Source organism: Lynx canadensis, chromosome D1 (genome assembly GCF_007474595.2).
Source record: "Lynx canadensis isolate LIC74 chromosome D1, mLynCan4.pri.v2, whole genome shotgun sequence".
Lineage (NCBI taxonomy): Eukaryota > Metazoa > Chordata > Mammalia > Carnivora > Felidae > Lynx > Lynx canadensis.
The window spans coordinates 7,039,791-7,616,506 of NC_044312.2; the positions used below are offsets into that span (position 1 = coordinate 7,039,791).

Sequence of the window (576,716 nt, forward strand, 5' to 3'; positions counted from 1 at the left end):
TCAAGGGAGAGGCCTTTCACTGCTAGTGAATCTTAGCCATCATTTCTAAAATGAATTGGTTGTGAAAGCGGTGACCCTGCTCCTTGGATTCCGTGCCTCCTGCAAAGACTCGGTGTCTGACCTGCCCTAACCTGCTGTTCGCAGAGAAGGTAATGGAAAATATCTGCCTAGGGAGAGCACAGGAGGAAACGTTATTCCTGTGAAAATTAAACCACATGATATATCAGAGCAGTGGTTCTCAACCAAGGGTGACTTTGCTACCCCCGGGGACATTTGGCAAAGCCTGGAGATGTTTTTCATTGTCACAACCAGGGGCGAAGGGGGGTGCTATTGGCACCTACTGTAGGGACCAGAGAGGCTGCTGAAAGTCCTACCACGTGGTAGGTCAGCCCCCCACAAAGAATTATCTGGTCCAACACGTCAGCGGTGCTGAGGCTGAGAAGCCCTGTATCAGAGTGATCTGGACTGAGAGGCCCTCAGTTCTGAGACACGCTCGCCTCATTGCTAATTCTGTGTCCTTTGAAAAGACTCAGCTTCTCCGATGGATCACAACAGATATGTTGTTTGCTGTGACCACCGCACAGTGGACACATAGGATGATGAATCGTTCTAAAAAGTAGGAAGAGAAACACAAATGTATTAAGTTGCCATCAGAGATGGTGACTGACTGTCCCACCCCTCCCCATTCTGTGCCTCCCCTGCTGAGGACTGCTGAGCCCCTGTTCTGGCCTCCCGGCCCCCACTTTAAGCTCCTTGTAGTCCAGCTTTGGAAGCTGAAACTACGCTTGCTTTCCTCTCAGGAAAACCCAGAAATGTTTCAGAGTGCTCTCAGCACATGACTTGCCCTGATCAGGAATATGTGGGACATCACCGTCATCTCCATCAATCCTCAAACTACCTGTCTCCAAAACCCCATCTTGATCTGACCCTGCTATCCCTCCACACCTACTCCAGTCCGGTGGTTTCCTAGTGGTCCTTGTCTTTCCTCTGACGCTTCCCCTGCCCTCTGACGCTCCCCCATCTCCTCCACTGTGCTTACCTACATCCTGCCCTCCTGCCCTCCTGCCCATCCTGAGGCTGGGCTCCACTTTCCTTCCTTCAAAAAGTCCTTTGTTCACAGTCCCACCCACCTGCCCTGCTCTTCCAAAACCTTTTTTGGCCTATTAATCCTTCTCACACACCTGAAAACCAAACTGTTCACCATTTTTAAGTATAGTTTTATTTTGGACTCTCTAACGAGATTGTAAACTTCTTTACTTTAAGCTGTTTGAAGGCAGGAGTTTAGTACTGAAGACTCACTTTGCGGATGAAGGCTTTCCCAACCTCTCCCCGCGTAACTCATCCCAGCCTGCTGACCTCCCTCCCTCAAGCCTCACGCTACCCGTAGAGACCTTTATCACAGCGCCTAGAATGAATTCTTTTACCTTTTGTTTACATACTTCTCTCCCATAGCTAGATGGTATACAGGAGCCGGATCTTAATTGTTTTTATCTTATTCGACTCATACATCTGCTCCAGGCCCAGTTTTCCCTGCCACTAATTGATTTTTAAAATTTAGGAGCCACTGAGAACACATCCCTTCACCCTCACAGACTATGACGATCTTAAATGATGGGTTTTTCATCGTGGCCACCTAAGAGGCACCAAATTGAGAAATTCAAACTCAAGAGAAATAGGAGAGATGAGGAGGTCTAGAAGGCAGGCTCTTCCCCAGAAATACTTTGAAATATGAATGTCAGAAGGAACAGAAGCTATCCCAGAGCAGACACGAAGGCAACACAAATTCAAAACTTTACTAATGAAAATATCACTATCCAACATAGAATTTTAGAAAAAGGGAGGAAGAACCTCATTTCTCTTTGTTCCCTTTATTATCTGCTTCTCTCTCATATGTCTTGAAGAGTTGGGAGAATTGAAAGAAAAAAAATTCTAGAATTTCTACTCAATATCAACACAGAGAATAAGAATTATTTTTAGCACTTACTTATGCCTATATTTATCAAGTAGTGTGTGGTTTGTAGTGTGGGGGAGAATATAAGGTCAACTGGAAAAGACTCCATCATAGTTTTTCTTCATTCAACGTACAAAATGCCCTCCAAATAAAACATTCTTGCTTTGATCCATGACTATCAGAGCATCAAACAATTGGAAACCGTGTCATTGCTGGTACTTACATCTGAGCAGCTGGAAATGATGGTGTGACTGGCATGGTGGCTCTAGAATGTACTAACAATTGTCTTTGTTTTATATGCTCTTCTAATTTGCATGCATAATTACCTAAATGCCACGCAATTACCCGCTTTCCTCACAGGGTGATTTATGCACGTGAACAATCCCTCCCCTTCACTAATTTTTCATGCCTCCGCCCACAGTTACGTCAGACAAGGTGCTGTGTGCCTGCCGATCGCCTTCTCTTAGGTCAAATCTAGGGACATTTCTGAAGCCCTGGGACTCTGTCCTGTTGTTTTCCAGAGCTCCTCCCCATGAACCATTTTTTAAAACTTGTCTTCATCGAAGAAAGCTATATTCTGCCGTTTCTGGCAAATCATACATTTCTATCTGGTCTCAACATCCTTGTATTTTATCTCTTTTATAAACTAGTATTTCTCAAAGGATTATCTGAAGATCAGCATCAGCTGGGGTGCTTGTTAAAAATGCAAATTTCTTGGAACGCGTGGGTGGCTCAGTCAGTTGAGCCTCTGACTTCAGCTCAGGTCATGATCATGCGGTTTGTGAGTTGGAGCCCAGTCTCGGGCTCTGCGCAGACAGCTCAGAGCCTGGAGCCTGCTTCGGATTCTGTGTCTCCCTCTCTCTCTGCTCTTCCCTGCTTGCGCGCTCTCTCTCTCTAAAAAAATAAATAATAAACGTTAAAAAAAATTTTAATGCAAATTTCTGGGCCCATTCAGACCCATAGAATCAGAATCACTGGTAGTAACATGGAATCTGCATTTATTGTTTAGTAGTTTTATTTTTAATTGTGGTTAAATACACATAAAATTTACCATCATAACCACTGTTAGGGGTACAGTCCAGGGGCATCAAGTTCATTTACACCATTGTACAAACTTCACCACCATCCATCTCTGAAACTCTTCATTTCTTTAGTTTATTTATTTGAGAGAGAGAGAGAGAGAGAGAATGCCAAGCAGGCTCTGCACTGTCAGTGCAGAGCCTGACATGGGGCTCGAACTCATAAACTGTGAGATCATGACCTGAGCCAAAACCGAGAGTCAGCCACTTAACTGACTGAGCCACTGAGGCACTCCAGAACTCTTTTCGTTTTGCAAAACTTAAACTCTATACTCCTTAAACATAAGTCCCCGTTTCCCTCGACCCCGGCCATGACGGCCATCAATTTACTTTCTGTGTCTATGAGTTTGACTCTTTTAGGGGCCTCACGTAAGTGGAGTAAGATAGTACTTGTCTTTGTGTGAGTAGCTTATTTCGCTTAGCATGTCTGCAAGACTCATCCGTGTTGTAGCATGTGCCAGAAGAATTGCCTTCTTATAGAGGCTGAATCATCGTCCATTGGATGATGTAAGGAATCTGCACTTTTCACAAGCACTGTAAGGTAATCCTAAGGTGTGTAACCACCACCAAGTTTTTTGGTGTTCGAATTTTACTTTCCTTGAAGTACCGATTTGGAAGGTTCTTCTCATCACCTCACCATGGTGTAAGTGCAAAAGAAAGCTGTTTTATACCTCCTGAATTTTCCAAATGGACATTGAGAAGCTAGTAATACTCTGGAAATACAGGAAGCTTCAAATAACACCACTGTTAACTTAGCTGTTTTTGGGGGGGTGGGGGTGGGCAGAGAGAGACCATCCATGTGTGCGTGTGAGCAGAAGAAGGACAAAGGGAGAGAGACAGACAGACAGAGAGAATCCCAAGCAGGCTCCATGCTCGGTGCAGAGCCCAACGTGGGGCTCAATCCCACGACCTTGGGATCATGACCTGAGCCGAAATCAAGAGTCAGGCGCTTAACCAACTGAGCTACCCAGGCACCCCAAAACATTTGAAAATTTAATACAAGGAATGAGCATTTATTGACCTGCAGCTACACTAGGCACCGTGTTTTTGAGGTAGATATTATTGCCTCCACTTTAACGGTGAGGAAACTGAGCCTCACAGAACTTAAGTAACTCATTCAAGGACGTACTGACAGTAAAGGGCAGGGTTAGGACTTTTGAGTTTTTTTGACTCTGAGTGTGCATGTCTTTCCCCAACACACAAAAACAATAAAGTGCATCGACTCACCATTATTAGAAACTATTGAACCAAACTCACCCTTGTCTGGAGAGGAAGGATTAAATAATGCATGTCTATCCCTTACGTGTACTTCTTTTGTATTGTAGTGTTTGGTGTTAATTAGTCGGGCTGCTGCTTTTCTGGAAATCTCACCCAGATGTGGAATTATCCCAGTTACTAACTCCTTAGGTGTCACATGTATAGTAATGCGGCCTTAGATTCCTCAGCGTCCTGCTTTCGTGAGCAGAGATGGGATTGCTCTCTGTGCTCCACTTTGGAGCATTCGAGATGCCCAGGGCAACAAGCCCTTAAAGAAACATGTTCAGGGGCTCCTGGGTGGCTCAGTCGTTTAGGCGACTGACTTCAGCTCAGGTCACGATCCCACGGTTCATGAGTCAGGCCCGCGTCAGGCACCGTGCGGACAGCTCAGGGCCTGGAGCCTGCTTCGGGTTCTGTGTCTCCCTCTCTCTGCCCCTCTCCTGCTCACACTCTGTCTCTCTCTCTCTCAAAAATAAATAAACATTTAAAAAATTAAAAGAAACATGTTCAAAGATTCAGAATCAGTGGTGGTCATTCAAGACTGGCTCTCTCTGATGTTGACAGAGAAACAGGGTCAATCCACCTATCGGTCCACCCTTATCCCCCCCCCCCGTTTTATTGGAATATAATTGACCTATAATACTGTATTAATTTAAGGCATGTAACCTAATGATTTAATATTGGTATATACTGTGAAATGATTACTACCCCCCTCACTTGTTTGAGTATCCCAGGAACGTGGTCAGGAGTTACTCAGTTAATGTCGCAAGCAGCATGCAGGCAAGATTTTTTTTACGTTTTATTTATTTTTGAGAGAGACAGAGACAGAGCATGGGTGGGGGAGGGGCAGAGAGAGAGGGAGACACAAAATCCAAAGCAGGCTCCAGGCTTCGATCTATCAGCACAGGCCCTGACGTGGGACTCGAACTCACAAACTGCGAGATCGTGACCTGAGCCGAAGTCAGCTGCTTAACCAACTAAGCCACTCAGGTGCCCCCTCTCCTTTTTTTTTTTTTAATTAACAAGTTATATGAATTTCTGAACTAGTATTTCAGAGGAGTTGGACTATTAATTCTTGTACATGTTATTATCAGAATAAGCTTTGAAAGATCTGGATAAAAAATACTTTTTTTATTAAAAAAATTTTTAATGTCTATTTATTCTTGAAAGAGAAAGTGAGAGAATGAATGGGGGAGGAGCAGAGAGAGAGGGAGACACAGAATCTGAAGCAAGATCCAGGTTCCCAGCTGTCAGCACAGAGCCCGACACGGGACCTGAACTCACGGACTGTGAGATCATGACCTGAGCCGAAGTCGGACGCTTAAGCAACTGAGACACCAGGAGACCCTGGATTAAAAAATACTTTCAAAAAAAAGTTTACACAAGTAACAAGAAGATTAAGATGGTCATATACAAAGTTTAGTTATATAAATAGTAAAATTCAGGAAGCTTCTGTAGTCAGACTTCATTACTATGTTACAGCTCATCGAGACATGCCAAGTGCATTACTATTATACCAAACAGGTTACCTTACAGCAGAACATGCATAACTTACTTGTGCTGATGGGTCATGAGTTTTAGGTTTCCATTTATAAAGCTTATCAGTCAGGCACTCTGTGATGACTGAACTAAGACTGGTAAATGACATTACAGCCATTAATGCTGGGGGAAGGAATTACGTTTTATGTTCTATTCTTACCCACCTAGATCATTACAGAGCAGGAAGCCTTGAGTCAAATGACCAGAGGACAACAGAACAGTCTAGTTAGGGTCATACCCATAGGGATGGGTATACAAATGTATATTTGGCAATTCTCAAAGTCAACAGGTGTCCTGAGGAGAAGCTCCTTTGACAGAATTGTTGAGGTGTCAAAACATTTCAAGAAGACCGTATGGAGGAATTGCCATAAGCCCAGCATTTCAAAGTTGAGAAATGTATTAACTCGTTCACTTTTTCATTCACCAAATGTGTACTGTGCAGAAGGCCCTTCATGGGAAGCCAAAACTGCTAAGGTTGTTTGCCTCCAGAGAAAGCCTACTCATGCCAAGGGCTATCCAAAGAGGTTGAAAATGCTTTTAAGAAAGAGAAGTGACCTACCCCATTCTCACCAAAAGCCAAGAGAAAAACTTGGTTTCAACTTACAGTAACATACGAACGAGATTCTAAGCTTCCCTCTTTTTGCTACTGAGTCTCCTTTAATATTGTGTTAATGTTTTATCAGTTATATTGCTTAAAATATAACAGAATTCATGTTATCTCAAGAGCAACCATTATTCCAATTGAGTTAGGAGAGGCTTTCCTGTGGAAAAACTGCATCGTCCTGTCCTCACTTCAAACAGTATCCACAATAATTTAATATGTGTTATCGGAATGATTATTTTTTAAGTGTTTATTTATTTATTTTGAGAGAGAGAGAGAACACACACATGCGTAAGCGGGGAAGAGGCAGAGGGAGAAGGAGAGAGAGAATCCCAAGTGGGCTCCACACTGACAGTGCAGAGCCCGATGTGGGGTAGAACTCACAAATCATGAGATCACGACCTGAGCCGAAGTCAGGAGTTGGATGCTTAACCAAATGAGCCACCCAGGTGCCCCTAGAATGATCATTTAATTTGGAAATAAATATTAACTCCTAGGAATGCATACAAAAGACCTAAGAAATTGAAGAAATATTTATGATTTATTTGCTTTCCTCCATAGTCATAAAACTAAAATAATTTTGTGCAGAAAGAGTATTTAAATGAAGACAGCAAATAATCTGAGCCTGTTGTTTTTGTCTGTATTTAGGGTATCCTGCCCATTGTTTAACTGACGAGCAAAACAACCCAGATATTCAAACTTAAAACATGACTCTTGTGACTCACTCACATTGCTGCTTGACTTTAAATCCTACTGCCTAATGATTGCCTCATCGGGATTATATGAGTCATCTTCTATCGTGCATGTGTTGACTAACTAGAAGGAGACCTCCTGGTCCTGAGAGATTTGTTTCCTTTTTGCTCCAGTCAAGATCACTGTGATACTTGAAAAGGTTGATCACATTCCGGGGAACTGGGTGCTGACTTGCGCCAGGAGGCTGAGTTAGGGATAGCGCGACTCCCTTCTCTCCCTAACTTATTCTACGAACGTCTACTCAGTGTAGTGTTCAGGATCATAGTCACTGGCCTTTAAGACTTTACAACCTGGCAGAGGAGTAGAAAATGTGAAGCGAGCCAGGGTAAGAGCTTTCTAACAAGCAAACTTGGAACTTCCAATGTTAATACAGGTCCCTCTTGGGTTGACACTGGCAGACTGACCTCAACCAAAATAATTTCTCCTTTTGGAATAAGAAATCCTAAGACAATATGTTTTTTTCTTTAACATCAAAACGAATGTGTAGTGTTAAAAAAAAAAAAAAAAAGCATTGTGGGGCTGTCACCAAGAGCTATGTCGGAGTTTCCAAACCCTGGGATCCAGTCTACACCACACAAATTTTTCGTGATTCCCAGCATCTTCCTTTGTAAGCACAATTTAGTGTGTGTTAAGAGACAGATCCCACTAACACCATTCCATGAGGAAGAAAACCAACCTTTGGTCCCTTTGCCCAGGGTCCTCCCTCTCAACAGTGTGAAGAGTGGTGTTTGTTAATGGAACATCCTGTCCGGGGACAAAGGTAGATGGAGGGAAGAGGAAAAGAAGGGGAAGAGAAGAAAGATGACTAAGGTCTAGCTCAGGGATATTTCAGTGGTTCAGAAAGAGCTGGAAGCTTATGTGTTTATTACAGTCTTGTTAGCCTAGGAGATGCAGGGACAGTTTGTGTTCATGTAAAGCTGAGTCACCTTGCAAAGGCGGAGGTGAGCCTGTTTCCATTCTGTATTTTCTATTAACACCAGAGAGGTTGTGGACAGGTTAAAGTGCTTTGGGATTGTATTTGGTTAGTGAATAACTAATGAGCTTACGGTAGACTTTTGGGGAAATTGAAAAAGAAAGAAAGTCGGTTGAAGCAAAAGCTACCTAAGCCACTTGAGCGAGATGCTTAGGACGTGATTGTATGGGTCTGACCTGTCAGAGACCCCTACAAGCGGTACCCCACCCCTCTCTTTCCTCTTCTCCTGTAAGCTCCAGTGGCACGAGGAGACTTGATTTTTACCTTTAATGTATAATTTGCTAAAGTTATTAATCAAATGAGAAAATCACATGAGAATCACTTGTAAAAAATTCAGATGTATTTGAATAGGCAAAATAAGGAGGCACTTGTTTGGGATTTTAGAAGAGAAGGGTCGTGCACGCATGCGTGCGTGAGTGTGTGTGTGCCTACATGCTCGTTTTTGCAATTTGTGATCCGTTCTGGAGGGTGGGAGCGTCCCTGTAACAGTAAGAAATATTTCCGCCAAATACACTTATTTTTCTAGAGTATTCTTAGGAGACTATTAAAACAGAAATCTAAAATTATGACTGCTTCCACATAGCTCCTGAACACAGGAATCCTGAATGGGAAAGATTTACATTGCATCATGTAATAATAAAAACCAGTTTTCATCGGAGTTTCTGGGAAAACTGAAAATCTCCCTCCTACAACTAGAGTTTTGTCCAGAATCAAATGAAGAGACTTATAAAAGGACCTGAATTTTAGAAATTATTTGCATTGTGTTCTGTCCTCTATTCTCTATGTCCCCCCATATAAATAAAATTGGTAACATAAAAAACAGTAGAGGGGTGTCTGAGTGGCTCAGTCAGTTAAGTGTCTGACTCTTGGTTTCATGATGTCACGGTTTATGAGCTCGAGCCCCACATCAGGCTCTATGCTGACAGTGCAGAACCTGCTTGGGATTCTCTCTCTGCCTCTCTCTCTTTCTCTCTCTCTCTCTCTCCCTCTCAAAGTAAGTAAATAAACTTTAAAAAGTAGTATTCATTTCTTGTGATAAATATGATTCATGTCTGCAACAGCCCCTTGCAAAATCTCATTTCATACTATTTCTCATGACTGCCTGAGGCTGGTCGTTGAAAAATTATTATTATCATCCTTACACCTGGACTCCAGATCCAAATCTGCTGTCACTCTGGCAAGCAATGTAAATGTATAGCGATGCCGTCTGAAAATGACAAGTAAATTTCATCTGGCAATTTTGAAATCTTCATGCCGCGTAACATGTCCCTTCCAAAGTGTTCCTTCCTGGGGCACCTGGGTGGCTCAGTCGGTTGAGTGTCAGACCTCGGTTCAGGTCATGATCTGTGAGTTTGAGCCCTGAGTTGGGTTCTGTGCTGACAGCTCAGAGCCTGGAGCCTGTTTCGTATCCTGTGTCTCCCTCTCTCTCTCCCCCTCCCCTACTCATGCACTGTCCCTCTCTGTCTCAAAAATAAATAAAAACATTTAAATTTTTTTTTAAAAAAGTGTTCCTTCCAAAGGTTGCCTGCAAACATTTCTTTTTGTCTCTGTATCTGCTAAGTCAAAAGCTATATATATATATTTTTACAGATACGTCAATGTATTTATGTATAGATCTTATATATCTACATACATACATAGATGTATTCTTCCCCCGCCAATCCTTCCAGTCTTCACCTGTTTTTAGGAATCTTCACTGACAACTTTTTGTTAGCTGTCCTTTTTTATTTTCTATTGAAAATCTGTTGTGCATGGATTGTCTTCATTTTATCCACCAAATTGAGATTCTACAAATAGAACAGTTGTTTAACAGTCATTGTTATTAAAAGCTAATTTGTTCTGCTAGATAGATACAGTGTAACCATGAGCTTCACTCTCTCTGAACCAAAATAGTATATGAATTTTGATGAAAGTAGCCTGAGTCTTTATGGCCTTTCCATATAGGAACCTGTCTTTCTCTTCTTGAACTTTGTCATACTATGAGTGTTTTGGCTTTTATTAGAGTGTTATTTACGACAGTAGTAGAAGCCTTCATGCAACATTGGTTTAAGAATAGGAATGGAACAAAAATGAACTATTGGGACCTCACCAAAATAAAAAGCTTCTGCACAGCCAAGGAAACAATCAGCAAAACTAAAAGGCAACCGACAGAATGGGAGAAGATATTTGCAAATGACACATCAGATAAAGGGTTAGTATTCAAAATCTACAAAGAACTTATCAAACTCAACACCCAAAAAACAAATAATCCCGTGAAGAAATGGGCAAAAGACATGAATAGACACTTCTCCAAGGAAGACATCCAGATGGCCAAATGACACATGAAAAAATGCCCCACATCACTCATCATCAGGGAAATAAAAATCAAACCCACAATGAGATACCACCTCACACCTGTCAGAATGGCTAACATGATCAACTCAGGCAACAACAGATGTTGGCAAGGATGCGGAGAAAGAGGATCTCTTTTGCATTGTTGGTGGCAATGCAAACTGGTGCGGCCACTCTGGAAAACAGTATGGAGGTTCCTCAAAAAATTAAAAATAGAACTACCCCACGACCCAGCAATTGTACTACTAGGCATTTATCTGAGGGATACAGGTGTGTGGTTTCAAAGGGACACATGCATCCCCATGTTTATAGCAGCACTATCAACAATAGCCAACGTATGGAAAGGGCCCAAATGTCCCTAGATGGATGAATGGATAAAGAAGATGTGGTGTATATATACAATGGAGTAGTACTCGGCAATCAAAAAGAATGAAATCTTGCCATTTGCAACTACGTGGATGGAACTGGAGGGTATTATGCTAAGTGAAATTAGTCAGTCAGACAAAGACAAAAATCGTATGACTTCACTCATATGAGGACTTTAAGAGACAAAATAGATGAACATAAGGGAAGGGAAACAAAAATAATATAAAAACAGGGAAGGGGACAAAACAAAAGAGACTCATAAATATGGAGAACAAACTGAGGGTTACTGGAGGGGTTGTGGGAGGGGGGATGGGCTAAATGGGTAAGGAACATTGAGGAATCTACTCCTGAAATCATTGTTTCACTATATGCTAACTAATTTGGACATAAAGTTTAAAAAATAAAAAATTAAATTAAAAAAATAAAAAGCAATAAAAAAAGAATAGGAATGGAAGTGCTCGTGGACTGGAAGAACAAATATTGTTGATATTACCCAAAGCAATCTACACATTCAGTGCAATCCCAATCAAAATAGTACTTCGCAGAGCTAGAACAAACAATCTTTGAATAGCCAAAGTAATGTTGAAAAAGGAAACCAAAGCTGGAGGCGTCACAATCCCAGACTTTAGCTTGTATTACAAAGCTGTCATATCAAGACAGTATGGTACTGGCAGAAAAACAGACACATAGACCAATGGAATAGAATAGAGAACCCAGAAATGGACCCACAAATAAATGGCCAACTAATCTTCGACAAAGCAGGAAAGAGGGTCCAGTGCAAAAAGACAGTCTCTTTAGCAAATGGTGCTGGGAGAACTGGACAGCAACATGCAGAAGAATGAAACTAGACCACTTTCGTATACCATTCACAAAAATAAACTCAAAATGGATAAAGGACCTGAATGGGAGACCGGAATCCATCACAACTCTAGAGGAGAAAAACAGGAAACAACCTCTTTGACCTTGGCCGCAGCAACTTCTTACTTGACATGTCTCCAAAGGCAAGGGAAATAAAATCAAAATTGAACTATTGGGACCTCGTGAAGATAAAAAGCTTGTGCACAGCAAATGAAAAAATCAACAAAACTAAAAGTCAACCCACAGAATGGGAGAAGATATCTTCAAATGATGTATCAGATAAAGGGTTAGTATAGAAAATGTATAAAGAATTTACCAAACTCATCACCTAAGAAACAAGTAATCCAGGGAAGAAATGGGCAGAAGATATGCATAGACACTTCTCCAAAGAAGACATCCAGATGGCCAGCAGACACATGAAAAGATGCTCAACATCGCTTATCATCAGGGAAATACAAATCAAAACCACACTGAGATACCACCTCACACTGGTCAGAGTGGCTAAAAGAACAGGAAACAACACATGTTAGCGAGGATGTGGAGAAAGGGGAACCCTCATGCACTGTTGGTGGCAATGCAAACTGGTGCAACCACTCTGGAAAATAGTGTGGAGGTTTCTCAAGAAGTTAAAAATACAACTACCTTATGACCCAGCTATAGCACTACTGGGAATTTATCCTAAGGATACAGGAGTGCTGCTTCATACCGGCACATGTACCTCAATGTTTATAGCAGCACTATCAACAATATCGAAATTATGGAAAGAGCCCAAATGTCCATCAACTGATGAATGGACAAAGAAAATGTGGGATATATATATATATATATACACACACACACAATAGAATACTACTCAGTGATGAAAAAGAATGAAATCTTGCCATTTGCAACAATGTGGATGGAACTGGAGGGTATTATGCCAGGTGAAATAAGTCAGTCAGAGAAAGACAGATATCATATGATTTCATTCATGTATAGAATTGGAGAAATTTAACAGAAGACCATAGAGGAAGGGAAGGAGAAATAATTACAAACAGAGAGGGAGGAAAACCATAAGAGACTCTTAAACACAGAGAACAAATTGAGGGTTGATGAAGGTGGGGGGTTTGAGGAGGTGGGGGACGTGGGTGATGGGTATTGAGGAGGGCACTTGTTGGCATGAGCCCTGGGTGTTGTATGTAAATGATGAATCATGGGAATCTACTCCTGAAGCCAAGACTACACTGTATGCTAGCTAACTTGACAATAAATTAAAAAAAAAAAAAAAAAGAATAGGAATGGAGAGGCACCTGGGTGGCTCCATTGGTTAGTCATCCAACTCTTGATTTTGGCTTAGGTCATGATCTCACAGTTTGTGGAACTGAGTCTCGAGTTGGGCTCCATGCTGACAGCATAGAGCCTGCTTAAGATTCTCTTTCTCTTTGCTCCTCCCCCACTCCTCTCCCTCTCTCTCAAAATAAATAAATAAACTTTCCAAAAAAAGAGGTTTTTTTGAGGTTTGTGGTGGAGGGAAGGAGCTGGAGCTACCATCTCCTTGGAAAAATTCTACCCTTTGGTTAGTTCTCCTCTGTCCTTTTGCCCAGTGGTTGGGACATCAAGGCACCTCTACTAACTCAGAGAACGCTGTCTGATTATAAAAGACCCAGATTTCTTGGGACATATCCCTTGGGGGGGAAAAAAAAGATCCATTAGATAACATAAAGAAATCCTGTTCTAATATATAAACAACTACTTTGTGGGGTAGGTCAGATCTATTTTTCTTTACTTTATAGGTGAGAAATGGAAGACTCAAAGAGATTAAACATCTTGCTCAAGGCTAAAAAGTTATTATGTATTACTGCAATTTTTGTAGGTTAAAAAAAAAGATGATTGTATGGCAATTTCTTATGGTTCGACTGAATTGAAAATCCAAGTCTCTATTTAAATGTTAATAATGCACAAACATAGACAAAACATAAACCTCTGATTCACGTATCTTTATTAAACTATATGAATAACAATTAAAAAACCCCTTAAAGATAGGAGCGCCTGGGTGGCTCAGTCAGTTACACATCCACCTCTTGATTTGGGCTCATGGTTTGTGAGTTTGAGCTCCACATCGGGCCGCCATGCTGACAGCATGGAGCCTGCTTGGGATTCTCTCTCTCCCTCTTTCTCTGACCCTTCCCTGCTTGCATGTTGTTTCCCCCTTACTCAAAATAAATAACTAAACTTTTTAAAGAATCTTAAAGATACAATAAAAAGAAAACTAAAAAAATACAAAAAAATAAATTTATCAACATCTTCTTAATGAAATAATGGGATTTTGCTGAAAGAAAACAATGAACTAGATATTTTAAAACTTAATCTATTACTTCAGTAAAACATTCCATTTAATAGAGTTTCCCCCTGTTTAACAGTTAAAATTTAAAAAAAAACACTGTTTTAGGAAATTTTTTCATTGCACTATTTACTACTGCATGTAATGGTCATGAAATCTTGAAACTGTCTATGTATCAAGATGGAAAGATGAGAAGAACTCCCCACTCTCCCCAGGGAGACTTAAATTGGCCAATTCCTAGGTCTTTAGGTATGAAGAAAAAAACCCCACAAGAAATAAAAAACTCAAGTTTACTCTATCTGTGAGTTTGAAGCTTCCTGCATGGTCTGAGAAAACCCACCTTGCCCTCTCTGCCCCAAGTCAAAAAGTTAACATAAAAACTTGTCCCCATTGGTGATGGTACCACTCAGCAACCCAGAAAAAGCAAAATCCAAACAACAAATAAACAAATAAGCTACTTTTGATGGCTCTTCAAATCCAAGGTTGTAGAAAAAAAAATATCCCCATTGAAGATAAACCCAAGTTTTAAAAATTACAAAGGGGGATATAATTCATAATGTGTGAAAGTTGTCAGATTCAATAAAGAGTAGGTATATACATTCTCAAAACTTCAGCTTATAGCGCTATAAAATACATATGTGTAAAAGAATTTAAAAGATAAATAATGCAAAGTATAGAAAAGTAAGACTCTATATAAAAACAGCCTTTAAAAAGTAGAACTCCTAAAAATAAAACTGGAAAAATAGTTGTAACTCGAAAACTTAATTCCCTATATGGGGAATTCATGACCTGAAATGTAGAAACATACACAGAATGTGGATTTCAAAGATTTTAAGGTACAGAATATATGAAAAAGAGTTTAAGAGGTATGAAAGAAAGAAGAGAGATGTCTTGTGTGTAGTAGGAATTTCCAAAGGAAAGAGTGGACAGGGAAAGCACGGCGGTATTTCAAAACATAATGGGTGACAGTTTTCTTGAATTATTGAAAAACATGAATGTTCAGGATAAAGATTACAGAACACGTCAAATAAAAAGAAAATATTAAGAGAGCCTGAGATTTTTAAAAGTTACACTCAGGGGCGCCTGGGTGGCACAGTCGGTTAAGCGTCCGACTTCAGCCAGGTCACGATCTCGCGGTCCGGGAGTTCGAGACCCGCGTCAGGCTCTGGGCTGATGACTCAGAGCCTGGAGCCTGTTTCAGATTCTGTGTCTCCCTCTCTCTCTGCCCCTCCCCCGTTCATGCTCTGTCTCTCTCTGTCCCAAAATAAATAAACGTTGAAAAAAAAATTAAAAAAAAAAAAAAAAAGTTACACTCAAAGAGAATGTTGGTTAAAAATGACAATAGACTTCAGGGGAGCCTGGGTGGCTCAGTCCGTTGAGCGTCTGACTTTGGCTCAGGTCATGATCTAATGGTTTGTGGGTTTGAGCCCCGTGTCGAGTTCTGTGCTGACGGCTCAGAGCCTGGAGTTGGCTCTGGATTCTGTGTCTCCCTCTTTCTCTCTGCCCCACCCTGGCTCACACTCTGTCTCTCTCTTTCTCCCCAAAATAAATAACCATTTGAAAATGTTAAAAATAAATAAATAAATATTAAAAAAATAAAAATAAAAATGACAATAGACTTCAACAGAACTCATCAAGTTAAAACAATTTTTTTTAGTGTTTATTTTTGAGAGACAAATAACCATTTGATATAACCATTGAAAATAACCATTTGAAAATGTTAAAAATAAATAAATAAATATTAAAAAAATAAAAACAAAAATGACAATAGACTTCAATAGAACTCATCAAGTTAAAACAATTTTTTTTAGTGCTTATTTTTGAGAGACAGAGTGTGAGTAGAGGAGCAACAGAGAGGGAGGGAGACACAGACTCTGAATCAGGGTCAGGCTCCCAGCTGTCAGCGCAGAGCCTGATGCGGGACTCAAACAGAGTCAACAGAACAGAGGTTTCAAAACCGTTAACCTAGAGTTCCTTCCGCAGCTAAATTATTATTCAATTGGAAGGGTAAATAAGGTAGAAAATATCTACCTCTTCCTGATCCTTGTTGAAAGAACTGGTAAAGGATTTTACTCTAGGAAGAGGCAATTTGGACAAGGAAGGAACAAGGAGAGAGAGGATTGGCAGATGAACGAGGAAAAGGACCCCGGTTTCTGACCTCTTGTCTTACCTCCCTCCCCTTCCCAAGGGCTTCTTCTTCACCTCCTAATCTTGAAGTGTGTTGCCCTCTGTCACATCCTTCCCATTTTATGGAATTTTCTTGTAGTTTGGACCTTCTTCCCTGAGGTAGCATCGGGCACAGTGTGAATGACAGTAGGGTACTGGAGAAGATGCTCAACAAGGAAAATAAAAAAACAACCTGTTTAATATTCTCAAAACATTATCGCATCAGGGCTTATAATAATTTCATCAACACAACTGTGTCCGAGCTTTCTGGGGGCAGGGTTTGCATTGGCATTTAAGTCCACGGAGAGCTCAGCTTCCAGGCCCTTCCTGTTTAATCACCTTATAAACTGACAAGTTCAAACAGTAATAAACTTATTCCATGGCTGTGTGGCCACTTTTACCCTCTAAGAGTTGAGCAGCTCTCATTTGACTGGTTCTTTGGATTCATTCCAGATGCTTGAGAGAACCCCACCTCTGAATCTCCTCTCTCGTTAAGTGGGAAAGGATGAAATCTAAAGGACACGTGAGATTCTGCAGTTTGACAATCTATGCTGTCCTTTGCCTTTTCCTTTTAAGTTCCTTTTGTTTTAATAGAGTGGGTGGGGAATTGGCAATTCAACTTTAACCAAAGTGAGTAATGAGATGCTTATGTAACCATATAAAACTGGAAACACGGCTCATCTAGATAAGCCTTAGAAGGTAAGTTACCTAATTGACAATACATTAGTGTTTCTGCAGAAGCTTTAGAGATTTCTAAAATGGCTGCTTTTCACAATGTAGCATGAGATTTCCTGGCCTGGTCTGGTAAGACACATTCAACGAGATCAATGTCATGGTTTCTATTGTACAAAAAGGAAAACAACTAGGCACAGAAATATTAAAGGAGGCAATAGTGAGAGTAACCCAAAGGACCCTGGTCCATGATTTCTTCCAGAGGCCCTGCTTAGATGGTAGGAGAGGTTGCGTAGAGAGAGGACCAGTTCCCAAGGGGTCTCCAATGATACGCTGAGAAACTTGACCTTAACTCTGAAAGGCTTACAGGAAGATGTTAAGGGCTTTTTTCCCTTTTTAACTAAATAGCTTTGTCTTCATAAAAATGATGTGGCTCATTATTTAAGGTGAAAACTGGGCAAAAAAACTTTGGAGGCTGGAAAGCAAATTGACCAGTGTCAACTGACTCAGCAGAGCCAAGGAGGGTGAAATCTATGACCTAGGGGAGACCAAGAGCATGATGCTTCATTGCAGGAAGGCTGGAATTGGAAGTGATGGGTACCCATAAAATTAGGGTTTTGATAAGGTTAAAATAAGATGAGTTGAAATTCTAGGTAGGAAGAAGAAGAAAAAGAAGCAATTATCAACTCCAGGGGAAAAATACATTATTCCAGGAAGGTATAATCACGGATTAGTTGTGAATTATATTTACATGGACATAATAATGCAAACATAGAATATTGACCTAACAAAGTTATGGGTGTAGTTAAAAGGGGTGCAGCTTAAAAGATCTATATACTCATCTTCCATAGTAGAAAGTCAAGAAATATCATCTAAAACTAAAAATTTAGAATTACCTGCATCATGGGCCTCTTGGGTGGCTCCACTGGTTAAGCTTCCAACTCTTGATTTCTGCTCAGGTCATGATCTCACAGTTTGTGAGTTTGAGCTCTGTGTCAGGCTCTGCACCAACAGTGTGGAGCCTGCTTGGGAATCTCTCTCTCCCTCTCTCTCTCTCTGCCCTTCCCCCACTCACTGTCTTTCTCTCTCTGTCTCCATAAATAAATAAACCTAAAAAAAAAAAAAAAAGAATTACCTGCACACACATGTTTAGGGGGAAGAAATATGTAGATAAATACTATAAGAAACAGCTAAAAAGTTTAAAACGGCTGCTTTGGGGAAGTGCAAAAAATTGGATACATATGTAAGAAGAGACTTCCATTTTCACAGAACACCTTGTCAAACTGAGTTTTACTGCTATAACATATGTAACTTAGGAAGTTAAATTCTAATAACAAAAACTTTAAACACACTCGTAGGTTATTGTGGGGATTGAGAATAAGGTATGAAATTCTAACTCTATAAATTCTAGTTCATAGTGTTTATTACATATTTGTTGTTTCTATTATTATTGATCTAAAATAATTTTAAACATTAAGCAGTTGAGAAAAGTACAAAGAAAAACAATAAAGTAAAAAGCCCACCATTGAATAATAAAGTGTTAACACTGAGTGATCATTATTTTAAGTATCTCTCCACCTCTATACACAGATAGAGGGATGGATTAAAGTATAGGTGAATAGATAAAAATAATCTTATTAGGGGTGGCTGGGTGGCTCAGTTGGTTGAGTGTCTGACTCTTCATTTCAACTCAGGTCATGATCTCATGGTTTGTGGGTTCGAAGCCCACATCAGGCTCTGCACTGAGAGTGTGGAACCTGCTTGGGAATCTTTCTCTCTCCCTTTCTCTCTGTCTCTCTCTGCCAATCCCCTGCTTGTGTGCTCTCTCTCTCTCTCTCTCTCTCTCTCTTTCAAAATAAATAAATAAATAAATAAATAAGGAAACTGAAAGACAATAATACTAAAGTACTGACTTTAGTCAGGTATCTCCAGTCTGTCCATTAAAGTCTTTTTTCTGTCCAGGATACCACGTTGCATTAAGTCTTCATGTCTTACTAATCTGTGACAATTTCTTAATCTTTGTTTCTCATGACTTTGACACTTTTGAAGGGTACTGGTCATGTATTTTTAGAATGTCTGCCAATTCGTGTTTAATGTTTGCTTATGATGAGACCAGGGAAGATGAGTTTTGGGGAAGAATACCACAAAGATGAAGTGTTCTTCTGATTGTCTCTATCAAGGTACATGATATTAGAACTATGTATTATTGATTCTTTTGACTTTGGTCCCTTGCAAAAGGTCCCCAGATACAATGAAAATTATGAAATGTAATCTTATGACTATAATAGAGGAAAATAAAGGAGAAAAGTTCAATGAATCATTGAACTTTAGATTAGGTTTTCATAGTGACAGATAGTAACCTCTAAGGGTCTCTCAAGAGTTAAGAAAAGCAATGATAAAATCCATGCATAATTTAGAGCCTTTATTTAAAAAATAATTTCAGTTTTCATTCACTCGATAAATATTTATTTCTGCACACGCTATGTGTCAGGCACTGCTCTAAGCAGTGTACAAAACAGGCAAATACCTGTACCTTGCAGAGTTTGCGATCAAGCTGGGGTGAAGGGGTTGAGTCACAAATGAACAACAAGCACAATAAATCAACAAATAAGTACATGATGTGGTGTGTTGCACAGTAAGAAAGTAAGAAATGCAGTGGGGAAATTGGAACAAGTGAAAGGGGCCCAAGTATGGGAGTCAAGGGACAAGTTGCTATTTTAAATGGTATGGTCCCAGTAGGTCTCACAGTCGGGGAGGGGTCTCCCAGGCAGAGGGAGCAGCCAGTGCTAAGGTCCTGAGGCAGGTGGATGGCTAATTTAATGTGTCAATTTGGCCCAGATACTTAGTTAAACATTGTTCTGCATGTTTCCAGGAGGGTCTTTTTGGAGGAGATTGTCATTTAGATCAGTGGAATTAGAGTAAAGCCGATTGGTCTCCACAATGTGGATGGGCCTCATCCAGTCAGATGAAGGCTTGAATAAAACAAAAAGCCTTATGTCCCCCAGGCAAGAGAGAAATCTGCAGGAGATGGCCTTTAGACTTCAACTGCAACATCAGCTCTTCCCTATGTCTCTACTCCCCAGCTACCATAATCACTTCTGTCAGTTCCTTAAGAGAAATCTCTTTACATACACACACACACACACACACACACGCACACACACGCACACATACCTTCTTGGTTCCACTTTTCTGGAGAACTCTGACTAATAGAACAAGTTAAGAAAAAGACAGCAAGTTGACCAAAGGACTGGAGTAGAGTGGAGCAGTACAAGGAGACGAGGTTAGGAAGGTGGCCGGGCTTTGCAGGCCATGGTAAGGAGCTGGGCTTTCCTATGAGTCAAAGGGCAAGCTCTTGCAAAGCTTTGAGGAGAGAGTGACTTTGGACTGTTGTAACTACTGCCTTTTGGATATAGCCCTTGGATGGATGGCCCATGAGCACCTCTGATTCAGTGAGACCAGGACTGAACTCATGATCATTATCCAGAAACCTTTTCCTTAGTGTTTCCAGCTTAGGTTGTGGCACCATGATTTTACCCAACTATGCAGATTGGAACATTGAGCTGCATCCTTAATTTGTTTTCAAATACCACGTCAAATCCATCTCCAAGGCTACTGATGTAATCTCCAAAATATTTCCCTACGGCCACTCACCTTGCTCATATCTTGTTGTCTCATGTCCCGTTCTTAATGCAGTCACTGCCTGGCCATGACGGTACTTGTGGGTCGTGCTCACCTTGAATCTGTTCTCCACACCGCAGCTGAAGTTGCCTCTCGAAAACACGAAGCCCTCTCTCTCTTCCAGTTTTTACCACTTCCTTAAGCTTCAGCAGTTCGGTGCTGCTCTCATGCAGTTGCTCTCTGACCTGTCTTCCCAAGTGATGTGAGACAGTGGCCCAGCTGGGACCTCTGGCAAGAGTCTGAAGCCCAGGTGGCAGTGTAACTGGAAACAAAGAAGATCCAGACTGTAGGCAGAGAGTAGAGATAAGATCAAAGCGAGAAGGAGCTTTTGGCTGGGAACAGGAGAGATGATTCTGTTAGATGTGAGGCAAAACTGGGAAGAATCCCGCTAGGCAACAATAGCCAAAGGAAGGGAGATATTTGTGTGTTGGAAGTACACGTGGAGCACGTGGGAAGACCCACGGGAGCAGAGAGGTGCCACAGAGCTGTAGGAAGTTGGAACCTTTCCTCTTGCAGTTCCTTGTGTGTCTACTTTCTAGTCTTCGTTTAAGACCCATATGAGACAGTGCCTCTTATCGGAAAACTTGTTTGATCCTACTGTCTGTGAACTTCTGCCTTCTCCTACTGCTGCATATCTGTAAATGTTCCCACTCCTCCATTGTCCTGTGCTTACACCTACATAACCATTGCCTCTTTGTATTGACATGATCAGTTTACTAGATCTGTCTTCTTCCATGTACTAATGAACAACTGAAGGGCGGGACTGGGTCTTATATATATTTTAATCCCCAGTGCCAAACATAGTGCCCAAGATTTATTAGATCCTCCAATGCTGAATGACATCACTTCTAGAATCTTTACTTTCAGTCTCTCTCTCTCTCTCTCTCTCTCTCTCTCTCACCAGCCCTAATTTCTATTTCTCCACCTCCCACTCCACTTTTCCTCTACTCCTCTTTGTCATTTTCACAGAGATCACTAATGCCCCTGTTCTTTCTCTTGAAGCACATGTGTAATCCTCCAACTAGCTTTATCTCCTGATCCAGCCCTGACTTCTTGGTACATTGTTTTAAATACTATTGGGACCTTATCAAGATAAAAAGCTTCTGCACTGGAAAGGAAACAATCAACAACACTAAAAGGCAACTGATGGAATGGGAAAAGATATTTGCAAATGACATATCGGACAAAGGGCTAGTATCCAAAATCTATAAGGAACTCACCAAACTCCACACACGAAAAACAAATAACCCAGTGAAGAAATGGGCAGAAAACATGAATAGACACTTCTCTAAAGAAGACATCCAGATGGCCAACAGGCACATGAAAAGATGCTCAACGTCACTCCTCATCAGGGAAATACGAATCAAAACCACACTGAGATATCACCTCACGCCAGTCAGAGTGGCTAAAATGAACAAATCAGGAGACTATAGATGCTGGAGAGGATGTGGAGAAACGGGAACCCTCTTGCACTGTTGGTGGGAATGCAAATTGGTGCAGCCACTCTGGAAAACAGTGTGGAGGTTCCTCAAAAAATTAAAAATAGATCTACCCTATGACCCAGCAATAGCACTGCTAGGAATTTACCCAAGGGATACAGGAGTACTGGTGCATAGGGGCACTTGTACCCCAATGTTTATAGCAGCACTCTCAACAATAGCCAAATTGTGGAAAAAGCCTAAATGACAAATGGATAAAGAAGATGTGGTTTATATACACAATGGAATACTACTTGGCAATGAGAAAGAATGAAATCTGGCCATTTGCAGCAACGTGGATGGAACTGGAGAGTATTATACTAAGGGAAATAAGTCAGGCAGAGAAAGACAGACACCATATGTTTTCACTCTTATGTGGATCCTGAGAAACTTCACAGAAGACCAGAGGGGAGGGGAAGGGAGGGGAGTTACAGAGAGGGAAGGAGGCAAACTCTAAGAGACTTTTAAATACTGAGAACAAACTGAGAGTTGATGGGGGGGGGTGGGGGAGAGGGGAAAGTGGTGATGGGCATTGAGGAGGACACCTGTTGGGATGAGCACTGGGTGTTGTATGGAAACGAATTCAACAATAAATTATAAATAAATAAATAAATAAATAAATAAATGCTCTCTTGCCAGTACACCCTTTCTCTTCCTTATCTTTCTAGCACATCTATCCTGCAAATCAGCCACATCAGATCAATTCAGCCTTCCTCTACTCTCTAACACAGGGAACTTCCCTTTTGCAAATAACGTCATGGTTAATATATAAAACACAGATATAAACTTTCCTGTGTTCTTTGGGCTTGAACAGCCACTTCTAATTTTGCTCTGTCTCAAGTAAACTGTACCCTTTGCATTTGTGAAGCTTCAAGTTTGCAAATTCTTTGTAACAACAGATCTGTAAGATGTTTGGATAAAAATGGCTCATGAGATCATGACCTGAGCCAAAACTCCTACAAAAATATTTAAAAAACAATCTTTGGCACAATAAACAATTGTAGAAATTAGAATACCATGTCATTTTTAACGTACTGAATCAACATTTTTTAAAGAATAAGAATATGCACCGTCGGCCACGATGTACTCTGAGGCTAGTACAGAGTGCACACACACACACACACACACACACACACACACTCTGGTTCTTTGTGTCTCCCTCCCCACCTCCCACATTCTCTCCTATGTACAATGTTCTTTGTGAGAATACAATATTAGTTTTGCCTTTTTAGAAAATAATTGATTAATACATTAACATTGAATTAATATGGGGCACCTGGGTGGCTCAGTTGGTTGGGTGTCTGACTCTTGATTTCGGCTCAGGTCACGATCTTATGGTTTGTGAGTTTGGGCCCAGCATCGGGCTCTGCACTGACAGTGCTGAGCCTGAGCCTGAGATTCTCTCTCTCTCTCTCTCTCTCTCTCTCTTGCTCTCTGCCCCTCCCCAACTTGTTCTCTATCTCTCTCTCAAAATAAATTTTTAAAAAACTGTAAAATTTAATTTTTACAAATCTATAAGCAGATATAATTGGTTATTAATAAATTGACGATTTTATTTATTCATGTGTATCATGTGTATGCTTGAAAATGTTTAATTTTTGAAATGGTATTTTCCTTCTAGGTATCTAGTCCAAGGAAATATTCTGAAATGCGACAAAGATGTGTGAACAAAGATATTTATTGTAACATCATTTATGATGGCATATTAATAATGATTAAAAAATTAGAATGACTTAAATTCTTCCAAACTGTGGAATATTATATATATTGGAACACTGGAATAATCATTTGATAAACTAATGTGAATTAAAAAAAATTTTTTTTGTTTATTTACTTTTGACAGACAGAGAGAGAGAGAGAGAGAGAGATAGACAAAGCACAAGCAGGGGAGGGGCAGAGAGAGACAGAGACACAGAATCCGAAGTAGGCTCCAGTCTCTGAGCTGTTAGCACAGAGCCCAACACAGGGCTTGAACCCATGAGCCCTGAGATCATGACCTGAGCCAAAATCTAGAGTCAGATGCTTAACCCACCGAGCCACCCAGTGCCCTTGATAAACCAGTTTGGAACATTAGTCAGATGAACCATAATGCTGCAGAGAAATTTTATTTTATTTTATTTTATTATTTTATTTTATTTTATTTTATTTTATTTTATTTTATTTTATTTTTATTAAATATAATTTATTGTCAAATTGGTTTCCATACAACAGTCAGTGCTCATTCCAACAGGTGCCCTCCTCAATGCCCATCATCCACTTTCCCCTCTCCCCCAAGCCCCATCAACCCTCAGAACAACCCTCAGTTTGTTCTCAGTATTTAAGAGCAATTGCCTCCTTCCCTCTTAATGATATTCTCTTAAATGGAAACCTTTAGTATGTTTAATACACATCACTTAGGAGGATATTTAACTCTTTTTAAAGATATAAAAGAAATCTTGGATAAATGGAAAGACATGTTTCAGTTATGAAAGGGAAGATTTAACATCAAAAATAAGCCATTTTTACTAAATTTATCCCTAAATGCAATGTTGTATTAACCAAAATAACAAGATTTAATCTGGAAAAATAAACATGTAAAAGGATTGAAAAAAATTCTGAAAATGAAGGGTAGCCAGTGAGAACTAGCCTTACCAGTTTTCGAAACATAGTAGAGTTACGGTAATTAAAAGAATTTGGGACTGTTATGTGAATAAACTAAAAGATCGATGAAACACTCCAACATTGAACTCATACGCATGTGAAAAATTAAAGCATGAGAAAATAGCATTGTAGATTAGTGGTGGATTGTAAATTGTATTATGATACTTGATATACCTTTTAGAAATATGCATATGTATGTAGGTATGTATATATTTGAATGGCTTTATTGTTTTTGTAAAAAATGAGAGCTGCTGATTTGTATTTCTGCCAGTAAGGTAAACTAGAAATCTTGGAAAGCCCTTCCAAAGAAAGCAGCAAGAAAAAAGCCAGATTGAGTATATATTTTTTAATTTTTAAAATTAAATTGATGAGCTAACAAGGACACGAGGTATCTAAGAATGAAACTCTGGGAGGTAAGTAAAACGCCAAAGTGAGTTTTCACCCTCAGGGTACCTGCCAAACTGGGTAACCAGGTGCTTCCCTTATGGCTGCGATTTTTGTGAGAAGCAGGATATAAAACTTAAGACTGGGGTAAGGTTGGGTGTCTCAGATGGAACCTCAAGGCGTTACGTACTCAGTCTAATTGTGAATAGGTATAGGGAATAGACCCCCGGTGTGGAAGTAGTCAGCAAAAAAACAAGCCAAACCAAAAACTAAAACCAAAACCAAAACCAAAACCCAAACCCAAACCAAAAAAACCACAGTTGTCTTGATCTTGGCACAGATTTGAAAAGAAAAATAATCCCCCCAATCCCAAATTTATAACCACAAGCTCAATCCGACATTAGTTTTTTTTGCTCGGATTCATGAAACATCTGTGGTCCAAAAAACCCCAAGTGGAGACTAATTTAAATTCTGGTAGTGACCCTAAGTTACCTGCAAAAGCAAAAGCAGATTCTCTTCAGAGGAATGTAATGTGCTTCCTTCCAGTTTCCAAAAGATTTCCACCGAAAGAGTTTACTAGAAAAAAATCATAGAATACTTAAGGAAGAAAGTCATCGTGAATGGGAGCCAATAGAAGTAATAGACAATAGGATCAGACCTACAAAGACTTCAAATATTGTCTTGATCAGACACAAAATGTGAAATAAGGATCTTTTAATATGTTTGGAAAAATAAAAGACTTGGAAGTGTAAGAAACATGAGACTATTTTAAGTTACTATCTTTATTTCTTATTTATTTTTTCATTTTTTTATTGAGAGACCACCAGTGCAAGCAGGGGACAGGGGCAGAGAAAGAGAGAGAGAGAGAGAGAGAGAGAGAGAGAGAGAGAATCTTAAGCAGGTTCCATGCTGTCAGCACGGAGCCCAATGCAGGGCAGGATCTTACAACCTCGAGATCATGACCTGAGCCAAAATCAAGGGTCAGTCGAGTGGTTTAACCGACTGAGCCACCTAGCTGCCCCGAGATTATTTTTTTAAGTAAAGCAGACTTTTTGAAAAGATGAAAAGAAGCTTTAGAAAGAAAATCTGAATAATTTAAGTTAGAAATAAATGGACTGATTACACAATCTGATGAAAGAATTAGTAAAATGGAAGACAGATCAGAGGAAATTTTCCAGGATATAGCGCTAATAGATACAGGGATTAAGAAAAATATGTATGAGAAGTTAAAAGATTCGGAGAATATAGTGAGACTATCATACATCTAATTACATTTCTAATTTGTTTTAAGTTTATTTATTTTGAGACAGAGAGAGACAGCACAAGTGGGGAAGGAACAGAGAGACAGGGAGAGAGAGGCTCTGTCAGCACAGAGCCTGATGCGGGGCTTGAACTCATGAACCATGAGATCATGACCTGAACTGAAATCAAGTCAGATGCTTAACCTACTGAGCCATCCCCTCTAATTACATTTCTAGACACAAATAATAGAAAATAAGGATTCCAACACAGTGACTGATAATTTCCCAGAATTATTTAAAAACAGTAAATCTCAGGTCCAGGAAGGCTGGCTAACCCAAAGCAGGACACAAAAAAGAAATACACAACTGTTGGGGAGAAAGAATTTCTATCCTATTCAAGGTCCTTCAAGCCAGACTTAAAATCTCAAGAATTGCCGTGAGAATGATTAACAGGAGAAAATCAGATTTAACATTGGGTGCAAAGGGAATACACACAGATATAGAAATTCCAAAGACAGGTGGGCAAAATGAGGCTTATATGTCATCCTGAACTAAGGAGAAGAGGGTAGGGGTCTGGGACTTCGGAGGAAAGAGATACACTTCACAGGACAATAAAAAGAGCAGATGTTTGGCAACTAAATGCTTGCCTTGCCATATAGATGGGTCATTCTCATAAAATTTATCTCTGGTAATAACCCTTATTCTGGAAAAGACGTCCAATCAGATTCTTCTGGTTAGTTAAGGGAAGGGCAAAATTTCTCTTGAGCCCACAGGCTATCGACTGCCTTCAGCTCAAAATAATCTTCATGCCCAAGTGGCCTATCTTGGAGTAGTCTACCTTTGGCCTCTATACAACTATATGCACAATCATGAAATAACAGAAGAACAATGAGAAGATCCTAAAACCAGCTGGAGAAAAGACAGATGGCCTATAAAAGGAGACAATTAAAACTGTGTCAACAGCAAGAGTAAACACTAGAAAACAATGGCATGATATTTTCAGTGATAAGAGAAAATTGGTCTCAGTCTAGAATTCTATATCCATCGAAACTATTTTTCAAGAACAAGAGCATACAAAAGTTTTTTTTGTTTTTGTTTTTTGTTTTTTTTTTTGTTTTTTTCAAGCATACAAAATAGAGAGGTTACCACTCTGGGTTTAGAAATTTTAAGAAATTCTAAAGAATGCCTCTCAAATATAAACAAAAGGATGCCACTATAAGCCTGAGAAACAAGAAGGAATGGTTAGTAGAGATTATGGAAGAAAACAAAACAAACTTGATTCATGTAAAAAACTAATGTCAAACTAGTGATCAGAGTCAACCCCTTTTTATTGACTTTATAAGTAAGACTGCTTGGTATTTGAACAATGTCATAGAGAAATGAGACACGACATACCATTCATTGAGTAAATGAGCCCCAAATAAGTCAAGGTTTATGTACAAACATAACACTAAAAGCAGATTAAGCCAAAAGAATTTCCTCTTCACCTACCAATGGATCCAAGGAAACCAGAATAGATTCCTAATCTTGAAAGTTATTCCTGCTAATTAAAATCAGGTATTGGGGTGCCTGGGTGGTTCAGTTAGTTGAGTGTCTGACTCTTGATTTCAGCTCCAGTCATGATCCCAGGGTTGTGGGATTGAGCCTTGTGTCGGGCTCTGTGCTGACAGCATGAACCCTGCTTGGGTCTCTCTCTCTCTCTCTCTCTCTCTCTCTCTCTCCCTCCCTCTGCCCCTCTTCTCTGCTCATGCTCTCTCTCTAAAATAAAATAAAATAAAATAAAATAAAATAAAATAAAATAAAATAAAATAAAATAAAATAAATTAAAATAAAATAAAACAAAATAAACAGATAAAATATAGGTATTAAACCAATAAATATGTAATAAACCTCCACAAAACATTTAATCACTGCTCTTTTACTTGGAATAAATACTGCTATAGGATGAAATCATAAGAAATCTTTAATGAACAAATTTATTGTGTGCTTACTCTGTTTCTTATTGAGAGATACTAAGAAATACAAGACAAGGACTGGGCCTTGTTTGGAAAGAATGAGGACCATAAGGAAAGAAATGGACATTGTAAGACCTTATAAAGATGTCAAATGACTGTCAAGGTAACTCATCCATTTACTAAACGAATAGTGATTGAGCATAGGAATTCAGTGCAGGGAGCATTGCTGTAAGCAAACAATCGTTTGCAGTATGTTTTATCCAGATTTGGGTAGAGGAACACAAGGATAGAACCTAGAGCACAAAATCAAGGAGGCAGAAAATGGAAAATCCATTAAATTATACACCATTACATAAATACCTGGAGGATATTTTGATCCTTGTGCTTGATGTCAGAGGGCACCATAATCACCCAAGTGGTAAATATTATGAATAAGATGTTTGGGAACCCCCAGAGGAATGTTTATAGGCATGCACTGCGTACCTTGTTAATGATAAAATTTGCATCGCTATAAATGGCCTCTAGTAGTAAATACCTGTATATTTAAAAGCCAAATTCCTCGAAAACCATTTCCTCTTTTGCTACTGTATTGTTTACCTTGATGACTGCAGAGTTGCTAGTGATGTTATTTTATTTTATTTGAATGTTTATTTCTTTTTGAGAGAGAGTGAACACGGGAAGCTCAGAGAGAGAAGGGGTAGAGGATCCAAAGCGGACCCTCCACTGACAGCAGAGAGCCAACTAAGGGCAGAACTCATAAACCCTGAGATCATGACCTGAGGCAAAGTCCGACCCTCAACTGACTGAGCCACCCAGTGGCCACAAGAGTTGCTAATGATTTTTAAGTCGTTAAGTTCAAGATTTAATTTGACCACCTATATGTAGTACAAAGAGAATTTCATATATAACACTAACTCTTGCATCTCCTATTTATCTGCGGAGGATGTTTTATTCCACACTGTTGTCGCTGATAGAATTTTGCAGTGGTTTTCTGTTCCCAGATCAGGGTGATCTATAAAGGCTGGCTTCAAAAAAAAAATAAAATGGCTTGTTTCTCCCATGAATGATCTGTGTTTGTGCTCAGGGAGTCTTTACCAGAGAAATGGTCTAGCAGGAGCACTGCACATATATGTTGATGACCAAGCAAGAAATGCTTTCAATTTATTTATTTTATTATTATTTTTTTGAGAATAGTGTATCTGTCTAAATCACCTAGTGGGAAGGCTTTCTTTTCTATTCTAAGTATACATTACTCCAAATATTTTAACATTTCATGAAGATATGTTTGGATATTTATGTATTTCATTTCATAAGTAGGAACTTAAATGTAGGTTTATGAAATCATTATCAGTTTACAACCATTTAATTGCTAAACCTGATGTTAATTCTAGCTCCAGAAAGTTCCACAGTGACATTCTATGCATATTACCAATTTATTAAAGATACTATCCTTAGTTTACCAAGGGATTATGTTCCAAAAATTCATTAATAAATCAAGTGTTTATAAAGGTGAATATACTTATATGGAAATAAATATTTTATATTGTGGTCAGGTTCCCTGGGAAACCTTCAAAAGTCTGTTCATCCCATAGTACAATCCTTCAATATAATTAGTCAACTGTAATGTTAGCAAGGATGTCTGCTGTCATTTTCCTGTTTCGATTTTTTTAATGTTTATTTATTCTGAGACGGAGAGAGACAGAGCATGAGCAGGGGAGGGGCAGAGAGAGAGGGAGACACAGAATCCGAAGCAGGCTCCATGCTCCGATCTGTCAGCACAGAGCCCGATGCAGGGCTTGAACTCACGAATTGCCAGATCATGACCTGAGCTGAAGTCAGACACTTAACAGACTGAGCCACCCAGGCGCTCTTCATCCTCCTATTTTACACTATCCTGGAAGTTTTGGCTAATGTAATAAGGAAATCAAGAAGGAAAGAAGGCAGGCAGGAAAGAAAAGGGCATAGGGTTATTTATAAAGGAAAAGACATAATTGTTGATATTGACATATAAAAGCTTCCAAGAAAACCTACAAACTTTTCGAATAAGAGCATTCAGCAGGCTTATTGTATACACGATTAGTATATACAATAGAGAAAAATGTTCTTCATAACAGAATAAACCTTGTGAGGTGGGCAGCAACGAGGTGCATAGGGGCTTGACTGATACAGTAGGCTCTGAAGCTGGTCTGAGCAAGGGGTCAGTCTCTGATATTTCCCAGTCAGGCTTTGGTAGCTGCTGGTTTTCTAACTCAGACATATTAGCTTGGTTCCAGCCATAAATGTTTGTGTTTATGCTGAGGCAGTTCTGACTAAAGGCATCATCAGTTACCCTGATCTTGGGAAGGTTACGTTACTTTTCTTTTCTTTTTTCTTTTTTTTTTTTTTATGTCTAGAGAAAGAGAGAGAGATGGGGGAGAGGATAAGAAAGAGAGAGAGAGAGAGAGAGAGAGAGAGAGAAAATCTTAAACACACTCCACATCCGGCTCAGAGCCCGATGTGGGGCTTGAACCCATGACCGTGAAATCATGACTTGAGCTGACGTCAAGAGTCTGACACTCAACCAACTGAGCCACCCAGGTGCTGCTTATCTTCCATTCTTAGCTATTTTCATCTCTTGTTTCATAAATTGGAAAAAGACCTTTTTGAGCCACTTAGGTTTTCCCTCTCCCAGGATCTATATTTCATTGACCACTGTCCACAATTATTTTTTATTGGTTTGTCTTTCCAAATACAGCATTTCTTATTCATTTTCAACATCTTAAGTTTCTTCACATATGAATGGAGATTCCAGTACAAAGTCACCCGTTCTATGTAAAGTACCATAATACTCATATTTTGCTTGTTCATAACATCTTTGAGGTAGGACAATGTGGTAGGGTCCCCTCCCTAAGGAATGGAAAAAAAAAAAACCCACAAGGCAACCTGGCTATACTCATATGTGACATCCCTCATGACCTTGTAACATGAGACCACTTAATCAGACTGCATGTTTGCGTGTTACCATATATGGGAGGCAAAGAAATAAAAAATGTATAAAAAAAACTATGCCACGTGGTGGTTCTGGACTCAGTTCTTCGGATGTGAACCCAAGTGAGCTGTGCCGGCACGAATAAAGTTGCTTCTTGGAAAGAAAACCTCGGTGTCATGATTCTGTGCAAGAATCCTGCTACAACAAGATTGATTCTTAGCTTGTTGACTTTCATTTTCTTCCCTCAGTTAAGGTGTCTGACCCCTTCTGTGTTCATTAACCTCAAGTACAAGCAGTATTTGTTTAATCCACTTGTTATGGTGACTCTTTAAAAGCGCATATTTGCTGAGCTGTTTAAACTAGTCTTCATTTCTCTGTTTTATAGCAGAAGATAAATTTTTACCGTTCAAGTGAACTGATGCAATGGGTGAATCAAGATACTAACATTATCAGTTAAAACTGTCATTTATATTCGCCGTTGTGGCTTTCATATGGACCATTAATAAAAATGAAGCTGTCTCCGTTGATGCCTTTTGCATCAGGGTCCATAGGCTGTGAGGTGTCTACACAGCTATATCCAAGGTGAACACTTTTCAACCGTTATTCATCTTTTCAGTGTTCTTCCTGCCTTGGAGAGAGCATTCCCAGAGGAGACAATGAAGAGGTAAGGAGAAGGAAGGCCTAGGCCAGAAAATGGAAGCAAGGGAGAAGTCAAGCATTTAGAGCTTCGTGCTCTGCACAAACCTTCGTGTATCATCCTGTCTGTGATACGGAGGGACTCAGACTCTATTCGTCAGCGGCGGTGAATTTAAGGAAGGCCCTAACGAAACGTACAGAGCAGGGGAAGCAATTGTACATGGAAACATCATCTTTCTATTCCTTTGGTATTCTCAATCTCAGCATGGTGGGGGAAAGTTTTCACATTCCTTTTCCTCTCTCTATCTCTCAACGCCCCCACCCCCAAAAAAAACAGGGCACCTGGGCAGCTCAGTCAGTTAAGCATCTGACTTGGGCTCAGGTCACGCTCTCGCGATTCTTGAGTTCGAGCCCCAAATTGGGCTCTGTGCTGACAGCTCAGAGCCTGGAGCCTGCTTTGGATTCTGTGTCTCCCTCTCCCTCTGCCCCTCCACTGCTCGAACTCTGTCTCTCTCTCTCTCTCTTTCTCTCTTAAGAATAAATAAACTTAAAAAAAAATAACAAAAGGAAACTCTTTGTAGCTTAATCAAACTAATTTCTCTTGATCTCAAAATAAAGGAGCTCTTTTTAAATTATATTCTAATATAATTTATTACATTAGAGTTGGCCTAGGTGATTTTGACTGATCTGATTTCTAGCACGTAAACCCCATTAAGAAGTTTCTAGGGGGGGCGCCTGGGTGGCGCAGTCGGTTAAGCGTCCGACTTCAGCCAGGTCACGATCTCGCGGTCCGTGAGTTTGAGCCCCGCGTCAGGCTCTGGGCTGATGGCTCGGAGCCTGGAGCCTGTTTCCGATTCTGTGTCTCCCTCTCTCTCTGCCCCTCCCCCGTTCATGCTCTGTCTCTCTCTGTCCCAAAAATAAATAAACGTTGAAAAAAAAAAATTTAAAAAAAAAAAAGAAGTTTCTAGGGTTCCTATAAGACTCACAGAAGTCAAGTGCTTTAGCTAAGTTATACAAATATTGAACAAAAGAGGAAGAACTCAAATTTAGGTCATCTTCAAATGGAATGATATTAGTCTTAGTCTCTGATTCCTAGGAGACACTTTGGTAAGCTCCTGGAGTTGGTCTCTTCCAGGAATATGAGTGCCGTGGACATAGATTCCTACTAGTAGAAGCTGGTTCTTCCTCTGGGCTTTTGTATCATTGCTTGTGATAACAGAGAAGGTGTAATTGGGTGTGAGTCATTCTGCAAGCTGATAGCACATGCTGAGGCAACATTCTCAGAATTTTGTAAATACCCTTTTGAAAATATTCTAGGACATGGGTTTTTATTTTTTGCTTTATAGATGCACACCAAATAGAATCTGTATCCATTGGGTGGTCCTTCATAACACTATTATAAATATGGCAGTGTCCCCCGGATCCAGAGATCTCTTGTCCTAGGCTCTCTGAATAAGAATCCAGCTCAAGACATCACGCCCGTGTCAATAATCAAGTTAACTTGATGCCACATCATGTGAGCTGCTATGACAGCTCTTAGATGTGATTGTGTCTTGAGGTGACTCTTTCTCCTAAAGTATCTGTACTCCTCATCCTTGATTCCAACATCAAAGCACTGAAGTAAGATTCCACAGCTTAAGCAGGATTTTACCCAAGGGATACAGGAGTGCTAATGCATAGGGGCACTTGTACCCCAATGTTTATAGCAGCACTCTCAACAATAGCCAAATTGTGGAAAGAGCCTAAATGTCCATGAACTGATGAGTGGATAAAGAAGTTGTGGTTTATATACACAATGGAATAGTACGTGGCAATGAGAAAGAATGCAATATGGCCTTTTGTAGCAACGTGGATGGAACTGGAGAGTGTTATGCTAAGTGAAATAAGTCATACAGAGAAAGACAGATACCATGTTTTCGCTCTTATGTGGATCCTGAGAAACTTGACAGAAGACCATGGGGGAGGGGAAGGAAAAAAAAAAGTTAGAGAGGGAGGGAGGCAAACCATAAAAGACTCTTAAAAACTGAGAATAAACGGAGGGTAGATAGGGGGTGGGGGAGAGGAGAAAGTGGGTGATGGGCATTGAGGAAGGCACCTGTTGGGATGAGCATTGAGTGTTGTATGGAAACCAATTTGACAATACATTTCATATTGTAAAAAAAAGATTTTTTTATTTTTATTTTTAAGTCACCTGTGTACCCAATGTGGGGCTTGAACTTACAACCCAGAGATCAAGAGTTGCATGTTCCACCAACTGAGACACACAGGTGCCCCCCAGGCAGAATTTTAAAGGATGTTTGGAATATCAGGGGTGAGCATTTCTCATGTTCTAGGAAGGCAGAGGAGTCAAGAGGGAGTCCTTGTCTGTCCATAGCCCCGAAAGCAGGAGGCAAGCCGGCAGTGCCATCATGGGTTTGGAATACCAGTGTCAGTGGCTCAACAAAATTTAAGTCTATTCAGTTCCCTTGCAGAAGATGCAACTGTTGATTTTAACGTCTTTAGGATGTTCCTTCTGAGAATATAAACCATCCCAACATCAGGCATTGATGGAATTTTATAAACTTAAGATTTAGAGGGGAAAGTGTCATTCGGGTAAATGGTTTGACCATAATAAAAGGAATTTAGGGAATTTGGGGAATCATAACCTTTCACTATAAGCTTGGAAATAATGAAAATGGAATAAAAAGCCAGAGACATAGTCTGATGAATGCCATATAGATATTGTGAAATCTTTGCTAGGTTCTGGGGGGTGAGCATGGGAATCAAACTTCTTGTGTGAAAGACAACATTTAATAATTTTTTTAATGTTTATTTATTTTTCAGAGAGCTGTCAGCGTACAGAGCCTGACATGGGGCTGGAACTCACGCACTGTGAGATCATGACCTGAGCAGAAGTTGGGTGCTCAACTGACTGAGCCACCCAGGCGCCCCGAAAGACAGCGTTTAAAGACAGATGAGCTCTTGAAAGTTTTAGTCCCGTAATTTCTCATTCTAACTGAGATCTCCTACACTTACAAAGACATTGTCTTTGGATTTCCTCAACGTATGTGTAATGTTCCTTTTCTGTTGCAGGACCCCATCTAGGATACCACATTGCAATTGGTTGTCTTGGCTTTTTAAGTTCCTCTTGGCTGTAAAAGTGTCTCAGATTTTTCTTGTTTTTTGATGACCTTGACAGTTTTGAGGAGTACCGATCAAATATTTTCTAAACTGTTCCTCAGTTAGGATTTTACTGAGGTTTTCTTCACGATTGGACCGAGGCAATGCATTTTAGAAGAAAGAGCAGAGGAGTAAATTGCCATTCTCATCACATCATATCAAGGATGCCTAGTATCAATGGGATTATCCCTGTTGCTGTTAATTTTGACCACCTGGCCGGGGTAGCGTTTATCAGGGTTTCTTCACAGTGAAGTTACTCTTTTCTCTTCGGTCCCTACTGTACTCCTTGGATGAAAGTCACTATGCACAACCCAGGCTTACCAAGTGTGGAGTTATGGTGTACTCCTTAATGGTAAATATCTATATAAATTATTTAAAATCCTTCTGCATGGGACATTTCTCTATTCTCCCCTATTTATTTATTTATTTACTTATTTATTCAATCATTTATTTATATCAAAATGGACTCCTGGATATTTATTTTACACTTGGTGATACTATCCATTTCTATTTTATTTTGTTGCTCAAAATTTTCCAGCCTTGGCTATTGGTAGCTCTTTCAGTTGGTTCCTGTATCTGTCTGATATTCCCCATCATTCTGGGGTTTTGCTTTGTTTTGTGTCTTGAGCTGTCACTTACTTGCTGACCATAAAGATGCTCCAGGCTCCCCTAGTCTATTTCTTGGACCATGCCCAGAATCAGACATTTCTCCAATGAGCTTTGGTTACTTTTACTGGAAAATGGTATTAGAGAAGAAGAACCAGGAGATGTGCTCCTGGAGGGTTATGGCTCCTAGGACTTCTCAGCTGACAGAGCAAAGAAATATATACGAACATTGACCCATGTATATGCTTATATCTATAAATATTTCTGTATCGATCTGTATCCATTTTAAAATAATCGAGTTCATACTGGTGTCTCCAATACTACTTAATTACTACTGGATCATTCTAGCTTCCTTCTCTTGCTCGTCTGTAACTTCCCACTGCAACAGTGAGGAACTCAGCCTCCATCATCCACTATAAATTTACTTAACTCTGCAATTCCAATATACACGTATTGTGGTTTCAGAATCGTTACCTTCCTGGGGAACAGCTTTACCAACTGGAGAACAGTATTTATGTGTAGTTCCGTTTGCTTTGGGTTTTACAGACTCTACTCATTTCCAAAGTTACTGTGGTCAGAGCTTTCTCCTTCTTACCCATGCATACATTTGTGATACATTTAGATTCTTTTGTCATATTTTGCATTCTACTTGAGATCCCTCTGCCTCCCAAATGCTGGCTTTTGAAAAAAAAAAATGTTTTTTTTAATGTTTATTTAGTTTTGAGAGACAGAGCATGAGTGGGAGAGGGATAGAGAGAGAGGGACACCCAGAATCTGAAGCAGACTCCAGGCTCTGAGCTGTCAGCATAGAGCCCGATGCGGGGCTTGAACCCCTGAACTGTGAGATCATGACCTGAGTCTAAGTCGGACACTTAACCGACTAAGCCACCAAGGCGCCTCCCCCAATTCTGGTTTTTAATTTACATTCTTTTGAGGTTTACTCTCGATTCTGTAAAGTTCTGTGGGTTTTGACGAATGCTTGATGTCCTGCATTCACCATTATAGTATCCTATAGGAAAAGTATTATCACACTAAAAAATCTCCTGTGCTTTATCTATTCAACTCTTCTCCTACCGCCCTCCCCAACCTTGGGTAACCACTGACCTATTAACTGTTTCTATAGTTTTGCCTTTATAGAATGTAATATAGTTGGGATCATTGAGTTACGTGGCTTTTTCACACTGCCTTCCTTCCCTTAGCAATATGCATTTAAGATTCACCGATGTATTGTTGTGGCTTGATAACTCACTTCTTTTTACTTTTGAGTAGTTTTCCATTGTATCAATGTGCCACAGTTTGTTTATTTGTTCATTCAGTGAAAGAATCTTGATTGCTTCCGGTTTTGGGGGCTATTATGAAAATCCCCTGTGTGCAGGGATTTGTGTGGACATAAGTTTTTAAATCAGGTGAGTAAACACCTAGAACCACAATTGCTTCATTATATAAGACTCTGTTTAGTTCTGTGAGAAACTTCCAAAATAGTTGTGCTGTTTTGCATTTCCACCAGCAATGAGAGCCCCACGCTCCGCGTCCACCTTAACAGCGTTTTCAGACTTTTAGGTTTTAGCCATTTTAACAGGTAGGTAGTGATATCTCATTGTTGTTTTAGTTTGCAATTCCTTAATGATAAATGATGCTGAACATCTTTTCAGGTCCTTTCTTGCATCTGTGTGCCTACTTTTATGAGATGTCTGTGCAGACCTTTTGCCCCTTTAAAAAACTGGAACATTTTCTTACTTAAAGAGTTATTTATATATTTTTCATTTTGATATTATTTGATTTTTTTGAAAAGCACTCGTTAGCATTTTTAAAAGTATTTATTTAGAGAGGGAGTGAGAGTGCAAGCAGGGGAGGGTCAGAGAGAGAGAGAGAGAGAGGGAGAGAGAGAATTCCAAGCAGGCTCCGTGCTGTCAGCTCAGAATGCGATAGGGGGTCAATCTCACAAACCGGAGATCATGACCTGAGCTGAGATCAAGAGTCGGATGCTTAACCCACTGTGCCACCCAGGTGCCCCCTTGTTAACATTTAGTGAGCCTCCCTCCACGTGGCTTCAAGCTACTAGGACACGGTACCTCCGCACCCTTAATCTTCTCTCCGGCCCTTCTACTGAAGAATTCAGACTTCTCAATGAGAGGCTGCTTAGAGAGCTTCTCCTTCCCCAAAACTTTGTAGTAGCCTGATTGCACCATGTCAGGGAAGATGCAGCTCCAGTCTTGTTTTTGGCAGCTTTTACCAGTGTCTGCTCACTGACCAAGGTCCACGGTCTATCAGTTGATTCTTCTTTAAGCGGCGATGCCTCATACCAACTTTTCCGAAGTAACCTGGGTGATATCTGTCGAGGTTGATCCTGTAGTGATACATGCCACCAGCATTACCCTGGTGTCCTATGTGTTTCTGGTACTTGCTAGTAATTACTCCTCCCCACACCCTGGCCAGAGCCACAAGGGCATTTTTTCAGATCTTCATCTCGAGAACCTGGTGGGGGGTTCATCATCCCCCATCCCCCCAAACTGTGGCTCCCATTCATGCTGGTGTGTACTCAACCTCTGGCAATTCATCAGAATTATGATTCAAGAGTTCCTATTAGCGTATGGCTCCAGCAGCTTCTAATCCTGGTAGGCAAATGTTGGCTGTGATTCTCTGGATTTGTTGCTTTTTCCGGATTTCAGGCTGGCAGTTAGCCCTGCAAAATCAGTTTTCTGGTGGGTCCAAGACAAGGAATTGATTTTCACTTTGTCCAGGTTTTGTGTGTGTGTGTGTGTGTGTGTGTGTGTGTGTTGTAAAAATGGGAGTGGCAACATCCAAGCTCATTACATGTTAGAGGTGAACTGGCAATCTCCTGCTAAAGATGTAGAAATACATGGAAATAGTACATAAGTAGTGGACAATTAGATTTAAGATTATCTTAAATAACTGGGGCACCTAGGTGGCTCAGTCCGTTGAGCGACTGACTTCAGCTCAGCTCATGATCTCACGGTTTATGAGTTCGAGGCCCGTGTCGGGCTCTGTGCTGACAGCTCAGAGCCTGGAGCCTGTTTCAGATTCTGTGTCTCCCTCTCTCTCTGCCCCTCCCCCACTCACTCTCTGTCTCAGAAATAAACATTAAAAAAAATTTTTTTTAAAAAGATTATCTTAAATAACCAAACTCAGTCTTATGTTAGAGATAAAAAAATTGACCCCAGTTGAAGATAAACTACTATTTTTGAAGATCGTAATTTTTCCTAGAATGGAATAGATGGAGGGTGTTCAGTGATAAAATAGATGAAAATTATAGATGTCTTGCAGTGCCACAAATTGGGATACGATACCTGGACAAATCATTTAATCTCTCCTAGCTTCAAGTTTTATTATCTAAAAAATGCGTTGTATAAGGCTTAGAGATAATGTTTGTGATGAATCTAGCAATGCCTAGGACTTACTAGATGCTCAGTAAATGTTAGCAATTACTTTTAATTGAAAAAGAAATGATGGAAGAAATAATCCAAAAGTGTTGCAGAGAATGTGAGGAGTATTAGTAAACCATGTTCTTAAAGCTCAACATTGTAAGGCAGATAAACTGACCAGGAAGCCACCTAGTTGGTGGCTATAAAAACCCAGGCTGAAGTCCATCTAACCCCAAGGGAAAGCTAGCATATGATCCTAGACTGCCACCTGCTGGCCTATGATCAAATGAAAAGAACAATCTGGAAGTTCCAATTCCTCAAGTGCAAATAGTGACGATAGTTCAGTTTCTCTCACACAAATGATTGGGGTATGAGTTTTGAGCTGTTTTTACTGGTAGACCTCTTTATCAGAATCCTTGTGTGTGAGAGCCACAGTACTTTTTATTGATAACATTGGTAAGTAGAGATGGTTTTGTTAGGGTTATGCTTACGAGTATTATCTATGGCTCAAATGTGAATCAAGGGCGTATGGAGACTTCATTCACTACTATTTTCCCTTTACATGTTAATCTTTCATAGTTTTATTATGGCATAATTTTACTGGCATTAAACTGGAACTGATTCAAATATATAATAAATTGTAATCAGCTTCAACTGTTATGATTAATTATAATCTATTAGACCAGAGGTTCCCAAAAGGCAATCTGCAGACCAGCTGATCTGGCTGATTGCATCAGAATTGGCTCGTCTCTGGTTTATATTTGCAGAATCAGAATATTTTTGGGTAATGCTGAGAAAGTGCCATTTTAAAAAACTCTCCTGATGTGATTCTCAGGAAGCTACCTTTAGAGACTATTCTACTAGATTATGAGCTCCTTGAGTCAGGGACAATTTCTTATCATTTTTGTATTTTTGAGGCTTAACAATATCAAGCACACTATAAGACACTTACAAAAACCTAGATAGGTGAATGAACACACGTGTGCATAGATAAACTAATGGATTTGTGACTCCACACGGCAGTTAGCAACACAGCAGTGGTGGTAGGATAGAACCTCTGGGCTTTCTAGTTTACCTGTGTAGCCAATTAGGGAAGTATACTTTTGTTGTTCTTGTTCTTGACAATTTCAGAGAGGTTACACTCGGGGATTAAGGTGATTGCATGCTGGCCCCGCCAAGTTCTGGAGGGTATGAGTTGAAGAAGATTGAAATAATCAAAGCTGCAATCTCTAAAATTTCATGAAGGTATTAGATTATATTCTAAGAATGATTTCAGACTGAATATAGTAATAAGGCAGAAAGAAACAAAGAGGAATCTTTTTACTTGAATAAACATATGCTTTGTTATATTACTAATTTTTTTCAATAAAAAAGTCAACAAATAGCTGAATTGATTTACCGAAAATTATTTGCCGTTTTTGCATGACAAGAGGACTTGGATGAGTCATGTTTTAGCTTCTTGAGGTCAAGTTATTCAGATCTTGCAGGATAAACAGTGTTTAATTTCAGTAACCATGTAAAGAGGCAGGTACAGGGTGGAGAGCTGAGAAACTTAAACAAAGAACTATTCATGAAGAGGTCTTTTGTGTGCCTGGGGAAAAAATGGACCCTGTAGAGGCAAAAAAAAAAAGTCTTCCTTTTTCACTCTAGGTTCTTGGGCTGATCTAATAATTAAATTGACACAAGACAGGTTAACAAGGGAAAAACAAATTTAATTCTCACATATGAAAGTTTATAGAACTATGAGACTGGAAGAAGTCACCAAGGTAGGCAGCTTGTGTATCTTTCAGCAAAGAAACAATACATTTGTGAAGAATTGACAAGACATCTGGCTGATGTTACTAAATTAGTACAGAAGTAACAAGTTTTATTTACAAAGCCTTCTTAGCCTTGAATTCCCTTCTCTCTGGTGATAGGGATATCTGTCTCCTTTCTCTCTGGTACAAGAAGAGTGCCTTTCACGTGGGAGATTTATTTCCAGCTTTCAGGAACTCAAAGGACAGTCAGAGTGTTTTTATAATGGCTCTTTCTTAAGTAATTTCAATTTAAAATAATTAATATGCTAAAGTGGCCTATTTGGGGGTGTAGCAGGATTCTCGCACAGAAAGTCCTGACACCGAGGCTTTATAATTTCCAGGAAACAACTTTATTCGCAGTGGCACTGCTCAGTTGTGTTCCTACCCAAAGAACTGAGCACCGAACGTCACGTGGCAGAGTTTTTAAATACATTTTCTATTTCTTTGTCTCCCATATATGGTAGGTAACACAGTAACATGTAGTCTGATTAAGTAGTCTCCGTTTACAAGGTCATGAGGGATGTTGTCACGTAGGCGGATAGCCAGGTTACCTTGAAGTTTTCTCTCCCTTTTTTTCTCTCTCCTTAGGGAGGGGACCCTACCACAGGGGCAGCCTGCCCTGAATCCCATCAACCCATAACATTTAACTCTTAAAACATAACTTAGTAAATTGATCAGATTTGTTTAAAAAAGGAAAGAAAAAAACCCCTCTGATTCTTCAGTCAAAACCAGCAAGGTTCCAGAAGTGCATTACCTATCACAATAATTTAGCAATTTTAAGGTAATTATTTATTAATTACCTAATTCCTTGTTTTTATGCAATGTCACTAGGCAAAAATAACCACTGTTAAAATTTTTAGCAGTTTTTTTATATGGATTCTTTTGTAACGGTTAAATTGTAGTGTAGGGCTAACGCTTAGCTTGAAAATTAACAGCTTTGTGTTGATACTGAAGGTTAAGAGCTAACAGCCTTGCTTTACTCTTGTAAACCACGCCTCATACTCTTGTAAATTAGGCTTCACCAATTAAGGAAACAAAAGTTCAAAGAAAAGAGCATCAGAGGCAGGGTCAAGGAGATCCACTGGTTGCAACTTAGAGGCAGAAAGTCTAAAATAAACACCTCATTAGGCAACTGTTTCTAACTCATCTGGCAACTGTTTCTGACTCATCTGGAAACTTTCTTTGTTCTGTTCCCAGGTGATGATAAAACGATGTGATCGGCTATAAAAACTCTGTACCCTGGCTCTTCGGGGCGCACTCTTATCAAGAGTGTTGGTCCCGATTGGTCGGCCTTGCCTCTCATTGTAATAAACTTTGTTGTGACTGTCACTGGTGCCCGTAGCATTCTGTTTCAGGAGCCGTGTGGATGCAACACTTTCAAAGTTTTACAAAATCGGAGATAGAATACAAAGCTATTATATAATTTCTTAGTAGACATCAGAAAAATGATTTTAAAACTTAATGGAATCAGAAGACAAAACAGAAGATGTTACCATAGAGGGAAATGATATAATATTATTTGAATTGAATATATATTTTTGGAGAAAATACAGGGAATATTAGAAAAAAAGAGAGTGATTGCACAGAATGTAGAACTGAAAGGGGAAGTGCCAGTCATGATAGATGAATTTAAATAAAAACTGGAAGAGGAAAAAAAAAATTGAATGTACATTTGTATCACAAGTATTTTCTCCTAAATCAGGTACATGGTTGTATAACCTGAATATTAAAGAAGTCATTTTTGTTGGAAATTGCCTACCATAAGCAAGAAGTCTAAATTAAACAAACAAAACAGCACAGGTGGAAGCTTTGTGAACTTTGTTTTTACATAAACTCAAACAATGAAAAATTACCGGCTTTTACTGTACCTTGAATGATTCTGTATTTTTTTTAATACTGTCAATGAATGAAAAAAATCAGGTTTAAAATGCAAATGGGTGCAAAAAATGGCATTTATCATATATGCTTAGAAGCAGAAGAAAATGAAAAGTAACGTCACCCATCTGTTAAGCATTCAGAATTGAAATCTGATTTGAAAATTATTATGTATGTAACTGTTGGTGAGGTAGAATAAAGACTATTTAAAGGGTAAAATATAGGGGCACCTGGTGGCTCAGTCGGTTGAGCATCCAATTCTTGATTTCAGCATAGGACATGATGCCAAGGTCATGGGATTGAGCCCTGCATGGAGCCCTGAGTGGAATCCCCTGTCGGGCTTTGCACTGAGCATGGAGCTTGCTTGCTTAAGATTGTATTTCTTTCTCCCTCTGCCCCTCTGACCGTTTGTGCTCTCTATCTTTCAGTTATAATCAAGAAAGGGTAAAATATAAAACCAAATAATTACACTATCATAGATGCACTGAATGAAATCATTTGAATAAGGCAAGATACACTAAATATTGCTTAATTATCTTAGGTCTGATCTCCATAAGCCCCAGGTGGAACAGTTAACAATTATTATGAGATTTGTGGCTTTCTAAAGTCTAATATTTTTGCATATGAACATAGATATCGCTCAGCAAATGACATAACTGAAAAAAGATGAGATCTACATATTTGGTAGACAATTTACAAACACAGAACAGAATCCAAAATAATGTGAGGGGAAGAGATCTCTGTGACTTGGGACGATGCTCTCTTCTTCTCATGACATCATGTTAGCAGGTTGGCCAAAGCAAAAAGCAATAAAGGGTTTACTGAAGACTGAATTCAAAGTAAATGCTCAAAAAGCTTCTGACAGCAATGTAAAAAATTGTGGGGAAAAAAATGTAACCTGACTAACGTTTGAAATGTGACAGTTTTGAGGTGAAGATGTTATGTCAAGTTGAGAATGGTATCTCCTCAAAAGAAAAAGGTATCTTGTTGTTCATAGATCTGGGAAACTTAAGTGTGCTTCCAATAATAATAATAGTAATAGTAATAGTAATATTATTATTAATATGATAGTACTAGTAGGTTTATCAACAATTAAAAGTCAGAGATATGACAGTGCCACAGTTTCAAATGAAAAAAATAATAGATTTTGATAGAAGATCGTCAAAAGTAATTCTCAATCATTCCATATCCCATGTTATACATTCCTCAAACCTAATGGTAAAAAATATACCAAAAATCTGTTTTTTATACTTTTGAAATTTTAATTCCATCCAAGAACTATAAATCTACCTTTCAGTTAATTGAAACATGGAAGGGTTTTGAAATATTAATTTCATCTTTTAAATAATTTTTAATTTTTTTAAAGTTTATTTATTTTGAGAGAGAGAGAGCACAAGTAGGGGAGGGGCAGAGAGAGAGGGAGAGAGACGGAACCCCAAGCAGGTTCTGCCCTGTCAGCGCAGAGCCTAACGTGGGGCTTGAACCCACAAACCACGAGATCATGACCTCAGCTGAAACCAAGAGTCCGATGCTCAACCGACTGAGCCACCCAGGCTCTCTGAAATATTCATTTTGAAATCATTACAAAATATATAATATGAAAGTCCATTTGAAGCCATCCCATCACCAGTATTCACTTAGAAGCAGTAAGCAATGCTCTTTTATAAATTATTGATATTTTTACAGATAAATTATCTAGATAAAGGTTAGAATACTAGTCAAAGAAATTCTTTGAAAACACCTATATTTAAATTTATTTCCTCAGTACTAATTTACATGACTATTTTGGTGTGGACATTTCATATTTTAAACCATATTTATTGAAAATAGAACATACCTATAGAAAACTACGTGAGTACAAGGCCGAATGAAATAGAAGTATTTAAGGCAAACATTCTTATAACAACTACCAACATCATCATTCTTTGAGCTCTTCTTTATTTTCTGGCACCTCGAGTTATTCTGTACTTTCTCTGGCCCAGGCCTGGAATTACCTATGTCTACGAAGATCTCTGGTTCATTTGATTGGGGAAAAATGGCATTTATAAACTGAGATTTGGGGAATGGTTGTGCTCATCCCTACTGGAGTATTATTGCTTTCTCAAACAAGATCATCTTTTTTGAAAAAATTTTAAAGTACAGAAAGAATATAATGGTCTTTCCACAGTTTTAGAGACATATGTAATTTGGAGAATTATGATGAACAATCACAACTATGTAAAAATTTACAGTAGAAAGTGATGAATAATATTAAGTAACTGATGAATAATATTAGGTAGATTTCGAGGTACAAGGAACAAATATTACACTTCACCACCCACCAAATTTTAGTATAGTTTCTCCCCGGACTGAAGTGTTGCCTATATTTGTGGTAGGAGTTACCAGGCACATTTCCAAAACTTTTTTAGCTCTTTAGAACATAGAGTGTCAACATTAATATGCTGTAAAAACTATTTAATGTCCTCAATGTCATAACTGAAAGCCTGCCTAGGACTCATTTCTACAGAAAACAAGGTATTGTAGCAAATAAGCATGGAAAACACCATGAAGGTGTCATTTTATGCAATCAAGATATGAGCTATTTGTATTACAAATGATTCCATCCTAATGACTTTGGAATGTGAGATTGAGTTCTTTATCGTGATTAGATTTTTAATTTTCTATTATTTTGTGTTAAAAAGTTGATTTACATAACAAACAAAATGACTTCTATTAAGAGTTCTGTTTCACTCTCTGTACAGTTCTTGTTCTTGTTCATGGGTAACAACACCTTATGTTTCCAAAAATGTTAATAATGATTCCTTTCGAAGATTTCTTTCTTTTTCCTTTGGTTTATTAGTTTTAGGTTCCAACTTTTAAGTTAAAGGATTTCCTCAAACATTTGGTGGTCTTTGGATATTCTTTCATATTTGAGTAAGGATGATTAGAAATGACAAGTGTGTAGAAGAAGTTATTAACTGGTGGGCTCACTGAAGACACAGGGGGAGCTTAGCAACCCACCATTGCTTTGGCGGCTGCCTAAATGCCATTACGTCCCGGTCTTTCTCTCAGGCCAGTTTTCCTAGAGATCTAGAGATGACCGTTCAGTTTTTTTTGCCTGAGGTGTATATGTAGCCGGTTGCTTTAGCTTTAGAAGAGTGACTGTGAGAGCTGAGACCCTCATTTGTTGTGTAGAGACCCTTAAAAGAAATTAAGAACAATTTTTAAAACTGTGATAAGATTCAGGGGTGTCTGAGTGGCTCAGTCAGTTAAGCGACTGACTTCAGCTCAGGTAGTGACCTCATCCTTTGTGAGTTTGAGCCCCTTATCAGGTTCTCTGCTGTCAGTGAGGAGAACGCTTGGGATCCTCTGTCACACCACCCTCTCTGCCCCTCCCCTGCTTTTTCTGTCTCTAAATAAACAAATAAATACATAAATAAATAAATAACTAAAAATTGTGGTAAGATAAAAATAAAATTTGCCACTTAAACCATTTCTGGGTGTATCATCATCGTTCTGTGGCATTAAGTACATTTGCATCATTGTGCTACCAGTCTCCCAGAGATGTTTTCATCTTACTAAACAGAAACTCTACACCCATTAAACAGGAACTCCCCATTTTCTCCTCACCCTGGCCTCTGGCACCTCTGATTTTGACTACCCTAAGTATCACAGATAAATGGATTCATACGGGATTTTTTCTTTTGTGACTGTCTGATTTCACTTACCATAATGTCCTCCAACTTCATCCACATGGGAACATTGTCAGAATTCCCTTTGTTTTGAGGGCTCAGTATTATCCACTATTCCTGGATGGACACATGGGTGGTTTCCACCTTTTGGATATTAGGAATAATGTTGTTATGAATGTGGGTATGTAAACATCTCTTTCAGATGCTGCTTTAAATTCTTTCTGGCATATCCAGAGATAGAAGTATTGGATCATATGGTCATTCTATTTTGAATTTTTTGTGGATGTGTATGTATTTTTAAACAGCCTCCCTTTATAAAGCTTTACCCTCCCCCATATCTAGTGACCTTGGGTTGGGGGAGGAGATTCTCCAGTTCACAGCCCCACTTCCCCAACCACTTTCTGTCTGGGGAGTGGGCATGTGTTGGGGGTAGTCATCAGGCTATGCGGGTTTAAAAAATAATTTGAAGGTGCGAACACTCTACGTGTCAGCTTTGAACCTACTTTCTGTTGTCCACGCTACAGCTGTGCCCCCACCACCATCCAGTGTATACCTATGCGCACTCTAGGTAAATGTGTCAAAAAACTAATTCACTGAAGGCCAATTCACTTAAAATGATTTATTGCAAATAACTTTGTTTTCAATTCTTTTAGTTTTCATTTTGCCTTCATAGCAAATTCAGTTCGACTGTGCTTCAGCTCGCTGCTGCAGCAGCAACTGAGTCTGAGGGGCCGGAAAAAAGGGAAAACCTAGAGGGACAGTAGAATATAGAATAATCATTTTTTTTATTCCTAGGTTGGTACTCTGCAGAGGAATATTTGATTTTTGGGCAAATCTTTCAGCTCCCTGGGCCGAAATACGCAAAAAGGGGGATCACAACTGTAACTCAGATTGAGCACGTGTGCCCGTGTGTGCGTGCCTACGCGCACGCTCGCTCACGCTTTGCCAAGGTAAACCCAGGGCAAGCGTGTATTAACAGCCATAAAGTGTTAAGCGTGTGACGTCACCATAGTAACAGTAACCGTGCGCATGCGTCCATTTAAAGGGCCGGCGTGCTCCTGGCGCCGCTAGCCCCGCCTTCTTCCTCAGGCCGCTCCGCCCTGCGGAATCCAAATCGCCAATCACCGCCCACTTTTTCCTTGCAGTCCAAGGCGCGTGCCCCGGTTTCAAATGCTCGGGGGCGGGCTCTGGGTTTCGCGCACGCGCCGTCTCCCTCTCCCCCACGCTGGTTCCGCGTCTCCTCAGAACCGTGCCTCCGCCTGGCCTGAAGTGTCTCGTGTCTGGGGGCGGTCTGGGCTGTCGCCGCCGCCGCGATGGGCAAAACTGCCGACTGTCGGGGCCCGGAAGGCCGGCCCGACCCGGTGCGGAGCTTCAACCGTTGGAAGAAGAAACACAGCCACAAGCAGAGCCAAAAGAAGCAGTTGAGGAAGCAGCTGAAGAAGCCCGAGTGGCAGGTGGAGCGCGAGAGTATCAGCCGCCTCATGCAGAACTACGAGAAGGTGGGGCGGGGGCGCGGGGCGGGCGGGCCGCGGGGCTGGGGGGTACCTGCGGCGGCCGGCCACCTATCCCGGGGGCACGCCGTCGGTCCACCGGGCTGCAGAAGGGAGGCGGCGAGAGGGGCCCGGAGGAGGCCCCACGGGGGGTCACCTGGGTGCCGCAGACCCGGCCAGTGGGCCGTCCGGGCCGCTCTTCTGCGCGTCACGCCGTTCCTGATGAAGTGATGGGAATGCACTTCGGAGTAAGGAGATGAGTAGTGAAACAGTTACTCTAATACTCACAGTAATACCCACCACGGTGGTGGGAATCATGACACCTAGATTTGGAGCCGCTAACCCATCCATAATAATACCAATTATTTACCTGGAACTGAGGTACGGGTCGTACTCCTGTTGTACAGATGAGAACAGTGAGGCTCTGAGAAGATAAGGAGTCTGGTTTTTTTTTTTTTTTTTAATTTAAGACAATTTTTTTATTAAAACAATTTTTTAATGTCTATTTTTGAGAGAGAGAAAGAGAGACACAGAGTGTGAGAGGGGGAGGGGCAGAGAGAGACGGAGACCCAGAATCCGAAGCAGGCTCCGGGCTCTGAGCTGTCGGCACAGAGCCCGATGCGGGGCTCGAACCCACGGACTGTGAACCCCGAGATCATGACCTGAGCCCAAGTCAGAGGCTCAAGCGACTGAGCCCCCCAGGTACCTGGGTAAGGAACCTGTTTTAAGCTCCCATATTAGCTGGTGGTGTGCGATTGGGACCTAGACCCATGTCTTTCCAGTTCCAGAGCTTTTCCTTTTTCTTTTTTTTTTAACTTTTTTTTTTTTTTTTTAACGTTTATTTTTGAGACAGAGAGAGACAGAGCATGAGCAGGGGAGGGTTAGAGAGAGGGAGACACAGAATCTGAAACAGGCTGCAGGCTCTGAGCGGTCAGCACAGAGCCCGACGCGGGTCTCGAACTCACGGGCTGCGAGATCATGACCTGAGCCGAAGTCGGACACTTAACGGACCAAGCCACCCAGGCGCCCCAGAGCTTTTCCTGTTAACCGTCATGCCAGGTCTGCATCCTGCATCATCGGTCTTCGTTCATCTCATTTTCTCTCCTTAGGTTCGTGACCCCGTCCAAGAATTGACTTAGGGAAAGTTGGATTCCGGGTCTGTTTCTGGCACCTGCCACCCCACATTGTTGTTGATGTCCCCAGATGAGTATCCCTGTGGTTCCCATTTTGACCTCTTGTCCTCACTGTGCCCGCCCCCCCCCCCAGCACTGTCAGTACCCCTTCTTCTCTTCCCCACCCCTAAATCCCTTCTGTTGGCCTTCACCCGCCTCACTCTCCCTCTCAGTGATTGCCCCCTTCTAGTGAGGTATAATCAGGGGTTTAATATGTGGGACCTTTCTGGAATTATGGTCATCAAGTGTCATGCTGGTATAGCTTTCCTTTAAGCGACCCTTAGGTCAACGGTAAGATTAGATAGATAAACTTTATCTTTGTCTGGGTTAAGGTAAATGGTAATTGGATCCTGGCTTTTGACGACCAGACGAGTGACTTTGGGCAGGTTGCTTATTCTGTCAGCTTCCCCTTTCTTGTCTTTAGAAGGCATAGTACTATCTATAAGTTGTTGTGAGGAGTTAGTAAGAATGCGTGTGAAGTGTTCTGCATGATGCCCGATACATATAAATGTATTCGCTGTTAAATTATTACTACTATTGCTGATGCACAGCACTTCAAGAAACCACTGTAAACTACCGTTAGATGGCATTTTAGAGTCTTGATCTAACTAGAATTGCTTAGGGGCTATATAGTCTCAGCCCTTCTTTATCCTCTTCCCTGCTGTGTAATCCCAAGGGTTATTCCTGGGGACTGGTGACTCCTTCTTGTATTCCATCCACAGCTCTTCTGAGTTCATATTCTTTTTTTCTGACCGTGCTGGATGTTTATACCTGAGTGTCGTAGGATCGCTTAAAAACACAAGTCCAAAACTGAGCTCATTATCTTTTATTTCTAAATTCCCAGTCCTGTGTATTTGTTCCCTATTTGGCACTCTAACAAATTATTTTCTCATAGTTCTGGAAGCCATAAGTCTGAAATCCAGTTCACTGGCCTGAAATCAAGGTATCAGCAGGGCCATACTCCCTCTGGAGGCTCTCAGGGAAAATCCCACTTCTTTTTTTTTTTTTTTTTTTAATGTTCATTTATTTCTGAGATAGTTGGAGACAGAGTGTGAGTGGGGGAAGGGCAGAGAGAGAGAGGGAGACACAGAATCTGAAACAGGCTCTAGGCTCTGAGCTCTCAGCACAAAGCCTGACATAGGGCTTGAACTCATGGACTGCAAGATCATGGCGTGAGCCGAAGTTGGACGCCCAAACAACTGGGCCACCCAGACGGCCCAGAAAATCCCACCTCTTGCTTCTAGTTTCTGGTGGATGTTTGTATTCCTTGGCTTGTGGTTTCGTTCAGTCTGTGCTTTGGATAGCTTCCCTTCTGTCCTGTGTCAAATCTACTTCTAACCATTTTATTTTTATTTATTTATTTAAAGTTTATTTATTTATTTTGAGAGAGAAAGGGAGTGATTGGGGGAGGGGCAGAGAGAGAGGGAGAGAAAATATCCCAGGCAGGCTTCACACACTGTCCCTGTGGAGCCCAATGCCTTGTTCAGTCTTATGAACCATGAGTTCATGACCTGAGTCGAAATCAAGAGTCAAATGCTTAACCCACTGAGCCACCCAGGCGTCCCTTATTTATTATTTTTATTTTATTTTATTATTGTTCTTTCTTTTTTTTTTTCTTTTTTTTTTTTTAACGTTTTATTTATTTTTGAGACAGAGAGAGAGAGAGAGACAGAGCATGAACGGGGGAGGGGCAGAGAGAGAGGGAGACACAGAATCGGAAGCAGGCTCCAGGCTCTGGGCCATCAGCCCAGAGCCCGACGCGGGGCTCGAACTCACAGACCGCGAGATCGTGACCTGAGCCGAAGTCGGACGCTTAACCGACTGAGCCACCCAGGCGCCCCTTATTATTGTTCTTTAAAAAACATTTATCGGGGCGCCTGGGTGGTGCAGTCGGTTGAGCGTCCGACTTCGGCCAGGTCACGATCTCGCGGTCCGTGAGTTCGAGCCCCGCGTCGGGCTCTGGGCTGATGGCCCAGAGCCTGGAGCCTGCTTCCGATTCTGTGTCTCCCTCTCTCTCTGCCCCTCCCCCGTTCATGCTCTGTCTCTCTCTCTGTCCCAAAAATAAATAAAACGTTGAAAAAAAAAATTAAAAAAAAAATAAAAAACATTTATCTTGAGAGAGTGAGAGAGCAAACATGAGCATGGGAGGGACAGAGAGAGAGGAGAGAGAGAGAATCCCAAGCAGGCTCCGCACTGTCAGTGCAGAGCCGGACATGAGGCTCAGTCTCATGAGCCATGAGATCATGACCTGAGCTGAAACCAAGAGTCAGATGCTTAACCAACTAAGCTACCCAGGTGTCCCTGTTTTCATTTTATTTGAGAGAGAGAGAGAGAGCAAGCATGAGCTTGCACATAAGCAGGGAAGAGGGACAGAGGGAGGGAGACAGAATCTCGAGCAGCCTCCACACTGAGCACAGAACCCAACTCAGGGCTCGATCCCATGACCCTGGCTCATGGCTGAGCCAAGATCAAGAGTCAGATGCTCAACCGACTGAGCCATCCAGGCGCCTTGTACTTCTGCACTTTTTAAATAAGGATACTTCTGATTGTGTTTAGGGCCCACTCAGATAATTGAAGATAATTGCCCATCTCAAGGTCTTTAATAACGATGTGCAAAATCACTTTTGCCATCTAAGGTAATATTCACAGTTCTGGAGGTTAGCATATGGATATACTTGGGGGCTGTTGTTTAGCCCACCACATCCTAGCCCCACCGTGTAAGCAGACTGTCAAGCTAGAGACCTAGGAGTAATCCTAGACACTTCCCTCTCACCACTTGTACTTTCATCCAGTGAGTCACACTGATAATTTCCTCTGCCTTTTAAATTTTTTAAACTGTTACTCTGTCCCCCCTGCTATGTCTTAGTTCAGGCCCCATCATCTCTTGTCTGGGTTACTACAGTAGTTACTGCTTATAATAGGGATTAGCAGGCTTTTTCTGTAAAGGACAGGATAGTAAATGATTTCAACTCTGCATGTCAGAAGGGTGGAACCACTCAACCCTTCCATTGTAACATAGAATCTGCCATGGAAATAAACAGATGGGTGTAGTTGTGTTCCTGCAAAACTTCAGTGAGGAAAACTGGTGGCTAATGGGGATTTGGCCCTTAGGCCTTATTCCCTTCTACTCTATCCACCATATTGCTGACAGAATGATTCTTTCCAAGATGAAAATCCAGTCATCCTATTATTGATAAAAACCCTTCCTTGACTCACAATTACTTTCAGGAAAATGGTCAAATACTTTATTAAAACATTTTTTTTAATGCTTATTTTTTTTTGAGAGAGACAGAGCATGAGTGGGGGAGGGGCAAAGAGAGAGGGAGACACAGAATCTGAAGCAGGCTCCAGGCTCCTAACTTTGTCAGCACAGAGCCTGATGCGGGGCTTGAACCCACGAACTGCGAGATCATGACCTGAGCCAAAGTCGGACGCTTAACCTACTGAACCACCCTGGTGCCCCAATGGTCAAATACTTTAATGTGTCAACATGTTCTTCTCTAGTGGAAGCATAAGTTATTTGTGGTCAGGCAGACCTGCTTAAATCTCACTCACTTTGGGTATTGACTAGCCAGTTTCTTAATATTCCTGAGTCTTGGTTTCGTTCATTCAGCAGAGATCACTAAATGTTACAAGGCTCAAATGAGGTAGCCTGTGATAGGCATACGTGAAAGAACAATTTGTAGTTTTGTGAACTGGCCTTGGTCCTTGATGCTTCTTGTCCTGGTACTTGATGTTTCCACCGTTTGCAGTGAGCACCCCCATTCTCTCACTCTCGGAATACTTGCCAGGACTTTAGGATTGAAACTTCTCTTCCCAACCTCCCCAGGTAGAGTTAGGGTTGCTGTCTGTAACGTTTTGTATACACTTTTGTTACAGCATTTATCACCCGGCTGTGATGATTGGTTTCTTTAACTTCTTCATTAACTCTCCCACTAGACCATGAACTTCAAGGTCAGAAACCATGGATACACTCACCTTTTCGCTTCCCAGACACTGGTAGCACAATGGTTATCCTGGAATAGGAGCTCAGTGTTGACATGTTGTTTGGTGCATGAGGACCTTTTCCAGATTGCTTTATTCTAGTTGGTAACATCAGTCTATTCTTTTTGGTCTTTTGTTTCAATTATAATTACTAACATTTATGAAGCTTTTTACATGTTATTTTGCCATATCGTCACAGTAGACAACATCATGAGACTATTTACATTATATGGGTGAGAAGCTTTAAGGAAGAGCAAGATTAAATAATTTCTGTAAGGTTAAGTAGCTGGTAGTGAGAAACTTCTGACTCAGGTTAGTCTAGGACTGATGCCAGACTCCAAATCACTATACTTTACTGCATTGTACTGCATGGATGTTTAAATTCTAATCTTTTCACTAAATTGAAGGAGTAGATTTTTCCTGTAAGTTTTGCCATGTTTTATTATTTTTTTTTACTCATAGAAATATTTTCTTAATATTTTGTCAAGAAGGAAATGCACTGTGAATCGAATACCAGGGCTAGCCGTACTAGAATACCAGCAAAGCAGGTTGTTACTGTCCAGGTAACTAAGGTTCAGACCCTCGCTACAAGCTGCCTCAGATGATAACATTTGTGCATAAAACTTTTCTTACAGTGTGTTTACAATACAGGGGTGCTGCTAGGTAGCCTCTCTGGGAAAATACTGGACAATTTGATTCAGAAACATTTTGTAACAGTTTGACAAGGCACTTGTTGAGGCCTAGGTCGTAAAAGATGGGAAAAAATACATGTCTTTGTCTCTAGGGCAGAGAGTTGGTACCTGTGTACAGTGCTGTGGAGTTAGAGTGGTGTAATTATGGGGACAGAAGTTGATTTATTCTGTCCCTGCCATTTCTGGCTAGGTGAATTAGAAGAATATGTTTACTCTGGGCATGCTCCCCTTCCTCCTTGTGGTTGCAGCCTCAGGCCTGGCTTGTGGAGCTGAGTGTGAGCTGGATTGGAGCCCCTATACCGCAGCCTTTGTAAATTTTTTTATTTTTTTATTTTTTAATTTTTTTAAGTAGGCTTCATCCCCAGTGCGGAGCCCAACGTGGGGTCTGAACTTATGACCCTGAGATCAAGACTTGAGCTGAGATCAAGAGTCAGACACTTAACCGACTGAGCCACAGGTGCCCCTACATGCCTTTGTGTAGGGCGCGAACCACCCAGCAGTTTGTGGTGGCTGTGAGTGGAGCAGCTTTGAATGATGTGTTCTCCAGATAGAAAAGATGGGCAAGAACATTGTAGGTCAAGGGAGCAACACAAGGATATACAAAAAGATGTGAAAATAAGTGATGTTCTCTGAGGGGGAGATTCTCCTTGAAGTGTGGTATGTGTTCCCAAGCTGGCTCCGGGAGAAGAGGGGCAGAGGTGGATTGACAATGGTTTTGGAGGCTGTAGTAGTTAGAATAATGGCCTCCTAAAGATGTCTGTAGCCTAATCCTGAAACCTTTGAATAAGTTGCATGGCAGGGAGTATCTGTAGAAGCTGGAAAAAGCAAGGATATGGATTCTTTCCTATAGTCACCAGAAAGAATGGAGCCCAGCCATACACTGTAATTTTAGCTGTGTGAGATCCATTTTGGACTTCTGACTTTCAGAGTTACAAGTTAATAAATTCATGTTGGTTTAAGCCACTGTTAATGGGAATTTGTTTCAGCAACCATAGGAAGTACATACAGAGGCCATGTTTAGAGACTTTATTATTTTTTTTGTGTTTTACTTAAAAAATTTTTAAAAAAATGTTTATTTTTGAGACAGAGACAGAGCGCTAGCAGCAGATGGGCAGAGAGAGAGAGAGAAAGAGAGAGAGAGAGACAGAATCTGAAGCAGGCTCCAGGCTCTGAGCAGTCAGCACAGAGCCTGATGTCAGGCTCGAACCCATGAACCATGAGATCATGACCTGAGCTGAAGTTGGACGCTTAACCAACTGAGCTACCAAGGTGCCCCCATGTTTAGAGACTTTAACCAAAAATAGTAGGCAGTCTCTGGGGGCAAGTAGAGAGCATACCGAAAGGCTGTGGAGGCTGAGACCAGGTCAGAGACTGTTAGTATAGTGTAGGTCTTAGATCTTCTGACAGGCAAATGCCAAAGTGGGATTAAGTGAATTGGAGATTTTTTTTTTTTTTTTAACATTTATTCATTTTTGAGACAGAGTGTGAGTGGGGGAGGGGCAGAGAGAGAGAGGGAGACACAGAATCGGAAGCAGGCTCCAGGCTCTGAGCTGTCAGCACAGAGCCTGATGTGGGGCTCGAACTCCTGGAACACGAGATCATGACCTGAGCGTCAAGTTGGTCGCTTAACCGACTGAGCCACCCAGGTGCCCCAGTGAATTGGAGATTTACTGGGGGGAAGTGTCTGTGCAAGTGAAAGAGAAGGAACAGAAATAGGGAAAGGAGGGAGTTGGAGGAGCCATAGGAAGAGACTCAGGCTGCAGCACAGTCTAAGAAAGCTTCTGTTGATGGGGCGTCCTAGAGCCACCGTAGCCCATTAAGAGAATCTCCTGTCCTGCAGGAATGGGTCTCTGGTCGTCCTGCTGCTAGGGAAGAATGGTGCTGTCAGTGGTAGATCTGGAGGACCGACCGCTGCTGGGGAGTCAGGACTGAGTGGCTTATCCCTAAGGCCACCCTGTAAGGGTGTGTGTTGGGGGTTCTGAGGGAGAGTTGGGGACTGAAGCTTGTTGAGAAAGGTTGGAGATCTTTGTTTCACTTCTCCTGTTGTCACTGCTGCTGAATGACTCCATCTCTGCACCTGGGATTCTTTTAGACTTGCTTTGAATCAGCTAGTGCTGTATAGGAACCCTGCATTCTAATGTAGTTTCCCCCCTATAGTCAATCAGAATTTGGGGTGGCTTGAGGCGGATTGCTTTTCTTGTCGTGACTGCAGTGGGTGGAGCATTCCAGGATGTTCTTACACTGACTTTCTTCTCCGGCCTTGAGGATGTGGAAGCATTATTTGCTTTTGTGAGAAACATGAGTAGTGAGAAGAGAGTTGCAAGAAGTATAGGAGGTAGTTGAGTGGTGTCCACCCTGCTTTTCCTTCCGCCCCCTCCAGCTTTCCCTGGAAAGCTGATGAGAAGTCTGGGACAAGTACTGTCACTGGAAAATTGTTTTCTGATTTCAGAAGAGTGATACAGATTTCAGAGGGAGTGTGAACATTGGAAGACAGGAGTGATTTTTTAAGAAAAGAAACATCTGAAGGGAAGGGGAGAAAATGTTATTTTGTTTGTAGGAACCATAGCTGGCTCTGTGACTTCTAATTATTCCTTGGATTGTAACAGAGTTTTCTTTTTTAAATTTTTTTTTAACTTTTATTTATTTTTGAGACCGAGAGAGACAGAGCATGAACAGGGGAGGGGCAGAGAGAGAGGGAGACACAGAATCTGAAACAGGCTCCAGGCTCTGAGCTGTCAGCACAGAGCCCGACGCAGGGCTCGAACTCACGGAATGTGAGATCATGACCTGAGCCGAAGTCGGACGCTTAACCGACCAAGCCACCCAGGCGCCCCTAACAGAGTTTTCTAGAACAGACTTGACAACCGTTTTCTGTAAAGGGCCAGATAGTCAATATTAGGCTTTGTGGGCCACATGACCTGTGTCACAACGGCATAAGCAACACGTAAATGAGTGGTTGTAGCTGTGCTCCAGGTTAACTGTTTGCAAAAACAAGCAGCAGGTGGATTGGGCCATAGTTTGACTCCTGTTCTAGTTCATGAGTCGAGTACAGATTTCCTTCTGTTTCTTTGACTTTTTTCTAAGAAAATGTTGTAAATGTTTATGGCTGATAAAGTGCTGGAACCGTTTTCATTTTTCCAGACTTTCCATTTAGGAGGGTTGACAGACTAGAGGGAGATGTGCAGCATTTCCTTGGAGTGGCCCGCTGTGCCCGGGCTGTGTCTCTGGTGGAGGATGAACGTGTGTTGCCCGTCTGGCTCCTTCTGTAGGCATTCTGTTCTTTGTGAAAACAGCTTTTTAGCTGATCGTACCACAAGTGCACATGTGGACTTCACCTAATTTTAATGCTGTGTTTGGGAGATTGACCTTCTAATTGGGAGGTCAGTTGACCTAATTTTAATGTTGTGTTTGGGAGATTGACCCCTTGATGGGACAAGATGTTCTAATGAACTTTTCTCTCTCTCATGTGAGTGTACTGATTATTCCTCTTTACTGTTCTCTGGAATGATTTGTGGGAATCAAGACAATGTTTTAATACTTGTGTTTGCAGCATGTGAGAACAGAGACTAACCATATCTGGGCTGCTTTAAGAATCTTGGAGAAGATGATGTGTAGACTGTAAAATGAAATAAAAGCTGTCATCCCTTTACTGCCTGGAGCATAATTTAAATAAATGAACCTTACAAATGCAACTTTTCCCTTTTGTGAATCATGAATAATTTGGCAGCGTATTCCCAGATCTGAACAGGAGTTCCTGCTTTCAGCATCTGTAATAAAATAATTCTCCTGAGTAACCGAAATGAAATTCAGAAAATTGGGTTTATGCTAATGAAGAACATCAGTAATGAACATTTAGATAATGTAAAGTTAAAGGGCAAAATGTTACTTATTGTGGCTTCAAAGCATGACAGAGACATTTCCTCTGGTTATTGTTAAATAATGCCCCCTCCTTTACTATACCCCCGAATGAGGAGTTGTCTGGTTGGATTTTGCATGCCATTGACTTATGGTTAAAACTTGAAAAGGTTTGTGATAACAAGATACATTTCTCCAATTAAGTTCAATCATTTCTCCAAAGTGTGTAAGTAGAAATATTCTCATTGTGCTCTGTGGTGTAGAGTCCCTTTGCTCCTTATTTCTTAAACTGATATTCCTTGAAGGATGGTCTGAAGGTAAAGTTTCTTCCTAAAATTGATGTGCTGTTGACCTACCATATTCTTAGAGGTGAAGGAGGGTTGTGTGTGTGTGTGTGTGTGTGTGTGTGTGTGTGTGTGTTGAATGAATGGGGTGTTTTTATTTTTAAACCAATTTAAATTGTTACAAGTTTATATTTTTGATTCATGATAACTTCCTTATGGTGTATTTCCTTCTAGAAGGAACATTGTTTTTTAATTAGTAGTGATGATTGAATTCAATCCTGTAGTACCAAGAATTAGCTGGACGGCACAATGTAGACAAAAAATGGTTTTGTTGTAAGACAAATGAATTATATAGTATGTTATTTTACCTTAGCTGAACAGTCTCCTTGTTCTTTTTTCAGATAAATGTAAATGAAATTACAAGATTTTCAGATTTCCCTTTGTCCAAAAAAACATTAAAAGGTAGGAGGATGGTAATCTTGGGACATGTTGTTGGATTTCTTGATGTTTTTTATAAACAGAAAAATATTTAGAGTCTTTAACCTGAAAAAGATCATTTTGGCAAATAATTTTGATATCTTGAACCTTTAACACCAGGAAACAATATTAATTCATTTGAGTTTTACTGATGTGTCATTCTCATCTCCTTTCTGGACTGGTTAAAGAGCAGTAGTGAAAAAACAAGATGCCATAGCCTGTCAGGAATTAAAATAAAATCTAATTATGTTAGTTGAAATGAACAAGAAAACAAAAGTGATGTCTTTTATATTAGTGTGTCAGGGCCACCAGAACAAAATCCCACAGACTGGGGGGCTTAGAAGAAATTAATATTCTCACAGTTATGGAGGCTGGAAGTCCAAAGATGGAGCTGTTGGCAGGTTTAGTTTCCTTTGAGAGCCATCATTGTGGAAGGGATTGTTCCAGAACTCTCTCCTTGGCTTGCAGATGACGACTCTCTTGTGCATCTTCATGTGGTTGTACCTCTGGACAGTCATACCATTGGTATCTCTTTTGTGTCCAGATTTCCCCTTGTGAGGACACCAGTCACATCAGATCAAGGCTCATTTGAACTTAATCATCACTTCAAAGGCCCTCTTTTTTTTTTTTTAGTGTTTATTTTTGAGACAGAGAGACAGCATGAGCAGGGGAGGGGCAGAGAGAGAGAGGAAGACAGAATCTGAAGCAGGCTCCAGGCTCTGAGCTGTCAGCACAGAGCCTGACATGGGGCTTGAACTCACAAACTGCAAGATCATGACCTGAACAAAGTTGGACGCTTAACCGACTAAGCCATCCAGGCACCCCAAAGGACCTCTTTCTGAATACGGTCACAGTCAAAGGTACTGGGTGTTAGGCTTCAATGTAGGAATTTTAGGGGGCGCCGTTCAGTCCATACTACTGTTGTGTAGGAGTTTTCTACAGTATCACTTTCCTCCCTTCTACACGGCAGGTTTGCAAGAAGCCCAGTACCGTTTGGTAACTGAGATACAGAAGCAGACTATTGGATTGGCTTTGCAAGGGAAAGATGTTCTTGGAGCTGCCAAGACAGGATCTGGCAAGACTTTGGCTTTCCTTGTTCCAGTAAGTAGTTTATTCATACTGGGTCAGGTCCTCTATTACGTGATTTTATTTTACTTATTTTCTTATTTATTAATTTAAAAAAAATGTTTGTTTTTGAAAGAGAGAGAGACAGAGTGTGAGTAGAGGAGGGGGAGAGAGACAGGGAGACACAGTTTTGAAGCAGGCTCCAGGCTCTGAGCTGTCAGCACAGAGCCCAATGCAGACCTTGAACCCACAGACCGTGAGATCATGACCTGATCATGATCAAAGTTGGATGTTCAACTGACTGAGGCACCTAGGTGCCCCTAAACCTTTTTTTAATGTTTATTTATTTATTTTGAGAGAGAGAGAGTGCACACAAGCAGGGGAGGGGCACAGAGTGAGAGAGAGAATCTGCACTGACAGCGCAGAGCCTGATGCAGGGCCTGAACCTGTGAACCTGAGATCGTGATCCAAGCTGAAATCAGGAGTTGGATGCTTAACTGACTGAGCCACCCAGGCACCCTGTTATTTATTTATTCTAAAAAAAATGTTTATTTTGGGAGAGAGCATGTGCGTGAGCAGGGGTAGGGGCAGAGAGAGAGAGGGAGAGAGAGAATCCCAAGCATGCTCCACACGGTCAGCATGGAGCCCGATGTGGGGCTTGAGCCTGTGCGCTGAACCATGAGATCATGACCTGAGCCGAAACCAAGAGCCGGATGCCCAACCAACTGAACCACCTAAGTGCCTCTCTGTTATACGATTGTAAAGCATTCTTTGCCTAGGTACAAATCATTATGGAGAGAGTTGTTTCCTATTGGATTCCCCTGGCTAGAATGCCACTTTTATCAGACAGGGGCCCCCAGCTGTCCTGTTCTCCACCATATTCCCTCCATCCTAACGCAGTGCCTTGCACATGGTGGACGCTCAGTAACTTGAATGAATGAATTACCTTAACCAGCCTTTACATTCCTGAAGGATATGGATGTTCCTGGGTGGCAGGTTTGGATGGTTCTACCCTGTTGTAGGACCACGGAAAGGCCTCGGAGGCTATTCATGCGCTTATGCTTATAAACCTGCCAGTTTCATTTATATTTGCCACTTGTTTAGGATAAAGCTGAAATATGCTCACTTAGATTGAATGACTCGTTGAAAATTTTCCAGGACATTGATATCTGTCCTTTTGAGCAGTAAAACTCATAGGACTTTACTTCTATCTCAGTTGTGCTGTCGATCTCATAATTTAATTCCTACAAAATAATTGGCTTAGAAAAATCACATTTGAGTTTTTGTCCCAAGTATTGAAAAGTTGTTTTTATTTTTCTCTTAAATTCAATTTTTCCTAACAATGTCTGCCCACAACTAGAAAATTCAGTGACTATATAATTATAGTAACTACACGGATGAAAGTTTATTTTAATGTGGTTTCCGTTCAGAAAATGGTGACAGATATTTTTCCAAAACGTGTTTGAATAGTTTGAGGGCTGTACATACCTTTCATCGATTGCCATTCTTCTCTGGGCAGGGCTCTGGCAGCAGCTGAGCTGCCAGGGCCTGATTTTCCCTTCCCTCTATGACTTGAGGGATCTGGTGGCTGGAAGAAAAAGAAAAAAAAAAAGCAAAGAATTTCATTTTGCTGATTGGAAAGAACTTGTGACTGGTGTGTCTTCTGCTCAGAATGTGCCTTTGATTTGGAGGAGCACGGTTGGCCTAGGAATCAAGATGCCGCCTCCTGAAAGGACTTACTAAACATAATTTGCTGTCTTTTTTGAGGTGTTGGAAGCCTTATATCGTTTGCAGTGGACCTCAACAGACGGGCTGGGGGTTCTGATTATATCACCCACAAGAGAACTGGCCTATCAGACTTTTGAGGTTCTCCGAAAAGTAGGAAAGAATCATGACTTTTCGGCTGGTCTCATCATTGGTGGAAAGGTTTGTCCTTTGTCTTGTCCTTCTTTTTTCTATAACGTATATTGGTGCACTGTTGGCAGTGGACAGGAAAGAGGTGGAGATTTCATCTAAACAGGTAAGCTGGCCTCCTGGTGTGGTGACTGTCATCTAGAGTTCTGGTTATCAAATTTGAAGGTTCAGAAAGTCCATTTTTTGAGGGTATCTGAGTGGATCAGATTCTCTGACACTAATACACTTTAAATAACCTATAATTCTATTTGTTATTGTACTTGGGAAAGGTACCATTGGAGTATGTGGGCTAGTTCCTTTTAAGAAAATATTTAAGAGATTGAATAATTCAGAACATTGCTTGGTCAGCAGCAGAAAAAAGGAAGACAGGTTTACAAAATTTTTTTAAAAATTTTAATGAATTTTTTAATTGAAGTATAGTTAACACATAATTGTCTTAGTTTCAGGTTACAGCATACCATTTCAACAAGTCTGTACATTATGTGTGCTCACCACAAGTATAGCTAGCATCTGTCAGCATACATGCTATTGTAGTACTATTGACTATCTGTGACTTTCATCCCCATGACTTATCCATTTCATAACTGGAAGCCTATATCTCCCACTCCCTTTCACCCATTTTGCCCATCCTTCTTCCCTCTGGCAATCATCTGTTTGTTTTCTGTATTTATGCGTCTCTTTCTGCTTTTTTGTTTTGTTTTGTTTTTTGATTCTACATGTAAGTGAAATTACATATGGTATTTGTCCTTCTCTGATTGATTTCACTGAGGATAATCTCTGGGTCTGCCATGTTGTTTGAGATGGCAAGATCTCATTTTTTTCATTTTTTCATTTTTTTAACGTTTATTTATTTTTGAGAGAGAGAGACTGAGTGTGATCAGTTGGGGAGGGGCAGAGAGGGGAGACAAAGAATCCGAAGCAGGCTCCAGTCTCTGAGCTGCCAGCACAGAGCCTGGTATGGGGCTCAAACTCATGAACCATGAGATCATGACCTGAGCCAAGGTCAGATGCATAACCGACTGAGCCACCCCTTCTCTGTCTCTCTCTCCCTCTCTCTCCCTCTCTCTCTCTCTCTCTCTCTTTCTCTCTCTTCCTCTCTCTTCCTCTCTCTCTGTCTCTCACACTCACATACACACACCACATCTTTATCCATTCATCTATTGATGGACATTTGGGTTGCTTTCAGTGTCTTGGCTGTTGTAATGCTATTGTGAGCATAGGGATGCATAACTCTTCGAATTGGAGAGTTTTTTTTTTTTAATTTTTTTAATGTTGATTTATTATTGAGAGACAGAAAGAGATAGAGCATGAGCATGGGAGGTGCAGAGAGAGGAGGAGACACAGAATCTGAAGCAGGCTCCAGGCTCTGAGCTATCAGCACAGAGCCCGACATGGGGCTCAAACTCACAAACTGTGAGCTCATGACCTGAGCCGAAGTCAGATGCTTAACCAACTGAGCCATCCAGGCGTCCCTGTTGACAGTTTTTATCGTGGATGGATGATGAATTTTGTCATGCTTTTCCTGCATCTATTGAGATCATATGATGTTAATCCTTTATTAATGTTGTCTATTGTGTTGATTTGCAGATGTTGAACTGTTCTTGCATCTGTGGAATAAATCCCACTTGATTGTGGTGTATGGTTTTTGAAATGTATTGTTGGATCTGATTTGCAAATATTTTTTAAATTGTTTTTTCCCATAATAATAGTTGTACTCTTTAATCTCCATCCCGTTTCCCTCATCCTCCTATGTACCTTCCCTCTTGTAACTATCAGTTCCCTATAGTTAATGGTCTGTTTCTTGGTTTATCTCTTTTTTTCTTTGCTCATTTGTTGTTTCTTAAATTACACATGAGTGACATATGGTATTTGTTTTTCTCTGACTGAGTTATTTCTTTTAGCATACTATATAGCTCCATCCATGTCATGCAAGTGGCAAGATTTCATTCTTTTTTATGGCTGGGTAATATTCCATTGTATATGTATACCACATCTTTTTGTTTTTAAAGTTGATTTATTTTGAGAGAAAGAGTGTGAATGGGGGAGGGGCAGAGAGAGAGGGAGAGAGAATCACAAGCAGGCTCCGTGCCATCAGCACAGAACTCATTGTGGGGCTCGATCCCATGACCCATTAGATCATGACCTGAGCCGAGGTCAAGAGTTGGGCGCTTAACTGAGCCACTCAGGTGCCCCACATCTATTTTATCTATTCCGTAATCGTTGGACACCTGGGCTGTTCCTATAATTTGGCTATTGGAAATAATGCTGCTATAAACATCAGGGTGCATGAATCTTTTCGAATTAGTATTTTTTTATTCTTTGGGTAAAAACCCAGTAGTATGATTGCTGGATCATAGAGTAGTTTTATTTTGAATTTTCTGAGGAACCTCCATATTGTTCTCCAGAGTGGCTGTACCAGTTTGCATTCTAACCAACAATGCAAAAGAGTCCCCTTTTGTCCACATCCTCACCAGCACCTGTTGTTTCTTGTGTTGTTGATTTTAGCCATTCTGACAGATGTGAGGTGATCTCTTATCATAGTTTTGACTTGAATTTCACTGATAACCAGTGATGTTAAGCATCTTTTCATGTGTCTCTTGTCCATTTGTTTGTTTTATTTGGGAAAATGCCTATTCATGTCAATTGCCCATTTTTTAATTGGATTATTCATTGAGCATTGAGTTGTATCAGTTTTTATACATTTTGGATTCTAACGTTTTATCAGATAATTTGCAAATTATTGGATAATTAGTCTTTTGCAAACATCTTCTCCCATTTCATAGGTTGTCTTTTAGTTTTGTTGATTGTTTCTTTCGCAATGAAGAAACTTTTTATTTTGATGTAGTCCCCATAGTTTATCTTTGCTTTTATTTCTCTTGCCTCTGACTTTTCTAGAAAAATGTTGCTATGGCTGATGCCAAGAGATTACTCCCTGCCAGGGTCCAGCCCCAGCAGGTCCAGGGGTTCCCGAAGGATGAACGGTGTTGGCGAAAATAACAAATGGACACAGACAACGGCAGTGTGTTAGACTGGCCGCTTTATCGTGGCAAGTGTGGCATTATATTTGTTAGCAAATTTCTTATAGCGTGCGTCATCTATGTTTTCTGGCATTACCTAATTCTAAAAATGTTCCTTTGTGTAATCACCCATTAAGGAACAACATAGTTATTTTCATGTAACGTTCCCTCCTGCCCTTTCAAGGTCATCTAGCTCTCAACACCTCAAGTAGAACGTTTACAGGGACGTGACTTCTTAGTTGTTCCTTTGGACCATTTGCGGCACAAGGAACAAAAGCGTTCGCTTTGGTCTGGGTGCCGGGAGGGAGCCAGGAGGGCCCTGGGAACCCAGGCCTTATGCGCTCCCGGAGAGACAATGTATACCTAGGAACTAATGAACCATTCTGTACCTTAATCCCCCAGGTCCAGTTATCATCTGGAATGCCTCCTGGGGGCCAAGTGGGCCTAGGGGTTGGAGTAACTTGTATCCATAGATACGGTCCTTTGTTGCCAGAGTGGGGATTTCAAACCCATTTGTCCCCCTCCTTGGCTGGGAAATATATGGGGCTGTCCTTCCTTTAGGTAGAGGAGTCTTTATAGGGGGTGGCAAGGGCTGGATGCAGGGCCGCATAATTTCCCTGCGGAATCTTACTTCTTTCCCCGATGGTTCTTTTCCCGGAGGGCCTGTGGTGGGCAATTCCCCAACCGAGCAATCCCCAGGTACTTCATTGGTAGGGAGGCTGCCCTGACCAGCGCTGAGGCCAAATTACATGAAAGCAGGAGTACAAGAAGCTTCACTTTCGATGGGCCGCCATGCAGTCCTGATCCGTCCACCGCCTGGGCCCTGCCATCAGGCTGATTGGATAGCTTGGCTTCCTGCAACTCCCTGTGCTCTTTTCAATAATTTTCTAATTGATTTTGAGTTTATTTTTGTGTGTGGTGTAAGAAAGTGGTCCAGTTTCATTCTTTTGCATGTGGTTGCCCAACGGCATTTGTTGGAGAGGCTGTCTTTTTTCCATCGGATATTCTTTCTTACGTTGTCAAAGATTCATTGACTATATAGTTGTGGCTTGATTTCTGGGTTTTCTGTTCTATCCAGTTGATCTATGTGTGTTTTTATGCCAGTACCATACTGTTTTTTAATCACTGCTGCTTTGTGGTATAACTTGAAATCTGGAGTTGTGATACCTCTAGTTTGGTTTTTGTTTTTCAAGATTGCTTTGGCTGCTCAAGGTCTTCTGTGCTTCTGTACAAATTTTAGGATTTTTTTGTTCTGGTTCTGTCAAAACTGCTGTTGGTATTTTGATAGGGATTGCATTAAATCTGGGTTTGCTAACATTTTGTTGAGGATTTTTGCATCTGTGTTTGTCGGTGATAGTAGCCTGTGGTTTTCTTTTTTTTAATGGTGTTATTGTCAGGTTTTAGTATCAGGGTAATGTTGGTTTTGGGAAATGAGTTTCGGAGTGTGCCTTCCTCTTCAATTTGGGGAACATTTTGAGGAAGATAGGTACTAGCTCTTCTTTAAGTGTTGGAATTCACCTGTGCAGCCGCCTGGTCCTGGACTTTTGATTTTTCAGAGTTTCAAATTTACCGATTCATGAGTGCCTGAGTGGTTCAGTCAGTTGAGTGTCTGACACTTGGCTTTTCTGCTCAGGTCATGATCCCATGGCTCAGGAGTTTGAGTCCCATATGGGGCTCCATGCTGACAATCCGGAGCCTGCTTGGGATTCTCTCTTTCTCCTCTCTGCCTCTTCCCCACTTGTGCGTGCATGCATGCTCTTTCTCTAAATAAATAAAAAAAAACTTTAAAAAATTATTTTTATTTATTTTAGTGTTTACTTCTGAGAAGGCGCAAGTGGGGGAAGGGCAGAGAGAGAGGGAGATACAGAATCTGAAGCAGGCTCGAGGCTCTGAGCTGTCAGCACAGAACCCGATGCGGGGCTCAAACCCACGAACTGTGAGATTATGACCTGAGCTGAAGTCGGGTTGCTTAACCGACTGAGCCACCCAGGCACATCCCACCCCCCCCAAAAAAATTATTGATTCAATTTTATTGTTTATAATTAGTTTTTTCAGATTGTCTATTTCTTTGTGATTCAGTCTTGGAAGGTTGTGTGTTTCTAGGAGTTTATCCATTGTTATCTAGACTTTTCAACTTGTAATTCCAGTTGTCTCTTATTATTCTTTGTATTTCTGTGTTGTTGGTTGTAACTTCATTTGTGATTTTTTTTTTTTGTGGGGAGTTTTCTCTCTCTTTTTTTGCTTGATGAGCATGGTTAGCAGTTTTATCAGTCAAAAATAAATCTTTTCAGAGAACCAGTTTTTGTTCTGTTGATATTTTCTGTCTTTTTTTTTGGAGACTCTATTTTATTTATTTCCACTCTGATCTTTATTTTCTTCCAAGAACTTTGGGCTTTATTTATTCTTCTTCTGGTTCCTGTTGATATAAAGTTTACATTGTTTATTTTGGGTATTAAAAATTTTTTTTTTCTAATGTTTATTTTTGAGAGAGAGAGAGAGAGCGAGTGAGCGAGGTGGGGAGGGGCAGAGAGAGGGAGACAGAATCTGAAGCAGGCTCCAGGCCCTGAGCTGTCAGCACAGAGCCCAATGCAGGGCTTGAACCCCCACTTGTGTGTGCATGCATGCTCTCTCTCAAAATAAATAAATAAATTGTGAAATCATGAGCTGAGCTGAAGTCGGATGCTTAATCAACTGAGCCACCCAGGCACTCCCCCCACCCCCGTTTTCTTTCTTTTTTTTTTTTTGTGATAGGCCTGTATCACTATGATGGTTGATATGATTTCAGTCTTCAATTTGAGACTTGTTTTGTGGCCTTAGCATGTGATCTGTCTTGGAGAATGTTCCATTTTACACTTGGAAAATATGTGTGTTTTGCAATTTTGGGATGAAATGTTTTGTATGTACCTGTTAAGTCTATGTGGTCTAATGTATTGTTTAAGTCCAATGTTTCCTCATTGATTTTCTGTGCAAATGATCTGTCCATTGATGTAAGTGAGGTATTAAAGTTTCCTACTAATATTGTATTGCTGTCAATTTCTCCCTTTATGTCTGTTGTTATTTTTTTTTGTTTCACTGATTCTGTGTTTGGTGCATAAATATTTACAAATGTGTGTCTTCTTCGATCAATACACTTATCATATGTAATGCCCTTTTTTTCTCTTTTATTACTGTGTTTTATTTTTTTATTTTTTAAAGATGTTTATTTTTGAGAGAGATAGAGTATGCATGGGTAAGGGGCAGAGAGAGAGAGAGAGAGAAAGAGAGAGAGAGAGAAAATCTCAAGCAGACTCTGCACATTTAGTGGAGAGCCTGATGTGGGGCTCGAACTCATGAACTGCGAGATCATGACCTAAGCAGAAATAAGAGTTGGACGCTTAACCGACTGAAGCCAGCCAGCCACCCTCACAGTCTTTGTTTTAAAATTTTTTTTTTTTTCAACGTTTTTTATTTATTTTTGGGACAGAGAGAGACAGAGCATGAACAGGGGAGGGGCAGAGAGAGAGGGAGACACAGAATCGGAAACAGGCTCCAGGCTCTGAGCCATCAGCCCAGAGCCGGACGCGGGGCTCGAACTCACGGACCGCGAGATCGTGACCTGGCTGAAGTCGGACGCTTAACCGACTGCGCCACCCAGGCGCCCCTTAAAAATCAGTTTTGTATGACCTGAGTAAGGTCACTCCAGCTTTCTGGAGCAGAAGATAGTTTTGAGGAATGTTGATTTTAGGTGATAGTGGAACCAGCTACTCAGCTTCTGCTCTACCGTCTGGTTCACTTGGACTGCTTGTTTGTGCTGGAGGCTCTTCTAGACTGTGAAGATAATACTTGGGTTCATATGCAAACATACATGAAGGAAGTGTAGCATCCATCCCAAACCCTCACATGCTGATGTACCTGTCACCCAGCTTTAATGACGAACATTCAAGGAGACACCTTCTAGAGTGTAGAGAGCTCAGCTTCCCTCGCCCTAGTCCACAAAGTGCAGTGTGAATGGTGTCAGAGAGTGCCTCCGGGTTCTGACTTAAATAATGGCAACGATTCTACTTTAAGTCGGTTCTGGCCGATGTAAAGAGAAGTGAAGACTTGGAGCATTCATGGGAAATTTTTTCTTGGCCTCAGAATCCTGGGTATAATTAAGAATCTAGAGGCACTCTGAGCTCTTTAGGTCTTCACTGAGGACTTTTATTTGGCCCAGAAATTGGGATGTGCTGCAGAAATCGAAGGGGGAAATCCTATCTGTTTGTAGCATATCTACATTGCTGTGAGAAGTAACATGCAGATGGCTTTTATAGTTTTGATACATGGGCTGCTCAGTAATGTGTCTGTGTAATCAGAAGAAACAACTGTTTTCAGGATCTGAAACATGAAGCTGAGAGGATCAATAACATAAATATACTTGTTTGTACTCCGGGTCGGCTTCTTCAACACATGGATGAAACAATATGTTTTCATGCTACCAATCTCCAAATGTTAGGTAAGTCTAATGAATTTCTAATGAAACAATCTCAGACTTAGGAGAGAAGCCTCATCAATTTTAATGTTAGACATTTTTAATCTTAATATTTATTCAATAAAACATCTGAGAATAACTTGAAACAATTTTTTGGCATATGGGTTCTAAACCCGGAGAGTACAACTAGACTTTTTTTTTTTTTTTTTAAACAAAATGGTCAGAAGAATATAAGTAGTTGTATATGAAATTAGATACTTCTTTATCTGACACTGCTAGGAATTTATCTCTTAAGATACATCCGCTTCTGGTGATATTACCTAACGTGTGTATATATACTTTTAATCACGTCTTTATTTTGGAATAATTCTATATTTACAGTTACAGTGATAGTACAGAGAGTTGCTTTATACCCTTTCCCCAGTTTCCCCTAGTGTGACATCTTACATAACTGTGGCATGTAACCACATATTTCGTCAAAATGAAGATTAACATTGTTCCGTTGTATAAATTCCAGACTTTTACTTGGATTTCACCAATTTTTCCGCTAATGCCCTTTTTCTCTTCTAGGATCCAGTCCTGAATACTACATTGCATTTAGCCTAATGTATATTTTAAATGTTGTAATTCACCTTGAATTTTCTTTTTTTAGTTCTTGATGAAGCAGATAGAATCTTGGATATGGGCTTTGCTGATACCATGAATGCTATTATTGAAAATCTTCCCAAGAAACGTCAGACTTTGCTTTTCTCAGCTACCCAAACCAAATCTGTAAAGGACCTTGCACGCTTGAGTTTGAAAAACCCTGAGTATGTCTGGGTTCATGAAAAAGCAAAATACAGGTATGTACTACTTGTAGCCATATTTGATTCAATTAAAAAAATCGGTGTTCTTTTTACTATAAGAATTTGGTATTTTAAATGAATACTACCTTTTTTAGGAAACTAGACGTCATTTTATGTGTTATAAAATATGGAAAGTATAGTAAAATATATTACAATTATTTAAATATTTGATGGACCTTTAAATGTGGGAATACTCTAGTGCAATATTTCTCATGTGGTCTGAGGAACACATATCTTTCTGTAAGATGTGAACAGGTGTTTGTTAACAACTACCCCTGCATAAAATGGGGGGTGGTGGGGTTGTATGGCTGTGTGGGAAATGGGTTGGGGGAAGTAGGTTTCAAAGTGTATTTTGATACAAGTGGAAGTTTGTGTTTGTGTGTTTGGTATGAATCACTGTCGATTGTGGACATGCTTGACTTGCAGAAATGTTGTCTAGTGAACATAAGTAGATATGTGTTGAAGGTCTCCATATGGATTATCTCTATCTTCGATTTCTTGCTATGAAATGTTAGTCTGAGAAGGAATAGATTGGGGAAAATGGTGGATTATCCTCTTAGAAAGTTGTTAAATACTGGGAATATGGGCTTTGGGCCCACCTTAATGTTGTTCAGCTAATAAATGTTTAGGATTAAAGAAAGCCCTAGAAGAGGCCAGACTCCATGCTTCCAGGCATTTTCAGTGGATGAACTTGGTTCTCAAGAACTCGGGAGTGGCATAGCAAGAGATTCTTTAACTCCTCCTTAGCTTTGTATGGAGTAGACAGTGGTTGCTGTTTGTAACGTTGAATTGAGGTAGCTATTGAAATTCTTGGTACAATTAATAATCTAAAGAGTCACTTTTTATTTTCTTTTTCGTCTTTGTCTTAAGTTTATTTATTTTAAGAGAGAGAGCAGGCAAGGGGTAGAGAGAGAGCAAGAGAGAATCCCAAGCAAGCTCTGTGCTGTCAGTGTGCAACAAGACAGGCTCAATCTCACAACCCTTGAGATCATGACCTGAGCCGAGATCAAGAGTCGTACGCTTAACCAGTTGAGCTACCCAGGCTCTTGATTTTCTTTGTTTTTTTTTTTTTTTTTTTTTGGCTGTTTGCTTTCTGCCTATTTTCACAACTCTTTAGTGTCTTTACCAGATACACATTTTTCAGTCATTAGGTAACATCTAAAAACTGCATGATTTAAGGTAATTGTACATAGATTTCTTGTTACCAATTTCTGTAGGTAACAGTGGGTTATTATCTGTAGATCAGAGTTAGAAAAAAACAAATGCAAATACTGTTTATTTTATAAGTGATTTTTGAAATGCATCACTTAGAAGAAATGGGGTTTTCAGAAACCATGTCTCCAATGACAATTGACAGTTGCAGGTTATGTGATAATGACTGTAGTACTCTCTAATGTCCAGTTCACCAGAAGCACCACAGAAGGCAGATACTTTTGTGAATTTTGTCTCATATCATTATTGAAGTTTCTTCTCTAGCCATTAACTTGGTTAATACACCATAGGGAAATCACGGTCAAGAAAATTTTTAAGGTAGTATAGAATATCTACTCTAGAATCGTGCAGGACCAGAAAAATAATTTTAAAAAGTTAGATCTTTCTGAAGTTGTATATCAGAATGTACTTAGAAAAGGTATAATAGGGTGGTTTCTTTATGTTGCTGTTGCAGTGAAATTGCGCTCCTAATGATTTTTTTTTTTTTTTTGAGAAAAAAATCGTTCTCTTTGAATCCTTGTAATTTGCTGTGTTTTACAGTGAATATAAGTTGAAATCTGTGGTGAATTATGAAGCATTTCAAAATTGAAATGGCTATTCTGAGCTTATGTTGTTAGTTGCATGCAAAAGTAATTTTATATTTCCTGTTAGTGTCATTAATCATTATGAAATGTTCTTTATCTCTACTAATACTTTTTGCCTTGAAGTCTAGTTTGATATTAGTCTCCTTTTAGTAAATTTCTCTTGGTCTGTGTTTGCATGGTGAATCTTTCTCTGGCCATTTACTCCTTACATTATATACAGCCTTACATTTTAGATTTATTTGACTTTACAAGCAATATGTGGTTCTCTTCTCAGGTATGATCATTACTTTGTAACTGGAGGATTTAGTTCGTTGACATTTACCTTACCCCATTATTTTAAGTTTCTTTACCCTTTTCCACTGTGTCTTCATCGTGAAGTATTTTAATTTCACACATTTTAAATTCCATAAGCTGTTATTAATACTTTTTGAAACATCAGTATTTATTTAGATTTATCCAAATAGTTATTCTTTATTTCTTGTGTTCAAAAGAACTTTTTTTTTTTTTTTTTTTTCAGGTTTACTAGTGGAAAAATTCTGTTTTGACTTTTCTGAGAACATCTCTAGTGCTTCCTCATTTTTGGAAGATATCTTGGCAGGTTTTCTTTAAAGATACATTTCTGTTCTAACTATTATTGTATCAAAATTAGCCGATGTCAGAGTTAGCCGATGGTTTTCCTGTTCTTTTGAGGGTACTGTGTATCATTTAAGATTTTCTTATTTTCGGTTCTTAGTGAAACCATGTCTGATGTTTTTTTTTTTTTTTTTTTGTGGCAGATAGATGTGGTATGGACAGATGACCTTGATCTGGGCTATCCTGGCTTGTAGACTCTGGGGTTATTCTCTTTGTTTTGCCTGGAGTCGTGAGATCTAGCCCTCTGGAAGTCTCAGCTGAAAGCCCTGGGTGTTTCCAGAGCCCTTCCCCTCTGGCAACTTCTGAACCTCATAGCACTGAGGCTGCCAGGGTCTCTGCTCAGCTCTCAGCTTCCTGGATGTTGCTTTTTGTTTGTTTTCAGTCATTTTGCTTTGTGTGTGTGTGTGTGTGTGTGCAGGCGTGTGTGTGTGTGTGTGTTGAGTTTAGGAGTTCCTCCCACTTTTCATGGGAAGATCCTATGAAGAATTTAAGATTCAGTGTTTTATGGTTCCTCCTCTCAAGGATCTTGGGCTGATGGGTGTAGGCCTCAGGGTGTTACTCCCAATTCTTATCTGTCTTGCAAATCAACAGATGCTTTGAGGGGAAGGTGGGGATGAATATGGGGCTTGCCTCAGGGCATGTCTGTTTTCTTTTTTAGCACCTCAAGTCCTAGCTGCCTTGGTTGATCTCTGATGCCTTCAGTTTTTTTGATTTATATTTAATCCAGCTTTCATTGTTAGTGCTACAGGCCAAAGAATGAATCTGAATCAAACAATACCTTTATGACAGGAAGGATAGCTTTTTAATCTTAAAAGTTTTAGGAGCCACTGATGATTATTCTAGATCCATGGTTTCATTAAGATTTGCAAAACTGTGATGATGCAATTCTAGTTCTGATTCCTAAGAAGTTCTCTTTTGGGGTATATGTATGTGTGTGTGTGAGAAATTTGTTGGAGAGCCATGCTGTTGCTAATCATTTCTTATTCTAATTTTTTTTTTTGGTGGGGTCTGGATTTCAAAGTTAACCAATGTGGCATGTTTTTAACGTATTTCCTCCTCTTATTTTCATAAGCACCCCTGCCACTTTGGAACAGAACTACATAGTTTGCGAGCTGCAGCAAAAAATAAGTGTGTTGTATTCCTTTTTGAGAAGCCACCTGAAGAAGAAAAGTATTGTATTTTTCTCCAGTTGTAAAGAGGTACTGAATGATTAAGTAATTCTTGTTGAATCATCCCTTTTAAAATAGCAAATTTCAGTTAGATAAAAAGCAATTTCTTCTATTCTGATAAATACAGTACTAGATGTGGTGAGGAACATGATAGATAAGCGTGGTGTCCATCCGTGAATATTGGCAGATCACGCCATTGAATGACTGGATGAACTGCAGGTGTTTATAATCTGACTCCCACCCTCTAGGAATTCTTACCTGAATGTGCCATTTATTTCCATGCCTTGGTGTCCTTGATCATGGTGATCTCTGGAGTGCACTGCCTGCACCCCTTTACACTAATGCTGAGGGAGTGTTGAATGTCCTTTAAGGCTAAGCTCAAATGTTACATCTGGAGGTCCCTCTCCAGTATTGCCAATCCCTGTGTTATAATCAGCTGTTTTCTCTCCTCTCCTTCTAGAGTGTTTATGTGTTTAATTCAGTTACACATTTCTTTAACATTAGTCATTTGCTATGAATAAAGGATTCAGTGATAAATAAGGAAACTTAGTCTCTTCCCTTAAAGAGGGAGGGACCTTGATTGATTTTTATGTTCCTTTCTTCTCTATATTTCAGATTACCTAATGATATATAGTTGTTGGCATATAGTAGGTGGATTCTAGGTTTATAGTTTTTTGAGTGCTTAGCCTGATAAATATGCCAGTGAGTTTCTCTCCAGCTTACAGGGAAGATAATAGCGGTCTGTCTGTTGTACTCTGTCCTTTTTTTGGTGCATACTCTTTTTAGGAAACCTCTTCAGTCCCATGGTTTTAAGTGCCACCTGTGTTCTAACAACTGCCGAATTGACATCTCAAGCTCTGACCGCTCTCCTGAGCCCCGGACTTGTGTATCCACTTGAATACTAGAGATTTCCTGTTGAGTGTCTTGAGATTTCTTGTTGAGTATCTCAAGTTTAAAGTATGAAAAATGATTTAAGATTTTGTATCCTGAAGATCTTTTCCGTCCATCTCTTCCCCATCTCAGATGACTGAATCCTTAATTATCGCACGTCTTCATCTCATAGTCAATATATTGGTAACTCTCATTAGCTCGACCACCTCTCATTACACCTCAGGCCAAAACTAAATCTCAGACACGCTTGATTTTGTCCTAATCCTGGCTGCTCTCTTCATTCTCGCACTTTCCTTCCTTATAGTTATCACACGTTCTAGCCAGAGTGATCTTGGGAAGTCATCCACCTCACCGAGACAAAGACAGTTTTGATTCAGGAGATGCAGACTGCAGCAAGTTTTCATGGACTCAGTTGACACTTCCTGGGTGCATATGTACTTTTTTGAGATTGGTTTGCCTGAGGGTGCATCTGTCGTCCGCAGGTTCACCTTTCCCCTCTCCCCATCTCATGGTGGCCCTTTTAAACCTGCAGAACAAAGCCATGAGTCCATCTGTCTATACTCTTACTGGTGCATTGTCTCAGGCCATTAGAGCCTTCCTAGCACCAAGGGTTTCGCTGTTTGGAAAGTGAATGGCTCTGAGAACATGGTACCAAGTTGTTCTGCAGTTCACTGGCCTTACCATTCTTTGCTTTGTTGTTGTTTATTTATTTATTTTGAGAGCGTGAGAAAAAGAGTCCCAAACAGGCTCCATGCTCGGTGCAGTGCCTGATGTGGGGTTCAATCTCATGACCTTAAGATCATGACCTGAGCCGATATCAAGAGTCGGACACTTAACTGACTGAGCCACCCAGATGCCCACCAACCATTCTTAACTTTTAACGAAATTTGTGAGGAGACTTAATGGACTTAATAGCTGATGGGATTGTTATAAATTTTATCTGTCATGGTTTTGACCTATTTTATAGGAGTTAAAAGAGTTAAGTTTCCTTCTAGTACATTTTCTTTTTCTCTTAAAAAAAAAAAAATTTTTTTTTACGTTTATTTTATTTTTGAGAGACAGAGCACAAATGGGGGAGGGGCAGAGAGAGAATGAGATACAATATATGAAGCAGGCTCTAGGCTCTGAGCTGTCCGCACAGAGCCCGACACGGGGCTCGAACTCACAAACTGTGAGATCATGACCTGAGCTGAAGTCGGACGTTTAACTGACTGAGCCACCTAGGTGCCCCTACATTTTATTTTTTAAATTTACTTTTTAAATTCCAGTGTAATTTACATATAGTGTTATATTAGTTTCAGGTTTATGACATAGTGATTCAGTAATTCTGTATATTACTCAGTGCTTACATGGTAAGTGTACTTAATCCCCCTTCACCTATTTTACCTATCTCCCCTCTGGTAACCACCAGTTCTCTGTATTTAAGAGTGTTTTTTTTCTTTGTTTTTTGTCTTTTGTTTGCTTGTTTTTTAGGTTTCACTTAAGTGAAATCATGTTTACAAATCTTTCTCTGACTTATTTCACTTAGTATTGTTCCTTCCAGCTCCATCCATGTTGTGGCAAATGTCAAGATTTCATTTTTTATGGCCATGTAATATTTCATTGTGTGTATGTATGTGTATGTGTTTATCCATTCATCTTTGGATGGACACTTTGCAGCTTCCTTATCTTCGCTATTGTAAACAGTGCTGCAGTAAACATAGGGGTGCGTGTATCTTTTGGAGTTAGTGTTTTTGTTTTCTTCAGATAAATACCCAGAAGTAGAATTACTGGATCATATGGTAGTTCTATTTTTAATTTTTTGAGGAACCTCCATACTGTTCTCCACAGCGATTGCACCAGTCTGCATACCCACCAGCAGTGCACAAGCGTTCCTTCGAGTCCAATTTTCTGTAATTTCATGAAGGGATTTTCTTAATGTGCACATTAGAAAGAGAAAATAGGAATAAAATGATGCTTTACTCTGCCTCAGTCTACCATTCAAGTAGTATTCATTTATTAATATGTAAACTAAAGAGGAATGGAGCCAATAATCAGCTCCATTTACTTCCATTTATGAAGAGCTATAATAACTTCCAGTGTTGTATAACAAAATTATTGTGTCTATCAGTATTTCTTGTTATGCTTTTTTTCAAATTCTAACATTTCTTGTTCTGGTCAGTTATATACTAATGTAGTAATAGCTTAGTCTGAAAATTTTTAATAGCTTTATGGCCACAGGAGATTAGAAATTAAAACTGATGTTCATTGTTTTATAGTAGAAAGTCATAAATATTGATAAGATAATCAAAAGACTTTGAAGCATAAAACTATTAAGATAAAATTCCGTGGGGTCAGGAAATTGCCATAAAAGTTCAAGGAGGAGAAGAAATGCAAAATTTCTTTCTCTTGAGGATTTTATTTTATGTTCACTTGTTTTTAGACTTGATTTTTGGGGCGCCTGGGTGGCTCAGTCGGTTGGGCATCCGACTTCAGCTCAGGTCACGATCTCACGGTCCGTGAGTTTGAGCCCCGCGTCGGGCTCTGGGCTGATGGCTCAGAGCCTGGATCCTGTTTCTGATTCTGTGTCTCCCTCTCTCTCTGCCCCTCCCCAGTTCATGCTCTGTCTCTCTCTGTCCCAAAAATAAATAAACGTTTAAAAAAAAATTAAAAAAAAAATTTAAAGACTTGATTTTTTTATAGTAGTTTGAGGGTCACAGCAAAGTTGAGGGGCCCTCTTTCACACAGGCATGGCCTTCGTAATCTTTACATATTTTAAAAATGATCGTAGGTATCAGATCGCTCTGCTACTTAGAATCTACTGGATACATGTGTAAGAGGTTTGTTTTAAATTCTCCATATTTACGATATATCAGAAATTACATTTTTTGCAACTCATTACACTTGAAAAAATGTCAGCTGTCAAGTTGAAATGTAAGGGGAGCATTTTTTACAAAGTTTTTAAAATTTTCATTTATTTTGAAAGAGACATAGTGAGCAGGAGAGGGGCAGAGAGAGAGGGAGACAGAATCCAAAGCAGGCTCTGCGATGTCAGTGTCCAGAGCCCGATGTGACATGCCGGGCCCGAACTCACAAAGTGTGAGATCATGAGCTGAGGCAAAGTCAAGGGTTGAATGCTTAACCGACTGAGCCACCCAGGCGCCCCTAAGGGCAACATATTAAAAAAAAATTCTTACAGGAAATAATGTGAACAAAAAGTGCTCAAAGACCACAACTCCAGACTGTGTTTCCCTTTCTCTGCCCTACATTTTTTGTTTGGTGAAACTTGTGCTCCTTAAAGCATGTTTGCTGTTAATCTCCCGAGTTTGCTTGACTGCTGCTGTTATATGGAAGTACCAAACTCCTTTTTCTGTTACTGCCTAGGTCCAGTACCTGTACCGGGTGTTCTGTCGGCTACGTCCTGGGATCTCTATCCTTGCGCTGCACGGCCGACAGCAGCAGATGAGAAGGATGGAGGTCTACAATGAATTCGTCCGCAAGAAGGCTGCAGTCCTCTTTGCTACTGACATTGCAGCCAGGGGGCTGGGTGAGAACTTAGAAGAAAAGATTTTGTGGTCATGGCATATAGAATTTGCTTATAAATGGATGGATTTGGGGATTCGTATAGTTACACTCAAATAATTGGGCCTTTTTTTCTTAGAAAAATAAGTTAATTGGTAACCAATATGATTAAGGATACATCAGTGAAAATTTTGGTTGTATTTTCACCTTCTGTGTTTATTGCTTATGGTAATAATCCTAGAATCCTGAGCAGCCCACAGAATCAAAGGCGGATTAAAGGTGTAAAGACACCTTTGTATGTTTCTTTGAAAATTGGAAACTTGATAAAATATTACAACTTACTCAAAAAGAAAATTTGAAATCCCATTTTTTCACCAAATGTTTTTATTTTAAAAGCATACTTAATGTGTTTAAAGTTTCAGAAAGCCACTGTGATACCGTTTTACAGCTGGTGGCTTTGTGGTGGTGGGATGGGGTATGGAAGTCATTACAGGAAGTAGAGATCAGAACACATGACAAGAGAGTAAGTAGGTGGTAATTTAAATTGTTCAGTGGCTTTGTTTTATGTTAATTACTGTGGTAGATTTTAAACATACATGAAGAATACATCTAAGGTACCCTCAGGTATATTACCCCACTTTGACAACCATCTTTTCCATGATCCCCTTTTTCTTCCTGTCTCCTTGATTTTCTTGGAGTTTTTGAAAGTGTATCTCAGACATTATATATGTTCACTCACATGTGACTGGAGGCAGTAGCCAAGTATACATGTTTTTAAAGCTCTCTGGCTTGTATTGTTGTTATACCATGACTTTTGGTAACATCATCATTTTGTATTTACCTTGTCTGGGCTGTGTGATTGTCTGTTGTGATTGTCTATATGAGTTTTCTCAAATGTTCTGGCAGATGTCCCATACCTTCTTTGCTACCAGTTCAAACCCGGTCCATTTCTCTCTTCCCTTAGACCCTCCCCCTCTTGCAAGTTCCATCTCCAGCTCTTATACCCACGCTGGTTGCTCCATAAACCTCATGCATATTTGTCATCCTGACACTCTTCTTTCCAGATCTTTCTTCCTCTTCCTTGACTTATCAGCCCTTTTCTCTATTATGGAAATTGATCTAAAATTCTCACAGCAAAATCCCCTAATGACTAAAGGTAGTTCTTTCAAGTAATTGAGAACAGGATATCTGGAAATGAGTGAAAACTTCTGTAGTCAGAAGTGAGAAAAGGGACTTAGAATCATTAATTTGAATGGAGATGGGAACAGCAAGAAAAGTAAAGTTTGCTTCCTTTAAATTGGGAAACCAGTTTTGCAGTTCACTAGGAGCCCATGAAAAGTGGGTTCTTTTAGGTTATTAAAATTTTATTATTTGTCTGACACGAAGCAATCTCTTCTGTTTCAGATAGAAAAGAATCTTTGTATTCAAACACTGTCATTGATTTTAGTTCACTCTGTCAATGGAGAATTGTTTATTATCTCTTGGTCCCTGTAGTTAATTTTATTTTTAATAAAGTTCACAGATGATATCTATCAGTTTGATGTGATGGAAAGTCCTAGTAAGTGATAATGTAAAATAAAAATAGTATGGCATGGTAGACCTTGCAACTAGTTTCCTAACTTGATGCTCCTTCTGTTCAGATTTCCCAGCTGTGAATTGGGTTCTTCAGTTTGATTGTCCAGAGGATGCCAACACATACATTCACCGAGCAGGTAGAACTGCCAGGTAGGTGTGCTGGCTCTTTTCTTTGCTGTTGCAGTTGGGAGATGTTTGCTCGTGGTAGAATTTTAAATGTTAAGCATCTTTCTGGATAGCATGTGTTAATAATTACCAAAACCTTAGACTTCTTCCTTTTGCCTCATGTTCCACATTTAAAAACTGATCTTAAGGAAAGAGAAATGGGTAAAGTTACATAAAGATGTTCATCTTACTGACCTGTGTAATGGTTAGGAAATGGAAACAGTCCAAATAATCACAGCAGGGTTATAAGTGATTATGATTGGCCACAGACAGACTGTGTCTTTGGATTTACCTTGTACCATTTATTACCTTATCACAACTGGATGAATATTTATAATGTGGTTGTTGGTGAGACACTGGTACTTGATGATGGAAGAGACACCAACTCTTGGTCTGTCTGGGCAGCAGTTCTGCTTTTTATTAAAAAAATTTTTTTTAATGTTTATTTATTTTTAAAAAAAAATTTTTTTTTTCAACGTTTTTTATTTATTTTTGGGACAGAGAGACACAGAGCATGAACGGGGGAGGGGCAGAGAAAGGGAGACACAGAATCGGAAACAGGCTCCAGGCTCCGAGCCATCAGCCCAGAGCCTGATGCGGGGCTCGAACTCACGGACCGCGAGATCGTGACCTGGCTGAAGTCGGACGCTTAACCGACTGCGCCACCCAGGCGCCCCAATGTTTATTTATTTTTGAGAGAGAGAGAGAGAGAGAGAGAGATAGACAGAGACACAGCGTGAGTGGGGGAGGGGCAGAGAGAGAGAGGGAGACATAGAATCCAAAGCAGACTCCAGGCTCCTAGCTGTCAGCACAGAGCCCAGCGCAGGGCTTGAACTCAAGAACTGTGATCATGACCTGAGCCGAGGTCAGACATTTAAATTGACTGAGCCACCCAGGCGCCCCGTGGAAGGATCTTTAGACCCAAGATGTAGACCATCTTCTAAGCAGTGATTTTCCTCCTCTTCTGCTTGCCCTGTGTCCCTTTCAGCAAACAGCCCCAAGTGGCCTCTCTCCCTCATTTGTCTAGTAAATCTCTTTGGCATGCACTGAAATTTCTTTGAATCCACAGTTTTGGGCGGCTTTAAAGAAGTTTTTTTTTTTCTTTTTGGCTGTATCTGGTAGATTTTGTTGTATGTTTTAGCTCAAGTGAAGGTTTTTCATGTCCTTCTGCAAGTGCTGCTTGTCCTTCTGAGAAGTAATTTTTGTAACATGTTTTATTGCTTAAACATTTTTGATTGATTCACATTTATCATTAAATAAAGATATATAGCCATTAAACATGGGCTATAATAAAAATGCACTCAAACGCATTTCTTTTGACCAGCATGGAGGGAGTGAATATTACAATAGTGAAAGATAAAGCTATTTAAAAATGGAATTTATGGGGGTGCCTGGGTGGCTCAGTTGGTTAAGCGTCCAACTTTAGCTCAGGTCGTGATCTCACAGCTCATGGGTTTGAGCCCCACGTCGGGCTCTGTGTTGACAGCTCGGAGCCTGGAGGCTACTTCTGATTCTGTGTCTCCCTCTCTCTCTGCCCCTCCCCTGCTTGTGCTCTGTTTCTCTCTCTGTCTCTCTCTCAAAAATAAACAAACATTAAAAATAAAAATTTTTAAAATGGAATTTCTGTACTACAGGGTAAAAAGTAAATCTTTTTATTGTAGTTAACAATATAATTTGAATAAACAGTGGAGTTAGAACTGGGTTCTGTATACGGTGCTGTGGTGCTTTTAGACAAACTTGCCTGTAAAGTGGTTACATTTTGGTTTCTAATGGGGTCTAAGGAAAAAGGACCTGGGTAGATGAGCAGGCTTGTTTTCCATTTTATAGGAAGATGGGTGGTGGTGTCAGTGATCTTTGTGTCGGGTACATGTTTGGGTTATCTTTCATAGTGAGATGTTCAGAAGTCGTAAGTAGTAGTGGTTGGCAGAATGAGAATTCCTCTGCTGTTTAACTCTTCTCAGTACACGTGAGGCATGTATGAGTTTGTACTTGTACCCATGCACACATTTTCCATTTTAGAGAAAGTGGGATGTAGCCTCGCACACAGGCGTGTTAGTGTTAGTTGTGCCATTTGGTGTTGACATAGACAGGGGAAACGGATTTCTTTATGGAACACTTATAAATAGTATTTTAAAATTATTCTTCCTTAATGAAGATGATTGGACATCTCATTGCATCAGAAAACAGTTCACCGAAGAGGAATATTTCAGGGTTTTTCGTTCCCAGAGAGGTTGTTAAAAATCTTCTGTAGCTGAACATGCCAGGGTGAACATTAAATTGGTCCTGATGACTGGAGATGAAAAGGAGCTACAACAACATCATGATTGTATTTGAAAAGAAAATACTAATTTGAAAAACTGTTGTAATGCAATTTCTAATGTCATTAATTTTTAAAATACAAGTCTGTTTGATCCCTCATAACCAATTAAAAATGTTTTGAATTGACTCTTTTAGATGAGTAGTCAGTGGAAATGTTTAGGATATGCAATACTTATTTTTTCTTGGGCAGTTTAATAAAAAAATAATGAAATTGCAGTTTAAAAGTTGCCATTAATGGGCTTACAGATAATTAGAAAGTTTTTTGGGCCACGAGACTGAATAATTGAATTGAATAAAGGCTAAATTAGAATTTGAAACTAATTAAAATCCTGTGTTTATGCTGTAATTAAAACTGGGTTGCCAGATAGTGGTTACTTGTGGAAGTAATATATAATATAATTCATATATATGTGAATATATAGTATAATTCATATATATATATAATTCATATAATATAATTCATATAATATATGAATATGGAAAAATGAATTCAGTGCTTTGTGGCAGAATAGCTAAGGTTTGGGGAATCTTTTTTTTTCCTTTTGAAGTGTTTTAGCTAAGTGAAAATAGTGATTTAGGCATTTGTCTTGAAGTACTTTGTTGTATTATTCACTTAAAATTCTCATGATCCTTAGTATTGGGAAAATTTTTGTCTATTTTCTTTAACCATCCACATCTCTTTTAACAAATGATCTCCTTTAGAGACAGGGAAGGCAAGGAATAGGAATATAATTTTACCAAGCTGTATTCTGTGGTGCATTACTTAAAAATGATTGTTTTTAGGGCTTGCAGTTTTGGGTACTCAAAAAACCAGGCTCTTCCATTTTCTTAGGAAAATGCCCATTTGAAAATAAAAAATTGGGGAATGGAGAGTAAGTAGGTATACATAGGATACTCCTCTTTTTTTTTTTTTTTTTATGAAATTTATTGACAAATTGGTTTCCATACAACACCCAGTGCTCATCCCAAAAGGTGCCCTCCTCAATACCCATCACCCACCCTCCCCTCCCTCCCACCCCCCATCAACCCTCAGTTTGTTCTTTTTTTGTTTTTTTTTTTGAATGTTTTTATTTGGGGGGTAGGAGTCTGTGGATGGAAGATGTGAGTTATATGTAACTGTTCATATGTAAACATTTGGGAGTTTATAAAAAGTGAGAGTCCAGGTGCCTGGAAGCTCAGTAGAGCATGAGACTCTTGATCTCTAGATTGTGAGTTCAAACCCCCCACTGTGACGAGCTTACTTTAAAACAAAAGGTGAGTTATATATCAGAGAGAGTGTGTGTATGTATATAATATAAAATATATAATAAAATATAATATATAATTATATTCCAACTGAGTCTTGCCTGGCTGCATTTTGTGGCTCTCAGACTTTGTGAGTGATTTAGACAGCAGTGTGAGATTCCACTAGGGGGCAGCAGAGGCCAGTTCTTTGCATTGCACACTCATGGCTGCCCTGTAGATCAACAGCGGCAAGAGGATGCAAAGTAGTTAAAATTTTTGCTGCGATAACTTTGAAGAGTTTATGGTTTGTGGAAAATACTGGTACTTTATGGAAGAGATAATAGATTTTTTAAAAAGTATCCTTAATTGTTTTGTAAATTGAAATAATAAGAGTGAAAAGACAATTTCCATGAGCATTAATTTACTGAAGCTTACTCTGAATATCTTAGGAATGAGATAAGAGGAATCTTTTGCTAGTGAAAATTTGTGCTTCTTTAAAGCTAAGACTTGGTAAGATCCTAAATTTAGCCTGTTTCTTCTGGATGTACTGGTGCTGCTTTGTTTCTTTACGTGACCGTCTGCCTTGGTCTGCTACTATTTAGAATTTAAAGTCTTTTTTTTTTTTTTTTTTTTAAAGGGAAAAACCAATTTATTATTCTGTATCAAGAAGCAATGAGCTGGGGTAGTGTAGGGCCAAAATAGTTACAGAGGTAGGTAAGAGGACAGAGCCTTCTCAGTTGTGGGCTAGTTCCAGGCCCTTCCCCCTTGCCCTCCTGCTGTCGCTTCTCAGCACAGCAGGCAGAGTGATCCTTTTAAACACAAGTCAGATGATGTCAGTCCTCTCAGGGCTTCCTGTTCACTCAGAATAAAAGCCAATGACCTGATATTATTCAGTCCCCTCCAACCTTACTTTCTATTCCCTGCTTGTCCCTATATTCCACACTGGTCAGACTGTTTCTCCTTTATGCCGACCATGTTCCCCTCACCTCCCCCAGCCCCCCACCCCCAAGGCCTTTACGTTACTGTTTCTTTTGCTGGAATGGTTTTTCCTCAAGTATCTGCATGACTGTCTTTCTTAACCTGCCCCAACTACTCTTCCTAACCTCAGTCTATATTTTCTTTTTTCCCCATAGCACTTAATACCTTCATGGATAGTAGAGCATTTCCTTATTACAGTGAATCTCTTTCTCTTCACTAGAATGTAGGCTCCATAAAGACTAGGGAAATATGTCTTCTTAATTGATACACCCTGAGTGCTTAGAACAGGCCTTGGCACAGAGTAGACAGCTGAGATAACACAGTGACTTTCTCAAATCAGACTCATGAATCAGAGCTTCCCTAAAATTAATTATCTCTTGCAGGATAACAGATTATCCCACAACTGAGTGTCTAAAAGCGAGAACTAGATGTTCTCTCCTGGTTTCCGTGGATCGGAAATGCAGGGGTGGCTCGTTCGGGTTCTCTGACTTCTCATCCGCATCCTTGCAGGTCTGGAGCCCAGGTCTGCGGTCATGGTGTCACGCGGTCCTTGAAGGCTCCGCTGGGGCTGGATCCCCTTCCAAGCCCGTTCGTCTGCTTGTTGGTCAGAGGTGCCTCTCAGTTCCTTCCACACCTTTTTTCTTTTCTTGAGACTTTTCATAGCAGAGCAGTTGGTTGGCTTCCTCAGAGAGAGCACGAGAGAGAGTAAGAGGGAGTAAGGTGGCGGCAGCGGTGTCTTTTGTGACTTAGAACTTGGAACCCAAACTCCATCTTGTGGTTGTACAGGTCAGCCTTATTCTGTGTGGGGAGGACCACAAGGCTGTGGATGCCAGAAGGTCCCGATTTTTGGGAGCCGTTTTAGGAGCTGCCTACCACCCCTGAAAGCAAGCTCGCCTGACAGTTTGAAAGATAAAGGACGGTAATGGCAAGGAACGTGCGAGGCAGGAAGAGGTCTGGGAACCCCGCTGTAGCTCCACAGGGCCATTCTCGTCACCTCAGGGTAGGCTCTGGCCAAGACTGACCTCGCAGTCACTAAGCCACGCGTGCCGTTTATCACTTTCACCGTTGGGCCACCGCTAGGCTCACTCACATGGCTGACTGCAGAGACCTGCCGCTTGAATCCACAGACTTCAGACAAACCTGGTACATCTGTTATTTAGCATCTCCTGCGTGAGGGCTCCCATGCTGGCACGCGGCGTGTTTGTTTCCCCGGAGGCCTGTCGTTAGTGTGTTTATGAGGAGATTTGACCGTGTCACTTTTTTTCAGCCGGAGGAGTCTCCGTGTCCTTCCCTGTCATTCCCACAGGGAGCGAGCGGGTTGTGACGTAACCGTTTACTTGGTAACTCTCAGGTGTCTGTTGAGTGAACAGATGGAAGAGCTCAGTCAGTGTTTATACCAGCCTGGTGGGAGAGGCCTGTTTGTCAGGAAACGACTTCTCAGGCTTGCGAGGTAAAATGTGTCTAAGGTCCCTTGGGAAATACCAGGACCGGGATGTGTCCTCAGGTCTCTCTGACCCCGCAGCTCCTGTTCTTGCCAGTGTGCCCCAGAGCAGATGTTTTCAGTTAGTGAAATCTAGTGGCTGCTGCTCCCAGGCAGGGTTTCCACAAGGCGAGAAAGCCAGGTGCTTGGAGAAGGAGGGTAGGTATCCTTCTTTAAACTTGCTGCCATTTGTGATCATGAAGGCCAACTAAAAATACATGCACTTTCCTTCTTTATTTGGATTATTAGAGGCAGATATCCCATAGTTGATCAACACCATCCTGGAAAGTCAAGAAATTCAGGTTTGGATCTAGCTCTGTCACCTGCTGGCTTTGTACCTTTTGATCAGTTCTTAATCTCTTTAAGCCTCAGTTTCTTCTCCTGGCATTAATCGTCTCTTTCGGTAGTTTCCAGAAAGTGATTTCAGGTAGTATAGTTTTTAGGTACCACTTTTATGTGTTTTCTTCTTGTTTTTAATGTATTAAAACTTAGTCTTGTTTTTAAGTTCTGGGGACAGAGTTGATAGAGTCTAATGATTTCTGCCTTTTCTGTGTGAACTCCCTAAATCCTTGTTCTTACTCAGTTTGCTAGAAGCTTTCCGTGCAACACATATTAGCCAACTTGGTTTTGTTTTTTTTTTTTTAATTTTTATGAACTTTGTCAAACTGTTGAGCCTATTATGGTGTACCTGTTTGTATTTCCAAAATCTTATGCTGCAGATGACTTTATTTTACCCAGAATATTTCCCGGTCTGTCCTTTTCTCTTTTAAATCTAGTGTAGAGTCTTCAGATAGGATTCTGTGAGTCAGAGATACCTCTTTTCCTGGAATAAGCTCTCCTCTGTACCACACTGTGCAGGAGGAACAGAACGTTTAAGTGTGATTCCTGTGGCCTGTCTGTATGCATCTGCGTGGCTGATGCCCTGTTGAACCTCAGTGACAGGTGCTCTTGGGGCTGGTTGCCACTGGTGAGGCTAAGGTGTAGGAGGACAGAAGGAGATGCAGGGAGGAGGGAAAAGAAGGGCTGTGGAATAGCAGAGTGTGGCCAACAGTTGTCTCTCTTTCTCTATCTCTTGATGATACTTCTACTGTGAACAAAGGCTAGTATGTTAAGAATCACAGGTATAGAACTTTACGTTCTGAAGGAACCTGAATCATCTCATTTATCATCTGAGTGGCTCAGGTGGTTAAGTGTCCAACTCTGGCTCAGGTCATGATCTTGCGGTTCGTGAGTTTGAGCCCCGCATCAGGCTCTCCGCTGTCAGTGCAGAGCCCACTTTGGATCTTCTGTCTGCCCCCTCCATGCCGTGCACACTGTCTTTCTCTCTCTCTCTCAAAAATAAACATATAATAAAATTTTTCAAAAAGTATATAATTTATAAATAAGAATGTAATATATGGTGATAAAATGACTCATTATCCAGGGTTATAAAACTAATGAATAGTACAGCTAGGGCTTGAATTCAGTTCTTTAGACTCCAAATCCAGTGTTCTATCTGCTTACACAACTTCTGGTGGTTTTTTGCATCTATTTACTCATCAGATATTTGGTGAGCAGCTTTTAGGTACAAATGTATGGTAGGTATGGAACATGCATTCATATATGTCCTCAAATTTACTAATCGAGGTAAGGAAGTACCCTAATATTAATAGTACTAAGATGTGTTAAATGAAGTAAGAATGACACAAAGATGTAGATTTTAAAAGCACGTATGTTTTCATTTTTTACTTCATAAGGACTTTTGTTATAAAAATAGTGCTTATTCACTATATAGATTCTATCTTTTTAATGTTTTATTTTGAGAGAGAGAGGAAGAGAGTGGGAGGGGCAGAGAGAGAGGGAGACACAGAATCTGAAGCAGGCTCGAGGCTCTGAGCTGTCAGCATGAAGCCTGATGTAGGGCTCTGACCTGAGCCAAAGTTGGACGCTTAACTGACTGAGCCACCCAGGCGCCCCTCACTATATAGATTCTAGACATTGGCAGAACCTACCAGCTACATCATACCACCTAGAGAAATTTTCATGTATGATGTATATATATTTTTAAAATTACAAAAAGGGAATTATTCTAAATAGAATCTCTTACACCCTGCTCTGTAACTTGGAGAACCAGACCGGGAGAACTGAGAATGGCCAGGCAGTTGTGAGCCCTGGCAGATCTTGCTGAATGGGCAAAATTTAAGGGACACTTAAAGTGTTAGGTAGAATGGAGTTTACGTGTTGGGGAGAAGGCATTGGAATAGCTGAGGACTAGTGGTTACTGGGTGGAACGCAAATTAGTGCCAGAACAGCAGGGCTTTTCCTCCTTCCTTTGGTCAGAGTTTGTTTTGAGGTTAAAATTACCAGTGGGACCCAGAAGTCAGTGGCCTGGGTCTCTCACGTTGAGCTAGAAATGCCAGTGAGCTGTATGTAGCATGTGAAGGCAGACAATTGTGATCAACCCATTAGGGGTCTGTATAGCTGATAGAGGTAATGAACTGCAAGTTTAAAGCCTCCGATATGCAATGATTAGCTGGAGATTTTTGTTTTTGTTTTGTATTTCTGTTTTTTTGTGGGTGTTTTTGGATAATTTCTTGGTCTTCCCAGAAATTTGCCTTCTCTACCAATTGCTTGTGTAAAAAAGATTGGCAAATTAATGTAAAATGAAGTCCTTCCTAAATTCTAAAGGGCTACTAAATGTAACGTACTACTACAGATGGTGAAAATGAGATTTTTGTTGTTGTTGTGTTTCAGTTGCAGGGCTTTTATTTGGTGCCTACAATGTTTCTTATAATAACCTGTGTATTATGGAATTCCAAAATGTAGATCTTGTGAAGAACATTTATTTCTCTTTATATATATACTAAGCCTCAGTCCTTGGATATTGCTTTTGAAATATAAAAAGCTAGCTCATGGGTAAATAGACTATCCGTGTAAGCATTTGAAAGAAAAAAAAATGTGCTTCTGCCTTCTTTTCAAATGTGTATTTATTTTTAAAATGAAAGCTTACTGGAAATTCTTGGGTGTTGGTGTGTAGGAGATAATTTGTGCTTTCTGTGTGTTGTTTTAGGGAAAAGATGTGTGTGATGTTCAATAGGTAAAGTGGCCAGTTATGATCTTTTCTGTAGATGCTTGCCTTATGGGGTTCGACTTTGGACATTTTTTTCCATTTTCCTTTGGGAATTTTGTTCTTCTAAATTCCAGTGTTGTACTCTGTCTTAACCTTATGCAGATCTATGTGTCTGTTGACTATAGTTGTAAAAGGTTTGGGTATGGCCCATGTGTGACTTGAATCCTGATCTATTCTTCCAGATTATTCTTGGGTACCTGAATGGTATAAGGATTAGGTATAATGATTAGGCTTATTATTCTTGTTTATTCGTCCATCTGAAGATCCAAGGGCTTCAGGGAATGCTGTTTTGATACCTTAGAGATTTCTTTTAACCCCTTTGCCCCTGTTCTGGCACACATTATCTAGGCCTGGTGGCATGTTTATTTTCTCTCTCCGTCTCTGAATTTGGATATAGAATGTTAAAGAGATCGATTACCCTTTAAGCCACCCATACCCATCTCCCTTCTTCCTAATTGTTCCTCTCTGGGCCACATGAGATAAGCTTTCTTACTTCTGAAGATAATTGACCTCATCTCAAGAGTTTGGCTACCTTGAGGGCATTTTGATATAGTGCACAGCATGGTAGTCATTATTAACCGATATCTGTCCCCTTTGCCTTTAACCTGTTGTTGGTGAGATCTTGGAGCTTCAGAAGTTGAGATGTCTCTCAGATACCTTGTCTGCTCTGGGTTTTTTTTGCCTCACTACTTCATATAATAGTGATTCCTGCCTTCACAGATGGTTTAATCCAGTACTGCTTAGGGGAATGCTTTTTCATGTTTCTTCATAGCAAATGATGTTGAAACATTTTGAATCGTAGTAGGTGTTGAAATACAGTGAGGAAGGTATTTGGTACTAGTTTCTCATTTATGAAACAGTAAAAGCTTTACTCTATCTCCTGTTAAATACCCATGCATTAGAAACCCTAGAAAAAGCTAATCAGCCTGAAGAAGACAAAACTATCCACTGGACTCTTGTCAGATGCTGTCTTTTCTCCCTGGAAAACTGGATTCTCCCCTAATGTTTGACTAATTGCTAATTTTTTAGATCTCTGCTCTTAGACGCCATTTGCCCAGGGCAGTTTTCTTGACACCTAGACAGCATTCAGTGGAGTTCTCTGTTACGGTTTTATAGCTTCCTGTACACTTACTAACACTCCTACCACTTTATTGTTATTTGATGTTTTGGTATCTGTCCCTAATAGTCTGTAAGCTCTGTAACAGCCACAACTATGTCAGTTTTAGTGCCTGGCATTTAGTGGCCCCTTAAATTTTTTTTTTTTAATATATGAGTTAAAGATAAATTTTAGCACTTTGGATATGTTTTGTTTCCTACTTTTCTGTGTGTGTACTCATAAAAATGTATACATATAAGTAGGTATTTCTATAAAGATATTACCCTGGAATTTCACCTTGCTTGTTGGAGTAGAGTTTTAAAATCAGCATGATGTGAAATTGCCCTTCCATCTTTATCGTACATAGAGTAAGTCAACACAATTTTTCCCTCCAGCGTTCATTGATAAAATTGTGTACAGTGGTATTCTCTCTACACACAGCCGTCCAGAGTTCTCCAGAACCAGACTCTGATGTACCCATCTGGCAATCCTCCCTGCTGTCCACTTGGTTACCCTGGTTCGGTTGGGTTTCTCCTATCTTAAGTTAGCTAAGTTTGCCCTATGTTTTCTGGTTTCCACTCCTTAGTTCATGCCATTCTCCCGCTTTGGAAGACCGTATGTTTTCCCTTTCTGTTCACCTTCAAGGTCCTCCTCAAATTCTACCTGGCCCTGACCCACTCTGAGTGGTCTTTTTCCTCTTCTGAGTTTTTGCCATTTATTGCCCCTGGTCGTCCTTTGACATTTAATAATGTTACCTTCTTCGGGATGTTGTCTTGATTTTGTGTGTGTTTGTGTTTTCTAGTCAGCTAGATTGTTTGACCACTGAAGACAGAAATACTCTTCTGTTTCTTTGTGTTCTTCACAGTTTAGGCCTGGCACAAAGTTTCTCACTAAATGATTTATTTGGTTTTAACTATAAAAAGTTGCTCCTCACATTTTATAGCATGAACCTTGAATAGAGTGCTTTGATGAGAATATTTTTCATTTTGTGTTTTTAAAAAACATTCTACGAATATCCAGTTCTGTTTTGTCTTACTGCTTGCACGTAATGGCTGACCCCGAGTTATAGGGGAGTCTGTATGCAAGTAGCACAAGAGGTTTAGTAGCTGTGGGTGCATTGTGGCCCAGTTACGTCGAAATTTCTGGTGGTACAGCATGAAATAAGAATTTTACTAGGTGAGGGAAGAGAATGGATTGGAGGATAGCTTTTCACTTGAGCAGAGATCCATTTCTTAAAACTATAGCACTGTTTTCTGAAAACAGTGCTATTCCCAAGGTATAAAATCCCCAGAAAGATGATTTGATTCCTTAATACAATGGGTGCCATGTTCTTACATGACTAATTGTAACCTAATACTCTCGTGGCTTAAATGAGAAATTGCTACAGAGAACTATTTAAGAAATTCCTTTTAATTGATTTGTTTCTTAGGATCTGGCTCTCCTACCTTGGTATAGCCTAAAAGTCACTTGGAATTGTAACTAGTAGTGGAATGTTGAAAAAGATGCTCAGAGCCCTAGTTGTCTGTCGTCACAGAAGTGAACAAAATGGCATTCCTAATATTTACTAATTAGGTGAACTTGCTTCTTTGTTACCTATTTGTCAGACTGTTGAAATGTAAAATGCAGATTGCACTGATGTGGAAGAGATTGTTTGTTTGTTTAGGTACAAAGAGGATGGTGAAGCTTTATTAATTTTACTTCCCTCTGAAGAAAAAGGGATGGTGCAGCAGCTTCTCCAGAAGAAAGTGCCTGTGAAGGAAATCAGGTAAGAACTGCTGGGTGTGTTGAAGTTACCGTTGGGAGAACGGAGGTGCAGAATCATCATGCTGAGTTATGTACACTTCATTCCCTCCTCCCTCTCGTCTTCCACTGTCTGCTTTGTGACTTTTTTTGTTTGCTAGTGTTCTTCTAAACACGTTTTCTGGAAGACTGTTAATGCAGAAAATAAGATGAAATGGAGAACTTGTTAGCTTCAGCAGGCATTGATTGTTGAAGAGATTATACATATTGGATAAAATTTGTAGGGTTGTATGTCCTTTTCAGAGGACTCTGCTGTCCATTGAAGATACTCAGATTGTCAGCAGATTTGATCAGGATCGGAGTTTCATCTGCACTGGGGTCCTTGAAACATCCGGGCTTTACTTGGAGGGAAGATTTGGAGGGTGTTTAGATGGGAAGTGGGGCAGGTGGGTTGGGTAAGGGTTCGATGGAACAAGACTGAGTTGAAATTGTTGAGGCTAAGTGAAAGTTTTCTACCTTTTGTGTCTTTAATTTTATATATGATTTTATAATTAAAGTAAAAACCACCTCGTCCACCCCCATCTACTACTATCCCAGCTTTGCAGGAGCAGAGTGGTTCGGTTTATAATCAGGGAAAAAAGTGGGATTTATTTTGTGAAACATAGACCCTTGTAAGAATTTCATTCTTTCCTGTAGCTTCCCTTGGTGGAGTTAAGTAGCAATTCTGTTACATTGTGACTGATTTCTAGATAAGGAGACCATTATTTATATCTTTTGGCTCCTTGCTTATTATTTGAAATTGGCTTTATGATATTTGGCTGAAAATGGAAGTACTTACAACAATGACATTAACTTTCATTTATTCTATTGCATGGACAGATCTCCTGTTGGAGTATTTTCTAACATTACGGACCTAAGAAGCAACCAGTGATAATTGAATGTTAACCTTAGTATCTTTCACTTACCATGGGGCATTTAGAGATGATTTCTGATCTTGATCTTTTTTCCCCCCTGCATTATGCAGAATACCTGAGAGTCAGGTTTACGTTTAGTGTAATTTCAGTCTAATCTGGCTCCTAGATGAGAAATAGTGTTATAGGTTTAAAAATACTGAGGAAGATAGGAAAATGCTATATACTGTTTTCAGTTTCTAAAATTGAGATGTCTAAGTTTAACCTGTATTTTTTTGTTACAAAGAATTAATCCAGAAAAACTTATAGACGTCCAGAAAAAATTGGAATCATTTTTAGCACAAGATCAAGATTTAAAAGGAAGAGCTCAAAGGGTAAGTCGTTGGTAAATTGGATACCTTAGTTGGAATGGAGCATATAATAAAGTTAGAATTCATCATTTTCTACTACTTTACGTTTCATGGTTATGCTTCAGGTAGTCAAGTGGTGCAGTTCACAGATAACCAGAACATTCTTTAACTTTTAAAAAGACTCTGTACCTCGAAGCCTCGAAGCGTCCGGGTGGCTCAGTCGGCTAAACGTCCAACTCTTGATTTTGGCTCAGGTCATGATTTCACGGTTTTTAGGATTGATCCCCACACTGCGTTCTGTGCTGGTGGCATGGAGCCTGCTTGGGATTCTCTCTCTCTCTGCCCCTCCCTTGCTCACACTCTCTCTTTTTCTCTCAAAATAAATAAATTAACATTTTTAAAAAACTAAAAAAAAAAAAAGATTATGTATTTCTTAGAACAAACTGGGAAAATGTCAGCTTTGTGCTTCTTCAGCAAGCTTATTGTCATTTCTTATATCAGCTTAAATTTCTAGAAAGCATAGCACTTTTACTGAATCCTCTTTAAGAATGAAATTTTAATCTATAAATATGACTTAATGTTCCCAAATTACTTTTTTTTGACTTAGAAATCCTCTTGATTAGCAAATACAAAGAATTACCACTTTCATTTAAACTTACTTTTCCGTTCCTAGAGTGCCTAGCAGTAGATGCTTTAGAAAAGGAAGAAGGGAAGTAATTTTGTGTTGTGCTAACAGCTTCCTAGTCTCTAAACGGACAAATATTTGAATCCCTGTTACAAAGCTCATCCTTTTCGCCACGCTCTTATGTACATGGAGGTTACCAGATCTACATATTATCTCTCTCTCTGCATCTCCCATAACATATCAGCAGTGAGTTAAGAGTGTCAGGATTCAGAGGTTGGATTCTGTGTCAGCAGAGAGATGAAATGAGAGGAAGGAAATAAGAGATGTGGAAAGAGCATCCTAAGTGGATAAGGAGCCTGAGCAGAGAAATGGTCAGTAGTAAGGCTTTTATGTTATGGTTTTGGAACTGGATATTCTTGGGAAAGAAGTTTTATTTAAAGAGCAGATTTTACGTTTCTGGTTAAAAATTAGCTTCTGTTATATTTTATCAAGTTAGCCTCACTCTGCTTAAAATACCATGAGTGATGAAAGCTGGAATTTAAATGCTTTCTTTGTGTAAAGTGCTTAGTCATGATGTGACTTTGTTACATGGCAGTTTGATATGTGTTCTTTCTTCATCTTCCCAACCACCCAGGAGGGAGGCAATACTGATGTGACTTTACACAGGAGTAAATAGTAGATGGAGAAAATTAAAAATTGTCCAGGATCGGGGTGCCTGGGTGGCTTAGTCGGTTGAATGTCCGACTTCGGCTCAGGTCATGATCTCGCCCCATGTCGGGCTCTGTGCTGTCAGCTCAGAGCCTGGAGCCTGTTTCAGATTCTGTGTCCCCCTCTCTCTCCGCCCTACCCCTGCTTGTACTCTTTCTCTGTCTTTCAAAAATGAATAAACATAAAAAAAAAAAATTAAAAAAAAAATTGTCCAGGATCACATAAGCTGTTAAGTAGCAGACCTGAGACTGATATCCACATGTGACTTTCTTCAGAAATTCCATGATACATCAGGAGGATTATAAGAAAACTAAATACTGAACTGTGCCAAGTTGGATTTCTATAGTCTCACTTCACCTGAAATCTAATGAAAAAGACCTTTAAAGGGGACATTTTTTTTCCTTAATTTTTGGGTATGCAAACATTTGTGTGTGCAGATATCATCTAGCAGACATTGTTTAAATCTTTTAGAAAGTTTGGAAATAGTATGCACATTTAAAACTATTATACATGAATTCTGAGATGTCATGACTTACTGCATACCTAAGAGGTCATTCAATTATGAATCAGGAAATAAGGAACAATGGAAGGATGTTTCACTAGTTTGTGCATACAACAAATGAGCCTTCCAGAACAAAGATTATAGAATGCACACTGAAATAAATGATGTGATTTATTGGGTGTCACGCATGGTTTAGCAGAATGGCTAACTGTATTGCCAGCAGCAGCAAGCTATCTAGTTTCATAGAAGTGATTTTCTAGCCTTTGATTATAATCTGGAGAGAACAAAAACGATAGGCAACAGGGGTGATTTTTTTGTGTGTGTGAACAATTGTAGGGGAAAAATTATCCTTGAACTGGAGCCATTCATTGTTTTTCATGCCTCTGGAGACAGGGAAAATGGTTTGAAGAAAGGATTAGTATGAATTTATAACAAATATGAAGTTCAGGAAATATTGAAATGGGAATTAAATGGACTTATAAAAATTTTAAAATAAGAAATGCTTGCATAGATGTGTTTCATCATCTTTGTTGCCTGACTGTGTTACAGACTGATAAAGGATCAGGATCATGTTTAAATTTTGGTTTATATAGTTCTTGGTATACAGATACCTTTTTTCTTTATAAACACCAAAGAAAAATAACACAAGTTCATGAGGACAAATTACTTGAAGTGATAATGTAAAAGGGAAGGCTTTAGGAGTAAACTTCATGTCATGATTTTATTAAGCTTCATTTAAATACAGTAACATTTTATTATGTTAGAAAAGGTATTCTTTTCTAAGAATAAATAAAGAATACCTTTAACTAAATAATTAAATAAATACCTTTAACCAATAACTAAAATAATTATTACTAATAGCTAGTATTTATTGGTACTTACTATATTCCAGAAGATACACCCTGGTACTCTAGATCCATTTTCTCGGTTGATTTCTCATAACATTTTAAATAGAAGGTGTTATGATCTCTGATAGATGAGGAAACTGACAGAGATACAAGAGGTTTGAGCAGCTAGTAAGATAAGGAGCTCAGATTGTCATCTGTATCATTACATATCCTACTTTTTCCCCCTGTTAGACTATACTGCAATGGACTGATACTAACTTGTAGAATAGATTTCTGAGAAGGTGATATTCTATGTTGAGTTGGCTTGATGAAACCAAATTTAAAGTCTTATCTAATATTACAGTTACAAAAAGGTAGTTTTTTTTAAATGTAGAATGGAGATATGCTCAATTATTTTATTACTAAATTTTTTTATTTTAATGTTTATTTATTTATTAAAATTTTTTTTTAACGTTTATTTATTTATTTATTTATTTATTTATTTATTTATTTATTTTTTCAACGTTTATTTATTTTTGGGACAGAGAGAGACAGAGCATGAACGAGGGAGGGGCAGAGAGAGAGGGAGACACAGAATCGGAAACAGGCTCCAGGCTCTGAGCCATCAGCCCAGAGCCCGACGCGGGGCTCGAACTCCCGGACCGCGAGATCGTGACCTGGCTGAAGTCGGACACTTAACCGACTGCGCCACCCAGGCGCCCCAACGTTTATTTATTTTTGAGACAGAGAGAGACAGAGCATGAATGGGGGAGGGTCAGAGAGAGGGAGACACAGAATCTGAAACAGGCTCCAGGCTCTGAGCTGTCAGCACAGAACCTGATGTGGGGCTCGAACTCACGGACCGCGAGATCATGACCTGAGCCGAAGTTGGCCGCTCAACCGACTGAGCCACCCAGGCGCCCCTTAATGTTTATTTTTAAGAGAGAAAGAGAGAGACAGAGAGTGAGCGGGAGGAGGGGGGGTGCAGAGAGAGAGTGAGACACAGAATCCGAAGCAGGCTTCAGGCTCTGAGCTGTCAGTACAGAGCCGGGCCTGGGGCTCAAGCCCAGAGCCATGAGCCGAAGTCATCTGCCCAACTGACTGAACCACCCAGGTGCCCCTGTATGCTCACTTATTTTTAAGATATTTCACTACTGTTGAATTTATCCCTTTGGTTAATTTTCTTTTATCTGAGTTTAAATTTATTTTCCGTTTCTGACTATTGTATGTGATACATGTAAACCTCTTATTTTTACAGTGTTTTGTCTCCTATATACGCTCAGTGTATCTGATGAAGGATAAAGAAATATTTGATGTGAGCAAGTTACCTATACCTGAATATGCCCTGTAAGTATTCATATTACACTTTTAGTTGTGAATCCTCAGAGGTAGAGGTCATTTGTCTGCAACCTGGTTCTCTGAGAGTCCTCATTGAAACTGCTCTGCCTTAACTTAAGAGAATCTGTTAAAGATCTGCAGAGAAAAAGATTATGTAAACTAGAAAACTAGGTGAGTGTCTAGTTCTTGTTGTTTAAAGAAGTTTCTTACTTATAAATGAAAATTTCTGAAAGTTTCACTGGCAGTTTCCTGTAGTTTCATCTTAAAGGAGGTGGAGAACAATTGGTAAGCGCTGTTTGAAATCTTTAAATGTCTGTAGTCCTCTTGTCTTTGGAACGCTGGCTTGGAACACCATAGACCATTCTTTTTTATGCTTTTGACACAAGTCTCCTTGTCAATTCTTCCTTTATTTTAGATTGATCCCTATAACTGCTTGCTTATTGCCTGAGTGTTCTTTGTGTCTTGGTGTTTCTTATAGGTACTCACAGTTACCATAGCAAAATATCCTCGTTTAGTAACTGAGGTTACTATTACATAAAAAAGGAACTGTTGGTTTGTTTTGGCTCAGTATTTGAAGGACTTTTTTCCTAACCTTTTCAGCTATAAAGGAGGAATGCTCATTTTTTCAGTGGGGTTCTACCTGTGGGAAAAACATTGACAGAATTCTATAAAGCACCCTTGAGGTTAATCATAGGTTAAATATCAGCATAAAATTCCTAGTCAGTGATGACACATGTATTTTCAAGGCAAGGTCTGTGTATTTGCCTTGCTCTCCAGGAATTTGAATGTCTTTACCTTTAAATGGAGTCTGATAAAAACTTGTATCTGGGAGAGTTGCTGTTTTCTGCTCTTCGCATTAGATTGTGAGTTTAGTATAATAGGTAATTTGTCAGTTGTAACATTTTAGAATGATTGAAATTGCTAGATAACAGCATGAGGCTCCTGACTCTCTGTGTAGGTAATTGATGGAAAACTGCACACCATGGATATAACATGTTTTTGTCACTGAGCTGTTTATGTAGCAGTAACTAATTTCACCTTTTCTGAATATGATTCTTGGTTTAAGTTATTAGCTCCCTTTTAGTATTCCATGAAAAAGTTCTGTCGTGGTTTTCTGATTGACTTAGCTGAGATATTAGTAAACAGGAGAGGCACAGGGCTCTGACACTGCAGGGTCATATTAATGGGACATTTTGTTGCTACAAAAGCCAGTAAATCTCATCTGTTCCCAGTTGACAACCTTTGCTTTTTACTGGTGATGTCTAAGGAAGGCAGAAAGTTAACTTCTGAGCCTAAATTATTGGTATAGTTTAATTTGGTGGTGTTTAGATGTGTAAGTTCCTTGATCTATAAATTCCTTTAGAAGCCCTTTGTTACCTAAAGCAGTGTTATGTGTGCAGGATATAATAAATGTTTTTAGAAATTGTTTTCCTAAAGAAACATGTTTTGAATAGTATGTACAGTTCATTGTGCTAGATGTTAAAAAATTATAGATGTACGTACTCTTACCTTAAAAGGGCTCCAAGTTTTAGTAGCTGAGAAAGACACACGACTATAATTGTAATACACTGAGAGAATGCTCTGATGGATAGGAGTTTATGATCCCACCCTGTAGTCTCCATAATAGTAATAATGGGAGGTGCTCAGTAGTGGCTGCCTGTGTGCCAGGCCGTATGTTAAGTACATTGGATCTGTGAACTCATTTCACTCTTACGACAACCCTAGGATATCAGTACTGATCATGCCGTTTCACAAATGAGAGAACTGAGGTATAGAGGTTCAGTAACATCCTTCAATCACACAGCTGGTGATGACAGTCAGGATTTGAACATCAACAGTCCCATTTCTGAATCTGTGCTTTCCCACTGCACCTCTGAGTTTTCTTGAATCATGTCTCATAGGAAAGAGGCAATGGAGCCATGTCATCATGTTAGCTGTTTATTGTAGCAGGCCAGGTTTCAGGAGTTTATTTCCCATCTGCGAGTAGGAGCTTAGCTGATCAGAAAGTGAATCTTGATCTTAGAAGGAGAAAATAATTTTTCTTTTCTTTTTTGGTCTCGTTTAGAAATCCTTTCTTTTTGGGGTGCTTGGGTGGCTCAATCGGTTAAGTGTCTGACTTTGGCTCAGGTCATGATCTCACGGTTCATGGGTTCAAGCCCTGCGTCGGGCTCTGTGCTGAATGCTTGCTCAGAGCCTGGAGCCTCTTTTGGATTCTGTGTCTCCTTTTCTCTCTGCCCGTCCCCTACTCGTGCTCTGCTTCACTCTCTCTCTCAAAAATAAATAAATGTATTTTTGTAGAAGTGATTATGTCATAGTAAAAGAGGAGAGGACAGTGGTAATTTGAGTTTGTTCTTTGCAGAGAGCTGTTTTGTCCTTTCTTGACCATGTCTTTTTCAGGTTTAGTATTGACATTTCACAAAGTGTTTTCATATAGTTAGCAAGTCGGATTGTTACAACAGCTGTGAGGTGGGCCTTGTAGGTATCGATATCCTGTATTTGAGGGAGTTGAGGCTGAAAGAAGTAAATTGGAAATAGGCAGATTTAGTACTTGACCTGTTCCCTTGTTTCTGGTTTCATGCTCTTTATGTTATACCTTGTTAACCTCTTAATGAAAAGTGAGGTATCTTCAGTGTTTTCTGATGGGTATTTGGTATTTTTTGGCTTGCCTTTTGGATCATCTAATCTGTCAAGATTGAGTTGTATTTCAGAGGAGTGTTTTTTTAAAAACTCCAAAAATAGATCTCCACTCTTGAGAAACTGTTGCATAATACCATAAGCACACCATCAGTGTGCTGAGATAACTGTTTTCGTTTGTTCATGTTTAAGATCTCTTGGTCTTGCTGTGGCACCTCGGGTCAGATTTCTTCAGAAAATGCAGAAACAACCCCCCAAAGAATTGGTGGTGAGCCAAGATCACAAACAAATTGAGCCAAGGGCTCCCTCCCTCACCAATGATGAAGTAGAAGAATTTAGAGCCTACTTCAATGAGAAAATGTCCATCCTTCAGAAAGGTGGGAAAAGACCAGAAGAGACAGAATGCACACCGGGTAAGGGGATTAGTGATGAAGAGGAAGAAGAGAAGGAAGATGAGGAAGAAATGGAAGAGAAACTGGCAAAAGCAAAAGAGTCTCCACTTCAGTCTGTCCCTAGCACTGGGGAGTCCAAGGAAGCCCCTGGGCAGTTCTTAGACAGAGATGAGGACGAGGACGATGGACACGATGCTGATTTCTTTACAGTGAAGCGGCACAATGTGTTTGGGTTGGACCTTAAAGAGAATAAAACACCACAGGTAAGTTTATTCCCACTGGGTGGTCTTCTGTTATTTCCCACCACTTCTTACTGTGTGTTGCTTGTGGCCTTTGGGGGGAACTCTGGGGGCAGGAAGGACTAGGAGAAATTTGTAGAATGACATTCTTTGAAGTGAAGGCTCCCTCTTTCTCCATATTTAAAGATGGAATAAGTGCCAGAGAATTGTCCTTGTTCATAACCTAGGGAACTCTAAGAATGCTGACGAATTTAATCTCATTTGCTGCTCTTCTGAGGCATGTTTTAAAAGTAGCCAGAGCCATGGTTATAACGGTAAGGAGGGCAGGTGATGGGGTTCTATGGTTTATAGCGTGACGATCCTTCACTGTGATTGTTAACATACTACTTTCTGATTTAAATCATTACAAATACCCCTTACAACAATTTAATCTCCCTAAGCATGGATTTAACTTGTAACGAGACATTTGCTTTGGGGCACCAACACAGGGTCTTAAATAGAAAGCCAGCACTCCTTTTTAAAGGCCACTTATGAAGGTTTGTTAAAAATTTCATGTAGATCCTTTGTTCCTCTATAGGTACCTGCTAGGAAAAATAAAAGAGAGAATTCAGATAAAGCATCTGTTTTCCGGAGTGTCTGTAGGTGCGCGGTTAATGGGTTTCTCCTCCCCTTCCTTGGTCCCCTTCTTGTTTTGTATGCATTTATTCTTCATCATTTCTTTAAAGTGAATTGAATTAAAAACTGAAGCTGAGCTCTAATTTTTAATAAACTCTAAGACTCACAGTGGAAATTCTAAATTTTGAACTGTGAAACTCAGGTGGTGTTTAAGTAACTAAATAAAAATCTTGGAAAGGTAGCAAACATCATTATTGAGTACTTAATGTATAATTTGGTGTTTTCTGAACATTATCTCATTTGGTCCTTGAATAACCCTGTGAGGTAGGTACTGTCTCATTACACAGGTAAAGGGAAAAAACAACTGGGAGACAGAGACCGTAAGATAGTGATGTGCACTGTTTGTTGCTGGCATAGCTGGAAATTGAGCCTAGGTATTCTAATGTTTTTGGTTAAGTAACGTGGATAATGATCTGGTTTTTGAAGTGTGATTTATTACTCTTTGTTATAGAATTGGTACACTTTGTGTTGTATCTGATAAATCTGTGGTTAACCTAAGGCCACAAAGATTTCCTCCTATGTTTCCCTGGGAGGTTTTATAGTTTTAGTGCTTAAATTTAGGGCTAAAGTTTATTTTAGATTAATTTTTGTGTATGGTGTGAGGGAAGGGTTAAGGTTCTTTTATTTCTTTTCTTTTTTTTTTAATTGGGGTCTAGTTGAACCAGTATCTTTGTTAAATAGTGCTTTCTCCATTCAGGAACCTTGTCCCCTTTGTCCAGGGTTGACCACGTACACGTAGGTCTCTTTGACTCTCGTCTCTCTTAGCCATCCTTTCGCCAGTAATACCCATCTTGATTAGCTTCACGGTAAATCTCAAATTAGGTAGTACAAGTCTTCGCACTTGATATTTAAACAAAATTTTGTTTTGGTTCTTTTTGGGCCACTGTATTTTCTTATAAGTTTTTGAACCAGCTGGTTACTTGGTACAAAAAAAACCCCTTATGTTATCTTCATTGAGATTTCATTGAAATCTTTAAATCTGTTTGGGGAGAATTGACATCTTGAGTTGTCTGATTCAGCAATACAGCATATCTTTCCATTTATTTAGGCTTTTACTGTGTTTTAGTGTGGTTTTTTGATTTTAAGCATGTCTGTCTTGCACATTTTTTTGTTAGATTCATCTTTATTTCATAGTTTTCAATGCTATTATAAATTATACTGTTAAAATACAAATTTCTAATCCTTTGTTTTCAGTATTTTTGTATGCTAGTCATTCTAAACTGACCCATTAGTTCTAGTGGCTTTATTTTGGGGGATTCTTTGGGATTTTCTCTGTAGATGGTAATGGGGTTTGTGAATAAAGATGGTTTCGTTTCTTCTTTCCAATCTGTGTACCTTTTATTTCATTTTCTTAATTATATTTTATGTTGAATAGCACTGGTGAGAGTGGCCATCGTTGTTCTTTTCCTCATCTGTGGGAGGGAAAACATTCAGTCTTTTATGATTATACTTGATGTTAGCTTTAAGTTTTGTGTAAATGCTTTTATCGGGGTGGGAAAGTTCCATTCCATTACTGGCTGGTTTAGTGCGTTTATCAAAATGGATGGTGAAAATTTTGTCACATGCTTCCCCCCACCCCAGCTATTAAGGTGAATATATACTTGTTCTGTTAACATACTGATTTTTTTAATGTTGAACCAACATTGAATTCCTTTGATAACCTTCACTTAGTCACGATGTGTTTTATCTATTGCAGGGTTTTGCTTTCTAATATTTTGTTAAGGATGTTTGTTTCTGTGTTCATGAGGGATATTGGCTTGTTTTCTTCTAATGACTTTGGGACTGTGACACATTTAAAAAACTTTTGATACATTTTGCCATACTATCCTATAGAGAGGTCACAGCCCTTGACCCTGGCCTTGTATGCCATTGCCCCTTTACTTACTTTAACAATGAATATTACCACGTTTTTACTATTTTGAAAAAAAAATCAGTGAGAAATGTCTTACCATTTGAGTTTATCTTTTTTTGATTCTATTATTGAACATCATTTATTTCAGTTGTATAATTTCTGTGCTTGTCTTTTTCACTCTTTTCCTGTGCTGTGATACTGGTCTTTTCTGTTGGTCTCCAAAAGTCCTTAAACATTCGTTGGTGTTCTTGGGTTTTTAAACTTTTTCTATTATCTTCTGTCACACAAAATTGTGTGTTGGCCTGCCTTCCTTACTGGATTCTGAATTCCTTGAAATTAATGTCTTACTGGCCAGTATGTACTCAGGGCCTGGTACAGTGTCTAGCTCCTGTTGAATTTCAAAGATGTTCCATGAATGAATGAGTGATGTGCTGAATTTCTTATTCTTTCACTTTGATAATTTTATTTGCTGTGAATTAGATATAATTCATACCTGTGGGGTTTATTTTTGGAAACCTATATTTTGAAACTATGTAAGATTTTAAAAATATGATTTATCTGATTGGCTTAAAATGATTCAAAAGGTATTTAATTTTCTATAAGCATGAGCATAAATAACTTTCTTTTTTTTACTCATTAAATTATATGCCTGTGTAGGCCAAGCTTTGTAATTTAGGTAGTAAATAAAAGTATCTAATAGTAATGATGTAAAGTTCTAACCTAAGAATACATTTTCATGGTGTACTATAGGAAGTTCTAGTTTTAAAATACCTACATGATGTTTTTATTTTTTTATTTTTATTTATTTTTTTTTTTCAACGTTTATTTATTTTTGGGACAGAGAGAGACAGAGCATGAATGGGGGAGGGGCAGAGAGAGAGGGAGACACAGAATCGGAAACAGGCTTCAGGCTCTGAGCCATCAGCCCAGAGCCTGACTCGGGGCTCGAACTCACGGACCGCGAGATCGTGATCTGGCTGAAGTCGGACGCTCAACCGACTGCGCCACCCAGGCGCCCCCCTACATGATGTTTTTAAATGAAATAAATTGGAAGTGTATGACGTATGCATCAAACGTGAGGAATAGTTTGGGACGGCAGGATTTTGAGAGGCTGGAAAAGGAATGTTTTTCTCTTTCTTCCTGCACATTCCCTAGTGCTGTATACAGCTACAGTTGAAATTACTGGTTCTTTGGCTGAAATAGAAAGGCTTACTGCCTCCCCCCCCCCTCCCCCCCACCTAATCTTGCCAGCTTTACTTGTTATGTGCCTTAAGGCTTTCAGAGTCAATGTTTACTTGCTCTCAGATTGTTACCATCTTTCTGGTTCTTCATCTTGTTTTTAAGGCATTTTGTTTTGCCTGTGATTTTTGCATCAGCATTTGCAGTCAGGTTTCTATTTTAGCCTTTGTTCTTGCATGTTATATTTTAGTATTGAGTTGTACTCACTGCAGGCTGCTTTCTTCCTGTATTACCTAATTTTAAGGATAGACCTGATAAAAGAATACCAACCAAACCATACTCACAATGGAAATAATACTTTTATTTACACATAAACGCTATATTCCCCTTGGGAGACTTAAGTACTTTTTCCAGACATGATTGTCTTTGTTCACATATTTTTTTGTTGCTCCTGTTTCATAATTGCTTTTAGGGACAACATACCAGACATGTAAGAGAACTGGTTTCATTCCTTCTATCACAGGCTATTCTTTGTCCCGATTATCTTTCTTTCCTTTCTTGCCCCCTTGGAAAGTGGAGGAGATTTGTTGAATCAGTTATAGCTTGGAGCATCGGAGGGGACACATTGGGTTGCAGATGACATGGGATTTGTTTAATAATCATTGTCATTGATAAAATAATTTATTTGGTGTTTTATCATATACCAGATGCTTACAAGTTCTCATTTTGTCCTCGTAACAGGAAAGGCAGATGATGATATTTAAATTTCACAAAGCCTTTTAAATGACTTTTCCAAAGTTACAGTGGTGGAGTCAGTACTCAGAACCTATCTCTGATGCCAAATCACATTCTCCTGTCCTGTTGCCTACCATATGATTTGTATTTAGTTTACTTGATCTAAATGGGTGATGTCAGCATAACTGATAGCACGTTACATTTCTTTGTGCTACCCATTGTGTGCAGACACATAGAATACAGAATTGGTATGTTTGCCTCTTTGGATCTGGGCATGAATGGAGAAGAGAGGTGCCGAGTGCAGGTGCAAGCAGTGTCTTCTGGAAGACTGCCCTGTCATAGTCCTTTTCTATTTGACAGGATGAAGGCATTAGCAGAGAAATAGATTTCCTTAGCACTGGGGAGCAAATCAAGAGTGACAGGGAGGTAGAGAGCGTAGTCAGGGTGATCATGCACCAGGGCAGTTAAGAGAAGGTTGGCTGACCTCCTGTCATCGGGAAGAAATCTGTGTTTTGGCTAGTTTTTTTTTTGGTATTGGCAAGAAAGTTGACTCTAAGGAAACAGTGTTAGGAGTGTGAATATATGATTACAATGATGAATTTGAAAATGATTTTAAAACATTTCTTAAATATAAGAATGAAATCTCTAAGCATATACTTTTGTGTTTCTCATTTTATAATTGTTTAGGGAGGAGACTGATAGGTGGATTCCGTTTTTAGCTCAGCATTTGTCCTTTTACAGCCATCTAAACAGTAAACCTAGGTCAGTCTTAAGATTTGAATGATACTCATAGATAAGTCTTTGTTTATAGTAGAATCTATATTACGTTTACTTGGAGTCTTACATTTTTGCACAGAAATTCTTGGTGTTGCAAGAACTCGCTGCTGGTAAAACATAGATTAGCTAATATTATTATTTATAAGTATCCTCTTACAAAAATATTCTAAAATTCCGAATCAAGATTCCTATATATGGAAGCTCGGTTTTTCTGCCTCTTGTCTCTGTCTTTTCTGTTTCCTCTTCCTCCTCCTTCCCACTTGTCTTTTTTCCCTCTTTCTGGGAGCAGTTACTGAGTGCCTACCAGGTGCCAGGGACTGTGGTAGGTACTTAGTGAGTTTTAGAGGCTTATGACTTGAGTTAATATAGCTGATAATTAAACTAGAATTTCAGTAGAGAATCCCAGTTTTGTCTTCCTTTATTCATTCATGCAACCAAATGTTTTAAAGCTCCCATATTGGCACTTGGGGGAGAAGATGGCCCCAGGGGCAGTTGTACCTTAAATAACAGATAGGTGTTAATATGAGCTGGTAAAGCACTCTCAGCAAAGAGTACAGAGTGAGAAAGACCATGCCACAAGAAAGTATGTGTTTAGTTTGAGAAACTATTTCTGGTATGATGTTCTGTAGTTAAACTTTCTGAACCTTAGTGTGTGTCTGTAAAATGGGTCCAATAACAATGTCTACTTTGCAGAATTATGATTAGAAATAGAAAGCACCCAGCACAGTTGTGTATGTAGAAGAAGAGTGTTAGCATTAGCTATGATTTCCACCTGATAAAGTATAATAGGAATGTACAGATAAGGGCGTGATACAGTTTTGCCAGTGCCATGGCCAGGCAGTGTCTGAGGGAGTTGCTGGGGAAAATAAGGCCTTTGTCTGAATCAGGACCAGTTGTAGAAAGAAAAAGTGATGCACTTCATATACTTCAGGTGTTATATTAGGAAACCAGTTTGCTTTTATGATTATAGCCTAGTGGATAGAGCATTTTTAACATTCTCAGTCTTGTGCATTGATCTGGACAGTGCTAAACCCTACACTAATATCACAGGTGCAGTCAACATCACAGCCAAATATTTATGGAGAGTTTATAATTTGATATAATCAGGGTATATTAGGCAGTGCCTCGTAGAAATGGATTTATTGCTTATAAATAGAACTAAAAGTGGTTTAACAGTAGGTATTTCATGTGTAATCATTAAATAAAATTATTGTATTAATTTCCTGGGTGGAGTTCTCTGTCCAGTTACCTGGCAGTATTCTTGTGGATATCAGTGCTGTGCAGTGTATTTCTAGAAGATACTATGTAGGAGATACTGGGATATGGATTTTACTTATATTTAAAGAATGCTGATTTAAATGGACATTAGAGGAAGTATTGTCGTTGTTTGGGGAATGATTGGGCATGCTGATGAACTGTTGCAGGAGAGTGCTGGTTTAGCTGTTTTTTATCCCCATAATTATTTGATTTAACATGGGAATGAGCTATGGTAGCTTATTTCCCGAAATTTCTTGCAGACAACTCAGTTTTTGTAAAAGAAATGTCAGTAAGTGATGAGTATCTATTAGTTTTCTGTAATCTGTCATGCACTTTGATTATCGTGTATCACATACTAAACTCTTGCCACAGTCTTATGCAGTATTGCCCCCATTTTGCAGGTTAAGAAACAGAGACTTTGAAAGGGTCAATTGCTTGCCCAGTGTTGCAGAATTAGTGAAGTGGCATAACTGGAATTTGTACCTATGCCCACCTGACACAAGCCTCAGTGTAATTGTGCTTTGTTTTGATTCTTGGCAGTTCTACATTTAGGAGTTTCTTTTAGAGTTCATTTTTACTGCCTACTAGCACTGCAACTGTTCTTCTGCAGCCCATTACTGCCTCAGACTTGGCTTGGATAAGCCTCATAATTGGTCCCCACTGTTTTCCCATCATCTTCCTGCAGATCTCAGTCAGGTTAGTATTTTTTTCATGTGGTTGGCCTTCCATGCTTCCCTTAAGTTCATCCTTTCAACTGGGCTTCCTAAACTTGCCATGCCCCTCTCCCCCCTGCCCCCTGCCCCCCTGCCCCACTGCACCACCAGCCCATTCTTTCCTGTGTGAGTTTCCACTCACACTGAAGACTCTGACCACTCCAGCATTTCACATCTTAGCTACTCTTCTAGATTCATTGCTGATCATGCCTCTTCTTGAAGCCTGCCTTTACTTCTTCTTGTCATGGACATCTGGATTCTGATTGTCTGGTTAACTAGTCTTTCTCTTTTTGGCATTTCATAATATACCTCCATGAATGTCCTAATTTCTATTTGTTCTGTACTGGGTGACCACTGAGGTTGCCATAACCTGTGTGTGCAGGGGTCTTATATAATGCTTAGTTGAATGAGACAGAACGGAGAGCTCTTTAAAACCTGGGAGTCGGGGCGCCTGGGTGGCGCAGTCGGTTAAGCGTCCGACTTCAGCCAGGTCACGATCTCGCGGTCCGGGAGTTCGAGCCCCGCGTCGGGCTCTGGGCTGATGGCTCAGAGCCTGGAGCCTGTTTCCGATTCTGTGTCTCCCTCTCTCTCTGCCCCTCCCCCGTTCATGCTCTGTCTCTCTCTGTCCCAAAAATAAATAAACGTTGAAAAAAAAAAAATTTAAAACCTGGGAGTCAAGATTACTGTACCCTCACTTTTGATACCGTGAAGTGGAACAATGGTGGGATGACCTTCATTGTTGAGTAGTCTAGATAGAGTTGGTATATGTGTCTCTTGGCTTCCTACAGGTGCTTTTTCTTTGTCTTATTTCCTGTTTTTAATTCTTTAATTGCAATTCAAACTTCATTCCAATTCAAAAGGAATAGTTATTGTGTGACTTGAAAGTGAGATGTACATACTGAATTATATATATAAATATATATTTCCTTCCTTCCCTATTTGAGTTTTTTATGCATATGATTTCCTGAAGATGTAAATTGACAATGGAAAGCTAAAAGCTTTTGGCTTGATGTTTATTCTTTCACATGCTGAATCATTATTGTATCAAAATATTTTGACTTTTCCCTTCATTTCCTGCTTTTATACATCATCAGTGTTTAAAGCATCTGCTGGCTACTGAATTTTCTAGTGAATTAATTTTGTAGCCTAATTTTTAGAAACTTTATTTAATCAAGATATGTTTATCTTTGCTTTAAAGTGAAGGTAATGAAAGAAATGTGAAATAGGACAGGCTATTTAAAAAATTTTTTGTTTTAATGTTTTTATTTATTTTTGAAGGGAGAGAGACAGCATGATCAGAGAGAGAGGGAGACATAGAATTTGAAGCAGGCTCCAGGCTCTAAGCTGTCAGCACAGAGCCCGATGCAGGGCTTGAACTCACGAACTGTGAGATCATGACCTGAGCCAGAGTCGGACACTTAACCGATTGAGCCACCCAGGCGCCCCTAGGACAGGTTATTTTTAAGGGCCGTGTAAGTTGCCCTTGAGCTTGATTGTTAGGATAATCAGAAATAAGGAGCTTTTCAGTCATCAGCACGTGCTTATTTATATTTATAGCTCCAACAAATATAACTGAAGAGAATTTAGGCTAATATGGCAGGTACTCTGGTTATGAACAGGTTTCCAAATGCTGTTTGTAAGACCCTTTGTTCTTAAAGTCATAGTAATCAATATATGTCTACCTCCCTAAAGCTTTTTAACAGGAGGGCTGTGTTTGTGGAGGCACTGGATTGTACTCAACATACTACTCACCTCGCAAATTTGTTGGAACAGATTTCCGTTTTACTTCGTTCTGTTCAATGTATGTTTTTGGAACAGCTTCAGAGGTACATGACAAATCTTAAGTCCAAGGCAGCAGCTGAAACAGTGCCATTTATTGGTGACAGGCAGAGTTAAATCACGTTTGCTTTGATGTGAAGCTTTGCCATGAAAGTTTGCATTTCAGGTGAAATGGAGGCTTATTAAATGAACGCTTCATGGGTCTTTTAGGAAAAACTCACTCACCGAATACTTAATGAACACCTCCTAGCAAGCACCAGGTGTTGACAACATTAATAACATTCCTTGTCCTCATGGAGCTTAAATTGTAGTGGGGGAAGCTGCACAAAAAAAGAAGTGCTTGTGTTGTGGGAAAAATGAAGCAGAGTAAGGGGGAGGCAGGGTTGGGGTGTGTGTGGAGTATTGCAGTTGAACATGTAATACCCAGAGGCCCCTCCCCGGGAGTACGTAGGGCACTCTTCTGCCATTGCTGGCTTAAGACCTTGATTGGTTTTTGAGCCCTGAAAATGTTGTTGTGCTCCCTCCATCCATGTGTAATTTGAAAGAAAAGTTGTACTAAATTTTGAAGCAATGGAAGTCCTTAAGTTCTGATTTTTTCCATGTTGACTAGTTTATTGCTTTTGTTGAAATATATTATTTCATACACATCTTCAAGTACTCCAGCTTGGCTGGTGCCCTGAGCATGTGTGTAATTTGCTGGTTGGTTAATGGAGCCTGGGAGCTAGACTGGGTAAAGGGAATGTAAAGAGAATTCAGACCCTCTGGGAGCCCATGCTAGCAAGTTAATTGGCCAGAGCCAGTGACGCTTCAGTAAAGTTCAGTGGGAACACGGATGCCTGTATGTTAAGAAAGGCCAGTTTTTTTCAGTGACAGTAAAATCTAAGTATAAACTGTATGTAGTTGACATTAGAAACCAAAACCAAAAGTGTCAGCCTTTTTACCAGCAAAATGAGTTTATTCAGGAATTTATTCAGATTATTGCAACTCAGGATAAACTATGATGAAGCGTAGGCAAATCCAGAGAGCAGGGGAGAGGGAAAGGAGGAAGTTGGGAGGGGTTTCCAAGTGATGCTGGCTTCTCATTGGCTGAGTGTGTTGGTTTCTCATTGGCTGGGCTGTTGCTGGGCCAGGAGAACTTCTTCTTTCTTCCTGATTGGACATGTAAAATCAGCTTCCTCTGGTTGGGGGTGTGATTGGTGATGCTGGAGTGCTCCCCTTTCAGGGCTCCCTGACTCATGTTCACAGCACTTCTGAGAGTGAGGTTGTCCTACCGACTTCATGATGGCTTACATTTTAAAAGTTTTCGGGGCGCCTGGGTGGCGCAGTCGGTTAAGCGTCCGACTTCAGCCAGGTCACGATCTCGCGGTCCGTGAGTTCGAGCCCCGCGTCGGGCTCTGGGCTGATGGCTCAGAGCCTGGAGCCTGTTTCCGATTCTGTGTCTCCCTCTCTCTCTGCCCCTCCCCCATTCATGCTCTGTCTCTCTCTGTCCCAAAAATAAATAAACATTGAAAAAAAAAATTAAAAAAAAAAAAAAAGTTTTCAGGGCACTGCTTCCCAAGCTATGCTTTCTCAAGGAGTAGGCCTTTAATTTCCAATTCATCATACAATAATAATTTTACAAAACATTAAAGAAAAACTACTAGAGTAAAACGTACCTCTCTTTGTTTTCTGGCTCTAGCTCTACCATTTTTGCTGCCTTTTCTTTGGGTTGGATTGTTTTAATTTTGGAGCATAGAGTATCCCGGTGGTTTTTTCTTTTTTTTCCCACCTTTTTGGAAAAAGCTGTTTATATGGTCATCATAGAATGCTGTGGGGATATTTGTGTATGTGTGTAATGAATGATGCTTAGTGAATGGAACATAGAATTTGCCATTTAGAAAATTGTGCAGTTTCTCTTTAACCCTTCCCTGCCTTTTGGGTCCTTTTTGATGAGTGGAATTTGATCCTGTGAGGGACACTGCCACACCTGCAGTATGAGGATTCCTCAGCCCTCTTTGGTGCTTAGTTCCCTGTTTAAATTGTGCGCTTACCCCTTCAAGGAAGGAAGGAAGGTTGAGAGGAAGAACTGGTAAGTAGGTTTTTGGTAGGTGCATTGACTGTAAAAGGAATGTGTAGCCAGATGAATCTCCTTGAGAGCAGGTTGCACTTTTTGCTTGTTGTTGCACCGTCTGCAGCATCTTTCATACAGCAGACACCTAGCACTTGTTTGTAGTTTGGGGTCATTTTCTTTCAGTGCGTCTCTCCTGCTGCATTCGTCAACAGCACTTTCATCCCTAGTATCAAAATAAAGCAATAATATAGCTAGCTCTTCCTGAATAAGTCATGATTGGAAACATCTACAATGAAGTTTTAGTAAATTGAATTTTGAAATTTTTATTCATTTTTAAAGTCAGGAGTGTTTGTTATAGGACAGAAAGTTTATCTCTGTTAAGCAAGTAGCAGATCATCAATCTCTGGACATTGCTACTCCCGGAAGGCTGTTGCTATTTTTGGTTTGTTTTCCTTTCTTTTCTTCTTGTTGCTTGCCTGCTGGCTGTCAGAATAAAGGTGACAGACGGTCCTGATACAGTGTTGGACAGAGAATCTGCTGGTTTTTGTTTGGCATTATAAATGATTGAAAACAGACTGACATTTTGTTACAGGTTAATAAAGCCAACACAGTAGTGATTATTACAGTGCATTAATCTTAAGCTCTAGAAACGAGTGCCTTAGTAAATGTTCCTGGAATATATGAAGAAAATCCTAAGCATTTGGCACACGTAAGATAGGCATCACATATTGCGACTTTTCGGAGAGCACTTAAAGGATGCTGCTCCTGTTTTCATGGATAATCTTTCTTGATGCAATTTCCTTTTTTTTTTTTTTTTTTAATTTTTTTTTTCAACGTTTATTTATTTTTGGGACAGAGAGAGACAGGGCATGAACGGGGGAGGGGCAGAGAGAGAGGGAGACACAGAATCGGAAACAGGCTCCAGGCTCTGAGCCATCAGCCCAGAGCCCGACGCGGGGCTCGAACTCACGGACCGCGAGATCGTGACCTGGCTGAAGTCGGACGCTCAACCGACTGCGCCACCCAGGCGCCCCACTTGATGCAATTTTCATTACTGTTGGTCAGCTTCCTCCCCTTCCCTCACATTGGTGGAGCAAATGAATCACTTAATTTCTTAGTAGCAGTTACTATAAAGCCTACTTCCAAATAATTTCTAAGTTTGTTTTCTAAATTAAAAAGGCATATTTCCTGTTACATCTTTTGAGTATTTATGATTAGAATAATTCTGCCACCTGCACATATTTTCATATCTGCTGGTTTTTGTTATGGAGAGCAACAGAGTAGAGGAATGCTTTCTTCCTTGCTATGATTCCTAATTTTGGAAGGTACATTAATTTCAGAGTGTTTGATATGGGAAATAGTTACAGAGTTCAAAACACTTAGTAAGAACTTGCTAGATAATGTTCTCTCCTGTGGTTTGGTTCAGCATTGTTTTATTTCCTTTGCATCTCCTGATCTATGTAGACTTTTTTCTAGCTGCTGACCACATGTCCATAAAGTAGAACTTTACACATCAAAGACTAGGTAAAGTTCTGTTAGGCTATCTCTACTCCCCACCCACATCTTCTGAGAATGACTTTTTTTTTTAAGAAATCTGAAAAGCTGGCTTTTAGTGACTCTTATTTCTCCTTAGTATTTTCTATTGAGCGTTGTTAGTTGACTCAATTTGAAGCACACTTAGTAATGTGTGTTAATAACTATTGATCCATTTCATTTAATACCTTGAACTAAGTATTGTTTTTTTAATGGGCATTTTTAGAAATAATACTCTATTTTTAACTTTTTCCCTTCCATGAAAAGGAGGGAGAAAGTATCTTATTGCCAAAAAATATGCTATCAGGCAGGCTTCAGGACACTATTTGGTTTCCAGCCTGAATACTAATACCATTTAGCCAACCAGATTTATAATGGGTTTATAATGATAGGATTAGATACGGGGTAGTGGGTTAATTCTCCTCTCTCCCTTTCCCCACCTCCCATTAACTAGCTCTCTTATGTGGTGGAAATTACAGATTCGTTTGGCTCTTATTTACTGAAGAGAGAAAAACAAGTTATTTCTAGGTTTCAAGAACTGTGGAGAGTCTGAAATGCCACTCTACTTGCAGGTTAACAAGTAAGCTTGCCACATTTTGATTTATGTTGCTAGACAATTCATGGCACAGTCAGCTGTAGGAGCTTCAAGTTTGCTTTGGTTTTCTTGCTTTCAAATTCCATAGGGACCATGTGCATGTGATGCCAGCTGGGTGCCATCCACAGAGTAGGTTTGTGTGAGAGCTGAGGAACTTCCATCTTGGAAGAGGGCCGCTAGCAAACCTGCCTAGCCTTTGCCCACAGGAAACACTACTTTTATTAACCTGTCCTGGAACGAATCTGTTCACTGCCCTTGAGGGAAATATTGTTTTTGTCTTCTAAGGCTGTCTGCTCTGTTGACATCCTTGAAAAGATAATCTGGAAGACTAATGGATAGAAGATGGGCAGAAACATGAGAGACCCATGGATGGTTGTCTCCTAAAGCTAGATAGCAGCAAAAAGTCAGAACTGTTTCTATCTGTCTTTTTGTTGTGGTCTGCTTTTCCCCAGTGCGAATGTAGAAAAACTACTCCCATTTAAATAATCAACATGAATTCCAGAGACACATAGATTCCTCCTTGTGAAAACTGTTAATTTTGTTTGATAAGGCCCTAAAATAGTGGGGAGTTACTTTTGCTGAAACTGAGTCAGTGCTCCAAAGTGTGCTTCCTCAGCAACCTGTGCTTACCACTGTCATAGCACTGAACACTCTGCACTGTCATATTGTTTGTTTTTCCCACCTTGCCATGTACCTTTAAGGCGGCAGAGAATGTATATCACTCATTTTTGTATCTGATCCATCAGGATTGCCTCTCACTATGATAGGTTCTCAGTAACTGTTGAATGAAGTGAGTGAATGATAAGTAAATGAGTAGAACTTTTTAAATTCAAATCTAGTTGGCCTTTTATCAGTTTATTCAGGTTCTTTACCCCAATTTGAGACTGTACCGTTTGATAGAAAAATGTGCTTGGAACATAAGTGGCCAGAAAATGGTTGTTGGCCAATTGGGTTAATTTTAGATAGGACCCTTGTATTGGAATTCAGAAACTGGGTTAGATAACAGTAAATATCTTGTGTGAAATCTTCCCTAAACCTCTATTAACCATCCATCATCCTTTTCTCTTCATATTGGTTGCTTTGATCTCTGGATCTGCTTTCTTGATGTGGTCCTCTGTCTTCTCTAGCGGAAAAAATCAGTGAAATATTGGCCACCCACCTTCTTCTAAAGATGGTTGAGGAAGTCTTTAGAAAAACCAACTTCTTTTAAGGTGTCATAATTCTCAAATATTTTTACATACTGCATAGATTACCTTAAAGCTTTGCTTAGCACTGACCCTTTATGAAATTGAATTGTATCTAAATGTGCTAGATCTCATTCTCTTTTCATACACATTGCCTTAGAAGGTATTAGTGTGCTCCATTAGTCTGAAAGCTCTCTTCTGTAAGTGGAATGGCCCTGTGGTGTCACTGAGTAATTAGTCTCGCAGGCAGACTTTGAGACCAAGTGCAGTTTGCTTTTTGTTTAAAAGGCCAGTGTTGAAGCCCCTTTCCTTAGACACAGAGCAAGCCCCCACCTTCATTTCCATCTTGTAGCCCGAGCCACTTTACATATTCTGTTCTTTAGGGTTCGTGTTTCTTGTAATTGAAAACATCCTTAAATACTCAATAGCTTTTAAAATATTGTTATTTAAAATACTCCTTTATCCTAAAAATTTAATAAAATATTTTGTAAAGAAAAACTGACTTCTTACATTGAACCACTAGTAATTTATTTTACAGTGTGTTCACTTGTAGCGATCAGTTTGATCCTAACGTTATCCCATCAAAGGCTTGTTTCATGTCTAAATGTGTATATGGTTCTGTGTAGACTTGATGAGACTCTTCCCTCTAGTTGTGTACTTATTCAGCTGCAGATGGAGGCAGGAGCAAATGGAAGCAGTCTTCCTGTCTCTCACAGGAAGCACACAGCACACAGCATACAGGCTCCGCCACAGGGAGGCCCCTCAGGTTCTCTTGTCCCCACACTCAAGAAGCTTGCAGAAGCATTCTAAAAGCTGCTAGGTAGTAGTTGTGCTGTCTCCTGAGACATATGAGTAAGCATGATAATCAAAATTATCTAATTATTTTCTACCAGAAATGAAAGAATTGTTTTGGCAGATCTGTGTGTTCACATTTGTGTTGGCTTTATATGTTCTTAGCATGAGTATATTTAGTAGTATAGAGAAGAAAAATGATTCTTAAGCTTTTTCAGATTTGGATCTACAGCTACTTTATACTTAATTATATTGTCATTTATATCATTAATTTGAATGGCTTTAGATAGTTGTATAGAAATTCCTCAGATCACTTGCCCTCAGTTGAGGGCAAGAGTAGTTTCATCACAGTTGGGAAGCTTTTTTCCACTAGCATTCATTTGCTGACTTGTTGCACATTGTGTGAAATGTAAAGCCTTAGCAGATGCCAAGGAATGATTGTTTGATGAGGCTATTTATGTCTCTGGTTTTCTCAGGTTGAAAGACCCTGCTGGACTACTTTGAACATAAGCTTCTTTCTTATTCTATTGAGATCTCTGTAAAAACGCCCGTAGAAACTTCAGGGACTCATTTATTCCTACTTTCACTGAAGTAGTTTATAGTACCCAGACTCAAAACCTACTGAGGAAAGAATGAAGATACTAAGCCTTTAAGCATCTGGGCTAGCCTGAGCATTTGGGATTGTGTCTGTTGACTTTAAATATTCTCTGCCATGTTTTCCCTCCTATAGTTAATCAAGTTTTTTTTTAATTTACATGATATGGACATGATACTGTACCAAATATGAATAACAGTTAGACTTGTCAGCCCTCAAGAAAGTTATTTGGTTGAGGAGACAGGATATTGATATGGAAGCATTTGGTGAAATAACGATAGAAGTATAAGAAAATAATATAAATTGTTGAACTGTAGTAATAGAATGGTTTGAATTAGAACTGGAACTTTGGGCTTGAGTTCAGGGATCTTTCTGGAGTAGGTGGAACTTAATGAGTGTTGAAGGTTGCATTGGATTTGGTAGTTGGACTAAGGAGGGTAAAAGTATGAACAGATGGGGGAGCAGTAGTTGTGGTCTTTCACTTTTGGAATAATAGGAGAGCTCTGCAGGACGTGGTGAGGAGTAGTGAAGCAAGCGAAGGATAATATCTATTGATATGTTTTCATATTATCCAAGTTTATTACTGTGACCACTTATTTCAGCTTAAATATAAATCTGATCATAGTATCAAGTAAAGGAAACTTGGTACAGATTCATCTTAAAATATGACTTCTAGAAGTGAGAGTCCTTTTAAAAAATTGTAGAATACTTATCACTGAAAATATAATTGAGATGGTATGTTATGTTAGTTTCAAGTGTACAACATATTGATTCAACCATTCTAGACATTACTAACTGCTCACTACAGTGTGTGTTGTCACCATCTGTCAATATTATTGACTATATTTCCTATGCTTTACTTCTCATCTCTGTGACTTATTTATTTTATAACTGGAATTTTGTACCTCTTAATCCCCTCATTTATTACAACCATCCCCCACTTCCCCCTCTTGCAATCATCAGTTTGTTCATTGTGTTTAAGAGTCTGTTTGTTCTTTTGTTTTTTTAGATTATACACATAAGTGAAATGATTTGGTATTTGTTTTCTCTGACTTACTTCATTTAGCATAATACCTTCTGGGTCTATCCATGTTGTCACAGATGGCAAGATTCCATTCTTTTTTATGGATGAATAATATTCCACTGTGTGTGTGTGTGTGTGTGTGTGTGTGTGTGTGTATCTACCACATTTTCTTTATTCATCTCTTGATGGACACTTGGGTTGCTTTCTTTCATATCTTGGCTATTGTATAATGCTGCAGTACACACAGGGGTGCGTATATCTTTTTGAATTAGTGTTTTCATTTTCTTTGGGCAAATAGCCAGTAGTGGAATTATTTGATCATATGGGGTTTCTGTTTTTAATTTTTTGAGGAAGCTCAGTACTGTTTTCCACAGTGGCTGCACCAGTTTACATTCCCACCAACAGTGCACCAGGGTTCCCTTTTCTCCGCATTCTTTTGAACACTTATTTCTTTTTGATACTAGGTATTCTCATGGGTGTGAGGTGATACCTCTCTATGGTTTTGATTTGCATTTGCCTGGTGATGAGTGATGTTGAGTATCTTTTCATGGGTCTGTTGTCCATCTGTATGTTTTCTTTAGAAAAATTTCTGTTCATTGGATTGTGTTCTGTTTTTTTTGGTGTTGAGTTGTAGAAGATCTTTATTTTGGGTATTAAGTCCTTACCACATTTATCATTTGTAGATAGTCCCTTTCATTCCGTAGGTTGCCTCTTTGTTGATTGTTTCCTTTATAGTGCAAAAACTGTTTATTTCCATGTAGTTTCAATAGTTTATTTTTTTCTTTAGTTTCCCTTGCCTGAGAAGACAGATCCATAAATATATTGCTAAGGCTGATGTCTAAGAGATGACTGCCTATGTTTTCTTCCAGTTTTATGGTTTCAGGTCTCACATTTAGGTCTTAAATCCATTTTTAGTTTATTTTTAAGAAGGTGGTTCAGGTTCAGTCTTTTGCATATAATATAGTGGTCCAGTTTTCCTAACACCATTATTGAAGAGATCTTTTCTTTGTTGTTATCTTGCCTTCTTTGTAGTAGATTAATGGACGTTATAGGTATGGGTTTATTTCTGGGCTCTTTCTCTTGTTTCATTCATCTATGTGTCTATTTTTATGCCAGTACCATTGTGTTTTGATTTCTGCAGCTTTGCAGTGTATTTTGAAACCTGGGATCATAATGCCTCCAGTTTTATTCTTCTTTCTCAAGATGGCTTTGACTATTTGAAGTCTTTTGTGCAAATTCTAGGATTATTTGTTCTAGTTCTATGAAAAATGTTACTGTTTTTTTTTTTAATAGAGATTGCATGGTTTCTATAGATTGCTTTGCGTAGAATGGCCATTTCAACAATATTCCCTCCCCATCCATGAGCGTGGTATATCTTCCTGTTTGTGTCATCTTCCATTTCTTTCCTCAGTCTCTTCTTGTTTTCAGAGTTAGGTCTTTCACCCCCTTGGTTTAATTTATTCCTAGATATTTTATTCTTTTTAGTGCATTTGTAAACAGGATTGCTTGGGAGTCTTTTTACAACTCTGTGAATAGTCTTAATTAAGAAACATTATAATTAGCATTAATAGTTGTGATTCTTAATCAGCAAGAAGACAGTAAAATACTCAGATATGGAACTGTTCTAGACCTTGAAGGCCTGATACAGGGTTAGATATGTTGAAAATTAATGCGTCATATTACTCCTCTCTCAGTGGGAGACTTTGAGCCCACTTCTCCACTCTCCCCACTCCCTTTTCTGATAACAGCTTTATTGAGATAAAATTCACATATCCTACATTTCATCCATTTAAAGTGTATAGTTCATTAGTTTTCAATGTGTTTGTGGGGTTGTCCAACCATTTTCTTTTTATACATATATATGTATACACATATATATACATATATATGTATAGATGTTTATTTTTTTTTTAAATTATTTTTTTTTTTCAACGTTTATTTATTTTTGGGACAGAGAGAGACAGAGCATGAACGGGGGAGGAGCAGAGAGAGAGGGAGACACAGAATCGGAAACAGGCTCCAGGCTCTGAGCCATCAGCCCAGAGCCTGACGCGGGGCTCGAACTCCCGGACCGTGAGATCGTGACCTGGCTGAAGTCGGACGCTTAACCGACTGCGCCACCCAGGTGCCCCTAGATGTTTATTTTTGAGAGAGAGAGAGTGGGTGCAGTAGGGGCAGAGAGCGAGATACACACACACACACACACACACACACACACGCACACACACACACAGAATCCAAAGCAGGCTCGGGGCTCCAAGCTGTCAGCTCAGAGCCTGACACGGGGCTTGAACCCATGAACCCGTGAGATCATGACCTGAGCTGAAGTTGGACACTTAACCAACTGAACCATGCTAGTGCCCCCAACCATTTTCACCATTATAGAATGTTTCATCACCTCCACAAGGAAGTTCCATGCCCTTGAGCTGTTACTCCTTAAACCCCCATTTTCTTTCCACCATAAGTAACTGGTAATTTATTTTCTATCTCTACAGGTTTGCTTATTTTGGATGTTTCATGTAAGTGGTATTATATGTGGTCTCCTGTGACTGACTTTTTTCACTAAGCATGTTTTAAAGCTTCATCCTTATTGTTACGTGTAGCAGTACTTCTTTTTATGGTTGAATAATATTCTGTTGTATGGATATACCACATTTTGTTTATCCATTTATCAGCTAATGAGCATTTGAGTTCCTTTCATCTTTTGGCAGTTACGAATGATGCTGCTGTGAACACTCATATACAAATTTTTGTGTGCAAATAAGGATTCGTTTCTTTTGGGTATATACAGTTGCTGGTCATATAACTCTAACTTGATGGGGACCTGCCACACTGTTTTACAGAGTAGCTGTACCATTTTGCATTTCCACCAGCGGTATTGAAAGTTTCCATTCTTCTACACCTTCAGCACTTGTTACCATCTGTATTTTTGATTCTAGTTATCCTGCTGGGTGTGAAGTAGTATCTAATTGGGGATTTGATTAGCACTTCCCTGATGATCAATGAGATGCTTATACTCATGTTGTTTGTGGTTTGGTTGAGTATAGAGAACATAAGCATTAAATGATGGTAACAGTACCTGTTGGCTTAGGTATGTTATAGAAATGTTTTGGAGTGAGGCAGTGCAAAGCCCTGTGAGGATGGGACTTGAGTTGAAGACTTGAAGAAAGGAATTTAGCTAAGAATTGTGATCATAAGGGCTTTTTATAGCATAAATGGATTTGCAGATGCAAATGTACATGTCCGATTGTGAAGATATACATGAGGGAGTCATAGCTATATTTGGATAGTTGGGTTGTGCTAGATTAAGAGGCTCAGTATATGAAGTTGAGCCTAGATAGTGTAAATAGGGGAACTTAAAATGTGTTTGTTTAGTAGTATGATCATATCTAAAATTCTTTTCTGTAGGTCAGTCTGATTAAAATGTAAGTAAGGGATAGCAGATAGGTTTTCTGTTATGTGCTTACTGATCAGTTGGTGGTGGCAACCTGGATCTCTATACTGAAAAGGATATGTTCAGTTTGGCTCAGTTGGCCAGAGTGTGGTGATTCAATAGCAAGGCCCACTTGTAGCATAGTATGGAAGAATTTTGACATGATTGCTACTTTCTTCCCATTTCTGGAGGGTAGACTGAGGTGATAGGTGTGAATATAAGCAACATGGAGAGAAGAGGAAAGGGTGTACTATTTTTAGGCTGTGGGTTTTGTGAGTAGAATGTTGGTGACTTCTCCCCTGACATTCCTTTTGACTTCTGGAGAACTAACCTATTTACTTAACCTATGTACTTGTAATTGCTCTAGCTCACTCCCCATTTTCTTCATGCCTGCTATTATCCTCTCCCTATTCTTTGCTTTGTACTGTTAAATTAGTCCTCTGATGTCCTTTCTCAAATCCATCCTGTAACATAGCCATCAGAATTATCTTAAATGCACATCTAATCAGTACTTTCACTGATCTTCTTTTTGAATATATTATGAGCCGAAAATTACTGTTTCATGGTATTTGTTTTACCAAACTTTCCATGGATTCTGGCCTTTCTGAGATTTTTGGGTGTACTGGATTTATTATTAGGGTTCAGGCAGAAACACACACACACACACACACACACACACACACACACACACACACACACAGTAACTGTGAAAACAGTTTGTCTGCATATGGGCTTCTATGGTACAGGTACAGTAAGTGTCTAATGGATTGACCATCCTGCAGGTAAGAATGGCAAGTTTTGGACAAAACGTGAAACTTAAGGACTCGAGAGAACAAAAATAAGCAGGTTTTGGAGAAAGTCAAAATTCTCAAGAAAAGACTGGCATAGGGTAGATTTTCTTTTGTGGTAGTTTTGCCATAAGAATGGGCCACCATTCAAAAGTGGGAAAAAACTCACATAGGAACTGTGCGGTATTTCTGGCCCGACAAAAAGGGGATGGAGCTGGGGCAGTTTTGTCCCTCAGGGAGAGAGACTGCTGGAAGGCAGTCTGGGAAGAAGAGCTCCTGAGCCTTTCATGGGACCTAACTCCTTTGTCAGCAGATGGTAGGGCAAGTCGATTCAGTACATCTGTGAAGACCTTGAGGACCTATCTGGCCAGCACTGTCAGCCACTTCAGCCGAATTGTATTTTAGAACAGTACACCTGACAGGGGTGAAATAGTCATTCTTTTCCAGTTCACATGGTGTATTCATAATGCATCATATGTTAAGTCATAAAATAAGCTTCACTAGATTTAAAAGGGTTGAATTCATACACAGTATATACTTTGATTATAACTGAGTTAAAATAGGAATCAGTAAAACATCTAGGAAGACCCTAAATACTGGGAAAGCTAAATCTAATTAAGGTTTGAAGAAGTCCGTGTCCTTGCTTGGTTGTTATTTTTGACTTTCAGCTCTAATACTGTCATGGATATTAATTTTTAATAATGAGGTAAGAATAGAGAGGAACATGGAATGAGTTGCATAAGAACTATTGAAGGCTATGTCTGAATTCCTCCTCCGCCCCCACAGCTTTATTGAGATATAATCCTGTGGATATTATCAAAGGCCAGAGTGGTGATGAAATAGGACTCAGTTATTATACACAATTTGTGAAGTAGAGATTTGTGACAGGATACTGTAATTCTTCCAAATTGGCATGTACACTGTTACTGTTGAGAATCTTTATTCAAGGAACGGGGGGTTACTGCCATATGTATTTCACTCTTCAAGTTTGTTAGCTTATTGACAGGTTGCATGTTTTATCAGGTCAAAATGAAAGGTTCTCCTGATGCTTAAAGGTCAAAGAACTGATTTGCTTTTGTTATGCCCTAAAGAGAGAAACCATATAATCTTACTAAATGCTTGGGTTTCTCTTTTCAAGCTTCTTGGAGGTGTCACTGCTATAATTTTTTTTTTTTCTGTAAATGTCAGTATATAGAGAGTAAGTAAGGCATCATAAAGTAAACTGTAGCTGAATCACATTGAATATGTTGAGTTCTGTGAATAAAATTGAGTTATCATGAAAGAAATCATATCAGAAGTGTTTAATGATCTTTTAAAGAGTGCAGGATTTCAAGCAGGTATTACTTTGGTTAAAGTAGAATTACTCATACCTGCAAATGAATTATTAAACTAGTAATTTGCCCTTTTTGTTAACAAAGGTCTTTGTTTTGTTCCTAAGAAAATTAGGTTAAACCAAACATTTAAGAATTGTATTTTACTAAAATCCTACATTGAATTTATTGGTTGGTAATATGATGGGCAATTCTGTAAGTACTCTGTAAAAATGATTTTTATTTTGAGCTTGTAATTTCTTTTTTCAGAGAAGAAACAATCATGATTGGTATAGTCAAAGCTAAAGTAAAATTGCAGAATCTGTATGAAGTACAGCTGTTACTTTGAATGTTGTAGTTGATGGAAATGAGAAGCCATATTAAGATTCTGATCTGAAAGATTCCACTTGAGAAATTGGCTGCCATTGTTTTCTTCTTCGGGAAACAATCAGAAAAGCTAACCTCAAGGGAATCTTTTGTTTTAGTAAGTTCAGCAGTGGGTGATGTTATAACACTGCTGCTATCAGCTTGGTTTGTCCTTCATTTAGTACTGACTAAGCACATGTACTTTGGACTGAATATCAGTTACAGGGCTGGTTTAAACTTTAAGTTTCACTTGGCAAATGTGATAATAGAAAATGGGAGACCTGAATTGTAAGTTTTCTACTCAGAAGTTAAAGGATATTGAACTACTCATACAACTGTGCTGTAAATCCATCTCTCTTTAGGATTTCTAACATCCTGTGTCTCTGTTACCCTCGTCCTCTCCGGCCATAGGCCCTTTTAGCAGTCCATTAATGCCTGTAGACCCCTACTCCGAGTAATGTTTCACACACATAAAATAAAATACATAGAATTACTTGATAAAAGTTCACGGTCACCGCCCTCTCCTTGACTTTTATCATGCATCAGCTGCAGATGAGTTAGATGGACTACTCTGCTTCTAAAAGTCTTTTATACTAAACTTGTGGAGAGTCTCCTTTGATGAAATATCTTACACTAATGTAAAAATCCCTTACATTATAATTTATTGTGATTCTTTAGCTATCCTGTAACCTACCCATCTCAGTGCCCTTCAATATTTTATGTTGAATACATGGCCTGTTTATATATTTATAAATGTTGAAACATTTGTAATAGTGAATATATTAAACTCTTCTTCCAACATCCATTTGAGCAAAGCATAATGCTAGGAATATAAAGCAAAATAAAAGGTCCTTTCTGTCCTGGGACTTCAAACTGTAGTTAGGGGGATCTCTAAATCCTAAAACAACACCAAGTTTAAAGAGATTAAGAAACCAGTGAAAACACACATTTAAAAAAAAATATGTTTATTTTTTTGAGAGACAGAGACAGAGCATGCCACAAGTAGGGGAGGGGTAGAGAGAGAAGGAGACACAGAATCCGAAGCAGGCTCCAGGCTCTGAGCTGTCAGCACAGAGCCCAACATGGGTTGTGAACTCATGAACCACGAGATCATGACCAGAACCGAAGTCAGTAGCTTAACCAACTGAGCCACCCAGGTGCCCTGAAAACATATTTTTGAGCCAGGATGTGCATAGGAATATTTACTTAAAAGCTAAATAGAGTTCTGTTCATAGTATAAAGCCTTTATATATGATATAGTATCCAGTGAGTGTTCTAGATTTCAAGCTTAAGATCTCTCTCAATGGGATGAGTTAGTGGCTGGGAAGACTTCCCAAAGTTAGCATTATATAGATTCTGAAGATTATGGCAAAGGGGGCACCTGGGTGACTCAGTTGGTTAATTATCGAACTCCTGATTTCGGCTCAGGTCATGATCTCATTGTGGAGCCTGCTTGGGATTCTCTCTCTCTTCTCTCTCTGCCCTTCTCCCTGCTCACGTACACATTCTCTCTCTCTCTCTCTCTCTCTTTCTCTCCTTCTCAAAACAAATAAACATTAAAAAAAAAAAGAATGGGGCAGACGGTCAGAACAAGGGACTGGCATCATTGTTTTGAGGATGGTCAAAGTAGCTCAGCTATAGTGACTAGTATTTTTTTTAGCTTTATTGAGATACAGTTGACAAATGAAATTATAAGGTATCTAAGGTATACAGGGTGATGATTTGATCTACGTGTATATTGTGGAAGGATATCTTTCTTTGAGAAATTCGTATTTATCACCTCACAGTTATCTTTTTTGGTGTGTATGAGAACATTTAAGTGCTGCTGTCTTAGCAAATTTCAGTTATACAGTACAGTGTTATCAGTCGTACCGTTATCATGTTATACATTAGATCCTCAGCCCCTATTTCTCTTATAACTGAAAGTTTTTACCTTTTCTTGGGGGTGGGGGAGAGAGAGAAAGAGAGAGTATGTGCCTGTGCACGTGTGCGAGAGGGGCAGAGAGAGAGGGAGACGGAGAGAGAGAATCTTAAGCAGGCTCCACGCCCCCTGCTGAGCCAGATGCCGGTCTCGATCTCACAGGTGTGTGATGATGACCTGAGCCTAAATCAAGAGTTTGACGCTTAACCAGCTTATCGACTGAGCCACCTGGGCACCCCAAGTTACACCCTTTTAATCAACCTTTGCCTCTTTACTCCAGCCCCTTGCAACTATTTCTTTCCTTTTGTACAGTGACTGGTCTTTATGTTGAGGTGTTAGAGATACATTTGTGCGGGATTTGTTCAAGTTTAATCTGAGATTAAATGCTTCCTGCTCTTGTTATGCATACTTAACACAAGATAGAGAAACCCAGAAGAACTGTCCTAATACTGCGTTCAGCAGATCAGTTATTGGGGGTATCTGCTACTTATTTCTGTTTTCTTTACTTTCTCTCCTGTGGGAAGAATTGGGTAGAGGTGACCCACTAATTAATTAATGTAGGGCCTTGATGAAATTCACAGATGCTATCACTGGATAGCATGAACGTCCGGAGGTGTTTTATCTGATGGCCACTGATGTGTCTTTTGCATTACTGGATCCCTCTAGATGTACTTATGAGTGTTTGTTTTTAGTAGGTAGCTGATGAATGAATATCATGACTCAGTTGGAACACTTTTGTTGTTACTGTCTAACCACCTGATTGGATTGCTACATGCCATATCGTAGTCATTCAGTGTGGAGTGATCAAGAGTAGGGAAAACTTGTGTTTATTTGAAATGGTTTTGTATTTGTCATAGACATGTTATATATACTTCTAAAGTTGAACTGGTAGAAAATTGCAAAACAAATGTGTTCCTAGCACCAAACAATAAATGTAGCCTAACATTTTTGCCATTTTCATCACGTTAGTTTTTATATTGCCCAGGCAATTTAGTGTTTTTTGCTAGATTTTTAAGTCACTACTAGAATGTCACAAAAGTTCCACTTTTCTCCTTTGGGACCTGGCATACGAAAGGTGCTAAATAAGTGTTTGCTGGATTGAATTCGGGTAGCCAGTCTAGAATGTTGGGAAATGAACATACAGCTCTTTATCATAGACTAGAAATGTGTTTCATTTCTATTACCAGCAACTATTAGCAGTCTTTATTTCAGAAAGGAGAACTTTATAATGAATAATAATTAGTACAAACCAGATACATTTAATTGTCTGCAGATGGACTAATAATAGGACTTGAGTGCTTATTAAAAATTTATAGCTTAATCATAAGGCACAAACCCTACGTAATTACTAAAGTGCTTATCCTTGGTTGGATAAAGACTATTTAAATAGAATCACTGATTTTTAATTTGCTATGTGCATATTAAAAGATTAAAAGAAATAACAGGCATCTTAAAATATAGGTTCACAAATATACAAACCTACAAAATGTAGTCATCCACTGCAATGTGGATAAACATTACAAAAAGAAGCAGCAGCCTATATTATGTATGTACTGCCCTTCCAAGGATTTGTGTATCAGTGAAAACATATTTTGGTAAGTGTTAAAGGAACTCTCAAATGGCCAATCATGCCCCACGGATGAGTCAAATTTTCATTGGTTATACTTTTTATATACAGGAAGAGCTTATTTTATTGGGCTTTGCAAATACTGTGTTTTTTTAAAGATTGAAAGTTTGTGGCAATGTTGTGTCTAGTAAGCCGGTTGATGGCCTTTCTTCCAACCTGTTTTTCCAGCAACTTCACCTTCGTGTGTGTGTGTCACATTCTGGTAATTTGAAATATTGTAAACTTTTTCATTATTTGTTGTGGTGATCTGTGATGAGTGATTTTTGCTGTTACTATTGTAATTATTTCGGGGCACCAAGAACTGTGCCCACATAAAATGGTGAACTTGACTGATGAATGTTGTGTGTATTCTGGCTTCTCGATTGACCTGCTCTTTTCCCGTCTCTCTCCCTCCTTCTGTCTCCCTCCTTCCAAGGCACAGTAATATTGAAATTGGGCCAGTTAACCCTGCATTGGCCTCTAAGTGTTCAATGAAAGGAAGAATCACACGTCTGTCACTTTAAATCAGAAGCTAGAGATGATTAAGCTCAGTGAGGAGGGCATATCGCAAGCCAAGATGGGCCATAAGCTAGGCTTCTTGCACAGTCAGCAGGTTGTGAATGGAAGGAAAAGTTCTTGAAGGAAATTAAAAGTGCTTCTACTCCAGTGAACACACGAATGATAAAAACCAACCAACCAACCAAACCGCCTCATTGCTGACATGGGGAAAGTTTTAGTGGTCTGGACAGGAGATAAAATCAGCCACATTTCCTTAAGCCAAAGCCTACTTTAGAGCAGGACCCTAACTCTTCAATTCTGTGATGGTGGAGAGAGGTGGGGAAGCTGCGAAAGAAAAGTTTCAGTTAACAGAGGCTGGTTCATCAGGTTTAAGGGAAGAAGCTGTCTGCATAGCATCAAAGTACAAAGGGAGCAGCAAGTGCTGATGTCGAGGCAAGTTATCCCTAAGATCTAGCTAAGAGAATTAATGGAAGTGGTGTTAACCTTAAAAACTCAACTGCCAGTTATGTTACCAGCAAAAATGGTTTTATTTGCAAATAACAGAGAACTGCAATCTGGGACAAGCAAGCTAAGCCACAAACCGTAGGCAAGTCTGCAGAGCAAAAGAGAAGAATGGTCTTTGTAAGAGAAAGGGGTAACTTCAGAAAGCTGTTAAAGACAAAAGTCCATTGGAGCAAACCGGTAGCTGGAAGTATGATGGCCTCTCATTGACTGTTGCTGGGGGAACAGGAAAATCTTTCTTCCTTCTCTTGGGATAAAGTAGTATACTATTAAGGTCCATCTATTCCTGTACAGTTAGTAACAAGTGGAGGGTGTGAGAGCTCCGTCCTGACTCCATTTTAGTGAGGTTTTCTGTTACTAATTTTCTCAGTGGTGGCACTAACTAAATTTTCATTGTAGATAAAACTGTCCTCTTTTGGAAGAAGATGCCATTTCAGACTTAGCTGGAGAGAACTCAGTGCCTGGATTCAGAGCTTGAAAGGACTGACTGATGCTCTTGTTATGGGCTAATGCAGCTAGTGACTTTAAGTTGAAGCCAGTATTCATTTACCATTTCTGAACATCTGTCAAGAATTATGCTAAATCTGTCTGTGCTTTATAAATCCCATTAGTTACCATTTACCATTTTGAAAATCCCTTAAAATTATGCCAAATCTCTCTGTGCTCTATAAATGGAACTACAGACCTGGATGACAGCACATCTGTTCACAACATGCTTTACTGAATATTGTAAGCCTACCCTTGAGACCTAACTGCTCACGTAAAGATTCCTTTCAAAACATTACTGTTCATTGACAATGCGTCTGCACCTAAAAGCTCTGATGGAGATGTACAGTGAGCCTGATGTTGTCATGCCTGTTCACACAGCATCCATTCTGCAGCCGATGGATCAAGGAGTTGTTTTTTTTTTTTAATTGTTTACTTTTATTAAAAAAATTTTTTTTAATGTTTATTTATTTTTGAGAAACAGAGAAAGAGACAGAGTGTGAACGAGGGAGGTGTAGAGAGAGGGAGACACAGAATGTGAAGCAGGCTCCAGGCTCTGAGCTGTTAGCACAGAGCCCAACGTGGGGCTCGAACTCAAGAAACATGAGGTCATGACCTGAACTGAAGTTGGATGCTTAACCGACTAAGCTACCCAGGCGCCCCTCAAGGAGTAATGCTGTCTTTTAAGTCTTAATACTTAAAAAATACATTTTATAAGGATGTAGCTGCCATAGATAGTGATTCCTCTGGTGGACCTGGGCAGTTGAAAGCCTTCTGGCAGGGGGATTCACCATTCTAGATGCTTTTAAGAACATTCAGGATTCATGGGAATAGGTCAAAGTATCAATATTAACTGGAGTTTAGAGGTTGATTCTAGTCCTCATGGATGACTTCGAGGTGTTCGAGACTTCACTGGAGGAGGTAACTGTAGATATAGAAACGGTAAGAGAACTAGAATTAGAAGTGGAGCCTGTAGATGCGAATGAATTGTTAAAATCTCATGATAAAACATCAGTGCATGAAGAGTTGCTTCTTATAGATGAGCAAAGAATGATTTCTCAAGATGAAATCTATTCTTGGTGAAGAGGTTATGAAGATAGTTGAAATGACAAAAGATTTAGAATATGACAAACTTAGTTGATCAAGCAGTGACAGAGTTTGAGAGAATTGGCTCCAATTTTGAGAATATTTTACCCACAGTAGAATTTCTTTCAAACAGCATCACATGGTATAGAGAAAGTGTTTGTGAAAGGAAGAGTCCATTGATACAGCAAACTTCAGTGCTGTCTTATTTTGGAAATTCCCACGGCCACTCTACCCTGTAGCGGTCGCCACCCTGATCAGTCAGCAGCCATCAATACTGAGGCAAGACTCTCCATTAGCAGAAAAGATTATAGCTTAATGAAAGCTCAGATGATGGTTATTATGTTTTTAGCAATGATGTATTTTTTAATTAAGGTGTGTTCATTTTCTTAGACCTACTGCTCTTGTACACTTAATAGACTCTAGTATAGTGAAAACATGCCTTTTATATGCACTGGGAAACCGGAAATTCATTTGACTTGTTTTATTGCAGTATTTGCTTTATTATAGTGGTCTGGAACCAAACCCACAGTATCTCCAAGGTATGCCTGTAACATGAGTGTGGCGGATTCTGTATGCACTTATTCCTATAAATACCTAGTTCAGAAGAAAATAGGAAGCTAGAGTCAGCATTTCAGATGGATAGTTCTTATGTTGTATTTTCATTTGGATATTGAAAAGCATCATGAGAAGTTGGAAGTATTGAATACATGACAAATAAAGCAAACGTATTCTCCTGGAATTAATTTGGAAATTTTTAGCATTTAGCAAATTTTTTTTATTGACAAATTATGGAATGTGTGGGCTTCATTTTTAGTTTAGTATTATCCTGAGCCACATGGTACTTGCTTCCTAGGAATAGTCTTTTTTTTTTTTTTTTTTTTTTTTTTTTTTTTTTTTAATGTTTATTTATTTTTGGGACAGAGAGAGACAGAGCATGAACGGGGGAGGGGCAGAGAGAGAGGGAGACACAGAATCGGAAACAGGCTCCAGGCTCTGAGCCATCAGCCCAGAGCCTGACGCGGGGCTCGAACTCACGGACCGCGAGATCGTGACCTGGCTGAAGTCGGACGCCCAACCGACTGCGCCACCCAGGCGCCCCAGGAATAGGCTTTTCTTGAGATGCCTTCTGAATGTAAAATGCTGAATACAGAGTGGTTGTGTGTGTGTGTGGGGGGGGGCGGTGTATAAAGTAACATATATTACATTTAATATTGGCTGCCTTCTCCCTTTAAAAGAAAGTTCAAGACAGTCCTTTCCCAATTGATCTTTTGTGTTGACAATTACTCTAAATCATTGAAGAATTTATTTGTAACAAATTTAGTTTTGATACTGGTTTATGTTGCAGTGCAGTCATGGACTCTCTGTAGCGGCCTATTTTTTGCTCCGATTTGTTGCTGCTGTTTTTGCTGAAATGTATCACATCACTAAGTTGCTTACTGTTCCCGGGACACAGTATGACTATAAAGGCCCAGCCTTATGATTTTCCTGATGGGTTGTCCAACCTGGAAGAATCTTACTGTCCTTGGGGTTCTTACTGTGTTTTATACATTGACATGTTCGAGTGTAGCATTCATTTTATCAGGATTATTTTGGTATTGCCAAGTTTGGAAACTGTGGCCATAATCTGGTTTCCAAGCAGGATGTGCTTGATGGATGAGTCATTGGGATATATAGGAAGAAAATGTTTGAATTTGCATTTATATATCTTAACTCTTCATATTTTTCTTGTATATTTGATTTTAGATACTTTCACATATGTATGTACACAAATTTCGTAAGTAATTAAAAAGATTTGGAAACCAAATAGATAATAGGTGGGTAAGAATCAAATTAGAGTGGTAGCATTGGGAATATGAGAAGAAGGTGAGTAATTGAAGACCTATTATGCATTTTGCTGTAGGTGACAGAATGAAGTGAGCGATAGAAAGGTCAGAGTCCATTTTTGTTGTTGTTCATGTCTTCAGTTAGGCTGGGAGATCTATCAGAACAGAGGGCAAACCTTCTCTGTTCTGTCCCCTGGACCTAAGTGCGTGGGCAGCCAGGAGGATACCAGTTAAAGTCAGCTTCAGAAAAGGTTGAGTTTTCAGATCAGTGCAGTCACATCCGTGTAATTTGTGTGTGCTAACTGAAGTGTGCTCTGAGATTTCGTTATATTTCACTGTTCTAAGAAGTCTGATTTGGGGGCTGAATGTCAAGGCCCCCACCCTAGCAGAGCAGATGGTTTTGATGGGGAGTAAATGTGGGCCGCAAGTAGACTGGCAGCAGCCCCAGTGCAAAGCCCTGTGGCTTTTTGAGACCTATTCTTGGCAGGAGGCGCCGCTCCTTTCCCTGGGGATTCAGAAAACCCTAGAGGTGTCTGTGAGAGGCAGCTAAACTAAAGTGCATTAAAACGATGCATGTCAACTATAATTAAAAGTAAATTTCTTTTCCTGCAAATAAACCTGCTTTCCCTTGAGAAGGTCCTTGATGTTACTTCTTACATCTTGCATGCAGATTCTTTCCTGTAACTGACTTATATAGGAGTCATGAATTTTATAATTTTTTGAAAATTTTTAATCTCCTGCTTATAAGCTAGCCTGGGTTTGGTAAACTATGGCCCCCAAGTCAAATCTGGCCCATTACCTGTGTTTGCAAATTGTTACTTTTTAAATTTTTATTGGAACACAGCTATGCTTATTTGCTTATTGTTGCTTTTTGGCTTCAGTAGCAGAGTTGAGTAGCTGTGGCAAGGACCACGTGGGCCACAAAGTCTAAAATAATTATCTGGCCTTTTACAGAAAATGTTTCCCTATCCCTGAGTTCAACTCACAGATATTTGACGAATAGTTGTTGTTTTTTTTTTTCTCTTTGCTCTGTTGGATGGGTTTTTGATGTTTACATGGAGAAGCTTACCTTTTATGAGGCCGTATATCAGAATGGTTAACAACATTGGTTCTGGAATAAGACCTTGTGAGTTCACATCTTGCCTCTGCTATTTGTCAATTTTGTGACTTGGGGAATGTTACTTCTCTTCCCTTTAATTTCCTTTCTGCAAAGTAGGGCCAGTAATAGTGCTCACTCAAAGGGTTGCTGTGGGAATCCAGTGAGCAGAGCATCTTGTGTATATGACACACGTGCTCAATAAATAAATACTAGCTGTTTTCACTAGGTTTTATTCTTTGAAATCTGAAATGAAGGAAGAGGTAGAAGAAAGTCTTCCCACTTCATGCATCATGTGGAAAGAAAGTGTGTCCTTACCCTCCTAACTGGCCTCTGGCTACACTGATTCTATTAGTGCTGCTGTTTTCTTCTTTAAAAATGTTTGCTGAAACCACAGGAAGGTTTGCAGTGAACTTAATTGAATGTGATTTTCTGTTGGTTAATCCATGTTTATTTTTCATATGTCAATGTAATGAAATTTAGCCTGAGGTTGTTCATTGGACAGGGTGATTCTTAGAGAATTTAGCAGCGCTGTGATGCCTCATGCACCTGGGTGTCAGACTTGCTGAGATCAGATTGCATTCTTTATCTGCTTTAATCAGATTGTAGGCATAATCAAGTTCAAATTTATAGTTGCTTTACGAATAAGTGAGGCCACTGAATAGAGATTAATTGTTATTGACCCTTTATTTTCACTCAGGTTAATTTACTGACTTCACGGAGTTGATTGTTTATTATTTAAAAAAATTTTGAGAGATAAAGCAGAGGAGGGACAGAGAGAGAGGGAGAGAGAGAATCCCAGGCAGGCTCTGTGCTGTCAGTGTGGAGACTGATATGGGACTCGAACTCACGAACCATGCGATCATGACCTGAGCTGAAACGAAGAGTCAGATGCTTCACCGACTGAGCTACCCAGGTACCCGTGAGCTGTTTATTTAGATTTTAGGCTGCTGCATGCTGTTGGATTTGTCTGTTGATTTAAGATACTGTGGAGTTTACCTTATGTTTGGTTTACATAGTACTGAACTTTGTTTTTGTAACATCTTTAGAGCTGTGAATAATTTTCTGCAGACTACAGGTTGGCTACTTTTGGAAGTCCCCTTCAGGATAGCCTGTCTGAAACCAGTAAGGTAGTAAATATTCTCATGGTGCTTGCAGAATGTCTATTTGTGCTTTCTTGATGGCTTGTAATGGCCGCTAGGCTTTTTTAGCTAAGCTACAGTGAGAAGGTATGTTCTTACATTTTAGTAAATTGCAGTCAACAACCATCTAGTCATATCCTAATTTCAGATTATTTTGGTCTTAATTGAAGGAGAATAAATTGGAAAGTCATTAAGTGAAATTACCTCTCTTGGTAATTCCCCAAGCATCCTGACACACATTAATTCTCTTTCTTGACTTAGGAAAGATGTAAAACATAAAAAGCAAACACAGAGTGTTTGATTTCAGCCTTGGTCTGCGTTGAGCTTCTCAGGGAAGTTGATTCTTGCCTGAGGTAGCTGGGGGCTGGGGTAAGGCCGTGGAGGGTCGGTGCTGTGCTGGGAGCCCAGTGACCTTCTGGAGCCTGTGGTCTCTGGCTTCAGTAGGATATCTCAGGGGTAATTAACCAGCCCAGTTCCACACCTGTCCTGTATTCTCCCTGCAAAGGATTCTCCAGATCAGCCTGTTTGCAGTCACCTTTATTTCTTCTTTCCTTCCTATTTCTGCCTCTAGGCCCAGCTCTGTGGAAGAAATGCTTGGTCTCCTTTCTGTGGTGCACGTCGCATATCACAATCACTTGATTTTTAAAATCTCACTTTGCACCTTTTGCGTACCTGCCTGTGTAACATAAGGTCTACCTATTATAAGTTTATGTAATTATCCAGTTAAAATATTTACTGTATTTTTATGGTTTTTACAGTTTTGAAGATTTATTTATGGTATTTGGAGGCAGATGTGTGCACATGCCACTCTTTATTTATTATGATAACATTCATACTTATCAAAGGTCCTAAGGCCAAATAGCCAAGACTTCTGTGGCCAAGAATACACCTGCCAAGGTGTTTTCTAAAAAATATTTCCTAAATATCCCTCTCAAGGGGTTTTCTTACCTTTCTTGGTGTCTACTTCAGTCAAGCTTCTTTTCAGTCTTGGGATTCTCTTTTGCCTAGATCTGAGCAAATTCTTTGACTGTTTCCTTCTGGAACCATCTGTTAGTTGCCCTCATGGAAGCCATCATACTCTCTAACCCTAATTTCTGAAATTCCCAGCCCTTATAACCTATGATCCTCCTTCCCCTTGTTTTCTGGCTTTTTCCTCATCTGCAGCCTTCCTGTCAGTTCGTTTTCTTACTACCTATCAGCCTCTGCTGCCTTTATCTCTTTCCTGTTTACTGTCTAATGTGTGATCCATTTCTTCAGCCTTTTTCTTTTTTTTCTTTTGTTCTTGTCAGTATGTTTGGTGCCATCGTTGCATTCTTGTCTCTCTACCTCATCTCGCCTTCAGACTTCACACCAGAATCCCTCCAACTTCCGACTTCACCTGCCTGAGCCTGGGCTGCCTGGTGCCCCTGCAAGGCCCAACCCTTCCTGCGTCCTCTTACCCAGATTGGCCACATCCAGTCCTCACTGTTACTAAAAGCCCCCTACGCAGTGACCGCCCTCCCCCCGCCCCCGCCCCCCACATTGTTCAGTGTTATCAAATGACTCCAGAGGGGAAGTAGCCACCATCTGGCAGAATCCCTGGTTCATAGTAGGAAGTGCGGATGGGGGCAGATGTATAACACACTTCTTGTATTCTCAACACCTCTTGCAGGTTTGTGCACCATGGGTATTCGGGATGTTTGACAGCACTGTATCATTTATTTTAAAAATTTATACTCCTTTAGTCTATAATGGATTTGATATAGCCCACAGGAAATGCATATTAAATAGTGAAATAAAAATGAAATGCTGGTTTGTAAAGTGACAGGGCAGAAGAAATGTAGCATGGGGAAAGAGGAATAATACAGGGATTGTACCTGCTTTCTGTGGCTGCTCTAATAAATTACTACAAACTTCGTGGTTGAAAGTAGCACAGATTTATTACCTTACAGTTCTGTAGTTACCAAGTCTTACAGGGGTCTCACTGCGTGAAAGGCAAGGTGTCAGCAGCGTGGTGTACCTTTCTGGAGGTTCTAGGGGTGCGTCTGTGTCCTTATCTTTTTGGCTCTGTAGGGGCTGTCCACAATCCTTGGCTCCCTGCCTTCTTGCTGTTTTCAAAGCCAGAAACGGTGGATTGAGATCTGACATCATATCACCGACCTCTTCTTTTGCCTCCTCCTCCCACTTGTATGGATCCTTGGGACCCTTACATTGGACCCACTTGGATAAGCCAGAGTAATCTCCCTACTTTAAGGTTGGCTGATTAGCAACTTGAATTTCCTTTTGCCATGTAACATAATAGATTCATAGGATGGATGGGTCCGTGGACGGTTTTTGAGGGTGGGTGGGGTATTTCCCTGCCGACCACAGGGACTGACCATAAAGCCACTTGTTCTAGTTAGATCATAATTGTGTCTCTAAAATGCTTTTATGATAGCCAAATGGAGAATAGGAAATTGCTTGCTGTATGGGTTTTTTTTTGTTGTTGTTGTTGTTTTGTTTGGATTTTTTGAAAAAAATTTTTTTTTTTTTGTCCACACTAACAAATATGGCAGTTGTAGTAGTGCTGTTGTTGTATAATTCCTATGATCTTTTTTATTTAACCATGTTGAATTCTGTACCCTTGGAGGTTGGTACTAGTATGGTTAATACATGTAATTTAAAAACAGTAACAATGAGGGGCGCCTGGGTGACTCAGTTGATTAAGCATCCTGCTTTGCCTCAGGTCATGATCTTGTGGTCCATGGGTTTGAGCCCCTCGTTGGACTCTGTGCTAATAGCTCCGAGCCTGGAGCCTGCTTTAGATTCTGTGTCTCCCTTTCTCTTTGCCCCTCTCCTGCTCATGCTCTCTCTCTCTCAAAAATAAACATTAAAAAAATTTTTTTAAATAAAAAAACAGTAACAATGATAATTGTTTATCTTTAAACATTTTTTTTTTTTAATGTCTATTTTTGAGACAGAGTGAACAAGGCAGGGGCAGAGAGAGAGGGAGACACAGAATTGGAAGCAGGCTCCAGGCAGGCTCTGAGCTGTCAGCACAGAGCCTGATGCAAGGCTCAAACCTATGAGCCATGAGATCATGACCTGAGCCGAAGTTGATGCTTAACAGACTGAGCTACCCAATAATTGTTTATCTTTTAGATGGTATATAATTGTCTTAAATTATTTGATTATAACTTAACACTGTGTCTAAGTTCCTCATACTTATAGCTCTCCTGTACCTCTAAAATAACAAAATAAAAAGCAAAACTAAAAACCAGTAAACTTTAAATAAACAGCATTCGTTTTGTGAGATTGATGATACTTTTTTAACCAGTCCTGCTAGTACCATGGTGGGTGAGGAGTCAGTTTCCTACTCTATTTGAAGTTTCCTAGCCTCTGCTGGTGAGTTTCCAGGGGGTCTGCCTGGTGCTAGTGTGGCAGTCAGTGCTCCACAGAACTCAGAATTTAGATGTGGTTGTAGGATGGTCCTCCACTAGATCCAGGGTGCAGACTGGTAAGGTTTGTAGATTGTCACTGAAATGAAAATGCAAAATTATGTAAGTTCTTTTGGTGAATTTGTAGTTCATTGAGACCTCTGGACTCTGTCTTTCCCAGGGCCTTGAAGACTCCAAATTAGACAAACACTCAGCTAGGCAGAATTTGGTTTTGTTTCATCATCTTGCGTCTTTTTTCTTCACTAGTTACAGCTCATGACCTAGATTTTCCATAAATTCCTTTAATTCAGTAGATCAGATTAGGGTGTGGCAGTGAGACTTTTGTTGTTAAGATGGTGTCTACCCCAGATGTCATGTTTTACCGGGGTGTCTTTACAAAATTATCAGGTAAGGAGGGAATTTTTTAGGCATCCACACTGTGCCAAAGAAGGAGATATTTTTGTATGGGAGAGGTTTTTCTTACCCTCGTTCATTTTCACTGTGGCATTGAATTCATGTAGGAAAGAAACCGTTCTCATATGTTTAGAGAAGTTGCCTGCTCTGATTAAAAAAAAAAAAAAAAAAAAAGAGGGATAACCAGCCTTAAATTGTGTGTGTGAGGGGAGGGTATATCTACCAATTCTTAGGTTTCTTATTGGTTGTTGTTTTCTTTTTGAATCTGGAAATTTCGCTTTTTATCTTTCCTTTTTTGTTCATGTTTTCTGTGTTGTAGGTATATAGTTTGGTTTTTCTTAGCATTAAGTTTTACTTACATTTTAAGATTTTTTTTGTATATTGAACTGAATTTTGTTTGGGTTATGTGCATCTTTATAGGAAATTGACGTACCTCATTAGGTTACTTGGTGGGTTTGATTTGTGAGCTGATGGTGGTGGGTATGGGTGGGCACATGAAGGCTGAAGGAGGGTTAGGGAAGGATATGAGACATTAAAATGTTTCTACTCCTTTTATGTAACTTTGACAATAATTTCTGCATTTAATGTATTAAGAAAAAAGACCCCAAACTTGTTCCAGTTCTTATATGCTTTCCTATTAGTTCATATGAGAATGTTCTTACATTGACCTTTTAGAATTACAGGTAATTTATTTGGGCAGCATAGAAGCCTCATCATTGAAGGACTTTCCTTCATACTGTGTTTTTTTAAATGTAGTACATATAATAAAATTATCAAGTTTTTGTTTGGGCAACTAAGAGATTGTTATTGGGATTTGATTAGGACATGGTTTTACTAAAGTATAATATAGCATTGTTTGTTTAAAAAGAAATTAGAGGGGCGCCTGGGTGGCGCAGTCGGTTAAGCGTCCGACTTCAGCCAGGTCACGATCTCGCGGTCCGTGAGTTTGAGCCCCGCATCAGGCTCTGGGCTGATGGCTCGGAGCCTGGAGCCTGTTTCCGATTCTGTGTCTCCCTCTCTCTCTGCCCCTTCCCCGTTCATGCTCTGTCTCTCTCTGTCCCAAAAATAAATAAAAACGTTGAAAAAAAAATAAAAAGAAATTAGAGGTTCAGGGTCTGTAATGGGAAAGATGGTTACCTTATCCTGTCTACAATCATTAGCTTACAGATGAATGACATGTTGAACCAGAAGGCTAGAGTTTAAGAACTGGGGGAAAACCTTCTTATATGCCGTTCTCAAAAGAGTTTTAAGTTTGATTTTCTTTTTTAGCTTTTGCTATTTTTTTTTCTCATGGATTATCTTGATGGTGATTTTCTGTATTATTGGCAGAGCTATTTACCTAAATCTTCTTTGAAATGATGTGAAAAATCTTGGAGACTAGAAGATTGAATAAACAAAGTAATTCATTCACTTAAGCACATGCTGTTAGAATTCTAGCTGTGTGACAAAACCGAGCTTATATGTAGTTTTTTACCAGGGCTTTTAGAAAAAAAATGATACAAATACAGGGTATATAAAAATGGAAACAATTTCCAGACTCCCATCACTTCAGAGACCTTTTATTTTGGATGGTGATAAGACTTCCAATGACCTGGTTGGTTTTCTGCTGCTTCTTCCCTACATGTGGCAACATTATGAACATTGTTCAAGAATGAGAAAGTCGGTGGATCTCTTTTATGTTCTTTGGATTGCTCAAAGCAGGGAGGTTGTGTAGGAAGCCTAACTCCATTTTGATTTTACATGAAAATCATTTTATTATGTCCTTCTGTTTTTCTTTTGAAGAACAGTCCCTCTCTTATAATATTTCCTTGATTTAGAATATTGTTACTTCTGGCTTGGTGAGATTGCTATTTCCCTATTAGTGTGTTGTCTTCGTTAATCAAGAAATCTCCCTTTATAACTTCTTTGTTAATTGGAGATGTAAGAAAATATGCATGGACTTACCAGGGAGATAGGCGTTCTAGAGAAAGGGTCAAGTGTAAGTCCAGATGTTCTCCTTGTAAGACATTTTAGCAGCTGTAGTGGTGTTGTTTCTGCTCCACGTGGCATATCTTTTGGTTTCTTCCACTTGGAGGTGGAAAAAGAAAAGACTCTCAGATTGGGGAAGTATCTTGTAGGAGAGGTAAAACTTACTGGTAGCCTGGAGAGTTGTATGTTGTAGGAAATTTGAATATAATGTGGAAGCACACTGTGTTACCATGGAAGAGTTACTCAGAATGGAAAATAAGGTATAATTTGTAATAAATCATTAAGTAAATATATATAATATTTTTTGTAGTAATATGAGCATGAAAAGTCAAAGTTTGACTTCTTGCTCTCATTGAGAATGAGTATGATTGATGTTTATTGTTCACTGGAACTTATCAAGCTCAGTTCTGGTAGTTGGGTTAGAATAATAACCCTTCTTTTGGATCGAACCTGCTGTTCCTAATTTTCTTAAATTATTAAGAAGGAAGGCCTGCATATATTTAAAATGAAGAATTATGAGCCAGTCACAGCCAGCAGTACTTTTGGCTATCCCAACAGTGTACATGGATAAAGGTTCATTTACTAAATCTGATTCATTTGTCAAATCTGATTATGTTGAGAACATTAATATTACTGCCTACCAGGTATGAATCAGAGGTAACTTTTCCTCAATTCCTTGTCCCAAACCCCTCCTGATTTGCCATAATCACTGTGTAGTGGGCACAGTAGAACTTCTGGTAGAGAGCAAACAACTTGACCTTATTTTAAGTATTAGTCGTATTTAGCCAAAGTTGCCAAAAGGGACGTTTTGTGCCTTTAAAACATTTCCCTGTTGACTTCTATTGTAATTTAAGTGCTATGGTAATAAAAGATTTGTACCCGGTACATAATAAAAATCTGAAATAGAGTCAATTCAAAGGTCATTTAGCTTTTAATGAAATGGAATCTTGGGGCATTTAATTCTCCAGTAACATTTGCAAGAAGGTACTCAAACGGACAGAGTCTTTATGACCTTATTCTTTTAAATTTTTTTTTTTTTCAACGTTTATTTATTTTTGGGACAGAGAGAGACAGAGCATGAACGGGGGAGGGGCAGAGAGAGAGGGAGACACAGAATCGGAAGCAGGCTCCAGGCTCTGAGCCATCAGCCCAGAGCCCGACGCGGGGCTCGAACTCACGGACCGCGAGATCGTGACCTGGCTGAAGTCGGACGCTTAACCGACTGCGCCACCCAGGCGCCCCATGACCTTATTCTTAAAAAGGCTCAAATATGTCAAAATGACAGTTAATTTCTGTTAGTTTTTAGGGATTTCTATACTTATTACATAGTACGCTTTCAATCAGTTTCAACTGTCGTAAATATTTAAGCTTTTGGATTGATGCATTATTCCAGGAACTTGCTGTTTGCTAGATATGTGCCATACCTGGATTTCTTTTCATCCCCTGCCCCCTTAATACCATTCACCTGTCCCTGCATCCCTCCACTTAAAACAATAAAGAGTTAATTCTGGCATCATTGAATTATATGCTGGCTTTTCAAGAGAATATTATAGATAGGTACATAAAATCCTGAATAATACTTGAAGATTTATGAAGAAGTGTTAGAAGTTAGAAGGACGGTATGTATATAGTAATTTTTTTTTTTTTTTTTTTAAGTTAAGGTAGATTCTGGCACTGAAAACTAGCAACCTAGCCTTGATCTTTGGATATAATTCTATAACTTAATAAATAGATGTAAGCAATACAGGGAAGAAAAAGGAATGAATTCTGGGAGGCCTTGTGGATTACTCACTTTCTTCATGGCTCATTTCATTTTCTGAGCAGGTCTGTTAGATTGACAAAATAGGGAATTCTTTAGATGTGTAGTGTGTTCTGCTTTTGACAGATATTCTGAGCATCTTTGGTAGCAAGGTAAAGAAACTGGGAAACTCCAAAGAAATGTCTGTCTTATTCTAAAGCAGTACCACTCCAAGTATGATCTGCACACCAGTTTCAGTCCAGAAAGTATTTGTTACTGACCTTGATCCAGGTGCTGTATTAAGTTTCTAACCTTAACCATTGATTTCTGTTTTCCTCATAGTGGACCTGAGAGAACTGGTCTCGACGATCTGTCAGCTCCCTTCCTTGCTCTAAATTTCTGATGCTTGGGGGTATTCTTACTGCTAATGATTCTATTTGGTGCACTTGTCACTGAGTGAAATGCTCAAATATATAAAACAGATATGTGCTAGTGAGGTGGAAATAGACAAGCAGTCCCTATTTAGGTAACAAAACTCAACAGACTGGGTAGTTACTCCTCCTCTAGTTATGTTCCCATTTAGGAGGGCCATGTCGTCAGGCAGACTGTGTGGTTTGTATTAAGTGTGCTTGGGAAAACAAACAAGCACACAAATCAGGGACTACACGATAATAATTAGACCCTTTTTGTTCCTGGTATCGTTTTTATGATGGAAATTGGGCATTGTCAGTATAGATCAGGAGCCCAGACTTAAAACCTGGGGAACAAACATGAAAAAAGTAGGGAGGTAGGTGTTCCTGAAATCAGGATGTGACCTACTGGCCAACTAGAGGCTTTCTTTTGCACTACAAGGAACTTGATTAGTGAAGTAAAGACTTGCAGAGATGGAGGTTTTCAAAATACCTTTATATGGTTTCACTGCGTTGATGAGGCCGATCTTACTGGAGATAAGCATATTGTACCCAGTAAAATTAGGAAAGCAAAGTACTTTCTAGATCAGTGATCTCAGTTTTTTTGGCATTTATATAAAAATTATGTACATTTCTATCCTGATTTTACATATGAAGTATTTTTATACCACATACTCATGAAGAGCACTGTATTTAGCCAACAACGAATGTTCCCTTCCTTTCCCCCTTTTTAGAACAATGTAATTCCTTAAAATGTCAAGAAAAGGCTCTACTGTCTTTCTTGCCCTATATATAGAGTGACTTGATTGCCATTAGAATATTTTTTAATTCCTGTATACATTTCAAAGAAATAAATTCTCCCAAAGCAACTGCGGTGAATGGGAATCCTTTTCTCCCTTCTCATGTTGCCACTTCTTGTGTTCTCATTGATTCTTGAACAGACTTGCACTAGAGTACATGCCTTCTTGAAGGGTGGAAGAAGCTGGTTATCCTTGGAATAAATCCCCATGACTAGGCAGAGCAGGTACACATTTAACAGATTCAGAGGAGGGCCTGGTGCTCTTCTTCCTCTGGTTTCAGTTCCTTTGCTGCCAGAGCAGACCGCACAGCAGCAGAAATATTGAGACGTTGAAAGATCCTCTAAATGGATTCGGATGGCACCCATGTCTCGTTTCATGGGCTTTCCTGAAGGTCATCTTCACTTGGGCTTATTTTTACTTAGTGTCTCTTCCCTTGGTTTAAGTAGAATCCGTAGTAACATAAAGAGTTTTAAAAAATATCCATGAAGCATTCTGTTACCAGAAACAATGTGTTAATAACACATAAAACCAATACATCACCAGGTGAGAGATGTGGGGATACTTGACACTTGAGAATAAACATATTAAGAATTTACTGTACAAGCGAGCACCATGCTTTTTCCAGTGTTGCGTTTATTGGGCTTTCTTCTTAAATGGGTAGAAACCTTTGCATTTTTTGAAATGTTTATAGTTGTGCTTTGATACAACCAGAGTGATTTGGTGAAAGAACAGTGGACTTTTAAAATTGAATTTTAAATTGAGTTGTGAGTCATTGGATAGTACATTCTATTTTAATGGGGGAAATAAAGGGACCAGGTGGGGGAGAAAATATCTCGTTCTGCTCAAAATGTATGTACAGTGAAAAAACAATGGTTTTCTCCACCTAGTCATGCTACATTAAACAGTTCAGGTTTAAAATTGTGTTTAAGAATAGCTGATATTTAAAGAAAACATGGTATGCTTTGTTTTCAAATATGCAGAAAATACAAATTGACAAGTGTTAACCATTCCAAATGTGGAGCATTTTACTGTGTTGGGCAGGTAACAAAAGAAGAGTGAGCATTATGAGAATTGTGGTAACAGGCCATTTTTGTTTTGAAGGCAGAACATCTAAATCCTTTGGTAGATTTTAAATGACAAAAAACTTTGTCCATTTTTTATAACCCCAGACTTACGTTTGAGAACTGCCTTTGCAGGACCGTCTTTGTTGCATTAGATTAGCAGCAACAGAAAATTTGCCTCTTTCAGTTCCATGGGGTAATTGAACACACCATTAAAGGAGTATAATCCTTTCTCGGAAATTTTTGGTTTTTTAGCCTAGTAGAACACCAGATGAAGAGTGGAATATGTTAACCAAGGGTTGTTAATTAGTTTTGGAGCAGGAGAGAAGTATCCTGAAGTTATTTTCCAGAAATGAAGTTCACTACTACACAGATCACTTTGCCAACAGGCATTATGAATTAGGACATTCAAAGGGCAAAATGACATAACAAAACGAAACTTAGGAAAAGAAAACACACGTGAAATGCTACCTTGATACTATGAATGTAAGAAATACAAAGTCTAATTTGAGATAGCATGAAATGGGGCATAGAATGCATTTGTTTTAGCATTATTTTCCTTGACTTTGTCTCTTAAAAATCTATAATGAGGGACTCCTGGGTGGCTCAGTCAGTTAATTAAACATCTGACTCTTAATCTCAGCCCAGGTCTTGATCTCGTGGTTTGTGGGTTCAGGCCTGCATCAGGCTCTGCACTCTCCTCTCTACCCCTCCCCTCCTGTGCGCGCACGCTCTCTTTCTCTCTCTCAAAATAAATAAATAAACATTAACAATGAAAAACAAGAATTAAGATCTATAATGATTTGAAAACTGTGCTACGGTGCATTTGTACTTGGATAAAATACCTTTTGAAGTATCATAACTATGGTGATTCTAGTATAAATTACAAAATAAAGTTAAAACTTCACATTCTATTTGCTTTGGTATAAAAAGCATGTTCTTTAAAAGCAAGTTCTTAGGACATGCAAATGTGAACACATCTACATGGACTGAAATTTAAAATTTAATACTCCTTTCTTTGTTTTTACATTGTGTATTAACATTCATGCAAGATTTTGATTGACCTTCAAAATAGGTGAAAATCTACTGAAGAAAACAGACCTGAAGGAGACAGAGAAATCTACAGTTTTTGCATTCTGCCAGTTCCCCACAGTGGATTTGTACTATGACTCTGAGGCAATGAATATAACAATCTATTACTTGCTTAAAATTGATGGAAGTGTCAAAACAGCTCTAGTGGTGCTGGGTTTAAAAACTAGGCTGCTTCTGGAGTTTTCTGCTATATCCTCATATTGTCCCTTTTTTTAAGCCTATGTAAGATTATAGTATTTGAATACAGGTAAGAAACATATCAGCATTCAAGTTTTAGTTACTGTGGTATTAGAAAATTATTTACAGCTCTTTCAGAAATGTTGCTTAGGACTGAATGACTAAATGACAAGGCGCTGTTAGTTTTTAAGTAAATTAGATGCTCTGTCTTTAATTTGGCCTAGAAAAATATTTGTAGCCATAGTTTCACTTCAGCTGCTGAGAGGAAATAAAATATTTTGACTGCAGTTTGAGAGATTTGACAACCTCATATTAAATCCAAGAGCTATTCTGTATTTAATACATGTCAGTTTACTTCTGCATTGCAAAATATGTTGCTAACCATGCTGTTCGACATGTGTTCATGCACCTTAGTTTTTATGCGAGCATCACAAAATGACTTTTGATCTGTGTCTAAATAGATGAGGTTTTTTTGAGTCAGATCTGCAGTGCAGTCAGTGAATTGCCCACTGTGTGCTTTGCATAGTACTTGCTGCAGCAAGAGGGTATTGAGTGAAGTGGAGATTGAGTTAGTGATGCTGTAACAGACTTTAAATTGTTGATGAATTTGAGCATGATTTGAGGAAATTGAAATAGCTGCTCATTAATATGTTTGAGTCTTGAATCATAGGTGCTTACAAAATTGATGATTGTAAGTCACAGTTTTATTCCTAACCTCAGCAAAGCCTTATTTAAACTTAAGTGATGGCATATTGGCTTTAAAATATGATTTTGAATTCCTTTCCATGACTTATTTCCTTAGGTCTCTACATTTATAGTTATCATTGTATTTTCATTTGTTTCTCTTAATTTTTGTATCTCCTTTCTTCCCCGGTAGATTATATGCTTATGAGGGCAGAATTGTTTTGCTTTTGTATCCCTCTTAGGACCCACCATTTTCAGAAAGAGGTAAATTAAGACATACCTACGTAATTGGTTTTGTACCATTGGTATGATGATATCCATTCTTTATTCTTCCTTCGTAATATCTGATCTGTAATTTCTTTTTAGGATGACAGTTAAAATGGAAACAAGTACATAATCCAGATAAAAGTGTCTTAAAAAATTTTTTTTAATGTTTATTTTTGAGAGAGAGAGACAGAGACAGAGACAGAGTACTAGTGGAGGAGGGGCAGAGAGAGAGGGAGACACAGTATCGGAAGCAGGCTCCAGGCTCTGAGCTGTCAGCCCAGAGCCTGATGTGGGGCTTGAACTGACGAATTGAGATCACGACCTGAGTTGAAGTTGGATGGTCAATAGACTGAGCCACCCAGGTGCCCCTGGATAAAAGTAGCTTTTAACATACAGGTGACTTTGGACATTCTTGATTGAAAACCATTGTAAACTAATTATGTTTTTAGTTTTTTTTTTTAAATGATCATAATTGTTTTCATCAGACATTTCTTGAGTATCTGTTTAAGATGTATACGTTTTCTCATCCCAGTTCCTTAGATTTAGAGCAAACTTAGAGTAACATGGGTGTGAGTCTTATATGAATTACTCAGAATTTTAACAAAACAATATGAAGGGAATCTTAGTTTAATGAAAGTCATGATTCTTAGATTAAATTGTAATGATCTAGGGAAGTACTATATCATATTGGGCAGAAACCTTTGTTTTCATCACAAGAAACCACAGTTCCTGCTACTCAGTTAATATTCACTGAGTATTTGAATGACTGACTGATTGAATAAATGTATAAACAAGCACATACGGTTGCAGAAGGTTGGTAGAGTATTATTAACTGCTTAGGCTGGTGTACATCCATTAGGACTCGAGTTGTTTGATTAATAGCTTCAATTTGATTTCAGGGGTATGGAAAACTTAATTACTTTGAGAACTCTTTATCAAGTAATGTGTGCTAATTGTCTGATGTCTATTAAATGTTTGTTGGGGCAAGGGAATCTTCCACTTTTGGGGTGCCAGCTGCTTTAGTCTTCACATTGGAGAGTGACAGAGAAAGCAGACATAGACCGTAAGTGATATGGGCTTCACGTATGTATTACCAGTAGTCTTTGGCATTCGTACAGGCCTTCAGCAGCCAGTGAACAGTTCACCTGTGGATTATCCTACTACTTGGTAGAAATCAGTCTCATGATTACTTATATTACACTGAGATGTTTTATGAGAAAAGGCAGTCCAAAAATGCATCTCTGTGATGGAAATTGATTTTATCCAATAAAGGGCAACTTAGATTTCATGTTCCTTTGAGACCAAACACTGAAACCCTGTCTACTTTCCACTTCAGGCATCTGAGACATATGGGGAACATGGGACATAGATTACTATAAGGAGAGGAAGGTGGAAACAAGTCGACTGGGGTCCACCAGGAGTTTTATCTTCTACAGTGGGGATAAGGATGTCTCCTCTTGAATTTTAGTAGTGAATGCCAGGGAGATGAGGTTTGTACCCTAGCAGTTCAGAACTATAATTTCAGGCTGTGTTTTGTTTTGTTTTGTTACACAGACCATACTGTCTTATCCCTTTGACCTTTGCTCATCCTGTTATGTCTCTTGACAAACCTTTCACTCAACCCCTTCTTTGCCTAATTAATTCATGGTTCTCATAATGTCAGGGAGTATTTTATGTGGGGAATATATGGATTGACATGGCACTCGCGTTGTTTCATGTGTCAAGTGACTCTTACAAACAATATGAGAAAGTCCTTGAGGAAGAGTGGGAGTTTGTAGGTCACAGAGGGATTTGTGTCTGTTTCCATACTGACTTGGCTTTCAGCACACTGCAGTTGCTATATTTCAGTTTGTTTTATGTATCTGGTTATCTTCGACATTCAAACTTTTTCATTACCCTGAATGTGATAAAAGCATACTTGATTTAAATCTAAAGTTAACCATTGCCTCTGCCCTCCTCTAGTACAATATGAGACCCTTGGACCACTTTTACTTTAGCTTCTTTCCAACCCAATGTTGTTGAGTATGTTAGTTTCATGTATTTTTATGCCTCCAGCATTAATTGTTACCCTAGCCCTTGGGCTGCAATGCTTATTCTCTAAAAGTACTTCCACACATTTACTTATTAGTTGCTCAAGTCTTGTGCCCCATTTTCTCATTTTTGATCAAGTTTTCTTCTCAAAATACCATTTTTTAGTAGCTCTTTCAGTAAGGCTGTGTTTAGTAGTAGATGCTTTGTTTTGGCTGACTGTGCTTGACCTGTTAGATAGGTTGGGTGGTACAGCAGCTATCTTTGTTAGGTGAGGGTATCATCCCACTGTCTTCTAGCTTTTGCTATTGCTGGTGTTAGTTTGTCATCCTTTGTAGTAATTTGACTTTTTCTTTATGATTTTTCTCTGTGAGTTCATGGATGAGGGTTCATAGTCCCTATATCTGAGGAAACTCCAACTGATAATATCTAGTATGTTGTCATTTTATTTAGTTCTCTGGGTCTTATAATCTCTTCTTATATTCCATTCGTTTATCTCTCTGCTGCCTTCTGCTTAATCCCTCAAATTTATCTTCCAACTCATCTCTCTTCTCCTCATCTGTATCCAGTCTACTGTTTAGCTCAACCACAGAGGTTTAAATTTCAGTGCCCATTTTGATTCCTTTTTTTTTTTTTTTTTTTAAAGAGAGAGTGTAAGTAGTAAGGGCAGAGGGGGAAGGGGGATGAGAGAGAGAGAGAGAAAGAGAGGGAGAGAAAGAGTGAGCGAGCATCGGAGAATCTTAAGCAGGTTCTATGCTTAGTGCAGAGTCTAGCACAGAGCTCGATCTCACGACCCTGGGATTGTGACCTGAGCTGAAATCAAGAGTCACATGCTCAGCTGGGAACCCTATTGCCCGCTCACCGCCCCGTCTCTCCATTTTCATTCCAGTAAGTTATGTTTGATTTCTTTTCTAATCTGCCCTAAAAAGAACTTATTCTGATCTTTATATCTTCTCTTACACCTTTAATAATTTTTAAACTTAATTATTTGAGTCTCTACCACATAATTCTATTTACCTAAATATCTTGGGACTATAAACCCCTGTGTTTTGTGTTGTTTACTCTTTTTTATGATGGATTGTTTCCATGTGTGTTTCATAATTTTTGATTCTGAAGTTATCTCCAGGCTGCTTTTCCCTATGGAAATTCTGTAGAGTAGTTTATATATCTCCTCTTCCAAACCTGTTCTGTTTAGTACTTGAGGTATTCCAGACTTAGGGGAATCTTGGTTTAGGAGTTCTCTGACCAACCATGTACATAAACTTTCACCTGATATTGTTCATTTAATTTGTTGTGAGTTGGTGTTTTTACATATATGCCCTTAATTTCAGATTATTGAGATCTTGGAATTTGCAAGGAAGTGTTGGTAATGAAATTGTAATTCAGTCATGTTGTACTACGCTAATTGTGTGGAATAAGATTTGAACCCTCTAACTATTGATTCTCTGTCACAGGAAGTTATTGAAACTGGGGGGGGGGCGGGTTTCTAGAAAAAGGAGTGAGGTTGTTTTGAAAAGTAGGAATGCTTAAGGCTAGTATTTCTCAAACTTTTTATGGTTGCAGGAACTCTTGACATTTGTAGACATTATTGAGGGCCCCAAAGAGCTTTTGTTTTTGTGGGTTATATTTCTTGATATTTACTGTATTAGAAGCTAACACTGAGAAATTTTTGTAATAACTTAAAACAGCAAGCTTACCACATTATCATAAAAATTTTTATGTAAAATAAACTTTTCCAAAATAAAAAAAAATAGTGAAAGTGGCACTATTATATTTTTACAAATCTCTGACATCTGGCTAAATAGAATTATAGATAGTTGCATTCTAATAACAGGTTCTGAGTTCAGTCTGTTTGCATCGTGTTTCATCGAAGTATATGAAGAAAATGTGGCCTTCCACAGAATTCTACTTGGAAGAAGAGGAATCTTCGAATAACCTCTCATGTGATTGTGGATATCCTATGACACTGCACTGGAACTCACCACTGTTAATTTCTTACAGATTAGTTGTAATGAAGAATCTGAAACCACCTTATTGGCCTTTTGTTCTTTGTTAAAATTCATTGGTCTGTTTTACAGTCTGAAAAGACCTTTTTCTCATGCATTATTTTTTAACTTCATGCTTTATGTGGAAAATACTTCTTCTCTGAGTTACACAGGTCTTCCAAATGGTGACCCAATTTATTTTATAATAAGACCCCCCTACCCCACTGCCTACATTTGTTCATATCAGTGCCATTCTCAGTAAGAGAAGTGTTTAAGGATTGGGAAGCCATCTGGTGCATGAGAGATACAGGTTTCCTAAATTCCAAAATTTCTCTTGAAAGCCTGAATTTTATCATTGGCAGTACATGCTGGCAGTTGTTTTTGTTGAAGTAATAGGCTCACTTTGTTCATATTTGAAGAAATATTGCAAATGCCCAAGAGTCAAAAAACCATTGTCAGTGCTATCTAGCCAGGCATCACCAGGAGTTCACCTGTAGTTCAACAAGTTGGGTTTATTACTTGTGTCAGCCAGAGAGAATATTCCCAGGAGAGGACCTTGGGGTGTCTCAGTAAGCATGTGTCAGAAAGGATTTATTATGGGACTTGGGTTTGTGTTAGATGTTGCAAGAGAGGGTTAAAAGAAGGGGGCTTTGTGCTGGATTAGATGCTGTGGGTGAATGGGGTGATTCTGCAGTTGGGTATCTTAAATATCATGTGTAAGAAGGAATAAATGGTGAGGAAGCAGCAGTCACTCTTAGTAGCCAGTAGAGGGGGATGTTTGGTCATTTGTGGTTTGGATGATCATATTTTTGTTTGGATTCATCATGGTCAGGGTGGCGTTATTTGATGTTGATGTTTAGTTATGTTTAACAGGAGAACATCAAGGCTTAGATGTAAGGGTCAGATTTTAGTCGCATCAAGGTCCTGCCGATAGTACCAGACGAGTTTCCATCTTTCAGGGCTGCTCTTGTTTTTGCACTGTAGCTTGTCAGTTGTTCTTTCAAGTAATAATGATGTGCGTGCAAAAGGTGTCTGGTTCTTTTTTGCAGCTCAACAGTCTCCCAAGTGCTTTTCCTCAAAATACCCGTTGTATTGCAGTAGCCCTGGAAGTGCTTTATGCATGCCCCCCACTTGGTCACATACAATATCAAAGGCACTTGTTGGAATGGGCTGAATAATGGCGCCTCAAGAGATGTGTCCACATCCTCATTCCTGGAATCTCAGAATGTTTCCTGGAAAAGGAGTCTTTGTAGATGTAATTAAGTTTTAAAGATCCTGAGATGAGGAGAGCATTTTGGATTATTCAATTGGATCTAGATCCAGTGAGAAGTATCCTTATGGGAGAGACACAGACAGAAGACACATTTGGAGAAGATGAGGAGGTGATGTGTGATCGTGGGACAGGGGAGAGAATAGTGTGGCTGTAAGCCAAGGAACACCTGAAACTGGAAGAGGTGAACAATGAATTCTCTCCTAGAATCTTTGGAGGGAATGTGGCTTTGCTGACATTTAAATACTGTACTTCTGGTCTCCAGAACTCTGGGGGAATAAATGCCGATTTTAAGCCACCAAGTTTGCAGTTACTTGTTATGGCAGCCTCAGGAAAGGAGTATACTTGTACTTAAGGGTTGAGATGTCATGAAACCCATAATTTTTCGTGGTTTGTGGAAAGGCATTTGTAGGTGCAACTCACATCTTTATAAGGAGTGTGTGGAGGTGGCCGATACAAAGATTGCTTGTTGCCAAAGCCTTGATTGGTGCTAATACACTAGCAGTTTTATCCATTGTTGCTTTTGACTGAAGTGTCAGTTGCATTTTGCCTGAAATCTGGGTATTATTATGCAGATAAGTTGGATCATGCAGACTTCCTAAAAGGGTGCAGTGGTGGGGTGTCTGTATACCACTTTGAGAACCGCTGCCTAAGGAACTCTGCCTCAGTTGCAGAACCCAGATGGAACATGAAGAACTTTGTTTGACTCTGTCTGTTAGGGCACACGGTATTGCGACCACTGTATTCTTTTCCACTACTGACGGACACGAACAGTAGCATCGTGCCTTGACACATAACGGTTCTGTTGAATTATAACTTGTTTACTGTGACGAACCTTACTGTACTAATGTAAATGAGCAGGTAAGAACAGTTTATCTCCTTAGAAAGCACACCTTTGACTTGTGATAGAAACTCAGCTCAACCCTAACTTTATCTTCTGCCCACCAAAGATGATTGGCTGTTTTTGGAGATTTACCTGTCCTGGGAGCAGCGCTTACTGTTGGTGTCTTGTGTTTTGATGAGGTCTGCCAGTCTGCCTGCCTTCTTTACATGCCACAGTCTTTGCTTTCCAAACTATAAAATGCTTGTTTTTTTAATACCAAATTGTATGTAGGAGCTCTCTGAGCCTTTTTTCTCTCCTGTGTGCTTTCTAAGCTGCGCACATGTGTGTATGCCCATACACACACTAGAATGCACTTTGCACTTAGTTATCTAGTTGTTTCTCAGCCGTTCCCTGGAATCTCGTTTTGTCATTGCAGTTACAGGTACTGATTTCCATAGATATTAAAGGTTTGGCATTAGTTTATTTACAGTGAAGCTGAGGAGGATGAAATACAGTGAGAGTAATTCATTTATATCATAGAGTTGCTTATAAAAAGGATTTTGAAGTTACTACGTGTTTAAAAACTCATAATATATTCTCATTTAATTGTTTTGGAATGTGCCACAGCAGTGAGATGGGAGATCTGGTCCTAAAACTCCTAGCTGGGAGCTTGAGTATTAGGCTCAGAGAAACATGAAAGAGGATATCTTGCTTATACTGAGAAGGAGACAGCTGAGGAAGCACAAAGGAAATCACTTACTGGGTGAATGGGATAAAGGTGTTCTCATGAAAACCAGCACAACAAAAACAGTAACTGTGTAAGCAGGTAAGGACGGTCTGTGTAAGTACTTCATAATACTAGTTACTCCCCGCCCCCCCCCCCCCCCCAATGGCTTGGGACCAGTTGACAACCAGAAAGAGAAGTCTTAATTGTATCTAGTAGGAAGTTTAGTATCTAGTAGGAACTGATGTTGTAATTCAGTATGCAGTATGGGAGTGGATTTGCTTCAGTTTATTGCCCTTGGTGAGCTGAGAGCCATTTGTCTGCTGGCGTGAACAGGTTGGCATAGTGTGGGCATTTCCCTGTGCAGGCACTTTGATCACAGCTTTCTTCGCTGCTGACTTACCGTTGTTCATCCACCTCACATAATATTAAGATTTTGTTACTGCCTGCTGTCTAGTGTTGTCTTCTCTTTCTCTTGTTCTTTGGGGGTTTATACTTTTCAAATGCTTTTAATTTATTCCTTTTTTGAGGAAGCAGAGGGTATACTCATTTCATTGTTTGCAACTGGAAATCTCTGCCTTGATTTATTACCAAGTCTTGAATTAAACCTTGGGCATTAGCTTTTTCTGCAGTTCCTGGAACCCATACCTGTTTCGTATTCCTTTTCCCCCGTGAACCCATGTCCCCTGTAGTTTTTCTTATACTGTTGTGTTTTTCCCCCAACCAAGAAGCTTTTTGAGCTTTGCTTTTTATAGTTTGTATTACAGAAAAATACAGGCACATTAAATATGCTGTCTCATGCCGTTTCCTGGTATGTTTTGAGGAATGATTTAGATTTGGATCCCTTTCCTCTCCAGTGAAAATCACACATTGCTCACTGTTTAGAGATTACTACCTCTTCTGATCAGTGTCTGACTTGCTCTAGAGCCAGAAGGCACATCTGTTTATATAACCGGATGTTTGGCAGCTACTGACCCTTGGTAGTTTGTTTAAACTTTTCTTGCATGTTTGCTTTTAGTGAAAGAACTCAGTACCGTGTAGCTTATGAGTGACATAGAACACAGTGAAATGTGTTCAAAGCCTGTTCACAATTGGATATTGCCTCATTTAAATGGTTGTTATTGCCGAATGCATCCAATTCTGAAGGAACTGAAATAAATGTGAAAGCTGTCTTTAGCTCATTAGTGAAATGAAGGAAACAGTGTGAATGTGAGGACGAGTTGTCATGGGAAATTAAATGGAAATGAAAAATGTTAATAATCTTAAATTGGTTTTGCTATGCATTCCGATTTTTAAATGTGTCAGGTTACACTGGCAGATGGATGCTCTGAAAACTTTGACCTTCACAAGGAAGCACAGTTCATTTGACAATTGAATGAGTGTATCAACAAATAAATGAGTGAGATACAGTCTCTTTAATTCAGGAATTGATGCCTAGCTAACTGAAAAGAGTAGAAAGGAGAAATGTGAGCTGAGCCTTGGTACCTGGGTTGAGTTGCAGAAATTCTACCATCTATCCAGTTAAGTTCAACATTTCAAAGCAACGCCTAACAATCTTGGTTTGCTCATGTTAACCGACTGTTCTAAGGAATGGATCGACTTTTCAAATTTCTCTGCCCAAACACTGTTTAAAATATAAGCATATAACTGTGACATCAAAAAGACTGACATGTCCTCAAAATTACTCCTGTGAATAATTCTGCGTACTTGTAGTTTTAGTGAAATACAGATTTTTTTATTTTACATTTTTAGAGGTATAATTTATATGCAGTACAGGCACATATTTTAAGCAAGTTCTCTTATGCCCTTTCCTGCCCCCTGTCCTCCTCTGGCACAACTGCTTTTTCATTCACCCAGCTTAGCTCTGTCCATCTTAGAACTTCAAATAAACATAATCCTACAGAATGTACTTTTCTGGTCTCTCTTGCTCAACATGTTTTAAAATTCATTCGTATTGTTGGACATATGAGTAGTTATTTCATCTTCAGTGCTGAGTTGTGTTCCATTATGTGAATATACTACAGTTGTTTATCTGTTTACTTCTTTGATGGATATTTGGATTATTTTGGCTGGTATGAAGAAAATTGTTGTAATCACTCATATACAGATCTTTTAATGACATTTGTGTGCAAGTCTTTTGGCTAAATGCCTAGGAATGGAATTGCTGGGTACATGTATGTGGGTGATTTTGCTGCCCTGGGGAAATTTGGCAGTGTCTGCAAACATTAAAAAACTTTTACGTTTGTTTATTTATTTTGAGAGAGACAGAGAGTGCACGGAAGGAGCAGAGAGAGAAAGAATCCCAAGTGGGCTCCACACTGTGACAGCGCAGAATCTGAGGAGGCAGAACCACAAACCGTGAGATCATGACCTGAGCCGAAATCAAAAGTCAGTTGCTCAACTGACTGAGCCATCTAGGCGCCCCTCTCTGGAAACATTTTTGATAATCACAGCTGGGTAGGAGTGGATAGAGATCCCGGAGGCTGCGACACCACATACAAGGCACAGCATAGCTCTGCTTGCAAATAATTCCTTGGTTCACAGTATCTGTGATGCTGAGCTTAGAATTTTTGCTTTCAACAAAACTGCCAAACAGTGTGCCAAAGTGGTTGTATCGTTGTAGCATGTGGCAGTTTCCATTTGTTGCATGTACTCTATAAAATTTGATATTAATAGTATTAATTTTAGCCATTCCTATCAGGTGTCCTACTTATGGTTTTAATTTGTATTTTCTTTATGACTAATGATGATCAATATTTTTTCATATGCTTTTGACCATTTCTATATATTTCTTTTACCAGCTTTGAGATAACTGATACAACATGGCAAAAGTTTAGTGTGTAAGTTAGTGAACATTTTCATCACCTCCCATAGTTACTCCCTGCCTTTTGTGGTGAGAACCTTTAAGATCTAGCCTCTTAGCAACTTTCAAGTATACAATACACTATTGTTAACCAATGTTTAGTATAGTTATTGTGTTTCATATTAGATGCTCAGAACATATTCATTGTAGAACTGGAAGTCTGTATCCTTTGACTACCAGCTCCCGTCTCTACCCTATTCCCTGGATTCTAGTAACCACCAATCTACTATTTCTGTGAGTTTGACTTTTTAAGGTTCCACATGTAAATAAGATCATATGTGGTTTTTTTTTTGTGTTTCAGTCTGACTCATTTCACTTAGCATAATACACTCAAATTTGATCCATGTTGTCACAAATGGTAAAATTTCCTTTTTTTATGGCTGAATAATATTCCATTATACGTGTATCTTCTGATTTCAAACTAAATTACAAAGCTATAGTAATCAAAACAGTATGGTGCTGGCTTAGGAACAGATACATGGAGTATGTATCTGTGAGGGGCACCTAGCTGGCTCAGTTGGTAGAGCCTGTGACTCTTGATCCGGAGATCAAGTCATGGGTCATGAGTTCAAGCCCCACGTTGGGTGTAGAGATTACTTAAATAAGTAAATAAATCTTTTTTTTTTTTTTTTTTTTTAATTTTTAACGTTTATTTACTTAGAGAGCAGGGGAGGGGCAGAGAGACACACACACACACACACACACACACACACACAGAATCTGAAGCAGGCTCTAGGCTCTGAGCTTTCAGCACAGAGCCCGACATGGGGCTCGAACTCAGAGACCATGAGATCATGACCTGAGCCGAAGTCAGATGCTCAACCGACTGAGCCACCCAGGTGCCCCAGTTAATAAATCTTAAAAAAAAAAAAAAAAAGATACAGGAACCAGTGTAACAGAACCAAGAGCCCAGGAATAAACCCATACATGTGGTTAACTAATATTTGACATGGGAGCCAAAAATGGTCACAGGGGAGAGAACAAATTTGTCTTGAACAAAATTGTCTTGAACAAATGGTGTTGCAAAAACTGGATATCCACATGGAGAAGAATGAAACTGGACCACTCAAAAAAATTAGGTAGAAGTGCGTTAAAAGATAAATTTAAGACTTAAAACCATGAAACTCCTAGACAAAAACATAGGAAGAAAGCACTGATACGGGTCTGGGCGATGATTTTTTTTGATAGGAGAACACAGGCAAAAAACCCAAAAGTACACAGGTGGAATTATATCAAACGTAAAAGCTTTTGCGTAGCAAAAAGCCAATCTCCTCATCCCTCTCAACAAGACCAGCAACAAAATGCAAAGGCATCTTATGGAATAGGAGAAAATATTTGTAAACCTTACTTCTGGTAAGTGGTTAACGTCCAAAATATTCAAGGAACCCATACTACTAAATAACAACCCTCCCCCCAAATTTGAATCCAATAATGGCAGAAGACTTGAACAGACATTTTCTTCAAAGAAGATATAAATGACCACCAACAGGTACATGAAAAGGTGTTCCATGTCACTAATCAGGGAAACGCAAGTAAGCCTCCCCTGAGATATCCCCTCACCCGGTAGAATGACTTACCAAAGACAAAAGATAAATGCTGACAAGGATATGGAGAAAAGGGAATCTTTGTGCACTGTTGGGGAACATAAATTCGTATAGCCACTCTGGAAGGCAATGTGGAGGATCCTTAAAAAAAAAAAAACAACAACAAAAAACTACCATACGATTCAGCAATCCCACACTTCTGGGTATATATCTGAGGGACATGAAGTCATTACTTCAAAGAGATATCTGCACCCCCATGTTCATTGCAGCGTTATTTACAACAGCCAAGACATGGAAATGACCTAAGTGTTCAAAATTTTTTGTGAAAGTTTCTGTTCAAGTCTTTTGCCAAATAGAAAAACTGGATTGTTTACACAATCTCATTAAATCATTTTCCAAATATATGTCTCTTGCATATATCTTCTTTTGGTCTGTAGTTTTTCTTTCCATTTTCTTAATGGTAATTTTGGAAGTCCAGAAATTGTAATCTTTGGAGACCAGTTTGCATCTATTTCGTTTCTTTCTAATCTAGTGCTTAGTGTGCTCTATGAAGACTGTGGTTATACCAAGATATCATTAATATACTCTCTTTGGTTACTGTCTAGAAGCTTTGTATTTTTAGATTTTATATTCTATTGGAAAGGACTTTTTATTTTTTTTTTTATTTTTATTTAAAAAAAAATTTTTTTTTTTTTCAACGTTTATTTATTTTTGGGACAGAGAGAGACAGAGCATGAACGGGGGAGGGGCAGAGAGAGAGGGAGACACAGAATCGGAAACAGGCTCCAGGCTCTGAGCCATCAGCCCAGAGCCCGACGCGGGGCTCAAACTCACGGACCTCGAGATCGTGACCTGGCTGAAGTCGGACGCTTAACCGACTGCGCCACCCAGGCGCCCCTGGAAAGGACTTTTTAAATACATGGTATGAGGTGGGGATCAAGATATGTTTACTTCCATCTGGATTTTCAGTTCTTATAGATCATTTTTCTTATTTTCCCGTAAATTACTTTGTCTACTGCCTAAACTCAATTGATCTGTTTTGTGGGTCTGTTTTTGGACTTCCTATTCTCTGTTTGGTCTATACCTGTCCTTATTGCCAATATGACACTTCTTTAGTTTTAGAGTAAGTCATGGAAACAGTCAGTATAAGCCCTTCGATTTTATTCTTTTTCAATATTTTGCCTATTTGAAGTCTTTTGAATTTCTATGTAAATTTTAGAATATACTTACCAGTTTCTACAAGAACCATGTTGGGATTTTAATTGTGATGGCATCGATCAGTTTGAGAATTGACAAATTAAGTCAATATTAACAATATTGAGTCTTCTAGTTCTCAAACGTGGAATATGTAGTGGAATCTGACGTGGAATTTGACAGCATTGCTTTAGAATTTTCTGTTATAGGTCTTAGAGTTTTGTTGTGGTTTTTTTTGAAGCATTTTATGTATTTCTAAGATTTTAATTTTTAAGAGTAATTTTAGGTTCACAGCAAAATTGAGAGGAAGGTACAGAAATTTTCAGTATACCTCTTATGTCCCCACATGCATAGACTCCCACAGAGTGATACCTTTGTAGAAAGTGGCTTATGTTGACATCATAAATGCCCAAAGTCCATACTTTACATGGGGTGTTCTTTTGGTGTTGTACATTCTGTGGGTTTGGGCAAACATATAATGACACTTATACACCATTATAGTATCATACAGAGTATTTTCACTCCCTTGAAAATCCTCTGCTTCGCCTATTATAAATTTCTTCCTATGTATTTTAAGATTTTTCATAATGTGTAAGTGGTACTTGAAAAAAATTATTTTTCAGTTGTTAATGGAACAAACTCAATTGATGTTTGTATTTTGATTTTGTTTCCTGAAACATTGGTAAATTTGTCCTATTAGGAGTTTTTTTTTTTTTTTTTTTTGATTCTTTAGGATTTTTGCCGTGAACAATCCTGTATTCTTTCTTTTTTTTTTTTAAGGTTTATTTTGAGGGGTGCCTGGGTGGCTCAGTCGGTTAAGTGTCTGACTTCGGCTTGGGTCATGATCTCACAGTCTGTGAGTTCGAGCCCCGCGTCAGGCTCTGTGCTGACAGCTCAGAGCCTGGAGCCTGTTTCAGATTCTGTGTCTCCCTCTCTCTCTGACCCTCCCCCGTTCATGCTCTGTCTCTCTCTGTCTCAAAAATAAAATAAATGTTAAAAAATAAAAAATTAAAAAAAAAAAAAGGTTTATTTTGAGAGAAAGAGTACACACGTGAGCAGGGGAGGAGCAGAGAGGGAGAGAATCCCAAGCAGGCTCTGCTCACGAACTGTGAGATCATGACCTGAGCTGAAACCAGGATTCTGTAGCTTAACCACATGAGCCACCCAGGCACCCCTAACAACTCTGTCTTCTAAAAACAAAGACAGTTTTAATTTTTCTTTTTTGGTTTGTATGTGTTTATTCACTTTTCTTGCCTACTGCAGTGGCCAGGACCTCCAATAAAATATTAAATAGAAGTGGAGAGAGAGAGGACATTCTTGCTTTTTCCTTGATCTTTGGGGAAATGTATTTAATATTTAACTGTTAAGTATGATACAGAATTTAAATCTTTTATTCCATTTGGTCCACCCATGGTTTGTTTTGCATTCACCTAACATTTGGATGGGGAAGAAAGACTATGATTACCATACTAGGCTTCAGAGCAGTCTCGCGTGTCCCTCTTCTTTGGGAGCCCTTGCTGCATTCCATGGGTTAATCTTGCTCTTCCTTCCCTCCACCTTTCCAGCAATGGGTGTTTAGGTGCAAGGAGACAATGGTGGGCGTTGGTGGGGGGGGTGTCGTACTAGCTTAGAAACTTCATGTTCCTTCAGAGGTATGGTCTCTTTTATAATAACTGCATAGGTATCTTTTCCATGGTCCCTACAAGGGAAATGTCTATTATGAAGAAGCTTGGATTTATACTTTTTATCAGATTATTAGTTCTCCCAGTCTAGATGTAGTCTGCCAACCAGGGTCATTTTTTTTTAAATTTTTTAATGTTTATTTATTTTTGAGGAGAGAGAGAGCACGAGCAGGGGAGGAACAGAGAGAGAGGGAGACACAGGATTCGAAGCAGGCTCCAGGCTCTGAGCTGTCAGCACAGAGCCTGACACGGGGCTCAAACTCACGAACTATAAGATCATGACCTGAGCTGAAGTTGGACACTTAACCAACTGAGCCACCCAGGCACTGCTAGGTTCATTTTTATTGTAAGCATAAAGGGTATCTCTTATGGTACCCTTTCTCTCCTGGTAAAGGAGAGAGAGAGCTAGGAACTTACCCACATGTCTGTTTACCTGCATCATAGTTGTCTTTTGTCACATGGAGAAAGTTCTCTATTCCTAGTTTTGAGTGCTTTTCTTTTTAACATCATGAACGCGCATAATTTAGTCAAGTGCTTTTTATAACATCTATTAAGATGACACATAGTTTTTGTACTATATTTGGGTAGAGTGGTGGATTACATGATGGATTTTGCATTCCTGGGCTAGACCCAAATTGTAAGTTAACCTGTTTGAGCCTCATTTTCTTCTTCTGTGAAAAGGTAAGAAAATCTATCCTTCATGGTTGTTCAAAGATTAAATTATATGGTTCATAGAAAGCCCTGGGAAAAGAGTAGATGCTTAATGTGGATGAGGAGATGAACATTATGGCCATAGCTGCAGATGTGTTTTGCCATCTTGCTTTCCAGAAGTAAAATACCAATTTAGAGTTGATTGCTTTCTTTTAACAGGCCTTCTGTGTAAGAGGTGACTCAAAGAGGGGCAATTCTTTTTTTTTTTTAAATTTTTTTTTTTCAACGTTTATTTATTTTTGGGACAGAGAGAGAGACAGAGCATGAACGGGGGAGGGGCAGAGAGAGAGAGAGACACAGAATCGGAAACAGGCTCCAGGCTCCGAGCCATCAGCCCAGAGCCTGACGCGGGGCTCGAACTCCCGGACTGCGAGATCGTGACCTGGCTGAAGTCGGACGCTTAACCGACTGCGCCACCCAGGCGCCCCAAAGAGGGGCAATTCTAAGTGCACACCACAGGTTAGGGTAGCAGAAGTTAAAGATTAAAGAACAAACTTTTACAATACTACCCTGTACATATTTGGTGCTGAATTGGATTTCCAAAAGATACAATTAATTGTCGTATTCTCCCAAGTTTGTGCATCAAAAGAAATCCTTTTGAGGTGATTAAAAGAGTGGTTTCTGGGCACTTGCGCCCCCCCCCCCCGCCCCCCCGGTTTAGGACTACTGTTGTTTGTTTAGCTCAGCAAATTGTATTTTCTGGTTTGTTTCCAGGATAGCTGCCATTTGAATAGTCAAGAGTTCTAAAAAACCTTTATATTGGAGTCCTTTATCAAGTGCTAATTGGATTTGTAATTTTCCTAGTTTATCACATCCTCCATAAATATACTTGTCTTGTCTCTGTCCCAAGGGATGCTATTTTGTTGCTACGCATTGAAGTAACATATTTTTAGTATTCTACTCAAGTATTTTATTAATGTGGGTGCTTGGGTTTATATTGTTGCAAAATGTTTCTCTTATTGACAACTTGCTCTGTTTCTATTCGGATGGGGCAGTAAATAAAGGTACTTAATTTACATAAGCCTATTAAATGAAATTCTCAAGAGGAGGGAAAATAATTTTAAATGCAGTTTACAATGTGGTGACAGCTGATCCACTTACATACACGCTCATTTAGTGGAATTGGATTGAATAAAAAAACTTTACCAGTTTTATAACATTGTTTGTGATACATATCAAATGGTGTTCATAGTATTAAGCTGTATGAGATTAGCTCCATTTCTGTTGACCCCTTCTCTTTTCCCTTCCTAACCCCCAGAGGTTAAAAAAGAGGAAGAAAGAGGGAATTTGTCTTGCCTTCAAAAATTATTCTGTCAATTTATAGTTGAAATGGCTTTCATTTAAAAGGGAGGTGAGAGAATCTGCACTGCAGTTATCAGAGGTTTGAAAGTGTAGTTCATACTGCACGGCCAAGAATCATCTCCCTTCCCTTGTTTCTTTTCTTTCTTGGATGAACAGTATGCAGACTCTTCTGATAGAAATAAAATTAGCAAGAGTCTATGCACAGGACAGCTGAGTTGTTCTGTTTTTAATATCTTTTTAAAAGTTTTTTTAAAAGCTGCTTCTGTAATATTTTAAGGACTTTTGGTTCCACTGGCCATTGGGAATTAAGAGCACAGCCATCAGAAGAGATTATTCTCACATATTTCTCTTTGACCTCTACAAAGGCACATTTTCTCCTTGAGAAAGCCACCGGCAAATTCACCTAACACAGAACATGGAGTTCATTTGTTTAAAGGGCTGCAGCCTTAGGGCACAAATAGAACACATCGGCTCTTCCAATTAATTTCTGACAAGCTCAGGTGATGACTCTGATGTGTCAGATTGTGTATGGTGTGGATATGGGCTGTGGTTACCTTAGAAACCATCTTTTTTCTTAGGTTTCTGCCTAGGAATGTGATTTTTACAGGCAATTTTGCAGGACATTCTCAGATTTGAATTTGGATGTGGAAGACCCACCTGCATTCTTCGGAGAAAGCACAAGCCTAGAATTCTTGTCCCATGAATCCATTCTGCAGTTCTTGTTGAACGCCTTTTAGATCTGGTTAAAATTTATATGAGCAGTTTTTCTCACATCTGCAATTAAATTCCAGTTAGACTATTTCTAAATCACTTTAGATTTGCAGTTTAATTTCCCCCGGATCACTTTCTGCTTGCTTCTGTTCAATGCATTTTATTAATCTGCTGTGGTGTACTTTAGATCGCTACTCTTGCACCGTATTATCCTTATAACTGCTATTTTTTTTGTATGTTAGTTTGTGCATTACTTTTATGAAAGCAGTTAATTTGGCTAATCCTGTGGAGAGAACTGAGTATTCCTTTGCTCGTCAGTACCGTCATTAAAGTTACACATGACACGTTTTTACTATGACCTGGTTTGCGCTGTCTGCTAGCTAGTAGTAGCCGCCATGGATCAGATCTTCAGAGAGCATGGAGAGTGTGCGGAGGATGAGGGCACCTTCTTGGGAATAGAAGTGGAATCCAACAAAAAAAGGGGGGGAGGGGCGGAGAGTATGAAGAAAGGGAAGAATGGCCACTGGGATCACATTCTGCCGGACAGGCTCATGGATTTCTCCTGGACTCATCCCCTGCTTCCTGCTCACTGCTTCGGTATGAGTTTAGGTCATTTCTCTATTCTTTTTTTTTTTTTTTTTTTTTTATTTATTTTTGGGACAGAGAGAGACAGAGCATGAACGGGGGAGGGGCAGAGAGAGATGGAGACACAGGATCGGAAACAGGCTCCAGGCTCCGAGCCATCAGCCCAGAGCCCGACGCGGGGCTCGAACTCACGGACCGCGAGATCGTGACCTGGCTGAAGTCGGACGCTTAACCGACTGCGCCACCCAGGCGCCCCATTTCTCTATTCTTTATGCACATATGCTCTGTTTGAAATAACCTTCTTTTACTGTCTGTGATGTTAAGAATTTCTGTTAAACCTTTAAAACAGATTATTCACTGCTTCTTGGAAACCATTGTCTAGCTCCAGTTCCCTGTGCTTTCCCCCTGTCATGTATAGGCCACTGTCATTGAACTTATTTACCATGATTTACCATTTCCTGTGACTGTTTCTCCCATTAGACTCTGAGCTTTTTAAGATGGAGACTCTTTTAATCAACTTTGTACATCTAGTGCCTAACATATACTTTGGCTTTAGTGGAAGCTTAAAAATAAGCAAAAAAGAAATAGACCTAAAAGAGGTCTTTCATTTTAGCTGTGAGGTAGTGATTGGTGACCTTTTCCCAGAGCAATTTTAACCCAGGAGCGGAGGTGGAAGCCATTTCGAAGTGGGTGGAGAAATGAAGAGCTGGGTGGCCCACAATTCAAGAAGGTTGGCTGTGCAGGAGTGGGTGTTGTGGTTGTGGCTGGCAGGGAAAGGAGTATGTGCTGCAGGTTTTATTGGTTGTAAGAGCTGGGGGATGTGAACATACTTAAAGGCTTAAGGGAAGGAGCTCCTGAACCTCACTGAAGAGAGTGGGGAGTGGCAGGTTGAAGAGGAATAGGAAAGGTTGAATGCAGGGTAGGGAGGAGAGGTGAGCCTTGAAGTGCCAAGCTGTTCACACTGCTTGGAGAACAAAAGGAAGAAAGATGTAAATTGACTTAGAAGTGCATTTGGAGGCAGAATTCTTTCTTTCTTTCTTTCTTTATTTATTTTTTAACAGGCTTAGTTTTTATACAAGAAAGGTAAAATGAATTATGTGGTGACCATACTGCAGTCTGGGGTCTCTGCCTAGGAACTCTCGTATGGGTCTTTATGAGGTGGTTCCTGAATTCCTAATTAGCAGACTTGGTGACCGTTGTCTCTTTGTGGAGGTTGGTGTTGAGATGGCTCTAGGTCTTAGAGATGGCATCGAAAGTGGCCTTGATGACAGTGCCTTCTGTGGCCAAGGTGTAGCCGTTGTCAGTACCCACCATTGGCAACAGTTTACTGGGCACAGGAGCCTAGACGGTGTCAGTGCCACTGGGGGTGAGGGTGAGATACACCCCATGGAACCTCAGTGACTAGTGACATTGAGAGGGACAGTGTAGGGCTTGCTGATCTTGTTTCTCCTGTAGCTTTGCTGCACAGGGTCGATGGAAAGCTTGTCCAGGATGATGGCTCTGTGGACACCAGTGGCTCCCTCCTTGCCTCTTTGCTTAACACGCAGACTGACAAGTTGGTTGTAGTCCCCCATGGTGACAAATGCCTGGAACCTAGTCTGTGGCCCAGTGTGGATCTATCTTCAGATGGGCAGTCTTCAAAATCTTGGTCTTAAGGAACACCCCCAGGAAAAGTCAGTGATCTCAGATTGCTTGACGGGCAGGGAGAAGAGAGAAATTTCCTTTAGGGACTCAAGTTTCTTGTCTTGGACCAAGTGGCTCAGTTTGGTGATCGGGATCCATGCCTTGGCCTTGACTCCACATAAGCTGTCTCAGCCTCCTATTCAAGGACCCCTGGGGCTGCCTGGATGTCCCATAGCACTGGTATCATCTGCTGTTTTGTATTTTCTTGGAGGGAAAAAAAAATTTAGATTCCTTTAAATCAGGTGCTTCCAGCTTTTGTTGTACCTTAAATCAGAGCATCTCCCAGTAGCATTAGATTGGTGGCAGTTGCTTTTTGTGCATTTAGATAATTTGGATTGAGGACAACAAAGAAGGAAATGTCATCTGTGTGTTATTCCACTTTTTGAGACTGTCTTTATTTATTTCGGACTATTAGAGGTCTGTCTGGGAGATAGTTCTTAACAACATTTGTGACAGATATATGCACAAGATGGTACTGTCTTATAGACCAGTACATCATTCAGTTTCCAAGAAGAACTTCTAGTCGTTTGGAGACGCAGTCGAGCACACACACACCTATCTGTTCGAATATTCTTAAGTTAGGTATTTTATAAGCTGCGGGAAAAGATCTTTTCATGTACAGTAAAATGACATTCTTTGCTGGCTTCTGTAAAATTGGCTTGTCATTTGTCAACAGAACGACTCTGTTTACAATACCAGACTTTTATCCTGAAAATTTTGTTGCCAGGTATACATACATGTAGGACACTTTTCTTTTTTTTTTTTTTTCCATTGTTTACTCAGAGTATTCATTTTATTTTATTTTTTTTTTTATGAAATTTATTGACAAATTGGTTTCCATACAACACCCAGTGCTCATCCCAAAAGGTGCCCTCCTCAATATCCATCACCCACCCTCCCCTCCCTCCCACCCCCCATCAACCCTCAGTTTGTTCTCAGTTTTTAACAGTCTCTTATGCTTTGGCTCTCTCCCACTCTAACCTCTTTTTTTTTTTTCCTTCCCCTCCCCCATGGGTTCCTGTTAAGTTTCTCAGGATCCACATAAGAGTGAAACCATATGGTATCTGTCTTTCTCTGTATGGCTTATTTCACTTAGCATTACACTCTCCAGTTCCATCCACGTTGCTACAAAGGGCCATATTTCATTTTTTCTCATTGCCACATAGTATTCCATTGTGTATATAAACCACAATTTCTTTATCCATTCATCAGTTGATGGACATTTAGGCTCTTTCCATAATTTGGCTATTGTTGAGAGTGCTGCTATGAACATTGGGGTACAAGTGCCCCTATGCATCAGTACTCCTGTATCCCTTGGATAAATTCCTAGCAGTGCTATTGCTGGGTCATAGGGTAGGTCTATTTTTAATTTTCTGAGGAACCTCCACACTGCTTTCCAGAGCGGCTGCACCAATTTGCATTCCCACCAACAGTGCAAGAGGGTTCCCGTTTCTCCACATCCTCTCCAGCATCTATAGTCTCCTGATTTGTTCATTTTGGCCACTCTGACTGGCGTGAGGTGATACCTGAGTGTGGTTTTGATTTGTATTTCCCTGATAAGGAGCGACGCTGAACATCTTTTCATGTGCCTGTTGGCCATCTGGATGTCTTCTTTAGAGAAGTGTCTATTCATGTTTTCTGCCCATTTCTTCACTGGGTTATTTGTTTTTCGGGTGTGGAGTTTGGTGAGCTCTTTATAGATTTTAGATACTAGCCCTTTGTCCGATATGTCATATGCAAATATCTTTTCCCATTCCGTTGGTTGCCTTTTAGTTTTGTTGGTTGTTTCCTTTGCTGTGCAGAAGCTTTTTATCTTCATAAGGTCCCAGTAATTCACTTTTGCTTTTAATTCCCTTGCCTTTGGGGATGTGTCGAGTAAGAGATTGCTACGGCTGAGGGCAGAGAGGTCTTTTCCTGCTTTCTCCTCTAAGGTTTTGATGGTTTCCTGTCTCACATTTAGGTCCTTTATCCATTTTGAGTTTATTTTTGTAAATGGTGTGAGAAAGTGGTCTAGTTTCAACCTTCTGCATGTTGCTGTCCAGTTCTCCCAGCACTATTTGTTAAAGAGGCTGTCTTTTTTCCATTGGATGTTCTTTCCTGCTTTGTCAAAGATGAGTTGGCCGTACGTTTGTGGGTCTAGTTCTGGGGTTTCTATTCTATTCCATTGGTCTGTGTGTCTGTTTTTGTGCCAATACCATGCTGTCTTGATGATGACAGCTTTGTAGTAGAGGCTAAAGTCTGGGATTGTGATGCCTCCTGCTTTGGTCTTCTTCTTCAAAATTCCTTTGGCTATTTGGGGCCTTTTGTGGTTCCATATGAATTTTAGGATTGCTTGTTCTAATTTCGAGAAGAATGCTGGTGCAATTTTGATTGGGATTGCATTGAATGTGTAGATAGCTTTGGGTAGTATTGACATTTTGACAATATTTATTTTTCCAATCCATGAGCAGGGAATGTCTTTCCATTTCTTTAAGTCTTCTTCAATTACCTTCATAAGCTTTCTATAGTTTTCAGCATACAGATCCTTTACATCTTTGGTTATATTTATTCCTAGGTATTTTATGCTTCTTGGTGCAATTGTGAATGGGATCATTTTCTTTATTTGTCTTTCTGTTGCTTCATTGTTAGTGTATAAGAATGCAACTGATTTCTGTACATTGATTTTGTATCCTGCAACTTTGCTGAATTCATGTATCAGTTCTAGCAGACTTTTGGTGGAGTCTATCGGATTTTCCATGTATAATATCATGTCGTCTGCAAAAAGCGAAAGCTTGACTTCATCTTTGCCAATTTTGATGCCTTTGATTTCCTTTTGTTGTCTGATTGCTGATGCTAGAACTTCCAGCACTATGTTAAACAACAGCGGTGAGAGTGGGCATCCCTGTCGTGTTCCTGATCTCAGGGAAAAAGCTCTCAGTTTTTCCCCGTTGAGGATGATGTTAGCTGTGGGCTTTTCATAAATGGCTTTTATGATCTTTAAGTATGTTCCTTCTATCCCGACTTTCTCAAGGGTTTTTATTAAGAAAGGGTGCTGGATTTTGTCAAAGGCCTTTTCTGCATCGATTGACAGGATCATATGGGTCTTCTCTTTTTTTTTGTTAATGTGATGTATCACGTTGATTGATTTGCGAATGTTGAACCAGCCCTGCATCCCAGGAATGAATCCCACTTGATCATGGTGAATAATTCTTTTTATATGCTGTTGAATTCGATTTGCTAGTATCTTATTGAGAATTTTGGCATCCATATTCATCAGGGATATTGGCCTGTAGTTCTCTTTTTTTACTGGGTCTCTGTCTGGTTTAGGAATCAAAGTAATACTGGCTTCATAGAATGAGTCTGGAAGTTTTCCTTCCCTTTCTATTTCTTGGAATAGCTTGAGAAGGATAGGTATTATCTCTGCTTTAAATGTCTGGTAGAACTCCCCTGGGAAGCCATCTGGTCCTGGACTCTTATTTGTTGGGAGATTTTTGATAACCGATTCAATTTCTTCGCTGGTTATGGGTCTGTTCAAGCTTTCTATTTCCTCCTGATTGAGTTTTGGAAGAGTGTGGGTGTTCAGGAATGTGTCCATTTCTTCCAGGTTGTCCAATTTGTTGGCATATAATTTTTCATAGTATTCCCTGATAATTGTTTGTATCTCTGAGGGATTGGTTGTAATCATTCCATTTTCATTCATGATTTTATCTATTTGGGTCATCTCCCTTTTCTTTTTGAGAAGCCTGGCTAGAGGTTTGTCAATTTTGTTTATTTTTTCAAAAAACCAACTCTTGGTTTCGTTGATCTGCTCTACAGTTTTTTTAGATTCTATATTGTTTATTTCTGCTCTGATCTTTATTATTTCTCTTCTTCTGCTGGGTTTAGGCTGCCTTTGCTGTTCTGCTTCTAGTTCCTTTAGGTGTGCTGTTAGATTTTGTATTTGGGATTTTTCTTGTTTCTTGAGATAGGCCTGGATTGCAATGTATTTTCCTCCCAGGACTGCCTTCGCTGCGTCCCAAAGCGTTTGGATTGTTGTATTTTCATTTTCGTTTGTTTCCATATATTTTTTGATTTCTTCTCTAATTGCCTGGTTGACCCACTCATTCGTTAGTAGGGTGTTCTTTAACCTCCACGCTTTTGGAGGTTTTCCAGACTTTTTCCTGTGGTTGATTTCAAGCTTCATAGCATTGTGGTCTGAAAGTATGCATGGTATAATTTCAATTCTTGTAAACTTATGAAGGGCTGTTTTGTGACCCAGTATATGATCTATCTTGGAGAATGTTCCATGTGCACTCGAGAAGAAAGTATATTCTGTTGCTTTGGGATGCAGAGTTCTAAATATATCTGTCAAGTCCATCTGATCCAATGTCTCATTCAGGGCCCTTGTTTCTTTATTGACTGTGTGTCTAGATGATCTATCCATTTCTGTAAGTGGGGTGTTAAAGTCCCCTGCAATTACCACATTCTTATCAATAAGGTTGCTTCTGTTTATGAGTAATTGTTTTATATACTTGGGGGCTCCGGTATTCGGCGCATAGACATTTATAATTGTTAGCTCTTCCTGATGGATAGACCCTGTAACTATTATATAATGTCCTTCTTCATCTCTTGTTACAGCCTTTAATTTAAAGTCTAGTTTGTCTGATATAAGTATGGCTACTCCAGCTTTCTTTTGGCTTCCAGTAGCATGATAAATAGTTCTCCATCCCCTCACTCTGAATCTAAAGGTGTCCTCAGGTCTAAAATGAGTCTCTTGTAGACAGCAAATAGATGGGTCTTGTTTTTTTATCCATTCTGATACCCTATGTCTTTTGGTTGGCGCATTTAATCCATTTACATTCAGTGTTATTATAGAAAGATACGGGTTTAGAGTCATTGTGATGTCTGTATGTTTTATGCTTGTAGTGATGTCTCTGGTACTTTGTCTCACAGGGTCCCCCTTAGGATCTCTTGTAGGGCTGGTTTAGTGGTGACAAATTCCTTCAGTTTTTGTTTGTTTGGGAAGACCTTTATCTCTCCTTCTATTCTAAATGACAGACTTGCTGGATAAAGGATTCTCGGCTGCATATTTTTGCTGTCTAGCACCCTGAAAATCTCGTGCCAATTCTTTCTGGCCTGCCAAGTTTCAAAAGAGAGATCAGTCACCAGTCTTATAGGTCTCCCTTTATATGTGAGGGCACGTTTACCCCTTGCTGCTTTCAGAATTTTCTCTTTATCCTTGTATTTTGCCAGTTTCACTATGATATGTCGTGCAGAAGATCGATTCAAGTTACGTCTGAAGGGAGTTCTCTGTGCCTCTTGGATTTCAATGCCTTTTTCCTTCCCCAGTTCAGGGAAGTTCTCAGCTATTATTTCTTCAAGTACCCCTTCAGCACCTTTCCCTCTCTCTTCCTCCTCTGGAATACCAATTATGCGTATATTATTTCTTTTTAGTGTATCACTTAGTTCTCTAATTTTCCCCTCATACTCCTGGATTTTTTTTATCTCTCTTTTTCTCAGCTTCCTCTTTTTCCATAACTTTATCTTCTAGTTCACCTATTCTCTCCTCTGCCTCTTCCATCCGAGCTGTGGTGGTTTGCATTTTGTTTTGCATTTCCTTTAAAGCGTTTTTCAGCTCCTCGTGACTGTTCCTTAGTCCCTTGATCTCTGTAGCAAGAGATTCTCTGCTGTCCTGTATACTGTTTTCCAGCCCAGCGATTAATTTTATGACTATTATTCTAAATTCACTTTCTGTTATATTATTTAAATCCTTTTTGATCAGCTCATTAGCTGTTGTTATTTCCTGGAGATTCTTCTGAGGGGAATTCTTCCGCTTGGTCATTTTGGATAGTCCCTGGTGTGGTGAGGACCTGCAGGGCACTTCCCCTGTGCTGTGGTGTATAACTGGAGTTGGTGGGCGGGGCCGCAGTCAGTCCTGATGTCTGCCCCCAGCCCACCGCTGGGGCCACAGTCAGACTGGTGTGTGCCTTCTCTTCCCCTCTCCTAGGGGCGGGATTCCCTGTGGGGTGGCGTGGCCCGTCTGGGCTACTTGCACACTGCCAGGCTTGTGATGCTGGGGATCTGGCGTATTAGCTGGGGTGGGAAGGCAAGGTGCACGGCGGGAGGGGGGGGCAGGCTTAGCTCGCTTCTCCTTAGGTGATCCACTTCAGGAGGGGCCCTGTGGCAGCCGGAGGGAGTCAGATCCGCTGCCGGAGGTTTGGCTCAGCAGAAGCACAGAGTTGGGTGTTTGCGCGGAGCGAGCAATTTCCCTGGCCGGAACCGGTTCCCTTTGGGATTTTGGCTGGGGGATGGGCGGGGGAGATGGCGCTGGCGAGCGCCTTTGTTCCCCGCCAAACTGAGCTCTGTCGTCCGGGGGCTCCGCAGCTCACCCTCCCTTTGTCCTCCAGCCTTCCCGCTTTCCGAGCAGAGCTGTTAACTTATGACCTCCCAGACGCTAAGTCGGGCTTGCTGTCGGAACACAGTCCGTCAGGCCCCTCCGCTTTTGCAAGTCAGACTCGGGGGCTCTGCTTGGCCGGCGAGCCGCCCCTCCGCCCCGGCTCCCTCCCGCCAGTCCGTGGAGCGCGCACCGCCTCGCCGCCCTTCCTACCCTCTTCCGTGGGCCTCTCGTCGGCACTTGGGTCCAGTGACTCCGTTCTGCTAATCCTCTGGCGGTTTTCTGGGTTATTTAGGCAGGTGTAGGTGGAATCTAAGTGATCAGCAGGACGCGCGGTGAGCCCAGCTTCCTCCTACGCCGCCATCTTCCTGCGCCTCCCAAAAAACACAATCCATGTAGGACACTTTTCACTGCAAGTAGCAGAAAACCAGAATTGGCTTAAAGGAAGATAAAAATTTGTTAATTACATAATGAGAAACCTGATGAAAGATAGTTCTAATGTCACTTCAACAGGATTGTCAGGATCAGTGTTCTATCCATCTTGCTGTTCTGACAACCTTAGTTTCTGTTCGGCTGACTTTTGTCCTTAGAGTTGCCCCCTAATGATTAAAAGACATTCTTAATTCTTTTTTTTTTTTTTAAGTTTGCTTATTTATTTTGAGAGAGACAGAGCACATGCACAGGACGGGGAGAGAGAGAGAGAGTCCCAAGCACTGACAGTGTGGAGTCCAATACGGGACTTGAACCCATGAACCATGAGGTCATGACCTGAGCCGAAACCAAGAGACAGATGCCTCACAACAGAGCTCCCAGGTGCCTCTAAAAGATATTCTTAACTCCAGACTAGTTAAGTGAGAATTGCTCCTGCGGATTGTGGGATGGGTGGAAGGTGGGGAGGGAGGGAGCCCTAGCATTGGTCTTTTAAAAGTTCCCAGATGAGTCTGGCATGGAGCTTGCAAAGACTGAGAACAGAGTTCTACCAAGTAAGATTCACTGTGAAGATTATATACCTAGTGCCCCGCTCATTTGATAGCTGAAGAAAGCAGGAGTTCTTTTCAGCAGGGAATAAGAAAAGATATACTCAATGCTGTCTACCCTGCTGCTGCTGATTTAAAGTAAAAAAACCCCACAAAACACTATGTTTTGAATTCATGTGTGATCACTGTTATCACTTTAAAAAGAGCTATATAAATTGTTCCTACCCTTTTGTTTTAGAGAAAAATCTCCAGATAGGCAGTTTTATTGAACCCAGTTAACTACACAGAGAATGTTTTGGGTAGAATGGAAGTAAGAGTATTAAAGTACATTTTTTAGCCATTTTATCTGGAGATAAATATCAATCATTTATATAAATATAAAGTAATGGTCATTGTTGCCTGGTCTCAGGATTGTAGCAGTTCTTGATTAGTTAGAATGGAGTCTCTCCTTCATGGATTGTATAAAATGTGCCCTGTGTTTTGGCTCTTGTCCTTTAAAATTTTCAGATGCATTCTACCTTCACTAGCATGTGCCAAAACAGAATTTATTATTGTCCTTCCTAAACTTTGTGTCATTTAATGGCATCACCATCTTTCAGAGGTTTCCTGAATGTATTAATCATCAGGACATTTCACTGGTATATTGAAGGCATGTTTTCTCTTCATTCTTGCTGACAAACATGCCACCTGAGGGTCTGTTTCGCTTTTGACTCTTGAAATACTACCCTAATAAGTCTTGTCTCCCCCTTCTTCCACCTACACATACCTTTTTGTCTCTCTATTTTAGTCTATTCCTAGTAGTGCTTTTGGAGTTATCATCCTAAAATACAGATGGGATCATGTTGTTTTGCATTCCCTTAGTAGACCTCTTGACCATGATTGTTTTTTTGTGCTTGGTTCAATTTGCAAATATTTTGTTAAGGATTTTTACGTAAGTGTTTATGAGATTGATTGCTCGGAAGCTTGCTTTTTTTGTAATGTCTCTGTCTGGTTTGGGTATCTGGGTATTGCTTGACTCATAGAATGAATTCAACAGTGTTCCTTCTTTATTATTATACATAAGTTTGCGTGACATTGTTATTTCTTAGATGTTTGGTACAATTCCCGGTAAAGCCTGGGAATTTTGTCTGTGGGTAGGTTTTTAAACTACAAATTCTTTTCCTCTATTAAATAAAGGACAATTTGTTTATCAATTTTTTTTTCTTAAATGGCCATCATTGGTTTGTACCTTTCAGGAAATTTTCCCATTCCATTTAAGTCAACCAAATTTGTTGACATGAAGTTGTTGGAATTTCCTTATTACCCCTTTAATATCTGTATGAACTGTAGTGATGTTGTCCCTCTCGTATCTGATATTATGAATTGTGTTTACTGTCTTTTCCTGATTTTCAGGAAAAAGGGCTTATGAATATACTGACTTTTCAAAGAGCCCGTTGATTTTCAATAAAAGCATTGTTTTTATGTGTCTTGTTTTGTGATGGGAGAGCTATCCTTATTCCTCATGAACTTTGTAGTACAGATCCCCTGTGTTCTAGTTGAGTTGTACTTGTGTTTTACCCCTTCCCCTCTCAGTGGACAGCATGCTTTTTTGGAACAACACCTGTTATTCATCTTTGTCTTTTTGTGTAGAGTCAAACTGGACTCAGGAATAGTAGATAAATATCACAGAAATTGGCATAAGTTGATTTATTCTTCTATTAACTGTCTGATACAGTATTCAGTAGTAAGTTAAAACAGAGGTATGGAGGCAATGCTCATCTTGGAAGGCACATTTAGCCTTTTTAATAAAAAAGTTGTTTGTCTCTGTAGTGTACAAATAAATTGTATTATGATTCACATTCTTGTTAATATGCCTTAGATGATTCTGGTTTCCCTTTCGTTTGGCATGTGAAAGGAGACTAGTACTTTTATCTGATTCAGGACTTTCTTTTAACCTCCCTCTAAGCTTTTCTCCCTAGTGGTAGTGGAGATAAACGCAAAGAAATCCGCATGAGGATATAGCAGATAAATGAATTCTGTTACGAAAGATCCACTCTGGGAGATAGGGCTCTATTTAGTAAATATGAGCTTACCTAGTACATTTAACATATTGACTGGAGTTATCACAGTTTTACTGATATAATCTTTCAGAAGTGCACCTCTTGTGTAACTTGTGAGGAGAGCTGTGTCATTATCATAGCAGTTCAAATTCTGGGAAGTATAAGTAGTCCCATTGTGTTTGGCCAAAAGCAAATAACAGAATAGATCTTTTAAGATGAGGAGAAGTATGAGTAAATAAAACACTTTTTTGATTCTTGATAAATGGCCTGGAGGCTGGGAGAGTAACAGAAAGGGCCTTATTCTGTATCTTGTACAGTTGACGGCCCCTTGATCTCCTTGCTCAGCCACTCCTACTAAATAATAATCCCAGGGGAGCAGACTTGGGCTGCCTCCTTTCTCTCACCAGGCTGAAAACCTTCACAACCATCTCTGAATTCTCTTTTTTCTTGCAGTCTTTCTAAGCTATTTTCCTTGACTTGTTACTTCCATCTCTTGCTCCGTTCCATTTGTAATATATTGATGTCCTATTAATCTTGCTGAAATACATTTAATTAAATCACTGTTTTGGGGCCAGGTTTGCTTACAGATTGAAAGACTCTAAACTCCTCTAACTCTCCGAACATGGTTCTTTTGGTTGCACCTTCCTGGAACACGGATGCCTCCTCAGTTATTCACCATTTCAGCCTCAGTGAATTTATTAGAGATCTATTTTTATAAGCATTTTATTTTTATAGTAACGTTTTAAAACTCACACAAGATGAATTTTCCCATCTTGACTGTTTTTAAGTGTGCAGTTTAGTATTGTTAAGAATATTCACATTGTTTTGCAGCCGGTCTCCAGAACTGCATCTCCAGCCTCCTGAATTGCAGAACTGAAACCCTGTACTCATTAAACATTAACATCCCATTCTCCCCTCCCGCCAGCCCTGGGCACTCACTAGTGTACTTTGTATGAATCGGACTGTGCTAGCTACCTCATGTAAGTAGAATCATACACTACCTGTCCTTTGAGGCTGGCTTCTTTCACTTAGCACAGTGCCCTTGAGATTCATCCTTGTTGTAGCGTGTGTGTGAATTTCCTTCCTTTTTCGGTTGAATCTCTTTTTAAGAGCAGGTTGTTTATGGGAAGAGGATCGGCAATGTTGGAATATTAAAAAGTGAGAAGAATTACTGTAAGTTCATGGGTAGAGCTGGGGGAAAACAGATTCTGAGGTGTTTGAAGTTTCAGCTTGGCTTAGCTTTGCTTGTGTTGTGTACACAGTATGTGACCACAGACGGTGCTGTTTGGGCATGAGGGTTATCTTGAGTTTAATGCACATAAATAACAGCAGCGGCAAGAAGGCCACTCTGACCTTCCTTTTTGTTCCTGAAGGCAAGAGGGGACCCTCATGTGAAAGGTGCCCTCCTGATACCCGGAGAAAGGAAGACATTGTTCTTAACACTAGAGATGGGAATAGAGGCTGAGAAAAATCAGTGCAAACAACCTTATTAAACTAATCCTACCTTCCTGGTCACTTTTCCATGGTTATCTGCCCCAGCCCAACACCTCAACTTGTCACATCTTCACAGTTTGTGAAGCCTTTGTCCAGCCTAACGTATAAGCTTTTGGCCCTAATGGCTTCTTTGGGTCTTCCATTTTTCTGTGAAGGCTTCCAAGTACATAACAAATCTGTATGCTTTTCTCCTGTCACTGTGTCTTATGTCAGTTTAGTTGTTAGAGCTGGCTGGAGACCCTAAGAGGGTAGAGGAGAAATTTTATCTCCCCTATACTTGTTTCGCTATTTACTTGTTTCGCTAAGTTATCTCTAAGTATCAATAGTGCCTGAGTTTTCATACTGTTTTTTATTTAAGTAAATTCCCAAGACCCGGTTTTTCTTTTTTGAAATGTGTATTTATTTATTTTGAGAAAGAGGCAGGGGTGTGAGTGGAGGAGGGGCAGAGAGAGAGGGAGACACAGAATTTAAAGCAGGCTCCAGGCTCTGAGCTGTCAGCACAGAGCCTGACACGAGGCTTGAACCCACGAGACATGAGATCATAACCTGAGCTGAAGTTGGACGCTCAACTGACTGAGCCACCCAGGCGCCCCAAGACCAGTTTTTTTCTAATTAATAAGCATACTGATTCAGTAACTGTATCTGTGATCTTAGGAATTACCTTTTCTTTGCAGTCTTTGTGGTATGTGTGTGTGTGTGTGAAATTGAAGAGCTGTGAAAACTAAGTATCTTTTTGGACTCATGATAATTCACATGGTCTGAACAATGTTATTATTATTATTATTTTTTTTTTGGAGTTCTTTACATCACTGATAGAGTGTGTGTGTGACCAAGTTTACTTGTTATATAATAAAACATTTTTCAAGTAGAAATGTTCATGTTCCAATTTGGATAGAACTTTCTGTCCTACTTGCTGTGTGGTAAATATGATAGTGTCCTAGAAAGTGTTGGTTCTTGGCCTCTCTGAACCACGCCCATCCTAATAAGGTCTTTGGGACAAATCCAGTTACTTTACATGTGCACAGTATGCCCCTACCCTTTTCTGTATATTAACTATGAAGTCCTCAGCATGCTGTCGTAAGTGCTTTGCAGTATGATGCACAACTAATTCCTGTTCTGTCTCTTGCCAGAGTCCAGTTCTGTCCCCACTCCCCTTCTTCCCTAGCTCCACCTCCACCAGATGACTAAGATTTCTCCAAACCTGGCTTACCCTCTCCTAGCAAATCAGATTCTCCCTGCCTGGGATATACTATGCTTGTTTCTGTGAAATCTGGTGATTTCTGTGAGATCTGGTGAAATCTCACTATTTGAAGCCTCTGTCTGCCAGGTTCCTTATCTCAACTTCAGAACTCATTGATTTTAGTGACTTTTTCTGAATTTTTCCATGGATGATCTATGAATTATCATCCTATGTGTATAAGAATGAAGGTAACTCATTACCTTCAATGTATGCATTAGGGCATTGTTTTTGGAGAACCCTCACTAAAAAAGGTCTAGTCTCAGTTCACCCTTCTATTAACTTTTGCACACATTCCACTCCTCTGGAACATTTGCTGCATTGTAATTACTCATTTGTATATTCAGCCTTTCCATTTAGGTGGGGCATCTAGAGGACAGAGTGTCTGTCTTATTTGTTCTCACACTGCAGAACTTGGCTCCATGCCTGATACAGGGTTGATGCTCAGGAAATATTAGATTATAGGTAGGTGCAGATACTCAGCATTGTAGTCCCTTCCTAACAGCAGTTCAGCTTCACTTGTTTTGGCATGACATAGTCCACATTGTCCAGTTGCTTTCCCATCTAACTTTTGCCTTTGCTCTCTTCCTTAAATGAGTACCTTAATATTTATCGCCTTGTTCTCCAGGGGTGAGTATATTCATTTCAGCACTTTCTTGTTCCTTGTGGCTGCTTTGCCCGCCTAAGATGGAGCTAGATGCTCCTAGTGAGAACCTGTCAGTATGGATTTTTGGAAGCTCTAATGTCAGATTTATAAGAAATAAAATTCTCGTTGATTATTGACACAGTTGCACGGAAAATTTCATTATATGGTGCTTTTGCCGAACTTCATTGGGCAAAAATAGGGTTAAACCGTTTATTTGAATAGTAATGATGAGAACAACGGCAAGAAAAAGGTAGTTTGAATTAAATCTCCTTACAACTTGCAGCCCTCTGATAGATTGTTGAGACTGGCAGAGCGTGACATTCCTCAGGGAGTTCATGGCTGCCTTAAATGCCTTAATGTTTATATTTCATTAAAGACTAAAAGCACCCTTACGTTGACAATAGCTAAGTCTTCAAGGTCCTGTGAGACCCTGCTTTCAGCATACAGAAATTCCTTAGGAACCTACGTTACCTCTACCTCCCCTCCTTCCACAAACTTAAAAATATATCATCAGTTGCCCCTCACGTTTGCAGGTGCAGCTCTTTCCGCCCATAGGTCCTGTCCCCGTGCTGTAATAAAATCACCTTTTGGCACCACAAAGTTTCAAGAATTCTATCTTGGCCATTCACTCTCAAACCTGAACCTCAAATCACAATAATGTTGCTTTTGTAGTATTTACAGTTAGTATGTTATCCTTGTTTTCTGAGTTGGTGTTAATTTCTACTATACATTATTATACTTACCCTTTCAGTGTTAGCTCTATAAATTGATTATTAATTTGTCATCAACTTCCCCACATTCTTTTTGCCTCCTTGTCTGTCCAGTATGTAGAGGTGGATGTGGATGTTGGTTGTTATGTGATGGCTTTTTGTCATGTACTATATGCTGTGACGATGAAGAATTAATCCTTTCAATTGGCAGAACTGCAGACTGTGCCCAGGGGTCAGTTCTCTTTCTCAGACTCTGGAAGATGGTGATAGTGCATCTTCTCATCATAGGACAGACCCTAAAGTTGTTAGGCTATGTACGTTGGAATGTTAGAATGGGCGCTTAAAAATTTTTTTTTAATTTTTAATTTTGAGAGAGTGCAAAAGCACAAATGGGGGAGAGGGTCAGGGAGAGGGGGAGAGAGAGGGAAAGAGAGAATCTTTATTTTTATTTTTATTCATTTTTTATTACATTTATTTTTGAGAGGCAGAGAAAGGCAGAGCATGAGCGGGGGAGGGGCAGAGAGTGAGGGAGACACAGAATCCAAAGCAGGCTCTAGTCTCTGAGCAGTTAGTACAGAGCCCGGTGAGGGGCTCGAACCCACAAACGGTGAGATCATGACCTGAGTCGGTTGGACACTCAACCGACTGAGCCACCCAGGCTCCCCAAGAGAGAGAATGCAGGCTCTACACTCAGCATAGAGCCCGATGCAGGGCTCAATCTAGAATGGGTACTTTGAATGTCAGGGTGTGATTGTTTCAATTTTGTTGAGAAAATATTTAATCAGATCAGAGTTGTGTTTGATGATATTAGAATAAAAAAAATTATCTCCCCCTCTCCTTACCTGCCTAACCTGTGAATGGAAAGGACACAAGCAGTATTTTCTAACTGCTGTGAAATCGGTACTGAGTTTTTGGTTCTGTTGGCTTGTCTTTCTCCTCTTCTTAAAGCTTGAGATAACTGTGCTTTTTTGAGTGTGTTTGGGAACATGTTTTCTGAGTGTCTGAACTTGTGAAATGTTAAACTCTCCCAAGATTGACAGTAGCTTGGTGTGTGTAGAGAAAACAGCATTTGCTGGACTAGATGTGAGGAGAGCTGTGGGTCCTGAATGTACTGAGTTCTCTTCCCTCACTACTTACAGCCTTTGTGTCTTGTGTGCCCTGTTGGGAAATGAAGTGCAAGCCCAAGTGGAAATAATCCTAGGCCTGTATGGTGCAAATGTGAAGCGGTGTTAGTTTCTGCCTTTGATTTCTGTGTTAGTAAATCAGCTCCCACTTTCTCTTGCTTGAATACATTCTCCAGGCTCTTCTCACCCCTTTAGAATGCACCCAGCCCTGAAACCCTCTTCCTCTTGAAAAATTTGAGTGTTTTTTATGTGCTAGATGCTGCTAAATAAAAACACAACAAGTAAATATCAAAGTTAGAATTCAGATCCAGGTCCGTTTTTAGTCCTGAGCTTTTGCCATTCACTAGTATGTATGTTACTAATTGTCAACATTCTTTTGTCCTCAATAGCAAAACAGTGATCTTCACAGTCTTATTATTTAGAGGTGGCTGTCAAAAGGGTGCTATAGGAGGCTTAAAAGAAAAATGTGGAAATTCCCATCCTGGCACTGTTTTAGTGGGTTTATTGGTAGTCAAAACAAAAAACAGAAAGGAAAATAGAAACCGTGTATTGAGTACCATGTGGCCTATTGTGGCTGATCAAGCGGAACATATCACTGCTCTTGTTTCGAAACTTCAGAGGGTAGGGGCGCCTGGGTGGCTCAGTTGGTTAAGCGAACGACTTTCGCTCAGGTAGTGATCTAGCATTTGGTGAGTTCGAGCCCCGTGTCAGGCTCTGTGCTGACAGTTCAGAGCCTGGAGCCTACTTTGGATTCTATGTCTCCCCCTCTTTCTACCCCTCCCCTGCTCATGCTCTGTGTGTCTCTGTCTCTCAATAATAAATAAACGTTGGGGTGCCTGGGTGGCTCAGTCGGTTGGGCGGCTGACTTCAGCTCAGGTCATGATCTCGCGGTCCGTGAGTTCGAGCCCTGCGTCGGGCTCTGTGCTGACAGCTCGGAGCCTGGAGCCTGTTTCAGATTCTGTGTCTCCCTCTCTCTGACCCTCCCCCGTTCATGCTCTGTCTCTCTCTGTCTCAAAAATAAATAAACGTTAAAAAAATTAAAAAAAAAATAATAAATAAACGTTGAAAACAAATTTTTTTTAAGAAAACTCAGAGGGTAAATGTGCAACATCCAAGTAGTAGTACATTGATGTGATTTAATAAAATGCACAAAATTCAATAATACTGTAACTTGAAAGATGCCTGTTTCCTGCCCCCCCTCTTTAGAGCAATCTTCTACATTTTTATTACTACTACTCTTTTGCTTTATGTATCAGAAGAAAAAAAAATCTGGTTTCCTCTACAAAATTTTTGTCTGTGAGACAGCAGCATATTAGTTCCCTTTAGGGATAGGTCTTTCTCTCAATTCTGGTCTGTCATGCTTAGAGTATGTGGCTTCCCTTTTGTTATTTTCTGAAACTTTATGAAGTTCTTTTCAAAGATATTACAAGATTCCTAGAGTTAGTTGCTTACATTGCATGGTAAGGGCCTCCATCCTTTGTTAACAAACTGAAGTTTTGAATGCCAGAAGTGCTAACCCAGAATAGTCATTTCATGAATTTATCTTTCTAGACTTGAAATTTAATTATATCAGTCACTCAGACTTGGATATAGACATAGCTCCTAAGTAATACCAGCAGAGGCAGCCTATGAAATTAATGTCTGCACCTATCATTTTTAAATCCAACATTGGAAAAAGGAAAAACATAATTCCCAGAAAAGATAATCAGATTTGAATTTCTTCTGTAGAACTGATAGTTTGCTATTACAGACACCTGCTGTCTCCAGCAGCCTCCGCCCCCCGCCCTGCTGCCCCACTTTTAGCTGCCTTCAGTTTCTTCTGCTTACTTTCTTTTCTAACAAATGATTCTTCGCTAGCAGCATTCTTTCAATATATCAAATTTAGTTCAATATTGTAAGGTTTTTACTACCATTGTTACTCAGGGTCATTTCTGCTCAGATGAATAATACGCAGAAGCAGTATTTTAGAACCTTCAAGGATCTTTGTTTTTGTTTATCATTGCTGTCTTCCTCATTATATCTCCGAGGCATCTATTACATAAATCAGTTACCTTTTGAGGTCATGTGAAATGCATGTAATATGTAGTTTTATGTTCTCATTCTTGTATATTTTTAGTAAGTAAACCTCAGATATTCACTTCAGAAAGTTTTTGAGTTTTAATATTTTACTTATAAAGTAATTTCTAGATAACAGCAACTGAGAAATAAAGCAAATCCTGTTGTGTTGGAAATAAATTATCTTTGGTCGTTGCCTCTGAACTGTGTCTTCCTTCCGCTAACCTGTGAGGATCACATGAGATAATTGCATTCCTCTGGTATTTTCTCACTTTCAGGTTCTGTAGTCTCTTGTCTCTTTTTAGAGTAAGGCATTGCTGATAGGTCTGATTCCAAAACAATTTCCAGTTCTTCTTGTGTGTGTGTGTGTGTGTCTATGTCTGTGTGCGCACACCTGTTTTTATTATACAAGTGAAGTGTGAGTTTCCCGGAATGATCAGACTCTCACAGTTAATTCTCAGTAAGCATTTATTGAGGGCCTGGTATATTGTGTTAGTCCAAGTACATCGAGGAAGTAAAAATAACATCAAACTAGAGAGCAGTTTTCTATTGCTGCATGACATATTTCCACAAATTCTGCAGCTTAAAACAACACACATTTATTATCTCGTGTTTTCTGTGGCTTGGGTGTCTGGGCACAGCTTAGCTGGGTCTTCTCTTTGGTGTCTCACAAGGCTGCAATCAAGGTATTGGCCAATTTACTTTCTTACCTGGGGACTTGAATGGAGACAGTTGCTTTCCAAGTTCATTAATGAGTTGTTAGATTTTCTTTGGCAGCTGTATGGCCATAGGGCCCTGCTTTTTGCTGGCTGTGAGCTGGGGACCACCCTTAGTCCCTAGAGGCCACCCAAGTTCTTTGCCATTTGGGCTTCTCCAACATGGCTGCTTACATCATTAAGCCTGCGCAGCTTGTCTGTGGCTCCAGCCTGCTGGTAAGAAGGAATCTCATCTAATCTGGTGCAATCATGGGCGTGATATCCCATTACCCTTTCCATATTGTGTTGATCGGAAGAAAGTCCTAGGTCCTGCTTACACTGAAGGAGACGGGATTACACAAAAAGGCATTGACACCAGAAGGTGGGATTGTTGGGGATCTTTCTGCCACAGACACGAGGTAAATAAATGAGTGACGATTAAACCTCAAGTAATTAAAAATGGTACATTTTATTGCTTAGATACTGTGTTCATGCCAGGACTGGATTAGCCAGATTTGAAGCTGGGCCATTACTGCGCTTGGCAGGAGAAAGGCTGCGGTGATGGGAATGTGCGTATTGCCTCACAGTTATTTTTTCCAGTGAACTTCGTTAGAAACCATGTGTTGGTGGACAGGGATGAACTCTTGGAGAATGTAGTATGTAGACTACCCATGTGATTTAATGTTTAAGTAAAAACCAAATGCTTCATTAATTTTTGGGGGCAGATAACGTGACGTAAGCATTTATTACTTAAGTGTGGGTTTGTGTATATATTAAAATGATATCCACTTGATTGATGCTGAATTTGGGCAGCTACATGGGAACATGTAGGTGTGCTGACTTTGAAATGTCAGAAAGATGTTTACCTTTAGGACCCTTTAGTCACTCCCTTCCCTTTCTCCCAGGTGTTTTGATTTTATACCTGGAGTTTTATTGTGCTACCAATATTTGATCCTTTCTGTAAAGAAAAATACAACTGTTGCATCATTTTGCATTAAGGGCATCTTTATATCATTTAATTATCTCGTTGGACATATTATATGGTCAGGAAGAAAACTCGAGGAACTTATTGGGACTCTAGACTAGAGTACTTCTGCTGTGAGGAAGGTATACTTCATTTTAATGTTCCATTCCAGTAGGCTCATAATGTAAAAATCCTCTGAGATCTTTTTAGGCAGAAAAAATTTAAGTAGCTTTGTTTTAATGTGTATTTATTTTTGAGAAAGAGAGAGAGCAGGGGAGGGGCAGAGAGAGAGGGAGACACAGGATCCAAAGCAGGCTCCAGGCTCTTAGCTGTCAGCACAGAGCCTGATGTGGGGCTTGAACCCACGAACCATGGGATCATGACCTGAGCCGAAGTCAGATGCTCAACTGACTAAGCCACCCAGGTGCCTTCCAAATACAATTTTTTAGGTACCCGCTTAATCTAACAAAGGACCCATGTGATTTTTGTTGGCTCAATGGAGAAATTTCCCCTTATCACTGTAGAGTAGTAGTACTACGTATTGACAGATCTTCCTTATTTTTATGAGTTTAATACATAGAATTGAAAACACTTGTATTACATAGGCAGTGTGTTTAAGTACAAATATTACCCTAATCTTTAGTCTAAACAAAGGAATTAGTTTTATTTTTAATTTTTGGCAAGAAGATTGGTTTGTACTACTTAACTATCTAAATGACATAGCTGTTCAGTTCTCTCAGATAGTACATGAATTATTATTCTGCCTGTATTGGGGTGTGGTAGGCGTTTTGGGGATTTGCCTTGATTGCTCTGTGTGTTGTCCTTTTCATGTATATTAATGCCTCTAGGGTTAGTCCTTTGTGAAAGTACAGCAACAGTTTAGTTTTTAATACAGCATTGTTGTGCCAACTAAAAGCACACAGATACACTAGCAGCTTTGTGGAAATAGGAGTGAAACTTTTTGTCATAGGAATACATAAATCTTATGTGTAAGCCAGAAAATTAGTGCTTTGTAGTCCTTATTAGGGCTGCTCCCATCTTCAGTTAGTATCCCACCGATGATATCCCAGTTGGAAAAGTACTAGGCTACGTTTTGAAAGACAGCCAGCCAGCCAGCCAGCCAGCCAACTATCTGGTCAACCATGCTTGTGTCTCATCAGCAAAAGATTTGAAGTGGCTCACTTAAAAAACAAAAAATAAAAGAGAGGTGGAGGCAGAGAAAGGTAAAGAAGAAAATGTAGTAAGTGAAAATCTGGTATAGGGAATATCTGTCTTACTGAACACAAAGTCAAAGGCATGTGTGTGTGTGCGCCATGTGTGCGTGTGCACACACACACAGAATACCTATATGTTTATAATTAGGTCATGTGTGTAGTTTTTACAATTGAACAAAAAGTTTATGTTTAATATTCCTGACGGTCAAATTGAAAAGGAAGACAAAAGTTTCGACTTCAATCTAACTATAATAAAAAATAATTTTTTCTTTCTTTCTTTCTTTCTTTCTTTCTTTCTTTCTTTCTTTCTTTCTTTCTTTCTCTCTCTCTCTCTCTCTCTCTCTCTCTCTCTCTCCCTCTCTCCCTCCCTCCCTCCCTCCCTCCCTCCCTCCCTTCCTCCCTTCCTCCCTTCCTCCCTTCCTTCTTTGAAAATACTGGTTTGCCCTAGCATTGACGTTAAAATATTGTTTGGGGCAACTTTGAGTGACATTGTGGTAGACAGTTAAAATGGTGAACTATTAAAGGAAATTTGAAATGGGCTTTCATGGTTACTTAAGTATCCATTCACACACATTTAGTGAGTAATGTCACTGATACATTGGAGTGGTGAGAGGCAGGAGCCATATTGCAGTGGTTGAGCGGTGAGTAAATGATGAAGATGTGGAGACACTTGGGGTAGACTTGTAAAAGTAGTTTGATTACAAGAAGATAATAAAGAGGATTGGAAGAGCCTCCAACCCCTGGCTTTTTAAATTGCGTTTTTGAGCATATGGACCCTGGAAGTGAAGATAGAGTCACCCATGAGAATTAGATATGGTATAAAATCTCTACAGGTGTGAAACACTTCCAGATTTCACTGGTTATAGGCCTTGGCTAAGAAATGGAAGGGAAGCAAGGAAATAAAGGATAGGGGTAGTGAACAATAATAAAGATGGGGGTAGGAATGGAAGAATGGGGTCTTAAGGAGCTATCTCTGTCTGTTTGCTTGATTCAGTCAATAAATGGTGAACTGTCTGCATGTATCAGGCAGTGTGTAAGGACTGGAGATACAGGTGTGGCCCAGTCCCTGCCCTCATGGAGCTCATATTCTAGTGTATGTGTCCTCCACGTATTGGCCTCTTTCTTATGTAGCAGTGTCTGGCATGGTGTTTGGCGTACATAGTAGTCGCCCAAAAAAAAAATTAACGAATTCCTTTGCATTTATTTGTTCTAACTGATGTCTGCAGTTATACAGCCTTCTGTCTTTACTTCTTTGGCATAGCAGGCATCTCGAAAATTGGTTGATTTAATATACAAATAATGTAACTTTTAAGAAGTAGTAATAGAATTTTTTTAAAAAACTAACATCAACACTATTGGTAGACTTTCTTTTATGAATGGGTACTGTTTGAAAAGTTTTTGCAACTTGGAATACATTTTCCCTTAGGTCATCGTGAATGTTTATTTAGTGTTCTCCATGTATTAAGGACTTGTCTGGAATAAGAGATGAGTAAGGTCAAACTCTATTTGGATAGATGGACGTTTTTAACCGCAGGACATAGGATAATATAATAAGTATGAAAATAGGTTATGAACAAAGTGATATGGGCACAGGGGAGGGAATGATTAATTATGGTTGGTTATTTGTTTCCTTTCTTAATTGATAAAAATCTGTTCTATTTGTAATGCAGTAGAACTTGCAAGTTTTACTAGTTAGAACCTGGGGACTCAGGACGAAGAGTGGAGATGGTTGCTTTTCACAGGTTTTTCAGAAATTTGGGATTATTTGATAATGTTTTGAGCATGATTTGTTAGAGCCGTAGAGTCAACCTATCTGGGGAAGAGTAGGAATGTACCCAATTGTATTTATAGATGATTTATAAATTTGTTTTGGAGGGCTGGTGTGTGAGATAGAGGGGGAGATCAGGGGATGGAGTAAGGAGAGTAGAGATTGAGTAGAGATGGTGTTGAGAGGTGTGCTAACTTTTTGTTTAGAATTGGTTGATGTGGGTGGGCCCCGTCTCTGAAATTGGGACACTGGACTAACTTCAGGCTCCAGTTGAAGTTCTTAAGTGTAAGCTATTATTTTTCCGTGGAATCTGTACTTGTTTTATTCTGAATTTTTCCCATACTTGAAAAATACAGGAAGTAAATGCATGGCTAGACACTCTGGGAATTTTAAACCGCTGACCCTGGTTCTCCACGTACCTGCAAAACGCTTACTGCACACTTGTCGTTCCTCCTTTACCCTACTATATATATTCTCCCCATAGCACATAAACCTTTCAGTCATTATTTCTGGTCTATCTCCAGTGCAATGTAAACTCTCCAAGGGAGACATTTTTGTCTGTTTTGTTTACCTTCACAGAAAAAATGAGGAAAATATCTTCTACGAGATATTTTTGCTCACCTCCTACAAGCGATCCCTAGATTTTGTGGACTTCAGTCAGTTATTGGGCCATTTGATATACTGGATAAGTGCATATTGACCATCATTTTTGTACTCAGTAGTTTGCCCAGTGCAGTGTATGTCTGTGTTGGGATGGTGGCTGTTGCTATATGCTCTCAGCCTGTCACACCTCTCACAGTTACATTGTGGATATAGGTAATATGTTTAAAAATTAAGAAATGACACAGGACCTTATAAAGTTAAGATCTAAGTTGTACAGTAGGAATTGATCAATTTGTTGGTTGGGTAGGAGAAGGCTTCATGGCTTACGTGGAACTTGAACTTTAAAAGGAAGAGGCAAAGGTGAGGAAAGATGTTCTAGAAAAGGAACCCTCATGATACCTCCTTTTTGAACTTTCTCTGAAATTACCCCCATCCCTCAGGATTTATTTTAAAAAAGGAGACAAACTAAAAAGTTACCTTGTATCATGATCTGGCATATACCCTATAATGAAAATTTAATGCTATTTTGTGATGTATCTATTTGTGTAATATCTTCTCTCAAAAGAAAAAAATGTGTTGGACATATCATTCATATTACCTTAGAGGTACTTGTTAAAAAGCAAGCAGACAAGAGTGTGTTTTTCAGTGAGTAGGAAAGAATCCTAAGAAAACTGAGAATGGCTCTTCTAAGTGCCCAGTTTAAGTTTCTCATTAATTTCCCACCAGTTTCCCATTGCCTTTATGCCATGGAAATGACAAGTGATCCTACCGAATTCAGTTAGTTAGGACAAAGAGAGCAAAGGATAGTTCTAAAAAGGGAAATCTAAGGGGAAATTAACTTATAAATATGATGAAGAGAGAGCTGAGTAATAGGACTGACCATGTTGGCTGCATATTGGCTAAACTCTTTGTATATATTCGAACTATATGTATGTTGAAGATCTTCATGTTTTTTGTTAATTTTCACTTGTCTTAAAATTTTTCATACTGGTCCTAGTTATATGTAAGCATATTACTATGTTCCTGTTTTTCTCCTAGGAAAATTGTCATTTTGCATTAATAGCCTGCAACCAGCCTGCTCATTAATTCCCCTGTTGCAAAAGGTTTTGTCTAACACGCTAGATACAGTTTGTGAAATGGACAACCAAATCAATAAATAAGACATTAAAAAAATCAGTTCTCAGGTTTGTTAAACAAATCATTAATACACTGATACTAGGCCTTTGAAATAGGCTTACTTTTTGCCATATAGAGCATCAAATCTTGCTGTGTTTGATACCACAAGTAGCCAGTTAATTAGCTACCTTTGTTGACAATAGATGTTTGTCTTTCAGAAGTAAAGTTACTAAATCTTCCTTTTTATAGGCCTTAAAGGAGAATGCCAGTACTTCATAGATGTTTGATGAAATAGACATTTCAGCTTGTTACTTGCACTGATTTATAAGTACATATTTGTTGTAATAGTCAACACTGTGCTGCATATTTGTTGTTTTTAGGTATCACCACCCTTTATCTACTTGTATATATTCTTCAGTTACTGTTGACCAAATGGATTGTAGCATGTGTAAAAAAATATAAAATGAAGATTTCTGAAATTGTAATAAAAAGGCAGACAGTCATAAAAAAATGTCATGAACAAATATTTGCTCTCTTTATGAATACATTTCCCAAGCGGTTCTTAAATTGGTATATTAATGACATGTTTTTAGAAACAAACAGCCATGTTCTTCCTTATTAATATCGAAAATACTTGAGTATTTATTTTCATTTGGAAAAATTTTTGTAGAATAAATTCCTAGAAGTGAAATTACAAATCAGAGGGTCTGTAAATTTAGAATTTGGATAAATACTATAAGTTGTGCTGTTTCACATTTCTGTTCATAATTCATGACCTGCGTTTCTCCCAACACAGCATCTTTTCAAATATTTTATGGTTACCAATTTCATAGGAGGGAATTGATGTCTCTGTGAAGTTTTCCTTTACATGTGTCACATTGGGAGTCAGCCAGTTGTATTGCTTCTTCTGAGAACTATCCATATCTTTGCCTTATTAGGCTTCTGATATTTTTCCTTACTCTTTGTATTAGCTCCTTCCTATTGGGGAAAATTTGACCTGTGCTTCTTACCTGATGGATTGCACGTAGTTTTCTTTTTTTATTCTTGGTTTATTTTTGTTTTCCAGATTGTTTTCTGTTTTACTGACTTTGGATCATGTTTAAAAATGTTTTATTTAGTTGCATTTGCCAATATGGTCTTTTATTATTTCTAAGTTTCTTGTCAGAGGTGAAAAAAGCCTTCACTACTCTAAAGTTATAAAAGAGTTCTCCCAGGCTCTCTTTCATTGCTTTTGTGACTTAATCTCCTGCATGTAAGTTTTTGATACATTTGGAATTTATTCTTTTGTAAGGTGTGAAGTGTGAAAAACATAAAAACTGAAGTTTTTCTACATAGCTACCCAGTTATTCCAACACTTTTGATTGAAGTGTGTCTTAGGCACTGATTTAATGTGGCACCTTTAATCCTGTATACAAATTTCTATATATTTAGAGTCTATTTTTGGACTTTCTGCTTTCTTATGTTTCATTATAGTATGGTTAAAAATTTCATAGACCTATCGTCACTTTCTTGTAGAATTTTCTAAAATTCTGAACTTAAACCAATTTTTAACTTAAACCATTTTAAGAAATATTATTATTTTATTTAAGTAATCTCTACACCTAACCTGGGGCTCGAACTCCCATCCCTGAGATCAAGAGTCTCATGTTCTTCCCATTGAGCCAGCCAGGCGCTTCCTAACTTAAACCACTTTATGTTTATTTCTTGACTTGGTGATTTTGGGTTTTTAATTGTTGTTGTAAATTTGGGTTTTTAATTGTATTGTGGGATATTATAATCCTCTCACACCCCTACCCTCATTCTTCATCCAGAGCTTAGAGCCTGAATTGAACTAGTCTTCCTTGTAGTCTTTTAGGGCCATTTGGCATGTTTTTTTGTTTTTTTTTTCCTGGTCCTTCTTTCACGGAGGGTATAGCCCTTTGAGAGTTTCACAGACAATTGTTCCAATTTCCTGCTCCTCTTCTGCCCGTGTATAAACATATTACTCCATCCTACAGCATGGTGGTATATCTCTAGGTTGATAGCACACCTCAGGATTATCCAATTTACTTTTTCTTTTCTGACTCTGAGATTTCTTTCTTTCTTTCTTTTTTTTTTTCTGAGATTTCTTTCTTGCTAAATTAGCAATATATTTAATTATTATAAAGCTGTTTGGTTATATTTTATCAGTATTTCTACATATTTGTGGTGTGAGAGGTTCTGCCATATTGCTAGAACTGGAATTTTCTAGACCGTACACATTTAAAACCACCTTTCCTATGTTGGCAGTGAATGAATAGTGATCTATATATTTTTTCTTATGCCTAGATAATAGGTAGAAAGGTTGAACACCGGTTAGCTGGTCCTTTGTTATTTATATTCATCTTTTGGCTACATGTATTTACAAGCCAGGGTTTATAAAAAACTAATTAGATGTTTGTCAGTGTTTCTAAATTAACATTAGATGCAAATTATTTTCTCTGTATTTTTTTTAAGCTTATTTATTTATTTTGAGAGAGAGAGAGAGAGAGAGAACACAAGCAGAGGAGGGCAGAGAGAAGGAAAGACAGAAGCCCAAGCAGGCTCCGCATCATCAGCGCAGAGCCTGATGCGGGGCTCAAACTCATGAACCATGAGATCGTAACCTGAGCCGAGATCAAGAGTCGGATCTTAACCAGCTGTGCCATCAGGCACCCCTATTTTCTCTATTTTCTTAACTACTACTCATGAATGTTTGTAGAGGTTTATTTTCCAAGCTTGTAACTGTTTCATTTGGGGCCAAACTTGTGGCAGGTGACTTTTGGCTCAGGGGAGCTAACGCTGATAACGAGGCCAGGTCTGCAGCAGTGTGTGGGAGAGAATAACCGGTCACTGATCAGATAGTCCGTGCTGGAGGATACTCTCAGTAGGATGGTAGAGTGGGGGAGGGACCAGAGTGGAAGGGCACATCTGTGATCAGAACTGTTCGATGGGTTTTGGGGTTAGCAGACGACATAAGTGACGATAGAGCTTCTGGGTGCACTCTCTCTCTCTTTCTCTTCTGCTCTCTGCTGCTCTTCCCAGCTCTGGCACATTGTGCTTTCTTCACTGCCGTGGTGGTGGTGATGGCTAGATAGGAAGCTTTTACTGTGGTAGACACTTTGCTCAGCACTTCACTTACATTTTCTAATTTAATCCTTAAAAGAGCCCTATTAAAAACATATTCTTTTTTCTAGATGAAGAAATGGAAGATGGGGAGGTTAAGAAATCTTGAGCTAGTCAGGGTAGAGCTAGGATTTGGACATAGTAATAAGTAGTTCCAGAACTTGGGTGTTTAATCTGTTACGCTGACTCATTCATGAAGCAAGTCTTTTGAGTCAGTTTTCATTTTTTTGTTAATTTGTTAGACTTAACTATAGTACATTAGTACCCCTTTAATACACTCATGTAAATGCTGGCTCACTGGGTCTAGTTTGGGTGGCACAGTAAGTTTATATAATTAGGTCTTTGTATAGGTCTTCTAGAGTTACCCTCTAACCCCCCTGTCCATGTGTATTAACAGTCAAAAATTTAAAAAAAAAAAAAAATCCCTGAATAGATCCCTTCTTTTTAGCCCCATGGTTTCTTTATTATATCTTGAAGTTATTTTTTATGTGGGTGATTTTTTTTTTAATATAACACTTATCAAAACAGAACATACTAGGTATTAATAATGGAACACTTACATTGTTCCTTTTCATGCTTTGCCCACCCTAGTAGATTTAGGACGCAAAATCTTCTGATTTGACTTTAGGAAGTTACGTAATTAATCATTAGATGAATTTATATGAATTGTCCTTAAAATGATTCTTTGAGGTAGTTTAAAATAAAATAGTAGACAAGGTAAGCTAGATGGAAGCTTACCATTATTTTTGGACGAACTAGATTTTTAAAATGAGTGAGTGCTATTAATGATCCCGAAAGCTTCCTGGGGAATAGACATTTAATGTTTAAGATGTTCAGAAGATCTGTATGTCCTGTAAAATGTGCTTAATTGCTCTCATGGTTGTAAAATTGAGACCATCAATCAAATTGTTTTATAAATGATGAGATTTCTTTGGGCCTTGTTAAGTATTTCTTTTACTTACTCACTTGAATTTGAATGGTAGTAAACAATTGACTTATCATTTTCTCCCTCACCATTAAGATGAGGTCAAAAGGGGTAAGCTTGTTACATTTCACTTGAAAATTTACAAAATTTAATTTTATTTATTTGGTTAGAGACAGATTGGGTTTAAAATGAAACAACAGCATGGTTGGACAATTAAATTTCAGTGTATTTAGAATTTTGGAATTTAATATTTGTCTTTATAGTTTCCTTTTTCTTTTTTAAGTTTATTTTATTCATTTTTTAAATGTTTTATTTTTCAAGAGAGAGAGAGAGAGAGAGAGAGAGCGAGCATGAGTAGGGGAGGGGCAGAAAGAGAGAATCACACACAGAATCTGAAGTAGGCTCCAGGCTCTGAGCTGTCAGCACAGAGCCCTGTGCAGGGCTTGAAGCCATGAACGTGAGATCGTGACCTGAGCCGAAGTTGGATGCTCAGTGAGCCATCCAGGTGCCCCGGAGTTTATTTTTTTATTTTGAGAGAGAGAAAGAGAGAGAGAGATTGAGACTGAATCCCAAATGGGCTCTGTACTGCCAGCACAGAACCAGACGTGGGGCTCGATCCTACAGACCATGAGATCATGACCTGAGCTAAAATCAGGAGTTGGATGCTTAACCACCTGAGCCATCTAGGCGCCCCAGTATCTGTCTTTAAAATAACTTTTTAATATATTTCTACCTTTGAAGTTCTTTGTTAATTAGGGATCTGCTGCTCAACACTGTAATTTACATGTGTTCTTTAGATAATTTCACACAAGTTTAATAAAATCTAGTCTATTACTCTTTCTCTTCTAGACATTTGGCAAGAATTGTCTCCCCCTGAAAGTTTCATCAAGAAGTATAGAATAATGTATATATCAGAAAGGTTACATTTCTCTAGCTACTTACATGGGATAGACATAGAATAAGAAATGGTAGCGTTGTCCTTGTGTTATAAATGCAACATGGTCTTGTCTAATTTTTAATTTTCTTACATAAACGTTGTTCGAAAACTAATCTAGAATTTGAAGCTTTCCTTCTTTGAATATCAGTCCCTGTTTGTAAATATGTCATTTTTTCATTTTTAATTAATGAAATTTGTGAAATGTTGATTTTGTTTGGATCCTAAATCAAAAAGGACTGTTTTATCCTTACAACATTATAAGCCCCAGGTGTAGGGAATTTACTCTCAGCTCTCGTCTCCAGCAATTTAGGATGACAAATTGTCATAACCATGGTCATGATGTATGTTTTCTGCATGTATCATAAATTACCATATTACAGTGAACACAATCAAATTGTAAAATGGTTTGTAAAAATACTAATCTAGATTAGAGATTTTCTGATCCATAAAATCTTGAAATTTTCCAGGGTACAAAAATACCTCATAAGTTTTTAAATCGGTTTAAAAGAAAACATCAATTTCTGGGGCACGTTTGTGGCTCAGTCAGTTAAGCATCTGCCTTTGACTCAGGTCATGATCTCGTGGTTTGTGAGTTCGAGCCCCACATTGACTCTGCTGACAGCATAGAGCCTGCTTTGGATTCTCTGTCCCTTCCTCTCCCTCTCTCTCTCTCTCTCTCTCTCTCTCTCTCTCTCTCTCTCAAAAATAAACAAAAATTTTAAAAAATCAGTTTCAAAGAAAAATGATTTGGGTAGTAAATTGTAAATTAATCATTAGGAAAAAAAATTGCAAGATAGTAGGAAGTTTGTTACAGGAATAAGCGGAACTAACTTAAATTTACTAAATGTCCACAATTTACTGTGTTTGGTGCCCTTGATTTAATAATCTGGTGAGTGGGGCGCCTGGGTGGCTCAGTCGGTTAAGCGGCCGACTTCACCTCAGGTCACGATCTCGCGGTCCGTGAGTTCGAGCCCCGCGTCGGGCTCTGGGCTGATGGCTCAGAGCCTGGAGCCTGCTTCCGATTCTGTGTCTCCCTGTCTCTCTGCCCCTCCCCTGTTCATGCTCTGTCTCGCTCTGTCTCAAAAATAAATAAAAAACGTTAAAAATAAAAAAAAAATTAAAAAAAAAGTAATCTGGTGAGTTATAAATTCAGATAAACTGAGAGTTATAGTAGTCTCTAGGGCCATAGAAGAGAGCAACCTGAACCAGCCTGGAGGAATGAGGAAGCAAAGGGGACTCAGGTAAGACCTTACGTGACATTAGAGCTCCTCTAGAAGGAGAAATAATAATTTTGTTCTTTAACATTTTTCATGGCAAATAAAACCTTATTTTATTACAACCAGTAATTTTTGCTAATTATTTGCTCTTCAGCTGAAAATTGGGAAATAAGGAAATACATAATAAAGAAAGCTACATATCTGCTATAATCATCTTATACACGTTGATAAAACTATTCTTACCCTTTGGTTTGTGTACCTCTGTCTTTTTCTGTATGTCTGTGTGCACATACACACAATCTTTCCACCCCGAAAACATTAAAGTTACAGAGCAGATAATCATTATGGACTGATTTATAGCCTTTGTAAAAACGGAAATAATGTTGGGAAAATTTTCCTGGTCAGTAAGTGCACTTTTGTATAAGGCTGTAATTTAATAGCCAGATTTGTTCTTTTGTGTGAATTGGTATCTAACACACTTTATTCATGTGCCCCTTACTCCAGTGCTTTTGGATGCCTTCTGATTTTTCTCTAATAAATGCAATGATGTGATGAGAATATTTATAATCCTTGATTATTTTCTGGGAAATGTAAAAATTGGTATTAGGTATTTCAATCTAGCACATACAGAAGTCACTCTTCACTTACCTACACTCCAGTTGTAATAACACTAAATGTGGTTCTGGACCTTCACCATTTGGTAGTTGGGGATAATGAAGAGAATTCCTTGGAAGAGTAGCCTATACTTACTGTTTTCACTACTTCACCCTCTATTTCCTCTTGTACCTTTTCTGCTCAGATTCGTATCCCTTCCACTCTATTGAAATCTCTTTTCCTCAGGGAAGGAGCAGCTCCTATTTTGGCAAATTGAAGAATCGACTCTCAGGATCCCATGTTAATCAAAATCTCAGCAATGTTTTCTCTCTGGAAAGTGTTCTTTTTGGAATGCCTTCTTCACTTGGCTTCTGACACACCACACTTGCCTCGTTTTGCTCTTATCTTAACTGATTGTTCTGTCTGGTTTTCTTTACTGGTTTCTTCTTTTTCCATCCTAAATGAGGGAGTGCCCCGAAGCTGTGTCTTAAACTAGTTTCCATCAACATATGTTCCCTGGCAAACCTAGACAGTGGATTTGTTGGTGAATCCACATATATGTCCTGAACCCCTTCTGCTTCCCTTAAACTCCTTTTAACTAGCTTGGATGTATAATGCCAGTCACCGGGTTCAAGAGCCTGGGAGTTATCCCTGAATCCTTTTTTACCTTCCCTTTCTACTCTTGGTGCGAATCTTGTTATCCTTTCTTCTTTTTTTTTTAATGTTTATTTATTTTTGAGATGGGGGAGGGGCAGAAAGAGATCAAGACACAGAATCCAAAGCAGGCTCCAGGCTTTGAGCTGAGCCTGATATGGGGCTCGAACCCACAAACCTTGAGATCATAACCTGAGCCAAAGTCGGATACTTAACAGACTGAGCCACCCAGGTGCCCCTTGTTACTCTTTTTTAAAAAATATACCAGATCCTACCATTTTCTTCACTTACTACTCTGATTCAAACTATCATCTTGCATGTAGACCAATATTTTACCTTTCTAATTGCTGTAGTATCCTCACAGGAGAAGAAAAGCCCAAATTATGCCATGCTTCTTGCTTGAAACTTGTATTCCTTCTCATATTCAGGGGAAAGTCAAGCTCTAGTGTGTTCTACAAGATCTTACGTAATCCCGAATCTTCCTGTATCTCTGACTTCTTCTCCTACCACTCTCCGCCTTGCTCACTCTTGTCTAGTCATTCTTTTTTTTTTTTTTTTTTCTTTTTGAAAACAACGATCTTATTTCCACTTGCAGGCTTTTGGTGCTTACTCTTTCTTTTACTTGGAATCCTTACCTAGATCAATGACTGCTTTCACATCATTTAAAAAAAAAATTTGTTTTTTTAACCTTTATTTATCATTGAGAGACAGAGAGCCAGAGCATGAGTGTGGGAGCGGCAGAGAGAGGAGGAGACACAGAATCTAAAGCAGGCTCCAGGCTCTGAGCTGTCAACACAGCTGTCAAGAGCAGGGCTTGAACTGATAAACTGAGATCATGACCTGAGCCGAAGTTGGACGCTTAACCAACTGAGCCACCCAGGTGCCCCCACATCATTTTAGATCTCTGCTCCAGTGACCCCTCTTCAGAGAGGTCCTCTCTAACTATTTAAAATTTCTCCATTCCACTAGTCACTGTCTCCACCCTTACTCTGCCTTTGTTCATAGTGTTTAAAGCTCCTTGACATACTCTGTGTGTGTGTGTGTGTGTGTGTGTGTGTGTGTGTGTGTGTGTGTGTTTGGGTTTGGGTTTTTCTACTGGAATGCACCTTCCCAAGTGCCTAGGATAGGACTTGGAGTATTGCAGATACCCAGTGTTTGTTGAATAAATGACTGAGCCTCCTTTATTCTATTTTATTCCTCCTAATCCCACAAGGAATTAGAAGTAGCTTAAGTAGTAGTTAGAAGTACTTCTAACTGTAATAAAATAGAAAACATCAGGCATGCAAAATATAGATAGGATAGAAATGACTGGTGGGAGATTTAATATGCAGGGTCATGCAGGGTTTTACATGGTTTTTAAATATGGATCAGGAATTTGGCTCTGAGGTCTTAACTGCCAAAATGAAAAGAATACTTTTCCCATAAGGAGCAGACATTCTTGTACTCCAGAGAAGCACAGATTTTCCTTGCATTTCAACAACTGTACGATAAAACATAAAATGCATTTTATATGGAAATGCTTGATACCCATCCTTAAAGGAAACAGACGAGGCAATGCCAGCATGAAGTTCAGGGAAAGGAGCTCTCTGGAAACTGGTGAGATGGGCACAGCGAATCTGTTCCCTCTCTCTTTCTCCATCCCCTAATTTACATGCATGCTTCTCTGAGGAAGGTAGAGCCATTTTAACATGATCATCAACATATGACTCTTTTGTAACAGAGCAGCGAGAGTTGACTCATTATTCCTAAAATGGGCAGCTCATTCCCAAGCAAGTTGAAAATTAGCCAGATCCCATGCTTTTAGTCAAGTGAGGCTTCCTGTAGGTACTCAAAAAAGAGTAACAGTACTGTTTTGATCAGAGCATTCTCTGTTAGTTTGTGACCTTTTAAAGGAAGGTTTGACAACCAGAATTTTGGATTCAGAACTAATGAGGCCAATTATGGTGAGTTTCATAATATAACCCTGGAAATCTTGATGCACTAGTGGAAAATTAATTGCATTTTAATGGAGAAAATTCTCATCAGTTCAACCTGTTTACTTGATACAATTGAAGCTGAATGTATTCAAAATCAGTTTGATGTAAATCTTTTATTAGGATCATCATGTTATTTAATGCTTTCATTTATTAACGACTTGATCAAATCCTTCAAATAATTACATGATTTAAATAATTGAAGTATTTGGAGAAGAAACAGTGTAGGTATGTTGTAAATAGTATTAGCCAGTGAAAGTATACTGACTTGGAAATGATCACACTGAGTCCCAAAGATTAATTTCATGTTCCAATATAATCTCTTCTTTCGGACTTAACCACTCCTAGTCTCAGATCTCAGACATTCTTTAGGTGTAATGGAGAAAATACTAGGGAGATGGATGGCAGTTATTATCCGTACTGTCAGTGACTGGTTAAAAAATTCTCAAAGTTTTCTGTTTTGGTTTAATCATTTGGTTTTTCCCATTTAGAGTTGATAATTTGTAAGATGTTTAGTAGGGGAAAAATGGTTTGGAAGTATGGTGCAAAGTTTTTTTTTTTACAACACATAACTAATTGTGAGAGGAATCTGTTTTCAAAGCACTTTCCCTCTCCCTTGTTCCTTCCTTTCTTGTGATTTTGTTTTCAGATGGTCTCCTTTCATTACCCTAACTGTCTTACTCTGCACAGCTCCCCTTTCCTCCTGCTTTGTTCTTAAATGCTGTCTCTTTGGTCCCGTAGTCTTCCCTGAATCCTGTCACAGACCTCTTAGTACCTTTCTGATTTTTCCTCCAACTTTATTTTAGCTTCGTGTGTAATTGCTAATTGTCTTTTCCTAGAGTGACAGAAGAAGTTCAGAGCTGGCCTGTGTCCCTTCAAGCTGGATAATTGGTTAAGTTATTTTACTGTCAGTTTCATCACCTGTGAGATATAAGCAATATCCCAGAAGGGTAGTTATGAGTAGTAAATGATATATAAACATCTAGCATGGTGTCCAGTCCTTGGCATCACTAATTAACTACTTACTGTTCCATAAACTTCTCAAAAAAAGTTTAGTGACCTTTTCCTATGCCCCGTAAACCTATCTGGATTGCCACTTGTCATGTATTGGAGCTTAGGACAAATTTCACAATATAATGGCATGGGTTAAAGAATGGGCTTTGTTGGGAAAAGGATATTCTATGGGGAAAAGCCAGAATCAGCAAGAAGTAAGGCCTGAGTTTTCCATGTCATTATTCCACATAGAGGGGTGCCAGGATTTTAGCAGTTTGCTCCCTATTAGAATAGCATAAGTTTTTTTTAATTCCAGTGAAAGTTTGCTGTCATCTCTTATTGTCCCTTATTATAGAAGTGGTAGGCCAGCCTTATCAGTGAGCAGTCACCTGAACTGCTTGAGAACCAGCCAGTATAGTTGTGGGTTCGTGTGGTCATCTGAGAAATGCGTCGGTCCGGCCCGAGGAGACCTGGGGTCCAGGGAAGTTGCATCTGCCTTGTGAAGGGAAGAAGCCGGGAGGCTGTCAGTAGCTGAACATGGTCACAGCCTGTCATGCTGGGAGATGGGGATGCTGGAGTGACTTCAGCTCCTGGACTAGGCACCCAGAATGACTCCTGACATCATTTTCAGATAGTTCTACTTTGCTTGCATCACACTTTATTATTGCCCGGAGTCAGTGGATCTGTTTTCTCAACAAATAAGTGTCAAATTTGAATGTGCAATATTATGGGTTTTTTTATTTTAAACTTCTGTGCTGTTTAAACAAGTTGATGTCACAATAGCTAACTGAAGGATGCGTTTCAGAGTCTTTGAGTCAGTGTTCCTCTCAATGAAAACTGTCTTGATTTGCTTAGCTCAGCTTCACAAATAATTATTGATTTGTTCAGATGCAATATGGGCACTTAACTCTAGAAATTAAAAGGTAAAGACAAAGTCCATATCCTCAGGGAGTTGTGTCTAAGAGGGGTAAAATAGAAGTGGAAGAAATCTCCTACCAAGAGTATAAGAAATACCATAGGAGACATCACCAGGAGGCTGAGGGTAGAAAGTAAGAAAAGCTTCTCAAAAGATAGCCAGTATCAAATCTTAACTTAAATTTGCCTTCTGGGTGAGAATTTCAAGATTATTGATAGCTCCTGCATTTTCTAGTCTGTGGATGAGACAGTAGGAGAAAGAGTGATGAAAAAAAATGTCGAGTAGCTAGGTAAGATACAGAGTTTGGAGACTAGCGAAGACTTCATTTTAATCCTTAGTAAGTTGTAATTACAAACATTATTTTTTTAAAAAGTAATTATTAATTTATTTACTTTGAGAGAGAGAAAGAGAGAGAGAGAGAGAGTGCACGAGTGGGGACGGGCAGAGAGAGGGAGAGAGAATCCTAAGCAGGCTCTGCATGAGGGCTTGATCTTGTGAACTGTTAGATCATGACCTGAGCCGAAACAAAGAGTCGGACGCTTAACTGACTGAGCCACCCAGGTGCCCCTCCAAATATTACATTTAGTGTTACAAATTTCCTAACAAAACGGCAGGGACACATTCTAAGATGGGAGAAAAATTAACGAGCAATCACCTGTCAACTGCTTCTAATGGCTGTCAAAATTTGTTTTTAATGTTTAAGTGCCAAGGAGGGCAGATGGAAATTATATTAATCACTGCATGCTCAGCATGCAATTTGCCAGGAAATCAAAGGACAGCATAGAGCGTTGAGAAGAACTTTTTTCTACATGCTATTCTTTTGAGAGATAAGAATATTAGAGGTCAGGTTTTATAGTGGTATCTATGGTCCTTCTATGAAAGCGGAAAAGGACACTTTTAAAATGCCTTCCTTGAAGGATTCTTTTCATTTTAAAGAAAACATTTGCCCTCCATCTGTTCTTAATTTCAATTTTATGGAGTCTCTGAGTATTCTTCAGGAAAATTGTGATTGTTGGAGGAAATTGTAGTCTCTGAGATGTTTCTAAGATACTTTTGTATGTGGTGTCAGCACAGGTTGGCTTTGCCCGAAAGCTTGAGTTCCAGCCTTAACTTCGCTGGCACTGGCTGCGTGATCTTGAAATCCTCTCATCCTTTGCGTGTGCTCGTGGTATTTGTTTCTCTGAGTAATCTTGGATGGCCCTTTCATCCTTCCACGTTCTGTACTTAATAATGGCAATATCTTTTATCAACATTAAATGGCCTTGCAGACCACCATTTTATAAATGGTGTGTTTTTTAAGAGTATCTCATTTTAAATAATTAGACATCGTCCAAGTACGTTTTGATGAAACATGGTACGGAAGGCTGGCCTGTGACTTTTCATTTGGTATTTTTTGCTTAGCTAACATTTGTAGACAATAGAAGGCAGATCGTGGAAATTTTACTGTGCATGTAGTTGTGCACATGGCTTGGGCTGGCCATGATAGTGATACTTGTTATTTCTCTTTTAGTTAAGGTATATCCCATGCGTATCTTGTAATTTACTAATGTAAGTCAGTTTAGAAAAATGGCAGACACTGGAACCATGTATAACCAGTAGCAGTGATTGCTTTGTCTTGGGGGGCTGAGAGGTCAGAATTAGCATCTCATACTGTCTTACAATAGTGTGTCAAAAATGGCTAACTTAATCAGGCACAAAGCCCAATTTGAGTTTAGTATATGTCTTAGTTCTGTTATTGCAGTTCTTTGTGAAGGGTTTAAATCATCCAGAGATTCTGTTTGTGTAATTTAGAGTATAGATGCATGAGTGTGTTTGTGTGTAATTTTTTAAATTGGTGCTTCACTGAATAAGCACTATTCTGTGGCCTATGTTTGTTAGACTTTCATGATGAATGAATTTTCAGAAACTCTGCTTTAAATTACACAAGCCAGGCTGCCAAGTAATTTGTTAATATTGTAGGTGCTGGAGCCAACTATAAAGTTCTCAGTTAAACCTGGAACTAGATATTGTTGAAGGCTATTTTGATGCTATTTCATTTTATTCACACAAATTCTGGTAAATTAGCTCCTGGTGCATTCTTGCGGAGTCTCTGCTGTCACTTGGAAGGAAGGTGGTAGAGGCGTAAATGGCAAAGTATAGTTGTCATGTTGCCTTATGAAAGTGGCATAAATGCTGCCCCAGGTCTTTTTACTTAGTTCATTACCACCGTTATTGTGTCCCTTAACCCTGTTACCTGAACGGCCGTGTGACACAAGATAGCTTTTCCTTTTAATGTTACTGGGTTTTTTGTATGCCTGTAGTATTTCTAAGTTCTAGAAGAATTTCACAAGTTGTAGGAGACAACAGAAATAGATGTAGCCAATTTGGGCACAAGTTAGAAATGAAATCTATACTGTCATTTTTTGAAGTCTAAAAAGAGAGGAAAAAAGTATGTATCAGGCCCCATTTCTCTAAATTGCTTCCAGCTGCCTGCTTCCTAATATAGAAATATTTATTAAAAGTGGCAGGTTAAAAATTGGATTCCTAAGGCAAAATATGACTGGTTCCATAATTTTGTTAAAGAAAGGAAGCATCTGAGATTTCACATTTATGGTTGCTTTTTTTTTCCTTTCTTTAAAATTTATTTGTATTTTTGGGGGATGGGGTGGGGAGAAGGGTATGATGTGGAACAAATAATACAAATTTCCTGGCCAGCAAAACAGAATAGTAAACAGCTTGGACAGTTTCAGTGAACTAAAGAAAATTTCTTAAGGTACCAGATGAGAAATAAGAAATTATTCTTTATGTGTTCCAATAGTATAAATGTGTTCAGAAAGGTAAGAAGGAAACATTTAAGGTAGTAAATAGACCAAAGACAGTCATGGATCTGGGTGGCCATGAAACTCGGGGATGAGGCTTGAACTCAGGAAATAAGCAAAATAAAATATGGCGTGGGTGGAAAAATGAAACTGAAATCTTATCTAGACTAATTGGAGGCAGTGAAAGATTTAAAGAATTATTAGACTGAAATGCTATGAAAACGCTTTTTAAAATCAAGGAAAAATTGGTTGATTTTGACAAATTGTTGAGGAAGACAAATATATTGAAGGGAAAAAACCACTGATGTTTGAGGATTTTGTGGGGGAACTTGTATTTGAAGAATAGGAGAAGGAACAGAGGAAAATAGAAACTATCAGGAATATATTTGAAACTTACTTTTCTGAAAGCATTTAGTAGTTAAGGTGGCAGGTACATACTAGTCAGAAGAGTTTATTAGGTTAAGAGATTCTTCTTGAAAGTATCCCAGATTAAGGGTGTGGATTCAGGAAGTAGAAATCCGGAAGGAAGAATCTCTTAATGAAAAAATATTGTGTAGCATGATTGTGCCTTATTATCGTCCATAAGCAGGAGGGAAGTCCAGATAAAGCTGAGATCACTGCATATCTGCATGGTTTTTGATCTGTTGGGAAAAACAGAAAAATATTTGTCTGTTTACCTGTTTATGTTGACCTGTTAAGATGATTTTTTAAAAGAATCATGAGTATTTCATAACAAATATTTAGTCATGTTGCTTAATGTATTGTAGTATTCAATAACTATTTTCATCAACTTATACTTTAGAATTGCAGTTTACAGACTTCAAAGAAGTCTTATTCAAAGAAAATAAGTCTTATTCAAATTTTCTTATTCAAAGAAAATAAGTAGTGCCTGGAGTTATTGACGACACAGAATAGAGACTTTTACTTATGGTTTGCTTCTTGATGTAATCAGAAGGGCTAATCTGATACTCTGAAATATGAAGAACTTTGACAGGATGTGTGGGCTCTCATTTATATGATTTTATGTTTGAAATAAACATGTATTATCTATAATATATTAAAAATTGGGAAAGATTTCTAGAATGGTATTTAGGCTGTCTTCTAGGTACAATTTATGAAGTGTCAGTATTCAAGTAATGACACAAGTATCATATACAAATTCTGTAACAGCTGTGATTCTCATCAGAAGGGAAGTAGGATTGGGGCCTTGTAATTTGAAGTGGCATATTTGGTATTTAAAATTGATACTTGGATGTGAAAACAGTTATTTTAAAAACCAATACAGATACTGCATCAGAAAGTAGAATATGAAAAAATCTTCCTTAATGGACCATGAACTGGAAAGTTGAAAAACGGTGTAAAGTTTCTAAGAATGGCAGTTTTCAAACATTCTTTCAAAGTTGATAGAAACGTAAAAGGCACATATTGAGGAAAATTATGATGCTGTAACTTGACAGTTTGAACAAAAATCACCTAAGCATTGTAGAATATAAACAACAAAGTCAAGTACCCTTTGATTTAAATTGTGCAGCCTTGAACAGATTGCCAAATTTGTCAAACCTTTGGTTTTCTAATTAAAAAAATTCTCAGGGCCCAGATTTGACTCATAGTTGTTATGAGCAGTAAATGAAGTAATGCTTTATTCCACTGGGAATTGTTTCACTAATTCTTGGTTCAAGAAGTACTTACTGAATGCTTCCTGTGTGCCAGCCTCTCTGTGATGCTCTGGGGATACAAATGGTAATACAAACGATCTTACCCTGGTGAAGATTACAGTCCATTAGGAAAAACAAATCAGGAACCCAAGTGGTGACTCTGGCTTTACCATAATGGGGGCAAGGGCGCAGGCCAAGTTTGATAACAGGCCGCTGCAATACAGTCAGCCGCAGACTAATGTAACTGGGACTTGGGTAGAGGCGTCACTGGCTCTCGTCATTCTCTCCGACTCCTCTGTCCCCGATTTTAGCAGTATGACTCAATTTATGCATATTACCAAGGTTTATTGTAGCTTGCCTTCCATTAAACTTTAAACAATGACATTGGTAAATGTGGACATTTTGAAGAAAAAATCCTGTGGATTGGTTAGACCATTTTATGAGATTATTTTCATAATTTATAATTTATAAGCACTCTGTTTCATAGCATTTTAGTTGACCGGCACTTAAGGGTCTCTTGTGTCCTTCCCGTTCCTTGCATTGCCTGCCTTGGGCCCCGCCCTCCAGCTGCTGTGGAATTCTGGGACTGCTGCTTTGACTTAAATTTACATTTGTGGAGGACCCTGAAAAGAGAAACTGCTTCCGTAACAGCATTTTAAACTGAAGTCTAGTTATAGTCTAGATGGCTCTTTATTTTTAATTGTAGTAAAATACATAGAAAATGTACCACTTTAAGTATAGAGTGCAGCACATTCCCGCAGTCATGCAACCAATCTCCAGACCTCTTCTACACCTTTTAGGTGGCTCTTAATTTTAAGACTATAGGTTGTGCGAAGATTTCACGAACATACCTATTCTACTTACTGGTGGTGGTGTTTTTATTTTTTCCCCTAGCGTTATTGAGGTATAGTCGATCAATAAAATTGTATGTGTATACAACGCGATTGTGTTTTCATGTGCCGTGTGAAATGATTACCAAGATCAAGATAATTAATGCACCCATCACCTCACAGTTAACTTTGTGTGTGTGTGATGAGGATGCTTAAGATCTGTTCTCTGCAAATTTCACATATACAATACAGTATTTTAACTATAGTCACCATGCTATACATTAGATCTTCAATTTACTCATCTTATAACTGAAAGTTATGCATTTCAATTTCTCCCTCTTCCCATCCCCTGGCAACAACTGTTCTGTTTCTGTGACATCAGCCCCCATTTCCCCTTTTTCTTCTCTATAAATACTCTACATATAAGTGATACCATATAGTATCTGTCTCTGACTTATTTCATTTAACATAATGCCTTCCAGGTTCATCCATATTGTCACCCATGGCAGGATTTCCTTCTTTTTCGTGGTTGAATAATACTCCGTTGTATATGTCTACCACGTTTTCTATTAATCCATTTATCCTTTGACAGGCACTTAGGATTGTTTTTATGTCTTGGCTGTTGTGAGTCATGATGCAACAGACATGGGGGTGCACATACCTTTCCTAGAATTGATTTTGTTTCCTTCGGATATATACCCAGGAGTGAGTGGTATTGTTGCATCATATGATAGTTTAAATTTTTAATTTTTTTGAGGAACTTCCATTCTGTTTTCCACTGTGGCTTAACCAGTTTACATTCCCACTGTGTACGACAGGTCTCTTTCCTCTACACCCATGCCAACACCTGTTACCTCTTGTCTTTTTGATGATAGCTATCCTAATAAGTGTGAAATGCTGTCTCATTGTGGTTTTGATTTCATTTCCCTGAAGATTAAAACTCCCAGAAGAGAACATAGGGGAAAAAACCTCCTTGGCATTAGTCTTGACAGTGATCTTTTGGACAAGATGCCATAGGCACAGGCAACAAGAGCTGAAATAAACAAGGGGGTCTGTATCAAACTGAAAAACTTCTGTATAGCAAAGGAAACAAAAAGGCAGCCTAGGGAATGGGAGAAATATTTATAAATCATGTTTCAGATAAGGGGTTTCTGAGATATATGTATAAGGAACTGATACAACCCAAAAGCAAAAACAAACAAAGTAATCTAATTAAAAAATGGACAAAGGACTAGAATAGACTTTTTTCCAAAGAAGACATACACATAAATGACCAATAGGTGCATGAAAGCATGTGCAACATCACTAATCATCAAGGAAGTTTATTTATTTATTTTTATGTAGGTAAAAATAACTTTTTTGTAACTTAAATTTTTTTTAATTTTATTTTTTTAAATTTACATCCAAATTAGCATATAGTGCAAAAGTGATTTCAGGAGTAGATTCCTTAATGCCCCTTACCCATTTAGCCTATCCCCCCTCCTACAACCCCTCCAGTAACCCTCTGTTTGTTCTCCATATTTAAGAGTCCCTTTATGTTTTGTCCCCCCTCTCTGTTTTTATACTTTTTTTTGTTTCCTTTTTCTTACGTTCATCTGTTTTGTCTCTTAAAGTCCTCATATGAATGAAGTTGTATGATATTTGTCTTTCTCTGACTGGCTAATTTCGCTTAGCATAATACACTCCAGTTCCATCCACGTAGTTGTGAATGGCAAGATTTCATTCTTTTTGATTGCCAAGTCATACTCCATTGTATGTATGTATGTATGTATGTATGTATGTATATATGTATGTATGTATGTGTGTGTGTGTATGTACACAAACACACACACACACACACACACACCACATCTTCTTTATCCATTCACCCATTGGTGGACATTTGGGCTCTTTCCTACTTTGGCTATTGTGGATAGTGCTGCTATATACATTGGGGTGCATATGTTCCTTTGAAACAGCACACCTGTATCCCTTGGATAAATACCTAGTAGTGCAACTGCTGGGTCATAGGGTAGTTCTATTTTTAATTTTTTGAGGAGCCTCCATACTGTGTTTTCCAGAGTGGCTGCACCAGCTTGCATTCCCAAGGGAAGTTTATTTCTTAAGAAAATATTTTGTAGATGGGTTTCAAATCAAATGCCACATAGTACACCCTTAATTTATAGTGTAAAATTAGACTGTGTGAATTCTTGTAGCTCAGTAAATTTAGGATGATGAAGGAATTATGCTTACATAGCAGGTGTGTTGTTTTTTTTTTTTTTTATATTGGTTTTGTTTTGCTTTTTAAATCTTCAGTTCTAAGGTATGATTACTTTTGGACTCTGAGGCAACAGTACTTATAAATGCTATGAAATGCCCATACTTTTAATGTGAGGTCTCAGGTTATAGTAAGTAATCTGTAAGGTCTTGACCAGGGTTGAGAGTTCTTTATTTTGTAGGTTTCCTTCACTTTTAGGTAAAATTGTTATTATAAATCATTAATTATTCCATGATGCATATGGGAGCTACTTTAAGGAAACATAAACATCTGATTTCTTTAGAGTATCTTTTTTTAATTCTGACTTTCATCTCTGTATGGTTTTTGTTTTTCTTTTTTTTTTGCAATGATACTTTGTTTTTTAATTTTTTTTTATTTTTTTTTTAAATTTTTTTTTTTCAACGTTTATTTATTTTTGGGACAGAGAGAGACAGAGCATGAACGGGGGAGGGGCAGAGAGAGAGGGAGACACAGAATCGGAACCAGGCTCCAGGCTCTGAGCCATCAGCCCAGAGCCCGACGCGGGGCTCGAACTCACGGACCGCGAGATCTTGACCTGGCTGAAGTCGGACGCTTAACCGACTGCGCCACCCAGGCGCCCCTGTTTTTTAATTTTTTAATGTTTATTTATTTTTGAGACAGAGAGAGACAGGGCGTGAGTGGGAAAGGGGCAGAGAGAGAGGGAGACACAGAATCTGAAGCAGGCTCCAGGCTCTGAGTCATCAGCCCAGAACCCGACGCAGGGCTCGAACTCAGGAACCATGAGAATGTGACCTGAGCTGAAGTCGGACACTTAACCGACTCAGCCACCCAGGCACCCTGCACTGTTACTTTTAATTTACCTCTAGGATGTATAGTAGTAATGCTTATATTAGTTTTTGTTTTCACTGATTATATTTGAATCTTGTTGTAGCTAGTGTTAAAACTAATACGGTCCTTCTCGGAACCTTTTATCTTCCAAGTTATTTGTGGCAGTCTCCTGCAGCTGTCACAAGACCTTGAAAATTACTTGATGCTTTATCAATTTTGTATTTTATGATATTTTCCTTTTTGAATTTTTTTGTGATGTCTAGCATACATATCATGAAGGAAGTGCAAATGGAAATGAAAATTGTGTTTTGATGTTTTACCTCTTGTCAGGAAATCTTTTGTTAAACTCTTTGGTTTAAAATTTACAAATTTCATTCTTTTACCAATAATACAAAGTCTTGTAGTAAAAATACAACTTTTGCCTAATAATAAGTATAATTGATATTTTTACTGACTTAATAGAAACTTAAAGTGTTAACAAGCAGCACTTCCCCCCTTATCCAAGATTCAGTGTTGAAACTTTTACAGAAAATAAAATCTGAATTTTAAGAAGTTAAACTGTTTTTTGAAAAGTCATATAGTGGAAAACATATGGTACAAAAAAAATCCAGAAAATTTTATTTTATTTTTTTAAAATTTTTTTTCAACATTTTTTATTTATTTTTGGGACAGAGAGAGACAGAGCATGAACGGGGGAGGGGCAGAGAGAGAGGGAGACACAGAATCGGAAACAGGCTCCAGGCTCCGAGCCATCAGCCCAGAGCCCGACGCGGGGCTCGAACTCACGGACCGCGAGATCGTGACCTGGCTGATGTCGGACGCTTAACCGACTGCGCCACCCAGGCGCCCCAGAAAATTTTCTTATTTTCAACATTGATTACATAAAAATTAAAAATACATGTTTAGCAAAAAAAATGAAACAAAGTCCAAACAACAAAATATTACCCTTATGGTAGAAGTCTAAATGTAAATGATGCAGTGGGAGAAAATATTGACACATTTTTAACAAATGAAAAGATCTCACGAATTAATAAGTAAAATGCTAGGAATTCATTAACTGTTGATAGTTGATAATACTGTTGAAGATGATACACAGTGCACAGGAAAAAAAATGTCTTTGGAAAGATGTTCTACTATGCTTAAAACAAGATAAATGCAAATTAAAATTTTCATGAGATACTATTTTTTCACCTAATTGGCAAAACATAAAGCCTAATATCTACTTTCTGAAAATTGATGTGGAGAATCAGTTACTCTCAAATTTTTGGTGGGACTGTTAAATTTTGTTTGACTTCTCAGGAGGGTTATTTGGAAATATTGAGTTGAACTTTAAGTGTACATACTCTTTGAGTGCTTTACTTTTAGAGATTTATCCTGGGTAAGTGAATGCCCATGTGGATAGCTCATTTAGTAGTTTGGGTTCTTCATGTATACTTGATTGTGGGTAGAATGTCTCTGGAAAGGATATAGAGAAAGGTATTAATGCCATTTGCTTCTTGGGAGGTAAACACTGTGGCTGCAGAAGACATGAATGGAGACTTTTTAACATGATTAAGACATGAATTCTTAAGACATGAGTATCCTTTACAAAAAAAAAAGATGAGTGTGTATTAGCTGCTAAAGGTAATGTTTAAAAAAAATTTTTTTTTAATGTTTTTATTTATTTTTGAGACAGAGGGAGACAGAGCATGAGCAGGGGAGGGTCAGAGAGAGAGGCAGACACAGAATCTGAAGCAGGCTCCAGGCTCTGAGCTGTCAGCACAGAGGCTGACGCGGGGCTCGAACTCACAAACTGTGAGATCAGGACCTGAGCTGAAGTCGGATGCTTAACCGACTGAGCCACCCAGGTGCCCCATAAAGGTAATGTTTTAAAGAAGGACATGTTCCTTAGTTAAGCTAAGCCACATGTGAAATACACCATCAGTGGACACCCAGAAGATATTTGTTAATGCCACACATTGGTTGGGTGTTTGCCACTCATTTTAGACATTTGTCTCACACGAAAATTTTCCTGGACTCCTCTCCTTATCCTAGACTAGCTAGGGCAGGTACCCTGTTGCATAGATTCATTCATCCTTTTTATTTTTTCTGAAAACTTAATACATTTGTGATTAAATAGTTAAAGACATTAAACAGTAGAAAATATTTTTTTCCCCGTAGAGTTAGGCCAAGGAGGATTGGGAGCCCCCCTGTTTCTTTCATTGCTCAGTCTCCAGTTTGCACTGTGGTGTCTTGTGTGTGGACGATACTCTAGGGCGTATTTGAATGACTGAAGAATAATTCTCAAGTATTGGAGTGAATCCCCAACCTGTCAATGAAATAAAATAAACATGTGTCTTTTCACCCATTTTGCAATTTCTGTTTTTTACAGTGGCTTCCCTAAAATGAACAAATTTGATTATTTTGATGCAAAGATCCCCAAGTGTTGTTACATAATTTCAGTGGTTTCATGGGTCTCCCTAAAGCTCTTGATATAGACTTGAATCATCCCAAGGTTCCACCATGCAGGGCTGGTTTTCTTTTTTCTTTTTAAATATTTATTTATTTTTGAGAGAGAGACACACACAGAGCATGAATTGGGGAGGGGCAGAGAGAGAGGGAGACCCAGAATGCAAAGCAGGTTCCAGGCTCCAAGCTCTCAGCACAGAGCCAGATGCGAGGCTCGAACTCATGAACCGTGAGATCATGACCTGAGCCAAAGTCAGATGCTTAACTGACTGAGCCACCTAGGCTCCCCAAAGGTTGGTTTTTTAACTGATCTTTCTTCTATTTTGGCAGTTTTTGGTATTTTTGGTTTATGACTTTTTCTCTCATTCCTGGGACCAGGCCTTTTTTGTATTTTGTTCTAAAAAAATTTCAAACATAAAGAAAAGCTGAAGAAAGTGCACTTTGTACACCAAAATATTCACTACTCATTCTATAATGAAACTCTTACCATATGGCCTTTGTCGTGTAATTCTCCAACTATTTATCACACTTTTAAATTTAATGCACTTCAGAGTAAGTTGCCAACGGTATTACCCTTTGTACCGTATATACTTCAGCCTGCCTGGCGTTCATTTAAGTTCATTACAGGACTGTTTTTTGAGGTAGAAATTTATGTGCAGTAAAATATACCAATCTTAAGTGTAACATTTGAGGTTTGACAATTACATACACCTGTGTAACTCAAACTCCTATCAAGATGTAGAGTATTACCCCCAGAATGTTGGCTCTGATTGCTCCTCAGCATTTTTTTTTAAGTGGCGATAACTTACTCCTGTATAATTGTTATTTTTACGTTGTAATGATCCTCTGAGTTTGCGCTATTTGATCAGCATTCTCTCTGATGACAGAACATTAGCCAACCCATGATCCTCAAGAATTGATCTAACCCTAAAAAGCAAGAAGATCAAGTAGGAATAACCCCGTCACCAACCCTGGCGATTGTGTTGGTGGTGTTCTTTGATAATTGTCTGTGGAGAAACGTGGGGGTAGGAGTACTGGCTGGGAAGAAGGAAGTGGGGGTCTTACTAATGCCCTGTGTTCACAAGATGACCTACAGGTGGAAACTTAACCTCAGTTGGCAATCAGCTTCCTAACACCCTGGTTTCTTTTAATGTAGAAGTTTTAATGCCACACAACTTCGTTAATTACCCTCAGAAGTGAGAAAATAAGGACTGTATTATTTCCTAAGGAGAATAATAGTAGTGTATCTCAGAGCACAGTGGTGGGGAGAAGGTTGTGAGGGATGGACAGAGCAATTTAGGGCCCTGTGCAACCTGGTGGCAGCATGCATGCAGTTGGGGCCAGTGGGGGTTGGGAGGAGTAGATGGAATATCCCATGGGAAGAAGAAATCTGAAACAAATTGAATTTATTTTCATAGAAATCTTGTGAGGTGCAGGTATAATGGGATTGTAACATTATTGATATCTCTCTGATGTAATAAAAACTACTTTAGAGAAGATGAATCTTTTCGTAAGCGTTTTATAGATGTTTTATAGGTTTAAAATCTTAGTATGTTCTTTTTTTTTTTAATGTTTATTTGAGAAAGGGAGAGAGAGAGAGAGAGAGAGCGAGCGCGCACGCACACATGCAGGGAAGGAGCAGAGAGTGGGGGGGGGCCCAGAATCCAAAGCCGGCTCCAGGCTCTGAGCTGTTAGCCCAGAGCCCGATGCGGAGGCTCGAACCCACGAACCGTGAGATCATGACCTGAGCTCAAGTTGGATGGACATTTAACCCACTGAGCCACCCAGGTGCCCCCAAATCTTAGTATGTTTTTAACTTTGACTTGATACGTGGTCTGAGAAATAAGTGTAATTAGATGGTATGTTTTAGGAACCAGAACTATAAAAAGCAGTGTTAGTAACACCCACATAACAGAACCATTGTACTTAAATTATCATGTTGCAACTTTCTTGTACTTAAATTATCATATTGCAGATACATTAGCTAATTTTCATAATAAGCATTATTGTTATCTAAAAACGTAATGTATTAATAACTTGATACAAACCTCTGTTGTAGTAAATTTGTTATTTTTGATGTCATGGTACTTTATTTTTAAGCATTTTTGTATTCATTATCAATAATATAAACTTTTTAAAGTGAATTCTTTCTGTTTATTGATTACCATAATATAGCAGTTATAAATAATGTATATCTTCTCAAAGCTTGTGATAACTCGTTTCCTAGATCAGTCCCTCCTTTCTTAGTTTCCATTGGGTGGTTACCTATAACACAGTGTTAAAAAAAAACAATCAGTTAGGAAGCTCCAAGTCTGGGATTTTGCAAAGTAAACCTGTATGCAGTTGGCATGATCTCTTTAGGTAGCTTGAAGAGATCACTAGTGGTATTTGAGGTTTATTTAATACTTAGATTTTGTATATTTTACATTTATTATTAAATTCTCCCAGCCAACCCTATGAGATAGAGGTACTATTGAGGGTCAATTTATAGCTAAAGCACAGAAGTTAAGTAACTTGCTCCTACATAGCTCATAAGTGGTAGTAGAGCTTGAATTCAAATTTGTCGTCTTCACTGTTGCACCAGAAACTTCTCATTCTGTCTACTTACTCACCTGATGAAGCCTGCCTTAGATTAGTTTACCAACCACCGCCGGTGGTATTCCTGGATCTAATGTAAGAAACATGGTGCAAATCCCTCTTAGTGGTGAGTTTCTTACTGTCCCTCTCTCATCTGTGCAGGCTGTGGTATGACCTCCACAGCTCCCCATTTCACATGGCTCCCTCAGCTTTCACTTAGCATAAGTAAGCAGTGGCTTTGTATGTTCACTACCTTGCTGTGGTGGTTTGAGGATGTTAGGTGGGTTCTGACCAGGGTATCCTGCTAAATTATTCTGATTCCATCTCACCTTTGGGCACAGCTTAGTTGTCAAAGGCTTTTCCCCATGTTCATATAGTAAATTAGTGTAATGGGAGGAAGAATGTGGAATTGCAAACAATGTATTGCAGTAATTTTGCTTTCCAGGTAAACATTCTCCTACTCTGAAAATTTAAGTTTGCCCTTGGAATTAGAGCTATTTAAAAAATGTGTTCTGTGTTTTAGCTGGAAGAGAGCTTTATTTACCTTGGATGCCCATTTGTCACATTATCATGAGTTTCTGCTGCTTCAGCATTATCAGGATAGCATGGTTTTAGTAATGGAAGAAATTTTAAAGGTTGCTTATGGCTAACATTTATCTTGTTTACACTTAAGCCCCTATAGTATTGGGGTATCATTCGTTAAAAAGTCTAATAACTTTATTTCTGGACAGTACTTTTGGTGCTTATTAGCCAGTGAACAGGAAATATATTCAGTTTTAGAAAGTGTATTGCCAGAGTGAAATTCCTAACGTAAAGCAGCCATTTAACTAATCTCTGTTGTTTGTATATTTTCACACAGAAGAAAGAACCTTCTAAATCCAGTGTCAAGAAGAAAGTGACCAAGGTCGCAGAAGCAAAAAAAGTAATGAAGAGAAATTTTAAAGTGAATAAGAAGATAACATTTACTGAGGAAGGGGAGGTAAGATTCTTAAATGCTTCATCTCTGAGGTACCTTCCGCTTAGTGTAAAGAGTTTGACTCTCCTGCTGACTTAACATTCATTAACGAGAGAAAGAAAATGTTCCTTTTTCTTTTTTTTTAACGTTTATTTATTTGTGAGAGAGAGAGAGCACACGCGCGAGCAAGCATGAGTGGGGGAGGGCCAGAGAGTGAGAAGGAGACACAGAATCCCAAGCAGGCTCCAGGCTCCGAGCTGTCAGCCCAGAACCCGACTCAGGGCTCGAACTCAAGAACCATGAGATCATGACCTGAACCAAAGTCGGACGCTCAACCCACTTAACTGACTGAGCCAGCCAGGTGCCCCAGAAAATATTTCTTTAAAGCATGCTAAGGCGGTTCCTCTGTTGTCTCGCGCATTTCGTCAGCTGCCATCTGTAAGCAGGAAGGCCTTACTGACAGTAAACTGGGACACTCGTTGGTGCTAATGACACAGAGTTGGTTTTGAACTTTTTAAATTCCATTTTTACAGATTAGACTTTCCTGTCAAAGTGTCCGTCAACGGGTCCTGTGGGAACAAACGCAAGAATCGTAACAAAACCACTTGCCACAGCTTCTTTTCCGGGCCCTCAAAAGTCTCGGCTTTGCGGTTCCTCAGTCTAGATGCTGTATTGGCGTGTTTCTTACTGGTCTGGCTTTGAGGGCATTTTCTGCTTTCACATCATATCAGATGCAGGTGCCCAACTCTCTTGTCACCATTACCTCGGTCTTAGTGTAAATACATACTTGCAGAGTTGGAAAGCTTGCTCGTGAAAAGTCCCTCTGTCACATAACCTTGTTTTTGAAGAGGAAAGAGATGTGGAAAGTCCGTGATTGACATAAGGAGTAATGTTGGGGGGTGGCCACAGCGAGGTCTAACTTGTGTCACCCCCCAGGTTTCCTGTGCTTTCTGGTAGAGTGCTCAGCGCCCCATGCCCCCTGTCCTCTCCTTTCCTTGCCTTGTCTTCTTCTGTTTTCCTCACAGCACTCTTGTGGCTTGACATCCTCTATTTACGTGGTTATCGTCGTTTTCTTCTGCTCCAGTGGAATGAGGGCAGCTACACAAGGCAGGGTGTCTGTTGACTTTGCTCCCTACTCCATTCCCAGCTCTGAGAAGAGAGCCCAGCTTACAGTTAACCCAGAAGTTTTTTAAATGGATGAGCTATTTTCCAAAATCCCAATAAAATAACAGCTTTTAAAATACCGTCATGTAGCACATCAGGTATTTCATTGTCATTAATACAGATGCTGTGTAAACAGGCTGCATACACTGGAGTATTTTTTTTTTTGAAGTTTATTTATTTTGAGAGAGAGAGAGAGAGAGAGAGAGAGAGCGAGCGAGCAGGGTGGGGGGGGGCAGAGAGAGAGAGAGAGAGAGAGAGAGAGAGAATCCCAAGTAGGCTCCGTACTGTCAGCACAGAGCTCAGTGTGGGGTTTGAACTCACAAACCATGAGATCATGACCTGAGCTGAAATCAAGAGCTGGACCTGAGCCACCCAGGCACCCAGAGTATGTTTTAACTGTGGAGTTAACAGGTGTGGATGTTACTTCGGGGGAAGGGAGCTTGGCGCCAGAAGCCCAGATTTACACTGACAACACGGAGTAAAGTGGTGTATGAATCACATGAAAAAAGTGCAATTTAAAGTTGTTGGAAGTTGTAGACAAAGCCTATAGAATTGATAAGTAATGGATCTTCATGAAATTATTAAAAAGAGGTCAGCATCTGAAGCGAGCTTAGCCAGAATATAGTTGTATTACGTCAGATGCTTACTGTAAAGTAAGATGAGTGCTGTTCGTGTAATGAGGATCCTCACTGTGCTTGTAAGTTTAACTACACAGATTACTTTGCTCCAAGGATATACATCCTTAACTGTAAAATGTTTCAATGTAAACTTATTGCTGATAGGAGCTCCATATGGCTTTGAGGCACTTTGAAACTTCTGCTCTAAAATTCTGAAAGAACTTTGCATTCAGCCCACAGATGCAGAAGCTTCTTTCACATGGTCGTGAGGCAGGGCTGAGGAGTCTGAGAGTGGATGCCATGCCTGCTCCCTCTCACTCCTTCCTCATTGTCCGTGGCCTCCCATTGTGGCTGCACAGGCAGTGACATTCGTGATCCCTGGTCCCTGTTGCGGGGATCCCATCTGGAAGAATGGCCGCAGTGGGCGGTGACAGGAGTGAGAAGAGGCAGCGATACCTGTGACGCGCAGGCCTACGGCTTCTCTTTGCGCGTTCGTGAGCAGCCTTTCAAAACGGTGGCAGCTACTGAAATCCTCCGGCAACCAGTTACCCGTTCAAATAAGAGAATAGGTTTTGTCTGAATTGTCTTGAGTTTTACAATGTTAGGCCTGGAAGATTACTGAGTCCAATAGACCTTTTCTTATTTTTCAGAAAAGGACCCAGATGCCCAGAAATTAAGGAATTTATTCAGGATTCTGCAGTCAGGCTAGCAGAAAAGCTGGGACATTAAGCCAGGTCCCCTGACTCCAGATCACTGCCCTGATTTCTGTGTTACCGTGTTCCTAACCATAAACTGTGTGTGTAAATTCCATAGATTTGAGCCAGCTCCTGAAATCTAAACTAATTTTTTTCTTTGCTTAGTTATTTTAGTCTTTATGTGTAGTACTGGCTGCTAGGTGATTTATCGATCAATTCTGAGTATCTGATAATGTGCCAGATACTGTACTGGGCTCTGAGAGTACATGAACAAGATAGATGACTGCCCTCAAGGAGGTAAATTCTAGTCAGAAGAACAGGGAAGTAAAACCACAGAGGATGGTGAGAGAAGTGATGGGGGTGTTGGCAGTCGCTGGCAGAGATGATTTGGAACCGAGCTGGTGGAGCACAGCACACTGAGAGCACTGTTTGAGATGATGTTAAAGCAACTACCTTTTCCTCCAAAGTATTTCATGACGTTTTCCTTTAATCCTGCCATCACTGGATCATGGCAGTGTTACTTTATCCTGACCGGGACAGTCTTTTTTGCGGGTTTGCCCACTTCAATTCTAAAGTTTGTTAGAAAGCTTAAGAAATACAGGTTGTGGGGCGCCTGGGTCGCTCAGTCACTTGAGCGTCAGACTTCGGCCCAGGTCATGATCTCTGAGTTCGTGAGTTCCAGCCCCGCGCCACACTCTGCAGTGACAGCTCAGAGCCTGGAGCCTGCTTTGGATTCTGTGTCTCTCTTTCTCTCTCTCCACCCCTCCCACACTCATGCTCTGTCTCTCTCAAACAAACATTTAGAAAAAAATAAAGAAGAAATGTAGGTTGTAAGGCAGAAAGTGGGAAAATACACCGTTTCAAAATCATTCTGCCAAGGGAAATGGTTTTCTGTTGATGTTCCCTGTTTCATGCACCATACTAAAGCTTTTCCCTGCCTGCAGTCGGTTCAGCAGTGGCCTCAGATGCAGAAGTCTGTCTCCAAGGATGCCGAAGAGGAGGAGGACAGCACTGGGGGCATCAACTTAGATAAAGCAAAGGAAAGGCTTCAAGAAGAGGACAAATTTGACAAAGAAGAGTATAGGAAGAAGATCAGGGCAAAGCATCGGGTAAGTTTTCCATCTTGGATTAATACTGAGTGACATTTACTATGTCCCTAAATATATCTAGATATTCATTAGTTGTTCACCAGTAACCATGTTACTGTCTTCTTTGCTTTCTCTAACGCTTTTTTTTCTGTGGATATTTTGTCATTTTATCTGGTCTCCTTTTTTGATTTTGCTGGTGGAATCTTTGTGGAGTGACTGGTGTCTGAGAACATTGCCCACATCTGCTTTTGGTTGAGGTAACCCAAATAATGTTAGTGATTTCTTTTTAGTTAAAGCTTTGATTTTGAGATTATTATAATTTCACATGTTGTTGACTCTGTTACTCTCTCATCCCATGTGCTCCATTTCTAGAATTTTTGCCATTTCAGGAATGTTATGTAACTAAAGCATCGTAATATGTATGTAGCCTTTTGAGATTTGCATTTTACACTGAGCAGAATTCTATGTAGATTCACCCAGGTTGTTGTGTGTATCAGTACCCAGTATGGATGTACCACAGGCTGTTCACCATTGACCTGTTTAAGTGACATTAATGTTTCAGCTTAAACTTTATCATTGAATTTCTTCCCAGAGCAGTTAGTTGATAATGCATGGAAGATTTACTTAGTGTATTAAAAAAAAAGAAAAGAAAGAGAGAGGAACAAAGAAAGAAAAAGAAAGAAAGTAATTAACCTTGTTAAAGAGAGAGTGCTATAGCGTGTGCACTGTTAGCCTTACACTTGGTAGTTTTCTGTTATCCTTGAAATGGACTACTCCGTTCCAGTCACTTAGTGACATTACTGTCTTCTCAGACTACTTAATTCCCATAAAAGTGGGTATTTCTCTAAATCAATGAGTTAGTTAATGAAATAAGACAGACTTAACATTTTTAAGGATGTTTCTCTAGCATGCCCTTGAGACAGGAATGACTTCAGGGGAACATAGTCTCATGCTAAGGCTGTCTGCCATAATATGAAATTCTGGGTCAAGAACTTGTAAGCCTTTGGATGTGGACATTACTACATCCTGAGAAGGATTTTTGTGTTTTTTGACTCCTGTTTGACCTTATAACGATTCAGTGGCTCAGTAAACTTCTCTAGAACAGTGGTTCTCATTCCTTCAAGGTTTGATGCCACTTTGCAGTAGTGTTTGATGAATAAAAAGAAGCAGACATTGAAGATAGCTTGAGGGATGGAAATGCAGGTGAAAAAATCATTCCAGAAATGTGGGGAACAGATGAACCTCAGATATACTGTTTGCAGTTGAGAATGTTATTACGCAAACAGAACATTTCATGCATTGCTGTTTATTACAGTACTTTAAGTTGAAAGTTAGCACTAATTATGTTATTAAAATTTTTAATAATGTTAAGAATGCCAGCAGTGTGTCACGTTTCAGCTTACACTTCACTTAGAGTACTTATCTGGGGAGACTGAACTAAAGGACCTTTATCCTTTATTTTTATTTTTTTAAGTTTATTTTTGAGTGAGAGAAAGAGAGAGAGAGTGAGAGAGTGTGTGTGTGTGCGTGCGAGTTGGGGAGGGGCAGATATAGAGAGTGAGACACAGAATCCGAAGCAGGCTCCAGGCTCTGAGCTGTCAGCATAGAGCCTGATGCAGGGCTCTAACCCATGAACCATGAGATCATGACTTGAGCCGAAGTTGGATGCTTAACTGACTAAGCCACCCAGGCACCCCTAGACTGACTTTATTTATTTATTTATTTATTTATTTATTTATTTATTTATTTATTTTTAGCATTTATTCGTTTTAAGAGTGAAAGAGACAGAGCACGAGTGGGGGAGGGGCAGAGAGAGAGGGAGACACATAATCAGAAGCAGGCTCCAGGCTCTGAGCTGTCAGCACAAGGCCTAACGCGGGGCTTGAACTCACGGACTGGGAGATCATGACCTGAGCTGAAGTTGGACGCTTAACTGACTGAGCCACCCAGACGCCCCATATTTTTAAATCTAGCCAGCAGTAAAGGCAGCAGGAGGCATTTACATAAAGGAAAGCTTTCCCACTCTTGCCCTTTCTTGTCTCCCCCTCCCTTCCTCCTCTCATGTGTGGAAGTTACTGCATCCAGGTTGTGGAATATTTTTTCTGAAATCTTTAGAAACTTAATTTCAGTTTGACTAATTGTGCATTTATTACACAGCGTGTGCTAGGCTTTGTGAGGAGAGAATACTTAAAATACATGAGTTTCTCTGTCTCTTGGAAGATTATAATTAAACCATAGTTAACTGTGGATATTCCATCACTGCACAAAAGCTTTTTATACCTTTTTTTCTACGTTAACATTTTCAAAATGAATAATATATTCACATTGTTCTAAAATAAAGATCATACAAAAGCTAATGTTGAGAAATCTTGCTTCTGCCGATGCCTGTCATTCTCACTTATACCTACCCCTGTAGGTAGCTATTTTTATTAATTATTAATGTATCCTGGCCGTTTCTTTATGCAAATGCAAGTAAACAGAAATAAGTACAGATCCTTATTTTCTCCCTTTGTTACAAGAAAGGTAAGTATACTATATGTAGATTGTTCTGCACATTTCCATCTTCAGTTACTTTTGTGCTTTTAAATAGTTCATTTTCTTTGCACCATTGTTAAAAGTAGCATATGATATTTAAGCTATTGCTGTGATTATCTCGTGGCAAGGTTGAACAGAGCAGTTTGGGCTGACACAGCTGTGAGAGAAATCACAAGAACTTCACATACTACTAGTTTCAAAGTCAGTACCTTTCTAACTAAAATAGATAAGGGTCTTTAACAGGAAGCCACAGCTGGTGATTTTGCACAGAATGGCTGTATTCTGCACACAGGTAACCCGTGGCATCCTTTCCATATCAGAAGTTGAAAATGTTGTGTAGCCTGAAAAAAGTGCAAGGAAATAACTAAAATAGTGTTCTGTCTGTTCAACTTGAATGTAAATGCTATCTGAATCAGATATGATTACTTTCTCGGTATTTGCATCAGTAGAAATTATTACTTACACAGATGTAAGTATTTGTGTATTAAATTAGAAGATTTCATGTTTGAGCACTTTAGACTTAGTAAGTTTATTATAATGGCATATTTAAGACAGTGCAGGTGCTCAGGTCAGCCATGCATCAGGCTGCCGTGGACTGCATTTCTGCCTCGAAGACACGGCAAGTTTGAACGATTGGCTTATTTGGCAGGAAGAGTGTGATAAGGAGGAGTCCTTGCCTTTGAGCCCTCAGTCTGGCATTGCCTGGTCCGGGTGAGATTCCCAGTCACCAGTTTGGATTGCACTGTCTTGTTGCGTAAAGGGGGGAAATGGGAGTTCCTGCCAGATGGTCAGGGGGCCCCTCTGGCTCTGTGTGTATAGGGAGGATATGGGAATAAAAGTACCCCTTTTTGTTTGGAAAATGGAATTTTAATTGGTCATCTTTTCCTGCTGACAAGAAGGGTTTCTACCTTGATGATAAGGCCTCCTTCTTATTTGCTTATTTTCCAGTGGTTACTAAAATATTATTTTAGAAATGAAACATATTATCAGTCCTGCACAGATTATTTTATCTTAATTGCCTTATCTGAATACATTATTGGTTTTGAAATCATATTTTTTTTTCCTAATTGAGTATATTACTTACTGTAATGACAATTCTTAGTTCTTCTAGCATAAGGTTTTACCTTGGGCAAATGTAATTATGTTTCCCTTGAAGTCGTCCCTCATAATTTTGTTATTTCTTTGGAAGAATACTGAGAAGAATTGTATGTCCCTAAAGAACTCTTGAAGTACTAACTTAGGGTCTGGGGATAACCTTTACTTACTTAAGATAGGAAGATAGAAAGAGAGGAAGAAACTTGACAAAAAATTGAGTAGGGGATGTGCCTAAAAGAATCTTACATGTAGGGGCGCCTGGGTGGCGCAGTCGGTTAAGTGTCCGACTTCAGCCAGGTCACGATCTCGCGGTCTGTGAGTTCGAGCCCCGCGTCAGGCTCTGGGCTGATGGCTTGGAGCCTGGAGCCTGCTTCCGATTCTGTGTCTCCCTCTCTCTCTGCCCCTCCCCCGTTCATGCTCTGTGTCTCTCTGTCCCAAAAATAAATAAAAAACGTTGAAAAAAAAATAAAAAAAAAAAAGAATCTTACATGTAAAAAGAAAACTGTACAAAATCTGTATTTTATTTGTTTTATTTTTTATTTTTTTTAGAGAGAGGGAAAGAGCGTGTGAGCGGGGAAGGGGCAGAAGGAGAAGGGGAGAGGGAATCTTAGGCAGACTCCACACTTGGTGCGGAACTTGACACAGGGCTTGATCCCATGACCCTGGGATCACGACCTGAGCCGAAGTCATTAGTCGGACGCTTAATTGACTGAGCCACCCAGGTGCCCCACAAAATCTGTATTTTTAAAAATACCTGTCAATTTTAGGAGTTTTCATAATTTAGGAATGTTCTTTCAGCATGTTCACAATGTTTCATGATTATATTCTGGTTTAAAAGGGTAACATTTAATATCTGTGGGTTTTGTCTTAATGATTTTGAAGTAGTTGTTTGCTCCTGCTGTTTACAGTTACCAGCTTTGCCCCTGGTTTTGAACGTGCTCCCAGTCTCTGTGGTACAGGACTCTGCTGTTCATTGTCACCCTTCATGCTGACAGACCAATTCTTGACTCATATTTTCATCTACCAAACTCTGAAAACTCTGTAATTTCTACTGTGGCTCAAGTAAATATCTTCTTTGTCCTAAAGGTTTAGAAGCTGAGCAACAAGAATTTTATCTAGTTTATAACACAAACAAAAGAGCTGGTACGGTGTCCCTGGGAGTAAATTTAGCTTCCTGCTCCTGGAACTCCGAGCTGCCCGCTCTGTGGACGTCAGGGGACCTTGTGTAACTGCTCTGGTCACTGAGTCGGCAGCCTTATTTATCTTTGCTGAGTCTTCATTTTTTTTTTTTTTTTTTTTTTCTGAGACCATTCCAATCCTCACCTTTCCCTGGCGGCTCATAGGAAGCTGTACTTAACTAGGCCTGTTACTCTTTTCTGTGTTGAACCTTTTGAAACCACTCATCAGAAGTAAGATTATAGCAGGAGCTCTAATTTTTTCATATTAGGCCATTAGTAAACTAGTATATCCTAAAGGCAAAACCAGTACATTTGCATGGAAACAACGTGTTTTCTTGCCATTCAGTCAGAACCCTCAAAGGTGGGCTGTGGATCACGTCAGTGAAAGACGTCGTTTACTTGAATGGAGTGAAAATCTGCTTTGTGGTGTGTGTCATCATTCTTAGCTCTGGAAGATAACTTGTATTTAGGCTGATAATATCTGCTAGAACAGCTGGGAGTGGAGAGAAGCAATACATCATGAAGTTCTCTTTCATTTTCTGGAAATTTGCTTTGAGTGCTTTATCGGCTTCGGATTATAGGTTTAGATAACACAGCCATGCCAGGATGGGGCTTGGACTGCTTGCAAAGATGGTACTACTAGCATGAACGGAAGGTTAGAAAAGACTTAAAGGGACCTTTTATTTATTATTTATTTAGTTATTTATCTATTTATATTTATTTTTATTTATTCATTTATTTTCAGTGTTTATTAATATTTTGAGAGAGAGTGCGAGTTGGGGGAGGGCAGAGAGAGAGGGAGACACAGAATTCGAAGCAGGCTCCAGGCTCTGAGCTGTCAGCACAGGGCCCGATGCAGGGCTCGAACTCACAAACTGCGAGATCATGACCTGAGCTGAAGTCGGACGCTTAACTGAGCCACCCAGTCGCCCCAGGGACTTTTCAGGAAGTCTGTTTCATTTTTGTCTTTGTTGACACGGAATTGAGTTGCCATTGAGTCCATGTATTTAAAACATAAATGTATATGATATCAGGAAGGAGGGGAGCAATAATCAGGCATCTGCAGTGCTGTGCTTTGCATGTGTTATTGAATTAGTGCTAACAGTTAACTTCTGAGAAAAGTGAGCTAGCTTCAAATTACAGATGATAAAATAACCTAAAAGGAAGGATCAAGTAATTTTCCATGGCCCCATGAGTCACAAATGGCAGGCCTGGGACTCTTACCCCAAGGTCTTTGTTATTCTACAGACTCTTTTTTTAACTATTCGTTCTGTTTGAACTACCTTAAACCATCAGGCCTTCTCTTACAACAGCTAACTCTGAAACAGTGAATGAAAGGGTGAGAATAGGAGTGGAGGATTTTGAGGAAGGAATGACAAATAATGGAAATTGTTCATGTTTCCAGAGCAAGGCCATTGTTGTCAAATACATTAAGGAATAAAGTAAGCGTGGTGGTTAGTAGCTTCGTTTAGGACCCAATACTAATAATGTCTTTGCTTGAGTGTTCATTCAATATCTATATAATTACTAGCACCAGAGTCCATTTTTAAGTAATTGTGAGTCTAAGAGCCTAAGGCCTTGTCGAAGACTGGTCTGGCTCAGATGACCTTAAGAAATTTTACTGTTGTCAGCAATGTCATCATGAGAATAAGGGACTAAACATCTGGTGCTTAATTCCAAATTGGACTTAATGAATAAAGCTTACTTTCAGGGGAGGAAAGGAGATCCTCTTTTTGTATTTCCCCATCCCTTTTCCAGTTTCAGCCCTTCCTACTACCATCACAGCAAAGTGTACTATAAAAAAGGAGCCCTGGGGCGCCTGGGTGGCTCAGTCGGTTAAGTGTCCGACTTTGGCTCAGGTCATGATCTCCAAGTCCGTGAGTTCGAGCCCTGCGTCGGGCTCTGTGCTGACAGCTTAGAGCCTGTTTCAGATTCTGTGTCTCCCTCTTTCTCTGACCCTCCCCCATTCATGCTGTCTCTCTCTGTCTCAAAAATAAACATTAAAAAAAAAAAAAATCTATTTAGAAAAGGAGCCAGCCCGTTACTGTGGAACCTTTCTGATTTAGAGATGTCTGCCTGAGAGGTTTCTCTTTATATTCCAAAGAGCTTATGCCATTTTGTGACACTCAGTTCAGCAGCTTGATCCTTGGGCCCTCCTTCATATTCAGCATCCAAAATAAGACATTTAAATACTCAAAATTGCATAGATCTCATCAACTGCGTGGCAAGTCTTTGAGCTGTTTATCATCTCTATTTTTTATTGTTGAAATAAAGTGGGATCATGCGATTTTTTTTTTTTTCTAAACACCATATGATGTTTGAGAGGTGAGGTGGTGGTTGTTAGATTGATGGTTAATGGCTGGAGATTGTGGTTAAGGAACATGGGCGGAGCTTGGTGCTAATGTAATCAATATGTCTGACAAGGCCAGGTCATAGACTAAAAAGACCAGGGGAACTAGACTGTTTGGCCAACCCTTAGAAGCCCACCATGGGGCTTGGCACATAGTAGCTCAGCAGATGTTTCCAGATATACTTACTTTTCTCCCTGTCTTCATATCCTTGTTGGAGTTGTTACAGATTTATATACAGAAGAGGGAACAGATCAGAGAACCTTGCTTTGTTCGGAGTCCCTGGGAAGGATTTAGGTTAACTGGGATTTTGTTGTTGTAGGGTAGGGGGTGTCTTCAGGGCCAGAAATCTTTGTAATCATTCTTTTATTCACTTCTGTTGAGCCAATTTTCTTCCCTGAAAAAGAGGTTCATGTAATACTGAAAGAAAGATAGATGTCTCCTGCTGCTCTCTCTGACAGCTGGGAAATTGATTCCTTACCAAACTGACACAGTCACCTGATACTCATTCAAATAGCTTATGCTTCCACCAGCTCCTGAGTTGTATTTCCAAATCTGTGAATTTCCAAGATTGCCATAGAATGAAATGATTTAAATAACGTAGTCCTGTCTGCTGATGAAATTCATACTTCATGGTATTTGCTTTTCTGGAAGCTAGGGATCTATAGTTTGTGAGAAGCCACAAGAGGTATAATAACATCTGTAAAGAGGGTGTTTTGTACCTTGAAATGTGATTTTTCTGTTTTCCTACCCCTTGTGTATTTGGTTTCTATTACTGAATTTCACGCTCTTCTTACATTTAATCATTTGTAGGATGGTAAGACTAAAGATAAGATGTTGCCTTATTTTTGTGTGGCATAAAATAGCTTTTGCTACCAATGTGTCCTCAAAAATGAAATAGGAAAATAAAGGATTTGAAGCATTTGAACCACAAAAAATTAAGAGAGAGGGAGAACCTCAATTGCTCAGTCTAATAAAATTTAATTGTTTTATTAAAATAAAAGTCATTGTACTCCAACCTTTATCTTTTTGTCTTGTCATTTTTTAACATCTATAAATCATATGTATATATTTTTAAAAAGAAATTTTTTCCTGCCTTAGTAAAGGAAAAAATGTACTTTCTTCTTATATCCATTTCCTAAATTTTGGATTACCATAAATTCTACTTTCTGTTTTTTCCTCTGTTTGAAGACTGATGTTTACTCCTGCCTCTTTTCAGGTAGAGTGGTAATAGCTTTTTAAGATAAGAAGGAAAAGTTTTCTAATTTTCCTTATGTTTCACCGAGTATTGAAAGTTCTTTTTATTTATACTTAAGCTCCATGTCCTGCTTGTGGTCACTCCCTATTTTAAAGGTTTTGGATGTCCCTCATGCATCTGGGACTTGTGGTAGAAATGTTACAAGGAAAAATTAGCCCATTTGTATGCCCATGTGAATTCTGATGGCCAGGTAAAATTTGAAATTTATAATGTCCTTCCTTGACGATAATGAAGTAATACTGGAGTTCCTTAGCAGTGGAATATTGTCAATATGTTCTTTTCTACTAGATTAAAATGACTAGACAAAAAGGGCCAGAGTGGAAATTATGTTTACTTGAATAGAAAGGGTTTTTCCGATGTGAACATATTGAGGTTATTGTTTGGAACTTTGAAGTGCCATTTTCAGATCCTCTAATGCGTTGGGAGAAGGCCAGTTACTGAATAATTACAACAAAAATTTGTGTGACTGTTAAATGTGGTTAATTATCTTCTTTTTCCCCCTCTGCACAGAGACTGGCAAAAATTAATTAGGTAATGTCCACAAAATGCTATCGGGGGGGAAAAACGCTATTAGGATGAAAAGACCCATACGGTAGCAGACCATTATTAATAAAAAAAGAAATGGAATATTTGTCTTAAACATGTTGATAAGACAAAAACACTATGCATCCACAAAACAAGTATGCTTTCTAATGGAGGGGAGGGTGGGAAGAGGTGTGCTGGAATTGAAGGAGGGAAGGGGGGGGAAGTGTCCTGGGGTTGAGAGAGTGAGGATGTTGGCTCCTTAGACCTGGTTTTAGTCTAAGCTTCATCATTGGCTGGCTGTGTGATCCCAGATGTTACTTAATCACCTTGGTTCAGTTTTTTCATCTATGAAATGGAAAGAATAATACTTGCAAAGTTTTTTTAAATAGCTTAAAAAGTATGTGTAAAATGCTTAGTATACTGCTGTTTAATTCAGAGGTATTAGTGTTTGTAAGAAATACAGTGTAATAATGGTGTGTTAATGGGCATATGTTTTTATAAAAGTTCAGTTTCATCACTCTCGTTATTTGATGTTTTGCACGCCTATATTTTATGTAGCTTTAGTTTTAAAATAAGTTTGAGCAGCATAGCACTTGAAAGTCGCTGTGACCTTCAAAAACCCAGAAACTTCTTTTTGTAGGACATAGAACTGAAGTGTGTGTAAGAGAGAAGAGGGATGATATTACAGATACGTGCATCCACAAACTAGAGCCAACTCTCAAACTAAGCGTGATGATTAGTTGTTGTAAATCCTTTTCTTTAATATTATTTTGCTACTTTCATCTATTTTGTAGCCTGTTTTGTAGACAGAGACAGAGTGTGAGCACGTGAGGGGCAGAGAGAGAGGGAGACACAGACCCCGAAGCAGACTCCAGGCTCCGAGCTGTCAGCACAGAGCCGACACGGGGCTCGAACTCATGAACCGTGGGATCATGACCTGATCCAAAGTCAGACACTTAACCGACTGAGCCACTCAGACTTCCCAAGACGAGCCTTTTTATTATTTTAACACTTTGTTTTTGAAGGGAAAAAGAGGTTGTTTTATTTAAAAGAAAACTATTTTCAACTTTAGCTGGGTTGTTTTGTTTTGAATTTTAATATTGTGCATACTAATTTATTGTGCATACTAATTTTTTCCTTACTTTAAAAAATGTCAGTGTTGTGTTTTGTGCCTACTTACGATCATTGGAAAACTAATGGAGCAATTATAAAACAATATAATAAAATAACAAGCTTTGTAGGAATGAATTTCTGTTGTTATCTGTTTGAGAAAATGTAGCCACTTTTCTAAGAACAGATTTCATATAGATTTTGCTTTAGATAGAGGAAAAGGGAAATACCACGAATGCATTTTTTTCCTATTTATTCTAATAGCTGACATTGATTGTGTACCAGTTATACGTTGGACATGGTGCTAAGCACGTATGTATAGTATTTTATATAATTCTTAACAGCAGTTTTAGGAAATGTGTGTTCCTGTTATCTTCATGTTTCAGTGAGAAAATGAGAGTTACAAAATGCAAATAAGTTGCCCCAGATTGCACAGCTAGCAGGTGGTAGAACTGTGGTCTGTCTCCATATCTTAATGATTATGATAACTTACGCCATTCCCATCGAGGGCATTCAGTAAGTATTTATTGAAAAATGAATGCCAGGTATCAGTTGGCTTTAAAAAAAACAGTCAAGAATGTGTAGTCTGATTTACATGTAATCAAAGTTTATATGCTGCTAATTCCCCCTTGTTCTTGTAGGAGAAAAGACTGAAGGAAAGGGAAGCCAGAAGAGAAGCCAGTAAGAGACAAGCAAAGGTAAGGATTGATATTTTTTATGAGAAAAATGTTGGTAACATTGAATGGGATTTAAATATTGACATTGAATGGGATTTAATATTCTGCTTGTCCGTATGCATTTTTATATTTATCTGTATATCATGACGTTCAAGTTGGATATAAGTCCATGTGTCCTTGTCATTTACTTTCTCCAATTATTTCTTTCCTCTGTGATGCAGGATGAAAAATGCATAAGATAATTTGTTTGCTGGCCTTTGCCCTATTGCTCCCGCCACCTTTTCCCATTCTATTTTGTGCCTATTAAATACGGGAGAAGGTTGGCTTTGTGGACCAAGCTTGGCAGGATTTTACACTCTGTTGTCTTTTGACCAGGCAGACAGCTGTGTGGACCCAGCTTCATAGTAGATGACTCTGAGAGCACTGATTGCTTCACTTCAACTCCTAGAAGCTAGGGGAGAGCACTCCGTATCGGGTACATTTAGTGTATCCTATAAACAGACAGCACAGTATCGCTTATGTACGTACCGTTGTGAACACCATCCATGTGCAGCTATAGTTTTTATCTGGTGTGTTGGACACTGAGAATGGTTCAGCTTCAGCTTCTACATTCTGAGGTCATTGAGCACAAATGATTTGCTAGAACCAGGACCCGGTAACGTATGTTATTTCTCATGCCGTATCTCACTGTGCTATGCCTGAGTAGCCATGATTTCCTCTTGGCAGTTAGCAAAGATCTGACTCCCTTGAGTAAGCCCATAATATTCTTTGTCATTTTTTCCATGCTGGCCATAGCACTTAGAGAGCAAGTCAGAGATGATAACTCATTTTATAGTTCTGAAGTGGGAAGCAATTACTCTGCAGAGTAAGATGAAAAGACTGTTTATATTCAGTATTAAATATCACTCTGTCTTCAGACATGCCCGAAAACGAGAGCCATTGTGTGTGTGGCCTGACTGCGAAATCAGGTGGTGGATTCTGCATATGCTTTTAAAATGCAGACGTGAACTGTCACGGCATAGAAATTACATCTTAGGGGCTGTCGTGGGAAAAATTTAAATTTAAGAAGAAAACTTTAAATCTAACAAAAGCATTTGATATTTATGAATATTGCATGTTCATCATAAAACTAAACTTACTTTATTTCACTGAGAAGCTCTCTTTTCTGCATATAAAATTATGAAATGAAAGATGTAATCTGGAGCCAAAAGAAAGCTTGGTTACTGTATTTCCTTTGTGTGGATTCACACATATTCGTGTATATTACTAAAATGTTTTTGTTGTTGTTGTTGTTGTTGTTGTTGTTGTTGTTGACAATGTGTGCTTCACCTGTTGTAGTGGTTTAAGTCATAAGAAGTTGCTCTCACCTGTGGGCCTGCCTCTTGTGCCTCTTATTTTTTTGGGAGTTGGTGTATGCGTTTGGATTTGGTACTGTGCCGGCGGGGAACTAAGCATAAAGCTGGAAACACTGTCAGTTCGGTTTTTCTATTGGGGCAGTTCTCTAAAATGAACTCCTCCAGCTCAGCCCACCCTTCCACTTTCTACCCCCGTAAATGTTCATCATCTGTTTGTTTCCTGGCATGTGACAAGAAATGAAGACACCTCATTTCTGTCTGACCAGTAAGGCTCATCCTGGAAACAAACAGAAGAGGCTCTGTGGCCACCATGGCTCTGCTGGTCGGCCAGAAGTGCTCAGTAGACAGAGGGTGTGCTTCACTCCCGCTCTGGGTGGTAGAACTGCCTCCCTTTCACGACCTCGACTGCGTGCTCCGAGGCGGCAGGCCTCCTGTAGGAGTGATTCTAGCAGAGGGGCAAGTGGCTGTTTGTAGCCAGGCCTCCAGCGTTCCCGTGAGACAACAAGGGCTGGCAGCGGTGGCAGATTCAGGCTGACCGTCGGAGCCTGAGGGGTTAGCTTGGGTCAGCCTTTTTGTGCCCTGCTTCTTTTCAAATGAAAGCGGCAGGATGGAGATTCTCGTGGCTTTTCAGGTGCCCTTTGGAAATAGAACCAGAAGATCTAATTTAGAGAGACGGTGGAAAAAGGGGTGATGGCCCTATCTTCTGTAATGTCTAAGAAGAAATGCCTGGTGTGAATTACCAGATTTCCTTATTGTCTTTGTGCGTGTGCTTTAAATGATGGATGAGTCGGTGTTAGAGTAGATTTTATCCCCTCTTGCGTATGTTTCCATGTAATCATTGTGTGACTTGTGGCTCTGTCTTCTGAGGCCCTTTGTTCACCTTCAGGCTAGAGCATCTTTCAGTTACTCAGCCTGCAAGGTATCTAGACGATGTCTTAGTGGTGAGAGGAAGTGGTCTTCTCAGACCTACTGTGCCAGGACGTGTAGTGTCACCTGGCCAGAGCTCTGTGAAGAGTCTGCAGGCCACTGACTGCGAGAAAGGGAGATGCCCATGGCTCTTTGTGCCTGGTTTTGCGCTCCATTTGGCAAATACCATGCCATACAAGGAGGAACATAGAAGACAGAATACGTATTTTTTTAACTGGCAAAAAAAAGCATTCAAGTGAAAATTAATGGATTTGTCTTTATTTCCCAAAAAGGTGAAAGCTTAATGATAATGTGTGGTTTCAGTTTTATAAATGATGGTTGGTGGTTCTCTCTTCCGACATAGAAAATATTACTAGAAAAAGTTGTTTGAAAGATGGAGTGCAATGAAACCCAGTCGGAATGGACCTCTCAGCATTCTGATGGAACTCTTTGTTAAAAGACAGATGTACGACTTGCCTAGAAAATGTTATGTGCGGTGCCAAGAGTAGGAAAGAAACATGAACTTCAAACTCTTGAGGTTTTCTGGGAACCCAGTACTTAATGATTTGGAGTATGGAAGTGTTGTGAGTATCAAAACTTTGTTCAGCAGAGAAATATTTGAACTGCAAAATGGACTTTTTACTTTGACAGGATGTGTGTGTTCTTAGAACTTAGAAATTTTAAGCTAAGAGATGAAACAGGCAGTTGTAGCAATGATCAATAGACCACATGTCTCTTGAGGTTCAGGGAGGTTCCATAATCCTGGAAGTGCAGCCTCACCCCTTCCTTCAGCTTCCCTCCTGTTATCTGATAGTCACAAGTGCTTGTACTAACCTCCAGTGTCTGCAGTGATTATGCAGAAACGTAAAGAAAAGAACAACAGTGCTGAAACTTGAAGAAATAGATCCCCGGAAATATCTCTGTGCTATGCTGCTTTTGAAAAGAAAGTAGAATTTATTAAACAGAAGTATGAGGTTGATAAAACTGAACAATGACTATGAAGGAATAAAGAGTAGGAAATAGCTCACAGGCACTTAAACGATGGAAAGTTAGGTGTTGCTTGAGTATATTACACATGCTTTGGTAGTTGTTATTTTTTAGGTGTGGGGAAAGTTCTATTAAAATCACTAAAATGCCCTATGAGTGTGAAGTTTTATACTAGTAAACTTTAGCTTAATTTTTCTCTAGTTTTTATTGCTTTTTTTTTTTTTTTTTAACTTTAGTGACCCTGGGACGCTTTACTTATTTGCTTAACAAATAGTGGTCTTAGAAAACAGTTCTTTGGATACCTCAGGTGGTCTCAGTTAGTTCTTTGAGGACATAGGATGCAAAGAAATAGGAGTTGTATAACTTTAGAACATGAGTAGACCTGAGAGATGGTCTGGAGTGATTTTCTAATCTTTTGGTCTATAATTATCTTTTTTTTCTAGCCACTGATAGTTTCACATAGCAAAGCTGCATTTATTCACTTTGGTAGAACATTCTATTGTTTTTGCTTTGGATTGTCTTTTTATTTATGAAATATAATGATGATTTTAAGAATCATCATTTCTCGACAAAGTCAATCCTTCAAAATCTTTTTGGACTTTTCTTGGTTCATGACATTTAAGAGGATGGCCTCCACTGACCTGCTCCAGTAGTTTGAGTTTTAAGTAGTACATCGAATAGCCTAGGTGTCTGTTGGAGGTATGTGGGGCAGGACTCTGGGCTACCATTTTGACTTCAGTCAGAGCAGCTCCATGTTTTTCTTCATGTATACTAAGCTTTTATTTGTAATAATGGTTCTACTTAAATATATACTTAATATTTTAGCAGTACTCAAATAAATTAAGGCTAACAGCAAGTAAATGACTTACTCCCATCACTGGCTTCCTTGGTGGCAGAAATAGTATGTCTACTCAAGCTCTCTGGATCCTGTTACTGTTATTGCCCCATGCTGCTTCAGTATGTTACTCTTTACCCCTTTTATTTTGTATTGTTTTTCTTTAAAAGAAACCTGATTTATATATGTGGGCTAATAGCTGTTCATAGAAAAGACTAATAGCAAATCCGATGAGTTAAGGTAGACCTCTGAACTGACACTAGAAGGTAGGCTGTGTCCATTGTTGCTGGGTGACACCTGACATGTCGTTTCCCTGTCTGGCTTCTTCTCGCCACATATAAAATGAAGGGTATATATGACATAGTCACTTTTAATCATGCTTACATTTTTGTGGTCCCATGTAATCTTGATCTGAGCCGAGATACCTAACAAAAATGTATGCGTTGTACTCACTGCAGTTCCTGATAGGGATCCACAGCCTTTCTCAACATTCGTGGATAACTCTTTTGTTTTCTCCCATGTCTTAAAGGATTATCTTTCCTTACAGAGCTATTAATACAAGTTAATAAATGTTGGTAATGCTCATTCCTAGGTCCTAAGCCTTTGTTTTTATTTCTTTTTGGTAGTGTTTTATTGACTGACACTAAATTAAAAATTTTAATTTTGGGGAAAATTTCTCCTCATTCTGTGTATTTCATATAATCCTTCCATCCACCACCCCCCTCCTTTTTTTTTTTTTTTCTGGCATTTCATAGTATTGAAATTTTACTGGTCCATTTTGTTTGTTTTTAATACAGTTAGAATTTCAAGGGCTTTAGAGGGTCAGTTTATTTTAAACCAAAGAACTTTAGATAAAATTAAAAACAAGATAATGGAAACATAAGTTTGTTTATAGTCCCAGTTCCCAGAGAAAGCAAAGGTCCTCTGTGAAAGTAAATTGCTCTCACATCTGAAGGGACTTGAACCTTTCTAGGGTGCCCTCTGCTGCTCTGATATAATCACTTATTTAATGGTGCCCTAAATGAGTCATTCTGTTTCTCTAGGCAAATTGCTCAAATAGTACCTTGTTTTAGTGCTATTATAAGACCCATTATGCTGTCCTTCTCCTTTTTAAATAAATAGCACTGAGTCTTTTAGATGACATGCTTTTTTCCCATTAATATCTACCTAAGTGAACAATGAATACCCAAGGAAGTTTAGCTTTTACTGTGATTCTAGTGTTCGTTTGGTTTGTGGGAATATTAATATAATGATTCTGTTTTTTTCTTTTCACTCCCTTCCTTTTTCTCTCTTCCCCACCCCTCCCTACCTTTCCTTTCTCTTCTGTCTCTTTCTCTCTCTCTCTCTCTCTCTCTCTCTCTCTCTTTATTTCTCTATCCTTCTTGGTAATGAAGAAGAAGGGATTACTAAATTTGAACTTTTAACTATCTTGGATCACTTGAGAGATAGTTTCAGTGTTTTCTTGTCAGAGAATTTTTCTCTAGTCGTGAAGATTTAAAGTTAAGTATGGGAGAAAGAATCCTGCTGGCTGTGATCTCTTCCACATGGTGAATACATGTGTTCTTTTAAGACTCAGTTTAGGGGCGCCTGGGTGGCGCAGTCGGTTAAGCGTCCGACTTCAGCCAGGTCACGATCTCGCGGTCCGTGAGTTCGAGCCCCGCGTCAGGCTCGGGGCTGATGGCTCGGAGCCTGGAGCCTGTTTCCGATTCTGTGTCTCCCTCTCTCTCTGCACCTCCCCCGTTCATGCTCTGTCTCTCTCTGTCCCAAAAATAAATAAAAACATTGAAAAAAAAAAAAGACTCAGTTTATGGGTTCTCCCTTTTATGCGGACTTTTCCGATCACCTCAGGTAAAATGGACTTCTGCTTTTATAACTTGCACTCCATTCTCCTGTATAAAGCATCCGATGGTTCATGGCACTTACTTGGATACATGTCTGTGTATGTGTCTTCCTGCTCAGCTCTAAGTCTTGTTCATGGTGTCTCCATCACAGTGCTTGTTTCATGATGAGCTCTCGATAAATATTTGATGACTGACTGAATGGGTGAGTGAATGGCTTACTGGGATACAGGCACAAACTTAAAAATTCTTTTAAAATATTTTTTATTGCTATAAAATATACATAAGATTCACTATTTTAACCATCTTTAAGTGTAATGTTTGGCATCAATTGTATTCACACTGCTGTGCAACCACCACCAGTACCCATTTCTAGAACCTTCTCAGCCTGGATGAAAATCGGTGCCCAGTAAACACTTACTCTCCATTCCTACCTCCCTATCCTCATCTCAGAATACAAACCTTTGAAGAGAAGACTCTTCTATTCCAAATCATTATTTTTCATGTGAGGAAGTGAAGAGTTTTTATGAATAGGTGATTCTTCCGAGATCTTACAGTTAAATAACAACAAAACCTGGCCAGACCCCAGGTCTCTGGGTGCTTACGTGTGTGTTTTTCATTCTCCCTTAAAGTCCCTTCCCCCAGTATAACAATATAGGAAATAACAAAGAGCAGTGCATGTAGTTTAGAATTTTCTTAGATTTATTTAAGGTATCACAGGAATAAGGAAGTTATTGACACTATGCTCTCAGTCACAATCTCAACACTTTTTAAAGACTGAAACCCAAGTAATATTGAAAGTTTCAATAGCACCAGTGTTAAGTATATCAAGCAATTTTTTTTTTTTTTAAATTTTTTTTCAACGTTTTTTATTTATTTTGGGACAGAGAGAGACAGAGCATGAACGGGGGAGGGGCAGAGAGAGGGAGACACAGAATCGGAAACAGGCTCCAGGCTCTGAGCCATCAGCCCAGAGCCTGACGCGGGGCTCGAACTCACGGACCGCGAGATCGTGACCTGGCTGAAGTCGGACGCTTAACCGACTGCGCCACCCAGGCGCCCCTATCAAGCAATTTTTATAAAGAATATCCCTTCTTTTTCCTGTAGCATACCTAAGAATCGTAATAGGAACGTGAGTTTGGGGTACAATTTTTGTGAACATTGTAAAGCATAACAGTAGTAGCTGCTGTCATTCATTGACTGCCTGCTATGTTACAAGTACTGTGATTAAATGCTCTTTGTGCATTACTGCTTTAATCTTCACAGAGAGCACTGTGAGTTAACTGGTATTATTATCTTCATTTTGTAAATGAGGAAGTTGAGGCTTAGGATGTTTATGCAACTTTCTCAAGATCACATGGCTAGGATAATGGCAGAGCTTAGACTCCTGTCTACTTCACAGGACTTCAAAGCCTTAATACTTAAGCATTGGGCCATACGGTCACCTCATTTCCAAGGCAGTAAAGAGTATTCACATATGAGAATCTTAAAACCTAAAGCAGAAATTACACGTAAACAGATTTCCTCATGAAATTGCTCTTAGTGTCTACATTTAGTTCATCTTACAGTAGGTACTAAGAAACAGACCAGTTAGATATATAATCATTGGCAGATACAGAATAGTGTTAATTTCCTATTAGTTTCTGTAAATCACCATAATCCCAGTAATAAAGTCTTTTCATATGAATGAACTATTATGAAGTAGATTACCATTATTTTTGGCTATGCAGATCAGTTAAACATGCCATATTCTCCTTTACTTCTTTTATACAAATTTCCCCTCTCCGTGGGATGTCCTCACCTTCGCTGCTTCTTCCTTCTAGGTACTGTTTCCTTTTTGAAGACTGTCCTGGGGCACCTGGGTGGCTCAGTCGGTTGAGTGTCCGACTTCGGCTCAGGTCATGATCTCATGGTTCATGGGTTTGAACCCTGGATCAGGCTCTTTAGTGACAGCTCAGAGCCTGCAGCCTGCTTCAGATTCTGTATCCCTCTTTCGGTCCTCCTCCGCTGCTCACACTCTGTCTCTCTCTCTCTCTGTCAAAAATAAACATTAAAAAGATTGTTTTGGGGGCACCTGGGTGGCGCAGTCGGTTAAGCGTCCGACTTCAGCCAGGTCACGATCTCGCGGTCCGTGAGTTCGAGCCCCGCGTCGGGCTCTGGGCTGATGGCTCAGAGCCTGGAGCCTGTTTCCAATTCTGTGTCTCCCTCTCTCTCTGCCCCTCCCCCGTTCATGCTCTGTCTCTCTCTGTCCCCAAAATAAATAAACGTTAAAAAAAAAAAAAAAAAGATTGTTTTGAAGACTGTCCTGCCCCCTTCAGGCAAAGTTAGGCATTTCTTTCTGCCCTATTACCTTTTTGTACACTGTTTTGCCTTAATTCTTGGTAGTTTTGACTCTCATTGCTAACCTGTAAACTCTTTGAGATGAGGAATTGAGAGTTTTCCTAGTAGCTGGCAGGTAGTAAATGCTTATAAATATTTATTGAATATTTAAGGAAATGCAGGTATATTCATTCTTAAAGTTAGCATTTACATGTTAATGCTGTGTCAGTCATAGCCTTCTTGAAACACAGAGACTGGGGGCGCCTGGGTGGCTCAGTCGGTTAAGCATCCGACTTCAGCTCAGGTCACGATCTCGCAGTCCGTGAGTTCGAGCCCCACGTCGGGCTCTGGGCTGATGGCTCGGAGCCTGGACCCTGTTTCCGATTCTGTGTCTCCCTCTCTCTCTGCCCCTCCCCCGTTCATAGTCTGTCTCTCTCTGTCTCAAAAATAAATAAACGTTAAAAAAAAATTGAAACACAGAGACTGTACCCATAGAATAGAGTGGAGTTGCACTCTACTGATTTAAATTTTTGCCAGACTGAATGCACCCATGACACCCAGGGCTCTTCAGATTGCTGCTCCTTCCTTCCCCCTTCTTGTTTATTCATCACCACTGCAAACAAATCCATTAACTTATACCAAGTTTATAGAACAGCAATTCTGGTACAGCCTCACTGTTGGCAGTGTCATGGTGACTATTGTGTTTGGTGGTTGTGAACATGGATTGCCTGAATAATTAGAACCTAATTCAAATGTGCTTAGACTGTTAGAGAGCTAGGACTCAGATGCAAGCCAGTCTCTACCTCCTGACTCATGACCACTGAGAGTTGTGTGGTGGGTGTTAAGATGAAGGGTGATCATAAACCCATCCTGTGCAAGCTGTGAACCTTGAGAAGAAGATCAAAATTTTCAGACAAGTCAGACTTGTTGCTTTTAAACTTGCAATGCAATAAATAACAGGTTAATTTGAGACAGAATTTTAATGACTAATTCAGGTATTTCTTTTAATACTTTTTAAAGAACGTTGTTTCTTTTATAAAACTTGTAAAATAAAATGTTATAAGCAGATACAATTTTGGGAAAAATAGACTCAAAACACGTTTGAATAAGGTGCCAGAAAAAGAGCTCGTGTGTTCGTGCTCTCTCTCTCTCTCTCTCTCTCACTTACACATACATATGTGTATATACATGTGTGGGTATATATGTGCATATGTATGTATACATATTATCCCTTTCTGTGTCTTGTAAATCATTGTATTATTAAATGCTCTGATGGACTCTGCTCATTTGGGTGGTCATTTAGCTCAATTCCAGTACATGAGGTCTTTGATTTCACATTGGACCAAAACAGAGTAGGTCAATCCCTGTGATGCCCTTTATACTCAGTTGTGCTTTATTCTGCTTAATCACAAGTTAGAGATAATTTGACACTTACATATTTGAGTTAGTGGTTTATAGGAACATCTTCTCTAGCAGAACAAATTAACTTTATCTGAATCCTTGTAGTCAGTTGGTAATTGTGTGGTCATTAACACATACCCTACTTTGTAGAAACTCTTGTGAGCATGTGTACATGTATGTGTGGCCATTATGATTGTGGAAGCTGATGCTTAGAATCATCGACCTTTATTTTCATATGTATTACTACTCACTAATGATGTGCATGATAACTTTGATTGGCTGTTAATAAAACTATTACTATCTTTTGGGAGTTCATACTATCATAATTTCTTACAGTAAACAAAAATCCCAAATTACTAGGGAAAGAAGTGCACGTGGGTCCTTTTCTCCTTTTTTGTTAAGATTTTGCTTTACAACTCAGAATCCTTTCATTTATACGAGAAACTGAGGACAGGTCTAGAGAATTACCATAAATCTTGATTTTAATGATTTTCCGAGTGTGGTATAAGAATCTGTGTGGGTTTTCCATGTTATCAGTAGAGATTTTTTCCAATTCTTATAAATTTCCAACATTGGCTATCCCAAGAATAAATTATCTGTAATCTATATATTATATGATGCAGGTAACTTATTATATATAATTGTTTAACGTATGTAATATGTAATATAACTGATAAAAATACTCTTTTTTTTTAAGTTTATTTGTTTATTTTGAGAGGCAGAGACATTGCAAGTAGGGGAGGGGCAGTCAGGGGGAGAGAGAGAATCCCAAGCAGGCTCTGCATTGTCAGCACAAAGCCTGACGCAGGGCTCGAACTCATGGACCGTTAACTCATTTGCTGAGCTGAAATCAAGAGTTAGACACTTAACAGACTGAGCCACCCAGGCATCCCTAAAAGTATTCTAAAAGCTCTTAATATGATCACAATATGAATTTGTATTACTAAATTCATAGTACCTTCTTGTTTCTTAAATGACACACCAAATGTAGAATTGTCATCTTGCACATAGTTTGGTGTTAAATATCTTCTTTTATCAGAAGAGATGGAGATAAACAGAATGGTGTGTAAACAGAGTCAGTCATACTTGTAACACTTAGAATCTAACACAGTTACTGGCAGGGAGAACAGGGAGGAAGAGGATCCTGGTATTTCTTAACAAGAAGGTTGTCCTCAGTCTTTTAAACGAGGAAGTTGGAAAAAGGGAATAACAGAAACAAAAATGAAATGAAACACAGGAAAAAGAAAATGGGAATAAGTTCTGTGCTAATTCCTAAAGACCATTCCTGATTTTGGAGATCAGTGAGGGAATAAAACCGATTCCTAATTTTTAAGTATTTATGATATCCACTAGTCCTATGTGAAATAGTTTCTTGTTCAATGAGAAGGAATGAAATCCTCCTGTGTGCAACAACGTGGATGGAACTGGAGGGTATTATGCTAAGTGAAATAAGTCGGTCAGAGAAAGACAGATATCCTATGTTTTCACTCATATGTGGAACTTGAGAAATTTAACAGAAGACCATGGGGGAAGGGAAGGGGAAAAATAGTGTCCAACAGAGAGGGAGGCAAACCATAAGAGACTCTTAAATACAGAGAACAAACTACTGAGGGTTGATGGGGGTAGTGGGGGTGATGGGTATTAAGGAGGCCACTTGTTGGGATAAACACTGGGTATTGTATGTAAGCAATAAATCACGGGATTGTATGTATTGTATGTAAGCAATAAATCACGGGAATCGACCCCTGAAACCAAGAGCACACTATATACACTGTGTGTTAGCTAACCTGACAATAAATTATATTTAAAAAAATAATAAAAAAGTAAAATCAAATTAGTGAATAAAAAAATACTTTCTTGTGAATAAGGAAAGCTCTTTGGGGGGATGAAGGTGTGTGTGAGCTGTAGAGTAGCCAAGCTTACTGTGAGCCCTTTCTTGAAGCCATGAAGACTTGTGTTGGAGAGCGCTGTAAGCAGTATTCAAAAGAGAAAATCTAGTGGCTGGAAGAATTTGTTTCTGGAGATAATCAAATATACTGAAAATAGCCTTGAGAACTTGTTTTTCTCACTGACACCTTCCCCCTGCCATCCTCTAAAAGAATTATTTATATATATATATATATATATATATATATATATATATATGAAATGCTTTGTAACCATCCAGCTCTAATTAGCTAATTTATTATTATTATCCTTGCAGTTACTATTACCAGCAACATTAACTAATTACTGTTGGCTGTATTTTCTTTCTTTGGGTAGAATTGTAGCCAGGTGTCTGCAGTGTTTTATGCAGGGATATTTTTCCCTTTGCTTAGTAACTCTTTATTATTGACACACACACACACACACACACACACACACACACACACACACACACACACATATACATTACAGGGTCCAAAGATTTCTTGACTTGAAGAGAACTCTAGAATTTGTTCTTCATTGATGGTGTTGTTAAAGATTTTCGGTACTATCACAGTGTTTTATCCTCTTCAGGGTGCTTTTATCTAGATTTCCCTCCTTGATTCATCAACTTATGTAATAATTGGAAGCATTCAGTCATCTGACAGTTGAAAAATCTTTCCTACAGAAGCTACATAAGTAAATGACTTGGTTAAGGTCATATACCTAATTTTGTAGGTTAAAAAACCCTTCTGGTTTCTGTCTCAGGACCTGACAGACAGAGGTCTTCTGACACTATTGAAGAGTTGATTGGTCTTCTGTCCTTCAGATTGTACACTGATGAATCTCAGCCTGATTGCCTTGAGCATTATCTGCAATGTTCAGGAGGGAGTGATATTAAATTATGAAACCTGGAACTTATCTCTAGTTCTTGTCCTAGATCACTGTATATTTAGGTACAAAATCACTCTAATCCCCTAAACTTTACTTTTCCTGATTAATAGCACAGCTCCTTGGGAGAGATGTCTGGCCATGTCTACAAAGCTGGATGTGTGCCTACCTGGAGCTCCACACTGGCACTCTTAGGTATATGCCCAGGAGGAATGCAGAGACGTCCACTACAAGATGCTCATACAGCAGCACTGTTCACAGTCCTCATGTTCGGGAAATAACCCAAGTTGTAGAATATGTAAATTCTGTGTGTAGATATAATGAGATGTTATGTAATTATGAATTATTAGCACATGCAGTAACAAACACAAATTTCATGGATATTGAGCCAAAGAAGCCAGACACAAAGGAGTAAATACTATAGTATCCCATTTATATCAAGTTGTTTTGCTGTGCTTTCTTTTTCAAATTCTTATTTAATTTCTAGCTAGTTAACATACAGTGCAATATTGGTTTCAGGAGTATAATACAGTGATTCATCCCTTACATACAACACCCAGTGTTCATCATAAGTGCCTTCCTTAGTGCTCATCACCTGTCTAGCCCATCCCCCCACCCACCTCCCTCCATCAACCCTCAGTTTGTTCTCTATTGTTAAGAGTCTCTGGGGCGCCTGGGTGGCTCAGTCCGTTAAGCGTCCGACTTCGGCTCAGGTCATGATCTCGCGGTCCGTGAGTTCAAGCCCCGCATCAGGCTCTGTGCTGACTTCTCAAAGCCTGGACCCTGTTTCGGATTCTGTGTCTCCCTCTCTCTCTGACCCTCCCCCATTCATGCTCTGTCTCTCTCTGTCTCAAAAATAAATAAACATTAAAAAAAAAAATTTAAAAAAAATTTAAAAAGAGTCTCTTATAGTTTGTTTCCCTGTCTCTTTTTTTTCTGCCCTTCCATATGTTCATCTATTTTGTTTGTTAAATTTCACATGTGAGTGAAATTACATGGTATTTGTCTTTCTCTGACTGACTTAGCATAGTACACTCTGTCTCCATCCACGTTTTGCAGATGGAAAGATGCTTCATTGTTTTTGATGGCTGAGTTATATTCCATTGCATATTTATGCCATATCTTCTTTATCCACTCATCAGTTGATGGACATTTGGGCTCTCACCATAGGTTGGCTATTATTGATAATGCTGCTGTAAACATCGGGGTACATGTACCCCTTCAAATCTGTATTTTTGTATCCTTTGGGTAAATACTTAGTAGTGCAATTGCTGGGTCGTAGGGTAGTTCTATTTTTTACTTTTTGAGAAACCTCTATACTGTTTTCCACAGTGGTTGCACCAGTTTACATTCCCACCAACAGTGTAAGAGGGTTCCCCTTTCTCTGTGTCCTTGCCTACACTTGTTGTTTCTTGTGTTGTTAATTTGAGCTATTCTGACAGGTGTGAGGTGGTATCTCCTCATGGTTTTGATTTGTATTTCCCTGATGATGAATGATGTTGAGCATCTTTTCATGTGTCTGTCAGTCATCTGGATGTCTTGTTTGGAAAAGTGTCTATTCATGTCTTCTGCCCATTTCTTTTTTTTTTTTAATTTTCTTTAATGTTTATTTTTGATATATATAGAGAGACAGAGTATGAGTGGGGAGGGGCAGAGAGAGAGGGAGACAGAAACGGAAGCTCCAGGCTCTGAGCTGTCAGCACAGAGCCCCCTGTGGGGCTCGAACCCACAAATCGTGAGATCATGACCTGAGCTGAAGTTCAATGCTTAACCAGCTGAGCCACCCATGTGCCCCTCTGCCCATTTCTTAATTGGATTATTTGTGTTTTGAGTGTTGAGTTTGCTAAATTCTTTCTAGAATTTGGACACTAACCCTTTATCAGATCTGTGATTTGTCTTTTCCCATTTTGTAGTCTGCCTTTTAGTTTTGTTAATTTTGTTGTTGTTGTGCTTTTTATCTTGATGAAGCCCCAGTAGTTCATTCTTGCTTTGTTTCCCTTGCCTCTGGCAGTGTGTCTAGTGAGAAGTTGCCGAGGTCCAAGATGTTCCTGCCTGTGTTCTCCTCTGAGATGTTGATGGTTTCCTGTCTCACATCTAAGTCTTTCATCCATTTTGTGTTTATTTTTGTATATGGTGTAAGAAAGTAGTCCATTTTCGTTCTTCTCCGTGTTGCCGTCCAGTTTGCCCAACAGTATTTGTTGAAGAGACTGTCTTTTTTCCATTGGATATTCTTTCCTGTATTTTCAAAGATTAGTTGACCATAGTTGTGGGTCCATTTCTGGGTTTTCTTTTGTGTTCCATTAATCTATGTGTCTGTTTTTGTGCCAGTACCATACTGTCTTGATGACTACAACTTTATAATATAGCTTAAAATCTGGAATTGTGATGCCTCCAGTTTTGCTTTTTCTTTTTCAGTATTTCTTTGGCTATTTGGGGTCTTTTGTGATACCATATAGATTTTAGGATTTTTTTTCTAGCTCTCTGAAAATGCTGATGGTATTTTGATGGATATTGAATTAAATGTGTAGATTTCTTTGGGTAGTATAGGCATTTCAACAGTGTTTGTTCTTCCCATCTATGAGCATGGAATGATTTTTCATTTCTTTGTGTCCTTTTTGGTTTTTTTCACAAGTGTTCTATAGTTTTCAGAGTATAGATCTTTTACCTCTCTGGTTAATTTTATTCCTAGGTATCTCATTGTTTTTTGTGCGGTTGCAAATGGGATCAATTCCTTCATTTCTGTTTCTGCTGCTTCGTTTTTGGTGTATAGAAATGCAACAGATTTCTGCACATTGATTTTATATCCTGTGACTTTGCTGAATTTATGTATTAGTTCTCGCAGTTTTTTGGAGTCTTTCCAGTTTTCTACAGAGTATCATGTCATCTGCAAGTAGTGAAAGTTTGTCTTCCTTGCTGATTTGGATGACTTTTATTTTGTTGTTGTTGTTATCATCTGATTGCTGAGGCTGAGACTTCCAGTACTATGTTAAATGGTAATGGTGAGAGTAGACATCCTTGTCTTATTCCTGGCTGTAGGGGAAAGGTTCTCAGTTTTTCCCCATTGAGGATGATATTAGCTGTGGGTCTTAAGTATGTGGCCTTAATGATGTTGACTTATGTTTCATGTATCTCAATTTGTTGAGGGTTTTTGTCAAGAGTAGATGTTATATTTTGTTAGTTCTCTTTCTGCATCTGTTGAGAGGATCATACGGTTCTTATCCTTCTGTTCATTAATGTGGTGTATCATGTTGATTGATTGCAAATATTGAAGGAGCCTACAGCCCAAGGATAAATCCCATTTGATAGTGGTGAATAATTCTTTTAATGTGCTGTTGAATTTGATTTGCCAGTATCTTGAGAATTTTTGCATTCATGTTCACCACGGATATTGGCCTCTATTTCCTCCTCTTAGTGAGATGGGGTCTTTGTCTGGTTTTGGAATCAAGGTAATGCTGGCCTCCTAGAATGAGTTTGGATGTTTTCCTTTCATTTCTACTTTTTGGAACAGTTTGAGAAGAATAGGTATTAACTCTGCTTTCATTATCTGGTAAAATTCCCCTGGGAAGCCATCTGACCCTAGACTTTTGTTGGTTCGGAGATCTTTTTTTTTTTTTTTTTTTTAAATGTTTATTTCTTTTTGAGAGAGAGGCAGAACACAAGTGGGGGGGGGGGAGAGAGAGAGGGAGACAGAATCCAAAGCAGGCTCCAGGCTCTGAGCTGTCAGCACAGAGCCTGACATGGGGCTCGAACCCACAAACTGTGAGATCATGACCTGAGCTGAAGTTGGAAGCTCAACCAACTGAGCCACCCAGGCACCCCTCATTCGAAGATCTTTGATGATTGTCTCACTTTCTTTGCTGGTTATGGGTCTGTTCACATTTTCTGTTTCTTCCTGTTTAAGTGTTGGTTGTTTGTGTGTTTCTAGGAATTTAAGCTAGTGTTAATTAAGTATTAGTTAACCTTAATTAAGTTAATTAACCTAGTTAATTCCATTAATCTAGGTGTAAGTTTAGGTTACCTACTTGAGACCTTTCTTGCTTCCTGAAGTAGGCCTGTATTGCAATATGCTTCCCTCTTATGCCTTTGCTGCATCTCAAAAGTTTTGTACTGTTGTGTTTTCATTTTCATTTGCATCCATGTACTTTTTAATTTCTTCTTTAATTTCATTCTTTAGTAGGATGTTCTTTAACCTCCAATTATGTGTGGTCTTTCCAGATTTTTTCTTGTGGTTTCTTGAGACTTCAAGTTTCGTAGTCTTGTGGTCTGAAAACATGCTTCCGTCTTTTTCTACTTTTTGAGGGCTGATTTGTGACCCATATCTCATCTGGAGAATGTTCCACAAGCACTCAACAAGAAGGTGTACTCTGCTACGTTAGGATGAAATGTTCTGAATGTATCTGTTAAGTTCATCCAGTCCAGTGTGTCATTCAAAGGCATTGTTTCCTTGTTGATTTTCTGCTTAGATTATCTGTCCATTGCTTTCACTGGGATGTTAAAGTAAAATCCTCTACTGTTATTCTGTTATTATCAGTGAGTTTCTTTATGCTTGTTATTAATTTATTTATATATTTGGATGCTTCTAAGTTGGTGGCATAACATTTAAACTCGTTAGGTCTTTTTGATGGATAGACCCCTTAATTATGATATAATGCCCTTCTTCGTCTCTTGTTACAGTCTTTGTTTTAAAGTTTAGTTTGTCTCATAAAGGTATGGCTACTCTAGCTTTCCTTTGGCATCCATTAGCATGATAGATGTTTCTCCACCCTCTCACTTTCGATCTGCAGGTATTTTAGGTTTAAAATGAGTCTCTTATAAGTACCATATAGATAGGTCTTTTTTTTTTTTTTAATCCATTTTGCTCTTCTGTTTTTTGATTGGAGCATTTAGTCCATTTACATTCAGGGTGATTATTGAAAGATATGAGCTTAGTGCCATTGTGTTACCTGTAGAGTTGGTGTTTCTCATGATGTTCTCTGTTCTTTTCTAGTTTTTGTTTTTTTTGGTCTTTTTTTTTTTTCTCCCCCCACTCAAAGGGTCCACTTTAATATTTCTTGCAGGGCTGGCTTAGTGGCCACAAACTCCTTTAGTTTTAGTTTTTGTTTGTCTGGTAAACTTCTGAATAACAGCCTTGCTGGATAGAATATTCTTGGCTGCATATTTTGCCCATTCAGCACATTGAATGTATCCTGCCACTCCCTTCTGGCTTGCCAGGTGTCTGTGGATAGATCTTTGTGAACCTGATCTGTCTTTGCTTGTAGGTTAAGGATTTTTTTCTCTTGCAGCTTTCAGGATTCTTTCCTTCTCTGTGCATTTTGTGAATTTGACTGTGATACTCTTTGGCACTGGCTGGCTTTTGTTGAATTCAGTAGGAGCTCCCTTTGCTTCTTGGATTTTGATGTCTGTGTCCTTACCCAGGTTAGGGAAGTTTTCAGCTATAATTTGCTGAGATAAACCTTCTGCCTCTTTTTCTCTCTCTTCATCTTCTGGGACTCCGATGATATGAATGTTATTCTGTTGTAGTAAGTCACTGAGTTCCCTAAGTCTTCCTTTGTGATGAATTACTTTTGCTTCCGTCTTCTTTTCAGCTTCATTATTTTTTATAATTTTATCTTCTCTGTCACTAATTTGTTCCTCTGTTTTGTTCATCTTTGTAATTATGGCATCCGTTTGGGTTTGCATCTTAGTAAATAGCATTTTTAATTTTGGCTTGAATAGATTTTAGCTCTTTTATCTCTGAAATAATGGATTCTCTAGTGTCTTCTATGCTTTTCTCAAACCCAGCTAGAATCCTTAACATGGTTGTTTTTAATTCTAGTTCGGACATCTTGTATCGATTAAATATCTGTATTGATTAAATCCCTGGCCATCATTTCTTCCTGTGCTTTGTTTTGGGGTTGAATTCCTCCATCTTGTCATTTTGGAGGGAAAAAAAATAATAATTAAAAAATTAAAAATAAAAATCAAGTAAAGGCTAGATTACCTTGGTGTGTTTTGGTCTGCTTGTTGAGAAAAGATTGATAGAAAAAAGGAAAAGTAGAAAAAGTTAAAAAAATAAATAAAAAAATTTGCTTTCTGTATCCAAGAAAAACATCAGAAGCAAACAAAACTAGAAGCAAAAACAAACAAATAAAAAACCCAAAGGACGCTAGATCCAGTTTCTCCGAGAGCTGGAGCATTGCAGCAGTCTGTGGTCCATAGGTTAAGCTCCTGGAAGGGATTTGTGCTGGTCTTCTGGGGGAGGAGCCTATTGCCCTGCTTCTCAGGCTGACTTGCCCTAGTGGAGATGTGGTTGGAGGGCACAAGGGGGCGGGACTTGGTGTAAAGGTTTCGCTCCGCTTGGTGGAGATGTTTACCTCACTGGGGTTGATCAGTGTTGGTGAGCTAATGGTGAAAATGGATGCACCGTGCTCTTTAGTTTTAGTCTCCAAAACGGGAAGTTTGTACCCTTGCACTCGATCAGTCACCCCTCCTGTATCCCTGGCTTCCCATCAGCTCCCCACCTTCACCCTGTATGTGTCCGAGTTGTCCACCTGCCAGGTGGTGCCTCCCTCCAGAGTTTGATCTCAGGCATGGCTGTGTTTCACAACTTCAGAGAGCTCTGTGGCTGGGACATCTGCTGATCCTGTAGGGGAGGGTCTCTGGAGCTGTGGCAAGTATTGGCTTGTCTCACGAAATGTTTGTGCAACTGCCCGGTGACAGTGGCTCAGGGTTTATGGTAAATCATAACACACAGCTGGTGTAAGGTGTGCTGCCCCCAGCCAGTGTCTTTGTTCCTCTGGCGCTGTGTAGCGCTATATGGTGCCTGCTGTGTCTTCTGCCCGCAGAGAGTTCCTGTTGCCTCTGCCAAACGCACTCTAAGCAGGAGAATGGCTTTTCCCGGTGGGACCCAGGGTTCTGCCCACTCATGAGTCTCCACCCTGCTTCCTCCCCGGGAGCACCTTTAGGCGCTGACCTCCAAAAACTTCAGACTGCATTCTACTGTTTTTTATAAAAAACTGGCAGTGCTGAAACCCTCTTCTTTTTCCCTGTCAGTGGTTTTGGAGAGCAGTTTTCCTGTGCAGTCCCCTGCATGTGTTTTCACGCTTTCTCTCTAGCTGCTTTCAGGGGGAATTGCTTTTCTTGTGCAAACCCAGCATGCTGCTTAGTCTCCCCCTCTCTTTCTCCTCTTTGCAGAATGGTCTCCTATCCCTCTGCAGGACTGTGGCTTTTCTCCCCTCCAGTTCACCTCTTTGCACTGCGTACCTCTCACATAATCTCCCTCAAATTATGCTGATTGTTCTGTTTATCCTCAGATCGATTTCCTAGGTTTCAAAATCGTTTCACGTTGATCTGGTTGTGTTCGAGGGACAGGACAAGCTCAGGATCCCTTCAACTCCACCATCTTAACTCCTGGTTGTCTCGTCTTTAATTCAGAACCGTTTTCTAGCCTCTTTTATGTATTTTATGACCCTGACATTTTTGGAGAGTCTGCATCCGTTTTATAGAGTCCACATGAGCTGTTTTGCAGAAGGTCCCTCAATTTGAATTTGTATGATGTTTCCTTGTGTTTGGAAGCAGGTTATGCATTTTTTGGCATGAATGCTACATATGTGACGTTATCTTCCCAGTGTATCTGTTTGTTTTAAAGTAAAACCAGCATTTGGGATAAGAGTCAAGATAGCGGTATTACCTTGGGAAAAGAGGAGATTATTACCGAGAAAACAAGTATGAGGGGGCTACTGGAAAACTTGGGAGCGTTCTGATTTCTTGCTTTGGCTGGTAGATACATGGGGGTATTCTCTTTATGAAATTTCATCAAGCTATATGCCTATAGTTTGTTGTACTTTCCTGGATATAGGTCATACTTTAAATTAAAAAGGTTCTTTTGAAAAATGAAGTGGTAGGCTAGATCTTAATATGTGCTTTCAGTCTACAGGTTTTAATTTGTGGATTTAGGAATTTATAGGGTATTATGCGTAACTCTTTAACTCCAGAGCTATTAGGAGTCTTAGTCCCTCGAGTCATCCATGTTTTATGACAGCTATGAAAGAAAGTTAATAATGCATATCCCTCAGATAACACATTTCCTTTTTAAATATCCTTGTTCCAAGAAGTATTATGTTTTACCTCCTAAAACTCATAAAATCTCCAAAATGAGAAAATAATATTTTGACTTCCATGCAAATTAAAAAGAAAAATGTATGTTTTCTACAAGGGGCATAGTAATCATTGTGCCATTCAGACACCTTTAACCTCCTCGCCAGCCCAAAGAATTTTCCCGTTTCTCCACTAAAATTGTTCCGCATTTTGGTGGCCTTGGAATGAGGTCCAGTTCTCTCTTATTTCTTCCAGCTGAGGGGAACCTCAGAGCTCTTGAAATTGGACTTTGTTTAAAATAGTGAACACAAGAGTGATGAAATGGACATTGGCATGAATGGTCCCTCTGTGTACTATTGTAACTTCATAAATTGAAATAAATACATAACCACAGAAATAGAAAAATATTCAGAACTTGAGGGATTATTTAATCAAAGACGTGATTTTATCTTCCCATGAGTAGATTTTTTCATTTGGTTTATCTTGTTGCTGTAGAATCTGGTTGTTCAAATATAGTACTTTCCATGCACATCTTATGTGAATTAAGTGTTCTCTCCATTACTTTCACCATCTATAGATAAATATCATTTGACAGGTGCTTACTCAGCATCTGTCATGTACCTGGTCCAGTGGTAAGAGTTAAAGGACGGAGTAGGCTCCTTTTGTAGCTTCATTTTATCTTACTTGAGGGAACAAATCTCTTGCAATTCCAAGTCAAATGTTAAGCTCTGAGAATGCTGGAGAAATAGTGTATTCGTGATCCCAAAGTTCCTTTATCAAGAATCATACTGTTTTGTCTGTCTTCGGACTGTAATCACTGCTAGAACTAAGATCAATTGTTTTATTTTATCCATCTTGGTTTTCAGCTGTGTACATCAATTTTCCTCCTTACTACAGACACATTTGATTTTTATTTCATAAAATCATCTCATTTCCTTCGATTGGAAATGATGTACACTCTCAAGCTTACCCATTTATTTACATTAGTGCAGTTTTCTTTGGAAACAAGAAAGTATATTTCATAGGGCATCAGCCTCACTGAATTGGTTTTAACATGATTCTTATCTAAATTCTAAACATGACTGCTGTTGATTGCTGTCTCCTGGCATCCATCCAACCCTGAGATTTTTGCCCTTCTCAGTATAGCTGACACATGGTATTTTTGTGTTGTTCCTTTGAAGATAACAAAGTGAAAGAAAGAAAGAAAAATATTGAGTTCTATTTAAATAAAAGAGAAAACTAAGAGTGAATGATAGTACAGTCTGCATTGTGAGTTCATCAGTAGTGTTAGAGCATAGATTTTGAGCTTAAGGTTAGATTTTTATCTTGAACTGTCCTTTTGTTAGAATTCTTGCCAGAGAGCATGAGGTTTGGAAATAGAAGACCCAGAATCAGTTCTTGCCAGTAAGCTGCGGACTCCACAGCAGCCATCTTTCCCTGAGCCTCTTTCCTCTTCTGTAGAATAACAACAGTGTCGTTGTCTGCATTTTCAGCCTTCCAGGTTTCTTGTGAGGATAAGAAATGTGTAAAGAATGTCAGCCATTGTTGTCAGTATTATTAGTGTTTCCTTTTTAGCAGACTTGTTCTGAATTACCTAAGGTCTACACTAGTAGTTTGATCAAGACTGGAGTGTGTTGAATCCAGATCACTGAAAGATGTCTCAGAATACACATACCTAGCTCTTCCTCACCCTCTTCCCATCGGAAACTCTGGGGAAGGGGCTTACTTGCATGCGTTCATGTGGTATAGATCTGTGTAATGAAGGCGATATATGTGTATAATGAAGGTACGGCCACCACTGCTTTAAGAGACAGTGGTCTAAAGTCAGATACACATTTTTGTACTTGCATAAAACCCTGAGCTGCTAAGCCTTTTCCAGTTTCGGTTTGGCTTATGCCACTCTGGCAGAATATCTGCTAGAAACACATGCATAAATGTAAGCTTAGTCCCTTGAGTCCATCTGTAACCCAGCTCGACGAGCTCTAGTTCTCCCTCAGTGTGCAGGTTGGCATCAGAGAAGAATCTCCTGTTGTTCTTGCCTTGAAACCTAATGAACAGCCTCAGTTCTGGGGTGTAAGGAAAGGAGAGTATGAAGCTATGTTGCTCAGAACCTTGTAAAAGAAAGGACTTCCAGGAGTTGGCTTCTCCGTGACGTGTACATAGGAGTCCTGTGTCTGTTCGGCTCACTGGAGGAGAGCGAGGGTCCTGCAGGTGACCATACTGGGAGGAAGTGGCCCTGGTGTGTTAGGGGGAATCTGTGCTGACCTAGAGGACCCGGTGGGCCGTGAGCCTGAGTTCTGCGCTGCCAATAGATCACAGTGTGGCCTTGAGCAAATTTCTCCACTTCCTTCAAGTGTTCTGTACTGGATGTTCTGCTTGGCCCCTTTCAGCTCTATAATTCTGATGTCCTTTTAAATTCAGGAGTTGATAGATTATTCTCTATTATTTGTAGGTCCTTTCTGACCTTCCCACATAATGCTTGCAGGTGTGTTGTCTATTCTGTGTAGCATCTTCAGCACTGATAGAAATACAGCAAGAGATTGCAACCATTCCAGTATAAGAGGTTTGACTGGTGTTCCTGGGCCTCTGGGGAAGAGAATGATTTGAGAGGGACTGTCAGTTTTTACTGGCATAAAGTGGAATGACAAGGGCTAGAGCTGGAGAAAGTTGGTGGCTCAGAGAGGATGTTGAATGCCTAAAGATTTGGCCTGATTCTGGAGACTTTTGGGGGTGTGGTAAATTAAAGGTTTTGTGGAGGCGTGTAGCTTCAGTGGTATCATGTCCCTAGAAATTCATTGGCTTATTTCACACCTATTTCTTGAATGCCTACTATGTGTGTTCCAACATAATTCCAAGATAGAATTAAGCTGCCCTTGAGGAACTATAAATGTAATGGAAAACATTTGTAAGTAGTATGGTGTAATGAATGCTGTGACAGACAAGTAGTTTTGTGAGGTATGTCCATATACAATGCTCAAAGCCAAAGGGGAAGAAATGAAGCATTTTATATTGTGCTTTCCATGGATTAAAAAAAAAAAATATTTTAGTGTATGAACTTCAGCCCTTGAAGTTATAGGTAATGATATTATCATCCCCATTTAACAGATGAAGAAATTTCAGCACAGGAACGTTGCATACCTCCTTGTCTATAGTGATTCTGGATTCCAGTGCAGTGTGACTCCAGAGAGTGGATGAGAGAGAGAGAGAGAGAGAGAGCGAGAGCGAGCGTGTGCGAGCACGCTGCAGGTGACAGATCCTTGGAACAGCAGCCTTTGTAGGGCAGGCAGATGAAAAGCAGTCAGGGCAATTGAGAACATAGTATCGGAAAGATCAGATGAGAGGAAGGAAAATTGGTCTGTGGGTCTAGAAAGTATAAAGAGAGAATTGAAAGAAGGGCCTGGTTAAAAGTGTTAAATGCTACAGACAGAGAGAGAGATAAAATAAGAAGAGAATTGAAAACAGACGTGGCTTGATGATTAGAATATCATTATGATCTGTCTTATCAGGATTAATTGTATTTGCCATTGTGTGGTTAGATTGCAGGGCTAGGACAGCTTAGGAAATCAGGAGACCATTTCAGGAGTTGAGGTGTTAAGTCATAATGATGGCCCGCGTATCACAGTGAGTATAAGAATAATAAGGAAAGGACATTTTATTCATGATAGTCAAGAACAGAATTGTCACATCTTGATGGCTGAAGTGGGAGCATGGGGAGACTGCAAGAGAAGGGTCACATGAGTCACATTGCCCTGAGGTTTCCTAAATTTGGCACCTCTCACAACTGACGGCTTTAAGGAGTGTAAAGGTCAGGAACAGGGGCCACTTTTAATAGCCGGTAGTAAACTGTTGTTTACCACACACTGGGCTATTTATTTAGGCAGTTTATTTAGTACTCTAAATAGGTACTTTGAGAGATGAGGGACCTACAGTTTACAGAAATTAAATATATTTGCCCTAGGACTAACATTCAGTAAGTGACTGAGTTTCAAATCCTGCATTTTAACTTCTGTTCTAGGAGGCAGATCTAGTTAAAGAGATAAAATACTGGACATGATTATAGTGGCAGACCCACTCTTGATTGATACAAGGTGCAAACGTTTAGAAGTTGGAGAGGTTATTTCTGACTTGCAGGATTCAAAAAAGAGAGCATCCCAGGAAGAGGGCCATTTGGAGCAATAAATCAGGATAAATGTTCCTAAAAGTCTGTTAATTGTAATGTACCATGGAAATACTATACTGACGCTAAGTGGGGTTGAATGTGCTAAGCTGGCATGAAACAGAAGCAGGGGAACGTTAAGTCACAAGTTGTTACCAACAGAATTGTCTTGGGGTGGGATAGAGGTTCTCCAAGTGGGGAGCCGTACATGTTGAGGCTGGAAATAGAGGGCCTTGAATATTCCAGCAAGTAGAATGGGCTTTAGTAGTGGGTGGCAGAGAGCCATGGAGAGTTGAGAGCAGACATGTGTTTATGAATACAGCTCATGTTTTAGTATTTTTGCATATATGTAGATTGAATAGTTTGAGCAGAAAGTTGGAACTTTGAAGAATGAGCCGAAACTTCATTTGATTGTTCACTTCGGGTGGGTTTCGTATACATTTAAACAGATAATTTTAAAAATTGAAACCTAATGTTACCTCTGATACAGTTTCCCACTTGTTTGAAATTTGACCACCATTGTCAAGAACGAGGAGTGATCAAAAAGCCTGTGGTCAGTGTAGAAGGCCCAGCCCCCGGGCGCTCAGCCTGTGCATTCTGCCTCCAGAGAAGGCCTGTGCCCTCTACACACAGATTGGCATTGTAGCCACACTTGTAACAAACCTGGTTTTGTGAGTCATGAAGCTACAGAAGTTAGACAGCAAAGTAGTTTCTTAAAGGACACTGCCCTGTTTCGTCAGTGAAATGAGAAACCTCACAGCAAGGAACATGAATAGAAAAACTACTGATAAGACAGACCTCATGATTGAAAGACTGTGGTGTAGGGATAGAGGGCCCTCAGGAATCTCAGTAGACCCAGAGGGCACCACTCTGTTCCTGAACTGATGGTTGTAATTTTTGCCTTCAGACATCAAGGAAATACTAAGTTGTATTCTTTCTTCAGGCAGCCTCCATATATGGTTTGACTTAAAGGCCTGTTTCATATCAATAGTAGTTTTGCACAGAAGGCGATAGGCAGCTCCTAACTTGATAGATATTACAGCTTGGTATCCACTGGGTTCATTTTTCTTTTGCCTCCAGTTTAAGTCTGTTGATACTTTACCTTGTCATATGGGCTTGCAGTCAGAAAAGAAGAAAAGGCAGAGAAAGTCTCGTGGTGCTTCATCTCATTTAATACCTAATACCAAAGGATTTTGATCTGCGATCATAGCAGCACTGGGAGATGGCTATTTGTGTCACCTCTAGTTTTCAGATAAGGAAAGGAGTCCCAGAGAGTTTAGGTAGAAGGGCAGTCTGGGCGCAAGGAACGTGATGAGAATGGCCAGATGACGGAAGATGATAAAGTACGGTTGTAGGAGAGCGAGTGGGTCGCTGTGGACTTTTCCACACTTGGCTGCTGGGACCCTCAAGTAAGAAACTCATTTTACATTCCTACCCAGTATCATGTACTCACAACATTGAAAGGGAAATTTCACAGAACAATACTTAAACTTAACCATGTATCATATACTTAGAATTTTCTCTTCTATTTCCTTTTTGAAAAATGATAGTCACAGTCTACCCAGTGACTTCCTGATTGACTCGTGAGTTAAGCTGTACAGTCTGATGGACACTAGTCTGATGTGACTTGGAAGCAGATTATTTTATGAGGACATGAAACCAGAGAGATGGATTGTGGTGATTCTGTTGTGCCTGTTCTCAAGTGCCAGGCCAAGGAACTTGTCTTGATGTAACAGGCAACAAAAAGTACTTGAGGGGGATAACAAGCTTATGTCTTTGTGCCGGGAATAGGACGGGGAGACCCAACAAAGTTCTTTAATAGGTTATATATAATTAACTTTCACATACATTATTTAACTTGTTCTCAGTAGTAACTGTCAGAGGTAGATAAAACAAGTATTCATTACCTTCTTGCAGATGAAGAAACTGAGGCTTAAAAGGTAAAACCCTTGTCTCAAGTTTAAAGCTGCAATTGGGAATTAAGCTCAATTTTTCTGACAGTTGGATTGGTGAGAAGGGAAAGCTTAGCTAACTGACCTTTTCAAAAGTCTGGGTGAGAGGTAATGATAGTGATGGAATGGAAGGGAGGGGTCATTGTAGAATTCAAGGAAAACCCAAATAATTCCTTGAAGAATTTACTTTTATGTTGAAAGCCACATGGATGCATCCTGAACCCTAATTCTTTTTTTTTTTTTTTGGTCAGGATAGTTTTCCAGTTACGTTGTAAAATTCCAGCCCATTTACCCTGCAAGGCCAGGGAATAAAATTGCCATTATGCTCTGTCATGGCCTGTGATAGTTTTCATCACTCACTTTGTCTTTGGAAGGAACTGAGTTGAGAAAGCATTTTTCACTGTTTAATGTTCAAATCTGAAAATACTGATATTTAAACTTTAGAAACAGATCATTTGAAATAAGACCTGTCAGCAGGTCTTCTGTCGAGTGTGAATTGTTTCAGAGGTGTCTGAGTTCTTCCTTTTTGTTACAGTGCATTCTGTATCTTCATTGAAAAACTTTCAGTAACATCTGAGTTTTAAAAATATCTTATCCTTCTGAAAGTCATTAAAAGAATAATAAGTTTGTCTCTACATTTCACTATGAACAGACTGCACATCGTCCGTGTTAGTCTGAAATGCAAAATGAAGAAATGAATCCTTACATTTGTAGCAAGTAAACTTCAAAATCTCAGTTTTTTATTTTCTGATCTTTAATTCTGCCAAAAGAATTTTTGTTTCTTTTACCAAGAAAAGTTTGATATATTTGATATATATCCTGCTTTTTCTAAAAAAAAAAAAAATAATACTTTCTGCGAAATGTGTTATTTTTTTTTAAAGGTCATTATTGAAAATTTGACAGATTTTTAGCTTCATTATAGAGGATTATGGTAAAATGTGGGTATTAAGAGAAAGTTAAAATAGAAAAACTTCTCGATCATCATTTGCCTGTTTTCTCTTGCCACGGGAGAAACATGGGAGCCATTTTTAGCCTCTTCCATACTCACAATGCTCATGATACACAGTTAAGCATTGAGTTCTCACGATTCTATTTTAAAAATCTCTTTGAAGCTAATTGGCACTGACCCTGGAGAGCAGTGCTCTTGTAACCAACTGCCTGTTGGATGTCTCCACTGGAACTTTTAGTAGGAATCTCAAGTCTAACATAGCCAGATACAAACCCCAAATTTTTATCTCCTCAATTTTTTTTCCATGGTCTTCCTCATCCAAGGAGATGACCACTCCATCTTTCTAGTTGCCCAGATGAGACCTCACAGATGACCTTGGCTTCTCATTCTTATACTCTATTACAATTAATTAGTAAGTTATGTTGCCTTTGCCTTCGAGTGATCCAGAAAAATTGGTGAATCCAAGTTAAGACTAGTTAATAGTAAAATGCCAGTGTTTGTTTCTTAGTTGTGACAAATACACCATAAGCTGTTAATAATTGGGGAAACCTGAGTGAGAGATATATGCCAACTCTGTACTATCATAACAAAGTTTCTGTAATTCTAAAATTACTTAAAAGTACTTTTTTAATAAATCCAGAATCCAGCCATTTTTTAACACTCCCATTGCTATCATTTCAAGTCACCATCATCTCTACTGTGGATTATTAATTTTAATAATCTTCTAACTAGTCTGCTTGTCTTCTTTTTCTTATCTTTCTTGCCTGTCCCTGCCCCCTACCCCAGGTTATTCTTAATAGAGTAGTTGGAAGGAGCCTTTTCACATTTGTGAAGTACCCTCTGCTCAGAACCCAACCCTCAAAGTGCTTCTTTGTCTTATTTATAAAACTACAAAGCCCTCCATACATGACCCACCTTCCAGCTGCTTCTTTGGTCTATATCTCACTGTTCTGCCGTTAACTCACTTAACATCAGGCCCCTCCTGATTGTTCCTCAGGACGCTAAACTTATCCTTGGCTCCCCTGACAGCTTTGTGATTTGCTTCCCTTATCCCTTCACTGCCTCCTGCCCTGTACACTCTTCTTTGATTTGTTTTTCTCCACAGTGCTTACCTCTCCCAGACAGTATATAAAATTGTGCCAGTTTGCTGTTGCATATCTTACCCCCACTCGAATGTGAGGTGTATCATCAATGCTTAAATTAGTGCCCGGCAAACACCAGGCAGTCCATATTTAATAAGTGAGTGAGTGAAGTAGTTCCTCGTTTTCGCTGTGACACTTCCAAAACAATGATATGACAGAATTATAGTATGCTCTTTATTGGGAGGCAAATACCCTTGGGGATATTTCAGGTTCATTTCAGAGGAAGAACAGTAAAACAAAAGGAAAACAAGGAAGGGGGACTAGACAGCAGTGTTACTGGGCATAGACAGGGATTACTAAATACAGGCAATCTCTGACTGTATGTATACTTTATGTCTTCAGGTTCGCTTGTAAGCTGGAACATTTCCCCCTGGAAAACACATTACACACTGTGGTTCATTTCCATTGTTACTTAGAGTGACCATTTAAAGCAGCATACAAAGAGAGAGTGAAAATGGGTGCAGTGAATAATTACGCCTGGACAGCTGGTTCTGGGCAAACCTGAGACTGTCCTTGGCAAATCCAGGCCATATGGTCACCCTTGTTGTAACTCACAGATGCCTTAGCCTGACCTCCTGGAGGTTTGGGACTCTGGAAACATAAGCTTCTGCTGGTGGAAAATACGAGTTGTAATGTAATGAATGCTACATTTGGCTTCCTCTCTCCTCTCCTTTCCAGCAAAATTGTCACCCTAGCACTGTGGGAGGGAGGCTCTTTTCCCTCCACTCTTCTAGTATTTAGAATAAATTTTAGCTTTCCCTCCCCTGTACCAATCACGTGCCCACGTCCCAACTCCATCCTCCTCACCAGTCCCAAGAATTAAAGAAAAAAAAAGTTGAGCTTTGATGGTAGATGAATGTGTCACCCTTATTATGTGTAAAGAAGTTTCAGTTAAGTACTAAGGAATTTAAAAAGTTTACAAATGATTACGCTAATAGTAGTGATTTACTAAAATAACACACTTGGCAGCATTCTGAATTTGTCCTAAGTTAACTATTTTGCATTATCTCGATTTTTCCTTTTGTACAGCGTGTTCTAAAAACTCATCTTGTCAAATGTTCCTGTGAATATCAAACACTAGTATAATGTTGACATCAGCAAGATAAATCACCAATATGTAAGAGATTGATGACTAACTTAATTTTACATAATTGATTTTCCATTAAGTGGTTATTTGCCCTGCATATGCTTTAAGACCATTGTGTTCTATCCTAATGTGTGTAAAGCAAGCAGTTTCTTCACTGTGTATGGCTCTTTCAGAGACAAGCAGACTGGTGTAAGCGTAAGTTATTTAGGAAAACATTCCTCATTTCCTTAAAATGAGCACTTACATAAGTGAACGTAGGGGGTAGAGGGATGGGGGTGTAGTCTATAAAAAGTATTTGAGTCGCACAGAACCGGGGTACTTTGAGATAATATTCTCCCCAGGTTTAGACAGCTTTGGTTTGCAAAACAAGCTTATTTTGACAGCAAAAATATGAGTACATTTTGGTTCCGTGTGCTAGCTCCTTAACTGACTTCTATTATTTCTGGCATGATTACTATTCTGCTCGTTTTAGAAGAACTTCCAAGTATATTGTGGGTACTCATTGGTGTCTGGTAGTGTGTGTGTGTGTGTGTGTGTTTGAATTTGTGGAAATACTTGTCATTATTACCCTTCAGCAGTGTTTTCTGGTGCAGATACAAGCTTGTTGTTTATCTCAAAAATATGGATACGCATTTTTCCTATCAGCTCCCTCATTCACCTATTTCATTTTCTCTCATTCCTATTCTGTCTCTCTCTCCCTCTGTCTTTCTCTCTGTCTCTCTCTCATTCTCCTTCCCATTCAGTTGCTCATGCTCCTATCCCTTCTGCTTCCATACTATAAAGGTTTCTGAAAACTAGGAGTCACCCTCATTAAATATGGGCTCTGCTGTCATTTAAAAGCTGGAGCCCCTTGGAAGGAGACCTGGAGTGAGTTCTGTGAGTAGAGACTCTAAAGTAACATTACGGACATAAGTCACAGTTAAGTCATACTGATTGTTTATGTAATTCTTTGTGACTATCTCCTGAGTCAGTGGAAGGTTACCCTGAGATGTTGCATTATCACTTTGGTTAGCATAATTATTATGGTATTTAAGTTTGGACTGAGTGGCCATATTTTTCTGTTGGGAAATACATAGACACAGTGTGTTGCTTTTCTAAGTATGTGGACAGGGTATCTTCATTATATGAAGGTCAACTTTGAGGAGAACTTGACACTGTGTCCCTGAACAGCTTGTTTATCAGGGATGAGTGTGGTGTCTCAGTCTCCATGGGAAAAAGCTTGTAGTCTCCTTTCCTTCCTTCCTTTTCACCATGAGCTTTCCATCTCCAGACATGGTGTGCGTGATAGTTCAGGAAGATCTTTTATCCTTTTGACTGATTGTGCATCTTATTTATATAGGAGCTGACCATCATGGGACTACTTTTTCTCCTAGTCTTTTGTTCCCTCTGTCTTATAACATTGTCCTGTGTGTTCCAAGTAAGAACGTTTTATTTACCTGAGAACACCTTCTGTTGGGGACAAATTCTTCTGTGGTCTGGATCTGCTTCTCTTTTTCCCTTAGAAAGAATATTGAATTTCTTTCATAAAACCTCTTTCCAAAGAGGTTAAATGATTGATTTGCCAGAAGGAGAACTCAGACTTAATATGCTCTGACATCTACACTATCTATGCTTTCTCTTTGACCTAGAACATCCCTTAAATATTTTGTCCATGATACAAACCTGCCTGGTAAGAAAATTAAGATGTCATTATAGTTTTATCAAAACAGATTATACAACACCAATCCCAAAGAGGTTACGTTATTAATCTTTTATCCTTCTAGGTATTGGTCTAAATTGGATAAAACAGTACCTGAACTGTGTTTCGTTCACATAACTCCAAAGGGTCTGTTTCTGTTAGATGTTTGAACTACTCCCAGCAGCTCTTGAAGGAAGACACATCCTATTTCATTCGTGAGATCGCTGAGGATCAGAAGAGATACTGCTTTAGGTGATAATATTGTGTTTTCACGGCAGCAGAAAAAAAATCCCCACGTTTTATAACCATAGGAAGTGCAGCAAAATTGGGGACTAGGTCCAGATGACGTGGCTTATGAAAAAGAAACCAAAAAAATATTCTCTATGATGAAGAGCAGAAGTCTCCCTGTGGAAGAATGTCATGACAGTCACAGCTGTTGAGAAATGGAATGAGCTGTCTCATTCTGGTAAGGTGTCGTACCCTCCACTTGCAGATCCTGTTCTCTGGGAAGCAAGGGATTCCTGCCCTCCTTGGTATTTTGGAATCGAAGCTTCTAGGGCCTGCCAGGGTACTCAGAAGCTCCTAATTCTGTTGATTGCATGGTGAGAGAAATCAGAGGAGACCAACAACATGCTGTCAGCAGAGGGCTGGCTGTGGGAGTGAAGTACTGCCAGAACAGGCACTCACACATCTGAAGGTGCTTGACGAGAGTCCCGTCTGCTTAGTAGTTCAGCCCCGACACGCTTACAAATCCAGTCTTAGTCGGTAACTTAGCACTTCATTTCAGCTAGCCTCTTTTAAAAAAAAACCAACAAAAAAACCGTCAGTGTCAAAGCAACGGGGCCTAAATTCATAGAGCATCGCTCAGTTCCTTTATTGGCAGCAGTAGAGCAGAGTGACAGAGGACTGGCCCTGGAACCAGACTGTCCGGGTTTGAGTTCTTGGGCAAGATACCGAAACCCTTATGGTGCATTTCCCATTTCTAAAACGAAGGTGATAGATAACATTGCACAACACCGTTCAGGGGATACAGTGAGGTAGGCATGTAAGTTGCCACAGCTAAAGTTAATCATTCAATAAAAGGTTGTTGAGCCAGGAGCAGGTATTAGGGCAAATGGTTTTCCTTATTTCAAGAAATAACTCTAAAGAAGAGACAAAGTTTCTGTGAAGGCTTCATTACTGTGCGCAGCATTTTAATTCTTTGTTAAAGGAAAAGATACTGGCTGATTTTGGTCAGTCTGTGCCGGTTGTCTACTGACACACACATATTTTCTAAAGTTTCAATTCATGTGTTTTAAAAATTAGACTTCCTGAGTCTTAGGCCTTTGTCTGCACTGAGACCATAATGGTTTCCCTCTGTGCCACGTTGGTGGCTAGAACGATGAGGGGATTTTGTGGTTATGACATAACAAGAATGGTTACGGAGGAACTGTGGTTGTTTAACTTAGCGGAGAAAACATTTAGGGAGGGAAAATAACATTGACTTTTGAGTCAGGCAGACTTGGATTAAAACCTTCTTACTATTTCTTGAACTCTCAGAGTCTCGTTTTTTCATCTGGTAGGTGGGGCTTTTGATACCTAAATCTTGGAGTTACTGAGAGAAATTAGAAGTACCCATTAATGCGTGGCTTGCAAGAACTTCTGCACAAACTGGTTCCCTTTCCTACAGCATTTCTCTTCAGAAGAGAGCAAATGCATTCTTTTTTGTTTGTTGTGGAAAGTCACATTAAAGACCATCGTATGAATGTTAATCATAGTTTCTTAAAGCTTTCAGTTAAAATAATACTGTCACAAGTACCAGTTATATCCAAATAAAAGTCAGAGACCCTTTTGTTATAAAGAGAATTCTTAGTTCAGTAATGGTTAGTCCAGTTGGATAAGATAACTGTAAGCATAGAGAACAAAGGGCCAATATTTGTCATGTTGTCTTCATAAACCATCAAAATATTCTGTAACAGTAAAAATTTGGATAAATTTCTATGATTGTTTTTTCCCATAAAACTTGAGAATGTCTGGCTCCCGTTGGGAAAAGGCTCAGTGAAGGAAACCCTGGCTGCCTTGTGACTGTTTTATGTACGCATTTAGCTTCTCACATCAAAGCATGTGCGAACTTGAATAGAAATAATTTATGTGGTTGTTTTATTTTCATGGTTCTTTGAAACTCATTAGCACCATTTGTCTTTTTTTTTTTTTTTTTTAATCTAGATGTTCTGGGAGGAAAGTCGAGTGAGTTAAGTGTATTTATAGTTCTTTAAATGTATGTAATGCCTTTGGGTATAGACAGCACAGGTGGAATCTCATTTTTAGTGACCTGATGAGATTTCAGAAGGCTTACGTTATATCCAAATCTCAACCACAGTTTGAAGCCTATTGTTACATCATCATTGCTATGAAGAACTTAATTGACTTTGTAAAAAACCATTTGTATAAAAGCAAATGGGTATTTGTTGTGTTGACAGCCAGCAACTAAGAGGGGTTGGTTATGCATGGCTGATGTGGAGGAGTGGGGATGTGCCTTCCTAAGGTAAACTTAGACTGTGCACATCTGATATTTAAAAGGTGTGCGTTCGATAATCTAAACTGGTGGATCTAGGTGCCCATAAACATTGTCATGGGAATCCTGTAGAAGATACTTGTGTAGCTCTTTGGCTTAGAGGGTTTTGTCTTGATACCTGGAAAGTAGAAAAACACAGTTTGCATTTGATGTGCCGTTTGCTGTAGCTTTCCCAATTTGGCAGAGTTCATTTGATCATTTGAAGTAAAACAATCTAGCCCAAGGAAAATAAATTTCACGTCCGGAAAGCTTATTAAGGCACAGCCAGATGATGCTAGCTAATGTTTCTTTTTCTTTATCTTGCTTCTATTTGTATCTTGGTGATTTCTTTTTCACTTCTTGTCTCCTTCTCTTTATTTCAGCAGAAGGAAGATATTTAAAGGGAGGCTTTTTAAAAGCTTACTTACTATTTGAAAGTAATATCCAAAACAGAACACCAGATTTTACTGTCTTTGAACCTCCATGTTATTCACAATTAAACATATTAGGTTCATATGCATGACAACTTTTTTTTTTATATACAGCTTTGCAAATATGGGGAAAAAAAGGTGGACTCAACAGAAATTTTTGTTTGTTTATTTTTTTGTTTCTCCCTGGAAGAAAAAGCAGCTAAATTGAGATGCCCTGAAACATCATCTTATAAAGAACCAGTTGTCTCAGTGAACTTTAGATTGCCTGTCAAAAGTTTTTTATAAATTACTTTGTGGATATAGATGTGTATCACACCATTGCTACAGAAGGTTTTTGTATTTTTTTTTTTTTTAACCTCTTTCTCTTGGCCAGCTTTTGTTTTTTTCACTGAATATGATTGCTACACTGCTTCTCTTTTTTTGCTTGCTTCTGCTCATCTGACATTCCAGTTTTCTTCTGGGAATGAAATTATGATGGCCTGCACATCATTCTCCCTTTTCCCTACGATAATCCCTCAGGTGTTAGGACACAGCTTCCTTTCATGTTTCACTTCGTTTCTGAGAAGGTCCTTATATTCGACCTAATGTTAAAATGGGATTCTGTTTCTTGGGGATTTCTTGGGTTCGTTCCAGGATGAACTGGTTTGTATTTGTATAAATACTTGCCTTTCTTTGTCAGTTGCCACAGCCATGGTTTAGTGCAAAGAACTTGGGCATTGCTGACAAACAGGCTTATTTTTATTATCCCAGTTCAGAAACTTAATAGGTCTGTGAACTTGTATAAATTACTTCTCCAAACCTCAGTTTAGTGACCTACAAAGTGATGCTATCCTCTGAATAGAACTGAAATACTTCTGCTTTTATTACAGCCTTCATAGAGCTGTATTGTTGGCAGTGGGGATAGAAATGCTGGAATTAGAGATAGAAAATTGTTTTCTCTTAGAATTTTCTAAGTCATCTAAACACTGAGTTCACTTAATTGGCTGCATTCTTCCAAAGATAAGCAGATAGTTTCCTATTTACATGAATAACAGCTTACAGTCAAACTTAGATTCCTCTTCAGACTGCTGAGAAGGAACCATATTCATAAGTAACATAATCTTCCTGAAATGGTAACTTCTGCTTTGCTCTTCCTGATGCAAGATCATGGAATAAGAATTGCAGTAAGCTTCAGAAACAGGGATACATGGTTACATAACATTTGGCTTGGCCCTTTTGATGCAGAAGCATGCTGAAGTCCAAGAAAAACCAACAAAAATCCTTTATTTTCACGACTCTTGTTATTGCATTATGGTAATAAAATAGGTAACCCTGCTCCTAACCTGGCCACTCTGGCCAGCACTGGATAAGTGGCAGGAATAAATTATGAATCATCACTGTCTCTGCACATAACACTTGTTAATTTAAAAAAAAAAAAGTTGCCTTCTAACAGGGTCACTCTGACATGGCTTCATCAAATTAGCCTGGTCAGAATGTCCTTTATTTCAAGGTGACCATCATATCATAATGGTTTTTTGCTGCTTACACTTATCAAGACCAGGTTTTTATGGAAGCAATTGAATACTTTTCCAACTTTAAGACATGTTGTTAAAAATTTGTTGGAGGGAACAGTTGAAATAATTGAAAGAATTTTACTAATTTGTGGATCTTTCAAGACTGGCTTTGAAAAAATGCTTGACTTGACAAAAATACTTTCTTGGCATTTGTGTTAGTCAGCTCAGCTGCCATAACAAAATACTGCAGACTGGATAGCTCAAACAACAGAAATTTATTTTCTCATGGTTCTGGAAGCTCCAAGTGCAAGGTCGCAGTGCTGTCAGGATTGGTTTCTGGTGAGGCCTCTTCTAGGCTTGTAGATGGCTGTGGTATCGCTACGTCAGCCCATAACCTTCATCTCTGAGTGCAGGGATCGAGATCTCTGGTCCTGTCTTCCTCTTCATATGAGGACACTAGCCCTATTAGATTAGAGTCCTACCCTTACAACCACATTTAACCTTAATTATCTCATTAAAGGCCTTATCTTCAAATGCAGTCATATTGGGCATTAGGGCTTCAGGATAGGAAGGGGGAGTCACAGTTTAGTTTTATCCATAACGACATTCATTAGTGATGTATGAACATTGCATTGAATGTATGAACGTTAATTAGACTTCATCTTTAATTTTTAAGAGGCTCATTCTCTAGTGTGGAAGCCCAATGTATAAGCAGATAATCAGATTATAATTCAGTAAGTATAATAGCAGATATATTCAAATGACAGTATCACTTTAGCTGGATAAAGAAACTACTGTAGCCCTTGTTATGAACAAGGAAGATACAGGCATTCTGGGAAAAGGAAGTAACATCACCCTCCAGAGCTGAGCTGTACTTAATAGGGAACACTGTAGAGTTTTAAACAGGAAAGTGACATAATCTGATATGTATTTCAGAAAGATAGCCCTGGTCATCTGGCCCAGACTCCGGGCAGATGTATCACTCTGATTCTTTAGGCACTTAATCCAAGCTATTCCCACGTGGTACATCTAACTATATTTCTGGGAAGAGTTTTATTCTACCATGCTTGGAGTTTTTTCTGATATTGACCTTGAATTTTCCTTATGCAACTTAAAGCATTTTTACATTGTTTTCTTTGACCTGGAGGAAAAAAAAAAAACTTTTTATCACTCTCACTACATAGATAGACCCTTACATACTTTTTTGTTTGTTTTCTCTGAGCTAAGCCATACGTTTCAGTATTTAAAGCTTCCCCTTAATTTTTGAAGTGCTCTTTAAACTCTCACTTTCTCTGCATTGTGAGCAGAAAATTTTACAGCCTCAAAAAAGGGTTCAGTATTTTTATCCTGTAGGAAGCTCTGTGAATAGTCAAACTGGTAGCTAACTGGGAGTTCTCATCTCCTACAAGATGGAAAAGGCTGTTAGGTTTCAAAATATGCTTTCCATGGGAAGATTGGCTTCATGGAAAATTTTTTCATTGTCAGTTTGGTGATGTGGAAACCTTAGATGTAAATTAAAGATGAGTTCACACCATGTGGTTATAATGGCAGCCCTCATATTTGTGGTAAAACAGTCTGGGAAAATATACCTTATAAAACAAGGTTAAAGGAATTAAGAGTGTCTTGCCTACAGGAGAAAAGACTTTGAGAAAATGTAAAAACCACCAAAAGTATATATAAAAGTGTATTTTTCAGATGTTCATGATTGACTCCACTTTCATTTGGTACAGGACAGGGTGCCTGGGTGGCTCAGTCAGTTGAGCATCCAACTCTTGATTTTGGCTCAGGTAGTGATCCCAGGGTTGTTGGATTGAGCCCTGCATCAAGGCCCCATACTGGGCTCCGTGCTCCGCGTGGAGCCTGGTGAAGATTCTATTGGTCTGTCTCTGCCCCTGCCCCATTCATTCTCTCTCACTCTCCCTTTACCTCTCTCTTTTTCTCAAAAGAAAAGTACAGGACAAAACCATGTTGTCAGAAGGAATTAGACCACAAGAGCTGTGGAGTCTCTGGAAATGTCAAAGGAGGAGGATCAGGCACCATCTTTTCTGGAGAAGGGTTGACTGCATGCCTATGCCTTCTTAAGTGCCCTTTAAATTCTAAGTTTTAATATGCTGTGGCTATTGCAGAGTCAGAGCTTGTATTTTGGATAAGATCTGTGCTTGATGGAAAGGAGAACAGGTGGTTATGCTGGTCAGAGACCAAAACTATTAATAGTTAGCTCTTTGCTGCAACTTTTTGTTTCTGCCTGTTAGGATCATTTTTCAGTGATTGATTAGTTTGAATATCATCTCTCTTACTGTTAATTACAAACAGTTTAGAATCACCAACAAACAATTATTTTTAACACCTGCCAGCTAGAAATAAGGATTCCTTGCCTTACTTTCAGGTATAGGGAACATTCGATAATTTTAGGCTTAAGGGATTGATCAAGACCACCCCATGCTTCCTTCCTTAAGTATATTTGGTATTTCCTTTCCAGCCTTCTTTCCCATTGCTGTTCACTCCAGCTTGAGATTTCTGTTGCATCAAACCACACTGCTATGAAAGCTTTCTAAATGGCTCCAAACTCTTGGAATTATTTTCCAGGGGATGTAATTCACAGATCACGTAGTGGAAACGATGCCTCTGGAATTGTGCATCTCATGACAGCCCTGAGGCCCCCTTCGGTGGTCTTGCGTAGTTCTGTATAGTTAATCCTACCAAAACGCCCTTCTCACTGGGTTAGTCTGTTGTTTAAGAATCTTCATATTTTTCCTTTACTTATTAGCTAAAATCAGAGCTCCTGTTTGGAAATCTTGACACCTCCCTCAGAGATTATTTTCACTTTATTTTGTGGTTTCCCCCCATATAAGAGCTACTCATTTTCCTGAATGTTTCAGACTCTGAACTTTGTTTCTGAAGACGTACCATGCTTCACAAATACCCCTTCCCATTTTAAATACGGCGAGGGAAAGTGAAGAGAAAAGAAACTACACTGTGTGCTTTCTGTGGGCCAGAGGCTCCCCACTGCGTCATCCCATTTAATCCTCTTTCCAAATGTATGACAACCTAGTTACCATATCGATTTCACAGATGAAGAAATAGCTTCAGAGAGATTAAATCATTTAGCTGAAGTTATACACCTCTTAAGAGTTGGGATTTGAAGGTGGGTTTACTTAATTCTAGAACTTTCTATATTTGACTATCTCTTAGTTCTCCCTGTATTAGTTTATATTTGGCAACTGATAACGTTATATATTTTTTGTGACAAATCATGACAAATTTTGTGACAAATGACAAAATGTGGTCGAGAGCAGCCCCCAAACAGAAAATTTCCTGCTTTCTCACGTAGGCTACTGGAGACATGTCTCTCCTGTGTTTGTCTGTTTCTGTCTCACCACAGGGTTATAGTTGGAATAGTGTTGACCCTCTCAGTTCAGTAAGATAAAGTAGTCGTTGTGATAATGAGCGATGTAACTTAGATAACTAAAGTCTACATTGAATTTCCAACTGTTGTTTTATCCTGTAGTAGACTATATCCTTCAAGAGGAAACCATTAAGATTCACTAACAAGTGGGCAAATTGTCAGCTCCCAAAACCAATCTGTTTTTATTATTCTTTTTATTTCCTGGTAGAGGACTGAGCACCATGAGGGTTGTTAACCATGAAGTAATCGTGGACTGTGGGGGAGAAAGAAAACCGAAAGCATCCCACCCCCTCCCAGCTAGATGAAATAATCAGTCCAAATTACTCAAGAATTCTCTGAAGTCATTTTCTTGTTTTTCTTTATTATCTTCCATGAAGTAAAGTGTGCTCACAGTCTGCCCCCGCCTGTTGTATAAAACCTGGGAGCAGGCAGAAACAGTCCCATTTTTGTGTGTGCTAATTTTAATAGACGATCTTCAGTCATTATGATGTCATGGTGTTCCGTTCATGTTGTAATTCCACATCTCACCCACAAGTGGAGGCAGCTGTTAGAAAGAGCAAGCACCTAGTCCATGGGTATGGGGGTGAAACGAGGAGTTCCGCAATCCGTTCCACGGAAGACTTGTGTGTGACTCCATGTTGTGAAGAAGACATTCTAAAACCTCATTATAATAGCATGTTGGCATCCATAATGTAAGCAGTGAATCCTCAATTGTGTAGGTAAAAGGTAATCTGAAACCTGCTCTCAGGCCATTATGTAGTTAGAGTGTAAGATTTGTTGCCTTTCCTTGATGGATGGAAGGTCAGATTTTTAAGTTTCTTGTGTCTCTGTCAACTTTGGTTTCTATTTCTCTTAGTGTTTTAGGAAATTACAGAAAATATGTATTAGTATTGTACATAAGTATTCCAATAAAGGATTTGGAACAGGAGGCTGGAATTAAGACACCGTGTTTCTTGATTGTTCTGGACCAGTGACATGACCTCGAACAAATCATTTAAATCTCTGGGTCTTCAGCATTTTCTGTTTTGTTTTGTTTTGTTTTGTTTTGTTTTGTTTTGTTTTGTTTTGTTTTGTTGTATTGAGAGGGAGTATGTGCAAGCAGGGGAGGGACAGAGGGAGAGGGAGAGAGAATCTTAAGCGGGCTCATGCTGAGGGCAGAGCTGGATGCAGGGCTCGATCCCAAGACCTTGGGATCATGACCTGAGCTAAAATCAAGAGTTGGACACTTAAACCGCTGAGCCACCTACGCACCCCATTTCCTCATTTATTTTTAAAATGTTGCTTTCCCATCTAAATTTCTATGTTTCAATAAGGTCTTTGTCTGCGTTTATTCTTTTTTGTTCATACCATTTAAAATAATAATTATCATTAAAGTCCTTAGAGATTGATTTTAAAAGAGCATGAGTGGATGTATTGTGTTTACCTGTCTGTCTTCCTTCCTCCCTCCCTCCTTCCCTCTTTCTTTTCTTTTGCTTTGCTTTGCTTTGCTTTTCTCTCTCTCTCTCTCTCTCTCTCTCTCTCTCTCTCTCTCTCTGTTTCTCTCTCTCTTCTGACATACTTTCTGTTTAAGGGCACATTATACTAGTTTCCATTAAAACTTGAGGCATAGTATGTTAACTGTACTTTAATTAAAATAAAAACTTAATACAAAAACCTTTGAGTTGTAGCTCACTCAGTGGGTTGCTAATTATGTTTGGTTGGTATACCAAAGAAAACTGAAGATACCTTTTTATCTATATGGCTCATAAGAGCAGTGATCATACTAAAAGTCTTTATTTTCTCAGTAGTATTAATAATTATAAGATTCACAAGCAAATTAATAGATTTTTTTTTGCCTTCAGACCAGTCTGTAATGGAATGAAATTCCAGATACGATATATGCCATTTTCTTTTTTTACTTTTAGAGAATACATAGACTGGGAGGGGGTGGTCACGTGATACAAATAATTTTACAGTTTTTCATCTCTATAGGAATATATGCAAATCACGCTTTATTGAGGCTTTATTATAGGAGTTGCAGTCTAGAAGAGTGAACACCAAAGGAATAAATGTTCCAACTCTGTGTTCATGGGCTGTGGCTGTCACCTTAGGGAAGATTCCCACCCCACTCCCCCAGTTCTGTGGCCTCCTCTGTGCTAGAAAGAGATTGAACTAAATTATTTTTGATAATAATTACACTTGTTAACATTTCCCAAGTACCTGCACAGATATGCAGCCTGAGGAGGCAGGTTCTGTCATCGCACTACCCCATGTAAAGAGAAACCGTACTCGAGACAGCCTGTCCATTCCCTGCCTCGAACACTCATGATTAGACTGGTTTAGCACACTTCCTTCCAATTTAAGCAGTTCATGATCCTGTGAATTTCTAATACAGAAATGTCTATCTTAAACAATTGTTTGGAATCTCAAGATAACTGCCCGTATCAATTAGTTGCTTCAATATTCCTACGTAAATCTTCTACACCCCACGCCATATCACTGTGGATTTCTGACACTTACCACTGTTTCTAAATAACTTTAAAACACTTATATTCACAACACTCCAGGAGGAAAGTTGGGCAACTAAGTATAATACACATGGGAAAGAAGATTTGGCAGGTGTTACTTAGGTGTGAACTGGCAGAACCAAATCTAGAACCCACTTCTGGCTGCTCCTGTTTCGGAAGACCATACACCTACAGTGATTGCTTTGAAAGGTTTGGGGGGAAAAAAAGAATAAAACAACGTAAAAGCTCTATCAGATTACTGCTGAGAAAACAGTAATAATCGTAGAGATTATATTGTATAATATTCCTTCCTGCATCTATGCCTTTCTGTGTGTTACTGTGAACAGACCATCCCAGCTTTAATCTAAGGCCCACCTCTCTACTTGGGCACTGGGTCCCATTCCTTCCCTTCGATTCCAGAACGTTGCTCTTGAATTTCCCTTGTCTCTTTTATAACTGATTTCTCCTGCTTTACCAGATCATTCTTTTTTTTTTTTTTTGGAACCAGATCATTCTTCATAGCATGTAGTCATGTTCTGTCTCTGCTCATAAGTAGGGTAAAAATCCCTCCCTAGATACTGTATTCTCCCTTAGTTTTCTCACATTTATCAATTTCCCTTGATAGTAAAACTCTACCGAATTTTCTGTGCTTCTCTGTCCACTTCCTCACCCCTCATCTCTTTAGGCTACTTACTCGGGAAGCTATGTGTCTACTTGTTTCTTTCCACCTCCCAGCAGTTTCCCTCTTGTTAAGCGGTCAGTTCCCAGGCTTCATTTTACTGGAACCTCCCATCATTTGACTCAGTTGTTTGTTCTTTGGTTCTTGAAATCTTTCTTTACTGAGATTTCAGAGTATCCAGGTCTAAAAATCTCCCTGGGAAACTCTCCATCTCTTTTGCTAACTTCTCTTCTGTACTTCTAGTTGTTGGAATGTGTCTGGGCTCAGTCCTTAGACCTCTCCTCTGTCTTTACTTGTCCCCGGATGACTTCCTTCCTCAACACTTAGGTCTCATCCTTATGTTGATGGTCCTAAATCTGTATCTTCAGCCTCCACCTCTCTCCTGAGCTACTGGTTCATAACTTTAACTGCCTGCTTAACAGTTTCAGTTGGGTGGCTTTTAGGCATTTCAGATATATCATGGCTAAAACAAACTTTTCTTTCATGTGGAGCAAGGAAATTCATGATAATCTTTTAAGATCAACAGACCGAGGGGAAAAAATAATTTAAGTGGTCTCCACTCTTGGGAAAGCATAAGAGGATGCTTTGTGAGGGGTAGAATGTCAGTTCATCTTCACTTATGGGCGATTCCTAAGGTAGTCTATTCTCTTTCCCATGAAAGAGAGAGAGAGTGGTAGGTGAATCATTTTTGAAACAGACCTATTGACAGAGAGAGTCCATCCTTAACAACTGAGAGACCTCCTGTACCTCGTAGTCATTTCATCAGTGCCACCCAATGCAGTTAGATGAGAAACTGGAAAGGCAAGACACTTTGAGTTGAAATGCAAGCTAAACTTTTGACTTAAAAATCCCTGCTCAGTATGCACCTCTCCAAGCCTCACCATTGTGGTTTATGATTCACTTAGTTGACTGGGCCCAGATGATAGGAGTTGTGTGAAACCCCCAAGCTCATTGCTATCCCTGGATCTTTACACTTGATGGTTCCTGTCCTGAGAATGTTCTTTCCCTAAATCCACAAATGGTCCTTCCTTTCTTTTTCCTAGCTTTTCCCTTTGCCCTTATCTCCCCGCCCCAACCCATCCCTCTCCCCCAACTCTTTCTCTTCCTTCCTTCCATCTCCCCTTCCTGCCCTCTCCCCTCCTCTTCTTCCCTCTCCTCCTTTCTCTCCCTGTCTCCCCGACACCCCTGTTCTTTCTCCCTCTTTCTGTCCCCTTCCTCCTGTGGTGATGAACTCTGAAAAATTACATACACATTCTTGAAAACACATTTATTTTTTATTACCAGGTTTCTGGTGAACAGGAAGTGAAAATCCTCTCTCTTCTCCCTGGGCTTTTCTGAACGGACTGTTGAATTTTGCCATGGAAGACCCATCCTCCTTTGAGTGCTGTTTGTAATATTGCTTTGTTTGCTTTGACATCTGAAAATGTCAGTGACGTCAGGGTATCAGACACCAGAAATCAAGTAGCTTTTACTTTCTTGGAAGGAAACAAATCGAAACTGCAAGGTAGCAGTTTAAGAGATACATTTTTTCAGGACAGCTCCAACAAACATTTTTCAGCTGTTTCACCACTGCCATATTAAGATGATTGTTCTTTGAACCTGTGTTCCTTTGTTGTTGTGACTGTTTACCAGCCAACATTCTTTTAGCTAGGTAAAACTAATCTCATTAGAAGAAAACGCACATGATTTACCGGACATTGGAAGGTTCTTGTTTTTATTACCACTGTTGAACTTAAACATTTCCATATTTCGTCTTCTGGGCAACCTTGAACACCATCCTCCTTTCTTCTTCCATTGACCACAGCAGTCCCTACTTATCCATGGGGGACACTGTTCCCAGATTCCTCGTGGAAGCCTGAAACTGTGCATCATACCAAAGCCTATGTACAGTATTGACTCCTATGTGTGTATATTTGTCATAAAGTTACATTTGTAAATTGGGTACTGTAAGAGATTAAAAACAACAACAACAGCAACAACAGGGGCGCCTGGGTGGCTCAGTCAGTTGAGCGTCCGACTTCGGCTTAGGTCATGATCTCACGGTTCATGAGTTCAAGCCCCCCGTCGGGCTCTGTGCTGACAGCTCAGGGCCTGGAGCCTGCTTCGGATTCTGTGTCTCCCTCTCTCTCTGCTCCTCCCCTGCTCACACTCTGTCTCTCTCTCAAAAGTAAAAATAAAAGTTTAACAACAACAACAACAACAACAATAATAAGATAGAACAGTTATAACAATATACTGTAGTAAAAGGTATGGAAATGTGGTCTGTTTCTCTCTCTCTCTCCCCCCAAATACCTTATTGTCCTGGACTCACCCTTGTGTTAATATGAGGTGATAAAATGCCTATGTGATGAGGTGACGTGAGGTGAATGACGTAGGCACTGAGGTAGCATTAGGCTACGACTGACCTTTGGACAGTTGTCGGGAGAAGGATCATCTGCTCTAGATCATGGGTGACCACAGGTAACTGGAAAGCAAAACTGCAGATGAGGGAGGGACTGTTGTATGTAACCGTTGGAAAATAATATATTGCATGGAAACATTAGAAACGGAATAACTGACTAGTTACTTGTGTTCTAGTTTAATCTGCAATTTAACAAAGTTTTTTTTTGTTTTGTTTTGTTTTTTAATTTTTTTTTAACATTTATTTATTTTTGAGACAGAGAGAGACAGAGCATGAACGGGGGAGGGGCAGAGAGAGAGGGAGACACAGAATCGGAAGCAGGCTCCAGGCTCTGAGCCATCAGCCCAGAGCCTGACGCGGGGCTCGAACTCACGGACCGCGAGATCGTGACCTGAGCTGAAGTCGGACTCTCAACCGACTGAGCCACCCAGGTGCCCCATAAAGTTTTATATTCATGGAGAAACATGAGGTTAATTTCTTTGCTGCCATATTATCAATAGACCATGTAGGTATCAGGTAATATATTGCTTTACCCAATACAGAAGTCAAGGCAGTTAATCACCAAAGAACTAATTGATCTTCAGAATTACTTATTTCCAAAACAGAAGAATGTCAAAGCATCCTAAAATCGGAGAGGTTTTTTTATGATTTATTATTATTATTATTATTATTTTACCTCTGTTTGTGTAGCAATTTACTTGCTTAGGTGAGGATTGTCCTTATTTTTGTTCTGTTTTAGTTTTGTCATTCATTTTCTTTTCCCCTAAGGAAAACTCTTGGTGGTACAGCAAGTTTGTTAGGCTCAGAGTGGATAACTAGTGAATTCTCTTGATATAGAGAATAAACTCATATTTGAAGTAACCTGAAAAGCATAGTCTGCTAAAGACACTGATGAGAAATAAATTAGAGATTTTCCCCCTCCTTCTAGTTACTAAATTACTCTTGGTTTTTATAACTTCCAGTCAGCAGAAATGGATATTGCTTTGTTATAAATAGTGTTTTTAATGCTTATAAGCCTTATTTTTAAGATTAGATGACTCATGGATTTTAATAGCCTTGTCAGTCACTTCATAAACAAGTCTTCTCAGCAGGGGAATAATGATTAGAATGAAAATAAAGATACCAAACCATTTATGTTATAGGCACTGGACTGTAAAAATCATCTGTCTGTAGGGAATGTCAAATTAGATTTAAATAAGGGATGACAGTACTATCAACTTCTAATGTGATTTTATTGATAACATATCTGCAGACACCATGCATGTCTTCAATTATCTTAAAATATTTACATATATATATATGGCACTATCCTCTTAGTATTGTAGTTATGTTGGTCAAAGAGGCCATGTAAAACTCATTTTTTTTTTTTTATTATACAAAAATCCAGTGATGGTTTAAGTACATAAAAGATACTGTCTTCTGGTTGTAAAATTCACATGCCATTTTCTTCTGGTAGTTGAAGATAGTTGCTACTATTACCATATCTTGACTATTTCTGTATATATTCTGCATGAATGCAATCTGCACACACAGATTTCTGAACAACTACAGCTGTATCTTTATTCTTGACTAGGGTTTATGCTATAAATCCCTGTTTACTTTTCTAATTGGGTGAAGTTCACTGAAACCACATCATTTTACCAGGGAAATTGGATATGCTGTACTGGTCGTGCACTAGAAATGGGACATAGATGTTCATATATCTGACAGGATTTATCAAACTCCCTCTCCATTTAAAAAAATTTCTGGGGGCGCCTGGGTGGCTCAGTCGGTTGGGCGGCCAACTTCGGCTCAGGTCATGATCTCACGGTCCGTGAGTTCGAGCCCCGCGTCGGGCTCTGTGCTGACAGCTCGGAGCCTGGAGCCTGTTTCAGATTCTGTGTCTCCCTCTCTCTGACCCTCCCCCGTTCATGCTCTGTCTCTCTCTATCTCAAAAATAAATAAACGTTAAAAATTTTTTTTTTTCTGAAGTCTGCTCGGTAGATTTTCTTGGTGTTTATCTCTATGGTTGGAATCCATTTTTCTGTGACGCAAGATACTGTGATTTAGTAATAACACAGAACTTGCAGTTAAAAGACCTGATTCCAGGCCAGATCGTGCTATTTACCAACATTATGGCCTTAGGCTGAGATATTTAGGATCTTGGAGTCTTATTTTCTTGTCTATAAAATAAAAATAAAGTCCCCCAAGTAGTTTTGTGTGAGAATTAAAAGTTGGCATAGTAAACATGCTTTTATACTGATTATGCAGATACCAGAAGTCTTACAGATACTCTTAGTAATTGAATATCTCTCTGTGCTTCTATGTTATCTTCCTCCGCTTTTATGATGATTACTTAATCCGTAGAGGTCAAAATGACAGGACATAGAACTAAATCTGTATGACCCATAACACAAATTGCTTCTTTCACCTAAAATTCACTGACCCCCAATTTTTACTTAATTGAAGATTCCAGTTAGTCATGTTTGAATGATGGAAATTTTAGTTTATTTATGACCTTGAAGTACTTTCAGCTTATAAAACTTGAGTGACAGCACAGTTGACCACAGAAAAGATGCTAAATTCCGTAGCCCACATCAAAACACCTTGAATTCTGGCAATATATAAAGAAACCTTGAGTCGGTCAGGCAGAGAAAGACAGATACTGTATGTTTTCACTCTTATGTGGATCCTGAGAAACTTAACCGAAGACAATGGGGGAGGGGAAGGGGGAAAAAAAAAGAGGGAGGGAGGCAAACCATAAGAGACTCCTTAAAACTGAGAATAAACTGAGGGTTGATGGGGGGTGGGAGGGAGGGGAAAGTGGGTGATGGGCATTGAGGAGGGCACCTGTTGGGATGAGCACTGGGTGTTGTATGGAAACCAATTTGACAATAAATTATATTTAATAATAAAAAAAGAAACCTTGAAAAGGTTTTTTATAGCGATAGTAATTGTGTGCTCTTATTATTTATTATTTTATTTTGATATTTACTGTTGCTATGAAACCAGATTTAAAGAACAAACTCGCAATTTCAGCAGAGCCAAAAGTGAGAAGGAAAAGCATGAGAAAGAGGAAATGTTTCTTAGAAGTTTGGCTTAAAGAGCCACATCATAAATATAAATGATTATTTTCATGACACATTGACGTATTGTAAAAAAAAAAAAATCCAATGTGTAACGTACCAAGTCTTTTCATAAGTAGATATTTTCAATAACTAAATAGGTTAAGGATTAGCAGTTATATTTCTTTTGTAGCAGAGATTTCCAAAAAGTAGGTTCCAATTATTGAATCTTCTAAAAGAGAGTAAAATACACAAAACTTGGCGTGGGATCAGATATTACAGAACAGGCCAGTAGAGGTTAGGTGTGTGTTAAGATGTACGTGATGGCTGCCTTAGACAAAGTTCTTCCTTGAGAATTTCACTGTTCTGAGCATTTGGTAAATTTACTATGTTGTTTATAAGGGCAAATACTACTTGATAGAAATGTCTCTAGGTAATCATAATCTATAAGAATGAGAAAAGAGTAAAGACTTAATATGGTACCCCCATTCTGTGATTAGAAGATAATATCCCTATAAACAGTCCATCAGTTCACAAAGTATTGATCCATGTCACTGTGATAAACTGCAGCAGAGAGGAGCCTTCTGGCTCCTGGTGGCTTGTTGGGAATGATAGCTGGAGCCTGTTTAGGATCTATGGACAGTGTGTTGCAAATGCTCTCAACTGTTCTAAAGCTGTTGCTTTGTTCTTGGTATCTTCCGATGGTCACCTGGTACCTGTAGTGCTGAAATACCCGCTCCAACTCCTGCTGCTTCTTTTTTTTTTTTTATTAAAAAATTTTTATTGGTTCAGCATGGTGCTTACTGCTAGAATGAATGTTTTAAATGCTTTTTTTTTTTCCAATGCCACCACCCTGCCTAAGAACCTTTGTAGACCCCATTTATTAAACTGTTCTTGACCATGGTGGGTCCTCCATAAGCTGTCTTATGCCTGCATTCCCACTACAGGTTGGTTTACTTGTTTATTATACTAAGTTCCATTCCACAGAGAATTGAGGGATCCCATGAGAATACTTGAAATAAAATAATGGGTAAATATGTTTAGAAATGAGGGAGGAACTATGGAAAGACAGAAGGAAAGGGCAGAAGATTGAGAGTGGGGAAGAGAACTCAAATGTACAGGCTGCCTGTGCTGTGACTGAGGTTAAGGTTGAACTCTGTGTTGCTTAGGTATCACCTGTTCTGTCCCCTCCACCGTGCATGTGCTCTCATATAAACTCCTGCCGTGCCTTGTTCGATCACACGTGTGTTGTGTTTGCTCCCCATCCTTCCGTACACTGTCATCCATTGTTCAGAGTTCATCTTAGATCCATTTCCCACCTTCCATGAAGTCTTCCCTGTGTGTGCCAGTCCAGTTGGTACCTCTGATTTGACTCCTACAGCGGTTACACTCCGTGCGCGATACTGTGCGCTTTTCAATACTCATCTTTTTATGGTGGTCAAGATTATGTTTTAGGCGAGCATTCTCAAATAGATTTTAAGTATAATGAGCGTTTTTATATATCTAGATGTCTGTCAGTGACTTCCTTCTTTTTCGTCGTCACTCTGTAATGCCTGTGCAGCCACCATTTTAAAAACACAACTAAATGGCTGAACTGAATAATTGTCTCATATGTACATACTAGTAACTTGAAAGTACATGTAGTTCCTATTAGAGTTAATAAAAATGTACACTCTAAAGGGGTTTCTACGTTCATAATAATTTTTTATTATGGTATTTAAAAAAAATTTTTTTTTAACGTTTATTTATTTTTGAGACAGAGAGAGACAGAGCATGAACGGGGGAGGGGCAGAGAGAGAGGGAGACACAGAATCGGAAGCAGGCTCCAGGCTCTGAGCCATCAGCCCAGAGCCCGACACGGGGCTCGAACTCACGGACCGTGAGATCTTGACCTGAGCTGAAGTCGGACGCTTAACCGACTGAGCCACCCAGGCGCCCCTATTATGGTATTTTTGACTGTATTACCTATGCTGTACTCTTTATCTCTGTGACATATTTTATATAAGTAAAAACTGGAAATTTATGCATCTTACTCCCCTTTATCACTTTATCAGTTTCACCCATCCCCTCACCCATCTCTTCTCTGCCAACCACTTGTTTGCTCTGTTTTTAAGAGTCTATTGATTTGTTTTGTGTTTTAGATTCCACACATGAGGGAAACCATATGGTATTTGTCTTCTTATGACTTAGCATGATACCTCCCTGGTCCATCCCCCTTGTTGCAAACGGCAAGATTGTGTTCTTTTTTATGGCCTTGTAGTACTCCATTGTATATACACATACATAGCGCGTATATGAAGGAGATATATGTAAATCCATAGTAAATTTTGTTATTACATGTGGTCTCAAAGATGACACAGCACAACTGCTATTGCTGGGGAGAGATGAGGGTGGAGCTCTGTACCCAGTTCTTTTTTTATGATCCAAGAAGTCCTTGTTTTTACAAGGCTGATAATCTTGGGCTCATAATTTATGAAGTTATTTATGATTATGCAATTAATATAATGTATGAATTTATTCCAGGTTTGGTAAGCAGGCCCTTCCCAAGCTGGCTCTTGCATACTTGTTGAGCCCAGGCTCTCACGATGCTCCCGTCCTTCGTTGCACTGAAAGCCCCTGTTCTTTCCTGCCCCTCCCCTTTCTCTCTGCCCTATAAACTCTAACTCGTCCTCAGGACTACATGACATCTGTCCCGCGAAGACTTCACAGTCCTTTTAGATTCCTTCTATGTGTATATGTGCACACTAATAATTGACTACATAGAAATCTTTCATCCGCTAAACTGGCATATAGTAGGTGATTAGGAAATACTTGCTGAAGAAAGAAGGAAAAGGTGATGTGCACGCGAGAGTTCGTGATTGTACGGGAGCTCTTTGGTACAGTGAATATTGAGGATTTATACTGATTTGAAGATGGTTGTTACTAACATTGTCTGACCTTCAGGTCAGAGATGTTTGACTAAATTATCTTTTGTGAGGGGGAAAATTTTGTGTTAATTTTGTATTAAAATCCAAATATTTGGTTTCTAGCTCTACCACTAACTTAAATTCTTTAACACTGTTTCCTTGTCTGTCAGATGTGAAATTCTAACACCTTTTCCTCCATTTGTTCATTTGTTCATTAGACAAATATTTATGTTCTAGCTAGACATTGTTATTTTTACCTGTCAATTTTAACCTTTAAATAATTATATTGGTTTTTCTACTCATATTGCCCACACTTTTAGAAAAGTGCACTAAAATGTTTGTTTTATCATTTTTCTGGTGGTAACTTATTTACCTGCCTTATTCTTTTGAAAAACTACACAAAATAAACTGTCTTTCAAATATATGGTCCCTAGGGATTGTTGTCTCAACTCTTTATCTCTAACTATATATGGGTAGGTGGTTTTAAATCTTAGCCCAGTACCTGAATGATGTACAGAAATTGCTTTTGCCGGTCCCTTATCAGGGCAGCATTGATTGCTAAATAGAATATTAAAGAGATTGATACGCGAGATTACCTGTTTTTTTCCAGAGAAAGTAATAGAGGATAAGAAATTTCATGCAAATTTATGCAGGGGATGCAGTAGCTGTGATTTCCAGGTATTCATCTTCTCAAAATATGTTTCTCCTGTGTAAACAAAACATTTTCTTTGCTTTTGTCCTGATGAATGGAAAATTGATTATCTTAATTGAACCTCTATTCAAACTCACTTACAAATGACGGTGACAAACTGTAAAGAGATAGAATAAGGAATTTCAGCTCTTGAAGCTTTCACTGCACAGGTGAATTTTAATGAAAATCTAATTTGATATTAAAATCATGAACTAGTTAATTGATTTCTTGGCAAAAAAAGGAAAGCTTGTAAGTGAGAGCATGAGGATAATACACTTTGACTGCACATGTCGTATTGTTGCACAGGAGGTAATAGGTTGGTCCTGGCATGTATTATATCGAGCAGCGAGAGTGAGAATTAGGACACAGTAAGTAAGTAAGGTTGAAGTATCTGAATTCATTCTTACTGTCTTCATGGTGGAGATGGTAAAGATGCAGGAAGGTGATAGTAAGAGATTTTTATTCTTTGGTCACATCCACTTGTGATGGAGATTCTTATGTAGAATTTAGTAAGATGTATTTTTACAGTTTAAAATGAGTTTTGTCAGCCATTGTTCATGATTAGAAACCATTGTTTACTATGTGCTGCAGATGGTGATTTTTCTTATTTTAATTTATAATTCATTTCAGCTACAGTTGAAAAAAGAAACCTCAAATGAAAAGTGAAGCACATTGAAGAAAATATTATCATGGCTTATCTTAGTGCTGGTTTATTCATGTTTGTAAATAAAAATTTAATTATTTTGGTGCCACATTGTCATGGGGGAAGTAACAAAGTTAAGAGAATTCAGAGTGCAGAATGTCTTAGAAAGTGGCGTTTTCCTCATTTAGGCATACTCTTTGGTATTCTTTTGTAAAATACTTCAATATTAAAAACATTAAAACTTCCAGTAAAGGACAACTACGTGACTTTTTTTTTTTTTTATGAAATTTATTGACAAATTGGTTTCCATACAACACCCAGTGCTCATCCCAAAAGGTGCCCTCCTCAATACCCATCACCCACCCTCCCCTCCCTCCCACCCCCCATCAACCCTCAGTTTGTTCTCAGTTTTTAACAGTCTTTTTAGTTAAATACTTCACGTGAAATATTAAGGGAACTCAGGGGCAATTTAGAATATTTATTGAGTTTTGTTTGTTCTCTCTCGCTCTCTCTTTCTTCTCTCCTTCCTTCCACATCCATCTGTCTGTCCATGGAAATTTCTCACCCATGTAAACACTTTTTGGAATACTGGATTTGGGGGTGCCTGGGTGGCTCATTTGGTTAAGCATCCAAATTGATTTCTGCTCAGGTCATGATCTCTTGGTTCATGAATTCCTGCCCTGCATAGGTGTGGAGCCTGCTTGGGATTCTCTCTTCCTCTCTCTCTGCCTCTCCCCTGATTGTGCGTGTGCTCTCAAGGAATATTGGGTTTGTAGTTGGTATTTATACTCTGGCCTATTTCAGATCATGACCATTTTGGGCATTTCAAAATACGAAAAAGATGGAATTTTAGGTAGTTTGTTATTTTAGAAGTATCTGCTTTGTTTAATAGAAACAACTTTGAGCTGGCTAATTAGAAAGAGTGCATACAGGGATCAGTCTTAGAAATGCTTGAACAGGGGCGCCTGGGTGGCGCAGTCGGTTAAGCGGCCGACTTCAGCCAGGTCACGATCTCGCAGTCCGTGAGTTCGAGCCTCGCGTCAGGCTCTGGGCTCATGGCTCAGAGCCTGGAGCCTGTTTCCGCTTCTGTGTCTCCCTCTCTCTCTGCCCCTCCCCCGTTCATGCTCTGTCTCTCTCTGTCCCCCCAAAAATAAATAAACGTTGAAAAAAAAAAAAAAGAAATGCTTGAACAATAAAATTTACTATTTTAAAAGGTATAAGATGAGCCCCTGGGTGGCTCAGTCGATGAAGTGTCTAACTTCGACTCTGGTCATGATCTCAGGGTTCTTGGGTTTGAGCCCTGTGTCGGGCTCTGTGCTGACAGCTCAGACCCTGGAGTCTGCTTCGGATTCTGTGTCTCCCTCTCTCTCTCTGCCCCACCCCTGCTAGCACTCTGTCTGTCTCTCTCTCAAAAATAAATATTAAAAACAAAAATTTAAAATGTGTAAGAGTTTTCTGAAGGCGATGCAATTAATACTCTTCAGAAACCTTTTCCAGAATATGAAATGACATCTAATGAATGGTTTTTTTTTTGTTTTTTTTTGTTTTTCTTTTTTGCTTGGTGCACAAGCCATGACATTTTTTTCCCTTTTGTTTTTCAGTCCCATTGTATTGTATTGAAATCTTGTATGCTCTCCTTGGAATGTAAACTCGGTGACGTTAGAAAACTTTTCTTTAGTTTCTTGTTAAATGAGCTTTTCACAAAATTGGAATGCTATTTCTTAGTGAATATTAAGGATTCTCTAATTTTCTTTTTGTTATATGTTATGTTATATAGCAGTTGGACTCTGATTCGGCTTTCAGACATAAAGGAATTATATTTCTATATTTTAGTAATACATTAATATTGATTTTAACATACATCTTCTAAAATTATCATGTGTTCTTTATGTCTAACTTAGATTTCTTTTTATATAAAGGAAATGATAATATAGGTTTATGTGCTAATATTGTTCTAGCACTAGAATATATCTCAAGAATATTTCAAGAGGTTAGAATCCCAAATCCGGTAGCTGTGAATAATGCAAAGGTAGGAGCCGAGGAAACTTCTAGGTCCCACTTTAGGCATAAATGCTCAGGTACTAGACATGCACGGTGCTGACTTCCAGCTGTCTTGCTTTCAGAAAATTAAGTAAAGCTTTTCCAAATGAACCAAAAGTTATCAACCTGCTGCCCCAAATACCAAGTTGTTTTCTTCTTTTGGTGTGTATAAACCCGTAGTGCCGTGAAGAAAGTTACATCAACGTCCTCCTTGGAGCACTTCTCCACTTAGCTGTTGTGGAATGTTTGTATACGTGATGCCTCCCCAGTGCACTTGTTCAGAGGAAGTGAGTCCGAACCCTAAGAGGCAGGTTAATTGAAAAGGACTTTAGTAAGAGATCCATTTTGTTGTGATTGTATTCTGCTGTGTCCATATATCTCTGAGAGCCTTTGCTAATTTTAGATCATACAGATAAGAAAATAGCTACTAAGGAGATTGGTTATAAAGCAGTTCTTGCTAGTTTTTTATGCAGTTTAAAGAGTGCTCACGTGACCACCTGTACTTTTAAAAGGCGGAACAAATGAACAAACATACTGGTGAACCCAGAACTAAGGATCTCTGCAGCCCCTTTCTGATACTTGGAACTAGTGATTGATAGAACAGTAATCCTTCGCATTTTTTCTTCCTGCCAATGCATGTGTTAAGTTTCTCCCTCTGGGCCCCATTTGGGAAGAAATTGGCTTAGGCACATTTCCTTCAATGGTGTGTGTTCTTGCTAGTATTGGTAAACACATGCGTTGGTATCTGTCGAGCCACATCTGTTTTATCCTAAACACCAATTTTAGAGTTGGAAGTTGTCTGATACTGAGGTGGAAAACCGAGTCTCTGGTTTATTGATGAAGCGATTATCATACCTGGTCTTCATCAGAATTGTCTCTGAATTCCATTTTGAAGTCATAACAGTTCTGTAACTGATGCTTACTCAGAGGGGTTCAAGTCAGGTTAGAAATGTAAGTCCCTCTTAATGTCTGATCTTAGTTGCCTTTCTGTTGGGAAAGAAAGAATTTTATTGAGTGCCTGTCTCTTGCCCAAGTGCTTTGTACACATGTAATTTTTACGTGAGAGTGGCCTTGTCTGGCCTTGATTGGAAGACTAAAAGACTAAAGATTTGGCTTGGTTCTGCCATTAACTTCTTTTATGATTTTTAGGGAATTTGCTTAAACTCTGTAGGTCAGCATGTGTTTGCTTGTACTTACTAGCTAATAATCTTTTTTAACTGTAATAAAATACCCAACACAAAATCTATCATTTTAACCATCTTTAATGCACAGTAGTGTTAACTATGCACATATTGTGATGGAACTGATCTCAAGAACTTTTTCATTTTGCAAAACTGCACTACTATACCCATTGAACAGTGACTTTTCTCCCCCCGCCCCCCTTCTCCCAGCCCCTGGCAACCTTCTGTTTTCTGTTCCTAAGCACTTGACTCATCTAAGTGGAATCACACAGTTTTTGTCTTTGTGACTGGCTTATTTTACTTGGCATAATGTCCTCGAGGTTAATCCATGTTGTTTGTAGCATGTGTCAGAATATCCTTCCAATTAAGGCTGAATGATATTGGATTATATGTTTATACCACATTTTGTTTATGCATTGATCCATCAATGGACATTTAGGTTGGTTCCACCTATTGGCTGTTGTGAATAATACTGCAGAGAACATGGGAGTCCAAGTATCTCTTTGAGATCCTTGTAATCTTTAATTTGCAGTTCTGATGCTGAAAGGAGGTGGTCCACTGGGTTTTTGTTCTCCTAACCACTGTCATACCTTAATGACCTATGATAATAAGGAATTGGAGAGGATCAAAACAATGAAAAGTTCAAATAGTGTTTTTTGTTTTCAGGAGGTGTGTTTTTTTGTTTTTAAGTTTAACCATCTGTATAACAGCAGCATTACATTATAGTATACCAACAGAATGCAAGATACAGAATAGGGACAGTAAGGTACTCATAAATTAGCATCAGTAGCAAGTAGCTCAATAGCTTATGAAATCTTTCATAAGTGAAGAATATGAGCTTGCACATGATCTGTACGCCATGTAAACTTAAAAATACTATGGCAACTTTTTTACCCTGTGTTGATGATGGTCGATGGCAAGTTATTCAAATAATATAGCTTCTCACAGATGGAGTATCACCAGTTACATGTCACTGTATAAGAAAACTGAGGAAAACCGAAGCATATATCTTAGTATAATTACTTAGAAAGTTACGTGCCTAAAATACGCAAACATATGTCACCTCTCTGTAATTAATGAAGAAACTCAATTGATCATGATAAAACTAACCGAGTTTCATAATTGAAGAAAAATAACAATTGAAAATTTTACCCAACCTAAGGCAAGAGGATAAAGCTACGTAACAGATTTTTGAGTACCCGGTTTTACTAAGCCCTAGTAATTTGGCTAAACAGATTCCTAGTAAATAGCCTTTCAAGTTGCATGAAAAGATAGTACAGGGAATTATTAATCATTTTCCTTAAAGAATAGCAGAAAGATCTTGTATTTTTTAAAGAGTTTGTAACCCATTTCAGCTTCCTAGTAAACCACACACTGTCCATACATACTCTGAGACTCCTGGCTCTAAGACACTGGTTCTCCGTGTACATGGACCCTTCAAGGCTGTGCTGTTCACTTATGATCACTGTACATAATTCACCTTCCCTCAACAACTGTAACAAGCACACAGTTAAAGCAGTGGCTGACTGAAAGAAAGTTGAGAAGAGCATATGATGTGAATTTAAAAAGACATGACTTGCTGCAGGTGAGAGAGAAGAGTCACAGGGTCAGGCCACCCAGTGCCCACGTCAGTCACATGTTAGGTGGGAAAACCAGAAACTTCACCCCGTGAGCATATAAGCAAATACAGGCCTGGCAGGTCCACTTAGACCTGACCCAGCGCTGAGGACTGACCTAATCAGCAGTCAAATAATCCATGGACATTGTGTAGATGAAGCACCGTGCCTCACACTTTGATACGTGACATTTATAAAAGTGTGGAGCACGGCTCTGTAGGAGTAATTGTATTTAATTGTGGACATTTTTAGTGTGTGGGTTTTTTTTTTTTTTTAATCTTACTATCTTTAAGCAAGTCCCCCGTAATTCCAGTGTTCCCAAATGTTCTTTGAATACAAAGTTCAGAAGTTCAGCTGTTTTAAGTTCCTGCCTTTGGGTATCTCCTTAATACCCTCTGTTTTATCCCCCCCTTTCCACATGCCTCTGGTTAAGTTTCTAATCCTCAGAGATGGGCTGGTCTCTGTCAGTCCTTTTCTCTGCAGTGTTATTTTGGAACTACCTTTATTTATTTATTTTTACTCCTCTGTGTTAGGTTACAAATTATTTGGACTTTTCTGGAGGCATCTGTTAGCATTATTTGTTTGTAATCTTGGGCTGAAATTTATGACACCCTTAGGTAGGTTACAAAACCAATTACAGAGATCTCAGGAGTATATTGAACATAATAATTCCCAAACTTTTGCATTTCAAAACAAATAGAAAATGAGGAATGTACACAGTGTTATCACCTCTTGTTATTTTTCCATTAGGCACGTTTAAAAGCACACACAATCATCATTATCATTATTTTACAAAAAAAATTATAATTTTCATTAGAATAAAATGAAGTTCTTTCCTACAAAGTTGGAAATTTTGCACCAACGTAAAGACATGCACAACAATACTGAGAACTATTTTGTAATCCTAAACTTTACCTTTACCTGGCTAAAAAATAGCTAATACAGATATTTTGTCCCCTCAGCAACCAAAGATGTTTTAGCTCTGGATCCCAGGTCTGTCCACTTTCTAGAATAATTTGCATTCCTTTGCTTCCCTTCTGCCAAAACAACTACTTAGTGTCATTTATTGAGTTGCCTGCATGGGCCAGTTCGGTACAAGGCACTTCATTTCCTCATGAATCCATAGCATCACTAATTAGTTCTTAATACCATATTAAGTCCCAGACAGTGAAGCTCTGCTACCGGAAGCTTGTGATTTCCCACTAGTCCTGCATCTGGAGCAGAGGGTGGACCCAAGATTTAAAAGAAACTGCTCGGTCACCATCTCTGCTGCCCCTGTACTTTCTTCCCACACAAACCCCATCCAGTCCTCCCCCATTCTAGTTTTAGTTGCGGGAGAATGCCTGACCTAAGGAGTTCAGTGGAAGCTAACCCCCGGTGGAGGTGGTCTTCTGCTTCCCGAACTGTGCCAGACCCTGGCAAGGCACGGCGTCTGTTCCGAGGACGGGGGCAAGGGGGTGGGAGGGTGGTGGTGGTGTTCCATGTTCCTTGATTTTTTCAGGGTCGACCTTCTGTATGCCTATACAGTTTATGCCCTGTGCCTTTGCTTATGTTATACCTTCTGCTGAAATGCCCTTCTTCATGTCCTTTACACATTCCAATCCTTATTTGGCCTGAGCAGAGCTTAAATGACACTCTTTATAAAACTTAACGTCTGCCACCACCACTGCCCCATCCCAGCCTTCCATTCCTGCAGAACATATATATTTCCTTTCCTTGTATTAGAATTACCTGTACTTGTGCTTTTGAGATATTTGTGCTGACTGGCCTACCTGTTCCCTTGTTTGTAGTTCAGATAAAGACTGCGGAAGGATAATTCCTTATAGAGTAGTTACTTATTAGCAAATAAAATATTTAAGACTGCAGCATACATTTATGAGCTTTTCATTTATTCAGAGCAAAGGGATGCTTTCTAAAGTATTTTAGATAAATTTCAGTACAACCCCAGAGTATTCACGAAATTGAAAAAATAGGGTAAAATATGTCATAAGGTACATGTAGGGTCATATATAGTGCTTAGTTTTAACCTTGGAAATAAATGCTGTAATAAAAAGCTAGCTACAAATATAGAAGCTAAAATTTAAAGCATATGAATGTTTTCTAATACAAACCTTGGTTGGGCGGTGGGGGGTGGGGGGGAGGAATGTGTTGGCTGTCTCACTTGGTCCAGGGATCTGGGATCACAATTAGCTGCTGCATTACATTTTTGCAACAGATACTTTCTGAATGTTTACTGTGTGCAAGGTGCACACGATAAGGGGCTTTGAGGGATACAAAGAGAAATAAAATCTGTTTACTTCTCGTAAAGTACTTCTAGGTTAATAGAGTCAGTAATGTAGGGACATATATACTGTAGTTCCCCCTTACCATGGCAATATGTCCAGGACCCCCAGTGGATGCCTGAAACAGTGGATAGTACCAAACCCTATTTGCACTATTTTTTCCTTGTACATACCTATGATAAAGTTTAATTTATAATTTAGTCACAATAAGAGATTTATAACAATAAAGTAGAACATTTATAACACTGTATTATGATGCAAGGTATGCGAATATGGTGTCTCTCTCAAAATACCTTATTATACTGTACTCTTATTTTTGTGATGATGTAAGATGATAAAATGCCTACGTGATGAGATGAAGTGAAGGAAATGACATAGGCACTGTGATGTGGCACTGGGCTTTGTTGACTTTCTGACAGTATGTCACAAGATCATCTGCTTCCAGCCCGTGGTTTGCTGCAGAGAACTGAAACCATGGATGAAGACTCCTGTACTTCCTTTCTTTCACTGATGAGTGACATTTCATTGTATGCATATCCTACATTTTACTTACCCATTTATCATTTGTTAGGGCGTTTGGGTTGTTTAAACTTTTTGGCTATCATGAATAATACTGCTGTGTGCAAGTTTTATTTATGTGTAAGTTTTTGTCTGGACATATATTTCCATTTCTCTTGGGTGTATACCTAGGATTGGAATTGCTTGTTTGGTAACTCTCTTATTAACTTTTTTAAGAACCACTTGTTTCCCAAAGCAAAGTACCCTGTAATCTCAAAGTCCTTGTTTGATCTCTTCTCCTCTCCCCTGGAGTCATTGATGTGATAATATTGGGAGTGGGAGGGAGGGAAAACAAAGAAGAAAAAATTTTTATTACTGTGATTTTTTTTTTTAACAGACAGTTTATGTAAGATCAGCCCATATTGGAAATGATCTAATTTTATTAGGAAGCGGACTCTCAGAACACGGCAGTCTTAGCAGAAGTGACCGAAGCCCCTCTCTATAAAATGCTAAAAGGAGAAGTTGGTTTCGTTTGGGAATGTTCATTCGCTGACATCTCATTCAGTGATATCAGAATCACCTGTTTCCTTGGGAAATACACCATCGTGATTTGTAACTTTTACATCTGTAGGGGATGCTTCACACACTATTAAGCATTTTTACCTTTTTGAATGCTCACGGTTAGTGAATTTTCACGTTCTGTTGGGTTCATTCATATGCATTTGTCAAAACCTGAATTCATTCAATTTAATGATGATTTTGAATTGCTATATAATTTTCACCAAACATGTGCCAGTTTTAGACCCTGCAGGGAGTAGTTTTCCACTAGCTCACTGAGAGAAGTTGAGGTTGTCCTTGGATTTCCCCTTGGAGAAATGATGAATGGATAGAACAAACCACAAGGAATGTAATAAAGCTAATCATTCACATGACTAAAAACCCATCTCGTCACTGTTATGTTGCTTTAAAGCTAGAGCCTAACTTGGCTCTGTTAGAGAAATGAAAATTTTGGTCAAAGATTGCAGATATAGCCATGTGGCAGAGGGGTACACAATCCCACTCATTCTTTGGCTGCTTTATGAATTGCTGTTAGGAATTCTTGCCCTTAAAAATGTTGAGTTTATGACTTGTCTGTTTTTCTGCTTGTCAGCAGCCTGAAACAGTTCTTAAGACTGGCATATGTCATTAGGTAATTGAAACCTAAATCATGTTCAGGGCTTTCAGGGATGAATGATCCTTCAAGATTCAGAACTGTCTAATTTGAGGCTTATGTTCGTAGAATCAGTTCAGTCCCAAGAAATACAGTTGTACCAAGCATTAGTTCTTGACCAGAGACAGGAGGCAGGAGGGATGGTTGGTGGCTCATGGACTGTTAAAAATTATGGCTCTTCTTCCCTCCAAAATGTTATATGTCTATACTAATAATTTTTTGATACTGTTTCATTAGTTTTGTGGCTTCCAGGAACCCTATGTTAAGAACTTCTAATCCACAGCCCACCCTGTTACCATATTGGAGAGGCCATACAAACTTCTTGTAGAGTCTTGCAAAAACAATATTTCATCTCTTTGACTTCAAAAACATTACTTACTCATTGTAAGACACTTTTTGATTGAAAGAAGGAAAATTCTGTAATCCATGTCCACCACCCAAAGCTTCCCCAATACATTTTTTTTTTTACTAGATAGTCTTTATAATCTACTGTTTCATTGTGAACACCTTTAGACACCATTAAAGTATTCTCTTGGGGGTCCTTTATTAGTATACATGTAAAATTCACTGTGGTGTTCACTCAGGGATTTTGACAAGTGCATAGGTGTGTTCGCCTGCCACCATCAAAGATACACAATAGGTTCATCATCATCTCAAAAAATTCTTTCTTACTGACCCCGCCCCCCAACTCCTGGCAATCCCTGATCTGTTTTCTGTCCCTGGTTTGTTGTTGTTTTAACCAGATTTTAATATAAGTTGAATCACTGAGTTATATAGCCTCTGAGGTCCATTCTCTTTCACTTAGCAAGGTGCGTTTGAAATTCACCCATGTTGTTACATCTATCCGTCCTTGTCACTGTTGACTAATAGTCCATTGATCAGACTATTTACTACTTGGTTTACAAAATAGTACTTTTATTTATTCTTGAACTACTTTTGCTAACATTCTAACATTGATACTGTGAACTCTTTGTGACCTTAATCAGTTGTATGGTTTCAGTTCTATTCTCTTTTGTGTATAATCTCCTCTTTATTTTTTTGTTATGAATAACATCATTTCCTAAAGAGATTAAATCTATTGCACATTTCTGCCCATGTTAGAATTATGTTTGGAGAAAGCAGAGGATACTTAAAAAGGATAAGATCACCAAACTGCTGGAATTTTTTTTTGCTGTTTGTACAGTTCTACTATTGATGATTAACATTATTGCAGACTTCTTGTTGTGCTTTTCTCACTGGACGCTCACAGCAACATTGAATGGTAGATGGCAGCGTTTAGATGATACAGATGAGGAAACAACCTCCCAGAGTTAGTAAATTGCCTCAGGACACACAGCCAGCCAGTGGCGGGGCAGTCAAATCAGGGTCTTGTGACTTGTTTTGTATTAAAGCATTCGTTATGACAATAGTGGCAAACGAATTTGTATTTTCTTTAATATCTTATTTGGTGTAACTTTCCTCTGGAAAGAAGAGAGTGAGAAAGATGATCCATAATGGAAAGCACTATTATTTAATAGGATGTTATGAAATTGTAGCATCCTCCCTATCTTTCAGAGCTCTGTGAGAGAGTCATGTATTAAGCAAGCAAGTAAATAAGTAATTTAGGAAGAATAATGAATTTTGTGCAAGGCAGTTTTAGAAGGAATTTCATTTTGTTGAAAGTCTTATTAAGGTTAAAATGCTGAATCATAGTCTCTTCTGTCAATGCTGTGTTTCAGATTACATTCTTCTATAGCAGTGCTCAACGGCAAGTGTGTGGTAAATAGTTGTTGATTGAATATTCCAAATTCTGAAGATTCTTTAAAATTTGGGACTTGCTCTTGAGGCTTTGAATCTTCATGTGCGAGCCCTTTGCCTGTCATTCTGAACTATGTTCACTTCATGTATTAAGTATATTGCCTCCTTACAGTCTTTCAGTCAAATATTTCTTTTGTTTTGGAATGCTTGAAAAAAATTAAGAAGGTACTGGCTGGAATTCGGGTAAGCTCAACTGGATTTAAGAAAGAAATTATCTGAACAGATGGCCTTTGCCTGAATTCTCCTGCTTGTTCCCCCTGATGTCCTTGTTTTATCATCCTCAACATCCCGTGTTCCCTTCTCAGGTTCCTATGTGATCGGGTGGCCAGGGCTGAAATGTGTTGCCTTCCTCTGATTTGCTAGGTTTGTCTCATAAATGCTGGAAATTAGGACAGATAGATATATTTCTGAGCAATAACTCCTCAATTGTAGAGTCCAGAACCCTTGATCAGAGTTGGGGATTCGAGTGCAGTTCAGCCAGTGTACATATTAGAAGTACAGAAAATACCCACTTTGGCCAGATACCAAAGAACCAAGTAGACATATCAGCCTTAGGCCAAAGCCCAACGTTAGCATTATGAAATAAATTTCCAGCAGCTAGAAACTGAAAATATTCTGAAGTATTTTAATTAGTACACCATCGTCATTAAAAAGTGAAGGAGTCAGGCTACTAAAATTTGGAATTGTGGTTCAGGAGCAGGGACCTGTCAGCACTGTCAGCTGCTCCTGTGTTTACCATGCTGTACATGTGTCTCAGTAGATAGATGCTGACTTTCAGCCTTTAATATCATTAACCTTTTTGTGCTTCTAGTTCAGAAAAACCATTTCCATAATTTCTTCACTCAGGAAGTTCGTACGTGGGATTTATAGCTTGGGTAAATCTCAGAAAATCAGTCCATCCCTAACTACTGAAGATGGTTGGCTGTCTTCATCAATCAGAATCTTTATTTTAAATTTCAAAACTATGAAGTATTAATGCTTTCTTAGAAAGTTATTTTGAAGTTTTATTAGTGAGAACAAAATGTGTTTTGAATACATCATTTTTCTCTAAAATTTTGTTTTCTTCACCACTTTTACATTCTTTTACAGGATCAGAAGTAGTTTATTATAAATTTTGGAATTTTCCCCTTAGGAAATTTTGATGTGTCAAAGCTGACATTCTGCTTTTTTTAAAAATTTTTTTAATGTTTATTTATTTTTGAGAGAGAGAGAGAGAGAGAGACAGAATACAAGTGGGTTAGAGTCAGAGAGAGGGGGAGACACAGAATCCAAAGCAGGCTCCAGGCTCCAGCTGTCAGCACAGAGCCCGACGCAGGGCTCGAACTCATGAGCTGTGAGATCATGGCCTGAGCTGAAGTTGGATGCTCAACTGACTGAGCCACCCAGGCGCCCCTAGGAAGGAATACGGACATTAAATAATGAATTCACTCTAGGTGTAGCACTGAAGAGAAATCCACAAGAAATTTTACTAAGGATGATGTTTAGAAATGTTTAATCTGAGACTTGATGACTTGGAATTAACCACGTGTGATATAATAAAAAATCTATTTGGTTTTGTTCTTGGTTCTGGACATTGAACTTCTAAAATCCTTGGAATTTCCTGAGTGATAGGAGTATTTTATTACTCATAAGGAGCCCCTGTCCAGCACACTTGAGTTTATGTTCATGAGATAACTCAAGGAGGAGTCTCTAGATAGCTTCAGAAGGGGACTGACTGGTCACCAGAAAGAATGCATGATTAGAGGGTGGGAACTTTTAGCCCCACCCCCCATCTCTTGGGAGGAAATTGGGCCTAGAAATTGAGTTATAAGAACTCATGAACATGGGGCACCTGGTGGCTCAGCCAGTTAGGTGGCTGACCGTTGGTTTTGGCTCGGCCCACTGTCTCACGGTTTGTGGGATTGGGCCCCTCCTCAGGTTCTGTGCTGCTGTCACAGAGCCTGCTTGGGATGCTCTCTCTCTCCTCTCTTTTCTGCCCCTCCCTTGCTTGCTCTCTCTCTCTCTCTCTCTCTCTCTCTCCCTCCCACTTTCCTGCTTGTGCTCTCTCTCTCAAAATAAATAAACATTAAAAAACAAAACAACAACAAAAATTCTCGAACAGCAAGATTCTGAGAACTTCCAGGTTGGTGACTATGTCGACATGCTAGGAAGGTGGCCCACCTGGAGAGGGCCTGGAAGCTCTGCACCCCATCCTCACTCCATACCTTGCTCTACGCCTCTCTTCCCTTTGGTTGTTTCTGAGTTGCAACCTTTAGAATCAATAAACTGGCAGTCATAAGCAGGGCAGTTCCCTGAGTTCTGAATCGTTATACAGAATTATGGAATGTGTGAGGAGGGGGTCGTGAGACTCCCTGAATTTGTAGTTGGCCGCGGGGAAGCACAGGTAACTTGGGGGCCCCATCTGCAGCTGGCATCTGATGTGTTGGCAGTCTTGTGGCACTGAGCCCTTTACCTGTCGGTTCTCTGCTGACGCTGCATGGTGTCAGAGTTGAATTACTAGGACACTCGTTTGGCACTGGGAAATTGGTGTCGAAAGGATACCACGTTTGGTGTCAAAAACCACCATACACCAGGCAGGGGGACGTGGAAGAGGAGTCCGTGGAAAAATACCCGGTGGGAGGACATTGAGGTGAGAAGGGGCTTGACTTGGTCTAGGACCTGAAAGAAGCTGTGTCCTAAAGGTTGTAAGCAGGTGATAGACACGATCAGATTTGGAACTTAAGAAAAAACAACCACAACATTCTAATTACAACATAGAGAATTGATGTGACCAGAGAGAGGGGAAGAATGGTTCCGGGGAGTCTCATGAGGAAGCTAGTGTGGGGTTGCACGCAGGAGACACTGGAGATGTACTTGGGAGACCAGGGCATTCAGAGCGGAGGTGGGTGCATGCAAGTTGCATGGAAAGCAGTGCTCCATGTTTTAGGAAGCTTATAAAATATGCCCGCTTCTGAAGAAATGTTTGTACCAGCAGCAAATCCAGAGATTTTTATGGGGGAAAATTGAGATTCAGGGTGATACAGGAGAAGACCTGTACATCCAGGTTCATGTGACCTTGGTTAAGGTATTTTGCCCTCTAAATCGCAGTTTTTTCAATTTGAAAAATTGGTTACCTTCTTACTTCATAGGGCTTGCGAATCACATAAGATGAAGTACGTCAGAGCCCTTTGTGATTTGTTGTTGGAGTGCGATACTTCTGTGTTTCTTGCCATCCTCAAAACCAAAAACAAAATAGAAGTCAGTTGAGTTACATTTCTTTTTCAGATATTTTCTTCTGTCCTACTTATGATTGAGTCTTCCAAGTAACTATTTTAGGAAAAGCCATTCTTACTTTAGGTGAAGTATTTTCCTCAGAGGTTCTGAAATTGTATTTCAGGAACAGCCGGTTCATAGAGGTGACCCTGATCTCTGTGTGTGTGAGGCCTTACTTGTCGGGCCTTAAGAGAGAAGAGAGCAGTGCAGGTGTGACAGTAGGGGTTCTGGTTTTGTTTTGAGCTGGGGTTGGGGAGAAGAGGTGAGAGAGTGATTAGTTAGGTGCAGGAGAGCTTTCATCTTTCAGCCTAGAAGTAACTCAAGAGAAGCATGTTGACAGGATCCATAATCAATCAGCTACATGTTCAAGGTCCCATAACTTGAAGACTTCGTTCTGTAAGCTATTAGGCATTTAGCAGGGCCAGTGGAGTCCATTCACTGTTGCTTGGCTATTCCCCAGAAATAGCAGAACCTGGCTTTCATGCTAACGCTTCTCCACGGGTAACTATCCTAGAACAGTTCGTTTTATGGTCAAGGTAGGGTATGGTCAAGTGTCTCATTCACTCTGCATCCCCAGAACCTAGTCATGTGGACTTGAATAAAAGTGTTTTTGTAAGGCATCTTCACAGTATTTACCAAGTTGCTTTCTTAAACTGTACTTGACATATACCGTTATGCTTCTGTGCACATTGATTCCCAGGAATTATTATTATGTACCCATTTAGTCCACAGAACCTGATTAGTTTTCTCTCCTTAACATCTCTCAGGCCTGTCCCCACCTCCACTTCCATGGCTACTTTCTTCCTTGAATCCCTCGTTCCACTTGGATTATTATAGTTTTTAAATTGATATCCTACCTTCCAACCACCCTTCCCATTGCTGTCAAGGTGTAGCATTTCTAAGGAAAAGATTTAATTACTTTCTTACTAAAATGCTTAAACATTCCCTTTGCCATAAGTTTCTAGCCACGGGGTCCTAACACACAGGGGTACATCAGAGTATTTGTGTTCTCACAAAGGTGAACCCAAAAGGAGGTAAAAATGAGTATAGTGCCTTTTTTATAAATATTCTTTTAAATGATTTGTGGAACCACAAAGAAAGACAAAATCAGCTACATCTTTTTTTTTTTTTTTGCTACCTTCTATGGCTAGAAGGAGCATACTTCTAAACTAGACCTCGCGAGAAAGACACGAGAAAGTACTTTTCTCCAGAATGTTTTCATTATGGCACTACTCCTAGTGACTTTTATTTATGCTTTGTATTTGTTGTAAATGATAATGTTTTTGTTTAGTTTTTAATAAATTGAAGGCATCAAAGAAGCACATTATATTTTCATATTACAGATTTATAGTTCTGTATTTCTGACTGTACAAAGAATGAGCCAAATAAGAAAGATCAATATAAAAATGCCTTTTTTTCCATCATCCCTACATTTCTAGTAGTTCGAAATTGTGTTTTCTGAAAGGAGTGATTGTGAACTTAAATTCATCTGTCATTGTCATGAATTAAGGTGTCATTGCAGTACAGACAGTATGGTATAGGCATCAATGCTGTGATTGTCTTATAAATCAGGAAGCAGCAGAACCCAAATGTTGTTAATTGAAAGAGTTATATTAACACAAACCTTCATCGTTCTGAGTATTTTCCTTCAAATAGTTAAGTCTGTACGCTGGAGTATTGAATGAGATATTTATACTGAGTCTCACTGTCTAATTTCTTTCTCCTGTTATAGATATCTTATGGCCACGTGCTTTATAATAAATGCTAAAAGAGCATATTAAATGGTATTAGGTGTTAAAATGCAGTTAAATGAAATATTCTGCTTGAAGTGTCAGAGCATAGGTCTCATGCCCACAGAGCAGGTGGAAATTAGAGTTATTCCCACCCACAAGGAAACCATAGAGAGAGTGAGCCTAACTCTGCTTAAATCCTTGGCTGAGTGTCACATTTTATAGGCTCATAGGAAGCCAGGCTAAAAAAGTAGCAGTTGGAAGCCATAAGGACAATACAGAGATATAAGCAGCCGAGCACCCTGAGTTGGAATTTGTGGTTTGAATCCAAGTAAGATAACTGCCTAATAGAATATAAATCCAGTAGTCCTCAGAAAAATGGGACAGAATTCAATTTCCATATCAGCCATGTCTATTTTTCTACAAAAATACTAGAGATGGAGTTAGGCAGGAAAATGTGATCCATACTGAAGAGAAAGGCATTCAAAGAAACGATTAGGCCAGATTTGAATTAAGCAAAGATTTCAAAGCAGCTATTTTAAATATGTTCAGGAATTAAGGTATGTTCAGAGAATTAAAGGAAAGTATAATATGAATGAATAAGCAGAGAGATGATCTCAGAGCAATGGAAACTATGTTTAAAACAAAACAAACTTGGGGCACCTGGGTGTCTTAGGTCAGTTGGGTGTCTGACTTTGGTTCAGGTCATGATCTCACAGTCTTTGAGTTCAAGCCACACATTGAGCTCTGCGCTGATAGCTCAGAGCCTGGAGCCTGCTTCAGATTCTGTCTCTCTTTCTCTCTCTGCTACTCCCCAGCTTGCACTCTGTCTCTCTCTCAAAAATAAAATTAAAAACAACAACAACAACAACAACAACAAAACTTGGAAGTTCTAGAACTGAATTACTTAAAAAAAATTGCTGGATGGCTTCAAAAGTACTTTGGAAATATTGGAAGAAAGGAATAGCAAACCTGAAGACAGGGTAGAAATGACCCTGTCCAAAGAGCAGTAAGCTAGGTGCCTGGCTAGCTCAGTTGGTAGAGTGTGTGATTCTTGATCTCCAGGTTGTGGGTTCGAGCCCCACATTCGGTGTAGAAATTTCTTAAAAATAAAATCTTGGGGCGCCTGGGTGGCGCAGTCGGTTAAGCGTCCGACTTCAGCCAGGTCACGATCTCGCGGTCCGTGAGTTCGAGCCCCGCGTCGGGCTCTGGGCGGATGGCTCAGAGCCTGGAGCCTGTTTCCGATTCTGTGTCTCCCTCTCTCTCTGCCCCTCCCCCGTTCATGCTCTGTCTCTCTCTGTCCCAAAAATAAATAAACGTTGAAAAAAAAAATAAAAAAAAAATAAAATCTTAAAAACAAAACAAAAACACACAAAAAAATTGAAGAAAAGTGAACAAAAGCTCAGAGAACTGTGAAGTAGGCCAATATACATGTCCTTGCAATCATGGAAGGAGAGATGACATAGAGGCATACAAATATTTGAAGAAATAATGGCCAAAATTTTCCCAAATTTAGTGAAAAACATGAAATGATAGATCCAAGAAGCTTGCAGAGCCCCAAGAAAGACAAACACAAAGAACACCTTGCCCCAGACATAATATGGTAAAACTCTGTGATGAAGAGAAATGTTTGAAAGCAACCCGAGGAAAATATTTTGGAAAGCTTGTATCCACCAGTAGCTTCCCCATACTTTTTTTGCAAGGCACTTCTTATGATATCAATGTGATATTAACAAATGTGTCCTAAAAAAATATTGTATAATAAAACGTGTCAACATTTCAAGATCCATGTAAGGAAGATCTGCGTACTTCAGTGAACCAGTATTTTCCAAATAGCTGATGCATGATGTTATGCAATCATTCACTGGTAAAGGATATGTTCAAAGTGAAAAGTAGACCAATGGATTTTAATGTAATAGTACAGAATGGCTTCAGATTCTGTGTTACAACTATTTGTTAAGAACCGGAGTGCCTGGACCACTCAGGTGCTTGACCATTCTCTTGATTTCAACTCAGGTCATGATCCCAGGGTTGTGGAATTGAGCCATGCCTCAGGCTTCACCATGAGTATGGAGCCTGCTTAAGGTTCATAATCATTCTCTCTCTCTCTCCCTCCTTCTGTCTCTCTGTCTCTCTGACCCTTTCCCATCTTTCTTTCCCTCTGCCCCTCTTCCCTGCTCATGCTCTCTCTCTCTCTCTCTTTCTCTCTCTCTCTCAAAAAAAAAAAAAAAAAAAAAGTACTCACCAGGGTTTATGTTATCAAAGAAAAGTCAAGTGCAGTTACCTGGAAAGGCTATTAAATGACTCCTCCCTTTCCTATCTCAGAGAGCCTGGATTTTCTTCATATACTTGACCTGGAACAATACACTGTGAAGGCAGAGTACATTTGGGCCTCCTGGTGTCTTCTTTTAAACTGGTTATTAAAGAAACTTGCAAAAATATAAAACAGTGTTCTTTTATTGTGGGAAATTATGGCTGTTTTTCATAAAATATGCCACTTATGTTAATATGTAGTGAATTTTATTGTTACTTTTAAATTAGTTTTTTTAAATCTTAATTTCTAATACAGTAAATAATCCACGTTCACAGAAGATCTTTGGAGTCTTTCATACTTTTTAAGTGTAAAGGTGTACTAAGCCCGAAAAGTTGAGAGTCATTTTGAGTCTGCTCTGTCTTCAAATTCCTTTGAGAGCATCCGACTGGAAAATTGGAAAGATCTTGTAGCCCAGGAGATTAGTGTTTTTGAACATATGGTGATATTCACTTTTTGTTGATATCCTTGATTATTTTCAAGTAAACCATATAGTCTGCTGTGGAGGATGCTGCTTACTGCTTCTGATGACAGCCCTCCCCAGTTTTGATATATTTTTTTCAGACCTGTTATTGTCAGCAGGGAGAGTTACCAGGAAAGCAGTAGGGGCCTTTTGCAGTGGTGACTAATCCTTCTTTTCTTTTCTTCTTCTTCCTTTTGTTATGTTTAGAGGTTATCAAGGGAGAGATGTTCAGAAAGTGTTAGAGGGCCTCTATGGCGGCCTGCACCCTCACTTGCTGTGCTATTCTGAGTTGTTATTCACTTTCTGGGAAAGAACATTAAACATTTGAAAACAGAATCATTGACGTTTGTCTCACATGGTGTGAAGAAGAATTATAAAGATGGTAACGGAGAGAATTTCATCCAGAATTTTTTTTTAGTCCTACTTATGATCTGTTAAATGCATGTGGCGATGCTTGGTTTTGTAACTGAGTAGACAAGAAGCACAGTGTGCCAGAAATAAATTTTCTATAAGGGTGGTCATTACATAAACGTGTAGTAAGTTTATTTTAACATTATATTACTTTGTTCTTTGACAAAAATAACCCACTATAAAATAAAAGCAAAAAAAGCCCACCTACGTACCTGCTTGCATGAAACTGAATCATTCCCAACCTCTTCCATGTATTACTGCATTTCCTGTCTCTTGGTATTTCTCTCCTTTTCCATTGTTTTTAGTGACTTCATACTTATACTGGAATTTAGAACACTCGTTATTAATGAGCTTACACAGACCTGATTGTTAATTTTAACACTTAATGTGGTCATAAGGCCATCAGACAACAAAGGAGTTCTTGTACCTTCTTTTCCGGCCTTTTATATTTTCACATAATATTTTTGGGAAGTTTGAAATTCACTTGTGTGTGAACAGGAGCACTAAGACAACTTTATTTATACTTTATTTCTTTGACAGTTAAGTTCTGTGAAAAATAAAATTTTTCTCATGTTGTGCTTAAGGGACTTAATGGTGATTTACTTTCTGAACCATATTTTCATTGTAATTTTGAAATGACATGGGGTTTCTTTCTCTTTGCAAATGATTATCGTTCGGAAAGTCACATAGAGGCTTTCACCAGAATAGAAGGCTTCAATTTGAGGCTCTTAATTAGAGAAGTATTTATTTGGGTCTAGAAATAAGACTTGATTATTCATCAGCTGTTTTCTTAAACCACAATTTCCCTTGTGTTTTCTTAGGCCAGAGATGAAGAGGAAGCTTTTCTGGATTGGAGTGATGATGATGATGATGATGATGGATTTGATCCAAGCACACTTCCAGATCCAGATAAGTACAGAAGCTCTGCAGAATCGGACAGTGACGATACGGAGAATAAAATTAGGTATGTTGTTTACTTCTGGTAGCACTAAATATATGACTCTTCTCCTTTGAATCCAAAGGGTGTGTAGAGTCCAACGTCGTGTAGTCTTCTCATTATTTTAGGGGCTCTCTTATTATTTCTGTAATCACTGTTAGTTTTAAGAGTGTTTTAATAAGAGTTGTTTTTTTCTTTTTCTATTCTTCCCATCTTTCTCCTTCTGGATCCTTTACGCATAAGTACTGGATGCACTAGGGTATATTTAATGCAAACAGAGGCAGAATTTTATTTCGATTCACTGTCAAAGGACTCTTGAGAGTGTTATTAAAAATTCTCTCTGAATTTTGAAAAAGAGCAGTTATACTTTCATATTCTTTGATATAAAATTAAGTAACAAATACATAGTACAATGGAAAACTTATACATAAACAGTGCTTGACCAGTCCTCTCAATTTAAAATCTGTTCATTTGCAATGTGGACTTATTTGCGACCATGCCAAAAACAGATGGAATGTGATCAATTGAATAATAATGTGATTTGCTCAGCATTTGTTTTCATAGTACTGTGGATTAGATTAAATTGAGATTGCATTGATTTAAAAGTTGCGGGCACTACACTTCATGGACATTCTAAGCCAATGAGCCTCTTTAGGCAGAAGGGAGACACTAATGACAGATGAAGTCATGACAGATTGAAGGAAAGCTTGACCACTGGCTGGAGATTTTGGAGTTGGAGATAGAGGCCACAAAGAGCTAGAATCTGGTTTTGAGTAAGACCATTATGAAAAAATCTCAAAAAAAGATTATCCTCTAAGGAGACAATGCTGACAGGGGACATTTCAGAGTTAATCTTTATTTTGATCTTGTGTTCGTTTAAACATAGAATTATTTTTATAATACTGAAATGACATCTAAAGTGCAGTCTTCCCAAGTGATACCAGAAACCTGAGATATCAGCCTTTGGACAGCTGGGTAGTGGACATAATAGTAGACTAGGTAGTGGACATAGCAGTTTCAATACCACAAGAGGCACCAGAGGTGAAAATAATTTGATTATGATTTAAGAAACTATTTAGACGTGTGTCATAAGTGTTAAATAACTTCATTTTAGGGCATAGTGCTGATATTGAGCTTTGAGGGTGAATATGCATACTTTGCTTCAGAAAGTTCCTTGGTATACATGTTGAGACCTTGATGAACTATCAGTATGGTTAAGTGTGCTGTCCCTTATGTTCTAAAATAAATGTCCCTTTTTCAGAGTTAGTTTGTGGGATCTCCATTTTGATAGATGTGATCTAACTCAACATGTATGGTTTGACATGATTAATTTCTTTTAAAAGAGAGAATTGAGTTGAGTAAAATTTAAAGATTTTAATGGATTTACTCAACAATTCATGAATCAGGCAGCATCCCATTAGCAGATACAGAGATCCTCCAAAGGGCTTTAAAAAACGAAAGGTATAGGTAGAGGAGAGCAGGAAAAGGAATTTTTTATTTATTTATTTTTTTTTTAATCGAAGAGTGGATTATTTCAGACAAGGTCACCTTCCTGTTGGGGATGGAAATGGTCTTTTGGGCAGATGACCTCACTAGTGCTGACCAGGTGATTCCATATTGACTGGCTATGGGTCACATTCCTAGGAGAGACTGAAGCTGCAAGTAGGTTAAATATCTTGGTTTGCTGATATGAGGCTTGGCGCAAGTCACTTCATTTTGGGCATGTTGTCTCGTCTTTAACTTGGAACTGTTTCTGAATAATTTTACTTTCTGGAGAGAACATTCATTGGTTCTTACAGTTTGTTGTTCAACATATTTTGCATATCTGTCTAACATACCTTTAAAACACAGAACCAACCTTTGAAGTTTTTTTCCTAACATTTTTTATGATAGCTTCTGGGTCATCCTTAATCTGTATGCAGTAGAAATTTCATTTCATTTTTCTGGCATTTCTTACCCTCGTAGTGACATTGCCCTGCTACCACCTCGTTAATACGACTTGTTCTCTAATAGCTTCACGTGTTTCATCCTCTTAGCCTGTAAATGCCTCAGAGGTAGAAACTGCCTTTTGTACCAACACATGCAGCTCTTGCCTCTACTCCTGTGTCCAGTGTTATGGTCATAGGCACAACGAAGGCCCTGAAGTATTTGAATCAATTAATTGACTGATAAAGGAGATTTATAGAGTGAAAAAAGAGAAGTATAATTATAAGCAGCTATATGATTGGCCCTAATAGTTTAAATGATACAGGAGATGATAGAATAGACGGTTGGAGCAGCCAAGTTCAGATAGTGTAATAGTGAGGGAAAAGAAGGTCAGAATACCTTGAGATGCCAAAGCATCTCAAAGAAGAATGTTCATATGGAAAATAATAAAGCATTCAATGAAAATTAAAATAGTTTTAATTTTGGGCACAGCTAGTAAGTCTGCTTTAACAGGGATTGAAAGGAATTGGTAAACTTGTCTTAAACTGAAGAAAAATCGTCTTTTGTTGAAGAGTATCATCAACAAGGACTAAGGAACTTACCAGCAGTTTTGTTTTTGTTTATGATAACAGTGATTATCTAGTCTAATGCTCTCTTCTTGTAGATGAAGAAACCAAGGCTTTAAGGGATAAAATAATCTGTGATCACAATACTAAGTTAGGGGCAGATCAGCATAACCTATGTAAATCACATCGACTCTGTAGATCTAATACTCCAGTGAAATTGTATAGACTTATTCCAGCATTAGGATGGGTAGCTTCCTTCCAGTTTTATGTCATTTGGGTAAAGACTTGATCCATGAACTAACTGTAGGGTAGGTTTGACTAAATTGTGGTTTCCCAACTTCCAACATTACTGACGTTCTGGCCCAGATAGTTCTTTGTTTTGGTGGGTTGGGAGTGATTGTGGACTGTTAAGCATCTTCCCTGGCCTCTACCACCAGTACTGCCCCAGTGCTTCTCCGGTTGGGACAACCAGAAATATTTTCAGACATTGCCGCATATCCCTCAAGGAGCAACATCTCCCACTGGACTAGACCCAGGATGACAGGTCCATATTACTGGTGGTTGATCTCTCCATGCCCCATCTAGGATATATTCCTTTCCATTTAGCCCAAGCAGTCATTCTCAGTATGGCCTGTATCAGTCTGCTGGGATTCCTACCCAAGGAAAAACCAATTTGCCATCCTTGAACAAAGACAGGATGTGGGGTAGTTACAAGTAACAGCCTATGCGTGAAATTCCTATTTATGCTCTACTTCTGTTTTTCTCCCTCTTCCCTTCTCTGTTAAAATGACCTCCGTGAAAATGAATAAAGGTAGTGTAAAGTAAAACCAGGATTGTTTTTAGATAAATAAAAGTATTCGCAAGTAAATCCATATACACTACAGTTTTGACAGTAGTAATTGCCGTTGCTACTGCTATTTATAATAATAGCACTAATGCACTTTTACTGTCTTGCTCCAGTTCGGCTGCGTCTTTTTTTCCTTTGCCTCTCATAAACAAGAATAGATGCTAGGATTTTGTGATGTCAGCTTTAGAGGGCTCTCCTGGCATGTTCCCAGGTTTTATTTGCTGCGCTCTTCTAACCTCAGCTCAATAATTGCAGGAACAGTGAGTGTTTCAGCTTCTTGGTCATCTTCTCTCTCCCAGTAGGTTATTCCTTGGTTATTAACTTTGCATTTTCCAATACGAATTTACTTTTATGGGACCAGATAGCACCAATTAGAAAATGGCTATTAGTCTCAAAGTAAATAGCATGAGCTAGTTTCTTTGAAAGTTTCCTCTGGGTGTTTCTTTTTCCTTCACTTCACTGACACCCATAAATATTCAGCATGAGTAACACTTTTGTCTCTCTACATGGAAAGACACTTAAGTCAGTAGGAAATAGGCAAAAGAGAGCCCAATGTAGTGGGGAATGACTGAATCTGGGGTCAATAATTCTTCCTCAGGGAGGCGTGATAGTGTTTTAAATAGTGTACCTCTGTCTTCTCAGCACAGTGCACAGTGCAGAATTTAAACCATCCTTAACCCTCTGTAGAATTATCAAAATTGTCAGCTCTACCACTGATTCCCAAGGCGTTCTGATGTACATGATTTGGCTCCTTTAAATTAGAATGACAAAGAGAGACCTCTTAATAAATATGATCCCAGGGACAATGAGAGTAGTGTGACCTTGAGTTCCTTTGAAGGAGCTCTGAGAATGCTCTCATTAGTAGCTCATTCATCCTCAGAAAGAGAGTTGGGAAATAGGAACAGTACTGTACCTCACGGTACAGACGAACGTCAGCTGGCTCAGCAGCCGCAGCCAGCACTCCATCAGAGGCTCTAAGCTTTTGTGTGCTTCTTTTGAAAACGGAGAAGAGAAAGCTTGCTTTGACGCGGCGTGTTTTCTTTCCTCCTCTTTCCTTCTTACACATTGGCCCAAGCTGTGTTTTACCCCGTAGCTTTCCTTCTGGTTCCTCCTAACCGTGGAATTAGCATAGGTAGAGTTATTGCAGCGTGTTAGCATCTGTCATGGTCGTCAATGTTGTTGTTGTTGTTGTTGTTGTTGCTATAATAGAACAGTTTGGTAGGAGACCTAGCTCTTTGCTGCAGGGGACTTTGTGACATCATAGAATGCAGTGGTCTTCTAGGAACTGCACGGAACCATGTTCTTGCCTCTAGTGAGTTTTGATACAGAGGAAGAAAGGTAAAGATTTCAGAGGAAGAAAGACCTCAAATATTATAATTGTTTTTGTGCTACTAAGTGATTTTTTTAAATTTATCTCCCCAACAGGCTGTATATACAATGTATTTATACTGCTTTCACAATAAAAATATTTGGCCATGTTCTATATGTGGTGCTGAGAACTAGAGTACAAACCTTCTGTATTATTTCAATCACATTCTACTTATTTAAGAATTAAAAATGTCCACTTACCTGTTAATCTCCAGCTTGTTGTAATATTTCTTCCGTCTATTATTTCACCTAAGAATTTTTTGTTAAGTTATCATGTGCCAGGCGTAGTGAGTGCAGGTACAGAGGATAAAGCATAAAGAAAAATCCCTTTCCTGCTGTCACAGTTTTTAGTTCGGCAGAGGTTACAGACAGCTGTGCATATAATTACAAAAAATGTGGTGGATACCTGCTGTGATCTGTGCCCTGGGGAGGCAGTAGGGAGCAGGGTAAGTAGGGGATGAGCACAGAGAGCAAGTGGTGTCTAACCTGGACTTGGTGAATCTAGAAGAGCTTCCTGAAGGGAGTGACATCTAAGCTAAACCTGAAGGAAGCTTGAAGTCTTACCCGAGCCAGAGAAGGTAGCTTGCCCTTCTAAAGAGTGAGGCAACAATATCTTTAACTGTATTCCAGTTGAACTCTTCTTTCAATAACATTGTTCCTTTTAGCTGTGCCTCACAAGCTGAGAGATTTGGTTCTGAGCATGTAATATAAGATTAATTTTTGTATATCTGGTAGCATTCATCATGTTTGGTTTATGGCCATCTTCATGTGAATTGCTAATGATGAAAATCTGCAAAGTAGTGAATACGATGAAAAAGAAGCACCTGGGGTGTTCAAGATATTCATTATCCAGTCAAATTAAGTTTTTAATATTTATAATCTTAACCTTTTTCAAAAAAAAAAAAAAAAAGGAAAGAGAAAAAGATTGTGGTTAGACTTTTACTGCCTAATATTTCAGTGTTTTCTTCACAGACCACCGTCCCTGGCCATGGCAGGTTGCTTTATAAAGAATTGTCATATCAGTGGAGTGTTTGTTAGATTATTCTGGGTGACATAAGACCCATTACATCTTTAATTTGTACTGAGACTACTGGCATAATTTAGACATGATAACTTCTATATGGATTGATGCCTTTTCCTATGCAGAGTAAATGGTTTTACATCTACTCTCAGGAGCTGTTCTTTTTGGCTTGTGTGATACAGCTCTGCATCAAAAGATTGATGAAGGATTTTTATCTGTTTTTCAATTTGTTTGAGGTTTTGTTTTATTTTTAAACTGTGTTCTATTTTGGGGCTCCTGAGTGGCTTCGTTGGTTGAGCAGCCGACTTCGGCTCAGGTCATGATCTTGTGGTTCGTGGGTTCGGCCCTGCGTCGGGCTCTGTGCTGACAGCTCAGAGCCTGGAACCTGCTTCAGATTCTGTCTCCCTCTCTCTCTGCCCATCCCCCGGTAAGCGCTCTTTCTTTCTCAAAAATAAATAAACATTAAAAAAAATTTAAACTGTGTTCCATGTTAGTTTTCTGTTTTTGAATGAACTTGCATTTCTTTAAGAGTTCTGTCCCGCATGAAGGAGGTGATCCACGTTAATCTGTATGGTTTCTCCTCATGTTGTTTTATGATATTTCTTCAGTAAATCTTGCTTTGCAACTTTTCTGTTAAGACTTAACAGTCGGCTTTGTAATATGTGAAATGCTCTCCACCTGCAGTAGAAATGTATATGACTCAGAAATGAATTTCTGGGCAAGGAAAGTGCCTGGAAAGCGTTTTCATTTCTTTTTAACTGTTTTTGGTTGGGACTGGGTATGGCACATTACATATTTTGTATGAATTTTAGAAGAATTGTTGGTGTTGAATCTAGGGGAGGGTTATTTAAAAAAAATTTTTTTTCCCCTCAGGGTCTAGGTGATTATGAAAAGAAAAATACTATTGACTGCAGTTTCCATTTACTTGAATCCCTGTTCGTTGGTGGATCCAGTTGTGGGTGGCAGATGGGGAAAGAAGTCAGCTCAGCTTAATGATATATTGACTTTATTGTGTGCCTGCCATTCTTTTCTTTTACTCTTTTTAACTTCAAGAGATTTATCCCTGATTGTAATATGCCTAGCAACTTTCAAGGGAAAATCTCCATCATCTCTTCTTATTTGTGAAGTACAAAGTTCTATGAACTATTGAATTTCATAGAACTCAACATGAATTGTGGTTGACAAGAAGTTAATTTAATTTAGTTTTACTCTCTTTAAGTTGTGTTCATTTTATCTTTGTCCTTTTTGACATTGCCCTAAAAACAAAACCCAACAGAATATCCTGAGCGGTGTGTAGCATGAATGGAGAAACTTGTAAGGCAGATTGTTGGGTTGGGTGTGGGGGAAAGCAGTATCCTTTATCTTGGGACTTACAGGGGAAAGGGTGCTACCCATTGAGGAAGGAAGGTGTTATTTTCTGGGGTGGGGCTTAGGATGGGGAAGATGTATTTGGAAATTTAGGAGGTTTAGGTTTAGGCTAAGGAGGTTTAGGAGGCTCCCAGCTTGACCTTACGTACAGTCCCAGTTTTTGCTCTATGCTTTCTGTTTCTCTCTCATTTAGCCACCCACTGAATAACTGTGACTCACTGAAAGTTGGGACTTTGTCATGTTTCAGGAGTATTAAGATCTCTAAGAAGGTGGATGAATGGCCTGGATGCCAAGAAGCCAAGAACCATGTAGCAAGGGTAATGAACCATCTAGGAGGGCTCTCTTGGCTGCTGCCCAGAGTGTGGTACATGGCAACTTCGTTTTCACTGAAGACTGTTGAGAAGGACATATTCTTAGGGTGATCCTTTTCTTCATTTCACATGACTTCATGTAGAATGGATTCATAACTAAAGACTGTATAGCATTCCATTATTTATACACTGTAATTTCTTTATCCACTCCCCTTTTAGAATTCTAGATTATACCCATGCTTAGGTTTTTTCGTTTTTGTTGTTTGGTTTTGTTTACTTCTGTTTCTGCCATTGTAAGTATTTTTTTAAATTGAAGTAAAATTGGCATGTAACATTATATTTACTTTCAGGTGTACAACACTGTTATTTAACATTCATATGGGATACAAAATAATTACCAGCAAAAGCCTAGTCACCATCTATCAACATACAGTTGACCCCCTTTACACATTTCCCCTATCCCCTAACTCCCTTCCCCTCTGGTAACCATCAGTCTGTTCTCTGTATCTTTTGAGCTTGCTTTAGTATTTTTTTGTTTGTTTGTGTGTTTGTTTGTTTGCACATATGAGTGAAATCATATACTACTTGTCTTTCTCTTATTTCACTTAGCATCATACACTCGGGGTCCATCCATGTTGTCACAAATGGCAAGATTTTGTTCTTATTTTTGGCTAATAGTAATCCATTGTGTGTTTATACTGCATCTTCTTTATCTGTTTATCTCTTGATGGTCATTTAGTTTTTTTCTGTATCTTATTCTAAATAATGCTGCACTGAACCTATAGCGGTGCACATACCTTTTCAAATTAGTGTTTTTGTTTTCTTTGGATAAATACCCAAAGTGGAAAAGCTGCATCATATGGTAGATCTGTTTTTGATTTTTGAGGAATCTCTGTACTGTTTTCCATAGTGGCTGCACCAATATACATTCCCACCATCTGCGTACAGGGGTTCCCTTTTCTCCACATCTTCCTCAACACTTGCTATTTCTTGTTCTTTTGGTAATAGCCGTTTTTACAGGGGTGAGGTGGTATCTTATTGTAGTTTTGATTGCAATGATTACTGTTGTTGCATATCCTTTCATGTGTCTCTTGGGCATCTCTCTCTCTTCTTTGAACAAAAGATCTATTCAGATCTGCTATGTTTAATTTTTTTTTATTGTCAAGTTGTAAACGTTCTTTATTTTGGATGGTAGCCCCTTACTGGGATTATCTTCTCCCATTCAGTAGATTGCCTTTTCATTTTGTTGATGGTTTTCCTTGCTGTGCAGAAGCTTTTTAGTTTGATGTAGACCATTTGTTTGCTTTTGTTTCAATTGCCTTTGGAGTCAGATCTACAAGCACATCATAGAGATTGATGTCAAGGAGCTTACTGCGTAAGTTTTTCTGTAGGGATTTTATGGTTTCAAGTCTTCTGTTCACATATGTAATACATTTTGAGTTAATTTTTGTGTATAGTGTAAGATAGCAGTCTAGTTTTATTCTTTTACTTGTGGCTGTGGCTGACAAGTTTTTCCAGCACCATTTATTGGAGAGACTGTCCTTTCTCCATTGTATGTTCTTGATTCCTTTGTCCCAAACTAATTGTATATATGTGGGTTTACTTTGGGGGTGTTAGTTCCATTCCACTGGCCCATGTGTCTATTTTTGTGTTAGAATGGTATTGTTTTGATTACTATTACTTTTAGTGTAATACTATTACTATTACTTTTAGTGTAATTGAAATTAGGGACCATGATACCTCCAGGTTTGTTCTTTCTCAAGATTGCTTTGTCTCTTTGGGATCCTTTATGGTTCCATACAAATTTTAGGATTATTTGTTCTATTTCTGTGAAAAATGCCATCAGAATTTTGATAGGGATTGCATTGAATCTATAGATTGCTTTGGTTATATGGACATTTTAACAATACTAATTCTTCCATCCATGAGCATGGAATAACTTTCCATCTATTTGTGTTCTTCAAATTCTTTCATTGGTATCTTACAGTTTCTAGTATTCAGGTCTTTCACCTCCTTGGTTAAAAATTTTTTCTAGGTACATATCTTATTCTTTTTGATGGAATTGTAGATGAAATTGCTTTCTTAATTTCTCTTGCTAGCAGTCCATCATTAGTGTGTAGAAATGCCATACATTTCTATGTAGTGATTTTGTGTTCTACAACTTTGCTGAATGTATTTATTAGTTCTAACAGCTTCTTGATGAAAATCCTTTAGGATTTTCTATAGTATATCTTCTGCAAAGAGTGACAGTTTTCCTTTTTCCTTTTTGGTTCTTACTACTTCTGACTTTTATTTCTTTTTCTTGCCTAATTTCTCTTGCCTATATCACTAAAAGTGCTATATTGAATAAAAGTGGTGAGAGTAGGCATTGTTGTCTTGTTCTTGATCTTAAAGGAATAGCTTTTGGTTTTTTGCCATTGAGAATGATACTAGCTTTGGGTTTGTCAGTATGCCCTTTATTATGTTGAGGTACATTCTCTTTATACCCACTTGGAATGAGAGTTTTTATCATAAATGGATGTTGAATTTTGTCAAATGCTTTTTATGCATTGATTGCAATGATCATATGATTTTTTATTTTTCATTTCATTAAAGTGTTGTATCTTTTTTTTTTTTTTTAATTTTTTTTTTCAACGTTTATTTATTTTTGGGACAGAGAGAGACAGAGCATGAACGGGCGAGGGGCAGAGAGAGAGGGAGACACAGAATCGGAAACAGGCTCCAGGCACCGAGCCATCAGCCCAGAGCCCGACGCGGGGCTCGAACTCACGGACCGCGAGATCGTGACCTGGCTGAAGTCGGACGCTTAACCGACTGCGCCACCCAGGCGCCCCAAAGTGTTGTATCTTGTTGATAGAATTGCAGGTGTTGAATCATTCTTGTATCCCTAGAATAAATCTCACTTGATCATGCATGGTGTGTGATCCTTTTAATGTATTGCTGAATTTGGCTTGCTAAATTTTGTTGGGGATTTTTGCATCTATGTTCATCAAGAATATTGGCCTGTGAGTTTCTTTTTTGTGTGGTGCCTTTGGTTTTTGAATCAGGGTAATGGTGGCCTTATAAAATGAGTTCTGGAACATTCTCTCCTCTTCAGTTTTTTGGAAGAATTTGAGAAGGGTGGGCATTAAATCTTTAAATGTTTGGTAAAACTCACCAATGAAGCCATCTGGTCCTGAGCCTTTGTCTGTTGGGAGGTTTTGCTTAATGATTCAGTTTCCTTACTAGAAATTGGTCAATTCAGATTTTCTGTATCTTTGTGATTCATTCCTTGAAGATTGTGTGTTTCTAGGAATTTATCCATTACTTCTAGATTGTCTACTTTGTTGGCATATAATTAGTTTCTTGGGGTCCTTTGTATTTCTTTGGTGTCAGTTGTTAACTACTCTTTCATTTCTGATTTTATTTTTTGAGCCCCTCTCTTTTTTTCTTGATGAGGCTGGCTAAAGGTTTATCAATTTGTTGATCTTTTCAAAGAACCAGCTCTTAGTTCCATTGATCTTTTCTGTTGTTTTAGTCTCTATTTCATTTATTTCTGCTCTTATCTTTATTATTTCCTTCTTTCTACCAACTATAAACTTTATTTGTTTTTCTAGTTGCTTTAGGTGTCACGTTAGATTGTTTATTTGAGATTTTTTCCATTTCTTGAGGTAGACCTGTATAGCTGTGAACTTCCCTGTCAGTACTACTTTTGCTGTATCCCATAGATTTTGGTATATCATATTTCTGTTTACATTTGTCTTTGGGTAATTTTTTATTTCTCCTCTGATTTTTTTTTTCAGTGACTCATTGGTTGTTTACTAGCATGTTGTTTAACCTCTCTATGTTTTTATGGTTTTGCTCATTTTCTTCTTTATACCATTGTGATTGGAAAAGATGCTTGATGATTTAAATTTTTGAATTTATTGAGACTTGTTTGTGGTCTAACATCTGAGCGCTCCTAAAGACTGTTCCATATGTACTTGAGAAGATTGTGTATTCTGTTGCTTTTGGATGGAATGTTCTATAGATATTTACTAAGCTCATCTAGTTTAATGTATCATTTAAGCTTAGTGTTTCTGTATTGATTTCCTGTCTGGATGATCTAACCATTGATAGAAGTGAGGTGTCATAGTCCTCTGTTCCTATTATTATATTGCTATCGTTTTCTTCCATTAGGTCTGTTAATACTTGTTTTATAATATATTGGTGCTCATATGTTGGATGCATATATATTTATAAATGTTATATATTCTTGATAGATTGACCCCTTTATCATTATGTGGGTCTTTGTCTTTTATTACAGTATTTGTTTTAAATTTGTTTCTCTTTTTTCTTTTTTTTTTAAATTTTTTAATGTTTATTTATTTTTGAGAGAGAGACAGAGCATGAGCAGGGGAGAGGCAAAGAGAGAGGGAGACACAGAATCTGAAATAGGCTCCAGGCTCTGAGCTGTCAGCACAGAGTCCAACGTGGGGTTTGAACTCACAAACTGTGAGATTATGACCTGAGCCGAAGTTGGACGCTTAACCAACTGAGCCACCCAGGTGCCCCTAAGTCTGTTTTTCTGATAGGAGTTTAACTACACCAGCTTTCGTTTCCATTTGCCTGGAATATCTTTCTCCATCCCTTCACTTTCAGTCTGTGTGGTCGTTACTTCCTTAGTTAGTTTTTAGGTAGCATGTAGATGAGTCTTGTTTTTGGTTTTGTTTTTAATCCATTCAGCCACTCTGTCTTTTGATTGGAATATCTAGTCTTTTTACATTTAAAGTAATTAATTATTGATAGATATATACTTACTGCCATTTTGTTTATGGTTTTCAGGTTATTTTTGTAATTCTTCTTTGTTCATTCTTTTCTTACTCTCTTCCCTTGTTGTTGATGAATTTTTTTAGTGTTAGGTTTGGATTCCTTTCTCTTTGTTTTCTGACTGTTCTCTAGTTCCTCTATTCCTTTATTTTTCTCTCTTTTCTTGTGGTTTGAAGGCTTTCTGTAGTGTTTAGATTTTTTTCTCATTTTTTTGTGTGTATTTACTATAAATTTTTGCTTCCATGAAGTTCACATATAATACCCTTTGTATAGAATGGTTGATTTTTGAGTTGATGGAAACCTAAATTTGAACACATTCAAAAAAAGTTTATATTTGGAGAGAGAGAAAGAGCGAGCACAAGCAGGGGAGGGGTAGAGGAAGAGTGAAAGAGAATCTTAAGCAGGCTCCATTCCCAGTGCAGAGCCTGACGTGGGGCTTGATCTGCAAGATCATGACCTAGAGTCGGACACTTAACCAACTGAGTCACTCAGGTACCCCAAAAAGTATATGTTTTTAATCCCCCCGTGTGCATTGTGTGTGTGTATATTATATAATATATATAATTTTTTAAATTTTATTTATTTACTTTGAGAGAGAGAGAGAGCAAACTGGGGAGGGGCTGAGAGAGAATCCCAAGCAGGCTCCACACTGCCAGCACAGAGCCCAGTGTGGGGCTTGAACTCACGAACCGTGAGACCATGACCTGAGCCAAAATCTAGAGTTGGTCGCTCAACCAACTGAACCACCCAGGCACCCCTGCATTTTATATTTTGATATCACATTTTACATCTTTTTATTTTATGCGTCCTTAACTAATTATTGTAGTTTTTGTTAGTTTTACCACTATTATCTTTTAACCTTCCTACTTGCTTTATAAATGATTGATCCCCGGTCTTGTCTTTCTTCTTTTCTTTTTTAATTTTTTTTTAATGTTTCTATTTATTTTTGAGACAGAGAGAGACAGAGCATGAGCACGGGAGGGGCAGAGAGAGGGGGAGACACTGAATCTGAAGCGGGCTCCAGGCTCTGAGCTGTCAGCACAGAGTCCGACGCGGGGCTCGAACTCACAGAGTGTCAAATCATGACCTGAGCTGAAGTCGGATGCTCAACCGACTGAGCCACCAGGCACTCCTATCCACTGTCTTTTCTATATATTCGCCTTTTCCTGTGAAATTTTTACTTTCATATATTTTCTTATTATTAATTAGTGTCCTTTCTTTTCAGCCTAGAAATTCCTTTAACGTATCTTGTAGGTCCATTTTAGTGGTGGTGAACTTTTAGTTTTTGTTTATCTAGAAAACTCTTAATCTCCCCTTTAATTCTGAATGCTGTGTTGAGTAGAGAATTTCTTAGTTGGAAATTTTTTTCCTTTCACAAGCACTTTGAATATGTCATGCCACTTCCTTACCCCAGCAGAATTTCTGCTGAAAGCCTTATGGGGTTTCCCTTGTACTTAACAAGTGTTTATTCTTTTTTTTTTTTTAATTTTTTTTTTTTCCAACGTTTATTTATTTTTGGGACAGAGAGAGACAGAGCATGAACGGGCGAGGGGCAGAGAGAGAGGGAGACACAGAATCGGAAACAGGCTCCAGGCTCTGAGCCATCAGCCCAGAGCCTGACGCGGGGCTCGAACTCACGGGCCGCGAGATCGTGACCTGGCTGAAGTCGGACGCTTAACCGACTGCGCCACCCAGGCGCCCCTACAAGTGTTTATTCTTGATGCTTTTGAGATTTTCTCTATCTTTAGCACTCTCCCACCCCTACCCCCAGTCAATGAAAGGGTGAAAGGGCAACTTTATTAAGGCTCCAGGGCCTTGGGCCTCAGGCGGGAGACTACCCTGTGGGCAAAGGAAGAGCCAGTGGAGAGGCCTTGTTTTACCTTCTTTTGGGGTGCAGTTTGTTGGTGTGTCCACACTTCTTGCGACAATTCACAGCACAAGGCTGCAGGTAAGCGTAGCATTGAAAACAGATCATCTTGTTGCAGTTGCTTTTCTGGGTTAGCTGGAAAAGGGAAGGATTAATGATGCCACCCCTCAGATGAAGCACCAAGCTCAGAGTAGATTCTTTCTGGATATTGTAGTCTGAGCAAATGTGGTTATTCTCCAGCTATTTGCTAATCAAAAGTCAGATGCTGTTGGTCAGGCAGGATACCCTCCTTGTCTTCGATTTGGGCCTTGACATTCTCAGTGGTGTCACTGGGCTCATTCTCAAGGGCACTGGTCTTGCCTATCAAGGTCTGCATCTCTGTCCACAAGGCCACTAACACTGAGCCACTTGGCCACTTCGTTGAAGAGAGTCTCTTACTTTTACCATTTTAACTATAATGTGTCTTGATGTGGATCTCTTTGGATTCATCTCTTATGGAACTCTCTCAGCTTCCTTGATCTGAATTTTTGTTCCCTTCCTCAGATGAGGGAGGTTTTCAGCCATTATTTTTTCAGATAGTTTTCTGGCCCTTTCTCTCTTTTCTCCTCCTGGATCCCCTATAATGCAAATGTTATTCCACTTGATATTGTCACAAAGGTCCATTAAGATATCTTCTCTTATAAACATTTCTTTTTGCTACACTATTTAGGTGAATTCCATTGTTTGCTATTTCAGCTTGCTGATGTGTCCTTCTGCTTTATCCAGTCTGCTGTTGAACCCCTCTAGCGTGCATTTCAGTTTAGGTATTATTCTTCAGCTCTGTAACTTCTGCCTGATACTTTGTTATATTTTCTGTCTCCTTTGATGTTCTCACTGCATTCATCCATTCTTCTCCTGAGTTCAGTGAGCATCTTTGTGAACATTACTTTGAACTTCTTATCAGGTGGATCAGTTATCTCTGTTTTATCAAGGTCTTTTGCTGAGGCTTTTTCTTGTTTTTTCATTTGGAGCATATTCCTCTATTCCTCTGTCTCCTCATTTCCCTGACTCTGTGTGTGTTTCTTTGTATTAGAAGGTAGGTAAATTACCTACCTCTCCCAGCCGGGAAGGAGTGCCCTTGTATAGAAGATGTCCCATGGGGCTCAGAAACAATATCCCTCCTGGCCACTTGCACCAGGAACCTGGGGTGGGGGATGTTTCCCCGTATGAGTTGCATGTGCCTGCCTGCAGTGGGCGGCCACAACTGTGGCACAGGAGTATGTGGGGATGTTGCCCCGCCCAGCTGCCTTGTGCTGCTGTGGCGCTGGGGTGGGCAGGTAAGACCTGACCTGGCTGTGGATTGGAGGTGGGGAGGGCACTCAGCAGTGGGCACCCTCCAGTGCCAACAGGCTGGAAGAAGAGTTTCTAAATGGTGCCCACCAACAAGTTAGAATAAGACTTCAAAAGTGACTCCTACCCATGTCTGTGTCCCTGGAGGGTCCGAACCAAGTTCCTGCCTCTGTGGCAGACTCTTCAAGATGACTAAGTTGGTGGTCGTCACATATGGCCCAGGCACTTTTCAAACGGGTGACTTTGAACCGGGTCCCGGAGTGAGGGAGTCCGTCATCAAGCCCTTTATGAGCAGGTTCTCTGTTCCCTGCAGATTTCCTACATGTAATGCCCATTGGTTTTTAATGGCATTGTGGGGGCTCACCTCTCCTTTGCAGGATCTAGGGGTTAGGTGCCTGATGTGGCAACCCGACCCCTCACTTCTTTGGGAGAAATTTTGTATCTTTGAGATTCTTCCTGATCATGTATCACCACACCTGGGCTTAGTTACTGTTTTGTTTTATATTGTTGTGTCTCTTTCTCTACTTGTTTTGTTGCTACTCTTTTATCCTTTGTTGTGGAGGCTCTCTGTTCATCTGGTTATCAGGTCTTTTTTAGAGGATATTATTTTATATGTACTTGAAAATTCGTTGTGACAATGGGAAGAGGTGAGTGTGGAATCTTCCTTTGCCACCATATCGAACCCTTCGCTCCTGTAAGTAGTTCTTCAATGGACGGCTTTGTTGAAGATTGGATTTTCTCTCTCTTGAAATCATTTGAAAGACTAGTGAAGAGTAACACTAAACTGTAAATCTTTTCCAAATACCTGGAACACTGGGGACATGTTTGGGTAGGGGTTGATCTTCAATATTGAAAACTAAGGAGTGAAAAGTAGTTTGAGGAGAAAAGCTGACTGTGCTTCTGGGAAGCACAAAATGTTCTACATACACATTGGCAGTGAGAGGAATACATAATATAAACCCAACTGATATGGGTGTTTAATTTTTTTTTTTAATCTGAGAGAAGAGAAATAATTATGTACGTTATGTCTTCTAAATTACTGCAGAACAGGGATTCTTAATCTGGACTCTATGGATGAGCTTTAGAGGATTCTTGAACGTCTTGAAATTATATGCAAAATTATGGTGTGGATGCATGCCACGTAGACACTCTTGTGCACTTATTTGGAAAAGGGGGCCATTTATTTTCGTTGAATTCTCAGGGGATTTATGAACCAGAAAAATAGAGATGAGGGGCCAGAACTTTTTGCCAATCCCAAATGACATGTGTGCATTTTTCAGAAGGAAACATGCAAATGGATTGTTAGTGTGATTGCAGTCTCTGCCTTCTCTTTCCTTTTCACCACCCCCAGCCTTTTCTTGTTATTAGAATTTTGATCTAAGAGGACATCCTTTGCTCTTTTACTTGTGTTTGTTCAGTGAATGCTGAATGCCGAGCCAATCAGTCTTTTCTTGGACAATTTTCTTTTCCTACAAATCTGTTTTTAGTGCTGAGCAGCTAGGAAAGAAACATTAAGGTCATGATGCATTTTAGTTCCATTTCTATATGCGGAAGACTTCACTATCGCAAGGAAGCTGGACAGATTTTTTGGAATGTACTGCAGTAATTAATCTTCATTAGGACTGTTGCCATGGCCCTGTGAATTAAAATTTATGATAAGGGGGAAAGTCTCCGGGACAATATGTTTGAATGCCAGAGTGCCTATACTTAGGGAGAGGTACAAAGATTTCTGAGATTTTTTTGATGGTCCCAAGCTTATTTATTATTAGCTTAACATACTTTAGGGCAGAGTCCAGGTTACATTAATTGATATGAATGCAGAAGGAGAGCTTTATACAAAAGGGACACAAAGTGGACACTCAGGTGCTGACTCTTGGCTTTCCAGAGAGGGAGGGCGGCAAACCATAAGAGACTCTTAAAAACTGAAAACAAACTGAGGGTTGATGGGGGGTGAGGGAGAGGAGAAAGTGGATGATGGGCATTGAGGAAGGCACCTGTAGGGATGAGCACTGGGTGTTGTATAGAAACCAATTTGACAATAAATTATATTTAATGTAAAAAAAACCAGTCTGCAAAAATATCCCATAGACTTGACTGACGTAATAAATGATACGGTGGCGAAAATGTCAGTGTCATGTATTCTGTTGATCATATGGATAGAGAGTCCGTATTGCCGTTTGGGAGTGTGGGAAGTGCCCTGCCTCTGTGCCTGGTGTAGAGCTGTAAAGAGGAGAGACTGGATCCCAGTCTTCCCAGAGCTTCGCCTCTGTGGGAGGTTGGGGGCGGGGTGCCAGACTTAAAGAAGTAAACAAAAAGACGAAAAGAGTGGTTGCTTAGGACCCTGAAAGCCATGAGTGAGGATAAGGACAGAGGATCTGGAAGCACTGACTTTGTATGAGATGGTTGGGAAAAACCTCTGTGAGGGGAAACCTGAAAAATTATTGAAAACCTTTAAGTAAAGAAGGAGTAATCATTCCGACATTCTAACCCTTAATTGCTGGGACAGTTAACAGAATTTAAATATTTTCTCTAATAGCCCAGTCGTGGCTCTACCCTTACACGTACTCCTGCCAGAGGAGATTCCTGGGCTCCTTCTCATCCCGTGTCTTCCAACCACGTGTGTGTCGTGACCGAGATGCTAGTTGGTTTCAGGCGAGTGGTGAAGATAAGAAACAGCTGCTGTTGTAGCCCAGAGCGTCGCAGCTCCCTGGAAAGGTATATGGCAGCATGACGTCTATGAGAACAGGAGAGTGGATGTGAGATGGTCCGAGTATTCCGACTGAACACTGGCCAGTCACTTCAGGTTATGCATTACAGCAGCGTGCTGTTATGAGAGGAGAAAACTAATACTTGAAGTTACGTTGATGGTGTAGCAACTCTTTTGCACTCTGCAAATCTTTTTATGAATAGGCTTTATTTTTTGTAGCAATTTTACTTTTTACAGTAAAAATGTAATGAAAAGTAGTTTCCATATGTCCCCCCTCCCCCCGCAGCCTTTTCTCTTACCTCTTATTAGTGTTTGTGACCATCCACGAACTTGTGCTGACACATCATTGTCATCCAAAGTTTATAGTTTACATTAGGATTCATTCTTTGTGTTCTACCTTCTATGGGTTTGCCTCCCTCTCTGTTTTTATCTCATTTTTCCTTCCCTTCTCCTATTTTCATCTGTTGTTTTTCAAACTCCACATGAGTGAAATCATATGTTTGTCTTTCTCTGACTTATTTCGCTTAGCATAATACACTCTAGTTCCATCCACGTTGTTGCAAATGGCAAGGTTTCATTTTCATGAATATTCCATATTGTGTGTGTGCGTGCGTGTGTGTATACACCACATCTTTATCCATTCATCAGTTGATGGACATTTGGGCGCTTTCCATACTTTGACTACTGTCAATAGTGCTGCTCTAAACCTAGCATGCGTGTGCCCCTTCAAATCAGCATTTTTGTATCCTTTGGATAAATAGCTAGTAGTGCAGTTGCTGGGTCGTAGGGTAGTTCTGTTTTTATTTTTTCGAGGAACCTCCACACTGTTTTCCAGAGTGGCTGCACCAGTTCGCATTCCCACCAATAGTGCAAGAGGGTTCCCCTTTCTCCACATCCTCGCTAACATCTGTTGTTTCCTGAACTGTTAATTTTAGCCACTCTGACAGGTGTGAGGTGGTATCTCATGGTTTTGATTTGTATTTCCCTGATGATGAGAGATGTTGAACATCTTTCCATGTGTCTGTTAGCCATCTGGGTGTCTTGTTTGGAAAAGTGTCTATTCGTGTCTTCTGCCCATTTCTACACTGGATTATTTTGGGGGTGGGGGTGTGGACTTTAGTAAGTTCTTCATAGACTTTGGATACTAACCCTTTATCCAATATGTCATTAGCAAATATAAGAAGACTATTTTTTAACTTTTTATTTTCTCCTTGGGTAATAGTGAGCATGGAAATCATTATTGAATGGCTTTCTTACAAGCCTAACAGGTAAAACTAAAAAGTAGAACTAACCAAACTCAGAAATTTCTCTCTATGGTCCATGCTCCATGGACCACAGTTGTTGAGTCTAGAACAGTGGCTTGCAACATTTTCATCATCACAGAGAAATTTGCTTTCAATGTTAATGGCTCCTATGTTGTGAAAGATTTTTGTCTTTTAAGAATGTTAATAAAAAGTTAATGTTTCACATTTGTTTTTTTGACAAAGACAATTTCCAGTTCAGTCAAGTGTTTGCAAAGCTCAGTTATTAAAATTGGAGCTAGAACTTGGTCTCTGGCATGTAGTTGTGGGTGTTTTGAAATGCTGAAAGTGACTCGTCCCCCATCTGTCCTGACAAGAGAAATCTCCCCTTTCCGCATACCTCGGTGGCTCCAGGGGCCCACGTTGAAGCGTTTGTGGCACACCTATCCTCATTCTTCTGAGCTTTGTGGAATTACAGAGAATAATTGTAATTATTCTTTGCCCAGAACTACTTTTCCCTTCAAATATAACTTTCTTTTTTATTGCATAGAGTAATACAAGCTTGTTACAGAAAAATGAGAAGATACATATACCAGCAAAAAAAAAAATAATCTAAAAAAATCTTCCAGCTCTTTTTCTCTGCAAACATGTATACAAGCCTTTGTTAAAGATGGACTCTTGTTCTGTATTGGTTTTGTAACTGTTTTCAGTGTCAATAAAGAAATTCCTGCAACACTGTTTTTAATTGCTGCATAGTGTTTTCATTTTTAATTTTATAACTTATTTCACAAATGAGTCCCTTATGATTGGATGTTTGGGTTTTCAACTTTCTGAGATTACATATAGTTTTGCCTTCAGTGTTCTGTAACTAAATCTTTATACACATCCTTAATTATTTCTTTGGGATAAATTCTCAGAAGAGAAATTGCTGGGTAGGCATACTTGAAAGACTTTTGAAAGGTGCCACCAGATTGCCCTCCAGAAAGCTTAGTAGTAATCTGTATTCCCACCCAGGAGTTTTTCCATTCTAATTAGGAGTTATGCATACAGGTGAAAAAAAAATCATTTTAGTGTCAGAAAGTAGTAATGCAAAATTACTAATCAACAATTCGAGTTGTAGGCATTCAGAGGAAAGAGATCATTTTTAATAAGGGAGTTTGGGTACCTTTCATGGAAGATGAGAAATTGAAGATGGTTTTTTTGTTTTGTTTTGTTTTTTATGTTTGTTTTATTTTTGAGAGAGAGAGAGCACAAGCAGGGGCGGGACAGAGAGAGAGGGAGACACAGACTCCGAAGCAGGCTCCAGGCTCTGAGCTGTCAGTACAGAGCCCAACGTGCAGTTCGAACCCCCAAACTGTGAGATCATGACCTGAATCAAAGTCGGCACTCAATCGACTGAGCCATCCGGGAGCCCCTAGAAGTTGAAGATGGTTCTTGAAGCAAGGGAGGGATGAACAGGAGGGAGGTACCCCATTGACAAGAAGGGCACAGGCGGGACATACAAGAGGGCTCTCTGATCTAAACAAGGGCCACATTTGAAGAGTCCAGGAAGAGGGGCCAGGAGGAAGGTTGACCTCATCAGGTTAACTCCAGGTGTTCCTCCCTCTTTTGTTTCTCATGAATGTACTTAATACAGGCTATACTCATTCTGGGTGACTAGGCAGCTACAAGTACCTGAAAAAATTAAAATGTGGAAACCAGGAAATCAAACCTACTGTAAAATCTGTTCACTTTCTGGGAGAATTGAGTTTTGGGTTTAGAAAACTTAGAAAATAAGAAAGTTATATTCCATTTAAAACTCAGTAATATATTTATTAACATGTTAAAGTTGAGTTCACATTTCAGTGTTAAATACTTTTTTCTTATTATCAGTGAATAAATTGGTTCGCATGTTTACATTGGGTATTGTGATGTGCTTCCATGTAATCATTTTCACTTAAATTTCAAAGCCATTGAAGTAACATTTCCCTGTTATTGTTGGTTCAGATTACATATTACAACATGATATTTTTCTTTGCGTTTGTTGTATGATTAGTTCTTTAAATGACACATCAGACATTACTAATTAAGCCTCTCTATTAATTGGATTATTGAAAGATAAATAGTTCTGAATTATTTTGCTTTGGTGGTTTTGTGTTTAGAACTATAGTGGGGCTTTTAGTGCCCTGAGCCATACTTTTGCTTTTTAAGCTGTGTTATATCAGCCAATATATTGTACTGTTAACAATGTTGAGCAGTAAGATGGCCCTTTTTGACACTGAGTTCATAGATTTGAAGTATGTGGAGATAGTTTGACACTTTACGTCCCTTAGAAATACTGAAATAAAAATAAAATGCAGAGCTCAGGCCCAGACTCTTGGCCCTGTTTTGTAGGCCACCTCCTAGTTGTCAGTTCATACTGTGAGCTTCCTTACCTCCTTCAGTCCAGTGGAGTAAACTTACTCCGAGAAGAAGATTCACAGGTGTTACTGCTGTCTCTCACCTGTATCGTGGTTCTTCCTTCCAGCAGACCTATTTTCATAATGTCCCACCATGTGATTGGTAAACTGTATCAATGATGTGCTACCACAGGTCAGCTAACAGAACTCTTGATTGGGAGGCACAAGAGCCCCATCCAGCAATTGCAGATAATAGTTAAAGAACCAAGAAACTAGAACTAACTCACTGTTACATGCAGTATTAGGCTGTCGACCAATCCTAAGGACATGCGAGGTCTTAATTAGATTCAATAACTCCCCGGGGAACATTAACTATACAAGGTCAGAACCCTTCCACTTGATTTATCAGGATGTAAATAAAATAGAGGTTTCTAGTGCCACGCAATTTCCCCCGGCTTTATTGAGATATAGTTGACATAGAACCTTATGTAAGTGTAAGGTATACAGCATGTTATCTGATATACTTATATATGTTGTGAAATGATTTTCACCCTAGTATTAGCAAACCCTCTATAGCATTACATAGGTATGTTTGTGTGTGTGTGTGTGTGTGTGTGTGTGTGAGAGAGAGAGAGAGAGAGAGAGAGAGATGATAACATTAACCATTTACTATCTTAGCAACTTTCAAGTATCTGATAAAATATTGCTAACTATAATCACCATGTTGTACATTAGATCCCCAGAACTTACCTTAAAACTGGAACTTTGTACCTTTGACCAGCATCTCCCCATTTCCCCTACCCCTCGGCCTCTGGTAACTACCATTCTAGTGTCTGGTTTCTGTGTTCACCTTTTTTTAGATTCCGCATAGAAGTGGTATCATACAGATTTCATCTTTCTCTGTCTTACTTTTATTTCACTTAACGTGATGCCCTCAAGATCCATCCATTTTATTGCAGATGGCAGGATATCCTTTTTTCTCATGGTTGAATAATATCCCATTGTGTATATATAATATGCTATATCATCTATCCATGACACTTAGGTTGTGTCCATTTCCTGCCAGTTGTGAATAATGTTGAAATGAACACGAGGATGTAGAGAACTCTTGAAGATCCTGTTTTCATTTCCTTTGGGTAATATACCCAGAACAGGGATTTGTGGATCATTTGGTAGTTCTGTTTTTAGGAACCTCCATGCTGGTTTCCATAGAGGCTGTACTGATTGCATTCCCACCAACAGTGCACAAAGATTCCCTTTCCACGCTCTCACCAACACCTTGCTATCTCTTGTCTTTTTGATGGTAGCCATTTTACCAGGTATGAGGTCGTATCTCATTGTGGCTTTGATTTGCATTTCCCTCTTAATTAGTGATAATTGAGCACCTGTTCTTGTACTCGTTGGTCATGTGTATGTGTCTATTCAGTTCCTCTGCCTGTTTTTTAATCAGACTATTTGAAGGGATTTTTTTTTTTTTTGCTATTGAGTTATAGGACTTCCTTATATATTTTGGATATTAAACTTTTATCATAAATATGGCCTGTAATATTTTCTCCATTTTATAGGTTGCCTTTTCATTTTTGCTTTGCTGCGCAGAAGCTTTCTACTGTAATGTAGTCTTACTGACTTTTGCTTTTGTTTACTGTGTTTCTGGCATCATATCCAGAAAACTGTCGCCTAGACCAGTGTCACAGCGATTTAGCCCTGTGTTTTCTTCTTGGAGTTTTATGGTTTGGAGTCCTCTTTTTAAGTCTTTAATTCATTTTGTGGTTATCCAGTTTTCATGCCACCTTTTATGAAAGAGACCATCCTTTCTCCATTGAGTATTTTCTGCTCCCTTGTCAAGTATGAATTGACCATATGTGCAAGGGTTTATTTGTTCTCTGTTGTGTTGGTCTGTGTGACTGTTTCTGTGTCAGTACCATACTACTGGTTTGATTACTTTAGCTTTGTAGTATAGTTTGAAATCAGGATTGTGATACCTCTGGATTTGTTCTTTCTTAGAATTGCCTTGGCTTGTTGGAATCTTTAGTGAGTTTATGAATTTAGGATTATTTTTTCTATTTCTGTGAAAAATGCCATTGGAATTTTTATAGAGATTTCATTGAATCTATAGATAGTTTGCGGTAGTATGGGCATTTTAATGTATTAATTTTTCTGATCCATGAATATGGGATATCTTTCCATTTATTTGTCTTTTTCACATTTCTTTCATCAAAATCTTACAGTTTAGAGTGTATTGATAATTCACTTCCTTGATTAAAGTTATTCCCAAGTATGATTTTGATGTTGTTATGTTTGTAGGGGGTAATTTTTTTAAATTTCTTTTTCAGATAACTTGCTTTTAATGTAAAGGAATGTTACTGAATTTTGTATGTTGATTTTTGTATCTTGCGACTTTACCTAATTTATTTATTAGTTCTAACAGTCTTTCGTGAAGTCTTTAAGATTTTCTATATATAAGATCATATCTACAAACAATTACCATCTTAATTCCTTTCTGATTTGAATGCCTTTTTTTCCCCTTGTGTGATGCTTTCATTAGGACTTCTAGTACTATGTTGAATAGAAACCATGAGAATGGGCATCCTTGAATTGTTCCTGATCTTAGAGAAAAAGTTTTCAACCTTTACTGAGTATAATGTTACCTGTGACTTGTCATATATGGTTTTTATTATGTTGAGGCATATTCGTTCTCTACCCAATCTGTTGAGTTTTTGTCAAGAAAAGGTTGCTCAATTTTGTCAAATACTTTTCCTGCATCTATTGAGATGATTATATGATTTTTATTTTTCATTTTATTAATTTGGTATATCACATTTATTGATTTGGGTATGTTGAACCATACTTGCATCCCAGGGATGAATCCCAACTGAATCATCGTGTGGGATCCTTTTACTATGCTGTTGAATTAAGTTTGCTAATATCTTGCTAATAATTTTTGCATCTGCATTCATCAGGAATATTGACCTGCAGTTTTCTTTTCTTGTTACTATTTTTATCTGGCGTTCGCATTACGTTAGTGCAGTCCTTGTGAAACATGTTTGGAATATTCTCTTTAGTGTTTTAGAAGAGTTTGAGAAGGATTGGCGTTAATTCCTTTTTAAATGTTTGGTAAAATTCACTAGGGAAACCTTCTGGTTCTGGACTTTACTTTGTTGGCAGAATTTTGATTACCGATTCAGTCTCCTTATTCCCTACTGGTCTATTCAAACTTGCTATTTTTTCATGACTCAGTGTTGTTAGGTTGATGTTTCTAGGAGTTCATTCATTTCTTCTAGGTTATCCAAATGGTTGGCGTATAATTAATCTGCAGGGGTCTCATGACCTTTTATATTTTTGTGGTATTGGTTGTTAAGTCTCCTTTCTAGTTTCTGATTTTTAATCTTTCTTTTTTCTTGAGTTAGACTAGCCATATGTTGGTCAGTTTTGCTTATCTTTTAAAAAAATTACTGTTTTTTTTAATCTTTTTTTTATTTTGTTTTTCTGGTCTCTTATTTATTTTTTTCCTGATCTTTGTATTTCATTACTTCTGCTAACTTTGGACTTCATTTGTTCATTTTTTAGTTCGCTGGAGGTGAAAAGTTAGGTTGTTTGAGATCTTTCTCGTTTCTTAAGGTCAGCTTTTAACACTGTAAACTTCCCACTTTGGGAAGATGCTTTTGCTACATCTCACAAGTTTTGGTATCTTGTGTTTCCATTTTTAGAGATTTAAAAAAATGTTTTTTAAAATTTCTTCCTTCACCCAGTGGTTGTTGCGGGTCATGTTGTTTAATTTTACATGTTTGTGAATTTTTCAGTTTTCCTCTTATAACTGATTTGTAGTTTCATACCATTGTGGTGTTAAAGATACTTGATAAGATTTTAGTCTTCTTAAAATTTGCTGAGAGTTGTTTTGTGACCTGTCACATGATCTGTCCTGCAGATTGTTACATATGTGCTTGAGAAGAACATGTATTCTGTTGCTTCTATATGGAATGTTTTCTCTATATATGTCAGGTCCATTTGTCTGAAGTATAGTTCATTTTCCACATTTCCTTATTGAAATGTCTGGATAATCTAGCCATTGTTGAAAGTGGATTACTGAAGTTCTCTTTTCTTGTTGTATTACTGTTTATTTCTGCCTTCAGATTTGTTAGTATTTGCTAAATATATTGTATTGCTCCGATGTTGGGTGTATATATATTTATGATTGTTATATTCTCTTATCATCATGTTATGATCTTTTTCATCATCTTATGAAATTGTTTTTGGCTTATGGCATATTTTGTCTCATAGAAGTATAGCCATCCCTGCTCTCTTTTGGTTTCTACTTGCATGGAATATCTTTTTCAGCCTTTCATGTTGAGACTTTATGTCCTTAAAAGTGAAATGAGTTTCTTGTAGACAGTATATAGTTGGGTCTTATGCATCCAGCCACTCTATGCCTTTTGATTGGAGAATTTAATTCATTTTAATTTAGGATAATTATTGAAAGGTAAGGACTTACTAATGTTATCTCTTTTCTGTTTTGTCATTCCCTTGATTTTTTTTCTTCCTCTCTTGCTGTCTTCCTTTTTGAATTGATTTCCTATAGAGATGTGCTCTGATTCCTGTCTCTTTATCTTTTGTGGATCTACTTTAAGTTTTTACTTTGTGGTTACCATGAAGCTTACATAAAACGTCTTATAGATATAATAGTCTGTTTTATGCTAATAATGGCTTATTTCAATTGCGTACAAAAATTCTATCCTTTTACTCTGTTCTTAGGGTTTTGGTGTCACAATTTACCTATTTTTATATTGTGTGTTCATTAACCAATATTATAGCTATTGTTATTTTTTTATGTTTATTTTTGAGAGAGAGACAGACACAGTGTGAGTGGGAGAGGGGCAGAGAGAGAGGGAGACACAGAATCCCAAGCAGGCTCCAGGCTCTGAGCTGTCAGCAGAGAGCCGATGCAGGGCTCAAGCTCACAAACCGTGAGATGATGACCTGAGCTGAAGTTGGACGCTTAGCCAACAACCACCCAGGCACCCCCTGTAGCTTATTGTTGTTTTTAATACTCTTGCCTGTTAACCTTTAACCTTCCGTAACCTGGAGTTATGTGGTGAACACACCACCATATTACAGCCCTAGCATATTTTTAATTTAACTATATACTTGAATTTTCCAGTTTATTGGATAGTTTCCTATGTTTTCTTGTACTATGAATCCTTTCATGTCAACTTGGATTCTTTCATTTCAACTTGGATTCTTTCAGCTTTTGTTTGTCCAGGATAGTCGTTATCTCTCCTTCATTTCTGAAAGACAGCTTTGTTGGATACAGTATTCTTGGTTGGAGGTTTTTTCTTTTCATATCCTCCTATTCTCTCTAAACCTGTAAAGTTTCTGCTGAGTAATCTGCTGATAGCCTTATTGGAATTCCCTTGTCAGTTGCAAGTTTCTTTTCTCTTGCTGTGTTTAAAATTCTGTCTTTGTCTTTGATTTTTGACAGTTTTATTATGTGTCTTGAAGGAGATTTCTTTGAATTGAATTTGTTTGGGGACCTATAACCTTCATCAACTTGGATATCCACGTCTCTCCCCCAGATGTGGGAAGTTCTCAGCTATGATTTCTTTAAATAGGCTATCTGCTCCTTTCTTCCTCTTGTCTCCTTCCAGGATTCCAGTGATTTACAGAGTGTCGTGGGGTTTTTTTGTTTTTTTTGTTTTTTGAATGTATGTCATAGGTAATGTAGGCTTTTTTCACTCTCTTTCATTCTTTTCCTTTGTTCTTCTCTAATTTCAAAGTTTCTGTCTTCTAACTTGCAGATTCTTTCTTCTGCTTGATTCCTTCTAACTTTGATCCTCCCTTCTAAAGTTTTATTTTATTCATTGTATTCTTCAGCTGCAGGGTTTCTGGGGCTTTTTGGTAAATGACTTATATCTTTTTGTTAAACTTCCCATTTTGTTCATACATTGTTTTCCTGGTTTAGTTGACTTTTCTTTTTTTCTTTCTTTCTTTTTTTTTTTTTTTTTTTTTTTTGGTACCTTGTTGAACTTCCTTAAAATAGCTATTTTATTTCTTTATCCAGTAAATTGTAGATCTTCATGTCTTTGGGATCAGCTACTGGAAAATTCTGTGACCTTTCGGTGGTGTCATGTTTCCTAGATCAGTCAGTTCCTTGCTGTCTTCACATTTGTGGTAGCAGTCACCTCCCTTAGTCTTTACTAACTGCCTTCAAGAGAGAAATGTCTTCTGTCATCCCTGGGTCAGACAAGGATTTTGAGGTTTTCTCACCTGCTCCACACTTCTTGGCTCCCTCATGTGCAGAATTTTTTAACTTGTATGTCTTCTCTTGATCCTGCAACACATCAGGCCAAATGCTTCCAGCCTCCCTTTTGCTTTTCCAAGAATGGCACTAATGCTGAGGTGGTCTTTCCCTGACCTGCAGATTTGGGTGATGCTCAGCAGATACCTACCAGAGCTTACTCCCACCACCGTCATCAGGAGCCTGCACCGGGAGCCGGACACAAGTGTAGGGGGGTATAGGTAAGGCACACGAGTGCTAGGGAGTGCCCATGGGCCACTTGGAGGGATCTGTGTGCAGGGCATCTCCACTGGTTCATGGGCAGGGTTCTTGATGGAATCCATGACACAGGAAGATTCACGTTCCTTATTCTGAGAGTCCTGTCTGCCACTCTCCCAGCTTTTTCCTGCCTCCTGCCCCCAGTCATGCAGCTCATGATTTAGTATTCTGGATAGAGTGAGGGAGACATGGGCCTTTTGGGGCAGCATTCCGCACAGTGGGGAAAGCTGGGCACTCGCTCACCTGCTCTCTTTGCACCATGGGAAGAATTGTGGACAAGATCTCTCAGCCCTCAGTTGTGCCATCTAGGGGGAGGGGTGATAGGAGTGAAATCATACTATTCCTCCTCCCCTCCCCAGCGTGCGGGAATTTCCCCCCTGGAAACCTGGATTTCCACAAGTGTTCCTGTCCATGGGTGTTTGTTTAAGATGGTGTTCTCCCGCTGCCGAGAGGGGCTGGAGCCAGTTCACAACTTGGGATGTAGTCTGTGTACCTATTACCCAAAGCAGGGTTGGGTGAGACTCCTCTCAGGTCTCTTGGTGTCTAGTGCTGGATCCCACAGCTCCCACAAAAACACTTCTGTCCGTGGAAGGATGCCACATGTTGTTGGGAGGGGACACGAACCGGGGATGTCTTCTTCAACCATGTTGCTGACCTCACCCTCTAGTACTGCACCATTTGGAAGGGGCCTTTTCTGAAGAGACCACATTGTGACCATATTTTGCTTCCTTGCTTACTGTATTATTTTCTAGACTCATTACATTTCCCCCCTTTTGGGTGACTTACCTATTGAATATCCATATTGTTGTTTAATAATTAATTTGTTATACAAATTGCTACTTATTTGCTATGGCAAGTAGGATAAAATACCTTTCTGGAATTTGAACTGGTCCACAAAGCAGCAAAGCTGCTAATTATGAAAATATTTGTGTTACATAAATTTCCCATCTTCCTTTTATTATCTGAACCAGCTATTTCCTGCAGGGAATATAATGTTCAAGAGCACATTAACAAAGGATGCATTAGTAAAGCCTACTAATTAGGCTGTTTCTGATGAGCTGCTCTGAGGTGCTCTTGAAATACAGGCAGGGCAGAAATCAGTATTACCTTGTACCAAATAAATCCTGGTACTCTAGCCCAGTGGAGCTTAAACAGGATGGGCAATACACAATCAGATTAAGACTCAATATATATATATTTTTTAAGGCCCTTTCCACTAAGAATTAACTATCTTTGCTAACTGAATTTCCCATTATGGGGAATTCTTTTCACGTTTATCTCTTCAAGTACCCTTTGAAAATGCAGTTGTTTGAGGCTTGAAGTAATCTCATAGTGCTGTCTCATTTGTCTTTCCTCCGATGGTGGGAGAGAATGGCTGCTGAGTCAGAGCATTGAGCATTTCTGGGAGGTGAAATGGGAAATTATTTACAGCTTTGCTTCAAGCTGGGCATAAGTAGATATGCTGATTAGGCAAATTCACTCATAGCCAGGCATGCTTCTTAAGAAGTAATATTCTCCATTGAAATTTGAGCACTTTGTTCTTTTTTGGAATACATCATATGCTTGGAATATGATATTTCTGTGGACTTTTTTTCTGCTTTTCTATTATATAACATCAGTGTAAGAATTTATTTGAAAGGAAATAGTTTATAAGCAGAAAGGAAATTAACATGTATTGAGTATTACTATGTTCTTGACTTTATATAATTTTAAGTAATTCTTATAGCAATTCTGCTAAGTAAATTATATAATCTTCACCTTTACAGATTGAGACTAATGCTTAGAAATGTTAGTTGATTGGCTAAGGTTTGACTGTGTTAGTGCCAAATCAGTGTTCTTTCCGCAGCTAATTCTTTTCTTTCTTGTCTTTCAAATACTAACTGAAGCTAGTCAGCTTATTGCTTTCAGTAACCTGGCTTTGGAGCTAAATTTAGAGTCCTTGGGTTCGAATCCTATGTTTATAATCTGTGTACAGTCATTTAATCGTAGAATGAAGCTAATGCTCCCCAACCAAGGATTTTCCTGAAGATAAATGATGTAGTCTGTATAAAGCATGTAGCACAGTGCCAGACCGTTAGCAAGCCTTTGACGAAGGGTTGCTACTATGAAGGCTATTAGATGGGCTTTTAGTTTTGCTTTAATCCTGCATCCAGTAATTGGGTCATCTTTGAACATGATGATGGTATCTCACAATACTTTGAGAATGTTTTGCTGTTTTGCTTTTTCTTTTATTTTTAATGTATAAAGTGATTTCCTGTACCTTCAGAAACTAGCTTTATGTTTATGGTCTGTGCCTCAAGTGTATGCAGAACCCTGCGGTAACAATGGTGGTTTGGTTTTTTTAAATTGAAGTATGGTTGACACACAATTTTACATTAGTTTCAGGGGTACAGCCTACTGATTCCACAACTCTGTACCTTATGCAGTTCTCACCACAAGTGTAGACACCATCTGTCACCATATAACACTATTACAATAACATTGATTATATTTCCTATGTTGCGGCTGTGATTTATTCATTCCATTAGTGGCAGTCTCTACCTCCTACTCCCTCATTTCACCTGTCCCCCTGCCCTCCCTCTGGCAACAACCAGTTCTCTATGTTTATGCGTCTGTTTCTGCTTTTTGTTTGTTTTGTTTTTCAGATTCCACATATAAGCAAAATCATATGGTTTTTGTCTTTCTCATTCTGACTTCATTTAGCATAGTATCCTTTAGATCCATCCATGTTGTTGCAAATGGCAAAAGCTTTGTTCTTTTTTTATGGCTGAATAATATTCCTGTCTGTGTGTGTGTGTGTGTGTGTGTGTGTGTGTGTGTGTGTGTGTATGTATGCCACATCTTTGTCCGTTCATCTGTCGATGGACACTTAGGTTGCTTCCATATTTTGGTTATTGTAAATGCTGCAGTGAACATAGAGGTACATGTATCTTTTTGAATTAGTGCTTTCATTTTCTTTGGGTAAATACTCAGTAGTGGAATCCTATGATATTTCTATTTTAATTTTTTGAGGAACCTCCATACTGTTTTTTATGGTGGCTGTACCAATTGACATTCCCACCAACAGTGCACCAGGGTCCCTTTATCTCCATATCTTGCCAACATTTGTTATTACTTATTTTTTTTATACTAGCCATTCTAATACCTCATTGTAGTTTTGAATTGCATTTCCCTGGTAATTAGCAATGTTGAGCATCTTTTCATGTGCCTGTTGGCCATCTGTATGTCTTCTTCAGAAAAATGTGTATTTGGTTCCTGTGCCCATTTTTAAATTGGATTGTTTGGCTTCTTTGGTGTTTAATTGTATAATTTCTTTGTATATTTTGGATTTTAACCCCTTGTCAGATATGTCATTTACAAATATCTTCTTTTCAGCAGGTTGCCTTGTTGTTTTGTTGGTGGTTTCGTTCAACTGCAAAAGCTTTTTAGGTTGATGTAGCCCCAGTGGTTTATTTTTTGCTTTTCCCTTGTGTGAAGAGAGACATACTTGGAAAAACGTTCCCAAGGATGATGTCCAAAAGATCACTGCCTGTATTTTCTTTAAAAAGTTTTATTGTTCAGGTCGCATATTTAGGTCTTTAATCCATTTTGAGATTATTTTTGTGTATGGTATAAGAAAGTGGTCCAGTTTCATTCTTTTACCTGTAGCTGTCCAGTTTTCCCAGCACCATTTATCGAAGAGATTGTCTTTTACCCATTGTATATCCATACTTCCTTTGTCATGGATTAATTAACTATATAAGCTTGGGTTTATTTGGGGACTCTCTACAGTACCATACTGTTTTGAGTCCTATAGTTTTGTAGTTTATTTTGAAATTTGGGGTTATGATGTCTCCAGCTTTGTTCTTCTTTCTCAAGACTGCTTTGGCCATTTGGGGTCTTTTGCGGTTCTATACAAATTTTAGGAGTACTTTTTCTAGTTCTGTGAAAAACGCCATTAGAATTTTAATAGGGATTGCATTGAGTCTGTAGATTGCTTTGGATAGTAGGAGTTTTTAACAGTAACTCTTCCAGTCCGTAAGCATAGTGTATCTTTCCATTTATTTGTGCCATCTTCAAATTTCTTTCATCAATGTCTTATAGTTTTTAGAGTATAGATCTGTCTCCTCCTTGGTTAAATTTATTCCTAGGAATTTTACTTTGTTTTGTTTTGTTTTATTTTATTTTTGGTGCAAGTTTAAAAAATTTTTTTTTAAGTTTATTTATTTTGAGAGAGAAAGAGAGAGAGCAAAAGTGGGGGAGGGGCAGAGAGAAGGAGACATAGAATCCCAAGCAGGTTCCATGTCACCAGTGCAGAGCCTAATGGGGGACTTGAATTCACAAACTGTGAGATCATGACCTGAGCCGAGATCAAGAGTCAGATGCTCAACTGACTGAGCCACCCAGGTGCCTCTTTTGGTGCACTTGTAAGTGGTATTGTTTTCGTAATTTCTTTTTCTGCTTCTCCATTATTAGTGTATAGAAATGCAACACATTTCTGTATACTGATTTTGTGTTCTACAACTTTACTGAATTTATTTCTGATAGTTTTTTTTTTTTTTTTTGGTTGAGTCTTTAGGATTTTCTATATTTAATGTCATGTCATTTGGAAATAGTGACAGTTTTACTTCTTCCTTAACCAATCTGAATGCCTTTTATTTCTTTTTCTTGTCTGATTGCAGCAGCTAGGATTTCCAGTACTATGTTGAATAAAAGTGGTAGGAGTGGAATACTGTAATAATGTTTGTTTTTTTAAGACTATGTTTGGGTCTTAGATATAGACTTTAATTTTTATTTATTTATTTATTTATTTATTTATTTATTTTTGAGACAGAGAGAGACAGAGCATGAGAGGGGCAAAGAGAGAGGGAGACACAGAATCCGAAGCAGGCTCCAGGCTCTGAGCTGTCAGCATAGAGCCTGACACGGGGCTTGAACTCATGGACTGTGAGATCGTGACCTGAGCCGAAGTCAGACGCTCAACCGACTGAGCCACCCAGGCACCCCATTAAATGGAGAAAGTTTATTTGATGTCTTAAATAATTTGACATTTGAGGTTCTCTTTTACTCTTAATCTGTGTATCACAACTTCATACAGCAGATGTTAGTATCTGGTATCCTGGTATCTGTTAGCTTACAGATTGCTACCAAAACAGTAATCTAACTTTAATACAGGCAGTTTGCTGTGGCAGGACAAGCACAGATAGGAGCCAGAGTGCAGGCCATCAGTGTCCCCAGGTTGTGGATGATATAGCTGTAGCTCCCTAGAATTGTGAGGATTGGATGAGACAGTGCCTGTGCAGTGCCTGGTGCATGGTAGGCCTTCTGCCCCCATCTGTTAATAGGAAGGTATTTATGACATACAGATATCCTGATGTTGTTACAGTTTCTTTCTCTCTTGAGTAATAATACCACTTTACCAACTCTCTGTTATTGGTGATTTTGTCCTATTTTAAGTGTTTGATTTCATAATGGATTTAGCTGTTTATCAAGTAAATCGTTGGATTTGTTCCCACCAGTGATACCAAGAAGAAGCAGGGAATGAGGAAAAGGAACAACAGCGAAGTGGAAGACGTGGGACCCACGAGTCGTAACAGAAAGAAGGCCAAGTGGGAGACCTTAGAGCCTTTGGACACAGGCCTGTCTTTAGCAGAGGATGAAGAGCTGGTGTTACATCTGCTCAAAAGTCAAAGCTAGATGCTCCGTGCTCTTCTCCTTGAGACCTCTGGTCATGATTATGTGGACAAGAAGTTGCAAAAAACAGTTGGCTTTGGGGCACTTAGGTAACATGAGTCCCATGCCCAAAGGATCTGTCCTCGGACCAAAGCAGTTCTGTTTCTAAGCCCCTTTCACGGGACATGTTTGTGTCATCCCAGAGCAAACTCAGAGTGAGGGTGGATTACAAAGTTTCTTGATCCCATTTTCCAGCATGTGCTCTGTTAGATCTTACCCGTGGATTCCTACATCTTGTCACTCGAAATGCTTCCTTTGTTTTACCGACAACTTCTGGAGACCTTGTTTCATTGTTAGAAATTCCTATCTTGCTTACCATACAGAAATTTCTGTGTATTATTAAGCAAAATTGCTCACATTTTTGATGTATTTAATATCTCTAAAGAGACAGAGTAAGATGGACCAGTCCCGAGAAAAGAGTATTTTTGAATTGCAACGATCAATAATAAACATATTTCCTATAAAATACTAATGTTTTCGTTGTGTCCAGTAATATAAGAGCACTCTCAGGGCAAGATCCCTGAGTACAATGCTTAGCCAGTTCCGGACAGTGAATTTCTCATGTTCTTAAATTAGCTTTCCTGAAGATAATCGCTTAGCCTGTACTGGCAGATAGCGTGGCCGCTTTTGAAACCTGTAGCATTCCTACACCTGGAGACTGTGCTCCACATCCAGCCCTGTAGCGAGCACCCAGTAGGCTGTAGGTCTTTTTTTTAATTTTTGTTTAATCTTTATGTCATTTTTGAGAGAGAGACAGAGTGCAAATGGGGGAGAGACAGAGAGAAAGGGAGACGGAATCTGAAGCAGGCTCCAGACTCCAAGGTGTTAGCCCAGAGCTCGACGTGGGGCGTGAACCCGTGAACCGTGAGACCATGACCTGAGCCGAAGTTGGACACCTAACTGACCGAGCCACCCAGGCGCCCCTAGTCTTCTCTTAAGTGCCTCGTTCGGCAGGCACCACAGAGCCCCCCACCGAGCCAGCTCCTGGTAATGAGTAAGGAGCAGAACAAGACAGAACCTGGTTTTGGTTATTCTTTGTGGGGAAAGAAATCTGGCTTTGGCATGCTGGTTCTACCATAGATTTGTCACCCCCTCGTTGTTCTTTGCCCTGGCTGCTGCTCACTCCGTGCACAAACATACACAAGTAAGTTTCAATAACTGGGTGCAGATCACTCACGAATCCAAGGAAGTATCCCTCCTGCATATCCCACAGACACTTCCAACTCAGCCTGACTCCATAATGTCTCTGCTTGGTGTGATCGGTGTCCCTCAAGGGCAGCACAGAGAAACTCGACCACCCTTCACTTGGCTGGTTCCGTTGATTCCTCTGCATGGGACTCTTCTATCCACTGTTTTTCCTTTATCTTCCCAGCTTCTGTCTTCAGTCAGAGTTCAGATTCTCCTTGAGACATTACTCCAGTGACCGCCAGCTGGTGCCACCAGCCTCCCATTTCTGTAGCTGAGCGTTCCACTGTGGCCACAGTTGTCTGCGTAGCGCTGAGCTGAGCTGTTTCTTGCTTCTGTTACCGTGCTTATCATGCAGTGTTCCAGATGTTGTTTATAAGCCTCTTGCCCCTGTTATGTGACAAATTTCTAGACTGTCTGTGCTTACCCATCCTGTGCACTCCCAGAGCTGAATACAGCACCTGCCCTTTAACAGGTTCTCGGTAAGGCTTATGGAATTAATGAACGAATAGCAAGAGACCAAAATGATTTAAGGTATGTTGTGTGCATTGTCCCCTCTGGTAGGAAGGATATAGGGTGTTAAGAAATTTGACACCTGGATGAAATGGCTCTATTGGGGAAAATTGATGGGAAAGGAATTTAGGGTACGGCAGCCAGGGAAGATTTTGAAATTAAATGATATGGTACAGGATTTCTTGGCCTTGAATATTTCCAAAGGACAGAAATATGTAAACTGAAGGTTTACCTATTTCAGTTTGTCAAGAGTGTATGTATATACACTGAGGGTTCACCATTGAATTCACTTTGTGCAATTTTGGATTTTGTTTGTTCTAACCCAAAAGAAGGCTTAAGGCAGTTTTATTCCGTGTTTGTGAACATTCAATAGATATATTGCCACGCCTTTAGTTCATAAAGTAGTTTGAGTTGTATTCTGTCCCTTGAAGTGAATAGATCCTGACTAATCTATACATTGTAGGGGATTTTAGTTTGCTGGTTTTGAAAACTAGTTAAAACCTCAGAACAGAGTTGATAGAAAACTCAGGTAAACAACACAGGGTAGATTTTGTTCGGTGTTTACTGTATAGTATTACTTTTTAGCAGATATTCACTACCCCCCCCCTTCCTTCCTTTGCAAAGCATCATTTTCTCCTCCCCTCCTGTTGGGCCTGCCACATGGCTTACTCTAGCCCATGGAATGTGTGGAAGTGACTGTGGGCCAGTTATAAGTAGAGCCTTTAGGGTGTATTGATGTTCCGTCAGCCCTCTCCCTTGATACTAGGACCAGAGAGAGGGTACTGCTTCAGTCTGGGTCCAAGTGAGAAGACATGCTAGACCTGTGGCCACCACATCCCCTCTAAATCTTGGGGAGCAAGAAATCCTCTAAGACTTGGGGAGAAAGACTTTTTTCAGAGAAAAAAGATAAGAGAAACTTAATAGCCAATGAGCAAGAGCATTCATCCATTCAATAAATGTTAATAAATTCAGTAACTACCATATGCCAGGCTCTTTGCTTGTGAGAAATACAAAATGTTCCCTCCCCTGCTCCCATATAGTGGGGGGAAGGAGAAGCAGGCTCATAGTTTTCGTGCATTAGGAAAGGAGGTGGAAACTCTGCGTGAGCATTGTTGCTGGCGTGCAGGAAGGGGGGACATAGATAGTGACTTGGCCGAGGACCCAGAGGCTAATTCTTGCTTGATGCTTAACTGAGGCCAAGAGGCTATTACCCACTCGTGTAAAATGATCCCTGAAATTACATGAGCCTTTTAGAGCAGATACACCCAACAGCCCAATCCTTTGGAAGGCTGCCGTCTTAGAAGCTTAACGTGGCATTTTAGATTTGTTGGGAGCTATAAAAAATGGGTAAGTTTAATTAAATGTAATTAATTTTGTTATACAACATTCGAAATACCCCGAACATGAAGAGTCATCTCCATGCGTGTCAGAGTGTGCCAGAGGATGCAGATGTTCCTGAGAGGTGGGGGGGGGGGGGTGTGGGGGGAGCAGGGATGGGAGGTGGTGATGTAGGTAGAGGGGAAAGAGCCTGCAACCAATATTTAGAAACCTTGTTTCAGCTCTTTGAAGACTGTTTTACTCATTTAGTTTGAGAGAGTGAGCGAGAGCGATTGGGGGAAGGGCAGAGAAAGAGGGAGAAGAGAGGATCCCAGGCCTGCTTGGCCATGCCCAGTATCGGAGCCCGATGCAGAACTCCATCTCACAACCATGAGATCAGGACCTGAGACGAAATCAAGAGTCGGATGCTCAACCGACTGAGCCACCCAGACACCCCTAAGACCATTTTAACCGGAAGTGTGATCACAGTGTGATTTTCTTCCCCAGGCCCTGCTGATCAGACCGTCCGTATGCCTGGTACCTGCCGGAATTGGTCAGGAATTGGCAGCTAGCCATGAGCCTGTTAGAGAGGCTGAGACCGAAAGCTCTGTCCGAACAGGGACACGTTGGGCAACGGAAGTTTAGGTAGTCCACAAAATAGGGTTAGGAGACAGGCCAGGGAGCACGATGGGCAGAAAGTGAGCTCACGTTGGGAGTTAGGTGGGCACAGCTGTGAGTGAACAAGAACTCTGGAAAAAAGAGTAAGTGGTGAGGGGTCCCCGTTGGTCATGGAACGTGAGGCAAATCCATGGAGAATCCAGGCTGGAACAGTGAGGGCCTGCAGACCCCTCTTGCTGAGGTCTCTGGGGTCCACACGGCCCTCTAGGGTCTTCATAAGGCTTTACCTTCTCCGTGGTCCTGTCAGAGTTCTGCGTAAGTCTGTCTCCTTCACTGCCTCGGGTAGAAGACCCCCTTGCCTCAACCAGTCTGAGTGAGTCTTTGGGGTTTTTGTACCCAGAAGAGCTTCAGTAAACGCAGAATACTCTCATGCCGTGCTGCCTGGATGTGAGTGTGCAAGAGAAGCACCAGGGGCGTCTTTCCAGGGGGCTAATCCCGGATCAGGAGGTCTGAGGTGGGGTCTGAGAGTCTGCGTTTCTTTCACGCTTTCAGGTGATGCTGTGCCACTGGCCCCCGGTCACATTTGAGTAGCGAGGCACTAATGGAATTCAGAGAGTTATTAAAATCATTATTCACAGATAGGGTTCTGTCAGAGTCCCAGCAGGAAACAGATGGCACACACAAATTAGCATTATTCTAAGGGGATTCAATAAAAGGATTATTTACACAGGCCAGGGCAGGGTGTGAGGAAATCATGACGGAGAGTCTACCTGAGGCTGGTCGCTGGAGTGTTCCCACTCCTCCCCCTGAAGGAAGTGGGGGGGCGGGGGCGGGGCCGGGAAGGAGAGACTGCTGGGCTTTGACCTTTCTGTGCAGCCAGCCGGAGGTGACCACGGGGAACCGGCCCAGAGAACGAATCCCGGGACCTGGCGATTGCCCCTGTAGCCAGAAAGCAAGCTGCCTTGAGAGGTGAGCTGTGCAGTGTCCCGAGACGCGGAGCAAGGTGGAGAAACCTAGGGCGACAGAAGAAACGGGCACAGAGATGTAGGGCGTAAATGGGTGGGAGGAGAGGAGCGGCCCCGGGCCTCTGCCCCTCTGGCCTGCGCCGCGGGCCAGGCACCGCCCTGAGAGCCAGCTGCGCGTCGAGGACGGGCAGCCAGCCAGCCTGCACGGCGCCACTGGGGGGTGAGCCGGGGGAAGAGGGTAGTTCGATGGCCAGGGGAGTGACCGTCGCGGGGAGGGCCCGCGGATCTGCTGGCAAGGGTGAAGTCCGAGGAGCAGGGCCCACTTCCCAAAAGTGTTGGGGGCACCCTGGCGGCAGGTGCCGCCTGGACAGCCCCCCACCCCCACCCCCACCCCCAGAGCATTTCTGACCACCGTCATGTAGTGGCCTTCACACTCAGTGCCTCCTGCTCTCCGAGACCACCGTTCCTCCCGCTTCCCTCTCAGACCTCCAGAGCTTGCCCTTCTTCACTCTTGGACCGTGATTTTACTGAGAAAATAGAAATAGTCGATTTTAATGTCGATTTTACTGAGAAAATAGAAATAGTCAGGACACCTTCCCTGAACTGCACACCTGCCTGGCCTCCCCTCCGGCCGCTGGGGAGGGATGGGGGGGACTGTCTACCCTCCCGCCCTGGGCCAACCCCCTGCCCGGGCTGGGTGCCCCCTGCCCCGCCCTTCCACAATTGTTCCCTCTCCACGGCATCCTCAGCCTTCCCTCCCTGCTGGGCGGCAGGGTCTCCCACGTACACAGCAGAACTTAAGTCGCGACCACAACTGGCACCCCGCCCACCATCCCTTGGCAGCCACAGCTCTGTTGCTCTCTCTCTCTCTCCCTTTGTGGTATAGATAACTCTGATCCCTGTCTATACCTCCTTCCTTCCCAGTCTTACGTGCAAGTGATATTGAATAAACTGCTCATGTTCAAGTACACGGTTTGATAAACACTGGCATGTGCACACATCCCTACACATGCACGACGGACAATGGACATACACATCCGTAGCCCCTAAAAGTTTCCTCCTGTTGTCCTCCCCCCCCCCCCCCCGCCGTTTCCCAGACAGCCCCTGAGTCACTATAGATCGGTTTACGTTTGCTAGAATTTTCTGTCAATGGGGCCACGCAGCGTGCGTTCATTTTTGTCTGGCTTCTGGCACTCAGCATCATCTTGAAATTCATCCAATTTGAGGTGCATATCAAGCGTTCGTTCCTTTTATTGCTGGGTAGTAATCCGTTGTGCGGACCATACCTGTTTATCCCTTCACCATTCACCAACGGGGGCAAGACTTCCATTTTTGGCAATTACAGATAACATTGGTAGGAAGTGTACAAGTCTGTGTGAGTGGTCCTATGTTTTCACTTGTCTTGGGTAAACACCTGGGAGAGCAAACGGCTGTCTCACGTGGTAGGCATATGTTTAACTTTTCAGGAAACTGCCAGGTGGTCTTTCCAAGGGGCTGGACCATTTCACATTACGCCCAGTAGTGTATGAGAGTCCCTGCTTCTGCACACCCTCGCCAACACTTGATATTATCAGTCTTTTTAATTTTAACCATTTTGATGAGTGTGTAGTACTATCCCATTGGGACTTTAATTCACATTTCCCTAATGGCCAAACACACTGAGCAACTTTTCATGTCCTTATTTGCCATCCGTATGTCTTCTTTGTGAAATGGGTGTTCAAATATTTTGCCCCTTTTTAAGAATTTGCTTGCTTGTTTTCTTACTGAAATTTATAAATTTATCTGATACTCTGCTGGACACAAGTCCTTTATCAGATACATGATTTGCAAATATTTGCTCCCGTTCTGTGGATTGTCTTCTCATTCATTCTCTTTCGTTTTCTGATTGTCTTTTGAGGAGTGGACCTTTAATTTTAATGATGTTTAAGTTATTCTTTCTTTTATCGATCCTGTGATTGGTGTCATATCTAAGAACTCTTGGCTTATCCCAAGGTCACAAAGATTTTCTCCTATATTTTCCTCTAAAAGATTTATAGTTTTAGGCTTTCCATCCAGATTCATGCTGCATTTTGAATTAATCCTTGTATGTGGTGCAAAATGTGGATTGAACTTCAATTTTTTTGCATTCGGATATGCAGTTGATCCCACAGCGTTTGTCAAAAAGTCTGTTTTTTTTTTTCCCCTCCACTGAATTGCCTGTGCATTTTGTCATGCCAGAAAGTAAGAAAATGCTCAAAAAGGAAAAACTTACAACGTGGTGGTATGCCAAAGGGGTATGGGAGCCTACTGAAAGCATTCTCAATGGCCAGAGCTGAGAAAGTTCGAGCAACAAAATTAATAAAGTAGGATTGAATTATAACCCCATATATATAAGGGTCCCTGAGTCCGTGCTGATATAACTCAAGGACTGAAAAAATAAATGTGGGACAAGGGACAAATTTCCCATGCAAAAGAATCCCAAATAACTTACGCAGATACTCTGCCCTCCAGGAAGTGGGCTGTGCATGGTGATTCCTCCAAAGATGACAGTGAGAAAAAGGAGTAGCTTCACAGCAGAAAACCTGACAAACCCCCTCAGCCAGTGATCAAGGCAGTAGCGCGTACTCCGTCGTATCATGGGATAAGAAGGGTGTGCTCCATCTGTGGCCTTCCTCTCTGAAATGCAGAACCTCATTCTAATCATGAGAAGAGACATCAGACAAATCCAAGTTGAGAAACATTCTACGACACAGCTGACCAGTACTTCTCAAAACTCACAAGGTCGTCAAATGAGGGAAGTCTGAGACTCACTCACGGCCAAAAGGAGCGTATGGACACATGCTACCAAAACAGGATGTGGTGTCATCCATGGGACCCTGAAAAGAAATACGACATTAGATGGAGACTAAGGAGATCTGAATAAGGCATGGAGTTGAGTTAATAGTAATTTGTCAGTATTGGTTCTTTATTGTGAGAAATGTACGATGTTAAAAATGGGGGAATATGGAAACTCTATACTGGCTTTCTACAAACTCTACAAGTCTTTCTAATGCTGAAGAAGTTTTAAATGAGAAGTTTATTTTAAAAATGACACCCAGCAGATGCCGCCTATTTTATTTAATCCAATCTCTTATGATTGGACATTTAAGTAGTTTCTAAATTTTTGCTCTTTATAACACATTGATGAGAAGCTTCCTTACGATTAAATCCCTGCACACATCTGTTAATGTTTCCTTCAGAAGAAGTTTGTAGAAGCAAGGTTGTAGGCTAACAGGTGTGCATGTTGTAATAGTATTAAGGATTTTGATGCAGTATACCTAATGAGGCACTTTCAACGGAAGAATGTGAACTCCAAATAATGAGGGATGACCTGTTTGGGAAAGAGCTGTGATATTGGGCCTGTCCAAGCCAGTCGCATCAAATGCACACAGTTCTGTCAACTCCCTGAGAAAGTCACTTGCCAGGGTCTGAACTCAAGAGGCCTGTGTTCAGAGGTGTGCCCTGCCTTGGGTGTCTGTGCGTGTGACAGATTAATGAGCCTGTTAAGGCACAGGTCTCTGTCAGAAGATTTCACTTCCTCATGCTGAGTTGGGCGAACTCAGTGGAAAAAAAAAAAAAAAAAAAAAGAAAGCAGGAAAAATAAAGGTGCAACTCTCCAGATATCCAGAGGATGTGACAAAGCCTTCCTGAATTTTATCAGTCAATGAAACAAAGACCAATACTATAGATCAGTGGTTCTCAAAGTGTGGTGCCTAGAACCAGCTCCATCAACATCACCTGGAAGTGTGTTAGAAATGCAAATTCTTTTTTGTCTTTACTATCTAAATGTTTATTTTAAATTCCCTTAAGGCGAAAAATAAGAGGAGAGTCATATATGCACAACGGGGAAAGGCAAAAGAGGAAACATTCAAAATGAAAAAGCCAAGATTTATGCCCCAGGAATTACATGGCTAGCTGAAAATGCCAGAGAAAAGGGGGAATTTCTAATGTGTTTGGACCCATGCTGGAGCTTTCCACATAATCACATTTTCTTTCTTCAATTATACTGATGACAATGTTCTAAGAGTCTTATAGTACCTTCCTTCTTAAACAGAATAAAATAAAAAGAATTTCTCCTTTATTGCTGATTCAGGTCACAATGGCATCCTTCTCCAGTGTTATCAGTGAATTTTCGGGCTACTTGAGGCTACGTGATTCTGTACCTCTGTTCGGCCCCCACCGCTCTGTACCTCTCAGACCTCAAGGTTTCTGGCTCCATTGTGTGGGGGGTTTGGAGAGAAATGCAGATTCTTAAGGTCTGAACCTAGATCTACTGAATCTGAAACTCTGGGGCTGGGACCCAGAAATATGGGTTGTTGTTGTTTTTTTTTCAAGACGCATATGCTATTAAACATTTTTTAAAAAAAATAATTTTTTTTTAACATTTATTTATTTTTGAGACAGAGAGAGACAGAGCATGAACGGGGGAGGGTCAGAGAGAGGGAGACACAGAATCTGAAACAGGCTCCAGGCTCTGAGCGGTCAGCACAGAGCCCGATGCGGGGCTCGAACTCACGGACCGCGAGATCGTGACCTCAGCCGATGTCGGCGCTCAACCAACTGAGCCACCCAGGCGCCCCTATGCTATTAAACATTTAAATAGCCTTATAAGATATAATTCACATGCCATACACTTCACCCATTTAAAGTACAAAATTTGGGGCACCAGGGTGGCTCGGTCTGTTGAGCATCTGACTCTTTATTTCAGCTCAGGTCATGATCTCATGGTTTGTGGGATTGAGCCCCCACCTCAGGCTCTGCGCTGACAGTTACAGAGCCTGCTTGGGATTCTCTCCCTCCCTCTTGCTCTCTGCTGCTCCCCCACTCACAGTCCAAATAAATAAATAAATAAATAAATAAAAACGGAGTACAAAATTCTGTGGTTTTTAGTTATTCACGTATTTTTATTATTCTCTCTCTCAAAAATAAAATCCCTTGTAGAACCCAGGCAGCGGGATCTGTGGGTGCGAGGCCTGCCAAATGATGTCTCTGTCGCTGTGGATGGAAGGAAAGGAAGCCATGGCCACACTGGACTTGCTCACTTTTTGACCCCGAGGCCAGCCTCCGCTAATTTACCAGTGTATCACTGTGTCCTGAAAGTCGTCGGAGCTCTTAAGTAGTGAAGCTTCTCTTCAGAAGGAATGCTTTACTGGCCCCTTGAGTTCCTGAGGTTCATAAAGTGTCTCTCTCTGCTTACCTCTGCACACTGTCAATGTCCTCAGGTACAGCCAGGTGTCTCCGTTTGACAGAGGGGGCCACTGAGGCATCGTGAGGCCTGCCCGAAGTCACCGAGCGGGATGTAATAAAGAGGGGGTCAGCTCAGTTTCTGTCCCCCCGGCTTCCCTCCCACGGTGCCTCTCAGTCCTCGCTACACGTCACCATCACCGGAGGGGCTTTTTGAAAATACCGATATTCAGGCTGCATACCCAGAGACCTGATTTAATTGGACTGAGATGAGACCCAAGCATTGGTATTTTTTAAGGCCTCCTAGGAGATTTTTTTCCCCCTAGTGACTTTCTTCTTTTATCTTTTCTGTTTTTTTTTTTAACTCTTCCTTTTGAAATAATTTGAGACTTACACAATAGATGCCAAACAGCAAATGAAGTCCTGTGTATCCGTCCTCCCAGCTTTCCTAAACGTTACCATCTCACATAACCACCACATAGCCATCAGAGTCCAATAGTAACATTGATACAGTGCCTCTCGCTCATCTGCATACCTCATTCACATGTCATCAAATACAATTCTGGATCATTGTAGTTGTCCCATCTCCTCAGGGCCCTGTAATCCTTTCGAGTGACTTTTTTTTTAAGTTCATTCATTTTGAGAGGGAGACAGAGCACACAGCAGGGGAAGGGGAGAGGGAGAGGGAGACACAGAATCCGAAGGAGAATCCAGGCTCTGAGCTGTCAGCCTAGAGCCTGAGGCGGGGCTTGAACTCAGGAGCCGTGAGATCATGACCTGAGCTGAAGTTGGCCGCTCGACCGACTGAGCCACCCAGGCACCCCTTCCCAGGTGATTTTTACAGTACATCCAGGGTGAGAACTGTTAGGGTAGACAGTGGAGCCCACGGTTAGTGTTCTGCACGCGGACTTAAGTGGCTCTCCGATGCACTTCCCCACCCCTTCTCTGACATGTGGGAGCCATATCTGAAAATCCAGGGTAATGCTAGGCTGGGGTTAGGCTGCTGGGCTGAATCACTGGAAGATTCCTGGCTACGTTTTATATGAAGCATCAGTTGTATATGCCGGGAGGAGAAATGAGGCTAGCTATATTCATAGCAAGGTTACCGGCCCCCCAGTGACCATGGAAAATGGTGCAGCGGGGAAGGAAGAGGTAAAGGGCTTTCACATATTAACTTGCAATTCGGAGGTGTAGGTCTCTGCTGAACAGAATGACTTTCTTCGGATGCAAATGTCTCGAATGCAATTTAGATTTTAATTAGAGATGTGCCGCACCTTAACGTAGGGGTATTTATAGAGGGAGGCCAAAGACGCGCAAACGAAAACCTTGCAGTTCTTCCAGATGGTTTATTAAATTAAAGAGCGTCTCCCAACCTCTGGTCTTGACCCTGCCGTGGCAAAGATGGGTCATTGAAACATCAGCCTGTCAGTTATCCTGAGTGATTGACTGGTTACTCCAGCTGCCAGCATCTCCCGACAACCCACCAAGCTGGAGAACTCGTGAGGGTTCTTATATTCATTTTCTCCTTCAGTCCAACTGCCTTTATCCAATTAGAATTTTCATCCTCATCTATTTATTACCTCCTGCTCTGAGTAAAAACAAACCTGTGCGGCTCTGCTGTGTGCAAATTAGCCTGGCTCGGGAGGCCCCAAGGCTTCACAGAAGCCCGTCCAGGAGTAAGTAAAAATGTTATTAAATTTGAAACCGCATCCCCATCACCGGATTTGGATTCCTCTAGGCCACAGATGTTCACTGTCAGCGAACATTTCCTCTGTGAGGCACCTGCTTGGATGCACTTGAACCTAATGGCGTTATATGTATGCTTGTATCCGAAATCCTATGCACAGATACATCGATTGCCTTCAGCCTCTCGGAGAAAGCAGTTGCTTATGCGGCTGCTGGGGCTCCTGGCCCTGTGGGTCCCGGCACAGCCGACTCTCGTGGCCCTGGCCGTACAATCCGCGGCTCCCTCTGCCGAGAACGCCCCTTCCCCCCCGTGCCTTCTGACTTCTTCTCCTGACTCATTGGTGCCACCGCCTCTCACAAGCTTTCCTTCATTTCCACCGCGCCCCCTCCCCGACCCCCGTCCGAAGTCTTCCGCATGTGTTTGCACAACATCTAGTGTTTCTACGTGCTGTAGTGTAATTGTTGACGTGTCTGATGTCCCCGTATTCTGGCACCGAGCCAGCACCCGATCCGTAGTGGGTGCCTGAGACGGGCTTGTCCGAATGGGTGGGTGCTGAAAGGTGCTGCTCATCCAGTCGCACTTCGTGCCGCGCGCTGGGCTCAGCCGTCAGCATCCACTGTCTCCTTTCATCCAGGGAACAGTTCCGAGAGGAGGGGATTATGTTTTCCGTTCCACAGACGGGGACGCTGGCTGAGACGCCAGGCGCCTTCCTGCCAGGGCCTCAGTGGCGGGGAGGCAGTGCGCCCGGCCCCGGGAAGAGGGTGTGCTCTCCTCGCCAGGGGGTATGGACTGTTCCCAGTTGGCACTGTTGCTTGGGAGGATGGCCTGGGACTGGGACGTCCACAGGCAGCAGACGGCCACCTGGGCCCGTGCCTGCAACCCGGAGCTGCCTGCAGCTCGGCCTCGCTCGCTCAGCACACAGCAGACAGTCCGACTGCTGGAGAAGCACCGTGAGCCACGCTTTCTGACTGACCTCTTGGGCTTTGCGGGCAGTCAGGTCAGTCTCTCAGAGGTCCTGGTAAGGGCCGAGCCGGCCAGCCGAGCCCTGACCTTCCACAGGGGGAGGAGAGTTTCCTCCCCTGCCACAAAGGCCCCACCTCGACGAGGGAGAGGAGGACTGGTTTTCAGGCGTGAGCCACTCCCGTGGGGACCGAAGCCCCAGCCTCGGCCGCCTGCCCACAAGTTTTGCCCCCGGCTCTTCAGCAGAGTCATCCTCTGAGCCGTCCCCCTCTCGGACACATCTCCGGAGGTTCTGGAAGATAGCCGCAGGGGGACAGGAGAGACCCCCTTGTGTCTGGAGCCTCCCGGGGGGGGGGGGGGGGGGGCGGAGCCTGCTCTTGCTTCCTGGCTTTTCAGAGAAGTAGGTAATTCACCGTGGAAACGGTACGGATACTTTTAGGGTTTCAAAGACCCCAGATGGGAACCTCTTCTGGAGAAGGCTCTCCTTGCCTTGAAATCCTGCTGTGTCCTGACCTCTTCTTCTGTGCCTCCTACACCTGACAAGCGGAACGTGTGTGGGGTGGTTCAGGTCTCAGCACGGGCTGTCTGGATTATTCAAATTTCCTTTTCTTTGCTCTCTGTTAGAGTATCTGTCCATATATGGAGGTGTCTCTGGCCTCAAGAGCATGATCCTGGCAGAATCTTCTAAGTAGAGACAGCTGTCCTTCCTCCCACCTGTGTGGAAGGCTGGGCCTCGTAGGGACCTCTGCTCCTTCATGCATCATGACTGCCGCTGACCAGAACAGGGCCGAGGCCCAGCCTGAGGCCAGCAAACTCTGACTTGGCTGATAGAAGAGAGAAAATAAATGACCTGGGTCAACAAGTTCCTCGAAAGGGAGTTTGAATCAGGAGCCACTGAACCGTGGCGTTGGGGCTTGTGGTGGTCAAAGCCGGAGTCGGTGGTGTGGGGCCCCGAACAGGTGCCGCGGACCTTGTCTGATCCGGGACCGGGAGGAGCCACGGGCAGGCACAGCTCGACCGGTAGAGACAAGTAACAGCTTGGGTGCCTTTTCCCTACAGTTTGCATCTCGTGCACAGTCCCACACGAGAAGAACCACGTTTCCCCTTTTGTTTTCTTCCAATCTAAAAATGCTCAAATCACTGCCCTCAGCACAGCCTCCGTGTTCCTCTGAGGCCCACGACAGTCGGTGGGGCTTATCTGCAAGCCCGTCTCTTTTCAATAGGCTGTGCCCCCAGCAGAATAGAGTAAACACTTTGCCACATTTTCCGGGCAAGTCTGAAGATCTTCTGGAACCGACTGCCTCACTGGAGAGTCACCACAAAGCTTGCTTTTGTGGGACGCCCAAGGGCACACGAGTCAGAGATCGGTCTGGGCACCTTCTGTTCGCAAGCAAGGAAGGGAGGCCGGGAAGGCCAGGTGAGCTCTCCCAGGGTCCCGCCGCCCCTGCTCCGAGCACCGCCCAACAGCAGCCACCACAGGCCTTAAGGTCACCTTCTAGGGAGGCGAAGGAGCTTGGAGGAAATATTGGGACACCATGGTCCACTGTAAAAGAGGGTTAGGAAAAGAAGCATCAGCTTCAAGAGCAAAACGCAATACTGGAAACCGCGGTCGGGGGGCTTCGACATGATTGCAGCTCAGACTGTTTCCAGAACATACACAAACACAGAAAATCATCCTTATTGTTTCTCAAATGAGGAGACCCGTGGGCGTTTATAGGGTGCTGGACAGAGTTGGTTTTTTCCAACTTTGTGACTAATTGAGCAACTTGGGAAAAAAGGAAAGCCAACAAATGGGACCAACAAGGGGAGCCCTGTGTTTATGGGGACAGACACCTTCGCCCCACAGCTTTATTCGAGGCAAATGCACACAGACACTACTCGGGGAAGCTGCTGAAGCAGCTTTGGTCCTCACTCCTGCCCCACCATTAACTCTTTGCAGAGATCTGAGAAGAGACCACCCCCCCTCCCCGCCCCGCCCTGGCCAAGGAGTTTTTATTTCGGTTGGATTTTCTTTTCTGTGTTGGAGAAGGTCAATGACTTCTCAAAAAAACAGACATTAGCCCTGCTCGGAGACTCTCAAGAAGCAGCCTTTAAAAAGATAACAGAAATTATGGTTTTTCTCTGCCTTACTAATCTTTATTCTGTATCGGGGACAGCCGCTGCATCTGTGGATTGCTGCCCGGGCACCGAGAGTAGGGAAGCCGGCTGAGCACCTGTCTGAGAAGGTGTGATGACCTCAAGTACCCTCAGGGGCATCTGGGCTCAGTCTTCATGTCATAGACACAGTGCAGCATACGAGAGCAGTAATTAGAAACCCACCCTGCCTTAAATTCTTTTTGACTGTTTCTCAAGGACAACTTGGCAATATCCATCGAAAGCTGTGAACCATGTTTCTTATTCCCAGAAATTCCATTTTCATCAATGTTTGCCAAGGAAATAATAAAGGATATGGAAGGGTCTTCATTTCGGCCTTGTTTATAATCATAATATGTCTGAAAACAACATAAATTCCCAACAATTGAGAGTAGATGCCTAAGTTACGGCAGATTCAGCTAGTCTTCGTAGAGTACCATGCATCCGTTAAAAAATGTATGTTGTAGGGGCGCCTGGGTGGCTCAGTCGGTTAAGCATCCAAGTTTTGGTTTCGGCTCAGGTCATGATCTCGCGGTTCTTGAGTTCGAGCCCCACATCAGGCTTCATGCTGACGGTGTGGAGCCTGCTTGGGATTCTCTCTCTCCCCCTCTCTCTGCCCCTCCCCTGCTCACTTTCTCTCTCAAAATTAATAAATAAACTTAAAAAAATTCTGTTGTAAAAATATATTCCTTGATAGGGAAAGATATTTACAATAGTGTTACATTAAAAAAATCAGAGAGAATGATGCAGAATGAACCATTAAATAACTTGCATGTTTTGGGGCTGCTGGGTGGTTCAGTTGGTTAAACATCTAACTCGGTTTTGGCTCAGGTCACAATCTCATAATTCGTGAGTTGGAACCCTGCGTCGGGCTCTGTGCTGACAGTGGAGCCCGCATGGGATTCTTTTGAAAGGGCAGGACTACGCCGGCGGACTCCATCTTGTTCTGTGTCCTTCACCTTGACCACACCTCCTCCCCTTGAGTAAACTCCTGCTCACCTGCCTAACAGGACTCCGACCCTTCCCCAGCCAATCGGCTGAGGCCACAGCCATTACCTCACCAACTGCCCCTAGGCCCCAATAAAACCTTTGTCCTTTTGAAACTCGCCCCCCCCCCCCCCCCCCCCCCCTGCATCTCACCTCTGCGTTGGTGCAGGTAGGGGATTGAGCTCGAGCTAGCTGGAATAAAGGCTCTTTTGCTTTTACATCGGACTCGGCTCCCTAGTTGTCTTTGGGGATCACGAGTTCTGGGCATAACAGGCACCAGCAATGCACCACTGGTGGCCTGGGAGCCGGGTGCAGTCCGGAGGAACGGAGAGAGGAGGTGCAGGAAGTGGAAGGCAGGCCACTGTCTGCTTCCTGTTGGCATATTAGATGACTGCTCTCAGCGCGCAGGTGGACGTGTGCAGGTGGGCCAAGCGCTTCTGCTCACAACCCCCCGTGTGCCCATGTCAGCCCTTTCCTGCTTGGGAAAGCGTATTAGATTTTGGGTTAATTTGACGTCAGTACGAAGGGGCCTCCGCGGGCTCCTGTCACGACCCTCCTAACTCATCTGCCTTCTGCCCCCCTTGCTTCATGCTCTCCACAGCCGCAGAGACCCCCTAAAACCAGTAGAAGCACCTCCTTGACCCGCATTCAGCCCTGCAGAGACTCTCCAGTGTTCCTAGAGTAAGGTGGAAAACCTCTACCTTGGTTCCCAGCGTCCTCTGCAGCATGGCCCCTGCCCCCTCCGTCCTCACCTCCACCGCTTTGCCCTTCTCCACCCACACTGGTTGTAGCAACTCTTGAGTAAAAGAATCATTCTCCCCCCACCTCAGGGCCTTTGCACATGCTGTTCTCCCCGCCACCACCACTTCCAGAGCACTCCTCTTCTTGCTTTTCTCCTGGGCAACCCCCTCCCCCATCCTTCAAGATCTTTGAGTAAATGCCACTTCCCCACAGGAACTTGCCTGTCTCCCCACCCGTGCTGTCCACATCTATCCCGCCTTGCACTTTTGGAGCCCCTATAAAACCTGTAACTGCTTGCGTAATAACGTCTTCCACACTGGACAGGGTCCAGGGTCCAGAGGACAGGGTCCAGATCCATCTGTCTTGTTAGACTCTGTGTCACATGGGTGAATCAATAAAGCATTTAGATGCTTTGGGCGTGGTAGGCCCACATGAAGGGCTTTAGAACCAGGTGGGAGTTGTCTTGGGGAAGGGCTGACAGCCTCAGGAGAGAGGCTTTCCGTGAGGAATGTTCAAAGGTAAGCAAAGCATTCACTGACCTTGAGGAGGAAACGTGAATTTTAGATACTGAAGAAGCTTAAACAGGTAGAAATCAGGTATTGCCTAAGGCGTAAAAAATAAATGGTCTGACCTCGTCTTCAGAGCATCCGTGGCCTCCAGGATACGTCTGTATGCAGCTGTCCTTTCCTATTTATAAATTAGCCTGGAGGGACTGTGGGTAGGTAGGTGGACTGAAGGATGTTGGTGAGTCGAGGTGGGTGAGAGAGAGGAGGGGAAGAAGGCAGAGAAGTGTCTTCTCTTCAGTATTTCATACCTCCATTTACAAATCGTTTCTGGAGACTTACCGGTGTGCCCGGCCCCGTGAGGGGCACTTTTGGAGGTGGGAGGGGCAGGTGCTACAGAGACACTACAGGAGTGAAGGCTCAAGGTCGGTGGAAACACAGAAAAGGTGATGTCTGCGCAGGTCAGGTGGGAGAAGGTGTCACCGAGGGGGTGAATTTGAGCCGAGCCTTAAGGACAACTTGGAATTTTCCAGTGGAAAAAGAAGGAAAAGAGCGTTCCAGGGAAGGGTCTGAAAAATCGCGGAGCGTTGGGGCACCAGTGAGAACCTAGCGTGGAACCTGCGTCAGGAACCCGGGCTGCAAAGCGACGATGATCGCGGTAACAGCCGACGCTTAGCAGACACGTCCCCGTGTGCCAGACCCCGCTTAAGTGCTTTCCCGTATGATGCCAGCTTGTTGGGCGAAGCCATAGGGTTCTAGGCCAAAGCCGTCTAACTCCAGAGCCACCCTCGTCAGGCGGGTTGTCAGGGAAACCGAGTGCTGTGCCTGGACGCCTCCCGGGGAGGGGCTGAGGTTTGGGAAAGGTTTTGCCACTTGGAAAATGGCCCATTCAGACCGTGCTTTAGAAAGAGCCCCCGGGGAGCTGCAGGCAGCTCAAAGGTGCAACCCCTCGGGAGAGGCAGGAAAGGAGGGAGGCGGCCCTGCCCTCAGGAAACCAACAGCCTCCTTAACAAGCAAAACTCACAAGTGAGCCAGTGAAATGCGAAAACTGTTGCCACGGAGGAAAAAAAACTAGCGAGTTCTAAAAGAGCTTAGAGGGAGAGGGTTGACCTGGTTGAAGGGAACGCATCCATTTCAGCTCGATGCTTCCTCATCGGGAGTTTCTTTGCCTCTTGCTGGTGGAATCACCCCATTTTTGCTACCAACTCTACTGCTTTGTGCCCCTACCGCCAATCCGTGCTTATCCTGAACCTCATAGCGTGACCTTATTTGGAAACAGGGTTTTGCAGATGTAATTACAGAGATGAGGTCATTCTGGGGGCACCTGGGTGCCTCAGTCGGTGAAACATATGACTTCGGCTCAGGTCACGATCTTGCAGTTTGTGGGTTCATGCCTCACGTCGGGCTCTGTGCTGACAGCTCAGAGCCTGGAGCCTGCTTGGGATTCTGCGTCTCCCTCATTGTGCCCCTCCCCCCTGCAAAATAAATAAACATAAAAAAAAAAAAGGTGAGGTCATTCTGCAGTGAAGCAGGCCCAGGAGGAAGAGCGACAGGGACAGAGACCCACCCACGGGGAGGAAGGCGTGCGAGGGCGGAGGCAGAGATTGAAGACCATCACCAGAAGCTGCGGGAGCCTCCCCGACTGCCCGCAGAGGGAGCGTGGCCCCCGCTAACACCTTGATTTTGGACTTCCAGCTTCTCGGACCGTGAGAGAATCAGCCACCCAGCTTGTGGCGGCTCTAGGAAACCAGCCCGCCAAGGGAGCTGAGAAACCAGAAGCCCGGATCCTCTCCGCGCCCCCCGTTTTATGGCTGTGGCATCCACGGCGGGTTGTGGAGGTTGACCAGCCTCAGAGGGCGTGTGAAGGGCACGGACTCTGCGTTTCCAGTCCCCCTCCTCCAGGTACTGCTGGGTGACCTTACACAAGGTGCTCCGGTGCCGGCCGCCTTGGGTTTCTTCCGTGGGAGAGCGGCCACCGCTAGTCCCTCCCTCCTGGGGCTGTTCTGAGAATGAAGCGAGTCGATAACACCTTAGCATGTAGAGTGCTGGTTGCTGTTACCTACTACTCGCGATGGCATCCTTCATTCGCTCTGTGCTGGGGAACCAGAGCCCCGGCCCTTCGGGACCTGTCCCCCTCGCCCTGCCCAGGCACCCCCTGCCCGTGTGCACGGCGCCCTCCGTGCTCCGTATCCACGCTGCCCCGCACCGGCTCTTGTGACGAGGGCTGTGGGCGCTTGTGCACAGACCGGGCGCGGGGTTGATCACGCGCTCGCGTGCATCTAAGATTCAGGCCTGTGAGTGCCAGCCTGGGGTCCTTCTACCCAAGAGCCATCTGTGACCTGGACGGTGTGGCGTCCCCGGGGCCTGCGCACCAAGCCTGCTGTGAGGCCCTTTGCTCCAGAAGAGGCAGTGGGAGTTGCCAAGCAGACAGACGGGCCGCAGCTGGCGGGTCCCAGGAATCGCACCTCCTGGTCTCGCGAGGCCCGTTGCAAATGCAAGGGCCCGGGAAGAGCTCCAGAAGTCTCCTCTGGAGCCTCTCTTTCCCAGACCCGGCCTATCCCACCGGTCACAGGACGGAAACCACTGAGCTTCCCCGTCCTGAGTTTTCTGCTGGCAGCAAAAAAGAGTTGAGACCTGGCCATTGCCAGTGGGATGTACGGTCCGTTTTCTTGGGTCTGGGCCGACTCTGACAGGCTTGGTCAGTACGGTAAAGGCAGAGTGACCCTGTGCCGAGTCCCCAGTTATTTCTTCTTCTGGCCTTCTGGAGGACTCACTTATAGAGCCCTGAGCGGCCTGTGAGGACCGCCACCCACCCTGCTGGAGACCCCCTGGGGAGGAAGACGGGCCAGCCGAGCCCAGCCTTCCAGCCGGCCCTGCTATGGTGCCAGGCATATGGGCGAAGCCGTCCGGGACCCCCGAGCCAGCTCAGCCACCAGCTGACTACGGCAGAGTAAATCCCGTCGGTGCCACGCAGGGCAGAGGAATCGCCCCAGTTCCCCATCCACAAAACCATGATACATTATCATAACACGGCTGCTGTTTTAAGGCACTCAGCTTCGGGGTAGAAATTGGCATGTGTTCGCAGAAATAGACAAATGGGACATTGACCCAGTCCCGGGTGGAGAAGCCGGGACACTGAGAGCACATGTGGGCTGGGCAAACAGGCAGGCGCTTCCCGTCTGCGCTGAGGGAAACGAGGCTGGCGGCCTGAGGACAGCCCAGGGGTCCCCCGAGCAAGCAGGGAGCCCATGGACCTGCCCCCGCAAAGGGGCCCAGCGCGTGTCAGCTCCTCGCCATGTCACTAATCAGACAAACCCCCCCCCCCCCCCCCCCCCGCCCCGGAGGCCTTCTTGAGAGAATGCAAGTGACTGCAAGGGTTCCTTCTGTGAAAACCTGAAGGTAGAGGAATAACTGTCGTGTGCCGACTGGACAAACCAAACAACGAACCAGAAACAGCTTGTCTGCTTTGACTTTGCAAGGGAAAGACATTCTTGGAAGTGGCAAGAGAGAAGCTGGCAAACCAGGGGATTTTTCCCTCCCCGGTTCGCCGGTAACCCAGAGCAGGCCGGGGCCTGTTAGACGCGCTCTCGGCCCTTTTTATTTCTCCCTTGGAGCTCTTTCCACTCTTGCAGTTAATGATTCATTGGATTTCGGGTTTGACATCTGCGCCTCCCTACCCGACAGCTCCATGTGGGGAGCGGTTCTTCCCACGAATCTCGGGGGCCTTGCTCGTCACCGATGCCCCGGAAGTACCTCCTGAATGGCCAAGCGAATGAGCAGGGCGTCCCCAATGTTCCCCCTGTGGAGCCCTGACCTCATCTGCTCTCCACGCCTCCCCCTGAGCCAGCAGCTCAGCGCTCCTGTCCCCCAGCCTCTCCACGGAGGCCTCTCGGAAGGGGGCTCCCACTCCTGGCCTTGTCCTGTGGCCCCTTGTAAGGGCCTTCTTTGTCGTTGCCTCAGCGTTGAACTGCGTCAGCGTGAGGAGGAGAAAACTGCGAGCGCCAGGAGGCACATGTCCCTGTCACCACCTTGTCCCGCCAAGCCGGCCATCCCGCCAAGCCGGCCGTGGGACCCTAGGCAAGTCACCTAACAGGCTGAACCCCAGCCTTCGGTACATACCCCCCCTCTGCTCTGCTCCGCCAGCCTCGCACGGTAGTTGTGGGAGCCTATCCGAAAAGGAGGCTAAGACGTTTTGCCAAGCTGTCCTTCAAGCCACTAAGATTATGCAAACTTTCTCCGTGGCTCTAGGTTTAAAAAAAAAAAAAAAAAACAAACCACAAAACCCAAACGGCTTTATTGACATACGATTCACGTGTCACGTAATTCGCCATTTTAAAGCGTACAGCTTAGTGATTTTTAGTTTGTTCACAGAGTGGTATAACCACCACCGTGACCTGTTTTTAAACACTCTCGCCTCTCCCCAAAGAAATCTCATACCTGTTAGTATCGCTCCCGTGTGCCCTCGGACCTCCCCGGCCTGAGGCAACCACTCATCTACTTCCTGTGTATAAATCGGCCTGTTTGCACATTTCATATTCGTGTCACGGTACACTCCGTGGCCTTTTGTGCCTGTCTTCTTTCACTTAGCACGACGTTTTCAGGGCTTGTCCCTGTTTTCCCTCATTCCTTTTTATCACCCAACAATATTCCATTCCATGCATATGCCACATTTTGTTTATTCATTTATCAGTTGATAGACATTAGGGTTGTTTTCACCTCTCGGCTGTTACGAGTCACGGCGCTATGAACATTCACCTACAAGCCTTGGTGAGCGCGTATGTTTTCATTTCTCTTGACGATCCCTCTAGGAGTGGATCTGCTGGGTCATCATGTAACGCCACGTTTAACATCACGGAGAAGGGATTTAGAGCTTTGGGAACTGACAAGTGAGGCCGTTCCGAATGGCAGGCACGCACGCGTGAACGTGTGTGTGAGCACAGGTACACGCACACCTACGGGAGTGGGGCTGCTCGGGTGGAAGCCGCTTGTGAACACCATCTTGTATTCAAAGTGACCCTTGGCCGGTCAATCTCTCGTGACCCTGACGTTTCTGCCCCTCGGCTCCCTTGTTTGCGGATTATCGTACCTGTGGGGTGATGGTGCTCAGATAGTTCATCAGTTCTAACACTTTGACGAAAGCACAAGCATTCCAGAAGCATCGATTATAGAGAGTATCGTGTTATTATCGGTTGTCACTCATATGTTATGCACCTTTGGGATCCATACAATTCGTAATCAGCGTATGCGCACACACGTGCGTATGTTTTTGCCCCCCAGAGAGCGGTTGTGGAATGTGGACCAGCACCTACTGTCGGAGGAGCAGGCTCCTTGCCTTGTCTGCCAGTGTCTGAGCAGCTGAACCAGGAGCTTCGGCAGAGAGGGAGGGAGGGAGACAGAGGGAAGGGGAGATTTTAAGTTCCAGGACAAAGCTAAGTGACTTCCAGTTACAGACCGTGATCCTTCCAGATTACAATCCCCGACACTTCCTTTTGGGTCTGCTTCCGCTGGGCCTGAATTTCCCCCCATGACTCTGAACCCCTCGCCCCTTTAAGGGAACTGCATTTAAGCCACCTGCTTAAGTCACGCTGGCCTGAGCGGAGGATAGGAAAGGCCTGCGTTTCTATCCTGGAGCCCCATGCTCCGTCTCCGGCCAAGTGCCCATGACAAACACACATCAGGATGGCTCTAGAGGGCTTCTCCGTGGGCGAAATGGGCCCTTTGGGGAAGAGTCTCTGGACAGACATCAGAAAGATAGTCGAGTGTCCTTGCCTTGACTGCACAGCGGACGCTGGAGGCCTGCTGACGTCACTGGAGCAGGTGCCTCGAGGAGCGTCAGTTCCCAGTGGTGACTGCCTCTGACCACACTGTTAGTATTTTCCCCTGAGCCACTTCCAAAGGGCTGATTCTGGTGGCTTTTTTTAAAAAACGGTGGGGCTCAGACCTTATTTCACCTGTGTATTTTGCCTTCACACAAGTGTGCTCCTGGGAGGACGCCGGTGCCGTGATATTTCCCTGCCTGCCCGAGCAGGGCCTGTGGCTCTCAGGTGGGAGCTCTGTTCCTCTGTGTCCTGCCGGCTGCCTCCCAGGGGGCTCCTGTCACTCAGCCACAGTCTGAGCTCAGAGGGAGCTCTGTGGCCTTTAGACTGGAAGCCTCGCAGGGCAGGACGACAGTGTTAGGGAAAGTGGGGGTGGTGACAGGAAGCCACAGGTTTTCCCTCTGACCCCAGGCTGGACGGTGAATGCTCTCATTGCCTCCAGCTTCCCAGAGCTTTTCCAGCATGGCCTGAGATCACCTGCTCGGGAAGAATAAAGGTTCCTGCCATTGTGCCTGTCGCCGGAGGCTGGGACTGCTTCCCAGTCACCCACCTCCTGCCTGCATACCACAGGTGGGCCTGGATGTTGAAATGTCAACTCTGCAGAGAAAGAAGGCTCTGAGTGACAATTTTGAGAGCGAAAACCCTGTTACTAAATGTATAAAGATTTTTGCAGAACCCATAAGATTCACCCAATGATTAGTGCCATAAAAAAAAAAAAAAGGCACATTGATCCCTTTGTCAGGGAAATACATTGATCAGGTGCTCACATCATGCCATTGGTTCGATTTTATTGCACTTGATGAACTGAGAGCATTCTTCGTTGGATAGCGTGTTAACCCCCTAATTGATATATTCCCTAATTTTATTATAAGCCACAGGATTGCTTCTGGGGATAGCAATGTATTTTTTATTAAGAGCTTCAGAGGAGAATGTGTGTGCTGTTTCCCAAAAGTGATTCAAACCGAGCGTGTGAGAGCAACAGGAAAACCCCTTGAACCTTTGGATCCCCAAGAGGCATCCCCTGACCAGCGCTGGTCCATGCAGTTCACATGGGAATGAGCATCTCCATACGCGGATGAGAAAAGGCCCAGCAAATCCGAGGCGATTATAAGTTACAACTCTGATTGGCTTACTGTAGTTGAGTTATAGTGAGTCACTCTCTGGTCCCGGTTTCCTGTGCATAAGGAGCTGCCTTCTCCCAGCCACTGAGTCACCACTTTGCCGGCATAGTTTGCCTCCCCCGTGTCATCAGGGAGACCTGGAGCTTTCTAGGATGCTGGAAACTAGGGCAGACCCATTTCCCCTGGAGGCCTGTCTCCAAACGGTGCTGACAGTCCCCATGCCCCAGTAGTGGAATGTAGGGCTGGCTTACCTCAACCTCCATCCCAGCCCTCCATGGCGATGCCATTCAAACCTTGCCCAAATATTTGCAGGCCACCTGCGCGCCTATCCTGCACACCTATCCTGAGCAAATAATTGCCCACAGAGTTAAATTGTTGGTAGCATGTAGCATTCTGTGCGGCTAGCTTCCCTCACACGCTGTCAGAGTTCTAAGTGCACCCAGCGGCAGGCACGTTTGGGAAGTTGCCCAGAGCAGAGAAGCAGAGCGAGCGTGTGTGTGTGTGTGTGTGTGTGTGTGTGTGTGTGTGTGTGTGTGTAGAACTTCTGGTCCATTCCAGCCCTCCCCAGGTCCCCTCCTCACCGAGCACCTGATGTGATTATTCCGTGCTAAAAATAGGAGTGCCATCCCGGCTCTTGTGCAGGTGGGAAGCTTTGTGAAAAGAGATCGTCTTTGTTTTTTTCCGTCCCTTCCCAAGTCCTTGAGTGCCAGATGGACGGCTGCTGTTTGATTACGTGTGTGCATGGTGGACTGGCGGGGAAGGGGGGTGGGAGCCACAGTCCCCTGGTGCCCACGGTCAGGGGCAGGGCCAGCACAGGCTTCCCTGCTCTCCTGGACCCATCATCTCAAACTGCAAAACAGCACCGGTATGTGGTGAAAAAAATTATCTTGGAAAACTGCTGACTGTTGCTGTTTTCTGGCCATACTTGGGATAGTACGTGGACAAAAAGGAGGGTAGGGAATAGTAGAGGTACATACAGGAGAATCAGCTCTTAAGTACTTGTTCAACTCCTACTCTGAACAAAGCAAGAAGGGTTCCCCAGCTACACAGCCCTGGAACCAGCTCCTAATGAGATCTTCTGGTGACATCCAGGAGTCAACGTATAAACATAAAAGTTATGATAATGTAATAAACAGTCTATACTAACAACTTTTTAGCATATAGAGGACTTTCTCCTCTTCCTTCTGGGATAGTGCTCTTGGGAGATACCTGGGGCACTTAGGTAAATGTCCCCAACGAACCCAGCAGCCGCTGTTCTGGCAGGAACGGTTAGCAGGTGGCATTAGGGAAGGAAGCGAGCTAGGGGCGGCTGGATTTTGCTGGAAGCAACAAAGTGGGCCCTGAAAGAACAACTCGACCCCCGTGCTCCATCCAAGTACATCTGCATTAGGGACACCTGGAAGCCAACCAGCGCTGTGGGTTTACTGGAGACATTTTGCCCCAGTACATTTTCATTTCTCCCGAACGTGCCACCATGGGCTTGGTGACATCCCTGTGCCGTCCGGGACGTGTCTGTCAGCGTGTAACACGGGGTCAGGCTCCAGGAGGCTTACCCTGTAGGGCCTAGGGTGGCTTAGCTGCCTGCGAACAAATCCCCTCCACCACGTGGGTGACCACCACACTCGCCCTCTATTTCTCGCTTGTGCGGTAGTTCAAGGTCACTCCCTCCCGCGCATTCATCCAGGGACCTCACCCGACGGCCGACTTTCCAAGAGCGGTGTCTTGCTCGGGGCTTTCCCCTCAGAAAGCAGAGTCCAAGGCAAGAGTGGGTGCAGGGGCTTTGTTTGCAGATGAATTGTGGGTCCCAGGGGGACCGTGAGAAGGTTGCAGGGAAAACGGACACAGGGACTGGGGTGAAGCCAGTGTCGGGGTAGACGATCAAGTCGGTCTTCAATGTGGGAAACTGAGGCACCCTTTCACTCGGATGTTCTGGAAAGCTGTGTCCTAGTGTTCTAGGGCTGACTTTACAAAGTGCTGCAAACGGGTGGTGTCAACAACAGAGATGTATCGTCCTGCGGTTCTGGAGGCTGGACGTCTGAGACCAGGCTGTTAGCTGGGCCACTTCCTTCGGGGGCGGGGGGGTGAGACTGAGGCTGTTCGCGGCCTGACCCCCAGCGCTTCCTGGTTTGCTGGCAATCTTTGGAGCCCGTTGGCTTGTAGAAGAAGCATCGCTGATCTCTGCCTATATGTTCACCTGGGGTCCTCTGTGTGTCTGTCTCCGTGTCCAAATACCCCCTTTCTGTAAGGATGCCAGTCACACTGGATTAGGACCCACCCCAGTGACCTGCTCCTAACACAGTCATTGGCAAAGACCCTGTTTCCAAATCAGGTCACGTTCACGGGTACTGGGGTTAGGGCTTCAACGTCTTTTTCGAGGACATAATTCAACCCAAAGCAAGCCATATAGACTCTACCTCAGAATTGTCAGCCTGAGGCACTGAAGAGGGAAGCCTCGGCTCCTGACCTCTACTGTCAGCGTCCCATGAGGTGTAAACTTTCCCGCTCTCCCAGGTGACACCCGCATGAGTGTCTTGTGGATGCTGCTGGCGTCCCATGCAGCAGCTGCAGAGAATTTCCAGGACAGAGAGTGAGACACATGTTGAGCAGTAGTCAGGGCACAGCTGCGGGAAGGTGCCAGGGTAACAGCTGGCCTTGCAGCATGTAAGATAAAGCCAAGAGGTATGTGATGTAGTGGGGGAGACGTTCCTATGATCGGAGCTTCAGGAGGGCAAGTTCATGCTGGTCTTTCTCACTATGCCATTCTTGCTGCACAGCTGAGTGCCTGGTACATGACAGCGTTACACGGGAGGTAGGGATGTGCATCTGGTCCCCATATCTCCGCCACGCTGGATGTTTTGGAGGCCAAAGTTAGCTACTTAAGTGAACCAGGGAAACAGGATTCTCTCTCTTGTCCCTCTTCCAATGCACAAACCAATGGGAAGGTTACACAGCATCGCCTGCCTCTTCTAACTGCTGAGGGATGGAGGTATAGCAAGTCATTTTGTTTGTTTCCTTGTCTTGTTTAGATTCATGTATGTCAACTTTTTTTTTTAATGTTTTTATTTTTATTTTTTTATTTTTATTTATTTTTTATTTTTGAGAGAGAGAGACAGAGTGTGAGCAGGGGAGGGGCAGAGCGAGAGGGAGACACAGAATCCAAAGCAGGCTCCAGACTGTGAGCCGTCAGCACAGAGCCCAACGTGGGGCTTGAGCTCACGAACCGTGAGATCATAACCTGAGCCAAAGTTGGACATTTAACCTACTGGGCCACCCAGGTGCCCCCCCCTTTATTTTTTTAGAAAGAGAGAGAGAGTGGGGGGAGGGAGAGAGAGAATCCCAAGCAGGCTCCACGCTGTCAGTGCAGAGCCAGACGCAGGGCTTGATCTCACAACATGAGACCGTGTCCTGAGCTGAAATCAAGAGTCAAATGCTTAACCAGCTGAGCCACCCAGGTGCCCCTCAACTGTCTTTTTGATGAGTCCACCTTATAATGTGTCTTTTAGCTATTTTCATGACCAAGTCTTTTTGCACAGGATCCATTGTTCCTCAATGGAACAAACAGTGCCATAGCAAGGTCACTGCGTATTACCATCATCACTGTCTCCTTTACTTCAACACGGGCTTGCAGGGAGAGAAGAGAGGTCATGTGTAAAATGCTCATTTAAAACTAACTTCTAAGCATCTGTCCACACTGAGTGCTGCATTGGGTACTAAGTGTATGGAGCGTGTTCATCTCGGGTCCTAACCAGGTCATGCCGAAGCACTTACCCACTCGGCTCAGACTGGGTAGATGGGGACACCATGACCTGCCTCCAGGAAAAGAACCGTTTCTGTTCTGACCTCAAAGCACTTGTCAGGTCTCTGCACTTGCAACACGGGCCAGGCATATGCTCACTGGGGGCTTGGTCCCAGGCTCCCTGAGGACCAGACTCGAATCCCCATCCCCCTTCCTCCACCTTCTTGTTGTCTCAGGGATAATCCGTGCAGCCTGGGGCTGAATGGGCTGTTCCAGGACTTGTGTGACTCCCTTCCCCCTCATCACTGTAAAATCAGGGCATATCACACGGAGTTACAGTGGGCCAGAGAAGGTTCTCCACGCCCTGGCCCCCTCGGTCTCCCAGGCCGAGGATGCTTTGCAGGTGTAAATCTGTGTGGCCACAGTGGGAGCGTAAGGGGGACATGGCCTGCGCAGGGGAGATGGCTGTGTATTGTTGGGCCAGTCATCAGGTTTACTCCGCCCCCTACATGTTTAGGCAGCAGAGGGTGAGAATCACCAAAATGTGAAGGCAGAGCGTCATCTGTGGATCTGCAAGGAGGGGGTTGGAAGGATGTGGCAGCAAATGATTGTCACCGCATGAAGCCCCTCCCTGACCCCCTCCTCCACCTCGACGAAGGCCATCCCAGGTGTAGTGGGTGACAGTGTCCTACTTAAGGAGAGTTGTCCCTGAGGTCCAGGTTGTCCCACTGCTCAGTGCAAACGGGAACCAAAGCCCACCAGAGGTTCATCAAGGGGCATATTGTAGTGGCTCTGTCGTCGGGCTTGGAGACAGATAGACCTGCCCGAATCCCAGCTATTAGCTGGAAGACCTTGCTCAAGCCACTGGACGTTGCCGAGCCTCAGTTTCCTCCTCTGTAAGACAGGAATTATGGCAGAACCTGCTTCAGAAGGTTGTTGTGGGAATTACATTTAACAAAAGCAAACCAAATCCCTGTTAAGCTGCTTATCACAGGACCTGAGAAGAAAACCAGATTTTAATAATCCGTTCTTGTTTTTGACATGGGGAGTTCTCAGGGGGCGTCTCTCTTGGCCCTCCCTACCGTCTTGCCTTGGTGATTAGCTAAGACAGTGCCGTTTCGGGACGGGCCTGGGAAGCAGGCGCGCCAGCAGCCATGCTGAGGACGTGGCGTCGCTTCGGGGAGGAGAGCCTGGTGGTCTCCAGCAGGAGGTGTGGAGGCCTCTCCAGAGCTGCCCCTTTCCCCTCAGGGCCTAACCGCCAGGCCCTGACCCCGCCTGGAAACCATGCCTTCTCAGAAATCTAGCTTGTTGCTAATTCAGACATTTCCTGACCTGGTTGTCCGCGCGGGGCCCAAGCAGGAAGGCCTGGGTGACTTCTGACGGGCAGGGTGGGGCCAGAGCAGTTTAGGAAGGGCCAAGAGCCCAGGACCGGACTCATCAGTGGATCTGGAAAGCAGTAAAAGAGATCTTCAAAAACAAATAGACTTCCACATCTTTGGGAAAAATACACGTTGAATAAATTCTCTATGATATTTGCTTCAGAAAAATTCCAGAGACTGATGAGCCTCACCTGTGTTTGGGGTTTCTCTTCTTTTTCTTAAATTTTTATTTATTTTTGAGAGAGAGAGAGAGAGAGAGAGAGAGAGAGAGAGAGAATGAGCGGGGAGGGGCAGGGAGAGAGACACAGAATCCAAAGCAGGCTCCAGGCTCTGAGCTGTCAGGACAGAGCCTAATGTGGGGCTCGAACTCACGGACCGCGAGATCATGACCTGAGCTGAAGTCAGCTGCTAAACCGACTGAGCCACCCAAAGCACGCTTCTTTTTTCTTCTTAATGTACATATTTTATTCACATCATACTTTCAGATTTATTAAGGAAATAAAATTTTTCCAATTTTATTGAGAAAAAAATGGACATACATCACTGTAGAAGTTTAAGGGGAGCCAATCAAGACATAAACTCTGAACTACAGAGAACATACCTATGGTCACCAGAGGGGAGGTGGGTGTGGGGTTGGGAGAAACAGGTGATGGGGATGAAGGAGAGCCCTTGTCGTGATGAGCACCAGGCGTTGTATGGAAGTGTTGAATCACGATATTGTACGCCTGAAACTGATATTACACTGCATGTTAACATACTGGAATAAATAATAACTTTTTTAAAAAAATTAAGGGATACAGCATGGTGGTTTGATTTATGTATCATGAACTGATTATTGCAATAGGTTCAGCTCACACCCATCATGTCATAGTGATACAATATAAAGAAAAGGTAGAAGGAAAACAGAGAAAACACCTCTGCCCTTGTGATGAGAACTTTGGGATTTACTCCCTCAACAGCTTTCCCGTCTACAACAGCAGTATTAGTTAGCTGCCCCATCACGTCACACATCACGTCCACAGTACTCAACTTCTCTTATAACTGGAAGTCTGTACCCTTTGACCCTCTTCCTTCAGCTCCCCTCCCCCGCCTCCTCCCACCCTCCACCTCTGTTCTGATCTCTTTTTCTAGGGTTGTTGCTGTTGTTGTTTTTAAGATTCCACATATAAGTGAGATCATAGAATAGTTCTTTTTCTCTGTCTGACTTATTTCCCTCAGGGTCCATTCATGTTGTCGCGAATGGTAGGACTTCCTCATTTTTTAGGATGAACAGTATTCCATTGTATGTGTATGTGTGGCATACATATATATACCACATCTTATCCATTCACCCATTAGTGGACACTTAGGTTGTTTCCATGTGTTGGCTGTCTTGAATAATGCTGCTGTCCACATGGTTGTGGAGATGTCTTTCTGAGTTAGTGTCTTTATTACCTTTGCATATATTCCCAGAAATGGAACTTCTGGATCATATAGTAAGTAGTTTCATTGTTAATTTTCTGAGGATCCTCCATACTGTTTTCCAGAGTGGTTGTACCAATGCTCAACCCCACCAACAGTGCACAAGAGTCGCTTCTTCTTGACATCCTTGCCAGTATTTGTTACCTCTTGTCTTTCTCATGATGGACATTTTACAAGGCGTGCAGTGGTATCTCCTTGTTTTGATTTGCATTTCCCTAATGACTAGTGATGTTGAGCATCTTTTCCTGTACATGTTGGCTTTTTGTACATCTTCTCTGGAAAAATGTCTATTCGAGTACTTGGCTCAGTTTTTAAATTGGGTTTTGTTTTTTGCTATTGAGTTGTTATGAGTTCCTCATATATTTTAGAGATTAACTCTTTATCAAATACAGGGTTTGCAAATTTTTTTTTTCCATTCTGTAGGTTGTCTTTTTACTTTGTTGATAGTTTCTTTTGTGGTTTCTTTTGCTTTTTTATTTCTTATATTGTTGCTTACACTTTTGGTGTCTTATCAAAAAAATCATCACCAAGGCCCATGTCAAGGAACTTTATTCTTTTTTTTAAATTTTTTTTAATGTTTATTTATTTTTGAGAGAGAGAGAGACAGAGACAGAGTGTAAGCGGGGAAGGGGCAGAGAGAGATGGAGACACAGAATCTGAAGCAGGCTCCAAGCTCTGTCAGCACAGAGCCTGATGCAGGGCTCGAACCAATGAATTTGAAGATCATGACCTGAGCCAATGTCAGAGGCTTAATGACTGAGCCACCCAGGTGCCCTGGAACTTTATTCTTACGATTTCTTCTAGGAGTTTTATGGTCTCAGGTCTTACATTTAAGCCTTCAATCCATTTTGAGTAAATTTTTGTGGGTGGTATAAGATATGGCTTCAGTTTCATTCTTTTACATATACACACATTCAATGATCCCAGCACCATTTACTGAAGATACTGTCTTTTCTCCATTAAGAATTCTTGGTTCCCTTGTCAAATATTAGTTAACTACGTATGCTTGGGTTTATTTCTGGGCTCTTGATTCTGTTGCATTGGTCTGTCTGTTTTTATGTCAGTACAATATTGTTTTGATTACTGTAGCTTGAAATTAGAGGGTGTGATGCCTCCTGTTTTATTTTTCTTTCTCAACATTTCTTTGGGTATTTAGGGTTTTTTGTAGTTCCATACAAATTTTAGGAGCATTTTGCTACTTCTTTAAAAAATACTAGTGGAATCTTGATAAGCATGGCATTGAATCTATGGATGGCTTTTGGTAGTATTGACATTTCAACAATAACAATCCATGAACATGGAATACTTTGCCATTTATTTGTGTCTTCTTCATTAATTTTCTTTAATTCATTTTAGTTTTCAGAGTAGAGATCTTTCTTTCACTGGTTTGGTTAAACTTATTCCTAAATATTTCATTGTTTTTGATGCAGTTGTAAATAAGGTCAATTAAAAAAAATTTTTTTTCTTAACGTTAATTTATTATTGAGAGAGAGAGAGACAGAGCATGGGCTTGGGAGGGGCAGACACAGAATCCGAAGCAGGGCCCAGGCCCTGAGCTGTCAGCACAGAGCACAATGCGGGGCTCAAAGTCACAAACTGCAAGATCATGACCTGAGCCGAAGTCGGACACCTAACCGACTGAGCCACCCAGGCACCCCAAGATCAATTTTTTTAAAATTTCTTTTGCAGAAAATGTATTGTTAGTGTCAGGAAATATGATTTTTCATATGTTAATTTTGCGTCCTGTAATTTTACTGAATTCATTAATTAGATCCAACAATTTTTTTGGTTGAGTCTTCCACATTTTCTATATATAAAATGATGTCATCTGCAAATAGAGACACGCTTGCTTCTTTCTTTCCCATTCTGGTACCTTTTATTTCTTTTTCTTGCCCCATTGCTCTAGCTAAGACTTCAAGTACTACGTGAAAAGAAGTAGTAAGTGGGCACCCTTGTTTTAGTCCTGATCTTAGAGATAAGCTTTCAGTTTTTCACCATTGAGTATTATATTAGCTATGGGCTTGTAAATAGCCTTTATTATGTTGAGATATGTTCTTTCTATGCCTAATTTGCGAGAGTTTTTTTTCTATCATGAGTGTACGATCAGTTTTGTCACATATTTTTTCTGCGTCTATTGAGATGATCATATGATTTTCTTCATTCTATTAATGTGATATATTGCATTGATTAATTTGTGTATATCAAACCATCCTTACATCCCAGGGATAAATCCCAGTTGATCATAGTGAATGATCCTTTTAATGTGCTGCTGAATTCAGTTTGCTAGTATTTTACTGAGAATTTTTATATCTATATTCATCAGGGACATTGTCCTATAGTTTTCCTTTTTGTTAGTGTTCTTTTCTGGCTTCAGTATCAGGGTAATGCTGACCTTGTAAAATGAGTTTGGGAGTGTTTCCTCTTTGATTTTTATAAGAGTTTGAGAGGTATTGATATTAGTTGTTCTTCAAATGTTTGGTAAAATTCACCAGTGAAGCTCTCTGGTCCTGGGATTTCTTCATTGGGAGATTTTTGATTACTGACTCAATATCCTTACTAATGATTGGTCTATTCAGACTTTTCTATTCCTTCCTGAGTCAGTCTTAGTAAGTTGCTTCTAAGAATTTTTCCATTTCTTGCAGGTTGTTCAGTTTGTTTGTGTGTTCTCTCTTCTTTCTGGACCTTGGATGGACTATATATCCCAACCTTTATTGCTGTTAGGTAGGTGGGTAGGTTGGTTGGGGTGGGGGGCACATAACTGAGTTCAAGCCAATGGAATGTGAGTGGAAGTGATGTGGGCCATAAACACCTACCACTTTGGTCCTTGTTCTCTCTCCCTGTTCACAGTGGACTGGGGGCGATTCTGAGGATTTAAATGTGGGCAGAGTCACCAGATGGAAGGAGTCTGGGTCCCTGCATGACCACGTGGTCCCTGTCTCATGAAATTACGATGTAAGGAAGAAACAAACGATCGTTGTATTATGCCACTGGGATTTTGGGTTGGTGATATAGCAGCTAGCTTTATTTATTGGAATATAGTTTAGTTAAGATGGTACTTCACTCACATGCTGCTGGCTGGCCGTCCTGATTCTGGGTAGACTGTGTAGGTGAACATGATGGCATCTTGTGTTTGAATGTGCACTCATTTTCCTTTGGCCAAAGTCACTGATGTTTATCTGTTTGGTTGTAATGAGGCTTCAAACATCTTTCATTTTTTTTAACGTATTTCCCCACTCATCTCTTCTATTTTCCACTCCCTTCCCATGCCCTACTGCCACCAAAATGGCACTGGATTCAGATACACTTGACATGTGTCAAAAGGAACACATGGAGAATCTGAGATTTTTAAGCTGAGGTGAAATTGATAAAATATCGAAAATCAAAAGTGATGATATAAACCTAAAGAATAGTTCTCCTTTGAATATACCTTTCCAGCTTCCTTCTAATACACAGACATCTATGCGTACTCGCCCAGTTAGTGAGCAGAGTATCAGCCAGAATTTGCAGAGAGATTACCATGAGTGAGGTAATTTTAGATATCTCTAATTCTCAGAGTAGCCTTTGGAATGAGCATTATTCTTTCCATTTAAAGATATAGAAACCGGGGTTCAGAGAGATTAAATAACTTATTTTTTAAAGTAATCTCTGCACCCAACGGGGGGCCCGAACCCACAACCCTGAGCTCCAAGTCGCACGCTCTACCACTGTGTCAGCCAGGCGCCCCAGGGAGATTAAATAACTTACTTAAGATGACATAGCAGTGGGGCACCTGGGTGGCTCAGTCGGTGAAGCAGCCGACTTTGGCTCGGGTCATGATCTCGTGTTCGTGAGGTCCAGCTCCACATCGGGCACCGTGCGTTCGGTGTGGAGCCTGCTTGGGATCCTCTCTCTGTACACCTCTCCTGCGTGTGCATGCGTGCACTCTCTCTCCTCTCTCTCTCGCTCAAAAATTTAAAAAACTTTCAAAAAATAATAAAAAGTAGATGACACAGCAGCAGTGGGGTTCAAACCTACACCTACTCTTACCTAGATCTCTCCTACTGTACTATACTAACCTATAGCACATTTTCTCTCTTCTGGGAGAAATAATTTGGGGGACCTCTGGTTCAAAGCCTTGACCCTAAGGATGGTGACCCTCCCTTTTCATGACTTGTCCACTAAAAAGATACAGAGAGACTGGTATGCTCTGTGTTAGACTTCTCTGTGGGGTGTCAAATCAGGCCCCAAGGCCTCTGTACCCATCTGTCCCATCTATGCCTTGTCCAGCCTTGGTATTCACGAACTTTCGTGTCTTTCCCTGTCAGGGCCCTGGCCCCGAGTGGAGCCCTGTGTGACAAGGGCTGCGGGATAACTGGGATGGGAAAACGTAAGGCTCTCTTAGGTCAGCGATCATGTGGGAGGACCACAGGAAAGATGGCTAGAAGGTAGGATAGACAGTACGCTCTAATCACTGTTTGGCTGAGGCAGGTGAGGAGAAAAAAGGAGTAAATGGTGTTCCCAGGTTTTTGCGTTGGGCCGCTGGGTGGGCAGTATGTGCTGGAGAGGACCAGCGTTAAGGGAACATTATGAAGGAAGTCTGGGTCCATATGAACTGCCCATATATACCACTCATTCTTCTCCTTTTTTTAATGTTTATTTCTTTTTTGTGTGAGAGAGAAAGAGAGCATGAGGAGGGGAGGGGCTGAGAGAGAGGGAGACACAGAATCAGAAGCAGGCTCCAGGCTCTGAGCTGTCAGCACAGAGCCCTATATGGGGCTTGAACCCACAAACTGTGAGATCGTGACCTGAGCCGAAGTCGGGCCAGGTAACAGACTGAGCCACCCAGGCGCCCCTATACCACCCATTCTTTAGATGTCACACAAGCTAATGAAGGCTTCGCTGGGCCACATCATCAGAGGACAATTTGCAACAGCTCCCAGGACTCTTTACTGCATTTTAACCAAGTACAACATAAAAACTAAAGGATGATTTGGTTCATTTCTCCATCACACAATGTGTCTGTTTTATGAAGCTGCTTTATGGCAGTGTGTAACTTTGCTGGCTTCCATGGGTGTTTTCCTTCTGTGAAGATTGTTTCCTTACATGTCTATATTTATTTTATCACATTTATGCACACATACGAGGCATTCTCTACAATAGTTCTTTTTTTAAATGTTTATTTATTTTTGAGAGAGAGACAGAGCATGAGCAGGGAAGAGGCAGAGGGAGACACAGAATCGGAAGCAGGCTCCAGGCTCTGAGCTGTCAGCACAGAGCCCGACGTGGGGCTCGAACCCACGAACTGTGAGACCATGACCTGAGCTGAAGTCGCACGATTAACCAACTGAGCCACCCAGGTGCCCCTCTCCAACAGTTTCTTTTTAAAGGAAACCCAGAGACACAATTCGAAATGAAATTAAGATGAATTTATTTTAGCTTTTACTTTTGATATAATGGGAGTAGTTTTTCCGAGGTCCTAATTATCTGAGCTAGTCGTTCCCGTGCACAACGGCTCATCAAGATGAACTGCAATACTTTTAACAGATAAAGCTTCCGGCCAGGACCTCCTCCACCTCCACCGGGAGGTTCTGATTCACTGGGGCTGAGGCATCTACATTTTAGACTCATTGCAAAATTCTGACCAGCAGTCAGATATGGCCATCACTCACCTGAGTCCCAACCCCCGCTTTGGTTGCTTCAGCATTTCATGTTTTAAAATTTTTGAAGAAAAGGTAGGCATTTTATTTTATTTATTTTTAAATGTTATTTATTTATTTTGAGAGAGAAAGAGAGAGAGCAGAGGAGGGGCAGAGAGAGAAGGAGAGAGAGAATCCCAACATGGGGTTTGATGACCTGAGCAGAAATCAAGAATCGGAGGGCTTAACCCACTGAGCCACCCAGGCGCCCCAAGGTAGGCATTTTAGTATAGAGTAAATGGTGTTTTATTAGCAAAAACTAATGTTACATTACTGATGATTTGCTGTTGCCAGGCACAATAATTTTTAAGAATTATTTTACTTAACTCAGCTTGGTCGTCATTGATGACTTGTAGAATATCCTCATGTTCTAAACCCAAGGAATCTGAAGCTAGAAGCGATTGAAGAGACTGAGGAGCTAGTTTGAGTGACCAAGTGGAGGAATGTGGTCAGAACCCAAGTGTCTCTGGCTCTAGAAAGAAGCCTGTCTCTGAACCACCACCCTCGGGTGCTATTGTATGGGATTAGTGATGATTCCAAAATTGCTCAGCTGCCTTTTGTCTTTTGGAGATGAGACTCTTTTCCTCTGTTATCAGCGGGAGGGCAAAAAGTCAAAGCCGACACCTCCCACGGTCGGCAAGTGCTCTGGTGAAGAAAAATCTTGTCTACGCTAAAAGAACCAGAGAGAAGGCCCTTGTCAGGAAAAACAAATAACCAAAAGCTATGCTTTCCTAAATACTGGAACTAGCTTCAGATCTCTTAGTCTTGTCTTTTTTTTTTTTTTTTAAGAGTCGGGATTGATTTATTACTTACGTATTAATGTATCCAGCTAACTACCCCCCTAAGATGCTGCCTCTGTTGGTGCTGTCATAAATCAATGAGAGACTGTTAATAGTAACACTGGCTTACTCACTCTGATGCCTCTTTTTTGCTAATGGGGACTATAAAAATAGATGGAGGTGTGAAGAAATGTGTTTTCTGAAACTTGCCAGGCTTGGATGAGCACAGTGTGGACCCGGAAAGTGAGGCCATCAAAGCCTCTGGGATGCGATGATGGTAACCACTCTCTCGCCTCGCTTCTGCAGGGCTCTTTACCTCGCTTTACCTTGCACACAGCCCTGCGAGGCAGGCATTTAGGCCTCCACCTTCGGGTGAGGACGCTCCGGCAGCCTCCTTAGTCCAGAGTTCTCCTCCTCCTGCAGCCCAGCTCCCGGTCCTGATGGGCACATGGGCTCCCCTTTCGCAGCCCGCTCCCCGCCAGAGATCCCCGTGGACCCTTGAACCCCGTGTGGTTTTCCCGTGTGCTCAATGAGCAGGGAGCCCGGCTGACCCAGGAGCCACTTCAAGCCCCGCAAACACACTGCGGTTGTTGGTAAAAAGGGAACAGAGAAGTTGAATGGTCATTAGGCTCCTCAGAGAGGGGGTTTGCCATAAATTCTCAGCCTTCTCAGTCGCTCCGCCTTATTAGGACGTGAGCCCAGATATTTTTCTTCATTTCCTATGTTGGTGCTCACCCAAGGATCATTGTTTTGTAATATTTAGTTTTCTTGGCTTCGTAGCTCAGTTAAATGGGACCTAGGCGGGAGGGAAAGGGAGGAAAGATTCCTCTCCTTGGAATCTACCTCTGGGCCCGGTTTCCTATATTTAACGAACCCAGTGGCGAGCCCAGGAAGTGACCCGCGTGCTGTGGGAGTCAGTGCTTGGCCTTGCAGAGATGAAGGAAGATAGCGCAAGATACCAGTTGAAGTGTTTCTGAAATCGGATCGCTCCTCTTTTCCCCAGCAGGCCCGTGTTGCAGGTACTCATGTGATTTTCTTTCTGGAACCAGGCTGAGGCTGAGATGAGGGAGAGAGATGGATGAAGTACTTTTTTTTTTTTTTTTTTTTTAGGATTTTGTGTTTTATTAACCTGAGTTGGTTACTTTTATGAAACTCCCAATTCCAATTTATCTGCACGTCTGGGACTGAATGGAGTGAACGAGCGCTGGGTTCGGTGGGGCTGGAGACTTTAGCGCTGGGTTCAGGTGGGGCGGGAGGCTGTGTGGAAGAGAGCCCTGACAGGAATTTTACCTCAGAATTAGACACAGGTTTTGCCAAGAGTTCTGGAACAACCAGGAGAATTCTGCAGAGCGTGGAAAGTAGTCGGTCTCGCCGGGTTCCTTGGCCCCGAAAGATCTCAGTACCTTAAGGAACATGGGTGACATCAGCCTGGTGGATGCTTCTCGTCCCCACCACCACCCGCCTCAAAAGTGCCTCACAAAGTGAAAAAGAGACAGAGAGGCGGCCTCGGGCCTCTGTCTTCGGAGGTTGACAGGGTGCTGGGCACTCTTCTCCTGTGGTCTCAGCAGGACCTGCTTTTGTACAGCTGGTCTCGGAGGAAGGACCGCTTCCTGTCCACAGCCAGACCCGACCCCACTGACTCAGAGAAAAAGAACATGCAGACAAGACATCCCAGCAGCTCGAGAGGAAATGGGGGGTCACAATGAGCAGAACACAGCCTCAGTAAAACAGAGGCGCTGGAGGGGGGAGGTGGGAATGTAATAACAGAACCTAGAGATTTCAGTGCGATGCCCAAAGAATTTCTAGTGGAAAACATCCTCGCTTGTCACTCCGGTAGCTGTAGCTCAAAGAGTTAATGGTCACCATCAAGACCCACATTGATGACTCGGAAAACCGAAGCAAAAGGAGCAAAATGTCAACGTGAAAATCAAAAGGGAAAGAAAGAAAGCCAACTGGGAGGAGAGAAGCAGAAGGTTTAACCTGCCAGTAAAAGGGTTTGCAGACGAACGTAAGGAACAGCTGAAGAAGAGGCAATAATTAGACATACAATAGAAGAGAATTTTCTGGAGAGACCTGACTCTTTGTATTGAAGGGACGAGCCAAGTTCCGGGTCAGATTGATGAGAAAAGTGAGACCCAATGTATTCTGGTAAAAATTCCTGAGCTCTAAGAATAAAGAGAAAATCTTGTAAGTTTTAGACAGGAAGAGAATGTCACTTATGAGGGAAAAAGAGCGAGACTGGCCTCAGGTTTCCCACCCAGACGCTAGAAGATCATGGAGCAAAGTCTGCAGAACATGTACGACCCAAGAATCCTCTTCCCAGCCAAGATCTCGTTTGCCTGTTAAGGCAAAAAAAAAAAAAAAAAAAAAAGTGATCTGAAGAAGATGGTTAATACTTGAGTATTTCACTCACCTTCACTGTCTCAGCAAAACACTTGAAAAGGACCCAAGCAAACAGCACACGGATCCACCCGGAAGATGAAGCGGAAAGAAAGGCCAAGGAAAGAACCTTGCTCTTTCTGCCCGTAGATCCTGAAAGACACAGCAGTCTCCGGCCCGGGGGGCCAGTAGCTTCTGTAAGGAGCATTCTGACTGCAGGGAAGACAGCACGACTCAGGGAAAATTCCCCATGAAAACAGGCCCCAAGACTAGATGGGCTGAGGCCTCCGATTTATCCAATACCCAAAGAAAGATGGTTGCAGCATTGTTTAAACTCTTCCGGAAAAAAAAAAAAATGAAAAAGTTGAATTCACTTAATAAAGCCAACCTAATTCTAATCCTGAACTCTAATAAAGAAGGGATAGCTGGAAATTTAAAAGTACCAACGAATCTAACTTGTGATCCAAAATAGAAAATAAACAGCAAGAAGAACCGAGTGAAGTTTTAAAGTCGTATTATACTGTGACCTGGTAAGATTTCTTCAAGGAATGCCAGAACAGATGGAAATAGGGTATGTTTATCACCAGCATCGATTCCATCAGAGAGTTCAAAGAGAAAAATCATAGGATTACAGGAATGGATCTTGAAAATGCATCTTATAAAATTCTTATGAAAGAAAGCCAAGTAATACATAATAAAAGTAAATAACCTAAATACAATAAAGACCACTCACCAAAAGCCACCAGCAAATATTTATCCTAAGCGGCAAAACACTTAATTTACTTCTGTTAGAATCTGGAGCTAAAACAGAATATTTCAACGATCGTTCTGCCATATTGTGTTGCAGTTTCTAGTGAAGGAGATAAGCGAAGAAAAGAAATAACTGCTACCCAAACAATTTCTTTTTACTGGTGACATGGTTGTTTAAAGCCCTTCAGAGTCCCGAAGTTCACTTTCAGGTATTAAAAAAAAAACGACTCAGTGGGGTGCCTGGGTGGTTTAGTCTGTTAAGCGTCTGACTTTGGCTCACGTCATGATCTCATGGTTCGTGGGTTTGAGCCCCACGTCGGGATCTGTGCTGACAGCTCAGAGTCTGGAGCCTGCTTCAGATTGTGTGTGTGTGTGTGTGTGTGTGTGTGTGTGTGTGTGTGTTTGTGTGTCTTTGCCCCTTCCCCACTTGTGTTCTGTGTGTCTCTCTCCCTCTCTCTCAAAAATAAATATTAAATAAATAAAATTAAAAAATGAATCAGGTTAATGAGAATGTGTAAGGTAGCTAGAATAACATCTGTTCTCAGATACCCAAACTTGACTTTTTTCTGCAAGTAAGGAGTCAGAATGGAGATGGAAAAATGAATGTTTAATAGCTTTAAATACTATGACATATTTATAAGTAATTATGTTAAGAAAGACTCAGAACCTATGTCAAGAAAACTCCAAAACCTTATTGAGGAACACATAATCTCAGCACATTCAGGAAGCCTTCCTTTTTTCAGAGGAAAAAAATTTAATAGAGAAAGGGTAATTTAAACATTTTAGGAGTTCCTTTCAGTATCCCAATAGGGAGTTTTTGTCTTGGGAATTAGGGAAGATAATCTTATAGTTTATATGAAAGAAGAACATTTTTTAGACTAGCTAAGAAAAATATGTGAGAGAAAAATGAAGGAAAGTTTTCCCTCAGCAGATATTGTCACCCATTTTTAAGAAAATGAAGTTTTATCAATTTATTACTGGAATAGTGTAGATAATAAGATTAGTGGAACAGAATAGATAATCCAGAAATAAGCTTGATTTATTTGAGAAGTTGGTCCATTCCAGAGGAGGCATTTTACTTAAACAGCAAAATTTTTACCTTTTTCTTTTTCTTTTTTTTCTTTTTCTTTCTTTCTTTCTTTCTTTCTTTCTTTCTTTCTTTCTTTCTTTCTTTTTTTCCCTTTTTACCTTTTTTACTGACTACACTTAGTGCTGCTATATGGTATCTATGAAAATTGTTAAGAGAGTAAATCCTAAGAGTTCTCATCATAAGAAGAAAAATTTTTTTATATCTATATGAGATGATCGATGTTCGCCAAACTTACTGACATGGAAGTCAGATCACTGGGCGGCTTGCCTTAAACTTATGCAGTGTCGTATGTCGATTACATCTTAATAAAATGGAAACAAGGAACATTAAAATAAAAATGGTTATCAGAGTTTCCTACACATACAAACAAACAAGGAAAAATGGGAAAAGGCTGAATTTAATCATACAGTCTTAGGATTCCTGGTTCCCCATCTGGAGGAAAGAAAATTGGATCACTGTATGTCGCTTTCTATAACACGATAGTAATAGAAAAAATTTCAATTAAAAAACAGGATTAAGAGTCATACATCTAGTAATATGCAAACAGTTCTTGCAAATGGTGAAGGAGGGACAAAGTACCCAGTAGAAAACGGGCAAATGATTTGCAGAAACTATCGGCAGAAGAGCAACTTCAAATGGCCAAAACTTCACGAGAAGATATTAAAAGTCACTGGTGTTCAGGGAATCTAATTTTAAGTAAAGTTTAGATATAAAATGGCCACATTTTAAAAAGCAATAACATACATTGCCAGAGGGGAATGAGTCCTCTAATACAATGCTGGCAAAATGTAAATTTTTATAGTCTTTGTGGAAAGAAAACTGTTAAAACCATTAAAATTAATCCTACACATTCCTTTCTGTTCAGTAATCCTGGTACTGGGACTAATCCTATTCAAAAAAGAAAACACTACTATGTAAAGTGCTTATGACGGTTAATTTGATTTATCAGCTTTAGTGGGCCACAGGATGCCCAAATATTTGGTCAAACATTTTTCTGGGTTTATCTGTGAGAATAGTTTTGTCTGAGATTAACATTTGAATCAGTAGAGCGAGTAAAGCTGACTGCTGTCTTCTGTGTGAGTGGGCTGCATCTAATCAGTTGAAGACTTGAACAGCAGGAAAAGGCTGACCTTCTTGAGAGTTAAGAGGCAATTCCTCCTGCCTGACTGCCTTGAACTGAGACATTGGGCTTTGCCTGCCTTCGGACTTGAATTGAAACATGATCTCTTCCTGAATCTCCATCCTGCTGGCTTTTGGACAAAACTTATACCAAAGCTCTCCTGATTCTCAGGCCCTCAGACTTGAACTGGAACTATGCTGTTGGCTCTCCTGGGCCTTCAACTTTCTGACTGCAGAACTTGGGACTTCTTAGCCTCTGTAACACATAAGCCTGCGTCTGTAATAAATCTCTTCCTCGCTCTGCGTATGCAGGCTATTGACACTGTTTCTTTGGAGAACCCTGACTAGTGCAGGTTTACACATGGAAAACAAAGTGACTGTTTACAGGGAGGGGAGTGGTTTTATCAATCACTGTGTCTTCATCCATACCATATCTTATGCAGGCATTACGAAACTAAAACCGAAATCAAAACAAATAAACCTATAACCTCATTGCCTGGCTCGGAGGGATTTCCAATAAGGAGAAAAGCAAGATGAAGACACGTGTTTACAATAGAATTATTTCTGTAAAACAAATGATTCCATAGCCCTTCTCTAGGTATATGGTTATATACATATATGTGGGTGTCTGTATATTATTATATGAGCCGAGGGAAGCACATGTGTTGGGTAGTTATCAAGAGATTCCTTTTCGGTGGCGGGGGGGGGGGGGGGGGGGAGGGGGGAGGGGCCATGATGTGACTGAAGCCATAGGGAGAACGGGAGCAGGGTTGCAAAACAAAATGAAAAACCTAACGTGCCTGATAGGACACACTTGTGCATTTAATCACAAATGTCTCTTCTATGTATAAGGAAAAATAAATATTTTTAAAGATTAAAAAATTTGTGTTTTATTTTATTTATGTTTTAAAGTATTTTTTGATGTTTATTTATTTTTGAGAGAGAGAGAGACAGAGCATGAGTGGGTGAGGAGCAGAGAGAGAGGGAGACCCAGAATCTGAAGCAGGTTCCAGGCTCCCAGCTGTCAGCACAGAGCCCGATGTGGGGCTTGAACTCATGAGCTGTGAGATCATGGCCTGAGCCGAAGCTGGACTCTCGACCAACTGAGCCACTCAGGCGCCCTCCGAAAATTTGTATTTTAAAAATAAAGTGTAAAAAAAAAAAAAAAAAGGAAGAAGAAAGAATTAAAAAAAAAAAAAGGTGGGTGGGGCTGCAAAAGGCTCTCAGGATCTAGCGTTCACTGTCAAGAACAAAGCCCAAGCTGCTGTTGATCAGGAGGCAGACCCTGTGGCACCCACTCGACCACCACTACCATCGGGTAGTTTTGTCCATCGTATGAGATAAGCCACCTACCTGACAGTTGTGACGTAAGCTGCGTTAGTTTCAGATTTAAAACTACAGATGGAGTTAGATGTATCAGATGTAAGTAGGGCAGGTACCAGAGGACTCTACATCAAGTTTTAAAATAATCAAGGTGCTAATATGCTAATAATCGAGGACCAAAAACTTTGGGAAAATTAAAAAGGCCTAGAAAGTTCCTCTTGTTCCATGGCCCTAGACTAGGGTACACCTTCCTGCGCTGTTCCAGTCTTAACAGTAACTTACATTTACAAGGGCCTCCAAGGGGAAAAATCTTCTGTTCGAGTGCGGAATAATTCTTTCATAATGCCGAGGTTTTCTTGGTGAATAAAAGGGAGCCTGGTGTGTGGATCGCACCTTTATGACTTTGGAGTCCCGGAACAGATTTCTGGGTTTATTTATAGAAAGAGAATCCATCTCGGTGTCTCTGTTACGCCCGCTGCCGACTGCTGCTCAGCGGTGGGAGAATGTTGCCGGGGTTAGTGAGGAGGGGAGACGCGTCTGCCCTTCCAGTAATTACCTCCGGCCTTGCCCTGAGCACTGGCAGGAAGAGCCGGTCTGCTGGGGGCTGCAGGGAAGGAGGGAAGTCCTGAAGCGGAGGTCAAGGGACCGTTTGCACCGCGTTCGGGGTGGGAAAATTGCACCTGCACAGCGGCCTCTTTGGCTTCTGAGGACGAGGTCGTAGTGATGCTCGCTCCGACGGCTGCCTGCAGGGGTCCGGCACTCCCCACCTGCCTGAGGGGGGCCCTGGGTTCCCTCCAGGTGAATTTCTTGTTCGGCTTGGGCAAGCACAGCCCCAGCACCGACCGTGGCCAAATTTTCTCTCCCGCTGGCGATCTTGTTCGTAAGATGATGTTTTATAAACACTTAAAAAGGTCTTAAAAATTCCTTTTGTCCAACATAAAGTGCACACTCTGTTCTCTTTGACCCTTCTTCATCTTGTAGCCCCGTGTCCCAGCCTCCTGCCCCTCTCCCTACCCTGCAGTGATGGACGGTGCTATGCAAGGCACTTCTGTACGTCTCTGTGAGGTGTTTGCTGCTATACCAGTGACAGACATCTCAGAATGACTCCTGGAGACAAAATAAATTCTTATTGTTGTTGAGTGGTACTGATTAGTATTCAGGGGATCTCTTCACCAAAACCAGTGTGGGGTGCTGGGCGTTGTAAATTTTATTGGAAGAAATGCCAAGGCTCTTTGATTGGTACCAGCCTGGATAAAGGAGTAAGAGAAAGAAAGAGCATGGCAAGGGCACGGAGGGCACATGAGGAGGTCCAGTCCTCAGGATATCCAGTTTTCCAGACTGGAAATTGGGACACAGAGTCAGGCGAATACGTCTGTCATAGTGGCAGCGATAACGCCCACTGTTTTACGTTTGGGCTGTCCCAGAGCTTAGAAGGCAGTGAGTATTCCATCTCGGGACAAAGAACAAGGGGAGCAGAGAGAACCTTGACGTTTCGATTTCAAGGGAAACAAAATTTTGGTTTTACTGCTGCCTGTAGAAATCCCATTGGTTCTTGAGGATTTCAGAGGTCAGAGCCTCACTCTGTTGACTCATGATTTATGGGAGTCACATCACGGTGTAACTTCTGCCTACGTTTAAAGTGTGTCATTAGAAAGTGATTTGGAGAGATTTCCGGCCAGTTTTATGGACCAAGTCTCCAGGTTGCTAACATTTGAAGGAGCCTGGGAAGGAAGTAATTAAGGACATCTGTTGTAGGTTGTTGCATTGAGTCCTGCTTCTGGGCACATCCTGCACTTGAAAATGAAATTGGAATTTCCAAAACACCATCAACAGCTCTGCTGTTTTCCAGCTTCTGCCTAAACCCTTGGGTTTCTGTTCTTTGCACTCTTGGAAATGGAAACGGACTCCTTGGCTACTTATGGCTCCGAGTTGTTGCTCATATTCCCACTGAGAGAAATGTTAATTGCTCTTACAGAACCAGAAATATGAGCCACCAGGACTTTTTTCAGGGAAAAGGGCCAAATTGTCGTTAATGTGAGAGTTCTTAAAATCACTCATAATGGACTGAAACAATCTATTTTGAATTTGGGATACGGGAAGCAATTATTTTAATGGATTGAATTTCAATCTTTTCTGACAAACTATTTTTATTGAGTTTGGTTGTTTTAAAAACCAAGTGTAAATTGTGCCACTTCTTGGTTTATGTTTCACGGTTAGAGAAATAGGCGTTCTTCTCTTAAGCTCTCGGATGAGGGGGCATTTCCTAGAGCTGGAAGAGACCCATCGGTCACGTTATTCGTCTCTTTTGTTTTCTAGATGAAAAAAAAGCATGTTTTTCTAGATGAGAAAAAAAAACATGTATCACATGTATCAGAGGGGCTGTGGTGCCCCCAGGTTTCACAACCAGGTCACAGGTCAGCAAGACTAGCACCTGGGTTTCCTGACAGTCTGGCCCTCTTTCCACTTCACTCTATTGCTCTGAAGATCACACTGGCCATCCGGTCCCTTCGCTGAAAGAGCGAGCTAGTCAGTTCAGTTCAGAGCTGCCGTGGCTCTGGTCCGTTGGAGAAGTCTTCCAAGGACTCCCCGTTTTTTATCTTTACAACTATCACTTCTATTCATGGTTCTCTGTCTAGAAAAACATCATCATGCACTTGGGACTAGAACTGGGACTAGTCCCATCATGAACTGGGACTAGAAGATTTGATCACCGGGGGTAGGACCTACCACCGGGGGTAGGATCACCGGGGGTAGGATGTGGTAGGACCTCATCCAGGTGAGCTGCTCAGTGTTGCCTCTCAATGATGGTTCTTCTCTTTCCCTTTGGAGGCAGACTTGCCCGAGGCCCGAGGCAGGCATGACCAGGCACTTTGTCCTTCTGGTAAAATGACCGGTGAGCTTGAGCCATTGAGAATTTCTGTTGGAGGAAAGGACCAGAAGTGAACCGCATGGGAACACGGGCATCCATCTCCATAACTTTCTTCAATGGCTCCCGGAAACAAAGAGCAGAGACATCTTGGGGCAGGGGCATCCTGCTGATGGCCTTCCTTCAGGAAGCTTCCTTCAGGAGCCAGGTTATGTTTCTTGCTAGATAAAGACCTGGATCTTTCTTATTCTGTGATGTTACGGACTTAAGCACTTGTTCAGTGGGTTTGGAGTAGAAGCTGGTCCTTGAACCCTCCCACTCACTCCCCTTCCTTTTGGGGTTCCTTCTAGGGAATCCGTACATAAAAAGAACAAGGACCACGTGGGAAACACAACACCGGCATCAGCAGTAGGCATACAGCTTGGCAAAGCCCCAGGACCAGCCGGTGTTCCCCCATCACCCTCTGTGCCGGGCTTCTCTCTTGGAACCCAGCTGGGCAGGCCACATGCCTTCAACTTGAGCTGAAGTGTCCCCCTTCTGCCTCCTTCTCGCTGCATCTCTACTTATTCTCAGCCCCCAGACCCCAGCCTAAAAAGGATCTTTGAATTGTGGACCAAAGACAGGCTGACGCAAAGCACACCAGGAGAAAAGGAGCTAGACGTTAGCCAGGGACACATTTATTGTCAGTGTTGTCCAGAGGGGGTTTATGCTGAAGGCCAAGTTGGTAGCCCAAGTCAGGCCGCCCAGTGGGAGAAGAGAGGAGATGGATGGGCGTTTTCTCGGGTGGCAGATGAGGCCATTGCTTTCTAACTGTTGAGTGCCGGGGAGTGCAGAAGGCCGGAGCTGAGCCTGTTGTCGGTGCAGGAGGTAGAAAAAGAAAGAGTAGTATCTTTCCTGTTGGAGGCACAGTCACACAGCCCCTGGCGCCGCGCGGTCTCATGACCATCAGGCTCTGAGCAATCAGGGAGACAGCCCCTTCTCGTGGAGAGGGCTAGGAAGTGGAGGGAGGCCAGAATATGAGCACAAAGACTCTTTTCGGTACTGTCGGCCGATGTGGGCCAAAAATGTGGGGAAACTGAGAATTTCCTTTCTGTTTTTAAAAACTCTTTTTTGGGGCGCCTGGGTGGCTCAGTCGGTTAAGCGGCCGACTTCGGCTCAGGTCATGATCTCACGGTCCGTGAGTTCGAGCCCCGTGTCGGGCTCTGTGCTGACAGCTCGGAGCCTGGAGCCTGTTTCGGATTCTGTGTCTCCCTCTCTCTGACCCTCCCCCGTTCATGCTCTGTCCCTCTCTGTCTCAAAAACAAATAAACGTTAAAAACTCTTTTTTTAAAAATGTTTATTTATTTTGAGAGAGAGAGAGAGAGAGCACAAGTCGGGGAGGAGCAGAGAGAGAGGAGAGAGAGAATCCCAGGCAGGCTCTGTGCTGTTAGCACAGAGCCCGAAGTGGGGAGAATTTCCTTTCTTAACAGAACCTTACCATTCATAAAATAAAGGCTTATGGGCTTACAGATTATTAAGGGTAGAGCTCATATGAGTTCATGTGAAGCCTACGCTAGAAAACAAATTTGTGCCTTTCTATCATTTTCTAATATGACAAGAACTGGTAGGTAATAGGCATGATTTTGCCTACTGAGTTTCTGCGTTTGTTCACAATGCCATCAAGAAGAGAAGTGTGACCTTGGGTGAGTCACTTCACCTCCCTAGGATTCATTTCCCTCATGTGTAACATGAAAGTTTTGAATTGGATGCTACCCTTTCTGATGTGAAGATGTTATGACCCCATGACTTGGAATCACTTACACCTGCACAAGCCAGGGTGCGTTCAGGAAGATTCACTATATGCTGTGTTACAACTGTTCCAGGAAAGTGCTCACACGGACTGCTTTTGTGTATAAAGGGTCACAGGGACACGTAGGGGACTCCTCAGGAGGGAGGTGGGCTAAGGTGGCCTTGGGAAGAGATGAGGGGCATTTCTGCTTCAAAGTCAAGGGGATTCAGAAGAACATTTCAGCAGTTATCCAGAGATCAGTGGGTTGGGCCCTGGGTGGATTTCAAGTCAGCCAGTGACACAAAGAATTCCAAGCTGGGAGGGTGGGGGGCTTTCACATTTGTCCCCTAAGAGGAGATAGTCTATAGGACACTGCACATATATTGAGTCTGGCGAGACTTTTTTTTTTTTAATGGTTATTTATTTTTGAGAGAGAGTGTGAGCAAGGGAGGGTCAGAGAGAGAGGGAGACACAATCCAAAAGAGGCTCCAGGCTCTGAGTTGTCAGCACAGAACCCGACGCGAGGCTCCAACTCAAAAACTGTGAGATCATGACCTGAGCTGCTGAAGTCGGATGCTCAATCGACTGAGACACCCAGATGCCCCTGGCAAGACTCTGTCTTCATACAGCATGTAAAAAAAGGAGACTGAGGGCTCTTGGGTGGCTTAGTCAATTAAGCATCCAACTCTTGATCTCAACCACATCATGATCTCACAGTTCGTGAGATCGAGCCCCACATCAGGATCTGTGCTGGCAGTGTGGAGCCTGCTTGGGATTCTCTCTCTCCCTCTCTCAGCCCCTCCCCCACTCATGCTCTCTCTCTCAAAATACATACACTTAAAAAGAAAGCAGACTGTATGTTTATTATGCACATGAAGATACTACTCAATTTTGTTCTGTCAATAAACCCTCTCTCTGTAACCTTTTAATAAGACTGTTTTCAAGTAAGGGAAGGGGAAAAGACATTACCTTTTAGTATGGTATGTTTTTTCCAGATCTATTAGATGGGGGTAGATCTTATATTATTTTTAATTCCGAAAAAAAGGGTAAGCAGGGCCCTTGTGACAGGTTATAATCTACAGTAGCATATAAAACATTTTTAAGTTCTTGCTTTTAAAACCCTCAAGACTCTCAAAGTCAGCATTAGGAAGCTTTTGTTTGAAAAGCAATTGAATTTATAACAACAATTTGCTGGGAAACTGCGTGTTTATGGGTATAGCAAACATAAACGTGGCAAAAGTTCACATTAATGAAGTCTGAATTCACGAGGGTTCTCGCCACTCAAAGTTGTCCGTTTAACTTTATTTCGTGCCAGATTGTGAGTTAAGTTTAAACTCTTGTAACCAGACTCGGGCTCGGTCCCCGAAGTTTTCGCCCAAGAAACCCCCATTCTGGTAGGAAACTAATTCTTCTATCTCTAATTTCTAATTTGTGTTGTGCTATTTTAGTGTAAGGATAATGACATGAAGTAGAAATTGTCTTTTAATAGACAGATGAAGGTAATTACAGTGATTATAATAGATGCTGGCAAATATTGCAATACATTGACTAATTTAGTTCACGTTACGGAAACTACTAAAACGGCATTAGATTCTTTTTTTTTTTTAATTTTTTTTAAACATTTTTTTATTTCTGAGAGACAGAGCATGAGCAGGGGAGGGACAGAGAGAGAGAGGGAGACACAGAATCCGAAGCAGGCTCCAGGCTCTGAGCTGTCAGCACGGAGCCCGACGCGGGGCTCAAACCCACGAACCGTGAGATCGTGACCTGAGCCGAAGTCAGACGCCCAACCAACTGAGCCACCCAGGCGCCCCCGTGGCATTACATTCTAAGTGTACAATATTTATTAATCACACAGAACAAATACCTTTGAATTGGTAATTTTATAGAAACCATCTCACATCTTCACTGACCCAAATTCTTGATGCTTGTTCGTAACTCTATACCTTCTAGAAGTTAAAGCCCAACAGCATACTCTGTGCTCTTTTCTGTTCTCTCTCTCTCTCTCTCCTCCCTCCCTCCGTCCCTCCTTTTCTTCCTTTTTCTTTTCCTGAGGCCTTCAGTACCTTGTCTCTTTCTCCCTGAGTATTCATGCCGGGAGTTCCATGCCTAAAGCCTCAGGCCTTGACTGGGGTAGAGGCTTCAAGAAGCGGCCACGCGCCTGGTGGGGCTCGGTCCGTGAAGCGTCCGACTTCGGCTCAGGTCCTGATCTGAGTTCGAGCCCCACTTCAGACTCTGTGCTGACAGCTCAGAGCCTGGAGCCCGCTTCGGGTTCTGCTTCTCCCTCTCTCTCTGTCCTTCCCCTGCTCATGCTCTGTCTCTCTCTGTCCCAAAAATAAATAAACGAACTTTAAAAAAAAAAAAAAAGCGGCCACACGGTCACAGGCTAGAGATTGAGAAGGAAAACAGTCTTAGCATTTTCAAAACGTGTCTGTGCACACGCTTCCCATACTGCTGATCTTCCTGGAGATGAAAGGCATCGGATGGTATCAGTGGATCAAAGAGCCCGTATAACAGAGCCGGGGTCGTCTTGCCCGCTTTGAGGCTACGTTCTACTTGCAGCAGATCCTTCTGGCCGGGTCTTTTTTGGGGAAGTTTTCATTTTCAGGGCCGACCCGGCCTGATTTCATCTGGAGAGCTCGGCCCGCTCAGCCTTTGCTCTCCCTTCCTACTTCCTTCTCAGAATTGACGCTTCGTTTTTCAGCAACCCTCGCAAATGCTTTTGCTAAAAATGTTCTCAGCAGAACCAGGATCCTAATTATCCCTTCTGAAGCAGATGGCCCGGTGCCACCTGCTCCCCGTCTCCTCTCCTTTTCCAAAATAAATTTTCCTCTTGACCAAACTCCCTTGATTTTGCATTGGCGTTTCACAGCATTGTGCAAATTGTGCACTTAAATCACACCTAATTACGATTCCTGCCGGCAGGGTTTGCTACCCAGAATGGAAATGGGAGAGGCCCGAAAGAGACCAGAGGGGACTCAGCCATCTGAAAGGAGAATCAAGCTCTTGCCGTTGGCTGTCTTCCGTGAGAAAGACCAAGAGCCCAGGCTATCAGTTCTTAACCCGCCCACAGCCTAGTGAGTAATTCCAAAAACCTTATTGAGACTGGCTTGTGGAAGTCATACCATGTGCCTCTGTCTGGCAGGAATAGCTCTCGAGTTCTTTGAAAAGATTCATGGCAATGGAGAATGCTTGTGTCTAGGGAAGGGGCCTGGGGCAAGGAAGGCCACAGTCAAGGTCTTGTAGAACCGCCTCCTTCCACGGAGGAAGTGGATGATTGAACTCCAGAGAATGTCCGATGACCTAGGTTTTTGTTATCTCTTTATTTTAAAAATTTCCAACCTCTGGATGAGTTTGCTTTTATCCTCCAGTGGTTCTGAGCCGGTCCCCCCTCCGCCAACCCCCCGCTTTAGGTTATTAGTTCGCAGAATGCTCAGGAGATGTAAAATAAGTTTTAATATACAAGTCAAATATAATTAGGTATTAAGTCTTGCAGAACAAACTCGAAATAATTGGCAATATAACCTGTGTGTCCCCAGTTCTGGAAGCTGAGGGAACCACAGTTAAGGGTGGGTGGACGTAGTCGTGAAATTGTCAAACTGTCTGCTGTGCTGATGGCATCCTTCTTGCTCCCAGGCCGTGGAATTTTCTCATTTTCATGGGATTTGGGGTTTATTTTTTTTATATGCTTTTTTTTTATGTATATGAAATTTATTGACAAATTGGTTTCCATACAACACCCAGTGCTCATCCCAAAAGGTGCCCTCCTCAATACCCATCACCCACCTTCCCCTCCCTCCCACCCCCCATCAACCCTCAGTTTGTTCTCAGTTTTTAACAGTCTCTTATGCTTTGGCTCTCTCCCACTCTAACGTCTTTTTTTTTTTTTTTTTCCTTCCCCTCTGGGGTTTAGAAATGAAAGGCAATCTACCTAGCATGCCATTTGGCACCACTGCATTCATTAAAAAAAAAAGTTGTAACGTTTATTTGTTTTTGAGACAGACAGAGGCAGAGCACGAGTGGGGGAGGGGCAGAGAGAGGGAGACACAGAATCCGAAGCAGGCTCCAGGCTCTGAGCTGTCAGCACAGAGCCCGACGCGGGGCTCGAACTCACGGACCGCGAGATCGTGACCTGAGCCGAAGACGGACGCTCAACCGACTGAGCCACCCAAGCACGCCCCGCACTACCACATTTGTGTCCCCATCTTTGTGCATTCTGTCTCTCTCTGAAGTGCCTTTTCCCCACCTTTAGCAGCTTTTCCTAATGCACCATCCACCTCCCTGGCTGCAAGTTCAAGGTCCCTTTTCTTGCTCCCGAGTTACTGGGTTTCTTTGACGTGGTTGCACTGCTGTTTCCTTGCCGGCCTCTCGCCTCGAGGAAGAGGGTTCCTGGAGATAGCCGCCGAGTCTTCTTGTCCCAGTTGTCCCTGGGTCCTCAGTGGCCCTCAGAACGCTGGGCACGCAGGAGGCACCTACGAGGTGGCATCAAACTGCGGAGAATAGCAAGCCTGCTCCTCGGCTCAGCCGGGCTATCCTTCATTGCCTCCTTGTAAGAAAGTGTCCCTCTGCAGCAATGGGGAGCAGTTAGGAGTTGTGCTGGGCTGTCTTTAGGGTCACGGTGACTGTCTGGGCTCGAGTGCCAAAACAACCTTTTAAAGATGTCTCAAGGGTCTGATCTGGAGGACGACATCCATTTTCTCATCCGTGGAGAAAGGCTGAGGCACATCACCGTCACACCTCCAGGTAGCACCTTTTGTTCTCTGTTTGAAGGAATAAAAATGATCGTTGAAACATTTATGAAATGCAGCAAAAGAAGTAAAATTCTGTAAAAGAAAGTCGATAGAACCATTCAAATGGACTTGTTGCTAAAGACCTGTGGAACTCTGAAAAAATGTTAATTATTTTGCATCCTGCAATATTCGATGCATAAAATATGTGACACGTGCGTGTTTTAAGACATGTGAATAAGTTAAACACCAGGAATTCACCACTCAGCTTAAAAACTAGCATATTAAGAATATTTTTTCATTTCCCTGTCCTTCTCTTTCTCAAGCCCCTGTTTCCACCACCGAGGCAAGTGTTCTCTTGAGTCTGGGGTTCGTTGCTCCTCTTTGAGTTTGAATTGACAGAGAGGAAGCCATGTCGGCATGTGGATGCTATGGGTCCACATCGTTTCTGTAAGTCTTCAACTGAACTTCTACGCAATTATTTCTATGGCTCGTTCATCCATTCCTTTATTTTGTCAACGTGCCTGTGCTTTCTATGTGCCAGGAGCTACACTCAGTTCCGGGGACGCAACCACGGACAAGCCGCGCGTTCGGGGCCCTCGCAGAGCTCCTGATCTGGTGGAGGATGCGGACGGCTCAAAAGGAAGGCTGGACTAAGTCCGAGGGAGCCGTTATTAAGCAGCATATGCTTTTTGAGCACCGTCTATGTGCAAAGCACTGGGCTTGGCCCTGGGAATATAAAGAGTTAAAAGAACAAATCCTCGCGTTTGAGGAACTTAAAACCGTCTCGGGAGACGGAACATAGGTGTGGGTTTGCACACACACACACACACACACACAGAGCACAGAAGCGACGCCGACAGTGCAGAGACGGCCGGGTTCTAACTCATAGTCTGGTTACCAAGGGCCACGTGAAACCGCGAAGACATGATCGAGACTGAGGACGTTCACGGCCACCTGATCCAAGTCAGGTCCCCCTTCCGGACGTTTAGGCGCTTGGCTGGCAAAGGCAGACATCGTCGTACGTTAAACGAACTGTCACGCTTCTGAGTTCTAACTCCCGTGCGCGGTGGTCACGGGATTGCTTCGTTCCAAACAAAGCTGTTTTGCTGTCCCAAAGCCGCCGGCTGTCTGGAATAGCGCTGAGACGGGACTGTCTGCGGTGACGGCAATATGCTGGGAGGCTCTTCCGCAAGCCGCTTACAGGTGAGGTCTAGGAAAAGCGGCGGTAAATGGGGATGAAAATGGGGGCCGGTTTTCAACGAGGAAGGCAGACGAGCTCGGTGTCCGTGTACGTCGCAGGCGAGTCTGCCCCTGTAGGCGAAACGCTTGGCGGAGCCCGGCGTCGATGGGCACCTGCCTCCTTCCCCACCACGCCCTGTGCTGCCCTCAACATTCTCGCACCTCCGTTCCTTTTGCCTCTCCTGTTGCCTCCCTTGTGAAGGTCTTTATCCCCATCGTGTCATCTGCTCAGCCTTCGCATCCCACCTCTTCTATTCCCGAGCAACCAGCAACAACCGTCGCCTCCTCTGAGATCCCAAGCGGTGTGCTTATAATTCCCCCAGCATTTATCACATCTTGTGGACGATTGTGAGGGAGGTCGTCCCAGTATGCTCTCAGTCCCCTTGACGGACTCGCTCGTTCGTCGCCACATTTTCTTTGTTGCCCGCCACTGGGCAGTGACAGGCACGTAGCGGGTTCTCAAAGGAAAGATCTGTTGATGTCGGTGAGGACACACGCGCTCGTGGTGCAGGGTTCCATGGAGTCTGCTGCAGTTCCTGGAGACCCGGCACCCTCAAATGTCAAACACCCAACATATCAGAGCAAAATGTCACTTGCCTTTATATATTCCTCCCTGTTCTGTATTTCCAGCAGATCTAGAATCTGCCTTGACAAGCAAGCTGATTAGCTATAGGCAAGACTAAATAGGCTCGGGAAAGAAGAGTGACTTGAAGGCTTTGATCTCCCCAAGATTAGTTTAAGCCTTTCTTTGTGGTCTGCAGTGAGAACAAGAAAAACAAAGGGAAAAATTCATTGCCTGCCAATTCAGCTTGTACGGTGGGACTTACAAGTCCGTGTGAATTCATTCGATTTAAACAGAAGCCTGAAGGACTCAGGGGCCCAAGTTAAAGAGTGAGATGGCTGACGGTCCTGGAAGGTAGATGGGTATTTGTTCCCAAATTTGTGGCTGACAGCTTGTGGTCAGTCTCACTATGGGTTCAAGGGTACCGTTGGTTCTGTCCTTTGAGGACACCTTCAATGATGCATTGGCTGGATCCAACAGATCCCCATTCAGGCTGGGCCAGTAATTAGCTGGGGTGGCTGGTGGCTCAATTAATAATACTAATCACTAATATTTACAAAGCATTTACTTTGTGCCGAGGGCTGACCCAAGCTCTTTCTATGTGTAAACCCCCTTAATTGTCATAGAAATCCTATGTCCTAGGACTGTTACGATCCCCATTTTGCATCTGAGAAACTGACCCCGAGAGGACAAGTAACTTACCTAAGGTCTCACAGCTTGTGTCTGGCTGTGCAGTTGTTAGAATCTAGGCTGTCTGTCTGGAGTTGGCACATGTTGAGGACAGTGCTGGTCTGACTCCCCAGCGGGGTCACAGAGGGTTGGAGGAAGTGTGCACATTCCCAGCTTGTTCCTCTGGATGGAGTAATGGGATAATTGTGCCCTCCTCAAACTCCTATGTGGAAGTCCTAACCCCAGGTACCTCAGAATGTGACTGCATTTAGAGAAGAGGTTAGTTAAGTTAAAATGAGGTCATGAGGGTGGGTCCTAATTCAATACGACTTGTGTCCTGATAAAAAGAAGACATTTCTTTTTTTAATGTTTGTTTATTTCTGAGAGAGAGAGAGAGGGAGAGAGAGAGACGAAACATGAGCAGGGGAGGGAGAGGGAGACACAGAATCCGAAGCAGGCTCCAGGCTCCGAGCTGTCAGCACGGAGCCCGATGCGGGGCTCGAACTCATGAACCGTGAGATCAAGACCTGAGCGGAAGTCAGAGGTTTAACCGATTGAGCCACCCGAGTGCCCCCAAAAGGAAGAAATTTAGACACGGGCAGGTACAGAGGGAAGACCGTGTGAGGGAGAAGAGAATCATCTCCAAGCCAACAAGAGAGGCCTCAGAAGAAACCGGGCCTGTAGACCCCTTCATCTCGGGCGTCCAGCCTCCAGGACTGAGAGACAATACGTTTGTATTGTTGAACCCCCAGTGTGTGGTACTTTGTACGGCAGCCTGGCAGACTAATTCATATGATCACAGGTGCTCAGGGGTCGTGCCCACCCGTGTTCTCCGAAACTGTGTTGCTAAGGAGCTGGGTGTCCCTGTCCATCTGGTCTGAGCGGAGAGTCAGGGATTCCTGTGGTGATGCCCTTTGTTGGGTCAGCAGAGCCCTCTGTCCTTGCGGTCTTGGCCCACTCACCTCCGGTCGCTACTGGACTTGTGGGTCCTCCTTAAATCATAATCAAGGGCAAGAGTTGAACTGCAGGGGGCTGAGAGGGTTTGTGAGGGCCTTTGGGGTCTTTCTTTCACAGCACAGGGCTCCCTGGAGACTGAAACAGGCTTGAACAGGCGGGAGCACGCACTTCCTGAAGGCTGATGGCTGGGAAAGTCCCTCAGGTGATGGGAATTCACACTAAATGGCTCCTTGCCTTGACTGCCCAACACAGAGCAGCCCAAAGAGAGGAAAGTTCTTAGATCCTCTGATAGAGGCTGCCTCCTAAACACTGAATGTTTTCTCCCCTCAACTCATTACAGTATATGGAAGATTAGGAAATTCAATTAAAACAAGATCCCACGTGGCACCCTCTTAATGTGCCTGAGCTCGGTATCAGGTAGGCCTGAGGAGATGGGATCTGAATTCTATTCTGTTTGCTTTCTTATGCAAACATTGCTCCTTGATTTCGTGGACCAAAATATCTTTTGAGTAGGCCTCCAGCCTGGAAAACGGTGTGCTGCTAAATGGAGGTGATTTCTAGTGTCTCGTCTGTTCACCTTGGCCAATGAGGAGAAAATACCCACACACGTGGGTGTGCACGCGCGCGCGCGCACACACACACACACACACACACACACACACACACACACACACGAGTAACTCGAGTTCCACTTCAGTATCTCTTTAAACCACACGGAGTTTAAACCCACCCCTCCTCCCTGATTCGGATTCTGGAGCAGAATTGTTTGGCTTTATCACTTGGAAGCTAGTTTTAGGGGGTTTATACCACGTTATTAGCTTGCGTTAAAGGCTGACACTTCTCTCGGCCAAGGCAACAATGTGTGTTCAAAGCCTCCACTGTGCTGTGCTGAGGAAGATGTAGAAGAGGGGAGAGGTAAGGCTGGTCCCCGCCCTTAACCTTGGATCCGCTGACAGGATGCTCCAACCTGAAAGGGGGGGAGGGGGAAATCCTAACTGCAGATAAGGTAGTGCAGCCACGGGAAGCCACAGCGTGGACCTCTTGGGAGGGTCTGCTCGGCTCTCAGTGGCCCTCCCGTCTCTGGGAACCACACCTTCCATCCACAGGGTCACAGCGTGGTTCCACAGGTGTACCCTGGAACCCACATGCTGGCCTTACCCGTGAACACAAGGATGGACACCTGAGCCAAACTGAGCCAGTTGGATTTTCTCCAGCCAGTCTGTGGGGCCGATCCTGAGGCTGTGGACTTGGGGCCATCTTGAGGCTGTGAGCTTGGGGCCAGCTTCTACTGTGGGGTAGAGAAACACGGAGAGCCTGCCTGTGGAGACACAGAAGAATGAAGCAGGTATTTGAGTAGAAGCTGTTGGTGGCCAGTCTCAGTCCTACACGTGGGACAGACACCTTTATCTTTTCAGTGAACTCACTTTGACTTACGTTCCTCCATTTCAGTTCTGTAATTGGCAAATAAATGGTTCTAACCAGGACACCTGGTTCATCAGATGAGAAAGCACATTCGGGCTACCATTGGGGTGGAGGAGTTTATGGGGAACACCACCAAATGAAAACCCAGTATTTTAAGGCAAGAGGGGATCGTCTAGATTCTCCTGATGGGAAGGGATCTAGAGTCTGGAGAATTTTCTTACTGGGTTTGTGAGGAAGGACTGATCTTTTCTGTCTGGTCTATGGGGAATATTAACCGTTATTCTTGGCTTCTGTCTGCCCTGGCACCATGATCCCTGCCCTTGTCTGTAAACTTTAGGTAGAAATATTACTTTTAGAAAAGGCTGAGACAGCTTTTTAGTATATTCTGTAGAATCATATAAAAAATTGGCATTGTTGCTGTGCTTGGCTGGTTCAGTCACTACAGCATGCAACTCTTGATCTTGGGGTTGTGGGTTCGAGCCCCACATTGGCTGTAGAGATTATTTAAAAAAATAAGTCTTTAAAAACTTTTTGCAAGAATTGGTTCTGTTTTGCTACTGAAAAGTGGGAAGACAGAAAATTGGAAATATACAGAAAAGTACAAAGAAGAAAAAAATCACCTCAGTTCCTACTGTATGGGAGGTAACTGCTTTCAACATTTTTTTAATAATAAAAAAAACGTAGCTGTGGCTGTCTAGATAACTCTATGGGTTTAAGTGTCTAGCTATATTTAACAATCTAGCCAGCCATCTACCTTCAATCTAGCTGTGTAGTCAATTTAAAACTGACATTTTCTTAAAAATGAGATCACACGGTACTTCCTGTTTGGTTATCTATCTTTTCTCCCTATGAAACGTATCATTTACATTTTTGTCATGTCATAAAAGTTTTCTGCTATAGCATCATTGAAAGAAATTTTAATTCCAGTGTAGTTGACATACAGTGATATAGTGGTTTCAGGTGTATAATAGAGTGATTCAGCAATTCCTATGTTACTCAGTGCTCATCAAGATAAGTGTATGTGCTCTTAATTCCTTTCATTTGTTTTAAAGTTTTTTCTAAATGTTTATTTATATTTGAGAGAAGGATAGAGTGCAGGCAGCAGAAGGGCAGAGAGAGGAACACAGAATCCGAAGCAGGCGCCAGGCTCTGCGGTCAGCACAGAGCCCGACGCGGGCCTCAAACTCACGAACAGTGAGATCGTGACCTGAGCCAAAGTTGGGCGCTTAACCAACTGAGCTGCCCAGTCACCCCAATCCCCTTCATTTTCAATGGCTGCTTGATATCCCTTTATAAGGATACACCATTGGCTACTTCTCCAGTCCAAATTATAAATAATGTTTATCAAAGATCTTTATAGAAGAATCTTTGTACATAGTGATTCCTAGAGGAAATAATATGCTTGACAAACTGTATTAGCCGAGGAGAAACTGCAAAAGCCAATGCATTTTGCCATTGTGCCTCACACAGAGGTTGTACCATGTAACCTTCCCACTGGCATACAAGAGTGCCTTTTTCCCAAACTCTTTCCAACACCAGGTATAGACTGTTGCGCAAACAAGCTTAGTTCTATTATTTACTGATTTAGCTACATATAGCTAGCTATATGTAGTTTCTATAGCTAGCTATATGTAGTTTCTCATAGTCTCAGCATACGAGACTAGTTTCGTTAGTCTGTAAAGTGGAAAAAAGAAAAAAAATCCTATCTAGAGCTTTGTAAGGGTCATGGAAGATCATCTGGGCATACCACCTAGCACCGTACTTGACAAATAGAAAATATTTGATAAATGTTTAGTCCTCCAGAGAAGGCAGAAGGGTAAAATAATCAGGAACATGATTTTGGAGCCCAAATATCTGAATGGAAATTCTCTCTTCAGCACTGTCTAGCTGCAGGAGTCTGAATAAGTTCTCTCCTGTGCCTTATTCTCTTAACTGTAAAATGTACGGGATAATAATAGTAACTTCCTTGCAGGTGTGTGTGCTGCAAAGATTAAATTCATGAATTCATGTAAAGTGCTTCAAAGAGAACCTGGATCAGAGCAATTACTCAATAAATATTAACTATTTTTTTTGCTTCATTTTGCCCAACATATATATATATATATATATATATATATATATATACATATATATGTGTATATACACTTTTAAGTTTTTATTTATTTATTTTGAGAGAGACAGACACAGCGTGAGCGGAGGAGGGGCAGAGAGCGAGGCAGAGGAGAGAATCCCAAGCAGGCTCCATGCAGTCAGCACAGAGCCCCATGCGGGGCTCAAACCCACAAACCGGGAGATCGTGACCTGAGCCAAAACCAAGAGTCTGATGCTTAACCAACTGTGCCACGCACACGCCCCCCCCCCCCCAGTTTATATATCTCTAAATGTTTAATTTTATTTACGTTGATTCCATTACTAGTAAGGCAAAACAGTTTTTAAATTGATGTATATTACCCACTTTTATGTATTTATTTTTGCAAAATGCCTATTCATGTACATTGACCATTTTTCTACCAGGAAGTTTATTTTATTTTGGATTTAGAAGACTTTATGTGTAATGCATATAGGACCTGTATCTGTCATACATGCTTCAAATATTTCTTGATTTGTCTCTCGCCTTTTATTTTCCTAGCCTGCTAAGGAACCAAGACATGGCATGACTCAATAAAAAAAGATAAAGAATCCGTCCATCCCCAGCGCTTCTCTTACAGAAATAAATAGTTTAGTACAGAAAATGAGTCACGTACAGATGAAAATACAGCAGGTAATGAAAGGCAACAGAATAAATACTAAATAAATGGTTTTGATGATAATGGTAATGAACGTCAACTGCGCAGGTAGCCTGTTCCGCTGTTAAGCAGTTCAAATGAGCTATTTTTGTATCTTAAGTTGGTCAGCAATATGTGCCATTGATGTGTTTGTCAGGAAACGATGCTTACCTTCGAAGCCATGATTCTTTACTGTCCTCTTTGAAACAGCCATTTTGAAGCTTTCTCTTCCCCCCCCCCCCAATCTTGCACTCCTAAAATTCATTCCCCATCTGCATCACAGCTGATCTAAGTGTAAATCTAATCATCAGCACCGCGAGAGTCTTCAGGATAAAGTCTGAATCCATGGCCCCACATCAGGCGGTGGCCCCACCCTGCGTGCCTCTGGCCAGGCGCCTGTCCCCCCCCCCCCCCCCCATTCCCTCAGCTCCACCCCTTCCAGACGGCTTGACGGTCCCAGCAAACCATGCCCTCTCTCACCTCAGACATGCGATTCCTCTCCCCCCTTCTCCGCTTCCCTACTCTTTGCCAATTTCCCTTTTCTCCCCCTCCTGTCTACTAAACCATTTAGCTTCCTCATCTTCCTTGCGGCTGGGGCAGCCATGGAATACTGTTCTGGAAATAGGAGTTCCTGGCAGAGGGCACCCATTCCCCCAGAAAAAAGGCGAGTTTGTCTACGGAGGCCTTTGTCCCTTCACTTAGATCTATTCCTCCTGTCTGGAGAGCAGACAGGCGATCTGGAAGCACAGTAGCCATCTTGCAACCGCGAAGGGAGAGCACAGATGTGGAAGACAACACGTTGAGGAAGATGAGGCAGAAAGATGGAAAGAACCTGGGTCCCTGAGGACGTTGCTGGGCTATGGTGCCATCCTGGACTTGCCTCTCCTGGGCTTCTGATTGAGCTTGAGAGAGAAACCCTATCTGGGGCGGTTATTGATCAGTCTCCTTTGACTGCTTCGGAACGCGTGCCTAATGGACACAGACCACGCTCGGGTATCACCCCTTCCGGGAACATCCCTGTCTGTGGATGTCTTCCATCTGTTAGCCTACATAATCCCAGACTTACCCCTCGCCTAGAGTTTATCCTGTTCTTCATTATCTGTTTCTCGCCCTGGAATCTGAGCTCTCTGAGAGTGGAATGTGTACTCCGTTTCTCTTTGCCCCTCTGGCATCGAGCACAGTGCCTGCTTTGCACCGTCCCGTGATGGCTGTTGAGTCACGCAGTAATGCTTCTGCCGGAAGCGCTGACCTAGGACGGGGAGAGCGTATTGTGTGTGGACAGAGTGCAAGGGGCCAGTGGAGAGAGGGATGGAGAAAGGGTTGGAGACCGGAGGGAGACATTGGACTACAGAAAAAAAAAATGGGTGCTGGAGGAGATGAGAGGGGTGGAAATGTTAGTCTTGACAAAGAAGCAGGACGCCTCTCCGACACGAGAGCGAGGGAAGTTCTGGAGATATTTAAGACGAGGTGAGGAAAGCTGAGAGAACACATCACATAAAATTGATATAATCTTCCCAGTAAATGTGAAATGCTCTGTAGAAAGTAAGGTGGCACATTGGAGGTTGAGGGTAAGGACAGCAGGGGGGAGAGGTGGCCATGAGGAGAGTTGCTCACAGGGAGAGGGATCTGAGAACAGCATGGAAGGTTCTCAGCAGAAGGAGGGGCCCCTGCTGGGATTGGTAGCATGTGTCTGATTTTACATTGACCAAGGCTCGGGGTTGTTTTTATGACTCTCTGCCCACTTTTCAGATTGCTGGTATTTTCTGGAGAAAGTCTTGGGAGAGAGGGTGTTGCCTAGCTGTGGAGGGGCTACATTTTGATGGCAAATGAGATTCTAGAGTGGAAGCTATTGCCTTGGTAAAGTCTATTCTCTATGGGATGCGATGAATGAGCCCCGGCGGGGGGTAGACTGGGAAGCTAATATAGGCGAGGAAATAGAGATCACAAAGCGATCCACCTGCAAGGCAGAGTAAAGGACCAGGAATCGGGACAGTAAGACTATGAGATGTGCTCTGATGCTTTGCAGCTATTTGGAGCAATGATGACGTCTGTGGAGCTCCTACGTCCCTACCAGTCCCTGTGGAGCAGAGATCGAGGTCCCTAGCTCTGTAGAGAAACTTAGGGGCTAAGGAATGAAATGGATTGTTAATAGTGGTGTTGAAGCCTTGGGGATGATGACGGGGGCATAGAGGAAGGTGGCTGTGATGACATCCTGAGGAGAGGCGTAGGCTGATGGCCCATCACCTGCTGTTAGAAGGAGACGAACTGTTGACCCAGAGTGGAGAATGGGACACTCAAGTGCCTGTCTCCTATGTCTGGGCAGGAGGAGAAGTGCTTTCGCCAAACAGGGCTGGGAAGAAAGTAGAGTGAGAACAGCGTTTCCATTATGAGAACTTCGGGGACAGACCGGAACATGGCCTCTGGGGTCAGACGGGCCTGCTTTGAATCCTGACTCCTGTAAGCACTCCCTGGCAATTCAACCTCCCCACTTCTCTCATCTGAGAACGGGGATACTGGTGTTTGACTGACAGCTTAAGTCCAAAGCTATAGTGAGAATTCTGGGAGAAGATACATAAAAGTGGCTGCGAGGGATGGGGTCTCCGTGGCAATGGTTGGTTGCGGGGATTGGGGGGGGTGGGTACAGAATGGGGAGACAGCAACAAAAGAAGGGCCGGCACATCCCAGCTGCTGTTGAAATCCTGGGAAGGGAGCCATGGGGGTGGGCACCAGGTTGATGTGGAGAGAAGCCATCTCTTGAGCCGTCTGCAAACCTGACGCAGTGAAAGGACGGGTGCCGGCATTCAGAAGCCCCCGGGGCTGACTGAGACCTGTTCCTTCCACCTCAACCAGCCAAAGATCGGTGTGACCTGGAGAAAGCCACAAGATGAGGCAGTTCAAGCGCTTTGTCGCCTGTTGAGCGCTGTGCACTGTTGGAATGGGGGATGTAGGGAAGAGCCCTAGGGCCGTGTCAGACGTGAACGTGTGCACGTGGGGGGAGCGTCACATGCTGACATGCTATGAGTTTGGCGACCCTAAGTTTGACCTCTTTTTTTAAAAAGATAGACCTTATTTACTAACACATTTTAGTTTCAGACCCGTTTTAGGGTCACAGCGAAATAGGAAGGCACAGAGATTTCTTGCAGCCCTCCTGCCTCCACTCGTGCACAGCCCCCCATTATCAGTATCGCCCACCAGAATGGTCCACGTGTTATAATCAATGAACCTATGTTGGCTCATCGTTATCTCTCAAGATTCATGGTTGACGTTACAGTTCAGCCTTGGTGCTGTACCTTCTTTGGGTTTGGGCGAACCAGTAATGACATGTATCCATCATTACAGCATCATACAGGGTAGGTTCACTGCCTTAAAATTCCTCTGTGTTCCTATTCATCCCTCCCTCCCCACCCCCTGGCTACCCCTGATCTTTTTTACCGCCTCCACAGTTTTGCCTTTTCCAGAATGTTGTATGGTTGGACTCAGACCGTAGAGGGGGGTCTTGGTTTTAGAGCTCGCAGAAGAGAGTCCTAACTATGGCAACTTGTGAGGCAGGTATTGTTGTCCCCATTTTGTAGCCAGGACGCCGAGCCTCATCTGGCGTAAGGCCGCGGCAGGGGAGGGGTGATCCCAGATCTTCGCATCCTCTTCCTACAGTTGGGTCTTCCCGGTGTGGAATGGGGGGAGAGGGCTCCTATGACGGTGACTCAGTGGTGTCCTGTCTGGGAAGGCTTTTCTCTGTGGCCCTGCCTGAGTCTCCCTCACTTGAGGGAAAAACATATTCCAAATATGCAGTTTTTCTTCTGCATTTGTTTCGGCCATGGAGCTGATTTTCCTGTTTGCTCTAAAGCTCCTGTTGGAATGCTTCTGTCTCCTCTTCTGCCAAATCAGTCCAGAAAGACACTCCTGCCTGTGTGATCTCCGCATGCCTCCCCCGGGGCCAGCCACTCTCCACTGGTCCCCCTCCCTGTCAGTGATGGATTCTCATCTGAGCCCCAGCACGCAGCCGTCCCCGGGATGGTGATGTTCTTTGTCCTGTCATTGCTTTCATTTTCCCACTTTTGGATGTGCTATCCTGTGATTCATGATGTTTAGCCAGGCTGTTTAATACATGGCTTCTCTAATGGGACAGACACGTCCTATAAAACCCCAGCTTCATTGTGGAAAACGCAGGGTCGACAGAGGGGGCAGGGAAATGGGGGTGGGAGAGTCCGAGCTGGCGTTCTGGGAGGAGGGCATCCCTGTCACGGGCCTGCTGTGTGTGAGACAGCAGTGCACATGGACTTGGGGCTAGACTCTTTTTTGGACTCTATCACCCCCTGGGTGATGAGGGATCAGGGCTTGCCTTTAGCACAAAGAAAGCAGAGATTTGCGGTGGGAAACACTAGGTATTTTAGTGGTTCCCTGTGGGGACCAATGACCAAAGTCCAAGAGGAGCCTCCTTGATGCTCTGGTTCTGCAGAAGACCCCAGCATTTTTGCACAACCCCGAGGACGAGCTCCTCAGTTGATGGAGACTGGCTCTTTGGCCACCATTTTGAAGGGGCCTCGGCAAAGGATTGAAGCTGGCTTAAAACACCCGCAGAGATGGGATTTTCTTGCATACCTGAGTTTGTAGGCAGAGGCTCATCTCTGGTGTATCCTAATCCTGGGCACAAAACACTCGAGGACCTGGGCCAGTTTCTCCTTAAACACTCCCTCTTCAGCTTGCCTTTGCAACACGGCCAAGCACTTGCGGTTGCAAACAGAAATGCTTTTCCACCTCACTGCCTTTGCTCAGGGCACCGAGCAAAGCACCGAGGAGAAGCTTCTGAACAAAGCCAATTAAGTACACCGCTCTGTGTGCAGGTAACTCAACCGGGAACAGGCATCCGACACACGGACACGCATCCGGGTGCCCGAGAACACCACTCGGCAGGGCTGCGCTGGACTGGAGGGGGGCTGGCCGGTGCACAAACTCAGCAGACGGGAAGAAGCCAAGGCACACGAGGAGAAGGTGGTGACAGTGGCTGGACATATGGAAGGACACGAGAGAGGCAGACGGGGGGTGGGTGGGGGAGAGAGGCATAATTACCAGGGTGTTGAGTCACTAGAATAAGGGGCAATGGATCCGCTTCTAAGAGAACTGGGGATAATCGAGTGCTAAGAATTGTGGTGATTCTTGAATGTTCCACGCGAGGTCCGTGTCTGTGTGTCTTTGTAGTAAGTTCCCATGAACTGAAGCCACCTTTCATCATGTAGTCTGGAAAACTTGAACCCAGCTCCTGTCTGCCTAGATTGTTCTTCTCCCTTCTTCTACTCACAGCTGACTTCTAGCCCTCTTCTTTTTAATGTTTGTTTATTTTTGAGAGGTGGGGGAGGGGCAGAAAAGGAGGGGGAGACAGAGGATCTGAAGTGGAGAGCTCATGAGAGACCTCTGAGATCATGCTGAGAGATCATGACCTGAGCAGAAGTCGGACACTGAACTGACTGAGCCACCCAGGCGCCCCGAGCCAACTTCTCTTCTGGCTGTGAAACCCCGGTGAGGCTCCCCCTCCTCCTTCTGTCTTCTCCCTGCGCCTCTCCACCTCATCTTCCAGGCTCCTGAGACCGCGTGTGTCCATCACCTTGCTGGGCTCCGGTGCTGTGATCATCTATGTATCATCCTCATGAGATCCCTGCCACTCGATGTGCAGGGATTAGATCTTACTCATTTTTAAATCCAACTAACAAATGTCAGAACTTGAAACTGAACCCAGGTCTCTGGGTCTCTGCTTAAGCTCTTTACGACAGCCTTACCCTGCCTCCTAGCAGATGTTTTTCAGCACGTTTTCCCCAGCGTCTTTAAACTCGTGCAAGTGTGGCACGCTCTGCTTGGCTGCAACCCTGTCTACACCTCAGAGTGAGGGCTTTGCTTGCTCATTTCGTAGTTGAAAAATAAAACACGCGGTGATTTCTTTCTTCCGGAAGAGTGGGAAGGTTGACAAATGTACGTGGTTCAACAAAACTTTTAAGATATATTCTCAGGTGCGAACTATGTCAAAATATACCAAATGTATGTGTGGTAAAACAAGGCCTGGAGATTTGCTCTGGGCTATGAGTGAATCGAGGAAATAAGATTCTGGAAGCATGGCTAAATATGGTCAGGAGGAGGAATGGGGAGCCTATCCACAGCGAGGGGAACCTATCGACGGCAAGCAAGGTGCCTAGGGCTCAAAATTAAAGAAGGCCACGTGTGACAACCTGGGCAAGACACTTCCTTACATTTGGCACCCCACGTGCCTTACTTGCCTTGGCCTTGGCCTTGGCCTTACCTGTGAAGGCCTTATTTCAGAACCCGAAACAACCTTCTTAGAATTTGTATGCCCCATGACTAGGAGGCTTTGAGAGACGGAATTGTGTCCGTCTTCTTCTGTGCCCTGTCCCCAAGACCTAGCACAGCGCCTGGCATACTGTTGGCACATAAAGAGTTTTGCTGAATGAAGAATTTAGTAAGATCTGGGGAAACCAGAGTAGATTCAGCAGTGAGCAGTGTGCATGTCTGTTAGAGCAAACTTCCATTTCAGAACAGAATAGATGAGAGACGGGTCGTCGTACCTCTGGAGCAAGGATCAGTTCCAACTCTTCTCTTCCACTGGGGGTCTTACAAAGAAAGCACTGACATTTAAATTCTTTTTTTTTTTTAATGTTTATTTATTTTTGAGAGAGAGAGAGGGAGAGAGTGAGGAGAGAGAATCCCAAGCAGGCTCCATGCTGTCAGCACAGAGCCCGACATAGGGCTCGATCTCGGGAACCATGAGATCATGACCTGAGCTGAAACCAGGAGCGGGACGCTTAACTGACTGAGCCACCCAGGCGCCCCCAAAGCGCTAACATTTAGATGAGCTAAGTGTAGGCTGGGGAGCAGGAACTAGATGACACACACTGTGAAAGCACCTCCAAACCTTTCATCTGTTGTTATTCATTAATCCATTTTTCCACCAATGATTTACTGACTGCCTACTTCGTAGATATTTATAATTGACATGGCCTCATTGCTGCGGCATCATTGAAGGCCCGGGTCTAATATAAGAACCCTCCCGACCTGCGTGTAGGAATTCGGGGCAGGTGGCAGCATTATCCGGGGGAGGTTTGCTGCAGCTGGGCAGGGTCTAGCGCCATTTTGCACATAACGATCCCACATGATCAAGACTGGCTGTTGATTTGTTCATTGAAAAAACTGATTTGAAGTGAAGAAGCAGAAAATGTAACTCATGGGTTCCCTCGACATGTTATTCTAACTTAAAATGCATAAATGTGCATTGATTCGTTGATGTTTTGACACAAAACCAAAGCCTCTGACTGTGGGATCTTCACTCTACAGAGTTTGGGTTTTTTTTTTTTTGTTTTTTTTTTTTGTTTTTTTTTGCACAGCCAAACCCCAGTGCACCATCGGATACTGCCGGGTTCAGTTTCTGTAAAATGGGGTGGGGGGTTAACACTTGGAGGGAATCTGCGCATAGAGCCCCTCTATATTTTTATAGTCTCCCCCTCCTCCAGCCTTTTCAAAATTTCTCATCCGCCCCCAATTCACCAGCAATTTTTCATGACTCAGGCTTTCAAAAGCATTTGACTTCGTTTTGGAAACTAACATCTTCAGGGGGCTGGATGGCTCCGTTTGTTTAAGTATCTGACTTTGAACTCACAGTCTATGAGTTCGAGACCTCTGTCAGGCTCTGTGCTGACAACACGGAGCCTGCCTAGGATTCTCTTTGTCCCTCTTTCTCTGCCTCCTCGCCCAACACGTGCCCATGCTCTCTCTCAAAAATGAACATTAAAAAAGGAAACTAATCTCTTTCTTTTCATGTTCATATTTAATCAGTTTATAATATATAAGTATATAAAAGTATATAGGTATCTATACATATGCTCATATACTATTTAAATGTATAAAATAATGCTTAATTAAATTACATACAGGCAGACCTCGGAGATTTACAGGTTTGATTCCGGACCACTGCAATGAAGCCAATACTGCAATAAAGCAAGTCAAATTTTTTTTGTTTCCTAGTGCGTATAAAAGTTATGTTTATACTATACTATAGTCCATTAATTGTGCAATAGCACGATGTCTAAAAAATTATACACTTTAATTAAAAAAAATATTTCATTGCTAAAAATGCTGTCACCTGAGCTTTCACTGGGTCATAATCGCTGATCACCAGATCATCATGACAAATACAGTCCTAACAAAGAAGTTTGAAATATTGTGAGAGTTACCAAAAATGTGACCCAGCGGCTTGGAGGGGAGCAGATGCTCTTGGAGAAACAGCTCCAAGAGAGTTACTTGCCGCGGACTTTCACTTTGTAAAAAAAAATGCAGTATCTGCGAAGCGTGCTAAAGCAAAGTGCGCTAACACGAGGTGTGTCCCCGCACAGCCGGGAGAAGTGTGCGTGGATGAGACCTTGCTCCTGGCTTCACCACCGTGTTCAGGGTGCTGTGGCCACCCGTCTGCATGCTCTCGGAAGTCCTGGAGCAGATCCTGTCGGCTCAGCCGGTAGGGCTTGGCTAAGAAGATATCTGTGAATCCACATTATATGACCAGTTCCAGAATTGGGTCTTCCACTTTGGATGCTCAGAAACTCACTACTGGTAGGAGCAGACGGGAAGGAGACTTAAGATACGGGCTCAGACTAATGAATTCACAGAGGCCTGAGGTCCGTGGCTGTGTATTAGCGGTTCCTTCCAGTCTGCACGGTGAGTGTATTCTATGTTATCCCAGCTGTTCTCATGTTTTTTTTTCTTGCGTGACATAACCCGTCGAGATTTGTAATTATTTATTTTAGTGCCTGCTTCTCTGGCAATTGCAACTGAGGGTTGAATGAGGGGTTTTAAACTAGTTTTAATAGGCTTGAATTTTTATAACAATTTTAGGATCACAGCAAAATTGAAGGGAAGGTCCTGAGATTTCCCATATCCCCCCTGCCACCACATGCACGGCTTCACCCATTATTTTTTTATTTTTATTTTTTTTTAATTGAGCTGTCTTTTTTTTTTTTTTCTAATGTTTATTTATTTTCGAGAGAGACAGAGACAGAATGCGAATGGGTTAGGGGCAGAGAGAGAGGGGGGCACAGGATGCAAAGCAGGCTCCAGGCTCCGAGCTGTCAGTATAGAGCCCGACGCGGTGCTCGAACTCACGAGCTGTGAGATCATGACCTGAGCCGAAGTCCGACGCTCAACTGACTGAGCCACCCAGGCGACCCTCTTTTTTTTTTTTTTTTTAATCTTGATTTACTTTTGAGAGAGAAAGAGACAGAGTGTGGGGGAGGGGGAGGGGCAGAGAGAGAGAGAGAGAGAGAGAGAGAGAGAGACACAAAATCCGAAGGAGGCTCCAGGCTCTGAGCTTTCAGCAGAGAGCTCGATGCAGGGCTTGAACTCAGGAACCATGAGATCATGACCTGAGCCGAAGTCGGACACTTAACCACTAAGGGATGCAGGCGCCCTCGGCCTCACCCATTATTAACATTCCCCGCCAGAGAGGTACATTGGCTACAACCGATGAACCTATACTTTCACCCAAAGTGCATGGTTTACATTACGCTTCACCGTTGGTGTTATACGTTCCATGTGTTTGGACAAATATGTATAATGACAGTACCTACCATCGTAGTGTCCTACAAAACATCCTCTGTGTTTCACTGGTTCCTCGCTCCTTCCCCTTTAGCCCCTGGCAACCGCTCATCCTTTTACTTTCTCCGTAGTTTTGCCTTTTCCAGAATGTCCTACGGTTGGAATCACACAGTGTGCAGCCTTTTCAGATTGGCTTCTTTCACTTCGTCATATGCATTTAAGTTTCCTCCATGTCTTTCCATGGCTTGGTAGTTCATTTCTTGTCAGCACTGAGCAATATTCCATTGTCTGGGTGTCCCAGTCTTTATTTACCCTTTCGCCTACTGAAAGATGTCTTGGTGGCTTGAGGTTTTGGCTATTATGAATAAAGCTGTTGTAAACATATGGGGTGCCCGGGTGGCCGACTCTTGATTTCTGCCCAGGTCAGGATCTCAGGGTTCATGAGGTCGAACCTGCGTCGGGCTCTGCCCTGACAGTGTGGAGTCTGCTTGGGATTCTCTCTCTCTCTCTCTCTCTCTGCCCCTCCCCTGCTCATGTGCTCTGTTTCTCTCTCTCTCTCTCTCTCTCTCTCTCTCTCAAAATAAATAAATAAACTTAAAAAAAAGCTGCTGTAAACATCCACGTGCAGATACTTGTGTGGACACGTTTTCAGTGTGTTTGGGTGAATACCAAGGTGAATTGTTGCCATTATTATTTTTCAGTGATGAAAGAGACTTGATGAAGTTCCAGGCTATTGGGAAGGACCCGGGAGAAAATAAGATGCTGAAAGTCAAGGATGGCATGGATAATAGAGATACTAAGCTCCTGAGCAAGGGCCCCAGGGCTTAGTGCAGTGATCATTCTTAGACAGGAGGAATGATTCTTTGTTGGTTGTAGTTGAAGGGAAAGAGGAAGGGAGAGGAGTCGAGGTAGGAAGAAAGGCCAGTGAGTTGGCATAAAGTTGAGAGCGTTCTCCTCAGTAGCTTCTGTTTTCCTGGTGAAATTAGAGGTAATGTCTTGAGGGTTTCAGAGGCATGGTGGAAGCTTGGAAGAACGGTTCTGGAGAAGGGCCTCCTCACCCTGGAAATGCTCCAGGCTGGCTGGCTTCTTGGAGCCCACTTGGGGCTGGAGGCCATGACTGGTTGTGGCTGTGGTCTCTCGTAGCCCTCAAAGCTCAGGCAGAGGCATGACAAGGTGCACATTGGATTGTTTTAGGGTAACCTTGCCGGCTGGGTGAGTGAAGAGAGGCTGGTAAGAGACTAACGCACGTCTGAAAACATCTCGGGAAAGGTGACTGGACTTTCCTTATGGTGAAGCACTCCCGAAATGCTGCTTATATCTTTCAGGACTTGGCAGTTTAACAGTTTAGGTAAATCAATACTAACTGAGAATTTTCTGTGGGCCACTGCCAGTGTCTGAAAATATTAAAATGAATATTAAGGAACTTCTTTGTTCCAGAAGCTTATAGTATAGTGGGAGAGACAGGTAAGTAATCCTCTGAAGAAATTATTATGTGTTAGGTCCAAAGATAAAGACCCTTACCTGGTGTTGTGGGTTCCCGGGGAAGGCTGGATGCTGATTCAGTCATTTCCACGGCACTGGAAGAGCTATAGGCAGAAAAACGCTGAGTTTTGCCTCTCTGGTCGGAAGGGAGGCCCGGGAGGGCAGCAGGTCTGGGCCCAGCTGGAGTTGTGGTTTCCTGTCCGGATGTTGGGGCCAAGCTGTGAGCAGGGGGATGCCAGGTTCCCTCAGGGAGCTGCGGAACCAGCAGGGGTGAAGCTCAGCCTGGCCGCCTGAGCACCGCAGCGTGGATTTTCCGTGGCAGAGAGCCCAGCAGGAGCAATGTTGAGCTTTGGCAGATTGCGTTCTTCATCCGAGCTCGGGGGTTTGCCGCAAACCCTCGCTCGGCAAGGGATCTGTCAGGGCGGTGTTGTCAGGAAGGGGCTTCTGGACTGGTCTTCTCAACTGTAAAGCTTTGGACTCATCCCCCCAGCTCACATCCGAATAGAGCCTTCAGAGGCTATGTGACTTTTTGGAATGGACGCTCAGGTAAGGCTGGGAGGCAGCACATTCCGAGGCCGCATTCCGTGGGTTTCATTCTTGCCGTCTGACGAGGGAATGGATTAATGGTAATGATAATAATGATCGTAGCAACAAATACTATTACGACAACCACCAACATTTATTAATTTCTTGCTTAATGAGTGACACGGATTTGCTGTGTAATCGCTACAACAGGCTAGAAAGTAGACGTTAGGGGGTCCATTTTAAAGACAACCACCCAATGGGGTGCCTGGGTGGCTCAGTCGGTTAAGCGGCCAACTTCGGCTCAGGTCATGATTTCGCGGTCCGGAAGTTTGAGCCCCGCGTCGGGCTCTGTGCTAACTCAAAGCCCACGCTCTTCACCACGACTGCCCACTGCCCCAGAGACATTTTACATGTGTGCTTGGCTGTCCACTGTTCCCTCCATTAGCTCACCTTAACTTCAGAGTACTCCTGGGAAGCAAGCAGAACAGATCTTACTGGCCCATGCCACAGATGTGGAGACTGAGGCTAGGTGACTAGCCCGGTAGTGCATGGCTGGTTTTTAGCTGAGCCTCTAACCAGTGTTTGCTGGTTTGTATCCCACTCCTCTCTGTCTATTCCAATCTGGCTGCATGGTGGTTCAGTCTCCCTCACAGGACTACAGGAAAGATGAGAGGGTACAATGTCTTTGGAGGAGCTTGAGCGCCTTTGGAGACGGCCCAAACCACACGGGAGGAGGAAGCAGCCCCGAGCTGGGGGTGTGCTTCCAGTACCTACAGTTGTTAAGGTAATTCTCAGATGGCCAGTCATTGAATTTGAAAGACAGGGCTGCTGGGATCGGGGTCTGGGATTAACCCCTGCATAGACCGTATGGCTGGTCCCAGAGAGAAGCCGATCCAAGAAACGCTCACCTGAGACTGGCTTGTTTGCCTTCTGATGTACCCCTCAGTCGCCCAAGGTTCTTGGTGCCCTTTGGCTCTCCCTCTGCACTCTTCTTCTTCCTCATTACCAATAATAGCCTCTCATACTTGGGCAGCACTCTGCACTTGACAAAGTGTGCAAACATGACTTTTGCACACATGATCTTCTTGACTTCCCATAGTAGCCATGAAGATAGCCAGGAAAGACATCTTATAAATCATTACTAGAGGGCTCAGATGACTTTTTCTTTCTTTCTTTTTTAATGTTTATTTTTGAGAGAGAGAGACAGACAGAGTGCGAGCAGAGGACGGGCAGAGAGAGAGAGGGAGACACAGAATCCAAAGCAGGATCCAGACTCCGAGCTGTCAGCACTGATCCCGAGGCGGGGCTCGAACCTACAAAGTATGAAATCATGACCTGAGTCAAAACGGGACGCTTAACCGACTGCGCCACCCAGGCGCCCCTCAAGCGACTTTTTCAAGATGTGTAGGTATTAAGTGATAGGACAAGGACTCCAACATAACCCCATAGCTCTAAAGTCTATCATCTTTTTACTGCCTTTAATGATTTCCAGGAACCCACCCACTCTGCTTCCCATCTCCTCAGGGCTTCAAAGTTCTCAAGCTTATGTATTACTTCTACTGCTATGTTTTTTGTTTTTGTTTGGTTTTTAATTTTTTTTTCAACGTTTATTTATTTTGGGGACAGAGAGAGACAGAGCATGAACGGGGGAGGGGCAGAGAGAGAGGGAGACACAGAATCGGAAGCAGGCTCCAGGCTCTGAGCCATCGGCCCAGAGCCTGACGCGGGGCTTGAACTCACGGACCGCGAGATCGTGACCTGGCTGAAGTCGGACGCTTAACCGACTGCGCCACCCAGGCGCCCCTCTACTGCTATGTTTTAAGAAGATTCCGGTGACGAAAATGGTCAAATGCTTAAAATTTGGTGGGAATACCTGGGGAAGGTGAGTTACTTGGCCCTGGAAACCGTTTATGAATGCCCTTCAGTCCCTGATCAGTAGGTGTATCCTCACTTTGTCATTGCGTGGTCCAATTTCCAGAAGGCCCATGGTTTTACCAATGGACCTATCACATGCCAGGACACATGGGTGCTCATCAGTGCAAATGTACCCTCACTGCTCTGCAAACGTCATACTCCGCCATTGGTGGGTCAGAGGCTCCACCTTCTAATAGGAGAAGCGCTGCAATTGTTATCAGTTTATCAGTTTGAAGAACTACTTTTGGCAACTGCATGGCTGTACTTACTCTTCATGGGTGAGCCAGCCAAGGCAAGACACTGAGGGTATAAGGATGGGGCGTAAAAATTATGTTCTAAATTTTACAGGTAGAATGAACCATAGAGATATCGGTCTGACCCTCTTCTTTTATAGATGTTTGTATCCCCCGGGATACTTCTGGCTGCAAGTAGCAGAGAACCTACCAGCCGGGTCTTTCATCAGAAGGACACATGCCATTTACTTAAGAAGTGTGGAGGAAGTTGTAGTCTAGGTTATTTCATTGGCCCCAAAGATGTGGGTTCCTCCAGTCTTACCCCTCTGTCGTATCTGTACGTGAAAGTGTATCCCTTACACTTGCAAGATATCTCCTTCAGTTCTAAGCATCGCATCTCTTATAGAAGGTCTAAAGAGGAATCAAGAAAGTGTTTGGGGAGTGGTGAGAGAGTGTTTTCCTCTTCTGTCTCTGTTTTAAGTTAAGACTTTATTGTTTTTTTAAATATTTATTTATTTTTGAGACAGAGATAGAGTGTGAGTGGGGGAGGGGCAGAGAGAGAGGGAGACACAGACTCTGAAGCAGGCTCCAGGCTCTGAGGTGTCAGCACAGAGCCTGATGCAGGCCTCAAACCCACGAACTGGGAGATCATGACCTGAGCCGAAGTCGGACGCTTAACCACCTGAGCCACCCAGGCACCCCAAAACTTCATTTTTTGAAGAGCAGTTTTATCATCTGACCCACACATGCATGGCCTCAATGTCACTCACCAGAGTGGAACATTCACTACATAGATAAACTTATTGGGGCTCCTGGGTGGCTCGGTTGGTTAGGTGACCAACTTCGGCTCAGGTCACGATTTCACGGTTTATTGGTTTGAGCCCCGCGTTGGGCTCTGTGCTTGACATCCTGGAGCCTGCTTTGGATTCTGTGTCTCCCTCTCTCTCTCCCCTCCCCATCTTGCACTCTGTCTCTCACTCTCAAAAATAAATAAACATTAAAAAAAAACCCAATAGATAAGCATATATCATCATATCACTATCACCCAAAGACCATAGTTTAACTTACAGTTCACTCTTAGAATGTTGTACATTCTATGGACTTAGACAAATGTATAAAGACATGTATCCATCATTATGGTATCATACGGAGTATTTTCACCGCCCTAAAAAATCCTCTGTGTTCTGCCTATTTTTCCCTCTCCCATCCCCCAACCCCTTCCAACTAGTGATCTTTTTATTTTCTCCATAGTTTTGCCTTTTCTAGAATGTACACAGTTGGAATCATACAGTTTTTAGACTTTTTAGGTTGGCATCTTTCACTTAGTAAGTGAAGTTCCTCTTTCAAGTTCCTCTGTCTTTTCATGGTTTGACAGCTCTTTTTAGTGCCAAATAATATTCCATTGTCTGATTGTACCACAGTTTATTTATGTATTCACCTACTGAACGTCATCTTGGTTCCTTCCAAGTTTTTACAAAGATTCTTATAAACACCCATGTTCAGGATTTTCTGTGGACATAACCTTTCAATTCCTTTGGGTAAATACCAAGGAGTGTGATTGCTAGATGGCATGTTTAGTATGTTTTGTTTAGAAGAAACCACCAAACCATCTTCCAAAGCACCATTTTGCATTCCCACCAGCAATGAATGAGAGTTCCTGTTGCTTCACATGCTCATCAACACTTGGCATTGTCAGTGTTCAGATTTTGGCCATTCTGATCGGCATGTAGTGGTCTCTCGTTGCCTTAACTTGCATTTCCCTGAAGACATATGATGTGGGGCATGTTTCCATAGGGTATCTGCTATCTGTACATCTCCTTTGGTGAGGTGTCTCTTGAGGTCTTTGGCCCATTTTTAAATTAGGTTGTTGTTTTTCTTATTGTTGGGTTTTAAGAGTTCTTTATATATTTTGAATAACAGTCTTATATCCGATCATCTCTGTTTTTCAAGGATGAAACTCTTATCCGAAATCCCCTCAGCCAATTTCCCCATATATCTCATACAACCTTGACTGCAAGGAAGGTTAGGGCAATATGAATTCATCATTTTTAGTCTCTGTAGTAGGAAGCAATCAGAGAGAAGGGGGTCTGAAATGCCTACTGAGTGGCCAATCACTGGTACCTAACTAATGGAGATCCTGTCATCTGGAGAAACACTGGGACTTCTCTCAAGTTACATAGCCAGTGGGAGCTAGGCCTAAAATCTACATTTTCAGTTAGGTATCCAAAATGGGCAACTGGGTGTGTAGAGAGCAATTCGTGTACCAGGTCATCTCTTCTTCTGTCCTGATCCATGGAGATGACATGTCCTAGCTTTTGGTTGATCACGATCCCAGAACTGTCATTTGGAGCCTGATTCTTGGTAGAGTGAGCTAGCCTTGGTGGCCAAGGGACTATCAATTTTCCTTTTGTCTCTTAGCTTGTGGGCAAGGACACCTGGTTGGTTGTCTGGCAATCACAAAAAATGCTGATGTTTCTTCTGTCAGAATTCATCTTTTGCAAGGTGTTGGTAATTTTTTTTTTATTGGTCAAAGGACAAAAGAAAAGTACTTGAGTCTCTAATTCCCCTAAGGTGAGCTATTTTAGAAATCCTCACAAATTCAGGTAGGAAAAGACCATAGCCCAGATCAATAACTGCTTCCTGGACTGAGAGCCAAAGATGGTTTATTTATGTGCCTGGGATGTTGTTGAGTGTATGCTCAATACCCAGGCCTTTGATCACATGGACGGACATAACACCAAGCCGTGAATTATTAAAACCAAGAGAGACTAGCTTGGTTCACATCTACTTCTGTGCTGATGCTCCAAAAAGCAACTTCTGCTCTCTTGACTTCCTTGAAAAACTTCCCAGAGCTGTGATTTGGAATTGCTTTTGCCAAAGATCTTGAGTTCCATATAGGTCAAACCCATCACATACAATAAGTGTGTATTCCTAGGAGGGTATGTGTAAGTGCTGTTTGGGAAAATCACATAGCACTTTATTGCAAGCACTGGAGAAGCAAGCAAGTTAAAGAAATCTTGAAGCCCAATCCTTTGCAAAGAGAAGGCTCATTTTTGTAATGCTATTTGTAATGCCAATAAACCCCACCCTACATATCTACTTGGTGTGTGATATACTGAGTGGGAGTTTCTAGGAGATGGGGCCACACTGTGTTGCCATAGCAGGAAAAGATAGATCCTGAAATATTTGTTTTCCTACACCTTGAGCCATGAGATTCTGCCTAAAGTAGAAGGGCTGAAAATGTACCAGGAGCTACTGTAACACTACTAGTGTGATTGAGAAAGTCTGGAATAGGATGGTGGAAAATTAAGGTTTGTGTGGAGAATGCAGGGAGGCATTTGGTATGCATAAGGACACTATGGTCCTGTGGTCAGATAACATGGATGTCCTGCAAGACAGACACCTATTTGTGGGCCTGTGATCACTACCTCTCATTGTAAATGAATAAAAAGTCGTCCTAGTTTGGTGTATCAGTCTCTCTTCGATGTTGATATGCATTCTCTCTGTTCCTACTGCTCCTTTCCAAATTTTTAAATTTTGTGAGTCCCAAACCCTATACAGTGCAGGTTCTTGGAAGATTTTCATTTACACCCTTCACCAGATGGAACTTGAACTCCCCTCTCTGTTGCTCTGAACGTGTTTCTTGAGCATATTCCAAACATAGGAATTTCCAGAGGAAGATGGGTCTGTTTCCATTATATCTGGTCCTTTTTTTTTTTTTTTTTTTTCTGGGGATTTTCTAGCATCTCAAGACCCTATTCGTTTCTCAGCTAAGGCAGGACCAGACACCTTCTCCTCATCTTCAAACAACCAGGCCTTTTGGACCTCGGGGTTTTGCTCACCCTAAGCCTCTCTGGAATCTGCCCACCCCAACTGACTGTCATTGGATACATGCCTTTGGTTCCAAAGTTTAAAAACCAAGCAAAGCTGGCTTAAACTAAAAGAGAGAGAGAGAGAGAGAGAGAGAGAGAGAGAGAGACAGAGAGAGACAGAGAGAGACAGAGAGAGAGAAATTCACTGTAAAGACAAATGGGGGGGGGGTCACTTAAAGACCTCAAGGGTGGTGATGTAACAGAGCCTCGGGAACCAGGAACTGAGAGGGTGTAGACATTCTCTGTCTCTCCTTGTTTCTCATGTCTGCTTTTTTTGGGGGCATCAACTTCGTTCTTTGCTTTCTGCTGACTGGCTCCCTTTGCTCCCCATTTAGGTGGTAGGAGACATGGCCTCCTTCCAGCTCCCAAGCTTACAAGCCATGTACTCGTCTATACAGAAAGGCTAAAGTTCTCTTTCCAAATGCCAAGGAAGATACTCTGATTGGTCCATTTTGTGTCAATCACCCATTCCTGGACCAGTCAGCTGCATCTACGGGCCAGGACCAAGCAGCAGAAAAGTAATGTACTGCTGTTAGGACAGTGCCTGTGGCATGCACGGACAGCTTTCAGAGAACAGGGGTAGGCAAGTCAAAGGATGTCTGTGCTTTCCCTTTTCCATGCCTGTGAGATAAATAGTCACTTTTCTCTCCCCCCCCCCCTTCTTTCCTTCATACAGTAAGTGTCTCAGGTAGAATGCCAGTTGCTATAAATACAGCTCTGAACAAAACCCGGTCCCTACTTCAGAGGCCCTCTAGATGAGCAGAGAACACAGGTTAAGAAAGTTCTTGCTTAGCTTTTACAACGCAGGTCAAGTATGACTCACGTTGGTTGGAGAAGTCTTTTCTGATGCTCTCCCCGCCCCATTTCTCACAGCATGGTCTGTGTTACTCTCATTCTCTATTCCCTGTGACCCTGTGTACCTACCACTCTTGTAGGAATCCTGTTTCGTTACAAGTTTATTTCCATGATTCTGTCTCAGTAGTCTGTACGTTGCTGGAGAAAAGAGATGGCCTTTGAGGTCAGACTAATTGGCCCAAGATCCATGTTTTTTTTGTTTTTTTTTTTAATTTTTTTTCAACGTTTATTTATTTTTGGGACAGAGAGAGACAGAGCATGAATGGGGCAGGGGCAGAGAGAGAGGGAGACACAGAATCGGAAACAGGCTCCAGGCTCCGAGCCATCAGCCCAGAGCCCGACGCGGGGCTCGAACTCACGGACCGGGAGATCGTGACCTGGCTGAAGTCGGACGCTTAACCGACTGCGCCACCCAGGCGCCCCCCAAGATCCATGTTTAATGAGTGTCTGTTGATTGAAAGAACTACTCTCCACACGTGGAATCTAAAAAAATAAATAAATAAACAAACAAGCAAATCAGTCAATCACACAAGTAAATAAACAGACAAACAAAAAGCAGAATCAGACCAAAAAACACAGAAAATAAGCTGGTGGTTGCCAGAGGGAAGTGTGGGGGGGGGGGATGGGCAAAATGGACCAAGGCCAGTGGGAGATGCAGGCTTCCACGTGTGGGATGAAAAAGTTGTGAGAATAAAAGTCACAACAGAAGGAATATAGTCAATGATACTGTGACGGTGCCGTAGGCAGACGGATGGTAGCTACCTTTCCGGTGAGTGTAGCATAACGTTTAGACATCGATTCTCTCTGTTGTACACCTGAAATTAATGTAACACGGTGCGTCAACTCCACTCAAATAAAAAATTAATTAAAAAAAAAAAAAAAGAAGGAAGGAACTGCTCCTCTTTAGGAAAGAGCGAGCCCGGAGGCCTCTATTTCCCCTGCGACATAAGGCTGAGGAGGGGTCTCTGATAGCTACATGTATCATCGGGGCGGTGACCTGGCATCTCTTGGGAAGACGGAACTACCACGAAAGCACCGACTGTTGAGTCTGACGGGACCTGCTTTGCACAAGAGCGGTAATTGATAGCCCTCAATAGTCCCTGCGGGAAATGCTTCCCAGCTTGTTTTTATTACACAAAATGCAGGTCAGACCGTTCATTTGATGACTTTGTTGAATCTTGGAGTTTTCCTTCCTAAAAGGGAGGCTTAGAACCGAGGTCTCCCCCTTCGGACTCCTCCATTAGCCATCATTTCCTTTCCCCATCAAGCCCCTTCTCCATGATAGGCTCCAGCCGATGCAATCAAGATTCTCAGTTTATTGAAGGGAAAATAAGTAAAATAGTTTGCCCAAAGCCTACTTGGAGTGAGTCACCCAACAATTAGCAGTACCCAGGTTTGATTGAAACGATAATTTTTTTTTTTTTTAATTAGAAAATTTTTGAAGGATTTAGCCAGCGCTTGTTATGCTCACAGAACTGACTCATGGTCCTTTTGAATTTTGGAGTGAGTGCGATTGTTCGCTTTCAGTTTTCAACAATATGTAATTGGCACCCAAGAGCTTCACCTTTCCCCCTTTCCCCGTGAGTCAGCTGTGAGTGTGTGGGAGGCAGGCGCATTTCTCACAGGTCTGTGCTTCTCTGGGCGAGTCTCCTGTTCTGCTGTTTGCTCGTTCTTCACTGTCCTTGCTGGACTCTACTCTGGAGGTGCTGGAGGTGTTGGGAGGGGAAGTTTCTATTGCATTTGCTCATTCTTTTCCTTTGCGCCTTCTTTCTATGCCACATCTTGGGGAGAAAATCGGAGAAAATAAGTCCCTTCTCCTTCTCCCTCTCCCCACCTTGTTTTGGGCAAGGGGCTGGTTCAAACGACGACTGCGTAAGTTAGCAGAGAGTTTTCTCTCTTCAAGAGGCCTTTGGTTCCCTCCTCTGTAAAGTAGCAGAAGGGACTACATGAGGTTGTCGTGAGAAATAAAAAAGAAAGTAAATAAAGGAATCCATGCAAGCCTTTAAAATGCTGCATAGCACTTGGTGAGCGCTCAGGAAATATTAGCCGTTGATAATTTTTCTAAGGCTTTCTAGATGCTCACTGGTACCTCGATGCAGAGACAAGCAAATGAATCAGGATTCATCCTTCTGCCCTTGCCTGGTCTCTTGTGCCACCGTCCTCAGTGGGCACTCAGAATCCTGAGAAGACATCATCAATGGGCCGGGGACATAGCTGCGGTCCGTCTCCCATCTTCCAGACAAAAAAGGCTCATCTCCCAAATTTAATCTCTAAAAGTAAACGGAAAGCCCCTGTACGTACGTGTTTTTAACCTACCAACAATGCGTTTTCGATTCCACTTAGCGTTCACTTAAAGGGGTCTTTTAAGTTAAACGGTGAGCAATTGCTGAAAAAGAACAGCTAAGAAATCTGGATTCGAAGTAGGTTTATCTCTAATTGTTAGGTAACTCTGAGTCACTGCTTTTTTGTTCTGTTTTGTTTTTGGTAAACAAGGGTAAGAACGACAAAGATGAATGAAGGTCGTCAACACTGGTGGAAGGACAAAACTGAAATTTTCCATAATGATATCCTACGGATGCACTATTTTGCTTCATTTCCTTGCATGAAGCCTGTCAAAGGTAGAACGGTTGGTTCTGTTTTCATGTGTAGGAAAACCGAGGCACAGAGGCATAGTTTCTTTCACACAGCTTGGACTTGCGATTCCTTCCGCATGCCCCGGCCCTCCGACGGAGCCCTCCCTCTCTGCTCCGTAATGTCATTGCCTTTTTCTTGCATCCTTCTCCCCCCCAGAATGGGATCTTCCCGAGGGTAGAACCCTGGCTTGTTCTCTGTGTCTGTGTCAAGGCCTCGCGCGCAGTGTGTGTGCTCAATAATGCTGCAGAATGAACGAATGCGTGAGTGCATGAAGAGAGCCAGGGACACACATCGGATCCAGTGATACTTAGGCAAATGCTTGTTGACTCCCTTTGCGCTGCCTCCCATCCCACAGTGGCCGTGAAGTTATCAGAGGAAAAGGAGAAATGGTAACTTATAAAGCTAGAAACAGAAAGTACTAAACCAGGACCATACACTTTTTTTGTATTTGATTTGTTTTTTAAGATGGGTCATTAAAAAAAAAAAAAAAGGCTTCCAATTTGACAACATTAATCATTCGCCATAGATTCATCGAGGATTTGCTCTGAGTAGGGCACTGAGCTCAGTGATGCAGGCTTGCTAGCTAGTTTGGGAGGAAGGAGGGATGGGTGGGAACGGCCTGCCCAGAGTCCACAGTGAGAAGTGAAGGCCTTAGAGAGACAGAGGCAGGAGAGGGGGTGACCTCATGGAAAGTGCTGGATTTGTCCTGGGTCCAAAGGGGGGCGTCTAGAGGGTCCGAATAGCAGAGGGGACCCGAGGAGAGGGAGGCACCAGAGTAGACAGTGCAAGGTCTGTGTGGGGACTACTGGGGAACTTGTTCTACCAGATTCTTGCTGGAAAGCACGGGACCTTCCCTCATGTCTTCTTCTCCAGGCTGGCTCATGGTCACTCTATACTGGCTTGAGATGTAGCCCTCTAAGGCCTCTATTCACCCAACAGAGTTGTTCTTCTGTCAGGGGAGTCCGTATTAAAGATGCCGTGGGCGAGAGAGAAGAACGTTGCTTGAACAAAGCAAATGGTACACTGAAACGTGCTGAATCTCTCTCTGGACCTCCCTCGTCACCCGCGTCCCGGCACGGCCGTTTCAGTCGGACACAAAAAGGTTTGGGCTGACGTTTTTAAAAACCTGACCCTTTCTAGATAAGCTGAGCGAGTCGATTCCACCACTCTGAGCCTTAATTTACTCAGTTCTACCACAGAGGAAAGAAAGCTGCCTTGCAAAATTGCCACGAGGATGAAAGGAGAAAGTGGAGGGAAATGCTTGGTGAGTAGCCGGCACACAGCAGGTGGTTCATTGGACGCCTTAGGTTCAAACTCAGATGCCTACAGAGAGGAGGCAAGTGATGTGGTTGCATAACTGGAAACTAAGCATCAGATATGTCCGCGGGACTACGGGCAAAAGGGAGGGCGAGTGTGCTCTCTCACAGAAGCTGCGCATACTCAGTAGAGCCATCTAATTGTTGTTATATTGGAATTTGATCCCTGTGTTGTCAGATCTTTTGTTTTTTTTTAAGAAGTCAGTAATCTAGAATTTTCTATGAAATTCTTTGTTTTCAAATACGGCGAGTGTGGCTGAGATTACTGATTGCCTCCACGCTCCACTTTTCCTGTCTTTCTCTGTCATGGTTCTATGTAGTTTCTCTTCCAGCTTCCCTTGTGGCCAAGTGTGGCCACCGATCCCGTTCCGTTCGATGGAGCGTGAAGATGAGTGAGGTACAAGTGTGTGGTCCTGTCCTGAAAAAGAAGCTCCGTGAACTCCCCTTCTTTTCTTCCTCTTCGTATGGGTGGTGAGCCTGTGTCAACTACGGGATGGGGTCATCACTCTGGGGACAGCTGGGAAGAACTAGGTAGGAGTAGAGTTGCTCATACCCTCGGATCGCCTATCAATCTGCACCCTTACGGGGAAAGAATCAAATGTCGGTCTCAATGAATACACTGTTATTTGGTCTGCAATGTTATTTGGCCCGCAGTGTCATTGCAGGCATTATTATAAGGTACGGTATTACTACCTTAAATAATACAACTAATTCACAATTTGACAAAAGAAAGGAAATGTTGTTTATATAAAAAATGTGTTTATGGCTGAGTTTGCTGAGGGGATAGTAGTCTTTCAAAGAATTGCACAGTGTAAGACCTAATCCACGCTGACCAGAAACTTTAGTCCCTCTGGGAATACAATGCAATCAGCCCCTGATACAAAGTAACAGTGTGTAGACTCTGAGCGCCATTCAGACAAATCAGGTACCGACTCAAGTCCTTCTACATCCTTTGCTAGGTCACTGGCAGTACACTTCCAGCCAGGAGCCCTAGTGTAGCACCCGTCAAGGTGGCGCAAGCTGGACGGGGGACAGGCTCATTCCATGCCCGCTGATCCTAGTGACCCTCCAGGAGACAGAGGGACTAGAAGACGTGGGCAGGTGGAGTCCCTGCTTTCGAACACCCACATTTGACATCCGCTGTGTCATTGAAACCGCCCGGCCTCCATTTTACAGGTGAGGCTGTGGCTGAGAGATGAAATAAACTCTCTCGTAATAACCGATAGAGCAGGGATTCAAATCCATCAACTGCTTGGCGCAGAGTATTTCCTTCTTTCTGCTGCCCGGCCATCGTGTCTTCCTCCGTGGCGTCCCGCGGCAGGCCGAGTGCCGTTGCACATTGTGTCAAAGGCGACGCGGAAGAAAAATCAACTGTGAGATCTCTGCTTTTTTTTTTTTTTTTTTTTTTTTTTTAAGTTTAATCACATTGGGTGAACCTGGAAGTAACACATGGTGTTTGGAGCATCATTTTTTTTTTGAGGTTCCCACAATGCATTTTGATCTCCAAGAAGAGAGGCTCATTAAACAAGAAGATTATCTGCTTATTTGGGATGACAAATTTGCTCTTATAGTCATAGCTGCAAGTACTTGGGAGCCTGATCATAAACACATTTTCATAATCCTTGCAAAGATTAATGAATGATAATTAACTTTATTCAATGGCAAAAACTTTGGTTTGGAGTACGTGCCATTGTAACAATTTCTGCTATTCGTATTCCAAAATGAATCTACATAATGCATTACTGATAATCCCTGTGCCTCCCCCCTTCCCTTTAAATTCACCGGTAGACTATTTTAATTTTATTATTTATTTATTTATTTTTTTAATGATTGTTTATTTTTGAGAGAAGGAGGCAGTGTGAGTGGGGGTGGGGCAGAGAGAGAGGGAGACACAGAATCCGAAGCAGGTTCCAGGCTCTGAGCTGTCAGCAGAGCCCGATATGGGGGCTCGAACCCACGGACCGTGAGATCATGACCTGAGCCGAAGTCGGACACTTAACCCACTGAGCTACCCAGGCGCCCAGACTCTTCATTTTTTAGTATAAAATAATTTAACTATTTCACGACTGTCAGTTACTGCTTTACAAAAAAAAAAAAAAAAAAAAAAAAAACCACACATCGGGCTTTAGTTCCCTGGTGAGCCAGGGCCATTACTCAATATTTGTTGACATTGTGGCTGCAGGAGCCTTTGTTTCCTTTAACTTAAATGAACTTCCGTTTCAATATTGAAGTTTTAGGAACGCCAAAAAGCAGTTCTGAAATTACACAGTTGATGCTCTTAACTGCAGCATAGGGCCTGGAGACCATCGCTGAGTTGCAAATTAATAAAATCCTTCTGAAGTGGAAAGGTCATATTCAGATGCTGGAGAACTTAAGGAGACCACACAAAAATCCGGGACGGCGTCCAGAGTTGCACAGGCAGAATTCTACCCTAATGCAGCCCCGATAATTCGGAATAAAAGCAGGAGTGGTCTGGGCACCCAGGACAAGGTTAGCCATGGGAGAGGCTCGAGGTGAGCGAGCGTCTGGCAGAAATGTGGGGGAGAGACCGTGTGCCACATTTGTCCCCGATCTTTCCTCCACACCCGGAGGTGACAGACACAGGAGCTTCTCTTAGTGAGAAGGATGCAAATTCTGCTAACCCCACTTCTCAGCACAAACGCAGCGTGGGAAATCGGAGGCTGTGGAGAAGGACTGGGGCTCCCTGCTCCACCCCTCAGTCCCTCGATCGATCGGTCCCTTCTTGCAGCGGCGAACTCACGTCTGCAAACTCCTGCAGATCTTACAGAAGGCATTATTCAAGTTGGATACGTAAAATACATCCTTATAATTCTCTTTCCACTAAGTGACCTCTACGTTTCAGCTCATCCCAGGTTCTTGGCCCACAGCAACTTCACATTTTCCTTCTTCTTTTCTCTCCCTCCGTGGCTTTCCCACGTTTCCGTGGTGATTGGTTCCAGCATTTCTGCTTCACAGACTCTGTTTCTTTCTCTCCATTTCTTTCTCTCTCTTTCTCTTGCTTTCTCTCTTTCCTCCTTCCTTCCTCTCTCTCTCCCTCCCTTCTTTCTTTTTTCTTCTCTTCTTTCTTTCTTTCTTCTCCTCTTTTTTCTCTCTCCCTTTCTTCTCCCTTTCTTTTTCTCTTTTCTTTATTTCTTTCTTTCTTTCTTTCTTTCTTTCTTTCTCCCCTTTTCTTTTGTTTCTTTGTTTGTTTCTTCCTTCTTCTCTCTCTCCCTCCCTCGGTCTCTTTCTTTCTCCCTTTCTTTCTCTTTGTTTCTTTCTTTCTTCCTTCCTCTCCCTCCCTCCCTCTTTTTCTTTCTTCCTCCCTCCCTCTCTTTCTTTTCTTTCTTTCTTTCTTTCTTTCTTTCTTTCTTTCTTTCTTTCTTTCTTTCTTTCTTTCTTTCTTTCTTTCTTTCTTCCTCCTTGTTACAAGGTCCCTGAAATACTTCCCTTTTAACTTTTTGCTCTTATGATCTGTTCCTGTGACCTTACCTTTCTGACTCCAAAATCTTTCCTTTTTAGGGGCATACCCTCTGGTAAGGGTGGCCTTTTCAGCCCATGACTCGAGACCATGTTCTCATCTCCCTAAGAAGCAGATAATTCTCTGGGCTCTCAAAATTTTTGAACCTCAAAAGGGGAGGGGGCAGAGCCTGGGCTTTTAGTTCAATCTCTGTATGTCCCAGGTTCCCCATTTTTGCCCCATAAAATGGAAGCCCACCCTTCTCTTATTATGGTATGCAGTGTATCCAGCAATTGGTCAATCTTGAGGCAAAATTCAACTCCTTCCCTGGTTTCGACAAGAAATTCAAGTAGGTTTACTGAGTATCTGGGGGGTCACTCACGGCTGGGGTGGGGGGAGCTCTTCACAAAGCACAGATAATTTCTCTCAGGAAATCTGTTAGTTTTTTTCTTTCCTTTTGTCTTCTGCTTTCCTTCTGCACCTTCTCCAGGGGTTCTGCTTTTCTGTGGGTACTTAGCCCCCCGCAGAGTTCCGTTTCCTAATTTTCTCGGCACCCACTGTTTCCTCTCTCTATTATGTAAAGTAGCTGTCTCTGCCCCCCTGAAGGAAATCTATGCCCAACCCAGTACCCTTGCCTGGGAGGCTGATGCTTCTGGATTTGGATGAATGGGTTTATCCCCTTTTCAACAAAGCTAGCTTTCTCCTTGCAGAAGCATTCTCTGACCAGCTGCTATTAACAAAAAGACAAACCTTTTTGCATATCATTACTCATAAAATGGGGGCTATGAATACTTCACCGGGTTGCTGGAGGATAAAAGGAAATGGTGAACACAGAGGCTTTAGCGCAGTGTACTTTATCTCCACCAGCACTAAATGGAAGCTGATTACGTAGTTTTTGTCTCCTCTCTCTGGATCTGTGACCCGCTCCGTTCCGAAACGTTAGCAGAGTTATCTGAGCTTGCTCCTGGCTTCCATCTCCTCAAGGGTACAGGCTTCTCCTTATCCATCCTTGTATCTCCAGCACCTGCTGCAGTAGCTAGTGCAGAGTGATGCGAGATACATGTTTGCCGAACAATTGAATCTCTTGGCTTGTGGGGATTCTGGCACATTCTAAGAAAAAAAAATGCTGCATGTAGAGAAAAAGATCTGGGAAGGGATTAAAACTAAGGTTCAGAGCCATTGCTGAAAACTATTCGGTACATTGCAAGCACTTTGCAGAGCAGGGCAGAGAAGGGCAGACAGGGACAAGGAGGGGCAGGGAGGGGCAGGGTCGGGCCGGGAGGGGCTGTGCTCGCTCATTTGTGGATCCCTAGAGCCCAACACCATGGTGGTCAGAGAGATGCTTAGGGTCCCCGCTAACAATAGACTTCTCACATTCATTTTATTGGTTAGCAGCTCATGTTTAATTTTTAAAAACTTAGTAAATTATTTGTTTTAATCATTAACCTTTAATGTTAATGAATGAAGTTTTAACCATGTGAACTATTTATCCTAAGTCCCCTACTCAAAGGCACAAGAGGATTAAGTCTAAGAGCCTCTGCGTTTTCACCAAGTTATCCCTGTACTTTGTCTCTCTGGTTCTCTTTCCATTGTTTGAACAAACAGTCATAGCTTAACAAGAAGGAAGGAGAAAGGCTTGGCTGCCTGGGATCTAATTGTGTGAGATTCCTTTCCTGTAGGATCTGTTTCCCTAGACCCCAGAGGTGGGTGTGTCTTTTAATTTTTTTTTTTAAATGTTTATTTATCTTTGAGAGAAAGAGAGAGAGAGAGAGAGAGAGAGAGAGAGAGAGAGAGAGAGAAGCAAAGAGAAAGGAAATTACAGAATCTGAAGCAGACTCCAGGCTCAGAGCCGTCAGCACAGAACGCGACTTGGGGCTTGAACTCATGGACCACGACATCATGACCTGAGCCGAAGTCGGATGCTTAACCAACTGAGCCACCCAGGTGCCCCTAATTAAAAACTTTTTTTTTTATTAAATTTTTTTTTAATGGAGGAGGGTGTGTATTGGAACAGCAGGGCTAAAACATGCAGTGTCCGAGGAATATGCTAATAATGTGATGGCCTATCAGTCTGATATTCTTAAGCATTTGTTCATCGGAGGCCGAGGACCCGTCTCATGGGGAAAGGATGCAGATTGCAGAGGGGGGAAAAGTGTAGATGATAGCTCTGAGCAATTCATATCAGCCCCAAAACTGTGCACCCAATTTGGGCAGGAGAAATGTCTGCATTGATCCAATCACCCCTCTTAGAAGGCAGCTCTGAATGGGCCATTCATGTTGCTTGAATGTGTTCCTGGGTCATGAAGGGCTCATCCAAGCCCAGGTGGTTTTTGAAAATATTTCCTCCGATCACAGAGACAAGCGCCCTGGAAAGGGTTTTTGTAAGATACATTTTTCCACCTCATTAAATTTCCAATGGTGTCTTAGCATCCATTACTGATTGACGCTCTAGCTGATGTCACCTTGATGTTTCACATTTAGCTCCACTGTGTCACAAACGAAGGCAAAATTCACTGCTTTCCCTATCTTTCTGGTATTCCCCTAGGATGTTGATTGTGGAATGAGCTGGCCTTATAGCAAACCCTCTAGCTTGGGAGGTAATCGAACCTTGGCCCAAGAAAAGTATCTTATAAATGTATAAATCTTGATATAATCTGTCATTACGTTTGATCACTTCAGTTTTTTTGGTATGGAATAGTGTTTTGTTATTCCAGCAATCAGTTAATTGTGAGGTTCTGAAATGCTCCTGCAGGTTTTATGTCTTTGAAAAGGAGGTTACGGAATAGCATTCTAGAGCATTCCCCACCAGAATAGCCCTGGTAAGTGTGGTCCGGCTGACTGAATAAATACATGAATAGAATACTCTCTGGCTGAGGAAAGATCTTGCTTTTATTTTGAGCTCTTATACCATAAGCTACTGCTCAGATTCACACAACTGTAAAATGGGAATGCTGATTTCTACCATGTTTCTTTGAAATGGGCGAAATCAGGGGCGCCTGGGTGGCGCAGTCGGTTAAGCGACCGACTTCAGCCAGGTCACGATCTCGCGGTCCGTGAGTTCGAGCCCCGCGTCAGGCTCTGGGCTGATGGCTCAGAGCCTGGAGACTGTTTCCGATTCTGTGTCTCCCTCTCTCTCTGCCCCTCCCCTGTTCATGCTCTGTCTCTCTCTGTCCCAAAAATAAATAAACGTTGAAAAAAAAAAAAAAAAAAAAAGAAATGGGCGAAATCAGTTTGTAACTAATCTCATTCCAACATACAGAATGCAAAATTTTGGTGCTGACAGACCTGAAATCTCTTCCAGCCACTTTTACAGGTGAAAACCCTGAGGCCAGAAGTTAAAAGACTTGCCTAGGGTTATCTGTCATACCGTGAGGGCTGTTTCCATTTTGCTCTGTACTGGTGACTGTCGATGTTACTGTTTGCCATTGTCAGCATTGTATTGGGTTTTCTCTAATCGTAGTAGCATGTCTGAGGACTCAACTCATTTGGTGGAATTTAAGTTACCCTAAGCCTCATGGCAATCTCCATGTTAATCGATTAGGCTAGCCATGGAGGGCAAGGAAAGACAATAAAGTTCAATCCTCTTGTAGGAAATCAGCAAACTGATGAACTCGCTGGCCATAGGGGTATCCTGAGATCCAGATGGACACCTGAAAGAATCACAGCAAATTTTCATGGAGGCAATTAGTTCCCTCCAGTTGGAACCATTCAATTATAAACTAACAATTAAACCCCAGCCTACAACATTAAAATGTGATTAGCTCTTCACTAATAATCCATAAGAAACATCAAGGTGATTATGAGGGAGGAGTGAGAAGGTCTGAAGTACAAGAGGATTGAGCTTCAGATTATTTGCTCGGCATCCCATCACCACACCACTGGACCAGATGGCGGAATTTCTTTGGCAACATACATCTGCCATTTTTAATTGTTGATAAGAATAGGGAGTTCTGAATCCTGTATCTTTGACTTCTGGCAAGGAATTTTCTAGAACTTTATGTCCTATTCTGGTTCAGATACCAGGCAAAAAGACTTCTCAAACAATGCTTGACGTGGGTGAAATGACATGAAGAGACAGCTGAAGGTCCTCGAGAGTTTTCTGCCACGTACATTGGTAGTGCTTCTAGGAAGGGCGACACGTTCTTCTTCGTTTCTACTGAAGCCAGCGCAGACAGAAACTAGATTAAATTTTAGTGGGTTCTGGGGTAAAAATTAGTTACTGTTAATTCAGGGTAATATTATTCAGAATTCTTGGTTATAAAGGAGAGAAACCCAACTCAGACTTACTCAAGCGAAAAAATGACTTATTGGGTTTTTTAACTGACAAGATCACGAGCTCTCCACTTCAGAGAAGGCTTGGTAGGAGTTCTCAGTCATGTCATCAGGATCCAGTTTCTTCTGTCTTCATCTCCTGGCTGGTTTGCCTGCCTGCCTGCCTGCCTTCCTTCTACCTCTTCTTACTTTCTTTCAAAATAGTTTATTGGGATGAAATTAACGTGACACACACCGACCATTTTCAAGTGAACAGTGGTGCCACATTCATAATGGTGTGGAACCATCATTTCTGTCTTGTTCCAAAACATTGTCATCACTCCAAAGGAAAAGCCTTTACCCACTAAGCTGTTTCTCCCTCTTCACACCCCACTCCACCAGTCCCTGGCAACCACCAATCTGTATTCCACTTCTATGGATGTCTATTCTGGATGTTTCCTATAAACGGAATCAATTAACACATGCCCTTTTATGCCTGGCTTCTTTCGCTTAGCATCACGTTTGGGCGATTCATCCATGTTGTAGTATATATCAGTACTTCGTTCTGTTTTGTGGCTGAATAACATTCCATTGCATAGATGGATCACAATTTGTTTACTAATTTACTGTTGGACAATTGGGCTGTTTCCACCTTCTCGCTGTTGTCGGTAGTGCTGCTATGAATACATGTGTACGTGTACCTTGTGTGATTACCTGTTTTTAATTCTTTTGGGTGCATACCTAGGAATGAAATTGCAAGATAATATGGCGATTCTATGTTTAGCTTTTTGAGAAAGCACTGCGCTGTTTTCCACAGTGGCTGTTTTCCATCTTCCATTCCTGAATATCTACAGGTCCAAATTTCTCCACATCCTCACCAACATTTGTTAGCTGTCCCTACTTCTTGCTGGGTGGCAAGTGGCACCTTATTGTGGCTTAGGTTGGCAATTTTCCTAATGACTAATGACGTTGAATACGTTTTCATGTGCTTGTTGGCCATTTGTATTTCTTTGGAGAAACGCCTGCTTTCTTTGATAGGGGCTGCTCCCTCTTGCAGGCTTTCACCAGGTAGTGTGGCCAATCATCTCCGTTTGGAGCGGAGAGACAATAGCTTAAATACCAACAATTCCTTTAAAAGTGGGGAGCTCTCATCTTTTGTTTGAGACTGAGGGGTTTCCCAGAATGCAGAACTTTCCATTGTACAACCGAGAAAGTCTCAAACAAACCAGGCAAGTTGGTCACCAAAGAGGCAGGAAAGATGGTTCCTGGAATCTTGAGCTTATATGATTTTGCACATTAGGCATCAGAGCAAGAAATAAGATGATTATCCCTTAATCCCGGGAACAGTCGTGGTGACCATTTGGCCATTTTAATCACCCTGACTTGGAATACAGATCCATCCCTGGACTCTCTGTGAGATGAATTACTTTGACGTTTTGAAGCATGTGTTCACCTCGAATTGAAAGCCTAGCTTTTCAAAAGTAGGGATGGAGTAGGATGACTATGGAATTGGGGAGGTGATTTTTCAAAGGTCACGATGCTCTGCAGACACATAAGTGTTCATCAGAGGCATCTGTATGCACTAACTGTCATGCTTGATGCCTACACATGGAGTTATTTCATCCAGTGCTCATAGTAACCCTACTGGGTAGACAGTAATATCCCTTGGTAGATATTAATTAATGATTAAAATCAATACTTGGTAGATATTAATGTTAGATGTGACAAAGTTGAGCCTTAGAAAAGTTAACTTACCATGCTCAACATCACATAGTAAGTAAATGCTGGAGACAGAATAGGTTAATATATTTTTAAGTGACATATAATTGACATATGACATTGTATTAGTTGTAGGTGTACAAAGTAATGATATATATATATATATATATATAAGCATGATGATTTTTCCATATATAAAGTAATGATATATATATGATGTAATTTTTCCATATATAATGTAATGATATATACATCATATATAATGTAATTATTTTTCCATATATATATCATATATATCATAATAATTATATATTATATATAATTATATATCATATATATCATATATATATCATATATATCATAATAATAATCATGTAATTATTTTTCCATATATATGATGTATATATCATATATATCATATATATATCATATATATCATAATAATTATATATTATATATAATTATATATCATATATATCATATATATCATATATATATCATATATATCATAATAATAATCATGTAATTATTTTTCCATATATATGATGTATATATCATATATATCATATATATATCATATATATATGGAAAAACGATTTAGGTCAATTTGTAATATGGCACACTATAAAAAAAATTTCCAGGCAGCAAAGAGAATTGAACTTCAAGGCAGTTAAAGAAGCTTCCTTCAGAGGACTTTATGTCGGTCAGGGCCCATTCAGGAAAAATGAGCCACATGTTATTTTGATAGAGGATTTCATAAAAGGAATTTGTTAAAAGGGTATTTAGGTATTTAAAGGCAAAAGGGAATGCTGAGGTAACAGGTATAGCAGCTTGGGGAAAAAGCTACTTCCTCTACAGCTGTGGGAACAGAGCCATGAGGTTGGGGCTATTAGACTCTAGAATCTCGGAGAAGGGGTGTCAGACCACTGGCTGGTGCTGGTATCTACAGCTGCTTCTGGAAGTGTGGAGAGCATTTGAAACCTATTACTGTAAGTACAGAGAACAAAAAAAGGAAGCAGAAGCTTCTCCTTCCTTCCGCCTTCCAATCTTCCTGTTAGCGCCCCCTGTAGGCAGACCCTAGTAGATCATCCGCTAGTAAAACAGAAATAAAGTTTGTGGGCCACGGGCTCCAGAATCGCGGAGCTCAGCAGGGCAGGGTAGGAGGAGACAGACAATAGCTTAATTATCCACACTGCCTTTGAGGGTGGGAAGCTTTTAGTTTTCAGAGTTCGCTTTAAGACTGCTCATATATAAAATCACACTTTAAAAAAAAAATAATCCCAGAAGCTTTTTATTTTCTGAAATTAAGCTTACTTTTTTAGATTTGAGGAATTAGCATAATTAAAGTTTGCCTTCCTTTGTGCAGACGCTTACTGGGCCTCTCCCTAGTTCTACCCCAGATAACATCATGAAACTTTAAGACCCACGTTCATTTCCTTTTTTTTTTTTTTTTTTTAATATTTAAATAGGCTTCACACCCAATGCAGAGCCCAATGTGGAGCCAACGGTGGGGTTTGAACTCACAACCCTGAGATCAAGACCTGAGCTGAGATCAAGAATCAGGTGCTTAACCCACTAAGCCACCCAGGCGCCCCTCAGCTTTATTTCCATTCTGTAATTTGCCCGTTAAAGTATTGCTCAGAGCTGATATGGAAAGATCCGGGGCTTTGGAATTCAGTCAATCTCATCTCGGCCATTTTGCTTGTGGTTTAACCCCTGATGAGTTAATTTCCTCATCTTTTACAGGAGCACAAATAACACATATCAATATCATAGGATTTTTGTAAGGTTTCCATGAAATAATATGTAAAAAACTGGCATGCTGTCTAACACAGCAATGATACGTAATAAAAACTAATTCCATTCCTTGTTCTGTTATCCAACCGTGCTACTTGAGGTCAGACGTGAGTTTCAGACAGATCACCTCCCTGAAGGCAGATTCTCACTTTTGCAGCACCAGGACCTGGACAGGCATGAGTGTCCCCCACATAATTCCCATCACTCCTTTCTTAAATCTCCCCCAAATAACCCAATGATTTAAGTAGTAGCAGTAGCATAGTGTTGCTGAATATGTAATTACAGACAAGACAAGTTCCCTCTTTTCTCCTTCTAACCAGATTGCCATCCTTCCAACCAGATTGCTTCGTCCTCCTCTGAGAAAGTCTGGACCCAGACTGGTAGTTGTCTCTTCCTGGCTCCCCTAAACTGCCCTAAGGCGTCTTTATTGAAAACTGGGGCAAAGACCCACTTTCAAACTCGGCAGGCTGGACTTGGGCGAATTGTGGTGCGTTCCAAGTACACGCTTCCGAGGGTTGGGAGGTGGTATTTCTGAACTAACAGAAGCATCCTCTCTTCGGGAAGTGAATTATGGGTAATGCTGGCCAAAGTGCCTACTATCTCTCGGGCCACGTCTTGATGAAATTATAACTGGATAAATCGTCACAGATATATGGAAGTCTTGGGGACCTGCCTTAAAATAGTCTCTGGAGGGTACCAAAGAATGCTATAGATAGTTGCTTTGTCGTCAGGAAATTATTGGACTATAACTTGTGTTTGCTCGTTAGAGAGTATAAACTTACTGTAGCTCCCCTGCCTTTTACTGGGCCAGCAAAGATTAGATATACGTTCCCCAAGAGTTTTCCTGAATGCAGGGGTGAGGTGGGGCACTGTTTCCCCAGAGGACCCCCCCGGGCAGGGTTTAACAAATGCTGCTACCCGCTTTTCCAATAGGAAAGCTCATCGTGGACCTAATGCTTCCAGTCCTCACAGGCCTCTTTGCATATGGGAGTTAGTAATCTGTGAAAGCTCAAATTTGAAAACAAAATTAGTAAGTCACACGAGGGCGGAAAAGCAGGGCAAATGCTCTAGCTGTCTTTGTTTTTTGTTTTGTGTTTTTAACAATCTGTTTCTTTTTTCTCATTTCTATTTGTTTGTTTCTTCTCAACTTTTTATCCTTTCTTTGAATCAAATTGCTTCCTGGATTGCAAACTCACGACGTTGCTTTTCAGCCTTGCCTGAATTTTTACAGCAAGTCATAAACCTTTGGAAATAGGATTTATAATGGAAACGCTGATACAGGCCTAGCGAGCGCAGACAGAGAGGTGTTCTAATAATGCCGCAGAGTAATATTCTCTAAATCTAATACCCTATAGATTTTTCTTGCTGTGATTCATACTGACCCAATTCTTTCCCCAGCTTCCTCAGTGCCAAAGCCTGTGGCCTCCGATGCCTATGGCTGGCAAAGTCAAATGCCCCTTGGGCGTGTCTGGGTCACATGGGTATCTGGCAGGACGTGATACAATTCCCACAGGCACAGACTTGGGGGAGGGCGAGTGCTGGAAGGAGACCAGATCCCTGGAGTTAGGCAGACTTGGGGTGACGGGGGCGGGCCCAGCTGACTGTGGCTGCTGAGCCAGTAGGCAGAACCTTGTGGGACGGACAGTTTCCAGTTAGGCAGACAGGCTGCCCTGACGGGTGTGTGGAAGATAGTGATGGGGGAGCCAGGAAGGACGCCTAGAGACTCAGGCAGGTGGCTTCCTTAAGGGAAGTCTGATGGCAGGTAACTCGGTTTCAGTCCCGGCTGTGGTTCCTGGAGTATAGGGGTATAATTAAAAAACATGTATGATCTTTGCCCTCAGTTTCCGGCACAGGCTTCAGAAACCCTTGGAATTTCTTGATCGATAGGACTCGTTATTCACAAAGAGCCTGATTATATGCTAATGAGATGACGCAAGGTAGCCTCTCAGATAGTTTCTTTTATTTATTTATTTTTTAATGTTTATTTATTTTGAGAGAGAGAGAGAGAGAGAAGTAGAGTGTGAGTAGGGGAGGAGAAGAGAGAGAGGGAGAGAGAGCATCCCAAGGGGGCTCTGCACCAACAGGCCCGATGCCGCACTTGAATGCACGAACTGCAAGATCATGACCTGAGCTGAAACCCAGAGTCAGACGCCAAACTGACTGAGCCATCCAGGCTCCTCTTTTTTTTTTTAAATGTTTATTTTTGAGAGAGAGAGAGAGAGAGAGCATGAGCAGGGGAGGGTCAGAGACAGAGGGAGACACAGCAGGCTCCAGGCTCCCAGTTGCCAGCACAGAGCCCGACATGGGGCTCGAACCCACAAACCATGAGATCATGACCCCGGGCCAAAGTCGGACGCCTCACCCACCGAGCCACCCTGGCACCCCGAGTCACAGGCTTTTCTGACTGAGCCAGCCAGGTGTCCCCTCAGATAGTTTCACAGGAGGGTCTGGCTACACATGGTGATTAGGGTTGGAACTTTCAAACCACTTCTTTTTTTTAACTTTTTTTTTTTTAATCTTTATTTCTTTCTGAGAGAGAGAGACAGAGTATGAGCAGGGGAGGAGTAGAGAGAGAGGGAGACACAGAATCCGAAGCAGGCTCCAGGCCCTGAGCTGTCAGCACAGAGCCCGACGTGGGGCTGGACCTCATGAACCATGAGATCATGCCCTGAACCGAAATCAGACGCTCGCTCGACTGAGCCACCCAGGCGCCCCTCAGCCCACTTCTTAACCTCTGGGGAAGGGATGAAAGCTGGAGATTAAGTTCAGTCACCAACAGCTAATGATTCAGGCCAGTGAAAGGAGCCTCCACAAAAACATTTGAACCACAAGGTTTTGGAACTTCCAGGTTTATGATTGTGTTGACGTGCTGGGAGGGCGGGGCACCCAGAGAAGGTCCCAGAAGCTCTGCACCCCGTCCCCACTTCCCATGCCCTGCCCTAGGCATCCTTTCCATCTTGTCATTCCTGAGTTGTATCCTCTATAATAGAACTGCGATCCTCAACATAGAGTTTTCCTGAGTCCTGTGAGTAGTTTTAGTGAGTTATGAAATGTGAGCGTGACCCATGGGAGCTCCCAAATTTTTAATCAACTGGGCGAAAACGCAGGTATTCTGGTACACCATTTATAGTTGGCATTTTTGTGAGACTGAGTCCTTTACGTGTGGGGTCTGTGCTAACTCTGATACTTAGGGTGAGAAGTGGATTGTGGGACACCCAGTCAAAGAATTAGAGAACTAGGATGTCGGGGATCAAGTGGAGGAGGGGACTGGCAGGAGCAAGCTGGGGCTCAAATCTCAGAAAGAGGAAGACTCAGAATCAAATGCTAATTTCATTTTTTTACTAGATGTGGGATGGCAGACAAGTGATTGAACTTTTTTGATTAACCAGGCTTGAGAAAGCCTGGCTTTATACAGGCTTTTAATGACAACTTTGCTAATGTTGTAGTTGAATGAAATAGATCACAGGTGGTCTCCGGAGGTCTCAGGATGAAGAGCCATTGGGTGGAGGGCGGCAGTTTTCCCACCTGTAAAATGGACATATCGGTTAATTGGTTGCAGCCTCTTTTTTAGGGTGCGTATGTAGTGGACAATCAAGTATACTTGTGCAATGAATGAGTCAAAGGCTGTGTAAATAGTAGGTAACCTACAAGGTGCTCAGACCGGGGGGAACATATCTGGAGCTTCGCTGTACATCTAGGGTACACAGTCAAGGTAGAGCCAGAAGGGTGTCTCAGTTCTGAGTAGATATACAAAGCCGCTTACATCGCCTTCTGCCGGAGATCAGGATTGGGTGTAGATTCTCTGGAGCCTGCAGGTGAAAGCTGCACGGGGAGAAGGCCGTGGAAGCTGGGGGGGGTGGAGGGGTCTGGCTTACGGTGTAGCAGAGGAGCGGCCAGCGCAAGCTCGGTCCCCAAAGCACCTGGGTTCTCACCCCAGCTGTGTGACATCAGGCTAATTCGCTTCTCGGACGGTTCATCATGTTTACACAGCGGGGTCGAGCGCGGTTCTGACCGCATGGGTTGTTGTGCTCCGGAGAATTCAGGAGTCCCCCCTGGGAGACACCTGAAACCGTCCCCCCGTACACGGAGGATGGGGGTGGGTAAGGAGAGACCCAAGAAAGCGGTGGCCACTCCACACAGTTAGGTGGCAAGTTGGACGAACAGCGAAGCTCCCTTTCGTGACTCGCCTGGGGCCGCAACAAGATGAGCAAGTCTCTGCACCTGCCCGCCAGAACCTGGAAAGTTTCCGGAGAGCTCTTACCCGGGTCGCGTCCGGTGCGGTGCGTGGAGCCTCGGGCACGCGTTTCCCAGGAAAGGGCTCCGCTGTGGGCGTGGCGGGCGGAAGCTGCAGGGTCGGGGGCGGGGGGGGGGGGGGACGAGCTTCCGGGTGACTGCACCTGCGCACGGCTCCGCCGACGGTCGCCCCTGGAGGACCTCGTGCAGCCGGGCGCACCGGGCCCGCGCCTCAACCACGGGAAGTGACGGCCACGTGTGATCTCGTGTCACTGCGGCCGCGGGGTCAGCCGAGAGCTCGGGCGGGGTTCTGGGGCGGCGCTCTTGCCGTCGAGGCCGGAAGAGGCGGGAAATCCAGAAGCTTCAGCCTCGGCGGCTTCCAGAAACCCCGGAGCGGCACCCGGGAAGAGCAGCCGTCGCCCCGGAGCAGCCCCGTTTAATCCCGCGACCAGCGGAAACGTGACAAGGTAGGGCCCGAGGCGCCGAAAAGAGCTTCCCGTTGCGCGTCATTTCCTCTCGCGTGGTGGCGGCACCGCTTCCTGCCGTGGCTTCGTCCCTGGGCGAGTGTGTCCCTTGTCTCCTGGGAGAGTTGTCACCTGGGCAAGTTTGTTCTTGGTCCCCCCGGCGAATTTGTCCCCGGTCTCCTGGGGGAGTGTGCCCGTTGTCCCCTGGGTGACTTTGTTGTCTATTGGGGCAGCCACAGTGGGCCCTGCCCCCAGCTTGTCGTGCTTGTGGAGGAGCCCAGAGCCTTGTTAACTGCTGTGCAACAGGAGGGCTGGTGGGAGGGGGGTGGGGTGGCCGGGGTGAGGCACGTGCGAACACCTCTGCTTCCCTCTCCGTTCGGGAGCCTCACAAGGCCGTGTCGCTGCGCCCGGCCAGGGGGAGAGCCGACTGCTTGGGCCTCGAAGATTCGCCGGGACTGATGGACAGTACACTTGATTCTCTCCTTGCAGTTTGGGGCCTGATGCTTTAGCAAGGGATTTGGAAGACGGTCTTTGCAAAGGCACTGCAAATGAGACCGTCTAAGAGGCAGGTGCTTGGCCGCCTTTGCCCGGCTACTTAAGAAACCTGGTAGGGCCTCGCTTTCATCAAAGAAAGGCAGTGATGGGCTTTGTGTAGCTAATAACGAGAAGGACGCTGAAAGAACCGTCGAGGGTCATACATAGAAAGCAGTGTGGGAGCCGGATGGACCCTTGGGCAGCACCGGGTCTAATCTCCCAGGCTTCCGGCAAAGGGCTTGGGGCCTAGAGAGGAGCCACTTGCCTAAGGACCCTAATTTACAACACTATTGGGAAAACCACCTGCCTGTTGGCACAGCTGATTGATTGATTGATTGATTGGAGAGCAAGCAAGGAAGGGGCAGAAAGGGGAGGGGGGAGAGAATCCTAAGCAGGTTCCACTTTGCCAGCGCAGAGCCTGGCACAGGGCTCGAACTCCTGAACCGTGAGACCTGAGCTGAAGCCAAGAGTCAGACGCTTAACCGACTGGCCCACCCAGCGCCCCCACCGCTGTGTTTGTCTAGGCTTTTCACGACAGTATTGCTGACGTTGTGTTTGCACGAAATAGATGACAGGTGGTCTTCCAAGGACACGTGGAGAATAGTCAATGGGGGGGGGGGAGGGTGCGGCAAGGCGCCCAGTGGAGCTCATTAGCCTCCTTGGAAAGACGGAAAGACCGTGGAAGCTGTTTGGAAGGAGGCTCCTGCAGGTACAGATTGAGATGGGTCACGGTTGTCTCTGATTCCGGTCTTGTCCTATCATGGCCCTTTCTAGGATTTTGTGAAACCTCTCCCGCCCTTTTTTCCCTCCTGGTCTTTGGCTCTTGTGATTGTCCTTACAAACTCGAGGTAGGCAAGAGCGGCGGTTGAAGGCTGCGTGTTTTTCTCCTTGTTTAGCCTGCAGGCTGTGTGCAGTTCTGACAGTTAACCTCGTAAATTCAGGCTTTTGAAGAACATGCTTGTTTTTGTCCAACCTGGCAAGTCTGGAGATGGAGCATTTTCACAGGGATGCTTCATCCAGCGTAGAATGGGAGAGATTGAGGCCTAAGAGAGCGTTCTACGCCTTCTCCTTGTGGTGGTTTATTTGGGCTTCCATAGGACTTAGGCTGCTACCTATGGCCGCCTAGGCTGTGCACCGCCCAACTCTAGGGTCACAGTTCTAAGATGTGAATGGAACCGCAGTGCGTAGTCCTAGGATTCAGGGCTTGCGTGTCACTGAAGTGCTTCATTTTCAGAAGCCTGTGCAGTTCACTAATGACTGAGCTACCCTACATGTTTGTTTTTTTGTTTTTTTTGGGTTTTTTTTTTTTTTGGTGTTTTAGCTTTAGCTGTGCCCTGTTCTCTTTTGGGCTCATGCTGTCTTCTGGAAGGGAACCCCAGCCCAGGAGTTGATCTATTCTGGGTAGCAGTCATGAACTGCATTCTCTTCCACTCTATCAGAAAGAACGTCTTGTCCTCTCAAAGTGTTGTTTTTCCAGATGTGGCATACCTTTCAGGACTGTTGGCACTTATAAGGATACATCTGGAGACAAAATAATAACCTGAATGAAAAATTATTGATGGTGTGGGGAATAGGAGCATTTTGGAAGCAGAGGGAGTTTTGGAGGAATCCCGCAAACTGTCCCGATTATGATTACCTCTCTGTTCCCCCGCCCCAGGCCTCCTTCACCGAAGAGAGGGATAGTTGTCCAATTAGTGCCCAAATACCTTTTCTGTTTTTGCATCCTCCCACCTGAGGGCACAGCCTCTCCGTTAATTATCCCCAACACTACCCAACTGAGTTAGGACTCTACTCTTTCCCATAAAACTGAGCTTGGACACAGACTTCTCCCCTACCCACTCTTCAGGACAGCTGAGAAAGGAATGCTCTTCTAAAAAGAACTTTTGAGGTGTTTATGTTGGTGAACCTTCAGTAAGAGACCGAAGGATCCCTACTTAAACATTTTTTTTTCTAAAATTTTTATAAATGGGCAAGAGAGGAAGAATCCAGGATTGAAATGGACTAATAAGGAAGGTTAAGGAGGAAAGATTATCTAGAAAATAACAGCTAAAAGAAACAACCAAAATGGAGCCTCCAATTAAATATTGAGTTTCCTATGTCAGCTTCACAGAGGAGGCACCATGACTACGTGGCTATAATTGAGGGGAGAAAATTCATTTGTTTGAAGAGAACAATTTTTCCTGTAATTCCAGTGGCAAAACACATCTCTAATGGGGTCTATTTTTGAAAATATTGTCATGTGGTCCCCCCCCTTCTGAATTCATGACTCTCTCCTCACTCAGCTAACTGTATCCACCTGCCTGCAGGTATGTTGGGGATGTTACAGAAGGAATACAGAAAGAATGTGCCAGGTTTTCAGTTCTGGCACGCAAAATAGAAAGCAGGAAGAAAATAGGCTTGAGAACCAGGCATGTTAGAGCAATAATGGATCTGCTGGAGTAGTGTAGGTCCTAACAAATCGAGGTCTGAGGTTACAGGATTCATATCACAGAGTTCCGGTATAGAGAGAAAGTGCCCTTATTTAAGAGAGGATTCAGATCAGAGAGTTGTTTCATTGTGTAGGGAACACCAGTTTGGATCTCAAAGTGTGGTCCCCAGGCCGGCAGTATCAGCATCACTTGGAAACTTGTTAGAAATGCAGATTGCCTCGTCCCACCTCAGACTTGCGGGAACAGAAACTCTAGGGATAGAGGTCAGGAATCTATTCTTTAACAAGCCCTCCAGGCGATTCTGATGCACACTAAAATATGAGAAATATTGATGTAGAGAAAACTTCACTCCTTCCAATCCAGAGCATTTGGGAGGGTGGAGGAAAGAGTCATGAGAGATGGATATTCCTATTTTTCTCTTTTTCCAAGCTTCGATCCAGAAAGGGAGGAGTTTTAAAGATGTGAAAGATCACAAGGAGCAGAGTTCTCTCACCCATGACCCTTATTTGGAAATCTGCAGTGGCCATCTTTTAGGTTGGCTGACACCGACTGAGGTCATCTAACACAGAATTTGGTATCGCTCTGTGGTTAGGCCGAGAGGCTTTGTAGGTTCAGTTTTTCCCAGCCTTCCACAAGACCTCCGTGTCACAGGCAGGTCTCAGACTCAGCTGAGAGTCCAGTAAGTCCCGTGTTTGTCCACAGGAGTGGCTCTCTTGGGGGCGGCGGGGCGGGGGCGGGGATCAAGTGGTTTTGAGCAAAGATGGTGGGTGGGTTTTCCAGGTCAGTACAATTGGAGGAACAGTCTTATCTGAGAAGGTCTTTAGAATCAGAAACCTTAACCAGGTTGGTACAGCGGTCTTGTCGAGCTGAAAGAAATGACAACAGCTACCGGTGGACAAGGGACATTGCTCCAGAGTCCAAGACCAAGTCTCCCCTCTCTTTCCATGTTACTTGAGTCACTACATTCCCTTTGTACTCGTTAGTTTCTGTCACTTGCCGTGGAAAGTTTCTGGAAAATCTGCACCTCAGACTCACTGGTGGAAAGTGAAACTCCTCTTCGCCTATTCTGGTCCCTTTCGGTACTCCATTTCCTTAACGGCACCACCGTCGACCCCATAACCTAGGCCAGATACCTGGGTTTCAGCATTGACTCTTTGATCTTACTTCCCTTCTCCTCCTCCTCTTAGGAATATGATCACTTTTCTTTGCCCTGGTTCAGGCCACTGTATTCTGTCCCCTGGGTTGTTGTGACGATTCCCAGTTAGTGTCCCCTCCATCCTAGCTGCCCCTTCCATTTCATGGTCCACAATCCAGCAAGAGTGATCTAAGGCAGAATTTCATCATGTGATTCACTGACCTCTCCAGAGACTGCACCTTCAGTATGCACCGTAAATCTCTCGGAGGCTTTATTGGACACATTTTGCTAATAGAATTGACCACGAGGCTTTTATTCATGAAATATTTCACGGGGATACTGTTCTGCCGAACACAATTTGGGAAACAGTATTCTAGAAGAATTTGAGGGCAAGAGGTACCAATTCTCGCCTCCACTATTAAAAGACTCTGATTCTTACAGAATGCGTCATTTTAATAATATCTGACATTTATTGAATTCTTATTACAGGGCAGGCAATTCTAAGTATTGTAAATGCATTGTCTTATGTAACCTCCAAAACAGCCTTTGAGGTTGCTATTATTATCTGCGTTTTATAGATGAGGAGTAGAAGCTTAGGTTAATTTGCTCAAATCCACATGGGCCATAAACGGGAGAATTGGGAATTAGAACAAAGATTTTTAAATTCTGAAGCCTGTATGTTTAACCACCAGCTAGTATTTTTCACATCATGTTTTATATAGCTCTGGAATTCTAGCTATGCCTCAGCAGCAGCTGCAAAGGAAGAAACAGGGGGAGCAGGTGATGAGGGGGAGACCAACTCTGTGAAGTGGGGGATCCCTGAGGGCCACTTGAACCAGGGCTTGTATGCCTTTCTCTACTTTATAAGTGGGGTCTCTGCAGAAAACTCACGTGCATATGGTTGGAACATGTTGGCAACTACTAGAAAGGGACATTTTCTCCCTCTCCTCCCCATTTCTTGTGAGTCTAGAGGCTGCATTTCCACGATGACACTGAAGGAGCATTTGAATGACGCCTAGAGCTAGCTCATTTAGCTCGTGTCTGTCTTCGGTAGTTCCTGCTTAGCAAACCAAAGACTGCACTGGCTTCCCTAGCTGTCTTTGAGCTTCAGGAAGTAGAGTGGGGTGGGTATAAGAGAACACTCCCTCCAAGCTTGCCTGTGCCTTGTCTCAGATACCAGGTTTAGGGGGTCGTGGTTCTTTTAGGGGAGAGCTGGCATAGGCTATTGAGGGATATTCAAGAGACTGATGGATCCCAGGAACTTAGATAAAAGTGAAACAAAGAAAAGGAATCCAGACTGAGGAGAAGAGTTTTCAAAGGGAGGTTCCTTAACATGTCAGTAAAATTAGCGGGGAATTTGATTCATCATGAAATCCCTTTTGTCTCAGATAACCTGTCCTGGAGCTGCAGACTGTCTGGCTTAGATCTCTGCCATCTGGCTTGGTGGCTTCTTTCCTATTCGATTTACCTTCACTTACACACCCTCTTGTTTCCTGCCAGTCCGAAGTGGTCTGCCTGAACCTACAGCTCTGCCCTGGCTTCGGCACTTTCCCCTCCCTGATGTAAACCTCCTGCGCTTCTGGGGACTTTGACTTCATTTCTCTTTCCTGTCTGGGGTCTGGACCCAAGCCAGACTCATTTCCCCAGTCATGGTGGTTAACACTCGGGCTTCAGTGAAGACGCAGAGGTTCCTAGCTTCGGTCATCCTGGTAATTCCGTAAATTCCAGGTGGTCTGTTCTTCAGTAACATGCCTTTTAACTGTGGCCTTTGGGAAGCCTTTCTGATTTGGTATTGTTTTGGCGCTTTGTTAAGTTAATTAACGCCCCTGATGAATTCGATGTGTTTCGCTGGAGGAGTTGGGTACCCAAGTCCCCTTAATGTTGGGGAGTTGTCCAAATTTGTGGGTACAAATCTCAGGAAGAAGATCGTGTTATGAGATCTCCTAGGTCTTTTGATCGGTTCATTTATTTTGCCACACTCTCCATCTACACAGCTGTTTGGGACCATGCGTTTCAAGTGAAGTAGGAGGACCACCCTTGGTACCCTTCGATTCATAGGCGATACCTTAAGGCACGCTTACACACAGAGTTTAGTGTATTCATAGGTACAAAATACGGTTGCAGGTTAGAGACAGGTAAGGGGAGGACGTGGGGAGTTGGGAGGGGGAGAGGCTGCCAGGTTACTCCCCCTCCCCTGTGCTGGTGTGTGGCATTACTTACATTGCTGTGATGTCTTAGCTATTTGGATGTGCAATGGTGAGAAAAAGTATTGTTGGTGGAAAGTGCTTGTTCCTACTGTTGTCCTCTTCCCTTAGATACTTTTGTAAAGGAAAGTTTCTTGAAAGCCCCCAAGAGACTTCAGGACCAAGTGCGTCTGATGAGTGGTGGTAGCATCTGTAATCTCGGTGCCTCTCTTGGTTAAAATAAAACTGAAGAATGTCAGATACCCAAAAGCATGACACAAAATTAATCAAACTTAGCACCTCTTTTCCTCAGGGATTCCTAAACCCTAAATCTTAGCCTTTTTAAAAGTTACTGCAAAGATCATAAGGGATAAAAATGGTCATATTAAAAGCCATGGAAGAACATTAATTTAAATTATGATAATATGACCTATTAAGGAGATGTACTCTGGTCTCCCACCAGACTAGGCTAAAATAAATCAATTCTTGTGAATCTTTTGGGAAGAAGATAGAAGTTACTCACCCCAGTGGCCAGAAATTAAAAACAAGTGAGAGTCGCTACAATTTATTACCTTTCTCTCTAGTGGTGTTTACACAGGGAGTTATCACGGGTGCTGTTTTCTCAGGCTTTCTGCCCTTCTTTAAGCTCTACACGTGGATGCAAATTTTGAAAAGCATCACAAATTCAGAGAAATGCCAAGCAGATTCCTTGCCCTCAACAGGAGAAACAGACAACTTGACACAGGTGTTCATGCTGTATGGAAAGTTTACATAAAATTAGCTGTTAGAGCTGCTAATTAGAACTAGACAGATACTCTTCAGGAAAATTCAGGTCTGACCAAAACCCAGGCCAGCCTCTTATTTAGGACACATTTACAAAGGGACATAGCCCACATCAGAACCCCTCCCATCCTGCCTTTAATTTCAATAGGCAAAGTCACGATGGTGTAAGCGGAGAACTTACGATCAACGTTGGAGTAGCTTTACCCAGAATGCAACATAAAATTTTAAGATACTAAGATTTGGGGAGAAAAGATATTAAGATCTGGGTAGAGTTTGAAGCAAAAAAATCTTTAAGATGGGAGTTAGGCACTGAAGAAAAAATGAATGCCTGTCAAAAGGTGCTAAGATCACAGACATGATTGCTTAGAAATAATCCATGATACCATATGGATGTAGTTAGTATATCGAGGACTCTTGACTAATTGGGGTATAAATGCAAAAATATTTCTTAGTGTTGTAGTCATCTGGACTCCACTGAATTTACTTATTCATTCTACAAATATTTATTGAGACCATTACTTGTCAAGTGCTATTTTAGGCGCTGAGGATACAATGATAAATAAAATCAAATTTTTGCCCTCATGAGTCTTGCACTCTTTTAGATAATAGTTCCCTTTATTGTGTTGATTCCATACTTTTTCAGACACTTTGTTTTATCTTAAAGCTTCTAAAGATCTCTTTGCTTTGGGCTATTCTATATGCTGTACTTAATGCTAGGTACAGTATATAAAGTGCAAGTCTGTCCATTCTAGTACAAATGGAAATACAGAGGTACATTTTTGGTTTTGGAATGTAGGCAGCAAGGCAAGCAACTGCACAAAGAGATAGGGACAGAAAGATCATATAAAAAGCACAAGATAATAGGATAGTAGTGATACGGGTGGGTGCCATGAACTGGTAGGTGAAAGCAAGTGAGAAATCTAGAGTTGGGTTGGGAGGAGGCTTGGTAGTGAAGACCCATTAAGAAGTTCCTGAGCTGGGGCACCTGGGAGGCAGGCAGTTGAGTGTCTGACTCTTGATTTCTGCTCAGGTCATCATCTCGTGACTCGTGAGTTGAAGTCCCGTGTTGGGCTCTGCACTGTCAATGCGGAGCCTGCTTGGGATTCTCTCTCTCCCTCTTCGTTAGGACACATTTACAAAGGGACATAGCCCACATCAGAACCCCTCCCATCCTGCCTTTAATTTCAATAGGCAAAGTCACGATGGTGTAAGCGGAGAACTTACGATCAGCGTTGGAGTAGCTTTACCCAGAATGCAACATAAAATTTTAATATCTTAAGAGTTGGGGAAGAAAGATATGTATGCTTTCTGACAATAAATAAATAAAATAAAATAAAATAAAATAAAATAAAATAAAATAAACTTAAAAAAAGAGGCAAGTCCTTGAGTCAGTCTAGTGTGAATTGTGCTAAGGGAAACAAGTCAGACTGAGAAGGAAGAACACAATATGGTTTCAGTCGTGTGGAATCTAAAAAACAAAGCAAATGAATAAATAAAAAGCAGGATCAGAGTCAAAAATACAGAGAACAAACTGATGGTTGACAGAGTTGAATGGTATGGGGGGATACAGGTTTTCGCTTACGGAATGGATAAGTCATGGGAACAAAAGGTAGAACATAAGGAATATACTTAAGGAACACGGTCAGTGATACTGTAATAGTGTTGCGTGATAATCGGTGGGAGCAACACTTCTGGTGAGCATAGCATAACATACAGTTTATGGAATGGCTGTGTTGTATACCCGAAAGTAATGTAAAGTTGGATGTCAACAATACTAAAAAAAAAAAAAAAGCCCCTGAGCCAAAACACAGTAGGGAGGTTTGGAAGGTCGGCATCAATAATGGGTAAAACTCAGATGTGGGTGTCAGCAGGTAGAAGCAAGAACTAGGGCCCGGGGCAAGATCAGAGATGAGCGGGAACCGAAAGAGAAGAGTAGAGGCTTGGAAGGGCCAGGGGAACTGGACTGAGTGGACTGTATTTGGGGGTGGGGACCAGATAGGGTGGACAGGGCTTCTAGGACCAGTCACAAATACAGACGAGGAGACAGAAAATGTCAGCTGGAACTGGCAAGTGCCGACAGAAGCAGTATGAGTATTAACACTGAGAAATGTGAAGCAAAGACAAAAACTGGTGAGGTGGCAAGGAAGGTGGGAATCTGGGTCCCAACGTGGTCAGGAAGTTCAGGGGTCTCTTAACAGAAGGTGTAGGCTACTTCAAAGAGGGCTGACAGAGTGACTGTCCTGGGGTCAAAAAATCGTGGTTGAAACGAGGAGGCTGGCAAGTAAGAGCAGTGTTTTTGAGGGGGCGTCTCAGAGCTTATGGGGTCCCTTCATTGAGGGCCAGCCTTCCTTGAAAAGGACCCAGAAAGAAAGCTAACATTTGTGAGCAGTGCTATGCATCAGGCTGTGTTAAAGACACTGTGCATATAAATAACGATGGACATTTTGAATACAGAGCTTACTGTTTCTACTCTGTTCCTGCTCTCCACACGGCAGGGAAAAGGGTTGTTTTAAAATAGGAGTCAGGGTTGCAGCTTCTGCAATAGTGACACGAGGAGTTTGGTGGATTCTTTGTGTGGCAAAATAGTACTTTGCAGATTAGACACACACACGATCGAAAGCCTCTGGAAACTGTCCTTAGAACATGAAATAAAAGGAGATACATTTCTTTGAGAAAATCTGCCAGATCTCAGTGAGAACAATGAGCTTGTGGCATTTGGAGCCGAACCGATGCCCATCTCGTCTTCGCCCAACTCCGTGTAACCAAAGCTCTAACAGACACACGCTGCTTTGAGCAGGTGCAGCCCAGAAGAAGGGGACTTTTTTGACTCCCAGCAGCTAGGGCTGCTGTTTCATTTCAGTTGGGGTGGCCCATTGTCTCTTACTTGGCTGCCCCCCTGCAGCCTGGATCACGAAGGCGCTTTTCCAGGCAGGCGCACCTGACGGGATGGGTACTTCCTTCCCTCGTCCAGCTCCCATGTGTGTGTCAAAGGCTGTTGCTGCCCCCAACTGCAGTGACGTGGTACAGAAATTCTTCCCAGAAAGAGAGCAAGGCCTAAGGGACGGAGCACTCCACAACTCTGCCTCAGAGGACTGAAGTTACTTGGAACAGAAGATGGAGAAGTTCATGCCGAGGATTTTCCTGAAAACAGTATGTATCTTGGTGGTGTGCCATTGAGAGGGCTGGTAGTTGCGTGATTCTAGTAGTAGAGAAAGAGCTAAGCAAAAGGAGCCTCCCGGGGTCACTCTTATGTCTGGGATCCAGAAGGCTGTGCATCTGTGCTCGTACCCACTCAGGAGCAATCTAAGCAGAATGTGGGGCAGACTTGAAAGCATGAATTAAGCCACTCTTGGTTTGCAACTCTCTTGGGATCTTCCTAGGTACAATCTAAAACCAGCTCCTGAACATAGTGGGCCGAGAGAAACTGAAGAAAGAAGTAGGACCCTCCTCCCCCAGATTGGTAGGTGGTAGTTTTAATAAGCAAAGGAAACTTATACACAAGGCTTGTCTTAGCCAGCAGCAACATGAATGGATCACAACACCTGCCCTCCAAAATTTAAAAGTTTATAGAGAGGCCCTGACTGGGCTCATTCACATACACTGTGTAGGTGTTCTCAATGGCACATCAGCATCTCAAGGCTGCGTCCTTGGGGAAGACTCTGGGAGTGGGAAAGGTGAGTGGAACCCACATCCCAAGGGTGGGAGACGGGGTGAAGAGCTTCCAAGTGCTCGGGACCAGCTCAAGGTTCAGTCGGTGGTCATACGTGTTCGATGACGTTCCCCAACACCCACACATAGATCGATCAGCAAAACGTGGAAGCCTTGCTGCCTCGGGAAGGGAGCACGACCTCTGGCCGAACAATAAGCTACTCTGATCCAGGAGTGACTCTTAAGAAGTGAAGCTTCAACATATGATGATACTCTTCCCTAGTTGTCTGGAAGTTGTCTGGCATATACAAGGTCGTGCCCTCTCAGGAGTGAATGATGAGGGAAACTGAGCTAGTAGCTCCCAGACAAAGTTGTAAACTCTCTGAACTACACAAGCAATCTCTAAGCTGCACATAGATCTAATGGTAAGCATATATATCTAAGTTGCTGAGGGGGCTGATGCACAGTCTTTGACCAAAAGGTGGTTCATACAGACCTACAGGTAACCCCCAAGGAGCAGGAGGAAAAAAAGACAGAAATGCAGATACAGACATCAGAGGTTGCAGAAAACAAAAAAAAACAAAGGAAACAAATTGAGTTCCCTAACACTTCCCAAAGAGGGAGAGGGGTCAGTGTTAAGTTTCTACAATATGTTATCTAAAATGGATATTTTCCAACAAAAGAGGGAGACCTACAAAGAAACAGGAAACTGTGATACATAGGGAAAAAAGCAGACAATAGAAAATACCTTGTGAAGGGGTCCCAGATGATGGACTTAGCTAACAGACATATTTTTTTAAAAAGTTTATTTTCATGGGGGGGGGGGAGGGAGGGAGGGAGGGAGGGAGAGACAGACAGACAGAGAGAGAGAGAGAAACGAACATCAATGGGGGAAGGGCAGTGAGAGAGAGGGAGAGAATTCCAAGAAGGCTCAGGGCACTGTCAGTGCAGAGCCCGATGTGGGGCTTGAACCCACTAACTGTGAGATGATGACCTGAGCCGAAATCAGAGTTGGACTTGGGGTGCCTGGGCAGCCTAGTCAGTTAAGCTGTCATCTTTGGCTCAGGTCATGATCTCCTGGTTTGTGAGTTTGAACCCTAGTTGGGCTCTATGCTGACAATTCAGAGCCTGGAGCCTGCCTTAGATTCTGTGTTTCCTACTCTCTGCCCCTCCCTCTTTCCCTCCCTCTCTCTAAAATAAATAAACATTAAAAAAAATAAAGAGTTAGACTCTTAACCAACTGAGACACGCAGGCACCCCAGCCAACATAGATTTTAAGGCAGCTATTATAAATATGTTCACAGAACTACAGGAAGGCATGCTTAAAGATTTAGAGGCAGGATGGTCACCGTGACTCATGAAATAGTATCAAAAGACAGAAACTGTAAAAAGAACTGGGTGTAAATTCTGCAGTTGAAAAGTACAATAACTGAAAGGAACTATTCACGAGAGGGACTCAACAGCAGATTTGAGTGGGCAGAAGAAAAATCAGAACTTGAAAACGGATCAATAGAGATTACACAATTTAAAGAAGAAAAAGTAAGAATAAAGAAAAAAGAACAGTCTCAGGAATGTGAAACACCCTTTAACGCATCAACATACATGTAATGGTAGTACCAGAAGGAGAGGGGGGAAAGGTGCAGAAAAAATGTTCAAAGAAATCATGGCTGAAAACTTTCCAAATACAGTGAAAAAACACTGATACACACATCTTAAGTAGTTGAGCAACTCCTAGCACCGGATTCACCGGAAGAGATTCATACTGAGAAACGTTGTAGTCAAAACATTTAAAGCCGAAGATACAGAGAAGCTCTTGAAAGCAGCAAGAGAAAAATGACTCCCCACTAGAAGATTAACAGCTGACTTCCTGTCAGAAACAATGGAGGCCAGCAGGCAGTGTGACAGTATATGCAAAGAAAGAAAAACTCTCAACCAAGGATCCTATATCCAGTAAAGCTTGTTTTCAAAAATGAAGGTGAAATGAAGGCAATCTCAGAAAAATAAAAAGTGAAAGAATTTATTGTTGGCAGAAACTGCCTTATAAGGAATATCAAAGGAAAGTTCTTCAGGTTGAAAGGAAGTGACAGCAGGCAGTAATTTGAATCTGCACGAAAAAGAGCTCTGGTAAAAATCTAGATAATGATACAAAGACAGTATCATTAAATATTTTTTCTTGTAATTTAAAACAATTTCTGTAAAACTGCCTTATTGGACCTATAACACAAAGAAATACATTTTTTTTTTAAATTTTTTTTTCAACGTTTTTATTTATTTTTGGGACAGAGAGAGACAGAGCATGAACGGGGGAGGGGCAGAGAGAGAGGGAGACACAGAATCGGAAACAGGCTCCAGGCTCTGAGCCATCAGCCCAGAGCCTGACGCGGGGCTCGAACTCACGGACCACGAGATCGTGACCTGGCTGAAGTCGGACGCTTAACCGACTGCGCCACCCAGGCGCCCCTAAAAATGTGCCAAGATTTCATATAAGCCAAACTATACATGTTTTTTTTTTTTTTTAATTTTTTTTTTCAACGTTTATTTATTTTGGGGACAGAGAGAGACAGAGCATGAACGGGGGAGGGGCAGAGAGAGAGGGAGACACAGAATCGGAAACAGGCTCCAGGCTCCGAGCCATCAGCCCAGAGCCCGACGCGGGGCTCGAAGTCACGGACCGCGAGATCGTGACCTGGCTGAAGTCGGACGCTCAACCGACTGCGCCACCCAGGCGCCCCCACAAAGAAATACATTTGATAATAACCTCAGAAAGGTTAGAGTGGGGATGGAGCCAGACTGGCTTGAGGAAATGACACCAGAAGTTAATCCCATCCACAGGAAGAACTGAAGATAACCCCAACTGGTAAATAAGAAAATTAATGCTTTTTTAAGAAACTCCTCCAAACATAGTTGTGCTCTCATTTCTTCTCTTAGCTTACATAAAAGTATTATAAAAAGCAGTAATTCCAACACTGTATTGTTGGGTTTGCAACTCATATAGGCATTCATATGTATAACAGTAATAACCTAAAAAAGGGAAAGGGGGTGCCTGGGTGGTTTAGTCGATTAAGCTTTGGACTTTGGCTCGGGTCATGATCTTGGGGTCCTTGAGTTCAACCCCTGCGCCGGGCTCTGTGCCGACAGCTCGGAGCCTGGAGTCTGCTTTGGAGTCTGTGTTTCCCTCTCTCTCTGACCTTCCCCTGCTGTCTCTCTGTCTCTCTCTCTCTCTCAAAAGTAAACATTAAAAAAAAGTTAAAAGGGAAAGAGAATGCAGCAATAGAAGGGTTACTAGAAGTAAGTTAGTGTAAATCTAAAAGATTTAATAAGTTGAAGTATATATCGTAAGCCCGAGAACAACCACTAAAAAGATAAGTTAAAAAATATATATAGCTTAAAATCCTTAAAGGAATTTGCATTTTTTAAAATGTTCATTCATTTTTGAGAGACAGAGACAGAGCATAAATGGGGGAGGGTCAGGAGAGAGGGAGACACAGAATCTGAAGCAGGCTTGCTCTGAGCTGTCAGAGCAGAGCATGATGCGGGGCTCGAACTTACCAACTGGGAGATGAAGACCTGAGCCACCCAGGTGCCCCTAAAGTCCTTGAAGGAATTTAAATAATACGCTAGGAGCTATCCACTTAAGTCAAAGGAGGTGGTAAAGGAAGAATATATGAAAAACATGGTTATGAGACATATGGAAAATCCAAAGCAGAATGGTAATTAGCAATCCAACCGTATCAATAATAATGTTAAACGTGATTATACTAAGTCATCCAATCAAAAGAAATTGTCAGACTGGATAGAAAAAAAAATGACTACATGTTGTCTATAGGAGACACCCTTTGGATTCAAAGATACAAATAGGTTGAAAGTAAAAGAATAGAAAAAGATGAGCCGTGTAAACAGTAGCCATAAGACATATAGACTGATAAAATACCAGATAAATAGTCTATAAGACTGAACACAAATCAGATTTTGCCTCTTCTCTGGCTCAAAACCTCTAGTGGCCTCACATTTCTGAGAATAAAATTCAGATGTTCAAACCAGCAATAATCTTACCTCTCACCCCTCACCTCGGCCCCGCAATCTCATGCCATCCTTCCCTGAAAATGCGTTTTTACTTTATCCTGTGTTTTGATCTTAGTTTGAATAGGTATAGAATTCTTGATTAGAAATATTTTTTCCTCAGAATTTTGAAGGCACTCCTCTGTTTTCCCTTCGGAAGCTTTAATGATATTTAGGATATTTCTCTCCAACCCCAGTGCTCTGACATGGCATGAAAATATGCCTAAGGATGGATCACTTTTCTTTCATTGTGCTGGACACTCAGTGGGCCCTTTTAATTTATAAATTCATGTGTGTGTGTGTCATTTCTCTTTGTCCTTCTATTCTCCCTTTCTAGGAGAGCATTTTACCAAATGTTTTTCTGACATCAGCCATTTCTGCTCATGTGTCGAGTTTTATTAGTTCTGGCCTCAGGATATTTTCTTGTCCTCTGCTGATGTCCTGGATGAGCTTACTTACTACAGTCCCAAGTGATGCAAACCTATTCTTTTGATCATCATTTGACATAACAGCTGTGCTTAGTAAGTATTTATCTATTGTCATAGTGAAACTAGTTAGTGGGAGCGACTACAAGATGGACTGAAACATGACGGGCTGTACGTTCGTCACTGCTTAAGGTCGGTTGAATGGTCCCGCGTCCCCTCCTTGTGTCTACTGTTTTCTTTTGTTGGCCTCTGTGGGCTCTTGACTCTGATTCCCACAGATGGGATAGCACTTTGAGTTGTGTCTTGATGCCACCATTAGTCCCCCATTCCCCAAAACCGTCTGAAGCACAGTCCCTGATTTCTCCGTCTTGGTCTGGAGTCGTGCATTTAACCATTTGGTTCTTCTAGCCCTAAAAATCCCCCAAATTAATAACCACCTGAACTGGTGTTTGTTTCCGTTTATTGAACTAAGGATAGATTGCACAATCTCTGTCTTTCACATGAGGCAACTGAAGCTTGCCTGGATGATTGAAGGAGACCTCCAATCCAGGTCTCATTCCGGGGCTTCATGATTGTCAACCTTCCACGCTGTCTCTCAGACGTCCCAGTGTGGTCCTAAGGGTCAGATGAGGCGAGCAGGGTTAGAATTTGCACAGACATTGGTTAAGGTAATGGGCATGCGAGTTCTCCCTGGAGTTTTCTTGTCTTGAAAGGTGGTTTCTGGAGTTGGAGTGTTTAACACAAAGGAACGAGTCTCTGACGATAAGAATGAAGGTGCGCTGGCAGATACAGGGAAGGTGAGAGGGGTGGGCAGGCTGAGTATCTGGGGAAGGGGGGCCTTCTGGCAGTGCCCTTAAAAGACCGCATCCAGGCGCTGCTTGGACAAGCCGAGCTAGGTGATAATAGCAGAGCTTTTGTTGGCTTTGCTTCTTCTACAGATGATAAAGCCAAGGACAGTGTGTTCCAGCTTCAGGGGGGAAGCAAGCTGTGCAATAGGAGGTAAATCTCTGGCTCGCAAAAGGTTGAGTAAGATGCTTCTTTAAAAAACTCACCAGTTGGCTAAATTTAGGGTGGTGAACACCATCAGGCCAAGAATATACTTTGGCCTTGGGCCCATAGCATTTTCATTTGACTGGGAGTTGGCTGCATTTTCATTTTCTCTAAGCTTTTCTCTTGACTCTTAGTACCTTTGTCTTTGGAGGCAGGAGACTGTGCTGATAGTTGGGTGGAGCCCTGTAGCTATGAGTAATATCCCTGTTGATAATGACAATTAGGGATAACCCTGAGTTATGGGATACATTTTCAGTGAGTGGTTGGGTGTGCACTGTGATGTTTTTACATAATTTTGTCTCATCAGTCATCCATCTATGGGGCATTTCTTGACATTTCTCTGTTCTTCTTTCTCCTCTGCATTCCCTTCTCTGCACCTCCTTCTTTTCTCTGAATCTGTTTACAAAGAAAAGATCTTTGGCAACAGAAGCCCTTTGCCAGCCACACGTAACGGGTCTGAAGGCCTGTTTGTGTGCTTAATGATTCACTGCAACCACTTCATGTCACCTGCCACAACTTCAGGGGTGTCTAGCTTCCCAGCTAGCATGCTGACAATCAGAATGTGAAAATAAACATCCAACCCTACTGGAGTTGAGAAGCAATGAGGCAGAGCGAATAAAGCCTGGATTCTAGCATCAGCTGGTCCACTTCCTGCACCAACTTCACCATTACCTGGATGCTTTTTTTTTTTTTTTTTGCTTCTCTGAGCATTGGTTTCCTTGTCTGTAAGGTGGCCCACAGTTTAGTGGAGAGTTAGACTAGTCAACGTGCAAGTAGGGTAGAACCAGCTGATGCTAAGATAGGTGAAGACACACCTTGGGGAAGGTTAGAAAGGGCACCTAAACCAACCTTGGGGAGTCATTAGGGCTTCCTGAAGAAGGGCATATTTATGTTAGGATCTAGGGATGAGTCAGAATTGGCCAGGCAGAAGCATGGCAGGGGCAGAGTGGGTGTGAAGGATGGTGAAGGTGGATGCAGCCATATCTATGCAGCGTGGAATGGCCTGGGCCTTGGGAGAAATTGAGCCAATCTTGGTACTGTCTGCCTAGAAGCTCCTGAGAGGTTATGAGGCCTGCATGTGTTTTAGAGAGACAGAGGGTCATGGAGGATGACTGATGAGAATTGTTCTTTTGTGGAGTATTTTAAAAGATAACTTTATTACTTTTTAGATGGTATTCTGAAATCGTCCCAGTGTGATATTCTTGTTGGTTAGTGGGTAGGTGTTTGCGTGTGCATTTATGAGTGGAGAGGTGCAAGGTGCAGGCGAGAGTCACTTCTCTCAAGTTTTATGGCATGATGTTAAATGTGTTTTCTTTGTAGGGGTTCATTCTCGAGGCCCACACAGTTGGAAGAACAGGCAGTGACACCTTCACCCCAGTTAGCCCCAGCTACCCATCCCCACTCGCGTTGCTCATAAAGCTCTGATTGACTTTAAATGAGACGTGGCTACATTAGACAGGATTTAGGCTGGCTGATGGAGAGGCAGGACATGTCCATGGATCCCTGACCAGACATGAGGGGCACAGAAGTGTGTTTTATTTGTTTGTTTATTTATATGTTTTTTAATATGAAATTTATTGCCAAGTTGGTTTCCATACAACACCCAGTGCTCATCCCAACAGGTGCCCTCCTCAATGCCCATCACCCACTTTCCCCCCCCCCCCACCCCGTCAACCCTCCCTTATGGTTTGCTTGGAAGTGTGTGTTTTGAAAGCGTGTGGGAGGCCAGCATAACTCTGAAGCTGGCTGGCACTTTGCATCTTCCTTTTCTAATGTTTCTACCCTGCCTGTCTGTTGCGTACGGGGAGCATCTAGGTGCTTCATTGTGGAGTCTGACCTGGATTAGCCAGCTGGCGTCGTGGGGGTCCGTCCTGGTCAGGTAGGAGGCTCTTCCATCCCGAACTTGGAGCCATGATTTCAGAGGAGGAGGAATTGTCCCTTTTATCTTGTTCTCCCTCCTGCCTTCACACCCCAGAACCCAACTGCCTTTGAGTATAATATAAAGTAGTTGTGTTTGATCCAGAGGTTTCAGATCCTGAGGTGGCCAGTAATTCTGACCCTGCTTAGCAATTCTGGTGGCCCCCAAGGCTGATGTCTCTCAGTAACCCCACTTTGATCTCTTTCCATCTTTGAACCCTAGGTCCCCTATTGCCAGAGGGCATCTTAGAGATGATCTAGTTCATTTTGCATGTGATGAAGCCCATGCATCGGGGAGAGCACAGATCTGTCCAGAGTCACAGTGAGCTGTTGTGAGAAGCAGGTCACTAATTATAGCCCAATATTCTTTCCACTAAACACCATCAGCTTTATCTGACTTTCCTATGTACAGTCCAAGCACTGGCTGGAGAAGTGCGAGAGAACTGGCATGTGTGCTAAGGGACTTATACATACTCACCTGATTGAGTCGCTGTTCCAAACCTTCAAGTAGGGCGTGGGCAAAGGAAGGGAACAGACCCTGAGAGGGAGCCATGTTATTATCCACAGATAGAGCTGGTGTTGCAAACAAGGTCCAAACCCCACCTTCTGTCTTCCAGGCAACTTGACCTCAACCTGCCACACTTGAGATTTAGAACTGAAAGGCTTTGGACGGGGCTCAGGAGTGACTGTCTTGTGTTATTAACACTACACAGAAGTTCGAACCAGGGTCCAACTCTACATTTTCATGGCTGCCCTCTACATTGAGGCCTTTGGGGCTTAGTCCCTCCCCTAAGACAACCTTGCCACAATCCTGACTGAGTTCAGAGTCTTTCCTACCTGACTTCTGGGGAGTATGTATTTTTTTCAGCCTTCTTGATTCTTCCCAGATTTATTCTTAGCTTTTGGATTAAAGAATATTTGCCGACTATGGGAGGAATAACTTTGAAATGCAAACTTACTAATGACCGAGATGGATCTGGAATTCTTTCTAGTAGCCTTTCATAATGTTTGGCTGAAAAGACCTCTTGTAGGTCATCCACTTAATTGCCATGCAGACTCCTTGTTTACTAGCAGAGGCACTCGGAAAAGGTGGGTATGACTGAGATTGTGTTGCTCTTTATATGTGAAAGTTCTCTCTCCAGTTTCTGAATTAATCACAGCTTATCTGGAATTTTGTAGCCCTGTGTTCAATTCCTCTATGCACGGAGGACCCTTAGGATGCAGGTCATTATAGTAAAGATGGTCAGGATGGGGTATCTCTAAATGTCTTTCGACTGTTGAAAGGTGGAGAATTGGAATGTAAAGTTTAAGGGGGTCAGGATGGAGTTCTGACACTATTTGTTGTCTTATATTCAAGTTATTTGTATCATGTGTTGGGCCTCTGTGCATTTTGAGTTTGATACCCTTGACTGTGGTGTGCCAGAATGTTCTCATAAGACACCACAAGGCTTATGATTTTCCTCAAGTCATCACGCGTTTCTTAAACATACTCCTTCACGTCCAGTCTCAGCTGCCTTTAACTTTCGTGACAGAATTTTGAGGGCATCCCAAATCTCAGCACCTCTCCTTCCAGGCACACATGGCATGGGGCCCGGCAACTCCCCAGGGCCGGGCTCCATCTCGAGGACGATGTCCTGCGGGTGCAGAGTGTGCTTCTTTCCTGGCTTGTGCACGGGTGCCTCTGACATCTGCAGCCAGCAGTTCTTTGTTTTTTTTTCTGCATTCCTGATCCATTGTGAGCTCTCACATTATCTTTTTCTCCCAGACCTGCTGTGGACTGATTTTTCAGCTCCTAAGACGTCAAGAGCCAGAAGGGCACTGGGGAAAGAGTGCGGCTCGTTTGCCCATGAGATCCCTCTGCGGTTGGCGGGGGGATGAGATATGGGAAGACGATGGCTCTAGCTCTGCCCTCTTTTCAGGCGAGACCTGTTCTTTGGGAAGCTTTTGCAACTCTTCGGAACCCTCCTGATCATGGAACGCTCTAAGAGGCTGTGGGCCTCTGAGCAAGTAAAGCGGATTTTCGGCGTGTAAGCGTCCATTAGTGGACGTCAACTTGGGACTTGTCTTCATGGAAGTGTCTTTCTAACCCTCCCCCATACCTTACGTCTTCCTCCCTCCACTTTGCTAGCTTTATCTACTACCCCTTCCTGATTTCTGCCTTATTCGACGTAAACTTACCTCTCCCTTGGAACTAGTTGGACTCTCCCTGCAATGTTCTTCTGAGATGGTTTTTGGCTCTGGGTTCCAGAGTGCCTTACAGTTCTTATTGGCTTGTAATATTATTCTCTAGAGTCTGATGGCCTAAGTGGAATTCATCTCGGTTTGGGGGTTAAACTAAACTTCTGTGTGTTCTTGAGTTATTTTAAAGATCGCAAATACCCCAAGGGTATGGTCTAGCCTGTCCTTATAGAAATAATGCTCATTGCCTCATAGTATGTGATTATGCCTGGTTCTGTGAGGGTCTTAGTCATTTGTCTTATATATAAGCAAACACTGACCTAGTACAAAATACCAGGGATGGGGTGAGTAGGTCCCCGAGGTGAGATGACAGGAAATTGTCTCTGTGATGACATCTGGCCTAAATTACTGAGATGGAAATGCTTGTGGGGCTGGCTATACAGTCTCTCTCTTTAATCTTCCCTCTTGAAGCTGCTTAGTAAATTGCAAGAGTAAGGGGAGAATAGGGATGTGGGCTTACTCCTCGGGAATCCATTTATTCAGTAGAGAGGATTCCAGAATTAGGTGCTTTTTCTCCTCTTGATTTTTTTGCTAACAGATTTTCTCTCCCCGTTACAGCATAAGATTGATTTCTGTCTTCAAAATGTGTTCATGGGGATGAGGGCTTTTCAGTAAAAGCATTACAAATCATCCACAAACATCAGGCATCTTTGGGAGAAGTGAGGCTGTGTCTACAATGCTCATTTTTCACGGGGAGCAGCACCACCTGACATCTTCCTGAATTTCCAATTTCAGATTGTCCTTGTCTGTTTGAAGCTTGGGTATGTGAATTCCAGATGAGCTTGTGCAGGCTTTTAAAATTTGCATGGTTTGAGGAGAAGGAGCAGTGACAGCTGATTGATACAGAAATGGCTAAGGAATCCAGGCTGCATCAGAAACCCTGCATCTGATGAAACCCCCATCTTTGCTGAGTGCTGGCTTGTCACCGGTGAGACCATATTTTACAATGATTTCACAGGCATTAGTTCATTGACTCCTCCCAGCATTTTCTCAAAGAGACAGAGGAGGAAAGATAAAGTCCACTTGGCAGGAACGGACATTGAGAGCTTGAATGTTTTTGTGGCTTAGCCTTAGCCCAAAGCAGGTTAGTGGCAGAGAGGGGATAAGAACCTGATTTCTTTTTCTTTAATTTTTTTTAATGTTTCTATTTATTTTTGAGACAGAGAGAGACAGAGCATGAGCAGGGGAGGGGCAGAGGGAGAGGGAGACACAGAATCCGAAGCGGGCTCCAGGCTCTGAGCTGTCAGCACAGAGCCCGACGCGGGGCTTGAACCCACAAACCGTGAGATCATGACCTGAGCTGAAGTCGGACACTCAACCGACTGAGCCACCCAGACACCCCAAGAACCTGATTTCTTGACCAATGTATTTAGAAGACCAAGGCCTGGGGAAATGTTCCCTAGGAGTCTATGTAAAGTTTCTTAGGTTGTATGATAGCAAGGAACTCAGACGGTATCAGAAAATTAGTCCTAAGAGATCTGGATTTTTTTTTTTTTGATTTTTTTTTTTTCAACGTTTATTTATTTTTGGGACAGAGAGAGACAGAGCGTGAACGGGGGAGGGGCAGAGAGAGAGGGAGACACAGAATCGGAAACAGGCTCCGGGCTCTGAGCCATCAGCCCAGAGCCCGACGCGGGGCTCGAACTCACGGACCGCGAGATCGTGACCTGGCTGAAGTCGGACGCTTAACCGACTGCGCCACCCAGGCGCCCCGAGATCTGGATTTTTAAGTAGCAATAAATTTGCCTTTATGTTCAGTTCCTAGGATGGTATTTGGCCCACAGTAGGCACTCAGTCCATGTTCAAATAATAAATTCTCATCTCCAAGCCCTAAGATCTGAGAAAACAGAGCGCTGAATTAAGTGCAGGGTGTAGAGAGATGAACTGGCACACCCATGCAGGTGCAGCCAAGGGCTGTGAAAAGGACCTCAGTGGCAGAAAAGGTGTGGTGTGCAATGAACCCCACGGGGCCTGCATCTAGCCACACGAGGTTTCAAACGCACCCTTCCAGGGATTTTTTTCCCTTCCATCTTTCATTTAGATTCTGGAACACACTTCCCAGGTGGCCTAGGACACGCATGGCCTGATGTCTCCCACCTTTGTAGCCTCCCACTGGCATTTGACCCACGATTTTCCGACTCGGAAGTCCACCACGTCGCTCAGCTAGGATTTCTTGCTCTGGATTTTCCTGATGCCCTCGTGCCTTGGCAGTGGTGTCCTCTCACGGAATATCTGGGTATGCTCTTTGGCGTCTGGTTTCTGCTAGCCTCTGCCCTTTGACTTGAAACGTGTCTTAATTTCAGCTTTGCTATTAAGAAATTTTTTCTTAATGTTTATTTTTGGGGGAGAGAGAGTGTGAGTGGGAGAGGGGTAGAGAGCCGGAGACACACAGAATCTGAAGTGGGCTCCAGGCTCTGAGCTGTCAGCACAGAGCCCGATGGGGGGCTCGAACTCACAAACCGTGACATCATGACCTGAGCCAAAGTTGGACGCTTAAGCGATTGAGCCACCCAGGCACCCCCAAAGAAGAGTCTTGAGAACATAAATTTAAACACTGAGCCGCCCAGGCACCCCCATCTTGCTATTTGTAAAAAGGCTTTTCACCTGACCACTCTGATCATTTCCATGTAGAGGAGAAGTTATTTTGTAAGTTGAGAGCAGGACAAATGATTGAAATACCAACTGGTAGAACTTTGAAGTAATTTTTGTCAAACTGTTCAATTTACGATGAGGAAACTGGCCCAAAGAAGTTGAGTGCATTGTCTTGGCTCAAAGAGAGTTGATGGATGAGTCCAGGGTAGAGCTCACGTGTTTTGTTCCCCCACTGTGTAAATATGGTGTCTCCTGTTTTTCTTAAATTTATAAAAACATCTAAACTCCACTGGCAAAGAAAAGGACCAGTAGAGACCTCTTTTCTGATGGAATGGTGCACACTCCTTTCCCGTATCCCCTGCCCTTTTTCATCAACACTTAAGGTCCTAAGGCAGCAGAGAAATTTCAGACACAAGTGCTCTGATTGCTTAATGCTTCTAGTCTCCCAAGAGTCAAAAGACTGTAGGCCGTTAGCAAAAGCATTACATTTGATTCCCACAAAGAAGCATGAGGTGATCCCCATGGCAACCATGACCAGAATGGAAATGGCTGTTTGGATTGCATCCTGGAGCTAATTGTTGGCCATAGAAGACCACGGACCACAGTTGTAATGAGCTCCGTGGGACCCATGGTCTCATGCTGGTGGCAATGGACGCCAGCCAGAGTCTGTAAGTGAATGAGCTTGAACAAACGCGATTTGTTAAGCTGTGTAGATAAGAATCCGAGTCAGAGAAATTCACATTTGAGATTTGGCCTGGTATGTTGTCCTGAAGCCGTCTGTACCAGGTTTGGTGCGGGCTACGAGGGGCTGGCTTCCTCGGAGGCTGACAAATGGGGCTGTGCCCGGGGGCGCCTTACCTGGCTGGGCCAGACTTGTGTTGCATGCTGTCTCTCCTTTAAATGGTGTAATGCCCCCTTGAGTTCTGTCTTAGGGAAAAGCTCATCCTTGTTAGGACCTTCCCTTGGCTGTCTGTCCCGTAGGAGGAACAGCTAGGCCCAGGTGTAATAACTTGGGGTGGAGTTCACTTAAAGGGGTGATGGTCTCAGATGTGAATGTGCTCTGGGCCCAGTTCACTTCCTCGGCCCTCCATTTTTTGCTGGAAATGACTGCAAACCCAGGAATCTCAGGCCAAAGGTCAAGTTGCTGAAAACCATGAGAGAAGCGGGGGTGGTTTTAGACACGTTCAGATGTGTGTTCCCGTCGTCTGGGCTGCTTCCTGCCCTAAGTACCATGGTGTTGCTTCTCTGCTCACATTATCTTGTCCCCCTGCTGCTAAGCTTTCTTGCTTCTACTTACTTTCTTCTCTGTCCAGAAAGGCAGCCCTTTATAGGCGACATTTTCATAGCTTCAGCACCCTGTGGCAGACACGGCTTGACTGTCTTGTTGGAGGAGATGCTGCTGGAGTGGCTGCCGCAAGTTAAGACTGGGAAAGACTTGGAGTAAGAAACCTCTTTAATTCAGCGTTCAGTGCTCAGCATACCTTCACGGAGGCCTGTGACGGGCCAGGACACATAGGTGAATGATGGAAAGCTTCCTGGAGGAGGTGCTCCCTGAAAGCATGGAGGCATGAAACAGTGGGGTTACAGGACGTCACAAGCATTTGGAATTTGCTAGTTTATGAAGTGCATCGAAGCGGAAGGCTGAGACAGGAATACGGGAATCATTCTTAATCATGAGTTGGTCACACTATTGGTTCTATCACTGTCGTTATTTGAAGTCACCTTAATGAAAGCTGTTTTCTTTTTTTAATTATATGTTAATGGAGCTTTAGACGTTACAAAATGATGGTTAATTCTCAAGTCACTTAAATCTGGCCAGAGAAAGTGGGCAGGAGAGAGCGTGGGAGTAAGGCCTGGTTTCTTCTCTTTTTATCAGAAGGTCCTCTTGAGGGATGTGGGATCTGCTTACAGCATTTCCTTTGTCCTTGACCCTGTGCAGCTGTGTCTCACTGGTCCCCTGGGGCAGTCTTAGAGTCTCACCTTCCTCCCTCTGGCCGCCTGCACTGGCTGATCTCAGACTAGTCGGTTCACCTTCTGAACTTCAGTTTCTCCCATTGTAAAGTGAAAGGATTAATAGTCCAAAATCCTGGTGGGGAGCTTTGCTCTGCTCTGAATGCCCCTAGCTTCAAAGATGGTGCCAGCTGTGGTTTTCCTGAATTGTGGTTTTCTTTTATTAAAAAAACACACCCTGGAACATTAGAAAAAATCCAATTATATATACAGAGTTGTATATACAAATATAGTGATACACGTATGTAATATATATTTAGGTATGTCACATGTGTATAATATATCCACATATACATACACAATTCAGGGTATTAGTGCAGCTGTATTGTTCTTCTTAGCTCACATTTTAAAGTCCTCTTTGGATTTTGGATATAAAGTAAGTAAACCAATGGAGAAAGCTGAAATGGAAACTGCCCCCCGATCCTTCTTTTTTTATAGTACATCCTAATTGGAATCTATATTTACCACGTCTTTTGGGTATACAGGGTGGAAAAGATCTTTTCACAAGGAAGTAGGTTAGTGTGAAATGGAACGTGGCCTGAAGACATTCCCGGGGCCAGCATGCTTTAGCTCTCAGAGGTAATGAGGAAGCCGTTAGGGATATTAATAATACAATAGCTGCCTTGTATCAGGTATGGTGACCCTGATGCATTTTCTCTAACCTTTATACAAGCTTGCAAGGTATGTATTATTTCCCCCATTTTGCGTGTGAGCATGCCGTGGGCTCAGAGAGGTTCAGCATTATGCCCATAATCACAAAGGTAGTGCACAGGGGGTGGAGTGTGAACTAAACCAGGCGGGAAAGCTGGTTCCTTCTTCTTGGTTCCTCTGCCCCACCGCTAGAGTAACCTCAGTGTGTGTGTGACATGCACTGTGTGTACTCAACTGCCTGAGAGTTCTAGGACCATCTTGGAAAAAGGAATGTCTCTGTCTTCGTCTGGGAGATGGATGTGCAATGATTTTTTTCTTTTCTTCTTCTTTTTTTTTTTTTTTTGAGAGAGAGGTCGCAAGTGAGTGAGGAGCAGGGAGAGAGAGAATCCCATGAGGGGCAGTGAAGGGGGGCGGACGGGAGGGAGAGAGGGAGGGAGGGGGAGACGGGGAGAGAAAGAAGTGGAGCTCACCAGAAGCAGGGCTAAGCTCGCCTGATTCGGGGCTTGAACTCACGAACCATGAGATCGTGACTTGAGCCAAACGCAGATGCTTAACTGACTGAACCACCCAGGCATCCTGGACATGCGGTTGTTCTTGAATACAGTTATGTGAAGGGCACGATGCTTACAGTCGAGGACAGCTGAGGTTCTATTCCGGGTGCAGTAAGATATCGTGCTATTAACCCGATCATTGTAACAGGTAGCTAGTTGACTTTGTTGTGTTGATACTCACTGTTTGGACGCTCTGCAGCTGCTGCTGTTGGGAATGGCCGTCCCCAAATGTATCTCTGTGGTTGTTGCCAGAGTGGCTGTATGTTTTCATGACCTCATCCTTGTGACTACCATTGACCAGTACAAGGACGGACACCTGATCCGAGTGGGGCCAGTGCAAGTAGCCTGCTGTCTTGGCCACTGTTGACTGGCCCGCGTTTGGGAATTTGTCCGGATCTGGGTCCCAGACCTCCTTCTTTATAGGTTTTTAATTGGGATCAGAGAAAGCAAGAAGTCGGTCTCTGAGTTCCAGACTCTTGAGACCTACAACTCTGGGGCTGTTGACCATGGTTCTTCCACCCTGGTCCACATGGAGAGAGAGAGTGAAGAGGGAATAGAAGGAGGAATAGAATGAGTAGAGGGAAGCAGGGACGAGTGCATGGGAAGCCCTCTGTTGGCGCTTGTGTTCTTGCTTCGTGTTGCTGAGGCTGGAAGATTCCTGGTGTAGGTTCCATGAGACACCTTAGTGTACTACTTCAAAAGTATTTCCGGTTGTGTTTCCATCACCTGCATGCTATTAGCTTTCACGTTCTCACTTGGTAACTGTTTTTTTCAGTAAACCTAATGTTGATGAACTGGTTCCACAGAAGGCTGGTGATTCACGTGTGGAATCACCTTGGCTAGTGAAACCAAGGATTTGCAGTGTATTGAGATGCGCCGTGCCGCAGTGGCCAATTCACTGCGTCTCGGCTGTTCTGTAGGTGGTTGGGCTTGTTTTTGTAATAAAGTTGAACTTTGGGCCCGTCTCTTTAAAAAGGGGGGAGGGAGGATGCTGCAGGACTCTAAGTCTAAACCCTCAAGCCATAAAAGAAAAGCGTGCTTGGTAAATCTCTGGACCGATGACAGAAACATTCTGGACTGATAACAAAATGCTTGCCTCTTCCTCTCCCGCTTTGAGTTTGGTGCTCTAACTGGCTGTATTTGTTTTCTGACCTCTGTGCTTGGGTCTGACTGTGGCTTTTAAGCAGCTGCATCTGTGCTGTGATTGTCATGCGTTGGTACCCTAAGTACTATCTGGTACCCTAAGTTCCACTTACTAGATGATCAGTTTTCTTTTCCTTTTTGGGGACCTGGGTCAATTGGAGCCTTGTGTGAGTTAGGTCTTAGTTATTACCTTTGGCAAGAATAAAAAGCATTTACAAGTGTTGGTTAGGGGAACCTGGGTGACTCCGTTGGTTAAGCCTCCAACTTCGGCTCGGGCCATGATCACACGGTTCCTGGGTTGGAGCCCTCCCTTAGACTCTGTGCTGACAGCTTGGAGGCTGGAGCCTGCTTGGGATTCTGTGTCTCCCTGTCTCTCTGCCCCTCCCTCGCTTGCACTCTGTCTCTCAAAAATAAAATAAAAAACATTTAAAAAAAAGTAAGTGATTAGATCAGTTAAAATTCGTGATTACTAGTTTTGATCACAGGTCAGATGTCATTTTTTAAAAATAAAAAGCAGCCCCCATATTCATATTCAGGTGAGTTCAACTTGCTCTAAAGTCTAGATGAAAAACAGAGATAGCAAGAAAAGATAAGTGCCTTCTTTCCCCTTCAGGTTCCTGGGAGCACATAGAGCTCCTTTTTCAAGTCACATTATACACAACATGTTTTCTCTGTTCTGATTTTTAAGCATATTAATGTACATTTGAAGTAAAAAGAGAAAGTAACTTTTTTTTTTTTAAACCAGTTGATACTCTACCAGTGATTTTATCGTGTGCATCTCGAGCATCACTTTGGACGACAAACTATTTCCAACGCAGTTATGAGTATTTTACTCCATACGGTTCCCGTTTGGTTTTAAAAAGCATTGATGCTTGACTGAACACTGGATGGCTGTTCTGCAAAATGAAAATAAGTAGCTGATCACTTCTGGATCATGTCTAACAGCACTTGGCTATTACCATTGAAAACTACCTTTGGGAGGGAGGGGGGGTAGTGTAATGAGACTGGCCGTACAGTTCCATGAAGACCCAACCCCTGTTGGCTTTAAATGCTCGGTAAATACGTGCAGAATGAGTATATGTAGAAAGCACAGTGTTGGTTTATTGAGCTGTATCCCAAATTGGGTATGCATGTGAGAGTCCTGCTTGAGGGACGTGCCCCCAGGCACCACAGGGCCTTCTGGATTCAAGTTTCCAGGGGTTTGCTGAATGCTCTGGGCCAACACAGGCCTTTTCTACCCAGATTATTGGTGTGATGTCATGCTCACGTTGAAGTGATGCTGTTCATCATAATGTATTATCAGTTACTGTTACTATCTTTTTTGTTCCCCCTTTTTAATTTAAATTTTAGCACACAGGGCAAATAGTGGTTTCAGGAGTAGAATTCAGTGATTCATCCCTTACATACAACACCCAGTGCTCAGCACATCAAGTGCCCTCCTTAGTCCCCATCACCCATGTAGCCCATCTCCTACCTCCCTCCCTCTGTCAACCCTCCGTTTGTTCTCTGTCATTAAGGGTCTCTTGTGTTGTGTTTCCTTCTCTACCCATCCCCCCATCCCATATGTTGATCTGTTTTGTTTCTTAAATTCCACATATGAGTGAAATACTATGTGTCTCTCTCTGATTGACTTACTTTGCTTAGCATAATAAATTCTAGCTCCATCCACATCATTGCAAATGGCAAGATTTCTTTCTTTTTGATGGCCGAGTAATACCCCGTTCTATATATATAACACATCTTTATCCATTCATCAGTCGGTGGACATTTGGGCTCTCTCCCTAATTTGGCTATAGTAGATAGTGCTGCTATAAACATAGGGATGCATGTGCCCCTTCAAATTAGTATTTTTATATCTTTTGGATAAGTACCTAGTAATGCACTTGCTGGATCCTAGGGTGGTTCTGTGTTAAACTTCTTGAGGAAACTCCATACTGTTCACGGTGGCTGCATTCCCACCAGCGGTACAAGAGGATTAAACCCTCTTGCTGTTGTTTTCAAGTCTTGAGAATGGGAGTGGTGTTGAGGAAGAGAGCAGAGGCAGCACTGGGCAGAAGGTGTGAGGGTGTGGCTCATGGAACAGGGCACTGTTTGACGAGGAAAAAAGGAAGAGTTCCCTTTAGGATATCGGCGATGGGGCTTCTCTCTTCTGTGTTCGAAGGTAGCAGGCAAGGCCTTCTTGGTTCTCTCGACCCAGCCTGTCTCTAGCCTTATCTCTGCTCCCAGGACTTCTCATTACATGTCTTAGTTTTTGGTTACATTATTCTCTGAAGAATGGGGGAGGCTACACACCATTGCTTACCTGTTTTCTCAGCCTGGACTGCATTTACGTGCACTTGACCCTCTGTCTCTTTCTAGGCATTATCTCCAGTGTCCAAAGTCCAGTTCACATGTTACTTGCCTCTGCTGTCCTCTCTGATTCCCGTAGATGGAAAAAGACCTTTCTCAGAAATTCCATGATTCTTTGTATCACATCTTGCCATTTAGATAGACGGTACTGAAGGGTATGTGTTTTTCTGTGACTTGCTTTCCCTTGGTATTTTGTTTGTGACATTGATCCACATCGATGTGGGCAGCTGTTCATTTGCTTCACTGCTGTAGAATATTCAGTACTTTTAATTTGCGACAATTTATCGATCTCCTTGGCGATTAGCATTTGGGTCATTTTCACGTGGTTACTCTTTACACACATTACTGCTCTGTTTTCTAGTGCACGTGTGCAAGTGTTCCTAGAATGTAGAACTAAAAGCAGAATTGTGGTTCCTATGGTCCTTTCAGATTTAAGGGTAATGTTAATGTATTTTGCAAATGGATTGGGTTCAGTTATTGTCCTGCCAACCGAATATACGAGCGTTCCCATTGTCTTGCATTCATACCAAAAATTGATACCGTCAGTTTAATTTTTGCATTTCTGATGATACAGAGTTGCCTTTCATTGCAGTTAGAGCTTGTATTTCACTGATTACTAACAAAGTTGACAGCTGTTCCATATGTCCATGATCAACTTTTTCTCTGTAACAGGACTGGACAGACTTTTGGCGGGTCTTCAGTTAGGTTATGACTTTCTTATTTATACCCATGAATTTATTATAGGTTCTGGGTACAAATTCTCTGTCAGCTATATGTGTTGCAACTCTCTTTTTCCTAGCTTGTTGCTTTTTTTTTTTTTAGTTTTTTAAATAGTATGTTTTGCTTAACAAAAGTGTCAAGTTTGTCATACTGAAATGCAGCTATCATTTTTTGTGTTTGTATGTCATTATTTATGTCTTGCCTAAGTTTATGGAGATATTCTCTGGTTGCTGCTCAAAGTTTTGAAGTTGGGCATTTCACAGTTGGGTTTATAATCTACTGGAAATGGAGTTTTGCGTAGGAAGGGAAGAAGTTCAGATTTGATTTTCTTCTATAGAGATAACCAGTTTTAATAATGCCAGCTTTTAAATAGTTGTTCTTTTCCCACTCACATACAGGACCACCTCTTTTATATATTAACTTGCTATATGCACATGGCTCTCTTGCTGCTTGGTCCATTGGTCTATTTGTCTGTTCTTGTACCAATGCCACGCTGACTCTATTACTATAATTTCATAATGGGTTTTGGTATTTGAAATGGTGAGTTCTCCTCCTCCATGTTCAGCACTGTTGTGGACCTTGGTTTCATATACAGTTTTAGATTGAGATTATTATCATCAATAAAACAAAAGAAAAATAAAACAAACATTAACCTCTTAATTAGAATTACATTGAAGCTATATAGATCAATTTAGGAAAACTGATATTTTATGATACTGAATTTTCTTATCTGTGAACATACATCTTGCCATTTGGGCATTTTTCAAAGCCTTTCAAGAAAGTTCTATAATTTTTGCCATAAAGGTGATCCACATTTTTTTGTTGTTAGATTTGTTCCTAGGTAACTTTGCTTCCTGTTGATACAGTAAAGATGATTTTATTTTTTTTATTTTTTTTTTCAACGTTTACTTATTATTTTTTTTGGGACAGAGAGAGACAGAGCATGAACGGGGGAGGGGCAGAGAGAGAGAGGGAGACACAGAATCGGAAACAGGCTCCAGGCTCTGAGCCATCAGCCCAGAGCCCGACGCGGGGCTCGAACTCACGGACCGCGAGATCGTGACCTGGCTGAAGTCGGACGCTTAACCGACTGCGCCACCCAGGCGCCCCTGTAAAGATGATTTTAAAATTGCTTTTTGTTGCAAGAATATAGAAATGGAATTCTGCATATTGATTTTATATTAATTCTCCTAACTAAACTGTATTATCAATTCTAATTTGTTTATAGTTCCTTTAGCTTTTCTCTGTAGCATGCGTTACTTTATGAATAATTAATACTTTCATTTAATAGACCTATATTGAGTATCTACAATGTGCTAGGCTCTGTTCTAGGTAATACTCTAGGAAGTTAACAAAACAAACAAAACTCCTTGCCTTTAACCAGCTTACATAGTTTTTCCCCCATTCCTTGTACCTTTTATGACTGGGAAGCAGCTGGGCTGTAACCCATCCTATTCAGGGAAGAAAGGAAAAAAAGACTCAAAAGAATTAAGCGACCTGATCAAATCTCTTTGTAAATATAATGTAGAGTCCTTGTATGTGGAGTGCTTTTATTATGTCTGATCTATGTCGGTTGTTTATGGTAAACCAGTTGTTTGTAGATTTATGGGGCATGCTCCCTGGAAAATGTCAGTATCAGCCATGTAATTTCTGGTGTACAAAATGGACATGTTTCGTGGTAGAAATGACTCCTCTTTTGTGGAAGTGATTTCCAGCACGCATACTTCCAGCATGCATCATTACAGAACCCAGCTTAACTCTGGACCAGGGAGCTTTCTGTCACAACACAGCATGGAGAGAACTGGAGGCTGTGATGGTAGCTCTTGAATTCTCTGTAATTGACCTGCTTTTTGTGGCTACCTTTGTTCTTTGAGTTATTAATCAAGTTTGATGTTAGGTAAGATGTCTGAGTGTTGTGGTTTGACTTGACTTTGACTCACACAGCCTTCATTTTCTCACTGTAGTGAAGTAGGATGATACTAGTAGCTGTCCATGTTGCTTCTGATTTTATATAGAATATGTCTAATGTGCCTGGATTTAGAATGTTCTCTGTATGTTTTTGGTAGATATTCTTAGCAGGTCAAGGAAATTCCCTTCTATTTTTTTTTCTTTCTTTTTATACTCATGAATGGCTATTGGTTTGTTTTGAATGATTTTTCTCCATCTACTAAGATGATGAATTTTTCTCTTTTAATCTGTTAGTGGGATGAATTGTTAGTACTAGATGTTAAAACAAACTGGTACTCCAGTCTCAGACTGGTCATGATGCAGGTAGTATCAGGGTTGTCCAGAGAAACAGAACTCATAGGAGACTCCCATAGGAGATACATATAAACATGATTTATTAGAAGAATTGGCTCATGTTGTTATGGAAGCCGAGAAGTTCCATGTTCTGCCAGCTGGAGAACCATAAAAGTCACCAGTGTAATTCAGTCCAAGTACGAAACCCTGAGAAGCAGGAGACTCCAAGGGTCCAAGAACCAGGAACTCCGAATTCAGAGGGCAGGAAAAGAGGGGTGTCTCAACTCAAAAAGAGAGAGTTAATTTATCTTCTTTCACCTTTTTGCTCGTTTTGGCCCTCAGTGGATTGGATGGTGCCTGCCCGCATTGATGAGGGTGGATTTCTTAGCCCACTGAAGGAATTGCTAATCTCTTCAAGCAGCGTCCTTATGGACACACCCAGAAATAATATTTACTAGCTGTCTGGGCATCCCTTAACTCAGTCATGTTGACACATAAAATTAACCATCACAATATATATCTCCTGTGTATTATTATATTCAATTTGTAGTATATATACAATATGTAAGATAATATATATATATATATATGTACACACACACACATATGTAGGATTTATGTATGTATAGGATATATGTTGTATATTATATATATATATATATATGTATGCACTCATATAGAAACATAGGTATGTGTTTTGGAGAGAGATTGACTTCTCATACTTTTCTGATTTTCATAGGAAGATGATATATTTTTAAATATGAATTGTGAATATTCCTCTGTTTTATTTCCTAGACGAGTTTTTAAAGGATTCCATTTATTTTTCTTTGTGGAAATATCATTAACTCCTAATTCAGTTTCTTTAATGATTATGGGACTATTCAGGCTTTCTGTTTCTTCATGAATCACTTAACACTTTTGCTTTTTTCTCAGGATTTGTCAGTTTTATATATTCTCAAGCTTATTGGCTGAAGTCATTATCTTTTTAGTTTTTTGCTCTATCTGTACTATGGTCCCCTTTCAGTTTTGCTATTGTATGTTTCTGCCTTCACTCTATTTTACTTGATTAGTCTAGCCAGAAGCTTAACAGTTTTCTTAGTATTCTCAAAGAAATATCTGAAGGATGTTTGAGTACTGTCTATTGTTTTTCTTTTTCTGTTTATTTCTGCTTTTATATGTATTATTTCTTTCTCTTTCGGGGATTTCCCCCTTTTTTTGAGGGCCCTATTTCCATCACACACTAATCAGATAGTTCAGAAATCACCACGACATGTACTTATTTGATAATAGGAAGTCTCATCTAGAAAAATTGTGCTGTTGTAAATTTTTTTCTAAGCTAGACATTCAACTTTAAAACTTTCAACCTTTTACAAGCATGAAAAAGTATAAATTTCCTCAAATTATTATTTTAGCCTTCCACGAATTTTGATGTATATCATTACTATTTAATTCTAAATATATTTTAATTTCCATTATATTTTCTTTGACTCATACATTATCTAGAAATACTTTAATTTTCAGTCATAAGGGGCTTAAATTATCTTGTAACTGACTTCTAATTTAATTGTGGTCAGAGAATATTCTGTGTGTGATAGGAATAATTTGAAATGTGTCGAGACATATTTTATGGTTTAACGTGAGACAGTTGTTAAAAATGTTCAATGGATCTTGAGGATAACTTGTATTTCTTACTGTTGGATGCATGGCCCTATAAATATCTACCAAATGGAGCTTTGAATGTAATTTTTGTCAGCTTGAGTACTAATTATCTATGGAAGAATGTTGAAAACTCTTGGTATGATATTTATACATTTTTGAGGTTCTGTTAACTTTCATTTTATGTCATTTGAGGTTATTTTATTGGGTGCATATATGATCTCTATTGATTGAAAATTTTTATACTAAGCAATGTGTCTCTTTATAAATGCTTTTTGTCTCAAAATTGAATTTTTTGATCCTGTTTTGACTAGTACATGTCTAATGCATCTTCATTGTTATGTTTAAAAATTTTTCATGTTTGTACATTTTATACTTGGTTCTTAGAAATAACATATAGCTGATTAAAAAAGAAATCTGACAGGGGAGCCTGGGTGGGCTGAATTGGTTAAGTGTTAGACACTCGCTCTCTCTCCGACCTTCCCCCCCCACTCTCTCTCTCAAAATAAGTAAAAAACATGACAATCTGTCTTTTAACTATGAATTTATTATTATTACTGATATATTTGAACTCATGTTTACTCCTCATGTTGTGTTTTCTATTTGTTTCTGGTGTTATACACTTCTTTATGTCTCCTTTCTGACTTTATTTTAGATTACTTTTTTCTTATTCAACTCCCCCCATCCCATTCTCCTGCCCTGTGCTTTTTAGGATTATATATACCATTTACCCCTGTTTCCTGGTTTTCCTTATAAACTCAAAGTTGAAAATTAGTTGCTGAACTTTTGAATAATGTGAGGGTCTTATGGTTTGTTTTTTGTTTTGTTTTGTTTTGTTTTTGTTTTAAATCTCTGATTATCCTTGTCTGGGCCTAGGGCTATTGTTATTCAAGATTTTATTTCTAGCTTAAAAAAAAGTTTCACAATTTAAGTATTAATGTTTTATACACAAAGATTTAAAAAAATTGTTTTTTTTAACGTTTATTTATTTTTGAGACAGAGACAGAGAGAGACAGAGCATGAATGGGGGAGGGGCAGAGAGAGAGGGAGACACAGAATCGGAAACAGGCTCCAGGCTCTGAGCCATCAGCCCAGAGCCCGACGCGGGGCTCGAACTCCCAGACCGTGAGATCGTGACCTGAGCTGAAGTCGGACGCTTAACCGACTGAGCCCCCCAGGCGCCCCCACAAAGATTTTTAAAATTCGTCTAAATCCTTACTAATTGCTTTGTTCGCCATTCTTTGTTGTATCTCAAATCTTAATTTTTGAATCATTTTCATTGTTTTTGAAGTTTGTCATTTAGAAGGCCTTTTTTTTTTTTTTTTTTGAGACAAGTAGGATATCATAGTTGATGGTTATCTGAAAAGTCTTTATTTTGCCGTTGTTCTTCAGAGTATTCTTATGTATGTGATTCTAGAGTTACAGGTATTTTCCTTCAATATTTGATCATGACATAAGATTCTGGCTCCTCTTACTACTCTGGGTTTGATGTCAGTCTGCTTTTCACTTATTTAAATATTACTTGTGTGTGTGACTGTTTTTAAGATCTTCTTTTTAAGATTTTTAAATGATCTTTCATGTTTAGATTTCATTTTAATATTTCGGTCTTTATTCTGATTTTAATTCATTGGGATTACTGAACCTGAAAATTGTGTTTGGCAACTTCTGAAAAATTCTTACCCCTTCTGTCTTCAAATATTGGATCTCCATTTCGTGCTTCAGCTTTATTTCTACAATATCAATAATGGCGGTTAGACTCTGTCACTTTATCCTCTGTGTCTTAATTTTTGAATTTTTTGAAATATCCCTATCATTTATTTTTAATTATGAATAAATTCTTCAGTTCTCCTTTCCATATGTTAATTATTTTTTCATCTATGTCTAATTTTAGACTTTGAGTCTAAGACGTATTGGGGGCACCTGGGTGGCTGAGTTGGTTAAGCGTCCGACTTCAGCTCAGGTTCTGATCTCCTGGTTCGTGAGTTCAAGCTCCGTGTCAGGATCTGTGCTGAGAGCTCATAGTCTGGAGTCTGTCTCCTTTTTTCTCTGCCCCTGCCCCGCTTGCACTCTGTCTCTCACTCTCTCTGAAAAACAAATGAGTATTAATATGTATGTATATCGCACTTGGGAAATTTAAGACTTGGATGGTTACATATTTTATTTCCAGTATTTTATTTGGTTCTGTTTACAATTAATTTGGCTATTTTTGGTAGTCTCTTGTGTAATTTTTGACTCCATTAAAAAGATTTTTTTGAGCATATTATATGGAGTATTTTATATTCTGAATCAGGTAATTCTGAATATCTGAAGTCCTTGGTAGGAAGTTGATATTTTCTTTTCTTCCTTTCTGACTTTTGCTCTTAGTATCTTATTTCTTCACTTGCTTAACAATTTTTATTTTGAGTCTATTTTAAAAAAAACCCAAAAACTTAGTCTATGGAGAAGTCTTGGGGTTCAGTTTTGGTGTCTTTACCTGGGAAGAATGACATTTATTTCTGCAGTATAACTGAAAGCATTAACAATTAGGATACAGTTTGATTTAGTCTCTGGATTACGGGTTTCTCTGATTGTACCCATCAGCAAGCAGACCTGTGATGCTGGCTTATAAATTCTTAAGGGGCAGCTATCATCTATGGTAATCTTACTTTATTGTGTGCTACTACAGCTGTAACAGAGGGAGATAGGTTTCCTTGTGGGCTCTCTGTCGTGGGAGACAGCATTTTTCGAGCTCCCTCTCGTTAATGGGGAAGTCTGGACTCGTTTTGGCAAGCCAGTGAATCCTGTTCTTCCTTCTGACAATATTTTTGAGTGCACGAATCACATGGGATTACAAATGATTACAGTTATATTGAAATACAGTTGCTATAGGCTAAATGTGTCCCCTCCAAATTTACATGTTGAAAAATAGCCCGGATGTGATATTTTGGAGGTGATACCTTTGGTGACTAGGTCATGAGATCAACGGCATTAGTACCTTTATTAAAGACATCCCACTGAGGGCCCCTTGTTTTCTTCTGCTGTGTGAGGACATAGCCAGATGATGGACTTCTTTTGACCTGCAGGCAGGTTCTCACCAGACACCAGATCTGCTGGTGCCTTGATCTTGGACTTGCCAGCCTCCAGGAACGTGAGAAATAAATTTGTATTGTTTATAAGCCATGGTATTTATTATGTAAATAAGTCGTTGTATATAAGTCTACGGTATTTTGTTACAGCAGCCCAAGCGGACAGAGACAGCAGTTAACAAAACCCTAAAAAACAAATGTGTGATAGATTAATATATGTGCTGCTTTATTCATACACTAAATAATAAGATTGGGTGATCTGTGTAGTAGCTACCATAATTGCAAAGACAGTTATAACCAGTATACACATTATTTCACGTTATCTGCAGCAGTCGGAATCTGTGATTTTTATTAGAGGCAAAGACGTGTATCGATCAAACTACTGTGATTTGTTGCTTACATTCAATTAAAGGATATTTTAGTTAGATATGAAAATAAAGGTGTAATTTTCCCCCCATCCAAGTGCACGGATTCTCTGAATTCCCTCATTAATACCTTGGGAGCCCACAGGTTTAGATCCCTGGAAAGGACTAGCCTCCCGTTCCTTGTTTGTTCAAAACCTTAGGCTCCTGGGTTTGGCACTTTCTCCCAGGTACTGCTGCCTTCTGCCTTACAGGTCATACTCTGGATTCAGTCCCACCTTCCTTTTTCCTCCTCTTTCAGGATTCTGTTAGTTTCTCGTTGTTGAACAGTATGTTTCAATGTTTGCTCTTGTTCTTTTTTTGTGGGAGCTGCTTGCGTATTTCAGGGCTCTTCATTATCTAAATGTGGTAGATACATGGTTTCCACGATGCAGAAAAGAGAATCCTAGGCTTCTGCCCTGATAAGATGGTAGAGGCTAGAGACTTCACTTTTTGTTGTGTTGTTAAACCTGCACAGTGGACAAAGTGTCTACATGTAATAGATACTCAGTAAGTATTTGTTGAACGGGTAAATCAATCCATGAGTGTGGGACTCAAAGATTACCTGTGATTTCTCATTTTCCAGAGCTAACTCTGAACTGTTAAAGGAATTTTATAGTTTCAAGGTTTTAAGATGCAATCCTCCTGTGAATACTATGTGACCTATGTTCACAGAGAATATTCTAGCTACAGATCTATATATAGAGATAATGAGTGAAGCATATACCAGGCACGGCTATTTATAGATTTATCTCACTCCAGAGAGCGAGGGAGATTAGAACAAAGCTCTTACACAACTTTAGCAAGATGGTAACATTTCCTACATGTCTAATTGCTCTAATAAAATCATTTTTAAAGCGAAACGTTTTACAAGACTGTCTCTGAAACACTCCACTTTAAGTACCACACTTCTGTCCGAAGATAGATTAGTTTTCATTTTTGTTTAATATCTTAACCTCAAGGGCAGGGTTGGCCAGACGTCTTGGTCCTGCTGCTTCATTCTCCTTGGCTGCCGCATCCAAGACGATGGGCTATAAATCAAACTTGAGGACAGCTTTAGAACCAACGTAACCATTTCCCAACTGTCATTATCTCAAGCTACTTTTTAAGAATAAGCAAAAGCATCCGGATGTGTTAGTGACATTTTCTGTTGTGAAAGCTTAAAACCAAGTGCTTGCTATGTTTGGTTCCTACTGTGATTAGTCTTTGCTTTAGAAAACAGCCTTGCTGCGGCACTCCCCTGCCATTTGTTAAGAGCAAATTATATATTACCTTTAGCATTTCACTCACCTTTTATCTACAAAAATGTGGCGCTGATTAAGAAAAAGGACATTTTGTTCCAAATGTGCAGTGTTCTCAAATGCCAAGTCTCTACAGACAGAAGAAAAATGGGCCCAGAAATAGGGAAACCACAACAGAACCATTTCAGATTTATTATGTTCAAGCATAACACATTTGGACACGCACATACGCATCTTTTTAGAGTGGGGAACGGTGGAGAACTCACACATCCGTCAGCTAAAAGATCAGAAAAGAACCTTTTTCTCTTTGTTTATTGCCAGATACATAGTTTCCTCTACTGTTGGGGGAGTTATACAAGCAACATTCAAGATTAAAAAAAAAAAAAATAAAGGGAAAAGCTGGCAACATTTCCTTGGATTGAGTTTTGGGAGATGAATAACTGATCTTTAGTAAATGGTGAACAGTTGAAAAATGAGCAGGAGTTGTGGAATTTGTTGCAGGTTGAATTGTGTGCCCCTAAAAAACACGTTGGAGTCCTAACTTCCAGCACCTGTGAATATGACCTTGGTTATGAGCAAGTCTTTAAAAATGTAACCAAGTAAAGCAAGGTCATACTAGATTAGAGCAGACCCTAGTTCAGTGACTGGTGTTGTTACCAGAAGAGGGAGAATAAGAGAAAAAGAAAAGCATCATTTCACATGTTGTTAAATAAAAATAATGGGTTATTTCTATGAATTTCTGAGGCCTTTGGGTAATCTGTGCATTGGCGTGTGGGCTAAGGCATTGTTTCCTCCCTACCAGCTGTTTCCAGGCCAGGCACCGCCTGGTCTCCCTATCTCGGTGCCAGAATACTCTGGGCTTTACCTCTTTGAGAGCACCACACTTCAGTGCAGTGGTGGTGTTTTTTTTTTTTTTTTTTTTTTTTTAAGATTTTATTTAAATTCCAGTTAACAAACAGTGCAATAGTAGTTTCAACCCAAAATACAAGTTTTGGGTTGATGGGTTGTGAAAAGGTTTGCAGCTGACGGCCAAGAAACAATTCTTTAAGATCTCTTTGGTGCAAAAAGGTGATTTTATTAAAGCACGGGACAGGACCCATGGGCAGGAAGAACGGCACTGGGGTCATGATGGGTAACTTATATACCCTCAGTTTGGGAGGGGGTCAGGGATAGAGGAAGTCTCTAAAGTATTCTGGAAGCAAGGTTTCCAGGACCTTGAGGGACTAGCTGTTGCTAGGGAAATGCCCTTTATTACCATTTAATTAAACCTCATTATGAGACCCTTCAGATACATATCGGGGGGCCATAAGCTTGGAGTATGATTGTCTGCCCGTATCTTGCAACGGTTGAGATACAGGAAGTAGACTTACACGATCCTCGAGGTTGGGATCATGTTAAGCTGAGATTGTCTTTGGCCTCTAGCAAAGTATCATCATCAGGGCAGCTGAGCTCCTAGAGGGAGGTCACTCTGCTGGTCTCAAGGACTTGTCAGTGGTCTGCAGGCAGTAAGGGAATTTAATTTTTCATTTGCCTTAGTTTCCCACATTACCATGCAAGCACTTAAACCCCTTTCCTTTGTTCTTGGGTAGCCAGGAATGTCTGAGCAATACCACACATATTCCACCTGGTGGTGGTGGGGGGTGTGCCAGCCTGGATTTTGCCCTCGGCTTGCCCCGTGCTCCCTCATCACAGGTGTACAATATAGTGATTCAACACTTGCCTACGTCACCCGGTGCTCGTCACTGCAAGTGCATCCTTAATCCCCATCACCTGTTTCCCCCATCTCCCCACCCATCTCCCCTCTGGTAACCATCAGTGTATTCTCTGTAGTCAAGAATCTGTTTCTTGGTTTTTCTCTTCTTTTTTCCACCTTTGCTTATTTAATTTATTTCTTAGATTCCACATATGATTGAAATAATAGGGTATTTGTTTTTCTCTGACTTATTTCACTTAGCGTAATACTCTCTAGCTCCATCCATGTTGTTGCAAATGGCAAGATTTCATTCTTTCTTTATGGCTGAGTAATATTCCATTATATACGTATACATACGCACGCACACATGCATACACATTATATATATACACAAACATACGTACACATACATACATACAAAGCACATCTTTATCCATTCATCAGTTGATGGACTCTTGGGCGGTTTCCATAATTTGGCTACTGTAGACAAAGGTGCTATAAATGTAGAGGTGTAAGTATCCCTTTGACTTAGTATTTTTGTATTCTTTGGGTAAATACCTAATAGTGCAATTGCTGGATTGTAGTGTGGTTCTATTTTTAACTTCTTGAGGAACCTCCTTATTTTCCACAGTGGCTGCACCAGTTTGCATTCCCACCAATGGTGCAAGAGGGTTCCTCTTTCGCCACATCCTCACCAACACCTGTTGTTTCTTGTGCTGTTGATTTTAGCCATTCTGACAGGTGTGAGGTGATAGCTCAATGTGGTTTCGGTTTGTATTACCCTGATGATGAGGGATGTTGAGCATTTTTTCGTGTGTCTGTTGGCCATCTGGATGTCTTCTTTGTAAAAATGTATACTCATGTCTTCTCCCCAGTTTTTAATTGGATTATTTTTTTTGGGGGGGGGTGTTGAGTTTTACAGATTCTTTCTAAATTTTGGATACTAACCCTTTATCATGTATGTCATTTGCAAATATCTTCTCTTGGTTGCCTTTTAGTTCTGCTGATTGTTTCCTTCACTGTGCAGAAACGTTTTATTTTGATGTAGTCCCGATAGTTTATTTTTCTTTTTATTTTCCTTGCTTCAGGAGACATAGCTAGAAAAACGTTGCTATGGCTGGTGTCAAAGAAGTTACTGTCTGTGTGCTAGGATTTTTAGGGTTTCAGTCTCATGTTTAGGTCTTTAACCCATTTTGAGTTTATTTTTGTGTGTAGTTTTTTTATTTAGCTATTTTTCTATCTGTCTCTGGTCTCCCTCGCGCGCGCTCTCTCTCTCTCTCTCTCTCTCCCCCTCTCTCCCTGCCACTAGAGTCTAAGGGCCTGGGGGCAGGGTTCCATTTGCGTTCCGTCTTTGAATTCTTTGTTTTCAGCATCCTGCCTGGCAAAGAGCAGGCTCTCAGCCTTGGAACAACAGAGTCTCTGCCCTCCAGGGCCCCGTAGTGCAATCTGGCACGCTTTTTCAAAGCAACATTGACAAATGGCAATGGCTTTCCATTCGAGCTCACATTTGTTAATGCTGCTTTTGACAAAAGGTGCCAGCATGTTATCCTGGCACCTATTCCACCATAAGAACAATACAAAGTCATCTCCACAAAAACAAGGGTTATCCTGTGATAAGCCCCTGCGTCCAGGGAGGGAGCTGCAGGAGAGAGGAGTCAAAAAATTTACAGGTATGTTGAGGATACAGGAGAGCTCTTCAATTTTCTGGTTATTTATGTTCTCCCCCCCAGGTCTCTCCCTAGCAGTGACTTTAGTTAGCTGTGGATGCCCCGCCTTTAAATTAGTGGTGGTTCTGCTGTTGACTTTGGGGAGCAAATCTGAACTACTCCATATTTTAACTGATCTGTCAGGTGTTGCCAGCAGCTGCAAATTAATCTAGCCCCCCCCCCCCCCCTTACCTAAGGTACTTGCCGCCAGGATTTACTGGCTGCTGCTGTTATGCATTCATGTGCTCCTTGGAGTGCGACGGTCCTGGCGATAGTTATTTATTTTCAGGAGGTGGCCTTCTCACAGGAGCCCATCCGTCCCTGTGTCAGGTCAGCCTTGTCCACCAGCTGCTGCGGCTGCCACGGGCATCCCACCAGCCGAGCACTGCAGACGCAGAGTGGCTTTCTTTGCTTCCTCTAAGTCCCCTTCCCCTTCCCTGCCATGTGTATTTCCATGATAAATCACCCTAGAAAGATTTCCAATGCGTTTTGACAGGATGAAACTGTGTGATTCGGCTTGATCTCGTTAAGAGCCCCATAGCCAAATCCCTCTGAAGCACACAAGACAAGGAAAGCTTGCAAACTGTGGATGGCTTGTCTTTCTAGCTGAGAGGGAGGCACAGAAAGACCTTAATTGACATGGCCGACTTCCTGCCCTTGACCTAAAGGAAAGAGATATTTGCTGCAGGTGCTCATTTGCAGAGTCCCTGTGGAAGTGAAGCCTAAGTCACTAAGTCTCCAGTAAGGAGAAGCACCCAGGCTTCTGAAGAACGTTCTAGCCCTCTTCATTCATTCATTCATTCATTCACTCATTCACTCATTCCACAAATATGTGAGTGCTAAATGTAATAGGCACTGGGCTAAAAAGACAAAAATCCATGCCCTCAAGTAGCTCACAGTGTGGTGGGGAGGAGAGATAGGCAGATGGATAATTATGTATCAGCATTAAAAAGCACCAGGTATTACAGTGAGTGAGGACATCACGCTCTCTCTTGAAGGGGTGGTGATGAGGATGAGCTTCCTGACGGAATTGCTGTGGAGACGGGTTTCGTAGGATGAGCAGGTGTGAGCAAGGTGGATTTGGGGTGGCAGAGGTGGGCTGTCGTGGGCAGAGGAGGCAGCCATGAGCAGAGGCTTCTGTGTCCCTTCCGGTCGACCTCATTTGCAAATTTTGCTCTTGGGCCGTGAATCTCCTATTTGTTGCTTATGTGTTTTCCGTTTCGAGATGTGTGTTCACCGTTGGCCCTGATTCCATGTAGGTTTCTTTGCATGGACCAAAATTTTGTATATCTCTGCCTGAATGATCGTGACTGTCTTAGCCCACCCCTTGATTTTAGGTTCATTACTGTCCTCTTGATACTAACAGCCTGTGGTGAATTCACAACCACTAAAACATCAAAGACATTTCCTCAGAAACAAGATGCCCGTGCCCTCTGTTTAGGTTGACAGGACATTTACAGTTGGGTTTGTGTTTTCTCCATATCTTTATTCCCAGCTGCCTTATGCATAAGAGGGGGTCACTCTGTCTTGGTTGAGAGAATAGACAAATGGATGGTCCAGGTAATAGGCATCCTATGTATTCAGTGTCTTTTATTCTGTGTCTTCAAAGGACAGAGAACAGTGGTACCCAAACCAGTTTTATGGAAGTTCAACTTATATGCATAGTCAGAAGGAGACCGTAGGATTCAAGAGCCTGTAGTCAGATGACCGTGATTGTGTGTGTGACTTGTAGGCGGCACGCAGAATGGAGAGGGTCCAACTGAAGTATGTGCAGGAACCTTGTGCACAGGGACCTCAGGCTGGAAAATCAGGGCAGAAATGATGATGGAGGGGAGGTGGCTGGGGGGGATGGGTGAAATGGGCGACGGGCATTAAGGAGGGCATGTGCTGGGATGAGCTTGGACGGGTGTCCTGTGTAACTGGTGTATCACTGGGTTCTGCTCCTGAACTCAGTACTACACTGTATGTTAACGAACTTAAATTTAAATAAATTACAAAAAGAAAAGAAATGATGATGGAGATGGATTCATCCTTATCCTGTCTGCAGTGGCTCATATTCAGGACCCTTTGCCTTGGCCAGACAGGAAGGAACTTCTCTTCTGCATATGAGAGAGGCGGGAATGCTTTTTCCAGGCAATTAGCTTAAAAAGAGAGCAGTTTCTTGGCTTTCCAGAAATGACAAAAAAGATAATGAAGTCTCTGAAGATCAGACAAAAGCCACGGTGGTAAATGACATTTTATTCATTAGGACGGATACCCAAGTATCCTGTGCGTCTGAGAATGCTTTGTCCTTGGTACGTGGGCATAGAAACTGGGGGGTACCCTTAGTTCCCAGTAACAGCAGAAACACCACCCGACACCTGCCTGGCACTCTGCAGGTGGACCATGCTTTGATGCATGTAATTCAGATTACAGAAGGGACTTCTTTTGGGGGCAGGGCAGGTGGAAAGAGGAGGTTTTCAAAGGAAGATTGACTGTTTCCATCCTTTAACAATCGGCTAAGGCTTTGTCTCTGGAGTCTGATTCAGGCTCCGCTTAAATAATTCTCAGGACAGGGCTTCGTAATTACGAACTGGAGCTTTCTTGGCTCTCCCCACCACCCTGTGCTCCAGTGCCATCACAAGGAGAATCTTGAACCCAAGTCCTTCCTGGAAAAGCCTGAGATTCTGCAATCAACCCCCCTGATAGTGGCGTTGGCTTCTTGCTATCTTGGCTTCTGCCCCTGGGGGCTCAGATTTGAGAACCTTCATGCTGAAGGGCAGAGCTTCATACTGTCACTGACTGGATGGGTGCCTCTTGCCGGCTTCCTTGGATCATGGTTCCAGAACCTCTGCCACTGAGACCATTCTCTCGCTGGACCCTCCACCAGACTGTGTCCTGCATCTTTCTGTAGCCTTGGTCACTGTGGTCATCGCTAATTTGGGGGCCAGTGATTGCACTTTAGTCTCCATTGTAACCGCCATGACTGCCATTTTGTGCCTCTCAGATCACCTGTGGTATGTGGGCAACTCAACAACTGATTTCTTTGCACAACTTGTATCTCTTGGGTTTGTCCCATTTTTTAGGTCCTTGGAGCCAAAAAAACAGGGTCTCATGACATAGCTATCCTACTTGCCCCTGAACTTGGCTTTGCTTTCAGAGCTAACTGTCCTGGCAGAAGTGAAGGGCAACATTCCCCCGTTCCCTCAACCAACCCATACTTGATGAAGAAAACATAGTTGAACACAGGAGGACATAGGGCAAATTTTAGTTATGTACTCTTTCGACGCAAGAGTATATGGTTGTAGTCCCACTTGGGATCCTGCCTCCAGGGGGGAATAATAGCTTCCTCCCAAGGGTGAGGCCAGTGATAGGCATTGATTCTAATTATCACAACAAGGGATCGATTCTCAGTACCACAACCACGGTGCTTGTGTTACAGATGAGGATACTGAGGCTCAGAGAGGTGATGTAAATTGCCCAAGTCATGCTGATAGTAAGGGCCCAGGGCTACATGTTATGCTCAGATTTTTCTGGCCTCTAAGCCTGTGTCCTTTGCACTCCATGAGGTTTCCCTTTTACCTTTCCTTCTATCGTCAATGGAGAGCACTCCTTCGGAGAGGCTTCCCAAACAGGTTATCCAAAGCCATGTCGTCTTTTTTTTTTTTTTTTTGTCCTTAGTAATTTTGATTGATGTCCCCAAAATTAGAAAGCTAACAGGCCATAGAGAATAAGGTTTCTTTAGGCTCTCAGGATCAACTGCCTGTGAATTGTATTATTATTATTTTATGTTTATTTTTGAGAGAGAGTGCGCGCATGAGAGGGGGGAGGGGCAGAGAGAGAGAGAGAGAGAGGCAAACACAAAATCTGAAGTAGGGTCCAGGCTCTGAGCTGTTGGCACAGAGCCCGATGTGGGGCTCGAACCTGTGAACCGAGTGGTCTTGACCTGAGCCAAAGTCAGACGCTCAACTGACTGAACCACCCAGGCGCCCCCAAATGTCTATGAATTTTAAAGTAATCCTCATTTTAAATCTGATTGCAAAAATAACTTGTATTTCTTATGGAAGAAAAACCCCCACACGGAATAAAATAAGAATCACACATAAATCTGACTTCCAAAGATCCTGTGTTCTCCCATCTGCCTGTGTCAGCAGGACAGACAGATTTTGCGGTTTCTGTGTGGGGGTGACCCCATGTACTCTGGGACGTTACCATGCCCAGCCAGGACCTGGGTGCGCTGAGGAGGGTGACTATGAATTACCTACCTTACCTCTGTGTGATCCTCATGGCCTCGTCACAGGTTTGATCCTGTGTCCTGATAACTTCACCAGCGTTCGCTCTTGTCTCTGAAGACCAGGTTCTACCCACTGCTCGGGACTGGTGACTGCCATGACACTTTGCCAGCTTGGCAGCTAACCAAGACTTAGGTGGTTTATGCTCATTTGAAGATGTCGGGAGTTTCCTCCAGTAGAAGAGCTCAAAGAAACAAAGTGTTGACTTCCACTAAAAGCGTGTACTTCCCTGGGGTGCCTGGGTGGCTCAGTCGGTTGAGTGTCCAACTTTGGCTCAGGTCATGATCTTGCCGTTCGTGAGCACTGCGTCAGGTTCTGTGCTGACAGCTCTGAGTCCGGAGCCTGCTTTGGAATCTGTGTCTGCCTCTCTCTCTGCCCTCCCCCGCTCGTGCTCTGTCTCTCTCTGTCTCAAAAATAAGTGTAAACATTAAAAAAAAAAAATTCACCTTCCTTAAAACTTGAGACAATGATTAAGAATGTCTTTGGGGCACCTGGGTGGCTCAATCGGTTGAGCGTCCGACTTCGGCTCAGGTCATGATCTCACACTGTGTGAGTTTGAGCCCCGAATCAGGCTCTGTGCTGATGGCTTAGAGCCTGGAGCCTGCTTTGGATTCTGTGTCTCCCTCTGTCTCTACCCCTCCCCTGCTCATATTCTGTCTCTCTCTCTCAAAATTAAATAAACATTAAAAAAAAATGTCTTCCAAAAGTTGTCTCACTGAGGCAAAAAGTGTCTTTATAATGAAAATAGATTGTGATGCACCAAATGGACAGTGATAAGGTCTTGATGGTCATTAACTGATCGTTTTACTGGAGGACAGTGACTTATGCATCCTCAGCTAAGAGGTGAAGGAATCGGGTGGGGACCCACCCAGGGTCAACGAGGCAATGGAGGTGGTAGGATTGCAGGCTGAGGAGGTAAGGTGAGGGTGGCCTGAGGCCTGTGCAGCTCCCTAGGATGGATAATCTGATTTCTCATTTGTTCTCCCCAATTTCTTACAGTCTCCATTTCTTTACTTGATCCTGTTTGGCTTCATGGAATGTAGTGGAATATTTTGGTCACTGCCTGGGAATCTGAGCTTCTCTAATTCACTCAAAGACTCCAAAACACACTGATCAAAACTAGATTTTTGAGATAGAGCATCTGATGGAAATTCGGTTTTATGTTCTCATGGCCCTTTGCAGGCTTGACTTGAACTCTGAAAAGCAGTCTGACTTGCTAGGCGCTTACATCTCTGCTTCTCTTTCTGCCCTCTTCTTTGTCCTTCCCTGTCCTGCACCCACATTTCTCAACCTCTGAGAGGCAGAGCCGTGCTTTTCAAACTTGATGGTGGGAGCTGATCACCAAGGGCTCTTGTCAGACTGCAGATTCTGAATCACTGGGCCTTGGGTGCCACCTGAAGACCCCTGGTGGTGGTGCTGTCACTCCTGTGAGGACCACACTGTGAGGTCCTCAGACCCAGGCTCTGAGCCTCTGTGGGGTTGGCAGAGTCTTGGGGAGGCTACAAGCTTGGCTGCAGACCAAGCCAAGTGTCTGGCTCTCAGAGACCTGTTGTCAATCTGGTGTTGGCTTAGGGTGACCCAAAGGTGTCAGCATCGAAAGACGTAACAGCCACTTGCCCCTTTCCCCTGTCCGCTTGGAGCGTTTATGTGACTCGACTCAGACCCAGGGCTTTCTGTGTGCCCTGCGACCCCACTGTGCCAGCCCTTCTGCACTTGGGGCTTCTGGGGTCTCAGCTTACCGAGCATTGCTGCAGCCATAGGGAGGGACACAGATTGTTCATGTTATACTTCCTGTTTTCTCTCCCTGGCCTGGTTTCTCGTTATGAGAGAACAACTTCCCTCCAGTTCTAGGGGCAGGAAAGCAATGCTAGTATGAGAGTTCCAGAATGCGCCGAAGTGAAAAAAAAAAAAAGATGGAATCTGGTGTTGTAATCATTAAGTAATTACTCTTGATATTCAGGTTCGACCTTGATGGATTTGACTGTTTTTCAACGGTTAGAGACAAACTATGTTGATTATGTTCCCCGCCCCCCCCCCCCCCCCCCGGAGTCTGTTCTTCCAGGCTTATTACCTGACTGTGGTTGGAAAAGTTTGGTATATCTTGGGTAGCCCTCTGTGATGAGACGAACTGCCTTGTGATAATGGTTTTAACCATACTATCATTTAGGAACCTGGGTGCCCCTGTGGCTCCCGGTCTTATTGGATCTCCCAGGAACCAAGATGCTGGTTTTCCAGTTTAAAAGGGCCAGTCTTTAAAATACACTTGCCCTTGAAAAATTTGCTGCCACATATCTGGAATCCCAAATACTTTTTGACCAAATACTTAGGTCACTGGTTCTTAGGTAGATTCAAATGGAGACCGATCCTGTGCCAGAAATCGGAAAGATTCTTGGGTTCTCTGACCGATTTGGAATGGGATAAAATAGAATGTGGTCTATGACAGGGCTTTGTAGGGGGCAGGGGGAAGATGAGTGCGTTGGTTGTTGGGGTCTTTGGTGGAGGATGGGGACCAGACCTGACTCCGCAGGAGCAATCCATCAAGCCTGGGAGCTGCAGGAGAAGGCCTCACCTGAGGACTGTGACCAAAGACCCTGGTGGGAGGTACCAGAGAGGGGGCTGGTGATGTGTTTCAGGGGAAGCTGTTGGCTAAGAGTGGAGTCGGGAGCAAGGGGCGCAGGGCCACATACCCTGCCTAAGTCTGATGGCACCCCTCCCACAGCCCTTGCTCACGGTGGCAGGCCTGGGTACCACAAACCTCAGCCCTTGGCTTCCTCCACCTTCTGCCACAGCTTTTTGGCTCAGGAGTGGACACCTGAGCCAAGGATGGTGCTCTGCAGTCTGACAAGTGGCTTTGGACATGTGCGGGGGTGAGACCCTGTGCAGAGATGAGCTGGTCAGTGGGAAGAGAACCGGGTCCTCCTTCTGGTGGGTCTCTTACAGGAACTGTAGGATGGTGATGAGGAGCCAGGTTTGTCTGGACACAGAAATGCAGGCACCAGAAGCTGCTGAGAGAGAACAGAACATTCTTGTTATTTCCACGCAGCCAGATCACATCTAAGGACACTCCTGGCATCTTTCTGACCCCTCACCCACTCACTTGGAGAGAAGGGGAAGTTGTTGACCGCCTGGAACCTCCCCTTGCCTCTGAGGCAGTCGTAGGTGAGCTTGCTGGGTCTGCCTCTGCAGGGGTCTCTGCCGTGACTGGTAGCTAGGTTTAACTCAAGGGTAAACTATTAGGGAACCAAGAGCTTCCCCTGTTGGGCCTGACCTCAGCTACCTTCTGCAAACAGCGTCATCAGGAAGAAAGATGGTATTTTAATCTCTATCTGCTTGGCGCCTGTGTCTGTCTCTCTGAATTGTTTCTGAATTTGACAGAGAGATAGGTGATGATTTCTTGATCGCTCATGATCTGGAGACCTTGTGCAGGAGATAAGATGTAGAATGTGGGGATCAAAGTAAGTGGTACCTCCTGGGCCGGCAGCTGTGGTCACGAAGCGTTGGTGGGTGTCGGCGGTGACCCGTGTATTGCTGTGTGGTAGCTCGACGAGTTGGGTCATTGGCTTCCGATAGGCCCGGCTTTGTAAGTGGCTTCAGGCCCTGGGTTTAATAAGTCAGTCGTACGGGCGCCTGATGCTAGTGGGTTGCTGTCTACCATAGCAGATTTGTCTCAAGTCGAACAACAAGACCAGAGCTTGTGTCAGGTGGCAGGGAAGGCTCAGAGGGATTTAAGCTTCGAAAGAGAGCCTTGAGTCCCACTGAAGACTTTGCCTGAAGCGGGAGGAGTCCCGGTGACAACTTCTTGCCTGTCTTAATGTGCTCCTCGTCAAAGTCCACAAAGGTAGCTACATGCCAAGTGGGCTCACTAGTGTGTGAGTGGCCCTCCAGCTATGCATCGTGAGTGCCAGACCGAGGGGGTTTGTTGGGACTTGGTGCCTCAGATTCCATTATTTATGCTCAGGGACACGGGAGACTTGGGAATGTGGGGAAGCCTCCGGAATTCTCTGTCTGAAGAGTTGCTCCTCCGGCGCTGCTCCGCCTCAGGGTCACCCGTAGGCTTGGTTTTATGTCTCTCGGAACTGAGTCGAGGCATGGGCTGGGCTGGGTACCTGTAGGTTTTTTTGAGATGAGCCCAGGAAGCTGAGGAGAGGGAACGGGGCTATTGAGAAACAGGAGAGAGCTACGTAGGGTATGTTAGGGAACCGCTTTCCCTCGTAGGCAGCTCTGGGCCCTGAGTGGAAAGTGCTAAGATTGCTGCTCTGCAGCCTGAGAAGCTGGACCGCTTCTCCACTGACCCCTGTTCTCACGGATCGTGAGCACCCGTCTCTTTCCTCCGCACTGTGCCGTCACAAGGACGCAGTGACTTTCTGAACCTTTGGAGAGAGTCCTGAAGCCCAGCAGCCCTGGGAAGTGCCTGAGAGAGGATACGGGGGACAGGCTAGAACTGTCCACCTCAGCTATGTTCAGACCAGAAAGTCTTGGTGGGGCAGGGAGTGTGGATGGGGCATAGCTTCTGCGACAACCTGTTAGGTATATAAACTCTGTCCATGATTTCCGAGATCCATAAAATAGCAACCGATTTTCAGAATAAACAAATGCTTAAAGTCCTCATTATTGCAGAGAACACACCATCAAAAGGAACTAAAGTAAAAATGATCTCGATAAGATAACGTCGAATCCAGAGGCTAGAAAGGCTTTCGCCTAGAATCCTCAGTTTCTAGAATCAAATTAGCTCAGGAAATCAAAGAGGAACAAGAGGAGTCTGAGAGTATATTTCAGTTTTATTATCAGAACGGGAGCAAGGGAAAAAATAAAGTAACAGAAGAAAGTATGATTAAACTGTGATGGAAGAGAGATTGCCTCGGGAGATGTGTTGCAGTGGAGAGGACAAATGAAGATAATTGGAAATTAGACATTTGAAAGCCAGGATGGACAGGTGTGGAAGGGAAAATGAGATGTTGCTGGGTGTAAGTGCTCTTGAGCAGGGCTTTAGAAAAGAGGGAAATATTTTAGATATTACTACATCAGAAAGAGTGACGGGCAGCCAGTAAACGTAAGAGAAGCAATGTCCTTGGGAGAAAACCGGAATGACTTCTCAGAAGATGCCGGAATTCAGAACACAACTGAGAAACACTCTCAGAGCGGCAAAGACTCCGTAGTGAGGACAATGGGCAACCATCTTTGCAAATGGGGACAGCCATCGTCAGGGGTGTGGAAAAATTGAGAGGAGAATACTAGGAAGAGGAATAGCTTGGAAAGCTTCAAAACGGTGCAGGAATCACCTGCCCCTTGAGGGAACATAACCCAGTAGATGGGTAGAGTTGGTGCAATAAGAGAAGGCACAGACAAAAAACGGGAATGTTAAGTGACAGCAGGCAGATAATAATAGACGAAGTCCAGACTTGGTTTCGGAGTGTGTTCTTGGTGAAGGGGATTTGAGCATCCCGGTGAGGTTTTGAAGGTGGGAGGGTTTGTTTGAACAGCGGGTGATCGCGGGAGACGCACATTGTCTTGATCTCATATTTCTTGCTCTAGGAGAACGTGCAAGACAAAATTTGAAGGAGTATGTTCTCAAATCACATGTCTGAGCCAGGAGGGAAAGTACAAGGAAACAAGATAGGCAGAGTTAAGCACTACCTGCGTTAGAACGGAAAGCGATGTCCTTAAAGAGCATCTTGCACAGTTTAAAACTCAAATGGGCCTTCCTGAAAGGAAGAGGGGAACAACCGATGGAAATAGGACTTAAAAACGGTGCCGGATGTTCTCCTCTGCCTCCTCCGTCTGTACTGCCCAGCCTTCCAGTTCCCGCTCTGTGCTTCTGGAGGTCCAGTTGCGATCACTGAAGCCCTGCCCTCTAGATCTGGCTGGGTTTGGCCAGTGGACGTCACAGCAGGGATCAGAGAGGGGGAGTGGAGGGAGGCTGAGGTACTAACCCCCTGGCTCCCTCCCTGACAAGCTGCTGCCCCCTCTCCTTACCTCTACAGGGTAGGTTGGTAACAGCTTCCACGCGTGGTTCCCTTCAGCTGCCCACAGATCCTCGTAGTGCTCAAAGAAACAAAGCAAACTCAGACGTTTTTAGTTACGCAGGTAAGCAAAGAAAGTCCCTTCAAATGAGATCTCTTGGCTGATGCTCTTATCACTGCAGACCTCTGACCTTCGTACTAATAGTTATTTCTTGCGAGAATGTCTTGGATGCTTTTTTTTTTCAAAGAAAACATTTTGTGTTGTAATCTGTTGGGACTACCTCTGAGGAGATGAGTAATGATATTCAGGATGCGTACACAGGAATGTCTTTTAAAAGGCTGGGCTCTGCGCTGCTGGTGGGAATGCAAACGGGTGCAGCCACTCTGGAAAACAGGATGGAGGTTCCTCAAAAAATTAAAAACAGAACTACCCTGTGACCCAGCAATTGCACCACTAGGTATTTATCCAAGGGATACAGGTGTGCTGTTTTGAAGGGGCACGTGCAACCCAATGTTTGTGGCAGCACCATCAGCAATAGCCAAAGTATGGAAAGAGCCCAAAATGTCCCATCAACGGATGAATGGATAAAGATGTGTGTGTGTGCGTGTGTGTGTGTGTGTGTGTATACTCGGTAATCAGAAAGAAGGAAATCTTGCCATTTGCAACTACATGGATGGAACTAGAGGGTATTAGGCTAAGTGAAATTAGAGAAAGACAAATATCCTATGACTTCACTCATATGAGGACTTTAAGATACAAAACAGATGAACTTAAGGGAAGCAAAACTAGTATAAAAACAGGAAGGAGGACAAGCCATAAGAGACTCTTAAATATGGAGAACAAACAGAGGGTTACTGGAGGGGGTGTGGGAGTGGGGATGGGCTAAATGGGTAAGGGGCTCTAAGGAATCTACTCGTGAAATCATTGTTGCACTGTATACTAACTAGTTTGGATGTAAATTAAAACAAATAAATTAAAAATATCAAACTAAGAAACAAAAGAGTGTCTAGACTCTAGGACATCTTCGTCTTTCACAGAACTCCCCCCCTGAATATTTTTAGAGAAAATTCTCTGCCATATTCTTAAACACTGTGAAGGAAAGAGAATTAAGAAACTCCATGCATAACCAGTCCAGTGTCTAGTAAACTTCATCATCAAAATTCTTTAGTCTGAAATGTTTTTTTTTAAGTTCTCAGGTTGCAATTTGTATTTTCTGTTTTTTGCAGTATAATTAAATACAGTGGTATATTCATTTTGAGTGTACAGCATAAGGATTCAATAATTCAACACTTTGTTCAGTGCTCACTGTGGTAAGTGTGGATACCACCTGTTGGCAAACGACATGATTACCGTATTATTGACTGTACTCCCTATGTTGTACTTCTCATCGTCATAACTTATTTTATAACTGGAAGTTTGTACCTCTTGATCCCCTTTATCTATTTCACTGTATTCCCACCTGCCTCCCCTCTGGCAAACTCTTGTTTGTCCTCTGTATTTAAAAATCTGGGAGGTGTCTCTTTTTCTCTTCCTTCATTTGTTTCTTAAATCCCACATATGAGTGAAATTATATGGTATTTGTTTTTCTTTTGACTGATTTATTTCACTTAACATTATACCCCATAGGTCCATTCCTTTTGACACAAATGGCAAGATCTCATTCTTTCTTATGGCCTAGTGATAGTCCATTGTATATATGCACCACATCTTACTTACCTATTCATCTATCAGTGGTCACTTGGGCTGCTTCCATATCTTGGCTATTGTAAATAACACTGCAGTAAACATAGGGGTGCATATATCTTTTCAAATCAGTATTTTTATGTTCTTCAGGTAAATATCCAGTAGCAAAATTACTCTTCCAGTGGCTGCACCAGTTTGTTACCAGTGGACAGAGGATGGCTATTTTTTTTTTTTTTTTTCATTTTAGACATTGAGAGGGATAAAGGGAGAATGCCAAGCAGGCTCCATGCTCAGCACAGTCCCAACGTGGGACTTGATCCCATGACATTGGGATCATGACCTGAGCTGAAATCAAGAGTCAGATGCTCAACTGACTGACCCACGCAGACACCCCTAATTTTGTTTTAAAATTCTACATATAAGTGAAACCATATGGTATTTGTCTTTCTCTGATTTTTTTCACTTAGCGTAATAGCCTCCCTCAGTCTATCCTGTTGTTGTAAATGGCAATATTTCATTCTTTTTTATGGCTGAGTAATATTCCAGTGTGTGTGTGTGTGTGTGTGTGTGTGTGTGTGTATACACACACACACACACACACACCCCACATCTTCTTTGATGGATGCTTGGGTTGCTTCCATATCTTGGTTACTGCAAATTATGCTGCAATAAGCATAGAGGTGAAGGGTGCCAGACTGGCTTATTCAGTAGATCATGTGACTCTTGATCCTGGGGTTGTAAGTTCAAGGCCCACATTGGGTATAGAGATTACTTAAAAATAAACACAGGGGTGCAATACGTCTTTTGAATCCGTGTTTAACAACCCTTTAAGTCAACATTTTAGAGATACTTGGGGTGCCTGGGTGGCTCAGTCGGTTAAGTGCCTGACTTTGGCTCAGGTCATGATCTCATGGTTTGTGGGTTTGAGCCCCTCGTTGGGCTCTGTGCTGACAGCTCAGAGCCTGAAACCTGCTTCAGATTCGGCGTCTCCCTATTTCTCTGCCTCTTCTCTGCTTCACTCTCTCTCTCTCAAAAATAAATAAACATTACAAAAATTAAAAAAAAAACTTGTTCAACATTTTTATAAGGGATGGGGAAAATTTATATTTTGCTAAGAAAATGCATTGTGCCAAATGTAATCTAACATTTTAACTTACTTGGTTGATCTTGCATTTCTAGATTTTTATAGCACTCATGATTGGATAGGTTTAGTTACTCAAACTCACTAAGGATGGAAGTAGTTTACATAGAAATACTTGCTAAGTCTTCTTCAAAATATTTTGAAAGCCTTTTTTCCCCCTGGCTTATATGTAGGCAAAGTATTTCACACTTGGTTGTTTCTGCTTTAACTTCATTTTTCTTTCGGAATTTTCTGATCCGGACACCTTCTGTAGAGTAATTCTCAAAGGTTTCTAATGTAGATGGTAGTAAAATGCTCATTTGCAGCACAAGGCATTATGCACTGTCAGCTGGGACTGGTGGCTTCGGATTACTGCAGTCACATTGTGCGATGTGTATGTTTACCTTGTGGAAATAGTCACCACAGAGGGCTCAGCACCAGCTAGGATCACTTTCTGAAGTTTTTACTCCAGAGCGTACTGCCTTATTCTACAGGAGCTGGATCACATCTTGCCTGTGATGTAGTCATGTGTGGAAACTGATAGCACAGTTGCTGTGTGTTTCCTGAGGTATTAGTGTCCCTTATAGACTGATCACCCTGGGCACCTGCCTTTTTGGCTCCTCCCTGATTCAGGGACTGACCAGGATACAACAGGAGAGACAGGAGAGACTGGCTAAAGAGAGGCCAGGCTTCAAGTTAGTAGCACTTGGATCGTTCAGTCGAGGAACAAGTTCTCATGATGGTGGGTGGCTAGGTTAGAAGCGGTGGGCTAGAGCATAATGTGCACACCTTTTGCTGAAAGGTCCAGAGGGTTTACCAGGTAGAAAAATGTGGGGAGGATTCTCACGATGAACTGTTGACATAATGTGATGATTTTTGACTTCACAAATACAGGAATTAAAATACTACGTAGCTAGGATTCCCAGAGCAAATTAGTGCAGTGTTGAAGTAAAATAAAGTCAAATACTTTGCATTGCTGAGATGCACTGAAGACAGTAAGTAGTCTTTAAGGAAACAACTGAAAACTGTTCATGTGTAAGCCCTGTTGATACTATATCACTTGTATTAGATTAAACTTACTGAAATTTGGCATTAATATGTAACTGGCTTGTTGGTAACAATACTCTCCTTTAAAGTCAACTTTCTCCTGAGAAAATCAGAAATTACCATCTGCAAAGATAATTGAGTGAAGACATACTGAATTATTTGGGTCACTTAGGAACCAACTGAGTTAACCACCCTGGAATCTCTTGGTCCTTGTATTCAGATGTATCACTGCTCTTTTACCCCATCTCTCATCAGGTGCAAAACGTCACCCGAAAGCACATTAAAACTGAGGGGTGCTCATGTCCTGCGTCGGGCCCTGTTTCACCAGTAATTAACCAGGAGTCTCCTTCTCAATCTAGACCTTTATTCCTCATAAAATTTGTGTCCCTCTATTCATTGGTGGTACTTTGTGCAACTTACCTTCTTCTTCAACCTTGGAAGGTGGACAGAGGCCAAATATCACTACTTTATACCTAATAGTTGCATAAATTAGGGAATTCAGTCGGTACAATTAAGGATCATGTCTATTTGATCTCTACATTCCCAGCATAATTTTTTAGCATAGGGTATATTCAGCGAATGCTTGTTGAATAAAGGAACATATTTCCGGTCCTTCGACCCACCAATGTATTTTATTGAGGCACATTAAGGTTGTTAAAAATGTATCGGCCTCCATCTTGTTTTAAATGGCAGAATGAGCCATGAATGAAATAAGTGGTATCTTCATAATCTTTAGAAGGGTTCAAATTTGATGAATATCTGACATCATTTCTGAGTGTGGCTGTGGTATAGACTGATAATATAAAACTAAGAGGGGTGAAATTGGCTGAGATTTCACTGTGTTCAGCAAATCAGCTTTCTAGTCATTAAGAGTTGGCAGTAATGTGATGGAGCATTTGGACACAGGATCTGCCAAGTGTCTTTTCATATCTGGTTTACACATGGAAAAATCTGACAAGTTTTACAAGTAATAATTAATGATAAATCTTAAGAAAAGACAAGAACCAGGAATACTCATATTTGTTATGATTAGTTTTTCCCTCTTAACTCTCTTCTTCAGATGGGGTCACTTTGTAGGGCTCTGTCTTCAAGATTACTGAGCCATTCTCCATTCAGTTCCAGTCTCTTGTTTAGACCATTGAATGAATGTTTCATTTCAGATGTTGTAACTTAGTGTTCTAGACTTGCTTTTCTTTTCTTTTTAGAGACTGCTAGCAGGGGAGAGGGAGATAGGAGGGAGGGAGAGAGGGAGAAATGGAGAGAGGGAGGGAAAATCTTAAGCAGGCCCCATGCTCAGCACAGAGCCTGACTTGGGGCTCAATTCCACGACCCTGGGATCATGACCTGAGATGAAATCAAGAGTTAGTCACTCAACCAACCGAGCTAGCCAGGTGCCCTTAGAATTTATTTTTATTGTTTGTAGCTTCCGTGTTTCTGTGAAGAATCTCCATCTCATGACTGATCAAGACTATATTTTCTTTTTTTTTTAAGTTTTAATTTTTATTTATTTTGAGAGAGAGTGAGTGGAGGCGGGGGAGAGAGAAAATCCCAAGCAGGCTCCACCCTGTCATTGCAGACCCTGACGTGGGGCTCAAACTCATGAACCATGAGATCATGACCCGAGTTGAAGGTCAAGAGTTGGATGCTCCACCGACTGAGCCACTCGTACCCCAACCGATTTTTCTTTGTCTCCAAGATGTTCATAATTGCTAATTTAAAGCCATTGTCTGAAAATTCTAACATCTGTATCACTGCAGGTCTGTTTCCATTCCTAGTTTTTTTTTTTTTCCTTGATTACAGTCCACATTCTCCTGCTTTTTTGTGTGTCTAGATGTATTCATTGTATGCTATATATTGTGGATGATACATTATAAGGAGTCTGGATTACATTGTCTTCCTTAAAAGAGTGTTGAAATAGCTAATTTCTGGGTGTCTCTCCTTGATCTTTTCAGGCTTGATTTTCAGCTTTGTTATGTCAGGCTATCTAATAAACCTTTCTGTGATGATGAAACTATTACATATCTGTGCTTTCCAATGTGGTTGGCACTGGTCACATTTAGCTACTGAGTATTTGAAATGAGGCTAATGAGACGGACAAAGTGAGTTTTCTATTTTATGGAATTTCAGTTAGCTAAAATTTAAACTTCAATTGCCAAATGTGGTTAGTAACTACTATACTGACCAGTGTGGGTCTAGATTAAATCTTATTCTTGCAAATGGTCCTTCCTTCTAGACCTTTCTGGAACCTTAGTTAATTTGGGGGGTTTTGACGAGTGGGCCAGAGCACCAGCATCTCCAGGAATTGTGTAACCTCTAGTATCTTCATTCTACTTGCAAATCCGTAGTTCTCAGCCAGGCTTTATTGAGTCTCACCCTGCATGTGGGCACCCCAATTCTTGGCCAGAAACCTCCAGACGGACTGAGGCCATTGACTTGCCATAACTAGGACTTGGAATTTTTAGCATATTTTGGTGTTGCATATTTCCTTGTCCTGTTACTGTGCATAGATGAGGTCCTAAAGTGATCCTGAAGACTTAAAAAGTAAGAAAGTCTGAAATGATAGCTTTTTGGCTTCTTCCTTCCTGTTCCCAAAGCACTTTTACTTCCCCCTTTATGTCTCTTACCACATTCCTCTAGTGACTTACCTCCACGTCTGTCTTCCCAGAAAGTCTACAAGCTCCTTAAGAGAAAAGACTGGCTTTTCCACTTTTGTGTCTTTAGTATCAAGAATCTGATTGCTGCACAGTGATGCTGTACTTATTGAATTTTAGAAGGACTGACGGAAGGCAGGAGGAACTGAGCTTTCAACAGGCCTGACAAAACAGCCCTGCAAAGGAAGTAAGTCCCCAAGCGAGCGTCCAGAGCTGTGCAGTCATTGCCATCACATCACCGCACACTGAGAGTCTTTTAGAAAAGTTAGGAAATTAAAAAGACTGTGTGTCCTAATATTATTCCACTGTTCAGTGGGGTCCTAAGAGGGCAGATCTTGATGGCAGCAAATAAAAGTGGGAGAGGCACACTTGTAAATGGATCCTCGAGCCCATCGTGATGTTAAGAGCTGACGTAATTTGACTAATTGTTGTATGTCAGATTTTGTGTAAATCTTTAACAGCGACCCTGTAAGGTGGATGTTGTTATTATCTCTGTTTTACAGATGAGTAAACTGGGGTCTAGAGAGAAAAAGAACTTGACCAGTTGATAAAAACTAACACTTGTCAGAGAAGGGATCAGGCCAGGCCTTTAGCCATTCCATGATGTTGCCTCTCATGTTCCTTTTCTGGATGATTATCTTGACATAAGGAAGAATGATGAATATAGCATTGCTAACCAGCATTTTCAGCATCCGTTTTTCAGCAGACACATCTACTCTAGAGGGCTCTGCTAGACATCAGTAGTTAAAAGATGAACTTTACAGAGCCCCAGTGTAAGAAATTTGAAACCTTGATGGACAGATAAGACATAGAGCTAAAAACGGAACAGTGGTGTAAAACATATTCTAAATATAAGGAACAAATGGCTATTATCAAGATTGATTATTAGATAGGATACTTGGGTCAAATCATCACATAACGTAACCATATTACAGGTATGAAAAAGCCCTTAAGCATTCATTTGTCTGTCTCTCCATCCATCCCTCCCTCCCTCCCCAATATTTACTAGGTATCTACTTTGTTCGAGGAACTGTACTTAGGTCCTAGGTACCTGTGTAAGTAAGAAACAATCCTTATTTTCAAGAAGTTCCTAATCTAGTGCAGAGGACAAGCACATAGCACTTAGGACCATCTAATAGTCTATAAATATTTTTTCTTTTGTTTATTGTTTGTTCTCCATTACAGTTGAGGCAGATCTGTCTATCTATGATATATATCTATCATATATCTATCATACATATATAAATGTTACATATGTATATATAACATTTATGTATTTATATAAGATATATGATTTATATCTTATTTAAATGTTATCTATAAAAATGCATTTGTATATAACATTTTAGCTTTTATTTTTTGTTATAGTTATAGATTTATCATGTTATGTATATATAATAACATTGTGTGTGTATATATATATGTATAATTTTTTTTCCTGTTTGCTTCTCTCCTGTGTCCCCATCTCAGGCAGATTTATTAACAAAAATTAGTTCTGAATGGCTATTTGTTTGGAGTAATATACCACATTTAAAGTACACATTTATAAATATGGCAATGTAAGCATTAAAAATTTTAGAAAAATTCATAATTCTTATGCCTGTCACTGTTGCCACACTTTGTCTTCATATAATTTTTGGCCATCTACTCTTTGATCATTTCGTTTATTTTAATAATTTTATAATTTTTAGGAGAATAGAATTCTAAATGTTTCAAGGTTGACAAACTTTTTTCTTATTGGAGGTTTGGAAAAATTTCTTTCACCTTTGTAGTCGTTACTTTGAGATCATCTGGGCAGCTATAGACGTACTTGGTGTTTGTAGTATGATTACAGGTTTGTGTCCTACAAGCACAGGGCTTTTGACAATGACAGTTTTGCATGATTCCATTCTAAAAAAACCAGTAAATATATGGTGCATTTTTAATTGTATGAATTACATTATTGTATGTATTTTGGAAAGAAAAGGATTTTTGTCTTCTCTTGGTGTTGATGAGGACCAAATTGCTTATAATTTTCCACATTGGATTTGTGGACAGACTAGTTTCTGGCCAGTATGTTTAAACCTCGTTTCTCTGCCACATACCTACTTCTGGTGCTGGGCACAGAGGACATGGTCATGTTGCGAGGCCGGGTCTGGCCCAGAGTCTCTGTGCCTCCGCGGCTGATGAGTTGGCACAGTGCGCAGTGTATTCCTAGAAACCGTTTCTCCTGCAGGAAGGCTAATAGATGAACTGTATACAAAAGTGACTGTAAACCCCGTAGATACACTAAACCCAGACCAAACTCAGGTCCCCTAAATGCCTGCTGCAGCTCCTGAGGTGGGGTGCCATCTGTGGAGGTTAAGTGTGGGCACGGTGGTGCCGGGCAGTGTCTCGACCCACACACACCCTGTAGAGAAGGGCAGGCGGCGACACTGAAGCAGGAGCCAGTGTGACATGAAGCTTGAGTGCAAGGCAGGCTTAGAGGCCTGTGAGTGTTCGGCAGAGGCCGCTCGCAGGGGAATCTGTCATCTCAGCCCAGTGGTCCTCGTGCATCATCGCAGCTGCTCGTTTGTTTGCAAACAGGTGTTTCTTAGCCCTGAGCCCCACAGAAGCTGCCCTTGTGGGCCACAGTAGGCTCGCCCCTTGCGCGTGCTCTTGTCATAATACGGTGTTGACGCTCTGTGTGTTGAGGGGTGCGATGACAGGGTGAGGCGTGCTTGGGCCCCCAAATGTTTTTCCATCATGACACTGAACGTAGCAAAAATTTCCTTCGCAGATAGGATTGTATTAATTAAAAAACATTTTAATGTTTATTTTGGAGAGAGGGAGAATGAGCGGGGGAGGGGCAGAGAGAGAGGGGGAGAGGGAAGATCCAAAGAGGGCCCTGTGTCGATAGACAGCCTGATGCAGGGCTTGAACCCATGAACCCTGAGATCGTGACCTGAGCCGAAGCTGGATGCTTAACCGACTGACCTGCCCAGGTGTCCCGGGATCGTATGAATTAACTTGTACTGTCTGGTTCCTGATTATAGGCACTTACTTTTCTTTGGTCTCGATGACCTCTCTACTTTGTCACCCATGTAGTCACAGATGCAGGACTGCCAAACTCGCTTTCACTTGTTCGACCAGTAGTTACTGACTGTCCGCTATGGGTCAGCCACTTTCCTGGGCACAGGTGGTACAACCATGAGAAAACCAGCAGTTTGTGTTCTCATAGAGCTTGTACAACAGTGGGTGGAAATGAATACACAAATGAACGTAATGTTAGTATTAGAAAGAAGTATTGTTACATAGAAATTCTGTTACAAAGAAAAAATAGAGAAAGCATATAGAGTGTGACGGGGGTGGTTCTTTTAACTAGGGGGACCTCAAATGGTCTCTCTGAGGGGGAAGTGTTTGAGGAGAGAATTGAATGGACTCATGAGCAAACCATGACAGTATCTGGGCGAATAGTACTCCAGGCAAAGAGAACAGGTACAAACACCCCTAAAAGTACTGCATATGTTTTTATCCTCTCCAGGGGACCATTCCCTGAGATGCTCCAGGGATAGGATGTGGGTCTAGCTTCTCTGTTGCTGTTGCCATTTGCCAGCTGTGTCCTCTTCAGTTTCCCAAAGGAAGGTACCAGCGGCCTACCCTGGAACAGAGACCGAGAAATGAGTCCTACGTTCTAGGCATTTTCATCCTTTGACTCACATGCACGTCAAGACCATTGCAGCAAGGGGTTAATTCTCTTAAGCGGAGTTCTTTGGAACACTGGGGCCAGTTTTTGTCTCTAAATATGTTGATGACGTTCCTGTCTCTGCTGAAGGCTCAGCCCCAGAAGTCTCCAGTATCTTACTTCCCAGCAATATTACCTTTCACTTGTTAATATGGGTTTTTATTTGCATGGAGTATTGGCCCTAGGAGCAGGTAGTCTCTCTTGTGTTTAATGAGCTGTTTATTGCATCTGGTTGCTGAGATGTCTACTAGGGAACAGTCTGGGCATTCTGGGAAGAGTTTGGGCTCTTGGAGGGCAAACTCATCTACCACTCAACAGCCATATGGCCTCAGGCAAATACTGCTTCTGTGGGTCTCAGTTTACTCATCTGCAAAATGGCTATGAGTCCTCCTTGATGTAAGTCCTTAATTCTGTTTACCAGTTCCTGGACAAATTGTGGGTGTGGTAGTGTTAAATGGCCCCAATTTACCTGGAAGATAGGGTAAGGGACGCTGAAGTGCACAGTGAACTTGCTCCCTAGATGGCATTCTGCTGGTAGACACACTAATTTTAATGATCACTCATTCACTTTTCCTTTTGGCAGTCAGACAACAGTTACTTGCTCTCGAGAGAGCCGTGAATCCTGTTATTGGCTGCAGAGGCTGGGAGAAGAAACATAGTGTCCAAATTCTAAGGGATGGCTCTCAGTCGTTGCCCAGTAAGTGTTTTTTTGTGGATCCAGTGGCACTTGGAAGCTTAGACGCCTGGCTTGGAGGGTATGTCTGACCATCTAAAGTTTCAGCTCTAGAGCCCCTGTGGTGAGAGTCGCCGTGAATAATTGTGGACAGCTCCTGGAGGTAGCAGTGTGTTTCCAAGGGATAGCAAATAATAGACGGGGCCCATTTTATTCCATCCAGTATTTCAGTTATTCTTTCTAAAAACTCTGTGAGATGATACGCCTTAAATGATAGCCTGCAAAGCCTGTCTTTACTAAGCACTGAAATGTCTCTGAGAAAGGCTTTCATCCAAAAGAGGTTCGCTTTGGACATGATCACTGCCTTGCAGGGAGACACCTGTGCCACTATCTAAACAGAATGTTGTGTGTTGACACCCGATGAGTCTGTTAATGTATCCTCCTTTAAATCACACGAGGGCACAAGTAAATGCCTTAAGTGGTTCGATTCCTAGCCTAGAGGACTTAATAGATCAGAGGTTTGTACCATAGGGCTCTTAATGGTTCCCAAAATGAGTAACGGTTTTTTTCCCACTATCTTCGTCTGTGTTTTCTCTCACACGTACTTCCACTGTTGCTGTGGTATCTGCCTCCAGCGTAGCCACATAGCCCTCAGACAAGCCACCTCCATGCGAGTGCGGCCCCTTGCTGACCTTTCAGGGCCCTTTGTGGAAGAGGGGGCAGGTGGGGTTGTAAGAGCTAGTCCCGAGGGGCCAAGTGGGAGATGATGTCGTCGAGCGGATGTGACCGCCAGTTGACCCGTCAAGGCCCATGAATCTGGGCAGTTGGAGGCTCCTCACCTCCTCTCCTGTCCTTGGAATGGACAACCCACCATTCCCGCGGCCGAGCCATTTTCAAGGACACAGGCTTGCGAGAGCAGTGTGTCGTTGGGAACATCTGGGTAGTCCGGGAGACTGAACCCAGTTAGGTCCTCTGTGTAAACTTCTAGGAGAAGGTGGGTGTGGAGACAGACACTCATGCTCTCAGTTTAGGATTGTGCAAGACAAGGGTCATATTTCAGTTCCCTTGCTTCTTAAACCTGCCACCTACCAAGAAACTACAGACAAAATTTTATGAGGAAGGCAGAACAGATGTTACTCTTTTCAGTTATTCATTCATACGTCCAGCTGTCATTTCCCACATATACCGTGTCTCAAGCAGGAATAGGTTTTTTCTTTCATATATGTTACTCCATTTAATTCTGAAGATGCCTTAAAAGACATTCTCAGAGTTTCCCCTTCGCACATGAGACGACCTCAGGAAGATGAAGTGCTTACCCAAGGTCCCCAGACTAGGAAGGTTCAAAGCAGGGCTGATACTCGGCAGGTGCACATCAAGGGAGCTATGCTTTTTTTTTTTTTTGTTAAAACATCAAAATATTTCCAAATCTTTGAGAGTCACTGCCTGGGGCTTCTCAAATGCCCCTGCTCCTCTCCTCTGCTCGCCTCCTGCCAAACCCTTCCCATGATTGACTAACGAACTGGTCAGTGCCTGGCACAGTGTGGAGCCAGGACCCTGCCCCAGGGTGACAGCCAGTACTGGTTCTAATGGGTCAGTGCCTCTGCCGTGCTGGTCAGTGAGTATTTTTTTTTTTTTTTGTTTAAAAAATTTTTTTAATGTTTATTTATTTTTGAGACAGAGACAGAGCATGAGCAGGGAAGGGACAGAGAGAGAGGGAGACACAGAATGTGAAGCAGGCTCCAAGCTCCGAGCTGTCAGCACAGAGCCCGACGTGGGGCTTGAACTCGCGAACCATGAGATCATGACCTGAGCCGAAGTCGGACGCTTAACCGACTGAGCCACCCAGGTGCCCCGGAGAAATCAAAGTTGTAAAGAGATGAAGAGGGTTGTCCAGAGTCCTAGGGAGGACTCACACCCAGGTTTTTAGTTTCATTTGCTTATTTGTTTCACCAACACTACCCTCTCTCTCAGTGAAAGGATTGGAAATACTGAGTCTAGATTTTAGGTTTTTCTGTCTAAACAAAAATTTAAAACTTTATATGGCTTATTTCTCAAAAGGTTATTTAATATATATGCCCAACATCAATTGGTGTAAACTTTAGTGCTTTTATGAGACAGAAGCAAATAAGGGAAGTGTCACCTGCAAAGAGTTTGGTTATGGAATTTGTGGGGGATTGATAAGTCTAAGGTGGAAAATAGCACACTCTTTATCAGGAGTATGCTTCTGATTCAGTCATATCTCATTTCCTCCTTGCACTGCTCTGGACAGAATCTGCCCGTAGCAGGAGCGTCCCTGAAATTTCTGAGCATTTTTATTTTTATTTATTTATTTTTTAATTTTTTTTACACGTTTATTTATTTTTGAGACAGAGACAGACAGAGCATGAACAGGGGAGGGGCAGAGAGAGAGAGGGAGACACAGAATCTGAAACAGGCTCCAGGCTCTGAGCTGTCAGCACAGAGCCCGACTTGGGGCTCGAACTCACGGACCGCGAGATCGTGACCTGGCTGAAGTCGGACCCTCAACCGACCAAGCCACCCGGGCACCCCTCTGAGCATTTTTAGTGGCATGGCCACTGTAGGAAGGCTTTTTCTAAATGCAGAGTTCACGATTGGAAGAAAGAGTTCCAGGTTCGGGCAGAGTACTGCCTAAATGCAGTGCTTCGTAGTGACTCAATCTCAGAGCTAAAGAGGCTTTAGAAATTCCCTAATTCATTCATTCAGAATGTTTTAAGTGGCAGCTGTGACCTAGGTGTTGGGAAGCTCTGAGGATGCAATGTCTCCTCCTGATGAACTGAAAGGCTCGTTGAAACAGACCAGGACAAAGTTCTGACTATATACTCGAAGGTAGCTGCTGTGGTAGGTGAAAGAGGGGGCCTTGTGTAGAAGGAAAACGAATTGCCAAGAGTCTAACCATGAGTCTAATGGTTGCAGTGACCCCCCCCCCCATTTTGCAGCAGAAGAGGCCAACCCCCGGGGTGAGCCAGGACAGGGTATTCCTGGGTGGGGGCAGGATGAAAGGATCAGAACATCTTAAGTATTAGCCAAAGAGTTGTTTACATGATGGGTGACAATGTGTAGGCTGGTTACAGAAGGATGTAAAGCTGACATTTTGGGAGAAAGTGGAGGTTTTGTTCCCTGGATGTCTTAATGAGGTCACAGTTCAGGAGCAGAGGAGATGATGTTGGGATTCAGGAGAGAGAAAAAATGGTCCAGGGAGGGACCCTGTTGGACAGATGAGGTCCATTTTAATAATAATATATATATATGTGTGTGTGTGTGTGTGTATATATACATGTATGTATATATACATATATATATATATATATATATATATTAATTTACATCCAAGTTACCCTATAGCCCTATAGTGCAACAGTGATTTCAGGAGTAGATTCCTTAGTGCCCCTTACCCATTTAGCCCATCCCCCCTCCCATCCCCCCTCCAGTAACCCTCAGTTCTCCATATTTATGAGTCTCTTATGTTTTGTCCCCCTCCCTCTGTTTATATTATTTTTGCTTCTTTTCCCTTAGGTTCATCTGTTTTGTCTCTTAAAGTCCTCATATGAATGAAGTCACATGATATTTGTCTTTCTCTGATGAATTTCGCTTAGCATGGTACCCTCCAGTTCCCTCCATGTAGTTGCAAATGGCAAGATTTCATTCTTTTTGATTGCCGAGTAATACTCCATTGTATATATATACCACATCTTCTTTATCCATTCATCCGTTGATGGGCATTATGGGCTCTTTGCATACTTAGGCTATTGTTGATTGTGCTGCTATAAATGTCGGGGTGCATGTGCCCCTTCGAAACAGCATTCTTCTATTCCTTGGATAAATACCAGGTTTCTGGGTCATAGGGTAGTTCTATTTTTAATTTTTTGAGGAACCTCCATACTGTTTTCCAGAGTGGCTGTACCAGTTTGCATTCCCACCAACAATGCAAAAGAGATCCTCTTTCTCTGCATCCTCGCCAACATCTGTTGTTGCCTGAGTTATTCATGTTAATCATTCTGACAGGTGTGAGGTGGTATCTCATTGTGGGTTTGATTTGTATTTCCCTGATGATGAGTGATGTGGAGCATTTTTTTCCTGTGTTGTTTGGCCATCTGGATGTCTTCCTTGGAGAAGTGTCTTTTCATGTCTTCTGCCCATTTCTTCACTGGATTATTTGTTATTTGGGTGTTGAGTGAGATAAGTTCTTCATAGATTTTGGTTACTAACCCTTTATCTGATATGTGTTGGCAAATACCTTCTCCCATTCCATCGGTTGCCTTTTAGTTTTGCTGATTGTTTCCTTGGCTGTGCAGAAGCTTTTTATTTTGGTGAGGTCCCAATAGTTCATTATTGCTTTTGTTTCCCTTGCCTCCGGAGACGTGTTGAGTAGGAAGGTGCTGCAGCCGGTGTCAAAGAGGTTTTTGCCTGCTTTCGCCTCGAGGATTTTGATGGCTTCCTGTCTTCCGTTTAGGTCTTCCATCCATTTTGGGTTTATTTTGGTGTATCGTGTAAGAAAGTGGTCCAGGTTCATTCTTCTGCACGTCGCTGTCCAGTGTTCCCAGCACCACTTGCTGAAGAGACTGTCTTTATTCCACTGGATATTCTTTCCTGCTTTGTCAAAGATTAGTTGGCCATACATTTATGGGTCCATTATTGGGTTCTCTGTTCTGTTCCATTGATCTTTGTGCCTGTTTTTGTGCCAGTACCATACTGTCTTGATAGTTACAGCTTTGTAGTATAGCTTGAAGTCCAGGATTGTGATGTCTCCTGCTCTGGTTTTCTTTTTCAAGATTGCTTTGGCTATTCGGGGTCTTTTCTGGTTCCATACACCTTGTAGGATTGTTTGTTGTAGCTCTGTGAAGAATGCTGCTTTTATTTTGATGGGTATTGCATTGAATATGTAGATTGCTTTGGGTACCATTGACATTGTAACAATATTTGTTCTTCCTATCCAGGAGCATGGAATATTTTTCCATTTTTTTGTGTGTCGTCTTCAGTTTCTTTTATAAGCTTTCTATAGTTATCAGTGGATAGAGTTTTTTCACCTCTTAAGTTAGATTTATTCCAAGGTATTTTATGGTTTTTGGTGCAATTGTAAATGGGATTGATCCCTTGATTTCTCTTTCTGTTTCTTCATTGTTGGTGAATAGGAATGTAACCCATTTCTGTGCATTGATTTTATCTCCTGCCACTTTGCTGAATTCATGGATCAGTTCTAGCAGTTTTTTGGTGAAATCTTTTGGGTTTTCCATATAGACTATCATGTCATCTGCGAAGACTGGAAGTTTGACCTCCTCTTGGCCAATTTGGATGCCTTTTATTTTTCTGTGTTCTCTGAATGCTGAGGCTAAGACTTCCAATACTGTGAATAACAGTGGAGAGAGTGGACATTCCTGTCTTGTTCCTGACCTTAGGGGGAAAAGCTCTCAGGTTTTCCCCACTGAGGATGATATTAGCATTGGGTCTTTCATAAATGGCTTTTATGATCTCAAGGTATGATCCTTCTATCCATACTTGCTTGAAGGTTTTTATCAAGAAAGGATGCTGTATTTTGTCAAATGCTTTCTCTGCATCTGTTGAGAGGATCATGTGGTTCTTGTCCTTTCTTTTATTGATGTGATGAATCACGTTAATTGTTTTACGGATATTGAACCAGCCCTGCATCCCAGGTATAAATCCCGCTTGGTTGTGGTGAATAATTGTTTTAATGTATTGTTGGATTTGGTTGGCTAATATCTTACTGAGGATTTCTGCATTCATGTTCATCAGGGAAATTGGTCTATAGTTGCCCTTTTTAGTGGGGTCTTTGTTTTTGGAATCAAGGTAACGATGGCTTCATAGAAAGAGTTTGGAAATTTTCTTTCCATTTCTATTTTTTGGAACAGCTTTAAAAGAATAGGTGTTAACTCTTCCTTAAATGTTTGGTAGAATTCCCCTGGAAAGCCATCTGGCTCTGGACTCTTGTTTTTTGGCAGATTTTGATTATTAATTCTATTTCTTCACTGGTTATGGATCTGTTCAAATTTTCCATTTCTTTCTGTTTCAATTTTGGTAGTTTATATGTTTCTAGGAATTTCTCCATTTCTTCCGGATTGCCCATTTAATTGGCATATAATTTCTCATAATATTCTTATTGTTTTTATTTCTGCTGTGTTGGTGGTGATCTCTCCCCTTTAATTCTTGATTTTATTTGGGTCCTTTCCTTTTTCTTTTTGATGCAACTGGCTAGGGGTTTATCAATTTTATTAATTCTTTCAAAGAATCAGCTTCTGGTTTCATTGATCTGTTCTACTGTTTTTTTTTTTTTTTTTTGGTTTTGATAGCATTGATTTCTGCTCTAATCTTGATTATTTCCTGTCTTCTGCTGGTTTTCAGTTTTATTTGCTGTTCTTTTTCCAGCTCCTTAAGGCGTACGGTTAGGTTGTGTATCTGAGATCTTTCTTCCTTCTTTAGGAAGGTCTGGATTGCTATATACTTCCCTCTTAGGACCGCCTTTGCTGCATCTCAGAGGTTTTGGGCTGTGGTGTTATCATTTTCATTGGCTTCCATGTCCTTTTAAATTTCCTCTTTAACTTCTTGCTTAGCCCATTCATTCTTTAGTAGGATATTCTTTGGTCTCCACGTATTTGTTACCTTTCCAGATTTTTTCTTGTGGTAGATTTTGAGTTTCATCATGTTGTGGTCTGAACATACGCATGGTATGACCTCGATCTTTTTGTACTTGTTGAGGGCTGACTGGTGTCCCAGTATGTGATCTATTCTGGAGAACATTCCATGTGCACTGTAGAAGAATGTATATTGTGCTGCTTTAGGATGACATGTTCTGAATATATCTGTTAAGTCCATCTGGTCCAGTGTGTCACTCAAAGCTGTTGTTTCCTTGTTGATTTTCTGTTTAGATGATCTGTGCATTGCTGTAAGTGGGGTGTTGAAGTCCCTTACTGTCACAGTGGTATTATCAATAAGTTTCTTTATTTGTGATTAATTGATTTATATTTGGGTGCTTTCACATTTGGACCATAAATGTTTACAATTATTAGGTCTTCTTGGTGGATAGACCCATTAATTATGATATAATGCCCTTCTTCATCTCATGTTATAGTCTTTATTTTGAAGTCTAGATTGTCTAATGTAAGTATGTCTACTCCAGTTTTCTTTTGTTGACCATTAGCATGATAGATGGTTCTCCATCTCTTTACATTAAATCTGAAGGTGTCTTTAGGTCTAAAGTGGGTCTCTTGTAAACAGTATATAGATGGATCTTGTTTTCTTATCTATTCTGTTACCCTACGTCTTTTGATTGGAGCATTTAGTCCATTGACGTTTAGAGTGAGTACTGAAAGATATGAGTTTATTGCCATTATGTTGCTTGTAGAGTTGGAGTTTCTGGTGGTGTTCTCTGGTCCTTTCTAGTCTTTGTTGCTTTTGGTCTTTTTCTTCCCCCTGTCTTTTCTCCCCTCAGAGAGTCCCCCTTAAAATGTCTTGCAGGGCTGGTTTAGTGGTCACAAACTCCTTTAATTTTTGTTTGGGAAACTTTAATCTCTCCTTCCATTTTGAATGACAGCCTTCCTGGATAAAGAATTCTTGGCTGCATATTTTTCTGATTCAGCACATTGAATATATCTGGCCACTCCTTTCTTTCTGGCCTGCCACGTTTCTGTGGATAGGTCTGCTGCAAACCTGATCGGTCTTCCCTTGTAGGATATGGACTTTTTTCCCTTGCTGCTTTTATGATTCTTCCCTTGACTGAGTATTTTGTGAATTTGACTATGATATGCCTTCTTGATTGCTTATTTTTATAGAATCTAATGGGTGTCCTCTGTGCTTCCTGGATTTTGATGTCTGTGTCTTTCCCCAGGTTAGGAAAGTTATCTACTATGATTTGCTCACATAACCCTTCTACTCCTTTTTCTCTCGTTTCATCTTCTGAGATCCCTATGATTCTGATGTTATTCTTTTTAAATGAGTTACTGATTTCTCTAATTCTTAAATCGTGCTCTTTTGCCTTAGTCTTCCTGTTTCTTTTCTGCTTCATTTTTCTCCATAAGTTTGTCTGCTCTATTGCTGATTTGCTCCTCTGCCTCATCCATCGTTGCTGCCATGGCATCCATTTGAGATTGCAGCTAAGATAGAGCATTTTTTATTGCATCCTGAGTAGGTTTTACTACTTTTATCTCTGCAGAAAGGGATTCTAATCTATTTTCAACCCCAGCTAGTATTCTTATTATTGTGATTCTAAATTATGTTTCAGACATCTTGCTTGTATCTGTGTTGATTAAGTCTCTGGCTGTCACTTCTTGTTCTTTGTATTGGGGTGAATTCCTTCATTTTGTCATTTTGAAGGAAGAAAAGGAATAAGATAAAAAAAACTAAAAAAAACTAAAAACACAAAAATCAAATAAATGATGCTAGATCCTATGTGTGTTTTGGTCTGGTTGTTGAAAGGAGCTTGATAGATTTGTGAAAAATGGGAAAAATGAGAAAGAAAAAAGAAAAGAAAGCGTTTGAAAATTTGAAAAAATGAATACAATGAAATACAATAAAATGAAATGATGGAAGTTAAATAGAATTTGAAAAATTTACAAAAAAGTAAAAAATATGGTAGAAAAAAATTAAAAATATTTTTAATAAAAAAAATAAAAATAATTTTTTTCTCTCTGTATTCAAGAATAAGAAAAAAAATTGAAAAGATGGACCAGCGAGCAGACTGAAACACGATTGAAATTATGTTGGTTTCCCCAGAAGTCAAACTATGAAGCACTTTATAGTCTGTAAACTAAGCTGGTAGAGAGACTTGTGTTTTTGAAGAGCAAGGTTGGCCCAGTTGGGCGGGGCTTGGTGTAATGGCTCCGTCCTCCACTAGGTGGTGCTGCTTAGCTTACGGGGGTGGATCTTTGTGGCGCATGCAGGTGTGTGTGTGCATACCTGGGAGACGTGAAAATTGTGTCACCCAGCTACCCAGTCTCGAGTATCAGAATTCTGTGCTCTCCCTGACTGACAGTCAAGCACCTCTCCTTTGTCTCTGGCTTCTGTCCACTTGCCGCTTCTACACCGTGTGGAAGCCAGGTTGCTAGGTGGCACTTCTCTCCTGAGGTGTATCTCAGATGCGGCTGTGTTTCCTGACCCCTCACTTCTGAAGGACAACAGCTTTGTGCCGCTCAGACCTTCTGGGGGAGGGTCTCACCGAGCAATGGCCAGGCGCCAGCCCGCCTACAGGAATGCCTGTGGGGCTGTGCTACTGCTGATGCCCAGAGACCGCAGCTGGGTGCCAGCCCCCACAGAAAACGATGTGATTGTGCAGCAGCCGTGTTTCAGGGATTATGGAAAATCACAACACACATCTGGCACCAAGCTTCACCCTTAATATCCTTGTTTCAGCACCAGCGAATGTGGTTGTTCTCTGGTTCTCTTTTGCCTCTGGGGTGGCCACACAGCCTCTACAAAATGTCCTCCCAGCGGGGGAACTGCCTTTCCCCTTGTGGCTCTAGGACCTCTCAGAGCTTCTTGTCTGCCCCTGCAGGATTCACCCTCCCACCACAGCTACTCCAGGTATTGAGCTATGGAGTTTCAGACTCTGCGCTCCCCCGTTTATAGAGTCTTGATGGAATTTAAACCCTTTCCTTTCTCCTTTTTGTTGTTCAGTCCCTTGTGTACCCTTTCTTCTCTCTCCAGCTGCTTTTGGGTGGGGGGGATGCTTTCGCATACTTCCTACACCGCTCCCGCCCATCTCCGTCCTCTCTTGCCAAACAAAAACAGCTCCCTGCCCTCTGTGGCTTCTCTGTCCCCTAGTTCGTCTCCCTGCACCACGTACTTGCTCAGTTTTGTGGGTCAGGTTGTGCATACTGTTAGGTTAATCCTCAAGTCAGTTTTCTAGGTGGGCAGGATGATTTAGCATTGATCTGGCTGCATTTCATGTACGTGAGACACAAAAACACTTCCATGCTCTTCTGCCATCTTGGCGCCTCCGCAGCAGCACTTCTGTGGACAAGCCAGGCTTTAGTCAAGGCGTGTTGGAGAAGACAGCGTTCTGTGAAGAGCTTGAGAATATTGTAGGACATAGAATGGAGGCATAAGAGGAGGGAGGTTGTGGCAGGTTGAAGGTTGTAATGGGAGGGAAGAGAACACAGAGCAAGCTGAGAATGAACGTGTGAGATGGGATAAAGGATGGGATGGCTGGCAATTGGGGCAGGACTCAAGGATACGAAGAATGCAGAGCTGGCCTCAGTTGCCCAAATGAAGTACTCGCCGAGGTTCTTTGCCTGCCGAAGGTGCTGAGGTCCCAGATGTGCTCAGGGACCCAGAGCCCATGCAGAAGATGTGCCTTCATTTCAGGTTCCAAATAGGATGTGGTAGAGGTGCCAGTGTGCCTCCATAGATGTCTGTGTCCACGTGGGCCAGAGAGAGGATTGCTCTCTTCCCACAGTCTCCACCTTGTTTTGGAGGACTCCTGTTTCTAGGAAGAGCCGACTGAGGCCTGGGTGAGTTTGCTGTAGGGGGGAGTCCAGCCTAAGTGTGCAGACAGTGGCGTTTGTTTGTTCCCAGGGTCTTCCCCTCTTGCATCATCAGCCATCAGCCACCGATCATAAATGTGTTATGTGTCAAAGTTGAAACTTGATGAATAAGCGCCCCCCCCCCCGAAAAGTTACAGTTTCTGGGAAAGTCTAGTTACATTCAGACTCAATCCAATTTAGTTCAAAAGGGTGTGAGCTAGAAAAATGTCATCTCTGTTAAGAATCCCTGCCTTGAGAGGAGGACATTCTATTGACTTTAGCTCATAATTTTGGAGCTGTCACAGTTAATTCAAACTAAGACCAGAAGTCATTGTCTCTCAGAAAATGCTGAACTCTTGCAGGTTGCTTCAGAAGGGGTGTTCAGTACATGTTTGCAGAGCTAGTAGTAAGTTTTTGACCATTTCTTGTTACAACAGCCTCTACTTTTTCTGTAATAATACCTCTCTTAGTAGTCCTTTCTTTTGCTGACTCTGATCCCCATGATAGCGCAGGCTCTAATATCTCACACCCTGTGTGGGCTTCTTAACTAATGTCCCTTCCTCCAACATCTGCCTTCTCCAATCTGTCCTGAAGCTTCTTATCTAATACCTGCCCTAGAACATTATGTTTTCCATGCCAATCTGTTGTGTAAAAGCCATCCCTGGACCTCACCTGTTCCTAAGTGGTAACATCTAGAATTCAGGGTATGGCATTAGATGTCTACCATTATGTGACCAACATTTTCTCATCTCGGTCTTTTATTTATCCTTTAAAGGAACCTAACTTTCCAGCCAAACTGATCTGTTGACTGTCTTTTGTTGATGGCTTGCACTTTCTTACCTGTATTTCATTTTTTTCATGTTCCCCTTGCTTAGAATAGCAAACTATCCCTTCTACTCATTTTCTGCTTTCTGAAACCAATGCATGTTAAGAAATTCTCTGGTGTTAGCTATAAATACAATGAGAATTCACTTGAGGTGAATGGTTTTTAAATTTTTTTTTTTAACGTTTATTTATTTTTGAGACAGAGAGAGACAGAGCATGAATGGGGGAGGGTCAGAGAGAGGGAGACACAGAATCCGAAACAGGCTCCAGGCTCTGAGCGGTCAGCACAGAGCCCGACGCGGGGCTCGAACTCACGGACCGCGAGATCATGACCTGAGCCGAAGTCGGCCGCTTAACCGACTGAGCCACCCAGGCGCCCCGAGGTGAATGGTTTTTAACTCAACCGGTATTTATTGAGCTTATTACTGTGTGTTAGCTACTGTTTTAGGTACTTTGGGGGCAACAGTAATAATAGTTAAAACATATACGTCAGGTACTATCCTAAGTGTTTTACGTATGATTGCTCGTTTAATCCATTTAACTAATGTAGCTCAAACAGTATTACTTCAGTGTAACTGTAAACCAGGTAGTCTCGTGGTCTTTTGGGGGACACAGACTTGAAGACAGTCATGATCCAGTTTGGGAACAGGCCTGACCACTTGGTGTTAGGGGATTACATATGGTATGGTATTAGTTTTATGTTACTGTGGAGCAAATCTCCGCAAAGTTAGTGGCTTAAAACAACACAAATACATTATTTCACCGTTGTTGTAGTTCAGAAGTCTGGGCACAGCATCACTGTGTCATTTGGGTATGGTCTTACTTGCCTGAAATAGAGATGTTGGTCAGGCTGTGTCTCATGTGGAGCTGGTGATTCTCTTCCAAGATTACTGGTTGTTGGCAGGGCTCATTTCCTTGAGGGCATAGGACTTGTCCCTATTGTCTTGCTGGCTGCCAGCTGTAATTCTCTTTATCTCCCAGGGGTCTCTCCCAGGTTTTTTCCATGTGGCCTCTTCCATCTTCCAAGGAACATCAGAAAACAGCTTCATGCTTCAAACTTCTCACTTCGTTTTCTGCAACCAGCCAGAGAAAACTCTGCTTTTAAAGGAGTCATGTGATTATGTCAGGCCCGCTGAATAATGTCTCTTCTAATTAACTCACAGTCAACTAATTTATAACTTTAATTATATCTGCAGTATCTCTTTGCCACGTAATGTAATATAATGACAGTAGTGATACCCTGTCATATTTACAGGGGTGGGAATTATATGGAGGAGAGAGTCACTGTGGGTCATTTTGGGATTCTGCCTGTGGACATATGGGATGAGCGCTTCCCCTAATATGGGGATTGAAATGGGAGCAGGTCAAGCAGGAAAAAGGTTTTCAGAGGAAGTGCTATCTCAGCAGAGAGCTGTAGGGTTTATAGAAATTAACCAGGTGACCGGTGTGGTAGGGGTGATGTTTGATACCCACCAATGTTCTTTTTGTTCCGTATATTTCTTTTCTGCACCGGAATCTTTCATTTATTTTGTGTTTTTGTTCCTGATATTTTCCTCTGCACCGTAACCCATCCATTTATTTCAGGTGGCAGCTAGGGCATCCTGGGCTTACAGCCTCAGGGAAGGGATGGGTCAATATTTAGCTTTAGTGTTCCATAACAGGCTTTGAAAATTCATGGTAGAGCCAGTAGATAAAAGGCCAGTGTTTTTTTCCAGCTCAAAAGTTAAAACCCCAAAGAACTAAGACATAGAATTTTGAATTGTTACGACTGAGAATCTGTCAGAACCAGTTTTTTAAAATGAGAAGAGAGAGATTATTCCTAGGAGAAGAAAGGAGAATGGATTAGAAAAGAAATAGAGTTGGAAACTAGCGTGGGTATCTGATAAGGGGTGTTGTACCCTGTAGTTGGTCTGAGCCCGACCTGGGTGAGAGTAGTAGACTCCCCATATGGAGTGGAGGCTCTGAGAGCAGTGCGGAGCTGAGTCCTGCTTCCCTATTTGGAGTCTTGGGAATCCGAAGTCTTAGCAGGGTTCCCTTGCCTCCAGGACAGGAGGGCATTGATGAAGAGACACCCCAGAGAGGCCAGGAGTTATGACCCAGCAGATCCGACCGGGCTTTGTGGATGGAAAGCAAGATGCCGCAGAGGATTCTGGGTTAGTCTGTAGAACCAGAAGCACATGGGAATTCAAGCCTGAACCAGATGTAAGTGGGGAAAGACCCTGACAGTGAGTCAGGGTCACCTTCTCAGCAGGTGCCAGAAGCAAGAGTGGACAATGCCAAGGTGTTAAGATCCTCCTCATCTGTACCCCAACCTAAGCATTAGGTATAAACCTTGTTGGAGTTTAGGTGCATCTCCATGCAGAAGAGGAAGCTGGAAACCCACACGAGTGAGAGATCTCTGATCTGAGTACGGAAAGCCTGACAGCACCACGATTAAGTTAATACCTCTAGTTGGTATGGAGGCTTGAGATGGAAATTACATTTCATTACAGGAGAATAAAAGAGAATTACCTTCCTGGACACCTGTTTGTGGCCTGGGAAATTGATACCCAATGCATAATTGTGAAAATGGGGAAATCTTTGTGCCCAAGGAGTCTGCAGAGGGAGGGACTTGAGCTGGACTTTTACAGGATTTGCAGGTTGGAGAGGACAGTGGGTGGCATGGGAGGGGAATGAGCATGGGGAGCCAGCAAAGGGGTAGAGGGAGCAAAGAGGGTGAGGAGGGCTGGGAACCTAGTTGGGGCACAGAATCACGTGCAAAAGTTATTGGGACGCGTGGTCGCGTGTGGAGGGTGGGGTCAGATCATGAGGATCGTATCACCTGAAGTTCACTAGAGAGGGGAAAGCAGGGTGACATTTCTTGAGAGCTTTTGGAGGGCCAGGCACTTGGCTAAGTGCGTCCCAATTATTGATAACAACCTTTAAGGCATGTATTATCCCCATTTTAGGAATGATTACACTGAGGCTCAGGGATGTTAAATTCCTTATGTAAATTCAAACAGCTGATGGTTGATGGAGCAGGGATTTGGGCCCACGCATTTCCCACTGTGTGGGAAAAAAAATCTTCCTTCAGTAGGTTTTGGAACAGTGGAAAAGCCTGGGAAATTAGCATTTTTGAAAGATTGGCCTTACATAGTTGTGAAAAATGGATTGGAGAGGGGAGGGGTTGGAGAGTAGAAGCTGGAGCCTTAATTTGAGAAGCAGGTGATAGGGGTGGATTTGGGAGAAAAGATGCATCCAAGAAATGACTTAAAGGAATAAGCTGTATAAAATGGACCTGATAAGACTGGTTCGTCCGTCCTTCCGTCTGTCCTTCCTTCCTTCCTTCCTTCCTTCCTTCCTTCCTTCCTTCCTTCCTTCCTTCCTTCCTCTTTCTTCCTTTCTCTCTTCCTTTCTCTCTTTCTTTCTCTCTTTCTCTCTCCCTTTCTTTCATTCATTCATTCATTCATTCATTCATCTAAATGATTTAACTCCCAGTTTTCAAATTTTTCAACTGCATTCTCCATAATGCTCCATAACTGTGGCCATTAAAAAATAAAAAAAATCATATAACATTAAAAAGTCATAGCCCAGGGCTTTTCACTTTGGGCAGGTTTATTTAAGGACACCTCGTTCTCATAATTAGTTTGCAGAAGGTATGAGTTCTCCTTACAGCCTTTGAAAGAAACAGTTTAGCTTTCTGTAGGCTTTTTGATAGGAAAGTTGACTTAGCCACTGTTAGGGCTTGCCACACATCCAGAGCTATACAGACTGTTCTTTTGTAACATATGGGAAAAGAACAATGAAAGCACAGTCCTCTGAAATGTCTGAAATTTATGCAGTTTTATGCCCACGTTCTCTTGGAATTTCTGGTAACGAGACATCTGGAAGCTTGCTATCAGCAGTCTGCCACCAGCAACTGGTCCCTATTTGTGAGGCAGGTCTGCATATCAGGAGCTTTCACTGTTGTGTGAAGAATTCATCTTGTTCCTCGGAGGCCTTGCCGTCACCTGCAGGTACATGGCAGTCCAGGTCCTACGTAACGTCACATTTGTTGGTTGCAAGCTGTAGAAACAGATGCTGGCTAGCTTATGCCAAAAGAGAAAAAAGGAGAAAAAAAAAAAAAGGAAAAGCAGTGGAAGATTCCTGAAGCCTTTCATGTGACTGAAGGAAGAACTAAAAAGTTGGTGGATAGGGGCAGATCTGGAGGTCTCAGCAGCAGGACTCTGATCTCTCTTGAGATGAATGCTGCCCACCAAGGAGGGCTGGGATCTCTCCCATTCACAGCTTACCTTCCGAGCAGAGAGTCCGATTGGTGCATTTAGAGGTAGGGTTCTTAGTATGTATCCAAGGTGCTTCTCACATGGGAGACTCAGTGTGAGTCAGGCTGGCTCTGATCTTGTCCTGTAATACACTGTCAACAGGGGACGTGGACTCGGGCTGATTTGGGTAAATCTCGGCTATTCTCCACTCGTTCATTCATGCATTCACAGATATTTATTGAGAATCTACTGTGTCTAATACGTCCGTATTTTATACTTACAGTTGTTCAATAAATGTGGGTTTCCACTTTCTAGAGAAGAAATAAAGAGATTGTATCTGTGTAAGTTCTGATAGTCATGTTCATCATTCAAGAAAGAGCTTATAGACCCCAGCTCCCCTTCTATTAAGAAGACAAACCAGGGACACCTGAGTGGCTCAGTCACTTAAGCATCTGACTCTTGGTCTTGGCTCAGGACATGATCTCATGGTGAGTGGGTTCAAGCCCCAGGTAGGGTTCCAAGCTGATGGCATGGAGCCTGCTTGGGATATTCTCTCCCTCTCCCACCCCCTCCACCTCCCCCCTGGCTTGCTCTCTCTCTCAAATAAACTTAAAAAAAAAAAGAATACAAACCACAAATGACCCTTGATGTAAACACTTAGAGGTATTTAGAGCCTCAAGTGAACTACTAGGTGAGACTTCAAGATTGAGTCTATAAATGAGAATTTTTACATTTTTCAGGAGAGTGAATTGTAATACACACTAAATACCTTAAAAAATATTTATCTTTGACTCAGAGATTTGACTTGTAGGCATTTATCCACTGGAAATAATATCACAGGAGTAGAGATATTTATACTATAAAATACTCAACATGGCAGGTTTGAAATTAAATAAAAAAAAAAGGGTGTACTTCAGTGCAAGGCAGCCCCAGCATGGCCAGGTGTCTGGGCCAGGTTCAAAATTTAGAAATGATCTGAATGTCAATAGAATGGGATTGGTTAAACTGATTATCATATTATACATGTAACAAACTGCCTAGCCATTAATATGTTGTAAAAGACCATATCCATATGAAAGATGCCTAACACTGCAAAGCTTGTAAAACTATATTATTCTCAGGGTTTTTTTTTATAATTTGAAAAAAACCCCACAAATATATTTTTAAATTTTTTTTTTTCAACGTTTATTTATTTTTGGGACAGAGAGAGACAGAGCATGAACGGGGGAGGGACAGAGAGAGAGGGAGACACAGAATCGGAAACAGGCTCCAGGCTCTGAGCCATCAGCCCAGAGCCCGACGCGGGGCTCGAACTCACGGACCGCGAGATCGTGACCTGGCTGAAGTCGGACGCTGAACCGACTGTGCCACCCAGGCGCCCCACAAATATATTTTTAAAAATATTTATTTTGAGAGAGAGTGTGAGCAGGAAAAGGGCAGAGAGGGAGACTGAGAATTCCAAGCAGGCTCCATGCTGTCAGTGCAGAGTCTGACTCGGGGCTCAAACTCACGAACTGTGAGATCATGACCTGAGGTGAAACCAAGAGTCGGACAGGTAATTAAATATTTTTTAAAAAATCCCAGCGATGCCAGTTTGCTGTTTGGGAAAACTGCCAGCACAGAGGCCCCAAATTGCTTGGTTTCTTATTTCAATGAACCAGTCAGCTCCTACTCCATTGCCTCTGTCAGAATCTTGAAGGAAAGCTGACCTTTCTCTTCTTTTTTTTTCTTTCTTTTCTGCCTCTTCATAACAGGAATAGCCTTTGCCTAGTTTCCCCTCGGTCAAGTCAGAACTTGTGCGCTTGGGAAACGTGTGGGTGGGGGGGTTGGTGAGCAGGAAAGAGGCAGTGCTGAGGGCAGGCTGGTGGGGGGATGTCTACAGATGACAGTAAAAATTAATGGCGTGGCCAATGGAGCACCTGCTGGAGCCACAGGGGTCTTTTACCTCCCTGTCCCGCCGTTAGGCGGTCCGTGGAAGCCCACGGACTTATGTGTCTGCTGTTTATTTCTTACATTAAGTGGGTCTCGGAGCATATCGTGCCTCTCTTGAGCCGCAAAAGCAGGACGACAACTCCAGTCTGCTGCTTCCCTGGGCTCCTTTAACTTGATCTTAAAGAGTTCAAAAGGAAGGGAAAAAAGGACTCTCTCAGAATATCTACCAAATGCTTTTCTTCTTTTCTTCTTCCTCTTTTTTTTTTTTAAGATAAACTTAATTCTTTGCTGTTTACTTTGAAATAATAATAAAATGCTCTTCAGCTCTTCCTGGCCATTACGTTGGAGGAAACGATGTGCCTCAGCTTCCAAGCCCTTGCTCAGGCAGTGAAAGTGCTGACGTAGCTTCTGTTCTTTGCTTGGCCGGGCTTTCCTGACTCCAAGGCTTAATGCAGGAAGAGCCAGCTACATGCTCAGGCGCCTCCTTCCTGACCGCTCAGCAACTCTGTGTCTCAGTTTACTCACTGGCAAAACAGAGGTCACAATACTTCAGCATTTTGAAATTTAGAGATCAATTATGTAAAGCACTGAGCACGTTCCCTGGGACTAAAATATCCTGTGACAATGTCATGACTTGGGACCACGTGTCGCGTCCATGGAAAATCCAGATCACAGTGGCTTGTGTAGGAGACAGAATTCATGGGCTGACTTGTGTGAAAGGATCCGGGGCAAGAGCAGACTCATGTGAGATTTGGTCCAATAAAGGGGAGCCTGGGTGGTTCAGCCAGTTAAGGGTCCACCTTCGGCCCAGGTTACGATCTCGCGGCTCGTCATCAGGCTCTCTGCGGTCAGCGCAGAGCCGGCTTCCGGTCCTCTGCCTCCCCCTCGCTCTCTCCGCCTCCCCTGCTCTCTCTCTCTCTCTCTCTCTCTCTCTCTCTTTTAAAAATAAATAACCATTAAAATAGCACCATAGAAAATTTTTGTTTCTCTCACCCATCCCCCAGCTGCCTTGACCACCAAACTGCCGCTCAACATGATACTCTAGTCTCTGCTCTACTGTAGTCAGAGTCTCCGTTTGTCACTTTCTATCCAGTAAGAAAGAAAAAAAATCTCTTCTGGTATTTGCAGTTGAAGAAAGAAGAGATGGCTTTCACTTGAAACAGTAGCTTCACGTTGCAGCATTATGTTTCACTGGCTCTGATTAGGTTTCATGGTCATACCAAATATCCTGGCCCAGAAAACGGGATATGTTCATTGTGGGAGCTGTGTCAAATTCTGTCCCCAGAGTTCAGGTTGAGTGGAATCCACCCAGAGTACACAGCTGAGAATTAAGAGGTTGTTTTATAAAGAAAGTTTGATTATGAAGGTTTTGTGATACTCCCAGGAGGATGATGAGATGTTCAACTGTAAACAACAGGAGTCTACTACTGTGGTTTTAATTTGCATTTCCCTCATAAATAATGACGGCCGGCAATTTCATTGTGCCTGTTGGCTTCTCTTCTCTTGTGAAGTGACTGATCAGTTATTTTGCTCATTTAAAAAATTATTTTGCCCTTTTAAAAAATTGATTTGTAGGAGTTCTTTTTGTATTATCGTTAGAACACAAATATTTTGCCAGTGATACGAATTGCAAATATCCTCTCCCATCCGTGGCTTGCCTTAAAGGAATCTACTGATGAACAGAAATTCTTAATTTGAATAAAGTTAAACATCTCACTGTTACTCCTTTTGATGGGTACTTTTTATGTCTTGCTTAAAAATTCTTTTCCAATCCCCAAAAGTAAATTCCAGGTCCAAGTGGTTTCATACACAAATTTAATTCTAGATGGATTGCAGACCTAAATGTGGAGGGTAAAATAAATAATAAAGGAAACTTTTGGAGGAAAGTTTTTAATTATAAATTCAGTACCTAATAGGTATTCACATAATTTATTTCTTCTTGTGTCAGTTTTGGTAAGTTGTGTTTTTCCAGGAATGTGTTAATTTCACCTGAATTGTTGAATTTGTTGACATAAAGTATTAGGTAATATTTCCTTAGTATGTTTTAATGTTAAAACTTGTTTATTGTTTATTTTTGAGATGGAGAGAGAGAGAGAGAGCACACACGCGAGCAAGGGAGGGGCAGAACAAGAGGGAGACACAGAATCCAAAGGAGGCTCCAGCTCTGAGCCGTCATGAACCGTGAGATCATGGTCTGAGCTGATGCTTAACCGTCTGAGCCACCCAGGCACCCCTGTGTTTTAATGTTTATAGAAGGGGTTGGCAAGTGTCGTCTTCTTTTTTTTAATTTTTTTTTTAACGTTTGTTTATTTTCTTGAGGCAGAGAGAGAGAGACAGAGCATGAACAGGGGAGGGGCAGAGAGACAGGGAGACACAGAATCTGAAACAGGCTCCAGGCTCTGAGCTGTCAGCACAGAGCCCGACATGGGGCTTGAACTCACGGACTGCGAGATCATGACCTGAGCCAAAGTTGGACACTTAACTGACTGAGCCACCCAGGCGCCCCCAAGTGTTGTCTTCTCAAAGGCTCATTATTCAGTCTTTTAGCCTTTATTAACCATTTGGTCTCTGTCCAAAGTACTCAACTCTGCTGTTGTAGTATGAAAGCAGTAATAGATACTATATAAATGGTAGCCTGGCTGTGTTCGAATAAAACTATTTGTGGCCACTAAAATATAAATGTGTTATAATTTTCATGTGTCACAAAATATTGTTCTTTCTTTCCTTCTTTCTTTCATTTTTCCTTTTCCCTCCCCTCCCCTCCCCTCCCCTTTCTTTTCTTTTCTTTTCTTTTCTTTTCTTTTCTTTTCTTTCTTTTCTTTTCTTTTCTTTTCTTTTCTTTTCTTTTCTTTTCTTTTCTTTTCTTTTCTTTTCTTTTCTTTTCTTTTCTTTTCTTTTCCCTTCAACCATTTTAAAGTATAAAAGCCATTCTTAGTTTTCAGGCTCTACGAAATGGTGGTGGCTGATTAGGCCCATGGGCCCTAGTTTGGTGACCTCTGGTTTGTATCATCTATAGCACTAGCTTCTTTTGTTCTCCAGTTGGTAATTTGTGCTTTCTCTTCTTTTTTTCTTGATCATTCTTGCTGGAAGTTTTCAAATTTTATTTGTCTTTTTAAGAAGTGATTTTTCGTCTTGCTGATTATCTCTATACTTTGCCTATTTTCTATTATATTGACTTTTGTTCTTAACCTTATTCTATCTTTGTACTTTCTGTTTAACTTTAGGTCATCAACTTGAAACCTCTCTTCTTTTCTCATACAAGAATTTCAACCTATATATTCTCTCTAAGCATCACTTCAGGTGCATCCCACAAATTTCGTATTTTCAAGTTTATTCAGTTCACGGTATTTAAAAATTTTCCTCTGTCTTTCTATTTATGGTGGAAATCTTTCAGATGGCATTTAGGTTTCTTCCCTTTTTCCCCCCTTTTTTACTGTATTTTGACAATACTGTCTTAATCATAGTATTCTCTGTATTTGTAGCATCTTCTGTATTTCTTCTCTATTTGTTTAATCAGTTTTCTCTTTTTCTTTTCCCAATCATAGCAATACCCACTCGTAGGTTTTAATTTAAAAATGATCACAATAATTCTAAGTAATACCCATCAGTATACATAGTTACAAACTTTTTAAAAATTTTCTTTATTTATGTACTTAATTAATTAATTTTTGAGAAAGCACAAGCAGGGGAGGGGCAGAGAGAGAGAGAGGGACACACAGAATCTGAGTCAGGCTCTAGGCTCTAGGCTCTGAGCTGTCAGCACAGAGCCCAATGTGGGGCTTAAACCCACGAAGTGTGAGATCTTGACCTAAGCTGAAGTTTAATCAACTGAACCACCCAGGTGTCCCACGAACTTTTCTCTTGTGATGAGAACTTTTACTATCTACTCTCTTAGCAGGTTTCAAATTATAATACAGTATTATTACCTATAGTCATCATTGCTATAAATTATATCCCCATGACTTAATTATTTTATAACTGCAAATTTGTAACTTTAGACCACCTTCACCTATTGTAACTACTCCTACCCCATGCCCCACAACCACTAATGTATTCTGTGTCTATGAGTTTTTTAAAAAATATTCTAAATATAAGATCATAAGTATTTCAGAATTTGTCTTGATCCATTTGACTTATTTCACTAAGGATAATGCCTTGAAGGTCATACATCACAGTTGCTTTATCCATTTATCCATCAAAGGACATTCAGATTATTTAGATTTCTTGGCTATTATAAATGATGCTGCAGTGAACATGCATAGATTTTGCTTTTGAATTTTTTTTTTTTCAACGTTTATTTATTTTTGGGACAGAGAAAGACAGAGCATGAACGGGGGAGGGGCAGAGAGAGAGGGAGACACAGAATCGGAAACAGGCTCCAGGCTCTGAGCCATCAGCCCAGAGCCCGACGCGGGGCTCGAACTCACTGACCGCGAGATCGTGACCTGGCTGAAGTCGGACGCTTAACCGACTGCGCCACCCAGGCGCCCCTAGATTTTGCTTTTGTATGTGCTATAAATTCTGCGTGATACAGTGCTTTTATTTTTGCTTTACCAATAAATTCTTAATTTTTTAAAAATGTTTATTCATTTTTTGAAAGAGAGAGTATAAGCAGGGGTGGGGCAGAGAAAGGGGGGACACAGAATCTGAAGCAGGCTGCAGGCTCTGAGCTGTCAGCACAGAGCCCAACGCTGGGCTCGAACTCAAGGAATGCGAGATCATGACGTGAGCCAAAGCCGGATGGATGCTTAACCAATCGAGCCACCCAGGCACCCAATAAGTTGTTCTTTAAAAATTAAAAGAAAATATAGTTAAAAAATTGATCTATGTATTTGCAGTTTCTAGCACTATTCTGTTGAACGGAGTTTCCATTTGTATTATTTTTCTTTAGTTTGAAGACTTAAGCATTTATTGCAGTGTAGTTGCACTGGCAACAAATTCTTTGAGCTTTTATTTACCTGAAAATGTTTGTTAACCCCTTCTTTGTTAGGGTTATTTTTCCAGATAGGAAACTCAAAATTAACATTTTTAAAATACTCTAAAGAAGTCATTGCATTTTTTTCCCCCTCCATTGTTTCTGGTAAATGGTAGCTTTCATTATTTTAATTTTCGCTCCGTGTGTAATGTATCATTTTTCAGTGACTGCTTTGAAGATTTTATTTTTCGTTTTCAGCAGCTTAGCTATTATGTAACTTGGTGTAGTTTTTCTTCTTATTTATCTTGCTCTGAGGTTTTCCAAACTTTTTGGAACTGTTCGTTGATTTATTTTACCAATTTGTGAGACATTCAGCCACTTTTTATTGAAAATTACCACACCAGTCTCTTTCTTTTCCCCTTCAGAGATTCCAGCTACTTGTATGAAACTACTTGCTGTTTTTCCAAATGTAGTTGAGGCTCTGTTAAAATCTTTTCCTTTCTGTCTGTGGATAAATTTTATTGATTTGTCTTCAAGTCAATTTACCATTTATTCTGCATAGTCCAATCTACTTTAAGCTCATTTGGTGAATTTTTCATTTTAAGTATAATTTTCAATTTTAAAATTTCCATTTGATTCTGTGTGTGTGCGTGTGATAGTTTCTGTTTCTTCGTTGAGATTCTCCGTCTTGTTCTTTAAATCCCTACACATATTTCTAACAGCTGTTTTAAACTTGTTATCTGTTAATTCCAATATCTTTGATTTCTTGGGGTCTTTTTCTTTCTTTTTTTTTTTTTTTAACGTTTATTTATTTTTGGAACAGAGAGAGACAGAGCATGAACGGGGGAGGGGCAGAGAGAGAGGGAGACACAGAATCGGAAACAGGCTCCAGGCTCTGAGCCATCAGCCCAGAGCCCGACGCGGGGCTCGAACTCACGGACCGCGAGATCGTGACCTGGCTGAAGTCGGACGCTTAACCGACTGCGCCACCCAGGCGCCCCACTTGGGGTCTTTTTCTTTCGACTTCTACTTCTCTTGGTTCTGGGCCACTGTATATGTCTATATTGTTTTTTTATTATATGCTGTACATCATGGGTAGTGTACTGACAGGAGTTAGATTATGTGACGTCTTGTCTCCATTCAGCCCTCACTCCCCTGGGAACTCTGTCTGCTAAATGTTGTAGAATCTCATTCTGCACACCAACAGCCCCCCATTTAGCCAACGACTTGAGGGAAACCTCCTCCACCATAATGTTCTGAGGCATTTACTTTGCAAAGCTTTTCAAATTGGAGTCTCTTGTCCCACAACATCTAGTCACTTCAGAAGTCATCAGCTCTGATACTGGATTCCTCAACTCGGAGAGACAGCTTTTCTCCACTTCCTGTCTCACTATGGTTACCCCCTCCCCGACCTGGGGAAATGTCCCCAGGCAGAAATACAAAGCAAATGTGGGTTTGACCTGAGTTTTCTTTCTCTCAAGGACTGTGGTTCTGTGTTTCTTATTGTCGATTGCATGATAACAGTTATCTTATACATTTCGTCCAGTTTTATGCTTACTTGTGGCAAGAGAATTCTCGTCTCGTTACATTAGTTGTTCCATTATGTCCAGGAGCAACTGTTCCAATATCGTAAAAGTGAAAAATGATTTCTCTGGTGTTTTGAACTGTTTGTCATCGTCATTTTCTTGTCTCTATACTTAAACACACACATTTTATTTTATTTTATTTTATTTTTTTATTTATTTTTTTAAAATTTTTTGTTTCAACGTTTATTTATTTTTGGGACAGAGAGAGACAGAGCATGAACGGGGGAGGGGCAGAGAGAGAGGGAGACACAGAACTGGAAACAGGCTCCAGGCTCCGAGCCATCAGCCCAGAGCCCGACGCGGGGCTCGAACTCCCGGACCGCGAGATCGTGACCTGGTTGAAGTCGGACGCTCAACCGACTGCGCCACCCAGGCGCCCCAAACACACACATTTTAGATAAAGGTTAAAGCCATTAGAGTTTTGTTTGTATTTCAGTGGTTCCCACATTTTGGTGTGCAGAGGAATTGCCGTTAAAAACATGCAGGCTGTTTGGACCTGTCGTGGAGCCTGAGATGATGCGTTTTCAGCATGCATAAAAGGAGATTTGTGGTATGTTTGATCTTAGCTGCATACTTTTGAAAACCCCTTCTGTGTCCTGTTGGATAATAATAGCTTGTTTGTCCTCGTGAAGTTTCACCTTCAGGAAATCTGTAACATTGCTAGAGAAACGTCATGGAAGTTCACATAGATTATCTCCTCAGAGGGATGTAATCACTGACCATGGTGGTGCAGCATTTTTGTTTTGTTTTGTTTTGTTTTGTTTTGTTTTGTTTTGTTTTGTTTTACAGACGTTCATCAGTCTAGGGAACTGATACGTAATTAGGATTTTTATTTCATAAATTGGCAGGTTATTTTCTTCTGATAGGCACAGGTTCACTACATGTAACTTAAGACTGACTTTAAAATCTAGGAATCCTGGAAGCATTTAAAGGTGACACATTATAAATCCGTTTCCATTTTGTTTCTTGTGATAAAGACTAAATGTTCAGGGTTTGGAAGTCTGCTACATTTAAACTTTACATATTGCTCTCCACAGGAAATGTCTTGCCCTAGGCTCTGGTGTGATCCTCTGTAATTGGGTTTGACAGAAGGAATCCATAAGGTTGTTTGATTGTTTGTTTTTTGTGTTCCTTCTGTGGCACATTTCTTTTCGGAGGTAAAGAATTTTTGTTGTACTCTTGGAAGGAAGTTAATCTTCCTCATTACTTGTTTAATTTTCAATCTGTCCTGTTTGAAATGTATAAACACTGAGCTCTGTTTATATGTATCCAGAATAGAAATTATACAGAAACATGAGCACATATAGTCCTTTTTTACTGCTTCGTAAGACATTTTCTGGCTCTGTTGAATAATGAAAGTCAGTGTAGCTCAGGGAAACATTAAATAGAGTTCATAAAATAATGCTGTCCTTAGGGAGTCACTATGTGAATTATAGTCTTCGTATATTTAGCATTTATTTACCAAGCAAACACTTATCTCAAAGGCTAATAAATCCCTAAGAGTTGATAACAGAAAAAGGGATGGAGACAGTAGTTTTCCATGGATGGTAATGTATTATTTTCTGAGTGTGGTTACGAGGGACCTGAGTCAAATGCTGTGGTGATTTTCTTTCTTGAGGAAGGATGAGCAAAGTAGTCCTCTTCACTGAGCGTTCTTTCAGCGTTGATTTCAAGAGGCTCCTGTGAGTTGATTCTGCTTCAGGCATTGTATCTGGAAGGTTAAAGCTGAGACTGAGTGTCTTACTCACCACTGCATGTCCATTGGATAACAGATGCTCAGTAACTGTCTTTGGGAGAAAGGAGTAAGTGAAGTATCAGTCCTCAAGGAATCTAGAGGGAAGCCCAGAAACGTAAATGAACTCTTAGGGTAGACATTGAGATGTGTTCAGTAGAAAAGGATGCAAAGTGCTATGTGATGAAGCTGAAAGAAACAACTAGCTTTGGAAGGGTAAGTGGTTTCTCTAATGCAGTCATTTTTGTAGGTGAGGACCATTAATCAAGGACCATTAAGTGCACCAACTACATTAAATTGGGAAAAAATCTGGGCTCCTGTTGTTGGAAAAGTGGTTGAGACTGGAACACCTAGTGGTGCCAGAAAGTAACTGCTAAAAATAATTTTTAAAAGATGAAGAAGATATATTAAAAGGACACAGGGGCCAACCTTAAAACAAAACAAAACTCAAAATGGCCAAAGCTGGAATGGTTTGAGCAACAAAATCAATAACAATAGTATTGGATTATAACTCAAAGAATAAAATATTCATAAGTGCATATAAATCATTGAGTAAAAAACAAAGGAATAATTCTCCCTTACAAAATAAGTCAGTTAATTGATGCAGAAAGAATGAGGGACATGGAAATTCACCTTTAGAACCCCATAGTAATAATTGCTGCAGACAAGATCCACTGATGAATGTTAAAATCAGCGGAGGAAGAAGATTTTTACATAATCTTGACTCAGTACAAAAGGAAAATATTTACTAATCACAAGTAAATTTTTTACCAAAGTGGAAAATTGGGGCACACTCCATCTTAACAAAGTGATCCATGTTGATGTCACCAGTGACAACTCCTAGGGGTATCAGGCACCCTCTTTTAGGATGCACTCAGCAGGCCCATTTTGTCTGTTATTCCCAAACATGGATAACCTTACTCCAGTCAGGAGAAGCCACCAGACAAACCCAAACTGGGAGACAACACCTGACCGGTACTATTATTCTTCAAGAGCGTCAAAGTCACAGAAGACTGAACAGTCACAGACTGGGGAGTGTCAAGGAGACCTGACAACTAAAAGCAGCATGGTATCCTGCAATAGTAAAGGGCTACTAGTGAACATCTAGAAAATCTGAATGATGGGGGGTGGGAGGGAGAGGGGGGTTATGGGCACTGAGGAGGGCACCTGTTGGGATGAGCACTGGGTGTTGTGTGGAAACCAATTTGACAATAAATTTCATTAAAAAAAAAATTACATTGTGGAGCCGGCACTTTCCCTCCTAGACATAAGGATATCTGAGCAAATGTAGTGCAAAATTTGTGGTAGCAACCAAAGTTTTATTACTAACATCAATAAATGATTTCAATATCAAAAAAATGAAGTCTATGGTTTAGTTAATATTATTGTAGCAATGTTGATTTCTTAGTTTTGGTAATTGTACTGTGGTTATATGAGATTAAAACATTAGAGGAGGGGCGCCTGGGTGGCTCAGTCTGTTGAGCATCTGTCTTCGGCTCAGGTCTTGATCTCACAGTTCATGAGTTTGAACCCCGCATCGGACTCTGTGCTGACAGCTCAGAGCCTGGAGCCTGTTTCAGATTCTGTGTCTCCCTCTGTCTCTCTCTCTCCCCTCACCGCTTGTGCTCTGTCTCTTAAAAAAAAAAAAAAATTTAAAAAAGTTAAAAAAGAGGAAGCAGGGAGGAGAGTATATTGGAATTCCCTACTATTTTTGCAACTCTTTTGTAAACCTGAAACTATTTCAAAGAGTTAAAAAATTAGAACCTCCGTAGTTAAGCTTGTTTTGTTCCTTTGGGGACAACTGTGTACTTGGTCCTTATGGAATTGCTCTTTGCTCATTGAGGCGGAGACACGGCTGACATGGATACTGGTAGGTGGGGGACTTGGAGGAACCAGTTAGAAATGCCTCAGGTTTGTATGACCATCAGTCAGTAGTATTGAAGCAGGTCTTTCATATTAGGTGTCTCACTCTTGAGTTAAGGCAAAGGGTAGCCGCTGAAGATGGGAGCAGTTCTATACCTTCAGCAATGTAAATGCTTTTTGATTCTTCCTTGGAGGAATTGATAAATGCTGTGAGCACAGGACAGAGATGGTTTGTGTTGATCATTGTACTCCTACATAATATTCTGTCGGGGGATCTGGGAGACAGGGAGATAATAGATTGTCACATTATATTTTGACTAATAAATTTTGTCGGGCGTAGGAATTTGGGAAAGAACAGAGTTACCCAGGTTTTACAGATGGAAGGTTTTACAGGTCCTTCCTAGGAGGAACAAAGTTTTCTAATCAAGAAATGTATAAATCAATCATTTTTACCAAATGAGCAAGTTTTTATGGAGCAGTTACTATATATCAGGCACTTTTCACGTGCTAGCCCATGGAAACATAAGCAAACACTTTGAAGTACAGGTGAGAAGGTGAAGATTCGGAGAGGAAAGTCGCCCAAAGACACAGACTTAGAAGTCTCACTTGTAGGTGGGGGAGCATTCTGAGAATATCAGGTTCACGCATTAAATTAGATAAAAAGACCACGGTACCGTATCTCAGTGTGTCCTATACGCTGACTGAAGTGTACAGATTCAGAATGTCTAATTTTAAAGTGAAATGGAGGAGCTAGGGTAATAACCCAGGCTTGTCCAGATGAAAACCTGATCATCTCTGTATCACATTAGATGGATTTTGTAGGGGTTCAGATGGAAGATGAAAACCTGATCATCTCTGTATCACATTAGATGGATTTTGTAGGGGTTCAGATGGAAGATGAAAACCTGATCATCTCTGTATCACATTAGATGGATTTTGTAGGGGTTCAGATGGAAGATGTGAAACTTGGACTGGAACTGGATGAGCGGATAGGATTTGGTTGGAAAAAGAGGTGGAGGTGAAGTCGTGTTGAAAGTAGACTAGTTTCTTAATGGTCCCTCGATGATTTAAAGCATCTGCCCTCAGGTCGTGCCTGGGTGACTCAGTCGGTTAAGCGTCAGACTCTTGGTTTTGGTTTAGGTCATGATCTCACGGTTCGTGAGTCTGAGACCCATGTCAGGCTCTGTGCTGTCAGCATGGAGCCTGCTTGGGATTCTCTCCGATATACCGACATCACTATAGCTATCTATTAGAGGGAGGAGAGAGAAGGAGGCGGAGGAGGAGTAGGGAGGAGGGAGGATGGAGGAGTAGGAGGAGGAGGAGGGCGGAGGAGGGAGGAGGAGTAGGGGAGGATTCTTTCTTCTTCTTCTCCTCCTCCTCCTCCGCCTCCTCCTCCTCCTCCTCCTCCTCCTCCTCCTCCTCCTCCTCCTTTCTTCCCTGCTCGTTTTTGCATGCATGCGCTCTCTCAAAATAAATAAACATTAAAAAAAAGAATTTTCACTCACCTTCTACCATTTTTTCTCTTGAATATGGGTATTTCTTCAAATAAATCCACCTGAGTATCTTTAGGTCAGACTGATAAAATCTTCTGGCTTCTCACATGGAGGAAAGGGTGAGAGAGCCCTCTGGGGTCTCTTTTAGTAGGGCATTAATCCCTTTATAAGGTCTCCACCCTCATGACCTAATCAGCTCCCAGAGGCCCCACCTCCAAATACCATCGCATTGGAGATTAGGATTTCAGCATAGAAATTTTGGGAGAACAGAAATATTCAGCCCATAGCAGGTCTCTAGCAGAAGTGTTTCCTAGAGTTAATATAGACCAGCAAAACAATTTTCTGGGTGAGAAGTTATTAAAAAAATTGATTTAAAGGCGAAACTAATCCCATAAAGGCAAGAGAGAATCATAAATGAAATCAAATTCTAGGGCAGTTGGGATGTTGGCAACTTTTGTGGAGCTAGAGATGATTTTGATAACACTGATAAGACATTGATGCTGGCTTGATCACCTGTATTTTGTTTTACTGTTCCTTTTTAAATTTTGAATCTGAGTGGAACGTCTTTTATGTGTGAACTCTCAGAGGATAGAGGCATGTTCTGCTTCAGCTTGCTTCAAAAGATACCATATGAGTATGTTTTCATGGTAAAAATACAAAACATGAAAAGTAATCTACTTTTAGGTACAGCTGGTGGCAAACTAGCTGCCCGTTTTGAATGTTGGCGGTCCTATGTCTTGTGCTCTACATGGTGCATACGTAGATTGCATTGCATTAAATTAAATTCATCAAACATTTATTGAGAGCTTGTTATTCACCAGGAACATATCTGTCAGATACACATGGATTTGGGAAACTGAATGCAAGGAGGAGGAGTGTTGGTTTCATTCACACTTTCTGTTAACACAAATTTGGGGGATTTTAACAATTCATAAACCCAAGAATGACAGAGAAAATACAGATTTTTGCCTATTACATGTAGCTCTTTGAAACAAATTATCATCTTAGCAGCTGGCACCAAAATTTCTCTTAAAGAGGAAACTATGTATTTGGAAAAAGGCTTGAAAAACAGAGTGAGACCCTGAACTGATAGTTTAGTAGAAGACAAAACAAGAAAAGTGTAAAAAAGCTTATCATTAGATACGAATAGAACTTGACTGTAATAAGGAAGCCAAGAAGGTAGCAGTGTGGCACAGTATCCTGGGATGGTTCAGAACAGAATGTCTAATACTCAGTTTTAAGTTTTTGTATTGTGGTAGAATAAAGACCTATCTCTGTCCTTCCTCAAACCTTCCTCTTGAGTAAACTCTGCTACACACAAGGCTGTGTGTGTGTGTGTGTGTATGCACACGCGCATGCGTATATAGACAGAGATGGAGAGGGACTGTATTCCATGTCTGTGATGACCTCCAGGATTGAAAAGAGACAAGGCAATTAGGTGAATTAATCTATAAATGGGGCAAATTCTGCAAAACTGTGGTAGAGGTGACCAAGAGAATTGGAGATACCTCTACCTCGAACCTTGAACTTAGAGATATTTTGGGGAAGCCACTGGACATGTGAATCCGTCTAACCTGGATCTCTAGTATCATATAATCGTGTTTTCAGCCCTTGATATTGCCTGAAATAATCTTATTTCATTTGTCCTTTTCTTGCTTTCTGTGTCTTTGTTCTCCTCCCTAACCCCATGCCTTGAATATAAGCCTCTCAAGCGTATGATCTCCCCTGTGGTTCCCTGCTGTAACCCTAGTGCCGGGCACGTTATTTAGTACAATAGTAGGTGCTCGATAAGAAGGTGTTGAATGAAGGATCTTTGAACTATGGGGGTTACATACAGCTCACTCTGATGTTATACTTAGAAATTTGAATTTTGACCACTGCCATGGTCAATGTTACCCAGTTTTGCCTATATTTAGACTATATTTTTTTCAAATGTGTTAGCCAGTGACTATTTCTTATACCTAGTAGTTTTTAAAGTCATTTTGGAGTAAAAAACTGAGGCGTTGATACTTTTATCCTGATTATTAGAAAATGCCTTTTTAAACTCTATCCCTTAACCCCTCTCGACTTCTGTATCAACACCAGCATGCGTGTTTCTGTTTGTGCCAAGATAGTGGGGGAATTGGAAATGGTAATTTATTTAGGTGGATAAGGGTTTCATCTGGAAAAGAATTATGTGTCAGCTGGTGGGATCGGGTGGGTGTCGGTGGTAGATCTTATCAGGAGAACGCTGTCTCTACTTCCTTTGCATTTCCCTCTTGTTCCCCGTCGATGGAAGAGATTGTTGGCAACTGGAGGTGGTTATGGACTCTCCACAAAGATCAGATCCACACAGGAATGGAATAGTTTGCCCTTTTTTTTTTTTTTGTAACTTTGATTTAGGAATGAAGGCTTATATTTGCGAATTCCCATGGACACGTTCTTCCTGATGTTGAAGATTCCTCTGTTGGGTATTCACATTTTTGTATGAAGTTGGATCATCCAGTTTTGGACATTGGGATACTGTTGATTAAACCTACACTTTTATCGTCTCAGAGGATTACTTCATGTTTCAAATTTCTCTCGGGGAAAGTGTTGTCTTAGATAAAATACAGAATGCTGAGTTACATTTGAATTTCAGATAAACGAACAGGTTTTCAGTGGAAGTATGTCCTATGCAATATTTGGGACATACTTGAACTGAATTTTGTATTGTCTGTCTAACATTCAAATTTGACAGGGTATCCTGGGTTTCTATTTGGTAAACATGGCAACCTTACTTAGAGAGAAACATCACTTGGGACCGAGATGCTAAAATCTGCATTTTAGGACATCTGTAGGGTGCACAGCAGTATAAGCCTGTCTCGTGCTGGGAAAAGAACGCTAAACCACTGCAGTGCGTCACCCTGGCAGGAACTGAGCTTCTTTGCCACAATTCTCTTTTCAAAACACGTGCCAAAGTAATTTTCTAGATTGAGGTAATGAATTCCAGATCTTTTAATACCATGTACTGTAATTAGCTGGATAATAATCTGTAATTATTCAGGGAAAGTGAGCCCATGTATAAATTATTAGAGTTGTAAACTATGCTCTTTCAGTGGAAGAACTTTTGGCCTCTTCTAATCAGCAGTGGCATTCATGATCCTGTGATGTGTATTGGGCCATCTCTGCTGGACTGCCAGCCTTCTGTCTTCAACGTCCTCCTAGGCCTCAGTCATTTTCTTTGGAGAGACCGGGCAGATGATGCTGGGCCTGCCATGTCCGTAGATGGCACGGAGCCCAGACCAGGCACACAGAAAGCAGGGTGAGTTCCGTGAAGCACAAGGCCCTTCCACAGTAGTTAGGGATGCCGGTGCCCACGAGTATGTAGCCTGCGTGTTGCACATCAGTCAGATGGAAGGCAGAGGGTGTTGTGCATGAAGCGCCCTTTGGCGAAAATCACCTTCCACACAAGCCTCTACAGCGGGAGACGCTTTCTTACACGCAGCACCTCTGTCTGGGCAAATATGGTCAGAGCCGTGAAGTTACTGAACATTTTTCTCTAGAGCTCACTAGTGTTTTCGTTTTGTTTGGTTTTTGAAAGGTAAAGTTTTATTAGTGCCTGTCTCTAAAAGGATTGGGATCATTTTTAAAATTTTATTTCAATTGAAGTGAGTATATACAGTGTTGTCTTGGTTTCAGGAGTAGAACCCAGTGATTGATCTCTTACATGTGGCACCCAGTGCTCCTCCCAGCGAGTGCCCTTCTCAATGCCCATCACCCCTTTAGCCCATCCCCTGCCACTTCCCTCCAACAATCCTGTTTGCTCTCTGTATTCAAGAACATTTTATGGTTGGTTGGTTGTGTTTCTTAAAATTCCTCATAAGAGTAAAATCATAGGATATTTGTCTTTTCTCTGACAAATTTCATTTAGCATAATACCCTCTAGTTCCACCCACTTTGCTGCAGATGGCAAGATTTCTTTGTTTTTCATTGCTGGGTAGCATTCTATTGTGTATAGACACCCCATCTGCTTTAGGCATTCATTAGTCGGAGGACATTTGGGCTCTTTCCATAATTTGACTATTGTTGATAGCAGTGCTATATACATTGGAGTGCATGTGCCCCTTCGAATCAGCATTTTTGTATCTTCTGAATAAATACCTCGTAGTACACATACTGGGTTGTAGGGCAGTGCTATTTTTAACTTCTTGAGGAACCTCCATACTGTTTTCCAGAGTGTCTGTACCAGTTTGTGTTCCCACCAGCAGTGCAAAAGAGATCCTCTTTCTCTGCATCCTCACCAACATCTGTTGTTTCCTGCATTGTTCATGTTAGCCACTCTGACCGGTGTGAGGTGTTATCTCAGTGTGGTTTTGATTTGTATTTCCCTGATGATGACTTTGAGCATCTTTTCACGTGTCTGTTGGCCATCTGGATGTCTTCTTTGGAGAAGGGTCTCTTCCTGTCTTGTGCCTGTTTCTTCACTGGATTATTTGTTTTTGGGGTGTTGAGTTTGGGTGTTGTCTTTATAGATTTTGGATACTAACCCTTTATCTGATAGGTTATTTGAAAATATCTTCTTCCATTCAGTTTGTTACCTTTCAGTTTTGTCGATTGTTTCCTCTGCTGTGCAGAAAGTTTTTATCTTGATGAGGTCCCAATAGTTCTTTTTGCTTTTATTCCCCTTGCCTCCAGAGACATATCATGTAAGAAGTTGCTGTGGCCTAAGTCAAAGAGGTTGCTGTCTGTTTTCTCCGGTAGGATTTTGATTATTTCCTGTCTCACATTTAGGTCTTTTATCCATTTTGAGTTTGTTTTTGTGTGTGGGGTAAGAAAGTGGTCCAGTTTCATTCTTCTTCATGTTGCTGTACATTTTTCCCAGCACCATTTGCTGAAGAGACTGCCTTTTTTCCATTGGATACTCTTTCCTGATTTGTGGAAGATTAGTTGGCGATACATTTGTATGTCCATTTCTGGGTTCTCTGTTCCATTGATCTAAGTATTTTTGTGCCAGTACCATACTGTCTTGATGATTTGTAATACAACTTAAAGTCCAGAAGAATTGTGATGCCTCCAGCTTTGGTTTTATTTTTTAACATTACTTTGCTATTCAGGGTCTTTTTATGGTTCGATACAAACTTTAAAATTGTTGGCTCTAGTCCTGTGAAGAATGCTGGTGTTACTTTGATAGGGATGGCATTGAATGTGTAGATTCCTTTGGGTAGTATCAACATTTTAAAAATATTTGTTCTTCCAATCCATGAGCATGGGATGTTTTTCCATTTCTTGGTGTCTTCTTCGTTTCATTTCATAAGCTTTCTACAGTTTTCAGCTACTAAAGAATGGATGGGTTAACTGGGAAATTAAAGAAGAAAATAGAAAATAAAAGGAGGCAAATGAAAGTGAAAACAAAATAGTCCAAACCCTTTTGGATGCATAAAAGGCAGTCCTAATAGGAAAATACATTGCAGTTTAGGCCTATCTCAAGAAGCAAGAAAGGTCCCAGATACACAACCTAACACACCTAAAGGAGCTAGAAAAATAAATACACATCTAAAGGGGCTAGGAAAGGAGCAGCAAATAAAGCCCAAAGCCAGCAGAAGAAGGAAAATAATAAAGACTAGAGCAGAAGTTAATCATATAGAATCCAAAAATACAGTCAAACAGATCAATGAAACTAAGAGCTGGTTTTTATTTAAAACAAAACAAAACAAAATGGATACCCCTCCCACCCCAGCCAGACTTGTCAAAAAGCAAAGAGGACCCCAATAGATAAAATCATGAATGCAAGAGGAGAGAACACAGCCAACACCACGGAAAAACAATTATAAGTGAGTACTATGAAAAATTATATGGCAACAAAGTGGACAATCTGGAAGAAATGGACAAATTCCTAGACATTCACACTCTACCAAAATTCAAATGAGAAGAAAAAGAAAATTTGAAGAGGCCCATAACCAGTGAAGGAATTGAATTGGTTCTCAAAACTCTCCCAACAAATAGAGTCCTGGGCCAAATGGCTTCCCAGGAGAATGCTACCACACATTTAAAGAATTAATACCTATTCTCTTCAAACTGTTCCAAAAAACAGAAATGGAAGGAAAGCTTACAAACTCATTCTATGAAGTCAGCATCACCTTATTCCAAAATGAGACAAAGACCCCACTGAAAGAGAATTACAGGTCAATATCCCTGATAAACCTGGATGTAGAAATTCTCAACAAGATACTAGCAAATCGAATTCAACAGTATATTAAAAGAATTATTCACCACAATCAAGTGGGATTTATTCCTGGGCTTCAGGGATGGTTTAATATTTGCAAATTAACATATATCACATTAATAAAGGATAAGAAGCATATGATCCTTTCAAAAGACGTCGGAAGAGCATTTGAGAAAACATAGCATCGTTTCTTGATAAAAACCTTCAAGACAGTAGGGATAGAAGGAACAGACCTCAACATAAAAGCCCTATGTGAAAGGCCCACTGCTACTGTCACCTGCCCTGGGTAAAAACTGAGGGCTTTCCCCCTGAGATCAGGAACATGGGAGGGATGTCCACTCTTACCACTGTTGTTTAACATAGTGTTGGAAGTCCTGGGCTCAGCCATCAGACAACAAAAAGAAATAAAGACATCCAGATTGTTAGGGAAGAAGTCAAACTTTAACTCTTAACAGATGACATGATACTCTACGTGGAAACCCCAAAAGACTCCACCAAAAAGCTACTAGAGCTGATACATGAATTCAGCAAAGTTGCAGGATATAAAGTCAATATATAAAAATAAGTTGCATTTCTATACACCAATAATGAAGCAGAAGAAAGAGGTATCAAAGAGTCAATCCCACTTAAAATTTCAACAAAACAATAAGATACCTGGAAATAAAACTAACCAAAGAGATAAAAGCACTTTTGTTTTTGATAGCCTTCTTATTCCTGTAATGCTCCCTGCTTGCCTGCTTAGTCACTAACAGCTAGCTTATTATCACTCTCTGAAGAATTGAAATTAAAAAAAAAAAAAGAAAGAAAAAAGGAATCTGGCAAGGTCTGTTTCTGAGACTCTGATCCAAGAAGCAAGTCTTTTTATCCAAGCAAGCAAAATTTCAAACACTATGGAGACTCTTGGAGAAATATGTGGGAAGTGGGAACTTTCTGGTGTTCCTTGGTTCATATCACATGAAAAGCTGATATAAGGCAAATCATGTCTTGATCTTGGTGTTGCATATGGGGAGGGCCAGGTGCAGTGACAGATTGTCCCAGCACTTATGCCCGTGAGCTGCCATCATAGTGGATTCTTGGTCCTCTGACGGAAGGTCCGACCTCCAGGAGTCTGACAGCCTTTAAAATCTCGTCTAACAGATTTTTGTGTGTTCCTTGTTAAAGTATCCTGATAGCCTGCTTTATGCATTAAACGTGAAAGGGGAAAAAATCGCACAATAATGCTTATCTTTATTAAGTGTCAAGTAGGTGTTTAATTTTCACAACATCCCTATAAAAATATCTTGGGAGTCATTGTACATTTTACAGAGTGAACCTCACAAGGCTAATGATGTGTCCAAAGTTAGGGAGCGGCAAAGTCAAAATTTGAACCCGGGTCTGTCTACATCCATGCTGTGTGTGGATGGACTCCCATTATGTTACTTATGAAGGGTGGTCCTAGAGTGGCACTCGGCAAAGAACCTACCTCGGTTTAAATTTTACAGCTTGGAGATTCCTCAGAGACCACCTCGTTTCCTATCAGTACTATTTCCTTTTAGTTACCTCATGACTTTTGTGCCACGTTTCAGTTACAAGATAGGTTTTGGTTGAGAATCAGCTATATATTGATCTTTGTAAGGAACGCTCCGGCCAGTGTGCCTAATGTTGTAACCTCTCGTGGGACGGGGATCAGTTCTGCCTTGTTTTCTTTTTGCACGTCCCATCAGGAACAATGAGAAGCTCGATGGTGGTGGTGATGATGGTATCGTTTTAGGAGCTTTTGATTGAAGACGTATGAATGTGTCTCCCAGGCAATACAATTATAACCAGACACTAAAGTATAAAGAGTAAAAAACAAAACAAAAGCCCACCACTCCTCCCTTTATACATTAGTGCTTAATATCTGATGAGTGGGTTGGGTAGAAATACAAATCAGTTTTGAGGGCCACATATTTAGTATTTGTGAATGATTTCTATTGCCTCCAGCCTGATTTCTTTTAGGCCCTGGGTTGTTGGTGATACGTATCGACTATTGATATTTTTCTCAAATACCATTTTAACTAAAGCATACAAATGTTCGGATGACCAGGAAGACAGTTTTTTTCCTTCCTTTAAGACTCTGTCAGATACTGTTACTAAGAACTCAGTCAAAGACCCATTCAGCCTGTACAGACCCTAATGAGAATACTGAAATAGGAAGCGCTCTTACTGATTCACCTCAACACACAGTTGCTGACTTTCTGCTACAGCGTGTGCATTGAGTAGGAGGGAAGGGAGATACAAGATGCGGTCCTTTTCCACGGCACATTTCTAACGTAATTGGCAAACATGTCTGAGATCTGCATGATGAAATGGGATCGAGTCGGTGACAAATGAGTGTTGTGCCTGGTCAGATCAGAGGAGGAAGGTCACTTCGAGCTGGTGTGGGAGCGGAGGCCTTGTGAATGAGACAGCACATGAAGTTAACTTAGGATATCAGGACAACTAAGACACATAGGATAATCGGACAACTAGGACAACCCACCGAGATGAACAGCGTGTTTGCCACATTGTGAAGAACAAGTGTGGGATTCACAGTGGCCTTGGTGCGTTGGAGAAAAGGTCAGAAACCGATGAACCAGAATCCAGGAAGGTACTGACCCTTCCCTCAGGCAGAGTGGGCCGAGAGGGAGGGTGTGGTTCGTGTTTTTGTTCAGTTGGTTTTTGTTGAGCACCTCTCATGTGCACAGGGTACATTGGTGACCAGAAACAGATACATCCTGACGAAGGTCCAGAGAGGAGGACACGCTTTTCTGGGCTCTGTGCATATCTGAGCCTCCTCTCTAAAGTCTAGATAATGAAGGGTTGAAAGCCTGCATTTTTAGAGACAGAAAAAGGTGCGGGGACACTGGTTGGTGCTTTTGGACAGAGCGAAGGCGAGAGATCAGAGCGCGGGCAGCGGCTGACAATAGGTCGGTGATACGGCCTTGCCTTACTGTCGTCGTTGCCATTGTTTTAAAAGCAAGTTTGACGCTGGCTTCGCACAAGGAAAACCTCACTAGGTAAGCAAGTGGTCATAGTATATGAAGGGAGATACTCTTTTGCATCCTCAGTATGCAGAAATAGTGTCCGTGCATGGATTAGACCACAGAAAGGAAAAGAAAAGAAAACAGGGTTCACTTGTCCTGGTCCTATCCCACTTTCCTTCCACGTTCAGCCCCCTCCTCATCTATGCCTTCTCTTAGAAATAAATTAAAAGGTAGATACCAGTAAGATGCCCTCTCTTAAAAGGCATGTACCCGCAAGATTCTCCTGTAATGTCAAGCTGTCACTTTTCTTTCCTGAATTTGGCCGGCAAAATGCCCTCAATATTACTGCCTTCCTGACTTCCAGCCGGAGAGCTGACGTGTTGTACCAGTAACTGCTGTGTTTGTGTCTAACAGTAGAAGCCGGAACCCATTGTCTATGCGGACAGGGGAGTTCGGAGAACGATCGCTGTAGGAAGTGACTGTTGGCAATTTGGTGGAAAACAGCCTTGCTGACTTGTACGGACTGGAAGATAATTGAGCTCTGAAGTACGGGGAATAATAACCAAGCCCTTTCTTGAGGACCCCCATGAGTAAAAGCCACGGCCGCAGCAGCTGACTGTGTGAGTTCAGAGAGCCTTTGAGAGGCTGTTACATAAGCTGTGTCAGTGCGCTGTTTTCCATTGTGTTCCTTTTTGCTGCCCGGACACACACAGCCCACCCAGCTCGTTACTCGTGCACTTCAGGGCTTGGGAGGGACGCTGTCTGTCACACACTCGGCCTGCTGCCCTCCTGATTTTATGGCCACTACATTTTAGGTGAAGGGACACATCTTTGGGCTAATTAAGAAGGATGAAAATTAGTCACTAGCAGCCTGAAAAAAGAATCTCTCTGGAACAAGTAGTTTTTTTTTTTGTCTCCTCTGTGATATATCCGTGCCTTGTGAATGGATTTTTCTTAAATTTTGTTGAAATAATAAAATATTTTGACCTTTGAAAAATCTGTCATTTTTTTCCCAGGGAATTTATGTCCATTGGATAAGGAATTAAGGGTATCGATTAAGGGTGATCAAAGGGTCCGCTCTGTCACTGATGACCTCTTGTGATGAGTGGGGGGTCAGTTTCCTCACCTGTGTGTAGCTGTGGGGGTGTCCCGTGGCTGGGGTGTCCCAAACATCACTTTGGCTGGGGGTCCTGGCAGCCGGCTTTCCACTGGGCCTGTTGTCATCAAATGACATTCGTGAGGACCTCTTTGCCCTCCTCAGTTGAGAGAGAAACGAAGGACGTTTCTGTAAAGGTACAAGGGTGATGACACAACAGAAGATGAAGGGACTGAAGGGACAAATAACTTGGATTGATTTTGAGCTCTTAGAGCAAGGTGAGTTAGAGTCAGAAGCTGAAGAAACAGTTTTGGGGAGAGTCTTGGTGAATCTCTCTGCGTAGGCAATGCTGCTTCAGGGCTCAGTGGGCCCAGTACAGCTCAGGAGTAGAATAAGGAATGTTCTCTTCTATCAATCACATGTAGCCATTCGAAAGGGGGCAGAATTCAAAGTACAGCCTTCTTGGGTTTGATGAGGTTGACTGCTCTTTCAGGTAGAGGTACCAGGAAAGGCAGTGCTGGGAAGGGATCTTGAGCCTCATGCTTGGGCACAGAGAATCCAAAAGATGGCCCTTTCTGGAGAAAAAGGTTAGACCGTATCAGCCCTGGCCGGGTTCCTTGGCTCTATCACTCCTGCGGCCACAAGCCTTGACGTGCCGTCAGAGAAATACATTTTTATAATGGAGAAAATGGTGAGGAAATTTGATCCGCCTCTTGTAAAAAAAGAACGAGGTCAGAAAATGAAGGCTCTCGTGGAGATTCTCTTTCAGCCTTAAAATCCTCTGAACTTTGGCTGAAACATGCCTCCTGAGAGGCATGCTCTGGAAGGACAAAAAGGAAGGATGTTGACAGTTGGCAGTGGCTTTTCACTGTAGTCTGTCCATCTGCTCTGGCAGACATGGCCTGCGTTGGTCTGACGGAGGGCTTGGGTATATTTAACAGAAACAGGAAAAACCGTAGGACTGTGCAGGTTTTAGTTTCTTAAGCCTGACCACCTGGAAGGAATGAATGCTCTCCACCTATGTGTGTACCATTGTTCTTATAGAAAGCCATAGTCTGTTGGTTTTCCAACTGTGTTCCACAGAACCCTCAATTGTCCTCAGTGCCTACTTAGGACCCTCCAGTGGAGCTCAAGAGTGGAAAATGGTCATGGTGTGAGGAAACGCCAAGGGGATGGGACTCCTTGTCTCCTACCTGTGCTTTGAATATTGGACCAGTGCTTATGACTTCGTGTAAACCAAGCCCTCCTCGGTTAGCCATGGCCATCGTGATAGAGGCTGTGGCTAGAAGTGCCTTAAAAACTCTCTTGTTAGGAGAGCCTTAATGCGGAGCTTTGGTGCAGGCTCAGGCTCCATCGACAACACGAATAACCTTCTGATTCTCTGGGCGTCTCATGGGCTTGGAGACAGGACGAAGAGCCACAAGCCATGTGGAGTGGTCACTAAGGTCCTGCGGAGTTGGGGAGATAATGCAGTGTGCACCTTCACATTTCAGTGTTGTCCGGGTGGATGGCCAAGGCCACCCACACTGCAGGGAGCATCCTGTAACCCTGAAGCATGAGTGTTTGCGAAACAAGAGCCAGGGACTTCTTGAAGCAGAAACTAACAAAGCAGGTAACTGCTTTGTTATCGTTGTGCAGAGGATGGCAATTTCTTGGCTTTTGTTTTCATTTTAGAAACAGGGAAGGGGGGTGGAGAGAGAGAGAGAGAGAGAGAGGCGGAGGGAGAGAATGAATGAGTGAATGAATGAATGAATGGATGAATATGAATCCCAAGCAGGTTCCACACTCATCACAGAGCCTGACGCAGGACTTGATCTCACGACCCTAAGATCATGACCTGAACGGAAAACAAGAGTTAGACGCTTAAACTGATGGAGGAGGATGACTATTTGTTGGAGTCTTCGTAAACGGCAAGTTTAGGGGATGTGTAAGGCGTGATCCAGAAGCAAAGTATACTAGAGAGTATGGGAACTGTATACCCTGGTCTTCTTAACCCACCATCCCCGATTGCCTAAATTCTCAATTCGCAGCTAGTACAGCCTAGACCCCTATTGCCTCACATATTCAAGGACTGATGGAGCTTGTGAGGAAGGGGGTATTGGAGGCATCTGTATTCTCATAGCTGTTTGTGCCCAAACCCTGGAATCTTCCTTGACCTCACATCTAGTCCATCACCTGGTTTTTTCCTTTTTTTTTTTTATTTTTTTTTTATTTTTTTTTTCAACGTTTATTTATTTTTGGGACAGAGAGAGACAGAGCATGAACGGGGGAGGGGCAGAGAGAGAGGGAGACACAGAATCGGAAACAGGCTCCAGGCTCTGAGCCATCAGCCCAGAGCCTGACGCGGGGCTCGAACTCCCGGACCGCGAGATCGTGACCTGGCTGAAGTCGGACGCTTAACCGACTGCGCCACCCAGGCGCCCCCATCACCTGGTTTTGTGATGTCGGTCCTCGGTCTGGATTAAGATTTCTGCCGCCTCTCAACACTTTGCTGACCATCACTCTGGTGTCAGTCTCCTTTTTGTTTTATCTGGATTTTGGCAACAGCTGCCTAACTTTCATTCCCACTTACACCATAAGGTCTCAGTAGAGAAGCCAGAACGATCCTATTATAAAGTGGAAGGAACACAGGTCACGTGCCTCTTTGCGTAAAACCTCGTTTCCCTCATAGTATATGTACGTTCGGTTTCCTCTTAATGGCCAACAGGGCCCCTCTGCTTGACCTGATTTTCCATCCTTTCTCTGAACACCTCCTCCTGTTTGCTCCAGCCATGTTCCTTGAACTTTCTGGACTGACTCCTATCTGAGGGTCCTGCACTGTCTGTTCCTTATGCCTGAAATACTCTTCCCCTGTTGTCCACAGGATTAAGGTACTTCTAGCCTTCAAACTTTGTCCACATGCTGGGTCTCAATGAAGTCTTCCCTGACCTTTCAAAGTTGCTCCTAGCCCCTGCTCTGTATGCTTGCTGCTCTTCCTTACTTGGTTCTGATTTTTCTTTTCTTTTTTTCCCCCAAAGCATATTTAATGTTCTATAAAGTTCACTTCTTGAATATGTTTATTTTGTATCTTTTCCTGACTGAAAGTAAGTCCCACTAGGACTGGGATTCTTGTCACTTTGTTTTGCTACTGTATCCAAAGTGCCTAAACTCCTGCCTGGCTCATAGTAGGTGCTCAATAAAAATTTCCTGAATGAATGAATAAATGAATGAATGACAAGGGGAGCTGACCTAGACTCTCTTTTTTAATTTATTTTTATTTTTTATTTTTGAAAATTTACATCCAAATAGTTAGCATGTAGTGCAACAATGATTTCAGGAGGAGATTCCTTAGTGCCCCTTTCCCATTTAGCCCATCCCCCCCCAACCCCTCCAGTAACCCTCTGTTCTCCATATTTACGAGTCTCTTCTGTTTTGCCCCCTCCCTGTTTTTATATTCTTTTTGTTACCCTTCCCTTATGTTCATCTGTTTTGTCTCCTAAAGCCCTCATATGAGTGAAATCATGTGATTTTTGTCTTTCTCTGAGTGACTAATTTCACTTAGCATAATATCCTCCAGTTCCATCCATGTAGTTGCACATGGCAAGATTTCATTCTCTTTGATTGCTGAGTAATACTCCATTGTGTGTGTGTGTGTGTGTGTGTGTGTACACACACACACACACACACACACACACACATCTTCTTTATCCATTCATCTATCAGTGGACATTTGGGATCTTTCCATACTTTGGGTATTGTTGATAGTGCTGCTATAAACATGGGGGTGCATGTGTCCCTTCGAAACAGCACACCTGTATCCCATGGATGAATGCCTAGTAGTGCAATTGCTGGGTTGTAGGGTAGTTCTATTTTTAGTGTTTTGAGGAACCTCCATACTGTTTTCCAGAGTGGCTGTACCAGTTTGCATTCCCACCAGCAGTGCAAAAGTGTTCCTCTTTCTCTGCATCCTTGCCAACATCTGTTGTTGCCTGAGTTGTTCATGTTAGCCATACTGACAGGTGTGAGGTGGTATCTCATTGTGGGTTTGATTTGTATTTGCCTGATGATGAGTGATGTGGAGCATTTTTTCCTGTGTCGGTTGGCCATCTGGGTGTCTTCTTTGGAGAAGTGTCTATTCATGTCTTCTGCCCATTTCTTCACCGGATTATTTGTGTTTTGGGTGTTGAGTTTGATAAGTTCTTTATAGATTTTGGATACTAACCCTTTATCTGATATGTCATTGGCAAATATCTTCTCCCATTCTGTCGGTTGCCTTTTAGTTTTGCTGATGGTTTCCTTCGCTGTGCAGAAGCTTTTTATTTTTGAGAGGTCCCAGTAGTTTATTTTTTGCTTTTGTTTCCCTCGCCTCCGGAGAGGTGTTGAGTAAGAAGTTGCTGCGGGCAAGATCAGAGAGGTTTTTGCCTGCTTTCTCCTTGAGGATTTTGATGGCTTCCTGTCTTACATTGAGGTCTTTCATCCATTTTGAGTTTATTTTTGTGTATGGTGTAAGAAAGTGGTCCAGGTTCATTCTTCTGCACGTCGTTGTCGAGTTTTCCCAGCACCACTTGCTGAAGAGACTGTCATTACTCCATTGGATATTCTTCCCTGCTTTGTCGGAGATTAGTTGGCCATACGTTTGTGGGTCCATTTCTGGGTTTTCTATTCTGTTCCATGACCTAGACTGTTGATACTATCTCTTCTCCTTTAATATGGTGTGATTCTGTCATGAAAATAGCATTTCTCAACAACCTTTGTTTTCTGGTCAGAAAAAAGTACTAGATTTAGTGAGTAAGATAACCAGTCTTTTCTGATTGGACAAAGACTCTTGCAACAGGTCTTCAGCACTATTATGTGGTTAGCGGTGGCTTTTAATGCCCCCACCATTGGATTTTCATGTTGGTTTATTTTTGAGAGAGAGAGAGAGAGAGCAGGAGAGAGGAAGAGAGAGAGGGAGACACAGAATCTGAAACAGGCTCCAGGCTCCTAGCTGCTCAGCACTAGGAGCACGTGGTAAGGTAGCTGCTAAATAGTCCTGCCTAACATGCATGTTCTGGTCTGTGTTGGCTGATACTTCTAACTGTTAGTTGATAAACTGGCATTCAGGCATCCAATTCAGTCTCATTTGTGTTTTCACGAATGAGAGTTTGGTTCTTAGCCTAAGCAGAACCTGGAATATGGTGACCCAATTGTGGTTGGGTTTTTTGAGGTTCTGCCCAACCCCTGCTGGTGCTATATAATATTGATACATCATTCAATCTACTGGTTTGATCAAGAACATACCTGTTAGAATGGGATGATTTATATCTTTCTTAACTGGAATTATTGATGAGAAAGTTCTTTATGCATAAAAATTAGTTTAAAAAATCAGTGGTTGTGACTGTTCCATCTGAACCCCAATTTTACCATTTCTACTGACTTCTGTCATCCTTCAGAGAACCCAAATGAAAGTAAGAGAGGCAGTACATGTAGTCTATTCTGTCCCCCAGCTTTATTGAGGTACAATTAACAATGAAAAAGTATATATATTTAAGGAGTATACATTGATGATTTGATACACATACTTATTTTGAAATAACCACCGCAATCAAACTAAGTAACACATCCATCACCGTGTATACAGTGTGTGTGTGCACCGTGATCTTAAGATCTACCTTCTTAGCAAATTTCAAGCATACTACGCAGTGTTGTTGACTGTAATCTCGGTGTTGTACATTAGATTTCTGGAATTTATGCGTCTAGCATAACTGAAACTTTGTACCCTCCTGCCAAACACATCCTCATTTCAGCCCACAGCCCTTGGCAACCACTACTATGAGTTTGACTCTTTTTGATTCCACCAGTGAGTGAGATCATGCAGTATTTGTCTGTGTTTGACTTATTTTCCTTACTATGTTTTCCAGGTTAATCAAGGCTGTTAGAAATGACAGGATTTCCTTTCTTACAGGTGAATAATACTTCATTATACATATGGAAACATATTCTTTATTCACCCATTGATGGACTTTTAAGTTGTTTCCATATCTTGTCGCGAATAATGCTGAATTAAACACAGATATCTTTTTGAGATCCCCATTTCATATCCTTCGGATATGCATTAACAAGTGAGTTTGGTGTGGCACCTGGGTGGCTCAGTTGGTTGGGCCTCAGGCTTCGGCTCAGGTCATGATCTCATCCTTGGTGAGTTTGAGCCCTGCATCGGGCTCTGTGTTAACAGCTGCCTGGAACCTGCTTCAGATTCTGTCTCCTCTTTCTACCCTTCTCCTGCTCTCACTCTCTGTCTCTCTCAAAAATAAACATTTAAAAGAATTAAAAATAAATGAGATTGATGCTTCATAAGGTAGTTCCACTTTTAATTTTTTGAGGAACCTCTATGCTGTTTTCCATAATGCCTGCGTCATTTCACATTCCCACAGTGTGCAAGGATTTCCTCTTCTTCACATCATCACCAGTGCTTTTTATCTTTCTATTAATAGTATTATAACAGATAATGAGGTGATATCTCATTGTGGTTTTGATTGCATTTTTCTGATAATTAGTGAAATAGAACATCTTGTCATCTACCTGTTGGCCATTAGTATATCTTCTTCGGGGGGGGGGTGGTCTATTTAGAGACTTTGTTCATTTTTTAATAGGGTTAGTTTATGTTTTTACTACTAAGATGTATGAGTTCCTAATATATTTTGGATATTAATTCCTTACCAGTTTGACATGGGCTATTCTTCACATTAATATCTGGAAAGCAGATTAAACCGAGCTTCATAATAACCAAGTTCTCCTTTAAAATCATGGGTCACTCCATAAAGGTACAGGTAACCATTCTGTGGGCAGTCAGGGACGAAGAGGCAGCACTCACATACCAGGAATCAAAAGCACAGGCAGGCATCCGGGGAGTTTCTGGGCACAGTATGTGGTCATGTCCCCCAATGTTGATGACTGTTGAATCCCACCTTTCAGCCTGAAGGCAAGGTGTTGTGTGTATTAGCCATTTCTCCAGGTCCTAGACTGTTTCTTCTCTCTTCAATATATACTTTGCTCACAGACTGGATCCTGGGAAATCGATTCCATCTTTTCCCTGGCTACTTGATGATAACGGTCTTTGCATCTGAGCATTGGGTGAATGATTGCAATGACCCAGTTTGGTGTAATATCATGTGCATGACTGTATTGTGTGTTGTTATACTGCATTAGAGTACGGTGATGGCTCGATTTGAGCGCAAGGGGCGTTTTCTAGAATCTCTGCTGGGTGATTTGAGAAAATTACTATGCTGCATATGGACTTGCCTCAAGTACTACGGTGCAAAAACAGCAACACAAAACTTCCAGTAAAATGTAAATAGTCGAAAGTGGGACGATGCAGTCTGAACCTGGGTTTCTTTTATTTCCAAGCATGTACCTGTAAGAATCGCTCGGAGGAACTGAATATATAAATTGTCGAGCAAAGCAGGTTTTATGAATGCGATCTCTTTTGGTGGGTATGGGTCAGACCAACCCTCTTAACCTCATTCGGTCAGATTGAAAAAGCCCTCTTGCTTCTTATTGTATATTTCGGCATTTGATGGTATATGTGGATAAAATACCCAGACTGAGCTTATCTTGAAAGTATTCCAGGAGCTTCCAGCATATTGGCAAGGGCGGTAATGATATAAAATCCCTTGTCTGCTGGATGATTAGTGAGGCTCATTTTGTACTCCTTCTTCTAATGTATCCTTTCTCTTTGGGGCCGGCTTTAGACAAGTGATTTGACAGCTGGCTTATTAGTTGGAGGATTTAGATTGTAGGTTTAAATTGTTTATCGGTGGCCTCTGCCTTTGAGAAAACAACATCTTCACATCTTTCAACAGAGAGATTGTGCTTCCGTAGTCCCTCAGTAAGTGGCGGTGGCTGTTGTTGTTCCCCTCCGTATCTCCCTTGCATGTTGGGCAATTCTTGGTGGCAGAGATGAAAATATAAATAGGGAATTTGGGGAGAAATGAAAAGCAGGGGTTTTCAGTTCATCAGGCAAATAGCACACAAAGGTATGCAAATGGTTGCCAATGAGCTTTTGGGTCGGAGGTCTAAAGGCTGGCATTGGTTGTGGTTTGTCTTGAAACAACTTGGGGCTTGTCACCACTTGTGGCTTCAGTCCGGTGGTCCATTTTGCCCTAGGGGCATCAGAAGTGCCCTTGGCCTTTTGGTTGAGAGATTTCTCTTCCTCATTCTACCCACCCTCTACCTCCTGGTTTCTGAAGTTGAGGGTTTTATGGATGGTCTGGTCTTTCGGCCCTGCTGAGTAAAGCTGGGGAGGCTGTGATGCCGGGTGAGTTCTAACCAGAAGGAAGTGGGATTCTCTGGGGCACTGTGCTTTGGGCAGACCTGCTGTGTTTGCTGAAGAGCCTCTGTCTCAACATGGGTCGCTGAGAGACGGGGGACGATGGGCTGAGGTTCGGAAGAATGATGTGTAGATGTATTGGAGTTTGGGGAATGAAGGTGGGATTTATATCCTCACATCATGAAACCAGTCACTGGAAATCATCATCTTGGCCCGCTGTTCCCGATGCAGATAGGCCCGCTGTCATTTGGGCTGATCTGGACCAGAGCCGAATTCCAAACCTGCGCCCTGGGGCTGTCCTATACCTTTGTTCATTCACTTGCTCAGTTGTTCGTTCGTTTATGCACTCCATTTACCTGTCCGTTCATTCGACCCCTGTGTGCTAGACTTTGAGTCGAGCTCTTTTGACAAAAAGCAAAAAGACACGCTTCCTCCCGCCTGTTCTAATAGGAGAGACACAGTGTCTCTGGTGATTAAAGCTTTGAGTGCTATTGTGCTAATGGGGAGCACTGTGCTGTATGGGGAGTCAGAAGATTCCACGGTCTTGGAAATGAGGCTTAAAGGATGAGGAAGGATTAGCTTGCTGAAGAAGGAGGAGAAGGGCCTTCTGGGCAGTGGGACAGTGTCCCACCCTCTGCCTGTAGATGCTGTTTCAAAACATTCCTTCTCTGTTTTCAGCCTGACTGGAAAGGGACTGGTATTGTGTGGGGTCAAGTTTCTTGCATGTTTACTGAATTCACCTGACATCTCTGAGTCTTGTTTGCTGTAGTGATCAGTTCTCAGGAACCAACATGGGAGGCCCTGCTCAGCTGATTTCAGGGACGACTGAGATGTGTGTGTTGTCTGCACAGACACCTTTCTGGAGATTCTGCTTTTCTTCTGAAGGAATTCACAACAAGCTTATAATGAAATCATTCTGGTTAAAATAATCTCTACAAACTGATAAAAGCCTGGATAGTCTTGCGGATTTCCTGTTAAGACTACTTTTCCACAGCGAGACCCAAGGTCAGAAGGCGACTACTCAGCAAGGTGGTCGCAAGGGCATTGTTAGAGAAGCGTTCTCACAAAATGCAGTCGAAGCCATTGGCCGGCAAACTTCTTTGAAAGGAAGGCCCAGCTTTGATCCTTTCAGGCCGAACAGCGGTTCACAGCACACGGGTTTTATCATTTATCTTGCTACCCGAGTATAACATTCTTCCCGTAGCTCAGCCCAGAGCCCACATTTTCGTTTTTGTCTTTCTCGAGATGCCTGAGAGGGCTGAGGTATCACGTCACAAACAGCCAGTCCTCTTTCTGTCAGAGAAATTGCCAAAGGTGGTAAAGAGACCTTTTCCAATATCACACTACAGTGTCTAGATCCTTTTCCCTCTCTTTTTTGAAGTGGGAAAGAAAAAACGAGGCGAAAACTCCTATCAAGCACAGGATCGCCTTGATGAGGGAGCTGTTTTCCTCCTAAACCCAGGACTTGTGTTTGGGTGAAATTTGGTGGTAAGCACCAACAACAAGTGACAGCTGGGTAACTCATGTGCCCTAATCGATGCCTGCTCTGAAAATTTAGAGGTAGGTCCTGATTTTTAGACAAAGACACCTAATTTATGTTGAGGCATGGAGAAACTGTCTAGAGAAAACTCTTTAGTGGGCTAGAGGTAGGGCATGATGCACCCTGTGCTTATTTGAAAAAGGGAATTGAATCAGCAGATGAGGGAACTCTGAGCTTCCACGGAGATGGAACCCATGACCTTGAATCCCATTCCAGCCAAACCCATGCAACTAAAGTTCTCAAGGTGTTGAAGGTGGGAGTGGCAGAGCAAGGGCCTGAGTGTGAAGCATGCTTACTGGTGTCAAACAGGTCTGGATTTCCGATCTGGGGCTCCTACTCAGGAGCCGTGTGGTATAGAAAGGTCACTCAACCTCTCTGATTGTTCAGTTCCTCTTATGTAACGTGGGGAGAATTAATCTCAGGATGGCTAGTAAAGGATAATGAATGAATATTGAGATGAAAAGAGGCAAGTACAAAAATGACTAGTACAGTGGCTGGCACTCAATAAAAGATACCCTTGAATAGTAGGAAAGATGAGCCAGAAAGTGATGTGTGGGTAAGACAGGGCTGAAGCACAGGTGACTCCTAGGACAATGGGCAACTTTTATAAGGCAGTTGACCACACCCTTGACCATCTCCACTTCAAAGGCAATAATAATAGCAGTAAAAATAATAACAATTTGGGCTTTGGTAGGACTTTGAAGCTTTAAATGGTATGACTGACTCAGCAGTGCTCAAATGCTAACATTTTTCTCCCCTCTTACACCCCCTTTGGGGCCTGAGCTCGAAGCTTAATGAGCACTGCCTTCCTTCCAAGTCTTGGGATCCGAAGCACTCTTATTGGCTACATGGATAAAGTGGTTAAAGAAATGGCAGAGATAGCTACTTGGTCTGCAGAACACGATTGGACTCAGGCCACCCCCAGCTGTATACCTATCGGGGCGGTGGAAAAGCGCTGAAGAGAGATGGCAGGCTCAGCACTGTGGACAGTGTTTTGTCCCCACAAGGTGCATACCAGGAAGGAGAGGTCACAGCCCAGAGGGATTCCTACCCATTAGGAAGACAGGGACTGACCTATTCCCTGCAGCAACTTCATCCCTGGAGGACAAGGGGCAAGGGAAGGGGCTCAGAGTTACTCTCCTTGACTGTAGGAATGATAACCAGCATTTGCTGAGTGCCCATAGGCAGGACTGTCTGGCTCCAAATCTCATTAAAAAAAAAATGTTTGTTTATTTTTGAGAGACAGAACACGAGTGGGGGGGTGGGGTAGGTGGGCAGAGAGGGAGGGAGACAGAATCCGAAGCAGGCTCCAGGCTCCCAGCTGTCAGCACAGAGCCTGACACGGGGATCGAACCCAGGAACCATGAGCTCATGACCTGAGTGGAAGTCGGACGTTTAATGGACTGAGCCACCCAGGTGCCCCTCCCAATCTCATGTCTTTAACTTAAATGCTAGGAAATCCCAAGAAGGCAGAAGGTGATGCCTCTCTGATCTCAAGGACAAGAGCATGAATCTTCTCGGTGACAATTACCCTAGATGAGGCACATCCTAATGTTTTCTTTTTGCCTTACCATTTAAGCTTTCAGAGTGTTTTTAATCATATCATACTTCAGGTGTTCTTTCTCCAGCTCTCAGCTTTTTAAACTACCCAGCTTGGTAGATAAGCTACTTTATTTTCACCTTAGAAATCTATATTGAGAAATTTGCATCTGCTCTATTGTCGGGTAAGCCTTCATGTTCTCATTGCAGAGAATCAATTTTATTACATGTTAATAGAGTTAGGTGTGGGTGACGAGTTCTAATGTCTTATTTAGGCAAATACAGGCTTGTGATGCTCTATTAGAATGCACTAGGGTACAGACCTAAAACAAGAAAGATCCAGGTATGTCGTTGGATTCTGATTACACAGGCACAGTTCTAGAAAACTTCTCCATCCGTGTCTTCTCTGAGGGGAGGGAGGAAAAAAACCCAGTTCTGTCACAGCAGGTAGATGCCTCTATATTGCCATAGATGCAGACTGCGGTCTTGGATTCTCTTCTGTGTTGTTCCAGAAGAAGCCTGATGGCTTGATGCAGAGGTTTTATGTGTAGGAAAACCTCACCCTGGCATTACCTGTTCTTCCTACTGTCACTTCATTAGTAATTCAGTTCTATTCAGAGAATGTTTGTTAAGCAGTTTTTGTATGCCTGGCACATTCTAGATGTTTTCTTGGGGAACTGTTTGAAAAAAAAAAATCACAAGAGTTAATTCTTGCCCTCAAGGAGATTGCAATTTACCGGAAATACCTGGCATAAGTACCTGGCCTTCATGAATGAAGTAAAAAGGGTTTTGGGGAATAAGCGTGTTAGGAACACAGTTCTCAAAGTGTTACTATTACACACTCGTGTGTCTGTGTCACAGTCAGTTGTAAGATTTGTGGCAGGTAACTTAGTAGTAGTAATAAGTGAAGTCTTAAAGTTTCCAAATTAACTTTCTCCCCCCTGTGAATTAAGGTAGATTCAGCGCAATCCCTAAACACCCCACTTGTTTGCATGCTGAAGTGCCTTCTTGAAGGAGAGAGAATCAAAGGGGTTGAAGCTAGCAAGCTGTGATCCCAGGACTGCTCCCTGCCCAGAGCTTGCACCCTGACGTGAGGTCATCTGAACTCAAGTCCCAGTTCCCTCACTGAGACCTAACATTGCTGAGATTGTTCCTTTTTCTCTGAGGATTCAAGGAGATCATCCCAGTACCGCCGCACTTACCTTGCCATGAGGCAACCGCTGCATAATGTCAGCCAGTGTCACCATTAATTATGTGCAGTGATGGGTGCACAGCTGTTGTTCTACGAGATCAGAAGAGGGAGCAGAGACTGTCACCTGTGGTTGAGAAGGAATGCCTAACCACAGAGTTGGTGCAGAGAACAGAGGGTTTGTTCCATTTTTGGCTGCATAACCCCGTGCTACCCCTGCACTCCCTGTTTTCCCCCGTTACTGATGAGCCATTTTCTCTGGGCTTAAGAGTTTGGCTTGGTCCTTACGGGATTGGGTTGTTTGGCTTTGGGAAGGTGTGCGATGCCTTGATTCTCTTCTCACACTCATGGAGAAAAACGCCACTCCTGACCGATTTGTCATTTCTATTCCTACACCGATGCAGACTCGGCCCCACCCTAGTGGGGACCCTCCCCCAGAGCTGGACCTTTGCACTAGTCCTCTTACCTTTTCTTTGCTGATCACCCCAATTCCTGTTTCCCTCATTAGCTACAATCATCACTTCCCTGAAGCTCACTACTTGCACTCGGATTTTTTTTTTTAATAATTGTGTTATAAATATTTTAAAAATACATCAAAGGGAGGATAATGAAGCTCTACAAATTGGTATTCATGTTCAATAATTTTGAAGCTTTTGCTGTATTTGCTTTCTGTCCCTTTTGGTTTTTCTCTTTGAATTATTTTAAAGCAAATTTCAAGTATGTTATTTCACGGCTATGTGCTTATAAACTCCTCTTTAAATATTATGGACATTCTTTTATATAACTAGCATGCTGTTATCATGTTCAGCAACATAAAAAGTAAATCTTCGGTATCATTCACTATCCAGTCAGTTATCAAAAATTTTTATAAAGTTGGCTTGCTTGAATTAGGACCCACACAAGGCCCACAAACTATGTTCAGTTATGTATTAAATTTCCTTTAATCCAGATTAATCTCTTTGCTGCCCTGTTCCACCCCACCTCCTCTTTTTTTTTTTTTTTCTTTTTGCCATACCATTGGCTTACTGAAGAGAAAGCAGTCATCCTTAGGAGTGCCTTCTCTTTTTAATTTACCTGTTTGTTTCTTTGTGAAAGCTTTATCCCTCCATTGGTGTCCAGTCTTCACATAAGAGCATGGAATGCTTTCCATTTGTTGAAATGTGCCTTTTCATCTTTCTGTACTGTTTAAATTTTTTTCTGGGGGGATGCTACATGTTCTTTGCTCAGCATATGCCTAGGTAGTTTGTCTCTGGAAGCTAGAGCCTTTTCTTCTTTTAAATAGCATAACATTCTAGTGTTTGTTTATATGGAAGCTATTGATGCCATATATTAATTTTAAATCCTGTTAATTGCATTCTCTGATTTTTGTAGTAGTTTTTCATTGATTCTGTTGAATTTTCTTAATATGCATACCCATTTCTTAATTTTAGTACCCAATTGCTGTATTTTGTCTCATTCCATTAGCTGATTTTTCCAGTATCATGTTAAATAGTTGTGGCAGTAGTGGGCAGCTTTGCATTGTGTCTTATTTTAATGGGAACGCTCTTAAGTGTTTCCTCATTAAGGTGCATTTTTTTTTTTTCAACGTTTATTTATTTTTGGGACAGAGAGAGACAGAGCATGAACGGGCGAGGGGCAGAGAGAGGGAGACACAGAATCGGAAACAGGCTCCAGGCTCCGAGCCATCAGCCCAGAGCCCGACGCGGGGCTCGAACTCACGGACCGCGAGATCGTGACCTGGCTGAAGTCGGACGCCCAACCGACTGCGCCACCCAGGTGCCCCTTAAGGTGCATTTTTAATTGATTCTTATTTTAGTGAATGAGTGTGTTTGTGGGACTGTGTTTGTATGGTCAGAAATAAATGTTGAATTTTCTCAAATGCTTTTTTGGTAGTGTTGTAGATGACAGTATGATTTCTCCTTTGACCTATTGCTGTGATTAGTTACATTAATGGATTTCCTCATACAGAATCATCTCCTGTTCCCAATATAAACTCTTTGATCATGACATATTTTGACATAAGATTCTGTTTTTAATTCTTAGAATTTGTATGTTACCTTTTATACATGAGAATGATACATAGCTTTCTATTTTATATTATCTCTTTATGCCCTTTATGTCACTGAATATATTTGACATAAAATATTTGATTTTCCTTCCTGTTTTGCGCTTTGGAACAGTTGAATTAGACTGTCTGGTTTTTAACTGTTTTGTAGTATTCCACTATAGTTTGTAAAACCATCTGGTCCTGGTGCTGTTTTGAAGAGTAGCTTGTGGAAGACCCTCTCAGTTACTTGTATGATAATTGATCTGTTTGGATTTTCTATCTCAACTTTTTATTTTGACTGGAGTTCTCCTTTTCTCGTTTTCATCAAGGTTTTCAAATATTTGCATAGAATTGTGCCAATATAATTACATGAATTTAAAAAGTGCCTTGTTTTAATGGTTACTTAACCCTTGTCATATTTAGTTTATATATTTGTGCTTCCTACCCTTGCTTACTAAAAAACCTGTAAATGTGTCCATTTTATTCATGTTTTTCAGAAGATAAGATTATTTCTTTATTGATGCTATATATTCCATTTTCTAATTTATTTCTGCTTTTATCTTTAAAACAATTTTTTTAATGTTTTATTTACTTTTGAAAGAGAGAGAGTGTGAACATGGGAGGGACAGAGAGAGGGAGACAGATTCCTAAGCAGGCTCCAGGCTCTGAGCTGTCAGCACAGATAATTCTTTCATTTTGCTTTCTTTTGACTTTCTTTGTAGTTCTTTCCCTCCCTTTTGTAGTTGAGCGCTTAACCCATTTTTTTTTTATTGATACAGATAATAAAGTAATGAAGTTTTATTTGAGAATTTACTCTAGGCGTATCCCCTGGGTATAACATATTGCATTGTATTTATTGTTGCCCACCAGAAGTTCTGCAATTCCTTTTTATATTTTTTCCTTGACATGATATTTAAGTGAGGTTTTTTGTTTATTTACATCACCAAGCGGAATGCCTTTAAAAATTTTTTTTTAATGTTTATACTTGAGACAGCTGGAGTGGGGGAGGGGCAGAGAGAGGGAGACGGAGAATCCCAAGCAGGCTCCAGGCTCTGAGCCATCAGCACAGAGCCCGACACAGGGCTTGAAGTCACAAACTGTGAGACCATGACTTGAGCTGAAGTCAGATGCTTAACAGACTGAGCCACTCAGGCACCCCTGGTTGGAAAGACTCTTCAAAGATCTTACTAATTCCTAGTTTTATTGCATTATGGTCAGAACACACTGTTATCTTTACAAATTTATCACTTTCTTTGTGGACTACCATATTAATTTTTGTAAATGTTAAAAGAAGGTGCATTCTCTACTAGAAAATGGGATTCAATATATATCAATGAGATCTGTCTTGTTGGTTTTTTGTATCTTCAATGTCCTTAATAACTGCTTTTGTCGACTTAATTTATCTGGGTCTAAAAGAAACCAATAGGAGAATAGTTTTGCCTGCCTGCCTGCCTGCCTTCCTTCCTTCCTTCCTTCCTTTTTGTATGAGTTAAGCCCTCATGCACTTAGTGACGTGATGGGGGGTATGTTTGGTGTTGAATTACGTTGCTTTCACTTTCAACTCACATCTTTGCTTTGTATTGGTGTTTCTTTTGTTATTTGAAAGTTTCAGTATTTGTTAAAACAGACATTTCTTTGTCGGATACTTTGGGTCACCTCTTAATTAGGTAACACCTATTGATTTTCTGGTATGACCAGTACTGAGGGTAACTACTAACCATTTCTTTTTTTCTCTACTGTCTCTCCCCTATGCTCCATGTTAGACCATATTCTCCAGGTTCCAGGTTGTCTGTGACCTCTAGATTGAAGAAAATTTTGGATAGATTTTAAACCCTCATTTATAGTTTCTTTCTTTGAGTATGTTAAGAGTACTACATTGTTGACCAGTATGAAATATTGAAGTGAAGTTGGATGTCAAATCTGTGCTGATGTTCTTTGCCAATACAAGATTTAGACTTTTTTACAGATACCCATGGGACCTTTCCTTGTATTTAAAGGCCGTGGCTTTTACTAAGAAATGTTTTTGTGTTGACACTTCCAGATCAGGTTTCCATGGCAACACTATACTTTTCAATATATAGACGCAAGTTTTCTGTTACTTTAGGAAATTTTTCTTGAAGTATAATTTTAAACATTTCTATTTTATTTTTCTTTTTTTGGAAGGGTACAAATTGCATGTTTACTTTTTTTAAAACTTTTTTTAATGTTTATTTTTGACAGAGAGAGAGAGAGAGACCGAACAAGAGTGGGGGAGGGGCAGAGAGAGAGGGAGACACAGAATCCGAAGCAGGCTCCAGGCTCCTAGCTGTCAACACAGAGCCCGATGTGGGGCTCGAACTCACAGACCGTGAGATCATGACCTGAGCCGAAGTCGGATGATCAACCGACTGAGCCACCCAGGCCCCCCAACTTACTTACTCTTCTTTAACCATATAACAATTTGAGAATTTCTGACTGAGTTATTAGTATTAGTATTAGTATTAGTATTAGTATTTTATTTATTTCCCTTCTGTTTTGTATTTCCCCTAAGGTACATTTTTTTATTTTAATTCATTCTGGTGTTTCTTTAATTCATTCTTAGATTCTGAATTTTCTTAGATAAGAATTTTCTGAAATGTTGCTTCTTTTTATATTCTTCTTCCTAGTTGTACAATATCTGAGCTTTGCTATTTCTTGTGCTGTTGTTTCAAATCTTTAATAATTCTTGAAATTTAGATGACTTAATTTTGATTCAATTGAATAAAGTTTTCTGCTTTGTGGCCACATTTTAAGATGTGTTTTCTTTAATTTTTCCAAGTGTTATAATGTTCTTTTCCAACTTTTTTTCATGTCTTCATTTTGTATGGAGTTAGTATTTTGTTGTTGTTGTTCTACTTGTTTACTGTGTTATTAGGCAGTTGGGAGAAAATGTCCATGGAAGAACTGACTTGTGGTAATAGTGTTCTGGGCTCATGGATCAAAGTGCTCCCTCCTATGCTGTTACCATGAAGACTGCAAGGTCCGGCCTCTCTCTGAGCTGCGCTGAGTTGAGGAAAATTTCGGACTCTCTATAGACCTTGCATTCTCTGGTGATGCCCTCACCTGTAGAAGTTAAACTTTGCTGGTATAGCACTTTTTGGGTTTGGGTTCCTCTGGGTCCCATGAGGTTAGCCATCTCTCTCGTACGCACAGTGTTTCGGCAGTCCTCAGTGTGGTTCTTTTTTCCGGTGGCTTTCCCTCAGGTACGAGTCAGCTCCTCTGAGAGTGTTTCTTGGATCACTGAGAAATGAGCTGAGCTACTCGTTGTCTTCCCATGTCTAGGGGCAGATTTGTGTCCTGACTGCATCACCGAACCGCTGGGGGCTTTCTGAGTTTCATATATCATTCCTAGATCTGCGTGCTCAGGGTAAGGTTTTCTCCTTCACTGGTCAGTATTCGGGGCAGTGTTTCAATTTCTACACCTGGAGGGTTGCCTGCCAGTCCCCTTTTATCTCCTTCCTCCCTGACCATACGGCTGTAAACCCTACACAGGCCAAGGTTGTGGTTTGCTGGCGCTTGCCCACACCTTGGGTCCAGGGGAATCTCTCCTGTGAAGTGTTGTTGATGCTGTCCCCTGTGGCCTCCCCCTGGTGCCCCACCAATATCACAGCCGATCTCTTCAACGGGTGTTACCACAGCTCTCAGAAACTCCGTGGTCACCAGATTGTGTTGTCCTCCCTGCCCCTTATTAAGATGAACTTCCTGTTTTAACGAAAAAGTTTAAATCATGAAGTATTTCCTCTCTGCTTGCCCCATGTACAAATGTATCTGTATCCAGATCTATCTTACCATCTGATCTTCAGACTCACAAGAATGTTCTAAATACAACCTAAGGGCAGACTGGTCAACTCTACCTGCTGCTTTGTTTCTCTATCCCATTGCTGCTTCTGGGAACTTACTCCATCATTTAGCCCCCACTCTCTCCTTTATCTTGAGCCTCTCTCTTTCCTGATTCCTTTTTCTGATCACATAAACACATGCTAAAAAATTCAAAATTTTATCCAAAATCTATAAAGAACTCACCAAACACCACACCCAAAAATCAAATAATCCAGTGAAGAAATGGGCAGAAGACATGAATAGACACTTCTCTAAAGAAGACATCCAGATGGCCAACAGGCACATGAAAAGATGCTCAGTGTCACTCCTCATCAGGGAGATACAAATCAAAACCACACTGAGGTAGCACCTCATGCCGGTCAGAGTGGCTAAAATGAACAAATCAGGAGACTATAGATGCTGGAGAGGATGTGGAGAAATGGGAACCCTCTTGCACTGTTGGTGGAAATGCAAACTGGTGCAGCTGCTCTGGAAAAGAGTATGGACATTCCTCACAAAATTAAAAAATAGACCTATCCTATGACCCAGCAACAGCACTGCTAGGAGTTTACCCAAGGGATACAGGAGTGTTGATGCATAGGAGCCCGTGCACCCCAGTGTTTATAGCAGCACTTTCAACAATAACCAAATTATGGAAAGAGCCTAAATGTCCCATCAGCTGAGGAATGGATAAAGAAGATGCGGTTTATAATGGAATACTACTTGGCAATGAGAGAGAATGAAATCTGGCCATTTGTGAGCAACGTGGATGGAACTGGAGAGTGTTATGCTAAGTGAAATAAGTCAGGCAGAGAAAGATACCATATGTTTTCACTCATATGTGAATCCTGAGAAACTCAACAGAAGACCATGGGGGATTGGAAGGGGGGAAAAAGTTTCAGAGAGGGAAGGAGGCAATCCATAAGAGACTCATAAAAACTGAGAACAAATAGAGTTGATGGGAGGTGGGGGAGAGGAGAAAGTGGGTGATGGGCATTGAGGAGGGCACCTGTTGGGATGAACACTGGGTGTTGTATGGAAACCAATTTGACAATAAATTATATGTGTGTGTGTGTGTGTGTGTGTGTGTGTGTGTGTGTGTGTGTATAAAACAAACCCACAAATCCTTCTTGGACACTATCTCCTTGAAGATAGCATCTGATCTTTCCTCCTCTTTTTACCTAAATGTCGATGATTTACATTCTTCATTTCCTCACTACCAGTTACTGTAAGAACTCATTGCAAACTGCCTTCTCTTTCACCCCCCCCCCCTTTTTTTTTGGAAATAGATCTTGGTATAGTCACCAGTGAGTTCCTACTTGCAAATCCAATGAATGCCTCTAGATTTATCTATTTGACTCCACTGTCATACCCAAACTGGTGATCATGGCCTCCTCTCTTCCCCTGTTGTCCCTGTAAATCCCCTCTGACCATTCCTTCTCCATTTTGTCACTCTTTCTTCTCCCCTTGCCCACAGTTGACTATTCCTGCTTTCTGGGGCTCCTGCTTTCTGGGGCTCCATTTAGCTCAGATGTCAATTGTCAACCTATATCTTCTTACTAGTGTTGTCATCTACTTTCCTAACTTCACTACTCCTAGGCTGGTCACCCCTGAAGCCCAGTTCTCTCCTCTGAACTTAATACTTCTTAATCTTTCTGTGGGCTCGGCGTCCCCAGACAGATGTCACAAACGTTTCTTACAGTCAGTCTACTTTAGCATGAACTTGTCTTCTTTAGGATTCTTGATCTTGGTGGTTGCAGTCACACAAATTAGAAAGCCAGGAATCATCTTTAATGATCTTTCTTTTTCAATCAGCTCCACTCATTTATACACCAAACCCCATAAAAATCCATCGTTATCTCTTGCCTGACGTGACACCAACTGGTCTTTTTGCTTGCAGCCTTGTCTCCCCCAATTACCAGCGTGATCCGTCTGCTCATGTCACTGCTATACTTGAAATTTTCTGTGGGTCCCTGTAGCCTTTGTGATAAACATCACTTTCTATGGCTTGATGTGCCAGGACCCTGATGGTTTGACCTTTGACTTTCTCGACGGTTTTTGCTTTTATCCTTCCTGGAGTGCAGCAACCTGTTTGATCAACTGCTTCAGCTCTCTGAACATGCCATGTTGTCTTGCTGTCCTCCCCCCCTTTGTTCACCCAGGTGACTTCTATTCATTCTTGAGGACCCAATTCAGATAGGAGGTCTTTCGTGAAGACTCCGTGATGTCTGGCTGGAGCTGGGTCACTTCTCCTTTGTCAGCGTTGCTCAGCAGCCTCAGCTCGCTGATGTCGTTGCAGCGAACGTACTGTATCGCAGTGAATTTGACGTGTCTTCGCCTCCTTCCCCAACTCTTCCTTCGGATTCCCATGTTCCCACATAGAAATCACTTAATACATATGCGACTCAACAGCAAAAGTATCCATTTGGATTTGGCTCTCTGGCTACAAGCAAGAATGTGATTGTTTCATTAAAATTTTTTTCTTTAATATCATTGATCATATTAGCCCAAATGCCTTGCGCACAGTTCACGCTTAATAATTATTCTGTGCTAGAGAAAACTGATGGATGTCCCTGCTCTTAAGGAACACAGTCTTTGGTGAAGTGGTGGGACCAGAGGGAAAAGCTGCCAAGCTTAAAATGCGAAGAAACATGGCTTGGAGGAAAAAACAGAAAAGTCCCTGAATGAGTTTATCTGGAGAGCAGGTAGCTCTTCCCCACTGGTTGTGACCCTGTGGGGCAACCTTCCTGAATCCGTGAAAGGAAGGGATGGCCTGCATGAGTGCTGTGATCCCTCAGGGCTCTCACATTTGGTTCTGAGTAAGAGTCCAGCTTGTGATTTTCAAGAAGCCATTTCAAATAATATGGGACAGTTTGCAGCTACCCTGGTGCAGTGGACTGACAACTTAAAGGAAACCCAAGACAAAATCATGAGCATCAAATAGCTTTCCTGTAGATGCAGATTCATGAGTTCTCACCAGATGCGATGACCTGAATTTCATGCCAGCTCTCCCCCACTTGTGAGCCCCCACTCATCCTGTTCCTCCTACCCACAGTGTTCTTCCTTTTCCCTCTGCCTCCCCCCCCCCCCCCCCGCAAGACCCAGATCACATCCTACTTCCCTGTCTGCATTTCTCCTTTCTCTGTGCTTCTGTTCGCTGGAATGAAGATCATTACCACGCTTCTTGTGTTTAATCCTTCCCCCAGCATTTAATGTGACTGAAGTTTACTTTTCTGAGGAAACTTTTTAAGCTCCTAGAAGACTGAAGTATGTGCCTTGGAAATCTTGAAGTCCTCATCAGGGACTAGAACTGCGTCAGGTTCATTATGGGTCCTCAGAAAATCCTTGCAGGCTGATTAACGTATGATGCCAATAGTAGAAAAGGTGAACATTGAGTGAGGGCAGTGGCATTGTGGGAAGATTTCCAGCTGAGTCTCCTCTTGGAGAAGCTTCAAGTTTCAGACCAAGACTAAGACCTTGACTATGAGTCCAAATCCTGCTGCAGATATTTTGTATAGTTTTTTTGTTTTCAGGTTGTTAGCACTGATTGAAGATGATCATTAGCTCAGGGGGGTTGGAAAAGATCTATCTGGGACTTGAGATCCTTCTCTCTTGAAACCACAGGAGGCTTGCTTATTGGGCAGAGCAGCTCCGGAACAAAGCCTGCCGCTGTTGTTAAAGATGCCTCAGCTGCAGTTGGACAGATGCCTTTGCTCAGAATGAGCTGCCCCAGTCCTAATAGCTTCCTGCTGAGCTGGTCTGACGGCAGCTGCTGTTTCTCACCGTTCCATAGCTTTGCCACGCCACTTGAAGCTTTGCGCTAGATCATTCTTAAAGCATTCGCCGGCTCTCCCTCGCAGAGTCATGGGCAAGCTTGTCTGTGTGACACACTCTACATCTATTGGCAGATGGAGTCACCAAAAGTAGCCCTTTTGGAGGTGTGCCATGGAGCCAGAATGGGAAGTACATCGGCCGCACGTGAGCAGGGCAGTTGCTGAGGATGACAGATGTGCCGAGTCAAGGAGCAAGAGAGGGCAAGGCACCGTCCTGTGGAATTCGGCTGAGGGCTCATCCCACTGTCAGGAAACCCTTGGCTTTTCTCAAATGGGGGTCTTGAGGGTGTCTTTGTCTCCAGTTTACTTAAGCATTTGCTACAAGATGCAGTGACATGTTTTCCCCAAGACTCTTTGACATAAGATTCTTATTTGCACCTTTAGTGAACACTTTAGAATGTGGCTCTACTCCTTTAAGATCTGGTATTCGGGCACCTGGGTGGCGCAGTCGGTTAAGCATCCGACTTCAGCCAGGTCACGATCTCGCGGTCCGGGAGTTCGAGCCCCGCGTCAGGCTCTGGGCTGATGGCTCAGAGCCTGGAGCCTGTTTTCGATTCTGTGTCTCCCTCTCTCTCTGCCCCTCCCCCGTTCATGCTCTGTCTCTCTCTGTTCCAAAAATAAATAAACGTTGAAAAAAAAAATTAAAAAAAAAAAAGATCTGGTATTCAATTCAGTTCATTCTAATTCAACAAGTATTTGTTAAGGTACTGGGTTGCTGGGACTATATCTGTGAAGAAGATAGTTGTGGCATATGTTCTATGACATTATACTGAAAATTTCTCTTGTGTTCTTCCGGAGCTTTTAAAATGTTTTTACATTTAAATCATTGATTCGCCTGGAATTAATTGTAATATAGGAATGAAACAAGGATATGATTTTATCATTTCCTAGATGGTGACCCTGTTTATTTATTCTTTTAATTCCAGTTAGTTAACTTACAGGGTTGTATCAGTTTCAGGTGTACAACATAGTGATTCAGCAATTCCATACATTACTCAGTGTGCATCATGGTAAGTGTGCTCTTAATCCCCTTGGCCTATTTCACCCATCCCACCCCTACCTCCCCTCTGGTAACCCATCTGTTTGTTCCCTATAGTTAAGAGTTTGTTTTTTGGTTTGTCTCTTGATTGGTCCCTTGTTTGTTGGTTTTGTTTTTAAATTCGACATAGGAGTGAAATCATACGGTATGTGGCTTTCTCTGATTGACTTATCTTGCTTTGTCCAACTCTCTAGCTCCATCCATGTTGTTGCATATGGCAAGGTTTCCTTCTCTTTTATGGCTGAGTAATATTCCAGTGTGTATATACACCACGTCGTCTTTATCCATTCCTCTTTTGATGACATTTGGGCTGCTCTCAAAATTTGGATATTGTAAATAATGCTGCAGTTGACGTAGGGGCTGCATGTATCCTTTTGAATGAACGTGTTTTTATTCTTCGGGTAAGTATCCAGTAGCAGAATTACGGGATCATATATGGTAGTTCTATTTTTGATTTTTTGAGGCACCTCCATCCTGGTTCCCAGAGTGGCTACACCATGTACATTCCCACCAAGAGCACAGGAGGATTCCTTTTTCTCCACATCCTTGCCATACGTGTGGTTTTTTGTGTTTTTGATTTTAGCCCTTCTGACAGGTGTAAGCTGATGCCTGGTTATGGTTTTGATTTGCATTTCCCCTGAATGATGAGTGATGTTGATCTTTTCAAGGGTCAGTTGGCCATCTGGGTGTCTTTTTTGGTGAAATGTTAGCTTGTGTATTCTGCCATTGTTAAATTAGGTTATTTGTGGGTTTTGTGTGTGTGTGTGTGTGTGTGTGTGTGTGTGTGTGTGTGTGTGTGTCAAGTTGTATAAATTCTTTCTCTATCCCTTAACAGATAGGTCATTTGCAGATATCTTCTGCCACTCAGTAGGTTGCCTTTTAGTCATCATGATTGTTTCCTTTGCTTTGTGGAAGATTTTTGTTTTGATATAGTCCCCATGGTTTATTTTTTGCTTTGGTTTCCCTTGCCTCAGGAGACCTGTCTAGAAAGATGTTGCTATGGCCAATGCACATTGTTTTTTTTTTTGAGTAAGCCATATCTTTCTCTCCTTTTACAGTGCCCCCTTTGTTATGCAGAATTATTCCCTTGTGTTCCGATGGTATTTTGCTCTAAGTGGAAAAATCTTACTTTTTCAGTGGCAAAATATGATGGGGTGACCCGAGTCTCAAGACTTTATGTTAAAACCATCTCACACCTTATTGAAATCAATACAATAACTTCAATAATTAGTATTTAGCTATTATTACATGACCTAACAGGTTTCATTAGTTAATTTCACTGTAATATGGCAGTGTACCTGTACTCATTATCCTCCTTTATACCTGTCGGTTGCTGTTGTAATCTTAAAATAATCCTGACATACAAAGCATTCATATGATTCTGAATATTTAAGTAATACATTTTTTAGGTAAAAAGAAAACAGCGAACTCTGTGTAAATGAAGAACTTATAAATACATACTGGAATGTTGTGTTTACTTAAAACTCTTTTCGTGTTTGTTGAGAGAGAGAGAGAGCCTGCGTGCGCGTGCGTGGGGAAGGGGCAAAGAGTGAGAGCATCCCAAGCAGGCTTAGCACTGTGAGCGCAGAGCCCAGGGCGGGGCTTGGTCCCAGGAACCGCGAGATCGTGGCCCGAGCTGAAATCAAGAGTTGGATGCTTAACCATCTGAGCCCGCCAGGTGCCCCTGTACTGGAGTATTTTAGAGGAAAACCCGGTAGAATATGCACCAAGTACACAGTTGCGAAGAGTCTGCCTTTCGGCTCCAGTTCCGTAGCTCTCTGTTGCTCGGAGGGAATTCTGATTGATCTGAAATACGGGTGAGGTCTTCTCAACCAAAGCAGGAGTACTAGATGAAATTTTGTACCAATTGAACCCTTATCATTTGAATGGTGATACCACAAGATAGGACTCTGCTTGTGTCTCCTGGACTCATTATCCCGTTGTATTATCCATCTGCTTCTTCACCACTATCATAGTCTTCTAACTACTGTAACTTGATTATATACTTTACTGTCAGGTAGAGCTATTCCTCACTTACTACATTACTTTTTCCAGAATTTTCTTATTCCTATGTGTTCAGCTCTCCAGATGAACTTTAGAAACACCAGTGTTTAGTTATTACATGTATCTACTGATATTTTATTGAAATTTCCTGAGATCTGGAATTACTTTCATGTGAATTAATTTCATGTCGATACTGAATCTGCCAGGACAGAAACAAGTTAAGTTCTTTTATTTACTTACATTTTCTTTCTGATACCGAATTTAAAAACTTCATATAATATAATCTTGTACATTTCTTGTTAAGTTTATTTCTAGGTCTTTATTCTTTTTTTTTATTAAAATGTTTTTAAAAATGTTTGTTTATTCTTGAGGGAGAGAGAGACAGAGTGTGAGTAGGGGACGGGCAGAGAGAGAGGGAGACAGAGAATCCGAAACAGGCTCCAGGCTCTGCGCTCTCAGCACAGAGCCCGATGAGGGGCTCAAACCCACGAACTGTGAGATATGAACCGAAGTTGGACGCTCAACCGACTGAGCCACCCAGGCGCCCCTGTAGGTCTTTATTCTTGTAGCTACTATTTAAACAGTATCTTTTTTTAACTGGTTATTATTTTGTACACATTATGTACACATTTTGTATACATTATGCTACTATTTGTTACACGTTTTCAGATTTTCTAAGCTTCCAGTTATATTATTATATAATTTTTTCCATTGATTTATAACATTTAGGGATTAACATATCTAGTTAGTTTTTATGTATTATGAAAACTTTGTTTTTATTAAGAGTGGGTTTGGCGGGCACCTGGGTGGCTCAGTCGGTTAAGCGTCCGACTTCGGCTCAGGTCATGATCTCACAGTCTGTGAGTTCGAGCCCCGCGTCAGGCTCTGTGCTGACAGCTCAGAGCCTGGAGCCTATTTCAGATTCTGTGTCTCCCTCTCTCTCTGCCCCTCCCCTGTTCATGCTCTGTCTCTCTCTGTCTCAAAAATAAATAAACGTTAAAAAAAAATTAAGTTTGGAATTCTATCAAATGCCATCTTTTTGTCTATGTAGAGAATGATATGATTTTTCTCATTTGACTTATTAGAATTATTAATATGATTTATATGAAGACATTTCTAGAATTGTCTGGGTGGCTCAGTCGGTTAGGCGTCTGATGATGGCTCAGGTCATGATGCCACAGTGTGTGAGTTTGAGCCCTTTGTCGGACTCTGTGATGACAGCTCAGAGCCTGGAACCTGCTCCGGGTTCTGTGTCTCCCTCTCTCTGCCACTCCCCCACTTGCACTCTTTCTCAGTCTCTCCGCCTCAAAAATAAATAAACATGAAAAATTATTTAAAAAAATGAAAATTCTAATACTGAACATTCTTATATTCTTGGAGTTAACCACACTTAGGTATGATTTATTCTTTCGGTGGACTGTGTCTTCCGTTTACTGATTTTATTTACGATTATTGCATTGGTATTTCGTAAGTAGATTTTTATGCGTGCCATCTTTGCCATCATTATTATCCTAGCTTCTTAAAAAGAAGATCCTGAAGTAGTGTAATTACACAAATGAAAGATTGATACCATCCCCTCTGAAACATCTAGACACCTAATGTTTCTGTAACTTAATGTTCACCATCAATATTTTTTTTCATTTACTTCCCTGTTGGTTTAAATTCAACTTGTAGTAGATTTGTACTTCAAGCCAAAGTAGCTTTTCTCCTTTGGTTTTGCACGTTTGGATTTTATTTTTCTTGTCGACGTTGTGTTTCTGTGACAGTTCTCTGATGTGGCAGAGTGCGGGTGACTCACCCAAGTCTATTATTTCCTGTCCTTGGGCACATACTTTCTTCCCCAGCCCGCCTTGGAGTTTGATGTGCCGTGCATCTGGCTTCCGGACAAAGGAATATGAATGGAACCGATGTGTACCGATCGTAGGCTGAGCTTTGCAAAACTCTGCACGCGCTTACTGTGGGCCACGTACCGCCCTGGGGACTGGGGATGGGGCTGTCCAGGAAGACCAACTCCTCGTTCCCTTCGATGCTGCTAGTGAGCTTGAGGGAGCAGGATGTGAAGGGAAGGAAGCTCTGGGCAGATGGCGTTATTGAAGCCCGGGAGTGTGGACTTTGGCCCCACGTAGCGTGTAGCTCCGTGACCGGAGCGTACATGGTGAGAGGTGACGGGTGCGGTGTTGACAAGTAGGAGCCGGCGAGGTGGGCGGCGACCAGATGGCGCAAGGCCGGGCGAAGGGGTTGCGTTGGCAAGAAAGCCGTGTGTTCAGGTGTGTGAGGTCGGTTGCCTGACGCTCTCGGCGACCCAGAGAGCGGCCTGGACTGGTGCTTCCCGGGAACCCAGGCGACCGCGCAGTAAGTGTTGCGGCAAGAGATGCTGAGGGCAGGAGGGCAGGAGGGCCGGCTGGAGGGGAGGGCCTGCTAACAGCATAGAGGCAGTAAACGTGTCGCTGACCAGATGTGAGGGACGAGAGAAGGGAGGAGCTGAGAGTGAGTGCCAGGTTCTTGGTGCGGGCGGACGGAGGGGCCCACGACTTGGACAGGTTTACACAGGGCAGGTTTCGTGCACGTTCGGCTCCACGGGACCGAGAACATGTTAATTTGCTCAGGAACAATTGGCTCAGAACTTTGAATTTGCATCGGTGAGGTGGTTGCTTATCTAAAATTTAGGGGGAAGTTCTTGATGACCTCTTTAGTTGGTGTTGGGCTTTTCACCATCAGTAGTTTGTATGAATTCTTCTCGGTATTTTTGTCTCTTGCCCGTTAGGCAAAATGGAATAAAAGGTACAGGTTCATTTTGTTTATTAAGAACAGATTTTCCAGATGTTGTTATACCTTACTTTGATGAGGTTTGGTGCTTCTGTTCCCAAATGGTGCTCTGTTTACCTTCAAGCAGAATTGAATAAGCAGGATTTCTAAGCAGATCGTTTATTCACAGCTTTCTTTAGAATTTAAAAAAGGTGTCAAAGTTGCCAATAGAAAGTGTCGTATGTCTTCTATTAATGTCTTTTCACACTTTTTACTACAGGCTGTTATCATTCTTACAGGAAGTGGATGTTATGAATCTTACGTCTCCTAGCTCAGCATAACGGTAATTGGCGTTTCAGAAAGGTATCTGTCAAAGGTAAATTAGGACACATATCTGCAGGATATTTTATATTCGTAACTTTTGGTGACACAGGTTTTTAAGGTATAGGGAAACTTGTCTGTGAAGGCTCCCTAGATTTGACTTGTAGAATGGTAATAAGAGATACTTATTTCCTTATTGTTAGCATCAGGTTCAGAAACATACAAAGGTAAGAGGAGAGTAGATTGCTTCTAATATACTTTGTATTTATTACCTTCTCTCGTTATCTTTAAAAATTCACATTCATTGAGAATTAACCCAAAATGTGGTAACTGAGATATTAAAAGCAATTCATAGTGCTAAAATTACACCAATGTAAAAATTCTGATTCATGACACTTGGATGCAATAAGCCTTTTTTGTTTGTTTGTAAATAAGTCTCATATAAAATATGGAGAGTGTTGTTTTCCATTAGTGTTTGTTTTTAAACGTAACTGTATGTGCTTCACCTATTTTGGAACTACATGAAGTTAGAAAGATACTTTTAATTTTTTTTAAGTAGACTCCATCCCCAATGTAGGGCTTGAAGTCGTGACTCTGAGGTGAAGAGTAACGTGGTTTACCACCTGAGCCAGTTAGGTGCCCCCCCAGATAGTTGTAATTTCATTTAGAGTTTTGTGTATTTTTTTTTAACTCTTCATAGTCCTTGAGTTGGGAGATTTACCGTATTATGTATGAGACCAGCACTTTGCCTTTTTTTTTTTTTTGATAAGTGTAGCTATTTTTTTTTGAGGATTCCTCAAACTAAATGTTTACTTTTCATAGCATAGTTCCATAATTCCTAGGTAATCCTTCGTGTGTGCTAGGCAAAATAAATCTTCCATTCCACTAAAACATGATTCTGATTTTGGTTGGTGACATTCTTTCCTTGCCAGGGTTTTTCATATTTAGGTCTATGAATTTTTTTTTTCCAGAACACCATCTGTCTATTCTTCTATTTTCTTTGAAACTGCCAGCATTCTTAGCCGAATGTGTAGGGAAGTGAGGCATAGTCCAGAAAAAGAATGTGTGTTCTAAGATACTCAAACCAAACTACAAGGCTAGGGATATCAAAAGCTGTTCTAATACAAGGTAATAGCATTAAAACACATTTCCCTTTCCTTACTGTCAATGTCATTCCTACAGTTTTGTTTTGTTTTGTTTTGTTTTGGTGCATTACTTTAAAAAAAAAACTTTTTATTTTGAAATTGTTTTAATGTTTATTCAACTTCTGAGAAAGAGAGTGTGAGCAGGGGAGGGACAGAGAGAAAGGAAGACACAGAATCTGAAGCAGACTCCAGTCTCTGAGCTGTCAGCACAGACCCCTACGTGGGGCTCGAACTCAGGAACCATGAGATCATGACCTGAGCCGAAGTCAGACGCTTAACCAATTGAGCCACCCAGGTGCCCCCAAAAACTTTTTATTTTGAGATAATTACAGATTTACGTGCAGTTGTAAGAAATAATACCGAAGGATCCTGACTACATTTAATTCCTTTTCCCTCCAGAGGTAACATCTTGCTAACCTGTAGTACAGTATCACAACCAGGATATTGACATGGCTACTACCCATCAATCTTACTCAGATTTCCTTGATTTTAACTGTACTCTTTTGTGTGTGGTGTATGTTTTTAGTTAAATAAAATTCTAACACAGTTGAGATACAGACCATTTCTATCACCACAAAGATCCTTTGTGTTCCCTCTTATAATGATACCTCCCTCTTTTCTATTTTGTAACATTTTGTCATTTCCAAAATAAGTGGAATCATACTGTATGTAATTGACACCCCCCCCCCAATTTGTCCCAATTCCTGGAGAGTCATCCAGATTGTTGCATGTGTCAATAGTCCTTTGTTGTTGTTGTTGTTGTTGTTGTTGTTGTTGAGTGGTAGATGTACCATAGATTGTTCGTTCACCCATTGAAAGACACAACAGCTCTTTCCAATTTGGGGCTGTTACAAATAGAGCCTCTCAGAGCATTTGTGTACAGGTTTTTATTTCAGCATAATTTTCTCTGTGATAAATGCCCAAGAGTGCAATTGCTGGGTTGTATAGTAATTGAATATTTAGTTTTATAAGAAACTGCAAAACTCTTTGCCCGAGTGACTGTACCATTTTTCATCTTTACCAGCCATGTATGAGTGCGCCCGTTTTTCGGCATTTGGTCAATCTTTGGTGACGTTACTACTTTTTATTTCAGCCGTTTACATAGGTGTTGCTGGTGATTTGTGTCTCCTTGCTTTTTGTATCATTGCTTTTCTGTACTTTTTTTTTTTTTAATTTCATTGATTTCTACTCTTCACATTTTCTTTTGTCTTGCTTGGTTTGTGTTCACTTCGCTCTTCTTTTTGTAGTTTCTTGAGGTAGGAGTTTGTTAGTGATCTTTGTTTTCTATTAAAGCATTTACATAAATACCCCTTACAGAACAGCTTGAGCTGCATCTCATATATTTTATGTATTTTCAAAATTGTATTTCCGGCTTTCTTCTCTTATCCATGGATTATTTAGAAGTGCTTTCTTTAATTTCCAAGAGTTTAGAGATAGCCTTCATGTTGTCCTTCTCTTGATTTCTAGTTTGATTCCATTGTGGTTAGAGAACTTTACATGAATTAAGTATTTTTTTAAAATTATCTGAGGTTTGTCTTAAGGATGAGGGCATAATCTACCTTGGTGAATGTCCCATAACTACTTGGAAAAAACATACGTATTCTGCTGTTGTTGGGTGAAGGGTTCTCTATATGTCAATTAGATCCTATTGGTTAATTGTATTTTTCAGTTCTGTATCCTTCCTAATTTTCTATATAGCAGTTCTATTATTTTCTGAGAGTGAGAACTGAAACTCCTAGTCGTCATCTGGCATAATTTGCTGCTTTATTTATTTACTTGTTCTTCTGTCCCTTCAGAATGTCAGTTTTCTGAGGGCACACATTTGGGTCTATTTCATTCACTTCTTTATGCTCAGCCAGCAGTTTATTGGACCCAGTATACTTGACTGTAGTCAAAAAGAATTAAGGCGTACCTACATTTCCATTTGAGGGACTCTCTCTCTCATTCATGTTGGATTTAGTGCTTAGAACAAATACTAGCTTGAGTAGGTGTTTAGTGACATGTTTGGAATGAATAGATGCCTTTCCTGGATGATCTATTCCCACATGCTTGGAGGCATATTAGACATGTTGTTTCTCTAAGCATTCCAGATCTGATTTGGCCCCTACAAAGTTGGTATCTTTGCTTGGTAAGCTCTCTGGAGAATGGCCATGACAGGTGGCTTCCCTGAAGGCAGCAGCTGACACTTGAGATCTGTCTCTTCCTTTGCTTTATAAAGTTTTCATGGCACAGCTGAGAATATTTACAGAATTTTTCCCAGTGTTGTCTAATTACATTTTAGAATTTGGTTCACTATTGTGCAATTACGTTCTAGAGCTTCACCATCTTATTATGTAGCAGTTTGGGTGGTTGGGAGTAAAGGTTATGGATGATGATTCTGGTCAATTTTGGGTGTCTATAATTTTCAGTGTGGGCTGGAGAAAGCTTTCAGGGAGTTTAAAGAGCAATGTGTTTTTCCATCCTAAAAGACATAATATTTTACCATTATAAAAGGGCAAGAATATCAGGAGGGCGCTGACGATCGGCAGTGGATAGAAAGCAGCCACTCAAATCAGGCAGATGAGGTTCGAATGCCAGCCCTGCTATGCTGTAGTTGTGCGACCATTAGTTAGGTCATCTTTTTTAGTTCACCTCCTGCCTCCATACGCTGGGGATAGAAGCTTTTTAGTTGGATGTAGTCCCACTTGCTCAGTTAGGATTTTGCTGCTTGTGTTTTGAGGTGTTCTGTCCAGAAAATCATTACCCAGACCATGTCAAAGAGCTGTATTCCTAGAAGAACTTCCTTCTAGGAGTTTCATGGATTCAGGTCTTATATATAAGTCTCTAATCCATTGTGATTTAATTTTTGTTTGTGGTATAAGATCGGGATCCAATTTCATTCTCGTACATGTGAATATCCAGGTCTCCCAGCACTATTTATTGAAGAGACTGTCTTCTCTCCATTGAGTGTTCTTGGCTTCCTTCTCAAATAATAGTTGATAGTATATGCTTGGATTCATTTCTGGGCTTTTATTTCTGTTGCATTGGTCGGTGTGTTTTTATGCCAGTACCGTACTGTTTTGATAACTATAGATTTATAGTGTAGCTTGAAACCGGGAAGTGTGATGCCTCCTGAAAGAAACCTCCAGCCAAGTGAAAAGACAGCCTACAGAATGGAAAAAAAATGTAAACCATATATTCGATATGGGACTAATAACCGCAGTGTGTAAAGAACTTACACAATTCAAGAGCAAAACATCAACCCAGTTAAAAAATAAGCAAAGGACCTGAGTAGACATTTCTCCAAAGAAGATAAATGAAAGTTGCGCAGGTATGTGAAAAGATGCTCAACATTACTAGTCATTAAGGAAATGCAAGTTAGGGGCGCCTGGGTGGCTCAGTCGGTTAAGCGTCCGACCTCGGCTCAGGTCATGATCTCACGGTCCGTGAGTTCGAGCCCCGCGTCGGGCTCTGTGCTGACAGCTCAGAGCCTGGAGCCTGCTTCAGATTCTATGTCTCCCTCTCTCTCTGACCCTCCCCTGTTCATGCTCTCTCTCTGTCTCAAAAATAAATAAACATTAAAAAAAATAAAAAAAATAAAAAAAAAAGGAAATGCAAGTTAAAACCACAATGAGCCACGTCCTTAGACCTGTTAGAATGGCCATCATCAAAAAGACAAGAGGTAAAAAGTGCTGGTGAGGATGTGGAGAAAAGGGAACCTTGTGAACTGTTGGTGGGAATCTAAAGTGGTGCAATCATTATGGAAAACAGTATGGAGGATCCTCAAAAATTAAAAATACAACTACTATATGATACAGCAATTCCACTTCTGGAAATAGGACCAAGGGAAATGAAGACACTGACTTGAAAAGATACCTATATCTTTGCGTTCATAGCAGCATCATCTGCAACATCCAAGACATACAAACAATCTGGGCGTCCATCAGTGGATGAAGGGATTATGAAGTTGTGCTATATATACAGTGAAATATTATTCGTCCATAAAAAATAAGGAAATCCTACCATTTGTGAGAGCATGGGTGGCCCTTGAGTACATTATGCTAAGCGAAGTAAGAGAAAGACAAATACTGCATGATCTCACTTATCCGTGGAATCTAATAAAAATAACAACAGCAGCAGCCAAACTTCTAAAGAAAAAAAAAAAAGACCTCAGACTTACGGTTGCCAGGGGTGGACGGTGAGAAAAGGGGAATTGGAGAAAAGTGGTCGAAAGCACAAACTTCCAGTTACAAGATAAATAAGTACTAGTGTGTGAGGCACAGCCTGATGACTACAGCTAACACTGCTGTAGGGTAGATAGACAAGCTGCTAAGAGAATAAATCCTAAGAGTTCTCATCACAAGGGGAAATTAATTTTTCCTTTTTTCTTTGCTCCTTTCTTTGTATCTATATGAGAAGATGGATGGATGTGAACTAAAATTATTGTGGTAATCATTTCATAATATTTATAAATCACACCACCAGGCTGTATGCCTTAAACTTCTGGAGTGATGCATGTGAATTATTTCTCAATAGAAGTGGAAAAAATAAAATGGGGGTAATTATTGAATATGTTACATTACAGAAAGACTGACTGAGAATGAAATGTCTACAATGGAGCCTGTCATAAATTAGGCACTTAATAAATACTAATTTATTTAATTCCTACCCTGTTTTTGATGCCTGAAAATGAAGAGGTCTCTGCATCTCCAAGAGCATTTATCTCCTTTGTCCATGTTCTAATTTGGCATCGCTCGTGGTCAAATGTACTGTGGGACTCAGAGAATCTGGCATTGAAAACAATTAGTGGATATTCAGACACTTCTGATGAGAATAGACATGCAAGGAAAATGAGTAAAGAAAGTTAATGTGGGCACATATCCCTGTCAAAGAAGAATTGATGGAATTCAAAAGTAGTTCCAATAGATACAGTCACAGAACTGTCTGTGTCTGCTGATTACGTGGTATCCATTCAGTTTTGTTATCAGATTTCAAGTGTCCTTAAGACCAGGTCTCCGTCATATCTATAATTTGACATTTCCTAGACCATAGAAAGTATCCACTGGATGTTTAATAGGTAACATTTCCATTTGTTTTCATCTTTTGCGGTGCATGAGGACCACAGTGCTTTTTGGGAACTTGGAAATGAAGGAACAAAAGATTTCCCTGTTAGGCAAGTAAAATATGAATGCATAATGAACCAGGACAAACATATGTAATTCTTTATTAAAGTCAAGATTTCTCCTAGGAACCGTAACCTGATTTAAGGCTGAGTTGCCCAAAGATGTCATTAAAATTTAGAGTCACAAAACACCCTTTGACTGTAGGATTATGAATCAGTGGTCTGATGATAGTTATTTTCCTCCATGGCATGCTAAAAGAACAGTGCACTGGCTAGAGGATCAAATGAGTCTGATCCCCTTGGAAATTTCATTTCCTATTTAAAAATACTAAGATTGCAGTTAGTGTTGCAAACTTTGTTTTTGTGCTACACTCGTGATGTGCAGACAAAATTAGGTTTCTGGACTAGGCTCTTGACCAATGCAGTTCTTTGGGGGAAATCCTCTCTGGGAGGCCTCTAGTGAGGTGACATGTTAGTTTGACATGTGATAACAGCTCATCGCTGGTTCTTCTAGAAGGTTCTTCTTGACTCATGAAACAATAGGAGTACAAAAAGTAGCCAATTAAAAAAAAAAAACCTAAAAGATGTAGACCTGGAAGTGACTTCATATTCTTTTTTATATTTGCCAGCGAAAATACTGTGAAGTCCGAAAGAGTAATAAGATAGTGTGCAGCATGGCCTTTACTTTACACTTGATTCGGGAATCCTTCTTACTGTCTCCAGCAGGTGATAGTTAGGCCTCGTTGTGTCTTGAAGCAGCCTCTTTATTTAAAAAATACGTGAACTTTCTATATAGTGAAGTGTGCAGATAGGAAGTGATACTTAGATGAGTTTTGATAGGTGTATGTGCCCATGAAAGCAGCACTGCAAACAAAATAGCATTATCTCCTCGTTTTCCGAACAGAGAGGATTCTTAGGAGATCATTTCGTATGTTAAAGTGCCATCTGTTTGGAACTTCTTCATGCCAGTCCCACTTCTCTCCTCTGGAGCACATGCCATCCACCTGACTTCTTTTTTCCTTGACAGTTCTTGAGATATTTGAGAATTGAATATGAGATTGTAAACTCTGCAGAATATAAAAAGTACTACATGTTTCAACATGATTCCAGAGCATAAGTCAGTGTATTTATTTAGGAAGTCTAGTGAATGGGGCCTACTGCTTTCATGGTATTGATTGTGTGATCTTGGAAAAGTCTCTGTGCTTTCCTAAGCTGCAGTGTAAAATGAGGGCAATACCTACCCTATGGAATTATCGAAGGAAAAAAAAATTATATACTGTATTTAAAATGCTTAACATATTTCCTGGCCCTTAGTGAGGTATACAGAAGAAAGTACCAGATACTATTTTAGGCAAAGTATATTTGAATATTCTCGAAAAATGCTTGGATAGGACTTGTTCATAATTCTATCTCCTTTTTTTTTTGACAAGGATTAAGGAGTATAATGTAGTGAAAAGAAAACTGGATTTAGAATCAGATTATCTGGGTTTTCATCCTGGGTCATCTATTTATTAGCCTGTGACCCTTAACAAAGTATTTAACCTTCCTGGCCCATTCTCACATTTCTAAAGGAGGGATAGTAATACTGCCTAACCGACATCGTAATGTTGAGCGGTTCAAGATTAAAATATGCTGTGACTTAAAATTCATTTTAAGCCGCAATTTTCTATAATAAGTAAGGGAGAATAAAATGATGCTCATAGGGAGGCAAGGTGGGAAAGGTCATCCTAAAAGTCCTTCAGGCTGCATATGCTAAATAGGCTTTCATGGCATTACAGCTACCCATCCCATGGTGATGGCACCAGAGTGCAAGTTACAAGCACGTGGTCGGTACTTAAGGGCTCCTCCTGAAACACCGCGTGCATTAGCACATACTTCTCCTGAAGCTCAGTGGAGGATGATGTTTAGGTTGTGGATGAATACACGTACTCCACACTCGCTTTTATCCCCTTGATCATCTGGGATATACTTTTGTTGGGTAAGAGATCCTGGCTGCATTTACTTACTTCTCATGGGAGATTGTTGGCTCCAGTTGAACCTGCCCACCCACTCTCCTGTGCTGCCATCACTTGGTAATAGGAATCCCAGTCAGTACTCATTGTCCAGGCACCATTTGTGAATTTTCTGTCTGAACTCAAACTGAGGATTTCAGTTGCCCAGTCATCTGTTTGATGTGCTCAGAATATCTTCACTTTGTCGGTGGAAAGGATGCAGCATGAAGTATCATTAATGCTCAGGTGACAGTGACCCCATGTGTCCTCCTCCTGGAGTGCAGCATCCCTGTTCTTCGCAGCACTCCATTCCCCTCCTATTCTCCTATCCTAGATCTTCCCCCGCCATTGGTGGCAAAGCTCCAGTACTGACAATGTACAGGTAATGCCATACTTAATGGAAACAGATGGCATGCTTTCCCATAAGATAAGGAACAAGAAAATTTGCTCTTAGCACTTCCATTCAGCATTGTTGTAGGTGTTCTGGATAGTGCAATAAGGTAAGGGAACGAAGTAAGAGATACCCAGGTTAGGAAAAATACCGAATAAATAAAACTGTTTTTATTTGAGGATGGCATTATTGTCTATGCAGAAAATCCAATTAAATCTACAAAAAAAAGTCTGGAAGTGATGAAACAGGTCATCAAGGTTGTAGGATATGAGATAAATACACAAAAATCAAGTGTATTTTTGTATACTGGCAATGACGTATCCTATATGTTAAAGGAAAAATGGATAAATTGAACTTTATTAAAATTAAGATCGTCTGTTTGTGAAAAGATGCCACTAAAAGAGTGTAAATACAACCGATGGAGAGGGAGAATGTATTCTCTATGTACATATCTGACGGAAGACTCATACCCAGAATGTATCAGGAGCTTGTATAAATTTTAAAAACAACAGATAATTTAAAAATCGGTAAAAACAAAAAACATGAACAAAAACTTGCCAGTGGCCAAGAAACATATGAAAAGATGCCTAGCTCAATTTATCTAATTAAAACTATCTTGTGTGATAAAAATGGTAAATGCCAAGAACTGGGGAAGGTGTCAAAAAATAGCAAGTCTTTGGGTGCCTGTGTGGCTTAGTTGGTTAAACACCCAACTCTTCATTTCTGTTCATGTCATGATCTCACGGTTCTTGAGCCTGAACCCTGCATCGGACTTTGCAGTGTCAGCACGGAACTTGCTTGGGATTCTCTCTCCATAACTCTCTGCTCCTCCCCTGCTCACGCTCCTTTTTCTCTCAAAATAAATAAGTAAACATTTAAAAAGTTGTGAGTCTCATATTCTGCTGCTGGCAATATAAATTAGTATTTTCACTTAGGAAATTATTTGAAAAAAAAAAAAAGAAATGATGCGTATTCTGTGGCCCAGAAATGTCTAGCAGAGTTGAGTGCTCTTGGTATATGATTTACAAAATGTACATGATTGTTCAAATAACATTATTCGCACAGTCAAAACCTGGAAATTACACAAATACAGTCCCACAAAGGAAAACTGTGTAACAGTGGGAATGAGGTGATGATATGTAGCATGCATCAGTGTCACAAACAATATTTGGTGAAGGAAGCTAACACAAATGGACACTTATATTTTTTATTTTAATGCAAGTTCAAGTAGGAAAAACTATGCTGTTAGACATCAAGAGCACAGTTAATCTTGGAGGAGCTGCAGTGAGCTGGTTAGTACAAGTTGTGGTTAGTTCAGTTTGTAAAAATTCATCCCCATCTAAAATTATGATATGTACACTTTTCAATATGCATATTATACTTAAAAGTTTAAAAAAAATTTTTTTTAATGCTTATTTTTGGGAGAGGGAGAGCAAGCGAACAGGGAGGGGCACAGGGAGAGGGAGACACAAAATCTGAAGCAGGCTCCAGGCTCTGAGCTGTCAGCACAGAGCCCGACATGGGGCTTGAACTCACAAGCTGCGAGATCATGACTTGAGCTGAAGTCAGACATTTAACTGACTGAGCCACCCAGGTGCCCATGTACTTAAAAGTTAAAAAAAAAAAGGGGGGGGGTGGAATATATTCCTAGGCAAAACAATATTTTTTTGCCAGAAGGCCTAAAGTAAAAGAAATCCTTAAATGAGTTTTTCATGGGACACCTGGGTGGCCCAGTCAGTTAAGCATCTGACTTCGGCTCAGGTCATGATCTCACGGTTCATGAGTTCGAGCCCTGTGTCGGGCTCTGTGGTGACAGCCCGGAGCCTGCGTCAGATTCTGTGTCTCCCTCTCTCTGTGCCCCTCCCCTTCTCATGCTCTCTCTGTCTCTCTCTCTCTCTCAAAAATATTAAAAAAAAAAAAAAGATTGAGTTTTTCATGCAGAAGAAAATGATCTTAGATGGAAACATGAAAATGCAGAAGGGAATGATGTATAACAGTGCAAGGTACAAGGGCTGGAAAAAGATAAAATTGTTTCCTTAGATGATATAATTGAGAATCTATGGGCAAACTGAATAGAATCAATAGGCAACTTTAGGAAGATCTTTTTAACATAAGGTCAATTTGCAAAAATCAATTTTATTCTATGCATCTGTAACCAGCATTTAAAATACGAAGTTTAGGGGCGCCTGGGTGGCGCAGTCGGTTAAGCGTCCGACTTCAGCCGGGTCACGATCTCGCGGTCCGTGAGTTCAAGCCCCGCGTCAGGCTCTGGGCTGATGGCTCAGAGCCTGGAGCCTGTTTCCGACTCTGTGTCTCCCTCTCTCTCTGCCCCTCCCCCGTTCATGCTCTGTCTCTCTCTGTCTCAAAAATAAATAAACGTTGAAAAAAAAAATTAAAAAAAAATACGAAGTTTAAAAGTAATAAAATTTAAAACAGAGTCAGTCACACCAAATACCTAGGATTAAATCTATCAGAATATCTATAAAACCTCTACATAGGAAAATGCATAACATGGTTGAGAGAAATTTAAGAATTTCCATATTGTATTAATTTTAATCTTCCTAAATTGACTCCATGTTACAATGATTTTAATCTTCCTAAGTTGACCTAGAAGTTCAGCTCGATGCAAATCCCGGTAAATAATGTTTTTGTTTTTGAAATTGACAAGTTGATTATAAAATTTGCATGGAAATGCAGGGCTCAGAATAACAAGACAATCTTGAAAAAGTTCAACAAATTTGAAAAGCTTATGCTGTCAGTTATCAAGGCTTATTTTATAGTAATTAAGACAGTGTGGTATTAGCCCAGAGAGATAAACCAGTAAGACGGAGAAGTCCAAAAATAGACCTAGACTTAGACATTCACTTGATTAATGACAAAAGTTATACTGCAGTCTTCTGTGGAAAGAAGACTTATCCACAGAGGGTACCTGAGTGATTGGAAAGCCATATAGAAAACAAAAACAAAAAAACAAATCTTAACCTCCTACTTCATACCAAGCTAAAAATCAATTTGAGATGAATTATAGATAGAAATATAAAAGACATAATAGTAAAGTTTCTAAAAGAAAACATGATGGGGGTGGCTGGGTGGCTCAGTTGGTTGAGCATTCCACTCTTGATTTCACCTCAGGTCATGATCTCATCACTGAGCCCGGCGTTAGGCTCAGTGAAGAGCACAGAGTCTGCTTGGGATTCTCTGTCTCCCTCTCTTTATGCCCCTCCTTAATTGCACATGCGCTTATGCAGATGTTCTGAGTGTAAATAAATACTTAAAAAAACACGATGGTGTATTTTCATGTCTTTCTGATAAATAAATGCTTCTTAAAACCAGAAAGCACTAAAATGTAAAGGAGAGATTGACAGGTTGGATTTCCTTAAAATTATTTCTAATCATGAAAAGATACCACCAGGAGAATGAAATGATAAGCCACAGACTTAGAGAAGATATTTGTGATACGTATATCCAACAAAGGACTTATTTGAATATATACTCATAGGAATCCATGAGCCACACTCATAGGCATCCATGAGAAAGAGTCATTCCCAAAGAAAAGTGGACAAATGTGTGAACAGGCACGTCACAGAAGAAGATATCCAAACAGCCAAGACGTATGAGAAAAGGTACTCAACGGGCCATCCAGGAAGTTCAAGTTAGTAGTCCTACTAATTTGCACGGAAAGGGCTGAAATGAGAAGGATGGACAAGGAGCTGATGCAGACACCTGGAAGGGTCATACACTCTGGTGGGATGGAAACCTGTCACAAGTGCTTAGGAAAGCTCTCTAGCTGTACATGTGGGAGCTGGACGGATGCATACCCTATGGCCCAACAGTTGTGTTCTCATTTTCATGGCTTCCAATGAAGCATACGCGTGTGCAAGAATTTCATAGCACTCTTATCTATCGTATGCTGCACCTGAAAACCAAGTTGTCCCTTCATGATAGAACGGGAAACCTACCATACATCAACGCAAAGAAATAAATTATTGTTATTTGCAACAACCTACATGAATCTCATAAATAATGGCAAAGGAAGGAAGTTAGACGCAAAACAGTACGTGCTTTTGAGCTCCGTTTCTATCAAATTCAAAAATAGGCAAAACTATCTTGTTAGGAATCAGAATAATTTTTACTCTTAGAGAATAGATGTAGTTACTAGGAAGGAGAACTTCTGTTAATACGGTTACTTTTGTATTTGGGGGTAAATAAACAAGTGGGTTGAGTTTGTATAAACTCATAAAACTGAGTACTTAGATTTATGCCCTTTATTTGCATTGTGGTTCAATCATAATATTCTTTTTTTTTTTTAATTTTTTTTAACGTTTATTTATTTTTGAGACAGAGAGAGACAGAGCATGAACGGGGGATGGTCAGAGAGAGAGGGAGACACAGAATCGGAAGCAGGCTCCAGGCTCTGAGCCGTCAGCCCAGAGCCCGACGCGGGGCTCGAACCCACGGATCGCGAGATCGTGACCTGAGCTGAAGTCGGACGCTCAACCGACTGAGCCACCCAGGCGCCCCAATCATAATATTCTTAAAACAGCAACACAAAATTGCTTTAGTAACTTACCTTCTACCTCTAGGTATCATTTTTACCAGATCATTTTCACCACAATCGTTGTCTACCCCTGACCTGTATTATACTTAGAATGCCGCCAAAATCCCATTTTAATTTTTCTATGTCTCCACTTTGCCCTGAGAGCGGACAACCCCTTGTGTGGTGCTACCGAGGTCAGTTGCAGATGCCGTAGTATCCAAAGGCGAATGCCCTTGAGGTGAGGGGAGTCTGCAGTTTTCCTTTATTCAGAAGCCCCCGCCGAAGACCACCGGCTCCTCATTTCTCTACTTCTGGTGACAACAACACAGACAAATCTCAATCAGCACCTTGTGTAGATACATCACTGGCATTTTGTGTATGTGTGTGTGTGTGCATATATTTTCATCTCATTTTTTAAGTTTTAAAATGATACGAGAAAAATGTATAAAACATATGTGCTTGTTGTTTTAAAAATTCTTTTATTAAAACAATTTTTTTTAATGTTTATTCATTTTTGAGAGGCAGAGAGAGAGGGGGACACAGAATCTGAAGCAGGCTCCAGGCTCTGAGCTGTCAGTATAGAGCCCGACACAGGGTGCTGGCCCAGGAGCCATGAGATCGTGACCTGAGCTAAAGTTGGACGCTGAACTGATGGAGTCACCCAGGCGCCCCTAAAACATACATACTTAACAACCACCAGCAAGGTCAAGATATAGACCATTACCAGATTGCAGAAGATCCCCTCCGCCCTGGCCCAGATGCCCCTCCTTGATGTCTGTATATTTACTCAGATGTGTATGTGTGTGTAAATTTGCATTGATGGAGCATTTTAATTTACTGTTCATATTTCATTTTATCAGTTGACCTGATCATGTCCTTTATGGCACTTTCCCCTCCAGCATCGGACCTAGCGTGGGGTCAGTGGTTACATTTAGTTGCCAAGTCCCTTTAGGCTCTTTTAACCTGAAACATTTCCATAGCTTTTCTTTGTC

General features: G+C 41.4%; 2 protein-coding genes across 2 annotated transcripts; one reads left to right on the forward strand and one right to left on the reverse strand.

Moving 5' to 3' along the window:
- Positions 1-47,556: 47,556 nt before the first annotated feature.
- On the forward strand, positions 47,557-333,022 carry DDX10 (DEAD-box helicase 10). The gene is made up of 18 exons (XM_030332211.2): positions 47,557-47,838; positions 58,218-58,278; positions 59,264-59,394; positions 61,126-61,284; positions 68,640-68,760; positions 69,389-69,578; positions 73,083-73,209; positions 77,434-77,596; positions 79,212-79,296; positions 91,181-91,282; positions 92,455-92,542; positions 96,439-96,527; positions 99,345-99,807; positions 212,272-212,391; positions 215,788-215,952; positions 226,622-226,678; positions 298,460-298,602; positions 332,341-333,022. The coding sequence occupies exons 1-18, from the start codon at positions 47,653-47,655 to the stop codon at positions 332,516-332,518; spliced, it is 2,628 nt and encodes an 875-aa protein (XP_030188071.1). The 5' UTR covers positions 47,557-47,652; the 3' UTR covers positions 332,519-333,022.
- LOC115525271 (ubiquitin-60S ribosomal protein L40-like) lies at positions 312,647-313,641 on the reverse strand. Its single transcript, XM_030332391.1, has 3 exons — positions 313,564-313,641; positions 312,923-313,052; positions 312,647-312,834 (listed from the first exon to the last, which is right to left on the reverse strand). The coding sequence occupies exons 1-3, from the start codon at positions 313,639-313,641 to the stop codon at positions 312,647-312,649; spliced, it is 396 nt and encodes a 131-aa protein (XP_030188251.1).
- Positions 333,023-576,716: the final 243,694 nt, after the last annotated feature.

What these genes read in the sequence shown, in the direction of transcription:
- LOC115525271 (XM_030332391.1), bottom strand. Translation starts at nt 313,641, where the DNA reads ATGAAAAAACAAGAAAAAGCCTCAGCAAAAGACCTTGATAAAACAGAG. An exon ending in CACCTGATAAGAAGTTCAAA is followed by an intron (nt 313,053 to 313,563) that starts GTAATGTTCACA and finishes TCTTCAACGAAG; the next exon opens with TGGCCAAGTGGCTCAGTGTT. An exon ending in CCAAATCGAAGACAAGGAGG is followed by an intron (nt 312,835 to 312,922) that starts GTATCCTGCCTG and finishes ATATCCAGAAAG; the next exon opens with AATCTACTCTGAGCTTGGTG.
- DDX10 (XM_030332211.2), top strand. Translation starts at nt 47,653, where the DNA reads ATGGGCAAAACTGCCGACTGTCGGGGCCCGGAAGGCCGGCCCGACCCG. An exon ending in CATGAAAAAGCAAAATACAG is followed by an intron (nt 69,579 to 73,082) that starts GTATGTACTACT and finishes TATTTTCATAAG; the next exon opens with CACCCCTGCCACTTTGGAAC. An exon ending in CATTGCAGCCAGGGGGCTGG is followed by an intron (nt 77,597 to 79,211) that starts GTGAGAACTTAG and finishes CCTTCTGTTCAG; the next exon opens with ATTTCCCAGCTGTGAATTGG.